The following is a 576716-nucleotide window of genomic DNA, read 5'->3' on the forward strand; positions in this document are numbered from 1 at the left end:
TAAACGAAGGCCAACAGTATGACCTGCAAGGTCATACTGTTGGACTTCGCAAAGGCTTTTCATAGGATACTGCATGGAATCCTGATATATAAATTACATCAAATGGTATGGATGTGAAGTTGGTGATGTGAATAAGAAATTGGTTGATGGAAAGATACAAGAAATTTCTTATTCACATCACCAACTTCACATCCATACCATTTGATGTAATTTATATATCAGGATTCCATGCAGTATCCTATGAAAAGCCTTTGCGAAGTCCAACAGTATGACCTTGTAGCCATTATCTTCATCCAATTCAACTGTCACTTTATTATAAAAAGTGAGTTACTGAAGCATGATCTACCCTTCACAAAACCATACTGCCCCTTCATACAATATCCCATTCCTGAATTTTGTCTTGGACTAAATTTTCCAATACTTTGACCACCAATCCTGATATACTAATTGGTCTATGATTAGCTACTTCGGTCTCTTGGAACTGCCTTTATGCAATGAAACTATTTTTACCTCCTTCCATTCCCTTGGGATTCTACCCAAGCTGAGACTCGGATTAGACAATTTAGTCAAGAAATAAATAAGAATATATTTTTAAAATCATTTTATTGTGTTTATTTTTACTTATTTCTGTCTCTCTCTCTCTCTCTCTCTCTCTCTATATATATATATATATATATATATATATATACATATATATATATATATATATATACATATATATATATATATATATATACATATATATATATATACACAAATGTTAGCGATCCGCAAGATATTTTCTGAAAAAAAAAAGTTAATTATTAAAAATCCATATAGATGTATACAGTTACACTCACATTATTAGGCCCTTTAATTACTGCTCGTGGAAGGCTTAGGATTGAGTCTTCATTTTTGCTGATAATGTTTTAAAGCCTGGCTGATTACACTCTAATGAAAGTACAGTTTGCCGGGAAGCTAGACTAGATTTCAGCAGTGTTATCTTGGTCTTTGCAGTTCTGATTTGGAGGAAATTCCGTAATAAAAAAATTTTTGGTTAGTTTCATGGCGACGCTTTACATTGCTCAATTTAAAGTGATAGCGTTATGTGACAGAGAAGTACACAAGTTTCTCACTCTTAACAGTAAAGAAAAACAGAAATAAAGAGCCAAGAGGCTTGCAAAATTATACAAATTGAGTGGATATTGAATCGAACATTATTTCAAAGCAAGTGAAGTCTCTTGGCTCTTTATTTTAGTAATTCTTGGTATCTTTTAAAATGTGACACCTTTTGGAAACTCATATGGGAAAGAATGACTTCTGTATCACTTCGAGCTGGGTATTTTACTTTACATCTGGGTCTGGTTCCCACTGACGAGACCTCAACGAAGTTCGAAACCGGTCTAGGTAGTGACCCCTTCCCATAATGCATAGCATCATACATGTCCGCAAGGAGATGTGCTTTGCATTATGGAGAATACTAAGGAAAGTGATCAGATCTTACTCCGCCTTTGCCACGAGTTGCCCTGTCCTGAAAGATTGCTTATGCTTGGGTCCGCCGAAACTTTTATAGTTTCTATATTTGGCACTCTTGTAGTTTCTTTATATTCGGCTTTGAAATAATGTTGGATTCAATATCCACTTAATTTGTTTAGTAAAGAAAAACTTTTCCCCAATTACTGCTTAACGACTCCATTTTCTTTGTGTAATACAGTGTCTGAGGGGTGTTCTCCTAATGGGACAATTAAAACTGTAAGTATGGCAATAAAGCAAGGTGAGAGAAGAAATGATAGCAATGGTTGGTAAGAATGACCTGTGACATAGTGGTCATAATGAATGATATGATAGCCGGAATATGTCGAACGAGAGGTCTTATGTATCTGGATGATTGGAGTACATTTGAAGATAGAATTGAGATGTATGCGAGACTGTGTATTTGAATATGTAGGGACGTAGGCATTTGGAGATTGTTGTTCTCTGAAGTGGGAGTGTTGGGACAGCGAAACTAGTGAATGCAGGTGAAACGGTAGCAGCGAATGCGAAGGCGTTTGGAGATTAGGTCAGATGTGGATTCAGGTCGATTGAATGTGAGTCCAGAAATGATTACGTAATGTTGAATGTAGTTGCACACATCATGCAAGAGTAATTGTGGATATAAAGGCATGTTGAAATTCATGTATACAAATGCTTCATGCATCAGAAGTAAATGGGAGGAGTTTTTGGCGTTTGCCAACTTGACTTGGCCAAAAATGATCGACATAAGTGAAATTTGGTTGACAGAAGATGATAAAGTTGCCGGAATAAAACGTAAGAAGTATTGCAGATAATGACTCACCAGGTTCTTCGCTTCTGTGGCCAAATTCTAGCTCTTCAGGATGGAGTTGACTTTCGCTCCTATAAACGATCCTTTTTGAAACAAACATTGAGATTATTCCACAGATTTTCCAAATACTTCATTAAAAAAATTCTTCTAACTAGAATCTAGTTGTAAGTGGAGTATAAAGTACGCAAATGACTCGAATATGTGCTTATTCATTTTGCAAAATACACCTAAAAACAAATCAATATTTTATAAACGGTGCTTAAACTTTTAACACCCTTGCCGGATTTTTACAAGTGTACCATCATTCGATAGAGCTCTTTTATATATCGCAAACTCTCTCACAAAAACACTACGGAAAGATCGATGTTCAAAAATTCGACTAATTTCAAACTATATTGTGTGTAAACAACTATTAGTCACTGCTAAAGTGATGAATATTTTGCTTGGTTATATGCAGACGATTTTATTATTATTATTATTATTATTATTATTATTATTATTATTATTTTAACGGTGTCTCCATGAAATCAAAAGACTCATCGCGGGTGACCCGACATTGACACACTAACCATTATTTACACAATACCTGTCATACCTCTCCTTAAATTCATTCACAACCACCTCTGGCAAAGCATTCCACCCATTCACAACCCTCCAAGTAAAAAATCTAGTCCTAACAACCATTGTTAACCACACTCTTACACAATCTCCAGAGATGGCCCCTCGTTCCCTCACTTCCTGCACTGGTCTTAAAAATATCACCAGTATCAATCCTGTAAAATCCCTTTAACAATTTAAATACCTCTATCATATCTCCTTTCCTACGTCTATCAGCTAAATTTTGGAGCCCACAGATCATCAATCTATCCTCATAGGGAACATCCCACAGACCTGCAACAATCTTTGTAATCCGCCTCTGAATCCTCTCCACCACTTTTGCATCACAAAGAAATCCTGGCGACCAGATCTATGCACAATAGTCCAAACGCACCTTATTAATACCTTATAGAGTGGAACAATAACCTCCCTGCTTGTTAGTGTGTTCCTCAACAACTAATTCGATGTGATGTTTTGGCAATCTTTGCAATATGCCCTTTAAACTTAAGTTCTCTGTCTACAATAACTCCCAATTCTCTTGTCTCATCAACTTCTTGCAGTCAGTTCCGTTAATATAGTAAACAGCATGCGATGTCATCCTCCCGAAGTGCATCACCTTATACTTAGCCACGTTGAACTGACAGCCATTTACCTTAGTCCATACCGTCAGCCTATGTAAGTCATCCTGTAAAATATTTACATCATTTGAATTGATTATCGCTCTTCCCAATTTTGCATCATCAGCAAACAAGCAGATATTTCCATTCAGGGTATTTCCAATATCATTGATGTACAAATTAAACAATAGAGGATCAAGCACTGAGCCCTGAGGTACACCACTAGTCACTTGCCTTTTTCTGAACTCAGCTCCTCCGTAAACGGCTCTTTGATATCTGTCCACCAGCCATCCTTTAATCAAAATCACCATCTTCGGATCCATACCCATTTGCTCTAATTAACGTAACAGAGTTCCATGTGGAATCCTGTCAAAAGCCTTTGCAAAGTCAAGCAGTATCACTGAGTAAGCATTTCCTTTATCCAACTCCACTGTTACTTTATTATAGAAAGTAAGCAAATTACTTAGGCAAGACCTACCCTTCACAAAACTATGTTGCCCTTTATAAAGTATCATGTTGCTGTCCACCTAGTCCTGAATTCTAATTTTTACCAATTTCTCCAAAATCTTAACCACCACTCCAGATATATTGATTGGTCTATAATTTGCAACCTCAGTCTTAGAGCCTCCCTTGTGCAATGGAACTATTTTCCCCTCTTTCCACTCTATTGGCACTTTACCAGAACTGAGGCTTAAATTAAACATCCTGGTTAGAGGAGTTGCTAATTCTCTTGCACATTCTCGTAACACATGGGCCGATATGCCATCTAACCCAATGACAGTGTTAGCATTAAGGTTCTTTAATATATTAAGCACCTCAATTTCGTCTATCTCTAGAATCTCATTAGTCAATGGCACATTTGACACTGCACTATCACTACCAAGATGGTACACTTTTGCGAAATGATCACTAAGCAACTCAAATATTTGATTAGCTTCTGTAATTTCCCTACCATCAACACTTTTTAAAGTAAACTTTCCATGGATAGTCTTCCTTTTACTAGCCACATAGCTAAAGAACTCTCTATAGGGTTTCTTTCGGATTCATCAGCTAGCTTCCTCTCTTTGCATGTACCTTGTATTGCTCATTGGAACGCTCGTCACCTTTTCTTTATACGTCCTCCACAACCTTTTCTTTATCTGCAACTCCTGTTTAATAGTATTATTCATCCATTTTACTCCTACTTGATTTCCCCTTCTGACTCTGGGAATACAGTCTGATACAGCTTTCTTCAAATACTCCTTGAGAATCTCACACGCACCATCAACATCTCTCCCCTTGAAATTCTCATGCCATAGTACAGCTGAAAGCTGACTTCTCAGCTTGTCATATAGTGCAGTGTTAATAATTATTTTAATTTTAGATTAGAGACTGGTTGAGAAAAAATTTTAGTTATATAAGACAGATGAAAATTATACAGACGAAAGTTGTGTTCTGGTTCTGTTGAGTTATAGTTAGAGTTATATTTTAGTTATAGAAAAAAAAAAAATATATATATATATATATATCACCTGGATGACTTGCAAAGTGCTCGCTCAGTAATTCAACTACATCAACTGATTCGGTTACCTCCCTACCATCGGCATTCTTCAAAATCATTCTGCCATATACATTTCTTCTTTTACTTGCAACATATCGAAAAATATCTCTTTATACCGTTCGTATGCCTGTCGGTCACCTTTCTCCTTAAATTCCTTCCTAGTTGTTTCTTTTTTTTTTGCAGCTCAAGCTTAATAGTGTTATTCATCCATTTAACCCCTACTTGATTTAATATTCGGACTCTAGGTATACAGTCAGCCATTGCTTCATGCAAACACTTCTTAACCGCCTCCCACCATGCACTATCAACTTCTAGTCCTTGCAGTTGTACATGCGATGACACTGAACCAATCAAACTCCTAAGCTTGTCATACTTACCAGCCCGATAATTCCACATGTACCCTGCCTTAATATATATATATATATGTGTAAATTTCATAAATTAGTTTCAGTCAAGTGTTATGGCAAAATTAAAAAATAAAGATATGTCTACAATACAATTGTTGTTATAACGAAATTTAAAGTTAATCTCTTCCAATTATACAGACGAAAGTTGTGTTCTGGTTCTGTTGAGTTTTATGCAAACTGTTATTTCCAAAATAATGGACTAATTAAATCTAGAATACCTCTCTTTTTATATTAATCTCCAAGCATTTCATAATAACCTACATTTCTAATTTCATAATAGTCTGGCAGGTCAAGCGGATAAATATTAAGCCTATTATGAATGTTAAATGAAATATATAAGTTATTTATTTATATACGAATTATTCAGAGAGATGTCAGTATAATTATAAATTATGGACTTAATTGTCCTATTACACTTATTTTCTTTCATGCTAGACACAAACTGTCCAGACACATTCTCAGCTCATTGGGAAGTAGGTCATGAACTGAAGGAGATGAGGTCATTCTTTGCGACCAAAAAGTTGGTGGAGAAAGATCAAAGATTGAAGTGGGCTAATCGTAGAGTATCTTTTTTGTTTATTTGTAATATGTACACTTTTTTTATTGCAGCTTAGAACTTGCATACTACAAGGAAAGGTATATCGCTTCATAAAGAAATAGTCAAGACAAAGAGCTAATGAATGGTCAGAGTTTCCGAATATATTAATGTGGAGTTCAATGAAGATTAATTCTGGGACAGGAAAGTTGCCAGTCCATAATCACAGACAGTCTATTTATAATATAATAATTCCACAATCAAAAATTATTATCTCTAAGGTAGAATCAGATTTTAATAATTTAAACAAACTACAGAATACTGCATTTATAGGGAGGATTAATCTTCGAATTGCATGTAAACTGACATTGATCTCCATACATGGATAATAACAAGAAAAATATAGATGCATGAGTATAATCAAGTGAAATCTGAGATCCTCTTGTAGAGGAAATACATCAAATCAGCAATAGAAATTTATGTATATATAATTGCTACATGTAAATATAACTGTATATATTTGCTACATGGAGAAAGGCCCAACAGTTCAGGTACAATATTAATTGAATCTGATGCAACCATGATTAGGATATTACATACTGCTATGTAAACTTATTACAGAAAGCACATCGATTTCCTATGGAGGACATTAACCTTAAGGTTTATCATTAGCATATGATAAAAGGCTAAAGTAAGGGTTATCAGAGTTTCTTCGCGGTCTGCAGTGTAACAAGGGGTAAAATGATCCGAGACAATGATATCAAAAGGTGCTTTTCACGACATTATTATAAAGTGATATCACTTATAAACATATCAGTTGAACATTTCAAAACAATATAAAAAGTGTCTGTCTTAGAGAGCCAGACCTTGAAGATATAATAATTGAATAAAACGACACATGTAATGGTTGACCAAGCAGAGAGCATTTCGTCTCACCAACCAACAATTTATAGATTCGAATCCCACTATGAGCGTGGATTTTTATGAATGTCTTTACGTGGTAGACTTTTTGTTGTTGTTCTTGTTGTCCACCTCGTAAGACATGAAAAGGCGTGATAAAAGTTCCATGTTTGGTGTCTAGAGCAAAGTTCCCAGATGAATATGGGAACTTTGCTCTAGAATCATTCAACAGTATCATTACCATCACTGGTGAGTGTTTCATATCTACGTTGCCAGTCCATAATCACAGACAGTCTATTTCTACGTCATGGCCGTATGAAAAACAGGGGCCGCAAAGAACTGAGATAAGTTCGTCCGCGTCATTTTAAAATATATAAATAGGATGTTTAAAAGAACGAACAAAAAAGAGCCTCCAAAATCAGAAATGAGTGTCGAAATACTTTTACTAAGGTAATGTTGTCGCCTTAAACCCTCTCCCCAAACTCTAGGCAAATAAATTCTTCGTTTCGAACGAACTGAGGGAAAAACATCAAGTAGTTAAAAAAAGCAGTAATGCCAATAATAAAAATACTTATTTGATTGCTTGAATACCTCGTGTTAGTCTTTTCTTTCTTGAAAGGTATTTTGTGTGATATAATTTGTCTAAATATAAAATTGGAGTATATTCCAGTAGGCGTAAATTACTTTTTACAGATAAGATGAGGAAAGGTTAAAAGTAGATTATCACCGAAGACTATTATTATTGAGATATCGTTGTCTGATACTATAACAAAAAACCATTGATTGAAAATAATGCTATCTGAGATAACATTAAAAAACTAAAATGTAAAGAAATATCACAAATTAGGGAATTCCCCGCTTTTGTTTTTGTTTTTTAGATGGAAAACAAACAAACAAATAATAAATATTTATTTATTTCAGTACAGTATTTCTAGTATTCCGGTCTGATTGCACGAGTGTACGGACAGTGTAGCTACTCTCCAATTAACAGGCTCCAGCCGTGGACATGGATGTTTGTGATTCTTTCTAGGTGGGAGATGAATTCATTGTCAGGTCTGATACCACTGCCCTCCGATGGCAAATTTGGTCTCTAGAGCAGGATGCAAAAATATGTAAAGTTAATAGAAATAGAAAAAATCATTAGCCAATCCAGGGTACTTATGTACTATTGCTTCACAACCTTCCTTGGATCTAAGTAGCATAAAACAGTCTTTCCTTAGAGATTTGCGTTCTGTAATGTCTACAGTTGAAATGAAGAAGACTGGAATGTACGAGGGTGGGTTGCAAAGTTCTCGGCCTAACAGTGAAAAAACGAATTTATAATTTTAAATTATCTTTCATTTTTCAACATAATCTCCTTAAAACGAATACATTTATTTCAGCGATGCTCCAGCGCCATTATTCCGTCTCTGTAATGGTTCTCAGTAAGATCTGCAAAATACCCCTCTACAGCTGCAATCACCTCTTGATTCGAAGAAAAACGCTGACCAGCAAGGAAGAGTTTTAGTTTGGGGAAGAGATAGAAGTCAGAGGGAGCAAATCTGGTGAATAGAGTGGATGTTCCAACAATTCATAGTGCAGATCCCTTAATTTTCCCATTGCCAAAACACTTTTGTGGGCAGGTGCATTGTCCTGATGAAAGATTATTTTTTTCTTCTGCAAACCGGATCTTTTCTCATCGAATATTTTCTTCTAATCTGGTTAAAAGATCGGAATAATATTCCCCTGTTATGGTTTTACCCTTTTCAATATAATTAATAAACAAACTGCCTTTAGCATCCCCAAATACCGATGCCATGACCTTTCCTGCTGATGGAACCGAGTTTGTCTTCTTTAGCGCTGAATAAACGGCTTCTGTCCACTGTTTTGACTGCTGTTTGGATTCTGGTGTGTAATGCTAAATCCAAGTGTCATCCATAGTAATAACTCGACGCACAAAATCATTTTTATTCTTGGTAAAACGCTCCAAGCACAGTTCAAAGATTTTCTTGCGAGTGCGTTTTTGATCTGCTGTGAGCAAGCGCGGCACCCATCTCGCGCAAAGCTTTTTCATATGCAATTCTTCATGTAAAATATATCCTACACGTTCTTTTGAAATGCCTATAGTTTCAACAACTTCATGCACTTTGACTCGCCGGTCATCCAGTATCATATCGTGCACTTGATCAATGATTTCTGGTGTGTTACACTTTTTGGACATCCTTCACGTGGATCATCTTCAAGGCTGGTACGGCCACGTTTGTCGAAAACGAAGGAGAACAGTGCTTATAAACTTTCATGAACTTCGAATGAATTTATTTTGGCGTTAAATCTTTTTTTACAAAGAATTTTATAACCGCACGATACTCAATTGTATCCATTTCAAGGGATACAGACAACACATTTGCTTTAGACAGCTGTATAAAACAAACTACTTGATAGAATGACTTTCAATTTCACATGGATGCTTATGACAGATGTACCAACTTAGAAAAAAAATCTCTTGCCGATAGTGTTGCCATCTATGGTTGTGATAATCTTTCTACTCACCTTCTCTGGTCTCAAAGACCCGAAATAAAAATAAATAAATAAAAGACCAAAGAAGGTCTTAAATATATATGCGTAAATATAACCTCATCTTTTATTATGTTGATTTAAAAAAAAATATATTCGTCCTGAAAAAGTGATTGCAATAAAGGAAACCCATTAAAATTCCACAGAAGCACAAACCAGATGCTGTCGACATAAACATACCCATACGATAAAAAAAAAGCTTTAAGATTTACAAAAAAAACAGAATTTCAATGCCAATGTGCCATTTAACAAGCATATAAAAACGAATTGGAACAGGAAGACAGTGAGTCTAATAAGTTTATATTTAATAATTGCTTTGTTGCACAACAACTTAAAATAAGTCCTTGAATGCTAACGTTTGAGTGCTTATGTTTCTTGGAATTGATAAACTTAGACATTATCAGTTTCAGTCAACGGAGTTTACGCAAATTATTATGGGAATTCTGTTACAATATTATTACGTCTTACGCGCCTACAACTCGTAACGTTATTATCGGTTATGTATTATTGACTATACAGTATTAGATAACCTTTCGAATTAGTTAGCTGAGAAGATGATCTGAGATAAAAGTTATGCAACAATACAAACTAAGGGTTGAACTCGTATTTAGGCTAGGTGCCAGTTTACAATCATAATTAAATTTATTTAATGGAATGAATACAGAGAAAATATTCAATCGTTCCGATATTTCGTTTTATCACAGAGCTTCAGAAATACAATATTAATGTCGTAATCATACACATAAAATCACGCAAAACAATAAGTGAAAGAAATTAGTCTATTTTCCCCGAGAAGTCTTATGATGGGGCGCCCTCTATGGGTTCTGTTGGCTAGCCCAGACGGTTGGACGGAAGGACTAAGAATAGGTTTTTTTCAGTTACAAATAATTCAAATGCTGGATAAATAATTCACTGAAATCCCTATCGTTAAACTGTGAATGAAACTATGTTGTGTATTTTATTTTTCATTATTCACATTTAACATTGCTTATTATATATTAATCATGACTTGTATAAAAGTTATTTATTACTCCTTATTTAAGAATTATTATTTAAGTATTTATTCTGAACTTAATCTACTATTAATTTATTAAACAATAATATGTGTATAATTTATTATAACTTATATATATTGTAACGTGAATATTATTATAGTTATCTGTATACGAAATGAAAGAGTTGATTAAGTTGCTCTAATATTCTATTTATTGTGTTTTTATTAACTCAGTGTAGTGGTATAGCCTTATGTAATATTAACGAAAATGTTTACGTTTATTTGTTGTCATAGAAACGCATGAAATAAACGAGCGCGAGTGGAACAGAGCGTGAGCTGGAGAAAGAATAATAAAGAAAAAAAATAAAAGGTAACAAGAGAGAGTTGAGACGGAAATTTTGAAGTGAAAGGAAGCAAGGGTATAAACTAGAGAAGTAGAAGTAAATGAAAGGTTCTTAAGGGCAGAACTTAAAAAGGATAATATTTATAAGCGAGCAAAGACGAAGTGAATCTTATAGTTAGCTGAAAGTGAAGTCAGCAGTAATAATAAAAGGAAATTAATGCCGTAATCGGATAATATAAAAAGCTGGACGTTCAGTGAAGAATTCTGAATAAACCCAGTTGGTCTAGAATTGCGGCTTATTTCTAATTTGCCCTAAGGAGAACCGCACAGTGTTTAATTGATTAATGAGAGGTAACAAGGATAGTTAAAGTAGCCTGCAATTGATGTCTAGAGTTCTGAAGCGCGATTAATAGTGTTTTAATTATAACTGTGGATAAGTCTTATAGATGTGTTCTCAAGTGAAATAAATATAATTTAAAAGTATACTCACAACGTAATTGATGAACTAGGAACTATTTCTGGTAAGGACTATCATATTGAATTATTTCAATGCATGAAGAATTGAGTGTTAATTGCGCTACGTTTAACCTAACTTTAACTGTGGAAATTCTTGGAAATTGAGAATTGAAGATAAGAATTGCTTGAGAGATATTTACAGCTATTAGTGCCTGCAATCCTTTTGAGCTTATAGCATGGCTGAGAAATGTGTGGAAACTGATTAGATAGGAAGTTCTATTATGTTTAATTAAGTGTAGGAACTTCGTAACTCAGAAACTGAGAAAGTGTATGTGAAGGTTTGGAAGATTGAACTAATGTGATTGAATTGACCTAATGTTTAACTTGTTTCTATTATTTAAAATTAAAAGTAAAATTTATGTATGTGTAAATGTTTCATTTTGTTAATCTAATTATTGTGTTTGCCTGAATTCCTTTTTATTGCACCGTTCACAAAAATTCGAATCTTGCGGGAATCCCAGGTAGAAAACAAATACTTCGGCCAGAATGAATGAAGAGACTGCTAGCTAACTTTGAATTGATCCTGCTATTTTATATAGACTTATCTAAGGATAGAGTGGCGCAGTATAATAGAAATTTCTCTACTCTTGGATTGGTGATCAATTTACAATTAGTTGTGTTTTATTTTATGAAAGTGACTTAAACAAGATGGCGGATTCGAACATGAAGAGAACAACGTCACGACACTATCAATAAAAGACATCCAAGAAGAACTTGTCTATTAATGGGAACAAGAGAAAATAGAAGAGTATTGTATTTGAAATCTAAAATATATTTATGTACAGTAGAACCCCACATTACGACGATTCGCTTATACGACACTTTTCAATTATGACTATGCTCGTTTATACGACGATTTTAACGACATGAGTTGAAGTGAATGAATCAACCCATGCGCAGTTTTCATGAACTGTTTGTTTACGACGTCGTTGTTCGCTTCATCTCTCTGCGTTTCGATGTTCTCCTGTAAATTATAGACTATTTTATTTTACTTGTTTATAATGGCAGATAAAAATCAGAGTGTAGGCACTGTTGCTTCCCGTGAAAAGGAAGACTTGTGAACCTATTACAATTAGATACTAAGATTAAAATTATTAAATTTCTTGACGATGGTGTATCGAACACTGCGATAGGCCGCAAGATAAACTTACCGCGCACTACTGTTAAAACAAAGATGAAAGACTTAGTATACTTTATTTTTCTTAGTAAAGTGAAAAGTACCACACCAGTGAATACCACAATTTATTTGCTGAAAGTGAAAATCTAGTAACGACAAACGAAGTCACTTTCCTGTTGAGATTTTCGTGAGGAATGTAAACATTGCCTTCCATTCTATCACCGAATTTGCGAAAATTCGGCGATATATGATGATATCCTTCATTCGAAATGGTTTTCATACATATACAATAATATCCGGCCTGATTGGCCGAGTGGCCAGCGTATCCGCTCTCCAGCCAAAAGACTGCCGGTTCGAATCCTGCTGTGGGCATGGATGTATGTAGTCTGTGAAAATGCCAGTGGTGATGATGATGAACAGTAGATGGCGTTGGTGTAGATGTATGCGGTGGAGATGGAGAATTGTAGAGTAGTGCCTTCCCTCGATGAGTCCTTGGACTCCCTGGAGGTATAATAATAACATAACAACCCATTTCTTTCGCCAGTTTTCATATGACTCTAACCTTCTTTAACACTTTTGCATGCAAAGATCCTACTAAAAGTGTAAGAGCTAAGAGACTAACTATCATAAATCCGACTTCGACTGTGGCTTCTCCTCTCTTCTGTGATTTTCTCCAAGCGTATAATTATCACTTCTCAAGGAGAGTAAAGTTCGTGATGTCACTACACGAGACTAGCATTTTGCTACTCCTTAAACATGAAATCCAGTCTTCACTCCTTGACAACCACAGCTTTACACAATTTCCAAGGGTGTCTCTTTGTTTTCTCTTTCTTTTCCATTTAGGTTATTTCTCGTATTCCACAGCGTCCCTTCGGCAACTTACGTTTCTAACATATCCCCTCCGCCTTCTTCTGGCCTATGAACCAATTTTTATAACCCCCAAACCTTCAATCTATTCTTATAAAACATTTCACATGGCTGATATCACCATATTCACCAGACTCTCAATTTTCCCCACAATTCCTCATTCCAAATGATACCCAGGAGACCCAATATGATCACAAAAAGTACAGATGTGGATCAATGCATTTATATCAACATCCAAATCACGCTCTCTACTATTTTATCTACTTTTGCAATTGTAATATGTCTTCTGAACTGAACTTTCTGTCTCTCCCAAATCCCTGGCCTATATCCGCTCGTAAGCGAAATTTCTACGTGTTTCGCTACCTGTCAGGTCAGTATAGCGGAAAACCTTTTGTCACATTTACCTTTATGTTCCTATACATGTAAAGATATAAACGAATTACGTATATAAATGTTCTTGGATGATTTAAATCATTGGTTTCCAACTAGTGGTACGCGTACCCTCGGGGGTACGTGCTGGGCCGTTCAGGAATACACGAAAAATAATCATAACGGCGGAAAAACAGTAAACAAACTATTTTACATTAAGATAGGCGCTGAACAAAAGTGTCAGTATTTAAAAACAGCTATTTTAAAAACAAGGGGAGCAACTTATAGAAATGGGCTTAAAAGGGGTACGCAAGTGGAAAAAGGTTGGGAATCACTGATTTAAATGATCCAAGAATAAGCATACTTATTTTTTTTGGGGGGGGGGAGGTATATTTAAATTTTTAAATCTGAGATATTTGATAATGTGATCAAGTCGTCTACATTTATAATGTAGACGACTTGATTACTTATTGGAGATTTGAGGTAACTTATTTGGTGTCTACAGCATAATTATCTTACCCCTACCCATACCCCTTTGCACGAGTGATCTGGTTGTTGATAGTTTATTTAAATTCATATATTTGATAGCTGAGCGATTTAAACTCTTGATACTCTATTTATATATACACATATTTAAATATAAATCACCCAAGTATGAGATAATAGTAACTCGTGATGCACTGTTAGGTAGGGCCATGAAATGCATGTTCACATACATACCCGACAGTATGTCTCGTATTTTAGTAATGTGAACTGTTGTGTTTTAGCTGATATATAATATTAATAAATCTTCTCGGATTCATAATGTTTTATTGAAAACACTACACGACCATATCCACTGCTACAGTACATTACAAAATGGTATCCATCTTTACAGTGAAAGCAGTGACATCACACTGCTGATACTTACAATAACTCCTGTTCAAAGTACAAACAAGAGACAAATGATCAGGGATTGATTTTTTTTTTTTTTTTTCAGAAAAGCCTTTTGAGCATAGGGTCTTGATTAGGAAGTAATGTTAGAGTTTCTGATTGTTTATGAATTAGAAAGTGATTCTAATTCTTTCTTGGTCATATATTCTCTGGTCACTGATTCTATCGCTGTAGGCCACCTGGCTTCGCTGTTTACATTATAAATGATATGGACAAATTTCCAGACAGGGTAAAATATTCACATACAAAAAACACTTTTATAAAACAAGAAACCAATACAATCTTTAAAATATTTCATTTTAAAATCATTACAAAACTCATTTAGTTGCATTAGTTCAGATAATGTCTCATATTTTGTAAATATCACCATTTAATTGATATTCAAAATTCTTATAATGTATTTGTTCGGTTAAAATCATTAAAATCGTTCTGTATATAATAAATGCGCAATTTAAATATAAATGCGTATTTTTATGTACATATTTATATTTAAATTGCTGATAATCATTTACCTTTAAAATGACATTAATATGTAAATTGTCTCCATGGAAGATAATTTTCTAAATTGTCGGAGATCTTTATTATCCCCCTAGCGGCTAAATATCACAGTTATGCACCTAAATCTTACATTTTTTTTTTAACCAATTGCAAATGGTAATCAAAATACGATAACGATAACTCACACTACCGTTACCGAATTATTATATAAGATTTACAGATTAACTTTTTAATTAATATTCACATATTAACAATAAACTGTGTTTTTCCCGTTTGTTAAAATTAAGCCAAATGCCATGCTATGTGTGTTTTATTGCAAGGAACTCGCTAATAAAGAATAATGGCAACATTTATTTATGATTAATAACTTTGAGATATTTCATTAAAAATTAATTACATTTTATACTACCAGTAGGTCTGTTAGTATAAAAATACAAGTTCAGAAAACATGTTTAAAATCCACTATAATTAACTGTACATTATTATAAAATCATAAATTAACATCTAATTCCAAGAATGTATAATTTTCAAGTATGAATTCATGATTTTGTAGTGAATGGAATGGAATAAATAGGTCTCCGGATTCGTTAAAAGAAGCAAATAACAATAATAAAACTTTTGGTCGATATTCGAGAATTTTACCCCCACCTCACCCTATTTCCCTTGCGTGATATCCATAATTCAACATTCATTTGGCACGTTATGAACAATATTTGAAATATGTCAATGGGAGGTATTTGAATGTTGTCTAACAAAACTCGTAAATATATAATCATTGCACCGTTCTTATGAATTAGCTTTCGTTGCAAATTTTCAGAATTCGTTTATGTAGATACTTATATATTTACTACAGAAATTTACATATTTGTCCACAGAAATATCCGAAGTTAATCTAGCAAAAAAAAAAGAAAAAAGTTTTAACACATTACAATTTTAATAATTATATATATATAGTCAACCTTGGTTATAGAGTATCACTAAGAAGGCGAATTCGTCAAAAATCTATGTGTGTGTGTGTGTGTGTACATAAACATTCTATCAGTTTAAAGCAGCAAGAAAATACATCCAATTAAGATATAAGACTTGCCTCGTGGTTATATTATAATACAACAACAACAAGAATTTACAGAATGTTTCAGCAGACCTGCACGTTATCAGAGCATAATATCAGATAAGGAAGACAATTTACAAATAGCAATATATAATTTAAACATTATAGTATACAGTTTGGAATGAAAATTTCATAGATAAAACTAAAACAATGGCATTTTATGGACAAACTCCAGTTAGAAGCAAAATAGTTATTAATAATAAAATAATAGAACAGATAAATACTTTCCGTTATCTTGGATGTGAAATATCATATGAAGGAGAAAAAGACATAAAATTAAAAACTTCAAAATAATGTTTACAGATTATAGGCCTGATAAAGAGAACACTCAACTCAAATATAGTACAAAAAGAAACACGTTTGAAAATATACAATACTTTAGCAGTGCCCACATTATCTGACAGTGAAATTTGGGCAATAAACAAACAAGATAAACAAAGAATAGAAACAAGTGAAATGAGATTTATGAGAAGAACTGCAAAATACACATTATTAGATCAAAAAAGGAACGAAGATATTTTAAAAGAATTAAAAACAAAATCATAGAAGAAAAACTAAACAATTATAAACAAAAATGGATTGAACATGTAAATCGAATGGCCAACACCCAACATCCTAAGCAAATACTAAAATGTAAGCCAATTGAAAAGAGAAAGGATGGTAGACCTCAAAAAAAGGATTGGATAGATAATGAGACCGGAACAGACCAATATGGTCTATACCTGTAATTAGTGTTATGATGATGATATCATAAAAATTAAGGACAGCAAAATTTTCAATTTTTATTTCAATTTATTAGTATAGTCAACTGTAGTCTGCTTCATCAGGATTAACTAAACACAGATAAATCAAATGGTTACTATATAAGTAAACGCAGATATTTTATATAATTAAAGTTGATTTGTCCGTTAGTAAAGACTTCGAGAAACCGGCATACGTGTTCACAATAGCGGCTTTCAGACAGCTGTAATAAACACGTCATTCGCTTTCTTATTCACACTCGCCCATCGATTATAGTACGGCTAGACACAGCAGCAATATACACACCCGATCATTAGCCAATCAATCAGAGCGTGTTAACAGAGCTAAACACTTGATATTTCAGGAAAATGTATTTGTTACATTATGGTACATATGGTAATCATTAAATATTTGCTTTAATTACTGCAGTGCTGTACTAAATTATTTCGAAAGCTCAAGGCACATCCGTATTATTTATACCGTTTGTTTCCAGCATATTTAGTGTCTATCATATTTAGCAACAAAGAGCTTCTTCTTCTTCTTCTTTTTTTTTTTTTTAATTCTGTAATCGTATTTTAAGGATTAAAATACGAAGCCGTTATTTAGTCAAAAAATTATGACCAGGATAAATTTATAAGTAGAGAAAAGCACAGAATTCTGATGATAAAATATTAGAAAGCGGTCAGAAAATTATTTAGAAAAGTATAATCGAAATCATTTACGAATGTAGTGAAACCAAGGTTAACTACATATACAGTATATTATTACGATTCTGAATTAGCTTATGTAATGTATAGAATAACTAATTTGGTTCTTATGGGGTTTTTTTTTATTATTATTTTTTAATGGACTATAAATTTACAAATCAAAGAGGAAATCCGTCACCCTTTTTTGAATACATTTTGTAAACTCAACATTTTTTTTTTATCAAACATATGTAGACTGCACGTTTTTAAATTGACTATTTGCAATCAAACCATCTGCTTATTAATATTTTTGTTAACTGACACTTTATTATTCCTCCCCCTGTGAATCAGCGATGTTTTAATTTGGCACTTTTAGACAAATATCCCACTTACCATCCCTAGTGGGATGGTAAGTGGGATATAACGGATATAATGGGATATAACGGACATAACGAACCATCCCTAGTGGGATGGTTCGTTATGTCCTAATTTTCTTGTATTATTTAATATGAACAAATCATTTTATAGTGATGGCATCAACGGTACATTCTTTACATCATACGTAAATAGTTATGGTAATAATGTTTAAGATTTCCTTCCATTAACTATAGCTTCAATTTTCCAGCTCAATTTAAACACTAAATGAAAAACGTACATTTTTGACATAATGTAGCAAATGGAAGCGAAAGAAAAGTCTTAATGGTTTGCATATTCAAATACGAAGATAACCTAAGGTTTATGCATTATATTAAGTATAAATTAAATCATACAATGTGTTTTTCAAAATAATAACTGTTCAACACATTTCATTATTTTTCTGGAATAGCACATCCTACATAGAGAAGTTCGTTACTAGATTTAAAAACCTGAAGACAACTCAAGAATATTATCAATCAACAACTAACTTATTATAAACTAGGTTTTATTTAGTCTTAAATACAAATGCAATAAAGGCAAACGGGTTTACCTTTCTTGTATTTCTTTTTATGTATTTTTATCCGAGAAGCCACAAGTATTAGAGCCGAAACCAGTTGGTTTCATTATCTTTGTATTTACGACCAAATAATAAAGCTCAGTTTATTTATAATTATACTTTTAGGTCGAAAGCTTCCGTATACAATCAACTTGCCATTTTGCGATATGACGAATTACAACAACGCGCTCTAGCGGTTAATTGAAGTCGGAATAAGCATAGAAACGAAATAATTTACTAGGTAATAATGGTACAGTTTGATATCGCAAATTCTGATTAAAATGATTTCGTAAAAATATATTATAGTTCATAGAAATAAAAACAAACAAAGGCGAAACCGATTAGGCAGAGTTTAAAAAAAAATAATTAAAGAATGCAGAATTAGTTTTCTTTTTGTTCTAGTTAATGTATTCTGCTATCGATCATAATTATCACTAATATAATTTAATATTAAACATATTAGAATATTAAAAAATTGTGCTGTTCCAACATACATTGAACTGGTTATTTAAATGCTTGAAAGCAATGAGTTATTTTTGAATAAAATGTGCCATAATGATGTTTAAATTTCCATATGGATATTATATGTTACGAGATTTATTTTAAAATCCATTTTACGCGTGATTTAATTATTATTTTTTATTCTACTGGGATTTTTTTTAAATGTGTGTTTACATCATTCAGGTGGTGTCCAAAGAGAAAACTTTCGTTAAAAAATTTGAACAGGATATGTTAGATTATTTGCTAGTTTAGAAAGAGGCTTATTTTAAGAAGGCTCTTAGCTGAAGTAAATACTGAAGTATTTATTTAAAGGATAAAAGTATTAAAATTAAAGAAATATATAAAACGTTTTTATATCTATTACTGAATTTAGAAAATATTTCTGGATTTTCATGTATTATTAATCCGCTTCGCATAGTAAAAAAGTGTATTTTTTTTTACCCTAAACGAAATTGTGATATATTTCACCATTTATTTTTATTATTAAAAATGAGGCACTTATATAATTATGGATGGTAATTTGGTCAATTAAGAGAGGAAAGTTATCCACGCTAAGAGATATGTTGAAATGGCAATCATAAGCGACTTTAATTTTTTTTTTCTTTTTCTGTCTCGAGAGATCAACAGGACAAGAGCCAAGAGATAATCACAGTCCAATTCCAGCTCGATCAACGTCTCTGGTGATTTAGAGTAACATATACACATATTCACAAGTGTGGGTCTTTGGGGGTTGACATCAATTCAGTGACTGCTTGGAAATGTTGTAAATCCCGCATGGAGGGAGGTGATGGCTGTATGTAGGAAGCGAAGATGGCGAGGATTGTGTATACCACAGTTCCTCAAAAAAGTGGAGTCCAATTCTGATATTTGTAAAAGTTCTGTTAGTCCAGCTTGATGGAATTTTTCTTCATACATTGGTAAGCCAAGCGACACCAGCCAGGAATGTAAGGAATTGTAATTAGCCTCGACAACAGGAACCAAACAGGAATCGGCAAGGAAATCATTAGGAACCTGGTAATATATAAATGAAAGAAAGAAACAAAAATAATAAATGTATATCATTATATTATACTGAGGGAGCAAAACTAATTATTGATTGAAATGCGCAGGCAGGCAAGTATTTTTTTTATTATAATCGGGTTTTGAAATCGGCAAGTTATGAAAAATATCGATCGCATAACCACTATTTCATTCATTAACATCAGTTAGGGTTAGGAGCGCAAGATGGGGCATTATTTTCCATGCTGTTGTCAGCTGTAATTCTACAAATCGCCGGTGGATACGAACTCAACTACAGGTAAGAAAAGGTAGAGCTAGCTATCTTCTGATTTAAAAAAAAATTAGATTAAGTAGTTCATGATTTTTTAAATATTTTACAAACTTTACTTCTACTATAACTACTTTAATTTATTTCGTACTTTTAAGAAGTCTTCAGCCCTGGGCATAATAGAGGTATTTCTATTCGCTTCATTAATAAATTCTCTGCTTCCTTATCTTTCTGTAAATTTTTGGTAACAGGTTCAAGTGGTTAATGAATAAATAAATAAAAACTAGAACCCCTTTGGTGCCCTGTGGGGTTCCCAACGGTAAAGTTTTATCTAATTTTATTTATATATAACAGTTCGAAGAAGTATCATAGATTAAATAAAATGGTTCCCATAACTGCCAATATACTTTACTAATAGCTTTAGGAAAATTTTGTAAATAATTTACATTTTATTAACAATTCAATATTTATAAAAATAACTACATGTCTAAGTGATAAAAATAAAGTTTAGTGTGACAACTAAATGTCAGTATAGTACGTATATTCCCATATTAACTATAATTAACGAATTAGTAACTTTATTCTATTATTGCTTAATTCAACTTACACCTCGGCGACCTGCTTGTTGTAAAAAGTTGATTCTAGTCTGATCCAGGGCATCAGCTACATCACAGATATCTCTTTGAAGTTCTTCGGCATAGCGTTGAACCAACGCTGGTGGAATGCCACAAAAACCTGTCTGGAATTGCAAACAGTTCAATTTAGTAATTTCATTATATATATATGCGTTAGGACATCCTATTCTAAATTCATTAAATATTATTTTCACGAACTAAGAGCTTACGTTATCTTTCTAATTTGAACAACTTTAGAGAAAATTGTATTCGATTATTGGGTGCTAATGCTTTCACAGATCATTAATTTTTAATTTACATGCCAAAGCATATTTTTGCCTTTAAAATAAAATGAGCTATTTTTTCCCGCAACCTCCTTTAAATGGTCATATACAAATTGGCAAGTTTTTCAAAGCTTAACATCTAGTGCAAGTTAATTTTTATCGATAAAGCTACCGATATTTTTATGTTTATTGTAAGTAATTTTCTATTTTTTTTTTCGTGTTTTTAGCCAGGAATTCCATCACCTTATAAAATACATAACACTAAATAAATAATTTTTTTATATATAAATACAGTGTTTCGTTCTAATTTTTCTCGATTAAAAATTAAAAAGGACAAGTAGCTTCGAAAATTACGCATTAGATAAAAACTTAGCTCGATTTCCGGTTCGGCTAAGTATGAAAGAACAAAACGCTTAAAAAGCAATGGTTCCATTAAGTGTCAAATGATATCACCATGGGTTGGCTCCTTTACCAACTATAATCACAGGCATTTTTTAAGAGCGTTGTCAGCCGAGAGAAACGCAACGCGCTCATGCGGTCAAATAAGAAATAAAAAGCAGACGTCATCTAGTGGGTTAAACTATAATCAAAATTACACAAACCAGTTACATAAGCATGACGCCGAATAACACGAACTTAATGGGATTAGGTCCAAGGTTATGAATGCGATCAGTGAGTATTGTGAATAATAATAATAAAAAATACATTTTAAAAACGATTTGAGATCGTATATTGTAAATTTTTCAATAAATTATAGAATTCATTTTTGTAATAAATAATGCGCTATTAGACATGACTGGCGTAGATCTCTTGCTTTAATAGGCTTAATTTGGAATGTCTATGTTTTGAAAATAATATTAATGCCTAAATCGACTGAAATTTATCACGTCAAGCTAATTATAAATATGTGACCTTTCTATAGATAAATAAAATAAACATAGATGCAGATATATAGATCGACAGAGTTTATCTTATTGTTAATATACGACAAATGTGATTCATGCAAATATTTCGAAAGAAGTTTTATACAGAAGAGTAGAAAAAAAAAAGCTTTTATTAGCGTTTCACTCAGCTTGGTAATGTTATTTGATAATACACGACATTCAAGTTCAGTTAATAGCTATAAGTGCGATGCGTAGGTGAAGAAAAAACAAGGGTCTTTGTGGCCAACTTTTTAAAACCTTTGACCTGGTGTGACCTGCTTAACGAATATAAATACGGCAATGTTATTTTTATTTTCACTTATGAATGTATGCAAAGATATCATTCATGTGTAGTTAAAATTTTTTTGTCGTTAAAAAAATAAATAACATAAAAAAAACAAACTACCTTCCGGTGACAAATGACGTATTACGTTTCGGTATGGTAGTGGCATACTTGGGTGTGGAAAAATAAGCAAGCTCGCACACCTACTGATGCTTGAAGAAGTGCGTTACATGCTTAAGAATTGCAGCTGCACTAAATGACCTTTTAAGCCAAGCTTACGCTGATTTCTAACACTTGACGCATTTAGGCATTTGATATGTTGACGAAATACAGCAAATCCTAAAGGATGTTTTGCAATGTTCTTTACAGTTTGTTACAATTTCCGTTTTTATGCTGCTCCTCTATTAGTTTCGTAAGTGAATACGAATATGAAAGTGCGCCTCCCCGATGATTTACCGAGTCTTATTTATTTATTTATTTTAAGATTTAAAAATTTATTTACGACATTTGACACGACTAAACCAAAACGTGTGGTGGATGGGTCATTTCATTTATATGTATTTTTAGTTTTTTATTATACCTTCTGCAACTAAAACAAAAAGATCTGCATTACCTTCTCCGATGGCTTCCTAGGAAACTAACTCTTATTTCTACGTCACATGAAATTCGACATCTGTTGAATTTTTTTCTTGACATATGATGTGTATACTCTGGTCGTCATATTCACCCTATTCTTCTATGTAAGGCAAGCGGATATACATTTAACACAGAATGTATATTCAATACCAACGAGAGGGAGGATTTTGGTCCATAGTGAAAATCCCCCAACCGCAGTAAGGGTGGACAGACCAATAATGATACTATACCACGGAGAAAGACAAAAACATATGCAACATAGTCGAGCTCCAGATCACCTCCTGGACCTTCGGTCCTGGTAATTTATACCGGTTCATTCCCCTTCGGCCCTATCTGTATCATGCATACCTTTCATGGCATGTGGAAAAACATAAGGATCTGACCTGTCCACTCGAGACATTCAAAATTGCATAATACACAATCAGTTGCGAGCAAAACACACAAAACTCAAAACAAAAGCCTGCTAGAAACACACGCAACACATATGTACTAGTAATATTAATTGCTGGATAGCAGGTATAATATTATACTATACTATATTGTTTTAGCAATTAACGTTATACTATAACGTTAATTGCTTCGAATGTCATATTAATCAAAGCATGGCGAATAAACAAAGGGAACCTGCACAAGTTGATGTTGGAGCATCAGAAGTCAGTGACAGAGACTGACGAATCAGGCTACACTCATTTCCGATCTGATTTGCGAATCCAGGTGTGTTATCGATTCCGGAGAAACGCCTCATGTATGGCAGCATCGTAACAACTGGGAAGTTTGGGTGAAAGTTCGGAGTTGTAATGGATAAGTATGGACTGTGAGCTTTGGTTATAGTACCTAAAGGGATAAACACCGATGGGTACCACAGTGCCTTTGACATTGTGGCAATTCATGTCTCTTTGCACACGATAGTGTACAATGTCGTATTGCAAGTGCTGCTGCGATATGGTTTGGACGAAAAGATGTCTTCAGTGGCCCGCACCGAATCCAAAAGAACTTCTTTACAATGCCTCAAACTAACAGAATACTGTTGTATTCTTGAGGCATTGGACTAGTAATCCAATATCCTTACAGCAGGCTTATTTCTGCTAGTTAGTCTCCTTACTAATTGCAGCTATTCTCTGGATTGTCTCTACTGAACTTCATATCGACCAATCCACAAAGCCCCATTCTTCCTCCAGTAGAGTGCCACTAACAAAATACGCAGCCTTCGATGTGTCGATGTCGAAATTTGATCATTTACACTTAGCTATATTAAGTTGGCATTCAACTCCTGAAGAGTGCCATTACATCAGTAGTACTAATAAGCCTTTCCTTCCTCACATCGTCTACAGATAACCGATTATTCTTCCACAATCCTTTATAATATCGTTCACATAAAGCTGACTAAGGAGTACCTGTAATTGTGATCGGATAAGGAGTACCTTATCCGGTCACAATTACATAGCCTTGCGGAAATGAGTGTGATGTTCTGCTTCATTGACACCACTTTCCAATACACAGTTCTTTGACATTTATAACTGTCAGTCTGCTCCGCCATATCTAACATATTCGTTGCAAAAAGCGGAGCTGACAAATTCTTTTTCCGAACCTACTAACAATCATTCTTGTTTAAACTATAACCTAATCAGTTAAAAACTAACATTCTAACTACTGATACCCGAGGAATATTTCTTTATTTAATTTTAGCCAAAATGGTTAGTAATCAAAAAGAGTACCTTATCCGTGTATGGTTCTTGACAAAGATCGATATCATCGTCATCGAGTTTATCCACCAAAGTTTCCAGCAAATTAGGAGAAGGAGGCCTTGGATTTCTGTTCAATGGCTGAAGACTGCCTTTTCTTTGCTTAGTTTTCTTAAAGTTTTTCTTTCCCGGAGAGATCTCAGGTTTGACGAAATAATCACTTAGTACGTCTTCATATTCTTGGACTTTTTTCTTGCTGGAGCGTCCTTTGCTAGTAACTGCAGACAAGCCACTTGAACAAGAGGACTTCACATGAAACTGATGAGGAGATGGCGGGTTGAAATCTCTGTGGTCATTGTGGGGATCATCAAGAAGATTATTAGTGAGAAGATAGGACCTTTCTTGGTGTTTCTTGCTTTTCTTTCTTGAAGTACTCATTAAAAGTTCTTCTATATTAGACGATGAATTAACATACTGCTTCTGTAGCGATGGGTTTTGAAAAGAGTCTATAGAGTGGGGAATATGGTGCGAACATGCAGAATATTGTTGAACCGGACTGTCAGATCCAGTTGGTTGCACTTCCGTACCATCTACAGTTTCACTGGCCATCGGATCTCCAGATGGAGGGATGTTATATTTCATGTGACCATCATCTGGGATTTCTGGCAAATTCGTCTGTGCTTCTTCAGTAGAATCTAGAGAAACGTGAGATTTTGTGGACGCTGCGGCAGCGTCCAAGTTATTAATAGCATTATTTGAGTCAGGGCCTTCACTTGACTGAATTCCACTTTCCGATTGGCTTACATCTGGGTCTTCTTGATCACCTGACATCTGACCATTTGGTAGTAACCTGTGGGCTGCTTCTCTGCCGACTAAGTTTTCATGGCTTGCATAACAACCAGAATCTCTGGGAGAGTGGTTCCTCAAAATTACGTCATCGACCTCTGAGTAAATAAAAAATAAACAAAAGATTATCTTAATTGTTATTGAAACAAACTGATAAACACTTCAAAGCTTTAAAAAATTTGGAAAACATGAAAATAGAACATAGAGCCAGTGCAAAAGATAGCAAATTCGAATAATTTTGTCATTTCAGATTTTACAGTTTTTTTTTTTTAAACTCATGCAAAGCTCACCTTCACAACCAAGGAGCATCTCGGCAGCTCTCAGTAATTTGATTCTATGGTCAGGATTTACAATCCCTAAATTATCTAAATCTTCTTGCTCAATTTCTTTGAATGTATCTAACTCTTCATATCCATTAAGTATCAACACATTCATGTACTCCTAAAAATATTAAGATTTAATGAATTTTAGACATCAAAGAATGTTATTTATTAAATATTATGTTCATTTTGAAATTATCGTGCAGTATTTTAATTTTATTAAATTACATTAATCAAATGGCATTCTTTATACGCGAGTTAAAAAAAAAAAAAAAAAAAAAGAAATCCTGGAATGAGTTTTGATTACAACTTGCAACAATTCAGAGCTAATTATGTAAACAACCCAGTCATAATCAAATTACCTGCAGATCCAGCTGTTTCAGAAGATCTTCTAAAGTTTCTGGTTTGTTCGGAGTAAGAGTCCATTCTACAGGCACTCGATACCTTCGCTGCCTAGGTTTGTTTTCTTCTGTTAATTCTTCTACGTTGATAAATTTAAAATGACCCACCTTGCCATGAACCATGCCTACCCATATACCAGTTTTATGTTTGGCAATAATGTCGATGGTGTCCCCTTTCTGTAAAAAAGTAAAAACAACCAGCTACAAAACTAGAAGAATTTACAAAGGCAAAAACAACTCAAGATCGCACACACCTAATTTTAATATTGTCTTTCTAATCACGATTTACCTTAAAGGCCAAGCCATCTCTGTCATAAGGACTAGGAGTGCAGTCAACTAGGGCATGGGCGCGCCCTAGAATTGTACCCACAAATGGAGCGTTGTCGTCTTCTCCTGCGGAGGTGGAGCTACGATTGCTACTAGTGGGTGTAGGAGGTTGGAGACCTGTTTCAGATAAAATAACAACTTTTATATTGGGAAAATGTCTTCTGACATTAAAATGTTCGTTTAACTTGATACATATAGCCTTGCATTTTAAAGAAATTAATTTTAAATAAACTAGATGGTAAAACTCCTAGATTTTTTAAAAAAAATATTTCATTGTGTTTATTTAAGTCAGAAAACAAATGCAAGACGTCATAATTAATTTAATACAAAAACTGTACAGCTAGCAGTCAAGATTTGTATTGAAATAGAACTTATTTTCATGTAGAACTAGACAACATTCTAGTCAATTTAATAGTTATTTTAAACTTTATTAAGTACAGATTTAATTATGAAATAAATATTCAATGAATGTTAAAGTATTAAGTAATACGGGGAAAACAGAATGGGTTATGAAATCACGTACTCAAATGATTATGCAGCTCTCCCCCGCAACTAATCAAACCTACGCTATTTCCTGGATGATTATGTTAATAAATATTTACCAGTTAATACTCACACACACTGATAACGTATATCTGGCTCATGTATGTGTGCAACGCAACTTGAACTTTGTTTCCCCATTCCGATACGACTAGTGTTACCATGACAACCAGCATGTCGGTATAAAGATTCCTACAAGATGTCTACATGTACCTTCCGACTTCAATGTTTTATCTTTTAGCACATTAGTGCCATATCACAGCTATCTGGGTGTGACATACTGAGATACGTTGTTTACAGGTTTTGTGATTTAAAAGATTTTAAGTTTTTTTATAATCTAATTATAATAAATAATTAGATTAAATCTAATCTAATTATTTCACAAAAACACATTTTTTCGCACTTCACATTGCACAAATTGTTAAGTATTATGAAATTCACGTCGCCTTAGTAACTAGTAGTTTTAGTAACCATGGCAACATATATTTTCTGAAGCTACCAATGTACGCTTTGCTATGTTATATCGTATTGCTATAGCTACCAATAAAAGTGATTGTTATAATGAAAATAAGTCGAGTTTTTAAATTTTATGTTTTTTTCCTTCTTCGATATACGTTGTGTTATTTTCTTTTCTTGTAAGTAATTAAGACTACCAAAAACATGGCTGAAGCTGAGTTGTCTGCTATAATCAGCCCGTCCACTTTAATTACAGAATCGTAACCTTGTCTAACCTCACACTTGCCAGTTTCTGCGTCTTATGTCGTAGGTCACGCACTTGTATGCACGAGGGTCTGTTTAATCACTCTCCGTGATGAGCGTTCCTCTGAATATGTAGGAAGCGGATTTAATTAGAAGCTTTCGGTTTCTCTTCACGCTTCTGTTTGGTAATGTGCAACAAGGGCATTCACTTGTTTGTCTTCTCATGCAAATGATGCTCATTATTTTTACAACACTCCATTTCTTTATTCGGTGGGTATTATACAGTGTCGCTGTTTACAAAATATCACCGTGGATACTTAATTATTGATTTTCCATGGTTCATACGAGGCTCGTTCTCAAAAGGTTGGGGAGTTGTCTCATTTATCAGAGCTAAAGATTCATCTATTCTGAAATAATCTTGATGCACCAGCCTGGTATAATTATTTACTTCAGCTTCAAATACAGCAGCATATCTCAAAGGGAAGTTTATTTCAAAGATAATTTACACTGAGTGAATTTATAGCACATTAACGTGTGAAGGTTAGGAAATGTACGACGAAAAGAAACTTATTATTATTATTTTATTTTATTTTTTTTTTTCTGAATAGTCGTAGGTTGTAATCTTTGTGTAACACTGAAGGAGAACCGCTGTCTCCAAACACAGGCGGAGGAGTAAAGGAAGAGGAAGAAATGCCGGTTCGACGAGTTTGAAGTTGGATCATATGGGGTGTTTAAAATAGGATTAAGTGAATGAAACAAAGGTTATTTGATTTTTTTTTTTTTTTTTGATCTGTTCCCTTCAAAATATGTGTTTTTATAAGCAACAGACTGGTGTCACAACGATGATAGTTTTTTGGAAACGTCTTCCAACCAATTATCGACATGTTATTTTGTCCATTTATCACGTTCGTTTGAATGTCCTTACCTTCATGAATAGTATCATAGGTAAGGACAGATAAAGAGAAAATGCTCTGCAAAGAAAATGCTTTTTCCAGCATAACATAAAACTGTGTTAAAGACAAAACTTCGAAAAGTTTTTTTTGGGTAACTTAATAAGGAAAACTTTTTTAGATTAAAGGTAGACGAAAAAAAAAAAACGAAGCAGAAAGTGGAGGAATTATGACAGCCAGTTCAGTGGAACAAGGACCATGACACCTGTAAGTGATAGAATAGAGCCTTGATTGGCTGATTATGAGATTTCGATTCCTGTTGTACTGTGTTAGGCACTGGACCATTTCTCAAACTTATTTAACTTTACCATACAAAAGCAAACCATAAATATCACACTGAGTCATTCCAGCTACAAATGAAAGTTATGAAGTACTTTGGGATGATGACGTCATACATCATCTTCAACAGTTACATCCACAACTGCTAAACTCCCTCATCCAGTTATCAAAGGTGACATTTTCAATAAACCTCCTAAAATGTGATATCAAACCATCACATGTCTAAACAAAGGATCTTTTGTTTCGATATGAAATACTGTTTCAAAATCGAAATAATCAACCATCATTTTTTTTTTTTGTGCATTCCTTCTTTCATACTTCACACAAAATAAACAGGGGAAAAAATACTATTTTATCAAATATTAAAAAAAAAAAAATGCATAACACTTGGAGAAATAATTTATCAAAAAAAAAAAAAAAAAAACCAGAAAGATCCCGACTGCTTAAATTTATTATTATACTTTCATGAAATTTAGAGTCATCGCAGGAGTGCACTTTACGATCTACTTAACGCACCACACCATCTACTAAATATTACATATTTTTATTTCTTAATTTCCTGTTTTGAGACACGAAAACGTGTGTGTGTGTGTGTGTGTGTGTGTGTGTGTATATATATATATACACACACACACGTTTTCGTGTCTCAAAATTATTAATATATATATATATATATATATAATATTAATAATAATTTAAATAATTAAAATATCTATTATGAAGTTATTATAATAGGTAATAACGCTAAAATACTACATTTTTTTTTATTAAGTATTATGCTTGAATCATGTGTAATTATTAATCGGAAGTTTCCGTCGGATTTGGGCTTTTACTTAATGAACAGTTGAAACCTTCCAAATAAATTAAGAAAGTTTTAATTTATTTTAAATTAGGCAAGAAATGTTGATTATGATTTATTCAAGATTGATCGAATTAATATGAATTTATTATTGCAGCATTAATAAATCACAAGCAAATAGATTAATTATATTTGGACAGAAGGTCTTAAATAATTTTTAACTTTCTACCGGTATACATTAATATTAATAAAGCCTAAAAGAGTTATTACCGAAGATACACATGCATTTGTAGTTCTACCACGATCTCTGATAATTTTCACTTTCTCTCTTCGCGTATGTGTACATTAATCGTGCTTATTTTCCGTTAGGGGCGCTTTAAGTAATGATTCATAAATAAATTGCTTCTGCCAACAGAAACTATAATGAAATCAATGCCCGAGGCATGCGCTTAATGATGCATGACGTCACGTGCACTGCCGGAAGCATCTCCAAACCTACATTGTGTTTGAACATAAAATCTCGTGTCGTATATGATTATTACACGTTCGTAATTATTATATTTAACAAAAAAGCAACAGTATTTTCAATTATATAATAATAATTGAAAAAATATATATATTCTAAATGAGAAAATTTTAGTCCATTTTTACATATTGGATTAAACCATTAAATATAGATCAATACGAATGCAGATTATGGTGAATAAACAACATGAAAGAAAAAAAACAAGTATTTCGTTAGTGACTTACTAGAACCTGATCCACTTGGAATGCTTTCTACAGAACTACCAGGTTGAATCACTGACTCTTGATTATCAGCGCCATCTCGTTGCTGAAATTAAAATCAAACTTCTATATTCTGTGTAAATTGAACAAATCAATATACTGTAAAAGTAAACGGAATTTATATATACTCGGGATTGACTCGGGATGTATACATTTATAAAAATAATATTTAACTGACTGTAACCCGAGAAAGTATAATACAAATTTTAATAAATCACAACTAGTTTCATCGGTGTCCCGACTTCTTCAGGTGAATAAGAAATAACACAAAACTTTTTACCTTGTTAGTTTTATAAGTTTTGTGTTATTTCTTCCTCACCTGAAGAAGTCGGGACACCGATGAAACTAGTTGTGATTTATTAAAGTTTGTGTTATACTTTCTCGGGTTCTAGTCAGTTAAATATCAATTTTATAAATATATATATTAACAAAAAACAACAGTATTTTCAATTTTACACACACACACACACACACACACACACACATATATATATATATATATATATATATATATGTGTGTGTGTGTGTGTGTGTGTGTGTGTGTGTGTGTGTGTGAGATAATCGGCTTTTACTCGGTTGTTGTGATACATTTTAAAAAATAGATTTAATGACTAAAAACCGAGATAACTTATAAAGTTATCTCATATTTATAATTGATATTTATGTATCAATTATGTGTGGCAAATTTTACCTGTAATTTCCAGTTTGTTTTGATACTTCAATGTTTATATATATATATATATATATATATATATATATATATATATATATATATATATATATATATATAAGCATAATAAATGTTAATAAATGTGTGTATATACACACACATTTATTAATTACAAATATTCAATAATATATATAGTTGAATATTTGTAATTAATAAAGTTTATAAAACACAAAAATAAATGTTAAAAATTCCTGAGATAAATTATAGAACTGCACAGTATAAAGGCATCCATTTTTTAAAACTCTAGAAACTCTCCATAATACGACAGGGAAATAACATAGAAATATATAAAGCGAATGTAAGAATCCACGCAAGTATCAGAGGTAGCTTGTAGAAAATTCCTATCGTTATTTACCAGAAGTTTACAATTCGTACGGCTACGGCAATCCTTTGGGATATCATTACATTCCTTTTCAAACAGAAGAGAAGCGGGTCTCGTGAACATGATTTATCCACAGTTTTAAAATGGAAGAAACGGTACTTTGCAGTTATCATATGCGAGCGAAAGAAAAACAAAGAGAGAGAGAGAGAGAGAGAGAGTAAATAAATAACATTCAAAGAAACCAAGAAGTAGTCTGATATTGCAAAATATAATGGTGAACTATTTTCTGTTTTTCAAAGAGAGAGAAAGATGTCTTTATTTTTCAAAAATATTTGGTATTAAAATGTACAGAAAGTTACCAACCTTTAGCGAATGGAGTTTATATTATAAAATAAATTGGCCTGACTTATTTCTCAATACGATAATGTCTAATCTAACGCGAAAATAATTGAGTCTAATTTTTGTTATCATAATTCGTTTGTTTGGTCTTAAACTAGGAATATAAACATGCGCAGACGTATTCCTATTGTTCGCGGCCATTACATACAGGAAATGCTTAAGGTCGTTTGCTCATAAATATCCGTTTCATTTAAAATTGCGTACTTGACTGAATCACACACATAGCAGAAAACTAAGAAAGCATTACATGTGGACGAAATACGCTTCAATATGAACACTCACGGTAGAATTTCTTAAAGTTAGATTCTTTTAGATATTTTCATAATTAAACTGTACTGAAGTGAAGAAATGAACGAATAGAATTAGGAAGAAAAAGAGGTATTTAGATTTATATTTAATATGAATAGTGTTCGTTTTAGTTTGTGAACTGAAATAGCAGACGATCGATATCTTCCGGTTTCAAATCTGCAATAATAGTATTAATATTAAACGGGAATAACTTTAGATTGCCATCCATTCTGTTGTAAATTTGTAGTCTTGCTTCCAGTTGTGAATCAGTATTGTATTGCGAGATTATATTTCCCAAGTATTTGAATTCTGTAATTCTGAATTACAGAATTCAAATACTGTCATAATTTTGAACTTTTTGAATGGTTTTTCCACACATTGCCGTAGCTTTTGTTTTTGTTTCAGAGATTTTCATTTAAATTTTTTTGCTATTTCATTTAGATGGTTAGTTGCAATTTGGAGTTTATCTTCTGAATTTGAAATAAGTACTTGATCATCTGCATAAAGTATTGTATTTAGTTGTTAGTTTAATTCCATTTTTGACAGTTTTCCATTCTTTTAGGATTCTGGTTATATAAATGTTGAATAGGATTGGGGATAAGCCACAACCTTGCCTTACTCCTTTATTTATAGTTATAAGTTCTGATAATGTTCCAGCTGCAAATTTTTGTTAGACTTTTTATTGCATTAATTAACTGAGAAGGTATTTTATCATCTTGTAATATTTTCCAGAGTAGATTTCTGTTCAAGTTATCATACCTTTTCGTAGTCGATAAATAGAAGAAAAGTGGACAGATTAAATTCTTTTCTTTTTTCTGTGATCTGTTCCATTGTGGAAAAAAAATGACTAAAGAAATCCAATTAAGATTACATAACATGACCTCTAAACCTCTCAAATTTGAAGTAAAACTTGGATTCTAAAACAAAGAAATAGAAAAGACTGGAAGCCGCACAGATGAAGTTTCTAAGACCTCTCCTGGGACTCACTAGATTAGATAAAAAGAAACACACAGAAATAAGAGAAGGATTAGATACAAAAACATTATACAAGAAATAGAACAATATCAGCAAAATTGGCTACACCACATAGAAAGGATGAATAACAATAGGATCCCCAAATTAGCATATACATATAAATCTACAGGAAGAAGAGACCGTAGACGTCCAAGACCCAGATGGAAAGACCAACTTCATCTGCAGAGCAGGAACGGGACATAAAAAGCCTATACCTGAATTGCTCAGACCACGACGAACTTTAGACTGAAATAAAAACGAAAATATAACACTTGATAGGTCGACCCATAGAAGGGAACGCTTTGCAATTTCCGGCAGTGGGATGGAGGGCACAAAGATTGGGACAATATCCTAAAATCATCTTATAGAATTGGTCTCATTTCTTTTTATTTTAAGATATAGCAATAAAGTCTATATTGCTCAGATGTTTTTTATGTCATTAACTCAATTGTAACCGAACAAAATAAATGCGTACACAAAGAGGCTAAATAATGGCACAAAAGAATGGCTTTTGAGTTTATCCTTTCTTGTTACAATTTCGTTACTTTGAACAGAGGGGGGAGGGGTAAGTGAAGCGATTGCTTCTATTTTACAATGAAAGTATTTTTTTTTTTTAATTATTTTTTCCCCATTTTGCTAGTAGATGTTCATGTTGTTGTTGACTATTTAGGATCATTTTTCGTCAAGGGATATGTTTACAACAAGCTGAAAAGACTCACAGATTTTATAGCCAACATCGTTCGGAGATGGACAGAGATTAAAATTATGAACATACGATGTAAAAAATAAAATAAAATAAATAAATAAACGATTTTTTTACTTAAGGTAGCATCTCATTTTAAGCTGTTATCCAGAACGAGATGCAATTATTATAGCGTTGATGTCTAATTCCAAGCATTGCTGACTCATATATCAGACCTTAAGTTAACAACCAATTTCAAATCTGTCGCGTGACATATTTTCCCGAACGTAATCGTTATCAGAGAAGGGAATTGTGATGGAAGCCCCCGGACAACAAACATATATTTGATGCCGAATTCAGAGAAGGGTTTAGCGATATTCGCATTTTTTTTTTTTTTTGAATCGATATTTGTAAGGCTGTATGCAGATGGCAATAAACCATCTCATTTGGCATAATCTGAGGTCATCATTCACAAGATACTATCATCGTATTTCAAACAGAGAAAATTCAAAATCAGAAAATGAACTTCGATCATCATTTGTTGTGAGGGACGAAATTTCTCTCGGGATATTCCATCAGTGGTAGAGGAGGTGTGTGTGTGGGGGGGGGGGGGGGGGGCTGTACAATACAATCTTAGTATGTCTGCGGAGCAACTTGGTCAAAATATCATCATAATAATACTAATTACGGGTATAGACCATACTAGTCTGTTCCAGTCTCATTATCCCTCCAATATCCTTTTTCGAGGTCAACCCTGCCTTCTCTTTCCAACTGGTTTATATTTTAGTATTTGCTTAGGATGTCGGGTGTTGGCCATTCGATTTACATGTTCAATCCATTTTTGTTTACAATTGTTTAGTTTTTCTTCTATTGATTTTGTTTTTAGTTCTTTTAAAATGTCTTCGTTCCTTTTTTTGATCTAATAATGTGTATTTTGCAGTTCTTCTCATAAATCTCATTTCACTTGTTTTTATTCTTTGTTTATCTTGTTTGTTTATTGCCCAAATTTCACTGCCGTATAATAAATAATGTGGGCACTGCTGAAGTATTGTATATTTTCAAACGTGTTTCTTTTTGTACTATATTTGGGTTGAGTGTTCTCTTTATCAGGCCTATAATCTGTAAACATTTTGAAGTTTTTAATTTTATGTCTTTTTCTCCTTCATTTGATATTTCACATCCAAGATAACTGAAAGTATTTATCTGTTTTATTTATCTGTTAAACAGAAAGCTGCATCCATTGTAGAGCGTCCTTTTCTAAATCCATTTTGACATTCTAATAATATTTTTTCACTGTATATGAATGAATATATATATGAATATATATACTCAAAATATATGAATGAAACATATAAGGAGCAAAGGAAAACCACTGGTGGATTTAGAAACTCTAAATTTGAAAACCATCCATGGTTAATCATCATTATCGTTATCAAATAATAATTATATATCCAAGATGCCATATTTATGATTATGATTGATGTCAGTCTGTATTTCCTTGTCCGTATAATTTGAAACAAAAAATATAATTTCCTGTTTATCATTTGCTGACCTGGTTGGCTGAATAATCCACGCTATAAAACATAAATAAAATCAATAATTACATATAAGGGTATTTCTTCTGCCAATCTAGCACCATGGACGTTATCATGAAGCTACGCAAGTAACTACAATCCTCTTCTCCAATTTGTAATAAATAAATAACATAGGGAGAAGCACGCACACGCACACACACACACGATAGATGATTCAATACAAATAAAGGTAATTATTCATGAGTTCTTAAGGTAATTATGATTTATTACAATTCTGTGATGATAGACGACACAGTTTAGCGAGCAAAAACATTCTTTGGAAGTGCAACAGCCTTAATAGCATCATTCACTCTAATCATAATTTAAAGTCGTGTTCACGTAGATAAGATCGTTGCGAGCGAGCAAAATATCGCACTTCTGAGTAACACCAGCTGTTTTTGATGTTCGTAACCTCCTAGAATCGGTTTCCGTTAAGAACCAGTTTCATTTATTCATGAACTCTGTGAACGTGCTTCACTTGGGCACTTTTACATCGTTTTACGAAAGAAAAATTTATTTTGATGCAATCTAATTTCTTCCAAGCATTTTTGTCAACATTTTTTGAATGGATATGTTTATAAAAGAGAAGAAATGTGAATAAATATAGATATTGGTTTCCTATAATTACTTCAACTTATTTTTCTGATAAAAAGAAAAAAAAAATTCAGTTTTTCGCAAACGAAAGTTATCTAGTCAGTACGAAATCAATGGAAAAAGTACTGCTTTTCAAATTCTCTTTATCTTTCTTTTTGACGGCAACAAAAATGCAGTTTTCTTTTAACAATGAGAGTTTTAATCTAGTCATTCTTTTCATATTTGTTGTATTGTAATGGTTTCAAATTTCGACAAGAGATGGCGCTTGCGTAACAAATGATCTGTAATGTCGTCTACTACCGCAAGCTTTAGGAGTGTTACGTACCTCGTTTTAAGGCAATATCGATTTCGAAATTCAATCACTATTTCAAATCGCATTTATGGGAAATAAAACAATAAAAATTAAGGAAGTAACTCATTTTTGAAATAAGTCACGTACTTCAAAATTTGCTGTATTGATGAATGATTTGGTTACTTACATCCCCGTCAGGTGGCGTTCCTCTAGAGTTGCGTAGTCGAGAAATTCTCCTTTTGACATCACGATGGAGGTCTCTCATTCTGCCAGTCCAAGATGATTTTCCTGCAGTTTCATGAGATACTCGGCATTCCATTTTCTAAAAAAAAAAAAAAAAAAATAATTAAATAAAATAAAAACGAACACGCAGTTTTGAGAATCCAGATTGCCAAACAACAGTACATTATTATTATTTTTTAAAACCATAATGATAATAATAAGAAACATAATATTCATGTTTACAGTTTAAGCTAATGGAATTTAATAATCGATATTATGTTTTGCGTAGAAAAAAAAAAAATTTTTTTCATGTAACAGGATCAAATGTTAAAATGAACGTTACAACAAAATCAGCTTAAGTATTTTTCCAAGCTTAAGCAGAACATGAACAGCGGTTATAAAATGTGCAGATTATTAACTGCATCAGAGGGATTGAGATGCTGATGTAGCAACTCAATGGTGGTATTTCACCAGCTCGCCTTATCCAAATCCTTTCTAGACCTGACGTCAATTGTGTGCTACTCATCGATTTCTCTTTCTTTTGAGGTCCTCTCTGGTAGTTGTAAAAGAGGATGGAGGGAGGGTACGGGATAACGTGCAAATATAGAGATAAACGAGAAGAGAAAAAAGGCGTGCAGGTAAGAAAAGGAAGAAAGACAAGCAAAATAGGACAGCGACAGAAATAGACTTTTCAATATACGACTTGTTTAAAAGCTTCGTGTGGCATTTGAAAGAGATGGAGTGAGGACAGGTCGATGGAAGTATTCCGTGATTGATTTTTTCTCAAGGACGAATATTTGTGAGATTTTATCAGAGAATACTTCATTGATCATAGGTATGGAACGATATAAAATTAACTTCCATACGGAATGATTATGGAAGTATAGATTTTAAAAGAATGCAAAAATGCAAGCTTATAATAAGGTCATTATTTGTTTTAGTTAATGCTCACGAAAAAAAAAAGAAAAAACTATACGCTTTAAAGGAAATACATATAATTTAAATACACATGTATATCTATATGTATCAAAAACCACTGCATTGACAAAGCAAAATGAGTGGGAGCATTGTTATGGTGGATGTTTTAATCTCTTGGAAGATACTTAGGTTTTCTTGCCAAGCATCTTCTAACAACAGAACTTCAGAAATAGAAATACTGTTAATCTGATCCATGGAAATCAATATTTATAATGGGGAAACATTACAAGAATGGCAAGAAAAAAAGAAAAAGAAAAGAAAGATCGAAAGCCATCCCCCTCATATTTGAATTTGGAAAACAAATTAAATGTTTACGTTTTGCTCATTGTCTCTACCCTCATAAATGAGTTTTAACATCCCGAAGATTTGTGCGGCAATCTTTCCCAGTTGGAAGGAAAACATAATAAATATGCCGCTTTCTTGGAAGTCAACCATTTTTGATAGAAAGAAAATCCAAAAGTGCACACTACACAAATACTTTTATTAAGGTATAACAAATCAAGCTATAACAAATGTGAAATAAATGGCGGGCGATCAGACGTATTTTTAATTGCCTACACCTAGTGGAGAAACTCTGCACTAACTGCAGTAGTGTCATCTAGCGGTCAAACCTGATTTTATTTTTAATCAAACTGCGTGAACTGCTCTTTGCTCTTGTTAATCACTAGCGAATAATAATTTCGCTCGTATAAAAATTCCTAGATACACGGCCAAATTACTTGGAATTTAAAAGATGTAATTAGAGCAGCACAAGGTTGTATAAAATGCATGCGTCCGTTACACTACTGACGGTATAAATATGAAACGATATTTTTAAAGTACTTTCAGTAATATGCATCTTTAAAAATAAATTTCAATTTATATAAACTGAATCATACATTTCATAGTTCATCCAATTTCACAATTTGTTTACAAGAGAAATTCCGCAACATATTTGGCTACACGAATCAACAACAACAAAACAGCCGCCTACCTTTTCCACTTCTTCTTGTTCTTCGTAATCCGAAGAATGAGAATGGCCGTCTTCACTCGTACTATAGCTTGTTCTTGCCTGGAATACAATTGAACATAAAATATAAGGGGAGACAGAAGTTAAACCTGGTGCATTAATTTTTCAAACATATTGCATACCACTATTGCCATGGTAACGTACGTGCGTTTTTTTTTTTTTTCATTGTTTAGAAACGTGCAATTGCTAACTTTATCTTGAAAATATTTGCATTTTTGCACAAATATTATCCATTATTTTAGATAAAATAATGAATAATATTTTAAACACTCATAATAATCGTTACTATGGCAACATTTAGATTTTCGTTAATTAAAAAATTAATAAAAAAATAAGGAAACTAACGATGAAAGAATATATTATTCCTGAATATTATTATTCGTTGAATGAATTACATTTTCTTTTAAAAAACAAAAACGCTTACTTACTTTGAAACACCACATAATTAAGTTTTCCGATGAACGTGCTTTAATATGTTCACATTCAAATGTCAACGGGAGTTTATCCTTCAAATATCTAAGTTTACATTACGGGATATATTAGAGAGAGTGCTGTGACCTCCTGGACTTTCGATCACAAAATTACTGGTTGGTAGTTTGTTCTCCTAACTCCACCCCTTTAGCGTTCTTCCCAGACATGACAATGCAGAGTGGAAGAGGTACTTGTAATCGTTAATTCCTATACCTTAGAAATTGTCGTGTTGCTTAATGTTGTAAGTAATGGAAGAGAAAGTTCTTGTTTGTATTTGTTCGAGGATATTTAATTTAAATTAGAAAAATTACTTCTGGGCCAAAATGTTATCATTAGCCTTATTTATTATGTTATTCCAGTCCATAATATCACCTAAGCGTGCATACAAAAACATACGCATGCGTCCTTTCCAAGATAATTATACCTGATGACCTTTAACCCTTTCGCGTCTACTTAAGCATATATGCGATGCCTTAGTGACGGGTCAAGTAGTGGTATATCGCATCTTCAAGCATATAATAACACTGTCTTCAGTAGCTATTAGATTTAAAAAAAAAATGGTGAAAAAAGAGAGAGGAAATCATTTTGAATGAGGTATGATAGTTGGTGATAATATCTTTCTGTCAAAAGCTATATGAATCACACTGTCGCAACGAATAGTGCTAACTGCTGTGTTATTATGTTGTATGTGTGTGACCGGCATAACCTGAGGGTATTTGCGGTTGAGTATTAGTGCCGCTGTCGTTATGATTCACAGTCTCCCCTCTCCATGTGTGTATTAACCCTCCAGGGCAAGTGACATTGACTAATGTTGTCTTGTTACATTGGGAATGCTCTCCTCGCACCAACAACGAACATGTGATCGATCATAGAGTTGCCTATAGAAACAAGGAAAAAGAACACCTAAGATTCAACTCCTCCCCTCCCCGCGACATCTCGCTTTATATGCAAATTTCAACTACCCGTTGCATGAACGCGAAATGGCAGACGATCTGGCATATTCTGCTTTCATTTTATTTCCTCAGGAGCCTCTTTTGATTGCAGTTATTAACTATCTTTAGTTTTAAGATGACTCAACAAACAGAAATAACATCAATTAAAAAGATAGGCACTTCGAATGAGACTCATCTACTTCGCAAAATCAGTAGCAAGTAGCAGAGTCATTACTAATTACTATATGAATAGCTTAAATGACATCTGTTGAGAAATTTCAACATCATCTTCTCACTAGCATTACCATGGCAACATACGAATGTATTTTTCTTCTATTACGAAGTCCACCGTGTTGCCATGGTAATGTATTTTTTTTTTCTTTTAATTCTTAGCATTTCTGATGATTCGTCGCATCATTTGCAATTGATGAATCCGATTGTACGCGACTAGTGGATAATATATTTTAAGGGCCATCATGATTTGTTTATTTTTATGTTTTATTATAATCTGTTTATGTATTTATCTTTAAACTGTATATAATCATAAAAATAAAGTGTGTAATCGTAAAAAAAAAATAAATAAATCGTTATCTAGAAATCTCGTTAGGAGATTTCTGGATCCAAATTAACATTATGATTAACCAGACACCTTCATGGAGCTCCAGGACTCAGTGGAGGGCTAAACTCACTAAGCAACACAAACACACACATGACGCTTCTAAATGTTGTGATTATGAACAACATTTTTTTTTTTCATTTATTTTGGGAACTGTATAGACTATTCAAATACACTTCATTAGCCCATCAGCTGTAAAATATAGGTTCTTTATTGCACTCAACGATTTTCATGTCATAATCATCACAATAAATTGGCATTATTTAGTCACTTTATATTTTTTGAATTTGTTCGGCAGTGAGTAGGACTTATTCAATGCAATTGGCACCGGATAGTTTGTTTACTTGGATTGTTTTCTTTATACTTCCGAAGTGTGAGTCATGTGATGTTTCAGATTGAAGCCTATAGACCATCCAAACGTTACACATTATATTTGATTAACTAGAAATGATACTAATTCACCCAACTTCTCTTTATCTGTAAAATATGGGGACTTGGCAGATGTGCTGTTGACATGAATTGCAGTCGTCCATTAATGGCGTTGTGGCTACACCGTATTATGTGGACGAGAGTTTCAACAACTCACAGACTCAATTCAACGGGCTGCCACCCTTCCGGTATAATAACTAATTAATTCGAACGCTAAACATCACTCAGGAGGCAGATGTTACGCATCTGAAATGTGACAAGTCGATCGATTTTGGAGGGTGTCGTGTATGGGAAGAGCTCCTTTTGTAATGTTTCCAGACCTTAAATAAAAATCTTAAATATCCTATTTATGTCACTGGTCTCAGAAATGATAATTGTAATTTAACTTTTAAAATGTAAAGTCCTTCCTCTGGGTTGCAAAAATCCCTAATCCACTATTTTGGTAAGAATAAACCTAAAACAGTGTAGTATGAAATTTTCTAAGCCAAAAACCAAACAAATTCAAATGATGAAAGGATAATATTTTCTCCCATTTTCTCTATAATTGGACTGTTTTTATTGCCATAATGAATCGAAGTGTAATTATAAATCCTCCCTGGCCTTATTTTGGTATTTACGAACCCTGCAGCTCAATCGGTAATCGTGTGTTGCTCTCTACTTGGAAAGGCTTGAGTTCAAATAACATTTAAGATGCCAAAAATCTTTATAAAATATTTTTAACTAAAGTTGATGTAAATAGTTTATTCAGATATGAAGAGTTTTCGTCCTGTAATATAAACAAACTAAGCACGGCAAAGTTATTGGCTAACTTGATGCCAATTACCCGTGAGAGATCATTAAGCCTAATGAGTTAAGATGATGATATTCAAGTTGAAATGCTTTGGAATTCCAATATAATTAATTCGTCTTTGGGATTATTCTCTTGCTTTTTGTAAATCATAATAATATTTGTCTCTTTCAGTACATAGTACAAAACGCTTGAGTTCGCGACAATTTAATAATCATGAAAAAGATTACAAATGGTTTCGTTGGCTTTTGTGAACAATTTTGATAAGTTGCCATCTACTCCTGGACTTTCGCCAGGTTCAATGCAATAACATAATTCGCATCTATTGCTTCGCCAATATTCGCATCTTTTACGTTTTTTTCTTTTTAAACAACACTAATGTTATTGGAAAATAATTTTTGGTCATACTTATCAATAACGTGATAATTTTTTCAACAGCTTATCTTGTTTATCACATTCCATTTTACCTTTCTTTAAATATTAGGCTTGATTGCTAGTTAAGGCCAAATAAATTGACTTCTTAGTCAACTATGTGAGTGTTGTCCGCGCAGTTAGCCGAGTGGCTATGCGCAGGGGCAGGCTAGTAGTGTCCAGCGCCTGTGTGCAAAGCTCTAGTTGGCGCCCCTATACCCAGTAGCATGCCAGTAGTGTCCGGCGGCTGTGTGCAAAACTTTAGTTGGCGCCCTATCCCCCCCTCCAATAAAAAAACCACTTAAAAACGTTTTTTTAAAAGTATCTCCTCCTCTTTGGCGCCTTTACTATCCTGGAGCCTGTGTGCGTCGCACACATTGCACATATGGCCGGTGCGCCCCTGGCTATGCGCTTCGCAACCATATGCTTGGCAAAGGAGTGTCCTGGATCCGATTCTCGTCGCCGACGGGAGAAGCTTAAGGATCTTTCTTAGACATAGCCAAGTTAGTCGATCTTGGGCGTGCAAAGTTTTTCTCCCACAAGTAGGTGAACTTTAATTGTAATTAAAGAAATGGATTTACAAATTTTGGACATTGCAATTAAATCCTTTAATAGTAATGTCCAAATATTTAAAGAGACGGAGTAAACACGATAAGCACTACGAACACTCTACTACTGGCGCGAACTGCATATAAACAACAGTGGAACTGCGCGACGGACAGTGCCGCATTACGCTAATAGCTGGCAAGCATATGCACGTCATTTCACTATGACGTGCATATGCTTGCGCGCGCAGAATTATGACACTGGTATGCTACAAGATGGATTCTTATTATTTTTTTATACAAAATAAGAGAATTGTATAGGATTGTTGATGATAAAATTAACTATTACAAGCAAATATAAATGAATAAATATATTTATATATCGAGAAAAATTGGGGGTGCTGCAGTTCCGCAGTGCCTATGCACGAGCTTCCCCCGAGTGATCAGTAATGCTGTTTTTTTAGTAGGAGCATCTGAAAATTGACCACGGCTCTCAAGCTTTCCATTGGGTTATAATCGCCATTGTTAATATCCAAATAATTACAATTTAACATTCATTTAGTGTAAATCTATTTATAAAACAGATAACGTGTGAGACAATTCAAGATCTTTTTGAAGCGACAAATCATTTCAACATCCAGTCAACAATTAATGTGTATAAATATAAAAGTATAATAATAATAAGGATAAAAACAAGTATCAATTTATATTTTTATGAAGGGGTCAGGTTCTAACCATTGCCATAACAAATCTCGATCTCAGAGCATCGACAACAAAAAAAGGTCTTTGAGCATAGACCAAAGACAGGACATGGTTGTCTCATATTTAATGCAAAGCCACTTATAATCTTCTGCGATTTTTTAGGAATCGAATTATTTACCTAACCAACAACACATTTACTGTTTCAGTTGCTTTTGGAATCTTTTTTTTTAAATTATTATTATTTTGTTGAAAGGAGATACTATATATATTCTGCAAAATCTAGCAAGTTGTTAGTTTTGTTATTTTTCGATGGATAACAAATGTATAAAGACTTAAACAAACATCATCATCATCATCATCATACGTATCAAGGATTTAGGCCTAGTATGGCCTGTTTCGGCCTTAGAAGTCATCGTTGAATCGTTTAAGAGGACGTCCTGGTTTACTTAAACAAACAAAACAAAATAATTAAATTGATGACAAATCCAGACATCATACTATATAAAACAAACAATACAATACGAGTGAGTCTTCACTTCGAGTTTCAGTAGTGATTCGAATAATGCACCGATATCTGCTTACAGTTTAACTATGCTTTAAAACTTTATTATTTGGTTATAGCTTTATTAGGGATTTAAAAAAAATGTACTAGAACAGGGTATAATGACAAACCGCTTAAGGCAGACTGTTTGTGACACTTTAATCCTGAGTTAAACGAAGAGGATTAGGTTATGACGAGACTCCAATTAATTACGATCACTGAAGGCTTTTCTCCGAAATTTATTTAAAATAATCAGATGTCACCACCATCCCAACTTTGTGTGTGACGGTGAGGGAGGGCTTGTCAGTAAATAATTCCAGTCTTTGTTCATTAACCACTGATTTCAGTTAGGAATGTGGGTGATAATCGTCAAAATTAACTTCGGTCTTTTGTTTTTTTTAAAAACGAATTGGGGAGTTTTTTCCAGTAAAATACTAATCATCATGTGTTAAACGATACGCATTATCTAGTTCGTAAATTCAAAGAAGAAGTAGGTGGAATAAAAGAGGAGACAGTTGGTTCGGTGAGTTTCCAGATGGAATGCAAGAGGGCGCTGGTTAACAGTAGCGCTTGTTTTAATGATTTTAGAGGAACAATAGTGGCCAATTCAGCATAAGTACCTTCCACGAAAGTATCTGTAGAAGAGACATGTGTGGCAGAAACTGAACGTCTGTGTGTGAGAGAGGAATTGAAGTGGATAGAATCGAGCAATCTTAAAGAGGATTTTGGTGCACCACCCCAAATATGGGAGTAATATATTTGTATAGAGTTAGCACCAGTGAGATTGTGAAGAAAGTACATCAAGCTTTCTGGCTGCTGTTGAAGCTATAGTTGAAATGTGATTGTGCCAAGAAAGGCTGGGGGTACTTCTGCATTAGTGGAGAAATCTGAGAAGAGTAAACCGTCCACCCCTCTACTAATTACGCAGTGAGCGACCAGTAAGAAAGTTGGCGATCCAGTTGTAGAGTGAGGAAGGCAGACCATAGGATGACAGTTTGTTAAATAGGCCCCTGTGCCAAACCCGATCAAATGCCTTTGAAATGTCAATGGCAACCACTTGAGCTTTTTTCTCAATTTCTCCATGGCTTGAGTCCAGAAGCGGGTGGTTAAAGCAAGATCAGCTGTAGATCGCGAGTGGCGGAATCCATTGCTGGTCATTGATAAGTTGGTATGTCTCCAGGTGGTTCAAGAGTTGGTTGTTGATGACCTTGTCCATAGTTTTTGAGAGAATAGAAGTTACAGCAATTGGATGGTAGTATCGTCTTTCTTTGGGATGGGTTGGCTGTGGATCTATTCCCATGTTGTAGGGTAGATGCCAGTTGAATAGGACAGATTGAAAAGGCGATACAGGATAGGTGTTAGTTCTGGGGTACAATATTTCAATACAATAAGTGGTATGCCATTAGGACTTGATTGTGTCCAGGTTATTAAGGATTCTTCGGATTTCTTTTTATCGGAAGACTGTGGAAGACATGAAGGAAGCCATTTTGGTAGAGTGGAGGGAACTTTGTCCAGGTCATCAGTGCAGAAATTGGAAGAAAAGAGTGATGCCAGTAAGTTGGCGTTGTCTTTAGGTGATGTATCATCCCGATGTAAGAGTGGTGGAAACCTGGGTGGGCAGAAGTTGTACCCAATGGCCTTGCCAAGGGAGGAGCGACTGCCATTTGGGCAGGAGGCGAGTTTGCTGCATTTGGTCCTTTCAAACTCTGACTTGGACTTGGTGATGATTCTTTTACAACTGTTGCGAGTTACAGTGTAGGCAGCTGGAGTTTTGGTCTTGAGCCATTTGTGGTAAGCAGAGATTTTTTCCAGTTACAGCATTGGCACATTTTTTTCAGAATCAAAGCTTGGATGGTGGTTTAGAATTTGGAGTGGAATAAGAGATGAAAGCCGTCTTTATTGTTATTCGGTCTGAGGAGGTGTTTGGATCAGAAGAACTGAAGTAGTAGTGGGACCATGAAGGGATTTCAGCTTATACTAGTCTTCACAGCCGCTTTGAACTCTGCCACAGCTGTAAGATGACATCTCAAGAATTATAAATTTGCCATTTATGTTTTTTTTTTTTTTTTTTCATGGTAATAGAGTGCGGAGTGGAGTGCCCTCCCTCGATGAGTCATTGAACTCCATGTCATTTAATAATAACAATATTAAATTTAATGAAGATAAACGGACAATGTGACTTCACGCAATGTGCGTGTACATATATCGGTTTACCGAGTGATAAACAGAAATTGTGTGTTTAATTTGTTTAATTAAACACACACACACGCACCATAAAAATGTGCGTGTGTGTGTGTTTAATTTTTTTTAAAATTTGTTCGTGGTAATTTTCGTTTGGTAGATAGAATTAGAAGTAAGATAGAAATACTTACGCAAAATTATTATTATTGTTTCCCCCATCTCCCCAACCCCTCTACTATCCATAGACCAACGAAGGAAATGACCCGTCCTTGAAAGCTAAAGATGCTTTCTAAGTAATGGTATGGGAGTAACATCCAGGTCTTTAACACTTACAAGGTCGTACTCATTGCGATGGGATGTGCGAAATTAACCTGGCATACATGAATTTTATAAAACTTAGTTCACATGGTTAATTATTGTTATGAATGAATTTCAAAATATTTTACCATAAAGAAGTGAAATTTTTTTTCTATCAAAACATTCGATATAATACAATTATTCTTATTTATCCTCTCCCGGTAATCTCAGATACCAAAGGTTGTTCAAGTACTTTCTCAGAAAAATTTGAAGTACACAAAAAAAGATCTACGAGGGGGGGAATAAAATTTAATTTAAATAAAAAGCATCGGCTGTGCTTTCAATTGTACGTGCGTAAATTACTTAATCTCAGATTAAAGTAAATGCATTGTTGACTTTTGATGTGTTTAACCCCCTTGGGTTTAATTAGTGTGAAAATGTTCTGGAAAACACACACACACACACACACACACACACACAGAGAGAGAGAGAGAGAGTGTGTGTGTGTTGCAGGCACCTTACTTATTCTGGCTACTTCATCCTGGTTGCTGTGGTAACCAATAGATACGAGTTCGTATGAGAAATCACATGATGGTTACGATACAGCATTCTGCTTTCTCTGTGACCCCCTTGCGAGTTCATGGTCCCACGTTAGTGTCTGCATCTTCACTTTTAAAAGATACTAGAAGAGCCAACTTGATTATCACCCTAACGGTTGAAATTGCTGGGGGCGTTCTGTTAGCAGTTAGGACTAGTCCCTTGTGTCCTAGTGAGATGCTCCTAACACAAAATGTTCACCCTATGAAAGGTAAGTGACTCGCAGCTGTCAAAAGGTGATGGATTGCTTTTTACAAAGTGCTCTTTTATTTCACACAGACGGAAAAGGAAATTGTCGAAACGGAATAAAAAAAATGATCGATACTACCGCTAAAAAGTATGTGTGAATATATATATATATATATATATATATATATATATGAATGTGAGATCAAATATTTTCTTTTGTAAAAGCATTCTCCCAGTTTATCTAGTTACATTAAAATATTCTCTAGAAACTCTCTTTTGAGGTTAAAATGTCTAATTAAAACAAAACCGTAAATATTCTGTTTAATAGAATAATTTCCATCTAATTAATTCATGAAACAAAATTAAATTCTTAACAATATTTAAAAATCTAAAAAAAAAAAAAAAGTTCAAATTTATTTTCGTAAACAGCTAAACACAAGCACTTAACATAAATTTAATAAGGCCAATCAATACTTTGCTTAACATTTCATGTCACGAGCTACGTTATTCATAAGTCATGTCACGCGCGCTAATGGTACAAAACATGCTGGAGACTTAAAATGATCTAACTTGAAAGTAAATCAATTTATAATTTTCTCTCTGTGTCTATTTTTATGCATTTTACTCTTTAAATGAAGCTTAAGAAATAAATTTTAAAATGTGTTTACTGTAAGCTCGATCATCAATTATGTAAATATGAATGCATATATACACGTAAAAGTACTAATCTAAACACAACAGAATACTTACCGGGTTGTGTTCGTGAAATAATAACATTTCCTTGTATCGCTCAGGGATATATTTTACTGGTGGTCTTTATTTATCTACCGGACACAGTAGCTGTAATTCCTGCTTCCTTCCATATTCCAAAACATTTAGCTAGCAAGCTTCCCATCCCACTCTCTGTAATTGTGTCTGTTATTTATGCTAGCAGGATATTGCTTGTAGAATTTTATTTTAGTCGCGAAAAGATTTATTGAAATTATTCCAATATGGAAATGGTGTTTATATCAGTTTAAAATTTTAAACCAGCTAAATTGTATTGGATTAACTTTAAATTAAAGGTATTTAATAAACATCAAAGTGATGTGCAACCAGAAAATGCAAATAGCGCTGATTTAAGCTAAATCACGTGTTACGTATAATAGCACTACTTGGCATGCGTCATAAATCTGTTTGCAGCTAAGTACAAACAAGGTAGATTATAGCAGACGATAGTGACAAACTTGGAAGATTAAACAGCCAGAGATTTATTAGACGCCATCTATCTGCAATTAATTTAACGTTTTGTGTATTTATTTTCAATTGCTCAGAAATACGTTAAAAACAGCCGACGTCATTCACTTTCTTACAAAAATAAATACGTAATACCAAAGAACGCATATTTATTACGCTGTAGACATTTAAATATTAATTTGAATACATTAACAATGTAATTAAAATATTATAATTTATTATCCTCCTTGCCAAATATATCAAAATAAAAAAATACTCCTTTTACGAAATCAAGTATGGTTATTATATCAAATAAAAAAATGGGTCGAGATTACCGTACCTAATAAGCTCGACAAATTACAACGCTGTTCTTTCTCTGATTTTTGAAAATTTCATGAAAAAAAAAAAAAAACGAAGCATGCAGCTACTCACTAAGAACTTCCTAATGAAGATGGATCACCAGATAGAAATCAGATAGCCTAAAGGCAAGAAAAAAATAACGAGGCTTATTGAAAGAAATTTCGAATGTATTTTTTTCCTCCAAAGCCTTTAAAAAGCACGACTTTTCTTTGGTATTGCTCTTATTAAAGATGGTGACCTATTATTAGGGGAAAATCCTTAAATAATGTTACTTTTTTTGGGAGGGGGGGGGGACTTTTAAAACATTAATTTGAACCCTTCTTGTCACAGAGTTTCAGACCTCCACTCCTTTTCCAAATAAAATTTTTTTTCTTGTAAATTGAGTTATATTTATATATAATACTCATTATTATATGTTTCCTGCCCACGAAAGTTGCACACTGATGAGCTAAGAATTTTTCATTTTTTTTTTTTCAATTTTTTTTTTTTTTTTTTTTTTTTTTTTGTAATTCTAGTCTAAGATCCTAAAATTTCAATTTCTCTTTGCTTCTTGTTCACAGAAGTTATATTTTTCATAATGTAATGTGATGTTGTTTCAATTTAATATTACCATTTTAATTTTTTTTTTCAATTTAATAATGCATTTTCATTATACTTATATTTAGTAGGTCATTTTAATTTGTGCAATTTAATACGAGTAATTGTTAATTCTATTTTAGTATTATTTCAATTTTCTTTTTAAAAGTAAATAATTTGCAATAATTTTCAGTTAATTCACTTAAAAGTTTCTAAATTATAATCATGCAACAACGATAAACAAACAAAACCTCTACCAGTAATATTGTCACGAGATGTGTACATTAATAAAAATCTAAACGCTTTTTCATAATACGCTGTTTCTTTAGGTTTTCTTAAAAATTGCAGCAACTTTTCAAGAAGAAAAATTATTTTCAAACTTCGAAAAGAAAGGGGCGAAAAAAGAAAAATATATTTTAATTTAATAAACTGCCTTTTCCCAAACAACGCTTTGGTTGGCAGCAGAAACGTGTTATATTTCTCATACGTTACTAAGCAACACAAAACAGCTTTCCCGTACTCTCGAAGCAGAACAATTACTCGTGTAAAAAAATGGCCAAAATCTCCAATTCAGAAATACACAATATGAGCAGACGATTATTTTTGGCTTTTCTAAATGACTACGCATTTTTAATTTCCGGGTAGGCAAACTCAAATCAATTGGACAATAATAAAAAAATACATATTTATTAATTGTGATATTTATTGATTATGTGTTCCCGTAACAAGCTTGACTCTTTCCGCTTTTATTTATTTAAGCTGTGCAAACCTTGTAATGCAAATTTTAATGGCCGTATAATTTTTGGTAAGTCTGACGTGAGATAGCAGAGTATTTATATTATGTTGGCATACAATAATTGAAAATTATGACTAATGTTTGCAAATGATAAACCGTTCTCATTTAGGTGAAAAGTTGCTGCTAACCATTCACAGTCTTCAGCGTTGTGAGATTATAGATGCGCGCTTGAATAAGAAGATAAATGAACATTCGGAGGGTTTATTAAAATTAATGACACCTGTAAGTTCGGAAAGGCAACTTATATTCCACCAAAAGAACGCAGATTTAAACATCATCTCAAGGGCTACTTAAAGATCCAAGGAATACATCGATAAAGGTAAGACGTCTGTGAAATACGAGATAATGATAGATGAAGTCTTACGGGAGATTCTTGTTGATGGAATAATAAGCATTTTATACATTTGAAAAATAGCTTTATCGGTGACATTAATCATGAAATTAGTCGCGATTAATGTGTAGAGATTTGAAGTTCAACCCAAACTTACCTGAAATTGTAGGATAAGACTTATTCGGATAAATACACACGCCAACTTCTGCGACAAATTCTTATATTTCTTGTCTGCCAGTGCTTTAACTTGGACTATGTTTGTCAGGGCCATCTCCTCGCTTTTATTTTTAGTTCAAACTTTGTCCTTTCTGCATTTCGCGATGCACGTACAAAGAACGCGTTCCTAGAGGAACGGAAGTCGCAAGTTCACAGAAGGAAGTGAACGGGATATTGTCTGAATTAGAATTTGAATTTGAGCTGAGGGTGGTCTTTCCCCTTCGGAAAAAAAAAAAAAAAAAAAAAGACAAGGGAGAGAATCGTAAAGAAATTTGGGGTCAAAGAATGAACAGGTCGCCTCTGTATACACAACACGTGCCAGTGACAGACTGGCACACGTTCTGTGAAAATAAGCACAGTCCAGAGAGCTTGATCATTGTCCTAAGTACTGCCTAATGAAAAGGCAATACTTACTCTGTAACTATTGTAAGCTGAGAGGTCTATTTACAAGAAATCGAGTCCTTAATTGGAGTTATGTATTCACGGGACTAATCAAAGTATTAAGTTGCCTCTTTAACTCAAATCACGCGACTGTGCAGAAATATAAAACCAGTTTTTTTTTTTCTTCTGTTATCTACGGTAACAAAGTCATTTTTTTCACTTCCATACTGAAAAAAATTTGGATAAATCACTATTGTAAATCGTAGAGTGTTTTAAGTCTTATGAAGTTTTTCATGTTGCTAATGGTTTCAAGCAAATCAATTCCGGTTTTTATAAATCTTGCTGTCGGTAGACACACCTACATTACTCGGAGAAGAGGCAGCTCCACCCAATGTGTATTCCGAAGAAAAATTGTACATCTAGTCAGAGAATTGAGGTCAGAGGAAACAAGAGAATGGATGCAAAAGATCACTCGCAGAAAAAGTCATTAACCTTGTTCTCTTCAGGAAAATATTATAGCGGAGAATTAAGTTATCGAAAAATCATACACATCGTATATTAGGAGAAGAATTAATCCACTATCGAATTAATAAATTAGTTCTGTACACAGAAACTGAAGCAATCATATTTTGACACTCTTGGCTTACCTTGCAGATGTTACACAATAAACAAAACGCAAGATCGGAGCAAAAAGTTAAATTTGAAATTATGTTGACTGAGTGCGATTCTAATCATGCGCATGCGTCACTTATTCGTCAAGGTAATTGTGAATAACAATGAAAAATGTCTTTTGGTCTTCAGTGGAAAGCAATTCGTTTTCAATCCATCCATTAAAAGCTCATTTGTTTTCAAATGTCTGAAATCGAAAGTTTCATTTTGACCTTGACTAATGCTTAGGTTGTGATTGTGGAAGTTCCTTATGTGTAACTTAGGGGGGAAGTTCCTCATGTCTCGGCTAAGTTCATAGAATTGACCATCGAGCACTGGTCAAATTGATAAACAAACACGGATTATTAGGGATACAAAAATAAATAATAAAATAAAAATAAAAACACGAAATTAGTTAATGCAGCAACAGATATAGTATGTCATCAATTTCCGTAATATGGTAACGATGAAATAAAGTTAGATATCATAATAACGAATCTTTTCATCCATTCCTCGTCCCCTGGAGACGGGATGAGTCCTCTAACTAGAGGTTTTAGGCAATTAATGATCCAGCTTGCCATTTCTCTACTGCATCCCCCCCTCCCCCACCACCAGTACGTATTTTGTGTAGATATTCACGGGGTCGTTTGTCAGTTTTGAGGGATGAAAAACCCCAATGTCTGGAAGAAAAAATCCTCCACCATCGTATGAGGACAGCTAACTCACATTTAATTGAAAAGCTACGATCAAAGTTCTCCACAACATAGACGGGATTCGAACCCAGATCTTTCCAATTAAAGGGTTCCGCTGAGCTAAGAAGGCTCAACGAATCTTTAGTGTTATCTTTACGAGCAGGGAGTCGGAGAACACAGTAATAGAGATGGAATCATCTAGGGCTCTCTATCTAAATATTTTGTTCGAGACAAAAATAGACGTGAGTCATGTTGTCATGGCAACAACAAGTTTCGTTTTTAATAGCAGTCATGCGCTCTGTTACTTCTAAGGTGTTAAGTCTGACACCACAAATATTCGATAACTGTACAAGAAAAAACGAAATAGCGAAACAAAAGTAATTACTAGATAAATAGGGTTATATGTATAAAATATTAAGAAAAATTTCGCTTATATTTGCTGAAAATTCTGATTCTGTTGGTATCATTTACACCCCAATAAAACAACATACATTCTGAGAGAGTTTTCTTGATCAGAATAAAAAAAAAAAAAAAAAGAAGCAAAATTTTCCCTCGTGCTAAGTTAATTGTTATTTGGTAAGGCGATGGGAACAAGACCTCAAAATCATATTTATTTATTTATTTAAATTTTGGACGCCCATCATGTTTTTGAATTTAGCACTCATTTCACTTTAATAATCAAATTTTAAAAATTTCTCTGACAGCGCAGTGTTTCCGAAGAAAATGATTACACTATCTGAGAAAATGTTCGTCAAAAAATAGAAAAAAAGTCTTGAAAGATAAAATAGCATTTCAATCCTTCAATGAATAGCTTATCACATATTCTAGTTTGACCCACTGAGAACTTTCGTCTTGTTATCAACGAAAAGTTCGGAAATAAAACACTTCCAAAAAGATTTTTTGAAAAATTCAATTTTTTAAAGTATTTTTTGCCATAATAAAAGTTATTTCGTCTTTATAGCAATTGTATATAAAGCTAACAAGAAACTAAACACACACACACACACACACACACAATACAAAATTAGAACAGCGTTGAACACATGATAGCTAATCAAAAATAACATCATTGAGAACTCATTATAATGTAACAGCATATATAAATAGCCACGCTCCCCTACCCCCCTAACTCTGAGGCATCTTCAGTAGACAAAACAAGATGGAAAGCGGATGAAATAAAAGAGTAGAGGAGGGGTGCTTTGTGATTGATTTCTTTGACGGCTGTTAGCTGTTCTACTGACAACCAGAAGCCTTCCGTAAGTAATGATTAGGACCTTAGACGAGAGGAATCAAAAATAGCTTCGGTCTTTTTTTCCTTTTATCTTTTATACTCCTTTGCAGAAAAGCGCTTTTCTAAGATCATGTAGTCATTCCACGTAGCTAGAAGGTTCTTTGTGGAAACATGGCAAGTCGTCTCCATTCCCTTCTCTGCGAATGATTACCCCACTTTATAGAGGGGTTTGAAGTTGAAGAATAAGTAAAAGAGTTTGGAATGCTGATAAACACCGAGCTTTTCTTCGACGTTTGAAATATGTCACTCCATACGCGAGGCATCCATCCACCCATTTCTCATCTGCCTGCAAGATATGCATACAACAAATATTCTAAACTTCACTCCTGCTGATTGATTTATCAAGTTCTGAGAATTCCCACTTCTTTTATTTATGCTTATTTCAAATTTACTGTCAATTTCCATTTAAATAAAATATATAATTAATTCTACTATTTTCTTTAGTTTTTTGATAAGCCACACACATATATATATGTGTGTATAACATCATATATGTGTATAACAATGATAATATACATATTACCCGCCATCTAGCGGTGAGTTTACTAGTGTACTGTTTCATTGTCAAAAATTTCTTACTTATATAAAGCTAACAAGAAACTAGATTCACATTAATATAAATTCGCACTTCTTTTATATATGCTTATTTCACATTTAATATCAATTTTTACTTTAAAAAGAAAGATAATTAATTCTGTAATTAAAATAAAAAGCCAAACGGCTAGTTTTCTGGCAACTTAATAGAAATTAAGCGGATAAAAATCCTATGTTGTTATATATATAATTCCATATCGGCCTTCGCCGATAGTTTTTCGGCATTGAAACTCATATAGATCGTAGTTCTCAATCTTGAGTTTCACTTACTGGCTATATAACAACATAGGAGTTTTATCCGCTTAATTTCTGATAATTAATTCTACTATTTTCTTTGCGTTTTGAGCCGTATCCACTTCATACGCCATCTAGCGGTGAGTATACTGGTGTACTATTCATTGTTAAAAACGCAGTCTACTGAAGTGACAGTTTGTAGCTTCTCGGACTTCCTTTATCAAACAAAATAGTTAAACCACTGCTTAAAAATATCTTTTTCATAAACAAACAATTGAATTCAAGCCACAATTAATACGTGATCTTTAACCCTGTAAATTTTCTGAATATCTTATTCTTAATTTAAGATAGGATTCGTATCGAGTTAAATCTAGAACTTCTAAAGTTAGAGATTTTTCTCTTCACTCTCAACGTCAAGAATGAAATATCGCATTTCGTGAATAGGCTTAGCCTCGCACTGGGAATGATTTAGTGGTTGTGATGGCAACCCTCGAGAGATCCTCCGCACCAGCTAGCTGGAAATTATAAGCTTCCGTAAATGAACTTTATCCATCTAGTGCATGCTAGATAACCAATTATAAAGTGACTTGCAATTCCTTTACACTCGCCGTCTTTGTGAAGTAAAAGTTATGTTAGAATAGAAAATGGAAGAGATCAGTGGTGCTGTTTAAACATTTTCTATTTCTGTTGGGCCTTCGTTTTTAATTCAATTAAAACCGTGACGTATATAATGGATTAATATCCATTTCGTTACTAATAACTTAGTAATTAAACAGAAAAATTTTGCTGGCCTAGTAACCTCAATTGCCGCTAGGTGGCTTACACAAGAACATGACAAGTTTGATTGGTTATCTCCTGTAGTTTATTTTATTTTATTTTATTTTATTTTTTTAGCAGGAACATAGCGGCTAAAAACAATTACTAGCTGGGATTAAAACTATCACAAAGTTAGGACTAAAACTGTGCCAACTACTTTCTTTGGGCATTGAGGCTTTCAAGGATTTACTACAGATCCGGGACCCTAGTCTGGCAACCTGCCAAGAAGAGTCAATTCATGCTGAAGGGGAGAAAGACGCGAAATCATGTGCTTTATATGTAAAATTTTCAAACAGTTATAGCAAAATAGTTACCACTTTAAAAATTAATGTTCATAAAAGAAAAGCTAATTTTCCAACGTGTAATAATACACAACTCATCCCACAAGACCGATTGATTACCCTATTATCGGAATGGATTCTCCTTCTTCTGACATGCGCAGAAGTGTCGAAGGAGTCTCGCATTTGTGGGCGTACAGTATTTCTATTTCTAAATTCAAAATTAATATATTAAACATATATTAAGTCATATTCAATTTAGTAACAACACACATAATTAAATGGTAAATTAAATACTATATTTAAATACAAAAATATGTATAATATGTGGATTTTATGAAACATTTCATTTCATTTTAATTTATAATAACAAATAACACATTATATAAATCTATAAATTTACATAACACATATAAATTAAATGTGCCAATTAATCGCAGAAATCAACAAATATAACAAAATAAATAATTCTAGATAAAATAATAAAATAACTGACAAGTGAAATTATTTTAATGTGCAATATTTTTCAAATACTCACAAAAACCACAAAATATTTTCTATGCTAAGTATAATACACTTCTTTTAAATACAATCATATGCATTTAAATTCGAATGAGACGGTTTGACATCTATGGTGCTAATCTGACGAATATTTATTTTATTTTATTTTTATTATTCTTTTCGTTAAAGAGAAACGATATGTGGTTATTTGTTTCTAAATTTTTAATTAGGTTTCCTAAATACGACAATTTTTTCTACGAATGAATACATTCAAAGTTTTCTCACTCTTAATGACTTAATGGGCTAGAATATTAAAGTGTTAAAATTTACATAAAAATATAGATCGCAAATCCCCGGAGTGCAATTTGCTTAAATTTAAATAATTCCACTTTTGCTCAAAGTCATTTCTAGAAGCCGGCCGTTTTCTGTTAATAGCCTGAAGTTGAGAGGTTCTATTTAAAACTCCATTTAAAAGCTAAAATGCTGACATCTGACTTGTAAATCACTTCAAAGGTTGATAAAGGCTAATTGCTTTTACTCAGATTTAAAGATTATACTCCAGAGTAAAAACGACTTACTAATATAGTCTGCTATTCAACGAAATTACGCTATTGACATTATAGCTTAAAGGGTAATGAAAAACAAAAAAGTATCAAATTTTTATCATAAAGCAACACTAGAAGGCTCTGTTAACAGCAGCTTTCATGCACAATTATTTCTTTCATGATTAGACTGCAATGCCTTCTCATATGTAAAAGGCTTAAAAGTTTTATAATGTTTCCATATTAACAGCTGAGCTTCATGCTTAAGTTAATACCCCTCACACTAAGCAAAGTATGATTTAGCGGATTACTTGACTTCCCATCTCTGTTAAACTGAGCGCAAAGTTTTTTCTTTCTTTATCCTGAATTTATTCTAAGTAATTGAATTTGTAAATGCATTTTGACAACGCTCACTTCATAGCAAAAATGGAAGAAAAAAATAACCATAACATAAATAATAATTTATTTTTTAGTTCATCACTTTAAATTAAGAAGTATTTCTTAATTTAAATTTATAATTCTAATTTATAACAATAAATAATAACTTATCCTAAATCTGAAAGAAAATACAGCAATGATAAATATAACAAACAATCAATTCCCGATAATATGGATATGAAATGCTATTTCCACAGAATGACAAGAATGACTGTTAAAAATGAATTTACAGTGCTGCCCCCTATGAGCTTAAATATTTGTTTACCAAAAGAAAAAAAAGAGAAAACAATCGTAATGTATTTTTAGTTTTTCACTATAAATTATAATTAAGTATTTCATTTACTTTATTTATAATAGTTAATAATTTATTCTAAATCTGAAAGAAAGACCAACAATAAATACAACAGAATAATTAATTCCAAATAACGTGAGGTATTATGTAATTTTATTTCCACGCAATACGCATGAGTGATTGTTAAAAATGAATCTAGTGCTGCTACCTATGAGTTTAAATATTTCTTTACCACAGTTAAAAAAAAAAATATCATAATTCCTTTAGAGTTTAGATACCGAAGTGCCTCCTGAAAAAGTATTTTTTTTTTTTAAATAAATTTTTAATTTAGAGTCGGAAATTTCATTACATTGTTTTTAAATTAAAATTATTTCCGCTATAGATTACTTTGTGTGCTGCAAATAAAAATGTTAATGCATTTCGTATATCTAAGTTTCTTTTTTCGTATTTTTTTCTCGGTAGTCAGCTGATTTTGTTAATCGAAAGTCCCTGAACAATTCCTAGCACGAACAGCCAATACGAAGTGATCAGTGAAGCAGAAGACACTCACAGTTCTTTCAATTGTGTATTCGAGACCTTTAGTCTATTAGCATTACGGAAATTACGGAAATTCTGCGCTAGTAACTATCTGCTTTCCTTTGAACTAGTAGAAGTTTTTCTTTAAAAAAAAAAAAAAAAAAAACTGAAAGGAGTGTGAATAAAGCTCCATCTATAGGTGGAAAATTGAAATAAATATTTTAGACTTGAAAATAGCATGTTTCACTTACTGTAAGGTTCTTTAATCTCCCAAGCATTCCAGATTTACCTCTTCTTTCGGACACTGGAGAAGAGGCATAGTCCTCCCCACCATCGAACTTGCTGGAGTCGAGGCTATCTCTGATGTGTTCACAACATTCCTCGCCGCGATGAGCTGTGGATTCATTGAACTCGGATTCGATTTCTCTGGAGTCACTGGGATCCACGTCTGTTAGAGGGACTCCATCTTTAAGGTTACACTGGGCACAGCGGGTACTGTTGCTGCACGAGACACTAGAAGGGTTGGCTCTACAGCAGTAGGAAGTAGTTCCACACAAAGATGAGGAAGTGGCGTACGTCGCTTCTAGTTGTTCTCTTTCACCTTTCAAAGCAGGATGTTGCGTGTTTGATAGCGTTTCTGTTGCATTTCCTGTTTGAGTCCTTGCCAGAATGGCAGAAGTGAATTCCTCTTGCGTGTAAGCTTTGCCTCCTTCTAACCGAGACGGCGTCGCGGATCGCTTCGAAGAAAAGGGTGACCTGCAAGTGGACCGGGTTGGAACGCCCGAACATACGGTACATGTTTCTCGAGAATGGACACTTTCTCTTTCGCCAGATGGAGCTGTGTCAGAGTCCCATTCCAAATCTTCGGGAGGTTCGTAGTAGATATGTTTAGGTGACGATGTCGTCTGAGAGCCTAAAGAAAAAACAACAAAAACCACACAAAAAAAAAGACGCTAACACATCGACTTCTTAAACACAAATGAAATATTTTAAAACTTTCGGTCAATTTTAGATTTTCCCAAGGTAAGAAAATATTAAAGAAACTGGTTGATAATTGTCCAGTGAATACTGATGTAAGGGAGCCACTCTTCACAATCAGATGGAAAAGAGTTCTGAACTTTGTTCGCCAACTAATAAAAGTTATGAGAATTACTCTGAGCTTCCCTGGCTCTAGTCCTTCATCTTCAGTCAGATTACAATTCACGTGTGTGGCGCCAACAAAAGGGAAGTAAGCACTCTCTCTCACACACACATTCATGGCATTCCAGTAATTCGTTTTAATTAAAATCTAAAGCCATTCTTTCGGGAATGGGGCTGGAAAGAGGGCAGGTGTAAACAACTAAGTTGGAAACATAAAAGGTACTTGAACGCAGGTGGGATTTCAAATTAAAACTTCTCTACAGTTTTAATTTGCATCACGAAAGAAAGTCACGCGTCTAGATATATTTTCTCGACATTTAGCCAGTGTCTAGAGTCAAAAGGACTCGAATAATGTTTCTCTTACGCTAAGATTAAATATCACAGTTGCATTTGGTAGACAGAAATCGATGCCAACCATTGAAAGAGAAGACGTGAATGTTCTAACCTGTCCTTAATGACGTCTGCTATTGATTTCAGTGGATTATCCTTTCGAATAAACTCTTTATCCTTTTGACTGTAAGAAGACTTACGAGTATCGGCTTTGTAGCCACAGTTGAGGTCGTTTGTTGTTACTAGAAATTTTCAAAAACTATACAATATCGCAAACGAATTCTAGATGGTTTCTTAATGAAATATTTATGAGAAAATAAAATAAAATAACACCAGAAATGTGAATGCAAATTCAAGAAGATATTTCAACGGACATTTTCTCTTCTTTCATGGTTCAAGCAAGTCAACTTTAGCCTGTCATCAAATGGAAATTATTTCTTTTTGTAAGTAAGAATAATCTCTCTTAGGTAGGCCACACACCGAAGAGGTAAATGACAAATTAATGGATTGTTAATTAAGTTAAAGTAATTAGTTTCTTCTGCACTCCCAAATAATATTTTAATTAAAAGCTGTACACCGTAAGATTATTAAAATATGCTTGGGATAAATTAACATTAAGAGTTTAAATAATTTCACTATAAGGAACAGATGTTGATTTTTTTTTCTCTCTAGAAATATCGAAGGTATAATTTTAATTGCAAGCTGCGAAAAAAAAAACAATAATTTATTCTTAATCTAGTCAAAAAAGAACAAAAGATTCATAATAAGATTTTCAGTTTCAAAAGGTAAAAAGCAGACGATCGGATAATAATTTATTCTTAATCTAGTCAAAAAAGAACAAAAGATTCATAATAAGATTTTCAGTTTCAAAAGGTAAAAAAGCAGACGATCGGATAATATACGAAATCAAATTATTTATTTGCTTTTTCTGTTGTGTTTTTTTACGCATCTGATAACCAATTTGTTTATCTTTATAACAAATAACATTGATAAAATTATTTATAAAAAAGGAGGAAATTTAAATGATTTAAACTGAACTGATTTCAGAATTTTATTTTTAATGAATTCCTTTAATTTTTTTTAAAAACTGAGTTATAATATATGAATATTTTAAAAATACGAATCTATTTAATCCACTAAAGCTATAAATTCTTTGTGAATAAATTTAACCCTAAACAAATGTAATCGTGGTGATTCTGTTCAGCATTTGCGTGCACGTGCATAATTGATTGCATTTTTATGGTTAGAATGCTTTAAAGATAGATTTATACAAAATAGTGCAATATTTAGAGTCAGCTAGATTAATGACATTACAATCGTACTAATTTAGTTGAATTAGTTAAATAAATCATTAACGATCATAATCTATACATTATTATTATTATTATTATTATTATTATTATTATTATTATTATTATTATTATATACATATACTGAATGGCTAATTTATCAGATACAGCGATGTGTCCGTTCCAGGTCATATAAAGTAGGTAGGCAGATATCAGATCTGTGGATGTACAATTTAATGATAAAAACATAAAAACGAAGTTTTTTTTAAACTGTTGAAAAGTTTCTGCATCTAAAAAAATTTATTTTTATATCCTTAATGACTTTTTGTCCTTTACAAAAACGTCAAGAAATGTTTTGAACTTACCTTGACAGTGGCCACTGACATTTCGATTTTTCTTTGCGCTTGTTGGGGACCAAACCCCCTTTCCTAAGTCAGCTAGTACCTGCATTGGAATAAATTATACTGGTTAGTTTTTAAAAAAAATAAAAGTTCTTTGCTATTCATCATTTAGTTTCGGTGAATGTTAATATCTTATTTTATGGACAATAGACTAAAATAAATATTTATAAATGGGTATTTAAATTTTATCCCCAATAAAATTCACTGTTTCCGGACCAGGTAAAAATAAATAAAAAATAGAAAAATATACAAAATGAATAAAAATAGAAATAAATCTCTAGCTCACCCAGGTACGAATATACTATAGGTTAAAAAATACCCTTTCTTGCAAGAGAGCCACATAAAAAAAGTAAAAAAGTAAACTGCATTTCCTTGCATGGGCTTTAAAACAGTCGTATAAACCTTGTTAAGCGACCTATTCATTTACAATGAAAGTTTCAAATATAAAATTGCTCTAGTGTCAAAAACGCTAGATTTATTAATTGTCTATTTGACTTTATTGAAAAATAAACACATAGACAATTAATCGAGTGAATTTTTGGTATGTGCTAAAGTAGAAATCCATTTTAATTTAGTTTTTATTTAATTTGAATAAGATAGGGTTCTAATTTGTTTTTATTTTTCAGCTTTTTATGGTATTTCATATCCAAGTAAGTACAATCATTTATTTTATTTTTATTTTATTAATGAGTATTTTATTTTTGTGATTTGTCCTGCAAAATAGGAATAGGAATGTATTTTTTTTTATATGCGAAATATTTTAAATTGAATGCTTAAATCAATGAAATAAAATATGAATGCATTTAATATACATTAAATTATTTATTTACGATTAAATTATAAATAAATTAAATTTATTCTATTTTAAACGAATAATTATGCTTTTATTGTTTAATAAAACATATCTAAACTGAAATTATGAAAAAATACTAAAATAATTATAAAACTAAGTTTTGATTTTATAAAACTCCCTTGGTACAAACATCTCAACGATGTTTGTAACAATTTTATACCAAAATTATAACAATTTCTATGTTATAATTTTTAAAATTATTTCTTTAATCTGCGAACGCCTTTTATTCTCTTATGGGCGAGGTCATTTAGCCCTATCTAACTTTTGGTGGCTAAATGGGCAGTTCAATCTCCACCAGTAATAAAACAGAGACAGCTGGCCCAACACTATCGCTATTTTTTTAAAAATTGACTTCCAGTGAAGAAACGACCGAGAAGAGTCGCCATCTTGTGGTCCCTAACTCTAATACAATATGTCATTGTCTAAAATAGTATGGATTATATCGATTTTCTTTGTTTTCGAGAAGAAAAACCTCATTTTCCTACCAGTGATAAAATAATTCGGAGTCGACGAAAGGCTTAGAAAAAAGTTCCTCTAGTCGGCGGCTAGAATTGAACTTAGATCTTCCTTCGAGGGGTCTAGCGCTGTGGATGTAGGCGTCACATGTCACTTCCACTCAGCTACACAGGCCATAATTATGTTTTTTTTTTACATAATCCATAAACACGAAATATGGAACATCTCAGATACAGTCTTAAAATTTCGAGGGAAATTATACTTTTTAAATAATAAGCAATTTAGTTATTTTTTAATGATAGATTATGGATTGTTGCAATACTTGATGATCATCATGTAATATTTTTCATTGCTTTAATGTTATTTTAACACTGAAAGCAAATAAGAAGCAACTGAACCTTGCATCCTCTCACCCAATCAGTGGGGAAAAAGAGTAGCTCTGTTATTTTGCAAAACGTATTATGTGTCTAATCTCAAGTAGAAATTTCTTACTTAGGATGAGACCTTACACGTTTGGCATAACAAGAGTAAAGTTCCTAGCATGTTCATAAATTTTTACCTTTGATATGTCCAGAGGTCTCATCCTACATAAAATATCCCAACACGTCACAGTAGAAACACGTGATATTTCAACTTCTTGTATATTTTCAGTTTTAACCCAATAACCAAGTTTTCCTATGGTCAAGGGCTTATAAAATGTATACATAAATGCTGCAACAGCACATAAACAATTAGTATAAGAAGACAAGCATTTTGGATTTAACAATACCAAGAATCAGTTTGTAATTTACCACACAACAAACATCTTGACATCTTGCTTTTTTCCATCTAATGAAGTACTGAAAAAATTTTGTTTAGTATCTACTTTATAAGACACTTTCTTCACTTATATGTTTCTATAATATCCCCTCGTTTCTACCTATCAATCGATTTTTGTAATCCAGAAATCTCCAGTTTGTCCTCATAAGAAGCATTCCACATATTTGCCACTATTTTACTTGCACGCCTCTTTATCTCCTCCATCACTTCTTCATCCCTGAGAAACCCACGTTATTATTCTGAACACAATAGTCCAGATGTGGTCGTATTAAAGCCTTATAAATTTAGAGAGCAATAACCTCTTTAAAGTCATTGTTTGCCAGTATGTTTTTAAACTCAATATGAGTATCTTTTGAACGGTATTTTAGCTTTTGAATTCTGGAAAGTGAAGTAGCAGTAGAGTTGGTAGTAACTAAAATATCTTTTTCTGGTATCCGGAGAGTTCATCGAAAAGGCAATTAATCGAAAGACAATTCATTGAAATGAAATTCATAGAAAAAACAATTCACCGAAAATTTTAATTTTTTGAAAATTTTACGATAAAAGTGGTCCATTTAGAACAAAAACTGAACCATGTAAAGAATGCAATGACTTAAAAAAAATTAGGGAACATTTTAATGTGAATCTTCCTATGAAGGGTTGTTAAAACTTACAGTATGTTATTATCGTTGAGGGAGGGCAGATAAAAGTTAAATAATACAATTTAAAGTGAACGAATTTTGTATACTTATAAACACTACTTCAAATATTTCTCCAAATCCTTGATTCAGAGTAAACGCCGAAGTTTTTTTATTTTTTTATTTTTTATTTTTAAAAGCAAGTCTTAAAATATTTGTAATTACAAAGACAATAAAAACGTAATAATAATTTAACGAAGGTCAAATTTCCTATAATGTTTCTTGCCTATTTTCGGTGCGAACTATAACTATCATGGCCATAATCAAACAGAACAGAATGACAATTAAAACACAATGATTGCTGTGTTGAATGAGAAATTATGATGAGAGTTAGAGAGATGTTGATGAAGTCCTTTCTGAAGAAAGGTCACACTGTTATGACAGTAAATAAAGGTTGGTCGCAAGATCATTTTTTGAAGGTCATCTAAAGCCTAGACGGGAATGAATGCAATTTCAACCTCATTCATCATCTTTGTTTTATCTTATCCTCCGCAGTCTATTTTCCCCCAGCAATCTAAACAGCATTTTTGTGTGTGTGTGTGTGTGTGTGTGTGTGTGTGTGTGTGTGTGTGTGTGTGTGTGTGTGTGTGTGTGTGTGTGTGTGTGTGTGTGTGTGTGTGTGTGTGTGTGTTTTCGTTTGGTATTGCTGATTTGCATATCTCCCTCACGTCATATCCATCATCGTTACTTCGACCTGACGAAGTCAAACTTTCCAAGTTTTCTCATTAATAATAACTTCAAGAAAAACAGCGAAAAAGTCCACCTGCGAAGAAGGAGTGGACTCCCTTTAGTTTCTGTTTACCCAGCCACCCGATCTTCACTTAATCGTATTCAATAAGAGAACAATACACCTCCCCTCACAAGGAGACGTATCGATTTTCGCACATAAATGAACAAAGACAACTTTATTACAGATCTACAACGCGGGTTCTCACATGACACAGCGTGAGTGTGTGTGTGTGTGAGAGAGAGAGAGAGAGAGAGAGAGAGGTAATGAAGACACGACTAATTACTCCTGGACTATCAGAATATCGACCGTTCGTGAAGGGGTTTCAGGTTAATAGCGGACAGTGATCTACGAACTTCTGTGACTGAATATTTAGGCCTAAAGAACCCCACCCTCTCCAAGTAATACTACTATTAACGGGTTACTGAAACACCCATCTTTTTAAGGTGATAATATAATACTCAATAGACATCTTATTAATGGACTGAATAAGATTAGATTCGCTTTCATTTTTCCCAGGTAAAAGAGCTGATGAAAGACCCCAGTCTTTCACGAGTATATGTATAAATGATCGCTGCGCTAAATCCATTGAGACACACATAAAATCAATAAATTCTGTTTGGTGAATGATACCGCACGGACGTAGATATAGGCGAATGCAACATGGTAAATATTTAAATGTGTATAGTAAGCTTAAGATGGACCAGTTAGTCGCTGAATAACTTGCAACCAACAAAGCTAATCCTTGATATGCGTCAATAATTTAGTCCCCACTCCAAAAGGAATGAAAGCTGTTAACATCGATCAATGGCTCCAGGGATAAATTTAATATTCTGGACTCATTCTTCCATGGCCTAGTTTAATGAACATGAGGGTTAGAAATAAATGAGCCAACAGCACACTACATTCTCCACTGGACATCCACGCTACATGTAACTTTATACGCACAAAAGATCTAATGGCAAAATCGTGTCACAACTCGTGAAGGCACTGAAAATTTTCTATCTTCAGCAAATCCAAAGCTCTCTTTATTGGTTAATAGTAAATAAACCGATGTCAACAGCCGAACTCACACAGACAGTAAATTTTAACGAATGGCTGTTTGGAAAGAAAAAACACACACACACACACACACACCCATGTGATTTTTGTCTTATGAGAAACGGCTATTTCTGGACATCTTAGATCGATGGCACCGATAGGTTGTACCAATGTTTTTCCTTTGTCTGACTTGTTGTCTTCAGAAAACAGTTGTTATCACATCTTTATCAAAAAGCCACTTCTACCACCTACGGCAGGAACTAAAGCTCAGTATTGGAAGGTTTTGATAAGTATTTTTCTTATAATATCCAGATTTGTGCAGTCCTTCTACTTCGTTTGTAAAATTCAATACGAAATAATTGAAGTATTTGTTTCTGTATTTATCGATCTTTATTATAAATAAAAATAAAAACAATTGGCATCAAGTGTACATCTTTTTTCACGGTCACTATGGCAATGTTAAAAAAACGACTTTTTATTGGACACAGAGAAAGAGAGTTGCCGAAATCGGCTAAATCAGAAAGACGGCTCCTTTTCACTGACAAGAGTCGAATCTACAAATCCATAATAGTTTATCCTCTCCTCAGATTTAGCAACATGACCATTACTCAGAGGATACAGGTTGCATGTTGTTGCTGCTGCTGTTGTTGTATTGTTGGTATTATAACGTCTTAATGGCATTCAGAACTTCTAAAACAGTTTGCAGTCCTAACATTATGCTTACTATTTCATGTACTGAAGTTGCATAACAACAAAAATAATAATAATAATATGCCTTGACGCATCACTTCAATGAGCACAGAAAGAGTTATTATGATAAGACTAGTTATGTGGATATAAATATAGATTATGTGGAAGGAGGAGTGGGAACGTTGGAGGAGAGAAAATGGAATTTATACAGCTACTGCGAGATAATTACCCGAGAGAGAGAGCATGTGACAGAGAAGACTCGAGGTTTGAGGGCGATGGATTTGGTAACATTATCAGAGATTTGTCTATATCCTAGGAAGCCATTTTACCTCTGATTGGAGAGAGTGATAATATAGGGTTGTCAATATGCTTGGCCACCGGAGGTGGCCAAGCATATTGAATTGACAGTTGAGAAGAGGTATATGTGGAATTACAAAGCCGGTGATTATGACAAATTCAGGGAAAGCTTAACATACACGGAAAGGGTGCTAACAATGTATAGGAAATGGTCAAAATGTATTTGAGGGAGGCAGTATCAAACTGGATGTCCAGGGTCAAGATCGTAAATCAGGAGGAAGTTCAGAAGTTGAAAGAAGAAAATGCGGAGGGGAATATAAGGTGAAATGCAATCATTGAACCCACAAATAGCACAAACAGCAAAGACCGACTTGATAAGGAAGGCAAAATGAGATTATAAGGAGAAATTAGCTGAGGATTCCAAAGAGGTTCCAAGGGACTTCTTTCGTTGTGTGGATAGAAAGAAAGAAAGATGATTATGGAAAGATATCGTTAATAAATCACGATAATATAAAGATAACATAGAAGTAGGTGAATTACTGAGTCATCATTTTGCAGTCCTAACATGTTGGATGATACAAGAGTGTATCATCCAACATGATGGATATAATTTAGCGATTTATGTGACAGGAACCGGTGGAAGAATTCAGATAAATGATCTGATGGTGCTTAGCATATTAGAACATCTCAGTTGGATACCGCTAGGGGTTCAGATAAGAAAAGGAAATGGATGCCGTGTGAATGTGAAAAAGAATTGATATTTGCTTTAATCAGACTGTTTAATTTAAGTCTCAGCATTGCAAGGCCCCCAAACAGTGGAAAAAAAAGGTAATAATTCCATTACATAAGGGCGGATTCAAAACCGAGATACCAAATTGTAGATCTGTTATTATCTCAGAAGTGGTGGTTATTGGAAAAGTTTGTGAAAGTCAGAATTCAGTGGATGAGAATGTGACACTTTATACAGAGGACAGCATGGCTTTATTATGGTGAGGTCTCTGCCTTAGTAATCTACTCTGATCTTATAATAGAGTGACAATTGAGTTGGACAAAGGAAATGCTACACTATGATACTGTTGGACTTTGCAAAAGCATTAGACGGGATACTTCATAGTAATCTGTTAAGTAAATTGGAGTATATTGGGATAGATATGAGGTTAGTGAAACGTCGATGTCTGTCTGTCTGTCAGCTACCATCTGATCAGATGGTAGCTGACAGATATCGAAGAGTAGTTTGTGGAGGGACAGAATCAAAGGGAATTTCTCTGCTCATATTTGGCCGCCTGGGTTTCTTGACGATGTGTAATCGGTGGAAAGGATTCCGAAACGGAATGATGGTATGACCAAGATGGTACTAGGTCTGTGGATGTATATGAGGACAGATGGAAGACTTGAGGGTCACAAAAACTAGTTGATAGATTGAGGGGATAAGGATTTGATATAAACATTTAAGTCACTGAAGGGAAAATTTCTCAGTAAGTGACAGGAAATGTGTGTTTCATGCAATGAGTTTTTTTTTTTTTTGCACTCCATGGAGGCTCTTAAAAAAAATAATAATGAAGCAAAATTATTATTATTATTATTATTATTACTAATTATATTTTATTAATATATATCTAGATATCTTCAATCGATTTTTCGCATAATTACTAATGTAATTAAATGAAAATAAATCCAAATCAAATTAATAAAAAAGTTATGATTTTAGAAAATCGAACACACACACACACACACACACACACACACACACACACACACACACACACACACACACACAGCATTTTAGGTGCTGAATTTTACTCACGATATTCATTTTACATCATGTAAATATTTGTGAATCAGTGAAAAATTATTACTATGCTATCCATTCACCAAGGGCATTACTTTTTTTAGGGTGACAATAGCCTTATTTCTATATTTTTTTTTTTTGTAATTTATATAATTTTTTTAAATGTCGGATTATCACCTATCCATTAATAGGCTCAACCTCTCAAAAGAAGGAATAAGAATATGAAGAAGATAATTATTTTTTTTATTAATTTAATTATATATTTATTTTTGGAAATTTTTTTTATATTTATTTACTTCTAATATTTGCTATTTCTTTGTTTTGTATATATAGCCAGTGAAATTGATCTGTCTCTTTTGCTAAGAACAATACCGCCCTCTATTTTCGAAGATCAATTTTGAAAAAGGCTATTTTGGTATTCAGTTTCCTTCCTATCAGTTAATGTTTCCCATAGTGTAGCACGGGAGTTGATTTGGTTTCAGAAAGGCGTACATGGAAGAAGGCAGGTATTTATCATAATTTTATCATTCCGTGTACTTTACTGTGGACAGAATGCCCAAATGAAAGAAGAAACTCAAGTACTCTGAGTTTCTCCATGTGATTTGTACGAAATTTTATATGATAAAACATGTGCCATTTCCCACGTACTACTATACGTATACGACGTATTAACAAAACTAAAAAGGCCTAACAATTGTTTGCTCATTGGTATGCAGCAGCGCTCTCTTGCGTTAAGAACAATTGTATCATTCATGTTTGCTGACAGCAGCTTAGTTGTCATGGAGAAGTAAATACGCCCATTTCGTTGTTCTAAATGAAGCTAGATTCCAAAATTGTCATTCGATTTTCTAGTTAAGACTTCTAATCAAAATGGATATTCATTCTTTGTTTTCATGTTTATTTGGTCTGCAAATTACAGTTCGTAAAATGTTGTAAATAATAATAGAAAAATAGCATAAAATATATTATTGTTATTTACAAATTTATAATAATAATATTATTATTATAAATTTACTATATATAATAATAATAGTATATTATTATTTACAAATGTATAATAATAATAATAATAATAATAATAAACTCCTTATTTACTATAAAATACAAACATAAAAAAATGTAAAAAAAAATTACAAATAAGAATACAGAGGTTATATTTCTCTTGGTTATTCGATACTTCGGGAGATTTTTTTTTTTGAAAGTTATCTTCCTATATTGGTTTATTATTTCTTTGGATAGTACATCATTAAAAACTCTCACGTTAATTAAATTTCGGATTTCAAACTTTATTTTTTCAGAAGGTTGGCAGTTTTAATCTGCTTGAAAACAACGTAGCTACACGTTCTTTGTTGCCATCTCTTGTGATAATCGGATTACGTTCTGCAAGACAGCACTAAAGGTGTAATCAGATTAAATACATGCAACAGCCACAATTAGTGTTAACGCAATTACATAAGGAGGCAGCCAGGAACGGACCAAGGAAAAACAAATCGGTTGGCAGAAACGATTTAAAAAGATATAAGTTTAGGGAAAGCCACACATCTAAGGGGAAGAGGATAAGTTGCAAAATTATACATTGGCTGCGTTTTATGGGACCGGAACTTGCATACCCTGCGTGATGATGACGTATATATCTGTGGTTTCTTGGGAAGGTATCTCTCGACCAGTACTTATTGGAAGGGGTGGGGATAAGGGGAATTCACGTCATGTGTACATGGCAGATACTGCGTTTGAAAGCAATGCAATGTCTACACCCTCTCACTTTCTCTCTATCCTTTGGCTGATGAGCCGGGTTAAGACGTGCGCAGCATATATTTCAACGTTAATGATACGACAAGCGACACTTATTGGTCCACGCTAGGAACGATAAACCCTTCCATTTGGAACTTTGCCAGACTTTATCGGACAGCTGGTTATCGTAGAGAAGGAAGGGGGGGGGGGCAGCGTTTTCTTGAGGTGAAATGTTCGTAAATGGTCTTTTGTCATGGCCAACGCGAATCGAAAGAAAAATTAAAAAGACAAACTTCTCACTCGAATGCCAGTTTGCTTCATTTTTATATGTTTCATGGATTTTCTTTGGGACTTTTTAGCCTGATAGTTTAATCGATTAGAAATGCAAGCAGAAAACTCACTGGAGTATATTAAGTTGTGTAACTTACTTACAGTAATGGTAAAAGTTCTAATAATATACACTAAGTGAAATTAAAAGAAACAAGAAAAAAATATGAATGCGCAATAAGAACATTATTAGGGTTGATTCTCTATCTGCAAAGATGGGGGATGTTAGAAATAAGACTTTTGGCAGTATTAGTAGTATATTCGGTGAATTTTCAGCCAAGTGAATATAATGATATTGAAGTTTGTGATAATGTAGAATAATTCGTAGAATAATGCAGCAGAATAATTCCCACTTCTAGTTTTTTGTTTGTATTTTATCAATTCAGAAGGCCATAGAACTATTATCAGTTTTTAAGTTTATTACGTTGCTCATAGAAACTATTTTTAGGCGCCTGCTTAGACTCGTTGTAATATTGACATGAGTAGATCAGTCTCAATTCTCATCTCCGACTACAGAAACTTTTCTAAGATTTTTTTCATAAATTCCCAAATTATTCTCAAATTTCCAGTGCAGCTAATTTCTGCCTGAAGAAAAGCAAGTTTTAGATCTCGGAACATGGAAAAAATTGACTCTTACAACACACACGAGTATATACGTATAATACTGGTTTGGAGTACTAATATAGCGGCAGTTGTGTGTGACGTATTCTTTTTTGCGTTTCGCTTAGCACGCCGCAGATAGGGCAGTCATCTGCTGCATTGGTGAACGATGGACAAAAAAGAAGCTTACTGATTTCCTAAAAAGAAAGTTAGGCCTTCTGTTTGTGGAATGAAAACAGGTATTAGAAGCTACTTTCTTTTATTAAGAGAAAATAATTTCAAATAAATTTCGTTATCTCCAAATAAAACACGATTTACACTCTCTCTTACGAACGTGATATTATGATCTAAAAATGTCTCGGAGATATCATCTACAGCAGAATTATTTATATATAATTATTTTCTATTTTACCATTTAACTATATAGTCATATCAGTTATTAAAACATATCCAGTGTTTTAGTAGCCGTGAAAACCTAATCCACAATACATAATTACAGTAAATCAATACGACGTCATATGATGAATATTGATGGATTTTATGTTAAACATTTTCGCATTCATCTAATCAGCTTTACTATAATGAATAAAAAGCCTCGCCATAATAATACAGAAGCGAAGTGCACATCATCAAATCTTGAAAACACAGCAGGATGCATTTCACCACTCGCAATGTTGCTAATAGACCATCTACGCTGTCAATTTATTTCTTTGTCGCATGGTATTATTGCAGCACAGTATGACTTGGTTAACGAATGCTATTTGGATGACAAGCAAATTTATTTTGAGGAGGCAATTAAGCTTTCCGTATTTCATGACAATCTTCTTTTCCAGTTAGATCGAAAACCCCTTCCGTTCTTTCTCAAACACTATAGAAATTTTGTTATGTATGGATCCAATGCGAGTATGGCAATTTGCATGCCTGAGAAGATAAAATGCAACAAACATTAAACAGAAAACGTTCATGGAGTCTGGAAGTCACATGTTTGCCTTTGATGACGCAGTTGTTGTGTCTATATGCAAGTGGTACTTCCAACTACCGAATGTCCTTAAATGTCCCCTAAGCCTGTGTTATGACTGTTGCATTCCATCTCTCACTTCTGCATCATCGCTACCGTTAATTCACAGAAATAATCTTCATCATAAAAACAACCATTCAGATGATGCAAGCAAATATAGAAGCAAATATAAATAGCCGGGTTTTATTATCGTTCATAAATGCAAATATTAAGAAAATAACCTGTTTCGTTCCATTAATATACTGTATATGTTGTAGTTCATATGTCTTACCAGACCAATATCTTAACCCTGATGAAGTTACCAGAATTAAGGTAGCAATATTCTGTTGTCATAGATATAGGTTTCCTTAGTAAAACAATGATGTAGATCGATGTCATCACCACATTGCAATCGGTTCCTATGTTTATTATAATGATATCTCCATGGAGTCAGAAGACTTATCGTGGAAGACCCTACGTTGACACACTAGCCTTCACACAATACCTACCATACCTCTCCTTAAACTCATTCTCAGACGAAGCACTCATAACCACCTCTGGCAACACATTCCACCCATTCACTACCCGCCAAGCAAAAAGCTCCTTGTGAACCACCCTCTTACACAATTATTTCCCGAAGTGACACTTCATTCTCTCCCTTCATACATTGTACAAAAAACTCATCGGTATTAATTCTATAAAAACCATTTTAACAACTTAAATGCTTTTATCATATCTCCTATCTCCTCTCTTACAGCTAGTTTTTGGAGCACAAATCTTCGGGCTTTCCTCATAGGAAGCATTCCACAGACCTGCCAAAATCTTTGTTACTCACCTCTGGATCCTCTGCACCATTTCTTCATCACTAAGGAATCCAGGCCACCATATCTGTGCGTCATAGTCCAAATGCGGTGTTATTAATGCCTTATAAAGTGGAATAATAACTTCCCTATCCCTGCTTGTTAGATCAGCGACTATGTAATTTGATCTGCTGTTTTGGCCACCTTTGCAATGCCTTCTAAACTTCAGTTTTCTGTTCACACTCACCCCAAGTCCCTTGGCTCCTCAACGTCTTGCAGTTCAGTTCCATCAATATAATACACAGCATGTGATCCTCCCAAAGTGCATCACCTTACACTTAGCCACGTTAAATTGACAACCATTTACCTTTGCCCATATCGCCAGCGTATTTAAGTCATCTTGCAAGATATCCACATAATTTTCAATGACTATCGCTTTTTCCAATTTCACATTATCAGCAAACAAGTGCATATTTCCTGTCAGATTATTTCAAATATCATTAATGTACAAATTAAATAGCAGAGGATCAAGCATCGAGTCCTGAGGTACACCACTAGTCGCCTTCTCTTGGATTCAGCTCCTCCATAAATTACTCTTGGATGCCTGCCCACAGTACCGTCGACAGGGTGTAGCATAGAGGCTGCCTGCCTCACGGCGCGGCTAAATAAGGGCGCTCGTTCAGCCATATTGCGGTAGGCGCCTTCGCTACGCTAACAGGAAGTAGCAAGTGCGGAAAGAAGTTTTTCCAAGCTTAAACTGATTAAAAATTATTTGCGAACATCAGTGACCCAAGAAAGATTGGTTGGTGTAGCAACCATATCGATACAGGCTTATAATTTAAATTTAGAAGAGATTAAAAACAGTTTTATTGTGCGATATCCCCGTAGAGCAAACATTTAGTTAATATTATTATGTAATGTTTTGCATTAATGTTTCTTTTGTAATAAAAACAAAATAGCAAGTGGAGATTTTCTTATATTTTTGTCTTATAATCCATCAGGGACAATATTTAATTGTTTGCTTCAGAGCGCGATCTAATCTGGCGACGGCTCTGCCTGTCCATTAGCCATCCTCTAATCCAAGTCACCAGCTTCAGATCCTTTCCCATTTGCTCCAATTTATGGAACAGAGTGCCGTGTGGAATCCTGTCAAATGCCTTTGCAAAAGTCCTGCATTAACACCGAGTAAGTATTTCTATATCCAACTATAACAGTATAGTCTTACCTACGTACTTTTGTTCGTTTAAACCAAAATTGAAATGAGTTGGACCATTTTTGTAAATATTTTAAACGCTATATATCATTGAAATCTGTTCATCCTGAGTGGCCACTGGTACCTAAGAATTTTTTTATTTGTATAAAATGACATTTACATGCGTTATGTTTTGGGTAAAATATAAAAGAACAAATAAAGGAAATAATAATAATAATAAATAACATGGAATATATTATTAGAATAATGCACTGCAACGAATATTTCTGCTTTTATGGGAATCCTTAAATTTGGATATCGGTGAGCCCTTTCTAAAATTGTCACGGAAAAGCAGACAGTAATACAAGTATAGAACATTTTGAGACATGTTTTGACTTTGTTCCCTGCCCACCTCAATTAGAAAATAATAAATTTATCCTTGTCTGTGTGTTTATTGATCCGACCTGTTCTCTTTGAATTTCAGCTCCAACAAGCGACGCAGTTAGCCGATACCCTAAATGCCACTGTTCTCTATCTCCTGTCTTTTCTTTTTAAAGAGAATTTTGAAGGTTATCTTAACGGCGAGAGCCTGTCTTGGGTGATGCGTTCGTCACCAGGCAGTCTGCAGTGTGAGAGTGGGTGGGCTGCCGGCTCAGTCAATACATTGATTGCGTAGTAGGCTGGTGGTTCTCTGCGTTGTGTTGATCTCTACAGTAGCTGTATCAGCGGTAGAGTAAACATGGGGATGTTTGTGTATGTGAGTGTGTCGGGTGTGGGTGTGTAGCTCTGCCTCGTATTTTTTTTTTTTTTTTTTCCATTTGACCGAACAACATCGGGTTACTGACCTCCAAAAAAGTGTTTCCATCAAGGCATTTTTATTGAGGCAATTTCCTTTTTGGTCAATGTAGAAACGCGAAATTTCTGTATGTCGTGGTATTGGCACTAATCCTTAGTTGGGTTAACGGTAATATTTTTTTAGGTTACTAGATGGTGGTCGTCAATAGATAGATACGTCAGCAGATACTGATAGATACCAAATAATGTAAACGATTCCTTAAAATAGCTAAACACGTTTTAAAAGTACTGTATTATAATATACCTGTGACAAATAATCCTGGAAGAGCAGCAAAACCCGTTTGGTGTAAAACATTTATTATTTATAGGAAGAGATTATATTTCGTGACTGTCTATGCACACTCAACAGAAGTGTTATTTGATTGGGGATACGAAAACACGAATAATTTCTTTAATAGATATTTATTTCTAAAAATAGTGCTGGTTAACTATCTGCTATATTTAAAAGTAGTACTATTAAATCTAACTTTTCAAGAACATTAATTGTCTTTGGCCAAGAAATTATGTTCTTGTTTACAAGTAGCTTAGTCGTAAAGGTACTTCGCGTGTGCTTTGTTTGCTTACACTTGGATAAAAAGATTAAACAAGAACATACTTTCTTGGCAAGTTCAGTTTAATTTATAACCAAACTTTTACAAGTAATACTATTTTTATGTGTATTTAAATCAAAAATATTGTATACTTTAACTTGGATTTCGCTTTTAAAAAATTGCAATGCCCTTATCTGATATCTAGGTAATTATGCCCATTTTTTGTTTCGGCTAAACTGTTTATTTTTTAATTTTTTTATAGCGATACTAATTTGTCACATCTTTATAAATTTAAAGATCCATACGAAAGTTATATTCACTGATAATATTGAAACCAACTTCAACCACTTCAACTTCCATCGAGTGGGAGGAATGGACAACGAACTTCATCCCACCAAAGGACATTCACACACATCCATACTCGGGATTCGAACCAGCAGACTGTTGGTTATAAAGTGGATACGCTAAGTACTCAACCATCCAAGCCAAATGATTGAATGATATAATCACGTAATCACAAGAAAGATATTTATTTAACCAAATATTTCGGTCTGGAAATAGCAGACCATCGTCGGTGGTATTACAAGAACAGTTTAAAAAATATACAAGCTAGAATACTAACAATAGATCGTTGAAATTAGAACATGCCGCGTGATGTTATATCACTAAGTATGAAACGAAATATTTTGAAGTAGAAACATGATTGAATTTGCTATTAAAAAAAAAAAAAAAAAAAAAAAAAAAAAATTAATGAGTAATCTTGATTAGGCTTTCCCAGATTTTTGATATAGATATGCAGTCATTACGATTCAGGTTGGGATGATGGAGCAAGGCCTCCACGCTTTCCTTGAACAAACGTTCGAACCTGTAACGGGATCTATGTAAGAGGCGCGTCTTGGACCAAAGGATGCTGTGGTCAGTTTCAATCCCGTGTTGAGCCAAACCAGACTTATATCATTCAGTCTTATGTCGCAAGTATCCTTAAAACAACATCCAAGCCAAAATTTTAAGGTTCTCCATCCTTCTAATATTACATTATAGACGAATTCAGTAGATAAATGCCAACTAAATGGAATTCATCTATTGGATCTATTAAATACATCACTGCTTCTTTTAAGTATCGAAACAAGCCATTTAGGTTGAAATCACGGTAAAAGACTGCATGGGTTCAATAAAATTGTAATAACAGGATTTAAAATAAGAAGAGACATTAAATAAACGAACAAACAGGAACTTGATGTTATTTACTGGTAATCCTCTTTCATTACTGTAGAATTTCTTTTTTTTTTTTTTTTTTTTTTTTTTTGCAGGAACAAAATGCCGTGCGTTGTATCTTTTTTTTTTTTTTTCCGGTTCCCTCTCTTTCCCTCCTTTTATGTAAGCTAAACCAAACGCGAAAATGATCTTCAATCGAAGTCTCTGTGGACAAATAGAGAGAAGAGAAAAAAAAGGCTTTTTGCGAACGCCTCCAGAACTTGCGATAACCAAGGAGAGTCCTTATCGCTACAGATGGAGTGCGAGAGGCTTCTCTCAATCAGTCTTGTGTATCCCGACGCACCAATAGTAACCCCCTGTTAGACTATTTGGAAGACGAAAGATTAACTGGAATAATGGTAAGGCTATTCTCAGCATCATAAACACTACATCCAGATTAACAATGTTATTGTAAAAGTAGGTAGAGAAAAAAGAAAGAGAGTTATATTATAATAAATCGAATTCTTATCTTTTAAGAAAGGCAGAGAATGATTTAAAATGAGAATGTGATTTTGATTGAATGCAAGAACCGATTCAGAATATCTTTCGCTAGACTGAGGTGAATAATGGCTGATGGGAGAATGACTTCTATTATAATCGCGACAGGAAAAAAAAAAGCAGAGGAGTATAATGGCTTAGTGATACATTACAGAGTGAGAAACTATACATAAATGTTTGAAACCAATCGATACGAGCGTAGCAAGTCCCATTTCATTACCCTATGGCAGAGGGAGAAAAGGCATTTGTTCCACCGATGCATTTGAAGAAGGGTTTCAGTTGTTGTACTTGAGCGATGTGATTGAGAAGTGCGTACACTCGTGTGGAAACTAATGGGTTCGTATGATAACCCAATTTTTTAACCTTTGAAGGCTGATTCCACGCAAACGAAGAAGGTAAAATTTGGACATGAAAGTTGTCTCTGGAAAAAAAAAAAGTGGTTAAAAATAGCTTCCGGACCAACCCATTACTAGCGCGGAGAGTTACCGGAATTTAGAAGAAAAGATTGATTGAATTGAATTTACGTTGCGAAGCAAGTAAAAAAAGGATTAATTTTTTTTTTTAGAACGTTGGAAATATTTCTTAGTCCACCTGAGGGTGAAAGCATCGTTAATCAACAGATAGTCCCCACTAGTAATGGGTGGAAAGTTAATGGGTCATAAATCTCCTCTGGACCACTAGAGGTCTGCACTGTTTCGCTATAGCGAGAGAATTGATTACGTAAAACTAAATGAACCACACAAACACACAGATTGTATTACACTGGCTCAAATGTCCTTAATGATTTAACCATCTAACTGGATTAAATCAATTTATCCATCCAAGTATAAGGCCATCGCCTATCATGCTTTAAATCAGTGATCAAAACATTAGAACATCATTTAGTGCTTTAAGTCTGCGAGCGGCCATAAAGGCATTTCCTTGTGTTGGTATACTTTAAATATCAACACAGGTAGAAGATGGAGTACATTAAAAGCCATTTGCATCATGAGAGGATTTGTAGTTCTTTTTTTGTTCTTATAAGTTTTCTCGTGGTTCCATGGGAAAATCTTATAATGGACAAATAAACGTGAAAATGGTGAAGACAGAGATGCAACAACAAATGGTTCTATTGCTTCCTGAAAAATACACGATGGTGTCACGTTTCGACTTTCTTTGGCACTTCATCAGGACATGCACAAAGAAGTCTCCTTGATTTCTGATGCATCAATCAGTATGTCACCAAGAACTTTTTTTTTTATTCTTTTTTTCAAGAAACTGAAAAGCTTCATAATTTGATATAATACTCGCTGTTATAAAGTAATATAAATTTGTTTATTGAAAATAAATTATAAATAAGGAAGAAATTTTGTAGGGAAAAAGTTATCTTTTTAATGATAAAATTTTTTGTTACGCAAACTCAAATCTCCTATTCCATGTACCTATTAATGCAAATCATTCAAAACCAAGTGAAAATTCTCGATCCGCTAGAGTTTTCGTTCTTCAAAACAAAGACGATTTTAGCCAACGACTAAAATAACATATAATTATTATTTGTTTTTTTTTCAGTTGGCTCTTGAGTAGTCAGTATTTGAAACTGGTCAGTAAGACTTTTTTTATCCCGAAAAAAAACCAGGATTTGAAATGCTGAAGCTTAAAAAAAAATAAACCATAGCTCAGGCAGAAGACAAAAAATAATACTATTTAGGATTTAGGAACACGAGATGGTAGCAGTTTGCCGTTTTCTTATACCTTCTCTTTACATTAGCAGAAATTTACTGAAATGGAACGATGAAAACGCCTTAGAAGAATACGTTTTTATTCAGAAATAACGAGGATCTCTTTCTCTTTTAGAGGGAATGAATGTGATGTAATGCTTTCATGTTTCCATGGCGACAGTCAGCTCTGCTTGCGTCTACCATGTGGTACCTGGCAGAGTAGGCAGTGTATGTTTCTTCTGCGAACCGCGCATCGCCAAGAATAAAGTAATGACAGCCGTTTTTATAGCTCGATGGTAAGATCTGCAATTTGCGTTGAAGTCTAGTTTACACCACAAATACTAAGAGGGTGCTTTCAGCTGGTGTTACAAGAAAATAACTGGAGAAAAGAAAAGACCAAAACATACCAGGACGCCTGTGAAATTTTAGTCGTTTTAAATAATAACGATAAAAATACATAGTGATAAGTTAGCGTGCTACGCGCACCGAAGTTTTAGCATATATCAGGATTTTGACTTGCTTACATTAGACAAGGTAATCGTTATTGATCGCCATCGAATAATAAATCTCTTATGTTCGCACATGCGCAATCGCAGCCTATTGCATAATTAATATTTTTACCTCAACTCCATCCAAATAATAATAATAAAAAAAAAACCTCATTTCCCACGTGCCACCTGGAACTGCATTACTGGAACGTGATATATCCAAAGTGCCTTGGTTTGGTCTGCTTGTAAAGGAGAAAAAGGGGGGATGAGACCCGTAAGCCCCTAGGATCATTATGTCGTGTGCAGGATTACACCTCGTGTCAAGGGACAGAAGCCACTTGGCATCTTCCCGGCGATGCATCATCCGCAGTGTCGCACTGGAAGAATCCAATTAACGTTTGCATTCTTGGTTCGCGTGACTGCAAACAACCCTTTTGAAATCTCGACTCATAAAAGTATTCTCTGACGAATGTTACACCTTTCTGTCTCTCCTACTACATCGCACCCTTCCTGCGCCGATCCATAACACTCCATCATTCTCTGCTGTGACAGAACGAATCCCACTTCTCGCTTCTAATTATTCACTGCAACTCGCAATCTCTCCGTTTTTTTTTTTTTCATTTATTTCAAACGTTTTCGACATTCCTCCTATCCATCTATCTTTCCGGGATATCACTTGCAATGCTCGATTTCCATCTCCACTTGGAGCTTCTTCTTTCTTTGACTTAATTGGTCGGGATGGACGCTTTTTTTCTTATCTCGATGTAAGTACGCCATATTCGAGTAAAATGATTAATTGAGGTGGTGAAGCTGAACTAGGTTTGCGTCTTTCTACGCCGAGGTTTCTAAGTAAATTGTTGACATCCGCCCATTATCGCAATGAAAGCTAAGATGAAGATCTCTATCTTTCTGTCAATCGTATAATCATTTATTCATCTAACTATTATTTCTCTCTCTCTGTTCAATCGTATAGTCATTAGTTATTCTCTCTATTCTCTCTCTAAATCTTTCTGTCCTCCGTAGCTCAGTCGATATAGACAAATCCCTTTGGTCGAAAAGACCTGGATTTGATTGCAGTCAGTGACACGAGGAACCTTTATCTGGTCTCTTACGACTAAAGGTGAGTTAACCGGTCTCATACGGAGGTGGATGGTTTTTCATTCCTCAAAACAAGCAAACCAGTCCCGTTAAGGCACACGTCTACAGTCATAAAATATAGTACGCCAAGGAAGGCCACGGGAAACCACACGGTAGTATATAGCTACCCCCACCAGGCATATGGCTGAGGGAATAGGATGGGATAGGGGATCTCTTTGTCAATCGTATAATCATTTGTCCATCTAACTATTCTCTCTCTCTCTCCATTTATATAATCTCTCTCTTTGTATTGATTGCGAGAAAAAAAAAAACGCTGCCACAGTTCACTTTTAAATTTAATAAAAAATAACTTAAGTAATGATCTTTGCATTAGGAGAGTTTATAATTCTTTATTTGTGTATACATCTGTACATTTCCTATCCAATCGTATAAACACACTCTCTCTCTCTGCTCATCTACGCATGCGCGAGCCGTTTAATCTCCATCATACCATAAAAAAAAAAAATCTATCTGTAAGATTAGTATCTCCTGGTATTTGGGTTATCTAGCTAGAGTCAGTAAATACATCTAACGAAAAGCATGCCATCTTTGTAAACGGCTCTTATCTCCTTTCTTCCTCCTTGCATTCATCTTTTTCTCCTTTTATTCTTCGTACATTTTCTTTACTTCTCTTTCTTTTCATTTACACATTTGTCATTTACCCTTATTCATTTTCTACGCCATAATCATCCACCTTCTCTGTCAGTTAATGTTTCTGTACTAATCTATCAATCCATCTGTAGAGAGTGACGTTTCTCTCCCCCCATCTATCTCTATCTCTCTGACATTTCTCTTTCTAAACAATCGCCATCGCTCTTTCGTGCGTGACCATCTTCTCCGTCTGTCTGCCTTCCTTTCTCTACCTTTCCTTCATTTAGGCCATCTATCTTTCCATCAGTGACGTCATCGAGATAACCTTTCACACTTTTCGCATTTATAAAATTTTCCCTCCATTACTAACATCGACGTTGCTTAACCAAGGTGTGGCAAACGATAATTTCTCGGGGGGGAAAAAAAGTAAAAAAAAAAAAAAGAGTAGGAGGAGCGCGAGAGACAGAAAAACATAAAAAAAAAAAAAAGACCCAAACTCACCTTCTTCAAAGGCATCTTTCGAACGAGTTCTCCATTCGTGTGCAGGGTCGGTCGTAACTCCGCTGTCGGATCATCCGTTGCCTTCACTAAAACGCATCGCGTCCGTGCAACGCATGTCGCGCGTGCAACATACGGCACGAACGTCATCGTTTTCGCTGCAGGTCTGCCCTCTGCCGAGGATCCTGGACGCATTCGAAAAGGTAAGGAGGGTAGGTGTATTTCGCATTTAGAGCAGGGGAAAAAGATAGAACGAACGAAGGAATAAACGAAAAGGAAAAAAGAAAAGAATAAAACAGAGGTGCGGGAGACTTTGACATTCAAAGTACACGCTCGAATTCGAATTGTTTCGGGATGCAAATGATTTATTTTGCAGGCGCAAAGGTGACACTTGCATTCAAGGCCATTTCCCCTGCATGTGATGCTCCACTGCACAGCTATTCACAGCATCAGCAGAAGCAACAGGTAGGGCGGCGATACAGCTACCACAGATCCCTGGCACGAGATAACAACGTGGATTATAGTGGGGATCTGTGAGACGACGATACGCAATAACACTCCATACCCCCCACCCCGGCCCACCCCTATTATCCCTTTCCCTTACTTCTAACCTTCTACTGGATGACGTAAGCAGAGTTCTGGGCCGCACACTCATTAATAGTACTCGCTACACATTGCAGAAAAAAAAATATAACAAGGAATTGGCTAAGATGGGAAGTCATTAGCGTTGCCAAGTACAAGCTAAATTAAAGAGCCAGTTTCAGATCGGCAGCGGAAATGTATATGAATATTTATCATTCTGTATTTGCATGTGCATTCCAGGATTCTATTTTATGTTCTGGATAAAAATAAAAAAATGAAATTTCAAGTTTTTTTTTTTTTTTTTTTTTTCCCGATGAGCCATTTCCTTAGATTTCGACTGTACAAGAAAATAATTATTAGCAATAGTTAACGGAAAACTTCGATAACATTGACGTGTCGTATAGCAAAACTTGCTTATGAAAAATCAACAAATGGACTTTTTTTGCCATTCAAATGTAGGATTCAAATTTAATAAATAAGTATTGAATATTTAATAAAGATAGTCATTCCAAATACATCTTTCGGATACTTTATCGTTCATTAAAAACAAACTATTTTTGAGAAACATTCAAAACATTTTTTGATCATCAATATTATCGGATTTTCGATGATTGAAAATGATGTAAAAATACTGACATCTTGATGATGATCATCACCAAGATGTCAGTATTTTTACATCATTTTCAATCATCGAAAATCCGATAATAAACACAATGGCGATTTTTGAGCTATTTATTTTCTATTTTATTTTATTAACCAAGGATTCTTTTATATTCTAATAACCCTGTTCCATAATAATAATAATAATAATAATAATAATAATAATAATAAAACGATAAAAGACTGCAGTGTAATCATTTTTCAAAGGTTCTGGTTCATTTAAAATCAGAAGCGCTAGTGGTTTGTATCGTTGAAATATCCCCCCCCCCCATTTTTTTTTACTCAACTGAAACATCGAATAAATAAACAAAATAAAAATTTCATATAACAGCATCATTTTTTTCGAAACCTTTATTTATCGAACATTATTTTTTCCACTGAAGTCTGTTTTATAAATAAAGATTCGACTTTGAGTTTTGTTTAATAAATTAAATTTTTTTAACATAATACTTAATTTCGAGCGAGTTTACTTCATCGAAGATTCTCAGAACAAAATATGGAATCTGAAACTGAAAGAATTTTATATCGTGAAAAAAAAACAACTGCCTTTCTCTGTTTCTGGCGTTTGAGTTTACCCTTACTTAAGCCACGTTAAATTCCTTTGCGCTTTGGAGAATTGATAAGTAACATCCTCATTCTGGGAGACAGAAGTCTCCTGGAACGAGATAACAAAATACTTTTCTACGCTTCGTTAATGATAAGAATTCCTAAGGCAGGTGCGATGTAATTATTTGGTCTGTCCTTTTCTTAATCTCCACACCCACTTAGTCATCTTGTACTTCCAAGAGATTAAGATTATGTGCATATTTTTTTTTTTACACAAAAAGATGTTCTAGAAAATAACAAAATGCAATTGAAAACACGTTTTCATGTTTAAAAAGGTTATTTGGAGAAATGAAAAGTAAGCAAAAAACAAAAAAAAAGCGTCCTTCGTAGTAACACTAATTATTTCAAGACGGAATTAAAATAAAAGCCTTACAAGGCAAGAATGATCTATCTTAATAACGGACAAGATAACTCATTTTGCAAAAAAAGACTTATTTGTTATAATGAAAAAAAAACAAAAGTAGAACAGAATATCAAAATCACTAGTCAAAAAATAATTTATTGTTTTCATACATGCATAAACTGCTTTGAATTGCTCTGAAATCTCCCATGACAACAGAACAAGTTGCTATGAGGTCTTTCATAGCAACTAATTTAAGTACGTAACCAATGACGTAACAATTAGGACAGAAAATGCCGATTTCATAGTAACAGAAATGAGTTGCTATGAAATATCTTTCTTAGCAACAGAACTATTTGCTATATAATTGTGTATAAAATGTCGATTTGAGAGTATAAATGTTACAAATGTCTTTTATTGGCTACAGAAGATTACGTAACTGTGCAGAACATGTTGATTTGTTAACAACAGATTCGCTTGTACAGAATCTTTCACAGCAAAGAATTAAATGTTATTTTGCTCTCCCTTAAGAACATCAGCTATCAAAGTTGCCTAGTTTCAACAACAACAACAACAACAATAATAATAATAATAGTTATATTGATCTATAATTTTACACGTAAAAGAAAGGGTGTTTATTGTTTATTCGTAATCCAAGCAGTTGCTTGCATTACGAATATTTTTGTAATTGGACGGATTTTTTCTTGTTCATGTTTATGAGACCTTATTTTTAGGTTATCGTATTCATACGTACGAAAAGGTGACAACTGTCGCACCACCCTAAAACTGTCACTATTAGCGTTGTACACTTATTCTCTTCAAATGAGATCACTGATTTCCTGTTGTATTGTTTACAGTGAATTTCCACATCAAATCGTTTAAAATGAAGGATGGGAGAGGTCTACGCTATTGTAGAGACTATTTGGGTTGTTGTTATTATGGGATTAACAAAGGTAACGTGTTTCCTTTGTGATGGTGGGAATATCGACCACGCTGTTAATAAGTTTGTGTGATGAATGCATTTATATTTGCCACCGGAAGTATCCCATTGCAGGAAATGAAGCTTGAATAGAGACGCACAGTACCTCGAGAATTTGATAATGTTACACAGAAAGTTATTATGCGATTGTCACTCGCCACAAGAGCGACTTAACGTGATGCTGTCTCAGATGTTGATTATCACTAAGAATTGCCCTCATCAGAGACCCCTAGTGGTATAATCAGTTGTGACTGGGATGAGATTACTTTAACAATCGAGTCTCGTTTGTTATTCGTTCAGGCAATAATAAAACCACTCAAGTGAATGATACCAGTTCTTTCCATTTCCGTTAGAGGGCAGCAGCATCGACGCCGGTTCTTTTATTTAAAGAGAAAAAGTTCATTTACTTGAAATAATTATATCGTGTTTAAGCGATGAGAACGCGCCCAAAATAACCGATCTTTTATCATCCAATCGAAACCCTTCTTAATTACACTTCCCTACTAGGAAAGGAGGGCCATTGACATCATTTGTGTTCGCTGCCACTAATTGCTATCATCAATGGTCGTCAGCTATTTGTAGCTGATAAAGGCACCGATCCTTTTCTTTGTATTGAACAACTAATGGCTCGGTAAAACTCTTTTGCCAGAAGGTTAAACAACCTCATGATTATTGAGGATTTCAGTCTTACTGCTGAGTTTAATTTCGTAAAATATCTAAGGCGATCAGACACACAGGTCACTTTATTTCTTTTGCTATTCCAGAGCAAAAGAAATCACGATAAATTTAAATTATAGAGAATTTGCCGACTAGAAAATAAAAATTCTTATTTTGAGTATTAACATCACATTTGTCTCAGATAAGAATTGTTATTTTTTTTTATATAAAATTTGTAGTTGTACAACATTTTTAAGTAAATAGTTGATTTAAATTATTTATTATAACTTAAATAACTAAAATGAAAATGGTTCGAAATCCAGCCAATTAGAAATGCTTGCAAAATTACTGCCAACAACAATACCTTGATTTAGTTTTGCGCATGCGCGCGTTTACTGAATCTCAATATGGCGCATTTCACAACTCAACAGTGAATCAACCGAAGAAAGAGCTTTTTAACTTCGATTCTAGATGGCGACTAGAGGAACTTTTTCGAAGTCATTCTTCGAGCGGTTCCAAGTTCGTTGATCTCTGGAGGTGGATCATTAATCAGTCTAATTACGCCCTGATGTACTGACTCACGTATTTTACAATACCATGATATAAAATGGTTGTTTAGTTGCTCGTAACCAGCTGTTTAAACCATGCCAACTATTAAGGAAGAAACAAGATGGTGACCAGCGGTGATACGGATTAAATTGAAGCAATATGGGAAGTCATTTATCACTGAACTCCCATAAATCTAGTCGAACTAAGTATGCCGTGATACTGTTTACAAATGACTCCGATTTGGACTTAGAAGATTCAACTGGTACAGAAGTTCCATGCAAGTGACACATCTCGAAATAGGTTTGCCCTGGAAATGTTATCTTGGAGAGATGATGACAATGTTTTTCTCGATCTCGCATTCCATGAGGCTTCTTTTTTACGTTTCTAATAATTTACACACAGAGGAGAAGTAAAAGTCCCAAACTGAAAGTGTGGCGTGCCTTGACTTCGTATTTTGTGATTGACCCAGTTCTACAGAAGCCACTGCATTACGCCCAACCTACCTGAACATGCTACAAAATTGTGCCATACTACAACTACTACAAGAATAATACCTCTTCCAACATAATGGAGTTCGCTTTCTTGTGTTATATCAACTTAGTGGAGGCCTTTCCAAATAAATTGATTGGGAGAGCAAATTCCATCTCGTGTCTTCTAAGGCACCACATTTGGCTCCTTTAAATATCTTTCTGTGAGCGATCTTGGGTAATCAATGCATTTGAAGGCCAATAATTAGATTTATAAAAAATTACAAAGTATCAAATCTTGAGAATCAGACGTAATAACCATCCTAGAAAACATCTGGAAATCTTGGCCAGTCCATCCATCAAGATCTGCTTGAGATGCGAAGAATTCATCCGGTAATGAAAAATCTCATGATTCTATGATTGGTTTACGAAATTTTATTTTATTATTGGTAGTAAATCCAGTGTGTTTTCTTTTTAAAAATATTATTATTATCATTATTATTATTATTATTATTACGGCAACTCCAAGGAGTCCTTAGACTCATCGAGGGAGGCCCTAAACATCATGTCAAGAACTATTCATCATTGGCACCCACAACAAACTGGCAGCTTATTCCACTTATTCACCACTCTCCAAGTTAAAAAAACCTAGGTCTAACACCCTTGTAACTACACTCTTGCTCAGTTTCCATCGATGGCCCCTAGTTTTCTCATCACCAGACCTGTTCTGAAAAATTTCCTCTGAATTAATCTTGTAAAAACCCTTCAGTAATTTGAATGTCTCAATCCTATCACCCCTTTTCCGCCTATCAACCAATTTCTGCAACCCACAGCTCTTCAACCTGTTCTCGAAAGGTTCATTCCATACACCAGCTATCATCTTGGTCACTCGCCTCTGGATCCTCTGTACCTCCTCCCCATCAAGAAGAAACCCAGGGGTCCAGATCTGGGCACAGTAGTCAAGATGGGGTCTTATCAAGACTCGATAAAGAACAGTAACTTGCTTATCTTTGCTCGTGAAAGTATTCTTCAGTAACCAAATGATCTGACGAGCTGATTTAGCCACTTTTGCAATGTGCCCCCTAAACTTCACCTCCCTATCCACCAACACACCTAAATCGTCGTCAACCTTCTGGAGTACAGTTCCACCAATGTGATATGCTGCTGCTAATTTTTTCACCCCAAAATGCATAACCTTACACTTTACTACATTAAACTGACATCCATTCTCCTTAGCCCAGAACTCCAATCTATCCAAATCATCCTGCAAACTTTTGACATCACGTGGATTCACTATTGCTCTACCCAACTTTGTATCATCAGCAAACAAATGAACACTTCCTCTCAGATCCTTTCCTATATCGTTAATGAACAAATTAAATAGCAGTGGTCCAAGAACAGAACACTGCGACACACCACAAGTAACAGGCCTTCTTTTGGACTCCACTCCTGAATAAACCACTCTCTGATATCGCTCCATCAACCACCCTCTTATCCATCTCACCAACCCTATATCCATCGCCATATGCTCCAGTTTACTGATTAGAATTCCATGTGGTATCCTGTCAAAGGCCTTAGCAAGGTCCGGTAGAATCATTGTAAACCCATTACCCTTATCCAGTTCAGCCGTCACTGTGTTATAAAACGTGAGCAAGTTACTGAGGCATGACCTACCCTTCACAAAACCATGCTGACCCCGATACAGTATCCCATTTTCATCTATCCAATCCTGTATTCTTTTCTTGACTATTTTCTCCAAGACCTTGACAGCGATTCCTGATATGCTGATCGGTCGGTAATTTACAACAGCAGTCTTGGAACCACCTTTATGCAGTGGAACTATTTTCCCCTCTTTCCACCCCCTCGGGACTAACCCAGGGCTGATATATAATCAATGTCTTTTTTTTTTTGGGGGGGGGGGGGAACGTTTCCCAGAATTTAAAGTGATTAAAGAACGATCATAGCTTTCGTTTTTCTCGATACGAATCACAATCTTATTTGCAATGTCTTTTAAGCATTACTATTTTTTAGAACAATCGTGTCACGTGCCAATTATAATCACACGTGACATTATGCGTTATCTGTTTGTCTACAGTTTGAACGTAGTAATTTCAGAAGAGTCATTTTTTGCACCTTCAGTGCGTTTAAACTCTCTGGAATTTTAATTAACTGCAATTGCAACTTGAATTAGCGCGTGTAAAAATTTGATACGTCATAAAAAAAAGTACTTCGTGCAAATAGGAAAGTTCCGATTGTATTTAAATATACTAAAGATGACAAATAAAAATAAAGCTTTAATGTATTTAAATAAAGAATTTAAACTGGACTGAAGGGGTAGTCGCAAAATGGATAATGTTAGTAAATAGAACAAGAATAAAAACAAAATGAGTATTAGCGAAATAGTGAAGATTTCGAAACATGGATGCTTCGAAATACCCAATTTATCGAATACAGTAAATTCCGAGGTGCTCTTGCCAAAAAAAAAAAAAAAAAAAAAAAAAAATCAATAAAAATAATAGTAATACATAAAATAAATAAGTGTACATCCATCTAGGATTATATACTCTCGGGAACGGAGGTGAGATTAAATTTTTCTCCTGTCAAACTTTTGGTTTTAATCCCACATAAACAGATAAACTAGCCAGAGAACACACAGAATGAGCATCTACGATTTGCATCTCGTATACATTGGTCTCATTTGAATTATGGGTTTGGAGACGCTTCCTAAGAATACCATGGATTGCAAAACAAACCAATAAATCAGTGAGAGACAGAATAAAGCCAGATTGCTCCCTCGAAGCTATGATAATCAAGAAAAAATTGTCATACTTCGGACATATTATGCGAGCAAATGACAGTCTGGAGAAGATGATGATGCTTGCTAAAGTTGACGGAAGCAGGAGAAGAGGAAGACCAAGAATAATTAGATAGGTAGATGGAATTAAAGAAGCAACTGGAATGCGCTTGAAAATTCTGAAAGATATGGCCAGGGACAGATCTGGAATGACAGCGTATGTTCATAGAATCACCAGGAGTCAGAAACGACTCGATGGAACATAACAACAACAATACATCGGCAATGTTAAAATCCCTTTTACTCTCATCCTTTTTATTTTGGTATACAATCAACAGCAGTAAAATATCCAACAGTATTAATTGATACCACCTATCTAACAAATCAATCACTGAAATGATTTCTCAACTCAACAATAAACAATAATTGACATGCTACAAACGATACCAACATGTTCCTTTATACACGTTACTGTTTGAAAAAATCATCGCATTCTGGTGGTACGAAAGATTAAAAAAAAAAAAAAAACCTTCTTGATCATTATCCAAATGTTGGTTAAAACCAAAGGAAGATTAATTATTGTACTTCAAGATACAAAAATGTAATCAGAAATCTATTGTTTATTAAGATATTAAATCGAGATGCTGACGCACGAACTGGATTACAAAAAAAATTGACAGAAATGCTTAACGAATCTTATAATCAAGCAGGCAAATTTGTTATTATGGCTCTTCATTCAATTTCTTAGCCTATAAAAGAATTAAGAGATCGTTTAAATCCTTACCGTGACAGTTTTATTTCACACTGACTTTCTTACCCTGCGCCGCCATCTTACATTTATGTGGGTGTCCTTTTGATCAGATAAGGAGTTTCCGTTTAGTTTGCATAATCCTTGGCCAACAATTAAAAATATGCGAAGTTCAATTTTCTGTTGCTACTATTTCAAAACGTGTGCATTTTTGCAACGAAGTCAGTTTCCAATACGCAGTCTCCGTGACGTCACATCCGGTTTTCTTCACACAGTCGAACAGTGCGAGGCTTGTCCTTATATTGTTAGTCTCATTATCAAACATTCCGCGATGCCAATTAAGAAATAAAAATAAAATCTTATGGAGCTGTTAGTGTGACTCAAGACGTTAATACAGTTGTGACTGTAGTTGTCGCTACTCGGAGTTGGCAAATACCTGTCCGATGGCGACGTCATTAAGTTAATGAGCTGCGAAACTGGTAAGAAAGTGACAATGATGGTAATCAGTTAAATGACCCGAAATGCACAAGTTGCCGAGCGGCAAGCACATCTGTTCAAAGGTCCTCTTTGATGCGATCAGTCATTGATCGAAGAGATGACCCCAATAGGAACGAACGACTCCAAAGAGCATACACACACAGTTACAGACACTGCGAACTAAGTAATAAAGCATAATTTTCTGCGCATGCGCAAAATAAGGATTCTGTATTATAAACTCAGAAAATTGGAGATTAAAGAAATGTATTTTCGTGCCGTTTCTGTTGATAATAGTAATAATAATTTATTTACTGCACGCGATTTGGTTCAAAAGAATGGTACTTGACCCGAACTTGAAGCGCTTTCTTCAGATCTCTCCCCCCCCCCCCCCCCCCACTGTCGTTTTCAAATGTCACAGCGCGAGTCAATAAGCCCCAAACCACAAAGTCTTCTTTTTACGGTTGCTTACCAAACGCTGCGGAGTCTCGTGTGTCGTAATGCAGTCCACCCAGCGTTTGGCGCAGTTCGCGTTGCTTGTTCGGGTTCCGATCGCAAAGACCTGACGCTGCTGAAGCAATACGGATATCGATCTTGACCTTTCCAATGTCGCCGCAAGCGTCTGACGCCAATATTGCGTTTCTGTGCAGGAATTCGGGATACCTACGTAGGTTGATCACGATACACGGGAGGTCATCGAATAAAAGGGGTAGGAACGAGTGTTAAAGAGGGGAAGGTGAAATGGGAGCACGTTATTGGCATTAGCTGGCAATGAGGGGAAAAGATCGGAGGGGGGTGGGTGGTGGTAGTAATCGGAACCTTGCAACGAACTAACGCGTGTGGGGAAAATAAGTGGCGCCGCACAATCTTCTGCCCTTGGAGACCCACTCGGAGAAACCTCCACGCGAACTGCGCTTAATGTACGCCTTAAACAAAGGTAACCCAAACACTTTAGCCTTAATTTTGTTACAAACGTGCATTTTCATTCAAAAAAAAAAAAATACAATTTTGTTAATGCGACTACTGATAGCCAGAATGAATTTGAGAAAGAGAGAATAGATGAGTTAGATAATATGGGGAGGGATAGAAAGGCAGGGTAAAAAATACGAAGACATATATCGAAATAAGAAGAGAGGAAGAAAGACATGAAAAATGGGAAGAGAAATATGGAAAGAGAGATAGTGACGAAAAAGATCGGAAGAGAGGCGCAGCGTTAAGAAGATGGACAGATAGAACGAGAGGAAGAAACAAACAGAGAAAGACGGGTGTTTTATTTATTCGTGTGGGGTTCTCCCCGTTCCTCGACTGCCCCTTAGGACTGGTTGAGTCCCCCCTAATGACGGATAAACTACTATATCGTATGACATGTGTTCACGAGAGCGGTTTGTCTGCTTGAGGGATGAAAAACCCAAGACAAAAGTGGAGGGGGAAACCCACGCCCAAGACCTGCTAACTTGGGTATGGCTGAGAAAGATTCTTAAGCTCCTCACGTCGTCGACGGGAATCGAACCTAGGACACTCCTTCTCCAGGCATATGGTTGCGAAGCACAAAGCCACTAGGCTAACCCCGCGGACAGAAAGATGGGTTGGATATATATATGGGAAGCATCCGTAGCTCAGTCGGTATAGACGAAGCCCTTTGGTCGGACAGACCTGGGTTCGATTCCCTTCAGTGAAGTGAGGAACCTTTATCTGTCTCTTTCGACGAAAGATGAGTTAGCCAGTCTCATACGAAGGTATGAGACTGACTAACTCACCCATCCCATCCGAACACTCGGGTTTTTCGGCTCCCAGAACAGGCAAACCGGCCCCTTGAACACATACGGATTTACAGTCATGAATACGTCCCAGGCATAGGCCGGTCCTGAGCCCGGATAAAATTAGGGGGGGGGGAAACAAATCAGATCATTATAGGGGAGGAAGCACTGCATTAACTTTATTATAAAGGTTAACGCACCTTCAGTTGAAAAGTCCTCAAAGAGGAGGGGATGAGAGAGAAACAGCCGAAGCAAAGCTGAAGGGAGAACAAAGAATGGGGGGGAAATGAAGACAGAAGGAATGCAAGACAGTAAAGACAGGAACGACTCAAGAACAGAAAGAGACAGAAAGATAGAAAAAAGAACCAAAAAGTCGAAATATAAAAACAGCTGAAAATGTTTGTTGCTCTTCCCAACTGCCGTTTCTGCGTCTCTCTTTAGAAGACTTATGGAGTCGTCAAGCGAGCAACGCTAGTTCACGGGCATCCTCGCGCGCTTTAATTCTCTCCCCCCCTACATAAAGCAGACGTCATTTTGATGCTCTCACCGTAGCGGTGCAGTCAGCTGTCTGTTGGAACACGAACAGCAAGGCCACATGTGTCGAGATTACATGAAAGACGCCTCCCACTTCGGAAAACTGCTCTTGCTTGTTAATGCGAGCCTCTCAATGATGTACGAAACAGTTCGGCATCAACCGGGCTAATATCAACAGAGCACTTGGTTGCGCCATCAGGCCATGTTAGGGAAATCTGACGAAAGAGGATGGTGGTCGGTAAACATGTTGGGCTGCGTTTTTTCTTTGCTGAATGTCCTTGAGAAAAATATCAAAGTGTATAACGTTGCTTAATTTGACGAGTACTGAGAGATAGATAGATAGATAGGTAGAGAGAGAGAGACTAGGAGAAGACAGGAAAGACGTTGGAACATGCAAAAAAAATATATTGGTTAAGATATTTACCTTTTTTTTAAAAAAAATACGTAAATAAAAACACCTTTCCATTCCCCAAAGTATGAGAATTTCTTTAACCCTCCGAAGTAACCTTTTTTTTTTTTTTTTTTTTTGGAAATCGGTGGCAGCTGATCACCATTCTTATGCGTTACCAGTAACTGAGCCCATGGCTTTAAATAATATTTAGAGGCATCAAGGCGAGTGTACTGCAGACAACTACCGCCATCTTGTAATCCTAAATCCTAAAACTTGTAGTCCCGAGATTCAGAGTTGAAAACTCTGGGAGGGAAACATTCAGCTTATTTGAGCCAAAGATTGGCTAACTTGGAAACCAGCTGAGTAAAAGCCAAAAAAAGAAAATGCCTCTGGTAAGCGACGAATGAATCTAATAATGGGTTCTCTTCTAGCTGAGAACCCATTTGGTATCAGAAACATCATCACAAAGCTATACAGAGACATTTTTATAAATTATATAATACTAAATACAACATTGAATATGTGTACTGCATTTCATGCAGTATATTAATATTTTTTTGGCAAAAATTAAAATGTGATGTATGAACCGTGCACTGGTCATCTTAAACTCAACCGTTCTCAACTTGTATGACACATCTCTGTCAAATGGGGAGGAGGTACAAAGTAATCCCCAAATATTGCAGCAGGGTAACGTGCATTGTTCTGCACCAGATAATAGCAAGTATTTTCTTACCTCATTTTTTAAATAAGATAAGAAGCCACTGTTATGCGAAGATCTTTTGATATAAATGCATGATGACACAAAAGATGTCCTCAGTGCCTAAGTTTTCCACATATTCGCTAAAGATTTTTATTCATTCGTCCCACCAAAGGCTGATATTTGTAGATAGAGTTGGTGATGATTTTCTGCTTACATAAAAAATCGGATCACGCTGCTCGCCTCTACACATGACTGTTTTCAAGTAATCCTATCAGCTTGCAAGTGATGCCATCTGGTGGTCACAGGAGGAAGTGCATGATGCAAATACTCCGTTCATATTTTCTGTTTGAAAACATTCTCGTATCCTACACGACTTAGTGTGGTACATGACAACATTGATCTTAAAATTTCCGTGTGTCACTTGGAATCGGAAATTAGTTTCCAAACTCTGCTATAAATTGCGAGTCTTTTTCTCGTTGATGTTATTTTGATTTCAGTCCATTAAGTGCCCACGACCTTCCAAGTATCCTTGGATTTCGTAACCGTAATTCGAAAAAAAAAGATGGTTAGCTTTGTTCCTATAAGTATTGTACTGTCTGTAAATTGATTGTGTTCTCTTGGCTTGTTCGCCTGTATGCGCGACGAAATAACCTCAGATATTAAGGAATGTATTAATGGTTATGTATTAATAATATTTTTATATCTTAATATGTAATTCGGAAATGTATAAATGGACCGATCTGTTTTAGATGAATAGAATACACATTACGATAATTATTTGTAAAAATATTTAAAGAAAAAAACGGGGGATCAACGAAAGCATTTTGGAGATTGGTGGGAGGTGAAATATTAAGACAGGAAAGCTATTTTGCAACTACTAAATACCGCGGCTTTAATTTATACCCAATATTGATCAGTCGCCAAATTTCTTACATTATTTCTGATATTGTTTGCGTTGTTATGAGTCTCTAAATATTGTGTTCACAATAATCTGTTTCTTGATTTACAAATAAAAATTTGAAACAGCAATGGAAGAGGTTGATTTGGTACGTAACTGTTTGTTTTATTCTATATTTCCCTTATATTAGCATTTGCTATAGGGCTGAATGTGTCCTTAACAGCTGGGCCTGACACGTCAGACTTGCCACATCAATACCCATCAGAAAAATATCCACCTAGCAGCTGTTTGAGGCATTGCGCTAACTCTGCAGGCTTGAACCAACATTTAAAAAAATGTTACTGCTCTTTTTGTTTATTATATAAATATCATAATTTATAATATAATTTGTAACGTGTGCTATATGTACAGTGCCAGGTGTCTATATATGTTTTATTGGCTCTGATGTCATAGGTAAGCAATCGCCCAACAGAATGTATGTCATGGGGTCAGGTCAAAGGTCAAACCCCAATGGGGGTACTAGAATTGAAAACAAAATACCGGATCTAATTCAGTATTCACTTTTTGACAGTAGTCTTTTACATCCAACTCTCTGGGCTCTGAATTTATAGGTTATTTTTAGTTTTTATTTTAAAAGATAAAACCGGCCCATTTTGCTGCTGGATATTTGGCAAAAAAACATATAATCTTAGTTATTCGTGAATAGTAAAATATTAACGAATATTTAACTATTAAAAATAAAAAGATGAATGTTAGTTGTGAAACTGTTATGTTGTTGACTTAGATTTTAGATAATTTTGGACATATATCTTGAACAAAACTTTCAGAAAGGATTTTTAATTCTCATAAAACTCAACTATAGAACTGTATTTTCCACACAATAATATACTAGTTAGGGGATGCTAGATGATGGTAATGTTTGTGTACGCTCGGCTGACAATCTTCGAAATCATCGGTAGTCCTGAGCAGTGGCGGATTAAGGATAGTTGGGGCCTCTAGACAAATTATATCCCACCCCCCCCAAAAAAAAATAATAAAAAGAATAAAAAAAAGTTAGGTGGCAAATAAATGAAATTTTGTACTTTTCAATTTTTCGAACTTCTGGATTTTTCTGCCTGTTAAAGGGTGAGAAATAATAAAACTTTTTAGTTTAATGAATAATTTTTATGTCGTTTTTACAAATTTCATTTGCGAATTTTAGAATTCGCCAATTTATTGATTAGTTTTTTTAAATTTTTTTTTTTACAATTTTACAAAGTTTTTTTTTTACTTGCACTACACGCAATTAATGAAAACACGAAAAGTCACACTAAAAAGTTATTCTTGAAACAAACACCTCACTCTTACACGATTCAATAACAAATGAAGTTAAGGAGCAACCAGGCGAAACTTCCTATCTCGGCAATGCAATCAGTTTTCGTGACCTCGAAGCTGTCAACAACGCCGTGCGCCCACATTGGTAATGCGGTTTAATTTAAAGCGCGGATAGCGCGCGCTGTTCAAAATACAAAATACGAAGCTTGTCAACTAGCGCCGCCATTGGTATTGCGGCATTATTTAAAGCGTAGATAGTGCGCGCTGTTCAAAATACGTATTAAAACGTAATAATTGTTTTGAAAAAAAATTTTGGCTTAAAATAATCAAGATTTTTATGATGTTTACTGAAAACATTAATCTATTTTAGGAAAATGTCTTGGCTTGGGGCCCCCCCTAAAGCCTGGGACCCCAGGCACGTGCCTCGTTGCCTTAATGAGTAATCCACCACGGGTCCCGAGTTCTACTATCAATTTCCATAAATTCACTTACGGCTAAAGATAGCATATTAGCATGTTTATTTCATTAAATAAAATATAGATAGGTGGCGCTTCTAATAAGCTTTTAGAAACACATTTCAGTTCAAAACAGACACATTCGTTTGTTTTTGATTCATATAAAAACACGAAAACCACGGAGGCAGAAATTTCTGATTGTCAGCAGTCGATGGGATATTTTCGGAGCCTCGCGAGCATCAGGTGTTTACATCACGTGCATAAATCCTTTCTTTTTCCGTTTCTGCCATTTTCTTCCGTCTGAATACTCCGCACTGTCGTTCGACATTGCGAGGTTCAAAACCACAGCGAATTTCCTTCATCGATCATCTGTCATATTTTTAAACACTCAGAATGGTATTCTTTAGCGATATTCACCATAGCAGCTGTTGCCCGATCTGTGCGTGTGTTCCAACTACGGATATAAATCAGAAAGCGAACCGTATTACTGAAATGTGTCTCCATACATCATAGTAGACAACAGCGAGTTATTGCAAAAGCCATGAATTCTATCGTTTATTTGTTTAGAATGACAAAAGATGTAAGGAAAAAAATCGTATATAATTTATTTAAAAAAAAAAAATTAGTATCTCTAAAGTACAATAGATGGCACTGCGACAATATTTACATTACATAAATGTTTAATTGTGACGTCATTTGTCTTGGCTGACAATTGCATACGTTATTTGATGAGAGAAAATGTTTTTTTTGGATAATTAATTGGTTCATCGTGAAAACAAACATTTACACAATATATGTAAGCATAATACAAAATGAGCAGATATTCAAAATCATTTATTTGTAATTCCAATAACGAGTCTCCGGAACGGATATAAATGAAGCTTAAATAGCTGTGTTGTCCTAATTTCGTAACCAGACTAATCAGCCTTTTCGGACATGCCATAGTGCTGCCATCTATCATCTCAAATCGTTACTATAGTTATCTGACAATGACACTCCTGAATAAATTTCGATACCACATTCTGATGCAATGTGACTAATTTTACATTGCATAATAGAGTAAAAATATACTTCATAGCATACATACTTAAACATTATTCTCATGTCTAAAGCGCGGAATTACCATCAGATTTAATTACTTCATATTTAACTTAAATATTATATTTTAGTTAAATATTAATATTAAGTAAATATTAAGTATTTACTTAAATAGAAAATATCGTGATTATAGCTAATTTATTCCCAATTCATGTGCAATACTGACTCATAAACCCTAGAAAAAATTTAAATATCAAACACAACGATGTATTTCATCGTTGTAATACTGGATAAACGAAAACTCAGTGATATCCAGGATTTCCTGTTCTTCCCCATAGGGCCTCCCATCGGAGATAATGTATGATGCCAAAAGAAAATAGTAACGTAACTACTCAGTGTCAATTTTATTATCTGAATATAACTAGTGGCTCCCTCTCGTGACTTTTAGAATAGTCTTTCCATTTGAAAATTCCTTTAAATTGAAAATATTTTTTTATTTGCGTGTGTGTGGCGAAATACCACATGCTAAAGATATACTGTAATGCTCTTGGTTAGTCAACCTTTACATTAATAATATACCACATTGGTGGAACCGTACTCCAGGAGATTGATGAGGCCAGGGATTTGGGTGTGTTGGTGGATAGGGAGTTGAAGTTTAGGGGACACATCGCAAAAGTGGCTAAATCAGCTCATCAAATCACTTGGTTGCTGAAAAATAGTTTGATGAGTAGAGAACAGGTTATTGTTCCTCTGTATCGAGCCTTGATAAAACCCCACCTGGACTACTGTGCCCAGATATGGTGCCAGGGTTTCTTCTTGATGGGGAGGAGGTGGAGAAGATCCAGAGACGAGTGATCAAGATCAAGAAGCAGGTCTATGGAATGAACCTTATGAGAACAGATTGAAGATTTGTGGGTTGCAGAAATTAGTTGATAGGCGGAAAAGGGGTGATATGATTGAGACATTCAAATTACTGAAGGGTTTCTATAAGATTAATTCAGAAGATATTTTTGAGAATAGGATTGGTGGTGGGAGGACTAGGGGCCATACATGGAAGCTGGGCAAGAGTGTGGCTAGTAATGGTGTTAGAGCTAGGTTTTTTACTTGGAGAGTGGTGAATGAGTGGAATAAGCTGCCAGAGCCTGTTGTGGGTGTCATGACTGTGAATGAGTTCAAGGCGAGGTATGATAGATACTGTGTGAATGTCGAATAGTTATTCTTGACATGATGTTAGGCCCTCCCTCGATGAGTCTAAGGACTTCTTGGAGTTGCCCGTAATAATAATAATAATAATAATAATAATAATAATAATAATAATAACAACAACAACAACATTGAGAGGGATTTGACAGATATACATTATTTGCTGAAGATGGATAACGTAACTGGGGATGTAACTGATATGCAGTGCTTGCAGAGCGAATTGAATGAGTGGATTCAAATCCCAAAAGTCCGTCTTAGACTTTAGTTTGAAATTTGAACTTTGTCATTGTTATTCTCTGAACTCTTATTTCCTTAAGATCCATTACACTATCATATCTCAGTTCTTTTGAAATCGCGGAGTGTCCAAAGTGCATCAAGGAGAGTATCTATTGATAACACTCTTCTATACACCTTGCGCTAAACATTGCCAAATGGATTCTGAAGTGAAGCTAGAAACAGCGATTTCTGCTGAACCAACCTCCAACTCTTGTGACTGCTTTGTTCACTGACCAAACCAGAGACATTACATATGGAGCGATTTCAAATAACTCTCATTATCATTCAGGTACTAATTGAACTGAAGAACTGAAGCAGCTAGGTAGTTTCTAATGTTTTGACCAGCTAGTATACTTGCATCTATATTTTATGCACATCTAAAACAATGATGCAAGTCTTATTCTGAAGGTGAAGGGTTTATCGCCCCAGGGAACTCCGTTTTTTGTTCTTCCCACTAATCAAGCAAACTAGCCACGAGAAAACAGGCAATGAAAAGGATAATACGCTTCTGTAATTCCAGACAAAAATCACTACAATATTATTTAAAGTAGGGAACTCAACAGACCAAAAAAATTCACAAATCTGGAATACGCCGAAAATGATCTGGTATTGTGAGCCATGTTAATTGCTATTCCACTTCATTTAAAAGAAAAAATCCCAGATAAGATCCTAGGGGCTGATATTGCCAAATCCAACCCACATTTCCATTTATTGACTTAAAACTCGTGGCAAGATTAAAGTCGTTTTCATTTCTCATCCCAGTCCGAAGACATTGTGCGTGCTTTGCACAAATACCATCACCCAACATGTAAGAAGCAGCTCTAATAGTTCTAGGGATTGTGCCCCCCGTGTGTTAGTTACATTTTGTTCGCAAATAAATCGAGACCATCATGCGAGATGCACATTATACGAAAGAGCAACCGTCAATTTACAGCCTAAATGGGGGAATGTTTTCCCGTTGTTTTTTCTTTCCACATTTGTTTTTTGCCTCCCAAGTGTATTGTGGGTAGTTCATAGTGGCAGATCTTTGACGAAGCAAATGTTTGATGTGTTTTACCCTCACGGCAAACACACCATTGTAATATAAAATATAAGCAATTAATTAATTCGTTTTTTTTTTTTTTTTTTTTTTTACATCGCCACTAGTTCATTCCTGACATCAAATTTAGAAATGATTTGTGCTTGTGTTTTAAATTCAAAACATTTTAAAAGTGATCAGAATCTTATGAGCATATAACCATACGCTAATCATCGGCCAAACAGGCCGGCTTACTTAATAATTCTACTTGGAATGCCTTAATCTTATTTAAGACACGAACTAAATAAGTCCATGAGGATATATTCACCTTTTATTGATGCTTTTGAGTAACAGTTTGCCAAGTTTCAAGAGGTGAAACTTGTACGCTGTTTGTGTACTTGGTTTAAAAAAATAATCGATGTTTATTTTCTATTATTTTAATAATGTTATCAAAAAGGCAAGAGAGGCAGCAGCATGTGAACCATTATGCCATCACGGGTGTCTTTAGATATGAATCGTATTAAATATCATTTGCGTAGATATTATTCACCCCCCCCAATACAAAAATCTTTGGTGGAGATGCGAAACAAATCAAATTAAAATTATATTCTAATTAGAATCCAAATTCTAACTCAAATATCAATTACTCGTCTACACAGTAAAAATATTTAGTCGTATAGAGCAGTGTTTAATAGAACCGTTTGCCAAAACCGGCTAGAAAACATTCTTCAACCCTTACCCAAGATTGGGCCATCTCTCAAAAAGTTCCTGCAATAATTTTCTTCTGCTTACTATAGGAGATTTAAGTCCGTTTAGAGTAGCAAAAGCCTGTACTCCATGAATTGTTCCACTTCATGAGTTGTGGACAATACATGTAAGTACTACCAAGGTGTTACTTTCCCCTCACAAATATTAAACCAATCTCGACCTCTAGTCCCAGACAAACTCAATGCTAAAAACACAAATAGCAAGTGCAACCTGATGCTGAGAAATTATCTCTATGGCAAAATCGATATGTTTGGATCGGTTTGTATACATTCACATCCATAGCTTATCTTTTCCTTCTATTTAATTATATATATATTATATATAATTATATATATATTTAATTATATATTTAATTTATATATATATATATATATTTTATTTTATTATATATATATATATATATATGACAGAATGATCATTGACTCGGTTAACATACATAGTTTTATGAAAAAAATTGAATGACTAGAACCGAGATTTAATTAAAAAGGTTTTAATATAAACACACTACTAGTTTCGGCCTGTAACAGCCTTCTTCGGGTGACATTATAAAAGAAAAAACACTAAACATTGAGGGTTAAAAGACTATGAACAACATGGACAGTCTTTATACATAATTAGCATTAAAACGTTGTAGTTGTATTTGAAGCTGTTGTTTCATTTGCTGCATTGTTGGGAGAGTGCGTGCTTGCTGCATCACGTGAACGCCAGTACATGATTACAGCTGAATGACTATGTGGAAGGTTGTAGCTTAAGTTATTTAGATGAACAGGACTGAAGATGATTTCTCTCGATTCCACAATTTTTCTCTCTATTTCGTCACTGCAACGGAAGATGTTTGTAGATTTTTCCCAGCAGACATTATCAAGTCATATCCTCTTCTCGGCTGGTCCTAATGATGATAACCAAAGTCACAAAGTTTGCTGGGAAAAATCTACAAACATCTTCCGTTGCAGTGACGAAATAGAGAGAAAAATTGTGGAATCGAGAGAAATCATCTTCAGTCCTGTTCATCTAAATAACTTAAGCTACAACCTTCCACATAGTCATTCAGCTGTAATCATGTACTGGCGTTCACGTGATGCAGCAAGCACGCACTCTCCCAACAATGCAACAAACGAAAGAACAGCTTCAAATACAATTACAACGTTTTAATGCTAATTATGTATAAAGACTGTCTATGTTGTTCAGAGTCTTTTAACCCTCAATATTTAGTGTTTTTTCTTTTATAATGTCACCTGAAGAAGGCTGTTACAGGCCAGGCCGAAACTAGTAGTGTGTTTATATTAAAACCTTTTTAATTAAATCTCGGTTCTAGTCATTCAATTTTTTTCATATATATATATATATATATATATATATATATATTATTCTTATCTTATCTTATATCTTAATTTTGTATTCACGGAGCTTTTAAATCTTGTGCATTTATGCTTATATACTGCTTTGAAATAAATCAACGGACACCACAGTGTGAGGAACAAACAGCCTTTGAGGCTTACCTTTCTCTGCGATGACCGCAGCAATCTTATGGGGTATAGTTTCCTTAACACGTTCATTGCCAATCACGCGATATCGCGCGATGCGAGTTCTCACCAAACGACCGATCACGCGTTATCGCGTGGACGTCGTTAACTAAATAAAAAATAAAAAAAAGTTGGCCACCACACGAAATTCCAATTTTCAGCTTGGCAATGAAAGTGTTAAGCGCGATAGCGATCAATGGGAATTTTGGACCATTCTCGCTGTCAGCATGTAATGAGGTTCTGGACTATTGTGGAGCGAAAGTCCCTTGACCTCACCCGACGCTCCAGTTCATGAACACAAAATGTTCAATAGAGTTCAGATTAGGACTCTGTCGAGACTAGTGAAGTGTGGTGACGTTCTTGTCAACAAACCACGCAGTTACAACAGCAGCCTTATGATTTGGTACATTATCTTGCTGAAAGAGAGAGAGAGAGAGAGAGAGAGAGAGAGAGAGAGAGAGAGAGAGAGAGAGAGAGAGAGAGAGAGAGAGAGAGAGAGAGAGAGGTCTGAGGTCAAACCAGGAGAATAGAGTGCCTAACCTCACCAGAAACGCTCACCACATACACCCGTCAATATGGTTAGTAGAGGGTACACTGTGATTCGTCGCTCCATAATACAGCTTCCCAAGCTTCTACGTCCCACTGTGCACGCTCTTTGCACCCCTGAAGATTGCGCTGCACGTTGGTTCGGGTAATGTGGGCCTTTCCTATTGAGGTCCTACCATGGGAACCCATGTTGTGACCTCGGTTCTGAATGTTTTTATGCAAATCCGTGTTCCAGTCGATGCCTGTAACTCCAAATTCAACGTGTCGGCTGATTAATGGCGTTTTTTTTTTTTTTTGACTTATTAGCCTTCATAGCACCCTACAGTCATGTTCGATGGCGTGGTAGGTCGTCCACTGCAGGTATCACTTGCACTTCCATCTCCGTATGATAATACTAATTGTATCCTATCACAACGCCTCTTTCCAACTCCATCAGTTCCCTCCTCACAGCCATTTCACACAGACACAGTTGCACTGATCTGAGAGTATCATATTCCTCTATATATTGGCTACCAACAAATTTGACTCATTACATGCAAGATGACGCTTGCCTACGGGGACGTCTGTTGACTTCTTTTCAAGCAGTGTATATATCTAATAGTAGGTAATAAAATGTCCTATACCTGAGTATTATTTAGATCGAACCCTGAAGCACCCTCAATTTTCCCCTCACGGCCTTAGCTGCTTCGGCTTAATTCATTTAAATTTCAATCCACTCCATTCTGAGATCATCCTATAAGGAACCCTAACAATCGATGACTCTATCGAGTTTCATATCATCAGCAAAGCGAAAATTTTCATTCAAATATGGACTCAAATCATTTATGAATATGTCAAACAACGAAGTAGGCCCGTACATCTAATCCTTAGAGTACCAGCCCATGAATGAGTCCATCGTTAACCTGCCAAACAAATTTATATTCGCCTCATAAGGTGATCATCAGTATCCTCACGTGAATGGATCAATTCTCCCTGATATTAAAATAACAGGCTCATAATCCCACTTCTTATGCTGTGGAAGTTACGAATAGTAGTTCAGACTGTTAATTTAAAAATGTTGCAACAAAATCAATAATACACGAAGTATAAAATCTAACACTAAAATATTTACTTTGAGAGATGTGACAGTTTTATATTTATTTTAATATAAAAGCGGACTATACCTCACTCCTGTCTTGTAGCCTGGAAATTTTGCACTTTTCTGACTCCCTGTGCCGTATCTAGAAGTAAAATAGTAATAATTATTATAATAATACCCACTAAAAACAACATCTGTAAAATAAAGCAGAACAACGGTCAACATCTTTTTACTATCCAATGGAAGATACAAGTTCTGTATCAATTATGTTAAACTTGACCAGTAGATGGCGCCATGCTGTTTCTAAACACTTGGAAGATGTCATTTTTTGTTGCTGACAAATTCGAACTTAGATGAATAATTCAGGACAACTTGAGTCACGTATACATCAATATTAAATTATCCACTTACAGTTTTTATTCTTTATTAAATACGAATATATGTGCATCGTGTAAATATTTTAAAATGGATGGCAAGAAGAAAGAAAAACAAAGTTGACAAAAAATGTAATGGAAGCAGTACGTCTTTGGATATTACGATAAAAATTAAATAATCACAAAAATAAAAAAATGGTTACGTCATTCAAAAACAAGTACAGAGTGTGCGCGTGGATAAGCAGAGAAATTTATGCTGCCATCTACCGACGGTGCTTAATATCACTGCAAAATGAGATAGGATCTCCACATTAAAGGTATTAAATATAATTATACTATTTAACAGTATTAATAAAATTTATTTTTAACAAAATGTAAATGACAATAAACATATAAAGTAATATTTTACCTAATTATAAACCTAATATAAAAAAGTAACGATATATTTATTCTTAAAATTCTATCTTATTATATAAAATATTATTCTATAAAGTGTAATATATATTTTATGAAAAAAATGCATAGAAGAAATTATTTATAAAAAAACAATAAATTTTATTGCGTTTTATTCCCAGAAGAAAATAGGAGGAACTCTCAAACTTTTTGAAATCAGTGAGTAGTGGATTTACACAGCCATCAACGATAGTTAAGGTTATGACCACCAGTGATTTTCAAAGTATAGGGGGTGAGAGTGTGGAAGATAAATGTGTATAACTCGTAGTCCAAAACTTTGTTATATTATTGCATGGAAGCAGTGTGAATTATAGTCATACTTAAAGGGTTAAAAGCCAAATAGAACTTTAGTTTCAAACTAGACTCGAAACTAGAGCGATCATTGTGCATATAACAATTATATTATGGACAGAATGTACAGTTTCCTATAACTTTGAATATGTACAAAAATAGTTAAGAATAAAGACTGTGCTTTATTTTAAAACCAAGCAACATTATAATGAGATTCAACTTTTCAAGTGAATTGTATATTTATTTTTGCAAATACAAAATATTTCGAATAAGCGAAAACACAGTAGACTGAAGTACTCAGGTGTTCATCGCTTTTAGTGTGATGGCAATGTCCTATACCACGGATAAACAGAAAAAAATCCACAGAACAACATATACAGGAGGAAATAAAGACATTGCAATCGTATAGATCCAGGACCTCAGTTCTATTCACTCATGCACTATATTCAAATCTAAATGACAATTAAGCTGGTAGGCATGGAGTAAAGTGTATTCGATATCTTTCTGTATAAGATGCTCAATTCTATCCATATGAATGTAAACTTCAGCTTCAACTTATCAGTTTGGCATTCTACTCCAATTCAATTATTAATCTTTATGTGTCAGGACTCAAATATATTCATTCATTGCATTTCTAGGACCCGCTAACTTTATCATCTTACCTCTGTTTCGGTCTGCCTCTGCTTCTTTCTCCTTAATATTTTTACTTGAAATTCATCTTTGGTATTCTTTCATCTCCCATTTTGTTTATCTGGTCATACCAACTTAGATATAAAGATATTAATCATCACATGATTGATTGGTGACAAGTCTATGGAATTCTCCTTATGGGGATAGATTGAAGCTTTTGGGGTTATAGAAATTATTTTACACATTTCCATTCTCTGTTGACAGACAGAAAACGGAAATGTGATAGATATATTTAAGTTACATGAAGGATTTTACGTGATTAATAAAGAGGAAAATTTTCAGTACTTGAGTAGCGTGAGGAGAACTAGGATTCTTCCATGGAAATTAAATATGACAGGTATTGAGAAAACAATAGTTGACATATCGATGGAGCTCTCGTGGTGGGTCTAAAACTCTTTGGACTCCAAAGAGGTTACCCGTTATCATTATATGGGAACCTCCCAGGATTGATATTCAATGGAATTTTAAAAAAATATAAATTATGATGTTTGATTATATATATATATATATATATAGATAGATAGATAGAAATAGATAGATAGATAGATAGAGATTATTACTTTTATTTTATTCGTGATTGGTAATTTTACTGACCCTATTGATTGCCTGCTCCATATTCATAAACCCATCTCGGACTAGCAACATTAATTGGACTTGTTCTTCATCGGCTAGCAGAACATCCCCAAAATGAAGGCGAGGTACTGAAACAGACACTGTTATAAGGAAATATAATCAGACACCAATCTTAACATTTAAGATTTATTTAAAATTAAAGCGTAATTAAAAATCTTTATTATAGATTTAATTAAAATAAATATATTAACACGCTTTCACATCGTGGCGCCATCTATGAGTAGGTATCCAAACTATTTTAAATAATTTTCCCATATTATTTAAGGATTTTTTTTTTTTTTTTTTTTTTTTTTTTTGCTATTTTGGTAAAAACGAATATACAGATTCATGTAAAAAATTTAACAAATAAAATTATTATTATTTTTTCTTATATCACGGAATTTTTTTTTTAAAAAAAACAACAACTGATGATTGGGTTGCCTACTAACTCTCTATATGTTTCTGGACTGTTTGAACCCTGGATGACTTGTGTCCATGCCTTGGAGATATTTTATCTCTGTCTTTTCTACTCCCTAAACTGCGGAACAAGCGACCAAGTCCACCCCGTTTCTTTGATTGGTCACTTACATTTTCAGCACTCTCTTTTGCATCTGAAATCAGAAAGAAAAAACAAGCGAAATTAACTTTAAACAAAATGTAAATGTCACCGTCAGCTGCCCATAGAATATTAAAGGGAAAAAAAATAAATATTACGAAAATGTGCCCCAGAAGACTGTGGGAGTTAAATCACATTCATCAACTGATTCGTCGGGATTTCTAATTTATCAGCTTGTCTACGTATCTATTTCTAAAATGATTTATGATCCTTAGAGGCCACTAAAATATATCACTGCGCACTTTACAGCCATCTGCGCTATTCATAATACTTATACCATCCATTATTAGAGTACTTGAACGAAAGCTAGCACTAGTGGCGCCATCTATCGAGTCATTTGATTTTTTAATTTAACACAAAATTCCACTTTAGTGGCTATCGTTATACACACAAGCATAAAATACGTTTATAATCTTCGATGACCATGTTTAGTCGGTTGATGGATTTTTTCACCGTAAGCGCTTATGGTAGCGCCATCTATCGAATCATTTATTTACTTATTTTTTTAAATTTACCACAAATTCTATTTTTATCACACACACAAAAACGAATCTGTTTTTATTTCGATGTATTCTACTTTGATGGATTTTCACCTTTCTTTAACGACTCTAGAAAATATAAAAGACAGATTTGAAATCGCTCAGCGTTGATATAATAGCGCGTTAACATCGTATATTCTGATTGCTTTTTTTTTTTTTTTTTTTTTTTTGCCGGGTAAGATACGACATTTCTTAAGCTTAAACATAAAAATCTTTACTTGCAAAAAGGGATTTAAAGAAATGACATAGAAATGGGTCGTTAAAAGAAGAACATAAGGACATGGATTGCCAGAAGAAAGAATGCGTGTAATGAATAGTTGAAATTGTTCAATAATAAAATCTACATACGTGACATGCTACTATCATTTACAATGAAGGCCTTTTAAAGTGAGAGAATATTGATGATCCAGGATTACGTTGTTGTTAAAAGAAATTATAGGCGAAATAACATGAAATTAAGGGATTTTTTCTTCCTCCTTAGATTATTTGCTGTGATGTAATGAGAGAGAAAACATAAAATATACCGATAATCTTTCTGTTTATGAGTAAAACGAAATATATATACCTAGCATATATTCTAAGTTTCTATTTGCAAATGTAATAATTATACATCTTAATAAGCATAATATTTCTTCTTAAACCCATCCGTTATTTAGATCGGGTAGAATAGCATGATTAGGGGATAACCGATAAATAATGAAGTCAGCAAACCACTCCTCTGTTGCATCCCCTAAACACAAGTATTTTTACCAGTAGATCTGCGTCTGTTGGAGCCAGGTTTGAGCAACGAACGTTTCTCAGGTTATAAACCGGATTCGAATCGGTCTTTCCAACTACTTGTCTCCATCAACTGAGCTACGGAGGCTTAGAATAATCTTTATCTTGAGTAAAATATAATTTTTTGATTTCGTGATATGTTAAAAAATGAAACCTGTCACGTATTTTCCATAGAGAGCATGAGGAAATCTTTTAGCACAAACTTTTAGAAATCGCTAGGCATCCAATATCCACTGTAAGTAGTATCGGTAGTTGAGTTTATGATTACCGATGATTTATAGAGTTTTATGGGTGACTAGAGTATGGTAGACAACTGCTGCCATCTGTTATCTCTATTCGTAAATTATCTAAATCGGAAATTCGTATTATCTTGTGAAATACTTGACATCTTTCCAGAAATCTGTAAATGTGTAAGCGTTCTTGTTGAAATACCATGGAAGGCTTAATAAGTGAATGACATTTATTACACATTCATTTGCTTATTGGTGGAGAGACAGACTTAGTAGATGGTACAACAAAATAGAAGACTCGGAGGTTCAGTTGTGGATATTCTTTATTTTACTTTTAAGTCAGGTGTTTATGCTTGCAGTTTTTGACTAGTAATTATTTTCGGCTTTTTTTAATGGAAATTAAAAAAAAAATTAGCATAACAGAACAGAATATATATGTATATACGTACTGTTGTGGCACTCTATAATTTTCTTTCCATAACGTATATTTCTGCTTCTGTCTCGCTTTCTCTCGATTACAGTAGAGAATGAAGGTCAACTAAGGGGTCATACTTAAAGAGGTCACGCTGTAGGGGAATGGGAATTGTCGCATTTTGTGCTAGAAAGGCAGAAACGTGAATATCATACTGAAAACCTCTCATTACGATGTCTTAAGTGGGCCCAGCGAGGGCTGTGAGGCTCACAAATTCTAAACGTTTCATGGTGTGCGTGAAAAGATTTGTGTTTGTGTGTAGGGGGAGGGATGAAACTCGGATGCTGTTGCGAGGAGGAGTGCGGGAACTCTTCATTGCTGTGGAATCATTTACTTTGTGTAAAATGCTAATTGGACGCAGTACTTAAAAAAAAAATAATATGGGAAAGGACATGGAAAACAACTTTTTGAAATAGTGAATCTAATCATTCTCGTTTAAGCCGAATAAAGAACAAACCCAACAAAAAAAAAAAAAAAAAAAAAAAAGGCATATCACTGATGAGGTGTCTAAATGACGTCATTGATCCAGAAGAGGCAACTCACGGTACATAAAATGAATGAAGTAAGGCATTCTGTTATGCATATTACGATTTCAGGTATGAAGGCTTCCTGTAATAATAATAATAATAATAATCATAATTCATAGTACTGAAAGTTCCATATGATCCCTGCATAGTGTCCTTTGTTTTTACAATTTTAAGATAAAACGGTTAGACATGCCTAAATATTCTTGTGTCAATTGAATGTGTTTTCTTGATTGCTTTTTCTGGTTCTAATATGAAAGCTTGCTTTATGTGACGAATACCATCCCACCTCCGTACCTCCTCCAGACCTACTAACTTACCTTCAGTCCTATGATGTACAGCCTTCATTACGTAAAGCATCTCACAATGCAGAACGCTAGTTAGGCATCGATCCCTTGATGCACAAAAATCATACAGTGTACGATGTAATCCTGTAGCTTGTTATATTATGCATAATATACTCTGTATGACATCGTACATGATTAGTAAAACATCCTAATATAACAAGCTACTATAACAAGCGTACGTATGAAACATCATTTACTCAGGCATGTAGCGTGATGGTATAATCAATGTGTATGTGTATGACACAATATAATCATGTGATGCGCATGACACAATATAATCATGTGATGCGTATGACACACAATATAATCATACATGGCCTATACAATATAATATAATCATAAATGATGCCAAATCTTGAATTGGTATTATGTGCATCACATGATGCATACAATGTCAATGAACAAGACTCTTGAGGCTCCTTTATTTTCTCTCGTTATGGCGAGGCATTGAAGAAAAATTGCTTGGTACGAAGTTTTCTAAACTATTCTAACTAATGGATGATCATCTGTTAAATATAAATAGTGGTTATATTTAGCCACTATTTAAATGATTGATTCTTGAATCTGTTCCTTGTAGTGGATGCTGTAACTGACGCACAAAATTCTGCCCATTACACTCTTCCGTTTATTGATTATTTTCGGTGAAGAATGACTTCTCAAGAAGAGCCACGGTCCTATAGTCTCGTCACAACTCATATTTTTCAGCATCTTCATAATGTCCACGGAACACTCACTCTTGTTCGCGAAGAATATCAAACACAGCAGGGAAAAAAAAAAAATCTTTATCCATCTCACATCTCAATTTGAATATCTGATGAATCGAAAAAGAAAAAAAAAACTTGCAAGGACCGGGAGGTTGAAGATGATTACCGAGTAACGAGGATGTGCGGGTCATTTATCAAAAATTCTGCTGCACGTGAGCGTAGGAAAGATAGTTGTGTCATGTCCCGCATCTAAATATGTACGGCTGCGATTATCTGTTGAAGAGTGTGATCACCATTTTGACACTCTTTCAGTGGGTGCCGTTTTTTATATATATATATAAAAAAAAGGGGGGAACAGAAAATTTTTGGCTCTTCCTAAAACTACTCATCGATAGAAAGGGGATGTTTCCAATTCGGTCTTGATAAGCGACACCCATTATTTCAGTGCATTTTTTTTTTCTTTGTTTTCCCCCAAATGCAAACATATGGGCTTTCTCATGAAAGATGCGTTTTCTGCAAGGGAAAAAAATCAGGAGTTGATTTTATAAGGAAATTGAACAGGCGTCAGGAGAGATAGTACAGTAATGTTGTCGGCTATGAATACTACACTAATGGCAGGGTAGAGATAAAGACATTTGCATAACATTATCTGGTAAATAAAGTTTCTGCTGATAGGCGGAGACACACTCGGAGAAAAGTTCGATATTTAGATAAAATCGAGCTTAAGTTTTCTTAATTTAGTTTTGTGACTAATTAAAAGAATTTAGATTTCTATAAAATGTAAGCGTATGTTAGGATTGTTGCTGTATCAGTTGTTAATCTCAGTTGATGTAATGAGAAAAATGTATTTATCATCAATTACTGTTTATAATGTCTGGTTTGTCAGTTTTCTTCAAAGAAATCCTTTCAGTTGCATGAAAAAAATCTTTTTGTACTTGGTATCAGACTTATATACTTAGCCTTATTTGCAACAATTATTTTTACTTTATTCGTGGGATTCAAATGTATGCCAACTAAACAAGATCACAGTTCAAAGCAGACAATATATTTTCCACATTTGCTGATTATTTACAATTATACTGTAAAACTTGTTAGTAGGGTGCCTGTGTAGCATCCATAGCGATAGGCCACTCAAAGAAGGACTGCTGTAAGTTCGATTCCAGTTGCCGCTCAGGGAAACTTTTTTCTAAACTATTTACTAAAATAAAGAGCCAAAAGGCTTCATTTCGGCGATGCAAAATTATAAAAATCAAGCGGATGTTAGATCCAGCATTATTTCAAAGCCGAATGTAGAAACTGTGACAGTTTCGTAAAAATAAGTTGAGCAGAGAACTTACGGGAATACACCAGCCGGTATTTACGAGTTGCCCTAGTGCGGACCATTTAGAAAACATGAGCGTTGCCCAGGCCATATATTCGCTTTTTCATTAGTCCATTCTTGATAAGGTTTCTCTGGCTTGACAACTGTTTCCAACTGGTTGGTTCTCTTCAGAGGCCAGGCAAAAACCTAAAGAGAGCAAAAATTCTCTTTCAGTACTAAGGAACTTGAAAAGGAACCTTTTCTAAATGTTTCTTCGACTGATTCAAGAGTTAGTCTGGCATAAGCAAGTAGAGTCTTCCCTCTCAAAAACTCGTATTTTAAATCCGGTATCTTAAGAAAATCGACTGTAGAAGTCACACTAGTTAGTTATTCACATGTGATCTCATTTTGATGCCATATGGTCACTCCCGTACCTCGTTTGGTTTGGGAGTGGCCTTCTGCTAGAAGTGGTAGGGTTGCAGATGTCTTTTCCACAAAGAGTTAATAGGAGAAATCACAAATATCCATGCCCCTAGCGGGATTCGAACCCGCAGCCTCTTGATTGGACAGCAAACACGCTAACCACTTGGTCTACCAGGCCTCGCTTCACACCATTCATGACAATAATACGAGTTAGGATTTAGGATCACGACATGGCAGCAGTTATTTTTCTTCCCATCTCTCTCCTGAAAAATTTTGATTTATTGGTAGTTTAGATTCACTATCAGTAAATGCTTGAAGGATAGAGAATGGCTACCCACTAGTCTTCAAAAGTTAGCTAAAGGAGTTCCGTCTACTATCATTCGAAATAAAACGCGTTAGATGATTTTTTTTATTTAATTTTTATGAACAACCTGCTAGAGTATGGTTCTTTCTGAATATTCAAAAATATAAAAAAAAGTTTTGTAATTCTGTAGAGTACAAGAATTTATTTTAAAAACATGCTAGTAAAAATTTAAAAAGCCCTCTAGTTTAAAAAATAACCGTTGTAGTAGTAGTGATGATGATGATGATAATAATAATAGTCTATACAAAATGTTTGCATTTAGCATCAGAAGGCTGAGGCAATTCCTAATAGGATGTTAGTAAATGAAGGACAGTGAAAAAGCATATGACAAAGTTAAAGAACTTCCTTTTTTTTTGCCAAGAGTGTTGTGGACGTTAGTAGACGTTGAAGCAAGATGACATGCTGGCCTTGAAGTCATTACCCACCAATGGAGTGTCTCACGGGATGGACATTTACTTGCTAAATGATGTCAAGGCAGGTGCAATGGATGCTCTTAGAGAGAGATCTGCATCGAGTTACGTTGATTTGTTTGCAATTGAAGCAGAAATAATGAATGCCTCGTGTAATGCCTTGTGTGTGTTTGCTGGCTGGTTTGCTTATTTTTCGGGATGAAAAACCCGAGTTTCCGATTGGAAAATACCTGCCATGTCTATATGATTCTAGTTTAACCAATGTTCGTTCGATCCGAGAACTATATAATGAAGATTTGTTTTCAAGTGTTTTTGTCTACCTGATCAACGGAACAACCGAAAATGGGAAATCTTAACGAGCACTTCTGACAGCCCTCCATTGTATAAATAATACATTTGCAACTGTAGCTTAATCGCGAACTACAACACGGAAGTACTGACTATGATTCAAAATTAACAGAAGAAAAAAAAAAAGTATCTCTGGAGTTATCCTATAAACATACTCACGATCACTCGGATTTAATAAAAGACGTGTGTTTTTATGACTGCTTCTTTAGCTTTACTCTTTGCATTTGTTCATCCTGATGCTGATTTTTCGTTTACGTATTTTATGAAAAAAAAAATAAAAAATCGAACAGACCTTCCTATAACAAAACATCATTTTCTCCTTATCATCAGATATATATCTTATAGATCTAAAAATATTAATAATTTATTTTTTTCAATTATCTCATTTATTAATTCTCTAAACATTTCTAAGAGAAGTTAGCAGCAGAAAATATTTCCACATTTCTAAAATTAATGACAGAAATTACTTCCAAAAAATAAAACAGTTTCTATTAAACATCTCGCAGATAATGAAGGAAAAAAAAACAGCGACATTTGCTAAAAAACAATTATAAACACGTGGTGTTTTTAATTAAAAAAAAAAAGAAGGTAGAGTATTAAAAGTAGTCATTTATGTTAATATTTGCCATTAAGTAATCTTAGTTTTAATTTCGATAGTAGATGGCGCCACAAGCACTACTCATTCATCTTAGGTAGATGAGCTTAGAGATTGCGAAGCATTGAAATATTATTTACATTAATAAATATTAATATATTTGTGTAGTCAAGTTAAAATTACCTTTCATAGAAAAAGGACAGGGTTCGTAGAAATACCTGGATCGTGGACTGAGGCACCTGAAACAAAAATATTTGTTGATGAACAAAGAAAAGGAAATCGTTCTTTATACATTGATTCTTCATAAATATATTTTCATCTTCAGTCGAGATGATAAAAACAGTCACTTCGATATGCTACAGAAACACGAAAAAAATATTTTGCTGGTACAATATTGGAAATTTAGTTAGTGAAAAAATGGATAGATGGCGCTTTGACGTGTCTAATGCAACCCGAGTAATATTGATATTTATGAAGCCTTCGTCACGCACTAAAGCTTGGAATATAATCGAAGGTAGCATTGTTTCTGTTGGAGTCGACAACCGCGTGTAGCATACTTCTTTCTGAAGATAGTGCTCGCTTAATTTTACACGGAGTATCATCGATACTATACTGAGAGAGAGAAAAAGAAATTTCGACGGTTTCAAGGTCTTTAAAATATATGTGCGCCTGTGTAGCTGCAGGGAATGCTAAGCCAGTCTGTGTATTTCCTGATAAGAGGTCAAGTGGCGGACGGTTTCTTTACATTAATACCTTCTTAAAGGCGGAGATGGAACAAATTCTTCGCAGCTCTAGCAGCAAGTTTATAACATTTTCGGAGACACTTCCTAGTTTTATGGAACTCGTAAAAGTGGTCCTACGTCTAAAATAGGTGCGATAAACAACCCCCCCCCCCCCAGCCACCCCAACGATATCACTTTCAGGGGCTTCCATTATTACCGGTGGTCGTTCATATGGATGAGGGTTGATAAAAGTGGATTTTATGCCATGACCTGACACTAGAGGGAGCTGTACGAATTCGGCAAAGCCACTGACCTTCGGTTAGTCGCCAAGAAATGTAATAGCGACAAGGTCAGGGCTAACAAGATTCATTAAGCACCCCGTCTTGCGGTAGTGCGTCAACCGGAGCCCGTTGCTATGGTAACGGTGGGAGGTAACAACCATCGGTGACTGACTAATGCTCCTCGGTTCAGGGGACGGTGAAATAAGGGCTAGTTTCACGAAGGATGTTCGGAAGTCGCGTGCGTGTCTTGGAGGGAAAATTTAATCCTTTAGTTTACGATTAAAGGTCAAATTATACCCCGAGGAGTGCTATAGCTTTTACAATGTTTCGACGCTTGAACACAAATCTTCGCCGATAGCTAAACGCGAGTAAGCTGGAACGTCAGAAATTCTTCCCAAATGATGTTTTTTCTCTTTGTGGCGAACTGTTCAAGGCGGCCTTAAACCAATGCCACTGGGCATCATAATGTTATGAGCTCGGTAACCATGAATCAACACACACCATACCAAGGTTGCAGCGCATGCTGTACATTACTTCTAACAATGGAAACACATATAAATCACCCCAAGAATGTATTGTCCTGAAAAAGTAAAATATGGCCATCTTCTGCTCTTTGAGGACACCATGAGCATCTTCTCTGGAAGAATCTGAATGTGTCCTTTTAGGACTGTTCTGAAAAAATATGGCCATCTTCTACTCTTTAAGGACATCATGAGCATATTCTCTGGAGGAATTCGAATGTGTCCTTTTAGGACTGTCCTGAAAAAGTAAAATATGGTCATCTTCTGCTCCTTGAGCATATTCTCTGGAAGAATCCGGAAATGTCTTTTTAGGACTGTCCTAATCTTCCTGGGCAACATCTTCAGTTTATTGAGCTGTGGGTCCATCAAGATCTTGTAGAGTCACACACCTTTCTCTCTCTTAGGAATTACAAACATCGCTTCTTTTAAACCGTGTCTTACAAGGCACAGGTTAAAATAAATAAATACTAATAGTATTTAGACTAATAAACAGCCTGAGCCTACTAGCAACTTCCATCTATTATCACAGTTTCTGAATATCACACGTGTGCTTTGTATAAACGAATCATTTGAAAAAAAAAAAAAAAAAACTGGCTTAAATAAATAATTCTCTTTTCCCATGAAATATATTGATGATTTTGGGAGATTTTCAAATCCAGAAAAAATCAGAAAAAAGAGAGCAAAATGGTATATGATGTAAACTCGAATTCACACCACCCCTTACATTCACACACCAAGAGCAAAGAAGTTAAGCAGTGTTTCATTGAAGAAAGGTGGATGTTTAAAGATTCCAGTATATTCATTTGGAGAACAACTATAACATTACGTATTGTTTGGAATTCTGGTTGTTCCTATTTTTTAATGATTACTAAAAAGTATTGAGTACTATAAAATGCCATCAGCTTAATCCATCATATATGATAATGCGATTCAATATAGAAACCAAAGGTCACACCGAGCAAGAAGGAAATGTCAGAAATTCGTTGGTAAAATGCTTGCAGTATCCCATGGTACCAACAATACTAAGCAGATTCCCATCTGTATGTTGTGGCATGTTCTTCGGAGCAATATATTTCAAGAGCCTACCAAAGTACCTTTCTTACAACTATCCGAAGAATGCCGACAACTTTCTGCAGACACAAACCAGCGAACTTTGATTATTCTACACAGTCTCTTCGTACTTGAACGCTAGCTCTCTGATTCCGTAAAACTGCGCGGGCACAACTTATTACATCTTTGATTCGTGGAGAAATCTGCAATCTAGAGAGCTCAGAATATTACATCTTCCGTTTCCAATGAAGGTTTAAAGGCAAAACAGGCAGCAGGAATGAAAAAAAAAAAAAAAAAAAAACTATTCAGAGCTAAACATGTTGTTATTAATCCACGAAGTTGAGCCAGAGCAAAATATTTTCCTTTGTGTTCTGGTAGTCAACTTGAGACCAAATTATTTCTCATATTTTAATCAATTTTATAGTGCTGGTTATATTATATAGTTCAAAACAGAATGGTGTAGATTTAAATATCTTATCTATAAACTTATATAACTGGTAATCCATTTTTATAAATGAATTGATTAAAAATCTATTCTCTGGTGTTAGATAGGCGGATGGCAAAGATGCATGCGATGCTGGCAAAGTTAAATCGCTTTTCAACAAATAACTGGGAAGATTTTCATTTCTGATTGATGCCAATAATTGGTTATAAAACCATAACAAGCAAATGAAAATATTTTAATGATGCTTTTCAATTTTAATGTGACCAACATTAATTTAAAACATGCCAAAATTTAAATAATTTTTAGATAATCATACTGCGTAAAACAATTAGGGAATATTTCGGTTTTCTTGTAAATTATAAAGTTATAAAAATAATTGACAAATGTAACACGATTTGTAATAAATATCAATTACTTAAACAATATCTCATCAATTATACTCTATTGTTGGCGCAAGCTGCATATATACTGTTGGCGCAAGCTGCATATAAACAACAGTGGAACTGCGCGACGGACAGTGCCGCATTACGCTAAGAGCTCGCATCTCACTATGAGGTGCATATGCTTGCGCACGTAGCAATATTACACTGTGGTAAACACAGTGCTGCTAGCGCCCTCCTAAGTGCTACAAGATGGATTTTTATTATTTTTTATACAAAATAAGAGAAGTATATAGGATTGTCGATGATAAAATTAAATATTACAAGCAAATATAAAAAAAATTAATAAATATATTTATATATCGAGAAAAGTGGGGGTGCTGCAGTTATGCAGTGCCTATGCACCGGCCGCCCCTGCGTATAAAGTACCTAATAGTTATAATTATTTGCAGAAATTTATAATTATCCGACAGAAACTAAAATATCCTCTAATTGTCTTGAGCAGTGTACTTAAATTACTAATTAAATATATGGAAATATTAAACAGACGATGGGTTTTGTTTTTCTCTGGGTGCTCTAGTTTCTCTCTCTCTCTCTTTATATATATATATATATATGTGTGTGTGTGTGTTAAAGATACCAAGCTATTTTAAACCTGGTTTTACTCCATTTCCCAAGTAAGCAGACAAACAAGTCAAGTTTGCGCCTGCACGTAGTGCAAGTCTGGGTAGTGCAAATCAAGGCAACTCGTGGTAAAGATGGATAAGCTCTGATCACTATTCTTAATATTTACTCTTAATGCAAAGCGCATCTCCTGGAGGAGATGTATGATGCTATGGGATATATTAAAGCCACTACCCAGACCGGTTTCGACCTTTATTGAGGTCTCGTCAGTGGAAGCCAGGCTAGAAATACCAAGATTTTAGTAATACAGAGCTTATAAGTATTTTACCAGATCAAGTTACCATAAGGTGTTTTGAACTTATTAAATAAAAATCTCAGGATGAGAGATAGATGTAGATTATACCTTGGGTATAATAAATGTTAAAGGTACCAAGCTATTTTAAATCTGGTTTTACTCCATTTCCCAAGTAAGCAAAATTCTGGTAAAATACTTATAAGCTGTGTATTACTAAAATCTTGGTATTTCTAGCCTGGTTCCCACTGTGAGACCTCAATAAAGGTCGAAACCGGTCTGGGTAGTGGCCCCTTGCCTTTAATACATAGCATCATACATCTCCTCCAGGAGATGCGCTTTGCATTAAGGGTAAATATTAAGATTAGTGATCAGAGCTTCTCCACCTTTACCACGAGTTGCCTCGACTTGAACAACGTGTGGGGTGGTCACCTGACTTGCAATGCTTGCAGGCGCAAACTTGACTTAATTGTCTGTTCGCTTACTTGGGAAATGGAGTAAAACCAGGTTTAAAATAGCTTGGTATCTTTAACACACACACACACACACACACACACACACACACACACACACACACACACACACACACACACACACACACACACACACACACACATATATATGAAGGTATATATATACCTTCAGCGAAGTAAAGCATTGCGCAGCTGTAATAAGACCAGCTAAATCACCTTCAGATGAATAGTCCTTAAAAGGTTCCTAATTTCTTAGAAAACATTCGAAGTAAGATTTTTTCTAACGGTTAGACCAATGAATGTTGAGTTCCTGTGATTGTGCTATGGAGAATTACCGCATGTGGAAGAATTAGCGACAGGCTTTAAAAGAATGTGTAGAATATATGCTTGCATATTCTTAAGAAAAAACTGCATCGCATTTTAATCTTGACCAGAAAGAAATGCGGAATGTTCATCGATCATTTATGAAGCAACTGAGATTTTGATTAACCAGACTTGCACTAGTATTATTTGTTTAATGCTTTGTTTTAATGAAAAGAGAATATCTACAAATTAATCTCGCGTCATCTCCGAAAGAATATGATAATAAATCCACATTCTCCGCTCCACTAAACATTGGTTTTTATGTGTGATTCTACATCGAGTTTGTGTCAGCCAATCAAAGATTTCTTGGTGGATTTCATCTGATTTAATTCTTCCAGTAAATTACTTTTCCCTTTCATATACCTAATTTTGTTTTTGTAAATTCATCTTAATATTTGATCTCTTTTAATTAAGCCATCGGAAGATATCTCATACACAAGATTAGTTCGAGAAGCCAAAAGAAACCACAGGAAGTCATTCTGGAAAGAAAACTTCGTATGAGAAAGCCTGGTAATGAATTTTTAAAACTAGTGAGAGCACCAATCTTATTAACCAAACTACTTTCAATATTACCAGTTCGTAATTGAATACTAAATTGTTTACTTATTCTAATGTTGGTACCAAAATCAGCAGTTTTAATTTTAGCAGTGAATGATATCGCTTCAATCCAGTTCTTAGCTTACCCCTTCGAAGGTGCTTTCCTGGTAGAACACTACTGTTGTCATGGTTGCGTCGTTTTCAAGAGGATAGATAATGATAAACAAGAGTACCTATTGTTTATCATTTGACAATAAGTTGGCTTCGCTTGCTGATTGTAGAAAGTGATCCAGAGCTTACAGAAGTCCAATCTTCGACATAAGTTGTCTTGGTATTGCAAACAATAAAAGAGGCGAACTCGGGTCAGGTACCATTACTTTTATTAGCGTTTCAGATTAAGGATCGTGAGAAAGAACTATGAGGTGTGGCTATTAAATGATGAGACTGGTTCAAAAATGTGGTTTATTATTACAATTGTACAACTAAATTGTTATCCTCTTCAACATACTCCCCTCCTCTGTCTATACACCGTTCCATACGAATTTTCCATTGATGGAAGCAGTGCTGTAAGTCATCAGGTATCCACTTCTGACTGAGAATGTCTGTCCTTCAATGCGGATTTCAACTTTGGAAAAAGGTAAAAGTCGCATGGAACTAAGTCCCGCGCGTAAGGTGGATGGTCCAACACTAGGATCTTCTTATCAGCCAGATACTATTTTACAGACATGCACTGTGTGCTGGAGCGTTGTCCTGATGGAGAATCCAAGCGTTGTTCTTCCACAGATCGTGTCTCTTCTTCCTCATTCGTTCTCTCAGCTTGGCCACAACTCAAGGTAATAATTTGGGTTAACTGTCTGACCTTTTGGTACCCATTCAACCATTACCACGCCATTAATATATATATATATATAAAAAACCCGCCAGCATTGCCTTCAGTTTTGATTTGCTCATTCTTGCTTTTTTCATTCTCAGTGACGTGGGAGTTTTCCAGTGCATCGATTGTCTCTTTGTTTCTGGACTAAGTTCCATGCGACTTTTACCTTTTTTCCAAAGTGGAACTCCGCATTGAAGGGCACCCGTTTTCAGTCATTGGGTGAGGTAAAAGAGAACAAGGCAGCGGTACTGAAGCAGATAACACCTGATGACTTGCATCTCTGCTTCCAACAATGGAAAATTCGTATGCAACAGTGTGTAGATAGAGGAGGGGAGTATGTTGAAGGAGATAACAATTAAGTTGTACAATTGTAATAATAAACCACATATTTGCAACCAGTCTCTTTGTTTAATGGCCGCACTTCGTATTAGGACAAAGAATCTCATCATCAAATCCAGTATTGAAAGATGATCAAAGCAATGCCAAGGTATAACTCTCGTAGCAATACCGGGGCAACTCATGATGTTTTATTTATTATTTATAGATTTAATTCATTCGTGAATTTTGTTTGCTTATCAAAATCAAGACACATTCTTCAACAAATTGTGTTTATAAATTCCCAACACTCCCTCCGCACCCCCTTTGCAACTCGTTAGGTTTCCGCATCGCATCGTAAACAGATTTACCACTGTTAGGCAAATCTCTTTTGCCTTTTGCTCCTCTTCCAGTGCTAAGCCACGCATAAATTAGAACCATTAGGGGAACCAATATCGCTACCGTTGGTTTATTTAATTACCTGAAACAATCTTAAGTTCCAGGGTTCGTACACGGATTTGAGAGGAGTGTGGAGGGGGGAAGGAAGAAACACGCCACACTTTGATGAATTCATCATCTGGGCAACGCTCTGTCTCTGCCCTCACCAACCATCTACGCTGACCACAACCAGTCAGCCAATAACAATGCAAATAGCCTCATTGGAGGCTGGTAACGGTCCGATGAATAATCCCACCCGCTTTGCCTCACTGGCCAAGAGCGGTTTGGCTTGTTCGGCCAAGCGTTAATATTGCGTTTCACTCTTCAGCGCCTCCAAAGGGAAGAAGGCGTTCTTTATGGGGGGGGGGGGGGAAGAGGCTTTGAATAGATAGCAGCTTCGGAGGTTCCAGTGTAACAAGTATTGGATCAGAGAGAGAGAAAGAAAGAGAGATAAACCCGACCCCCGTTATACAGTTAGCTCTTTTTTTCCTCTGCATTGGATAAACGATAATACTCTCTTTCTCTCTCTACTGCTTGGTTTTACATTCTTTTAACTATTCCCCATTGCTTTATTGGAGAGTGGAGTGTTTTTTTTTTAAATTTCCAATCCAACGACTAAAATTAGGATATGAAACATTAAAAGATTCAAAGAAAGGAATATTTGGAGCTGTTCTAAAGAATAACAGCTCTGCTTTAAACATAAATAAAATCCAACCAAACCTTGCACTTTATTTTTCGTATGAATGAAGCCACTTCAGGCCTGCAAAATAAGCAATGCGGAGATCGATCTCACTGTACGAAATTCATCTAACAATATAGATGAATCCCCCGAATCATCCATTCGGGGGATTCAAACCAGCGGCCGTCTGGTTGGAGAATGGAAAGGGTTATCCACTCAGACAAGCAGGATGGCATTTGCGCGAATCATCGGCCAATCACCATCAAACATATGATCACGAGGTCTGCGTGTTTTCAAAAATGCATCGGGTAATAGTTCAAGGTTTAGATGCATCGCGAAACTATTCGAGAAAGATATTTTATTTATACATAGTTTTCACTCATACCGCGTTATCTTTCAAAATATAATTAATTATCAAAACAAAATTCTATATATATAAAAAGATTAGCCAAAATTTGAAACGTTTTTATGTCACGTTGTTTGTCTCTTCATTCTTTTGAAACGTCCAACAATGTGTTTGCCTTAATGAAACAACAATTTGTTATTGCTTATTGTTATCGCTTCAGGATTACAACAGTCAAACTCATTGTTGACGAAGCCTGGAACTCGGGGGTGGGGCGCCCCTTAATATGAATATAAAAATATGCTTTTATAATAATAACAATAATAACGATTATGATGATGATGATAAAACGAATAATAGTAATAATGATGATGGAGATAATAATGATAAAACGAATGATGATGATAAAACAAACAATAATAATAATAATAATAACAATAATCATGATGATGAAAAAACGAATAATAATGATGATGGTGATCATGATAATGATAAAACAAATAATAATAATGCTAAAACGAATAGTAATAATAATAATGATGATGATCATGATGATAAACAAACGAATAATAATAATAAAAGATGATAATAATGATGTTAAAACGGATAATCATCATGATGATGATAAAACAAATAACAATAATAATAATGATGGTGATATGATAATGATAAAACAAATAATAATGATGCTAAAACGAATAGTAATAATAACAATGATGATAATGATGATAAAACGAATTATGAGTGTGTTAAAACAAATAATAATAATGATGATAAAACGAATAATAATAATAATAATAATAATGATGATGATAAAACAATTAATAATAATGATGATGATGATAAAACAAATAATAATAATGATGATGATGTTAAAAGAAATAATAATGATGATGATAATGATAAAACAAATAATAATAATGATGATGGTGGTGGCGATAATGATAATAAAACGAATAATAATAATGATGATGATAAAACAAATAATAATAACGATGATGATAAAACGAATATTATTGTAATAATAATGATGATGATGTTGATGATAAAAAATATTGATGATCATGATAGTGAAAAAACGAATAATAATAATAATAAAATGTATAAAATTTTATACATTTTTAGAATAATACATTAAAACTTAAAATATTCTAATTCATTAAGAAAGACACTGTTTAGCTAATGAAGGAAGATTTGCATTATTTCACCTGATATGTTTTAGTTCTTACAGATGTAAAAATACAAACAGAAATATCTCGAAATATATAAAATTAAATAATTGTATATGTTAATCAAGATAAATATCCACAAACAATTAAATACATAAATATAAATAAATAAAATAAAATCATTACAAGTATCGATTAAAAGTACACGAACTGTATGAGCCGAAGGTTTTGTACAAATTGCTTTACTGCTGTTTTCCAGGCGATTCTTCTACGATATATTAAATTCGGAAATATTTCTACCATCCATTTTCTTTCTTCTTTTTTTTTCTCTCTCTCTCTTCATCACCGAGAGTTTTCTACTCCTTTTTCTTGAAATATATTTCGTGCGAATGAGTGATGAAAATTACAGCCATCTGCATCTGTTAGTGCTAGTGTATCCTGATGTTGCACGTGTCATAACCATATTTTACTTCCCACATAAATAAAGACGAACATGCCTGGACTATTTTCTTTTCCTTTACTTCCATGGCATCTAAAAAAAGAAAGAAAGAAAAAAAAATCCTACGGAAGACATTTAAATGAAAAGGCGCTTCAGATTCCCCAGCTGTCATTAATCTCAGAGGCAATAGTTTGAGTAGAGTCTGAACGCATCATCGTTATAGGAACTTTATCACGTGACCCAAATTGTTTGTTCCAACAATGCATTTTGTGTCTGCGTGCGCATGCGAATTCATGGGTGACTTATGCCTACGCATAGGAACCAATATAATGCAAATACTTGACCAGGAAGCATCTTAAAGGCATGTAAGAGACTTGATCTTCTGTAGATTCTCAATATTTCCAGATTGAAAACACGAATTTTATGTCTTCATGTTGAAATAATGTTTTTAAGATCATACTTTTATAAATTTAAAAATGAAAAAAAAAATACAAACATAAATAGTAAAGTTTATCACTATATACCTATATATATACATGGTTTCAACTTATTTTTTATTTATATTTCACACGTTAATTAGCAGAATTTGGGGATTACGAGATACCGACAGTTCTCTGCCATACTCTCTTCCCCAAATGCTTATTACAATCAATGATAAGTTTGGCCCAGCTATCGTGATGGTTAAGGGAGAAGATTGGCTGCCCATATTTTCAAAAGTTTAGGATTAAACGACCTTGCTTGCTTACTTTGGTAAATAAAAGGCCGTAGTGGATATTTTGAGTTAAAATTTAACTTTATGAACATCAAGTTCAAAGAGTTGATGAATCCATTTTAGTTGTAGTATCGAATAGAACGTTGCAAACAATCTTTCTTTGATAGCCAATGTATCTCTCTATGTAAAAGCAACCAGCTGTAGGTCATTTAGATCACATAACTTCATTTGGTTCAACATGAACAAACAACCAGCCATGCATTTATTTGCTTTATTTTGTATATTGACTGAATGCACAGCATCACATTCTTCACTCATGGTTTTATATTCAAATGTAAGGCTGATACAACACAATTCGAACATCCTGGTTTTTAATTCAAAAAATACTTAAAAATCCTTTAGATTTTCAGACCAGTTTTATATTTCTTTTTATTAATATAACTTGTTCGTCGACTCATTTAGTGTCACTTCTCTTTCAAGTCGATCTATTCAAAGGTAGATCAATATCAGTCCTATTGGGAATCCATGGGGTAAGATTTGAGGTTGGTAAGAACTGCCTCATATTCTACCACATCGTGCAGGATGCAACTGACCTCTGATAAAGACACTAACTCACTCATAACTAAAACAGTGCTTCGCTTCTACTATGATGTGTGTAGAACTCATGTCTTTCTCGAGACCACTGATCAGAATCTCCATTGTAACCAACAAACTGTGGGTTAGAAGAATATTATTGCAGCTATTTGAGATTTGTCATTTGTTGAGGGAGCGGATATTTGCAAAACATACAAGACGCACTTAGACTTTACAAGATATTATTTCTCAATAACGCCAGCAACTTTTAAATCAATAGAGAAGGATTCAGCAGCGTGTTTACCTAGTAGAGAGACTTTGTAACAACTGTAATGCTAATCTCTTGGCCACGTTGTACATCGTTGGCAGCTGCAACACGTACGCACACACACACACCTTTTTTAAGTAGAAAAAGCAAATGTTTGTGATGACATGCCTTAATATATTATTATTACATGACATCTTCAAGAAGTTCACCCTTTGCAATAAATAACGGCTTTTAGTGGGCTCCCTAGCAGGATTTTCTGATGTCACCGAAAAAAAAAAATGCAGAATTTTATCAACAGTATTAACATGAAAAAGAAATTCTAGGATTTCTCCAGCATTTTAGTGTCGTTTGAATGAATATGAAGAACTATTTTATATAGGTATCTAACAATAAAGAGTATAACCTTTTATTGACAGGCTTCTTCGACAGAATCACCAACAGAGAAAAAAAAAAGTCCCCCCTTAATTCGGCGAAATGGGCAATAAATACCAAATGAGTGGGCGAGTACTATTGCGTCAGGCATGTGTAAAAGAACATCATCCAATGACCACAGAAGACACATCAAAGCTTTCCCCAGACCATTCATCTGTCTCTTCCCTGCCTTTACCTAATTTAGCTTCCATGGAACTTTATTATTTCATCGCAAGCAGTGTGTTCGTTGGCTTTGGCATGTGTGGGTGAATGGCATTGACTTCCCTCAGTAGCAAACGTCAAATTGAATAGTGGTCTATGTAGGGAGAACGTGGCAGGACAGGCAACGATGTATCTAACAGCATTTGTTCAGTTTGACGAAGCGAACAGCTCTGGGAAAAGAGGGAGGGGGGTGGGGAGAGGAGACCGGCACAGCGGCGGCAGAGTACTACAGAATGGAAATGGAAAGTCCCTCTGTAAATATTCAGTTTTCTTGTCGAAGTCACCCAGAAAGTAAAAGAGAGAGAGAGAGAGAGAGAGAAGGAGGGAGGGATGAAGACTGCTTCATTAAGTCAATAGTTTGCACCTAACATCTGCATGAGTCTTGCTGTGTGATGAGTTCGGCGTCGTCAAGGGAACTCCCGTCTTTGAGCACACTTCAAAGAAATTTGCAAAGAAAAAAAGAAGTCTTATTTTCGAAGTATTTCTCCACTTCGAAAACAGGGATAAATAAGTGCTTCTACTAGTGTGAGCTCGTCAGGCATGTAAACACAGGTGGGGGAGATTTAGAGGGACAAAAAAAAAAAAAAATCCTCAGTGTATGCTTGAAGACCAGAAAACTTTCATCGCGATGACATAGCAAAGGGGAAAAAATATTCTTTTTAGGATGAGATCGAGGGAACTGAAACACATTATTCACATGGAAGCATCACCGAACACACACACACACACGCACACACACCTTCATCTTCTACTCCCATTTCTCATAACTGATGTTCGCTTCGATCTTTTTTTTTTTTTTTTTTTTCGGTTACATTCTACAAGCAAACTTCTCTATTTACATCTCCATGATCGATGACTTTTCTAACGTTGAATATTAAAGTTATAAGAATTATTTCTATGCAGACAGACGAGGATTACGTCTAAGACCTACACGGTTTTGAAGACTTCTTACATTTATCCCGATATCTGGGCACAAAATCCAATTCCTTCTTCTTATATTTACTCAAAATAATTTAAAAGTTTCTGAAACTGTCTTGGTATATATATATATATATATATATATATCTTTTTTTTTTTTTTAAATTAAAACTTAATCAATTCCAGGCCAAGATTAGAAAATTGAGTTCTCAGTATAATCTTCCACAATCACAAAGGACATGCCAATCGATAGAAAAGACGGAAGATATGAAATTTTTTTTCATCCTTCTCACTAGAAAAGATAGTCAATAATTGATTTTGGGATCGATTGGAACCTACAACAACACCTTTCTTTCTCTTTTTTTTTTTTTTTTGATCCAAAGGTTCGTATCTCTGTGCATGAATTTTTCTATACTTCTGCTTCCATCAGTGAAATTAAAGACGAATCTATTCATTGGATCCATCAATAAGTTGGATTTATTAAGATAAAATAAGCTTATCCAAATTAATCTAAAAATTCTAGTCCCATTTCTGCGTAGGAATGTATTTATTTCATCATTTTGGTTTTTTTTTTATTATGTCTGATAATAGATAATCAGCGAATTCAAAAACAAGATAAACTTAGAAAAATAAAGATGGCAAAACATACAAAAATGTCGAAATGAAAATAGCAAAAACGAAGCCTCCTAAAACTGCCAAAAGAAATTATTAAAATCTCAGAATGCGATTAAATAGAAAAGGCAATAAAGAGGGCACAAGTGTGCTAATGTTACTATGGCAACAAATGATCCAATCAGCTTAGAGAGACAACAGTAACCTGATTCTAAAAGTTATTGGTAAGGAACTTCATTTTGTAAAAGCAACCAGCGAATTATATTTTGGATAAAGTAATTTCATAGAAAAGTAGAATCGATAATTTAATTTTACTTTCAGGAAATAATCACAAAAATCTGGCAATTTTTTTTTTTCTTCTGTGCCTATGAGTGCACACGACAAGAACTGATTGTGTGTTCTTCTAAAGAGAGAGTAATAGAGATTAAAAAAAAAAAAAATAACAGATTCAAACGTTACCTTTCGGCAGGATGTCTAGGAGCAGGCAAGGTGGGACCTTGGTAGAGGCTATAAATAGTCTCTTCCTCTTGGTCGCTTAGGCAACTGGACGGCTAGAAAAAAAAAAAAAAAAAAAAAACCAGCAAAGTTAACCTACAATGAAAATCTCATGCATGTTCAGAATGCTAAGTGTGATTGGTTCTACCGGCAGGCAAAGACAAACATTATGTATGGATGTGAGTTTAAATAGAGTTCGGGCCAGCTTTTATTGAGTTGGCTGTTCCCGTATGGAGTGTTTTGCTTTCTTGGATTGAGGTTATTAAAGTATTTTTGTTTCTACAACGTTGATATTCTGTCAAAGACATTCGCGGTGATTTTGCATTAATATAGAAAAGAATGTCTGCCAAAAAAAAAAAAAAAAAAAGAAAAGAAAAAAAAGCAGACGATATCGATTTATTGCGTTTTTAACTTTCGTATCAAAATAAATGCGGACGATTTCAAAAGATGTGCCTTCGTTAAATAGAACACAGGAAGGAAGTCGATTTATTTTTTTCTGTATTCATACGCGTAACATATTTCGTATACACATAATGTATGTTCTTGTAATGATCATGTTTTTATAATTTAATCCGTACTTCGTGTTTTTATATTAATATTTTTTACAATAACGTTTTTATAATAATGTCTTATAACAACTATCGCTGGATTTTTATATATATTATATTATTCTGTATTTTGAAGAGATATATTTAGCATTCATATAAATTACATTATTTTGAATGTTAGTTTCGTATTAGTTTTTTTATTGGTATCAGAAATTCAATAATAAAAAAAAATCCAAAATATTAATATATGCAGATCAATGTATAATGGCAGTTATTTCAAGTATTTATTATAAAGATACTTACTGAGTATTTCCCAGGTTTGAGATTATGGGGCGGTTTCAAAGACAGTGTTTTTTGGAGCTATTAAGAAAGATAAATAAAAAAATAACATAATTTCTTTACGGTAACAACTCTTATTTTATTTAGTTAACTTTATTAATCAATTTTAATTACATTTTAAGTTCAGTTAATCTAACAACATGTGAACGAAGCATGCGTATATGGCTTGTCACAAACATTCACTCTTTCTATAGGCTATGTAAAACGCTCCAAGTCAAATTATAAAACCATTACTTTTTTCACTCTCTGCTGTTAACGGGAGCTGTTTTTCTAGTGCTGATTATATTACACTTAGGACAGAGTTTATTATGTCACAAAGTCATAATATTCTGTAGATTGTAACATTATCTGCAGACATAAGTGAATTTAGGAGCTAAAAGGGAGTATAATATCTTTATAATTTAGTTAAAATGCATGCACTTGCCCCCCCCCCTCCCCCATCGTAAAGCATTTTGCTTTTCTGAGAAAGTAATAGATCTCTGATATTTATTTTAGTCTATCCATGAAGCCTAATTGATTTTTTGAAAATATCTAAAAAAAGATATTTTTTTATTCATTTAATTTATATTTAGATACGTTGGCTACCAATACTAATAAATACTGGTGCTTTTAAATAGAATATCATCATAAGTTTCATTTTTTTCAGCCTTTATATATAAGATTACAACATTTCAAATATTCTATGTATTTTTAAGAGCATATTTCGGGTAGGGAAGTATGTTAGAAACAATGGTGAAGGCATGCAACCTATCATCTAGTATAGTTTCCAATTCCTTGGTTTATTCTTAATTTTATCCTAAATATTTCTGCAAATTCTTACAGAAGACATCTTTTAAAATCGTAAAACCTAAAATTGCAAGTTTATTTATTTTATTTTTTTGATGTTCTTTTCATAATTGGTGATCCAAGATATACTGATGGATACAAATATATGGATTGACTGGTTAGTTGTAAGTGACAAGCAATATACTAAATGGAATTCTGTTTGATGAAGCAAGTAAGTATATGTGATCTGCCTTCTTACCGGTAATGGGGGAAAATCGATGGCTACCCGACGCCTTCTTAGTTCTTCAAGCCTATCGAGCACATCTCGGTAATGTGTCCTAAGCTCTTCAGCATACCGGGCGGCCAAAGTTTCGAGGTGACCACGGGATCCATCCTAAAACAATCAGAAAATATGTACCATATCTTCTTAGAAATTATTATTATGCTAAAGAAGAAAATCTGTCAGTTTGGGTTTTTCTTTTATTGAAATATGACAATAATATTTATCATCCCCTCAGAGATCGAAATACATTATAAACATTATACCGAAAAACAGTTTTAAAACGATCATTTTTCTTTCAACTTGACAATACACCGTCTCATGCTGGCGTCGAAACACTCGAATATCTGCATATCCATTTCAATCCAATAGAACACCTACACGTGGAGCGTTGACCATTACATCAAACAGTTCTTAGATTTGAGGTCGTGTTGTAAATAAGGTCCAAATTACCTGATTTACGAGGGTGGTCTGAAAAGTTCTCGGCCTAACAATGAAAAAACGAATTTATAATTTCAAAATTATTTTTATTTTTAAACATAATCTTCCTAAAAACTAATACATTTATTGCAGCGATGCTCCGGCGCCATTATTCGGCCCTGTAGTGGTTCCCAGTGAGATCTGCAAAATACCCCTCTACAGCTGCAATCACCTCTTGATTCGAAGAAAAACGCTGACCAGCGAGGAAGAGTTTTAGTCTTGGGAAGAGATAGAGGTCAGAGGGAGCCAAATCTGGGGAATAGGGTGGATGTTCCAACAATTCATACTGCAGATCCCTTAAGTTTCCCATTGCCAAAAACCTTTCTTGGCAGGTGCATTGTACTGATTAAAGATGATTTTTTCCTTCTGCAAACCGGGTCTTTTCTCACGAATTTCTTCGTCTAGTCTGATTAAAAGATCGGAATAATATTCCCTGGTTATTGTTTTTACTCTTTTCAAGATAATTAATAAACAATATTCGTTTAGCATCCCAAAATACCGATGCCATGACCTTTCCTGCTGATGGAACCGAATTTGTCTTCTTTGACACTGAACAACCGGCTTCTGTCCACTGTTTTTACTGCTGTTTGGATTCTGGTGTGTAAAGGCGAATCCAAGTCTCATCTATAGTAATAAATCGACGCACGAAATCCGTTTTATTCTTGTTAAAACGCTCCAAGCACTGTTCAGAGATTTTCATGCGAGTACGTTTTTGACCTGCTGTGCGCAAGCGCGGCACCCATTTTGCGCAAAGCTTTTTCATTTGCAATTTTTCATGCAAAATATATCCTACACGTTCTTTTGAAATGCCTATAGTCTCAGCAATTTCACGCACTTTGACTCTCCGGTCATTCAATACCATATCGTGTACTTGATCAATGATTTTTGGTGTTGTTACACTTTTTGGACGTCCTTCACGTGGATCATCTTCAAGGCTGGTACGCCCACGTTTAAACTCGGCAGCTCATTTCTTAATTGTCAAAAACGAAAGAGTAGAGTACCCATAAACGTTTATGAACTTCGAATGAATTTCTTAAATCTTCTTTTGCAAAGAATTTTATAACCGCAAGATACTCAATTTTATCCATTTCAAGGGATGCAGACAACACTTTTGCTTCAGACAGCTGTAGAAAACAAACTACTGTAGAGCTGTAGATTTTCACTTTTTACAAACTACTTTGCAATTTCACATGGATGCTTATGACAGAAGTACCAACTTAGAAAAAAAATCGTGCCGATAGTGTTGCCATCTATGGTCGAGGCAGAGAACTTTTCTGATCACCCTCGTATATTATCACAAACTGGTGAAGCGTAGGCCTGCAAGTGGTGGAAAGTGGGATCAGAGCTAAAGAAGGGTCCACACACTTTTGAGACGTGTGATTTAGATTTCTTTGAAATATAATGCGGTCTCAATATTATGTTTGGACATAGTCTATATTCAAAAATGTTTATCAATAAGGATATATTTCAAAATTGCGTTTAAGTTTTGAGGAATAGTAATGTTATACATTATCATAATCACTAGCGTAATTAACTGAACGTAGCTTTGAAATTTACATTAAAATAATGGTGGAAAATAAATGTTTCAAATGACTATTTTAAGAGAATTTCAACCTTAATAATGACAATGGGGTACGGGAATTGAAAATCACTATTTGGAATGTTAGGAGAAATTACAAATCAGATAGATTACTTGCTTAAATAACTACAAGACAGAAATATTAATACAGCTATCTTATTCCAAAACAAAAAAAAAGAAAAAAAGAAGAAGAAAGGTTTAGACAATAGCTTACTCTCTTTGTTCCACAAAAGGAGTCAGTAGATCTCTTTTAATCCTAAATAAATTTTTGTAAATCGGTGGGCAGCTGGTATCCACCCTTAGTCGTCACCGACAGGTGAGTTGACGGCTATCGATGGTTTTGGAGACCTCTGGTAGAGAGTACGACAGACAGGTGCTGTCATCACGACTTTAATCCTAATCTACTGTATATTAGTCTGAAGTGCTGTGAGTTCAGCTGTAGATTTTCATGAGTTGGGAATTAAAAACTCAAGTTCAGAACCCAAGGAGATTATCCAAGCCTTAAGTTCGGAAGATTTAAGTATATAAATCTTGATTTATTTATTGGAGTGTCATTGAATATCGTAGATTGCTGAAGTTAATGTTTGGGCTGCATTAGGAGTAGCAATTTTTATATAGAAAGAAACTACATAACAACGTTACACAACAAGAATGGTTTGGGTTAAATCAGTCTAACTGGTTTTTAATTTAATAGAAACAAATGATCTAGATGAAAGCAAAAACAAGAGGATACCGAACACTTTTCTAAAAAATATCAGCCTATCACGGAAAAATCCACTAAGTCTGAAGGCAAGCAAAAGCAAGTGTGAAATGCATTGCATCGAAATATGCAGTTGATTGGTTTTTGTTCGTTCAACAAATTTTTCAGGCAAATTACAAAAGAATCAATACTAGCTGGAGCAAAAGAAAGTCCTGACACGCACTCCCAAAAGATAAGTAATAGATTAGATTTTGAACCGAAGAAATACAAGCTTAAATACAATAAATAAAAATTTAAACATAGAATCGTTTAAATATGGAGGGGCCTTCATTAAAGTCTCCTCAGCCTACCTTTAGATTTTTTTAGGAGAAAACAAGGATACAAAATCTACAGCTCTCAAATCACACACGAAGTGATGCATAAATACTAAACTTAATGCCAGAAATATTCAACACCATAAATTTAATAATAAGAAATAAAATCAATCCCAAGACAAAATCAAACACAAGAATCCGATTAAGGATCATTATAGGCTTATATTCTTATATACACAGTTGTTCATAATAATCGAATAGGGTCCTTGTTCAGCCTGTGTAACTCAGTCGGTAGTGGCAATGCCATTTGATTGGAAAGACCTGAGTTCGATTACTGTCTGGGAAGCGAAGAACATTTATCAGGGCTTTTCAACCTGAAGGTGAGTTAGTGGGTCAAGGGGAGGTGGAAGAGGTTTCATTGAGCAAAATAGAAGCATAAACGAACACATAATTTACAGACAATGCAAAGATAATTAATTTCTATTACTTGCAGTAATCAGGTTATGGAGAAAACAAGTTAGTTGGCCATGACGAGTTATTGTACAATTTCCCATACTTTAGGAATAGTAAGAACGTCATTGCGGTTTAAATTTGGTCTGTGTAGTAGGGCTTCAGAACTTTCTTTATATAAACGTTCATGTTTATATAAAGATCTAGGTAAAAGTTTTGTCTTTTCCCAATGGATCCCATGGTTTGGATTTTCAACTCCGTGTTGGGAGAGACCAGATTTCTGTGGTTTGAAAAGACGAATGTAGTCTTGATGTTCCGAGATGCGTTTCTGAACAGACCTACCTGTCTGATCAAAGCAAGACAATTTGCAGGAGTATGGAGAAGTCCAAACTTTTACACAGATCTTTATATAAATATGAGCGTTTATATAAAGGAAGTGCTGAAGTCCTACTACACAGACCAAATTTAAACCGCAACGACGTTCTTACTATTCCTAAAGTATGGGAAATTGTACAACATTGTGTATTATTATTATAATTCATTTTTACTCGGTGGGAAATATTATTAAAAAGTTTTAATGAATGATACCGAGAGATAAAGAGATGACATGGTATATTTGAAAAGATACTACTAGTTTACTAGTTTCGTTGAATTGATCAACATCTTCAGGTATCACAATCAAAGAAATATATAAAGAATTACAGAGACTTAAAATTGTAATAACAGAACAAGTACAAAAAAGACAGTAGCGTGTTCGCCAATACTGACCAGAGGCAACGTGTCCTGGCTGTAGTCCTACAACAGGACTAGAGCCAGCGCTCTCTCTAGCCACGTTCTCTTTTCAGTTAACTCAGACGAAGGCCGCCAACACATTGTGAACTGGAATCAAACTTCTAAGATCCATGTGTGCTGTGATGAGCTCGAGAGAAAGATTGCCGAATCTAGAGAAATTTCGCTAGATTCTTCCCATATCAACAACAGTCTAAGTTTCAATCTCTCTGACGCACACGTTGCCTCTGGTCAGTATTGGCGCACTCGTGACAGCGCGTAGTCTAAGTTTATTTGGAACTCAAGCTCGCATTTTGTTTTCAAACACACTACTGTCTTTTTGTGCTTGTTCTGTTAATGCAATTTTAAGTCTCTGTAATTTTTTATATACTTCTTTGATTGTGATATCTGAAGATGTTGATAAATTCAACGAAACTAGTATATTAATATACTAGTATATTTTCAAATAAACCATGTCATCTCTCTCTCTCTCTCTCTCTCTCTCTCTCTCTATATATATATATATATATATATATATATATATATATATATATATATATATATATATTTATTAGGAAAGAGGTGGAAAGACAACTTCGATGAAGGCAGATTCTTCCAGTCTAATTTATTATTATGTTTGAACACAAGAAGAAGAAGAAGAATGACCAATGATATTCGGAAAACATTTGAATGTTGGACCCTACCTATAGTACTGAATTATCAATAAATCACACGTTAATAAATTGCTTTAGTTCTATTAACTAAATAGAACCAAATGATAGATTTTGAATTAATTAGACCTGACATAAGCTTGCCTGATCAATGAGAAATGAAATTTCAAAGCGACTAGTAGCGCCATCTCAGTGAAGAGCATGTGGATTATTTTCCGTGAATGCCAGGGTGTTCTTCTTCGGCATGCTGTTCCCTAGGGTATGATGGCCTATGTCTTTTCGCACGGGACTCTTTCTGTGACCAAAATCTTTTCTTAGATCACGAGCGTCGAGTTTATAAAATCATTTTATGATAAAGCTGGTAATTGTTGTCAAAAATAATCTTTCACTTCCCGATGACATTAGTAGTTGAACGATTTTTTTTTTAAAGTCCTTGAAATATTATGTAATACAAAGATCGGGATATACTTTTTTTTTTATTTATTTCATTTCAGACTTAAATGGAAGCCTCAGATCATCATTACATTGCCGGAACATCTTTATTCTAATTTTCTTCGTCTCCATCTAAGCACATCCTCTTTCGTCAGCAAAGAATGCTTCTGACAAACACGCGCCCTTACATCTAACACGTCATTGTACGATAGGAGCTACATACCCCTCCATGAAAAACATCTCGAGACATTAGCCTAGTGGCACATTCATGGGGGGAACTCATCTATGCTTCAGTATACGTTGCACGCCGGTACACAACAAACGGATATTTGTTGCATTCTTAAAATACCGTTAGTATAGCATCGTGTAGTCTACTTACATAGCATTTTCCGCGTTACTTCACAAGATCGGTAATGGAGTTTTACATTACTCCATCTCTCCCCCATCCATTCCCTGCCTTAATACCCACGGGGGGGGATAGCAGATGATCCAAAGCGACTCTAACGTACATTAAAGAGGCCTTGAGGTGCTTGGGAATAGAGGTCCATTGGCGGCTGTCTGGATAGCTTCGTTTTCTGCTCAACATATTTTCTTGCTGTCCGCAAAAATCGTCCATTTATTTTATTTTTTTATTTATTTATTTTCTTGTGAAAGTCAGACAGAGGGAGGAGAGGTGTGTAGGGTGGTCGTGACTTCTTGTGTGCGCTCCCTCCAGGCCTCTGTACTTTTTTATAGTGATTTACCACCTGAGTTCTTCCAAGATATAACAGAACCACACGGCCATGCATATAAGGTTGCCATAGTGACCGAAAAAAAGGAAAAAAAAAAGTTTGCGTTTCTCATCTCCTGGGGGCAAGCATTTCACCTCCTTATTACAGATGTGCAGTCACTTCGTAGAAGGTGTGGGGCTTTGAGTGACGACAAAATCTTTGACATATTGGAGAGGGAAGCTAACTTTTGAGAATTTCTGACAGTTGACAGAGAACTTCTCTTTGGTCTATAAGAGAAAAAAACTTTAAAAAGAAGCGCCCACATTACAGTGGTAAAAGAATTCCAAGCATGGTGGCTTTGAATATCTTGTAACAACTTCCAATATGGCCACAAAACTACCATTCGAAGCAGTTTTTATATCCTTCAAAATATTTGCGTGAAGTTTAAAATATTTTTGACTTTACAGTTATATAAACAGGAACAAATTTTAGACCTGATTTCATATAAGCAGTTTGGATTCGATCCCATCTTTTATAAATTGTTGATATTTCGCTTCCTTATATTAAAGATGGGTTTAGACAGGACATTATATAGTCTGATATCACTTCGTATCTCATAATATGTTTTTGTAATAGTGATTACAAATATTTAAGCTATTTCCTTGAACAAAATTTGATAATGGATATTTTAATAGCTAAGTCTTTTTCATATTCATATGATAAATCCCACCTTAGGTATCAGAAAGTATTTACTCTGATATTTTATTATCTATCATTATTTTATTTCTTATGCTGTTTGTCTCATTGGAAAGCCGTCATTTTTGTCTTTACTTTTGATATTCTCATAGTCGGTTATTCTGAAATTTCATTTCATGATTTTACCGATCTTTGGAAATCATCTTTTGATATGGATATCATATTTTGGTCATCTGCAAATAATAATGTGTCCATCTTTATTTGTGGATTTATTTTTGTTCCAAATGGGTTCTTCTTATTATTATAGCATGAAACTTCAAGGAGCCTAAGAGCTCATCGTGGGAGTGTACGCTACTCCACTATAACCAACTCACTATCTCCCTACTTAATCCTCCAACTACCACCGTTCAGGTTCTCATGGCCTATTTGTCTGTACGAGCGATGAGCAATCCGAGTTTCAGGGAGAAAAAACCGTGCTACATCCGTATGAGATCGGTTAATTCACCAAATGAGAAACCCATTAAAGATTCTTCTCTTCACGACGAGAATCGAACTCGGGTCTTTTCTAGTGGAAGGGAACAATGTTCCATTGTACTTCCAATTGCGCTATGTAGGTGCTCTCTATGTGTGTGTGCGTGCGTGCGTGCGTGTATATACATAGCACACAGACACATACACACACACTGTTTATGACATTTGTTTCATTAGAAGCCGAGGTATAGTGCCAAGAGTGCAGTGTGTTTTGACGAACTGTCGGTCGTCTTGCTATTCATGCCGTACGCGATGAATCCTCGCTATCAATCGCTTCAAAACTTCGAGATAAAACTCATCATTGATCGTTTGGCCAGGAGGAACGAATTCTTTGTGGATAATGCCCTTGGAATCGTAGAAACAAATCAGCATTGTCTTTACTTTTGACTTCTCCAAGCGACTTTTTTTCGGATGCCCCTCTTCTGGTGGTTTCCACTCAGCACTCTGGCGCTTTGTTTTGGCTCATGCTCAAAACACCATGTTTCGTCACCGGTAACGATCGTTTCAAGGAAGTTTGAGTCTTTACAAGCGGTTTTAATGAGTGTTCTTGCACTGTTCAATTCGATACATTTTTTGGTCGTCGGTCAACTTGTGGGGAACAAATCGCGAATTCAATTTACGAAGGCCCAAACTCTTGGTCAAAATGTTGTGCACAGTTGATTTTGGAATCCCCAATTCTTCTTCAATCAATCTCACGGACGATTTCAGGTTTTCTTTGAAGAAATCACGCACTTTTTGGATGTTAACTTCGCTCAGTCCATTTTTTGGACGTCCCGCTTTTCGTCGTCCTCAAGTGTCTCACGACCACTTTGAAATCGCTTAAACCACTCGTAAACTTGAGTAGTACAGGATAAGCATCCATCACCATATGCTTTTTGTAGGATTTGATGCGTTTCGGTAAAACGTTTACCAAGTTTAACACAAAAGTCAATCGCAGCTCTCTGTTTGACTCTCGTTTTTTTTTTCGACCATTCGTCCAAACACACTGTCACTCTTGGCACTATAACTCGGCTTCTAATGAAACAAATGTTATAAACAGTTGACACAACAATAATGAAGGTTGCCGCTTTCGACAACAAAAAGATACAACAGGTGGCGCCACTAGTTTCTTCCATTTTCGAAAAGTTCGGTTTCTTTTGGACAGAGAGTGTATTTCTTGAAATATACTATAAGAGTTTTTACGATATGTTTTAAGCAGTCAGGACACAAAAAAAATCCACCTTCAGTTGAAGTCTTTCATTAAGACTTCAACTGAAGGTGGATTAGTCGGGCTCATACGAAGGTGGCAGGGCTTTTCCTCCCTGTAACTCGAGTATTTCATTATACGACGGATAAGTGAACCCACGTAGTTTACACAAAATACAATGTACTCATTTTTAAATCGGAATTGAGTTTGTGCAAGATTGGAATTTTCGGAATCCATATAGCCAGCAAAGGTTGGTCGATTAGTAGAGCCTCTGCTACTAATGGCTCACGCAAAAAGTTAAAAAAAATCGAGCGGGGTTAGTAGTTGGAAGGGGATCAATCGTTCGATGCCATTGACACACTCTCCCTCGATGAGTCTTTGGACTCCTTGGGAGGTGTCACATAATAATATTTCGTAACCATGTATGTAGCAAACTAATTCTCCTATAATTATTGGAGTAATTTTTATTTCCTCTTTTCATGCAAATTTGTATCACCAGCGCTTTTTTTTCCAAAAGCTAGAAGTTTTTCAAGTCGTCCAAATTTCGGGAGTCTTTCTATAAATTTTTCACTTGCACTTTTGTACAGTTCGCCTTCTCCTGGAAAGTTCCTAATTTCCATTTTTTAATTACTGTATTTTTTTATGCTGATATTTAATATTTTCTCTTAGATAATTCTTTTTTTTGTGTGTATTTTTACTACTTCATAATCAGAGGCACCTGTTTAGCCATGCATAAATAACATTGACATCCATAGCACTAAGCTGCCCAAGGAAAGACCATTATAACTTTAATTCTAATCGCTAACTAGTGGAACCTTCCTAAGCTTTTCGTCGACTGGTTTACAAGTTACTTGTTTTTTGGATCAGTGGCAGCTCGTAGCTTGAAATCGTGGGTGTTTTGCAACTTTCGAAATATACATACACTGTGTATAAGTGCTCGGATAAAATATCAAAATGATGGTAAAAATTAAAAAAAAAAATTAAACATGAAAAGATATTGTTTATTATCGATAAAATGATACAGTTTGGTATAATTTAAAATTACTTAAAAATAAAATCCATTGTCAAAACCACAATAATGTTCTAAAATAAAAACTATAACAAATGTTATGTCTTTAATTGTAATATCCAAATATTTAAAGAGACTGAGTAAACACGATAAGCACTACGAACACTGGCGCAAACTGCATATAAACAACAGTGGAACTGCGCGACGGACAGTGCCGCATTACGCTAATAGCTCGCATCTCACTATGACGTGTATATGCTTGCGCGCGTAGCAATATGACACTGTGGTAAAAGCTGCTAGCTTCCTTCGCCCTCCTACGTGCTACAAGATGGATTTTTTTATTATTTTTATACATATATAAATATATTAATAAATATATTTACAGGGTGTTCGGGATAAATTTGACATATTTATAATTAATTATATTTTTCCGTAAGTTACATGTATTAACACACACTTCTCTTCGTTTAAAAGTTTGGACCCTTCTTCATTCATATACAAGATGTCAGAAAGGATGGATAGCTGGAACCCACCTGAATCATGGAAGAGAATAACTTGTATCATGATGATTCGTGCCCGCCATCAAAATAAGGATATTACGACTGCTGCCCAATGCTCCCTGAATACAGTAAAAACAATCAGGCATGAACTAGAGACTTGCAATGGTGACTACGAGGATGTAGCAAGAAGAAAGATCCCTAGCAGACGATCTGATTGCGTTCGTACAGCAGAATTCCTCGCAAATCTGCAGGAACATGTGTTGAAGAACCCTGGCATTGGAATTCGGGCTTTGTTCGTGGAGTTGCTAACTGTAGTCAAGCCCTGGATAACAAGGGTAGCCAATGGTAGGCCGTATGTATGGCAGCAGGATTCGGCCCCTTGCCACACCTCTGGGAAAAGTCAAAAATGGTTGGCTGAAAATTTCTACGACTTCACCAGTCCAAATGTTTGGCCTCCAAACTCCCCAGACCTTAACCCCATGGATTATTTTGTATGGGGCGCAGTTGAAAAAGACACCAATCGCACTTCCAGTAATACAAAAGCCCAGTTAATGGATAAAATTAAAACAGTTTTTGCGGCCCTTCCCAGGGAGACTGTAGCATCAGCTTGTTCGAGGTTCCGAAGCAGAATTGAAGCTGTGATCGATGCTAATGGTGGTTATTTTGAGTAAATCTTGTTGATAGTATTGTAATTAACTCTGCCTGTAGTGTTTTTTTGTCAATTCATTAAATTTAATAGATACAAAGAAGATTTTCTTTTTCCTTACGAAACTGTCAAATTTATCCCGAACACCCTGTATATATCGAGAAAAATTGGGGGTGCTGCAGTTCCGCAGTGCTTATGCATGAGCCGCCTGTGTTTTAGACACTGGCGGCTCATGCATGGTTTTTAACTTCGCAGCACAAAAATGTACTCTCTCTCTCTCTCTCTCTCCCTTCTGAAGATCTTTGATTCATTAATAGCCTAGGTTCACTATCAGTGAATACTTAAGGGACAAGAGAATCACTACCATCCCATGTTTTCAGAAAGTTTGGACTAAATGAACTCTGTCTAATCCATTTGGGGAATAAAAGTCATTATGGGCTTGCGAATTTTTTCTTATCAACAGTTCAGTGTTTCTGAAAATAGGTAAGTCATTATCTAATGGCGTTTTTTTTTTTATTTTTACATTTATCTTTGATTTCTTTATTCATGTATGTTTTGTTATTTCATAGGCTTTCAATTATGGCTTTAATATATTCTCTATGCCATGTTTAGTACGGACATTTTTATGTTTTTTATGCTACTTATACAATCGACTTAACCTCAGTTTAATTGATTGGTTTCAACAAAATATTGTCCAATTTGTTTTTAGGAAACGTTAATACAGACAAAAAATGTCTTGGAAATGTCACTATGATGCTAATTTGGTTTAATTAAATGCCGTTATTATTATCTCTTAAAAGTTTTCTTGGCTATCCTAAATTTCGAGAGCACAACTGTGTTGAAAATCAGAAATAAAATCTTATTTGGCATATCAAAGATGATCCCCCCAATCTCGGAGTTCTAATGTAACAAAAGAGCTGTCTGTGCAGTGACTTTTATATAAATTTGGATGCCTTTAATTAGTCATTTCAAAAACAGTTTATGAGGAGTTCTTAATAGAAGAAATAGCCTCTTATGAGAAAATTGTTGTTCTTGTTATTTTTATGATAATCGAAGTTGGCCTAGCGCACTTCCAATCTGAGATCTCGTACATAGTGTGCCCAGATATCAGAACATTACTGGAGACCCGATTTGGCTTGTTAAAAGTACCATGTTTTACCAGAGTTTATTGTGAAAATCAAATACCTACGTATTTGATTTTCACAATAGAAAAAACCCTCCAAAGCAGGGTTTTTTCTGTATTATCTCATGGGCAACTATGGAAAGAAATCTGAACCATTTACGTTTTGCAGATGATGTTGCTATGGTAAGGACAAATTGACAGACAGGGCAGGAAAAAAAAAAAAAAGAAAGATTTAAAGATTAACATAGCTAAAATAAAACCGATGAAAAACTCAGAGCAAACTGAAAGATAGTAAATAATGCTATTTACATGATTACTTAGTTTTGAGGAAAGCAAGATAAAGAAATAAATAGAAGAATCACAAAAAAAAAAAAACGTTTGGCGGTATACACATTATCTGTTAGAAATTTTGCCTCTATGCTTAAAAAAAAGGCTATGATGTATTATTCCAGTGTTCACCTATGGAAACGGGCCCTGAGTATCGGATACCAAGCGAAGTACAGAGAAAAAAAAGGTCTCCAAAGAACAAGATGGAGGGATGATCTGCAAAAAGCTGACGTCAGATGGTGGATATTGGCTAAAGACAAAGAATTGGAAAGTTAAGGGAGAGATCGCCTCTATCCAACAATGGATAGAAAGAGACTAAAGTAGAAGAATGAAAAAGAAAAAAGCACAAGAGAGTACTTAGCTCGCAGTATTAGTAACTTGGATGGAAGGTAGAAAAGACAGCAATACTAGAATGAAAGAAAAGTTAAGATGAATTTGTCTGAGTGTTCGCGAATTGGGGATGAGTGTGGCTAATCATTGTACGCATCTTAACAGATATCGTGAAGAAATTAATGACGAATACTTATTTTAAATAATTGTTTTTATTTGTTCATTTCGTATGTAGTTCTCCTGACGAGCTCTAACACAGCGAAACAGATATTTAATGCCATTACGTAGGTATTTGATTCACGATAAACTCTGACGAAATAAATAAGAGGAATAGAAAAAAGTGTCGATCAAGAAAAAAACTAAAAAGAGACCAAGTACCCTATTTTATGGGATGAATTTTGTAAGCAGTCATTAAGTCGAGACATTGGACTTGTGAACACGCCATAACCGATAGATAAGGGCAGACTACAATAAACTTGCAGACAGGAAGACCTGTGGGTTGATAAATAAGGTTACATGAAGTGTCAGAAAAATCACTTTTTATCCCCTGTATCGATAACAAAGGAACATAACCCGCCTAAGGACACTTCCCTCTTTCTTTCAACCAGTTTCTAATAATCTCTGGAGTGACTTTGGTGTTCGATGATTTCCAGCGTTCGTGAGGAACCAGATGATTTATTCTTCAGCTAGCAGGTCTTGTTGCTGCTATCTGAAAGACATATTATTACCTTTTTTTTTTTTCGTTGTGCCTTAGGAACACCGAGGAGAAATTCTATCTTATGGTGGTTGCTTTAATGCCTGGCTCACTTCCGATGTTTTGTGACGGAAATCTCTCCGGCAGTGCCCGCCAAACGATACTCTGTCACCATTAACCCCATGACTAATGGCGAAAAAGCGGTGATTTGCAGTGGACGCATGTTTCGGGACACGACAGCCTTGGTTCGTGCAGTATTAGGAGCGCAGGTGGCGATAACCGATACACCAAAATCTGTACATGAATGGAGGCCAAAAAAAAAAAAAAGACGTTTGTGAGTCTCCTTGGCAACGCGTAGAAATAATATCCAAGTATTGAAGTGTTCTTTCGAATAAACTTCTTTCTGCTATCACATTTCTGCAGTGTGTTGCTGTTTGTCTGCTGTTAGTAATTCGCGAATTTGAAGAAAGGTGACAATTGTAAGTTGAAACTGCCATTGGTTTTCTTCGAGTGGAATTAATTTTTAAGAATGAAGTTTCAGTGTTTCTACTATAAAAAAAAAGAAAACGGTTTACCTTTTTCCATATAAAACCGTTTTGATCGGCAATTTAAAGAGGCGGCAGAAATAAAAGATATCACAAAACTGAAACGACATGATGCTAACATATTGTGAAAATATAGATTAAACGATGTAATTTACGATTTAATAAGTAAGTCAACTGAATAAATTTATATGGAATAAGAGAGAAATTAGTCAAAACATTAATTAGCTGTGTACAAGGCAGTGCTCAAACCATTATGAGAGTTCTGAGAAAGATTAGGAGTGTGAACAGATGGCATCGATGGCAATATCATATTAAAAACGAGGATATTAGGAAAGAACTTGACATTGATATCATCTAGGAATGTGTTAGCAGAACTAATCTCAGGTGGTATGGTAACATAAACAGAATCAGCGAAGAAAGATTAGCAAAGCAAGTGTTCTCTGCCAGGTTGGAAGGGAAAACACCCAGAGGAAGACCAAGATATAGGTGGATTGATGCGGTACAAAGTGCCTTAGACGATAGAAATATAAGATCTGAATGTTGGAGTCTAGACAAGTAACAGACTGATTTGGAGGAAAATTGTTAATAGGAAGTTAGTAATGATGTAAATTTTTCAGGTAATACTATTGATGATAATTCTTAACTAAATTTTGTTACCCATGATGAGTTCATTTTTGTCTTTGCTTGGTACATTTTGTGAGAACCTTAGTTTAATTTAAAAAAATATATATGATAGTTGGTCGTACTGTGTAGGTATTTTACATTCCATGTTGTGCAACTAATATTGTATCTGATAAGCTCCAGGATTTAAAAAAGAATGCCGTTCATGTTTTTTTTTGTTGTTCTGTAGTTCAGATTGGAATTATAGTTACTCGCTGATACAGTCTTTTGAAAAAATGGAACTCAAAAGTCGAGTTTCTAGATATTCCGTGAAACTGCTGCCAATATAGCAAATAAAGAAAATTTTCTAAAAGTATACTCACAAATGTACAATTTAATGACTGAACAACCTCCTTCAGAAAAGCTAAAATTTACTTAATCCAAGAAATTTATTATTCTTCAAGGACATACGCCAATATTTATTTACTGAAAGTGTTACTAAGGTATATAAAAATCAATATTTGTTTTCTTGTGGTGCAATGAGTGGGTCTGAAGAGAAAGCCTTAGTATGTTGAAATGTCGCGAGTGATTTCCTAGAACATCTTCGGGATTTTTGAAAATTATTCCACTGCTAACAGACACACACTTGATCTATTTCATCTTTTACCCTTTTCAATGGAGAATGATTTGCTTATACCGATGCGAAGGCGATTTATCAGAAAATTTCTTATCGCCTCTTCTGCTCATGTTGTCACGAGTACTTTATTACACCCCTTTTAGCAAAACGCAACCCTTATCAGTGCTGGGTGGGAGTGGATAGGGGAAAAGAATATTCAGTAGGAGGAGGAATAGGGACTCGATAGCTTTCAACATTAACACATGCTGATGGTATCTCTTCCCCCCTCCTCCTTGCTTTAGAACACGCCTTGGGACCCATTTTTTATGACCGCCGGAACAAACAGCATTTAAGTGAACCGATACAGGACTGTCCTTACTCCACCATCTCAGCATCTCTCGCGATGTCTCGTAAGTCCCACTTAGCAACCATTAGCTCAGCGTAGCCGTCAGGTTATGAACGGCAAAGAGGTGCTATCTGATCGCATGTCTGCAGGCTGCCTCTGGGTACTCAGGGGATCGTTAAGAGCTGCGAAACGACATGGTTCGGTCCTGGCGAGTTTCATTACACCGGGCAATTTTTCTTCGCAGTGATAAAGGGAGAAGATGCTCTCGGTCCCCAATTACTTCTTGGACTTCGTTTATTATAATTAAACATCCAAGGCAAGACTCCATTATAACCACGAGTTAGTTTATGTGTATGGTATTCTCCATCTAGAAGTTAAGACGAACAATTGGAAGTCCTACCCATAATTCCGTATCAATCCGGTTGGATATCTAATTAAACTGGCGACAACTATCAAACACATATTGTTATTTATGATTTTTCTCAGGTGACTTTGGTACTGTTCCCATAGGGTATGTCTTATTATTGTTTCATAATTACTCAATCCACCAATCATAAATCTTGAGTCGGATATTCAAATCCTTGCTTATTAAGATGTTAATTCCCGAATCTTTCTTTCAATCTCTTTCTCTGTAACTGACACTATTCTGCATCATATCTCAAATATTCGCAAGACTTAGTCTTTTCTCTTTTCTTAAAAAGTTCCCATCAAGCGAAGGGTGTAGTCCCATTATTATTGCTTGTTGGAGCTCCCTCGTATAGTTGGGGGGGGGGATGGATAACGTAGCACTTGATGGAGATTTAAATCCCATTATGTCAGCAGCCATTCTCTGCGGAGATTCCAAGTTCATTTCCAAGGGCTTAAGCTAATCTAGTGTAGTTGTGATAAGACCAGCATGTCTACGTGGAAAACAGGAGGGCGTCGAAGGAATGAAGACAGAGAAGGGAGAAAACAGCAAACATCCTTAGAGATATACATCGCAGAAAGTTCAAACATTAGGATCTTCATCATATTGACATTTTACAGATCTAGGAATTCTTTGGAAACATTTAATCCTGTACACAATTAGTACTTGTAATCATTACAGAAACTTTTCATTTTTGCAGTCAGGTAATCATGATATAGAATTCGCTAATCATATTTGTAATGTTTTGTAATCGACTTTATTTTGTAATATTTTTTTAGTAATCTGGTTTGTAATTTTTTCTAATCGCATTATAATAATCTGTGTAATCATATTATAAGAATCCTCCACAGTGCTGGAACAAAAAAAATCTATGACAGATGTTTTTGTCAGATTTATGATAGTATTATGATAAAATATTAGCTAAAGTGAAAGAAAAGATGACTTTTAGAAATTACTGTGCTGAAATATTTAAATAGAGTGAAATGTGTGAAAAAATTGCAATATCTGATCGTTTTTACAATTATTGTAATAATTTGTGGAAATTAGTGTAATCAATTTTACAATCATTGTACAATCATTACATGATCATACCACAATAATTTTACAATCATTGTAAATGATTTTTACAATAATTGTATCTGATCGTTTTTACAATTATTGCAATAATTTGTGGAAATTAGTGTAATCAATTTTACAATCATTGTACAATCATTGCACAATCATTTCATGATCATTCCACAATCATTTTACAATCATTGTAAATGATTTTTACAATCATTGTAAATGATCGTTTTTACAATTATTTTAATAATTTGTGGAAATTAGTGTAATCAATTTTACTATCATTGTACAATCATTACATGATCATTCCACAATAATTTTACAATCATTGTAAATGATTTTTACAATAATTGTATCTGATCGTTTTTACAATTATTGCAATAATTTGTGGAAATTAGTGTAATCAATTTTACAATCATTGTACAATCATAGCACAATCATTTTACAATCATTGCACAATAATTTCATGATCATTCCACAATCATTTCATGATCATTCCACAATCATTGTAAATGATTTTTACAATAATTGTATCTGATCGTTTTTACAATTATTGTAATAATAATTTGTGGAAATTAGTGTAATCAATTTTACAATCATTGTACAATCATAGCACAATCATTTTACAATCATTGCACAATCATTTCATGATCATTCCACAATCATTTTACAAGCATTGTAAATGATTTTTACAATAATTGTAATAATTTGTGGAAATTAGTGTAATCAATTTTACAATCATTGTACAATCATTTCACAATCATTACATGATCATTGTACAATCATTTTGCAATCATTGTACAATCATTCCACAATTATTATTAAAACTTCTTAAATTGTGTTAAAACTTCTTTCAATGAGTGCATCAAATTTTTACAGTTAGTTATCATTTTTAAAATAACCCGCATAATTGCAAATGTCTAAAGTCATTTTAACTTTGAACTTTGAAGGTTTCTACTATTGGCTTAGCACAATTTTTCCCATAAAAAAATTCATTTCCTTTATTAGATAGCGAACTTTATTATCTTCATGCAGCCATAAAGAGATGTTTTAATGAGGGATATTATGTGCTCTTTATTGCTTTTCATTAGGAAGCAGCGGTGCTCCAACACATAAAACCCTACCGTTAACGAAGCTCTAAACATGTAAGACTAATTCAGAATGCAAGCATTGTTACCCATTTGTACTGACAGAAACACACACACACACACACACACACACATTACAATGCATTTTTAAATATATTTAAGTACCTTTATTTTTAACGGTGGAAAGCCTTCTTTCTGCACAATCATTTTCAACAAGCACATCACCAAAATGGAAAGGATTACAAAGCACATAAACCGAGTCCTAAACCAACCAGTTAAAGTTCTTTTGTTAGTGAAACAGTCTCGATATTTAAACTGCCATGATTTATCTCCTTTGCCTGTATTAAGCTTTGGTTTCCGGGATGAGCTATTTAAAGCAGAGGGGACGGTGAACTCTGCGTATAGCGGACTCATAAACCACAGCAACATAGCAATAAATTTAATACTTTCGCGCTATTAAATCAGGAAACGCGCTACGCCAGAGGGCGTGACTAAAGCAGCATTTGCCTGTTATTCTCCTGGCCAGCCGTCAAAGGGGGGGGAAAACATTAATGTGTCTAAAGTGGGATCATAAAGGGGAAAATTCTCAGCGTCAAAACACGACACTAGAGAAAAGACAGAGTAATAACAGGTTGTCATAGCAACGGGCAGTGCTTTGGAGTCCTTCGGCTAGCGAAGGATGCGAGAGTTGCGATCAGGATGAGAGAAGTAATTACCGGAGTGATAGAAACAGGTATTTAAGTGCAAGATGGAAGAACCCGTTGCTATTCGCCTCATCATCACGTTACTTAAACATTGTCTTAGAGGACAAGCCTGCAATCTTGAGATTAATGTAAGAAACTTGCATGGTTCGGTAATCTGCTGAGAGACCTACTTACTCAGAGGCTAACGTAATGTCACATCGAATCTCTCGCATGGATTTTAATGTGCAGGGTAGCGTGGAAGTCATTTAGGCAGGTGCCATCCTCTTAGATACTTCATTCACATCTGGATGCGATGTTTCAGTTAAGCATGATGAGCTGTATTGACATTACTCGAAGCCTTGCCTATATTTATTCGTATTTTGCATTACCACAGTGCACAAGATTATATTTTGCTGATCGGACGTTACCAGATCGGGGAAGAAATAAATAAGTAAAGAATATTTTAAAAGTATCCTAAACTTTGGTGGCCTTTTTGACTTTTTTTTTTTTTTTTGTCAGTGCATTTTTCTTAATATAGTATTCTGTTGCAAAAATGCTCAGTCCATCACCGGATATGTGTGTAGCCTCTATCTGAGATTAACATAGAAGGAACTTATTGATACGTTTTTGAATAGAGGTAGGTTGTAACCCCTAAGGGAAACTAGGGAAGAGAGATTATACCAGAAAACAGAGGTAGAGTAAGGAATCTCAGTTTATAAGTTTCAAGCTGAGTTCTGTATAGACGTTGTTCTATACAGAATGCAACTTGAAATGTTTTTTTTTTTTTTGCATGTGTTTTTGTAAGTTTAAAGTGGAAGAAGTATCGATGTCTCTTCTTTGGATGTATCTTCAGTTGAATAAAACCCATTGACGTAAACAGGACAAACCGTTCAGTATGAAAAAGAGTACAGTGTGTGTGTGTACGCAGTCCTCCAATAGAATGACATTGACAGACACTGTATATCTATTTTAGGATTAGTTTTTCTCCTCTTCACTGACAACTACCTTTCTCTCTCTCTCATGCACGCACGCACGCATATACACACACGCACAGATAGAGAGAGAGAGAGAGAGAGAGAGAGAGAGAGAGAGAGAGAGAGAGAGAGAGAGGAGTGGTTGTCAGTGAAGAGAAAAACTAAGCCTAACATAGATATGAATATAGTTTAGTGTTTCTCAAAATGCATTGATTGTAGAGGAGGAAAAACATAAGTTACAGAACACTCCTGAGAAATTTTGTACGAAAGTGGGAATATAGAAGGCCTTCTGCCCACATAACAATTCTTAATTGCTTTCCACAGGATCAAAATGAACGTATTTTCACCTTTGTGATCAGAAAGGATACGACAAATGCCAAAATAATTCTGGAACAAACGTTTTGAGCAGGATTGGAGAACTGGCATCTTAATCAAAGTATTTAATTTATTTATTATTTTATTTTTTTTATTTTTTACCCATACTGTTCAAGGTTCATCTGAAGAGGAAGATGTAATTCACAAACGTCATGAAAATTAAAACGAAGTCATTTTGTTTTCATTTGTTCTAGCAGATAAAATGAAAACTAAAAGATCAAATTGAATAATAATAATTTCCTGCAGTACGTAAATCTACACGAGTGCACAGAAATCTCATGACAACAACATGATTTACTCACTACAGTAGTTCTAATTCCCACGCATTTTGCTGGCAATACAGCGACAGACCAATACAAGGGAAGTGAATTCCAATGTTTACACATGTCAACATTGGCCATTCACGTAAGAGATCAATGGATAAAGCGACGTTCGTCGACCAAATCAGTCACTCGGAGTGCGAACTGTTCGTTATCAATTAAAGTTAACAATAAAGTATTTATTTCGCTGTAAAACCATCCTTTAATCGTGCTCAGAGCTAGTCACCTCTGATAAATGAATGTTTGTATTCGATTGTTAATTCGGTTTTATTATTTGCATTTGTTCATTCTGCCTGAGCAATATTGGCGTGGGCACTCAAGCATGGGCAACCGTTGAGTGTATGAATTCAAGCATTATTTGAATTTGTTTGGTGAACTGATTGCAAATTCTCAGTGAGAAATATGCTGTTTTAGCACTATAGAATACCCAAATTTAATTAAAATTATTCGCAGTCATTAAGTACAATTTTACATATTTGTGTTATTCATTTCGATTAGTTTTCTCCATTGGCTTGTCCTAAAAGCTATCATAAGTATATATGAAAATAATCAAATACAAATAAGATTAGATCATGAGCTATCATATACGAGAGAGATAAACCAAGGGGTTCGACAGGGATGTCCTCTCTTTAAATATTTAGGTAATATTTATCTAAACGAAATAATAATAAAATGGAATAAAAATTTCCATCAAGGTATTAAACTTTCTCCTACAGTGAACTTAAACACTCTCCTTTTTGCCGACGACCAAATAATAATTACAAATTCTGAAGATAACTTACAGAAAGCTATTTTAGATCTAAATGAGATATCCAAAGATTATGGCATGATAATATCAACGGAAAAATCAAAAACTATGGCCTTTAAAAGGACAAGATCCAGCAAGAACTAAAATAGTAATAGATAACAAGAATTTAGAACAGGTGAATTCATTTAACTACCTAGGATGTATGATTACAATGGCGCACCCAGAATGTGGACCAAGGTCCCTTCCCCCCCTCCCCCCAAAGAAAAAAGAAAAAAAAACTAGAAAAATTTCCAAAAATCTTTTCCTAATTAAAATGTATTTTTTTATTTATTTATGTTGTGTCGTGTCTTCTATTTCTATGCTATTTATGAATTAGCGATCATTGCAGATGCTCAATCATAGGTCGTGTGCGATGCGTAGTGTGTATTCTCAAATCGTCTACTTAACTCGACCCCCCCTCCAAGATTAAATCCTGAGTGCGCTACTGTATGATCATATATGAAAATGAAAAAGATATAAACTTAAAAATTGCAAAATATTTAAAAATAACAGGTGTAATTAACTGTATATTTAAACTAAACTTAGTTCAAAAACAAGCCAGACTAAAAGTATGCAATACATTAGCCCTACCAGTCTTAATGTATGGAAGCGAAATCTGGACAATAAAACAAAAAGACAAACAAAGATTAACAACAGCAGAAATGAAGTTTATGAGAAAAACTGCAAAGTATACCCTATTTGATCACAATAGAAATGAAGAAATTATGAAAGAATTAAACCAAGAACTAGTAATAGAAAAAATTAAAAAATATAAACACAAATGGATGGAACACATTCAAAGAATGAAAATAGAAAGATTACCAAAACAAGCCTTAAAGTACAAGCCATTAGGAAAAAGAAAACCAGGACGTCCTCTTAAACGATTCAACGATGCCTTCTAAGGCCAGAACAGGCCCTGCTAGGCCTAAATCCTTGATAGGCATGATGATGATATTTGTTTGATTCTAAGAAGATTGTTTTTCCTTTTCATTGCGTCCAGTTTCTTTTTCATTAAATTATTTTTACAGATGATCTTCAAAATAAGCATTTATTTACTTTAAATATATTAATACATTTCTACGTTTCAGAAAGAATGGTGCTTTACAGCAACTTGTGATTAAAATGATTGGGACATTAATAATTCTCCATTAATTCGCGCAGACTCGAGATTCCCAATTTGAGTGTGCTAGTAGAAGACTAGAGGCTGTTAGAGCCTTCGTAGCTCAATCGATATCGATAGGCCTTTTGGGAAAGACCCGAGTTGGATTCTCGTCAGATGAACATATATATATATACATATATAATGAGAATGACATTGACAATACTCTTTTAAAGATTTAGATATATTTGCACAAGTTTTGTATTCGTTTTCAAAAAGCTTGCAGAATACTAGTGAGTTTATCAAGCCTATTGTTCAGCAAAACACCAATTGAGAAACACTTTAATTCATTTTTGTCTGTCAACATTTTTTTTCCCACGTGTGTTTTAGCAAAGTAGTAAGAATGGGCGGGGACTGCAGTTACAAAACAGTCAAAAATTTAATTTTTTTCACAACATAAAGTTGAAAGTTCGTTTTGCGTAAAATATAGTGCTGTTATGTAGGTGATTATTTTTGCTCTGAAGTATGAACTATGAATTTTTGTCCGGAATTATGAACTATGAATTTTTTTGTCTTGAACTTTTCCTGATTTTTTTGTTTTGAAGTATGAACTATGAGTTCTTGTCCTGAATTATGAGCTATGATATTTTTGTCCTGAACTTTTCCTGATTTTGTTTTACTGAAGTATGAACAATGAATTTTTGTTCTGAATTTTGAATATTTTCCCCTGAACTTTTCCTGATTTTTGTCCTGAAGTATGAACTATGAATGTTTGTCCTGAATCATGAACTATTAATTTTTGTTGTGAATTATGAATTTTTTCCTGAACTTTTCCTGATTTAGAAGAGGATTTTGTCCTGAATCATGAACTATGAATTTTTGTCCTAAATCATGAACTATGAATTTTTGTCCTAAATCATGAACTATGAATTTTTGTTCTGAACTTTTCCTGATTTTTCGTCCTGAATTTGTCCTGGACTATGAATTACTTTTGTCCTAAATCATGAACTTTTTTTAGCATTTTATTGGTGTGTGATGTCATGTCATCGTTACAAACATGGTGACAAAATGAAGTCATTTATATCTGTCCAAACCACGATTATTAAATAAATGAAATAAATTCCATTATAAGTTCATAACTTGTTTCATTTGCGTTTTTTTTTTTTTTTTATTAATCTTCAGCTGCAATAGATGCACGTAATGGATTCGACTAGGTCTTGGGCAGTTGAACACCATCCATCATCACAAGTGTAACATTTATCGAGTTCTCTTCCAATGGGATTTAGGGGGAGGGGAGGAACTACCCAATGAATAATTTACTACATCGTGCACTTAACTTGGTATTTCGCTGTGAGATGGAGCCACCATCGCTCTTTTTATTATTAAATTGCTTTGGGTACATCAAAAGTCTTCTAACTTATGATACTTTCCTTCAGGAAGAATATAATCAAAGGGATGGAGTGGCTAGCATGCGCGTGGCACATGAATCAAACAGAATATATCTTAGGAATGACTTCCTCGATCGTTTTCCTGTTGCAACCTACAAAGTGGGCTGTAGTAGCAATCGATGGAACCCTGCAGGCCAAATACCGTCTAATGATTATTACACATTCGCAACCTTTCAGCGCACTCTATGTGCCTTTGGTTGGGTGGCTAGGGACGGGGGTGGGTGGGTGGGCGGGTGGGTGGGGGGAGAAAACTCATCCATCATCCGGGTAGTAGTAGCTATCCAATTCTCTCACACTTTTGTATTTATTTCACCGTTTTCTAAGTTAGCTTTTTCCCCTGTAATTCTTCCCGCCGTTAGATCCCGTTACTATAGCAACTGTGACAGTTCTCATCTCGGGCTTCGAACACACCAATAAGAGTCAAAATCCACCTAAATTCATTCATCTATCAGTGTCATATAGAAGGACAGGTGACGCAAATATCAGGTCATGCGTTTTCATTCAATGCGGCAAATGTCGTCAAAACAGAAGAGGAAGAAACGACACCTAGCGATCCGAACTACCACCACAGACACCGAAAACATTTCCTAGCTGTTACACTGCTAGGAAATGTTTTTTCCTAGCAGTGTAACATATAATATATATTCTGTATTCCAATCAATGCTTCGAATGTAACTGAAATTGAGGCCACATAGACTAACAAACACTGGAACTATTATACTGTTTAGATGAACTATTGAAGCTCATACACTGTAAGAAAATAAAGCAATTCTCGATTACAAACCGTTATTTTTAGCGTTACACTGCTGACAGCGCCCTCTATCCTTTTTTATATCGACTATTAGGAGCATTTAATTTGCTTCTCTACTTTCCCATAAAGAACTCTATCGGATAGTGGTGGCTGCCTTCCAAATCACTTTACCGTATTGCCGTGCGGCGTATGTGATTTCATGTAGAACCAATAAAGTGCGCGAGGCGAAGACGGTTGGCCTATCATAAACACTAATTCTTGTTATCGCCCTTCTGCGAGACCAGCAAACAACGCATTTATCGCAATCTCTTAACATCACGACCAAAAAAGACATTGCAACATTTCCTTTCGTTCCCTTCTGTGTCCGACCCCCCCCCCCCTTCTCTTCATTTGGTCTTCCTTTCATGCCAAAAGGGTTGTCATGACAACGAGGGAGGGGGGGGGGTAAGGAGATGGCGACAGAATAGAAGCACGTGAAGTAAAACGGAATAAGATGAACGGCATTACTACTACCGTAAGATCCCCAATCACCCTCTAACAGTATCGGATTTTTGCCTTTGGGCTGTGCGCCATCCAGAGGAATTTGATTTGCAGCTGATAACATCGTTGGTGGTTGCACAATGAAGGAAATGTGTTCGCTACTGGCGAATTTGTCTAAGATTCAGCAGCTACATTCCCTGCCTTTCTCCCTACCTCCCCACGGCTGGCAGTGGAGTAGAGGGGGGAACCAATCAGTTCAATGTTACAGCGGTATGGATGACTGAGTTTTTGTCTGCTTTGGTTCTTGCATCGGATGGCTATTTGCAGGTAAAACTACACATTCACAGCAGCTAGACATCGTCTAAAAAGCGACCAGTAATTGGAAACGAACTAGTTTAATCAGATCAACTTTCTTTTCCATATTATTTATCCTCGGATTATGGTGTAGAGGCTTTTATTGGCCAGTGGAGTCAAACTTTAACAACAGCGATTATTTTAATATAATCAATAAGAATATACTAATCATTCATCATCACCATCATCATGAATATCAAGGATTTAGGCTTAGCGTGGCCTGTTCCGGCCTTAGAAGTCATCGTTGAATCGTTTAAGAGGACGTCCTGGTTTTCTTTTTCCTAATGGCTTGTACTTTAAGACTTGTTTGGGTAATCTTTCTGTTTTCATTCTTTGAACGTGTTCCATCCATTTATGTTTATATTTTTTTAATTTTTTCTATTACTGATTCTTGATTTAATCCTTTCATAATTTCTTCATTTCTTTTGTGATCGAACAGAGTACACTTTGCAGTTTTTCTCATAAACTTCATTTCTGCTGTTGTTAATCTTTGTTTGTCTTTTTGTTTTATTGTCCAGATTTCACTTCCATACATTAAGACTGGTAGGGCTAATGTATTGTATATTTTTAGCCTGGTTTGTTTTTGAACTAGGTTTGGTTTAAATGTAGAGTTAATTACACCTGTTATTTTTAAATATTTTGCAATTTTTATGTATCTTTTTCATTTTCATAAGTAATCATATATCCTAGGTAGTTAAATGAATTCACCTGTTCTAAGATCTTGTTATCTATTACTATTTTAGTTCTTGCTGGATCTTGTCCTTTAAAGGCCGTAGTTTTGATTTTTCTGTTGATATTATCATACCATAATCTTTGGATATCTCATTTAGATTTAAAATAGCTTTCTGGAAGTTATCTTCAGAATTTGTAATTATTATTTGATCGCCTGCAAAGAGGAGAGTGTTTAAGTTAACTGTAGGTGAAAGTTTAATTCCTTGATGTAAATTTTTACTTCATTTTGTTATTATTTCATTTAAGTAGATATTAAAAAGAGTTGTTGAGAGGGGACATCCCTGTCGGACCCCTTGGTTTATCTCTCTCGTATATGATAGCTCGTGATTTAATCTTATTTGTATTTGATTATTTTCATATATACTTGTGAGAGCTTTTAGGATATCATTTGGTATTTGCCTTTCTTTTAGTATGTTTAATGATATTCTTCTTTTAACTTTGTCAAATGCTTTTTCAAAGTCAATAAATGCAATATGTGTTTCTAAATTGTATTCCCATTTTTTAACAATTAAAAAAGATAGAATTGTATTCTACCTTTTTTAAAATATACTAATAATGGAAGTATATTTTTTAATGAAACAAAAAAGGCTTATCGTATATATACTCCTACAAGAAATACAGATTTAGAATGGATCGCTCTCTTTGGCAATCCAACAATTATTACCATTTGGAGGTCGTCAACTCTACAATAATCATCCAACTAAAGAACCCTAGGTAAGTTGGAAATGCAAGTTATTGTATAGCGAATCAATCCGATGGTTCTCTTAAAGAGTTTCCGTTAATTTAAATAGTATTTTAGTCGAGTTGACTGAAGTCATTTTTCCCGACAAAGACAGGATCCATCTGAACAATTAGGATTAAACTCAATCTGAAATATTCGGTAAATAACCGAATATGTATATATTTAGCCAACCATTTTGATATATTTGCCATTCTTATAATCTCATTTCCAAAGTATGTTAGGTATGTCTATGCGTGAGTGTGTTCACTAGCTGGTTTGTTTGCTATGATGATGGTAAAACAAGACTTTCTGTAGGAAAAATTGTCTTACTTCGGTATCACACAGATTAACCGACCATTATAAATTGTTCTTACATCCAGACGGGATTTGAACTCAGAAATAAACATGTCCTTTCAGCTACGATGCTTATACGATCCTTGAGGTCAGTCTACATTGCGTTAATATGACCAGAAATAACGCCCTTTCTCCTGAAAGTAAACTGAGTGATTAAAACCCACCAGAAATAGAAATACCAGTTCTTTTCTCGACTCCTGTAAAGTACAAGGATCTCCGTAAAGATAGGGTCTGCACTTTGCACCCAGCAGACTGTGGATTGAATCCCACGAGGCATGGATGTTTGTGAATGTCTTTTGGTCGTAGATGAGATTTTCATCGCCCGGAATAAGTAAAGAAAATCACTCACCAACGTCTGATATCATATAACATGACAATAGTAACTTCATACCTCAATATAACTCGGGTCTTGTATAACTTATTGGCCTCAAAAATGACTTTACAAACACAGAAGCTTCTAACTTAAAGATAAAAGTGCCTCTATAGGGCAGACAAGGACAATTTAACCATTGGATGGAAAGGCCTAGGTTTGATAAATAAGACGCGAAGGTCCCGCACCAATCTGCATGGAAGTGTTTTATTTTGACCAATCTGCTGTCAAAAAATCCCACATAATTAAAGAGATAATATGTTAAACTCATTTGTTAGAATTAGTAGCAAATGATGGCACGTAGTAAGTTGCCATCTTCTCTTGCGTATGCAGTTGAGTTCAATTCTATTTGTGGGTGATTTTTTTACCTGAATGATATTTAAATAATTCGGTCATCAGTTGAAGTCGTTTTAATCCGTATTTACCACAACATAATTCCTTTTAAAATCTCACTGAATTTGTCCCAAAGCCATTTATCGCTATAGCAATAAAACTCCAATGATATTTCTTCTAGTAAATAAACCCAATACCTTTTTGAGGATATTCCATGTTCCCCACGCAAAATCAGTTATTCTGTTTATCACTTGTGTCTTTCCCACTATAATAAAAGCTTTCATTTGTTTGGAAGTAACTTTTTCATTTATCGATCGGGCGGTTTTATTCAATTTACATATTGAAATGTATTTCGCTTTCCATTCTGCAAGATGACATTGCTGTAGTCTCTCGGAGGATTTTATGTGGTGCCAACACATCTGATATGAACTAATCCTGCAAATACAAATCCTTTTGACAATTTTCTTCTCACTGTAATCGGATTACAAACAGCATCTCTGCTGCTCTGATCTCGAAAGAGAATGAACTTTTACATGGAGAAAACAGAAGCATCGGAAAAGTGCACGCATGTATTTTAATTTCATAGAAAGGAATAGGAAAAAAAAAAAGACTTGAGGCTCTCGCCAAACTCATAATTCTGCCTTAGTGTGGATTGGTAAAAACAGAGGAAAGAAAACAAGTGGATGTAAACAGAAAAATATTATTTTTTATTACGAAATAGCAATCTAAAGAAACATGCCATTGCTTCGATAACATTCTTGGTTTTTTGCAAATATTTATTTTTGTTCGCTGTAGTGAAAAAAATGAAGAGTTTCTGATAAATATTCCCTTGGAAAGAACGAGATTCTGTCTTTCTTTTTTGCGCTTAAAATATCGGATTGAAATGCATTTAACCATCTACCATCGATGTTAGCTATCTGGTTGTGTGGAAAGGATACACACACAAAAAAAAAAAAGAAAAAAATACCAAATCCTCTTGGGAAGCTAGAAGACTTCAAGAAGATTCATCATTGACTGGGCTATCAGCAAGGGAAAAAGATACTGCTTGCGTGTTTTCGAATCCCCTAAAGGTGTTTTAAAAGAGTTGTTTTCTTTTCAAGGAAGAGCTTAGCGATGGAAATCCATTCATATAAAAAAAGTGATGTAAAGTTTTCAAAAAAAAAAAAAAAAATGCTGAAATCCGTGTTTGGAGAAAAGAAAATCAAAACGATGCCATGGAAATAACAAGAGTAGTGGTAGAATGCAACTGGTTGATCGTCAAGTCTTTGTACCTCACGTGCTTGTTTGAAGTGTGCAAATATAAACAAACTTGGCAAATTCTGTCGTGAAAATAGGGTAATTATGTTTGTGGTCATATTCTGTTTAAGACATATGACATCAGTGACACAACCTTCTGGAGCCTGCGTAGTTCACTTAGTATAGACGAACCATTTGGTTAGAAAGAAACGGATTTGAACCACGTCTACAGCGTGAGGAATTTTTATCAAGTTTTATTTTCAATCAAATGGGGAGTTAGCAGTTTCGTGCTTCAAAAACAGGAAAAATGGGCTGTTTATATGTCGTACATTTAAAAGTGCAAGACAGATAAACTTACCATAGAATACACGCAATTCATAAACAAACCATGTACACAGGATTAACCATCTTATCACAGCATTTCTATTAAGCCAAGTTACAACTAACAAGCAGTTCACTCATCATCATCACGAACCCATGGGCTCACTGCCCATTGGTGTCTGATGCCTTCTTCACTATCTTCTTCCATCTTTTTTTTTGTCCAGTCACAGTGTCGTAGTTTTTGTGAACCCATTCAACACACACCAGTCCTTTATGTCATCCATTGATTCTCTGTATGATCTACCTCTTCTGTTTACACCATCCATAACACCAAACATGAATGTCTTTATCTTCCGGTCCTCACTCATTCTGCAGATGTGTCCAAATAATTGCAGCTTCCGTTTTATAATCTTCTGCATTAGATTCTCCTTCGGTTGTATCTTCCAACAGAGCTCTTCATTTGTGATTTTCTGTACCCATGCTATTCTTAGGATCTTCTTGTAACAAGTTCTTTCAAATGCCAAAATTCTTTTTCTTGATTCCTTATTTATTACCCACGTTTCAAATCCATACAGCACGCCGCTAAAGATGCATGTTTACAATACTCTTAGTTTGGTTTGCAGGCTGATCACTTTACTTTTTCAAATGTTATCCATGGCCTTCAGATTTGTTCACTAGCAAGAAACAAAAACGTTTCTTTGAATAATATTAAAAAAAAAAAAAAAGAATCACCTGAGACTTTTCCAAATACAGTATGCTTTTCAATCCAACATTATTTCAAAGCCGAATAGAGAAACTATATGGCTCTCTTTTTTCAGTAGTTTACCAGGATTATTATTTCAACGCTGAATGCTGTTGGCATTTCCTTTATGGAGTGTACTTTTCCTTCTTGTTTATTCGGATGCTAAGTTATAAAATCTCTCCGAGAATTATCCATCCTTTTTTTCACGTAACAATATCAACTGCACGTGGGAAGAGGAAACGCCTTCCTTCTTCACCATCCCACAAATGTTCGATGACAGGGGAACGCGACACACACACACACGCACGCACACACACACACACACACACTGAAATCGAAGGTAATTTTTACGGCGCGCGCAGAGAACAGTTCCTTATTTCGCCTGCCGGGGCCTATTAGCGAACATGAGTTTATCAAAGGGTAATTTGCAGCACGCGGTTCACCACATTAGTGCCGTTTGGATGTGGCAACGGTGGTGTTACGACCATGAATTATGCACCAGACGCATTGCAACAGTAGAAGCAGCACTTTCCAGACAGACAATATCTCGAGCCCGTATACCCAGTCAGTCCCCTGAGTTGCTGGGAAAATGCGTTGAATCCAACGGAGTCAATGAAGCCGTAAGTAGCAATATGTGCTTACATCTCACACCAACCCATCAGCCCAAGTGTTTTTTTTTTTCAGTACCGGGGTAGACGGAGAGCTGAGACTTATCAGAAATCACCATAATATCCCATATAAAAATGTATTTCATCTGTCTCTACTCTATTTGCATTAATTTTAAAAGAACTACGTGCGTGGAATGACATGTTGTTAGTATCATTTGCCACTGCATACGTACCTTCCCACTTTATGGCATGCGCAGTAGCTTCGATTACCTATTAATGTCCAACAGTAGTACGAACCTCTGCATTTGGTGCAAATAACTGTTCACAGCACTGCGACTTAGTAGAGTAATTCCCAACATGGAATGTTACTTGATTCGTAGTACTTTTAGTAAGGATGAGGAGGAGAAAACTTCGCATCTTATCTTTATAATGTAAAATGGAAAGTAGGCGGAAGCAACTTACAATGCCACCTACTAGCGAGAAGGCGAACTATCGTGCCTTGTCTACTTAGATCAATTTCTTTCTACAATACAAAAACGAAATTGATGCCGGATGAAAAACCCTAACGCCATCTGTTGACGAGAACTATCGTGCATTGTTTACTTCGATCGACTTAGCCTTTTCTCTGTATAAATAAACAAAACGAAATTGGTGGCACACAAAACCCTAACGCCATCTATTGTTAAAGATGACAAGTATCAACTTTTTAATGCAGAATTGTAAATCATTCTATACATAACCTAACAGCCATCTCTGAGACATCTGAACCATACCAACGAAGAAAATAATTCATAAACTAATAGACTGAAAGATAAAGCGAACAGGGTATCGTGGCTGTGCACCAAAGGCTGAAAAATAAACAACTTTTTTGATAGAAGAAACTTATTTGTTTATTGCGAACAAGAAATGATAGCTTACGGCTACGTCAACATATTGTGAATCATCAAAAATTTCCCAGTTAGGCATTATTAAAATACAATACACTGTAATGGCTTAGGAAAGAAATATACCTCCAGTGCTATGAAGTCACAAACAAGTCGAAGTATCTTATAAAATATTCGATTCAGAACAACCTAATATATTTTTAAAGTGAACGAAAAGATCATTGGGAAACATTACTTATATTAATATTAGTTTAATATTTAATTATTTTACTAAAAATACATATGTTTTATTTTACAGGAAAAAGTTTGTATATTTATATATTTGTGATTTGGGAATAAGGTCTGGCTAACTCACCTTCATTTGAAAAGTCCTAATAAAGTGGACTCCGGAGATTTTTTTTTTTTTCGTTATGTGCTTCCCGTTGAAGATTTGTGATTTTGTTTTTTACAAGTTGGAGTTGCTTCTTGGCTATGAATCCGCAGATTGCGGATGGATATGACACTGGTTGAGTGGAGAAGAGGGTGGCTGCTGGAAAGATATCAAAGAGTGGTATCTGAAATGTGGAGGCGAAAACAGGTGACTAGCGGTGGGTCGCAAGGTTCAGTGCTGGGACCATTGCTTTTTAATTTTTACATAAACGATATTGGAAATAACCTAAAAAGAAATATTCAGTTGTTTGCTGATGATACGAAATTAGGTAGAGTAATAGCAAATCAAGGCAATGTAGAGAGCTTTCAGGACGATTTAAATAGGCTCTCAGTAAGGGCAAAAGTTAATGGGTGTCAGATGAATGTCGAGAAATGTAAAGTTATGCATTTTGGGATAAATAGATTCCTGATGGTACTGTACGCCAGAGAGTTCAACTTTAGAGGACATATTGCTAAGGTTGCCACTAACATTACTTGGCTATTGAAGAACACATTAACAAGTAGAGATAAGGAAAGTATTATTCCTCTTTATAAGGCTTTGATAACCCATCATCTGGATTACTCTGCTCAAGTCTGGTTTCCAGGGTTTTTTGGCAATGAGGAAGCAGTGGAGAGGATTCAGAGGCGAGTGACCAAGATGGTGAGTGGCCTGTGGAATGTTTCCTATGAAGAGAGATTGAAGGTGTGTGGATTGCAGAAGTTGGTTATTAAGAGAAAAAGAGGGGATATGATAGACACATTTAAGTTGCTTAAAGGGTTTTATAGAATAGATGAAGGATTGTTTCTGCACTTGGCTTGAGAGGCCAGAACAAGAGGTCGTCCATGGAAGTTGAATAAAGATCTGGTTAGTAGGGATGTGAGGACTAGATTTTTTTGCATGGAGAGTTGCGAATGAGTGGAATGGGTTGCCAAAGTCAGTTGTGGGTGTTTTGTCTGTTAGTAGGTTCAAGGAGAGGTATGGTAGATTGGGTCTCCCGCGATGAGTCTTGGGGCTCCATGGAGGTGCCTGTATAATAATAATAATATTGCTGGTGAAGATATTTCTTGAGATGGTAGAAAACAGACTGTGCCTTACAAACGAATGATTCTTCACTGATTTAAAGGGTCCGTTTGATTTGCTGAGGACGGTCAGTCTGATTTCTTTTTTATTTTCGTTTTATGAGTGGGTTTGTTCGATGCTGCTTCATATCAACGGAGGAACATTGTGGTTCGGGAAATGCGCTATGGACAAAGAAACTAAAGGATTAAGAAACTGTTTAGTGCGATTAGTTAACTAGTAGTTAGCAGTTAGTGAGCCCGTTTGTTGGCAAAATAGATGTAGCGAGTTCTGTGTTATTAGATTAGTGTACAGTGAATTGGTGAGATAAACGAATCAGTTTAAATTCATTGGTATTTATCGAGTTTTTTTTTAAAGTTTTTATTATTATCTTTTACATTTCTTGAAGATCAAACGAAAGAATTTTACTATTCCAATGTAAAAAAATAAGAGTGATTGAACCAGCAGACAATAAATCTGCTCTTCATAGAGGTTTGAAGATTAGCATTTAAGTGCTGAAAGTAGACATTCTAGACGTTCTTTTAAAGCACTGAGCATCCTTCTTTCGCCATTTTCCCAAATCTCATTTTGCTAAAAGACCATTTCTTTTATTAAGTGAACTTTTTCCCCCTTTTAAACTTAGTGATACTTTTCTCGGAGGTACTCGCCTTAAAGAAATATCAGTAAACAGACTTCAGCAAGGAATCCCAAATCAGGTTTTGTAGTCAGGCATTTTGCTATTAATTTAATTAGATTTCTTATCGTATTCAGGTTTAACTGAGTTAGATAAATGAACACCTTTGTTAGCAGCTAGTAATCACCAGAAAAGAGAGGTAAAAAGATAGAAAAATAATCCTAGTTACTTTTATTTTAATTACTTTGATATCAGTTGCTTAAAGGCTGGAGGATAGATGCTGATCTCTGTGGATTTAACTCGGAAGAAACTACACGCTACAAGTTCCTGGTGTTAGTATTCTTTAAAGCTTCTAATCAATTTAATTATCCTTTTCAACCCACAATCCGTACGAGTACTCTCTTTTTCTCTCTATTATTCTTTCTTCTCTGTTGGACTTGTTTTTGGATTTGTGGTTGGCTAAAACCAGCCCATTTTGAGGTGTTGACTACTTAGATATATTTTTTACCTCATACTTCTTCCCATAATTTATATTTGAATGTGTTCTGTCTTAGTATTTGTCCTAAACACAAGTTTCTCTTTTACATAACGGATTAATGATCTATTCTTTCTCAATAGGTATCTAAGACATTTTTATTTATTCAATTAATTATTAAGGAGTTATATATTAAGTAGATAGAAAGAGAAGTGGCTTTAGCCAAGATTTCATATATAACTCAGAGGATAAATGCAATGCTGAAACCAACTTCAACATATAAGGATAAGGAAGTCAATTTTGATTCTTTACAAGGCCTTGATAGTATCTCAATTGGAGTATTGTGCCAGGATCTGGTCTCAGTGGTCATTCTGATATATGGAGAGAGAGAGAGAGAGAGAGAGAGAGAGAGAGAGAGAGATACCAGGATTGTGGAATACTGATTATGAAGAAGAGAGATTGAGAATTTATAGACTGCAGACACTAGCAAACAGGAGAAAGAGGGGTGATGTGACTGAGACTTACAAACTCTGAAAGGATCATACAGGATTTCAATTGATGGGAGTTTTCATTTTATGGAAGGATATTCATACAAGATGAGAATTAATGCAGTGAAGAAGGGGTTGAGATCCAGATTTTTCTCTAGAATTCAAGACATTTTACACGTTCAGAGATGCTCATGTTACTATTTCTATTCTCTTTTACCTCTTCCATCATCCGTGATGAAGTTGTACGTATTTGTAGTAATTTCTTGTCTACATTAATAAGTACTACAGGTTGAACAGTTTTTTTTTTACGAAAATATTCGAATAAACGCTTAGCATCAAAAATAAATTTGCAAAGTCTATCTCCGAAGAGACGTGTGTTAATTCTGTTGTGTGTTGGCAGTCTATGCACATGCGCAGTAGTTAAGCTACAAAAATAGCCTACAGGCATTAGGAAACAAAAGTTACATCGAAGGAGTGTGACTTATGTTATTCCTAAAATATCCTTCTATTCCACCCCCCCTCTTTCCTCAGCTAACACATTCTTTCTTTCTCACTTCCAGCAGCAACAGAAAAAAAACCAAATGATTTCCGGTTCTTTTCCTCATCTTAGCCCCATCAGTAGCAGCTGGGAGAGAAACTTTAGCAGCTCTGCATAATCTACGACGTTCAGTCAGTCCAAATCCGCCTCGCTTTCCAGATAACGGCATGCAACAAGGCAGCGAGATGCGGTGCTAAAGCTGACGCAAGCCCTACCCGAAGATAATATGTCTACCCTACTCACGATTTGGTACATTAGATTTAATTGAATGAACGCTAGAATCTTCTTGCCAGTTACTTCCATCCTCCCCCCCCCCCAACCACACGGCGTCCCTTTTTTCTTCCTACGGGTGGTATCGAGTGATCTCTAGTATTCTAGGCACCTGTGCGCTGGGTTGTGATGTCAGCTATTAAACATGCCAAACACATCTTTGTCTTTTGTTTCAAGCAAACGCCATGACTCGAATGGACTAAGTCTGCAATTCAAAGAAGAAATTTATAAAGACAACCGCATTGTTATTACAAAATGGACTACAGTAGAATGCTATGATAAACAGATGCATTTATAGTTTATAAATCTAAGACTTAGTATTGTTGAAATGTCAAGTGTTATACTCAGGCAAAAAATATTTTTCATCTAACTGAAGAATTTTTAAATCCTATAAAGAACCAACATCGAACTAATCGAACCATCATGGAAACTGACATGAATAATTCTATGGCATAAAGCGATTGATGAATGTGATGAGACCCAATTTGTTGAAATTTCAATTTTAATGTCATTTCAATGTCATTTCTAATGACATCAAAGCGATTGATGAATCTGATGAGACCCAATTTGTTGAAATGTCAATTTTAAGCGAAAATAAAAACGAATATCCTTTTATTTTCAAAGAGTTTTATAAACTCTTTGAAAATAAAACTTACATTGATAGTTTTATAATTCGTAAGCACAGCATCGATTTGGAAGATCAAAATTGCAATTAAAAATATAAAATTAATTTAATTTAAACAAGATGACTTTTATTGCTTTTTTTTTTTTGAAACGTAAAATGTTGAAAAGTCTATTTTTAGTAAAATACAAACGGTGTGTGTTGAGTTATGAACCTGATGAGACTCGACTTTTTTCAAACAAAATTCTTTCTTTTACGATCTTAATTGTTTATTCACTAGACCAAGATAACTTATTTAAGATATGTGCAAACTTTTCTTCAATCTTTCCTTATCTCGAGTAGCGTCTAGAAACATCTGACATTAATACATTTCCGCCATGCTTTCGACCTAGCGCGAAAGAGAACTACGCAGACTGCCATGGACTGGGGGGAAAAGGGAGGGTATGTCACCAAGAGATGCAATGCATGGATAACAGGAGACCAGAGGAGCATGATAACAGAGAGAGGTTCATTAATTAAACCTGTCAAATCATTTTTTTTTAATTTTCTCAAATTCCAAATGGAGTGTCAGTAGAGAGAGGCAAGCCCATCTATAAAGACACCGCTACGACCATCCGAAATAAGAAATAGCCAGCCAGCTTTCCCACGTTTGACACCGAGGCTAGTCTTGAAGCGTGTCAGTGTGTGTGTTTTTAATTTTTACCGGGCTTGCAAGCGCGCTGGTGGCTTGCACTATGAAGAAAGAACTTGCCACGTGAGAACAGAGACAGGAAATTAACAAGATTTTCGGTGCGATTGGGAAAAGGGTTTGCTACTGTGGAAAGGGGAAAGGAAGACCCCCCCCCCACTATGCGTCTGTTTTTCCGGTGACAGCTCAATTTGGTATGCATCACGAAGAGCCCTCTGTCGGTCGCCAGCTGTCCCCCAAAGTGTGGGACACAATGGCGACAGCTGACAACGATGTTCGTTCCCCTGGTGAAGGGACAGACCGGGAGGGGTGACCTCCCCCTCCTACACTACTTCAATGTCCTTTCGTGGGATAAACAAGTCAGTAACTTTACGTTGGTCTTTTTTTTCCCCTTCTTTACTCTTCCCCTCTGATTCTGTCGATGCTCCAGGGCTGGTGGAGAGATAAGGGGGATATTGACGTCTTGCCCTGGCGTTCATCCCTCCAATCGTATAAAGGAATATTGCACTGACACCACATTTTTACTGACAGTTGCACGATGGCTTACCTTAAGCAGATTAACATCCCACCCCTACCGACCTTTCCCCTCCAATGTGACTGGTCACGACAGGGATGGAAGAATTTGGGTGGTGTCTGTGCTAACAGACGTCAGAAACACGAAACTAAACTGCCAAGAAGTCTACAGTAGCAGATTAGTAAGCGTGAAGCGCCAATCTTAAAAGAAGTGGTTAATTTTGATATTTTTAAAAAATATTTAATATCATCACAATTTGTGTGCTATAGGTCATCCCTAAATGACGCCACATTTTTTTTCTGGGCTTTTATATGACATTCCTCCTCCTCTTTCAAACCTTCCTCTTAACTCCTCTATGTAAATATATTATATTATGCTTTTAAATTTTCTAAATTATTTATTCTATTTCTATGTTTGTAACATGGACAACTAATAATTCCAATGATTTATGAAGTGCGTTAAGTCGTGTTTGTAATCGTAAAAAAAATTTATAAATTTTTATTATTCGACTTGATTACGTGACATCATTTTTGATATAACTTCTCTGTCACATTTTATCTTGTTAATTGCAAGGCACCTAGTATGAGCTCTTACAAATAATAATATACAAATATGAAGCCCCAATTGTTAGAATTGAATCCATAGCCTGTTATAGAGCGGGAGATACGCTATCCCCCCGATTTACATATTCGGAACGATAACGATGCACCACATGACATCAACGTTACGTAGGGCTACTATAAATGGGCACCTCTATGCTCTGTTTTCCAGTAATAAAGCAACGTGGCTACGTAAGCCAATTTGACCCCAGACTGGTGCCCGAAGGGCAAGTGCTAGTATTTTGCAAACAACCGCACTTGTTGATTGCTCCTGTACTACTGTATCAAGGGTGTACCAGGACTGGATTAACCATGACTGGTATATCAGCAACGACGTGCAACAGTCATAACTCACCCATCGGTACAACAGTGGGGCAACCCATTTCCACATGCACCGTACCTTGCTTTGCCTGGGATTCCACAGCCAGAGACCAACAGGAAACGGAACGTCGGTAATGGACCCTAGACAGATGGAAGAAGGTCGTCTGGAGTGATGAGTTCCGTTTCCTGCTGAACTATGTTGATGGTCCGGTTCACATTTGACGTAAACAACACGAAGCCCTCTCCCCTGGTTGCACAGTTGGGGTTCAACAGGCCGGTGGAATTGGTGTTATGGTCCTGGGAGCTTTTTCCTGGCACGCCCGTAGGTCCGTTGTTAACATCTCACAAACACTGAATGGTGAATGCCACAGACCTGTTAACCGACCGTCTGCATCCTATCTGCAGGAGGTCTACCCAACCACAGTTCCATCTTTCATCAGAACAACACTTGTTATCGGGTTCGTATAAGTTGTGAATGGTTGGAGGAATACCACAACAAATTCACCACATTGCTTTGGTCCCCAATCTCCCTTGACTGTAGTCCAATTGAACACGTGTGCGATATGCTAGAACGGGATGTAAGGTGTCTACAAGCCATGATTGCACAGAGCGGTGGATGTTCCTAATTTAAAACTAACTCAGTGTATATATAATACAAAAAAGAGAGAAAAGCAGATCACACAACTGGATGTTTAAAATAGAACACGAAGCAGCATTTATCACTTGATTTTTGGTGATGAGATGATTCTCCATCGGCGTGCATTCCCTCAAGTTTATTACGAATGCAAGTGTGTGCGGAGCTCAGTTTAAGAGCCAGAACACGACCAAAGACATAAGCACTAATTAATGTGAAAAAAAAAAAAAAAAGAGTCTGCTATTTTTCCCCAGGTACAACAGCGGTTCTTTTTAACTGTTCTCAAACATGAATTTGCAAAATTAAGTCCACTCTTCGAAATTACGTTTTTGTTCGCTACTTAAACCAAACACACTTCGGTTCCCCATTGGTAAACATACCCGGAAAGTAAACAGCGTGAAAAAAAAAAAGCCTTTCTTCAGCTAAATAAAAAAAAAAAAAAATCGAGAATCAGAGATATTTTCCGATGGATAAGAGCAAATGGCGAACAATCGGAACACTTCATCTCTTAGTCCTGCAGGCAATCGAATCAGGCTTTAATCCTATTAATAGCACATTGTAATTCTATAAAGGTATCCGCGAAGTGAACGTGGATGAGAGGAGAGAGAGAGAGAGAGAGAGAGAGAGAGAGAGAGGTTGCATGTGGATAGACAACTTCATCGCAATCCGACTAGTTCTTCAGCACAAAATCGTGCACAAGCAACCTTACGTGAAGAGAGAGCTTTTCTGTGTACGCCACACTTAATTAATGGGAAATTTAATTAGCATTCATTAGTGTTGTTCAGTGAGACATCAGTGGAATTTCCTGGTGCGAATGAAGCCCACTCACTGCCGAGAGATGTCACTATTAAGCTCTCGGAGATGGAAAGGATACGATGCTCGCCAGGATGTTATGAATAACTCCTTTTAATTCGCGTAAAAAAAAAAATAAGCGGATGAATTTTAAAATATTAAAAAATTTTTTTTTTAGTCTAATTATTAAAGAATAACTTTCCTTTGGGAAAATTGGATGAAATAATACATTCTTTAATGTTTTTCCAAATATTTATACAAGTATGACACGAAATGCTTCCCTCTAATACTGAAAATCATCAGAGAAATACCGATTCTCCCAAAACATTGAGAGAAAATAGAATTATAGAGAATATTTATGCATTGACAAGACACCACTGGATTATACGAGTACGCTACTATTTACTTGTTCGTTTATGTACTGTAGATAGTCTCTTCATTGTCTTTTGTAACAAACTAATTTGGTGTAGTTTTGCCTATTGTCCACGGATTCTATTTAGTTGCAAAGATCTGGGTTCGATTCCCACTTGGGACACGAACAACTACCTTTGTAAGAGGCTTTTCGCCTGAAAATGATTTGGCCATTCTCACAGAGGTGATAGGGTTTTCTTTCACTCTAAGCTCAGTATTTTTAATCTTAGAAAACACACAGACCTTAAAGAAGACATATCCAATTGAACATAATGCACTAGTCGGATAGATTTTGTTTGCTTCAGTCCTCAACAATAACTACAACAACAATTTGTTGTCACCAAAATGGTCAAAACTGACACGATTTCGCAACTCTCAATAAACATTCCAAATTTTCAATTAATTCCACTCAACATAGTTCTTTGTTTTAATTCATACCATTTTGAGGTATAATTTCAAAACAATAAAGAATAAAATATATCTAAAACAGTACACTTTGCACCCCTTCATTTTTGTTAATCAAAATGTGGACATAGTTCCCTAAGTCTTCACCCGTTGGTACAAAATCTACTTTTTGAAAGCCACCAGGAAAACCTCAAGTCCATCCAACACAATTTATTCTTCCAAACCTTTATGTGAATCCATCAAAAAAAATTTATAAGTGTATTCCATGTGAAGGTGGGTTAACTGAGATCACAAGGCTTCAGTAGGGTTCTCTCCATTCTACAAAACTCACTCGGCTTTTTCATCACATAAATCAGTCAAACCAGCCACAGAACATACACACGTAATTAACAGCCATAACACACTGGCCTCATAATCTGAGATGCTCTGAACCGTAATTACAACTAAACCAAATCTAAAATTTAAAATAACAATAGCGAGAGTTTCTTTTTACACCTGGTTTTACTCCATTTCCCAAGTAAGCAAACAGACAAACAAGTCAAGTTTGCGCCTGCAAGTGTTGCAAGTCTAGCTGACCCTGCACGTAGTGCAAGACCAAGGCAACTCATGGTAAAAGTAGAATAAGCTCTGATCACTAATCTTAATATTTACCCTTAATGCAAAGCACATCTCCTGGAGGAGATGTATGATGCTTTGTATTAAAGGCAAGGGGCTACTACCCAGACCGGTTTCGACCTTATGAATAAGTAAAGCCGTCTCTAAAAATTCGGACGATCCCTAGGCCACTCAATTGTAGGCGAAAGACCGTCCATCTCAGCGTTGGCTCCACTCAGTGATGGCCTTCCACCCACACGCCACCACCGAGCAGAACTGCTCAAATTCCGAAGAAAAGCATTCACCGACAAAACCCCTCAGTGGGCCGTGCCGGAGAACACTTTTCCCAGGGACTCAAATTGCTCCCTTAAGGCCTTAAGAGAGCGAACTCATAATGGCCCTCACTGGTTTCGACCTTTATTGAGGTGTATTTAAGTAAAGACCTCTCTAAAAATTAGGACGATCCCTAGACCACTCCATAGTGGACGAAAGACCGTCCAACTCAGCGTTGTTCCACTCAGTGACAGACTCACTCCGTCACCGAGAAGAACTTCTCAGCGTTGTCTCTACCCAGTGGCAGGCTCACCCCCACCATCAGACAGAGCCATAATCTCAGCGGTGGCCCTACTCAGAGACAGGCTAAAACCTATCCCCAAGCAGAGCCTCTCAAAGCCAGCCCCCACCAGTTCCGACCCCTATCGAAGTCTCATCAGTGGGAGCCAGGCTAGAAATACCAAGATTTTAGTAATACAGAGCTTATAAGTATTTTACCAGAATAAGTTACCATAAGGTGTTTTAACCTTATTGAATAAAAATCTCAGGAGGAGATATATATGTAGAAAGTATTTTACCTTGGGTATAATAAATGTTAAAGATACCAAGCTATTTTACCATTAATATTAATACCAAGCTAAAGATACCACTACCGGTCTGGGTAGTGGCCCCTTGCCTTTAATACAAAGCATCATACATCTCCTCCAGGAGATGCGCTTTGCATTACGGGTAAATATTAAGACTAGTGATCAGAGCTTATTCTACTTTTACCATGAGTTGCCTTGGTCTTGCAATACGTGCAGGGTTAGCTGACCCTGTTGGTATTTCCCAAAATTTTAAAGAAATATTCAAACATATTTTCAAACGTATCAGAGGGATAATTCCATTTTTTTTTGTGTTCAAACAGGGATATCTTATATTTCTTAATGAAGGGCATAAAAAGTCATATTTTGATATTTTATATCTACAATATAAAACTACGAACCTGTCCTCCTAAATGATTATTTTAGACTGCTTTTAAATATCGGTTTATGTATTTTTTTTTAATACATTGGCCTGTCAAGACCGCTATACGTTCTTATGGCATGAATGATTACTACAGAATATCAGATACACAAGTAAATCAATCTTACTGGCGAAGATATCTGCAGAGTTATGATCTAAAAAGTTTTTTCAAATGTATTTAATTTCGTGTCTTTCACGAGAAGGGGGGGGGGGGAATAGCGATTTCCATGAGAACTTGTAAGTTCTACTTATAAGCTCCGAAGATGTGAGTGATGCCAACTCAAGTAAGGATGAAACTGATGCCAACATTAATCAAGAAGATGTAAGGGAAGAACAAACGCGTTTTTCTTTCATTCTATCCATACGAAGATGGATGTAGATTGAGTCTACATCACATTCGCACCATCCCTTATCGGAGCGATCGATACTTTTAAAGATCCCAAGATTCACTGCAAGTGTCGCTCTTGGTATTCGTTTGTGTGTGGCGAAGTTTCTTTAATGTATCAAAGATTTCTCCTCGCTGGCAAGTTTGCGTTTATAAGTGCTAGAATAAGGAAACATTTTATTGATTTCCGATACTCCTTAAAACATAAAGCTACGTAAAAAAGCAATAGGGTGATGGTTTCCTGTCTTTATTAAAAAAAAAAAAAAACGGCAAAAAATGCAAATTTAAGGAGAGCGTTTATTGGTGTATGCGATAACTCATTTAATTAGGTTTGATCTTTTGATAGTCGCATGGGTGGGGTTATTCCACGATTCTACAACAATATTTAGAATCCACTTCTGCCAAAGATGGTCAATGAACTTCAACAAATCGGGTTTCTTGATGTTAAACATATAAGAAAGTTTAAGTACTGTAAAATTGCGATATCATTTAAGGTCTGAAACATTAAATATGTATACGTTGCAAGGAGAAGTCTAAAACGATTTCATGGGAAGTGAGTAGCTTGTTGTTGACTACAGGGGGGGGGGGGAGAGACACTCCGACGTCTTCGTACGTGCATTCTAACGTTCGAGGCTAACATCAATTTCCGTACCTATGCCCTGGAGACCTGGAGCATCCCGCCTTACCGCTGTGATTATCTAGACTAACCGTAGAAGCAGACACCGGTCAAATTGAGGAAGACAGAGTTGGAGCAAACTACACACTGCGTAGGGGATAGGAAGGAAAAAGGACCGACTGTTTGCTCGCCAAATTGGCTTCTCTTTTTCTTCATTTTTTTTTTTTTTTTTTGCTTTTCTATTTTTTTGCGAAGAAAGAATGGAAAGCTGCGAACCTAAGTTGTAAGGATTTTTTTTAAGAAAAAAAAAATAGTAATCATGTAGTGGGAGTTGTTGTGAGAATAGATAGAGCGATGTAATTCACTTAGAGCTTACAGACATGCCCTTACAATGCCCTGACATTACTAGAGGGGGGGGGTGAGTGAATGAAATCGGAAAGGCGAGAGTATCCACGCACACAAGCACCACCAGAGTGGCAAAATTCTGACGAACCTTTAAACGATGCAATTTAAAAAATTTTTGATAGCTGTAAGCTAATCCCTGAGGGTAAGGAAAATCTCCTTTTTTTTTTTTTTTTGTTTTGTTTTCTCAACACACGCTCAAGGGGTCATTATACTATTCGAACGTCTACGTGTTGCATCGATCCGTACTCCCTCTACCGACGATTTTCGGTAGTACTTGCCAAATTTGAAAATTCTTAGAGCTTCGCAGCTTCGCAGCAATCGATTTGAACGGCCACATTCTTCGAGTGTTTCCATAACAGGGAGATGGATGACGTGATACTATAGGCGTCAAGGTTTTAAAAAGCGAAAAACACTTATTAAAAATAGCACTTGTATTTATTTTTACTCAAAATATAATCTTCATATTTGGGGTTAACAAAAGTGTGTTGTATTTGGCGAAAATGCCTTCTATCAACCACCCACATGTACCGAATAAATTAATATTTCTTACACCCATGTTGACATATAAATACACGTTTAAATGCTATTAAAAATAACTATAACTGTAAAATATTCATTTATGATTACGTCAATGGACAGTTGTGTTATGGATTAGGAATGAGACCATAACTAAGACTGGTTTATGTTTTTACGCGAGTGAAAAAATAAAATTAAAAAAAGTGTAAGCTTTTTAGAGGAATAACGTGTCACCCCTAATATGAGACCTATGGACTTGTCTTCAGTTCAAAGCACCCGTCATTTTTTCTCACATCCTAGATGACGTTCTAACTCAGGCTTTTCCAGTTATCATTTTAGAGGCTTAATACTTTTTTTCATGCAATCCCAAAGAACCATGCTGTCTTTTTTTTTTTTAAAAAAAAGTCTTGGTTTGACTGTTTAAAATATATTACAAATTTTATAACCTCGAAATATGCTAAATTAAAATATAGTTTGTTATGTAATCTAAGAAACTATTCTTAGATTCTTGGTAGCATCTAAACTTGTATCAACAGTCAGATTGTTGTGAATAATATCGTGTCATATCTCTATGCCAATTGCTTGATTGGATTAATATTTTTTCTCTTCATGTTAACGTTATTGCTACTGCCAGTGGTTTAATGTAATAAATTATTATTGGAAATAAATGGCATCTATGGGCCAACTGGTGATCCATGGACCAAACAATTTTGAGCCGGATGCAATGAACTCAAGCCCAATCATTGTGAACATTCCGATCTCGAGATCAAAAGTTAAATCCAACAGGCCAAATCCTAGCAACATTACGAATGCTCAATGAATCGCAAACCAGGGGTTAGCCTAGAAGATGAAATCGTTATAGATGTGTGTTTTTATGTATAGAGTACACTCCCATCTCCACGCTGCCGCGTGGCAGATTTGTACTTCACTAATGAATTATTATTATTATTATTTTGTAGATTAATTATTCCGAGGAAAAAAAAACAATATAAGTTTTTGCATTAAAATGCGCGTGATAATTTAGGTTTGGTCGTTTAGGTTTCGAAACCGGTTCACAGACGTAAAAAAGAAATAGCGAAAAGAGTACTTGCTTCTACTCACTTTTATAAGGATTAGAAAAGAAAAAAAGCCAGTTAGTTACGAACTCAGGCCAGTTAAATAAAGATTTACTGTGTTGCATGCTTCCACCACTTGCACACTGGATACGACACCAACTGGTTTGCAAACGATTTTATGCTTGGGGCAATTATAATTTGACTTACAGAGGGGGGATATTCTTGATAGTACTAGAAAGACGATGAGATGCCCTTAGAACGTTTGCATTCATCCCTAAAATGAACTTAACCAAAATTTTATGCCTGGCTAATCATTGACGCAAAAGGTACATCTCCAATTGTTGAAGTATTATCATTAGAACGAATATAGAAGGTTCATTGGCGTGTGTGTATGCAAGAACTCGGTCAGTTAAAGCTCATACATAACTCGAAGATCCACTCTCATGCGATCACAAGGAACCTGGACGAGTGTGAGCGGGGAGAGTTGGATGGGGAAACGGATGGTTAGATGGATGTAGTCCTTCGTGGGATTAGCATTGAAGCGAGAGACCAAAAGCAGCTTTATACACAGACACATGTCGACCTCAATTGTAATCCTATTCCCCAGATACAACCACTCACCATGGCACTGCCAATAAGTATTTGCTCACTAATCCCGTGTAGAAAGGTCGTAGCTATTTAAAACTCGCTTGTGTAATAAACAAGCAATCTCAGAACTATAAGAGAGCGTGGAAATAGAAGGGGCAGGAGATTATTTGATTTTGCTCCTTCTGGTAATTAAATATCGCATGAAATGGAAAAGATGCCTTTTAGGAAGTTCATTTCTAAATATAAACCGAGTGTGCTATTAACAGTAAGAAAATATCAAGGTGACTTTTTATTAATCAAGATTGTACAAATCTCTTCAAAGCAGTGGCTAAATGGATCTGTGTTCACTTATGAGCTTACTTCACTACTTTTTTTTTTAGGATGTATATAGGTTTGCAAGAAAGGCTATTCACCTATTTTCATTTGTGAGTTGACTTCAATTAAGCTTAGAATCGCAAAAATTATTATTATTATTATTATTATTATTAGGTGACCAGGGGCAGCTCATGCATAGGCACTGCAGCACTCCCAATTTTTCTCGATATATAAATATATTTATTAATTTATTTATATTTGCTTGTAATATTTAATTTCATCACCAACAATCCTATAGAATTCTCTTATTTTGTATAAAAAAAAAATAATAAAAATCCATCTTGTAGCATTTAGGAAGACGAAGGACGCTAGCAGTACTGTGTTTACCACAGTGTCATATTGCTACGCGCGCAAGCAAATGCACGTCATAGTGAGATGCGAGCTATTAGCGTAATGCGGCACTGTCCGTCGCGCAGTTCCACTGTTGTTTATATGCAGTTTGCGCCAGTAGTAGTGTGTTCGTAGTGCTTATCGTGTTTAGTCCGTCTCTTTAAATATTTGGACATTACAATTAAAGACATAACATTTGTTATAGTTTTTATTTTAGAACATTATTAGGGTTATGATAATGGGTTTTATTTTTAAGTAATTTTGAATTATACTAAAATGTATAATTTTATCGATAATAAAGAATATTTTTTCATGTTTAATTTTTTTTTAAATTTTCACCATAATTTTGATATTTTATCCAAATACGTGTACACTGTACTTACAGTGTGTATGCATATTTCGAAAGTTGCAGCACCCCGACGATTTCAAGCCACGAGCCGCCACTGTACGCGACCCTTCCAAGAAGTCCAAGGACTCATCGCGGGAGGGCACTCTACTCCACTTTACTATTAACCACCATCTATACGCTGCGTCAGTATTTATACACTATGCCTCATTGAATGAACTACACAAAATGTCATCTACCGTTACTAATGGTATTATCTGTCTGTATACTGCGTATGTGCTGTGGTCGATTTGCCGGTATGTGGGATGAAAACCCAGAGTTTTCTTTTTTGGTACTGAAGATTTTGGTAATTTTAGATATCCCAAAATATTTCACCTTTTTTTTTTCTTTCTTTTTGATATCAAGAAATTATTTTCGAACTTATTTTTATAATAAAAATAACGATAAAAAGTTTGGAATCTATAGTTTTTATTTCGGTGCTTTTAGAATCCTACCAATATTGCTTTTTTGGGAGGGGGAGAAGGAAATTCCCAAAATACCTCACTCAATCTTATTCAATATCCCCAAACATTTTTGTAATTTTTGATACCCTTCACCCTACCAAAAAAACATTTCATTTATTTTCATATTAAAAAATTTTTTTAAAAAATGTCCCCTTAAAAGTTTTTTTAAACTATTTTGGTCGTTGACAGTATTCCGAATATTTAGGTCCTTTTAAGAAAAAAAAAAAAAAACAGTATTTTATAATTGAAACCTCAAAATTGTCTTAATTGGTGTATTTATGAATCCAAATATCCTGCGTTTTTTTTAAATTCTAAAAAGGTTTAAATCCTTATCTGAAGTTGCAAAACACCCTAAAAGTTTGTTTCTTTTTCTGACAGTCCCAAAACCATTTCAGCCCCCTTTTTAGAATTAAAAAAAATAGTTAAATAAAAAAAAGAGGAATTTTTAGAATATTTTGTGTATCCTTTCAAGGATTCCCATTTTTTTTTCTTTTTATTAGAAAAACTTTAATATATTAGAATCAAAACAACATCACGTGTTTTTGGATCCTTTACAGGCGGCTCACATTTTTGACTATTTTAAGAGAAAACGTTAGTAATTTATAATTTTTTTTAGGATATTAAAATAATAGATCCTTTTTCTTCTTCAACTCATTCGTCCCTGATCCGTAATCAGAGGACTCTACCGCCATGTCTATTACATCCCCTAAGGACAAGCATTTATTCCTGCAAATGTGTATGTGTTCTTGGGTCTGTTTGCCTATTTTGAGGGACGAAAAATGCCAGTTTTCCAGAGTAAAACCTACCATCTCCATGCGTGATCGGTTAACTCATTAAAAAAAAATTAGAAAAAAAAACTTTGATTTAAAAGATCTGATAAGGGTCCTCACAGACGGAATTCGAACGAAAATGCTCGTCTGTACCAACTGACCTACTAAGGCTGCAGGCCCTTTTTTAAGATCCTTTAATTATTTCAGGTTATTTTTATTTAATGTTGTAAAATATGTATAATTTTATTGATATTTTGATATTTTTTAAGATCAAAATTGTGTTTTAACCACGACTCAATTGTTCGCAACTTGCTGTGGAAACCAATCAGGTTTATTTACTCCCCAACCGGCCATGACGTCTATAGACGTCCAGCTAAATCTTAACCCCCTAATGGGGTGGATATTCATATAAATTAGTGTGTAGACAAACATACTTAAACTGGAAATAAATAATTCAAGTTAAAGTATTACATATGTTTTCTTAATATATCTTTTCGGTTGAAACAGAAGTCTAGCAAGTGATAAGATAGCAAATATTTGCAAAGGTTGCATCGACTTTTTAATGTTGGGCATTACAGCTCTAACTTAACTATGTTTCGATCCATTCTACAACCGTCGATCTCACTGGGGAAGCAATAAAAACGAAGCCATACGATACTCTTTTAGCACAAACGAGTTATTGGTTCGTATTTCTTATCTTAACAGCTAAAAAACAAAAAAAAGAGACTTCTTTAAGTTGTTCTCAGCATGACGTTGATGGGTGTTTTGAACTAGAAAAAGAGCAATTAAGTTTCTATCGACTAGAGGCTTCGTATACGTCCATAAAGGTTAGTTGTTGTTGATATAAAAAAATAATAAAAAATAATAACACACGTGGTTTGTCTCATTAAATCAGAGTATGGCTTTTCGATAAGAACTCCAATCAGACTGGATTACGTTAGTATTAAAAGGATATCCGGTTAATATCTTAGCGGAACTATTACAGTTTTGTATTTAGGGTGTATCTAAAAACTGGTAATGTGCCGTTATTTGTAACAATGATATTCAGTGTATTATTTGGAAAAAATATTTAATACTATACAGGTAGTTCTCACTTTACGAACCCCTGTTTAACGAATATTTTGGATCGGAATTTTTATTTTAAATTGTATGAATGTAATGATCAGTTAGAACGAGCCTTGGAGACTCGAGTGTGTTATTTGTAGTTTTCTTTCTTTCTTTCTTTGTTTATTTTGTTTTCTTTTTAACTATAACCCTTTCACTGTGATTGTGACGTATAAAGCACATTATCTCAAAGAGACTTTTGAAATGTTAATAGATGCAAAGATGGAAACTTTTCTATCAAAGAGTTTTGGAGAGAGATTCAGCAAAGCGCCTGGCATAAAGTTTCCGAAAAATCCATGAAAGGAGTATGGCATAAACTTTGTTTTCAGTTTAATGATAATTTCGAAGGCTTTGAAGACTCAACAAAGACTGTGAATTCTGAAACTCAAGCGATCTTAGGTATGACGATGTTAATGAGCTGCTTCAATCTCACACTGTGCAACTCTCACCCAATGATCTCCTTGAATTAGAGGAACAAAAAAAAAAGACAAAGAAGATAACGAATATGAAGCTCCAACTCGTCACTTTAAAAGGCCTATAAGAAGCATTTAAACTTCTCGAAAAAGTTCAAGCAATCTTTGAATCACAAGATGCAGACTTTGAACGATTTAGTAAATTTTCCTGCGAAATGAATCATGCTTCTGCTTGCTGTAGAGCTATTTTAAACGATAAGAAGCGAAAGTCAACGAAGCAGATGACACCAGATGCCTTCTTTGAAAAAAAAAAAAGATGCACCAAAGCTTCCTAATATATTTACTACTAACTCGATGGCTGCCGATTCACCCGGTGATACAGAAATGAGCTAATTTTTTCTACAAAGAATCTTTTTTTTAATTAAAATTTTTTCTTATGTAAATCTTTGGGCAGAAGTCTTTTCTTATAATTTATTATTCATTTTATATATTCTTTCCTACGAACGTAACTTTCGCTTAGAGCATTATTTCTAAGGCAAATAAACTCCCACTTTACGAACGGTTGCCAGGAACCAATTAATTCGTAAAGGTGGAAACTACCAGTATTTAATTGCAAAACGCATGTTGTGATAAAGAAAAAAAAAAACTCACTCGGTAATTCTGACTCCTATACCTGAACAGCGTGCATTTTAACATCCTGGTAATATAAAAATGAAAGGTGTATTATTACGATACTTTGAAAATAAAACTAAGAAATATAACTGTTCAACAGAAGAATGACATTCAATTACAACTCTCCTTACAAGAATCGCTAGCATGCTTCATCAGGAGACATTAAAACCATCATAGACATTCTCTTTGCTTTCTGTTTTTAGCCTCCGAAACAAAGTGTGAACTGGTTATTTAGGTAGAATGATTTGGTGCGAAGCGTGCGTTACAAAAAAAAAAAAAAAAAAAAAAAAAAAAAAAGTCTGATCAGGAAACAAAAAAAGGACTGCTTTGTATTAGAAAGGTGAAGGACCGCCGAGGTTTGGATCCCTGGAAACCAGAAATAGCCTTAGAGCAGCGAAAACAAAAATACCAAGAATACAGGGGGGGGGGGGCCTAGCAAGGGGTTTGGAATGTGCAGAAGAGGATTTGTAAAAATGCGCTTACGTATCTAAGTCACAACAGTGCTCGCTGAAGCGGAAAATAAATAAATCGAGAAGCTGATCTTTCCATGTGTGTGTCATCTATTTTCCTCGACAGATGGCGTCCCTGTCGATAATTTCATAGTCATACATTTGTACTCTGTAACCCTTCGTCTGTTTTTTTTTCCAGTAGAGGGCGCGCAGATCGGTCAGAACGGATGCAAACCACGAAATAAGCAGCAGACGTTAAAAACAAGACGGATGTAGATTCTAACGCAGCCACCCCGTCAGCATGTTAATCGATATTCCAACGAAAACAGCCGGACCTTTATAATCACCGCGCACTTACCTCCACCCTACGACCTCCTGTTGTTACGATACGGAAAGGGCGTAGTTACCTGCCTTCTCTAGCATGCCTCCCACACACATACACACACACAGTTCGACATATACCTCCTTGGGGAGTCATAAAAATAACTTTAAACCTCCATACTTTATTCTCTTTTTTTTTTTTTTTGCGAGACTCGACGCTGGTGGAGGGAACGTCTCAAATCCATTTTTCGTTAGGCTGTGCTGATGTTCTTGAAGAGAGAAACAGTCGTCAAGCTACATTTCTTCCCCTCCTTCCCTCTTTTGTTATTTTTCTCATCCCTCTTTCCACCATATGTCATCGCCAGTGTTCCCTTATCGCCACAGGCACTCGATGATGAAACAGGGTAGAAAAAAAAATAAAAGAATAAAGTACATTATCGGTGCCATGCTGTGTATCCACTCTAGTCATCCAACATCCTTTGCACAATCCATTCGACTTTGATGCCCAGATATCAAAACATACAAATAACGTTAGTGTACAACACGCTTTGGCAGTTTTCCAAGCTTGCATCATCACTTTTTTTGGGAAAAAAGTATTCATTTTTCCAAAAATGAATACTTTTGGAAACAGCTCGTTGCATTTATATATTTCGAAGGTATTTGGTGGATTCAAGTGTGGATTAAGCATGGATCAAGTATGGCGGTTTAACTGAAATCACGTGACAGATTTTAAAAACCTTAAAGCTGCACTTAGACTAAAACGGCTACAAATTAATATTTTTAATATTATTTCTTGTAAGACGTTACCGTAACATATCAAGCGAATTCGAAATAAGATCTGGCACAGAGTTGTACGATTCCCAATAAAATAAAGTGGAAACTCCGTTTGATCTAAAATGTTTTCTAAATTCCTTTTCATAAAAGCAAACACACTATTAAAACTAACTTCTAAATAAATAAATAAAAAGAAAACTATAGTCCTACCTGCGGAAAGGACGTTTATTTACATGGCGGTAGGCTGTTGAAAGAAACGCCGTTATAGAATCACTTCTACTCGCTAACCAAGGGAACTTTTTTTACGAACCCTTTCTTCTGCTGCTCCCGAGTTAATTGATTTTTGACACGACAAATAGGGTATTTAATCCCCCTTAACAAATAACGACAATAGAACTCACACTATTACAGTCATTAATACCAGTGTTAGGATTTAGAGTCGTGAGATGGCGGTAGTTGTCCGCCGTACTCTCCCAAAAGCCTTAGTTCATTGATTGCTCAAACTCACTATTAATAAAGGCTGAAGGATGAGAACTAACTTCTTACCTGTCTCCAAAAACCTAGGACTAAAGGACCTCTACTTACTCCCTATGAGAAATATAATGTGTTATTACATGATCTATTTATTATTTATATTTTAAAAAGCTAACACAACTATTCATATTTAAATAAAATAAATGAACGGTGTATTGGCTATATCATCTTCAGCTGAAAGCTTATGAATATTCTTTGCGTCCTAAAAAGAGTTCAAGCTCAAGACATCGCCAATACCGATTGTCTATGCAATACATCGCTGTGGTTGAGTGCATCCTCACAGCGTGCTAAGTAAGAGGCGCAATTTCATAATCCAAACTAGTATTTACTTGTGCATGTTCTATGATCGGTTTTGTTTATTATTGGAGGAAACCTTATTTGCCAAGAATTCGTTGCAAGAAAGGCCTGGAAAGAGTTCCTTCTATGATGTGACTACAATAAAATTTTATTATTGTATTATTATTATTACGTGACATCTCCAGGGAGCCCAAAGACTCATCGACAGTGGGAACCTACTCTACTGCTCTTCATCTCCACCACTCAATCCACCAACTACAAATAATCGCAACACCGACACCACTAGTATTTCCACAGACAATCACAAACATACTTGCCTACGGCGGGATTCGAACCTGCAGCCTTTTGGCTGGACACCCCCCCCCCCCACACACACACATAGCAAGCAGTTTCTTTACCTTTAAGTAACTTTCAAAATCAGTGGCATCGGTCTCAACTTTTCCCCGACAGCTGAGCTCATGGCTGCTGATGATTTCGTAAGTCATAGGGTGAGATGGTACAATACGCAACTACCGCCATCTTGTAATTTTAAACCTTAACAGTCATATTTGAATGACATAGTGTGAGGTCTACTGTCGATTTTTCAGAGTTGAACGTTTAAAACATCCCAGTTTCCGCGATAAAAGAACTCTGCTTGCCTGAGCCGAAGATAGATCAACTCAGAAATCGTTTTCCCTCTGTTGGTCTTATGTTAAGGAACCAGAAACACTATCACAAGGCTAAAGAAGCAGCAATTACTTAGTACTATTATGGAAACATATACGAACGAAGCATAAATAGATGCTCATCCATTTATGAAGTGCAGTTAACATTAGAAGGTGCAATACACTCATGAACGTCAACGAAAAAAATCAACGATCTTCTTTTTACATCACACTGCGATGTATTTGAGTATGGTTTAAATTAGCCACTATTCGGTTCATATAGCTGACGGATATAATTTTTCACTGTAGCTCTAGTCAGATGAAAGGCATTCACCAGAGATGTACGGTTGCTATGGAAACGGACATTAATGCGGAGTTATGAGAATACGTTTCCCTAGTCAAGATCTAAGATAACATTCAATAACTAGTCGACTTTGGTCACAGCAGATAGAAAAGCATCTTCGCGTGTTAGAAACCATAAGGGACGAATCCAACAGAGCAAATCAGGACCAGAGAAGAGTACAGAGTCTGCGCATGTGCTAATCACAAGAGAGAGAGAGAATTGAGAGAAAGTCCCGGTAATTAAGTAATTAAGATAGTGTCTCTATTAATTGCATCATTAAATTGCTCTGGGAAAACAAAGCACAGTCTCTCTCTCTCTCTCTCTTTAAGGTAAAAATTAGAAATGAACAACAGCAGATGGTGGGGTTTCAAATCGACGAAATGAAGCTACGATCTATGCCATTTAGTTGGTCAGAGGTACGTCTCGCTTCAAGTATTTAAAAGAGAACTCGCTGAGTGCAAAGGAATTCTGATAAGGAAAGATAGCATTCTAATGGTGCTATGATTTACTGCAAAAAATTACAGTACCAGCTGCAATGGGTTTTTTTGCCGTATTTCAACGTTAATTTTGTAGTACAGCAAAACTAGAATTCCTCCCTATCAATTAATTACCTCACAAAAAATTGGAAACAGAAAGGGTCTTTTCAAAACAAACATTCTGCCAAATACTCCTACTGTCCACAGTCATCAGAATTGATTCATTCTTTTTGATTATTTACCACGAAATGTTGATCACGTGCGGTCTAATTACCCGAACAATGTGATAACATTCCTTGGAGACTTTAATGTCCACAGTTCCAACTGGCTTTCCATCTCTAACTTCACAGACCAAGCTGGAAGAGAAACCGAATTGATTGCTACCAATAATGATCTAATCAAAATCATTAAGCACCCTCATAGAATACCAGATACTTTTCATCATTCTCTTGAATTTTGTTACCCATCTGTCTCTCTCTAAATATCCTGTTGTTAGATCTCCTCCTGGGGAGCTCTGACCATAACCGTGTTCAAGTTTCTTTTGGTACAAATCTATTTGTTCCCAGCCAATTTCAGCTTCATATCTTTGAGGCTCGATTAAGGCACGATTTCAGCTATTTAATTGGTCGGAGCATGTCCAATTGGGATGGGTATCAGGATTTCCATGTTTCGCATTTCTATAGCGTGATTCAATTCTCTTAATCAAAGCAATTTCTCCGAGTATGAAAGAGTACATGATGTGAATTATCTCAATAACGTCGAATCCAGGATGTTTGCATTGTTCATGCTCAATGACAGGTTGGTTTTTGCTGTTGATAATCCAAACATTGGCAAAGCTCCAAATTCTTCTTGTCCAAATGAACTAAAAAATACTGCTGTGAGCTACAAATAAAGCAAATGGAACATGCTAAAGAATTTAGTAGGCAGAACTATGATCCTCATAGTGAATGATGTTTCAACAAGCCAACTTTATTCGATTAAGGAGTTCTGTTTGTTAATTCGAAACTGTTGCTTATGGTCTACAGTTTGATTTATTTGCTTGCAGTGATTAAATCCCGAGTTTTCCAGGCAAGAAAACCTCACTGCCTCCTAATACTACTGCATTTTTATAAGAACAAAATTCCTACAAGTATTTGATAGAAGGAGAGTGGAATCTCTTTGCAACACCCGAAGCAGCTGAGGCTATGAGGTCGTTGTATTATGTCCATTAATAAGCGTGCGTTCTTATGCCACTCTGCCTGATTTGCGGGATGAAAAATCTGGGTTTCTAATGTAAAAACCCCTTCAACATCAGTATGAATATAAATGGCCACCAAGCAAAGATTAAAATATAAATAGGTAAATATATTTTTTCACAAATCGGTCCCTTTTCAGTTTATCACCCCCCCCCCCCTTGCAAAAGGGCTACGTTATTTATTCTTAGCAAAAGCTCGCCTTGTACACTCTCTGTCCAAAAAGAAACCGAACTTTTCGAAAATAGAAGAAACTAGTGGCGCCACCTGTTGTATCTTTTTGTTGTCGAAAGCGGCAACCTTCATTAGTGCTGTGTCAACTGTTTATGACATTTGTTTCATTAGAAGCCGAGTTATAGTGCCATGAGTGACAGTGTGTTTAGACGAATCGGAAAATGAGTTTCAAACAGAGAGCTGCGGTTGACGTTTGTGTTAAACTTCGTAAAAGTTTTACCGAAACGCATCAAATGCTTTCAAATTTTCGAGTGGTTTAAGCGATTTCAAAGTGGTCGTGAGACGCTGGCCGGCAAAGGTTGGTCGATTGGTAGAGCCTCTACTACTAATGGCTCAGTTAAGTAAGTTTGAGCGCAGTTAGTAGTTGGAAAGGGTCCAATCGTTCGATGCTGTTGGTACACTCTCCCTCGATGAGTCTTCGGACTCTCTGGAGGTGTCAAATAATAATAATGAAAAGCCGTGCCGTTCAAAAACTGGACTGAGCGAAGTTAACATCCAAAAAAAGTGCGTGATTTCATCAAAGAAAACCCGAAATCGTCCGTGAGATTAATTGAAGATGAATTGGGGATTCCAAAATCAACTGTGCACAACATTTTGACTGAGAGTTTGGGCCGTGGTAAATTGAATTCGCGATTTTTTCCCCACAAGTTGACTGACGACCAGAAAATGTATCGAATTGAACACAGCAAGGACCGCATTAAAACCGCTCGTAAGGACTCAAATTTGTGATTTCTTTCTCTTCCCCCCGACTTCATTTGCGGATGAAAGGAAAGCGATACGACACCATTAAAAACGTTCAAGTGGCAGTAACCACGACCCTCAACAGTATCCCAAAAACCGATATAAAAAACTCATTTAACGAATTAATGGACCGTGCCAAACGCTGTATCGAAGCTGAGGTAGAGTACATTGATTGAAATAAATGATTTGAATAATTATAATTGACTTGTGTTTTATTTTCTATCAAAAGTTGGGTTTCTTTTTGGACAGAGGGTGTAGAATACCGATTATTGGATAAACATCCAAGATGACCGAATATCTAACAGTAGTCCAAGACTTTCTCCTATTCAAACAGGTCATGAAAAATCAAGGAATATTGGGTTCAGTGGTTCAAATTTATATACCGGATAGAAAAAGAAGTCTTCACATATGAGATAGTGTAACGTATTTTAATTATATTAATTTAATTAATATATTATTATAATATATTAAACATTTATTATAATTATTATAGAATTTAAGTATACTTTTTTAAATAGCAGGTGATATTGTTCGTATGCTGTATGACTCGTTCTCGTATTCATAATTTAAATATTGTTACCAATTCTTCTGTCCTCTCCCTAGACGTCGCTCATGACATGCTGAGCTAAATATATATGAGTAATATTAAATTTATAAAACATATTCCGCTAATTGGACCATAATTAACGTCTGACCGTTCATAAAATTAAAAAATCACGAACGTGGCATCATCCAGCATTGTTTAAATTCAGCACTGCTTTGAATTTGCATTCTGATTTTTTAATTTTATAAACAGTCAGACGGCTACAACTGTATAGTATGAACTATTAATTTCTCTTTTTTGTTATTTTAACTTTAAGTTACCTTTTAACCCTGAAGATGTAAGTCAAACGACTTACGAAACTTGTCGGGTTTTATTTCTTTGTGCTTTTAGCTTAATAAAAAAATGTGGTCCAATTACCGGAATATGCTTTATGAACTTCTAAACCACAGAAACCTCCACTTACAATATTATATTTATTTATTTATTTTAAATAACGAAACCTGTGGTGAGATCATAATTAACAGAAACACACGTATTAACCACAGTGAAAATTATTTAATTGTAAATATTGCATCCTTAGGACATCATCAGTACAGTAGTTTAAACAATAATAGGAATAACACACAGTTAGGGCGCATGATTACAATAGAATCTCATTAAACGTGAGTAACGTGTTACAGAAAAAAAAAAAAAAAAAAACTAATAATAATTATTTTACACAATTTTGTATGACAATTTCCCATACTTTAGGAATAGTAAGAACGTCGTTGCGGTTTAAATTTGCTCTGTGTAGTAGGGCTTCAGAACATTCTTTATATAAAGATCTGTGTAAAAGTTTCGACTTTTCCCAATGGATCCTATGGCTTGGATTTTCAATTCCGTGTTGAGAGAGGCCAGATTTCTGCGGTTTAAAAAGACAGAAGTGGCGATGGAACCGTCTTCTTTTCTTTGAATGTGTAAATCCAAAACGGAGATACCCTGTGGAGATTCTTTTTCTAACGTAAAGTTGATGCGATGATGAAGAAGGTTAATTTTATCTAGAAACAGTTGTAATTCATGTTCGGGATGATCCCGGGCTGCAAATACTTCGTCGACATATCTTAACCAAATTTTTGGTTTGGGTTCAAAAGTGAATTAATTTCTAGAACATCTTGAGGAAAAAATATTCACTTTTGAACCCAAACCAAAAATTTGTTTAAGATATGTCGACGAAGTATTTGCAGCCCGGGATCATCCCGAACATGAATTACAACTGTTTCTAGATAAAATTAACCTTCTTCATCATCGCATCAACTTTACGTTAGAAAAAGAATCTCCACAGGGTATCTCCGTTTTGGATTTACACATTCAAAGAAAAGAAGACGGTTCCATCGCCACTTCTGTCTTTCGCAAGCCTACATTCTCAGGTCGCTACATTCACAATTCTTCCGCTCATCATCCATCTCAGAAATCTGGCATTATTAAATCACTAGTTTCCAGAGCACACAAATTCTGCTCCTCTGAAGAATCTCTAAATCAAGAACTAGAAGTAATCAAAAATACAGCCATCCTAAATGGATATAATCCGAAAACAACTCAAAAAATCATCAGTCACTTAACCACACATCAAACTAGACAAGAAGTCCATAGAATTCCCATACCTTGTGTCAAAGGCATCTCCGAACGTCTTTCTAAAATTATGAAGAAATACAATTTTGCCACTACTTACAAACCTATCAACCAAATTTACAGCTTGTTACCTTCTCCTAAGGACAAACTCTCACCTTTGATGTTGCCTGGCGTTTATGAGATTCCATGCTCATGCAAATTGTCTTACTTTGGACAGACAGGTAGGTCTGTTCAGAAACGCATCTCGGAACATCAAGACTACATTCGTCTTTTTAAACCGCAGAAATCTGGCCTCTCTCAACACGGAATTGAAAATCCAAACCATAGGATCCATTGGGAAAAGGCTAAACTTTTACAGAGATCTATATTTAAACATGAACGTTTATACAAAGAAAGTTCTGAAGCCCTACTAGACAGACCACACCTAAACCGTAACGACGTTCTTACTAATCCTAAAGTATGGGAAATTGTCATACAAAATTGTGTTAAATAATAATAATAATAATTATTATTATTTATTTATTTTTTTTTTACTTCTGTAACATGTTACGCACGTTTAATGCGATTCTATTGTAATCATGCGCCCTAACTGTATGTTATTCCTATTATTGTTTAAACTACTGTACTGATGATGTCCTAAGATACTTGGGATGAAATATTTACAATTAAACAATTTTCACTGTGGTTAATACGTGTTTTTCTTTTAAATATTATATTTAGTTTTCTCTTACATGTGTGAAGCCATTATTTAAAATATTATACTATGTCTAATGCGCATGTTTCTATTAAACATGTAGTGACTGATTATATAATTTTATTGTGTGCTATGAAACAATAAAATAAAGAAAAGAAAAAGAAAGAATGAAAAGGGGGTAGGCTGATTGCAAATACCGAATTATAATTCATTTTATAATTATCTTACTGTGTATTGGCAGGGGGGAGAACGAACTCAGTGAAAGTCAGCAAGTGTGGAATCCGTTTATTGTTATTCCATTTAGTCCCTGGGATTTCATCAGACTCAGTTCGCTGGGGATTGAATGCCTTATTTGAAAAACAAAATTTGTTTGGGAGTTTCTATCTGTTTTCATAAAACCTGTGAGTACAGAAAGAAAATCTTTCTGCGATACTTATGTTTGAAAGACCATGATACTTAGAGCTCTTTGAGGGTTATCTGAGTTACTTCCAAGATGGCCTTCATACTAGTGGTGACTCTCTGTACACTGAAAAATATTGCCAGCTGTGAGGTAAGCATCTCCCAAGATGGTTTGGTTGGTACTTCTCACAAATAGGCTTCAGGATGTGTAATGGTACACTCTTACCTATCCTCTTAGCTCCCTGCGGAGCATAGGGCCTCAACCATTGACTTCCACCTGACTCTATTCAATGCTTCTTTTTTTATCTCTTTCCAAGAATGTTCAAGCCGTCTTACTTCTATTTCTAGTTCTATTCCCCATGTTATCCTGGGTCTACCTCTCTTTTCCTCTTGCCTTGGGGATTCCATTCTAGTGCAATTTTTGTTATTTCTTTATCTGGGTTCCTGATTGTGTACCTAGTATCTTCCTCGAGCGTTTGTTGCTGTAGACCTGTATTTTATTTATGTTTTCCTTTGTTAGTGACCATGTCTCAGCTCCGTATAGTAAAACTGGTTTAACATTAGTATTGAAGAGCCTAATTTTGGTTTTTAATTTTATTTCTTTGGACCCCCTCCCCAAATTTTCTTCATCATATTGAATACAATCTGTGCTTTTCTGGATTCTATTTTGTATGTCCTGTTTGGTTCCTCCTTGTGTGCTGATCCCCGATCCCATGTAGATAAAGTCTACCAATGGTACACTCGATACACTCCAAAAATGCTGCGATTTTCCAAATTGTGACGTAAACATCTTGTTTGTTACACATTGCTTCTGTTTGCACGTGCTTAAGTATTTCTTTTGGAGCACAGAAATACGTTTTGTATTGGGAAATGTTTTGCTATTGAAATGAGAGACAGAAAAATAAAAAAAAACAGCGAGAGAGAGAGAGAGAGAGAGAGAGAGAGAGATGTTCTCCCGCAGGTGCTTATTTCTCGTATAAAACTTGAAAGCGTCTGTTGCTTCCGGTAGACCATAAGAAGATCCGCCCACTAAAGCATTCACACTGCATGTAAAAAAAACAGGAACCGAAATTACATCAAGACTTTCATTGTTACCGAATGAAGCTACGGGTTTAGTACAGCATTAAAGGCATGTTTATACAGCACTAAACCGAACGCTGTTTTATGTCTGGGCATTAAAAGAAATTGGTGTTCTCTTATGAGGACCAATTTCTATGTGTGTGCTGCCATCGCCTTATACATAAACATTCGCATCCACGGGCGCGCTCTTCCCTGTGTAATTTGTGTCATGAGTTTGCACCGAGCGTGAAATAGAATCTGTACCGTTGATGACTTTTGTCACTAGAATTGGGCTTGCAGATCGTATCCGCCGGTAAAATGCTTTTCGTTCCCTTGAAAGAAAGAAAGAAAGAAATAAAGAAAGAAAAAAAAGAAGAAAGTGCTGACAAGACAACCAATGTGGTGTTCTTTTAGATACCGCTGAGACAAGTCGACCTTATCTGGTGAATGTACTGGCATTTCCTCCCCCCCCCTCTCCCAACTCCAGAGCAAACCACTGACTCCCACAAGAAAGAACTGGCATGTCCACAAAGGATAAAGTCGAGACTCCATCGCTGCTACTCTTTCTTTGTTGAATTGCGATAAGTTTCTTATTGACTTTTGACATTGCAGAGGAGGGAAAACAGAATGGAAGCAAAGCGGGAAGGATATCCCAGACATGCTGACTAAGAATGATAGCTTCTAGCGATTCTAGCACTCTTTGAAATTCTCTTCTTGTCTGTTTCTTCCTCTATTAAATTTAGAATGAATAAAACAATCTAGATTTTTTTTTTGTTTTTTTTTTTGTTTGACTCACCATGCACTTTCTTAAAAAGAAAAAGAAAAGTGGGTTTGTGAAGACCAATATTGTTGCTGTATTGTCCTGGAAGACAGTAGAATGCTACTTTAAAAATGTTATTTATTGTTATCTGTAGTGTAACACACACGAGCCATTCATCTTTCGATAGATGTACAATTTGGGGTAATTCACATCTCCATCACTAGGGGGCGCTATTGTTAAGCTGCTGTAATACTTATCAAACTGAAAAAGCCGCATTTTATATAATAAACTGCAAAAAAAAAAAAAAAAATTAAACATATCAATTCAAATAATTTAAAAGACAATAGTAAACCCGAATTTATATGTATGCGGACCAGATTCACATAAGCATAATCTCATGTACGCAATTGATTAGGTTAAAATAATTTTGAAATCGTTATTTCATAAACACGACTATTATTTCAACATAATAGAATGATTTAAACTTACAAATATCATTATTGAGCTATTTTTATTATTTCAGAAATTCTCAACAAATCATTCCATGTAAAAAAGAATCGATAAGATTTAATTTTTAGTTTCCTTTTTCATCGCCAGATGGCGCTAACGCTATTTTAATATGGCCGTTATTTAATGTTTTTTGGAACATGTGTTTACTAAGGCTTGTACACATAAGGGCTATTTATTGTGAACTTAAAAAATAAAATGAAATGTATTTCTTTTTTTTTTTTTAATAAAAAAATTATTAATTTTGTGATAGGATCAGGGCGTCTACTAAAACCAGATCCTAATTCCTCAGTATCGTCTTTTATTCTATAAAATATTATAGAATATATAGAATTATAGAATAAGGGTGAAAGGTTGTATAAAATATTACACTTGCGTGTCTGAACATTTCACATAAGGGTGAAAGGTAATATTTCTATACCATACATAAGCTCTGTCTCACCCAAATTGGCCAAGGTTCTTAGGAAATACAACATAAGAACTTTATTTACTTCTCATCCGAAAACCCGCTTCTTAGTGAGCCGTCCGAAACCTAGACATTATAACCTTAAATATCCTGGTGTTTACCAGATTTGGTGCAAATGTGATATACCTTTCTTTGGCCAAACAAAGAAATCAATCGAGTTACGTATTGAAGAACATAAGAGGAAGTCAGTTACAAGAGAACGCGAGCTAGTGCTTTGTTTAGACATGTTCTGTTCTCGACCAATTCTAATGAAGAAAACCTTAGCCATACAGTCCTATGGGACAAATCTAATAACATTTTCCGATGAATTAGAAAAAAAAGATTCAATTTTTTTTTTATATAGTCTGTTGCATACTTTGATTTCTGCTATGATATCTGACAATTAAGTGACAAATGGATCAATGAAAGTGAAAAAAAAAATTGAAATACTTTCATTAATTTATTCTGGTTCAAAAGTCGTAAATTCATGAAAGATAAGATGGAGTCACATAACATCAGCATTCCACCAGTGTGAATAGTTTTCGGATAGTTCATCACCCACTAGAGGGCGCCTTGCTTCAGAATCAATGACTTTAATACCTTTTACTTAGCAAGGTCTAAAGATCGTAAAGGAATGTTTTTTTTTTTTTTTTTTTTTTTTTTTTTTTTTACGAAGAAAGACAAGCTCGCAACTGTAAAAATAACTGGGTTGGCCTTTCAAACATGGATGCATTGAACTTCTAAAAAGGTTCCAGTCTAGCAATCTCTTCTTCGAAGTAGGGAAAAAAAAAAAAAAAAAAAACCCTCTTCGTTGCTTTAAATTATCGCTTCCAATCTCAAGGTTTCTCGCTCTATCGATTGCTAAGATTATTTTCACCAAACACTTGAATGGGACTATTTTTGAAAAGACTGGGAAAGACTTCTAAAACTCAATAAATGCTCTGTAACACAGACATCCTTAAGTGCTTCTCTCAGAAGTCTATACAAAAAAGTTCGGCAGATAAAATCAAGAAGAAATTCAAAAGTCTAAATTTAAAGAAAGTAAAAGCTAGCAAAGAATAAAAAAAAAAACTCTCTATGATTCTGTATCTTTTATATCTTCTGGGAGCAAAGTTTCTTTTAATTGAGTCTGCTAGAAGACATTTATCGTGGTTAACCCCCAGTAGGGAATAAGCTTCGTTCACAATGCCGATCTGCCTCCTTACCTCTCCGTCTTTTCAAAGTGGTCTAGTGGTTTGGTAGTTCGACAAGGATTATATAGGTTTCGCGTCAATTTGCTACGATAGTACAATAATCCTAGCTAATTGACAAAGTCTTTCGATCAAAAGACACGAAAAAAAAAAAACATGAAAGAAACAAAGATAAATTATCAGAACAACAATCGATCGTTTGATGTTGTGTATTATACGACGACTGCTGAGAATTGTACTTCTTGTGATAACTGCTGTCTAAACATTCAGTTCAAATAGCAAAAAAAGTTGTCATTGACAACTGTTTTAAATATCAGATTTAAATTGAAAAAAGTACATAACGTAAAACCAGGAAAGCCTAAATATTTAGCCATATATTTAGGCTTTTCACTGCCTAAACGTTAGCTACAATGTTTCATTGTTGCTTCTTAAATTCTAGCTACAATGATTACATTAACTTAATATATATTAACAGCTGTTTCTACTGCCTAAATATTTATTTGAAATAGCAAGAAAATATTTAGGAAGTAACGTTTGTTATAGGAGTAAAGAGTATTTGAAATAACAAGGAATCCTTATTGATATAGCAAACAACAATTATTGCCTCAATATTCCATTGATGAATTACTTTTTTAAATCTTTTAAAATTCTTTCCATTGCAGTTGAAACATTTACTGCCTAAATATTTAAAGTGATAGAAATTTTTTTAAAAATTCTTTCTATTACAATTGAAATATTTACTGCCTAAATATTTAAAGTGAGAAATTTCTTTTAAAATTCTTTCTACTGCAGTTGAAACATTTACTGCCTAAATATGTAAAGTGATAGAAATTTCTTTAAAAATTCTTTCTATTACAATTGAAATATTTACTGCCTAAATATTTAAAGTGAGAAATTTCTTTTAAAATTCTTTCTATTGCAGTTGAAACATTTACTGCCTAAATATTTAAAGTGATAGAAATTTTTTTAAAAATTCTTTCTATTACAATTGAAATATTTACTGCCTAAATATTTAAAGTGAGAAATTTCTTTTAAAATTCTTTCTATTACAGTTGAAGCATTTACTGCCTAAATAAAAAATTTCTTTAAAAATTCTTTCTATTACAATTGAAACATTTACTGCCTAAAAATTTAAAGTTATAAAAATTTTTTCTGTTGATAATTGCTGCCTAAATATTTAAATTAGACTGGCAAAAATAGTCAGTAAAATGGAGAAAATATTCGACAGTTAATTTAAAGAAAATATACCATTATCCGAAACACTTATCTTGTTAGTATACAATTATCGCTTATTTTTATTTATTTATTTTGAGACACTTCTTTTGTGGTGTTGATATATCGAGATTTGTATCAGCAATGTGTAATATTTTTGGATAATAAAATTTTACTATATAATTACTATTATGCTAAGATGATGGATTATAGCTCTATTTTTCAAAGGCAGACCAAGCTCGCTCGAAATGCATCACTACTTCCATCCTTCTCTTAAGGCAGTCAGTTGAAAGTTAGTCTGCTAGCGCCACACACATCTTTCTTGACAGCTCACACTTATCTCTTGTTTGGTTGGTAAAATATTTACTATCTTCGCATGTATACAGAAGTTTTTTTTTTCGTACTATTTTTGTTTCCTGTGGAATAATCATGACAAATGGCTCCGAAATGCCAGACACGAGATCAGAAGACATCCAAGTGCGTCAACTTGCCAGATCCATGAACGACTTAGCTTTCCTTCCCCCTATTTCCCCTCCCAAAAGGCGTTATGATTGATGTGGCAGACCAGAAGCAAGGACAGACAAGCAAAAAGCCCATTGTGAATTCTGCAGTTTGTGAGCGAAGGCAGCATCTGACTGTCGTGGTCACGCATCAGAGAAAGACGAGCCCGACAAAGAAATGTGACATTACACGGGATGAAAACCGTAATGCGACTCTAAGTAACCACTCTATGACTTACTCTGGATGGAGCCTTAAAAATACCAAAAATAAAAGACGATAAAAATACTTGAAAATATCTCTATGCTTAGCTTCGAGTGCATTTTTGCATCTCGTTTATTTGACAATAATGAAATATATTTTTATCAAAACGTCATTATTTGTTAATAATTATAAATAATTAATAAATAAAAATATTTTATAGATAAAAAAACGTTTGTGTGTTTTATTATCCTTAGAGAAATATACGAAAATATTCCAACACCATTTATTAATACTTTTAAGAAACTATAAATAAATAGAGGCGCTTATCCATAGTCGTGTCCATTGCAAAATTCGGAAAAAATACCAATTTAAAAGATTGGATTTGATTCCTATGAAATTGTAACTTCATGAAATATTTATAGCATGAAGTCCTTTCCGATTAGGAAGGCTAAAAAAATCCCCCCCCCTCAAGAAATTTTTCCAGTCTTATCGACCTCACCAACACATGATTGATGGATTTCTTATTTTTTACTGTAGATTAGAGTCCAATGTAGAGAAAGAAATAAAAACGTACTATGAGTGCGTTGGCTGTTCCATTATCTTATGGTATAATACAGGCAAGACAGCTGGATTCTGATAAGCAGGATTTCGCAAGGAGTAGTAGCGGTTTAAGAGTTCCATTTTTCATTCATCCCCGTAGGAGATGGGGGGGAGCGAACAGAGAAGTAGGTGGGATAAGACAGAGCAAAGGCACTTCGGAAAGTACAGTGATTCAGATCTCAGCGTGAGAGAGAGAGAGAGAGATTGTAGAAAAATATTTCATACCCCCTCTTTCTATGTTTCAAGAGAATGAAGTAAAAACTTGTTCTGAGAGAGAGAATATTCTGTTTTCCAAGGTAAATACCAGATGAGATGAGTGCTTGCCGTGCTTGAGGGGGTAGAGAAAAAAAAAGATATAAATAACATACAAGACTCTATGAACAAATGTTTAATAATAAATCTGAATGTAATCTATACAGAAATCTAGGATTCGTAGCAACATGCATTTCCGAACTGACTCGTGTGCTTTGATCAATGCTGCTGTGTTAAGGGGATAAAAAATTCTATTTCAAAGGTTGAAATTTTGCGACATTTTCCATTGGGAATGACAAATGCTTTTTTTTATTTTATAAAAAGCTTAGTACTAGGAGTTATAAATGAATTATTAAAAACGGATGTAAAAAAAAAGATTATCGTTGAAATTACTTCCATTTTTAGAATCCGAACCATTAAAAATAATATTTTATACGTTATTCGAAAAAACCCATTTATTTGAATATATTTGGAAAATCTACAGAAAGACACAACAAAGCCATACTTGATTATTTCAAAAACATTGGTATCTATACTAAAAGATGTATACTGCAATACATTGTGGGTGGGGTCACTACCCAGACCGGTTTCAACCTTTTTTGAGGTCTCCTCAGTGAGTAGCTAGACCCTAAATACCAAGGTTCTTAAGTTCTTAAAAGAACTGGGCGATGGACCGAGTCCTTGACTCTTTATCCCGTCATCTGAATGAAGAAAATCTGTGTGGATGGAGTGTTATTGAGCTAAAAAGCTCTGGTCATGGCTGGGTAACGGCAATAGCCGAGCCTCAGTTAAAACTTCATTGGCTACAGCATTGCCATTTGTTACCCTGGAAGTCCTGATTAGTAAGTAAAGGGTAAAATCTCAAAAAATCGGACGATCTCTAGGCCACTTCATAGTGGGCGAAAGACCGTCCATATCTCAGCGTTGGTTCCACTCAGTGACGGGCTCCCCGACCACTGAGCAGAACCGCTCAAATTCCGAGGAAAATAATTCACCGGCAATAACCCCTCAGCGGGCCGTGCCGGAGAACACCTTCCCCGGAGACTCAAAGTGCTCCCTTAAGGCAAAAACCCTAAGGGAGCGAACTCAAAAACTCACACCCAGGATAACAGCAACAGCCGAACCTCAGTTTACTTCCTCGGTTCAGCATTGCTAATTGTTACCCTGGAAGTCCTGATTAGTAAGTAAAGGGTAAAATCTCAAAAAATCGGACGATCTCTAGGCCACTCCATAGTGGGCGAAAGACCGTCCATATCTCAGCATTGGTTCCACTCATTGACGGCCGCCCCGTCCAAGCACCCCGACGGGCTCCCCGTTTAAGCAGAACCGCTCAGCGTTGGTTCCACTCAGTGTCGGCCGCCCCGTTCAAGCACCCCAACGGGCTCCCCGACTCCTGAGCAGAACCGCTCAAATTCCGAGGAAAATAATTCACCGACAAGAACCCCTCAGCGGGCCGTGCCGGAGAACATCTTCCCCGGAGACTCAAGGTGCTCCCTTAAGGCAAAAACCCCAAGGGAGCGAACTCAAAAACTCACACCCAGGATAACAGCAACAGCCGAACCTCAGTTTACTTCCTCGGTTCAGCATTGCTATTTGTTACCCTGATTAGTAAGTAAAGGGTAAAATCTCAAAAAATCGGACGATCTCTAGGCCACTCCATAGTGGGCGAAAGACCGTCCATGTCTCAGCGTTGGTTCCACTCATTGACGGCCGCCCCGTCCAAGCACCCCGACGGGCTCCCCGTTTAAGCAGAACCGCTCAGCGTTGGTTCCACTCAGTGTCGGCCGCCCCATCCTAGCACCCCGATGGGCTCCCCGACTCCTGAGCAGAACCGCTCAAATTCCGAGGAAAATATAATTCACCGACAAGAACCCCTCAGCGGGCCCTGCCGGAGAACACCTTCCCCGGAGACTCAAGGTGCTCCCTTAAGGCAAAAACCCTAAGGGAGCGAACTCAAAAACTCACACCCAGGATAACAGCAACCGCCGAATCTCAGTTTACTTCCTCGGTTCAGCATTGCTAATTGTTACCCTGGAAGTCCTGATTAGTAAGTAAAGGGTAAAATCTCAAAAAATCGGACGATCTCTAGGCCACTCCATAGTGGGCGAAAGACCGTCCATGTCTCAGCGTTGGTTCCACTCATTGACGGCCGCCCCGTCCAAGCACCCCGAAGGGCTCCCCGTTTAAGCAGAACCGCTCAGCGTTGGTTCCACTCAGTGTCGGCCGCCCCATCCTAGCACCCCGATAGGCTCCCCGACTCCTGAGCAGAACCGCTCAAATTCCGAGGAAAATAATTCACCGACAAGAACCCCTCAGCGGGCCCTGCCGGAGAACACCTTCCCCGGAGACTCAAGGTGCTCCCTTAAGGCAAAAACCCTAAGGGAGCGAACTCAAAAACTCACACCCAGGATAACAGCAACAGCCGAACCTCAGTTTTCTTCCTCGGTTCAGCATTGCTAATTGTTACCCTGGAAGTCCTGATTAGTAAGTAAAGGGTAAAATCTCAAAAAATCGGACGATCTCTAGGCCACTCCATAGTGGGCGAAAGACCGTCCATGTCTCAGCGTTGGTTCCACTCATTGACGGCCGCCCCGTCCAAGCACCCCGACGGGCTCCCCGTTTAAGCAGAACCGCTCAGCGTTGGTTCCACTCAGTGTCGGCCGCCCCATCCTAGCACCCCGATGGGCTCCCCGACTCCTGAGCAGAACCGCTCACATTCCGAGGAAAATAATTCACCGACAAGAACCCCTCAGCGGGCCCTGCCGGAGAACACCTTCCCCGGAGACTCAAGGTGCTCCCTTAAGGCAAAAACCCTAAGGGAGCGAACTCAAAAACTCACACCCAGGATAACAGCAACAGCCGAACCTCAGTTTACTTCCTCGGTTCAGCATTGCTATTTGTTACCCTGATTAGTAAGTAAAGGGTAAAATCTCAAAAAATCGGACGATCTCTAGGCCACTCCATAGTGGGCGAAAGACCGTCCATGTCTCAGCGTTGGTTCCACTTAGTGACGGCCGCCCCGTCCAAGCACCCCGACGGGCTCCCCGTTTAAGCAGAACCGCTCAGCGTTGGTTCCACTCAGTGTCGGCCGCCCCGTTCAAGCACCCCAAGGCTCCCCAACTCCTGAGCAGAACCGCTCAAATTCCGAGGAAAATAATTCACCGACAAGAACCCCTCAGCGGGCCCTGCCGGAGAACACCTTCCCCGGAGACTCAAGGTGCTCCCTTAAGGCAAAAACCCTAAGGGAGCTAACTCAAAAACTCACACCCAGGATAACAGCAACAGCCGAACCTCAGTTTACTTCCTCGGTTCAGCATTGCTATTTGTTACCCTGATTAGTAAGTAAAGGGTAAAATCTCAAAAAAACCGGACGATCTCTAGGCCACTTCATAGTGGGCGAAAGACCGTCCATAACTCAGCGTTGGTTCCACTCAGTGACGGGCTCCCCGACCACTGAGCAGAACCGCTCAAATTCCGAGGAAAATAATTCACCAGCAAGAACCCCTCAGCGGGCCGTGCAGGAGAACACCTTCCCCGGAGACTCAAAGTGCTCCCTTAGGGCAAAAACCCGAAGGGAGCGAACTCAAAAACTCATCACCCAGGATAACAGCAACAGCCGAACCTCAGTTAACTTCCTCGGTTCAGCATTGCTATTTGTTACCCTGGAAGTCCTAAAAAGGACTTTTTCTACCTTCTCCAGATTTTCTTAACAAGGTTTTAGTAATACAGAGCCTTATCAACTTTACCTATACAAGTTGCCACAAGGTGTTTTTATTTTTAATAAAAATCTCTGGAGGAGATATAGTTGTTAATGAATTTTTAACTTGAGGATATTGTATATTAGGATAACCAAGTAATTTTATAAGCTTGGTTAGTTTTACTCCTAATCCCAAGTAAGCAAACAGTTAAGTTTGCGCCTGAAACGTAGTTCAAGTCTAAAGATGGTACAACACCAGGGCAACTCATTGTAAAGGTGGATAAAGTTCCGATCACTATTCTTAGTATTTAAAAAAAAACATTGGTATCTATGTTTTCTCTTTGGATACTGTTGCATTCATTTGTATAAAACAATAGTATTATTTATTGCTGTTCATAGCAAATATATCAATTGGTTGTTGAGTACGTGTTTGTTTAATATTGCAAAAGAATTTGGAACAATAAATATATCGGCAATCTATTGTTATCATATCTGTTGTGCTAGGACGTGTATCCATTACTTTTGCTCAACTATAAATGAGACAAACAAGAATTGAAAATCAAGAAGAGAAAAATGTAGCGAACACAACAATAGTTATACAAAATAAATAATGGCCTACTGTGTATCCGGCAGTGTCATGCACTTTGCGAAAAAAAAAAAATAAATAAATAAATAAATAAAAAAAATAAATAAATACAAGAATCTGTACTTGGTTCCATTGTGCAGATAATATAAAAATTTGTGAAGATATGGCTCAGATGAAAGACAATTTCAACGATTCAAAGAATTGTTGTGCCTACAGAAACTCTTCGAAGATTAATCGTTAAAATATTAATCCCGTAGCTTTGGACGCAAAATTAAAAGTGCCAAATTACATTCCTTTGGTATTTTAAGTTGTTAGTTTCAACCTTCAGAAATGAGTGTGTTAATAAAAAATCCCTTATCTGTATTTCTCCCGCTAAGATAACAACGTTTACCGGCTTTTCTGTGCTTTGCAGTTCGAAGTAGTTCCTTGTGGCCTGATATTAGGAAACGATTTCGTTCATTCCCCCACCCCACCCCACCAACGAGGAAAGCATTTGCAGAAATGCTGTTTTAAATTCAGAAGGCATATTTTGTGAGTTTTCCCCTGAATCTTGATGCTGTTACGTTATTAGATCTCGAAGAGGGGGAGGGAGGGAGTAGGACGGGTACGGAATAAAATTAACAACACCCATCCACTAGAATGAGTTGGATCATTGTCATGGATGAGAAACCAATAATCCACTTGTTGGTAACTTACATTAAGGTTCATCCTTAGAGACGAAATTATGGATAATTCTGCAACTGCAAAACATTTATTTCATACTGAACTTGTTTGATCTTCTTTAGGAGAAAAGATAGTTTGTTCTAACTCAGTAAGGCAAATTTTAAAGGCTTTTGTGGTGGTAATTTCCCCAATTTAAAGGAGACTTTACATCGTTCTTTATAAATAGCGACAGGTTTGATGGAGTGTAAATCATAGAATCAACACACTGAATCATATTTTGAGGCATTAATTCTTAAAATTTGAAATTCTGGCAAAAATTGCAAATTATGCATTGTTTGCATTTCTTCTAAATTTTTATCTACGTTTAAAAGAAATTTTCAATATCATATCATTCTGTAAAGAAAATCGCCAACCTTATATTCCTTTTAAGGACTGGTTTAAAGGGGCGAAGCAAGAATGCTTTTCATCTTCCCCGTTATCTGTAGAGGACAGCGTAGGGATAAGGTGTTATTGAGCTATGAAAGCTCTGATCATGGCAGGAGGGTAACAGCAATAGCCGAGCCTCAGTGAGAACTTCTTTGGCGATGTGTAAGTAAAGCCAACTCTAAAAATTCGGACGATCCCTAGGCCGCTCAACCGTGGGCGAAAGACCGTCCATCTCAGCGTTGGCCTTCCACCCACACACCGCTCAAATTCCGAAGAAAATCATTCAGCGCCAAAGTCCCTCAGAACACTTTCTTCGGAGACTCAAATTGCTCCCTTAAGGCAAAAACCTTAAGAGAGCGACCTCAAAACTCTCGAATCTCTGCGCCCCAGGGGGTAACAGCAACAGCCGACTATGTAAGTAAAGGTGAAATCTCAAAAATACGGACGATCTCTAGGCCACTCCATAGTGGGCGAAAGACCGTCCTAATCTCAGCGTTGGTTCCACTCAGTGACGGGCTCCCCGACCACTGAGCAGAACCGCTCAAATTCCGAGGAAAATAATTCACCGACAAAGCCCCTCAGCGGGCCGTGCCGGAGAACACTTCCCCCGGAGACTCAAAGTGCTCCCTTAAGGCAAAAACCTTAAGAGAGCTAACTCAAAAACTCATCGCCCAAGGAGGTAACAGCAACAGCCGAGCCTCAGTTCAACTTCATTGGTTCAACATTGCCATTGAATTGAATGCAAACTGTCCACTTACTTATTTATGGAGTATAAATTAAACTATAAACTGTATTGTAACAAATTAAATTGTAAATAAAATCTTTCATAATTCGCATTAATTTTATCAATTTACCCAACTTTATAATGATTGCAAAAAAATTATATAAAAGATGTCTGAAAATTCTAAAACTAAAGACTTAAAAGTTAAAGTAACTTGATATCTGATATGTCAAGAAACGTGTTTGTATGCCATTATTACTAAGAATATGAAGCAACTGACTGCCTGGTTAGCACAGTTACCTATTTGTTCTCCAATCAACACGCTACCTGTCGAATCCATCCTATTAATATGAATGCTTGTGACTGTCCTTGGTTGGAAGGTGAATTTCATTGCCCAAATAATAATAATAATAATAAAAACTGAAAGAAATTTCGACATCGTGTACCCATTCCATCAGTACACATGTTACGTAGGACTTGGCAGGAATTTCAATGTCGGCTGGATATTTGCCAGGTTACTGCTCGTTCACAACAGAATCTCTTTACTCGGAATAAATACTGGATTTCTTTCCTGTATAATTATTTATCTCACAACTAATTACATTATTACATTATTATAACTGTTATTCACACTACAATACAGGCAAACTGGTCAGAAGAATACACGCCATTTACAGACTTAATAAACTGGCCTCATTGTCTTAGCGGCTTCGGTAATATTATGATACAAATTGCTGAATTATTACTAAACTTTAATTGTGCACTATTAGGTCCACTTCAGTAGCTGAACGTGACAAATAATAACGAGTTAGAATTCTTAAAAATAAAAAAAATAAAAAAATAATGATGAGCAAAAGAAAATGAAAGAATTTTTATCGCTCCTGCCTTTACATGCACGCGATTCAAAGTATTGTTAAGTTGCTGAAGTCAGCAACGTATTGCATCAGAAGTCAGCTGTATCTGGCTACTGCCCCCCCCCCCCCCCACACGCACACACGGTTTTCTTCTGAAAAAGTCTGTCAGTTGGAGCAGATGACTCCATCCTCTGATCACAACTCTCTGCCTTGCATCATGTCAAAGCTTCGCCGCTAATTCCGAAACCAAAATGGCAGAAAAACATGCCACAATTAATTGGCTTCCTTTCAGATGACGGCATGGAAACAGCTGTCGAGAATGAAGTTTCCGATCATTATCGCGAATCTATTTTTATAGAGAGGGTGATTTTTTTTTACCTACTTTTTTTTTTTTTTTTTTTTTTTGGTTCCCCAACTACAACATGCCAGTACTAGCTTACAACACCGGCGCTTTTAATTTTATATTAATTACACTCAATGAAGAGTGTGTAGCTTGAATACATTCTTTCCGATTATTATTGTCCCAAAACCTCGTAAACGTGGGAAAAAAAAAAAAAAAAAAAAACCTAGAGTGCGCGCGCGCACATCAAATATAAAGCATTACAGATCTGAACTGGATCTAATTGTTGCCTTCACATTTCGATGGGTGACGTAAAAGGGTCTCGTGTGTCACTAAGGCAACGCAGAAAGTCTTTTCAAAGCTCTCAAAGCGGTAATTTGAGAGAGGAAATCGGTATTCTTCTACCGGTTTTAATTTCAATTGCTTCTTTAAATGCCATCTCCGGAAGTACATCAGACTGCATACTTGTTTCATGGGGGTATTATTTCCTCTCATCTGTTCTTCATTAATCAGCTATCAGCGTCACTAGTATCATTTATCACTGCAAAGGTTGGTGGGATAATTCCTTCTTAGGTGCAGGTTTTGCAATGGGGGGTTAGAGGGGGGAACAAATGGCGGGTTAGAGGGGGGGAACAAATGGCGGAGACTCACACGCCACCCCGAATCTAATATTACAGAACAATCAAAGATTAATTACTAATGCATTATACATGGCAAACGCCACGGATATTATTTCAGCGTATTTAAATAAACTAAGACGTGTTCCTTTTTTCTTTCTTTGCTCTTACAATAAAACCGATAAAGGAAAAAGTTTGGGGGGGTGAGAACTACACGCAATGTATAAAAGCTGACAAGGAATGTTAAGTTGAATTTCTGTTTGCTCGCACGAGAATTAAATTGCCATTTCCGTCCTGTTGTCTGGCATTTCTTTCCAATTACAATTTGCAGCGTCACCGATAGTATTTAGGCATGTGGAATGATTTGAAAATGCAATTATACTTAACAAATGCATATGAATGCTGTTACGAGCATTAATGACTCAAAAAGAATCTTAGATGACAAGTCTAATTGATAGAAAACTAAGATTTTATTGTTATCAATTGCCAGTATCTGATTTTAAAGATTTTTAGCATTTTTTAAAAAAAATATTTAAACTGTTTATCCAATTAATAAAAGAACAGTGGTTTACTTAAAGCGGAAGTGACGTCACGCGTTGTTACTTTCATATTGTTTAGCAAGGCAGTTTATTATTTTCAATAAAGTTAATCATTATTTATAATATAAAATAAAACAAAAATTATTTTATTTTTAATATTTATAATAATATTTTAAACAACCTAGTTGATTTTCTAAATTTCTAAATCCGATTAATAAAACTACATTGGTTTACTTAAGGCGGAAGTGACGTCTCATGTTACTTTTATATGGTTTAGTAGAAAATTTTTAATTTTTATTTAATTTTATACTATAAAATAAAATAAAACTTGTTTTCCTTACAATATTTATAAAAATATTTTAAATAATCTAATTTATTTTCTAAATTTATAAAAATAGAACATATACCTGAAAATATTTCATATCATAATAGTACAATCGAGCTTAATGGATGGCAATGGCTCTTTTAGGACTTCCAGGGTAAAAAATGGCAATGATGTAGCCAATGAAGTTTTAACTGAGGCTCGGCTATTGCCGTTACCCAGCCATGACTAGAGCTTTTTAGCTCAATAACACTCCATCCACACAGATTTTCTTCATTCAGATGACGGGATAAAGAGTCAAGGACTCAGTCCATCTCCCAGTTCTTTTAAGAACTTTAAGAATGCTGTAGCCGTGAAGTTGGACTGTCAATCCAATACCCTTGGAGGGTAATGGATGGCAATGCTGTAGCCAATGAAGTTCTAACTGAGGCTCGGCTATTGCTGTTACCCTCCTGCCATGATCAGAGCTTTAATAGCTCAGTAACACCTTATCCCTACACTGTCCTCTACAGATAACGGAGAAGATGAAAAGCATTCTTGCTTCGCCCCTTTAAGCCAGTCCTTATAAGGACAAGGACAATGCTGTAGCCGAGGGAGGAACTTGAAAAACAGAAAAAGTCCTTTTTAGGACTTCCAGGGTAACAAATGGCAGTGCTGTAGCCAATGAAGTTCTAACTGAGGCTAGGCTATTGCTGTTACCTTCCTGCCATGATCAGAGTTTTAATAGCTCAATAACACCTTATCCATACACTGTCCTCTACAGATAACGGAGAAGATGAAAAGCATTCTTGCTTCGCCTCCTTTAAGCCAGTCCTTATAAGGACATCAGATAAATATAAATAATAATAAGATGTTAACTGAAAGTTTATCGGTTAGTAGTTTTTGATGCTTTACGATTTGTGAAAAAGTATAAACTTTTATTTTGGAATCAGAAACAATTGTAGTCTAATATTGATTACATATATAATATATCTAATATATAATATATATAATATAATATATAATATATATAATATAATATATAATTATATATAATATACCATAAGCTGCATTATTAACCATATTTTCTTAGACCACTTGCTTAATCCTATTAGCATAACAAGGAGAAAATAGCTTAATTTTGATTTGGTGTTTCTTTGGAAGGTCGCGTACATGGGATGGAAGATATACACTATATGGAAGAGACCAGTTGGAAGTCCAACTGCTGTTTCAATTCAACAATAATATGCTGTTACAGGCGTAGGTTTGCAAGATTGGAATCCATTGTAACATGGGGGTTGTGAATATCTTTAGATAGATGCGATTCTTCACCATTCTGATTAGTGTATGTTTGCAGAGACTTGACAAGCAATTATTGGTCTCTAGAGTAGGGTTCCCCAGCATAATGTTGCACGATTCCAGCGCATTAGAGTTTGTAGTTTATGCGTCCTAGAAGATTCTTTACACGATGTGATATATGCGTGAAATGAGTTATATCTTCTTATTTTGCAGAAATGGTTCAGTATTAACACTGTTAACATTTTTATTTTTTTATTATTTCCTTATTAAATTACATTTATTTTCATTTTTCAAATCTATTTATTTTACGTTTTTCTCTTCCGAACGTTTTACATATAATGCATATGTGTTACTCAAAATACTTTCGAAGTTCTATTCTCCACTTAAGAAACGATATTTACTCCGTTAGATGGCGCTGCAGTAGTTTACGAAGCATTGAAAAATCAGAAGATGCAATTTCTCCGAAATCAACGAAATAAAAAAAAAAAAATCGTCCGAGTTAATTTTCGCCAGCGAGGGCTCTTCAACCAGTCAACTTATTTTAATTAACTTTTCTCGAAATTCAGAAAGTTTGAACGGGAGCTCTTCTTTCATGGGGAAGCGATGGGAGGGGGGGGTCCCAGATGTCACCTGGAAACGTGCGTGTCATTGACCTGTGCGGTGTTCGCTTTGTCACGTGTCGCGAGAACTTTTCACAGAGGTGGGGGGGGGGGGAAGAAGAGAAAAAGTCACGTGCTACAGAAAACGAAACCAAGTGGAACAGCAAGAGTCAATTAACTCTGCGCGTCCGCTAAAAGTCCCGCTTCATTACCGTACGGCAGGTCCCTGGACTCATTACCCTCCTCGTTTCGTTTCGTTTCGGTCCCCATGGCAACAGAATCCCGATGGAACTACACGCTCCGGTACGCTTAGCAGATTCGAATCCCACAGGAGGTGGATGCTCAATAGTGTTTAGGGGACACACAGGACGGTGATGAGTCGACAAGGGGTAGAGTGGGATGTTCGGAGGATGTTGTATTAGGGAACATAATGGTGTAAACAACGGTATTGTGTACGCAGACCTTAGAGACATCGTCTTCTATCAAAGCTCTCGACACTGAGCTCTGATAGAAGCTTAAAAAAGTCAAAGTAGTTCTTTAACCTCCTTAAAGAAAAAACCTAAATACTTTTTCTCTATTAAGATATCCATTGACTGCAGTGATCTGACTTACCCCTTAATTAAAGAAGGTAGAATATCGGCTACTCTCCTCAGTAATTTTATTTTTTAAATAGATTAGTATATTTTCTCAATTATTATTTTTTTTTATAATAATCTGGTATTTAGTGGACTAAATCTGAGATGTTATCATCGTTGTAAGCAAGAATTTGTTCTTCTGATCATTTTTGACCTCTATAAATTATATATATTATTACTGTTATTGCTAATCGAAACTTTTATCGCCTTGAATAACACGAATAGCATGTTTATCGTAAGAGAAACATTTAAAATCAACCATTAAACCTAGCTGAGAGATCCTCAATTTAAATCATTTGTTGTCAATATTTATTATGAAAGTAATATTGTAATTATTCTAAACTCACTTGTATCGTCTAATGTATTTCTTTTGCAGGAATTTTTCGGGTAATTTTTTTTTTCATTTAATTTTTTAAAAGTTCAAAAGAAAATGAAAACAAAACAAAAAATTCTTTTGCTTTTCAAGTCACTGTAAGCCTTCAGCAAACATGTCTGAAGTCTTCGACCTAGAAGCCAATCAAAAACATTTATGCTCAAAGTCGGATTCGAATTAACAGCCTGTTAATTGGATAGCGAGAGATACGTCAGCCACTCTATCCGACTAACTTATTGAGACACTAATTCATTATTTAATAATAAGTTAGCATATATTAGGAGCATTTATCTCTGTACATATATAACAGCGCTGTTATGACGAAATTTGATATTTATTTGTCACTAAATTTTGTCAGACATTTCAAATTTGTTTGAAATAAAAAAAAATGAAATTTTTAGATTTCTGTGATTTTAAGATGTTTTTCAAAATTCCTGTATAATAACAATAATATATTTAAATTTTATCATTTATTTATTTTATTTGTTATTTATATATTTACTGTTATATGTGTTATAACACACACACACACACACTGATTTATACTATTATTACTGATTTATGCTAATTTCCTATTTAAATAAACCGGAAGCAATGACTTTTGTGTTTGCTGCTTTTTTAACGTTTCCTCTTTCATATCGTCTGCAAATCTGAAGATGAAAATTTTAATTCCACGATCAATATCACCGATAAAAAATTAAGAGTATTATGTACGTTCTTTAATCAGAAATTTTTCAGTTTATAAATAAACATTTCTTATATAATAATCATTTGAATAGAATTTCAAAATAAATAAATGTAATTAAGCAAGCATTTACCAGAAAACCAAATTGTTTCATGATAAGGAATTCCTAGCAAATTTTACTGAACAAAATCGAAAAAAAAATGCGATGTCTCACATTTCAATAAAAAAGTAAACTGATTTGAAATAACTTAAAAAAAATGTACGCGCTTCTAAAAAATGTTACAAGTTTTAAATAAAATTTAGAGATAATGAAATATACTCAAATAAATGTAATATCTCAAGATAAACGGTTCAAAATCAAAAACACCTGCTCTTTCAATGAATATTAAATACTAAATAATGTTGATGGACATGCTACGTGTGACATTAAACATTGCATCCACCTGCGTGGTTGTGCTTTTATCACTAGATAGATACGGATATATAACAATGGAATGTCTACTTTCGTATTTAACGTGTATTCCAAGGCTGGCTCTGATAATTGGTACGTAAAAACTGGTGCTGTTACTCAAGCACTGAAGGCGAGTGAGCGAAGCCCACATAAATCACGAAAGGGTCAGTGACGCTTACCTTGAAAATCTCATAGTGCGACCAGCTGTCATTTCTCCAGTCACGCCACACACAACATACACACGGTTAAGTGCTATTTTACGTAACTGGTTCGCAGACAGACATGTCAAGGTGCATCGCCAGCTACTAATTCTTCGTGCAGAGACGTTAAACACGCAACTGAAGCTGTATAATCTTTGGCGCGCTTCTTAGCAAGAAGTTATCTGTCGAGTTGGGGCGATGCTGATTATTTTTAGCCTCGAACTCTTTCGCGATTTCTTGGTTTTCTAATCACACTTTGCACGGCTTCCTGATAACAGTTCTGTCCACTTTTTAATATTTCATGAGGAGGAAAAAGCGAAATGTAGGTCTCTGTTCCAGAAGCACGTTACTTTAGTTTTTATATGTAAATTTTTTTTTCATTTTTTAATCAAAAATTTTCCTCTCTGTTTCCTATTCTTTCTACCTCACAAATAACATTTGATTTGTATTTTGACTTGCTTTTTACCTTGTTTTAACTACTTTTTTTTTTATATTTTCCATATTTTAAATTAAAATTATTCTGTTTTATTTTGGAATTAAGTTTATATTTGATTTTTTCTAATTATATTTTTATCCTTTGTTTATGTTCTTTTATTATCTGATTTATCCCTTTCATTTCTTCTCTTGTTTTATTGATTTATCTTTTTTTTATTTACCACTTTTTTTTAATTTATCATTTTTTTTATTTATTATTTTGTATTAGTTTTGATTTATCATTTTTTTTATTTATTATTTTGTATTAGTTTTGATTTATCATTTTTTTTTCCCCATTCAATTTCTTTTCTTTTTTTTCATTCCGTTTTAAGTACATTTGATTTATTTCCATTTCTATTTTCAATCTATTTTTATTTTAGTTTATCCTTTTTTATTTTATTTTTATTTTATTTTTTATTTTACTTTATCTTTTTACGCGACCTCCCACTCACGAAAGGTATAACCCCCTTGCGCATTGATACTGTGGATGGTCTATAGATCAAGTAATCTATCATCTCTCGCTAAAGATATTCACAACAATTCATAGTGGGATTCTGACCCGCAGTCTGTAGGTTAGAATGCAGACTGCTACTTGATCATACAGACCAAGAATATGACTTTATTTGTCGATTCTAATTTTTTTGATTTTTTATATTTATTTACTTTACATTCAATATTCTTTATTTTAATATTTTATTAACATTTAATTAATGTTGATTTATTTTTGATTTTTAATTTACTTTAGTTCATTTATTTTTAATTGATTCTATTTTTGATTTATTTTCAGTTTGGATTATTTTTTGATTTCGTTTTATTTGATAGATTGGATCATTCTACATTTTTAAATTTGATTTTTATGTATTTTTTATATATACAATTTAATGCAATTTTTTAATGTAATTCCTTTTGACTGGATATCATGTTAAATTTGTGCCTTCGACTTTATTTATTTCTGGGAATTCTAAATCCTACGTTTGCATTGTGACGTCGACTATGACCCATCTTGGGTACACATGCTAAATAAGACTGATTGATAATCATAAAAAGGACTCGTTTTTTAAACAATGAATCCAGCAATGAATTTTTTAAATTTAAAGTACTTTTAAAACGCATATAAATTAAAAAAAATCTAATATTAGTTTTCTTCCATCATTATTACACGAATCTAAATTCACGCAATTCTGAAATTTATTTCTGGATCCCCCTCCTCTAATGCTCTTACACTTCCGGGAATGAATGTTATTAGAAGTCACTGAAATATGCCAATTCGAAAATTGGTATCTTAAATCGACGCAACTTTTTAATATGCGAGTGTATTTTTGCACGGAAGCCAGCGAACTTATTTGTTGCCATCAATTAACATGGAGACTTTGTCTATTGCACAGCGAAATCTGCGGGCTGTAATTCTTCCGGACCAGCTTACCAATAAAAACGCAAAAAAGGAAATGTTATTTCAGTTCTGGTCTAGGCGTAGTCGACAGGGCCAATATCTGGCACGTGAAACTCTAATGGTACATTAATTGACGTCAGCTTTTCTAGACGTTTAGTGCGAAAGATCGATGCTGGCTTTATGAGAAGAAGAGATTGGTTGGTGGATGGGAGTGGGGGGGGGGGGGCTCCCAGACCAAAGACTAACGATCGCTACAATATTAGGAACCAGAATTAACGTTCAGATTTCATTAAAGGTATCGACTGATTTTTCCTCACCTTCCGTTGTTTTCGTCCAGTTGGGGGGAGGGGGGGGCTAAGGGGGAAGAATAGATGACGAACTGTTTCTCTTTTAGTTCGCCTGGTTTTCGGTTGTGGAAAGTTAAAGGGTAACGAGCCGGAAACAGTTCAACTGAAGCAGAAAATACACCAAGTTGGCCCTCTTTGTTTATCTCAGTGGCTTGCAACAAGCAGATACCGTTTTAGTGCTGACACTAACGAAATCAACGCGAAGTGAAAAAAAAATTAAAATAATAAATAAAGTAAAATAAATATATTACAAGAGAAATCTATCTAAAGCCATCACACTAAGCATTAGTAAAACAGACAACACTTGAACAACCTAATATATATATATATATATATAAAGTGTGGTTCAATCCGCGTCGTTTGCATATTCATCAGAGCCCTCTAGTGTTGGATGTAGATACTACGAATAGTATGCAAGAAGTTATTGTTTTCACCAACAGTGATGCCAATAATGCTATACTTCTTTTAAATTATTATTTAATTTAAAATTATTGATCTTTAAGATCTACTGAAAGAGCCACCAGATAAGTTTTAATTAAAATCAATACATCAGATTGCAATTTTACTTCTTTTTTTTAGTTTACCATTTAAATATTCGTCATAAAACGATACCCGAGCTCTTTCCTTCATCCCCCCCCTGTCTGACCCTCCCTCTATATTTGATTCTAAACATTTCCATCTCCGTCCTAAGTTGCTACATGATATAACGACTTAAATAGAAGTCAAAGAAATCCATTCTTTTTAGACTTTAAAATGCTCCTTTCTTCGAGATGCTTCTAGACTTCCAAGAGATAAGTATCGCATCGATAAACCAGCCGTACATTCAGGCTGTCGGCTTTCTTTTCTTCATCCACTAAAGTTCTAAAGAGCCCGCAAAGGAAATATCAGTTGGATTCCCTTCCTAGATCAAAACACCGATAATTGATTCCAGTTAAAGAGTAGAAATTCATGCATTATAAGAAGGAGGTTTTTTGTTGATGTTTTTACTGTTAGAAAAACTAGAGCCAGAGAATAAAAATCTCTCTCTCTCTCTCTCTCTCACACACACACACACACACACACACACACACACACACACACACACACACACACACACACACACACACACACACACACACACACACACACACACACACACACACACACGCAAGCGGTCTAATCCTAAAGTAAAATTATTACAGCCCACAGTGATAAAAGAAGTTCCATTAATAAAACAAGATGGTGTCGAGCTGTGCTGTCTAGATGAAGAGATTGGTCACGGAAGAAGGTGCGAGTGAAAGGGGGTTGGGAGTGTTCTGCGGATATAATTGATGTCATTACGCTTCCATTTCCAACAGACCTGCAGACAATTCTACAGGGAATTATCATTCTTTATTTATATTTCCAAATTTCTCAGACAGATGTCAAGAGAATTAGGTCTTATTCCTACTCGAATAGTTAAAATGGTGATGCATGGAGATTAATGGATGCTACATCCGAATCAACTGAAGAAAAGGAATAAGCAAGTAAACTGGTCCACCGAAAATCAATAACAAACATCCGCAAGTTTATGTAATTAATAATAAGTAGCAAATTTTATAATTGCTTATTTTTTTCTTTCATGTCAAATTTTTTTTTTTTTCTTCGCATAATGCTATTTGCATTTATACGAGAGACACAACATACAAGTCGCTCACATAATGAAGGACACATCGTCCAGAAAACAGCAACTGAAATATTGTATTGCCTTTTTGGAGAATGGGACCTAAACAAGTGGTCTGAATGTAGAGGACCGGTTATTGTTAATTCTGTGTAGCTGAGGGATTGGGAACCCAACACGAAGCGAATTGCTCAAAAGTAGAACATGAAGAGAAAAAGGAATTAAACACATTGAGATATTGACGACATTAAAAAATAGGGACTGCCTGGGTATTGAACCTAGACCTCGGGGAGGAGGAAAGCTAAGTTAACAGACATAAGAGACTTGTAATAAATAAATAACCAACTTGAATAACTCCCACAAAATCATGACATGGAAAACAACAGAAAGAAAATACAACTAAACATGCTTGGTTAAATTCTATATTTAGCAAATAAGCTTCTTTACGTTCTTTATGGCTTTACTTTGAGGGGGGGGTAGGAAAATTAAAGAACACCTACATTTTTAGTCTAACATAACAGACAGGTTTAATATCTTTGCTGTACAGTAGGATTTATACATCAAATCTTGGATACATTCGGTTATTATTAACACTCGAATCGTTCGTAGTTAGCTAGCACAAAAGGAATAATGAGACTTGGAGATGTTCCCTATTTATATGCTTAATGGACCACGAAAGAGGCTTTGGTGGTTAATTAAAAGCTTTGTAAGAAGAAGAAGAATTCCCACATCCTGCAGAAAAGCAGCTGACAGTAGGCAGAAATTCGTGAAGTATGAAATCCAACCAGGTTACCATAGTAACCGCATCACCTGTGCAGATCTAATGATGTACGTCAGCTTTTGGGTGGTAAAATTCTTTTAATTAACCTTTCACGGAACGGCAAATATACCAACCTTTAATTATTGGTTCCTGTTCGGAAGAGTTGAAGAGGAAAAATGTGTGGTTAAGAAGTGAGCAGACCAGCTAATGATTCACGGTCGGCAGGCGGGAGTAAAGTGCTAACAATATTTATTCATAACATCGACTGCTTACTAGCTCAGTTGATACAAACCGCTCAAGCGAGGGCCCTTTACACTATCGGCGAAGCTATAATTTGCAGAAAGCTGTTTAGTTCAAAGCACAGAATTTATTCCTATTGGTTCATATAACGTGTTCATTTACAGTAGAATCGAAGTGGTTCGGATTGCCACGCCAGGAGGCGCTGCTGAAGGAGAAGACCCAAGAGGAGATTCAGTACTTTTTTTTTTGCAAGCAGTGCATACATGGTTTTTTTTATGCTAACGTCATACCCATCGATGTATTTTAATTTCAGATAAGATGGGACGTGGTCTAGATTCTATCTTTGATATTCTTTACGTTAAAAAAAAAAAAAAAAAATCAGTGCTTGCCAAACAGCTGATTGCAATCTCGACTTATAATTACTTTCCACTTAATGATGTGAATCTATTGATTTATACCTTATCAACAACTATAGCGTTGATCATTCTTTAATTACAATGCCATCATTGATTAGAAAAGCCATGCAAATGAGAAAGTTATGGAAATCGTTTAAATTATTAGAAGCCGAACTATAACATTATGAGCTAATGATAGAAATTGGGGTAATTAATCAGATTTGGTGGATCCGCCTTAGAAAGACCTTTTGATACTTTATTAGTGTAAGAAAAAAACAGGTCAGTTAAAAGAAAAGCATCTGGTGAGAAATAAAAGACGTATTAAGTAATGAATTCTTCATCCCGGCTCTCTTTTATGTGCACTATTTTACTGAGTATTGAAGATCTGTCGAAACCTTCAGTTTGGTTTTATTTTTTTTTTAAATTTACCGTTTCTATAAGGTCAGTTCAAAGAGTAAGATTTCCCATCGGATTTTCACGGTATTCAAACCCAAAATGCACTTAAAAATTCCCCCGAACATTTTTCTTTGAATTCTTAACACACAACACACACACACACACACGTATTCGAACCTTGGGGGTCACATCATTCTTTGTCTTTGTGCACAACACCCTACCCCTCAAGTGACGCATGGAAACAAAGGCCGAGACTCAGAACCGCATTCTCTATACTTGGTGATGGATAGAATCGATACAAATGAAGAAGGAATGCCTCTTTGATACCACTTTATCACCAGGCTGCAGTTGCATGGCCTTTGGCCCTTGGGAGACTTCCTTCACGGGAAGGTCATCGATGTCACGCCTCGCCGAACCTACATTATTTCTGACGTCAGCTGGGGAGTAATCAAAACGTGTGCGATACCTCTTTCCACTATTGATTGTAGTATGCAAACTGAATATCAATATATTTGATTTTTCTTTTGTTTTTTTAAAAAATAGTTCGAATAACCGCAAGTATGGGCAGAAGAGAAAGGCAATTTGGAACATTTTGGAGATAAAATATGTGTTTGAAAAATCGAACTTTCTCGATTTGTTTCTCTATTATTATGCAGTCGTTTTAAAATTTATCAAGACAGTCAAATACAGAAATGAATGCAGTAAACCCTTCATACGCAGTAAAAGATAATTTAGATCACGTTTCATGATCGAAAACACAAACGTCTTCTTATATAATAATACGTAGAAGTCAGCAATCGCAATGGCAACACTGCTATAAATATCGAGAAGAAGAAGATTGTGGGTGTGGCATGTGAATGGTAGCAGCGAACTTGCATTGATGACAAAAAAGGGTTGTGCGGTTACAACAGAGCAACCAAGGGCTAATAAGAAGGTAATATGTGTTTCCTGGTCAGTATGTTTTCATAAAAAGACACCACCTCTCTCTCTCTGACGTCAGCTAAAGCACCTTCATTTAACAGTCAAGAGATAAAAAATCATTATTGAGCTGCCTGATCTAAAACATGGTGTTAGTACTCCCTGACGCGATTCCTTGTCAAGGATACATATAAAAAAAATCGAAACAATGTCTCCCTTCCGCTTGTTCCTTGTAATACTTTAGATAACATATACTACACAACTAATTAATTCCACAAAAGCAATGATTTTATTTTGTTATTTTAAAGAAACAATGAGGTATATACGAAGAGGAGAGCGTAACCACTCCCTAAGGATCCACCCTATTTTTTTTTTTTGCCTTTGTCTTCCCAATCACAATTCTCTCGCCTTTGCTAATACTACGAGATTGACTCTACGCTTGTATCAAACATAAATGGACAAATAAGCCAGTTATCCTTGTAGAAACGAATTCTTTTTGGCTAACCTTAAAAAGAAAAAAGTATCTGACAGAGTGACAGACTTCAGATTGCCCAAGGCTGGAAAACTAAGTCAACAGTAGGTAGGGGCAATAGTGAAAAAAAAGAAAAAAACGGAAAAAAAAAAGAACGTACTTCCAGGGCCTACACCCACACGATCGCAGGAAGCAGTGAACTGTGTGCTTCTGCGATCAATGGGGGGGAGGGGTTCGTAATAGTTGAGAAGGGAGATACGTGAGGATTTTGTCAACAGACCAACGAGAACGGATGTTCGCTGAGAAAATTCTCCTGAAGTAAATCAAATCTTTGGCCATCACACTTGAGATGTATCAGTTCTTTTGATGTCTCACTCCCACACAGATATCAGGGGGGGGGGGCTAATGACGCCTACGTGATCGTGCATTTTCGGGGGACGAAATATAAGAAATAGATCAAGATTAAATAAAGAACACGTGGATGGCCACTCCATGTACGGAATACCAAGATAGAACTTCCACTCACATTCCAAGAGTACCCACTAAAAAAAAGGTAGGAGGGGGGAATCTGTCTTGAGAATATCCCTGTCTTTCTTGTAGTTGGAAAATCCTCTAAATCTGGCAAAGTGAAATCTGAATAATACAGTACTTCTGTTATCCCTGCTGTAAACCCAGTGGGAGACGAGAAAAATTCTACAGTGGTTCAAAAATTAGTCAACCAAAGACTCTCATCTACACCTTACATGAAGAAAGTGTTTTAGGATAACTGATTATGCAGAATTCTACTAGAGAAGAAGGCAATGTTTCGTACACCCCCCCCCCCTTTAGAATAGATTAATGTCTAATTTCATCTAAGTCTAAGTGATTGATTCAAATTTATCGAAGTCGTCGTTCTCAACAGGTTGGTTGGTTATACAATGTACATGGTGGTCCTAATGTGACCTGGACTGGGAACATGGATTTTGACTTCTCAATATCAATGTAGATAAGTGGTTCTTAACCGCTGTTCCCCGGAACCCTTGTGTTCCCGAACTGGTCACAAGCGTTCCTCCGATGGCACATGACACAATTCTGAGTGTAATTGGCTACTTCGATCCTAACAACCGAAGACTACTATGCGCGTTGATATGTAAACCAATAGAATATCGTTTATAGGTCATTGTGTTTGCAGGATATATATCTACGCACTGTTTTTTTGCACAGAGAATCCCTGGTTTCAAAAATATTACCGTCAATATTAAAACCTGTAGTAGACCAAGTTGTAAATATGGTATACCCAGCTCTCTCTCCACAAGGGTACTGAAATTTTTGTTACAGTTCTCAACATCATATTTGTGTGAACTCGGTTTCTCAATGTTAACCCATATAAAAGCTAAAAAGCGTGAAAGATTACTAATATAGTCAAAGAGATGAGGGTAGCCATATCACATATTAGACCTGATATTGCTGAAATCTGCAAAAGCCGACAAACTCAAGTATCGCATTAAAATAAGTTCCATTTTTATAAAAGGTAAGTCCATGCATATTTTTATTGTTAGTTTTATGACCCTAATGCTTTTGGTATTCTCCAAAGTTTTCTTATAATCAAAAGTGTTCCGTGACTTCGAAAAGGTTAAGAACCACTGGTCTAGATCAAGTCACTGATATTTTCTCAACCTCCAGATATACGTCTTACAAGAAGCAACCATTTCTAAATCCATTTCTTGACCGTCAGAGTACGCTAGTACCACACACTCAAGTCATACATCAACTGTACGTCCACAACAGGTCTCATTCCAATGAGATTTTATACTTCAGTTAGCCTTGAATTCTTCTACGAAATAAACTGATTTATACCTATAAAACTTATCGCAAGAAATGTTAAAAAAAGCACTTATATTAAGTGATCTTAATACCACAATAAAACAATATTATGAGTTCTTAGATCTAGCAGTTGTGTACAACGTAGGGATCTAGAAGTTCTAATACGACTCTAAAAAATATTTAACAAGAAACGTAAAATCATATCAAAAACCATTTCTATCAAAACTTGGGAGGATTATGCAGTTCAAGGCTTTGCCTTTCCTTGAAAGGCAACAGCGAGTCTGCCAGAGGACGCCTAATTAATTTTGTAAAGATGTATACTCCCTTCCCTTAAGCAAACTCTGAGGGCAACCACGGAAGACCTTCTCTATCAATATTTATTCGCAAACAAAGCAATTTAATAGACACGACATAGCCTAATTGGAAGTGTCCATTTTATTGATTCCGTGCCTGCAGTTAAGACCACAGATAAAACTGCGAAGCTTTTGATGAATTCCAGAAGCTACTTAACAAGCATTTATCTTTACCTCAACTTCATAAACCTTCGAGCTGTTTACTTCAAAACACGAGATAGTTAATAATCCCGATGGTGAGTCTTGCAGAATATTACTGAGGATTTTGTCTTTCACGGTCTCTCTGTATAGCTTCACAACTTTAATTACTTTTCTTGAAATTATCCCCGTAATTAACGATAACTAGAGAGAGAAGAGGGGACGTAGAAGAAGAGTGGGGGATTTATGAGAATCGTTAAAGGTAGCTTTTAGCTTCTGGTGCCGCTTCATCTTTCAGCGAATTACAAATTAATGGAAAAGTGGATAAAACCGACAGTGAGTAGATAATCAGGCATACAGACTGCTCGATGTTTGAGAGAAATTCTCCAATCAATAGAATTACAATTTGGAACATCAGCTGACATGCGTTGATACCGTACGAGCATATCTCACTGTAGACACAGGAATTCTACCTCCTACCTACAACCATCAGAGATAAATCTACCAAACGTCTACATTGACGATACGAAATACTAGCAACATCATTCTCGTTCTTTACTGTAACCAATTTTCCCGTGTGATAATTCATAACAATCATTAATTTTCGAGTTTTCCGCTAGGTGGTAGAAGAACCCGGAATCTAATAAACTTCACTGCAAAGTTCAATACAAGCATCAGTGAAGATGTCTGCAAAATAATATTATATATCATCAGAACGTTAATAGCAATCTTAGCTGTAAGAAACAATATTTGGCTTTCGGGGTGACAAATTGTTTCTCTGGTTCGTATCTTTTTTCCTCCCTCCATCTCAAACCAACAAATGAAGCGTATTGCCTTCTCTGATATAATAAATCATAACTTCTCTTACGAGGAAGCAAGTTTAGCGAAGAATAAAAAAAAAAAATGACAGCGAATGTTAGACTCAGATAAAAGCTACGTTTTTATCCACTCCGAGTTAGAAGTCATAAATAAGCAAACATTTGATTTTCCTTTAAAAAATAAAAATAGATTATTGGGATATACTAAAGAAAAAAAATGCAGTAATATATGTTGTTTTCAGCCATCGTTTACAGAGTAAGTTGAGTTGAAAAACATCGTGAACAAATGCAGCTGGTTTTATCTCAATGCATGATGACTTCATATAAAAGGCCTTCTTACTTATAAATCAGGAATTAATTTCACTAATATTAGGCAATTTAAACTATCAATTTGCATTATTCGAAGTTTATATACAGAACCTAGACTTCCTAATAACTCACAGAGAATAATATGAACTCTAAGACGTAAAATCTATCTCAAAATAGGTAGAAATGAAGCCTAAGTATGCCTAAATGCCAGTAATAATAATTTACTTGTATTTTGTTAATAATTCTACCAGAACTAGTACGAGAAAACATCGTCAAAATTAACCCTTTCTCTTCCAATCTACTTCCCTAAGCATTCACTTGATTACAGATTCTATCAGTTCCTATTTCCCTAATTGAGTCCTCGACCAAGGGTGGTGTTCAGCTTATTTTGTCTGCCTACTAACCCATCCTCGCACATTAACAGCGAATGATTCATTTATCTCCTTAGCCAGCCTTGCTCGCGTCAGTCAGGAAAGCGTATCTATGTGGTACGTTAGTTTTCTAGAGACTTGGGCGAGGAGAGAGCGAGAGAGAGAAGCGTGAGTAGCTTGCAAAAGTCATTTGTTATATAATTTTAGTGTGTAAAACCTTTCCATTGAGATAAATGCATTGTTAGAAAACACAATTCTCTGCTTAAGCCTAACAATAAAGTATAGAAAGTTACTGGCATCGCTCACAAAAGCGTATTTATATTTAATTTGATTTTTTTCTTAAAAAAAAAACAAAAAAAAACTAAGCGATAATTCAATACACCTCACCTAGCTGAACATTAGAAAGGCAGAAGGGTAAAGATGTTTGTTCACTTGTAGAGAATAGATCACCTCCTTCGTGCAAACATTGAAATAAATCGATTTTCCAAATTAATTTAAAGCAGATTTCTTTCATTTCGGTTGTGTCGGCTTCTTTTAAATAAGCTGTGCGTTTTAAAGCTAAATATATATATATACATTTTTTTTTTTTAAGTTTAAGATTCATGGATCAACGTGAACTCAAAATGCAGAATCTGGAAGTGATGCGTACTGCTAATACATTGCTATGGTAACAATAAGTCTGTTTCAGACTTACTGTTACCATAGAAACACGCTATGTTCATCTGCTGTTTCAAATTATTAGTTCATATTTCTAATTGTTATAGGACCCGCGCGGTTAGCCTAGTGGCTTTGCGCTTCGCAACCATATGCCTGGGGAAGGAGTGTCCCAGGTTCGATTCCCGTTGTAGACGTGAGGAATTTGAGGATCTTCCTCAGGCATAGCCAAGTTAGCCGGTCTTGGGCGCGGTCAGTAGGGTTTTTTCCGCCAGTTTATCTGGCGTTTTTCATCCCGCAAACCGGCCCCATGAACATACGCCTCTACAGTCAAAAATATATCCCTCCCAGCGGCAGACCAGGCGACGGGTCGGTTGGGAGTAGTACTAACAAGAAGTCGCATCTAAAGTAACACGCGGACCCTGCATCGGATAAACCTTCGTTTATCCGAAGATCCCAAATTTTTTCGGAGACTATGAATGTGATGTGTTTGTACCAAGAAAGGTCAGAAGTAAATGTGAGCATGAGAGCAGAGATCTCATCGTGTTGTCTGAGAATTTGTGCATTGCTAAAGCCAAGGAAACATGAATTTCTTTTGTTTGTTTTGAGGAGAAAATACATTACTGTGTTTCGATATCATTGAGGTTCAGAAAGTTGCTATTTCTTGATTGGAATTATGCCAAATTAGGATTCAAGACACTTTTTTATGATATCTAGAAACTTGGAAGGTTTGAACACTGTATGGTTTGCCCAATGGATAAGAGGAATTGGGTATACAATTAAAACGGTGGATAGGGTTTAAGGGCAGTGAGGGAAGATTATTTATGCAGGCAGGCAAGAGCATGAAAGGATGGAATCCTGGGATGGTCCTAGGAAGGATGTAAGCAGTGATCTAGACGGTGTCCTGGTAATGGTAGGAAAATATGAAGAGACGAAACTACTCACTATAACAGAACCACCAGAGAGGAAGCTGATGATCCAATTACAAAGAATGGAAGATATGCCAGAAGAGTGAAAACCTTTTGGACGACAGATTTGTACAAATTTGTTCTCCAAAAAGCAAGATAATGTCAGCTAGGAAACTAACTCAGAATCGAGAGTGGTGAATCTGTATTGGTAGTCGCTAATTAATTTGTAGGTTTCTCTAGAGTAGATTCTATAGGATTCTATCAGGAGCAGATGACTTGGCATCCACTCTCTACAGGATTCTCTCGATATCTGTCTGGGGGAATGGAAAAAAATGATGCCGAAAGGTGATTTTGTGTTTAGATAACATTAAGGTGGTTTTATCCGGATTAGAGAGTTGTGAAATATGGCTGGCACGAAGTTCCATCAATCGTCTTCGGAAGGGATCAGTAGACACGACTTTCATTTGTAAAAGAGGCAAGTATTTGGCAATTTTGTAAGAAGAGATACGACTTCTACATATACTTGGAAGAATAACTGATAATAAGTATTTTAGGAGAGACTTATCTGGTATTCTGGCTGTAGATGGATGATTTGTATTAGATGTACCATCTAATACAAATCATCCAGCAAATATCTGGGCATCTTTTACAGCATGATTGGTAGAGTTAAAGGAAAGCCGGTTTGAGTTGCGGATTGAATACAGAATGAATTACTGCCCTGGATGTTGGAGTATTTTACTGGATTTCTATGTTATTATATAATTATATTTCTATTTATCATTACTTGGGTCGATACTTTGAAGCCTTCCTCTTTCAGATCAGCTGGCAAAGGGGGTAGAGGGTGGAGCGTGTTTTCATTGATCTGTCAGTCAAAACAAAACACCCGGTACTACCTTTTTAACTTGGTGACTAAATGTTTCCGGTGTTTTCGTAAATTTTTCCATCAAGCAAACTATAGCTCAAGGAGATAATAATAATAATTATAATTTTTTTTTTTTTGGTATCCAGTTTGTTGCCTTTCGTTTAACAATGAACCACTTTATCAAACGATCACTCTCAGAATATTAATTATTCTAAAAGGAGGAAAATAAACATAATATCTCCACAAGGTGGCGTAGCACTTGACTCTAGTGTCTTATTTATGATTAAGTCTTCAAGATATGAAATGTGTCAATCGCCATTTTTCTTAACATAATGAAATCTGTACATAACAGAAAAACGGAATGTATATTATGTTATGCAAATATGTTAGCGATATTCATAAATGCATACACAATTGACCCGTTAAGCAATGAGACAATAATTTGGAGTTTTTAATTATACAGATTCAAAATAATCTCCAAACAGCGTTTTTATATGTGTACAGGTGTTGGTGTGCGTGGTGGAAGTCCTGCACGAGAACCTCCTTTAGTGACTGGGTTCACACCGCGTTGGATGTCCTCAAAGTCGCTGAGACACACTTCATCTTTGAGAAGAGGATGCGGAAGCCAAATCTGGCGAATAAGGGAGATATTCCATCCCATAGATCGCTTTTGAAGCCAGAAACTGCTTCACAGGCAGGGCACAGTGCACCTGCGCGTTGTAGAACAGTTCTTCCTTACTGACACCAAGCTGTACAGAGAGTAGCCTAGTGGTTATTCGCCTGTCATAGGCAACAATTTCCCTGGCTCACCACATTTTCATTTGTCCATGCAGAAAATGGCCGTCCACAGCGTCATTCACCTTCCAGGGACTTCCTCCTCTCTTTAAACTTTGAAAACCAGCGGAACATTTGTGCACGGATCACACAGTCTTGTTTTAGATCTTGTTTTAAACTTGTTTTAGATCTTGGTCCATTTCTGCAGTAGTTTTTACCTAATTTACACTAAAATTTTATCACAGCTCTTTGCTCCATGACTCAACTTCTGACACGCTTCACTCACACACTCTTACTTCAACGGTTGTCACAGGAAAACTGCTGCGTCAACTGACTCGAAAGTTGCACTTGCGATTACAACACACTCTAATGGTGAAAACTATAAACATTTTTGTTACTTTTATTCAATGGGATGTCCTGTAAAAAATTTATCTCATTACTTAACGAGTTCAGTGTATATTAGGTTATATACCAATATAATTTGATAAATAAAGATCATTAAATAATGAAATCATTATCATTAGTTAATGAAAATGAAAAGGAAATAACTAAAGAAGAATTAGAAATCAGCCTGAAAGAAACAAGAAACGGAAAATCACCTGGAGAAGATAAGCTAGGTTCAGAAATATATAAATACGCAGGAACAAGATTCAAAGAAAGACTCTTATTATTTTTAAATAAAATTTACTCAACTGGTATCCCGCCAATAGAATGAAAAAAAGCAATTGTGATTCCTATCTTAAAAAAAAATAGAGATGGCCCTAAAAAATATGCAGGTATCAGTATACTAAACTCCTGTTACAAAATATATAGCAGAATATTAAATAGCAAACTAATGAAATATTCCGAAAACTTTATTCTAGAAGTACAGAATGGGTTTAGAAAAGGACGATCATGTATAGACCCGGCCTTTTGCCTAAAATTAATAATAGAGAAAAGAAGAGAATACAATTTAGAAACACATATTACATTTATTGACTTTGAAAAAGCATTTGACAAAGTTAAAAGAAACATATTATTTAACATATTAAAAGAAAGACAAATACCAAATAATATCCTAAAAGCTATCACAAGTATATATGAAAATAATCAAATACGAATAAGACTAAATCACGAGCTATCACATACGAGAGAGATAAACCAAGGAATCCGACAGGGATGTCCTCTCTCAGCAATTCTTTTTAATATTTACTTAAATGAAATAATAATAAAATGGAATAAAAATTTACATCAAGGAATTAAACTTTCTCCTACAGTGAACTTAAACACTCTCCTTTTTGCCGACGACCAAATAATAATTACAAATTCTGAAGATAACTTACAGAAAGCTACTTTAGATCTAAATGAGATATCCAAAGATTATGGTATGAAAATATCAACAGAAAAATCAAAAACTATGGCCTTTAAAGGACAAGATCCAGCAAGAACTAAAATAGTAATAGATAACAAGATCTTAGAACAGGTGAATTCATTTAACTACTTCGGATGGATGATCTCATATGAAAATGGAAAAGATATAAATGTAATAATTGCAAAATATTTAAAAATAACAGGTGTAATTAATTCTATATTTAAACCAAACCTAGTTCAAAAACAAACCAGGCTAAATGTATACAATACATTAGCCCTACCGGTCTTAATGTATGAAAGCGAAATCTGGACAATAAAACAAAAAGACAAACAAAGATTAACAGCAGAAATGAAGCTTATGAGAAAAACTGCAAAGTATACCCTATTTGATCACAAAAGAAATGAAGAAATTATGAAAGGATTAAACCAAAAATCAGTAACAGAAAAAATTAAAAAATATAAACATAAATGGATGGAACACGTTAAAAGAATGAAAACAGAAAGATTACCAAAACAAGCCTTAAGGTACAAGCCATTAGGAAAAAGAACACCAGGACGTCCTCTTAAACGATTCAACGATGACTTCTAAGGCCGGAACAGGCCATGCTAGGCCTAAATCTTTGATATGCATGATGATGATGAATAAAGATCATTATATTTTGTTTGGCAAAAGTAACTTTGAAATAATTGAAATTCTTTCGAATATTTTTACAAATATTTTGAAATTTAGATTTATCAAGGAAAGCCTACATTAATGTATCGTATATTTATTCCTACTTGTTCTGATACTTTTGTAAATAGTAAATATATAAGTACTCCTTTTTCATTCTTTAATTTAGAGATAAATAACTTAAATGTTGGCTTTGCATTTAATATCAATTTACAAAAATGAATATCTACGATTTCAAAGAGTTCAAATAAAAAAAGGTATTTATTTCGTTGTCATGGTAACAGAAATAAAGTAACATGAGGCAGAGCACTTTAATTTAGCTTAAGAGATCACGCTATGAAGAAAATCGACGAGCACAGCTTAGTTATAATTAGAAGAAGCAATAAATTCTAAATAGAAACTCAGTGATGTTCAAAAACGGTAAGTATTGATTTAAATAGAAAAGCTTTAAAAGACACCATCATTTAAGCATGTATCTTATAGTTTATAAAAACATGCATACAACTTTGCGATGAAATAAATTATTTTACTTGTAGAACACTCTCCGTAAAAGAATCATGTTTTTCCAGACAGATATGTCAATGAACCATCCGAGCAAATAAAACCCGACGTATATGTGGGTGATTGAGGTAGGGAGGTGTGTGTGTGTGGTGGGGGGGGGGGGAATAAAGATAAGATACGATAAAAATAACACTCGTAGGTCGAAACAGACAACTCAAACATCTTGCATTTCCATAAAGAAACAAGTTGGTGATTAATATTCACATCCAATCGTCTTGTATTAGTCGACAAGTCCCGTAGCCCAGCTTTACGGTTGTGCCTCCACGTGCCATGGGTAGTAATAGCTTCGGTGTTATGATGCTAAAGAATGCTCGGTCTAATGAAGAGCGCCAAGTCGGTTGGACTACATACCTGACTAGAGAGAGAGAGAGATAGATGAAGAAAGAGCCTTTGTCCACTAGCTTAAGGACTGTTTGTCTACATCTATCTCTCTTTCTGGCGCGCGCGCGCGCGCGCGGCTGACCTGCAGTTCGGCGTTCGTACGGAATATTTGTAGGCCATTGAGGTAATGATCTCTAGAGGGTGAATTACCGGTAATGCTTTTCAGTAGACGCACGAAAGCACAAGATCGCGGAGTCATAATTCTGTGCAGCGGAACATAAAAATGACACAACTCTTAGGCAAAATGGAAAAGCCAATCGAAAGAGGACGGATAGGCCTAATGCACTGAAATGCCCTGAAAAAAAAAGGGCAGGAATCTCTGTCAAAACATATAAAAGTTATGTATTCTTAAAATTTACTGATATTAACGAAAATTTTCTTTGTATATAAGAACGATAGGGTCCTGAATACTAAAAAAGAATTATAGGCAATAGCAGGTTATAATTGTGTTTGCGTAGATCTTGGGAAAAAGCCTGGAACTTTATTTTAATAATAATGTAATTGAATCTGGACAATAAAACAAAAAGACAAACAAATGAGTTAGCCTGTCTCATACGGAGGTAGAGAGTTTTTTCTCCTGGCAACTCGGGTTTTTCATCCCTCATAAACAGACAAGCCAACGTAGAACACACGCATTTACAGACAAGAATACTTAGAGGACTCTATAGGCCAATCACCTGCAACTTCAAATTTAAAAATTATTAAAAGACTTTAAACTTCGACACGGTAAAGGTAAAAGAGGAGGACTAAGAAAGAAAGAAAGAATAAATAAGGTTTAAGGAGCCTCGGTAGTTCAGTCGGTTGGAAAGACCTGGGTTCGGATCCCGTGCGAAGAACTTTTATTAGGGCTCTTTAACCTGAAGGTGAGTTAGCTGGTCTCATAGGAGAGTACCAGGTTTTGTCTCCCGGAAAATCGGGTTTAGAATCCCGCAAACCGGCCACAGGAATATATTCAATTTGAAGACAATGTGCATAGCACAGAAGATGAGATAAAAAAAAAAAATTCACATTTGACGTCCGTAGACGCCGTATGGTCACTGCCGTATCTCACATGGTTTTGGCAATGATGTCTTCTGCTAGCATAAGTGGTAGGGTCGCAGATTCCCTTTCCACAAAGTTCGTAGGACAATCACAAACATTCATGCCCATGGCGGGATTCGAACGCACTGCCTCTTCGCGAGAGTGCAGACACGCTAACCACTCGGACTACCATACCAATAGTTTTATTTATTTCAATATGAAATTCGATTTTTAATCATTAAATTGAAAATGTACTCAGCGATGAAATGATAATCAATCAATACTATACCCTTAGAGGAAAAGTAGTTATAATAATCAGTAATCATTGGGGGACACCGTGGCACCTAAAAAGGGTAAAAAAAAAAATGAAAAATTGGGAGCTGCAAAGGAGCAGTTGGAGATACATCTACAAGCCTGCATCTAAGACGATTTTTAGGGCAGTGGGAAGGTAAGGATGATAAGCATATAGATATTTTTACAATAAAAGTATTGAATATTTTGTTTTGAGCTTCTGGAGAATTAACGGAAGGATGTAATACTTTAAGAATAACTCCCTACCCCCCTAATAATCGTATGTAACTGAGACTCCAGAACATGCATTTCAAAAAGGTCATTTCTGAGACCTGTTTTATATCCTAAATAAATAAATACAAAAGTGTACAGAGTACTTGAAACCAGTGTGTGTGTACGTGTGTCTTCGTAAAAGTATTCCTATTTACAACCTTTGCTTCCAATCACCAAAACCGGATCTCTGAGACGCTGCTCTTTGGACAAAGACGTGGTCGTATTTCCTTTCAACGTCGGCTCCGAAATATGTTTACTTTCATATCGCATCATTATTCATGTGGCATGTTAATTAAAATGAAACTGCATTCCAGCTTTACTGCCTGCCAATGTACTTAAAGAAAGTGAGCAGTGATTTATTCAGAGCTGTCTGAGGCAATTTCCTGTACAATCGATTTAGAGATAAAAACAGTCGTACGCTAAGATAACTAAGAAGCTGACATTTGTAGAATATCACAATGTTACTAATGTTTGCAGGCTTCGCTACAGAATCGCCGAGGTAAGCTATCCTTCTTTTAATGCGTTTCGTATGTCAGAGTAAGAATATTATCAACTTACTAGAAACAACACTTGTTTATCTTCTGTATGAAGATTGTGTATATAAAATGTTTATCTAAATAAAGATATGTATTCAAAGAATTTGGGTGAGTTTTTTTTTTAAAAAAACAACAAATCTTAGTTCTAAATGTGTTTAGGGAGCTTGCAACTAAACGTCTTTGTCATGTATTTTAGGTAACCGATGAGCTTCACCTGTCGGTGTTACATCGTCTCCCTGCTTAGTGGAGACCTGAAGTGGATTGAAAAAAATCTCGTGTTTCATTTCTAGACCAGGATTTCGGATTTATTTTAACTCTATTGTCCACGTGGTTATCCTGGTGGGTGTGCCCTTCGCAATCATATGCCTGGGGAAGGAGTGTCCTAGGTTCGATTCCCGTCGACGATGTGAGAAGCATAAAATGTTCCTCGGCTATAGCCAAGTTAGCCGGACGTGAACAGCAATGTCATCCCCACGGTTTATCTGCGTTTTTTCATCCCCCAAGCAGACAAACCGCCCCGTGAACACACACGAATTTAGTCATGAAGCTCTTTTTACTAGTACAAAAGGTGAATATTTTTTTTTTTTTTAGAAAAATACCCTGACATTTGGCTGAAAACCTTTTCAACAGAATCTTGCCTAAATGTTTTTCCATTCTAATGTTACCTAAAAGGTTTAATATCGTATCTCACAAGTTCTTTTTCCCTATTAAAAGGCTTCCATTGAACTCTAATGACTTCCCCAACTATCATGGATTCTTCTATCGTTTCCAGACATTAAAATCACAAAGCATAAAATTAAAATACTAAACGAGAAAATTTATTGTAATCAATAAACGTATCTGGTCGTAGTAATGGCTAAAAATATATCTAATTAGCAGTTTAATTTTAAGTTAATTAGCGAAAAAGCTTCGCTATTTGTACGAAGGCAATTCAAGGTTATCGGCACGTGCATTCTCATTATATTGATGGTTGCCATTATGGTAGATGAAGCTCAGGTATTTCCATTTTGATGCATGTTTTCACCAAGAAGAAAGCCAATTACTTGGAACACTCGCCGATAAATGTTCATTAGTGTTTTTTTTTTCTTCTTCTCTTTTTGCTACCACAAATGCATGCCGTTTAAGCTAGTCTAGGATTAATTAAGGATAGAAGTGTAATATGAGGCAATTTGAAAACTAATAAGATGTGGTTTGCTTCTTATACGGACTTCAGATGGCGCTGACTGCATGACTTATTAATGTTTAGTACAGTTCTTAAAGATAATGAAAAGGCCAAATCTCGGAGAATCTAGTCATAATTAAGAGACGAATTCTTTAATAAAATGCTTTTTTTTTTCTCTATATTTTTGCAATTAAAACTCCGGTCTTTTGTTTTATTTAGAGTGCAAGGACAGTTATGAAGCGGAAGATAATTAGATTATTTTTGCATTTCCTACTTACGATAACGAAAGCAATAAGATCACCAAAGTTCTCTTGTAATCGTAGAACAATTCATGCAGATTGAAACACTGTGATCCGCACAAATTAAATCCATAACAATGATCTCTGATTTTTGTTTCATTTCTGCTTACGTAAGTGATCACGTGTGATAAATGGAAGAGAAAGCAGGATATATATAATTGTCATTAGTCCTTAAAATGACTGATTTAAAGGGGCGAAGCAATAATGCTTTTCATATTCCCCGTTATCTGTAGAGGACAGTGTAAGGAGAAGGTGTTACTGAGCTATTAAAGCTCTGATCATGGCTGGAGGGTAACAGCAGTAGCCGAACCTCAGTTAGAACTTCATTGCCTACAGCACTGCCATACGTAAAGGTAAAGCTGTCTCTAAAAATTTGGACGATCCCTAGGCCACTCAATCGTGGGCGAAAGACCGTCCATCTCAGCGTTGGCTCCACTCAGTGATGGCTTTCCACCCACACACCACCACCGAGCAGAACCTCTCATATTCCGAAGAAAAGCATTCACCGACAAAGCCCCTCAGCGGGCGTGCCACAGAACACTTCCCCCCGGAGATTCAAATTGCTCCCTTAAGGCAAAAATCTTAAGAGAGCGACACAATCTCTCGAATCTCTGTGCCCCAGGGGGTAACAGCAACAGCCGAGCCTCAGTTAAACTTCATTGCCATCCATTACCCTCCAAGGGTATTAATCACCGCATCTCACGGTCGATTCCCGGAAATCATTGTCATTAGTCCTTATAAGGACTGGCTTAAAGGGGCTAAGCAAGAATGCTTTTCATCTTCCCCGTTATCTGTAGAGGACAGTGTAAGGATAAGGTGTTATGAGCTACTAAAGCTCTGATCATGGCAGGAGGGTAACAGCAATAGCCAAGCCTCAGTTAGAACTTCATTAGTTCCCACCCGCAAACGGTTATAAACTCATAGTATATGAAAGTGCAGTCTTTGGTGGGTTGTGTCTTCGTTCTTTCTTATTTATTGGATGGGTAATATCCGAGTTGATAGCTGTATATATCATACCTTGAAAATCAGTATGACTTAATGTCATATGAATATAAAATCTTGTAAATAATGTATTAATGCCACGGTTTACATCCCTAATATTTTTTCCCTCGGGCTATATCTGCCCTACTACGATAAAGGCAAATTGTTGCCAAACTCCAGGTCAACAGTCAGTGATACCATACTGAGATGAAAGCACAGGAAGTCAACTGCAAGTGCTACCAGCAGTGGACGACCCACCAAACTCATTAAACGTGACCTAAGGTGCTACGAAGGACAATGTGTAAAAACTACCATTCGTCGGGTGACATGTTAAATGCGGAATTCTGGGCATCGATTGAAATCTACACCAAACATCCAGACCCGAGGCTCACAGCATGGATTTCAATGCCAGGACCGCAAGACGCAACCGTCGCAGTACCCGAACCAACATGCAGCGCCGTGCACAGTGGAACGTGTAAAATTGGAAAGCTGTGTTATGGAGCGACGAATCAGGGCTACACCCTCCACCGAGCAGATGGACAGGTGTGGGTGTGGTGGATGCCGGGTGAACGTCTCTTACCAGAGTGCGTAATCCCAACTATGAAGTTCGGTGGTAGCAGTGTGATGATATGGTCCTGTTTTCCTGGTTTGGCCTCGGACCTCTGTTTGTGGTACCACGAACATTGAACTCCAAGAGCTTTCTGAACATTCTGAACAATTAACATTGTTCAGAATGTTCAGAAAGCTCTTGCCAAATTTGTGAGCCAAAATATAAACGCCAAATTTGTGGCGTTTCTACGAAACTGACTGTTGTCTCTCTCGGCAAGGTAATGTACCGAGTCATAAGGCTGCTGTTGTAACTGCGGGGTTTGTGGACATGATTATGATTGCCGCAGTCATCAGAGCAAAACAGCCAACTTATTTCCAAGCAGTTTATATAGGAGTTATATTTTATTTCCTTAGAGTAATTAATTGTGAAATTTATATCAATAAATAACATACGGTATTATTGATGCTTATAACATAAGGCAGTGTTTCTCAAACTTCAGATATCCGCGTACCCCTTCTTAAATTTTTATTATTGCCAAGTACCCCCTAATTAATTAATTAAAAATAAATTAATTAAACTTAATTTAAAATATTAATTAAAAATTAAATATCTATTTTATTTGAATTTATATGTTCATGTAAACAAAAAATGTGATTTATTTTTAATAGAACAAAATTTGGAATGGGTTCCTCTTCATTTCCCATCCGTGAAAATCCACATTTCAAGTAATTCATATGATACGAAGAGTTTCCACCCTCTTCCTAGTTGGTTCTCTAGAGATGTCAGACGACACACTCTTATCAATTTCGTTTGATCCAGATGCAATATCAACGTTTTCTTGTTGCTTACAGCTACTTGTACTTGCTATATTGCTCTCTTTTGGGGGTTTTATAAATCCAGTCTTTAACCAATGATCCATACGTAAGAATTGGAAAGCTAAAAAAAATTACTGTATTTACTCGAATATAACTCTAACTTTTTATTCGAGTTTAAATTAAAGCTAAAAAATCGTGTTGCGAGATACGTGCGGGATTTTCGGAAACTAAAGTTTTCAGAAAAAAAAACTGAAAATGTGCGACTTGCCAAGAAGCTCCGACTCGCTATCACTACTTTTGGCATCGAGAACAGTTTCTTTATGTGCATCGTCAAAGTCATTTACCCAAATAGCGTCATCTTCTTTCCCATTATTTCAAGCAAAAATTATCAGTATTTACAAGTCTTGAGATATTTTATTGAGAGCAGCGAAGAACTGCATATGATTGGTGCGGTATTAACAAAAGATCGCGCGAACCAAAGACAAATTAGCATTTCAACAGTTGAGTTAAAATGCTAATTCCCATCAACCGAATTCCATAATATCTGAAACATATTCACTATATATTTCTTAGTTTTAACACGTTAACGACGGGGGTGGTGTCAAGCAAAACCATATGTTCCACCGGCAACATATGGTTTTGCTTGGTCTATACAGCAGTTTCTGTTGGAGAGGGGATGTGATTCATTAGTTAGTGCCATTTTTATCCCGGTTGTCTCTAATTGCATTGTTTGTTGAAAATATAATGACTCCTTTAATTATGCATAGCCGAAAATTGCCACGTACCCCTAACGACCTCTTTCGCGTACCCCCGGGGGTACGCGTACCACACTTTGAGAAACACTGACATAAGGTAATATTAGTGCTAATAAAGATGACATATGCTGTTTTATTCTATTAATAACTAACTAATATTCGATTATTATATTATTACGCTAATAATATTTTATCAATTACTCTACATATTGTATATATATATATATAATTATTAATATCAATTACTAATAATATATAACTAATAATACCACTTAAAATATTAATTTTTTTTTAAATTATGGAATATTAATATTAATATTTCGTGATGATAACTACAATAAAACTGATAAATACATTTTAATATAAGATAAGAACATTTTACGTTCGACATTTTCACAGATTCATAAATATTTAATTTATATTAAGAATAAAAGGTGTATTATTAAATTTCCTTATGAATGCAAAATATGTAATAAACTATGTAAAATTAGTAGATATTAAATATTGTATATAAGTTCCATTTATATTTTATATAAAATATATAATATGTATATAAATTACGATGAGTTGATTATTAAAAATGGAAGACATATAATTATATGTTTATCCCCTTCTAGACGCACGACAGAAAATTACATTTTAAACAATAAAATTATATAACACGTGATCAGCATCAAACTATTTATAATCATATTAAAAATAAAATACTTGATCATTTGTATTGTTCAAATTCAGTTTGAAATATAATAAAAGACGTCTTGAAAAGTTCGATGTATTACAGGTGTGTAGTACTTAATTTTTTTTTTTTTTATTGTAATGAGAAAGAAAGATAAGGAGAGGATAATGTTCGAATTCCTTAGACTAAAGAAAATGTGGATTAAATTTCAAATATTACTAAACATTCCTTAAATTAGCATCTCCGGGTACATCTTAACAATAGTAAATGACTGCTCATTACACATACGCTTACTGGTGCGAGGTAATTCATAAAGTTTTATATTAATAAATAAAAGGTGTATATTGATAAATTTCCTGAAAGGAACAATAATAACGAAAATATCAAGTTTTTAAATAATATTTGCATTTATTATAACATTTCTTTTCGTATTTTATATAAACATAGAAATTTAAACAAAATACTGCATTACAAAAGGACAAATTGTTTTATTTAACCATTTCTCAATTTAAAACAGGTTTAAAACTGAATCCTCAGAAATATATTCCACATTTTTTTAAAGATCGATAATGTTCCCCAAGGGGAGTGACATTAGCAGTAATATGATTCTACATCACCATAGAACTAAACGCACTTTCCTCCCATCCCTTTGTCTTTCAACTACCCGTTTTTTTCCAAACTCCCTTCTTCTATCTATCTGCCTACTAAAAGAAAGATATTCTGAGATTTCGAACTATTCTGTATTCATAGTCCATCCTAGCGTCTCTGCGTTCGAATGTTGGAGTTGAATTTCAAATCACTAGGAACCTTTCATATAACACTTAGCAATACATGGAGTTCGGCTTCTTAAAGTTTCGCGAATCTCTTAGAAAATCTAATTTTTCTCTATTCTGGGCCAACATTCTGATACATAAATTCAAAGCTTTTTTCTTTTATAACGAATTTCAAAACGACCTCTTTTTAAAACATCCTTTTAACATTTTTGCTAAACTTCGTATAGAAAAGTTTCTCTGAGAACGAATCTTTAAAAGATAGAATTTGTAAACATTAAAATATTTAATGTTAATTCAATTTTTACTTATTAATTGTAGGCTAGTCCTTATAAGGACTGGCTTAAAGGGGCGAAGCAAGAATGCTTTTCATCTTCCCCGTTATCTGTAGAGGACAATGTAGGGATAAGGTGTTATTGAGCTATTAAAGCTCTGATCATGGCAGGAGGGTAACAGCAATAGCCGAACCTCAGTTAGAACTTCATTAGCTACAGCATTGCCATCCATTACCCTCCAAGGGTATTGGATTGAATGAATCAATCACCGCATCTCACGGTCGACTAGTGCTAAATTTTATGAATTGAGAATAATGTTTAATATATTTAATTCAGTGTTGTTACAAAACTACAACAAAATATTGTTGAGATAAGTCAATGCTAGTAAACTAATTCTGGAATGGAGTATATTATAGATCCATCCATATTTTATAGCCAAATATAGAAAAAATTAAATTAAGCTTCGAAATTTCCCAGAAAGCTTATGATATTATAAACTTCAGAGGTTGGAGCTTCTCATATACTCAATGTAAATTTCTGAGTTATTTTTCTATGTTTGCATATAAAATAAGTTAATCTATAATATACTCTTTACAAATATCTAAATTATATCGAATTAAAGCATCTTTGCTCTTTATTTAATATTTAAACTACAACACCTTATTGTTTTGATTATACAGCTACACTACCACAAATGCGGTGGATGAGGGATGACAATCGACAGTGAGATGCAGTGATTGATTCATTCAATCCAATATCTTTGGAGGGTAATGGATGGCAATGCTGTAGCAATGAAGTTCTAACTGAGGCTCGGCTATTGCTGTTACCCTCCTGCCATGATCAGCACTTTAATTGCTCAATAACACCTTATCCCTCCACTGTCTCTACAGATAACGCGGAAGATGAAAAGCATTCTTGCTTGGCTCCTTTAAGCCAGTCCTTATAAGGAGGTGTTTTTTTTTTTTTTCAAACTAAGTAAATGCTACATCGCTAAAAATTCCGAAAAAAATATTTAAAAAAAGAAAAGAAAAACATTTAAAACTAGAATTAAGTTTCTGATAATTCGTATTTTGCGTGATTGCATGAAGAGTTGGTCTTTCTTATCGGCTTTGTTCATTTAAAAAAGCGCTGAGTTTAGTGGAAAATCATCTTTATCTGACAAAACCAAAACTGTGCACACGATAACCAAGTAAAACTCAATTGTTGAGAACAAACTTGCTTTTCGTGACGTAACGATATAAAATTTCTATGCCCTTTTGATTATTATAAAAAGACAAAAGAAACTTTGAGGGGAAGAGAAAGAATTAATTGAAGAAAAAAGATAAAGGAAATGTAAATTAGTGAAATAAATAAAGTGCCACAAATCGATAAACAGAATAACTGGCAACATTTTTTTTCAAACTACCACGAGAGTCATTTGATAGCCTCCATAAGTCTGCTGTTCTTTCCAATAACAGGGATACTCCTTTAGCGTCGTGCACTCGTATCCAATAGTGGAGGATAAGTGATGTGGTTCAGTAGACCGTAGTGAGGGCTGTCACGGACAGAATTGCCGAGGACAGTAGCATTCTGTCAGAATCCAAGGTGTGACACTCTGCAAATGCGGCAGCAGTGCTCTGGGAGTGAGCTGATATTCTCATTAGCAACCTCGAGAGACTTAGAAACATTACAGCCAATCTGATGTTACGGTTTATATCACACAGATGAATAGTAATTCCCTGAAAAGCTGTCTCTATGTTTTCTATGAGTGACGATGAATGAAAAAAAAAAAAAAAACTATACCAGATTGGATTATATGAGATTTTAAGGTGGCGTTTTCAATATTTTTTTTTAAATCTGATTTTTTTTTTTTTTCAATCGGACAGTTTGGAAAAAAAAAAAAAAAAGACAGACTATCCAACAAATCCCAATAATAACATAATACCTCATTGTTTACATTCAATTGTTAATAAATTTTCAGCATTTGCAACAATGCCCAATGTTGCGGTAATAATTAGTCTTAAGGGAGATTATGTTGAAAAATAAAAATACTTTTGAAATTATCAAGTCATTTTTTCATTGTTAGGTCGAGAAGTTTTCAGATCACATTCGTATGCTATAGACTGGGTATTTCTCATTGCTTCATTATTTATTTGTTTATTTTTTTCCCCTAGTGAGAATGCAGTTTTATACCACACATTCAATGGGATGCCAGAGATACCAGAAGTTCCTCTGTAAATAAGCTAAACTAGGGGGGAAACGCAATATCTTTTATACGCTTAAACACACCACAACATTTTTTGGGACGCCAAGTGCTTTTAAAAGAACAATAATTTTACCTTATCTGCGGACGCCATCCACAAACAGTTGCTCCCTTGAGTGAACACATATGGTTGTAAAAACCACAGCCTCAACTGCTGTATATAACAACACAATTTCCCCGTTTTATTCATTTGAATTTAAAATCGGCTAAGCATTACAATTTTGTATTTTTCTTATTTTCTCTGTGAAGCCAGTTGTGTTGTAATGAAGGTACTTAAAGAAATAAATAAAGGGGTGGATGTACTTTATTCACCCCTTCTAACATTCTCTTCAACTCCCTTTCTGTCCGTTTATTATTCAAATGACAGACTTCACCCCGTCAAATACAGAATTCGCTCCCGCTGTGAACCCATTTCTGTGTAGTGGAAGCCCTGTCAACAAGTCCACCCTCACCCATCGTGTCTAATTACAGGGGTCGCTCCTGATTTGAAGGGTCACTCCCCCAAAACGTGTACTTCACACACAGAACAAACAACTTTTATTTGTAATTAAAGGTGTGTGGCCTGCAGTTCACCATTCGCATGTATGCACGCCCACCCAATCCCCCTTCTGCCGATGTCATTTATGTCTTGATTCGTTCTCCGTTTCCGAAGCTTCGAAATGGAATTTTTCACGATCACAATAAAATAATCAACTTACAAAAGATTTACTCGACTTCAGTGTATGTATTCCAAACATGAGATAACAATTAATATATAAATATTATAGATATATATAAAAGGTAGTTGTTTAAAATAGAATAAAATAAAGAATTTGTGTATTTATCTTGGAAAATTTGTATTAAAGTTACATTTAAATTTAAAATTAAGTATTTTCTTATAAAAATTAACTGAAAATTTTCAAATTATGCCAAATTATTACAACCTTCGTATTACAAAAAACTCTACCTTCCAATAATTGTAGTCATATGCCAAACAAATAATATATTTCGTATAAAATAATAATTTTTTGATTACATCAAATTATACAGAAAAAAATCGATTTTATCTCTTTTGGCAAACAAAGTCACGCATAAAAAGTTATAATCCTATCATACATACTGTGGATGGACTATACAAGTTGGATCATTCAAAAACTCTGCTTCAGAGCCCAAACACAAAACTTTAAGTCACTTCAACCTTCAAATAAACAGAATTGTGGTAGTCCTACACCGGCTAATGAAAATCATCGAGTTTCTAAAGTGATTCGGAATGCATGCCGGTAATGGAATTGGAATCCACTTCCTGTGAGTGGGAGAATAAAAACATCATCTACTCAACCAACCAGGATGGAACTGTAATACAAGATACTACCAACAGTTATAGTTTTAAATCTATCAGATGAAATTAAAAGATTGTTGATAGTGAAGCGCAACATGGCGCTAGGATTTTGGTGTCGCGTACTCAGTGTTTGTCAATTGCATGTTATTCGCTGACAGGTTTGGCTGTTTTCTGGGCTGAAAAACTATCCACCTACTTCAGTAATGAGACCGACTAACTCACCTTTAGTTGAAAACCTCTTATAATGGTTTCTTACTTTAATTTTTTCCTCGTCTACTGCATACAGGTCGACAATAACGCAATCTTTTCAGATGTTCTGGATATTGGATTCAAGTATCTACAACTCATCTTAAGTTTTATTTATTTATTTTATTTTGTAAATTTCACTGATGAAACGTTGTTAGCTTATAGTATACACGAGTACCATGGGCTGGCTAAGGGTTAAATACATTGAAATCCTGCCCTAAAGACCAAACACTTTATTTATTCACCAATAAGCAAAGTGATAGTCTCACACAGGGTAATGAAATTCGACCACGACGCAAAGACTTTCACAAACAGGAATACTCACAGCAGGATCAAGCCCTCGTCCTCAGCTGGAGAGCATAAACAAACTACCAGGTTAGCAAAGTGTGGTTTTAAATGTATGAATTTCTACTTCACCTTTGTTCAATAGTAAGGATTTTTATCGAACTAAAATAAAAAAATCCTACACGGTCTCATTATAAGTATTAATAAAATCCAATCTTCCATTTAGAATTTTCATCTTTGCTCGACGTATGTGCAATCTGTTGTTTGTCTATTTTACGAGTCAAGATAATTTTTTTTTTTTTTTCTTATTTGAATTGATGTTTTCTGCTATATATCGCTTTTCCTTTTTTATTTCTGAGATTTTCCCTACCTTAACAAGTAACTGCAAATATTTCTATTTTATCCTCCACCTTCAAATGAAATGTCTACCACGTTATTCATTAGACCGGTTAGTTAACTGTTGAAATTAAGTCAGAAATCTGATGCAGTTGTTAATAATGTATAAATTCTACGTCAGTTATAACAGCTGCAAGACTTCTGTTCCTTGCAATATAATCATCCATTTGGTTTGATCGTTAGCAGCATGCTCTAAAACAAGGATCAAATCAGATATAATTTCTGTTTACTGCTCAACTCATGAGCGATCTTGTTCCGTGCACACTTTTATGACAAAGGATACAGCAGTTTTGCTTTCTTGTAGATAAATAACTGCGGTGTAACAAATGGTTACCGTGTATGATGAAAACCAGAGACTGCATACGGGAACTGGAGATAAATGCCAATTAGAAAACTTCATTTGTCTTCGTGAGCGCTTAAAGCAGGAGTCGAATGAAAAAAAAAACCCACCTTTTGGAACTATTCTAAACATCGAGAAAAAAAATATTGCTAGAATGGTGATGTAATTTTTTCTCTTACCTAAATCAAGATTTAATGCAATGTAGAGATGAGAACTCATTTGATGGGGGGGGGGGGTGTTATAATGCAATAATTTTATATCTTTGCGTAAACCCTTGTGAGTGGGAGAAGAACGAGAGGGGGAGTTTGAAGAGATTCTCATAAGTGGTGCCTAAACAGGTCATGATGGAGGAGGAAGAGGTAGGAGGGGATAATGAGCAAACCCTCCCTTTTATCACAAATTTGTCCGGGGGAGGGGGGGGGGGAGTTGTTTGAATAATTACCTTGTTTAACAAAATTGTCCCGCTTGGGAATTAATGCCTAGTGACATGTGCGTCGAGTCGGCACCTGCTTGGAATCTGGGTCTGGCCTTAAGTGGAGTGCATAATTAGAGTGTGTGGAGCGATGAGCAGTAATTATGTGTCATCAGTCTAAACGGCTTTTCTTGCGAAGTAATCCCTGACACTATAAGAAGTGTTAAAATGAGAAGCGCACAAAAATGGTTGTCATTAACGCCGGTTCTCTTATCTACCCCCCACTTCCTCGCCCCCTTTCAACGCCATCTCCTTCGTTTTCCCAGTCGTTGAAAATGTTCACGAAGATCCCATCGTCTTCGAAATGAAAATGTAAACACGAGTTGGCAACGAAATAATGGAACGTTATGTGTGTGTGTGTGTGTCAGTAGCTATTCGATTTGCCAGGTCACGTGATCCTCGTGCTTTACGTTTGTCGGAGACAAGCAGCTACTTTCAAGGAGTGCAGCAGATTCTTGCCAAGCCCTGTTAGCGGGTTGGTTTAATTACAACAGGAAAGGCAACTCCCTTTAGGAACAAAGCAATCGGCTGTTGAAAAAAAACAAAACAAAAACATTAAATCAAGTCAAAGACGGTGCAGATGTTTGCTCTTTGGGAATTCAGATCGGATCAATCTCCTCTTGGATGATGCAAATAGAAGTGAGAAGATAGTTTTTTTTTTTTTTCAGATGAAAAATTTCCGGAAAAAAGAAAGTTATCCCCACTAAAGATCTCTCTCTCCATAGTATATTTCTTAATTTGCTTCTCCCTGTATTTCCTTTCTAAGATTTATCTTCCTGTGTGTTATTTCTTCTATAAAACCCTTTAGCACTAAAACTTATTCTCATTTACGACGGCAGTTCAACATACGCTGAGGATAAATTGCATGTAGGCAGTTTTCGGATGGACCCCCTATTGTTTACATTGATTAACACGTGTCCGACAACCACTAAATCAACGAACTCGCACTTAGCGGTTAGACCCTTTACCGGCAATTAGCAACGGAACGTCGTTAGAAGGAAAATTACCCAAGCATTCGCTAGGTGGCGCAGCATGTGTCACCGGGAAAGGAAGATTAAACAGGCTGCCATTGTGTAATACTTGTATTTCTAATAAGGATTTTGAAACCAGCATGACAACCATGGCCATCTAGTAGCATCCTCTGAGACCTATTCAACACTCTATTAAAAAAAAAAAAAAAGTTGCAAGGCACTTCAACTAAAGCGCGTATCAGATGATGAAATCCACATTGAATATCGCATTTACAGCGCCACCTGTTCTTCCTAATATTTTTGTGTACAAATGGAAAATATCTAAAAAGAATGAGCCCCTCCCAGCGACGTCTACATCATTGTTTAATAATAATACGGCGTTGCAATGCCATTCTTATTCATTTTAATGAGATTGGTACGGGGAAAAGTAATTAGACGAAAATGCTGATAAATAATTCCATTTTTGAGTATCAATAAGGAAAAATTCCTTTCGTGGAAGAAAGCTAAAATTTTGACCAAAAATAGCTCAGAAAAATTTTTATTTTGGTATAAATTTAGCCAAATGAATTAAAATTTAAAATTTTAACTTTATAAAATGGTATTTTATAAATGTTTAGTTCTGGGTTAAAATTAAGATTTAGGCTAATTTAGCATAAAACTTAAATCTCGTAAATTAATTACAATAAGGCTAACCAGATTAAACGAAATCTAAGGCTAATCAGATTGAAAACAAAATTAAGGTTAATTCAGATTCAAACAAAATTAAGGCTAATTCAAATGAAAACAAAATTAAGGTTAATTTAGATTCAAAACAAAAGGCTACTTTAGCCTAAAACGAAATTCAGTAAGGCTAACTTTTAGATTATGTAATTTCTAATAAGCTTTACGCAAATTTTAGCTTATTTTTTGGCTTTTTTTAAGAACGCCAAATATATTGCTTTCTGTCAATGGATTTTGCCTAAAATTGTGCAAATTATAGTTCAGTGGGAGGGGGGGGAGTCTGAAGAAATAAGAATTAAAGATAAATACTTCATGAAAGTGTCCATTTTATAAAAAAAAAATATAAGTGCGAGTGGTTTTCTTAAGCAGGAAAGGAAATGGCGAATAAATCCAACCTCATGAAGGAGGAACATATCTATTTGTCCTTTGACCACTTCCATTATACTATAATCCTGGTGGATCCGCTTCTTCGCATCTCTTTCAATAACTGCACTTAGGTTTACAACCGCTACCTCAAGGAAAACACCACGCCCCCTCGTGAGCAATTCCCATAATATACAGTTGTAGTTCGCTTTATTCCGAATTACTACGGCTCGCATTACAGCTAACAAGAGACCTTTTCCCGTTGCACGAGGCCTGGCCTGCTGCCAAGCCGACTCGTCGAATGGCTGTCGTACTGGCTAGGATTTTCGCTCGAGCTCAGCAAACGAAGGGCACACGCTGAGTTGGCCGTGAACGTGAGCAGAAACCTAACAAGAGTGAAAGACATCACCAGTGATTGACCGTGCGATGGAAACACTCGAGGGAGGTTCAGACGCTAACTCAGACAATAATTCTCCAGTTTCGGAGGGCAATTCTCATTTTCCACGTTTGCTAGCGCCTTGAATTCTAGGGGAAGGGCTCGTTTGTAGTGGGTGATGGGGGGGGGGGTAGGAAATATTTTTCTTTGGAATCGTATCCAATTGCTAGATAGTACTTCTATGGATCATTCGGTGCATTCAAACGCTATGCTAAAAAATTTGGGGTCCAGATAACCACATTTCGGCGAAATATTTTTCTGCCATTCCATAAATATATATTATTTATCTTTACATGTAAACCCAAACAAATAACAGCATACAAACTTAGTTGACTAAGGGTATCTTGTGATGGAGGATATTCATCCACATTCCAGTCAGGGACGAACTCCTCTACGAAATCCCGCTCTCCCACACCCACCCATTTTTGAAAAAAACTCCAATAAATGCAGCCGAAAACTGAAACAGAATCCATTAAGGTACATCATAGAATTATTTATTGACGCTCTGTTTCAACCCTTAAAGAAACATTTCGTTTTTATTTTATTTTTCTTTCTTTCTTTATTTTTCTTTTTGGCAAAAAGGTTTTTGTGTCTAGCAAATGACTTTTAGTTTAAAATGTCTTCATTATTTTTGCCATTATTATTTAATTAGGTAAAATAACGAGAGAGAAAATTAATTTCAAACCCTGAATAGGCTTTAATGCGAAATAGATTTGACCTTGTACCGTTATTGTTAAAGTTTCCCCCCCCCAAAGGCTTAGACAAAAAATGTTCTGTTTTACGCACAGATCTGCACCTTATAATGAAAGCTTTTGAAACCACATCCAAAAAAATAGGGTGATTAATCCTTATTTCTGTAGAAGTCTATGTCTGTATATTATATTTGCTCTTCTGCGTGGTTGGCCCCTGATGAAAAACCAAAGTTTCCAGAAGAAATATCCTATTTCCCACCGCCTAAGAACGGCCAACTCACCATTGGATGTAAACAACTCGGTTAAAAGTTCGGGGCGTCCTAGATAGAATTCGAACCCAAGACGTTTTAACTAAAGGACATTGTCAAAGCTGACGGAGGTAGAGTGTCAGGAAAAACACGAATCCTTCGGATATATAGTGTGAAAGGTCAAATGGAAATATGGAATTTCGATACGGAGGATAAAAACAGGGCTCTGTTGTGCTCCAAGTTACACCGAGGAAATGGACTACACCGGGGAGGATAGCTTCCTCTTTAAAAGTCTATAAACGTCGATTTTACTTGGGCTAAAATTGACGTTTATAGACCCGTATTCCCCCCCCCCCCACACACACACAGGTCAACCTTACCTCTCATCTCTTGTATCCAATTCTCCCACAAGAATAAAGACAGATGATCAGAATAAAACGCCGTTCCATCAACGTTACTCTTTTCTGGAGCTATTTCTTCCACTTCTAGTACTCATTAAATTTTAAAACCACAAACAGCACCATCTGGCGACGAGTTTAATATCCTTCCATTTTATCGTTTACTGAGTAGATAAATAAGTCGATTGTTTCATCGTTATGCATAAGCAACGAAAAGGAAATAGCATTAAAAAAAGGGGGGGGGGAAAGACGCCAAAAGCTGCACATATTTTTGCTGCGTTTTCCTAAAGGTTAACGAACCCATGAAAGCAAGCAAGCGAGATTCCACCCACATTTTTGAATTCTAACAGGGAGTTGGAAAGAAGCAAGATAAGCAGAAAAGGAAACAGGCGAAAAAATAATTAGGGAGGAAGACAGACAGACTGTGTGTGTGTTAGTGAGACACAGAGAGAGAGAGAGAGAGAGAGAGAGAGAGAGAGACTGCCCGGTAGTTGCTAAGCAAAAGAAATCTAGTTGGGTATGCGGTTCACCTTAGAAATACCACGTGTTTCTAGAAAAAGAAAGTAAGATGGCGACACTAGCGAGTGGGCGAACATTAATGTAAAATGTACTGCAGAAAGACATTTTTTAAATAATAATTAAAACACGTAAAGTGAAACTATCCACGAGAAAAAAAATTAATATATTTCTTTCACGAGTTGTAGTTGTTGCAGTTTATTCAAGAAAAGGCACTGTTATTGTTTTATTCTGAATGTTAGTTGCAAAAGCATAATTTGCACCTAAAATTGACCAAAAAATTATATTTTTGTTTAACAATATTAACTTTATGATGACATAACGATGTTTAATAATTGTTATTTCAGCAATTATTGACATTTCAATAATTAGTGATATTTTATTAAATTAACAAACTAAATTTGATGTTTAATAATTGTTGCTATTTCAGCAATTATTGAGATTTCAACAATTAGTGATGTTTCAAGATTTCTACGATTAGTGATATTTTGTTAAATTAACAAACGAAATTTGATGTTTAATAATTGTTGCTATTTCAGCTATTATTAACATTTGAACAATTAGTGATATTTTGTTAAATTAACGTACTAAATTTGATGCTAATAATTGTTGCAATTTCAGTAATTATTGAGATTTCAACAATTAGTGATATTTTGCTAATTGTTCAATTCAACAATTGCTGATATTTTGCATGTAGGTTTCACTTCATTTCTTTCTTTCTTTTTTTTTAAATTTTTTTTATTATTCTTTCAGAAGGGAGAACAGAGATATTGTAGAAAAATGTAACATTTTGTTATGACGAAAAAAAAAAAAAAAACTTAAAAAAAAAACCCTGAAGATTTCTCATTATTTCCAAATATGATCGTGTGGTTTCTGTAACTGTTGAAAGTTATTAAAAAAAAAAAACAATCTGGAAAATTTAAATGCAAAATCGCTGTATTTATATTTTTTCCCCTTTCAGTGTTTTAAATTGACCGTGTGACATGCGCAATGTGGAAATCAAAAATCTTGATGGAAAAAATCAACATCCCGTTAAACCAACACGAAGCATGCATCGTTGATTATATATAAAAAGAAATGCATTTCATCCTCAAATAAATCATGTTGGTTTTAGAAAAATACTGCTATTAAAGCACCATTTTCATTGTAATTTACTGTTCAAAAGTTCCCTGATTTTTTATAAAATAATTCAAATAAAACTTAAGAATTTTAAAACGAAAATATTAAAAGAAAATGATATTTCAATAGCATTTTATGCATAAAAATAACTAAAATACAATTTTTCTCACAAGAACTGCATTTCAGTTAAAATTGTTAGTACTGTAAGAAAATTGAAAGGAATCCACATTGGGATTATCGTTATTTAGATGTAAACCACCCTGCGAAGAATAAAAGAATTATCCCACAGGCAAGTGAGTCTTCACATTTTCCGCATTCTATACAAGGTCAGCGCAAAACCCATCCCTCTCGATGGCAAGTAATTGGGGCTGTGATCTATACGCTAGTCCGCAAAGAAAACCCCTGAGACAGCTGAACACCAGCCCGGCTAATTAGAGGATTCTTAGACGGCATCAATACCCAGTCAACAAATATTGCTGAACTCTTTATCAGACACACTAGCGCTAGATATTTTCTTCCAAATATAATTTTGTTTTTGTCTAATAGAAAATTTGTAAGTTTATTAGCAATTATAAATTTAACACACACACAGAAAATAAGCTAAGAATATTAATAAATAAAAACGAATATGGAATTATGGCAGACAATAACACAAATAAGATGCAATAGCATTCTTGTAGATGATGTATTCGTCTGTTATTATTAAAAATTGAATCTAAACAATAATAATTTTACAATACCATTTTATTGGTATTGTATACAATTGCAGAAACAGATTGAGACCGAAATTCAGAATGCTCGAATCATAGAATTAAATTAAAATGAATATATTTTGTCGCTACAGAAGGTCCTTACCGAATCCACACACACACACACATGCACAAGGTAAGTCTAAATCTAGATGACTAGGTAGATTTTAACCCAAATGGGTCATTACACATCTTTTTTTTAATTACACATTAACCAAATAACTTTTTTTGGGGGGGGGAGGGGATTAGCAAATGAAGAATGAAATTATTGATTTTTAGTCCCTTTGTGCAAGAGTTCTGGTACATAATTTACACTACTTTGACGCTGATGGGTTCGGGAGCAGTTCCTTGCCCGTGTCTTTATCTCTTTACATCTAGCATGAGTCTGGCAAGGGAGCAGGGAACGAAGTTAAAGCATCCAGAGGTGAATGCAAACGTATACAGGGAGTCCCATGCCTGATCACCATATGATTAGGCTAGTATGCATTGTAAACGAATACTTAGGTACCTTTGGAATGTTATTTTTCAAGGTTTTTACGACACGTTTTTGCACAAGAAATACATTTAGAGACGAATACAAATCAGAACAAGTTTGGGTACAATTTAGTTACTTGAAAAATGGACAAAGCGTTTGTTAAGAATGCCAGTCGCATCCCATTGAATTAGGCTTCACATTAATGTCATCGATAATAATATAAAAAATATCGAATTTGGTATAAATTCGTACTTATATGAGTCTCAAATTCAAATTTAAATTCAATATTTAACTGGTTGTTTGTGGCTCCATCTTTCGTCATAGTTGGAAATTAAAATTGTCGCTTAAAAAATGAATATTATAATACGAACTCAAATAATTGACAGATTTCATTAGCTTAATTGTTTTCGTCACGCCAAAAGATTCTAAATTTATCTCATACGAGTGTCTTGCGCAAGCATAAAATACAACCTTCGAAAGACATCTGAATCGAACGCTTGTATTGGGTCATTGAGCGGTTTCATCATATTGCGTGCTGAGCTCATCAAGTAGGTAATGCTATTACAAAATTTAATAACCTGATTTGCATATAAAGAAAAAAAAAACAGCAGCCAACACGTTACGAAATTATTGAAGCTTGTGAAAATTACCGAGCGGTAGTATATTAATTTGCATTCATTATGCAACACCGAGCGTGGAATATTTAAAGTTTAATTTCATCTGACAGTGTCTCGTTTGCTACAATTACGTCAAATTTAATATTTAATATATTTTATTCCATTTGTAGAATGTTCATTTATGTTAATTCTGTGTGTAAACGCATAAAATGTCTATGGCATTGCCAATAATTAAATTGATGACGTCATAGAATATATGACGTCATTCAACAATTAGCAGGAATGTGAGAATTTGAAACTGACGTTTCCCCCCCCCCCTCTGTGCACGTGTGCTGTTGAAATTGATTCTGAAATAGTCATTTTCCAGGTAATATTGTTAACGCATTGAAATCAACTTTTTTTTTCCCCAGCACGTGAGCTGTTGAAATTGATTCTGAAATAGTAATTTTTTCAAGTTAATATTGTTACGCATTGAAATCACCTTTTTTTTTTTTTTTTTTTTTCCCAGCACGTGAGCTGTTGAAATTGATTCTGAAATAGTCATTTTCCAGTTAATATTGTTAAGCATTAAAATCAACTTTTTTTTTTTTTTTCCAGCACGTGCGCAGTTGTTGGATATAGTAGCAGTTCAATCGATTATATTTTCACTTGAAGCTAACACTAGGTTTGAAACAATGCTTACTAAACTCCTAAATACAAATATATTTTTTTAAAACTGATTTTATATTCAAAAACTTATATCTGTCGCCAACAAGACGACTAAAAAAAAAATCAATTTCCATAAATACTTACCGATTTGGTATACGGTTGAGCGCTAAGCCTTATTCCATCTCTGATTAATTTGTCTCTGACCAAAGATTTTAGCTGCATCTTGGGATACCTTCCCAGTTCTGCCTTACCTTCTTCGTATTCGTCCAGATATCTCCTAGTTGCCGACAAGGGCGTTTCGACAGGGGTGCCGACATTCGCCAGGTCATACTCATAGCCGGAGGCTATTCCTATAGTTTCTTTAGGCTTCGGAAGCTTCCTTAGATGATGGAAAGAATTTAGAGTAGCCGTAGCTCCAGACACAATCACCGGGGGTTTCGATGGCACCGCATCGTCCCCACTGTTAACTTTTACTTCACTCAAATGTCGCGCGTTCTCCTCCAACGTAAAATACACCGAAGTACCGCCTTGTTGAAGCAGAGTTGCAACGGCTTGTAATATCCTTTGACGGTGAGCTGCGTGCGTAACTCCTATTGCGTCTAGATCTGGTTCTCCGATCTGTTTACATATCTCCAGGTCGTCGTAGCCATTGTCAATGAAGCCTTCAGCATACTGCACTAACTGGAGAGAATTCAGCCAGTCTTTCACTATATTCTGTTCGCCCATGGTTCACCCGCGTGTTTCGGAGCCAACCCTCAGCCAGCGTCCGTCGCACACCGCCACACCACTATCCACACAGGCGTCGGCGCCCATTGCCACTGTAAGCAATAATGGATCTGTCGTCTTCAATAGGTCTCCGGAGAACCCAAGGTACGCATGCGTAGTATAGGGAGTCTCCCCTCCAACCCCTGTTATCGGGTTCCCGTGGGGATGTATGCTGTTGACCGGTGTTCAGCTGTTGATCTTGGCCCACTATAAGCTCGCTTTATTTGGACAGAAAGTAGTATCAGGACAGGACTGCAGAGACACCTGGTGTCAGATATCTGCCACGTTGCACAAATAATACGAGAATTGTTTAGTGCACTGATAAATGGTACATTTCAGCTTTAAAAAGAAAATCTAATGCATTTTATTGATTATCGAATTAAAAGAGGAAGAACAGTCGAATTAAAATAAGCCTGTTTTTCAAAAATAAATAATATTTTAAACTGAGTTAGAAGCAAGCAACCAAATATGTAGAATTAAAATTGGTTTATTTATTAAACTTTTTAAATAGTTATTAAATACAGACGTTAATATAATTACTGAGCATAAATTTAAATTTAAATATAATTATTATACGTTCAATGTATTCATTTGGATAAAGTAAATTGAAATATATAGTCTGTTCAGATACATTATTGTTATAATATAAGAAATTTCTTTTAGTACATCAAGTTCAGATAGCTTTATGTAACTGAATGTCTGGAAAATGTCTTTGAAGTCGTTTTGCTGAGTATTACTTTATCTTCTATATGGCGACAAGGGATAGTTGCTGTCCCTGAACACAGATGGCGGATGGGAAAAGGGGGCTGTCTCCCAAAGAGTATTAAATAAATAAACAAATCTCTAGTTGGAATAAAGATTGCCTTCTCGCAAATAAAACCGATGTTGCTAGGCATCGCATTCTTCAAGCACGCTTGGGGTTGACATCTGAGCATTCTGTAAAGAGAAGGTCACAGACGGAACAAGAAACTCTCAAGGTCGGTTGCAAAGGTCATTGTTGTCTAGAGAGAAGGAAAGGCGTTAGAATAGGGGGGGGGGGGTCATCTACAAGCGTGTTTGTGTTTGCAGAGTTTGCAGAAAAACGTCCCGAGACACGTTGGTACAGAAACATAAAATAAACAGACTGTGCGAAGGTAATCTGGTCTCGAGAGAGAGAAAGAGATAGTCGGAGAGAATAGAACTGTGAGGCGGGTCGGTCTGCTCCCTTACTGGGACAAGATTTACAGCCAAGACAGGACAATAAGTTGTAGGAACACGTTTTTCTAGTTGCAGTGGGTTTAGTACAAATATTGAAGGGGTCTCCAACCGGATCCTAAACAGCTGCGGCTATAGGTAAAATATGAGGCATTCATTGGGGCTTAGCGGGTCCGAATTCCCACTAATTGGAAGTAATAAGAGCGAAACTCCTTCATCAAAGGGAAAATGACAAAGCCAGCATGTGATAGCGAAGCTGAATACAAATATTTGGCGTGTTTGTACTCAGGCTGGAGGCGTTGATTTCAAGATTAAGGGAGGGAATTTTTTTTTTTTTTTAAATCACATTTTTTCACTTAAAGGAATGTTTCAAATTGGCTTCGCCGTATCAGTTGATTGAAAAAAAAAAAAACTAGCCTGATTAAATAGACAGAAATACATACTTGAGGGGCAGACTAATGAGGTTAATGAGAGAAAAAAAGAAATGCGAATAAATAAATAAATAAATAGAAGTTTCTTCTAGATTTTATCTCTTTTTTATTTTGCATCATCATATTACATTTTTAGAATTGGGACAATGAAAGTAATTATATTTATAGAATTGATACTTGGAGAAGATTTGAGCATATCTGCTACTTTAGTAATATAATTTTTTAAAGAAACATTTATTTATTTGAAATAATATTGCAAGTAATATTTTATGTTTAATTTATTTGTCACTTTTAAAATAATTTTTATTTTTTTTTTAAATTTTGAAAAGACTACAAACACCTTTAAATTATAATTATAATATTAAACTTATATTATGAGAAAGCTATTATTTCCATGTGTTTTGATTTTTTTAAAAATATCAAATAATCAAAATAAAATTTAATAATAATAATAATACAATATGAATAAAATATATAAAGAAACATACGAGATGTAAATACAACTCGTATGTATTTACAATAGAGAAAAGAAAGACGAGAAAGAAAAATATGTTAGAGAAATGGGTATCAAATTATTTTGCGTATTGATGGTACGGCCCAGCAGTAATCCGACCCTTAGTTTATTTGTGCATCACGATTATTGTACATTGGCATCGCTAGTTATCAGCAGCAGATCCTGAGAGGTCACAAGGTGTCTGAAACATTCGATACCGACGCTAGTATTTCGTTTTTTCAAAAATAAAAGGTCTTTTTCAGAATAAAGTTATAGTTTTTCATAAATTCGGGAACCCTTGATGAGAAAAGAAAATTAAAGAGAGATAAAGTGACAAAATGATAGATAAATAAATAGAAAAACAGAGGGAGAGAAAGTGAAAATGAACAGAGATAAAGAAGGAGAGAAAGATTAAAAAATGTTGTCCTGAGATGTTGAAGGAGACTCCTGATGAGTGGATTTATTGATGCTGTTTTTGAGTTGCAGCGAGACCGGATGGACTGCACGGCAAGAAAAGGGGAGCCATTTAGTGAGCGTCATGGATGAGGACTTCGATTGACAAACGGTTGCCTAGGACCGTATATTTCGGATCCCCAAGGCGGATGCGACGCACTTAATGGTGTATCCGGCTCATTACAGAAGACAAATTGCCCAAACAGTCGAGCTGAGAAAGAACTGAAACACCAGCAATTGTGCGACACGTGCGCCTAACCATTCCCTGTAGGAACAAAACGCTTCGAATCCTCCGCACGCACACGAACATACAAAACATAAAAAAAAAAAAAATCTTTAACACACTTACCTTAGTTCTTCATTCCCCACCCCCATTCTCCTAGGGTCTTTATTGCTGTTTACAAATTCATCAGCAGAGGTCGCTGTACTAACTTTGAAAGATTTGCCTCCATAAGAATGAAACTTAAAAATCAGTGAATTAAATATCTTTGCGTGTCCTGTTAACAGAAAATAAAACGATATTTTGGTTACCATGGCAACGATCCATTTCATCACTTATCCACTGTTCGAAAATAATTTGTCCACAACACATTAGTGGAGAATAAGAACAATTTGGAAAGACGGAACTTGTATGCGCACATGTGAAGTATTTATTTATTTTTTTTTAATTTCATTTTCTTTTTTTTACAAACCCTAATTTGTTTTCGCCATGTGTTCAAAGCTAATGCATCTATTAGTTTTTTTGAATAGTTTTATTTTTCAGTAAAAGTTGGCAGATTTCTTCCAGCTCCCTTCAACGCAGAACGATACAGCTGTTTGGCGTTAGCAAAAAGAGAATTAACTGTGCAATCTAGGTAAGTTTTCGACCTTAAAAAAAAAATTCTTTCTCTTATATCAAGTACAGCAAAGCTGTTGCTGTAGTTTAGCTCTCTCGGCCACAGCCGATATAGGAAAAAAAAAAAAAAAAAAACCCTACAGGTTTCTTTCGCATGTGGAAAAGAATTCTGCTCATTTTTCTTTTAGTGATTCAGTTTTTTTTTTTTTTCTTTTTGGTTCAGTTTTATTGGGGTTTTTCACACTCTTTGCTGTTCCTTTTTATTTTCTTAGTCTCTCCTTTTTTTTTTATTGTATCGATTTCTTCCTTCTTAATACCTCTAGACACACTTGATTTATTAGGTTCAGTTTCTGTCCATTTTTTTTAATACAAGGTCTCTCATTTATTACAAAACCAAATTTCGAATTTATTGACTATTAAATATTATCAATAACACCGACGATATATTTCAAATATGTCATTCGCTTGGGTTCCATGCTAAAGAACGATATTTAATATTTAATAGAATAATAATAATAACAACATTAACAGGTCCGAAAATTTCGTGCTTTGATATTCAATTTAAAATTAAAATTTTTTTTTTTTAAATTTAAAAAAAGTTTCAGTGAAAAATTGAAACTAAATGAATTAATACAAATAAATAATAATAGTTTTAAGAACAGGTGTTAGATTTCCGTTAAAAATATATTTTTGACATAATTTCATATATATATATTCATGAATCAGAATACCTATCGTCGAGAATGGGTGCAGTAGGAAACAGAATAGTTAGTGGAGGTATTTATCCTGGTATGGAATTGTTCTCGTGGCCATCAATGTTCCTCTCTATAGCCAGCCCACAGTACAAATGTACTATAGGTTTGCAACTAAACCTATTGTGGGTGGAAGCCATATAAAAAAGGAAAAAGAAAAAAAAAATGCGGGATCATGTGGAATGCAGCATCCGCTAGTCCCTCGCTCGGTCGCTGACCTCCGGGACATTATTCTGCCTAGTTGGTCCAGAATACCTGAGGACACTTTCCGTAGTCTAGCAGAGTCAATTTCCAAGTGTGCAAGCAGTTATCTGGCGTGCTACTATGTAGGTGGTCATACTGTTTTCTCTCATGAGTGTATAAAAGCATATATCCTATTAACAGACTGCCCGGATGTCGTGGAATTACATAATTCCTCATATATACATCCGGGAATTATGACATATTTATGGCACTGTGGCATAATGATGACATTTAGCAGAAACGATATAATTTATATGGTGGTTGGACCAGCCAATAATTTATGCTCTGGACCTAAAAGTGTGCTGTAGTTATGGCAATTAAAAAAAAAAAAAAGAAACAGAATTTATGTGGAATATGTACAGAAATTGTTTGAAGGATTACTGAATTTCAAAACCCATTGACCTCGATTAAGTCAAATATCTGGTGTTTTACATAATCATAATTAGACATGGTTCTAGTTGAAAGGCGATAGTGCTCTACAAATAAAACGTGAACTTAATAAAAAAAAAAGATGTTTCCAGTTTTTCCTTATCGTCTCGAAAAAGTGGATTAAGATGGGTAATTGACACAGAAAAGTGACCAAGGAATACGTATCTAGAAACCTGTTTAGAAGCGGAATAGCCATAAACAAGCCCTATCGATTCTTGTACCTTCCTATTGGTTTTGGATGTAATGAGCTCAAGTATTTATTCCTGTCCAACAGACAGAAAACTTGCATTGTGTATAATGGGAGACTCATGTTCGTCGAAAAGGCCTTGTGCTTCATTTAATATAAGCAGGTATCGGAGAGAGGCTATCTTCGCAAGCGCAGGTTACAGTTATCTTTCTTTAGCCTCCATGCATGGCTCCCAAACGGGCCACATCAATTATAAACCTCTCCTGAATCACCAGCGTTCTTCTTTCTAATTAACAACAAAATAAAACATTCACTCACAAGGGGCTTTTAAACAACATTGTCAGTAATACTTTTAGTGTGTAGATTTTGAAATGCAGCGTAAAAATAGTAACTGTCGTTGGAAAATAAAGATGAGTGACACAATAATTGAAAATTAATTACTGTGGTTATAACGGTATGAATTTTTTTTAAAAATAAATATTAAAGTAATTTATAGTTTTTTAAGTAATATCATTTTTGTTAAATTTCATATATATAACACTTTCAATAAATAGTTATAATATTTATTGAATATTATAACAACATAAATTATGTATCTAAAGAAAATACCATTAAATAATTCGTAATGACGTCACCCATGATGTTACTATGTGCCATAAACTTATATTCTGGCTAGTGTTTTAATGAATTGGTGTTCATTCAAAATTGTATTTATTAAAATTATTTATAAAAAAAATAGAGTTATTATATAATAATATTTATTCAATTTAACTTCTTCAAATATTTATTATTCTGAATGATACATATTAGAGAATGTTATAATGTTTTACATTATGTTTTTTTTTTTAATTTTTAATACTAAATGCTATCGAGGTCTTGCATTCAACCACGTACAGATTCATTAAAATCAAACAGAATTTCATCTGGCATTTTATTCAATAAGATAAAACGAAAAAATTCGAAGTTCTTTTCAGTGTTGAGAAAGGATCTTTCTACTTAACAGGTAACTTGGCAGACGTTTCTTTTTGAGCAAAAGAAAAATCAAAGATTTCAGATGAATGGCTAGCAAACTCGCATCAAAGACAGATATTTAATCCAATTAACTTTTTCCAGTTGCCTTGATTCAATCAGGAGGTTCATTTCCTTTTGCTAGCATTTAAGAAAAGAAAATAAACAAGATCTTGCTACTTAAGTTCCTTTACTTCAATTTTTTCCCCCCGGCAGTTGGTTCATATTTGCTGTTTCCATAGCAACGGAAGGAAGCCCGGGCTTCCTCTATCCATCACTATGAGAAGATATTCAAGACGGTGAAAGTAATGCAATTTTGCTAGATGACATTTGTAGGAAATGATAGCCATTTTTTTTTTCTGTGTTGCTTGTTCTCTTGTAGAAGTAATATTAAGCTTATTGCTCGGCAGATTGAATAACAGATATTGCTTTCTATCTGTTATTCGATCGCAACTAATAAAACTGGTCTTCATTTCATGGGCGTACTAGTGAGCTCGATTTTATTAACTTAAATGCCCTCGCTGTTTGTAAGCAAAACAGCAAAGGTCCAACGTAATAACATAGTTTTGTTTGTTTATTTCACTAAAAGTGAGATGACGTCATTTTTTCATTTTCCAATGGCAACGAGAGACTCGACTTGCGTACATCAAGTTGTAGAGTAGTCCAAGTAGGCTTCCCATGCCTTGTTTCTATAACAACAATAGGTTCTAATTGTGCATACTCGACTGTAGAGGATTCTATGAAATAGATGAATGCCATTTATTATTACATCTCACTTCACTCCTCCGATATACGCACATGGAATTCCAGAATTCATTGAGGGAAGGATTCATGCCCAATTCACAAAGAATAAACTTATTTTTGTCTATTATTATTATTATTAATTATTACGTGACACCCCCATATATAACTTGCTGTATCCCTTACTTAATACTCAAAGACACTACACTACACAACATGACACTACTACTACTATCAACACACAGCGCCATCTGCTGCTCCCTACCACCATCACTAGTATATATCGTCTGTAAATTGCGTGTGTTCTCACGGCCAAATTGCCTATATGCGGGATGAAAATACCGAGTGTCTAGGAGAAAAATAACCTAATGCCTCAGTGTGAGAATGGTTAACTCACCTTCAAATGAGAGTAAGGCTTCAATATTTTGTTGGAAGTTTTTTTTTTTTTGCACTTGGTTAGACTATAATAAATTTAGTTTAATCCTTTATCCAAGTGTGAGCAAACAAAGTTTGCGCCTGAAGTATCTTCAGGACCGAGGCAACTCGTGGTAAAGGTGGACCAAGTTCACATCACTACTTGTCTCAATATCTCCCATAATGCAAAGCACATCTCCTTGTGGACATGTATAATGCTATGTATTAAGAGAAGGGCCACTACCCAACCGGTTTCGACCTTTATTGAGGTCTCGTCAGTGGGAGGCAGACCCAGAGGTGATACTAAGGCGGAAGCAATGGAGAGGTTATATACACTTGGATAAAGGATTAAACTAAATTTATTAAAGCTTCAATATTATAGACATGGCAGGAGAGATTTTCTAAGTCTGTAGACTTTTGTAATATATATATATATATTACAAATATATTACAAACATATCTATATATTACACTATTTGACACTGTAATGCAATATAATGTATACTTCTTATATAATGTATGTAATTATATAAGATAATTCAAAGACTCTTTCCCTCGATGAGTCTTTGACTCCAGGAGAGTTCATGCAATAATAATAATAATAATAATATATATATATATATATATATAATGCCGCATACAAAATCTTAATAGTAAGCATTGGTGATTTACCGGGAGATGGCGCTGCTTTTCCTCCAATCCTCGTTTATTTATTTATATTTTATGTACTTTATTTTTATTATTTATTTATTTTTATTTCTCTGCAATGCCTTTTTATGGTCAATGTTGTACGTGGTGTCAGATTGTCTGAGGGTTCTCTTAGGTGCGATTGTTTTTTGGTATTAGAATCTCGTAGAATTGTCTGGCGAGGTAAGGTATTGCCGTTCGAAGTGATACAATTTCTAATTTGTCAGAATTCACAAATCCGCTCTGACTGATGAAATATATATATATACCAACATACCAACAGAAGGCGCTGTGATCTACATATACTGACCACTGAATTAGAAACGTTTTTTTTAAACACCTTGTTGGATCTCCTTTAGCCTGAATTACAGCACACATATGGGACTTGGCATAGAATACACAAGGTGTTGGATTGCATCGATGTCTCCAACATACTAGGAGTTCACCACACAGTTGTTTAACTGGCTCAAATTTGACAGAAGACGACTTTGCTCCCGGATCTGTTTTTCTAACGTGTCCCGTACATTCTCGCTGAAGTATTGCTGAACACTTCTTGCGCTATGGACAGTAGCATTGGCATCCATGAAATAATCGTCACCTGCTGGATAAAAAGCCAACCTTGCAGGATGGAATTGACCACCAACAATATTCTGATATTCCTTGGAAGACTCCAGGGCCTTCTAGCAATATCAGGGGAACCGGTCCATACCAACAGAACATGCCCCACACTAAACACCACCTCCAGAATCTTCAGTTGTGTTTACAAGGCGAGTTGAGTTCATTGCTTCAAGAGACTCCTGCAAAACTCTCTAACTAACATCGGCACAAAACAAAGTACACCGTGTCTCGTCGAACCAAATGACTTTATTCCAGTCTTTCAGTGTCCAGTTACGGTGATCATGGCACCAGTGTAGACGAACTTTCCTGTTCACAGAAATCAGTGGTTTCCGTATAGGCATGCAGCTGCCAATGGCGGACCCTTTTTCATTCCCTGCGCATAGTTCGGTGAGATGTGGGTTGGGAACAGCCTTCATTAATGCTTCAGTCAGTTGCTGCACACAGGAAGTTCTGTTCATCCATATAAGTCATCTCCGTGGTCCGAGAGGTTCTCGTTCCTATACTCGTTTCTGACAGACTGCCATAGGACCAGAGTTATGTCTCTTAGACAAGCTATGAGAGCTATTTTTCCACTGATTAAACACCCGGGATATCTTTTGAGCAAACTAGTCAGCTCTGCTGTTTTCCAAATCGAGGCTCCAGCTAGACAGGCGCCCACAATTGAGCTTGGAAAGAACCTTTGTTTTTCCCATTGTAATCACACTATTGACGATTACTGACCAGCAATGTTCTTAAATAATTGCCTGGAACATGTGGTGATGCATCTGACCGAGGGTTTTGCATATAGAGTGAGTGATGTTTACGTACATCTGTATAAATGCTTCTAATGCAGTGTCCGGGTATATGTAGAAGGCATTATTAAAATAGTTCATTTTATTTATTGTTCATTCAAATAAATAAATGAAATGAGCAATATATTTCATTTAAGAAATCTCATATGTAAGCAGATGCAGCTAACTACTAAAGATAGAGGGCGCTGCTAGCATTAGAAGTGATTATTTGGATTACGTTATCGATTTAATTGTTCAGAATAAATTCCCATTTGAAATTCGAGCAATATACCAAAAAAAAATCAATAACAACAGCGATAATCCACTAACTATTAAAAATAATGTCAGTAATGTAGCCACTTCTAAAGTGCAGCCAACTTCCTACTTGCTCAGACTTGACTCACTTTATTGAAAACATATGAGCTTTTTATGGGATTACTGGTGTAAAATTAAAGTAGGAATTCTAAAACAAAACGGGAAGATGTAACTTATATGAAGGACGGTAGATGGCAGCACATTCTAAAGCTTAAACAACAAATATTCAAGGAAATATATATATATTTAAAAAATGGTTTAATAATAATATTTGGAATAGTCTTCTGTTCATTTATTTAAAACGTGCCAGGAAGAAAAAAGCTTTGCATCACTATTTCTGTATTAAAAGGAAAACTACAAAATTTAACCAAGCGAAATGAAGAATTGAGGTGTTTTGTGTTTGAACTATGTCATAAAGATGTTGGCCTATTTTTATTAAATACTTTTATGCACCTAAACAAATAGAAATCTAACATCGGGTTGTTTGCGAAGAAATTAATGTCACCAGATAGCTGATAAAGTGTATTTTCCATAATCTACATCTTCCTTTTAACAGACAAATATTTAATTAGCCTATCCATGTTCGCAAACACTTTAGCGAGAGTGGAGTTCTGTATTAAATATAGAATATTTTTATATATTTTATATATTGATGCCAACAGTTTCTGAAGTCTGAGCATTGCAATTCAAGATGAGTTACAGCAGAGGATTTATTTTTTAAAAAATTGACAATTCCATATTGCCGTAACAGGCTAGCAGCCTCTTTCTGAAGCACAATTTTGGAGTAAGAAGACACTTTTTTCTCTCATTATATTTGCATTTTACAGATTATTTTATGTTTTCTTTAGGAAAATATATTTGTTTTCTTCGCCGAGTGGATGGAATCCACAAGTTTCAAGTTGGAATTCCACTTTTGGGTGTATATATATATTACTTTGAAGTGGAAGATAAATTTCAAAGATTTATCCCCCGATATGAACAAAAAAAGGGCTTGAAAAAGTATCATGTTTCTCCAGAATGTTCCATTGGTTTACAAGCTTTCAAAATTGCAAAATTTCGCTAGTAAAAATTGGTTGAATTAAAATCAAATTTGAGATGACTTAATTTTTAGTAGAAATCATAAACACTAAGCCTGTTAAATTCCCCCTAGATTTACTTCTATATCATTTGAATAATTTTCATCAAATTATCACGAAAAGTGATCTGAATGAAATCAAAATATACTTCAATAAATTTATGGGAAATTTTTTGCCATTGCGAGCTGCTAATCAGGAAATATATGAAGAGGTGTTGCAGATCACGCAGATGTAATCAAGAGCCACATTAGACTAAATTATTAAACGAGCACGCTATAAATTTGGTTCGGACACACACACACACACACACACACACACACACACACACACACACACACACACACACACACACACACACACACACACACACACACACACACACACACACCTCTCCATTTACACGGTAGACTGGTTCCAGAAAAAACAGTGTAAATGAAAACCGTGTAAAAAAGAATACAGTGCATATGAAAATATAGAAGAAATGTTGCAGATGTGAAACCCTGATATGAACAATAAGTTATTTTCAAACAAACATGAAAATTATTGAATAAAACTCTATTTATTTTTAATGGCATTTTTTTTTATTTTAAATACTTATTTAAAGTATCTACACATGCATGTTTCTTAAAGACAATGGTGTGTCACTATTAAAACAGAAATTAAAAGGTCCAAATATACTCCCGCATGTGGTTATTAGTTAAATTTTATTTGACGTCACTTTCTGTGTCAATTAAAAAACACAGAACAGCAAAACCACTACAATCACTCAGGTTGAAACAATACGATACCTTGGAATTTACTTCGATGCAGATACGAACTGGAATAGCCACATAAACCATCTACACAAGAAACTCCGAACAATAAGTGGCAAACTCTACAGGTTAAAAGACATAGTTTCCCACACCTAAAAACACTAATATACAAAGCACTATGCCAAAATATACAGATACGCTATAACAACGTATGCTTTCTGTGCACCCTACAAATTAAATAGATTAATGTCGCTACAGTACAAAATGACAAAACTGAACTTTTGGGAACAAAGAGAAAATAACGACCCTATATACATTGCAATGTCAGAACACAAAATAATGACAGCAAAACATTTATGTCACTATGCAGCTTTGCTAAAACATTATTTCGATGCCAACTACAGGACAGTTAGAAATACATACCCTATAACAAGACCTCAGACAACTAACTATATCACATATAAATACAATAATCACTACGGAGAGGCCACGTGAAACCTCTACATCCCAGACATGATAAACAAATTACCTTTCGAATACAGAAACCTTACAAACTACAATAGCCTGAAAAGAGCTCTAAGGACATACTATGAACAAGAAACACGCACCCAAAATACCATATAAACTTAATGAAACACAACATATATTCGTTCAGGCTTCCAGTTCAGCGACGCATCAATACATTCCAAGTCATTGTGTGTGTGTGTGTGTGTGTGTGTGTGTGTGTGTGTGTGTGTGTGTGTGTGTGTGTGTGTGTGTGTGTGTGTGTGTGTGTGTGTGTGTGTGTGTGTGTGTGTGTGTGTGTGTGTGTGTGTGTGTGTGTGTGTGTGTGTGTTGATATAATGTATGTAATTTATCTGAGAAATAATAAAAATGTTAAAAAATTTTTTTAAAAATTATTATTACATTATTAGAGATTAGATTTGAACAGAGGATGAAAGCTGAGAAATTACATCTCATCCAAGATAAATATATATATATATATATAAAGTATGAATCTTATGTGAACAAATGTATGTAATGCAAGTTTCATATGTAAATAAATGTAAGTAATGTTGTACCATATGTAATCAAATGTATGTAATGGATATAATACTGTAATAACTGTAACAAACGTATGTAATGTAATAAAAAAATATTATTATTTAAAAAATTAAAATAAAATAAAATTCTACAGTAAGTTCGCCCTCACAGTTCTGACATGTCTCACTTTAACTGAGCAATGTTGGTACTTGACATTTCACCTTTGTCTCTCTCTCTCTCTTGAGAATCTGGATGAAAAAGAAAATAGTGATGATGATGAAGACATTCTACTCACTGCAGGATTAATTAAAGAAGGGCTTCAAATGGCTAGTAAATTGCAAAGTCATTTTCTTACACATGATCCAAATACTGAACGAGCTGAACAGTTTAAACGTGGACTGAAATCATGTATGGTGCGAAATGAAGAATTATACAAAGATCTAGTCAAAACAAAATCTCAACAAATAATTACAGATTCGTGGTTAAAAAAAAATCGAATTATTGGAATTATTTGGTTCCTTTTACTGAAGGAAATGTTTCGCCATTGCAGTATGAACAAGAAGTGTTTCAATTGATGGAAATGATTTAATGGAAATGGAAATGTTGGCAGATTTCTTCCGGATCCCTTCTTGGCAGCCTTCAATCTCAGCTTCCAAGGATGACCTTTCGTCCTTTCCCCACCCTCCATAAATCTCATCAATTGAAATCTTGTATGACTCTTTCAGCAGTTTGTAAGTCTCAGTCATATCACCCCTCTTTCTCCTATTTGCTAGGGTCTGCAATCTACAGATTCTCAATCTGTCTTCATAATCAGTATTCCACAATCCTGATATCATTTTTACCACTCTCCTTTGTACTCTCTCCAATATATCAGAATCACAAGGCCTTGTAAAGAGGAAAAATAACATCCTTATCTTTACATATGAACGTTCGTTTGAGCATTGCAATTATCTTTTAAGTTGTATTTGCAATCTCTGCCGCATGGCCCCTGAACTTCACCTTCCTATCTATTAACACTCCAAGATCCCTAGCCTCATCAGTTTCTTCTAGCCTAATCCCACCAATATAATATGACACTGGATAGGTAATCATGCCGAAATGAATGACTTTACAGCATTCATGATTACCCTGCCTATCTTTGCGTCATCAGCAAATACTGTATGTCGCTTGTCAAATCCTTCCCAATATCATTAATGAACAGATTGAATAACAGTGAACCAAGCACTGATCATTTTGGTACACTACTTGTTACCTTAAACCCTGCAGACTCAGATCCCCCGTATATCAAAAAGATCCCACTTTTTGATACCTGTCATTCTGCCATCCTCTTATCCATGCTAATGTTGTATAACCCAAACTCATTTTCTCCAATTTATGCATGATACTTTTTCACCCAAATCTATCCTCTTTAATAGACTCCATTCTTCTTCTACTCTTCTTAAGACCTCTTCATTAGTTATTATATCTGTCCATTTGACTTTTTCCATCCTTCTACAAATCTACAACTCAAAGCTTTCCCAAATCTTAATTTCTTCTTTCTTCAATGTCCTAGTTTCAGGTACAACAGTCTTTACTTTAGGTTTCTGTCCATTTTCGTCTGAATAAATTCCATCCCATTTTCTAAGATAGGCATCTCTTCTCATCGCTATTCATGCTTTTATGTCACTTTTACATCTTCCATCCTGCATTCATAGATATTTAAATACTTTAACTTGATTCAATTTTTCGCCATTCTGATATCCATATTTGCCTCTTTCCTTGCTATTTTCGTTATATTTGTTTTTCTTAATTTTCGTTCCATAATTGATACAGGATTCCAGTAATATGTTCAACAGATGTTGTAATCCTGTTTCAGTATATCATAATAACGCCTTGTCATCTGCATATCGTATTGCAAATATCTGTCTGCCTCCAATCTTTATTCCATCTTCTGAATTCTTCAGTACTTCTTTTAACATTGCTTCGGAATACATGTTAAACAAACTGGTGATAGAGAACAGCCTTGTCTTACTCCTCGTCCAATGATACCTAATTATCCCTCTGTCTTCCCAATCTATACCAATCTTTTCCATTAATTCCACCATCTTATTCCATTATACAAAGTAAAAAGCTTTTTCAAAATCTATATAACAGATATTAACTTCTTTATTCACTTTCAGACTTCTTTCGCTTAATATTCTTAAGAATCCAATCGTATTTCTTGTTCCTCTACTCTTCCTGAAACCAAAGTGATCTTTTCCAAGAAATTCTTCAACCTTAGATGCAATTCTCCATGTGAGGATTCTCGTAAGTATTTTTCATGTATGAGAAATGAGGCTTATTATTTTAAAACCTTTGCAGTTCACTGCATTACTTTTCTTTGGTATAGGTATAAATATTAAAGTCATAAAATCTTTTGGTAGTTCTCCTTTGTAATAAATTAAATTTATTATTTTGTTATTTATTCAGTTCCTTTCTTCTGAAGTTGTCTCAGGAATTCTGAAGTTATTTCATTTATTCCTTCTGCCTTTCTACATTTTAGTTCTTTAATGGCCATTTCTACTTCTGTCTTCCAAATCTCTGGGCCTAGATCATCTTCATTTACCTTGTTTATATCTTCTAATAGCATCTCATTTGGACTATTTTCCTTGTCATATAGATCTTCAATGTATCCTTTCCATCTCATTAGGATTGTATCTTCCACTTCAGCTATGATTTTCCCATTCTTATTTTCTATACCTCTAGCTCGAATTCCATTTCTCTTGTGATTCATGCTTCTTGCGTTTTCGTACAAAAGATCATACCTTCCCACTCTCTTCAATCAATGTGAAGAAATTTCCCATTTCTTCACATTGTTTTTAAGCCAGTCGTCTGCACTTCTTTCTGCTTCCCTTCTCAGTTTGTCATTCAGGGTTCTCAATTGTATTTTCCCTTCTGTGGTGACTTTATTTTTCCATTTTCTTCTTTCTTCCATTAGAGAAATCATCTCATTAGTTATCGAAGTTTTATTTTTATTCTTTTCCATTATTTGCCGAATTATCTGACCACAGATAATACTTTGTTTTAGATATACACTGAAAGAACATCCTATTACTCTTAGCTCTTACATATCCAATTTCGACTTCTGCCATCTTCTTTATTTTCTCTTTAAAGAAGATTGCAGAAGAAGAAATTGGTAAATGGTATATACAGGGTGTTCGGGATAAATTTGACATATTTATAATTAATTATATTTTTCCGTAAGTTACATGTATTAACACACACTTCTCTTCATTTAAAAGTTTGGACCCTTCTTCATTCATATACAAGATGTCAGAAAGGATGGATAGCTGGAACCCACCTGAATCATGGAAGAGAATAACTTGTATCATGATGATTCGTGCCCGCCATCAAAATAAGGATATTACGACTGCTGCCCAATGCTCCCTGAATACAGTAAAAACAATCAGGCATGAACTAGAGACTTGCAATGGTGACTACGAGGATGTAGCAAGAAGAAAGATCCCTAGCAGACGATCTGATTGCGTTCGTACAGCAGAATTCCTCGCAAATCTGCAGGAACAGGTGTTGAAGAACCCTGGCATTGGAATTCGGGCTTTGTTCGTGGAGTTGCTAACTGTAGTCAAGCCCTGGATAACAAGGGTAGCCAATGGTAGGCCATATGTATGGCAGCAGGATTCGGCCCCTTGCCACACCTCTGGGAAAAGTCAAAAATGGTTGTCTGAAAATTTCTACGACTTCACCAGTCCAAATGTTTGGCCTCCAAACTCCCCAGACCTTAACCCCATGGATTATTTTGTATGGGGCGCAGTTGAAAAAGACACCAATCGCACTTCCAGTAATACAAAAGCCCAGTTAATGGATAAAATTAAAACAGTTTTTGCAGCCCTTCCCAGGGAGACTGTAGCATCAGCTTGTTCGAGGTTCCGAAGCAGAATTGAAGCTGTGATCGATGCTAATGGTGGTTATTTTGAGTAAATCTTGTTGATAGTATTGTAATTAACTCTGCCTGTAATGTTTTTTTCTCAATTCATTAAATTTAATAGATACAAAGAAGATTTTCTTTTTCCTTACGAAACTGTCAAATTTATCCCGAACACCCTGTATATTACTCTGTCTGACTTACCAAAGGATTTTCTTCAATAAATGAAATTCCTACAACCTGTGAAACTTTTATATTCTAATTTGTATAATATCTACTTTTATAATTGGATATGAAAAGGTTGTTGGAAGAAGCGACCGTTAAGAGTTAGAAATTAAAAATCGTTAGTATATTTTCTATATGTGATAGAAATTAGTAACAACGAAGTGCTATGACGGTAAACCATTCGATGCGTAGGCCACAGAATGGATCCAGGTGTTTGTGGAAGTGTGGTGTGAGACTGAGGGAAGAGTGAATTTGTATACGAGCGACGGCCTACACTTGAAAGCATTTGACATCAGAAGTCTCTTGAAAAATTATTCATTGAAATGATACCCAACACAGAGAGTCAGGTAAACTGAATTCCGATGGGAGGAATCTTGAAAATCGGTAGCTAACTGGGGCAATCATAGTTAACTGTGTTAATGATGGAAATAATTATAAAGAAAGAACGATTGTGTGTTCGTTCCGTTTGGACCTATCAAGCATGTGTGGAACTAAATGAAAACAAAGGTCTTCACATTGTCAAATGGGGTCATGCTGACCATAGATAATATTTTTTTAGATATATACACTGAAAGAACATCCTATGAAAACAGTTATATACAAACAATGTAGGTTTAAAACCGAATATAAGATAACAAGGACTCGCTTTGCAACGCAAATAAGAAATGAAAAACGGAACAACTACAGAGACAAATTAACCTCCGCTGAAAATAACATGAAACAAACCTGGGATCTGATCAATGAGATGCTAGATTGTTCTCCCAATACCACTGCCTATGAAAACATAAAACGCAGCTTCATGAAATATGACAACATTTTTCAAACAACTAGCAAATGACTTTAACCAATACATTGTAGACTCCATCCAAGTATTACAGAGAGATATCCCTCGAATCACAAGAAATGTGATCCTACACTTGGACCACAAGCAAGAGACATTATGGTTCCCAAACAAATGCACAGGAATTGATGGTATAAGAACACAGGATATCAAGCAACATGCAACTAGGCCTAGGCCCTATCCTACTAAAATTAATAAATAAAATATTTAAAAACGGAGATATATCAAGTATGTTAACCACGTCGCCGTCAATATGGATAAAATACATCACTCATCTACACTTCGTATCCGTCATATATTTCAATGTAATATCGTGGTAATCTGGACGTATATATACGTCTTTACACATATAGAAACACGAGAAAAGAATTTAATCAATAATTACAGAAAAACAGCAACACTACCAATTATCAATCAAATTACGGAGCAGATCGTGCTAAAAAAACTCGCAACATACACAGAGAACTTTCATATTATTTCCAAAGCACAATATGGTTTTCAGAAAAAATAAGGGAAGAACATCTCTATTGGAAGATTTTTCGGACGCAATTAATACCACCTTAGATAAAAACAAAATTGTCATGGTAGTCTTTATCGATCTGACTAAAGCATTTGACACACTCATCCATCAAACCTTATTAGAAAAGCTGAGACATGTTGGAATAGATGGGCCTCTGCACAGGTATCGGGATGGCCACAAGGAGCTGTTCTCTCCCCAAATGTATTCAACATTTATATACGCGATATTAACCGGCTAACTCTCAAAGCCAAAATCTTCCAGTACGCAGACGATACAGCTATAATATCCATCTGTAATAATACAAGAATAGCACAAATAAATATGCAGCATGATATAAATCTGCTCATTAACTGGCTCACCAAAAACTCCATCCACCTAAACTCAGATAAGACGAAATTAATTATATTCAGAAATCCACTGACTCATCCAGTTAAAAATATATACGTATCCATCCAACATCCACTCTACAACATAAAATACGCACAAAACAGTAAAACCGCTACCATCACTCAGGTTGAAATAATAAAATACCTTGGAATGTACTTCGATGCAGATATGAACTGGAGTAGCCACATAAACCATCTACGAAACAAACTTCGAGCAATAACTGCAAACTCTCGATATAACAACGTATGCCTTATATGAATTAATAATTATTCATAATAATTAATGTAATAATTAATTAATATATTAAATATAAATTAATTTATTAATTATTACTTTAATATCATTTTGGAGGTCTCACATCGAACAGACACAAAATATCAGGCGTATTATCAAGGACGTTTATGAAGGAATCTACTCAAATCTGTTGAGTACATTCCTTCAATTTTTCGCCCTTCTAATAAACTTCTTCCATTCTAGGCCATATTCCGTTAATTCCGACTTTCAACTTATTTGTTAAAAATAAGATATGAGAGTTCCATTTCTGGTTGGTTGTCGATATGTAAACCCAAATACTTGACTAGTTTTTATTTTATTTTATTAAACTAAAATTTCCTGTCATTTGATGGTTGTATTATGATTTAATTTATCTGTTAAGATCAAATATATATAATAAATTTTATTGATATTAATTTTAAGGACAATATTTCTAAACCACTGATTTAATTTCAATATATCATGGTTAATCCGATTTTTCTAATCCTCAGTGGTTGTTTCTGTATATATTAATGCAGTTTCATCAGCGAACGATATAATATTGCCAAAACGATTTGGCAATATTATATCGTTATATCATTAACATACAGGGTGATCAAAATAAAAATATCTCTGATTAGGTCTGGTGGAGCGCCACACATCGAACCTGCGATGCAGAAGTGATATCTGAGGAAAAAGCAGTTCCAAAATTCAGCGAACCGGGGCGCTATGATGTATCGAATGAATCATGATTATATTTCTGCGTGTGTAAGAAGGAGAAAAACGACAGAAGCATAAATAACATATTTTTATTCACTAATTAGAGGTCAGATCACGTCAATGAGGTGACCATGCAGTGGGAAACGCATGGGTGATCCCTCTGGCTTCCGTGAAATGTTCTTGATGAAACTCTTGTACCGATCGACCGATGTGTAGAGGGACTCCATCTTGCATAAAAAAAACTAGATCCATGCACAGCTGTGGCACAAAAAAAATTGTTTATCATATCGTTGGGTCCTATGACCTGCTCAGTAACTGAACCCGACTGGCGAATGTCCTCAAAGAAGAATGGTGCAATAGCTATAAAAAAAAGCTATAAACCAGCACCAGACAGTAACTTTGGGTGAAGGAAAAATAATTTGTTGGATTGCATGCGTGCGGGTTTTGCGTAGCCCATACCCAGCATTTGTGAACATGCGTAGCTCTGCTCATGTAAAAGTGAACCTCATTTCCCTACAAAATCAAAGGCCATCTACCGTCCAGCACTCAAGCACAGAATGTTAAAGCGAAAGTCAATCGACTTTCAATGTCCTGAGAGCGCAACTCATGCGTCTCTGTTATCTTCAATGGGTAGAAATGCAGAATCTTCCGTATAATTTCCTACACAATTGTGTATCGCACATCCATATGTCTTGATATAGTACGTGCACTGCAGGAACCAACGCTGTTCCTCATAGCCTGCTCCACAACGGCAGTGACAAACAAACTATACATATTTGGGCATAAAATACTTAAAAACAACACATCAGGTATGAACTGAATATTATTGACCTTAATTGCCGGAACCATTTTGACGATATTTCAGAGTTTAGACTACATCACCTGTCACAGTATAGCTATGAGAAAACTTTCCAGTTAAGCAAGGTGAACCAAATTAAAAAATTTGAAGAACTGTATAATCAAAAATAACATTCTTATAACAATCTCCCAGATGACAAAGTGATTTTCATCATGTCGGATCACGGCCTTACCAAAAAGGAATCGACATCCTAAAAAAAGGTTTCAGCTTCTCCATCACCCCTAATTTCATACCAAAAATGGACTTCATTTGTAGAATTGAAAAAGGTCTCCGTCCTCTCCAAGAGGCTAAAGCTAACGATATTAGATTCCAGACCACGATTATCCTTGCAACTTCCTTACGAAAACTTTCTTCCTTACGAAACCTTTGTTGTTTCGTAACTTACGAAACAACAAAGAGATAATCATTACTAAAGCGGATAAGGGGAACTCCACAGTCATTCTTAACTCAAAAGACTATTTGACTAAGATAAACAATCTCCTGTCGGACAGTTCCACGTATAAAATACTAAAGAAAAATCCTATCATGACAAACCACGACAAAACAAACCTGGTGATCAAAAATATAACTGGTTGGCTTGAGGAATTAAAAAGAAACTCAAATCCTCACATAACTCCTCGCCTTTATGGTGCACCCAAAGTGCATAAAGAAAATGTTCCACTACGTCCGATTGTGGATGGCAGGTCCTCCTCTACATGCCTATTGGCTAAACGCCTTGCCAACTTACTAAAAGGAAAAATAAGACAAGCAGAGTCCTAAATTAAGAACTCTCAACAATTTGTAGAGAAACTGAAGTACGTTAAGACATCACAAATGGACATAATGGCCAGCCTGGATGTAGTATCCTTATTTACGAATGTTCCAGTGGAGGAGATCATTAACATTATAAAAGATCTCTTCCCTAGAGACATTACACAGTTATTTAATCACTGCCTTAAATCAAATTTCTTCAAAGTAAACAACACAGTTTACCAACAACTGGAAGGCCTAGCAATGGGTAGCCCACTGTCACCACCTTGTGCAGACCTATTCATTGAAAAGTTGGAAAATGAAATTTTTTACCAAAATTACATTTAAACCATTGATATGGTGGAGATATGTTGATGATATTTTCATCATTTGGAATGAAAACATGGAAAACCTACAGGTGTTTTTGGAGAGAATAAACTCACTTCACAACAAAATTAAATTTACTCTAGAAGCTGAAAAAAACAGACAGCTCCCCTTCCTAGACATACTAGTGAAAAGGCAGGAGAATAATTTTAAACTTTCCATATACAGAAAACCTACAGATACTGGACGTTATTTACATTATTCTTCTAACCATCATAGATCACAAAAACAGAGTATCATTCACATGTTACGGAATAGAGCCAAAAAGTTTATTTTAGACGAAGAAGAGGTACAGACAGAACTTTCTCAAATTGCTATAACACTATCGCAGAATGCTTTTCCTCCAAACATCATCAACAAATTCCTTTATAAACACAACCTCTAATAACAAGGAACAATAGCCCAGTACGCTTCAACAGTAGTCATCCCTTATGTAGATTCAGTCTCTTGAAGACTAGCGAGAATGTTAAAATCTCACAATATCAGAGTGGTATTTAAGCCAATTGTTACCACCAGACAAGTATTAAGCCCTCCATAGATAGTGTACCATTTTTCAAATATCCAGGTGTTTATAGAATTTCATGTACGTGCGGTCTTTCCTATATTGGGCAAACTTCAAGAAGCCTTGAAATCAGACAGAAGGAGCATGTTGGGGATGTCAATCACAACACGGCAGTCTTCTCAGGCTTAGCATATCACTTTTCAACTTCCAACCATGCAATTGACTGTGAAAATAGCTCTATGCCGTGCTTAGATGATGATTACGGTTACAGAATTTTCAAGGAAGCGGAGTGGTATTAAGAAGGGGTAACAACCTCAACAGAAATCAGGGTGCCATACTGAAAGATATATGGAAAAACTTAATCAACTCAATCAGTTTCCATGATACTGACTGACGTTTCTCAACATGCACGCGTTGTCACGCATATGTTCAAACTTAACTGCCTAACAGTTAGCAACGTTTCTGTATTTTCTCATATTTATTTGTGTGTACCGTTCGAGCCTCCACAAAGCTAGACAGTCGCTAGCGAAACTAGTAGGCGGGATTACACTAATATATATATTAAATAAACAACCAATGGTCTCATAACCACAAAAAGTCTCGTTTTTTGCACAGGTCGTTGGGAGTTAGTGGTGGCAGAAGCCACCACTAACTCCCAACGACTCAATTTCTTCGAAATGGCTAAACATTCATCGCAGAGCACCTGGAGATAGCAGATCTCATCGCCATTTGTTTAACGAAACGAAATTCGAGAAGTGCAGCAACAGCATTGCAATTGTTTAGGTAGTACAGCTTTATGAGCAAAGCACGTTAACGTAAAGGAGAAGTTTGGATTTTTTCCCCCAGATATCGCTTCTGCACAATATATTAGTGTAAAGTTTCGCAGCATTTGGATAATTGGATATCACTTGAGGTCCTTAAACCGGGATACATTAATTTTGATCTCTCATAAAATCCTGAATATCGAAGAGGATAGGTAATAGCAGTGAACATCGTAGGAGTCTGTACATTTTATTATTTTTGTTACACTATTGAAGTGCCATAGCTTGTATATTCATCATCATCACGAACCATGGGCTCACTACCCGTTGGTATCGGATGCCTCCATCACTATCTTCTTTCATTTTTCTTTGTCCAGTGCACAGTCTCGCAGTTCTTGTACAACGATTCCACACCAGTCCTTTATGTCATCTATTCATTCTCTGTATGGTCTACCTCTTCTGTTTACACCATCCATAATACCAAACATGAATGTCTTTATCTTCGGTCCTCACTCATTCTGCAGATGTGTCCAAATAATTGCAACTTACGTTTTATAATCTTCTGCATTAGTTTCCCTTTTGGTTGTATCTTCCGATAGAGCTCTTAATTTGATGTGACTTTATGTACCCACCCTATTTCTTAGAATCTTGCTGTAACAAGTTCTTTCAAATGCCGAATTCTACTTATTGGCATTTGAAAGAACTTCTTACAGGAAGATTGTTTTCTGTTTTCTCATATTCAAATGGGAACTGAAGCAATCATTATAAACTATTATATGTCTGTATCTAGACATTTTCAGAAGAAATAAGAAATAATGCACCTTAGATATATCATGGAAAACCATTGATGTGTACATTCCTTTATTTATACCACTAAACTGTTTTATGATACTGTCCTGAATTTCTAATTCCATTTCTGTTACCTCCTTTGAATAAGGGAAGAACTGAAGCAATCATTAAGCTTTCTTTAAATTTCCTATGTTTCAAAGATTTATTAATGTGAATAAAGAAACTTTACCTGTAACGTTTGGACATTTACATGAACACATCCGCCCAGATGTTTTAATTCGATTACTACTACACCCTCTGTTCAAAAAAGAAACCGAACTTTTCGAAAATATAAGAAACTAGAGGTGCCACCTGTTGTATCTTTTTGTTGTTGAAAGCGGCAAGCTTCCCCAGTGTTGTATCAACTAATTATGACATTTGTTTCATTAGAAGCCGAGTAATAGTGTCAAGAGTGACAGTGTGTTTTGACGAACGGTCGGAAAATGAGTTTCAAACAGAGAGCTGCGATTGACGTTTGTGTTAAACTTGGTAAACGTTTTACCGAAACGCATCAAATGCTTCAAAAAGCATACGGTGATGAATGCTTATCCCGTACTCAAGTTTACGAGTGGTTTAAGCGATTTCAAAGTGGTCGTGAAACCCTTGAGGACGACGAAAAGTCTTTTTTTTTTCGGATGCCCCTCTTCTGGTGGTCTCCAGAAGAGGGGCACCCGAACTGTGCACTTTGGCGCTTTGTTTCGGGCTCAGACTCAAAACACCACGTTTCGTCATCAGTAACGATCGTTTCAAGGAAGTATGAGTCCTTACGAGCAGTTTTTAACGAGGTCCTTGCAGTGATCAATTCGATAAATTTTTTGGTCGTCAGTCAACTTGTTGGGAACAAATTGCGAATTCAATTTACGAAGGCCCAAACTCTCAGCCAAAATGTTGTGCACAGTTGATTTTGGAATCGCCAATTCATCTTCAATCAATGTTCCGGACGGTTTCGGGTTTTCTTTGAGGAAATCACGCACGTTCACCACTCGTAAACTTGAGTTCGGGATAAGCATTCATCACCGTATGCATTTTGAAGCATTTGACGCGTTTCGGTAAAACTTTTACCAAGTTTAACACAAAAGTCAATCGCAGTTCTCTGTTTGAAACTCATTTTCTGACCGTTCGTCAAAACACATTTATATACGCGATATTAACCGGCTAACTCTCAAAGCCAAAATCTTCCAATACGCAAACGATACAGCTATGATATCCATCTGTAATAATGCAAGCATAGCACAAACAAATATGCAGTATGACATAAATCTGCTCATTGACTGGCTAACCATAAACTGCAGACACCTAACCTCACTTAAATGACAAAATTAATGATATTCAGAAATCCACTGACTCAACTATTTGAAAAAAAAATAAATAAAATAAATAAAAAAAAAATATATATATATATATATATGTGTGTGTGTGTGTGTGTGTGTGTGTGTGTGTGTGTGTGTGTGTGTGTGTGTGTGTGTGTGTGTGTGTGTGTGTAAATATATATATTTTTTACCCAAGGTAAAAAAACTTATTTACATCTATAACTTTTCCAGAGATTATTCAAAATAAAAACACCTTTTAAGAATTTGCATAGGTAAAGTTGATAAGGCTCCGTATTACTAAAACCTTGTATTTAGGGTCTCGCTACTCACTGAGGAGACTTCAAAAAAGGTTGAAACTGGTCTGGGTAGTGACCTCACCCTAATGTATTGCAGTATACATCTCTTAGTGAGATGTGCTTTACATTATGGAAAATACTAAGAATAGTGATCAGAGCTTTACCCACCTTTACTATAAGTTTCCCTGGTGTTGCACCACCTTTAGACTTGAACTACGTTTCAGGCGCAAACTTAACTGTTTGCTTACTTGGGATTAGGAGTGAAATAACCAAGTTTATAAAATTACTTGGTAACCCTAATATATACAGTATATGTATATATATATATATATATATATATATATATATATATATATATATATATATATATATATGATGACTTGTAGTGTTGAGTCGGAATTGGGATATATTCATACTTATATACTGACTGAGATCCGAGAATTAGAATAAATAATGAAATTTATTAAAATACGCAACATATTTCATCGGGTTGGCCGACTTCTTCAGGCGTGATAGAACATAGAAAACCAATAAAAAACACTGTAAAGAAACATAGAGTCACTAAACGGAATGAGACCAAATTTTATATTGAGACTTTTGAAGGCATGGGGAGATGATTTTCGAAAAAAAAAGATTTAATACCTAATGTCGCCGATAGGGGAAATTTGGCGCTGGCAGAGCCGAAAACAATCGGATAATTATTTTAAAGGCAGATAAAATGGAATAATAACATTTCGACGGTGTAATTTTCGAACGACAGCCGCGTCACTTATTAGAGCAGGATATGTGGCGCGTTACAATGAAAATAAGAATAATAATAATTAAATTAGAACAACAACTTGCGAGAGACACATAAATTAATGTAGTGATTGAACTCACGGGATATAATGTTTTATTCATAAGAATCAGGGTCCCCTGGACCACATAGACGATTTTCAATGTGCTGACTTTTCTTGTGTACAACAAATTGCATCCGGTGTGCGACATGCTTTACAGCTGAGCGTAAGGAGTCGAATTGGATGTTCATAACAGCCCGTTTTATGTTCTCTTTCGAGACATTCAAGTTGGGAACGACATCAACATACACAACGGATTTCAAATACCCCCACAGCCCAAAGTCACATAGAGTGATGTCCGGGGATCGAGGCGGCCATGCCGTCGAAAACAACTGACTGATAACCCTCTCATTACTAAAATGCTTGTGTAAAATTCGCTGGAATGAGTGACGCGGCTGTCGCTTTACCGTCGAAATGTTATTATTCTATTTTTCTGCCTTTAATTACATTAAAGGCAGATAAAGGCTTTAATGTAAAAGTGTCAAAATTTCCCCTATTGGCGACTTTTGGTACTAAATATTTTTCCGCGGAATTCATCTCCCTATGCCTTCAAAATTCTCAATATAAACTTTGGACTTATTCAGTTTATTGGTTTTTAGCTACAGATGCCTCCAAAGAGGGAAGGCTATTTTATAGCCACCCTGTATATAAATATATATATATCCATCCAACATAAAAAATAACAGTAAAATCACTTCCATCACTCAGGTTGAAATAATATGATACCTTGGAATTTACTTTGATGGGGATATGAACTGGAACAGACACATAAACCATCTACACAACAAACTCCGAACAATAACTGGCAAACTCTACAGGTCAAAAGATATAGTTCTGGGGCGCCTGAAAACAATAACATACCATTATGCCAAAATATACCAAGATACAGTACTCTATAACAACGGATGCTTTCTGTGCACTCTACGAACTAAATAGATTAATGTCGTTACAGTACAAAATGATAAAACTGATCTTTTGGGAACAAAGAGACAGTAACTACTTTATATGCACTGCAATGTCAGAACACAAAATACTGACAGCAAAATATTTATGTCGCTATGCAGCTTTGCTAAAACATTATTTCAATGTCAACTACAGGACAGTCAGAAATACATACCGTATAACAAGCCCTCAGACAACTAATTATATCACATATAAAAACAATGATCACTACAGAAAGGCCACTCGTAGTTTCTACATCCCAGCCATTCTAAATAAACTACCTTCTTAATGCAGGAAACTTACAAACTACAAGAGCCTTAAAAGACCAGAACAATATGTTAATAAACGCAATAAAGAAAATTATTGAAATATTTTATAGAAATCTAATGTGAAAGATGTATCATAATCTTCAGCACGTATTTGCTGTACTTTGTAAAATAGCATTGCAATGTCACTTAAGACGATTATTGTATGTATATGTAAATATTTCTGAGATAAATAAAAAATATTATTATATATGTCAAAATTATAAGTTGAAATATGTAGAAATATTTTAGAAATCAATAAAAAATATGATTATTATTAAAAAAACTGAATTGATGGCGATGTAGATTTATTGCAGGATGACTTAAATGAGCTGGTGTTATCGGCAAAGGTAAGGTGGCCACCAGTTTAACGTGGTCAAGTGAAAGGTGATGTACGAGGGTGATCTGAGAAGTTCTCGGCCTAACAATGAAAAACAAATTTATAATTTCAAAATTATGTTAATTTTTCAACATAATCTCCCTTAAGACTAATACATTTATTCCAGCGTTGCTCTAGCGCCATTATCCCGTCCCTGTAGTGGTTCTCAGTAAGATCTGCGAAATACGCCGCTACAGCTGCAATCACCCCTTGATTCGAAGAAAAACGCTGACCAAAGGGGAAGAGTTTTAGTTTTTTTGAAGAGATAGAAGTCAGAGGGAGCCAAATCTGGGGAAGAGGGTGAATGTTCCAACAATTCATAGTGCAGATCCATTAATTTTTCCATTGCCAAAACACTTTTGTAGGCAGTGTAATGTCGTGATTAAAGATGATTTTTTCTTCTGCAAACCGGGTCTTTTCTCACGAAGTTTTTCGTGTAGTCTGGTTAAAAGACTGGAATGTATTCGAAGGTTATTGTTTTACCCTTTTCAAGATAATTAATAAAAAATGCCTTTATCATCCCAAAACACCGATGTCATGACCCTTCCTGCTGATAGAACCGATTTTTTTTTTCTTTGGCGCTGAACAACCGACTTTTGTCCACTGTTTTGAGTGCCGTTTGGATTCTGTGTAATGGTGAATTCAAGTCTCATCCATAGTCATAAATCGACGCACAAAATCACTTTTATTATTGTTAAAACGCTCCAAGCACTGCTCAGAGATTTTCAAGCGAGTGACGTTTTGATCTGCTGTGAGCAAGCGTGGCACCCATTTCGTGCACAGCTTTTTCATTTAAAATTCTTCAACTGATTACTGATAATTTCCCAACTGATTACTTCTGATTTCTATGCATGTGACATATATATATATATATATATATATATATATATATGTTAAAAATACCAAGTAATTTTAAATCTGGTTTTACTCCATTTCCCAAGTAAGTAAACAGACAAACAAGTCAAGTTTGCGCCTGCAAATGATGCAAGCAGGTAGTGCAAGACCAAGTCAACTCGTGGTAAAGGTGGTATAAGATCTGATTACTAATCTTAATATTTACCCTTAATGCCAAAACACATCTCCAAGAAGGGGATGCATGAAGTTTTGTATTAAAGGCAAGGGGCCACTACCCAGACCGGTTTCGACCTTTATTGAGGTCTCGTCAGTGGGAGCTAGGCTAGAAACATCAAGATACAGAGCTTATAAGTATTTTACCAGAACAAGTTGCCATAAGGTGTTTTAACGTTATTAAATAAAATTCTCTGGAGGAGATATAAATGTAGAAGGTATTTTACCTTGGGTATAATAAATGTTAAAAATACCAAGTAATTTTAAACCTGGTTTTACTCCATTTCCCAAGTAATAGAACAGACAAACAAGTCAAGTTTGCGCCTGCAAGTGATGCAAACAGGTAGTGTAAGACCAAGCATCACTTGCAGGCGCAAGTGATGCTTGGTCTTGCATCCCCTTCTTGGAGATGTGTTTTGGCATTAAGGGTAAATAAATATTAAGATTAGTGATCAGAGCTTATGCCACCTTTACCACGAGTTGCCTTGGTCTTGCACTACCTGTTTGCATCACTTGCAGGCGCAAACTTGACTTGTTTGTCTGTTTGCTTACTTGGGAAATGGAATAAAACCAGGTTTAAAATTACTTGGCATTTTTAACATTTATTATACCCAAGGTAAAATACCTTCTACATATATATATATATACTATACATAATATATATATATATATACTATACATAATATATATATATATATATACTATACATAATATATATATATATATATATATATATATATATATATATATATATATATATATATATATATATATATATATATATATATATATATATATATATATATATATATATATACTAAGGGCGCTTCCCCCTGGTGCCTACGGTACCCAACCCCCCCGAGTTCCGGGTTGGTAAGTCGGTTCTCCATTGTTTTGAAACGTCCAACAAATTGTTGCCTCATGAAGGCAAACATATTGTTAGACGTGAAACAATTCAAATTTCGGCTTATCAGCTTAACGGCTTAATCGGCTTATCGGCCTAACCCCGCTCAAAACAATAAAGACACAAAAAACGTGACAACAAAATTTTCATATTTCGGCTTATTTTCATATATATATATATAGGTAGGTAGGCTGTTCAATGAGAAATAAGACTATATTTATACAGAAAACAGATTACCTTTAATCGTCATCATTTACATGGTCTTTTTCGAAGTAACTACCGTGAGACGCGATGCATTTGTCCCAACGTTGCGTCCACTTCTTAAACACATGTGAAAATCCGTTTTTTGAGAGTTCCTTCAAAACCGCCTCCGCAGCTTTTACACATGCTTTGTTGTTTTCTAAATGGCGGCCTCTTAGTGGTTTCTTGAGCTGAGGAAACAGCCAGAAATCGCACGGTGCGAGATCAGGACTGTATGTAGGGTGAGGTAGGATATCTGTGTTGTTCTACGAAACGTCCACTACACAACCAGCAATATGTGGCATTGAATTATCGTGGTGCAATAAGAATCCATTCATCAGCAATGGACGCTTCCTTTTGACGTGCTTGATGATAATCGCTGCTGTGTTGATCATTGTCTCTGTGATGGCGTTGAAGGTCTTCCCTCACGTTCAAGATCTTCCACATTTTCCCTTCCTTCCTTAAAAGTTTTATGCCAGCGAAAAACACTTGCCCTCGACATTGCTTCATCGTGGAAAGTTACGCGTATCATGTTAAAAGTGTCCGATGCCGATTTTTGCATTGCAAACGCACACAAAATTTAATCGTATAACGCTGTTCCAAGGATGCTTCCATTTCGAAGACTGGTTGCACCTCTAAGGTGCGCCGAAACAAGCCTGCGCTTAGTCACGTGACACTCTGGCACATCAGCCCGTATTCGCCATCTATCAACCACTTTTGTTAATACAGACAGCAACATTTCTTTATTCCACAGAAATTAATATTGTGATGAGTGGTTTCGCCACAGTAAAATTAGTCTTAATACTTATTGAACAGCCCACGTATATATATGTATATAAAATTCTGTCATCACACACGAAAAACTCATGAGTCAATAGCAGTGTTTCTCAACGTGGGGCGTATGCCCTAGAGGGGGCAATTTGACTATTTTTAGGGGCAATTAGAAAATGTGTACATTTTCTAATGGCAACATATTTATATTATACTTTTTAATATAAAATATTATATTATATTTTCTTAACACCATCAAGAATTTTTAGGGAGGTCTTATATGCACCACCCCAAACATGAGAGTACTATTCCAAAGGTGTTCGGATTTATTATTATTATTTTAAGACCGACCTCAAAGGAGTCAAGGATTCATCGAGGGAGGCCATACACTAAATGCACCAGCTGTCACACTTATTCTTGAATTCATTCACACTGCTTGCACTCACAACATCCTGTGGCATCCATTCCAATCACGCACCACCCTCTGAGAGAAAAATCTAGCTTTCACTTACTTCTTAGCGGCATTCATACTCAGCTTCCAAGGATTTGTCCTCTCCTCACTCTCCATTAACTGAAAAATTTCATCAACTGAAATCGTGTATGGCCCTTTCAGAAGTTTGTAAGTTTCAATCATATCATCCCTCTTTTTTCCTGTATATTAGTGTTTGCAATCTACAATTCTCAATTTATCTTCATGGTCAGTATTCCACAATCCTGATATCGTTTTTCACACTCTTCTTTGCACTCTCTCCAATATATAAGAAACGGAAAGCAGGAGACCAGACCTATACACAATATTCGAAGTGAGGACTTATCAAGGCCATTATCAAGGTCTTATCATCAAGGAAAACGACATCCTTATCTTTAGCTGTGAACGTTCCTTTCATCATTACAATTATCTTTTGAGTTGTGTTTGCAATCTTTGCTACATGGCCCCTGAATTCAACTTCTTATCTAACAATTCAAGGTTAATAGCCTCATCAGTTGCTTCTACCATAATCCCGTCAATACAAAACGACATTGGATATCTAATCACGCCGAACTGAATGACTTTACATTTACTGACATTGAACTGATATCCATTTTCCCATGCCCACAATTCCAGCCGATTCAAATCATTCTGCAAGTACTGCATATCAGTAGCAGCATTTCAGATTACCCTACCTATCTTTGCATCATCAGCAAATAACTGTATGTCGCTTGTAAAACCCTTCCCAGTGTCATTAATGCACAGATTGAACAACAGTGGACCATTGAATCCTTGTAGTCCACCACCGGTTATCTTAAATCTTGCAGACTCACATTCCCCATATATCACGTTTTGATATCTTTCAGTCAGCTATCCTCTTATCCACGTTAATATCCTATAATCCGAACCCATTTTCTTCAATTTATGTAACAGTCTGCCATGCTGTATTCTGTCAAACATCTTAGCAAAATCCAAAAATATTATGGTGTATCCATTCCCCTTGTCAATTACAATGGTAATACTGTTATTGAATGAGAACAAGTTGCAAAAACATGACCTTCCCTTAGTACACCCATGTTGCTCATTGCAAAGTAGAGATTCACTGTCAAGCCATTTTTGAATGTGACCTAACTAATTTTTCCAAAATCTTCACACCCAACTCCTGAGATATTAATTTGTCGATGATTGGATACATTGGTCTTTGCACCACCCTTAAGCAATGTAATTATCATACGTTCTTTCCATTCATGCGGAATCTTCCCTGTGCTGAGACTCATTAATCAGCCTGGTTGAAGGAATAGCCAGTTCAGCTGAACAATCTTTTAGCACATGCTGATATCCCATCAGTTCCTTTTGCTGAATTCGTATTTAGTTTATGCAAGAGCGGTAATACCTCGTCCTAATACAACTAAATTTCTTGATCTAGTGAAGAGGTAGCCGTGAGCTCAATGTCACATACACCGGGACGCCAGGTTAACAGCTTTTAACAAAATAGGCACGTGTTAGTTGAAGAAATTCTTCTCCATCTGTAACCCTCACTTCATCTGCATTTAGAAGAGTTATGCTTACATATTCATTCTTTCTGTTATTTACTTGCACACTATATCGACAGAATTCTTGTGGGTTGTCTTTAGCATGCAGAGCCAGTTTCTTTTCATACTCAGATTTTGCTTTCCATACAACAGTTGTGACTATTCTAGCCTGCTGCTATAATTTTCATAACGGACATCATCCTTTTGTACATGGTATTTATAGAGAGTAAGTAATACTTCAGCAGAGTACTGTTTTGAGTGAAAGTTGGGGGATACGTTTTTTGAAAGCTCATGATGCTATACAAATGATATCAATGTGCCAGACAGGTTTGAAGTAAGAACCAGTCCGAGAAGGGAGATTTAGTCTTGACTGTTGAGCTGAGCATTAAACAAAATAGATGGCGAAGATATGAGTTCTCTTTTAAGAGAAAGCAAGCAAAGCTGCGTTTTCGAAGCATTGAAGTTGGTTAGTTTGCTTTCACTCCAGTCAAGGATATTGTTGAGATCTCTGTTCAGAGTAGTTTTATTGATGATTTTGCAACTTGAAATATTTGAATACTGTAAGACTCGTCATAATAGTAGGAAAAGTGAAGTGTGCTACCAGCAGCAAAACTATGAATAGGATTTGGAATCATAAGTGAATGAATTACCGTTTGGAAATTTTGACTATGAAATCAAGCTTTGAAGATAGGAAATCAAAAATGTCAGAATGATAATCAGAATTGGGAGAACGGTAGAGGCATCCCATGAATGAAACAAAATTTGGAAAATACATTTTAAGCCACAGGAGGCCACAAAAGTGAAATTCTATGTTAGGCATCCTTTGGCAAGGAATATCAGAAAGCATAAACACACAACACCTCCCATATGATGGAAGGAGACATTTAGGGTGTAATATGGACAGTTAAAATTATCTGTGATTGATTTAGTAGAAATTTGAGGTTCAGTCAGAAACAGAACAGCAGGTTTGGACGTCTGACGATGGTGCACGTTATATAAGTTTCTGTTGATGCTGACATCGTGGCATCAACAGTAACTTAATTTGTCGGTAAGATTTTTTTGCGTGTAATTTTTTAGTTAAAATTTTTCTTTTGAATTTTAGAAGGAGATTTATTTTTTAATTGAATCGCAGAGACATTGCACCTATTTAGACTTAGTTTCATGTTTAATGTTACAAACATTGAAGAAAAAAAGAGAAGTGAAACATGCAGTGTGAGAAAATTCTCTTGAACAAGTCGTCCATGCAGGGAATATTCAGTCTTCAAACCATATTTTGGCCTCGATAGCGTCCCCAGCATGCCATTACACAGACTCCGTCCAGGCGCAATTGGGCAGTGTATTTGGCAACTAGAATAATATCGCGCCATTTGATTCATAAGCCTCCTAAAAATCATGTTACCATCTGATTCTGTTCCGTGCACTAACTGGCTGACAGCATGTGGAACTTCTTTACCCTCTTAGATGGAGCAAGTATTGTATCCTTGAAGCATGTTTGGTATGCATTCGAAGGATATCTACGAGTGCAACCATCACTCTGCATTATATATAATTATTCACGCTACATGGCGAAGTTTGTGGGGAAGAGAAACCAGAACCCTTGCTCTGGGAATCAAACCTCGGGGTAATCACTTCAGGTCCCCAATAAGCAAGGTGGTGGTATTTCACCAGACGATGAAAGTCATCTATTACCTAGATCTAGTTGGAATTTATTCCAACTAGGAAGGCTTTACAGTGGGAATACTCGCTGTCTCCAGAATCCCTTTAGTAGATACAGGCAGAGAAGGTAGGGTTGACTTGACCGGGAAAGGATATATATTACACATCACCAGCCCATAGTGTCCACTGTTATTCAAACATTGTACTCCCGAGTAGTAACACCCATCTCGTATTATCTCTACACTATTTTATACTCAGTTGGCACTTATTCCAATGTGTGGATTTAATCTAATTTCTAAACTCTTTCCAAAAAGTGAGTAAAGTATCCTGTCACATTACAGACCTGTCGCTATCACTTCAAACCTCTCCAAATTAATGGAAATAATCGACAGTTATGTTCTCCACTACATAGAAAGCCACTATTAATCGGCGACCACCATTATGTATTTCGCCGTTCAGCGTCCATGGATGACCTCTTTGCCAACATCACATACCACTGGGCATACCAATAAAATCTTCAGAAAAATGCATGCTGTTTCACTTGTTGTTTACAGCGCTTTTGATTGCGTCTGTTATCGAGGCTTGTTAAATAAATTGCCAATCTTCGGTTCACCCACTGTAACTAGGTGGCACCAGCTGTCTCTGGTAATTTCTGCATGTGATCTTAATGGCTTCATCTTTGCCACCTTCGTCCCCAATCAAGGAGTGCTTTTGGTCTGTGCTATAATACTATTCCTCTTCCTCCTCAGCCTGAATGACCTATTCGCTATAAGTACCAATCTTAGCTTTGCTGATAATGTTATACTTTGTTCATCCTACTCATTTGACAAACCAAACAGTGCTCAGATATTCCAAGCTTCAAAATCATCTTCATTTAGTGACTTAAATACCGAACTACAGTGATTTAATTTCCAAACAATGCCCGAGGTCAAGCTAGTCACATTCAGTACTACCGAATGGCAGTCTTGCTTTTGCTCTCACAAAAGGATCTCAACTTACATACCATTACCTCAGCAGTGCACAATTAACTGGACAGGATCAGATCTTTCTGCTCGGACTGATATATATCTCCAGCCACTCCTGAAATGAATAAATCATCTCAATACCTTCATATATATCTAAAACTATGCATTCTCTTCTGCAAAATATGCTATTTTTCACCCATTGAGCTACTAACAATATACAATTCCAAAATCTGCCCAACCTTATAATACTGTTGACATGTTTGGGGTGGTGCACCTACAACTTCCCCAAAAATTCTCTATACTGTCCAGAGAATAATAAGAGTAGCAGCAGCTACCCAGCATATCAGTTGTTACAAGTGCAAACACATAGAGTCAGACTCCCAGATACGTAAATCAGTAGTTACCTAAAAATTTCCGACATACACAATATTTACGGAGAGCACTTTCACTCAAGCAGTATGAGCAAGTCGAAGTCCATCCGTAAATGCTGTATCGTCCCAGTTCCTGCACGTTTCTTTCTCTAGATGTACTTATATAGTGCTGCGTTTATTTCCACGTTCTTGGTATTTTTTCTAAATATTATTCACATGGCTGGTAGTACACGTACCCTTGAATTAAAACGTGAACCATCTCGCAAATGTACTGCAATCGATCTAGACATGAAATTACGGATAATAAAGAAATATCAAGGTGGCTGAAGGTTATCAGGTATAGCACATGACCTCAGGCATGCAGTATAACAGTAAAGGATTCCCCTGCCTATAGAAGAACATGTTAGAGGAACAGCTGAAAACAACCATGATAACAAAAAACAAAAACATGTGAAGGCGCACTAAGGAGATGAAAAAATTACGTACGATATGGATTGAAGGCTAAATTCAAAACATGTTCCTTTGAGTTATGACAATACAGGCTAAGGCAAGAATTTATTTGAGGACCTTATGGTAAAATATCCTGAAAGAACATAGTCGTTTTCTGCAAGCAATGGTTGGTATGCATGTTTTAAAAATCGTGCTGGCTTTCATAATATGCATGTATCTAGCGACACTGCTAGCAGTGATACTGAAAGAGCAAAAATTTTTCGGAGTGGCTACAATCCATAATGGACGAAGGGCCATATTTGCCTGAGAAAATATTTAATATGGATGAACTAGGCCTTTTTTTCCAAGAAATTCCAGCTCGCACCTATATTTTCATAGAGGAAAAAATCATGCTAAGAATAACAATGCATCGAAAAACAGAGTAACACCTTTGCTTTTTGGAAACGTATTGGATGATGCAAATTTAAACCACTACCTGTTCACAACTCCAAAAACCCACAAGCATTTAAAGTCATCACCAAAGTAACATTTCCAGTCCATTATCCAACCAGAATCAGGGATGATTCTAGCATTATTTCAAGACTGGTTTATCAACTGCTTTATTAATGAAGTAGAAAACTATTGCAATGAAAATGACATTCCCTTTAAGTTACTGCTTCTCTTAGACAATTCACTCAGCCTTCCTACCCATTTGGATGATTTCCACCCCAATCTGAAAGTTGTTTACCTTCCACCCAAAATTGCATCATTACTGCAGCCCATTGATGCAGACTGTTGAAGCGAACTTGAAGGCGCACTATTTACGGAGAACATTTGTCCAAATAATTGAAGCACTCAACAAAGGAATGGAAAGATGTTACTCCAACGTGTTTGAAACTAACGTGAAAAAAAAATCTGTTAGTAATTTGTTCCTGACAACTGAAGTTTCGAAAAAACAGATGAAGAATTTGAGGAGGTGATTGAAAAAAATAGTTGTGGATGAACATGTTGTGGAGGTACTTATAGAATCACATGATGAACAGTTATCAAATGCTGATCTCATTGAACTGAAAACTGCAGATGAAGAAAGGCACGAAACATCGGAACCAAAAATGTTCATAGCAAAGAGATAACTGAAGTATTTCGAATTCCTTTTTAAGTCAGTTTGAGAAATTAGATCCCAAAATACGTTCCATTTTCTTAAAGTGGCTGAAGACACCTTTGCCTGCTGTAGAGAAATTTATGAAAAAAAAAAAAAGAATGCAAAAGTTCAAATATCTCTTAACTGATTTTTGTGATAACTAGCGACCAACAAACCAACATGAAACCAAATGTATAATTTTTTATTAAATGTAATCTTAGTTCTGGTGGATCGTTTTGGATAGTATTTTTTAGTTGATTATTCTTGATTTTCCTCTTTTTTTTTCAATAGTATGAGTTTGGATTAATGAAATCAACAAGTTAAAAGAAGTGCAGTGACAATTTCCTGTTAATAAATATATTAACATTAAATATTGTATTGCCAGCAGATATTTTTCTACGTACTTCTAGTTATACGTCAGTAAAATTATAGTTTGCATTTTTTTCAACCATTTCAAATTATTTTGAATCGTGTTCTTAATATTTATGATATTGAAAATATTTAAAACATAATTATTTCGGTGTTTTCATGTCGTGAAATTGTAAAATATACATGATGTGTCCGATATTTAAAAATTGCTAAATTGGACATGGTGTAAAATCTATGTATCTTTTACGTATTTAGAACAGGATGTATTAATCTTTTTTGCTATTTAACATTTCTGCATTGCTAGGCACACAAATTTATTGTTTAATACTGACCATATGCGAACATCTTACGTTATAGCCAGCGGTTTCGCTAGCAAAGTGTCTAGTTTTTTCAAGGCGTTTATGGAAAAACATAAAAACTAGTAAATGCAAATTGAAAGGAACATAAAAACGTTGTAAACAAGCTAGTCGCTAAGGTTACACGTTCGCGTGACAGAGAAAAGTGCATAGAAAAATATCTACTGACAATACAATATTTAATGTTAATATATTTATTAACAGTAAATTATCACTGCACTTCTTTTAACTCGTCGATTTCAATAATACAAACTCATTCTATTGAAAAAAAGAGGAAAATCAAGAATAACCAAGATCTCTTTTCTCTAGACATCACACAGATATTTAGACACTGCCATCAGTGTAATTTCGTCAAGGTTAACAACACCAAATACCAATAATTAGAAGGCATAGCAATGGGAAGCCCACTATCACCATCTTGTGTAGACCTTTTCATGGAAAAACCTAAAAAAGAGATTCTCTCCACAATCTCCCATAGACCATTTATATGGTTTCGATATGTCGATGATATTTTCATTGTATGGCAAAGACAGCTTAGAAAACCTAAAATCGTTTGTGAATAAAATCAACTCAATACATAACAAGATAAAATTCACTCTGGAAGTTGAAAACAATAGCCAACCAACTGCATTTTTTAGACATCTTGATAAAGAAACAATCAAATAGTGTCAAATTATCTATTTACAGGAAGACTACATTATACTTCAAACCATCACAAGACACAAACTGATCATTATCCACATGTTGAAAAATAGGGTCAGAAAGTTTATATCAGAAGAGCAGGATACACAGACTGAACTCTCACCAATAACCAACACAAAATGGATATCCTCCAAATATCATCAAAAAAAAATATCTATATGGCACCAACCCCAGCAAGAAAATTCAAGCTCCCAGCACATTTCTAGTGTAGTGATCCCTTTCATCAGGTCGATTTCTTATCAAATAGCAAGAATACTAACAGCCTACAACATCAGAGTGGTCTTCAAACCAACTACCAGCATCAGACATGTTTTAGGATCCCCAAAAGATAAGTCGCCATTCTACAAGGATCCAGGAGTATATTACATTCCTTGTTCCAGTGGTCTTGCCTACATTGGGCAAACTTCACGGAGTTTAGAAATCAGACAAAAAGAACATGTTGGTGGTGTAAACCACAACAGAAGTATCTCTTCCGGCTTAGCACATCATTTCTGTACTTCTAATCACACGATAGAGTGGCAAAACAGCTCCATGCCATATCTGGATGATGACTACAGATATCGTATATTCAAGGAAGCCACAATAGTGTTAATAACGGACGGAAACCTCAACAGAAATCACTGTACCATTCTAAACAGTTCGTGGAAAAACCTGATCCTCTCTCTCTCTCTCTAAATCCATCTGAACTGCAGCTAGCCAGTAATCACATTACACGTTTACAACAAACACGAATGCGTGATAATGAATAAGAACAATAAGTCCTTTCAGTCTCTGTCACGCGAACGTGTAGCTTTAGTTAGTAGTTTGTTTACACCGTTTTTATGTTCCTTTCAATTTGCATTTGCTAGTTTTTATGAAAAAAAATTGTTTAAATTAAACACATTTTATCATTTGATAGTCAGACATACAAATTTATTGTTTAATACTGACCGTTTACAAACATCTTGCATTATAGCCTACCAGTTTCGCTAGCATCAGTAAACGCCTTGAAAAAGCTACAGTTTGCTAGCGAAACTGGTAGGCTATAATGCAAGGTGTTTGTAAATGGTCAGTATTAAACAATAAATTTGTATGTCTATTATCAAACGATAAAATATGTTTAATTTAAACAATTTCTGCATTGCATGCTAATTTTTGCATAGTTGTTTGACATGACAGTCTATTATGGAAGGTTGGGGGAGTCCGATTTACGTAAATTTTGACATGCGTAAGGATCCGTGGAACGGTCTACTTAGGTATGTCGAGTGTGTTCGTACTTGATTCTCTTCTTCCTCTTGTATTCCATCTACCTCTGCCCTATGGAACAACATTCCTCAAAAAAGTATCGCTAACAACTACTACACACAGCTGTTCAAGAAACATATTAGTGCAGTGTGGAGGTACAGCTCCTGACTGGGACTCCTTTCTCCACTGCACTAATGCTTATAAGTTCTTCCATCTCTTGGGTATTGCAGTAAAAAAAAAGCAGTTGTTTCATACATTTCATTTATCAACTTCAAAACAGATATTTTTCTACGCACTTCTAGTTAAAAGTCAGTAAAATTATAGTTTGCATTTTTTTCAACCATTTGAAATTATTTTGAATCGTGTTCGTGACATTTATGATATTGAAAATATTTAAAAAATAATTATATCGGTGTTTTCATTTGTGGCGGCGCTGAAGTACCATCGTTACCGGCGACCTTCAGGAAGAAGGTAAAGTTTTGATGAGTATTATGATAAAAATGAGTGTGTGTCCGTGATTGTTTGAAAGTTTTGAATGAAGTGAACAGTAAATCCTCTTACATTGATTATGTATAATAAATAAAGTCGTATATAACATCTTTACATTTCAGATAGATGCATTTATTTTGGAAAAAGAAATTAGGCGATTTACTTAAATACTTCCGATGGCGAGCACATGGTGTGTGCGTGCTCGTCCTGCCGATTGGAGGAAGTAGGACCAAGACCGGTTACTTACCTGTTGTTTTGGTCTGTTTCAGGAATTTGGAGCGGGCATTCACCTATGTCGACGTTCTTTACACTGCTGTTTTATTCTGAGTGAGGCAGGGGTCACTGCACAGACCTTAGACTGTTGTTGGATCTTCAGGTATTATCTTTCAGGCAACACAATGCTCAGTTACTATAGACACGTGTCATTTCGGACGTGCACCTTTATAAGAACATCTAACTTAATGGGAAAATTGTTAAAAATTTGTTTACCATTAACAGAATTTTATAACTTGAGGTACTGTGCAACTGTAGGTGCCAGAGCAACGTCAAAAACTGCCGACTGGAATCGTGCTGTTTCAGATGCAGAGAAGATTGTTGGTTACCCAACATCCTACTTTAGTTTAAGATGCCTTTTAAGTGATGAATTTTCAAATATTGCTGTACATCTTAGAAAATTGGTGGGGACTGATCATCCAGTTCTTAAAACAGCCAAGTGAGTAATATATACAATACATGTCATGAATTTTTATTGCATGAGGAAGTTAAAAGCAACAACTGAAATGTTAAATTATACTTGACAAAAAAATTTGATACAATAGAAACAGTATATCTTAGTTAAAAGCATCTGTGAAATTGAATCTTTAATACCTCTTTTATGCAATTAAATGACTGGAAATAATCTCGCCATTTCGATTTGTAAAACGATAATAGTATAACAGAACCAACACATCTGGCAGTTGAGGTGTTATCATGTAACTTTGTTTTTAATTTAATTATGATAATCATATATTTATGGATCCTTAAAAATACAGAATTTGGCCAGGATTTTAAATTTCAGAGTGTTTAATTATTTTTATTTTTAAATGACCATATTTTTACATAAAGTATTTTCTGTTGCAATTAGTTATAAACAAAGCAAATTAGATAGTATATTATTAATTATTATGGCTATTTAGCCTATATTTGTTTAGGAGTGCCTCTTTTTATAATGTCATTGGCTTTTAACTCAGTTTTAGGGCATTACTGAAGTTTTACATAGATAGATATATGAAAAATATAAGAAGGAAAATTCAGACATACATTTGTAGAATGTTTCTGGCTGTCTTCTTATTCAACAGCATCCCAGCATGTGGCAATATACATTCATCTGCTGTTTAGGGATGGGAGTATGATTGAAAGGTAGGTGTTTTTGGAAATGGTTGGGATAGAGCAATGTGGGAGAATTATTGGTGAAGCAAGGGATATGTGAATCTTTTTGAAATATCCAGGTTTTTATATATATATATATTATTCAGGGTGGGCAGAGAATACTTGGGAGGGAGGAGGGAAGATAGAAACAAGATTTTGGAGAAGGGGGAGGATATGAAGGGATAGGTTCAGGGGTGGGAGTAAAGTTGTGTGCACCGTTTCGACAACGCATCTGTCGTCTTTGGAGCTTATATGTGGGGAAAGTCTTCTGGACCACTATGCAGTAGCAAGACTCATTGTGACAGTTTTGTTTTAGACAATACAAAGTTTGTCATACCATTCCTTAAAATTCACTCTGCACTCTAACTGCCCTCTCAGGCAAGGCATTCCATGGTCTTACTGCTTTCCTTGCCAAAAGCGTGCTCTTGCTCTATGACTTTATTCCTTCCCCTTATTCTACTATATGAAAAATCTCCCTACTGTTAATTTGGTAAATGCCTCTCAAAAGCTTAAATGTCTCAATCATATCCTGCACTGGTAAAAACTAAAAAAAAATCCACCATGAGTGCATTAAGCATAACATTTAGAAGATTAAACTAGATATTTCCTTTCCTTCATAGTTTCACTTTCATTTGTGTGTGTGTGTGTGTGTGTGTGTGTGTATATATATATATATATATATGTGTGTGTGTGTGTGCAAATTATGTAATGTTTTTATATTTCTTCAGGCTTTCAGCCCTCTTTTTGGCTAGAAGAAAGAACCTTTTGATCTATGGTTCACCTGAAGTTTTAAAGTCACTGAAAGCACTTTCAAGCTAATAAACAAATTATATGTTTAAAGCATAAATTCACATTGCGTCACTTGTATTATTACCAGTTTGAAAATTACTATTTCTTCATCTGTGCTAAACCACAACAACAACAATAAATTTACACAAGCACAGGGCATTGGTTTACTCTAGCATTAATTGGAAAAATCTAAAACCATCTTCCATGACATGCAAAGAATGATCAGTGAGGAATCTGGCAATCCACCCACAGAAAGTAGGATGTAGCATAAGATAGCAGTTTGAAAAGAAGGCCATGATGCTATAAAAATGTTAAGGGCAATTTTTCACACAGTAAGAAAGTAGAACAAGAATGGGAGAATACATGTTGATCCCTGATTAATTGGTGGGTTTCAAATAGTGAAGTAGTTTGCTGTTGATAACCTTTTCAGTTAATTTTGAAAGTATTGAGGTGAGGGCAGTGGTGCAATAGTTTGATGACTGAATTTTATCTTCCCAGTTTTTTGAAATAAAAGCATGCTTCCATGCTGTTGGATAGATGCCAGATGACAGCTTATAAAGGTTGATATAGGATGGGCATTAATTCTGGAGCACAAGCTTTAGTGCAACTGCCATTGACACCCTCTAGACCAGGGGTCACCAAACTTCTTTGACCGTAGACTCCTTCATGAGTTTCTTGACTTTTTATCGATCCCCTCTATTTTATTATTACGTAATTATAATAGGACAAGCAAAAAAGACGCTTATGTGAGTTTATAGATTGTTTATTTTATAGTTACAGTGTTTCTTGTATGTATAATAAGTATATATTATTATATTACTATTACTACTACTATTACTATCACTAGTAATATCACTGGTATTACTAGTGATATTAATATACTGGTATTAATAAACTACTGGTATTACTACCAGTCCTGTTCAACTCTTCAACATAGAGAAGTTTAGTTCGTGAATGAATAACGATTGTATTATAATATGTATGTTGATGAATTAACGCTCACTTGTATGTCGCTGCGCAAAAATGGGATCGAATACGTGTAAGTATAAGTAAATAAAAACCACACACATGTTGCAATCTCGTGCTGGCCAGGCAGGAACCACCAACATCCGTTTATTAGTATGGCCTACTTGATTGGCCTCCGTAACTATTTTCGTGACCTTGCTCCATCTTACAGGTCTTATTCATGTCACTGTTCCCACGATTCACTCTTAATTTTGTTGTCATTCAGGATGGAGTAATCCAAGTTAACCGAATTAAATATTACCCATACAATGATGTCTTATATTTTTCTATCGACCCCTAACAAATCGACACCTTTGGTGACCACTGCTCTAGACCATGGAACTCATTCTAGGCATGGTGTGGATGATTTGTGGAATAGTAGGAGTAGATTTGCCTTGGCCATCTAACCAAGAGTTGGAGGACAGTACTGATGCCATGGGGTCTGCTATATCTTAAATATATGTTTCATTGTTCCATCAGGATGAGAGGGGTGGAAACATACTAGGACAGAAGTTTTGTCCAACGACCTTGGCAAGGGGGCAGCAAGCTTGATTGTCATTTGAGCAGGAGGCAAGCTTAGTGCATTTGGTCTTAGATTGTTGATTTTTGTTATCAGCTTGAGGCATTGAGTGTTTGCTGCATTTTTTTTTTAGCCTGGAGTACTTTGGTAAATTTGTTGGGTAATCAAGCTTGGATAAGGGTTGAGGATCTTAAGTGGTATAGTGAATAAAAACACTCATCCCAGTAAGAATAATTAATAATTTCATTTATTAGATCAGCATAAGTGCTAGGATCATGAGAATGAAAGCAATAATCAGGCCATGGAAAAGAGGCATAGTTGTCTGGAAGGGTATTCCATTTTGCAGCATTGTAGTGCTGGAAAATGAGACTGGAAGAAAAGCAGTTTGTTTTTAAAAAAAATAAAATAAAGACAATGCAGTCAGCCAAAAAGAAAACCAATGTCAGCAGTGTATTTGGAGAGAGAGCTAATTAAGAAAAGATCCATGATGCTTGGAGAATGAGGAGGATCAATTGGAATTCTGGTGCAGATTAACATTTTGCTTTAGATCAACAGCAAACAATTTAGCTTCTCTTCCAACTTTATTGTTATGATTCAGGACCTCCATGGAATCACTCATTGTAGGAGGCCCACCCTAGAAAATGCAAAAATCTATCATGCCAGTCATTGAACTCATTCACCGTTTGTGCTCTCACCACTCTATTAGGCAATGCATTCCATAGTTCGACCACCCTCCATGCAAAGAACCCACTCCTCACACTCTTGTTCACAATTTCCTTTTGCAACTTCCAGCAATGGTACCTTGTCCTTACTCCTTCCCTTTGTTCCACCAAATGTAAGAACTCCCCAATGTCGACCCTATAACTACCTTTCAACAGTTTTAAATAGCTCAATCATATTACCTCTCCTTCTGTCTACGAAACTTTGCAGCCCATATTCCCTCATTCTATCCTCATAACTAACTTTGTACAGTCTTGATATCATCTTGATTATCTGCCTCTGTGCTCTTTCCAAGGTTAATTTATCCTCTTCAAATCCTGGTGACCAAATTTGAGCACAAGAGTCCAGATGTGGTCTGATCAGGGCAATATACAATGGAATGACAATGCTATTATCTCTGCAGGTCAGTGTCCTCTGTATTGCAGCTATCATCTGGGTTACCTTCACCACCATTTCAATATGCTCCCTGAAATTCAGGTTATCAGTGATCTCCCCCAGATACAGGTCCTCCAACAGAATTATAGCATCCCATCAATTTATCCCAAACTACAAGACTACATTTAGCTGAATTAAATTGAGACTTCCATTTGTCCATTTTATTCAAATCCTCTTGAAGGGCTATCTCATCTGCACTATTACTAATAACTTTCTAGCTTCACTCATCTGCAAACAACTGAATATCCCCATGCAATCCATTGACATTGTTTGCACATCATGCACAACTGATATCTATCACACAGCCAATCCCCATCCAATTCACTTTTTGAAAGTTTATTTTTCACTTGGTTAGAATATAGTAAATTTAGTTTAATCCTATATCCAAGTGTGAGCAAACAAAGTTTGCGCCTGAAAGTATCTTCAGGACTGGGGTAAGGTGGTACAACACCATGGTGACTCCTTGCAAAGGTGGAGCAAGCTACCAACACTCCTATCTCAGTATCTCCCATAATGCACAACACATCTCCTTGCAGATATGTCTAATGTTATGCATTAAGGGAAGGGCCACTACCCAGACTAGTTTTGACCTTTATTGAGGTCCCTTCAGTGGGAGCCAGGCCCAAGTGGAGATACCAGTCAGAAGCATTAGCAAGGTCATCTCTACCTATAGGAGTTGCCAATTGGTGTGCCACCTTTTTAATAAATTACTCTGGATTTAGAGGAAGATGTTGAAAGTTTATTTTTCACTTGGTTAGAATATAGTAAATTTAGTTTAATCCTATATCCAAGTGTAAGCATTTCTTTCAGGCGTTCTTTGAGTACTTTCAGGTGCAAACTTTGTTTGCTCACACTTGGATATAGGATTAAACTTAATTTACTATATTCTAATCAAGCGAAAAATAAACTGTCAACTCTTAAGGGTAGATTGTTTGGGGTGATACACCAAATATGACAATATTTTAAGATTGGTTATATTTGAAATTTATAAGTGTTAGGAATTTAACAGAAGAGTAGTAGTATTTTGAATGAAAAAGAATATCAAGTTTTTTTGGAGACTGTGGATATGGCATATTTATGCCAAGATAAGCTAGATGTTAAAATCAGGCCAAGAAGGGAAAATAATTTTGATTGAAAATTAGAACATTATCAAAAATAAGTGAAGTATGATCTTTCATCCATCATAAGACAGGACAGTGTTTTGAGCATTGAAACTCACCCAGTTATCTTCACCCCATTTGTTAATAGTGAAGAGAACAGTATTCAAGTCCTTTGAGTACTACAAGGTTTCTTGATTGAAGAAATGGAATGGACAGCACTGTTCATCTGAGAAATTGTCGGGATTTGAAGTTAGAGTGAAAGAGGTTGTTAACATATTTGAGGAAGAACATATTGCAAGAATATGGAACCTTGGAGTACTCTAGCATGGATAAAGAAATTAATAAGAGGAAGCCATCCATCATGACACACTGTTCACTAAGAGGAAACTGGCAATCCACTCTCTGAGGATAGAGGAAGAAAACAAAAACCTCATTGCTACACATGATCAGATTCTTTGGAAATATCAAGAGTGACCACATGAGTATCTTTAAATTTTCCATGGTCTATGTCCAAAGATGGATAAGGTTAGTGAGGAGTTCTGCTTTAGGATGAATTGAAATGAATTGATCTAGTGTTCCGTTGGCTAGAAATGTGAGCTAATTATTCTGTACTCTAGTTATAACATATTTATAATTTATGAAAATTTATGTCAAGGAACTAAACTGTAATAGTTTAAATCATGTTCTCTTTCTTCTAAATTTTAGGAAGCTTTATCATTGGAAGAAGAAAAAGGTTTCAGTCTTGCATTCTTAAGAGAAAAATAAAAGGATCATTCTTGGTGCACAGAAATCTCACTTATAGATTGTTATTTATGTGCATTGTACTGCATCATTTTTGCAGAGATAGAATTAAAAGAAATATTACAGGCTTCTCCATGGTGTCAGAAGGCTTGCTATGTGAGGCCTGCACTAACCGTTATTCACACAATACCTATCATACCTTTTCTCACTCTCGTTCTCTGTCAGCACTCACAACTATCTCTGGCAATCCATTCCAGTGATTCACCACTCTCCTAGAAAAAAATCTAGTTCTTATGTCTTGATGTCTTGACTAACTCCACTCTTACACAGTCTCTTGGGAATGACTCCTGATTCTCTTCCTATATTGAAAAATTTCTTTTGTACACAGACCTGTCACCATCTTGGCTACTCATCTCTGAATTCTCTATTAACTCCTTGTTCCAACGTAACTCTGTGACCAAATCCGTGTGCAGTAGCCAATATGCAACTGTACCAGTCTTATAAAGAGATAACTTCCCTGTATCTACTTGTCAACATGTCCTTTAACATCCAAGCAATCTTTTGATATGTTTTGCTAAATTTTGCAATATGCGCCTCAGAATTTCAACTCTGTCCATCATCATCCTCAGATTTCAAACCTCATCAGTTTCCTCTATTACTATCAGTGTAATACACAGTGTTTTAATCTTTTCATTCCAAAGTGCATTTTACATTATTAAAATTAAAACCTTATCCACTGCCAATTTATTTATCCTGCAGGAGGATTTTTACATTATGTTAATTAACTTTTGGCCTCCCCAGTTTTGCATCATCAGCAAACAGCTGAATACTCCTCTGCAAATCATTCCCTATATTATTAAGATACAAATAGTAGTGACCCTAGTACAGAACCTTGAGGCATTCCACAAGTTACCCTCATTCTCCATATTGTACTCGACCATTACTTTCTGGTGTCTCTCAACCCTCCCCTCCTTCTTCCTTAATTAAATATATGACTCAATTCTAAAGAATCTATCCAGCGAGGCCAAGGACTCGCTGGATAGATTATATCCAAAACCTTGGGTGGACCCGTTTGAGAATCCCACCAGAACACCTGAGCTTGGTGGCAGAGGATCATGACCATTGGAAGTTCCTCTTGCAGCTGTTGTCCCCACAACCCAATTAGAAAAGGTGGGCCTTGAAGATGTATGTATGTGTGTATTCTAAAGAATGGATGCAAAACTGCACCAACTACAGAAACTTTTTGAAGTTGCATGCCCAACCATACATGGTGGGATACTAACAAAGAAAGATATAAAAGTAGCATTCTATCTAGTCAAACAACTTTTGCATTACAACCCGAGGACCTGTATTAGTTTACTTTATTAAACATTTGGGAGGCACTTAAAGATTTGGGTCACATGCCAAAATGCATGTATAGGCCAGACTAGTATTTCTTTGGAAATTAGACATATAACAACTTTCTCTTTCCTATTTCTCTTTCCTCATCAGTGTGAATTGATTAGCTTAAAATGTTTAATCATCAATTTCTTTATGTACCTGCGAGGATTTACAGGATACTGTGACAGTACTACACAACTCCTATACTACGCAACTCCTCTACTACACAACTCAGTATTACACTAACTCCTATCAGCAGTTTTCCTCCAAATGAGTCTGTCACTTGTCATTACTGCAATATTCTGTGATGTTCTGTTTTCTGGGGAAGACTTATGGCTGCATCAATCTACTTAGATCTTGATCCTTTTCATTCTATTTTGACATCAGATACCTGATGTCAAAATAGAACTAATCTATACTACTCTAGATTAGTTCTGATCTGGCATTATTGAATGCTAACGATGTCCAACTCCTTCCAGATATCCACATTTTTAATATGATTCTGCTGTTGATGCCATCTGTTTACTCTCCTAATTTTTCTCAGAACTTTCATATTTGTAATTACTAAAAGAAAGAGCTATAAGGCTTCATTTTGGTGATGTAAAATTACATAGGCAAAGTGGATACTAGATCCAGCATTATTTGAAAGTCGAATGTTTGTAGAAACTATGAAAGTTTCATAAGTTGACCTGAGAGAACTTACGAGAATACAATCCTCAGCATCCCCGAATTTCCTTAGCCCTGCACTATTTAGACATGGACGTTTTAAGTAGTGCAAACTAAGGCAACTTGGGGATGCCAAGGGTTGCATTCTTATAAGCTCTCAGGTCAACTTGTGAAACTTTCATAGTTTCTGCAAACATGCTTTGAAATAATTTTGGAGCTAGTATCCACTTTGTCTATGTAATTTTACATTGCTAAAATGAAGCCTCATAGCCCTTTCTTTTAGTAATTACTTTTATATACTGACTGAGAGTTCATTTACAAAAATTACATTTCTCTGACATTTACTAAAGAAATTGAAATTAGTACTGAAAATTTCCTTAGTACTGAACGAGAGTTTTTGCTCTCTTAAGATTTCTGCCTAGTCTCTGACAATAGGTTTGAAATAGCTATCAGGGCAGTGAAATCTTAAAAAATGCACTACTAAAAGGTGAATAAATGGACGCTTGGGCAGCACCCATGTATTTTATGTAATGCAAGTTAAGGCAACTCAGGGATACTGGGGATTGTATTCTTGTAAGCTCTCAGGTAAAAGTAAACTTACGAAACTTATAGTTTCTACAAACATTCGGCTTTGAAAAAATAATGTTGGATCTAGTATCCACTTTGCCTATGTAATTTCATATTTCTGCTTTCTAGTCACTAATGAAGTACTTTATTTTTAACCCTACTCTCAGATCCATAATTTATAACTGGCTTGAATGAACACTGTCTAGTATACTGTCAGTGTAAACATTAACAGTATACACAATAAACACTGTCTTGTTTTTGCTGAATAGATGATGAACTACCGTCATCATCTACACCAGGGGGATCGCAAACTGGTGGCCCGCAGGCCAGATATGGCCTGCAAAGGCTTTTTATCTGGCCTGCAACCTTAATGATTTCTTTTCTAAAAATCAATGTTTCTAACATTCTGTAGGGATTAAAACAGAAAAATTCAAACTTCTAATGTTTTATGACAGCTTTAAACAAAAGTAAAACTTATTGCTACAACTCATTGTACCATGTTTCTATCATGAAATGTTGGCAACACTGAATGGAAGTTAATTGTCGCATAGCCATTTTAAGCCATGTGATATAATGTCAGTAAATTATAGGTTACCATTGTAATATGATAGTGTGTTAATAAAAAGTTACCTCAATAACTTATATATTTTTTTGCCCATAACAATATCTGAATTTAAAGTTAAAAAAAAAAAAAGATCAAGAAGGCAGAACTTTTCAAGAAAAATGGGAGAAGACATATTTCTTTGGAAGTAAAAAATATTCCAACATGTTTGATATGTAGACAAAGTGTCACCATGGTGAAAGAATATAACCTAAAATGCCATTATGAAACAAACCATAAGAACTGTGATAAATATACAGAAAGGATGCATGATGACAAACTTAAAGATTTAAAAAATGAACTGAAGTTTCAACAGAGGATATTTTTGAATGTTATCACAACAAGTGATGCTGCTGTTAAATGTAGTTACGTCATAAGTGAAAAAATTGCTTGGGCTTCGAAACCTTTTACTGATGGAGAATTTATTAAAAATTGTATTTTAAGTGCAGTCGAAATCATATGTCTGGGAAAAAAAGCAAGCATTTCAAAGTATAAGCCTATCAGGAAATACAGTTTTAAAGCGTGTCGAAGATATAGCAGAGAACTTCCAAGATATATTGCGTGAAAAAATAAACAGTTTTGAAGATTGGTGCAAAGACTTGGCCTTTTTAGTTGACATAACAAGCCACTTAAACACTTTGAATACCGCTCTGAAAGGATGTGAACAGTTGATATGTCATATGTATGATTCAATTAAGTCATTTCTGGCAAAACTCCTATCTTTGGCAAATCCAAAGTGTAGGAAAGTGGACTAATAAATAGCCCACTTTCCTACACTTAAATCGATTTTCCAAAATAATAATGATGCTGAAAAGTACATTCCTCAAATTGAAGAATTAAAAAATTGAATTTAAAAAAATATTTTCTGATTTCAATCAGTTTGAAAATGAATTATTATTATTCAGTTCATCTTTTTTAATTAATATTGAAAATGTTGATGAAGAATTACAAATGGAAGTAATTGAATTTCAGTGCAATCTTCTTCTTCTGCAGCTTTTCCCACTTAAGTAGGGATGCTGTTTGTGGTGAGTCTCCTCCACAACTTCCTGTCTTGGGCTGTAGCCACATCCAAGTTCATCCTCAAGTCCTCCTCCACCATCTCCCTCCACCTCTTCTTTGGCTGTCCGTGCTTCCTCTTCCCCTGAACATCCATCTGCTCGACCTTTCCTCCCACACACTCCTCCTCCCTCCTCATCACATGACCAAACAATCTCAACCTTGCCTCCTGTATCTTTGCTCTCAAGTTCGTAACTTTCACCGTTCCCCTTACATGGTCATTTCTCAGATGATCCTTTCTGGTCATACTGCACATCCACCTAAGCATTCTCATCTCCGCTACCTCCATCCTGCTGATGTTATTTTTCCTCAGGGCCACAGTTTCCAAGCATACGTCATAGTTGGTCTCACTACTGTCCTGTAAATTTTGCCTTTTAGATTGATCGGCACCCTCTTATCACATAGCACTCTCCAGCCATCTCTCTCCAGTTCCTCCCTCCTGCTTGTATCCTCCATCCCACTTCCTTCTCAGCCTCACCATCCTCTTTCATTGTTGAGCCTAAGTATCTAAAGTCACTGACCTTCCTGATGACATTTCCTTCCAGCTCCAGATCTGTCTCTTGGCTGCCATCCACTTTGCAACACATACACTCGGTCTTACTTACTCAGTCTCTTACCTCTCTCTTCCAGTACTTTCCTCCAACTTTCCATTTTGGCTTCCGCTTCTTCTCTTGATTCTGCACACAGCACGATGTCATCTGCATACAACATAATCCATGGCGCATCTTTTCTCACTCTTCTCCGTCACCACGTCCATCACAATACTAAACAGGAACGGACTTAATGCAGACCCTTGATGCAAGCCAACTGTCACTGGAAAACTTTCTGTCACTCCCAGGCAGGTTCGAACACTTGTCTTCACATTTCTGTAAGTCTCCTGCACCAACCTGACATATTTCTCCAGTACCTTCTTCTCCATCAGACACCTCCAGACTTCTTGCCTTGGCACTCTCTCATACGCTTTCTCCAGATCAATAAATACCAGATGTAGCTCCTGTTGCTTCTCTTGAAACTTTTCCATCATCTGTTGTACCCGAAAGATAGCATCTGTGGCCGATCGACCAGGCATGAAACCAAATTGCTCCTTTGCAATCTCCACCTCCTTCCTCAGTCTTCAATCAAGAACCCTTTCTAGGATTTTCATTGTGTGGGACATCAACTTTATTCCTCTGTAATTCTTACAACTTGTGCATCCCCTTTACCCTTGTAGATGGGGACAAGAGTACTTTTCCTCCATTCCTCGGGTATATTTTCCTGTTGGCAAACTTTCACGAACAGGTCCCACAGCAGGTCAATGTGGGACCATGCAACTCCAGTGCAATACTGAACTAAAAAATAAATATAACAAAGTTGACATACCAAATTTTTATAAATAAATTATGAAACTTAATAAGTCAAAGTTCCGCTCACGGATAAAAGATTCTAGATTAAATGCAATACTTCATATTGCAACACAAAACGAAAAAGCAGATATTGACATGTTAGTACAGAGGAAAAGATGTCAGGATTCAAGATCAAAATGAAATTAAAAAAGGGCTCTTTGATAAAAATCTTAATTTTTGTAAGTCAAAATTACGTATTTAAATAATTTTCTTAAAGTATGAATAAAATGTAATTGAAATTATAATTTCTAAACTTGTTATTTTTAAAATTTAAAAATGAAACATGGTTATAAATTTAAATGGTGTTGTAACTGTTTACGTAAGTCGTAAAGGCACACCAACAAAAAGGCCTTTGTTAGAGCCTTTCTTTTTTTGGTTTATCTTTTGGTTCACAGAATAATATTGAATACGGCCTACATCAGATATACATCTAATTGACTGGCCCTTTGCTGCATTTGAGGCCCCTGATCTACACCATCTACTGCTGACCACCACTAGTATTTTCACAGACAATCACAAACATCAATGCCCACAGCAGGATTCGAACCTGCAGCCTTTTGGCTGGAGAGTGGATATGTTGACCATTGGACCAACACCAGGCTCTTAATTATGAAACCTATTATTGTATATACAGCCATCCTTTTGATGGACAGTAAATTGTATATAGTTGTGCAATTATCAATAAATAAATGCTGCTCACATAAGAAAGAGCATTGTGTTTTAAGGATAAATTTGAAAAATAAATAAAAGTGTAGCTTTGACCAGAACTTAAATAATGGTGATGGCATTTTTTATATTATAACAGAATATACTATATCTATTTAGACGACTGGTATACAATGGACGAACCAACATCCAGACTCGAGGCCTTATTGTGTTATTAATTTCTAAAGCAGCTGGACATCCTTCAAGTTCTGACCTGCTGGAAGGAGATAGAGCTGCTGGCATTTCTCAGCGGCAGAGATCTCTTGCTGAAATAACTGAGATGATCCATACAGCTCATTTAATTCATAAAGGAATCCTTAATCTTTCTTCAAGTGTTGTACCTGATTCGACCACTCTGAGTGACTTGCAGTTTGGTAACAAGATATCTGTGCTTAGTGGAGATTATTTATTAGCAAATGCATGTAAAGGGCTTGCCGACCTCAGGAATTGCAAGGTAATATATTGAAGATTATTTTGATTGTAATATCTTCTGTTATTCTTATCGTTATTATCATAACATTTAAGTGTTTAACAGCATTCTAATGATGAATGACTTGTTTTTGAATGTCATTAAAATTCATTGAAATGGCCAAGAAACTGAGGAAAGGAAACTTATAAAAACTTATAAACATATGCCTATAATTCATTTACTATGCCTTTTCAAATAACACACACACATTTTTGATAGGGATGTACCTAAAAAAACTGTTGCATGCAGTTTCTTAGTAATTGTCAGTCGCGGTGTTTTGAATTGCTCCCCTCTCCCTTTGAAAAAATAGTGTATATCATTTTACATTCTGTCAAACTAAAATTTATAAAATCACAAAAAATAGCGTATATCATTTTACATTCTGTCAAACTAAAATCAGTGCCTAACAGAATTCGGCTCTGATTGCTAGCAGTACATCACTTTTTTTTTTTTTTTTGTGTAGTGTTCCTCAGGTTATAGTATCTAATTGTTTTATCCAGTAGATTTTAAATCATCTTCCTGTCTTTCATCATATTTTTATTACATGTATAACTTATATTAGATGTAAGATAAGATGTTATATTATGTGGGCTGTTCAATAAGTAATAAGACTAATTTTACTGTGGAGAAACCACTCATCACAATATTAATTTCCTTGGAATAAAGAAATGTTGCTGTATATATTAACAAAAGAGGTTGATAGATGGCGTATACGGGCTGATGTGCCAGAGTGACACGTGACTAAACGCAAGTGCTCATCGCCGCACCTACGAGGCGCGACCAGTCTTCGAAATGGAAGCGTCCTTGGAACAGCGTTATGTGATTAAATTTTGTGTGCGTTTACAAAAATTGGCATCAGGCACTTTTAACATGATACGCGAAACTTTCCACGATGAAGCAATGTCGAGGGCAAGTGTTTTTCACTGGCATAAAACTTTTAAGGAAGGAAAGCAAAATGTGATGTGGAAGATCTTGAATGTGAGGGAAGACCTTCAACGTTCATCACAGAGATAATGATCAACACAGCAGCAAGAAGCGTCCATTACTGAAGAATGGCTTCTTATTGCACCACGATAATGCAAGGCCACATATTGCTAGTTATGTAGTGGATGTTTTGCAGAAGAACAACACAGATATCCTACCACACCCTCCATACAGTCCTGCTCTCGCACTGTGTGATTTCTGGCTGTTTCCTCAGCTCAAGAAACCACTAAGTGGCCGCCATTTCGAAAGCAACAAAGCATGTGTAAAAGCTGCAGAGGCAGTTTTGAAAGAACTCTCAAAAAATGGACTCTCACGTGTGTTTAAGAAGTGGACACAACGTTGGGACAAATGCATCGCATCTCACAGTAGTTACTTCGAAAAAGACCATGTAAATGATGACTATTAAAGGTAATCTCATTTCTGTATAAATATAGTCTTATTACTTATTGAACAGCCTATGTAGATGTAATTTCTGAAAATATTTTCAGAAACTTCAGAAATACAGTTGAATTTTGTTGTAATGCTCTTGGAAATAATGAAATCACAGCTGTAATGAGCTAAAGACCACAATGATTCTAATTTTTGAAAATTCCCACACAATTTTTTACTGTTATAACAGGTGTACTACATTGTTATACCTTACAAATTTAAGCAACTATGCAAACAATCTTAATTGCTTAGGTAGTTCGTGTAATAGACAAAAATGACTAGCTTGTATTATCACCTGTGTTGAATTACAGGCCAGTTTATAACCTGATCTTGTCCTTGGGAACCATCTCCACTTTACCTACTTCTCCAATGGCCTCCAGCCCTTCTCTCTCACTTTATCAGAATGCTGCCATAAAATCATTAAAAATGAACCATTCTGTCAGAAACATGTCTGCTGAATGAAAGTGTCTCGTGGTTTAAATTAAACATATTTGGTGGTTTGATAATTAAACATCTTACATTATAGCCTACCAGTTTTGCTAACAAACTGTCTAGCTTTTTCAAGGCATTTATGGAAAAACATAAAAACTAGTAAATGCAAATTGAAAGGAACATAAAAACGTTGTAAACAAACTAGTAGCTAAGGTTACACGTTCACGTGACAGAGACTGAAAGGACTTATTGTTCTTATTCATTATCACGCATGTGTGTTTGTTGTCAACGTGTAATGTGATTACTGGCTAGCTGTAGTTCAGATGGATTTAGAGAGAGGATCAGGTTTTTCCACGAACTGTTTAGAATGGTACCCTGATTTCTGTTGAGGTTTCTGCCGGTTATTAACACTATTGTGGCTTCCTTGAATAAACAATGCCTGTAGTCGTCATCAAGATATGGCATGGAGCTGTTTTGCCACTCTATCTTGTGATTAGACGTACAGAAATGATGTGCTAAGCCGGAAGAGATACTTCTGTTGTGGTTTACATCACCAACATGTTCTTTTTGTCTGATTTCTAAACTCCGTGAAGTTTGTCCAATGTAGGCAAGACCACAGGCGCAAGGAATGTAATATACTCCTGGATATTTGTAGAATGGTACCTTATCTTTTGGGGGTCCTAAAACCTGTCTGATGCTGGTGGTTGGTTTGAAGACCACTCTGATGTTGTAGGCTGTTAGTATTCTGGCTATTTGATAAGAAATTGACCTGATGAAAGGGATCACTACAGTAGAAATGTGCTGGGAGCTTGATTCTTCTTGTCTGGGGTTATCACTGTATAGATATTTTTTGATGATATTTGGAGGATATCCATTTTGTGATAATGTGTTTGCTATTAGTGAGAGTTCAGTCTGTATATCCTCCTCTTCTGATATAAATTTTCTGGCCCTATTTTTCAACATGTGGATAATGATCAGTTTGTGTGTCTTGTGATGGTTTGAAGTATAATGAAGATATCTTCCAGTGTTCTCTAGGCTTTCTGTAAATAGATAATTTGACACTATTTGATTGTTTTCTTTATCAAGATGTCTAAAAAATGCAGTTGGTTGGCTGTTGTTTTCAACTTCCAGAGTGAATTTTATCTTGTTATGTATTGAGTTAATTTTATTCACAAACGATTTTAGGTTTTCTAAGCTGTCTTGCCATATAATGAAAATGTCATCAACATATCTCCACCATATAGATGGTCTAGGGGAGATTGTGGAGAGAATTTCTTTTTCAAGTTTTTTCATGAAAAGGTCTGCACAAGATGGTGATAGTGGGCTTTCCATTACAGGCCTTCTGATTGTTGGTATATAGTGTTGTTAACTTTGAAGGAATTAGACTGATGGCAGTGTCTAAACAGTTGTGTGATGTCTAGAGGAAAGAGGTCTTGGATGATGTTTATTACCTCTTCTACTGGTACATTGGTGAAGAGGGATGCAACATCTAGACTGGCAAGTTACAAGCGTTGACAAGCAGGTTATTGTTCCTCTGTATCGAGCCTTGATAAGACCCCATCTAGACTACTGTGCTCAGATTTGGTCACCTAGGTTTCTTCTTGATGGGGAGGAGGTGGAGAGGATCCAGAGGCGAGTGAACAAGGTGATAGCAGGTCTGTGGAATGAACCGTATGAGAACAGGTTGAGGATTTGTGGGTTGCAAAAATTGGTTGATAGGCGGAGGAGGGGAGATATGATTGAGACATTCAAATTACTGAAGGGTTTCTATAAAATTAATTCAGAAGATATCTTTGAGAACAGGGCTGGTTGTGGGAGGACTAGGGGACATCCATGGAAACTGGGCAAAAGTGTGGTTAGTAAAGGTGTTAGAGCTGGGTTCTTTACTTTTAGAGTAGTGAATGAGTGGAATGCGCTCCCTGAGTCTGTGGTGGATGCTGTGACAATGAATGCGTTTAAGGCGAGGTATGATAGATACTGTATGAATGTCAAATAGTTGTGATGAATATAATTTGGGGCCTCCCTCGATGAGTCTAATGACTCCCTGGAGTTGCCCGTAATAATAGTAATAGTAATAATAATAATCCACATGTTGAAAAATTGGGCCAGAAAATTTATATCAGAAAAGGAGGTTACACAGACTGAACTCTTACTAATAGCCAACACATTATTACAAAATGGATATCCTCCAAATATCATAAAAAAATATCTATACAGTGACAACCCCAGACAAGAAGAATCAAGCTCCCAGCACATTTCTACTGTAGCGATCCCTTCCATCAGGTCAATTTCTTATCAGATAGCCAGAATACTAACAGCCTACAACATCAGAGTGGTCTTCAAACCAACCACCAGCATCAGACAAGTTTTAGGATCCCTAAAAGATAAGGTGCCATTCTACAAATATCCAGGAGTATATTACATTCCTTGCTCCTGTGGTCTTGCCTACATCGGACAAACTTCACGGAGTTTAGAAATCAGACAAAAGGAAATATATTGGTGATGTAAACCACAACAGAAGTATCTCTTCCGGCTTAGCACATCATTTCTGTATGTCGAATCACACGATAGAGTGGCAAAACAGCTCCATTCCGTATCTGGATGATGACTACAGACATCGTTTATTCATGGAAGCCACAATAGTGTTAATAACCGGTGGAAACCTCAGCAGAAATCAGGGTACCATTCTAAACAGTTCGTGGAAAAACCTGATCCTCTCTCTAAATCCATCTGAACTGCAGCTAGCCAGTAATCACATTATACGTTTACAACAAACACGCATACGTGATAATGAACAAGAATAATAAGTCCTTTCAGTCTCTGTCACGCGAATCTGTAACCTTAGCTACTAGTTTGTTTACAACGTTTTTATGTTCCTTTCAATTTGCATTTACTTGTTTTTATGTTTTCCGTAAATGCCTTGAAAAAGCTAGACAGTTGGCTTGAAAACTGGTAAGCTATAATGTATGATGTTTGTAAATGGTCAGTATTAAAACAATAGTTTGTATGTTTGTCTCTTGGTTTGCAAAAATGTCAGAATTATTTCTGAGTTTAAACATGGTGCAAAAAATGTTGAAGTGTGTAAAAATGTTATTTTTACTCTTCAACAGTATCGACATTGCAGAAGAATAAAGATGTTTGCATATCAGCACCGGAAAGCAACATAAACAAAACAAAAATTTTGAAGTACAACCTTACATCGATGAAGCATTGCTTCACTGGTTCACTACACAAAGCTGGATTCTTAATAAACAATCCAATCTTGAAGGCCCATGGGGAAAAATTTGCTAAACTGTTTGGACGCAACAGTTTTATATGTAACAACAGTTAGCTAGATCAGTTTAAAAACTGGCATAACATCGTTATGTAGGTTTTTAAAAAGACTAATTGAAATCATGTTTATTATTAATCAGTATTGTTTTTAATTATGGAGAAATAAACTGTTTAGTATTAAGTGTATGGTTTTTCATTATGGACAAATAAATTGTGTTTAATATTAAATGTATTGTAGTTTTTATAAGCATATTCATACAAATAATATTTTCTTCTTCTCTTCTGCTCAGGTCCTCAAAGACGAATTTTTGCCATTTCTTTCTGTCTGCTGTCTTATGTGGTTCTATTATGGAGTTTAAGTGGGTGCTTTCTTTAATGTTGTCAGTCCATTTATTTCTTGGTCTTCCTGCTGGGCTGTCCTTCAATTCTACCATTTAATGATATGTTTGATAGTCTTTCTGGGTTCATTCTTGAAACCAGAATTCTTTAATTTGAGGTCTTTGCTTAATCTTTTATTGTTCCATATTTTTTGTAGTCTGCCCATTGTTATCTATCATTATTGATTCTGTGTTTTATGGTTTTGAGCTAGTGTAGGTCTTCAGTGATCATTGATCCTAGGTAATTGAATTTTGCTTTACTGTTTTTGTTTCCTATTTTCATTTGAATTGCTTCCCTTTTTCTTCCTATTAACATTAGTTTTGTTTTACTAAAATTGATTTTCATATCATATTTGTTACTTGTTTGATGCAGCTTGGTCAGGATATTTTCTAATTTTTCTTGGCTGTCTGTAGTGATAACTATGTTGTCAGCATATTTTAAATGTTATATTTCTTCCATTTACAATTACTCATTCACACATCTGTAGTTCTTCGTCTATTACTTCTTTTAGGTATAGGTTGAATAAATATGGTGATGATGGGCAGCCTTGCATAACTTCTTTTTTAATTGCTATTTGATCTGTTTCTCTGTTTTTGTATTTCACTACTGCTTGTGTTTCTGAATAGTAATTCTTGATACAATTTAATAGATATTTTTGGAACCTTCTGTTTATTAGAATTTTAATGAGTCTGCTTCTGTTTATTGAGTCAAAAGCTCGTTTGAAGTCAATAAAACAGCTGTACAGTTTTTTTTATTTTTGTCTCTTATAAGATCTGCTAATCTGTTTAGTATGAAAATTGCATCTACTATGCTTCTCTTATTTCTAAATTCCATTTGCTCTTCTTCCATCTGTTCTTCATAGGAATATTTAACTCTGTTTTGAAGAATTCTGATAAATATTTGATAGCAGGGGCTTAGAAGGGTGAGAGGTCTATAATTACTCGGATCCTGTATATCTCCTTTTTTGTGGATGGGTATGATCTGACCTGTTCTCCATTCTGTTGATAAATTTCCTTCCTTTAGTATTTTGTTGAACAATTTTCTTATGTAATTTATTATGCTTTCTTCCCATTTTTCCAGAAGTTCTTTTTGAATGTTGTCTATGCCTGGTACTTTATCATTTTTCATTTGTTTGATTGCTCTATGTACTTCTTCATTTAGGATGTCTTTTGTGTCAGAAGTTTCTTCTGGGTTGAAGGCATCTTGATCTATGTTTTCTTTAGCTGCAAATGTTTCTTTAAAATGATTAGTCCATATTTCTTTTATTGTTTCACTGCTACTTGTTGTGGTTCCATCCTTTTGCACTATTGAAACTGGGTGAGTATGTTCTAGTTATCTCTTTAACTATTTCATAAATGGACTTAGAATCATGGTTTTTGTATGCTTCTTCACACATTTCTACTTTTCCTTTTCTAAATACGTGATTTTTACTAATTTTTGTCTATTTCTTTTTTTCAAATTTTCGTATAATATTCTGTTTTCTTCATTATCTTCTTTTAAGAGGTTAGTTTTGGATATTCTTTTTCTCTCCCATAAGTCCAAAATCTCTGGTGTAAGCCAATCTTTATTTACTCTTGTCTGGTAGCCCAGGTGTTTTGTTGCTGTTTCTTTAATAATTTCTTTATCTTTTTTCCAAGACTCTGAAACTGTGTCTAAAGCAAGATTATTTAATTTTTCTTTCAATGTTCTCTGATAGTTAGATCTGGTCAAGCTGTCATTGAGTTTTGAGATGTCTGTCTTCTTTTGTTTTTGGTGGTTTATTCTCTTTCTTTTGAAACTGATTTTTAGTTTGGCTAATAGTAGTTCATGGTCTGTATCCATGTCAGTCTTTTTTATTTTGACGTTTTGGAATGAATGTTTCCATTTCTTATTAATGATTATATAGTCTATACAGTTCTTGATTTCATTGTTTGGTGTCCAGGTGTATTTGTGCTGTGGCAAATAAGATTTAATAATATCTAGGTATGTAATTATATTTTTTTTTTTCTTTAATACTTCTTTTTTTTTTTTTTTTTTTCGAAATTTTTTTTATCAAGTTATTGAGAATTAAAAAAAAATAGGAGGTAGATTTAACTCATCACTGATGTAGTGAGTTAATGGTTATAATGAGGAACTTTTGCTATTCTCCTTGTGCTTGTTATAACGAGGCACAAGGAGAACGACCAAAGTCTTAGTTAATGTCAGAAGGCCATTCTTCTGACATTAACCAAGAACATGTCATCATAGCTGGAGACTTTAACTGCATCCTTGACAAAGAAATGGACAGGCTGCAGTGTGCTGAACATCACTCCTCATTGATAAATAAACTTGAAGCAATGGCAAACAATAATGAATTCAGTGACATCTTTCATAACTAACATCCAGAGAAGAGGTTGCCTTTACATCCAGAGGTCAATGAAGAGAGCAGCTAACAGGCTGCTGTATTAGGCCTGATTGGGCAGATACATCTTGCAATACATTGTTTCTCTGATCTGAAATATATCTCATATCCCTTCAGATCATTGCTTCGTTAAAGTACAACTTTCGTTAATCCTCCAAAGCATCCAAATCAGGAAACACCTATTGAATTTTTAGCATCTTCCTCCAATATTCAGACTATGCGCTAAATTCAGACTTTGATGTCTACCTTCACTCATTCAAAAGAGAAAACAACCTATGAAAAACAAGGTAGTCTTACCTGAAATCACAACTAAAATCATCTTTACATTGATCTATAGCCATCAGAAAGAAAGAATCAACAGATTAACATCAGCATGAGATGTGATAAACACTTCCCAGAAGAAAAGCCTATATATCACTCAGCCAACCAATACAGAAATGCTTATCTTCTTTTGAGAGTTAGTTTTGGATATTTGTTTTCTCTCCCATAAGTCCAAAATCTCTGGTGTAAGCCAAAAGCACCCTACTTAGATCATGGCACACTCATGTAAACCTCTTGGATATACCCCATAAAGTTTTTTTTTTTTTTTCTTAGGAAAATCACTCTGGAATTAAAAACTGTGTGCAGATCTTTGCTAAAGGACAAATTTCCTGATCTATAAAGACTCGCATCAGAGTGTTTCAAAGTCTTATGGGATCAGATTAGCATGGACCACTTCTGCTTAAAATGCTATAAGATGCTTACTCCAGTGGGATTCCATAGCCTGTCCTGACCTTAGTAGCATGTCTGATATCAAAGAAGAGAAACTACATAGACCTTCAAAACTGGCATCCAATCTCACTGATTAATGCAGTCTGCAAAATCATCTTCAAATTTAAAATATACTCATAATGCATAGCATTAAACATGTGCAAAGGGAGTATGTTACATTATGGAATACTAAGGCAATTGATGTGAAGTCATTAGGCTCTATATACAAGGCTACTTCATGTGTAAACTTTGTTTGCTTGTACTTGGATTTAAAGGATTAAATCAAGAATATAATTTCTTGGCATCTAAAGATGTTGATACTAAATATGTCATTTAAAACCAATAAATACGAATGTTTTTTGAATTTCACCAGAGTATGAGAATAAATCTTTGGCATAAGAGTTCTTTGGCTTGCGCTACTTAAGACATACTCTTCCAGGAGCCTATATATTTGCCTGTTATTAATACTGCATTGATTAGGTTTCAAACCAATAGTTCTTATCAGCGATCAACAGAAACCTAAGAGGCCAGAAACCCTCTATTCAACACCATAACAATCCCATGTCAGAGAGTTATATTGTTCATTTATGATGAACTCTCATAAATGAAGAATATAACTAACTTCGTTTTTTAAATGAACTCTTGAGAATTGATTTATAAGAATGAGGCAAGACCAGATCCTGCACTCAGGCTCATTACAGTGAGTTTGGCCAATAGTCAGGGATATTCCCTCAGGGAATATTGCTGAGGAATAGTTAACATTATGCTACGCATATTAATGAAAATGGTATCTTGTTCTTCAAAATCTTCCCACAATCCAGTTCAAAACATGGAATGTTTTGAACTGGATTGTGGGAAGATTTTATTGTGCAGTTTCAACACGTTCATCCTGGGTGGAGTTTTGCTTCATGCAACAACTATACATTATGTCCATTCTGCATCAGGTGTGTGCATTTTTACAAATTTTTTTCATATGCATGCATGCACACACACACACACACACACACACACACACACACACACACACACACACACACACACACACACACACACACACACACACACACACACACACACACATAGAGCATGTTAGTTGCAATTTTTATTTTTTTGGTAGAATTTTATTTACAAAATTAGTATTTGTTAACTATCTTAATGATATAGAAATTCTCAAATACAGTTTGAACTGATTTCAAGTTACATACACTTTGCCTTTATTTGCTTTATATAAATTGTTTGGTTTCTGAACCCAATTGACATTTTCTGTGACAGAAAATTTGAAAGACACTATTAGGACAATGTATTTAATTATATGCCATGTTTGATACTACAATAAAACTCTGTTTTGTTAGCATGTATAGCATTTGTGGTAGTGGTGGTGTTTTTGATTATGGAAATCAAAATCTTCATTCTAGTTGTTGCAAATTACACTAATTGCTTTTGTCACTAAACATAGTACATAGAACTGTAAATGTCTCTATACTGTATTCAGTGATACAATAAAACTAGTTTTTCTTTTATCATTGTGATCTCTTGGGGAGGGGAGGATTTTCACCATATAGGGACATTTTCATGCTGGTCTTTGGAAAGAACAGACTTGGTGAGTAAAAAAGCATCTGTTCTTGAATAAAAACAAATTCTATCTTTTATAGGAAGATTACTGTGTCTGGTGATCTCTATGAACTAGCATATGTGAGATATCCATAATTGATAAGATTGAGCCGCTGACAAACTAAAAAAAAAAAATTCATGTGAAGAAGGTAGAACAGGTGGATAATTCTGATGATGGTTGTAATAATCTTTTATATTTAGAAAGCATTTCCTTATCTGATGAAGAACATTTTACTGAGTGAGGTATCAATTGTGAATGTTTAGTTTCTGCAAACGAATGGAATTTGGTAGGTAATGCAGCAGTAGCAGTAATATAAATAAAAAGTAGAAATAAATACACATTGCAAGCACAAAAAATTCTACAAATTCAAGCATATCTTTCATTTCCTACCATTCATTGATAACTTTTAAGTTAGCTCTATTCATACAATCTGGATATGCTAATTATGCAAATTATTTTCTAATATTTTAATTTTTTTATATAGTTTTTACACTAATACCATTATTTTTTCCTGTTAATTTCTTTAGAACTGTCACACATTACAAGAACAAAAGGGAGGAGTTCTTGCCATTGTCACATATTACAAAAACAAAAGGGAGGAGTTCTTGGCATTGTTCAGTGCAACCTCACTAAAAGTTATAGGCATTAGTGAGACTTGGCTAACAGGAGATGATGTAGTTACAGGGATCGAATATGAAGGGTGTAGTATTTTCAGGGAAGATAGAGAAGATGGGGTGGGTGGGGGGGGAGTACTGCTGATGATAGCAGATGAATTGCAACTAAAAAGAATAGGAGACAAGTGGGAGGGTGGCTATTCTTTTGAAGCAATCTGGTGTGAGATTAAGACCAATAAGAAAAAATCTGCAGTTGATTGTTGCTATAGGCCAAGGAGTTACACAGATGATCTTGAAGACATGCATCGCTAAATTAGTACAATGAGTACAGATCGAGTGATTATTATGGGGGGACTTGAACTATGGAGATATAGACTAGAAGGAAGAAAGGTCACATGTCAGAAAGGAAATAGAATTTATACACCTGCTGAGAGATAATTATTTAAGGCAGCATGTGACGGAAGGGACTAGGAGTGGAAGAGTATTGTACCTGGTCATAGGATCAGAACAGCTATCCATAACCAAGGTGACAACATTGTCTCCAATTGGGGAAAGTGACCTTGCAGTCTTGACTTAGCTCGAGATTGTAAAACACGAGGAATATTCTATCAAGAAGGGGTATTTGTGGAACTACAAGGGCAGGTGATTATGACATGCTTAGTAAAAAAACATGTCATAATCATATATCATCTGTACCATGGCATGAAACACTGCAGCGTAAAGAAGATATTAGTAGTGCATGGGATATAGTTAAGGGTCATCTAGAGGAAACAGTATTAAACTGTATACCTAAGGTAAGGAGGGTTAATTGGCTAGGAGTTAGATGGATGATCATTAAGCACAAGCTGCAGGAGAAGAAAATCTGTGGAGGGTATATAAAGAGAAAGGCGACTAACAAACTCATGAACAGTACAAGGCTCAAGAACAGTACAATCAAGAAAGGTAACCAGCATGGTAAGGGAAGCAAATTCAGATTATGAGAAGAATTTAGCCGAGCAGCCCAAAGGAAATTCAAAAGAGTTCTTTCGTTATGTGGCAAGTAAGAGGAAGAATAACTATGGAAGATTAACCTTCATGAGTGATGATGGTCATGAGGAGACAGAAATGGATAAAATAGTTGAGTTACTGAATGACCACTTTGCAATCATATATTATCCTAGTGAGGTTACTGCTTTAATCTGTGTAACAGACACTAATGTGGGCACAGAGGTGGATAAATTGGAGGTTTTTAGGATATTGCAGAATCTCAATGTAAATACAGCTGTGGAATTAGATGGGATATCAGCTAAGGTTTTGCAAGAATGTGCTAGGGAACTGGAAAGAGGGCAAAATTATTCCTTTGCATAAGGGAGGTTCTAAGACTACAGCAGCAAATTATAGACCAATCAGTATCTCAGGAGTGGTGGTAAAAGTACTAGAAAAATTGGTAAAAAAGAGAATTCAAGAATGGATAGATAAAAATGTGATCGTGTATGAGGATCAACATGGCTTTGTGAAGGGTTGGTCATGCCTTAGTAATTTACTAACTTTTTATAATACGGGGGCTGTTCAATAAGTAATGACTAATTTTACTGTCGCGAAACCACTCATCACAATATTAATTTCTGTGGAATAAAGAAATGTTGCTGTCTGTATTAATAAAAGAGGTTGATAGATGGCGTATATGGGCTGATGTGCCAGAGTGTCATGTGACTAAATGCAAGCTTGTTTTGGCGCACCTACGAGCCGCGATTAGTCGTCGAAATGGAAGCGTCCTTGGAACAGCGTTATGTGATTAAATTTTGTGTGCGTTTGCAAAAATCGGCATCGGACACTTTTAACATGATATGCGAAGCTTTCCACGATGAAGCAATGTCGAGGGCAAGTGTTTTTCGCTGGCATAAAACTTTTAAGGAAGGCAAAATGTGGAAGATCTTGAACGTGAGGGAAGACCTTCAACATCCATCACAGAGACAATGATCAACACAGCAACGATTATCATCAAGGAGGATCGCAGAATTACAGTACGCCAGCTGCGTGTTCTGAATATTTTCTGTGGGAAGTGTTCACTCAATCATGTCTGAACATTTGGGACTGAAAAAACGTGTTTGCACCCAAACTCTTGACACTAGAGCAAATGCAGCATTGAGTGGATGTGTGTGCACAGAATGGAAAGAAAGACTGGAACAAGAAGGTGACAACTTCTTAAAACACATCATTACAGCAGATGAAGCTTGGTTGTATCACTATGACCCTACAATGAAACAACAAAGCAGTGAATGGAAGCATCCATCTTCGCCTACCCCCAAGAAAGCATAAACTGTAAAATTGGCTGGTAAAGTTATGACCATAATGTTTTTTGACTACGAAGCCATTGTTTACCAACAAGCTGTAGAACCCAGGAATACTGTAAATGGCTCATACTATGCGGATGTTTTACGGACAATGGTACAGCACATCAAAAGGAAGCGTCCATTGCTGAAGAATGGCTTCTTATTGCACCACGATAATGCAGGCGATGTGGAGAGTTTGCAGGAAGATTTAAATAGGCTGTCAGTATTGGCAAAAGTTATCTGGGTGTCAGTTTAAATGTCGAGAAATGTAAAGTTATGCATTTTAGGATAAATAGATTACAAGCTGTGTATCACATTGATGGCACTGTACTCCAAGAAATAGATGAAGCTAGAGATTTAGGGCTTGTGGTAGACAGAGAGTTAAAGTTTAGAGAACATATTGCTAAGGTTGCTAAATTAGCCCATAAGATTACTTGGCTATTGAAGAACACATTAACAAGTAGAGATAAGGAAGTTGTAATTCCTCTTATAAGGTCTTGATACACCCACATCTGGATTACTATGCTGAAGTCTGATCTCCTGAGTTTCTTGGGGATGAGGAAGCAGTGGAGAGGATTCAAGTGACCAAGATGGTGAGAAGCCTGTGAAAAGTTCCCTGTGGTGGATAGATGTGTGGATTGCAGAAGTTGGTTGATAGCAGAAAAAGAGGGGATATGATAGAAACATTTAAGTTGCTTAAAGGAATTTATAGGATAGATGCAGGGGAAATGTTTCAGTACTTGGTTAGAGGGACCAGAACAAGGGGTCATCCCTGGAAGTTGAATAAAGGTGTTGTCAGTAAGGGTGTGAGGAGTAGATTTTTTGCTTGGAGAGTTGTGAATGAAATGAATGGGTTGTCAGAGTTGGTTGTGAGTGCTTTTTCTGTTAATGGGTTCAAGGAGAGGTATGATAAATTGTGGATAGATTGGGTCTCCCACAATGAGTTTTCAGACTCCATGGAGGTGCCCGTATAATAATAATAATAATTATTATTATTATTATTATTATGTGACACCTCCAGGGAGTCCAAAGACTCATCGAGGGATGAGATCTGCTCTACAACTCTCCACCAACGCCTTCTATCGCCCACCACCACTAGTACTTCCAAAGACAATCACAAACATCCATGCCCATGGCAGGATTCGAACCTGCAGCCTTTTGACTGGAGAGTGGATACGGTAACCAGGCCAGCAACTTTATTGCTGGCCAATATATAATAATAATAGTCTGACTTGTTCTCTCCCCTAAAAAATTATCATCTAAATAAATGCATTACTTAGAATGATGATGTGTTTCTATTTTCTGCATATTTTTATAGTTTTAATCCTTTTATCGCTGATATTATAATAGTAATGCAATTTTACTGATAAAAGTGTTTTATAATATGGCATTGTTAAAAAGAATCAAAAACAAACTTAAGACTGAAATGAACTTGCATTTTTATAATTGTATTAGCTGTTTAAATCATGTTGTTTTTAACAAAAAAAAAAGTTTTTCTATATTTTATGCTTATCATGGAGTGAGCAAAAATAAACAAAAATGTGTATGGGCACTCTTTGTTTTTTATGAAGTCTTCATATGATAAAAACTTCTTCATTAATAAATACTATTGTGTTTTTAGGTGGTTGATCTCATATCAAAAGCTATTGGTGATTTCATGCAAGCAGAATTTTTAGAAGAGCAAGACAATCTAGGAAATCCAATTCCTACCCCAGGAATGAAGGTTGATGATTGGGAAGAGAAACATTTTCTTTGGAATAGTAGCTTGATGGCACGTAGCTGTCAGGCTACTTTAGAACTTGCTGGACATGATGAGACTATGCAAAAGAAAGGTTTTGAATTTGGCAAAAATATTGGTCTTGCTTGGCAGGTAATATTTCATTAAAGTTAATCTTTTTTTTTTTTTAACTGGAATTTGTTAGTAATTTCAGTGTTCACAGAAACAATGATAAAGTTCTGACTAGTTTTACTCAAGTGACTCATAGGTTCTTAGGATCTAAAAATGTAAATATCTGTAAACAAGAAGGATGGAGCATAGTTAAATATGATAATAAACTGTTAATATTCAACATAGAGCAGTAAGATGCAGGTAGTGACTGAATGTGTATCATTTATTCTTGTGTAGAGTTATTAGAGGTTTGTTGGTAAAGTGTTTAGAGATTAGATAATTAATGAATTAGAGAATTCCAAATATCATATAAAACAAGTCCTCGTTTTTTTTTTTTTTTTTTTTTTCAAAAATATCTTCTGAATTAATTTTATAGAAACCCTTCAGTAAGTTGAATGTCTCAATCATATCTCCCCTCCTCCGCCTATCAACCAATTTTTGCAACCCACAAATCCTCAACCTGTTCTTGTAAAGTTCATTCCAGAGACCTGCTATCATCTTGTCACTCGCCTCTGGATCCTCTCAACCTCCTCCCCACCTAGGTGACCAAATCTGGGCACAGTAGTCGAGATGGGGTCTTATTAAGGCTCGATACAGAGGAACAATAACCTGCTTGTCTCTGCTTGTTAACGTATTCTTCAGCAACCAAGTGATTTGATGAGCTGATTTGGCCACTTTTCCAAACTACATCTCCCTATCCACCAACACCCCCAAGTCCCTGGCCTCATCAATCTCTTGGAGTACAGTTCCACCCATGTGGTATACTGCTGCTAATCTTTTCACCCCAAAATGCATAACCTTACATTTTGTCACATTAAATTGACATCCATTCTCCTTAGCCCAGAACTCCAATCTACCTAAGTCATCCTGCAAGACTTTGACATTTTCTGCATTCACTATCGCCCTCCCCAACTTTGCATCATCAGCGAACAAATGAACTGTTCCACTTAGATCCTTCCCTATATCGTTAATGAACAGATTAAACAGCAGTGGTCCAAGAACAGAACCTTGTGGCACCCCACTAGTCACAGGCCGTCTTTTGGACTCCACTCCTGAATAAACCACTCTTTGATATCTCTTCATCAAACACCCACCTATCCATCTCACCAACCCTATATCCATTCCCATATGTTGTAGTTTACAGATTAGAATTCCATGTGGTATCCTGTCAAACGTCTTTGCCAGGTCCAGCAGTATCACTGTAAACCTGTTTCCCTTATCCAGTTCAGCCGTCACCTTGTTATAAAACTTGAGCAAGTTACTCAGGCATGATCTACCCTTTACAAAGCCATGCTGTCCCCTGTACAGTATCTCATTTTCATCAATCCATTCCTGTTATTTTTTTTAATTATTTTTCTCTTGACTACTTTCTCCAAGACCTTGACAACAACTCCTGATATGCTGATCGGTCGGTAATTTGCAACCATAGTCTTGGATCCTCCATTATGCAGTGAAACTATTTTCCCCTCTTTCCACGCCTTCGGGACTAAACCAGACCCAAGACTCAGATTAAACAACATGGTCAAGGGCACTGATAATTCCTTAGCCGCTTCACGCAAGACCCGTGCCAGTATACCATCCAATCCCGCAGATGTATTCACATTAAGGTTCTGTAATAGACTATTCACCTCCACTTCATTCATCACAATTCCCGTACAAACTAATGTTACTTCATTTTTTCAATGTCACCACCTGGATGATATACTTTTGCAAAGTGTGCGCTCAGTAACTCCACTATATCGACTTGTTCAGTGACCTCCTTACCATCATCATTCCTTAAAATCATTTTGCCATGTACAGTTTTTTTCTTGCTTGCAGCATATTGAAAGAACTGTTTGGGATTCTCTTTTGCTTGCATAGCTAGTTTCCTCTCATAATCGGCTTTTGCTGTTTTTACCACACTCGTTACCCTTCTGGCCTGCACTTTATACCATTCGTGTGCTTGCAGGTCACCCCTTTCTTTAAATTCCCTCCACAGTTGTTTCTTTTTTTGCAGCTCAAGCTTAATGGTGTTATTCATCCATTTAACCCCTACTTGTTTTACTATTCGGACCCTAGGTATACAATCAGCCATAACCTCCTGTAAATGCTCCTTGACCACTTTCCATGCTCTATCGACATCCAGCCCTTGCAGTTGTACATGCCATGGCACTGATCCAAGCAATCTCCTAAGCTTGTCATACTTGCCAGCATGGTAATGCCACATATACCCTGTCTTAATCAAAAATTCCACACCTTTAGCCGCCTCCCAGGTCAAGACCTTATGATCACTCTCACCAATCGGTGGCAACATGGTCATATTCATTACAGTCAAATTGTGAGATGCTATTACCAGGTCAAGCACTCTCACACCCCTAGTATTTTCAATTACATGCTGTCTCAGATAGTTATCCCTTAATAATTGAATAAAATCCATTTCCTTCCTCATATGTGTCCTCTCTTCCTTCCAATCAATGTTACCATAATTAAAATCCCCCATAATAATTACCCTCCTTCCACTCATTTCATCAATTTGTTTATGCATACTATCTCCATCATCTATTCCATCACCTGGTCTCTAGCAGCACCCAACTGTATATTTTATTCTGCCAGTCTCAATCTGACACCAAATAGCCTCAGATGAGCTCCTTTCACTATCCTGCAATACAACTTCAATTCTCCTTGGCTGCAGTTCATCAGCTATCATCAATAACACCCCCTCCCCCCATTTTATTCTCTCTGTCCCTCCTAAACACACTATAACCTACACATTCTATCCCACTAACTATATCATCTTTCCTCAGCCATGTTTCACTAATGCCAATAACCTGTGGCCAGGAAGAGCCAATCAAGGCCAAAAATTCTTCCTTCTTGTTCCTAATACTCCTGGCATTAGTATACATGAAATGCAGTGATCCCTTTGTCCCACCCCTATCTTGATGCATTATTCTAAATGTCCCATTCCCATTTTTTGTCCTTAGTGCTTGCTCAGGTACATTATATACATTTTTACACTCAACTATCTCACTGATGTCTGCATATCCACTCCCCCCCCCATCCTAGGTAGTTCTAGTTTTCCTGGTTCTGCACATCCATTTTCACTTCATTCAGCAACACTTTTTCCAGTCTTTGCACACCAAGTCCATTCAAATGCAGGCCATCCATCTTGTATGAGTCCTTTCGTCCATCAAACTCATTCCACACTTCCACGAATTCCACACCACACCGTCTGCATAACCTGCGCATAATGTCATTTGCGATTGTGGCCCTCCTTCTAAACTCCTCTCTGTCATACCGTGGCAACAGACTCACCATTCTAACTCTGTCACTCTTTTCTTTTGCTACCTTTAACAATACTTTCAAGTCCTCTCTCATAAAAAATTTATCACCTTTCAATTCATTTGTACCCACCACAATTATTAATTCTTTCACCCTCTGTTTTTGCACTCTAATACTCTCACTTACATCATTAAATTTCGCACCCAGTAAGTACGATTTAGTTACACTCCCATCTGTCACTCCTCTTAATAACGAGTCACCATACAACACTCTTTCCTTCATTTCAGAAACTCGCCCACTCTTACGCTGGTTATTTACGTTAGCCGAATCACTCTGGAAAGAGTTTTGCAGGTGCTCTAATTGCCGCTGCGCATTTTGTATCACTGCGTGCAACCTAGTGATCTCACTTCCTACAAATAATTCCTCATTTTTTTTATCATTCAAACCATTTTCTCTCTCTGTATAGTTGCTCTCACTCTTTCTTAGATCACCGCTCTCATTGCCATCTTGTACTTCGCAATTCCCTATCAAACCACTATTTTCACTCACATTCTGGCTTTCTTCAACCATAGCTGTCTCAAAACCTGACACATAATTTAACTCCTCACTTTGCTTACACTTTCTGTACATTCTCCCACCACTATCACTTTCAATCCAAACTCCAGCCTCATTCGGGAATGCATACATTCCACACACATCACATTGGACAAATTCTCTCACATTATAGTTTTTGAACAATGCCGTCGTATTTTTGGATGCCATTGTCTTACGTCGCATTGGCGCCATATTCAAATCTATGAAACATATCGTTAAATACTAAATTAAATAACGGAATTTACACCACAAGCTACCAAAATTAGACAATATTACGTTACGATTTTAATCTATATTCTAATTTTCATTCAAAATTATCCTTACCTTTCGGGAGCTCCCTGAAAACATGACCAACCGTCTGGCCCTCTAGCGGGCAAAAAAATCTCTTATATCTCATCCACTCCTTTCATTGTGTTTTCTTAAATATTTTGCAATATTTTTTAACACTTTCAGATCATTCACCTTTATTTTCTCATGAGTTTAGTAAGGTATATATCCCAGGTGGATTCCATTAGTTCTGTGACTACTGAGGTGAAATAAATAAAGCGATAGAAGTAGTGAAATGAATGAGTTGGAATATAATTATTGTAAGAGCTTTAATATCTCTAGTTTGAATTCAACTCGAGTCTTTCCATGAACACTGTTCCTAAGTGGAAGGAGGGCAACATAATTCTGTTATACAAAGATGTAGCTAAGACATCATCATCAAATTCCTGCCATGTACCCTCAAGGGGTGTACAGGATATGATAGTACTACATGAAAAAAATTACATCATTACTAACTTCCTATCTACAATTTTCCTCCAAATCAGTCTGTTACTTGTCAAGACTCCAACCTTATCAGATCTTATATTTCTATCGTCTAAGGCACTTTGTACTGTATCAATCCACCTATATCTTGGTCTTCCTCTGGGTCGTTTTGCTGCCAACCTGGCATAGAATTTGCTAATTTTTCTTTGCCCATTCTGTTTAAGTGACCATACCACCTGAGATTAGCTCTGCTAACGCATTCCTGGATGCTGACAATGTCAAGTTCTTTCCTAATATGCTCATTTTTAATATGATATTGCCATTGATGCCATCTGTTCACGCCTCTAATCTTTCTCAGGACTCTCATATCTGTGGTCTCTAGTCTTTGGTCAAGTGTTTTACTTCTGATCCAGCTCTCAGATCCATAAGTTAAAACTGGTTTGAAACACTGTCTTGTATACAGATAATTTAGTGTTCTGACTAATTTCTCTCTTATTCCATATGAATTTATTCAATTGACTTCCCACCATACCAGCTTTGCTGATTCTGTTGTCTATTTCTATATTGAATTTACCATCTTCACTAAAAATCGTGCCTAAGTAGCAGAAATGTTTCACTTGTTCCACAGGTTCTCCATTCACAACACACTTGACGTTTTCAATGATTCTGCCTATTTTTATCGTCTTTGTCTTTTTATTGCCGACCTTCATACCATATCTATTACAACAACTATTCAATTTAGTCAGAGAATCTTGCAGACTTGTAGCAGATTTATTTAGAAGTATAACATCATCCGCATAAAGCAAAGAGCTGACATTAACATCTCCAATTTTGATATCATGTTTAATACCACTTTCCTTCATAATGTGATCCATATAGATAATGAATAACAGAGGGGATAATGTACATCCTTGTCTCACACCAGATTTAACATTAAACCATCTCCTGTACTTCCTTTAATTCTAACTGCTGACTTACAACTCAAATGAAGACTAAGTATTGCTTGATATAATGCCCCATTGACACCACAGCTACTGCACATATATTATTGGGTTTAGGAGAGAGTAGAGGAATTACTGATGCCAATTGTTAAGAACAGTGTCCATGAAAATATACGTAGAAAATGTAAACAGGAGAAATTGAACTTTTTTGTGAAATAGAATGGAATTAATTAGAGATGGATCATTAATACCTAATTTCTCTCTTTTTTCATTTTTTGTTTAATTTTTTCTTGAATAACTTGTATAGTTGAGTATATAGTTTACCTGTGAAAGCTGCTCAACTTTAATTATTTTCAAAACTTTCTTGCACATTGTTCTTTTCAACATAATTTTCATTTTTATCCTATTTAAAACTAAGTGATAATCACTTCTAGTTTCAAATTCTCTGTACACTCTTGTATCCTGAACCAGCAAAGTTATCACTATCAAAAATAACATAGTCAGTCAGGCTTTTCTTAATTTTTGTATCTTCACTTGATGTGAATTTGGAACATGGTGGTTGTAACACCATGGTAATGACTTGTCCATATTCTGAGCAGAAATCTACCAGGTACTCACCATTATTATTAGCCCTGCCCTTTTCTTCAAATGTTTCTACATGCCTATAAGGATTAATTTCCTACTCTGCTGTTTAGATCCTGAACAAGGATCACTTTTACCATAATATTTTAAAACCATTGAAACCATTTTATTATAAATATATATAGCCAAGTTTCTTTAGTTACATTTTGCTAATACAAAAGTAAACTTAATTAACAGGATCATGTTATTCATTGATCACATAGTGTTAGTTCTAGTTTCTGTAATTACATTGTATTAGTAGTAAAGTAAAATTACATTGTATTAGTAGTAAAGTAAAATTACATTGTATTAATAGTAAATTAATTATCCAAGATATTTACTAATTACATTGCAAGTGTATATGGAAAACAGGTGTATGCTACAAATATTCCTTTCCAGTTCCATTATCTGATTATTCCAACCTATTGCAAGTAGTTGTGTTATAATTTATCATCAACTTATCATAATACATTCAACTCACTCTTGCAGACTTGTAGAGATCAAATGAATAGTTTATTGTAGTGGAGCAGAATGTTTACTGTAATAAGATTCCTTTAAAATAGAATTGCTGAGGTTTTTTTTTTACATATCTTGTATATGATTTTTTTTTCAGTAAAGGAATTTTTTTATTTAAAAAAATCGACATTTCATTTTTACTATAAATAGGTGAGCATTGGTAAGAAAAAGATTCTAATTGTCATTAGCATTTGTAAATACAGGTATCCCTTGCTTAATGCGGATTTGATTATCACGGCGAAATTAATTGCGGCAATCCCTTGATATACGTGGGAAGAGTTTGATTAATGTGCCTTTAAATTTACCATGCAAAATCATGCTCATGCCACGAGGCTGCTAGCCTCATGGTCATCCAAATTCTCTTAATGATCTGTGTGAGAACGTAAAAGTTTTATTTTCCCCACCAAATATGACATCACTGCTGCAACCTATGGGCGTCATTGCAACTTTCAAAGCCTATTATCTTAAAACGACATTCTCAAAGGCAGTAGAAACAACAACGGGAGAAAATGTGATTATGCCCCAAGAATTTAAGAAAAAATTTAACATTAAACACGCAATTGAAAATATTCATGACTCGTGGGAGCAAGTGTCTTCTAGTTGCATGTGTTTGGAACAACCTTTTGCAGAATGCATTAATGACTTCGGTGGTTTTCAAAATCCTGTGAACAAAGTGGTTGAAGAAATTGTTGCAATTGGTGAAGACCTTGGTTTTGATGGTGTTGATGCAGATGCTGTTAAAGAATTATTGGATTCAAATTCAAGAGATTTCGGTATCTTCTTGAAACTGAAGAACAACGCGCATATGAAGACAACGAATAAATAGAATGTGAAGATGAGGTTCCAAAGGAGATGATAATCAAAGAAGTGGATGGAATATTTCGCAGTTTTAGAATCGTTTAAGCAGCAACTAATGGATATGGATCCAGGTGTTAATTGAAGAATGCTTGTTTGCCGAGGTTTGGAGAGTCATTTTGCTTGTTATCATAGAATTTATGCTGATAAGAAAAAAACTAAAACTTTGAACAAATCTTGATAACATTTTTGATAAAAAAAAATTGCAGTAAATAATGAAGGTACAAGCATTTATTAAACATTTACTTTGCATTCATTTTTTATCTTTCCTGAAAGAGTACCATATAAAATGAACTACTAGTACAGTAATCGATCAGGGACGAATTGTACTTTTTACCATTGATTATTAGATTTGATTAATGTGATTTTGATATACGTGGTAACATCGAGGGATACCTGTATTTGTGCTTTCCAATTTTTATAAAATACATGCAAAAGGAAGCTTATTTCCAAACTTTGAATTAAGGTATAGAAAGTTAGTTGCTGCTACAAATTCAACCTGACCACAATCTGACAGGTTTAAATGAAAAGTACATTTATAAGTAGTGTGGAAGTATATAAATATCCATCTGGATCAGAAGTTTAAAATTCTCAATGTATATTAAATATGTTTATATATCTCAGGTAGGCAGGATGGTCTTCTTATTTTAAATTTACTTTTCAGGTTCATTCTGATCTTCAGATATTCACAGATATTTATCGTCATCCACCAGGTACTGCTTTTGATCTTACATCTCTTCCAGTTGTTCTTCATCTTGAAGAAGATCCAGCCTTGTTGCATTATATTCGTAGCAACGGTGCCGATTCAGTAGAAAAGTTGGACTTCAAGATGGTGAATGCCTTTTGCTGTTATTTGATATTTAAGAAAATGGTTGTATTCCATATATATATTTTGTTGTTTTAAATTATAATAAAAAAATTATAATTTAAAATAGTACTTTTGTATAAACATTGTATATACATCTGCAATATGTTGTCATGAAAATGATTCTTCTCTGTTGGAAAGATGCTGTGTTTGAATCCCATCTAAGATGTGAGGAGCATTTATAAGTGCTTCTCAGTTGAATGTGAGTTAGATAGTTATGTATGGATGATAAAGTTTATTCATCATGGAAACCATGATTCCTATACTAGCAAAAGAGAAACTGGCTGGTGAACACATAAATAGGAGACATAATACATTTCTTCCATGGCCTTAGTCTCCCCCAAAGAAATATAACAAGTTTTTTTTTTAAATATATATTTATTTCATTAGTCACATATAACCAGCAGTTGTTGTAATTTTAGTTATTGAAAAAATATAACCCTTTAAAATTGGCAATGCAGATGTTCCTAATTTGAGACAGGCTTAAAGTTTGTTCAGTTACTAACTTCCTTAAATCTAAAGATAACATGTTAAGTACAGTCAACTTTCTAGCAAATATCATCTTAGAGAATGCATTCCATATAAGAGACTGTTGTCAAATCCTGTCCAAAGTCATACAGCGTCAGTGTTGTTCTATTCTAAGGAAATTTGCTATAACATCTTTCATTACAACAAACTTCTTTCAGTTCTTATATGTGTGATATAATAATTAGAATTGGCTGTATAATTTTTTTTTTCCCCATGCATTCCCAGTTCATCTCTTGCAAAGTTAGAAAAAGAAAATATGCAAATCCATCCTATAAATGGAACTGCAATCAGTATATTGTTGGAAAGTAGAGCAAATTATGGTATCTTCAGATATGTGGCTGAAAACATGTTGGACATAGCATTAATGCTAGATTTATTTTTGAACCAATTTTGCTAGCATATCTAGCATGAATACTTTATTATAAGGAGCATTTGCCAAAATGAATTTCCTTTATACTCTCTGTATTTTTTTTTTTTTTTTTTTTTTTTTTTTTATGTAGCATTTAGGGAATGAGAGAACCATCCACAGATTCCAAATTTCAATCTCATCACCTTCCTTCTCACACACTTTTTTTTTTTTTTTTTTTTTTTTTTTTTTTTGGTGGTGGTGGGAGGGAGTATCAACTCAGATACTGAATAAAGAGGAATGGGTTGCTAGTGTGAGAGACTCAAGTGATGAAATTATATTCCTTAAAATAATAGTACATTTTGCATAATGCCAGTCGAGATCTTTAGTTCAATAAGAACCTGGCTGTTCCTTGCCAGAGAACTAGGACAAAAAGTAAAGTCAGATATTGAAATCTGTGATAAAAGGATTGAATAATTGGTGTAACAGATAAATGGAGTATGAACTTGCAGAAGAACTAAAGTACATTGATGATTAATTTTACTTTTCATGAGACTTTCATTTTAGCTCTTAAAGCTGACTGACTGGAATATATTGAAAGAAAAAAAAATTGAACAAGAACCAAACCTTCGGTGACAAAATCTGAAGAAATTTTTTTTCAGCCAGTGAAGGATATATAGCAAAATTGTAAAGATAGAGAAATCTGAAAGGCCCAGACATTTGGATAAGGATGGAAAAGTTCTACCTTTTTGTAATACTTGTATATATAAACTTTTTATATAAAAAGCTATCCTTTTAAAACTTCTGTTGTGCATTTTTAGCATTAATAATACAGATACTTTACTTAGCTTTGTCACCTCATGGTTACTGGTATCTGTTTAAATGATGCCTTAGTGATTAATTTTTTTTCCTTCCTGATATTGCTAATCTATATTTCATTTGTTATTCATTCTGGATCTCTTTTGCTCTTGGAAGCACAAAACTTAAACAGAGGATACCTCTATAGGTTCTTCTTTCTTCTCCCTTATCAATTTTTTGGAATATTTTGAAAAACAAGCCCTTTTAAACCTATTTGGTTAAGATATGTGGACGATGTGTTCCTCATTTGGCCCAGGCACATTACTCTTTCCTCTCTCACCTCAATAGTCTTTACCCTGGAATCCAGGTTATCATGGAAAAAACTAACAAGTTTAGCATTTTTAGATGCCTTGGTGATGAGCACTTTTCAGTATACAGAAAGCCCACCCGCACAGGCAAATACATTCGCAAACTTTCCCCTCATCCTCCCCCCTCTCAACAATATGGTATCATTAAAACACTAACCAATAGCACCTATAACCTTTTTGTTCTAATGGTCCTCTTACAGCAGAACTTAATCAAATAACACCACACCTTATCTAATGGTTATAGTTCTCACAGCATCAAAAAAAAAAAAAAAAAAAAAAAAACTGCTCGTCAGAAAAATTTTTAGCATTGCTATCATCTAGTAAACTAGTAATGCTATCAGCAGTACTAGTTTCTGCAAACAGCAGATTAATTTGGATCAAAGTTGCTATGATAAAGCTCTTTTCTGTTATATCTAATCTTCTCTGATATATTCTTAATGCTAACAATATTTTTAATAAATTGCTTCCATGTACTCATGGAACTTGACTGACAGCAGGTATGATTTATAGGGATAGATTGAGGGTTATAGTATTTTCAGAGGGGATGGAATAAGACAAGGATAAGGTACTGTTGCTGAAGATAAATTGCAATTAAGACAGTTATATGGATGATATTTAATTTGAAAAAATTAAATGATAGGAGCAAGATTGAAACAAGGTTATTAGCTGCTAGAGGCCAGAGTTTAAAGAATGTGGACAATATGCATCAGCCAGTTGCAGGTTGAGTAATTATGAGATCTTTCTAAATAGACAGATTGGAAGAAAGATCACATGCCAGAATGGAAATGGAATTTTATTTACCTATTAAGATATTACTTAAAACAGCATGTGATGAATGGGACTAGAGGTTTGAGTGGATCATAGGATCTGTTCATAGGAACAGAAGATTGGTCCATAACTAATGTAGCCACATTGTCTATAATTGGGAAGAGTAATCATGTAGTATTAAACTACAAGATGAATGACTATGACACACTTAGGTAGTTTGAAGCAAGGTCATGACATAAGATTTTGCAAAGAGAAAATGTTCAAAGTGTATATAAAGAAGCAATATAAGACCTGTATATACTTAATGTCAGGAATAGAAATAGTTACCATATGTCTATTTAGTATGAATTTTTGTTTTAAATACCCTGTCTGTACTGTACTATACTTTGGTGAAATGTCTTTTGTATAAAATGTAACAGGAAAAATAAAATTTTTGTTACATTGAAATAGGAGAATCAACTGATCCAATTCCTATAAATGTTTCTTCTCCCTATTCCTACAGTTTCAGTTGTATTATACCATGTATTTGGTGTTATGCATGGTCATATTGTGAATATTCACATAGAATACATTACGTTGGCAATTGATCTAATTTTATAGGTATTTAAAATCAGTGATTTCAAAAGAAAAACCTTCATAAAAGAAAGTGTCATTTTAATAGAGAATTACAAAGTGAATTACAAAGTAGGGGTGCTTAAGGGTCAAAGCTGTATAACTGAGAGGAGACCTCCACATAGCCTTTAAAGGAATGCGGAGAACCGACCAGGGCTTCTGACCTAATGTCCAATCCTCACCTTCTCGTGGTGCACCCTGTTGGGTATCTACTTTGATACTGAACGAACGAGGATGGGCTGGCAATTTGGGATTTAGCCAACCAAATTGTATTCTTATTGGTTAAACCAAAATAAAAAAAAAAATGATGGTACAACATGACAAAATTTCATGCCGGCTGGGGCGTCGCCCGGTTAAACAAGGCCCCTGTTGTTTTCGCCAGGGAACCAGGGCGAACAGCGAAAAGTCAGCTACTGGAACAAATCTGAAAACAAACCCCAACTCAACATCACCAGAGTTAAAGATCGGTACTATCAACGTAAGAAGCCTGAATGGCAAAGAAATGGAGCTAGCTGAGGAATTAGATAAGTACCAGATCGACATAATAGGGGTGACTGAAACAAAAAAGACCAAAACTGGTGAGATCTTTCTGAGCAATAAATACAAAATGTTATATTCAGGCAATAACAATCAAGGAAAAGAAGGAGTAGCCATAGTATTCAATACAAAATACGAGGCTAATCTTCTTGAATGGCAGGTCTCAAGTAGAGTAATGTGGGCAAATATGAGAATGGGGAACTGGACAATGAGACTTATTTGTGCCTATGGTCCCACAGAAGGTTCTACTAACGTAGAAGTGGAGGAATTTTTTGAGGCTTTAGAAAAAGCAACTGACACAATGAAAAAGGAAAAGTTGGTCCTTGTTGGGGATCTAAATAGTAGAGTAGGAAATGATTGTGAGACATACAAAAATATTTTGGGAAAATTTGGAGAAAAGAGCAAAGCTAATAATAATGGCAAATATCTGTTGGATTTCTGCTCAGGACATGGACTGGTTATTACTAACACCATGTTCCAACATATAAATGTGCACAAATTCACATGGAGAGAAGAGGCTAGGAATAAGAAAAGTCTCATTGACTATGTTATTGTTGATAGTGATGTTTTCTCCCTGGTGCAGGACACCAGAGTGTACAGAGGATTTGAAATTGGAAGTGATCACTATTTAGTCTTGAGCAGGATAAAATTGAATTTCATATTGAAAAGAATAACATGTAAGAAAGTTTTAAAGCGAATAAAAGTTGAGCAGCTCTCAGATGAACTGTAGACTAAAATACAGAAAGATTATTGAAAAGAAAATGAAAGAGTTTGAGAACAGGAATCAAACCTTGGAGATTCAATGGCAAACTCTGAAGAAAACATTGATTGATTCTGCCAGAGAGGCATGTGGTGAGGTTGTGTGCAAAGATAAAAAAATCAGAACTCCCTGGTGGACACAGGAAGTTAAAGAGGCAGTGAAGGAAAAGAAGAAAGCATATCAAAAGTTCCTGGCAAATAAGTCAGCTTTTACTCTTACAGAATACAGAGACAAATGTAAGAAAGCTAAACAGTGTGTAAAACTAGCTAAACAAAAGTCATGGGAGGACTTTGGCAAGAATATAGAAAATAAATATCAAGAAGGTGGCAAAATATTCTGGAGGTTGTTGAAGAAGCTTAGGAATGGAGGAAAGAGTGCTGTAAAAGGAATTAGAGATGATAAAGGTGAAATGAAAACAGGAGAAAAAGATATCCTTGAAGTATGGAGTAATTACTTTGAAAAACTGCTAAATGAAACAAGCAGTGATGACAGCACAGTGATAAAAAACACTGACCAGGCATGCAGTCAGGAATACATATCCATACTTGAAGTAGAAAAAGCCATCAAAGGCTTGAAATGTGGAAAGGCAGCAGGAGTAGATGATATTCGACCAGAAATGCTGAAGTATGGTGGTATAAGAGTCTTACAGTGGCTGCACTGCATAGTTCAGAAAGCCTGGACAGAGGGACGAATTCCCGATGATTGGAGTAGAGCTCTCATAGTACCCATATATAAAAAGGGAAATAAAACTGAATGTGAGAATTACAGAGGTATTTCCCTACTCAGTGTTCCTGGCAAGATCTATGCAAGTATACTTGAGAAACGGTTGAGAAGAATTGTGGAAGAAAAGCTTGGTGAAGAACAAGCTGGATTCAGGCCAAATAGAGGCTGTCAGGATCAGATCTTCACTTTACGACAAATAGTCGAGAAAGCATGGGAATATAACAAAGATCTGTATTTAAGTTTTGTCGATTTGGAAAAGGCATATGACAAGGTGCCAAGAGAGAAGCTATTCAATACGCTGCAGTTATATGGTGTCAATGGGGCATTATATCAAGCAATACTTAGTCTTTATTTGAGTTGTGAGTCAGCAGTTAGAATTGAAGGAAGTACAGGAAGATGGTTTAATGTTAAATCTGGTGTGAGACAAGGATGTACATTATCCCCTCTGTTATTCATTATCTATATGGATCACATTATGAAGGAATGTGGTATTAAACCTGATATCAAAATTGGAGATGTTAATGTCAGCTCTTTGCTTTATGCGGATGATGTTATACTTCTAAATAAATCCGCTACAAGTCTGCAAGATTCTCTGACTAAATTGAATAGCTGTTGTAATAGATATAGTATGAAGGTCAGCAATAAAAAGACAAAGACAATGAAAATAGGCAGAATCATTGAAAATGTCAACTGTGTTGTGAATGGAGATCCTGTGGAACAAGTAAAACATTTCAACTACTTAGGCACAATTTTTACTGAAGATGGTAAACTGAATATAGAAATAGACAACAGAATCAGCAAAGCTGGTATCGTGGGAAGTCAATTGAATAAATTCATATGGAATAAGAAAGAAATTAGTCGGAACACTAAATTAGCTGTATACAAGACTGTGTTCAAACCAATTTTAACTTATGGATCTGAGAGCTGGGTCAGAAGTAAAACACTTGACCAAAGACTAGAGACCGCAGATATGAGAGTCCTGAGAAAGATTAGAGGCGTGAACAGATGGCATCAATGGCAATATCATATTAAAAATGAGGATATTAGGAAAGAAATTTGCATTGTCAGCATCCAGGAATGCGTTAGCAGAGCTAATCTCAGATGGTATGGTCACTTAAATAGAATGGGAGAGAAAAGATTAGCAAAACAAGTGTTCTCTGCCAGGTTGGCAGGAAAACGACCCAGAGGAAGACCAAGATATAGGTGGATTGATACGGTACAAAGTGCCTTAGACGATATAAATATAAGATCTGATAATGTTGGAGTCTTGACAAGTAACAGACTGATTTGGAGGAAAATTGTAGATAGGAAGTTAGTAATGATGTAATTTTTTCATGTAGTACTGTCATATCCTGTACACCCCTTGAGGGTATATGGCAGGAATTTGATGATGATGACTCTCTGTATTTGAATTTTTTGTATTTGTTGTAACAAGTGAGTTTATTATAATCATATTTCATAAAGAGTTAACTCTTTCTATGATTGATTAAATTCTATGCTGTTTAATCTTAAATTTGAGGTCATTAAATTGATTTAATGAAATATGGTGGGTAATCTTGTTCACTCTAGTCCTTTGCATCTGTCAAATGTCTGTTTGCAAGCCTGTTAGTGAGATGAAATATCCTGTCATTTCTGTGTTATCATCTAACTTAGCTTGGTTGAAAAAGGTCTCATAAAGTAGAGCCTTTTGAAATTAACATTTAAAAGTTTTTCTCATCAAAATGACAGCCATAAGAGAGATCTCTGTCATTACTTAAACTTTAAATTTATACACAAAGCCTGTGTAGCTCAGTGGAAGGTTCTTGCGTCCTCTGTGCTTGGTTGCTCGAAGTCAGACTTAAGTTCAAGTCTAGTCGCTGACTGGAGGAACTTTTTCTAAGCCTTTCTTCAACTGATTCCCGAGTTAGTCGATCTCTGGCACGGGCGAGTGGGTTTTTCCTCCCTGAAACTCAGATTTTTTATCCCATAAACTTAAGAAAATCGACCATAGTACCCACATTATTTCAGACAGTAACATATCTTGTTAGGGTTAGGTACCAAGAGATGGCAGCACTTTGTCAGCCTCTTCATCGGTGGCTGCAGTAATTAGTGATGGACATGGGCCAGTTATCTTTGATTGGCTACCGGTGGAGATTGAACTGTCCACTCAGTCTCCAAAAGCTAGATAGAGTATAAAGGCCTCACCTATATACTCTATCAATAAAAGGCGTTAGCTGATTTTTTTTTTTTTTTAATTTACACAGTGTAGAAATATTTTGAATTAGTCACTCAAAAAAATAATAATAAAAAAAAAAAAAAATAAAACACAGAATATAAATCAATTGGAAAAATTATTGACTTCATCTACAAATATTATAGGTAACATTTTAGAGATTATAAATCCAAAAGAAATTAAAAATGATAGAACATACTATGACTAATCAGCTAGCAAATATTACTATTGAATGATATACAGTGCTATTATGCTGTTGATTGTCTTGCTGAGTGACTGTAGTTGTTGAAATAGAACTTTTGTTTTATTCAGTAGTTTTCATGTTCTTTGCAGTTTTATTCTATCATCTTTGTGTTAGTTTCATCATCATCATCAAATTCCTGCCATGTACCCTCAAGGGGTGTACAGGATATGATAGTACTACATGAAAAATTTACATCATTACTAACTTCCTATCTACAATTTTCCTCCAAATCAGTTTGTTACTTGTCAAGACTCCAACATTATTAGATCTTATATTTCTGTCGTCGAAGGCACTTTGTACCATATCAATCCATCTACATCTTGGTCTTCCTCTGGGTCGTTTTCCTGCAAACCTGGCAGAAAACACCTGTTTTACTAATCTTTCCTCGCCCATTCTGTTCAAGTGACCATACCATCTGAGATTAGCTCTGCTAACGCATTCCTGGATGCTGACAATGTCAAGTTCTTTCCTAATATCCTTGTTTTTAATATGATATTGCCATTGATGCCATCTGTTCACGCCTTTAATCTTTCTCAGGACTCCTCTCATATCTGCGGTCTCTAGTCTTTGGTCAAGTGTTTTACTTCTGACCCAGCTCTCAGATCCATAAGTTAAAACTGATTTGAACACTGTCTTATATACAACTAATTTAGTGTTCCAACTAATTTCTATCTTATTCCACATGAATTTATTCATTTCACCAGTACAGCGACACTGGGCTGGCAGACCATGCCTTAGATACCCACCATAGAATTCGTTGGAAGAAAACTAAAATAATACACCGCAGCAAGTTTAGTACGAAAGATTATTCAAGGAATCATCAGAAGCTCTAAAAAACGTTCGAAAATTCAACAAATTTGGTTGCATGAAACTACCCCAAATTTGGGAGACTTACATTATGAGAACTTCAGCCCAACAGCCAAGACAACCAAATTAGCCAGCCAGAGGGCACCATTAGGACTTTAGGAACAATATTAGTTTCTTGCTTTCTTCCTCATTTGCTTTTGTTAGTGCCTGTGTGCACATCATACCATATCTTTATGCTCCTGAAGATGGCAACATGACGTTGCCAAAATATAGAAGTTATTCATTAAAGTTGCCTTTAATTAATATACTTTATGTGTTGTTAATTCAGTAAGCTAATTACCAGTTATGAATTTATTCAATTGACTTCCTACCATACCAGTTTTGTTGATTCTGTTGTCTATTTCCATATTTAATTTACCATCTTCACTAAAAATCGTGCCTAAGTAGCTGAAATGTTTTACTTGTTCCACAGGTTCATATCATACCATATCTATTTCAATTTAGTCAGGTAATCTTGAAAACTTGTAGGAGATTTATTTAGAAGAATAACATCGTCCGCATAAAGCAAAGACCCGACATTAACAATTCTGATATCATGTTTAAAACCATTTTCCTTCATAATGTGATCCATACAGATAATGAATAACAGAGGGGATAATGTACATCCTTGTCTCACACCACATTAAACATTAAACCATCTTCCTGTACTTCCTTCAATTCTAACTGCTGACTTGCAACTCAAATAAAGACTAAGTATTGCTTGATATAATGCCCCATTGACACCATATAACTGTAGTGTATTGAATAGCTGTTCTCTTGACACCTTGTCGTATGCTTTTCCAGATCGACAAAACTTAAATACAGATCTTTGCTATATTACCATGCTTTCTCAACTGATTGTCATAAAGTGAAGATCTGATCCTGACAGCCTATATTTGGCCTGAATCCAGCTTGTTCTTCACCAAGCTTTTCTTTCACAATTCTTCAACCGTTTCTCAAGTATACTAGATACATCTTGCCCAGAACACTCAGTAAGGAAATACTGCTGTAATTCTCACATTCAGTTTTATTTCCCTTTTTATATATGGGCACTATTAGAACTCTACTCCAATCATCAGGAATTCTCCACTCTGTCTAGGCATTCTGAACCATGCAGGGCAGCCATTGTAAGACTTTTATACCACTATACTTCAGTATTTTTGGTCGAATATCATATACTCCCGCTGCCTTTCCACATTTCAAGCCATTAATGCTTTTTCTACTTCAAGTATCTATCGATATGTATTCCTGACTGTATGCCTGTTGAGTGTTTTTTACCACTGTGCTGTCATCACTGCTTGTTTCATTTAGCAATTTTTCGAAGGAATTACTCCATACTTCAAGGATATCTTTTTCTCCCGTTTTCATGTCACCTTTATCATCACTAACTCCTTTTGCAGCTCTTTCCTCTATTTTTAAGCTTTTTGAACAACCTCCAGAATATCTTACGACCTTCTTGATATTTATTTTCTATGTTCTTGCCAAAGAACATAGAAAATAAATATCTTAATAAATAAATAAATCCTCCCATGACTTTTGTTTAGCTAGTTTTACACAGTGTTTAGCTTTCTTACATTTGTCTTACATTTATTCTCTAAGAGCACAAGCTGACTTATTTGCCAGGAACTTTTGATATGCTTTCTTCTTTTCCTTCACTGCCTCTTTAACTACCTGTGTCCACCATGGAGTTCCGATTTTTCTATCCTTGCAGACAACCTCACCACATGACTCTCTGGCTGAATCAATCACAATTTTCTTCAAAGTTTGCCACTGAATCTCCAAAGTTTGGTTCTTGTTCTCAAACTCATTAATTTTTTTTTTCAATAATCTTTGTGTATTTTAGTCTATAGTTCACATCTGAGAGCTATTCGACTTTTATTCGCTTTAAAACTTTCTTACATGTCATTCTTTTCAATATGAAATTCAACTTTATCCTGCTCAAGACTAAGTAGTGATCACTTCCAATTTCAAATCCTGTGTACACTCTGGTGTCCTGCACCAGGGAGAAAACATCACTATCAACAATAACATAGTCAATGAGACTTTTCTTATTCCTTGCCTCTTCTCTCCATGTGAATTTGTGCACATTTTTATGGTGGAACAGAGTGTTAGTAATAACAAGTCCATGTCCTGAGCAGTAATCCAACAGGTATTTGCCATTATTATTAGCTTTGTTCTTTTCTCCAAATTTTCCCAAAACATTTTTGTATGTCTGACAATCATTTCCTACTCTGCTATTTAGATCTCCAACAAGACCAACTTTTCCTTTTTCGTTGTGTCAGTAACTTTCTCTAGATTAGTGGTTCTCAAACTTTTTGAAGTCAGGGCACATTTAAAATCCTACAAATAATTGTAGGTGCACTATATACAAATTTCTGAGAAATATGTTATAATAATCATCATCAAATTCCTGCCATGTACCTTCAAGGGGTGTACAGGATATGATAGTACTACATGAAAAAAATTTACATCTTTACTAACTTCCTATCTACAATTTTCCTCCAAATCAGTCTGTTACTTGTCAAGGCTTCAACATTATCAGATCTTATATTTCTATCATCTAAGGCACTTTTTACCATATCAATCCACCTATATCTTGGTCTTCCTCTGGGTCGTTTTGCTGCCAACCTGGCATAGAATTTGCTAATTTTTCTTTGCCCATTCTGTTTAAGTGACCATACCACCTGAGATTAGCTCTGCTAACGCATTCCTGGATGTTGACAATGTCAAGTTCTTTCCTAATATGCTCATTTTTAATATGATATTGCCATTGATGCCATCTGTTCATGCCTGAGAAAGATTATAGGCATGAACAGATGGCATCATGCCATCTGTTCATGCCTATAATCTTTCTCAGGACTCTCATATCTGCGGTCTCTAGTCTTTGGTCAAGTGTTTTACTTCTGACCCAGCTCTCAGATCCATAAGTTAAAACTGGTTTGAATACTGTCTTGTATACAGCTAATTTAGTGTTCCGAGTAATTTCTCTCTTATTCCATATGAATTTATTCAATTGACTTCCTACCATACCAGCTTTGCTGATTCTTTTGTCTATTTCTATATTTAATTTACCATCTTCAGTAAAATCGTACCTAAGTAGCTGAAATGTTTCACTTGTTCCACAGGAATGTTTCACTTGTTCACATTTTCAATGATTCTGCCTATTTTCATTGTCATTGTCTTTTTATTGCTGACCTTCATACCATATCTATTACAACAGCTATTCAATTTAGTCAGAGAATCTTGCAGACTTGTAGCGAATTTATTTAGAAGTATAACATTATCCACATAACGCAAAGAGCTGACATTAACATCTCCAATTTTGATATCATGTTTAATACCACTTTCCTTCATAATGTGATCCATATAGATAATGAATGAGAGAGGGGATAATATGCATCCTTGTCTCACACCAGATTTAACATTAAACCATCTTCCTGTAGTTCCTTCAATTGTAACTGCTGACTTACAACTCAAATAAAGACTAAGTATTGCTTGATATAATGCCCCATTGACACCATATAACTACAGCGTATTGAATAGCTTCTCTCTTGGCACCTTGTCATATGCCTTTTCCAAATCGACAAAACTTAAATACAGATCTTTGTTATATTCCCATGCTTTCTCGACTATTTGTTGTAAAGTGAAGATCTGATCCTGACAGCCTCTATTTGGCCTGAATCCAGCTTGTTCTTCACCAAGGTTTTCTTCCACAATTCTTCTCAACAGTTTCTCAAGTATACTTGCATAGATCTTGCCAGGAACACTCAGTAGGGAAATACCTCTGTAATTCTCACATTCAGTTTTATTTCCCTGTTTATATATGGGTACTATGAGAGCTCTACTCCAATCATCGGGAATTCGTCCCTGTCCAGGCTTTCTGAACTATGCAGTGCAGCCACTGTAAGACTCTTATCCCACCATACTTCAGTTTTTCTGGTCGAATATCATCTACTCCTGCTGCCTTTCCACATTTCAAGCCTTTAATGGCTTTTTCTACTAGAAGTATGGATATGTATTCCTGACTGCATGCCTGGTCAGTGTTTTTTACCACTGTGCTATCATCTCTGCTTGTTTCATTTAGCAGTTTTTCAAAGTAATTACTCCATACTTCAAGGATATCTTTTTCTCCCGTTTTCATGTCACCTTTATCATCTCTAATTCCTTTTACAGCACTCTTTCCTCCATTCCTAAGCTTCTTCAAGAACCTCCAGAATATTTTGCCACCTTCTTGATATTTATTTTCTAAATTCTTGCCAAAGTCCTCTCATGACTTTTGTTTAGCTAGTTTTACACAGTGTTTAGCATTCTTGCATTTGTCTCTATATTCTCTAAGAGCACTAGCTGACTTATTTGACAGGAACTTTTGATATGCTTCCTTCTTTTCCTTCACTGCCTCTTTAACTTTCTGTGTCCACCAGGGAGTTCTGATTTTTTTATCCTTACAGACAACCTCACCACATGCTTCTCTGGGAGAATCAATCAATGTTTTCTTCAGTGTTTGCCACTGAATCTCCAAGGTTTGATTCCTGTTCTCAAACTCTTTCATTTTTTCTTCAATAATCTTTGTGTATTTTAGTCTACAGTTCAAATCTGAGAGCTGCTCAACTTCATTTCTTCACTCAAATTCAATTTCATTCTAAGTAAAATTAGGTAACACCCTTGAACATGAACACTAACTCGCTACAAAACACTCATTAATATACACAAAATGCTAGTTTAGAATTAATCCATTCAATTATTTCTAAGTTATGTAAATTTCTCACATTAATCATAGTCATATCATATACAATTTCCTTCTCAGACATTTCTTTCCAGTTGGGACAGGTCACTGCCAAATATGGTAATCACTTAAAAGTTAATTATCAAATGTCCTCACTCTAAATTGCATGCAGTGTCCATTCATTTCTTTAACTGGAAACAAAATAAATTCTGTACTTTGCCATTCCCTGATTCTCGTGGAAAGGCTTAGATGTTGGTTATGCACTTTTTACTAAGTAATTTAAGGAAATTACAACATCAACTAGGATATACATTAAAATAAATTTTAATGTACTTCAATATTTCAGCAACGTCACGTTGCCATTTTCAAGAAACTTAAGAACAAGACTCATGCACGCAAGCACAACAAACAGTAAATGAGAAAGAGGCAGGAAGCTATTATTTCTCCTAAAGTCCTGATGGTGCCCCCTAGCGGGCAACGTTGGTATTCTTGGGCGATTGGGCTGTAGGTCTTCTGATATAGGTTTTCCAAATTTGAGGCAGTCTCATGCAGCCAAATTTGTTGAGGTTTGGATTGTTTCTTAGGGCTGAAGCTGATTCCATGAAAAGCCTTTCATATTTGTATTTACTACAGTGTACTATCATGGCTTTCTTCCACCGTATTCTGTGGCAGGTATCCAACGCATGGTCAGCAAGACCAGAGTGGCTGTATTGGTGAAATCGGATGTAGTCCTTGTGTTATGAAATTCTGATATTGGCTCTCCTGCCTGTTTGGCCAAAGTACGACAGCTTACAGCTGCAAGGGACCTGGTATACACCAGGTAGGTCGGGGGGGAGTTGGTCTTTAGTAGAGTGGATAAGGGATGCCAATTTTTTATATGGTCTGTAACAAGAAGTTAAGTCATGTTTTTTTAGGATTTTTGTAATTTTTTCCGAGGTGTCTCGGATGTAGGGTATGGTGATGGATTTAGAGTAATCCTTGTTGTGGGGGGGGAAAGCCAACATCCAAGAAACAGGAACCAGGAACAAAAAAAAGTCTCTCGAGAGGGGTGCAACCCCCTTTTGTATTACCTCTTTTGGCACCCTCTTTTCACTATGTTTTTCCACACGGCACTCATCTTCTGCGCTTAGAGTCTTCCGAGAAACGCGATTGAGCTTCACTTTCCATATAATTCTCTTTGCCTTAGGCCATAAATGACACTGTACGGCTAATACGTGACCTTTAGACTTTTGCTTACATTCAATTAATTCACATACATTACATAGGATATTCTCTTTTTAACTACATTTATATACAAAATTGCTTTCATGACCTTGGGTAAACAAGATTAATTTCACATATCTAAATCAACGTTTTTACAGCCTTACTTAAGGTTAATATATGTGTATTTTCTCTCTTGCCAAAGTACAAGTTTTCTCCTTGTTTACATTTTAGACTTGTTAGATCCTGAATGAATAATTTCTTTTAATAAATGTTTCATTCAGGATTTAACAGTAGGTAATGTACCAACTATTTTCACTTTCCTACTCTTCATGCTACTTCCATCAACTCTTCATGTCCTCTTTGATACTGAACTTATTGTTAGCTAAGTTGTTAGTGCCTACTACAATTACAATTTCATTTACTTTTCTGTTTTTGAATTCACTAATATTTCCTTCAGTGTAAGGTAAGATTCCTTTTAGTATAATATTAGATACAATTTTGTAGCCTGCTGACTAATTTCCTATCTACAATTTTCCTCCAAATCAGTCTGTTACTTGTCAAGACTCCAACATTATCAGATCTTATATTTCTATCGTCTAAAGCACTTTGTACCGTATCAATCCACCTATATCTTGGTCTTCCTCTGGGTCGTTTTGCTGCCAACCTGGCAGAGAACACTTGTTTTGCTAATCTTTCTTCACCCATTCTGTTTAAGTGACCATACCACCTGAGATTAGCTCTGCTAACGCATTCCTGGATGCTGACAATGTCAAGTTCTTTCCTAATATCCTCGTTTTTAATATGATACTGCCATTGATGCCATCTGTTTGTGCCTATAATCTTTCTGAGGACTCTCATATCTGTGGTCACTAGTCTTTGGTCAAGTGTTTTACTTCTGACCCAGCTCTCAGATCCATAAGTTAAAACTGGTTTGAACACTGTCTCGTGTACAGCTAATTTAGTGTTCCGACTAATTTCTCTCTTATTCCATATGAATTTATTCAGTTGACTTCCCACCATACCAGCTTTGTTGATTCTGTTGTCTATTTTAGTGAAGATGGAATTTACCATCTTCAGTAAAAATCGTGCCTAAATAGCTGAAATGTTTTACTTGTTCCACAGGTTCTCCATTCACAACACAGTTGACATTTTCAATGATTCTGCCTATTTTCATTGTCTTTGTCTTTTTATTGCTGACCTTCATACCATATCTATTACAACAGTTATTCAATTTAGTCAGAGAATCTTGCAGACTTGTAGAGGATTTATTTAAAAGTATAACATCATCCGCATAAAGCAAAGAGCTGACATTAACATGCCAATTTTGATATCAGGTTTAATACCACTTTCCTTCATAATGTGATCCATATAGATAATGAATAACAGAGGGGATAATGTACATCCTTGTCTCACACCAGATTTAAAATTAAACTATCTTCCTGTACTTCCTTCAATTCTAACTGCTGACCTACAACTCAAATGAAGACTAAGTATTGCTTGATATAATGCCCCATTGACACTATATAACTGCAGTGCATTGAATAGCTTCTCTCTTGGCACCTTATAATATGCCTTTTCCAGATCGACAAAACTTAAATACAGATCTTTGTTATATTCCCATGCTTTCTCGACTATTTGTCGTAAAGTGAAGATCTGATCCTGACAGCCTCTATTTGGCCTGAATCCAGCTTGTTCTTCACCAAGCTTTTCTTCCACAATTCTTCTCAACCGTTTCTCAAGTATACTTGCATATATCTTGTCAGGAACACTCAGTAGCGAAATACCTCTGTAATTCTCACATTCAGTTTTATTTCCCGTTTTATATATGGGTACTATGAGCGCTGTATTCTAATCATCAGGAATTCGTCCCTCTGTCCAGGCTTTCTGAACTATGCAGTGCAGCCACTGTAAGATTCTTATACCACCAGACTTCAGCATTTCTGGTCGAATATCATCTACTCCTGCTGCCTTTCCACATTTCAAGCTTTTGATGGCTTTTTCTACTTCAAGTATGGATATGTATTCCTGACTGCATGCCTGGTCACCGTTTTTTACCACTGTGCTATCATCACTGCTTGTTTCATTTAGCAGTTTTTCAAAGTAATTACTCCATACTTCAAGGATATCTTTTTCTCCCGTTTTCATTTCACCTTTATCATCTCTAATTCCTTTTACAGCACTCTTTCCTTTATTCTTAAGCTTCTTCAACAACCTCCAGAATATTTTGCCACCTTCTTGATATTTATTTTCTATATTCTTGCCAAAGTCCTCCCATGACTTTTGTTTAGCTCGTTTTACACAGTGTTTAGCATTCTTGCATTTGTCTCTATATTCTCTAAGAGCACAAGCTGACTTATTTGACAGGTACTTTTGGTATGCTTTCTTCTTTTCCTTCACTGCCTCTTTAACTTCCTGTGTCCACCAGGGAGTTCTGATTTTTTTATCCTTACAGACAACCTCACCACATGCCTCTCTGGCAGAATCAATCAATGTTTTCTTCAGAGTTTGCCACTGAATCTCCAAGGTTTGATTCCTGTTCTCAAACTCTTCCATTTTTTATTCAATAATCTTTGTGTATTTTAGTCTACAGCTCACATCTGAGAGCTGCTCAACTTTTATTCGCTTTAAAACTTTCTTACATGTTATTCTTTTCAATATGAAATTCAATTTTATTCTGCTCAAGACTAAATAGTGATCAATTCCAATTTCAAATCCTATGTACACTCTAAAAAACATCACTATCAACAATAACATAGTCAATGAGACTTTTCTTATTCCTAGCCTTTACTCTCCATGTGAATTTGTGCACATTTTTATGTTGGAACATGGTGTTAGTAATAACCAGTCCATGTCCTGAGCAGAAATCCAACAGATATTTGCCATTATTATTAGCTTTGCTCTTTTCTCCAAATTTTCCCAAAATATTTTTGTATGTCTCACAATCATTTCCTACTCTGCTATTTAGATCCCCAACAAGGACCAACTTTTCATTTTTCATTGTGTCAGTTACTTTTTCTAAAGCCTCAAAAAATTCCTCCACTTCTACCTTAGTAGAATCTTCTGTGGGACCATAGGCACAAATAAGTCTCATTGTCCAGTTCCCCATTTGCCCACATTACTCTAATTGAGACTGACTGCCATTCAAGAAGATTAGCCTCGTATTTTGTATTGAATACTATGGCTTCTCCTTCTTTTCCTTGATTGTCATTGCCTGAATATAACATTTTGTATTTATTGCTCAGAAAGATCTCACCAGTTTTGTCTTTTTTGTTTCAGTCACCCCTATTATGTCGATCTAGTACTTATCTAATTCCTCAGCTAGCTCCATTTCTTTGCCATTCAGGCTTCTTACGTTGATAGTACCGATCTTTAACTCTGGTGATGTTGAGTTGGGGTTTATTTTCAGATTTGTTCCAGTAGCTGACTTTTCGCTGTTCGCCCTGGTTTCCTGGCGAAAACAATGGGGGCCTTGTTTAACCGGGCGACGCCCCAGCCGGCATGAAATTTTGTCATGTTGTACCATCATTCTATATTTTGGTTTAACGAATAAGAATACAATTTGGTCGGCTAAATCCCAAATTGCCAGCCCATCCTCGTCCATTCAATATCCAAGTAGATACCCAACAGGGTGCACCACGAGAAGGTGAGGATTGGACATTAGGTCAGAAGCCCTGGTCGGTTCTCCGCATTCCTTTAAAGGCTATGTGGAGGTCTCCTCTCAGTTATACAGCTTTGGCGCTTAAGCACCCCAACTTCATTTCTGCTGTTGTTAATCTTTGTCTTTTTGTTTTATTGTCGAGATTTCGCTTCCATACATTAAGACTGGTAGGGCTAATGTATTGTATACTTTTAGCCTGGTTTGTTTTTGAACTAGGTTTGGTTTAAATATAGAGTTAATTACACCTGTTGTTTTTAAATATTTTGCAATTTTTGCGTTTATATCTCTTTCATTTTCATATGTTATCATACATCCTAGGTAATTAAATGGATTCACCTGCTCTAAGATCTTGTTATCTATTACTATTTTAGTTCTTGCTGGATCTTGTCATTTAAAGGCCATAGTTTTTGATTTTTCTGTTGATATTATCATACCATAATCTTTGGATATCTCATTTAGATCTATCTTCAGAATTTGTAATTATTATTTGGTCGTCAGCAAAGAGGAGAGTGTTTAAGTTTACTGTAGGAGAAAGTTTAATTTCATGGTGTAAATTTTTATTCCATTTTATTATTATTTCATTTAAGTAGATATCAAAAAGAGTTGCTGTGACGGAACATCCCTTCGGACTCCTTGGTTTATCTCTCTCGTATATGATAGCTCGTGATTTAATCTTATTTGTATTTGATTATTTTCATATATACTTGTGATAACTTTTAGGATATTATTTGGTATTTGTCTTTCTTTTAATATGTTAAATAACATGTTTCTCAAATGCTTTTTCAAAGTCAATAAATGCAATATGTGTTTCTAAATTGTATTCTCTTCTTTTCTCTATTATTAATTTTAAGCAAAAGGTTGGGTCTATACTTGATTGTCCTTTTCTAAATCCATTCTGTACTTCTAAAATAAAGTTTTCGGAATATTTCATTAGTTTGTTATTTAAGATTCTGCTATATACAGGGTGTTCGGGATAAATTTGACAGTTTCGTAAGGAAAAAGAAAATCTTCTTTGTATCTATTAAATTTAATGAATTGACAAAAAACATTACAGGCAGAGTTAATTACAATACTATCAACAAGATTTACTCAAAATAACCACCATTAGCATCGATCACAGCTTCAATCCTGCTTCGGAACCTCGAACAAGCTGATGCTACAGTCTCCCTGGGAAGGGCCGCAAAAACTGTTTTAATTTTATCCATTAACTGGGCTTTTGTATTACTGGAAGTGCGATTGGTGTCTTTTTCAACTGCGCCCCATACAAAATAATCCATGGGGTTAAGGTCTGGGGAGTTTGGAGGCCAAACATTTGGACTGGTGAAGTCGTAGAAAATTTCAGACAACCATTTTTGACTTTTCCCAGAGGTGTGGCAAGGGGCCGAATCCTGCTGCCATACATACAGCCTACCATTGGCTACCCTTGTTATCCAGGGCTTGACTACAGTGTTTAGCAACTCCACGTAGCCATCTGAAGTCAACCTGAGGCCCTCTTGGAAAAAATGCGGAGGCATCACATTGCCTTCAGAGGATACACATCCGAAAACCATCGCAGTTTGGGGAAATTTAGTCTGCATTACACGAGGAATGTCCTTTGTACTGTATGCAAGCCATCTGTTATTCTGCGTGTTGTGTTTTTGTATTCAGGGAGCATTGGGCAGCAGTCGAAATATCCTTATTTTGATGGCCGGCACGAATCATCATGATACAAGTTATTCTCTTCCATGATTCAGGTGGGTTCCAGCTATCCATCCTTTCTGACATCTTGTATAGGAATGAAGAAGGGTCCAACCTTTTAAATGAAGAGAAGTGTGTGTTAATACATGTAACTTACGGAAAAATATAATTAATTATAAATATGTCAAATTTATCCCGAACACCCTGTATTTTGTAACAGGAGTTTAGTATACTGATACCTCTATAGTTTTTAGGGTCATCTCTATTACCTTTTTTAAAGATAGGAATCACAATTGCTTTTTTCCATTCTATTGGAAGGATACCAGTTGAGTAAATTTTATTTAAAAATAATAAGAGTCTTTCTTTGAATCTTGTTCCTGCGTATTTTTATATAGTTCTGAACCTAGCTTATCTTCTCCAGGTGATTTTCCGTTTCTTGTTTCTTTCAGGTTGATTTCAAATTCTTGTTTAGTTATTTCCTTTTCATTTTCATTAATTGTTTGTCAGTTGTCTTTTTTAAAATATTTGTCTGTCCACAGTTCTGTGTAGTAATTTAGAAATTCTTCTAATTTCAATTCAGTGTTTATTTTTATGTTTTCTTTGGTATCTGCATTTTTAGTGTTTCAAAATCTTATATACATTGGGTCTTATTTTATATAAATCATGTTCTAATTTAGAAATAAAGTTGTTCCATGATTCTCTGTCTTTTTCTGACTTCTCTTTTAGCTATGGTTCTTATTCTTTTATATTCTATTGTTTTACTGCTTAACCATTTGTGATAGGCATCTTTTTTCTTTTTGATTATTTCTTTGATTGTATTGTAAAAATAATCATATTAAAAATTCTGAATATTTTTACGTATTAATTATGCTTGTTAGTTTTGTTTTCATACACGCAGTGTCTGCACTTGTGATGTGCTCGTTATGAAAATGCTATATTAGAAGTAACATGTAAAGAAGTAAAAAAAAAAAATTTTGATGTACTTACTAAACTGAATATTTGTGTTACTTATAAGAAAGTTTGTTGTGGTTTAAAAATGTTGAATTTTGTGTTTTGTTTAAGACTTTCTCTTAGCGCTAATGGATACAGCGAGTCAGCCATTTTATTGCAGTGCGTAGTTTCTGACTTTTGTGGAGTGCGCATGCTCCCGGAGAGGATTTGATGTGTGATTGACAGCTGACAAGGAAAGCGTTGCGTATCCAAATAACGGTTGTAAACAAGAGAGCGTTCGGAAGTTTTTAGAACACTGGCCGGTAAATATTCAAGTTGGAAGGAACTTGATTTTTTTTGTGTGTGGCAGTTGGAAGAAATTTTATAGTGTATTCCGAAAAAGGAATAGTGGAAATAATAGGTTTCAAGGAGGAATAAGTAATGAATAAAAGGAAATCTTGAAACTGTAAGTTTTTTTAAAGTGGAAAAAGTTAAGACTGTCATTTAGTATTGTGAATGAAAGAAGAACTTGTTGCTTACATTCTAAAGAATGTTTTTCTTAGAGAAAATATTGATAAGGAAGTTCTATAAGTATTAAGGATGCTTGAAAGTGAATGTTTAGAAAATATATTGATTAAGAAGATTTATAGGTATTAAGGATGCCTGATCTGATGAGTATTGCTACAAAAAAAGGAAACAAGATTTAGTCAAGAAGACTTTCAAGCATCCTTAATACTTATGTGTGTTACATTGATTGATGAAAAGGATCCTGAAAAATGAAGTACAGAGCTGTATAACTTCTGGAAAAGAGCCTTAACAGAAAGAGAAAAAAACTATGAACATTTTTTTGTGATTGTGAAAGAAAAAGTGTTTAGTCTTAAGAGTAAGTTTATATTTTTAAATAAGGCCTTGGATCCATATAATCTGTAGTTATAGTTATGTATTATTACTAGAAGTGTATATTTATTGTTTTAGTTTTATTAAATGTGTTTATTTTGTACTTAGTTTTGAGTCAATGATTAGTTGGATTCTGAAAGAGATAGTTAAAGTCATTGCACCAATTGGAGTGAACTTTTGTGCAATACAATAACATATAGGGACACATCATCATCATATAGGGACACTCGGAGTCAAAATAAAAATAATTGTTAGTAAAAGAGATTTATATAATAAATCACCTCATAAGTATATAGTATAATTATTAACAAAGGCACAGCCGGTAGACTAAATAGTTAATATACTATATATATAAAAAAAGAGAGAATATAATATACAATAATCTTTAAAATATAAAAAAATAACAGTATCATCCCAGATCTTCAGTTTTTTTCTTTTATTGAATTTTTTGGTCTTTCCTAAGCTTTCATTTGCTGCTGCATTTAGTATCGTTTTTATATTAAGCCATTCTATTTCTATTTCTTCATTTTGTTTTATTTTATCTAGATACTGGTTAATTCTTTGTTCATATAGCCATTGTACATTTGTGTCATTCAATAGTCTAGTTTTATAAACAAATGTTTCAATTTTTCTTTCTGTTCTTGTTACTTGTAGCCATTTAGGTGGTAATCTTAATTTTATTTTAACAAGGAAGTGGTCACTGCTTATTTCATATCCCCTGTGAACTCTAACTTCTAGTGAAAATTTTGATGTCTTTTCATTTAATATGAAGTAATTTAATATTGATTTCCATCCACTTGCTGCCCAAGTATATTTATGTATGTCTTTATGTTTATAGAAGGAATTCATTATTTTTAGGTTATTATAAACTACAAAGTCAATCAATTTTTACCATTCCTGTTTAGAGAGTATGTTCTCTATGTATTCCTATATTATTATTAATTTTCGTATTTCCAATTCTTGCATTTAAGTCTCCTGCTAAAATTACGTAATCATTTTTATTTATTTTGTTATATATGTTTTGTAGCTGATTATAAAAATCAATATTATCCTGTTCTCTTCCTTCTTCTGGAGCATATAAACCAATTATTGTTAAATAGCCTCTATCTATTTTTATTCTAGTTTCTATTATTCTTTCATTCCATAATTTATAATGTTTTAACTGTTTTGAAAGGGAGTTATGAATCCAAATCATGACTCCTGCTTGTGCGCTTTGGTCTCTGTCGACTCCACTGTATATCACATTAAAATTTTCGGTTCTCATAGTTCCTTTTAATTTCTTTTTTGTTTCAGTGATTACTGCTATTTTAAAATTTCTTTCATTTAATAATTAGTCTAATTCTATTTCTTTATATGCTATTTCTCTTACATTCCAATTTGCTACGTGTATTATATTTTGTCGTTTCCATTTTTGTTTTACCTTTTCCATTCCAGGGTCATTTCCCATAGATTCAATCCGATTATCTTTTTCTATCAGCTTACAAGTAGGGTTATGTTCTCCATGTTAGTGGACTAGCCTGACGATGGAATAGTTCAGTGGTAGTGCTGCTACCTTAAGGCTTCTGAACTAGCCTACTTACAAATTTAAACCCATAGAAGGAATAGGGTATATCAAAGGGGAAAGAGTAGATTATAGAAGAATTATAGTAAGGTTTATAGAAAGGGCATAGTTGTAAGGCCAGAAATGAAATTTTGTCGTTTCACTGTGCCCATGGCCCTTGAGTACTCTAATAGTATAAGGGTCATAAAATAAGAAGAGTTGGCAATAAGGTCTTATAGGAAAGATTAAAGTAAGTGGATCTTCCTCAAAGTAGAAGAAGGAGAGGACAGATCCACCTAGGGGTCCATGGGAGAGGCGCTTCCCTTACTATCAAGATTATTTCCCCTTATGGTCCTGTTAGTCCATGAATCCTTATTCAGTATATTCGGACCACCCCACCATATACACACACGCACACACACATATATATGGTGGGCTTCCCTATCCCCCACCCAGGGGACGCGTTCTCTAGGGATTACAGGGTCCCCCGAGAGAATTTGGGATTTAGCCAACCAAATTGTATTCGTATTGGTTAAACGAAAAACAAAATGATGCTATAACATGACAGAATTTCATGCTGGCTGGGGAGTCGCCCAGTTAAACAAAGCCCTGTTGTTTTTGCCTGGGAACCAGGTCAAACAGCGAAAAGTCAGCTACTGGAACAAATCTGAAAACAAACCCCTACATAACATCACCAGAGTTAAAGATCGATACCATCAACATAAGAATCCTGAATGGCAAAGAAATGGAGCTAGCTGAGGAATTAGATAAGTACCAGATCGACATAATAGGAGTGACTGAAACAAAAAAGACAAAAACTGGTGAGATCTTTCTGAGCAATAAATACAAAATGTTATATTCAGGCAATGACAATCAAGGAAAAGCAGGGGTAGCCATAGTATTCAATACTAAATACGAGGCTAATCTTCTTGAATGACAGGCAGTCTCAAGTAGAATGATGTGGGCAAATATCAGAACGGGGAACTGGACAATGAGACATTTGTGCCTATGGTCCCACAGAAGGTTCTACTAAGGTAGAAGTGGAGGAATGTTTTCACTTTAGAGAAAGCAGCTGACACAGTGAAAAAGGAAAAATTAGTCTTTGTTGGGGATCTAAATAGCAGAGTAGGAAATGACTGTTAGACATACAAAAATATTTTGAGAAAATTTGGAAAAAAGAGCAAAGCTAATAATAATGGCAAGTACTTGTTGGATTTCTGCTCAGGACATGGACTAGTTATTACTAACACCATGTTCCAACATAAAAATGTGCACAAATTCACATGGAGAGAGGAGGCAAGGAATAACTAGTTTTCCTGTTATTCCAGGAAGCAAAGACAAAACATAGTCAATGAGAAAACAGTCTCATTGACTATGTTTTCTCATTGCCCGCCTGGTTGGCCGAGTGGTTAGCGTATCCACTCTCTCCAGCCAAAAGGCTGCGGGTTCAATTACCGCCGTGGGCATGGATGTTTGTGATTGTCTTTGGAAAAACTAATGGTGATGGTCGGCGGTGGAGACAGAGCTGTAGAGCAGGTGCCCTCCCTAGATCATTCTTTGGATACCCGGGAGGTGTCGAATAATAATAATAATATGTTATTGTTGATAGTGATGTTTTCTCCCTGATGCAGGACACCAGGGAGAAACCATAAGAGTGTACAGAGGATTTGGGATTGGAAATGATCACTGTTTAGTCTTGAGCAGGTTAAAATTGAATTTCATATTGAAAAGAATAACATGTAAGAAAGTTTTAAAGCAAATAAAAGTTGAGCAGCTCTCAGATGTGAATTGTGGACTTAAATACACAAAGATTATTGAAGAAAAAATGAAAGAGTTTGAGAACAGGAACCAAAACTTTGAGATTCAGTGGCAAGTCTTGAAGAAAACCCAGAGTGATTCAGCCAGAGAGTCATGTGGTGAGGTTGTCTGCAAGGATAGAAAAATCAGAACTCCATGGTGGACACAGAAAGTTAAAGAGGCAGTGAAGGAAAACAAGAAAGCATATCAAAAGTTCCTGGCAAGTAAGTCAGCTTGTGCTTTTAGAGAATACAGAGACAAATGTAAGAAAGCTAAACACTATGGAAAACAAGCTAAGCAAAAGTCATGGGAGGACTTTGGCAAGAACATAGAAAATAAATATAAGAATGTGGCAAAATATTCTGAAGCTTGTTGAAGAAGCTTAGAAATGGAGGAAAGAGTGCTGTAAAAGGACTTAGAAATGATAAAGGTGACATGAAAATGAAAAAAAAAATATATCCTTGAAGTATGGAGTAATTACTTCAAAAAATTGCTAAATGAAACAAGCAGTAATAAAAGCACAGTAGTAAAAAACACTCATCAGGCATACAGTCAGGAATACATAATCATACTTGAAGTAGAAAAAGTTATCAAAGGCATGAAATATGGAAAGGCAGCAGGAGTAGATTATATTCGACCAGAAATGCAGAAGTATGGTGGTATAAAAGTCTTACAGTGGCTGCACTGCATAGTTCAGAAGTCCTGGACAGAGGGACGAATTCCTGATGATTAGAGTAGAGCTTTCATAGTACCCATATATAAAAAGGGAAATAAAACTGAATGTGAAAATTACAGAGGTATATCCCTACTGAGTGTACCTGGTAAGATTTATGCAAGCATACTTGAGAAACGGTTGAGAAGAATTGTGGAAGAAAAGCTTGGTGAAGAACAAGCTGGATTCAGGCCAAATAGAGACTGTCAGGATCAGATCTTCACTCTACAACAAACAGTTGAAAAATCATGGGAATATAACAAAGATTTGTATTTAAGTTTTGTCGATCTAGAAAAGGCATATGACAAGGTGCCAAGGGAGAAGCTATTCAATATGCTACAGTTATGTCGGGTCATTGGAGCATTATATCAAGCAATACTTAGTCTTCATTTGAATTGTAAGTCAGCAGTTAGAATTGAAGGAAGTATAGGAAAATGGTTTAATGTTAAATCTGGTGTGAGGCAAGGATGTACATTATGCCCTCTGTTATTCATTATCTATATGGATCACATTATGAAGGAAAGTGGTATTAAACATGATATCAAAATTGGAGATGTTAATGTCAGCTCTTTGCTTTATGCAGATGATGTTATACTTCTAAATAAATCCGCTACAAGTCTGCAAGATTCTCTGACTAAATTGAATAACTGTTGTAATAGATATGGTATGAAGGTCAGCAATAAAAAGACAATGAAAATGGGTAGAATTGTTGAAAATGTCAATTGTGTTGTGAATAGGGAACCTGTGGAACAAGTAAAACATTTCAGCTACTTAGGCACGAATTTTACTATTTTACTGTAGATGGTAAATTAAATATGGAAATAGACAACAGAATCAACAAAGCTGGTATGGTAGGAAGTCAATTGAATAAATTCATATGGAATAAGAGAGAATTTAGTCGGAACACTAAATTAGCTGTATACAAGACAGTGTTCAAACCAGTTTTAACTTATGGATCTGAGAGCTGGGTTAGGAGTAAAACTCTTGACCAAAGACTAGAGACCGCAGATATGAGAGGAGTCCTGAGAAAGATTAAAGGCGTGAACAGATGGCATCAATGGCAGTATCATATTAAAAACGAGGATATTAGGAAAGAACTTGACATTGTCAGCATACAGGAATGTGTTAGCAGAGCTAAACCTCAGGTGGTATGGTCACTTAAACAGAATGAGCGAGGAAAGATTAGCCAAACAAGTGTTCTCTGCCAGGTTGGCAGGAAAACGACCCAGAGGAAGACCAAGATATAGTTGGATTGATACAGTACAAAGTCCTTAAATGATAGAAATATAAAATCTAATAATGTTGGAGTTTTGACAAGTAACAGGCTGATTTGGAAAAAAATTGTAGATAGGAAGTTAGTAGTGACATAAATTTTTCATGTAGTACTATCATATCCTGTACACCCCTTGAGGGTACATGGCAGGAATTTGATGATGATGATGTATATGAGTTAATTCAATTCCCCCATATTTAATGAGTTGTCTAGTATATCATCAGTACTTGGCACATTGTTGTCTTTGAGCTGCTTTATACTTTGCTCTGATTCAGCTAGTGAAGGTATAAATATTTGTGGGTGACAAGCATAATAAGTTTGCTGTCTAAAATACTCAGTAGATTCATCACAATTTAGGAGTTAATGTTCTCTCCACCTGTTTGCTATTTCTTCTCTAATGGCTGTGTTTTTTCCATTGCTATTGTTAATTATTGTTATTTTCCTACTTGATCTTGTTTTTTTTTTTTGTTTTGTTTTTAATTTAATGGAAAATTTTTCTAGTTTTTTTTTTTTTTTTTTACTATAAAGTATTTCTGGATTTCTTCAAATTTGTTCATGTATAAATTTTCTTTTCATCATCATCATCAGATTACTGACATATACCTTCAAGGGATGTACAGGATATGATAGTACTACATGAAAAATTTACATCTTTACTAACTTCCTATCTACAATTTTCCTCCACATCAGTCTGTTACTTGTCAAAACCCCAATATTATCATTATCAGATCTTATATTTCTATCGTCTAAGGCACTTTGTACCGTATCAATCCACCTATATCTTGGTCTTCTTCTGGGTCGTTTTCCTGCCAACCTGGAAGAGAACACTTGTTTTGCTAATCGCTCCTTGCTCATTCTGTTTAAGTGACCATACCACCTGAGATTAGCTCTACTAATGCATTCCTGGATGCTGACAATGTCAAGTTCTTTCGTAATATCCTCATTTTTAATATGATATTGCCATTGATGCCATCTGTTCACGCCTCTAATCTTTCTCAGGACTCTCATATCTGCAGTCTTTGGTCAAGTGTTTTACTTCTGACCCAGTTCTCAGATCCATAAGTTAAAACTGATTTGAACACTGTCTTGTATACAGCTAATTTAGTGTTCCAACTAATTTCTCTCTTATTCCATATGAATTTATTCACTTGACTTCATACCATATACCAGCTTTGTTGATTCTGTTGTCTATTTTAGTGAAGATGGAATTTACCATCTTCACTAAAAATCATGCCTAAGTAGCTGAAATGTTTTACTTGTTCCACAGGTTCTCCGTACAAAACACAGTTGACATTTTCAATGATTCTACCTATTTTCATTGTCTTTGTCTTTTTATTGCTGACCTTCATACCATATCTATTACAACAGTTATTCAATTTAGTCAGAGAATCTTGCAGACTTGTAGAGGATTTATTTAAAAGTATAACATCATCCGCATAAAGCAAAGAGCTGACATTAACATCTCAAATTTTGATATCATGTTTAATACCACTTTCCTTCATAATGTGATCCATATAGATAATGAATAACAGAGGGGATAATGTACATCCTTGTCTCACACCAGATTTAAAATTAAACTATCTTCCTGTACTTCCTTCAATTCTAACTGCTGACTTTCAAGTCAAATAAAGAGTAAGTATTGCTTGATATAATGCCCCATTGACACCATATAACTGTAGCGTATTGAATAGCTACTCTCTTGGCTCCTTGTCGTATGCCTTTTCCAGATCGACAAAACTTAAATACAAATCTTTGTTATATTCCCATGCTTTCTAAACTATTTGTTGTAAAGTGAAGATCTGATCCTGACAGCCTCTATTTGGTCTGAATCCAGCTTGTTCTTCACCCAGCTTTTCTTCCCAAATTCTTCTCAACCATTTCTCAAGTATACTGGCATAAATCTTGCCCGGAACATTCATTAGGGAAATACATCTGTAATTCTCACATTCAGTTTTATTTCGCTTTTTATATATGGGTGCTATTAGAGCTCTACTCCAATCATCAGGAATTCGTCCCTCTGTCCAGGCCTTCTTAACTATGCAGTCAGCCACTTTAAGACTTATACCACCATACTTCAGCATTTCTGGTCGAATATCATCAATTCCTGCTGCCGTTCCACATTTCAAGCCTTTGATGGCTTTTTCTACTTCAAGTATAGATATATACAGGGTGTTCGGGATAAATTTGACAGTTTCGTAAGGAAAAAGAAAATCTTCTTTGTATCTATTAAATTTAATGAATTGACAAAAAAACATTACAGGCAGAGTTAATTACAATACTATCAACAAGATTTACTCAAAATAACCACCATTAGCATCGATCACAGCTTCAATTCTGCTTCGGAACCTCGAACAAGCTGATGCTACAGTCTCCCTGGGAAGGGCCGCAAAAACTGTATTAATTTTATCCATTAACTGGGCTTTTGTATTACTGGAAGTGCGATTGGTGTCTTTTTCAACTGCGCCCCATACAAAATCCATGGGGTTAAGGTCTGGGGAGTTTGGAGGCCAAACATTTGGACTGGTGAAGTCGTAGAAATTTTCAGACAACCATTTTTGACTTTTCCCAGAGGTGTGGCAAGGGGCCGAATCCTGCTGCCATACATACGGCCTACCATTGGCTACCCTTGTTATCCAGGGCTTGACTACAGTTAGCAACTCCACGAACAAAGCCCGAATTCCAATGCCAGGGTTCTTCAACACCTGTTCCTGCAGATTTGCGAGGAATTCTGCTGTACGAACGCAATCAGATCGTCTGCTAAGGATCTTTCTTCTTGCTACATCCTCGTAGTCACCATTGCAAGTCTCTAGTTCATGCCTGATTGTTTTTACTGTATTCAGGGAGCATTGGGCAGCAGTCGTAATATCCTTATTTTGATGGCGGGCACGAATCATCATGATACAAGTTATTCTCTTCCATGATTCAGGTGGGTTCCAGCTATCCATCCTTTCTGACATCTTGTATATGAATGAAGAAGGGTCCAAACTTTTAAATGAAGAGAAGTGTGTGTTAATACATGTAACTTACGGAAAAATATAATTAATTATAAATATGTCAAATTTATCCCAAACACCCTGTATATTCCTGACTGTATGCCTGTTGAGTGTTTTTTACCACTGTGCTATCACTGCTTGTTTCATTTAGCAATTTTTCGAAATAATTACTCTATACTTCAAGGATTTTTTGATGGATTACTTCAAGGATTACTTTGATGGGGTGCTTAAGGGTCAAAGCTGTATAACTGAGAGGAGACCTCCACATAGCCTTTAAAGGAATGCGGAGAACCGACCAGGGCTTCTGACCTAATGTCCAATCCTCACCTTCTCGTGGTGCACCCTGTTGGGTATCTACTTTGATACTGAACGAACGAGGATGGGCTGGCAATTTGGGATTTAGCCGACCAAATTGTATTCTTATTGGTTAAACCAAAATAAAAAAAAAAATGATGGTACAACATGACAAAATTTCATGCCGGCTGGGGCGTCGCCCGGTTAAACAAGGCCCCCGTTGTTTTCGCCAGGGAACCAGGGCGAACAGCGAAAAGTCAGCTACTGGAACAAATCTGAAAACAAACCCCAACTCAACATCACCAGAGTTAAAGATCGGTACTATCAACGTAAGAAGCCTGAATGGCAAAGAAATGGAGCTAGCTGAGGAATTAGATAAGTACCAGATCGACATAATAGGGGTGACTGAAACAAAAAAGACCAAAACTGGTGAGATCTTTCTGAGCAATAAATACAAAATGTTATATTCAGGCAATGACAATCAAGGAAAAGAAGGAGTAGCCATAGTATTCAACACAAAATACGAGGCTAATCTTCTTGAATGGCAGTCAGTCTCAAGTAGAGTAATGTGGGCAAATATGAGAATGGGGAACTGGACAATAAGACTTATTTGTGCGTATGGTCCCACAGAAGGTTCTACTAAGGTAGAAGTGGAGGAATTTTTTGAGGCTTTAGAAAAAGCAACTGACACAATGAAAAAGGAAAAGTTGGTCCTTGTTGGGGATCTAAATAGTAGAGTAGGAAATGATTGTGAGACATACAAAAATATTTTGGGAAAATTTGGAGAAAAGAGCAAAGCTAATAATAATGGCAAATATCTGTTGGATTTCTGCTCAGGACATGGACTGGTTATTACTAACACCGTGTTCCAACATAAAAATGTGCACAAATTCACATGGAGAGAAGAGGCTAGGAATAAGAAAAGTCTCATTGACTATGTTATTGTTGATAGTGATGTTTTCTCCCTGGTGCAGGATACCAGAGTGTACCGAGGATTTGAAATTGGAAGTGATCACTATTTAGTCTTGAGCAGGATAAAATTGAATTTCATATTGAAAAGAATAACATGTAAGAAAGTTTTAAAGCGAATAAAAGTTGAGCAGCTCTCAGATGTGAACTGTAGACTAAAATACAGAAATATTATTGAAAAGAAAATGAAAGAGTTTGAGAACAGGAATCAAACCTTGGAGATTCAGTGGCAAACTCTGAAGGAAACATTGATTGATTCTGCCAGAGAGGCATGTGGTGAGGTTGTGTGCAAGGATAAAAAAATTAGAACTACCTGGTGGACACAGGAAGTCAAAGAGGCAGTGAAGGAAAAGAAGAAAGCATATCAAAAGTTCCTGGCAAATAAGTCAGCTTTTACTCTTACAGAATACAGAGACAAATGTAAGAAAGCTAAACAGTGTGTAAAACTAGCTAAACAAAAGTCATGGGAGGACTTTGGCAAGAATATAGAAAATAAATATCAAGAAGGTGGAAAAATATTCTGGAGGTTGTTGAAGAAGCTTAGGAATGGAGGAAAGTGTGCTGTAAAAGGAATTAGAGATGATAAAGGTGAAATGAAAACAGGAGAAAAAGATATCCTTGAAGTATGGAGTAATTACTTTGAAAAACTGCTAAATGAAACAAGCAGTGATGACAGCACAGTGGTAAAAAACACTGACCAGGCATGCAGTCAGGAATACATATCCATACTTGAAGTAGAAAAAGCCATCAAAGGCTTGAAATGTGGAAAGGCAGCAGGAGTAGATGATATTCGACCAGAAATGCTGAAGTATGGTGGTATAAGAGTCTTACAGTGGCTGCACTGCATAGTTCAGAAAGCCTGGACAGAGGGACGAATTCCCGATGATTGGAGTAGAGCTCTCATAGTACCCATATATAAAAAGGGAAATAAAACTGAATGTGAGAATTACAGAGGTATTTCCCTACTGAGTGTTCCTGGCAAGATCTATGCAAGTATACTTGAGAAATGGTTGAGAAAAATTGTGGAAGAAAAGCTTGGTGAAGAACAAGCTGGATTCAGGCCAAATAGAGGCTGTCAGGATCAGATCTTCACTTTACGACAAATAGTCGAGAAAGCATGGGAATATAACAAAGATCTGTATTTAAGTTTTGTCGATTTGGAAAAGGCATATGACAAGGTGCCAAGAGAGAAGCTATTCAAAACGCTGCAGTTATATGGTGTCAATGGGGTATTATACCAAGCAATACTTAATCTTTATTTGAGTTGCAAGTCAGCAGTTAGAATTGAAGGAAGTACAGGAAGATGGTTTAATGTTAAATCTGGTGTGAGACAAGGATGTACATTATCCCCTCTGTTATTCATTATCTATATGGATCACATTATTATAAAGGAATGTGGTATTCAACCTGATATCAAAATTGGAGATGTTAATGTCAGCTCTTTGCTTTATGCGGATGATGTTATACTTCTAAATAAATCCGCTACAAGTCTGCAAGATTCTCTGACTAAATTGAATAGCTGTTGTAATAGATATGGTATGAAGGTCAGCAATAAAAAGACAAAGACAATGAAAATAGGCAGAATCATTGAAAATGTCAACTGTGTTGTGAATGGAGAACCTGTGGAACAAGTAAAACATTTCAGCTACTTAGGCACAATTTTTACTGAAGATGGTAAACTAAATATAGAAATAGACAACAGAATCAGCAAAGCTGGTATCGTGGGAAGTCAATTGAATAAATTCATATGGAATAAGAAAGAAATTAGTCGGAACACTAAATTAGCTGTATACAAGACTGTGTTCAAACCAATTTTAACTTATGGATCTGAGAGCTGGGTCAGAAGTAAAACACTTGACCAAAGACTAGAGACCGCAGATATGAGAGTCCTGAGAAAGATTAGAGGCGTGAACAGATGGCATCAATGGCAATATCATATTAAAAATGAGGATATTAGGAAAGAACTTGACATTGTCAGCATCCAGGAATGCGTTAGCAGAGCTAATCTCAGATGGTATGGTCACTTAAATAGAATGGGAGAGGAAAGATTAGCAAAACAAGTGTTCTCTGCCAGGTTGGCAGGAAAACGACCCAGAGGAAGACCAAGATATAGGTGGATTGATACGGTACAAAGTGCCTTAGACGATAGAAATATAAGATCTGATAATGTTGGAGTCTTGACAAGTAACAGACTGATTTGGAGGAAAATTGTAGATAGGAAGTTAGTAATGATGTAATTTTTTTCATGTAGTACTGTCATATCCTGTACACCCCTTGAGGGTACATGACAGGAATTTGATGATGATGATGATGATGATACTTCAAGGATATCTTTTTCTCCCGTTTTTGTATCACCTTTATCATCTCTGACTCCTTTTACAGTACTCCTTCCTCCATTTCTAAACTTCTTCAACCCTCCAGAATGTCTTACCACCTTCTTGATATTTATTTTCTATGTTCTTGCCAAAGTCCTTTCATGACTTTTGTTTAGCTAGTTTTACACAGTGTTTTGCTTTCTTACATTTATCTCTGTATTCTCTAAGAGCACAAGCTGACTTATTTGCCAGCGACTTTTGATATGCTTTCTTCTTTTCCTTCACTGCCTCTTTAACTTTCTGTGTCCACCATGGAGTTCTGATTTTTCTATGCTTGCAGACAACCTCACCACATGGCTCTCTGGCTGAATCAATCAGGGTTTTCTTCAAGGCTTGCCAATCAATCTCCTAGGTTTGGTTCTTGTTCTCAAACTCTTTCATTTTTTCTTCAATAATCTTTGTGTATTTTAGTCTACAGTTTATATCTGAGAGCTGCTCAACTTTTAATCGCTTTAAGACTTTCTTACATATCATTCTTTTTAATATGAAATTCAGTTTTATCCTACTCAAGACTAAATAGTGATCACTTCCAATTTCAAATCCTCTGTACACTCTGGTTTCCTGCACCAGAGTGAAAACATCACTATCAACAATAACATAGTCAATATGATTTTTCTTATTCCTTGCCTCTTCTCTCCATGTGAATTTGTGTACATTTTTATGTTGGAACTTGGTGTTAGTAATAACCGTCCATGTCCTGAGCAGAAATGCAACAGGTATTTGCCATTATTATTAGCTTTACTCTTTTCTCCAAATTTCTTCTGGTTGACCATAGGCACAAATAAGTCTCATTGTCCAGTTCCACATTCTGATATTTGCCCACATCACTCTACTTGAGATTGCCTGCCATTCAAAATATTAGCCCCGTATTTAGTGTTGAATACTATGGCTATACCTTCTTTTCCTTGATTGTCATTTCCTGAATATAACATTTTGTATTTATTGCTCAGAAAGATCTCACCAGTTTTTGTCTTTTTTGTTTCAGTCACCCCTATTATGTCGATCTGGTACTTATCTAATTCCTCAGCTAGCTCCATTTCTTTGCCATTCAGGATTCTTATGTTGATAATACCGATCTTTAACTCTGGTGATGTCGAGTTGGTGTGTGTGCTTTCAGATTTGTTCCAGTAGCTGACTTTTCGCTGTTCACCCTGGTTTCCTGGCGAAAACCACGGGGGCCTTGTTTAACCAGGCGATGTCCCAGCTAGCATGAAATTTTATCATATTGTATCATCATTTTGTATATTGGTTTAAGCCAATAATAGTACAATTTGGTCAGCTAAATCCCAAATTGCCAGCCCATCCTCGTTCGTTCAGTATCCAGGTAGATACCCAACAGGATGCCCCATGAGAAGGTGAGGATTGGAAATTAGGTCAGAAGCCTTGGTCGGTTCTCCACATTCCTTTAAAGGCTATGTGGAGGTCTCCTCTCAGTTTACAGCTTTGATCCTTAAGCACCCAAATTTTCTTTTCTGTTATCTTATTAATTTATTGGCTTCCTTGCTGCTCTCTTTGTATCTCTTAGCAGTATGCATACCAGTTGGAGAATTAAATCAAATGCTCTTTTTTTAGTGCCAATTCACATTCTTCATTAAACCATTGTTCATTTCTTTCTTCTATCTTCACTTTCATCATTTTGAATTCCAATTGAATTTTCTGTTGCCATTTTTATGTTATTGTTGATATGATTCTAGATGTTTTCATTATTCTCATTCTCTTTCAGCTGCATATTTTTCAATTTCTGTTTAATTTACACTCATATTTTCTTCTCTTTTAAGTTTTAACTAGTGTGTTAATACTGAATCCCAGTTGATTTGCATGTACTGAAAAATATTTATTGGTTGCTTTAACTTCTAAGAATAGTACCAATTAGAAAATGGTCACTATTACATTTAGCTCCTCTGAAACTCCCGATATTCTTAATGCAGTTCCTTTTTTTTTACTAATTATCATATAGTTTGTTTGATTGAATGTATGTCCAGCAGGATATTTCCATGTTAGTGTATATTCTTATTCTTCCTTATAAACATATTGTTGCTTATTATTAAATTTCTGGATATGGCCAAATTAATTAATTTTTCTCCATTAATATATGCCTCTTTACGAAGGCTTTGGTTTCCAATAATTTTTTTTATATATTTCCTCTTTTCCAATTTTTGCATTGAAATCTCCTGATAAAATGATTTTCCTGTTGCAGAATTTTTTTGAGGATTAGTTTTAGTTTTTCATAGAATTCATCTTTTATTTCCTCCTCAGCTTCTGTTTTTCCTAATGATGAAACCTGTTCTAAATTCATGTTTATCAGATTTGCTTCCACCATGTAGTAAAAAGTTCTCTTTCTTCAAATTACCTTCTCCTATCCGTCATGTCTCTTGTATTGCTATTATATCAGTTTTATATCTATTTAATTCATGTATTATTTCTTGTAATGCTCCAACTCTCTATAAGCTTCTCCCATTCCAAGAACCTATTATAATGCAAGGCTTGGATTGATATCCATTTAAGTCCATCCAGTGAAGATTATTTGGTACATGTTTCGTGACATGACACTGGTAGTGCTACATGAAAATCTTACATAATTATTAAGTCCCTATTGACAGTTTTTCTCAAAATTAGTCTTATTTGTCAGTACTCCAGTATTGTCAGATTTTATATTTTGGTCTTCTAAAGCACTTCTAACTGCATCAGTCCACTTAAATCTATCTCTGGATTTTTCCTCACTCCCACCCTGATATCAAACAGCTGTTTTGATAACCTTTGCTTTCCCATTCTGTTTAGTGATTAGTTCTACTAACACATTCCTGAATGCTAACACTCAAGTTCCTTCCTAATATTTTCATTTTTAATATGATTCTGCTGTTGATGCCATCTGTTCACTTCCCTAATTTCTTTCAAAACTCATATCTATGGTCTCCAGTGTTTGATCAGCTGTTTTTTTTTTTTTTTTTTTCTAATTCAACTCTCAGATCCATAAGTTAAAATTGGTTTCAACATTATGTATACTGTTAGTGTAGTATTCTGACCAATTTCTCTCTTATTCCATAAGAATAAATAAATGAGTAAATTTATATTTATTAATTTGACTCTCTACTATACTAGCATTATTAATGCTCTATTTCCATATTTAAGTTGCCATGTTCACTAAAAATTGTGTTTAAATAGCTGAAATATTTTACTTCTATATGCTCTCTGTTCAGGATGCAGCTGATGTTTTCAGTATTTTTGCCTGTATTCATAGTCTTCTTGTTGCTGATTTTCATATAAATTTATTGCAGTACTTATTCAGTTTAGTTAAGGAATCATGCAAATTTCTTTTATGGAATTTATTTAAGAGCATGACATCATCTGTGGAAATAAAGAGCTGAGGTTAGCATCTCTGATTTTGATATCAGGCCTAATGCTACTTTCCTTCATGATGTGATCCATGCAGATGATGAAGAATAGTGAAGATAGTGTGCTTCATTGTCTTACATCTGATTTTGGATCAAACTGTGTTTCTATCTTCTTCAATTCTAACAGCTGGTTAGAATTCTCACTATAACATCCTGTTTATTTCACATCATTATAATGGTATGAACATGTTTTCTCATGGCACTTTTTACCAAATTTAAATACATATCTTTGAAAAAGCCATCAAAGGCCTGAAATGTGGAAAGGCAGCAGGAATAGATGATATTCGACCAGAAATGCTGAGATATGGTGGTATAAAATCTTATAGTGGCTGCACTGCATAGTTCAGAAAGCCTTGACAGAGGGACGAATTCCCGATGATTGGAGTAGAGCTCTAATTGTACCCATATATAAAAAGGGAAATAAAACTGAATGTGAGAATTACAGAGGTATTTCCCTACTGAGTGTTCCTGGCAAGATCTATGCAAGTATACTTGAGAAACTGTTGAGAAGAATTGTGGAAGAAAAACTTGGTGAAGAACAAGCTGGATTCAGGCCAAATAGAGGCTGTCAGGATCAGATCTTCACTTTACAACAAATAGTCGAGAAAGCATGGGAATATAACAAAGATCTGTATTTAAGTTTTGTCGATTTGGAAAAGGCATATGACAAGGTGCCAAGAGAGAAGCTATTCAATACGCTGTAGTTATATGGTGTCAATGGGGCATTATATCAAGCAATAATTAGTCTGTATTTCAGTTGTTAGTCGGCAGTTGGAATTGAAAGAAGTACAGGAAGATGGTTTAATGTTAAATCTGGTGTGAGACAAGGATGTACATTATCCCCTCTGTTATTCATTATCTATACGGATCACATTATGAAGGAAAGTGGTATTAAACATGATATCAGAATTGGAGATGTAAATCCTTGTCTCACACCAGATTTAACATTGAATATGGTGTGAGACACGTCAGAGTTTCTTTGGAACTTGTTCATCATATCCAGCTCTTTGCTTTATGCGGACGATGTTATACTTCTAAATAAATCTGCTACAAGTTTGCAAGCTTCCCTGACTAAATTGAATAACTGTTGTAATAGATATGGTATGAAGGTCAGCATTAAAAGACAAAGACAATAAAAATAGGTAGAATTGTTGAAAATGTCAATTGTGTTGTGAACGGGGAACCTGTGGAACAAGTAAAACATTTCAGCTACTTAGGAACGAATTTTACTGTAGATGGTAAATTAAATATGGAAATAGACAACAGAATCAATAAAGCTGGTATGGTAGGAAGTCAATTGAATAAATTCATATGGAATAAGAGAGAAATTAGTCGGCACTAAATTATCTGTATACAAGACAGTGTTCAAACCAGTTTTAACTTATGGATCTGAGAGCTGGGTCAGAAGTAAAACACTTGACCAAAGATTAGAGACCACAAATATGAGAGTCCTGAGAAAGATTAGAGCCGTTAATAGATGGCATCAATGGCAATATCATATTAAAAATGAGGATATTAGGAAAGAACTTGGCATTGTCGGCATCCAGGAATGCATTAGCAGAGCTAATCTCAGGTGGTATGGTCACTTAAACAGAAGAATGGACGAGGAAAGATTAACAAAACAAGTGTTATCTGCCAGGTTGGCAGGAAAATGACCCAGAGGAAGACCAAGATATAGGTGGATTGATACGGTACAATGTGCCTTAGACGATAGAAATATAAGATCTGATAATGTTGGAGTCTTGACAAGTAACAGACTGATTTGGAGGAAAATTGTAGATAGGAAGTTAGTAATGATGTAAATTTTTCATGTAGTATTATCATATCCTGTACACCCCTTGAGGGTACATGTCAGGAATTTGATGATGATGATCTTTGATATATCCGATGATTTCTCAACTGTGTTTTGGCCTGAATTCAGGCTTTGTTCTTCTCAAAGAACTTCTTTGGAACTTGTTGATCATTTATGTCATTTCAGCTAATATATAATGTAATTTGGTCAGCTGTTCTCCAATTACCAATGAACAGGTATATTTCTAAATCACGTAAGGAATTGAACAACGTAGATCCGAATATAAATTAATTTACATTTTAATAAATATTTCCGATATTTTGGCAACGTCATGTAGCCATTTTCAAAAGGAACTAACAAAAAGGTACTTGCACGCAGGCATTACAACACAGTAACTGAGAATGAAGAGATGAAGCTATTGTTCTCCTAGAAGTCCTGATGGCAAGTGCCCTCTAGCGGGCTAAGTAGGTGTTGTTGGCCGTTGGGCTGAAGGTCTGATGATGTATGCCTCCCAAATTTGGGGCATTCGCATACAACCAAATTTGTTGAGGTTTGTAGAGTTTCTTAGGGCTGAGGGTGATTCCATAAATAGTCTTTTGAATTTGTATTTGCTACGGCGTATTACTATAGCTTTCTTCCACCGTATTCTGTGGCGTGTATCCAGAGCATGGTCTGCAAGACCAGAATGGCTGTACTTGTGAAACTGGATGTAGTTCTTGTGGCATCAGTGACAGGATCATATAAAAATAAGGATATTGGAAAGTAAATGAATTGGCATTGTTACCCATTCAAGTGTATAAGAATTTTAGAGGAATAGTTAACAAAACAGGTGCATGATGTCAGGATGCAGGAATAAGTTCTAAAGAAAGATCATTAATATACTTAAGTGGGTTGATGTATTTATCAGTGCTTTGGAAGAGTGAAATGCAATGTCTCCCACTAATATGTATGTACGCGTGTGTGTATACACTCTACCAATAATTGTCTGGGCACTTTAGCAATTTACAGTTGATACCAGCAGGTGAACCCTAATATTGGACATGTCCATCTTGGGCTTTGATCACTTCCTGCATCATTTGAGGAAGGCTTTCCACTAATGTGTGGTAAACATCAGGTGGAATTTTTCTCCATTCCTCCATCAAAGCAGCACTGAGTTCAATAACAACAACGTGCTGCTATGGAACTCCTTCTGCCAGGGCAGTTCTTTAACATCCATCTCTTCGTACCATTCCATAACAGCTGCAGCTTTGTGGCATTGGACATTGTCATCTGGATAGTACCACAGGTCCGTTTCACAAAAACTCCACTGTGTAGGCAGCACCTGATTATACAGAATATCAAGGTACTGAGTTCCCTTCATGGAACCATGAACAGTGACCATTGGTCCCACTCCGAACCAGCTGAATGCACCCCACACTATTACTTCTCCACCACAAACTTTACTATGGGTACAACACACTGTGGTAACAAGCGTTCACCAATCTGTCTACACACCCACACCTTGCCATTGGACTGGAAAACAGGACTGATCAATTGTTCAGTTTACATGCTCTTTACACCAGTCCAAATGAGCTGCCTTGTTTGTTGTTGTGATTTTTGGCTTCTGTGTCTCTGCTGTTCCATGGAAACCCAGTAAATGGAGTTCTTTTTGTACAATATTAATGCTCACCATGGTGTTACTGATGTTCTGGAATTCATCACAGATAGTCTATGCTGATTGTAGCCAGTTTTTGCATGTCACCAGTTTTAATACTCTCCTGTCCCTGTCAGTCATTTTTGGCTGCTGCCCTGGGTGTTTTCCTGCACTTGTGATGCCAGAATGTCTCCATTTGTTTATCACATTGCCAACTGTTGATTTTGGATGCTCCAGTTGAGTGTCAATGGTATGCATGGACATGCTGCTAATGTGACAGCCCGTGATGACACCTCTCTTGAAGTCACTGAGTTCATGTAGTGTTCCCATACCACCTGTATTCAACTGCTGTGATGAAATATTGCTTCCTACTATCTGTACATCACTTTTTATGTTACTAAGAAGCCTGGAATGTTCCATAACTTCAAATAACAGGGGGTGTCCTGACAATTATTGGTAGATTGTGTGTATGTATTAATCAGTAACACATTAATTTGGACTCTCAGGGGACCCTGTAACCCCTAGAGAGCGCGTCCCCTGGGTGGCGGATAGGGGGAGCCCACCATGTGTGTGTGTGTACATGCGCGTGCGTGTGTGTATATATATATATATGGTGGGGTGGTCCGAATATACTGAATAAGGACATGTGGACCAACAGGGCCATAAGGGGCAATCATTTTGATTGTAAGGGAAGCAGCACTCCCATGGACCCCTAGCTGGATCTATCCTCTCATTCTTCTACTTTGAGGAAGACCCACTTACTTTAATCTTTCCTATAAGGCCTTATTAGCCAACTCTTCTTACTTTATGACCCTTGTGCTATTAGAGTACTCGAGGGCCATGGGGTCTTTTCATTTCTGGCCTTACAACTATGTCCTCTCTATAAACCTTACTATATTTCTTCTATAATCTACCCTTTCCCCTTCAATATACCCTATTCCTCCTATGGGTTTAAATTCAGAAGAAGACGAGTTCAGAAGCCTTAAGGTAGCAGCCCTACCACTGAACTATTCCATCGTCAGGCTAGTCCCCTGACATGGAGAATATAACCATACTTGTAAGCTGACAGAAAAAGATAATCAGATTGAATCTATGGGAAACGACCCTGGAATGGAAAAGGGAAAACGAAAATGGAAACGACAAGATATAATACACATAGCAAACTGGAATGTAAGAGGAATAGCATATAAAGAAATAGAATTAGACCAGTTATTAAATGAAAGAAATTTTAAAATAGCAGTAATCACTGAAACAAAAAAGAAATTAAAAGGAACTATGAGAACAAAAAGACAAACAAAGATTAACAACAGCAGAAATGAAGTTTATGAGAAAAACCGCAAAGTATACCCTATTTGATCACATAAGAAACGAAGATATTATGAAAGAATTAAATCAAGAACCAGTAATTGAAAAAATTAAAAAATATAAACAGATGGATGGAACACGTTCAAAGAATGAAAACAGAAAGATTACCAAAACAAGCCTTAAAGTACAAGCCATTAGGAAAAAGAAAACCAGGACGTCCTCTTAAACGATTCAACAATGACTTCTAAGGCCGGAACAGGCCATACTAGGCCTAAATCCTTGATATTTATGATGATGATGATTAATTTGGAAGAAAATTGTTCAAGGAAAGCTAGTAATAATGCAAACTTAATTATTTAGCAATGTGTACTATCCTGTACGTCCCTTGATTTATTTATCAGGGAATGATAACATGATCTTATATTCTGATACCATTATTCCTCAATTATTCAGTGTAGTAGGGAAATTAATTTACTTGTTGGTTAATTGAATGTATGATTAACTGAATGTCCAGTTGCATAATGCTGTTTCAGGAGTCAGATGATATGCTTCAAGAACTGACTGAGGTTTTGGTTATTTGAGGTCAGATAATTGAAAGGCAGCTACAAGTTAGTTCTTACTCTTGCAAACATTGTTATAACAAACTTGCTTGTTCTGACAGACTTCCGAAAAAACCGACTAAGGTCCTGTAAGTGGAATGCCATTCTAAAAAAGAAATTCACTATAGCAAACTATCTGCCATAACAAACTGTTTGTATATGAGTTTGCTGTATTTAGAGTCAATTGTATATATAGTATTTAACTTATGTTTAATGCATAAATTACTGAACCTTCTTTCCTGTGCGCTTATTTTTTTTTTTATTTATATACTTTTTTTCATGTTTCTCCCACCCATGAAAAAGGTTATTTGCAAACCTAAAGTACATTTTGTACTATGGGTGGGTTAAGGGTTTTTTTCCCTATTTTTATCAATTATATATCATCATCATGCATAGCAAGGATTTAGGCCTAGTATGGCCAGTTCCGGCCTTAGGAGTCATCGTTCAATCGTTTAAGAGTATGTCCTGTTTTTTTTTCCTAATGGCTTGTATTTTAAGGCTTGTTTTGATAATCTTTCTGTTTTCATTCTTGGAACGTGTTCCATCCATTTATGTTTATATTTTTTAATTTTTTCTATTACTAGTTCTTGGTTTAATTCTTTCATAATTTCTTCATTTCTTTTGTGATCAAATAGGGTATACTTTGCAGTTTTTCTCATAAACTTCATTTCTGCTGTTGTTAATCTTTGTCTTTTTGTTTTATTGTCCAGATTTCGCTTTCATACATTAAGGCTGGTAGGGATTATGTATTGTATACTTTTAGTCTGGTTTGTTTTTGAACTGGGTTTGGTTTAAATATAGAGTTAATTACACCTGTTATTTTTAAATATTTTGCAATTTTTACATTTATATCTTTCATTTTCATATGTGATCATACATCCTAGGTAATTAAATGAATTCACCTGTTCTAAGATCTTGTTATCTATTACTATTTTAGTTCTTGCTGGATCTTGTCCTTTAAAGGCCATAGGTTTTGATTTTTCTGTTGATATTATCATACCATAATCTTTGGCTATCTCATGTAGATCTAAAATCGCTTTCTATAAGATATATTCTGAATTTGTAATTATTATTTGGTTGTCGGTAAAAAGGAGAGTGTTTAAGTTCACTGTAGGAGAAAGTTTAATTCCTTGATGTAAATTTTTATTCCAGTTTATTATTATTTCATTTAAGTAGATATTAAAAAGAGTTGCTGAGAGGGGACATCCCTGTCGGACTCCTTGGTTTATCTCTCTCGTATATGATATCTCGTGATTTAATCTTATTTGTATTTGATTAGTTTCATATATACTTGTGATAACTTTTAGGATATTATTTGGTATTTGTCTTTCTTTTAATATGTTAAATAATATGTTTCTTTTAACTTTGTCAAATGCTTTTTCAAAGTCAATAAATGCAATATGTGTTTCTCAATTGTATTCTCTTCTTTTCTCTATTATTAATTTTAGGCAAAAGGCCAGGTCTATACATGTTCATCCTTTTCTAAATCTATTCTGTACTTCTAAAATAAAGTTTTCGGAATATTTCATTAGTTTGTTATTTAAGATTCTGCTATATATTTTGTAACAGGAGTTTAGTATACTGATACCTCTATAGTTTTTAGGGTTATCTCTATTACCTTTTTTAAAGATAGGAATCACAATTGCTTTTTTCCATTCTATTGGGGAGATACCAGTTGAATAAATTTTATTTAAAAATAATAAGAGTCTGTCTTTGAATCTTGTTCCTGCGTATTTATATAGTTCTGAACCTGGCTTATCTTCTCCAGGTGATTTTCCATTTCTTGTTTCTTTCAGTCTGATTTCTAATTCTTCTTTAGTTATTTCCTTTTCATTTTTGTTAATTGTTTGCCAGTTGTCTTTTTTAAAATATTTCTCTGTCTACAATTCTGTGTGCTAATTTAGAAATTCTTCTAATTTCAACTCCGTGTTTAATTTTATGTTTTCTTTGGTATCTGCATTTAAGTGTTTCAAAATCTTATATACATTGGGTCTTATTTTATATAAATCATGTTCTAAATTAGAAGCAAATTCGTTCCATGATTCTCTGTCTTTTTCTGACTTCTCTTTTAGCAATGGCTCTTATTCTTTTATATTGTATTTGATCTTCTAATCTTTTACTGCTTAACCATTTGTGATAGGCATCCTTTTTCTTTTTGATTATTTCTTTGATTGTATCATCCTAGATCTTCAGTTTTTTCCTTTTATTGAATTTTTTGGTCTTTCCTAAGCTTTCATTTGCTGCTGCATTTAGTATCATTTTTATATTAAGCCATTCTATTTCTTCATTTTGTTTTATTTTATGTTGGTTATTTCTGATATTTATTTTTTTATTTATTTCATAATAGATATATATATATTTATTTTGATATTTATTTACAATATTTATTAATATTGGTTATTTTTTTGTTCATATAGCCATTGTACATTTGTGTCATTCAGTAGTCTAGTGTTAGATCCTAAATGAAGGAATCTTGGAAAGAAATCATTCATTTAGGGTCTAACATATAAAAATTGCAAACATAGAGAAATACCTGCACATCAGTTGTAATTAAAAGTGAAACTTCCTCACTTTATGTAAAAAATTGTATTCTTTATTTAAGCACCTTATATTTAAGCTATTGTGATTAATTTGAGATTTCATTTTGTATGTCTTAAAAAAGAGGGATAATGTGAATTATATTTAAGCCTTACTTAAGCTATGTAAAATCTATTGTGAGTTATCATAAAGTTGTTAAATATTAATTCCTGGAAGGCCTAAAGCTACACGCATACAGCGTAACGCTGCGGGTATATCTTATTCAGAAAATCACGTAACCATGTATTCCATGAATCCAAGTATATCAGCATCGTAGAAATGAAGGATAAGCCAAAGGGCGAAATTAGTAAGGATCATATGCAAAAAGGGGCTGTAAAAGAGGGTGCTCTATAGGAGTATAATAGGAGGTTGAGCCTGGAACACACGGCATTCTCTTGATCTCTTGTCATATCGTTTTCCTGTTGAGTGGTTCGGAAGTTGGTGGGCAGTTTCACATAGGGGGTGAAGTCTGTGATGTCGGGCAGCGAGCATTCATAAAGAAATGAAACTGGATTCTATGCAAAGCTGAAGGTAAAAATTCCAGTCCTAGCAGAATCAAGCCGTCGCTGAAAAGCCCAATAGAGTTGTTCCTGAAATGCAAAGATTTTGAGTCCGTTTCCGGCAGAAAGAATGAAGATAGTGTAACCCCTACATTGGCGTATAGACAGCCAAGATAGATGAGAAATATCCAGACAAACACATGGTGCAGAACGACGCGGAAAAAGTCAGTAAGGTGTAATTGCTCTAATTTTGTGTGAATGTTCATTAGAAGAAAGAAGATTGTTTACGATTGTGAAATTTAGAACTTTATTCTGAGGAACTCTGTGAACAGTCTCTAATCAGAAAGTTAACCTCATTTGTGAGTAAGAAGAATTGTTTAGAAGAGATCTTTTTGTAATTTTGTATGTGATAGGATTAACTTGATGCGATAAGAAAAGTAGAATTTAGTATCTCAGTAACATTTGAATGGTTGTTAATTTTGTTTTTACGAGCAATACTACTGAAAGGAACCAACTTAACTTAACATAGTTTACTTTATATCCCAATGTGTAATTACTGTGTTTAGCTTGCCTTATAAGTTTTAATTAGTTCGAATGTGTTAATCTCTTAGTTCGAGTTTTATTTAGTATTGAGCATAATTGAGTGTATGAATTTTGTATTGTGTTTTAGATATTCCAATAAACATGTCATATTTACCTGAACCTGAGTCATGCCTGATTATGATTCCAAATTACCACTTATAAAAATTGAACCTATTTTGGTGGGAAGGATTTAGAGAGTGAATATAAAATATAGATTTAGGTCACGACTGCAATAATCTAAATCTATACGGCAGTTTATAAGATATTGTGTAAGTAATCTTCAGACTCTAGTATTGTCTCCCTGAGCAAGGATCTTTTCTGCTATAGGATACTGGCTGGCACAGCAAAATATAAATTTGCCAGTATCCGAAGAGGAAACAATCCTAGGTATAAGATAAAAGTAAGAGAATAAGAGAATTTATCTTATTAATAAGAATAAGATAAAAGTAAGAGAATAAGAGAATAAATCACAAAAGATAAATATTTAACAATAGAGCAGCCGGTAGATTTAAGTAAACAGCGAATTAAGTATATAAATCATATAGTATCATCGATTTAACACTAGTTTTATAAACAAATGTTTCAAATTTTCTTTCTGTTCTTGTTACTTGTAGCCATTTAGGTGGTAATTTTAATTTTATTTTAACAAGGAAGTGGTGACTGCTTATTTTTTTAATTTCAAATTTTGATGTCTTATATATATGTTTGTATTTTTAATTTCTTTTTTACATAGTCCAGAAACCCTGCTCTATAGACCAAACATGGAACCTTTTTGTCATTTCAGGCCTCCAATAAGCATGACAATGGTCTTACACTAGGCAATTAAATTCATCTCCCATGCTTATTTATGCTCACTTCATATGAAAAATAAATAAAATTCTCATTCAGTGAAGTCTACTTTTCTTCCTAATAAACCATATATAAATTCATTAGTTAAGAGAAGTGATTTTGTGTTTTCAAAATAACCAATAGACTTTCTTGAATCAGTAGGGAAGAATGTGCAAAACTTCTTAGTTGTATATATTTCATCATTGCAAATCTGTGTAGTAGACAAAACAAGTATTATTTGACTGATGCAGACAGACAGAGTAGTGAAATAGGTTTTGAGACAGCACTGTATTTCAGAAAAATTTCAAGAAAAGTGCGTGGGATCTCTTTTGTTCGTGCTCATGCTTTCCACCCTTCTTGGCTTATTCTCCCACTAGTTATTGTGATAATATGAGTCATGTTTTTGGAATTGTCCTCCTTCAGCATGATCATCAGTCCATTTACAGTATTCAGTGCATTGATTTGGCCTACACTCAACATTCCACTTTGTCCCAAAGGAGTTATATTAGTTTATATATTATTATATATACTATATATATATATATATATATATATATATTAGCCTACACACGAGTTATATTAGATTGAAATTATGATTCTGTGTAAGCCAGTCAGATATTTCTATATCATTTATCCTTGTATTTGCACTAGCACATGTTGCATAGCATAGTGGATTGTTTTGATAGTGACATGGTTCTCTTCTTAAAACTACCACACTGCAGGAGGCATTGCATTATCAGAAATATTACATTATATATCCATACATACACATTCATCCTTTCTACTGCTACCAGAGTTTGGAGTACATAATACTAGGAAAAGGAGCACCACGTTATTATACATTCAGTCATCCATTCATAAACATATCTAACCATCCAGTTGTAAAAGGGTGTAGCATGATCTAAGGATTGTACTGTCTATTACCATAGCTGAAAGATGCCTCCAAAGAAGAAAGGTAAAGTAACAAAAAGGAAAATTAAACAGATCAAAAGAAAAGTAGCTAATTGTATAAAATTTCTTGGATTTAGCAAAGGCATTTGACAGGGTGCCACATGATAAGCTGATATTTAAGTTGCAGCACATGGGTCTGGATGTTAGGTTGGTCAACTGGATTCAGGATTGGCTGTCTGATAGGTATCAGAGAGTTGTGTATGGTGGGGCACTTTCAAGGAGGCTGAGAGTTACAAGTGGGGTCCGACAGGGCTCAGCGCTGGGACCTATACTGTTTAACTTTTATATCAATGACATTGTCAGTGGATTCCAAGGGAATATTCAATTGTTTGTGGATGACGAAGCTGAGAAGCATTATTAGTAATAATGTAGATGTGGTAGCCCTGCAAGAGGATTTGAATAAGCTAGATAGATGGGAAATGAATGGGGGTGTTGGTTTAATGCAGCAAAATGTAAGATCTTGAGGTTTGGGACACATTGATGGGATGCTGCATACTCTATTGGAGAAGCTATACTGGAGGAAGTAGTGGAGACAAGAGATCTGGGGTTGATGAATGATAGAAACCTGAAATTTAGGAGACATATTGCAAAGGTGGTGAAGGTAACACAAAGGATTGCTGCAATAATGAGAAGGACACTGACCAGCAGAGATAAAAGAGTTATCATTCCATTGTATAAGACTGATCAGACCACAATTAGACTATTGTTTGCAGATTTGGTCCCCAGGATTTGAAGGGGATAAATTAACTGTGGAAAGGGTACAAAGGCAGATAACAAAGGTGGTTTCAGGACTGTACAATATTAGTTATGAGGATCGGCTGAGGGAATGTAGACTGCAGAGTTTAGTGGATAGAAGAAGGAGAGGTGATATGATTGAGACTTTTAAGCTGCTGAGAGGTGGTTACAGGGTTCACACTGGGGAGTTCTTTTGCTTGGTTGAACATTGTGAAGGCATGATGACAAGGGACCCATCCCTGGAAGTTGAAACTGAGCAAGAGGGTGAGGAGTGGTTTCTTTGCATGGAAGGTGGTTGAACCATGGAATGCATTGCCTGATAGAGTGGTGAGAGTGAGAACGGTCAATGAGTTTAAGGAGTGGTATGATAGACTTTGTGTTTATCTAAGAGAGACCTCCCACGATGAGTCTTGATGTTTTCTAGGAAGGACCTCCCATGATGAATCTTTTGACTCCATGGAGGCCTGAATAATAATAATAATGTGCAGCTGCCCTTCTATATAAACTGAGACTTATGCAACTTTTACTTAGACCCCACATATTGCTGTTTGCCTACAGACTTGCCATCCACTTTCTTTTTTCTTTCATATAGAATTCAGGACTTTTGTGACTTTCAAAGAAAGATCTCTTTATATTTATGAGATCTAATATGGAAAGTGCATCATTAAAAGTTTGGTTTTTATCCATTTTTATGTTTGTAATTTTACTTGATGTTTGCTGGAATAATAGTAAAAACTACTGAAGCAGAATTTTTAGTGTAAATAAGTACCATATAAGTGAAGAAATATTAATATAAATAACACTCAAGATCATTGTATGCAAAAAATCTTTTAAATTTATTCTTATATAGAAGAGGAAATGATTAACAATAATCATTTCCTCTTCTATTGATGCCTCATATTGGGAGGGACAATGCATTCCCTTGATGAGAGACATGGGATAGAATCCTTAAAATAATTCATGGAACGTATTCTAGACCTTTTATATGAAACTGAGTTAAATGAGATATTGGATGAGAGTAGCAAAGATTTTTATTTCCTTAAATGCAGTTTTTTGTTTCTGCAAATTTTGACAAACTGATTAGCAACCATATGCAGTTAATACTGAAAATAGTAGTGCCTCATAGTCTTAGTTACCTTGGAAATAATTCTAAATAAATCAATCTTCTATTATTTTTTTTCCCTCATTAGATTTACCACTTAAGAAAAAATCTTTATTGCATTTGTATGGCAGGAAGGTGGGGAGGGAGTACAAGGAATTGAGTGACAAGATTGGAATGCATCTATAATTTTCATTAGAAAAAATGGCATATTCTGATTTCATTAAGAATGAAGTCACCAAAATGGCCACCTGGATAAAATGTATCAAAAATATGAGCTTCATATTCAACTTATTTCATTAGTATCTAAATGTTATATTAACATTGATGGACACTTTGTATCCATATAATTATTGACATAAACACATCAAGACTGGTTCAGTGGTTAATTAAGAATGCAGTTATCAGTATTAGTGAGAATACATGGTTCTGCAATTTTTATTGATACATCAAATTGGTACATCAAAAATGAAGAGAAAGACTTAGACTACTACCCTAAAACTTTCTTAGTTAAGTTTTTCATTTTTATGTTAAAACTCTTGTTATTCAGTAGTGTTTGTAGATTTCCAAGTAGAAAGTGAATTGTTTTAATTTTTCTTGGCATTCACCATCCTCAAATCCTGATACATACCACCAGGTATGTATCTGCATACCTCGTGGTATGTATCAGAAAATAATGTTATTATTTTATTAATGTTATTAGGTCTTCAGTACTATTAGATATTATATTTCAATCTTCTAATGCACTACTAGCTGCATCTGTTCATTAGATCTCAGTCTTCTTTCTTCTGGACCTCCAGCATTAGCTACCTGTTGAACTATTTATTAAAATTGTATGAATTAGTCATTGTAGATTAATATAAAACAAAGCAGTTTAAAATTTTCTTTAAATTTTCTGATTTTTTGTTAAATTATTTTTGTTTATCTTTCAGTTGCATTCCACAATATGTCATGGAAGTGGTGTTGAAAAAGCAAAAGCTTTATTAGACTCTTATGCTGAAAATGCAGAGGATGTTCTTAATGACTTTGGAATTTCAGATGCTACTAGAGCCCTTGCCAATATTATCCATGCTCTTAAAGAATAAAATCTTTTGAGGAGAAATTGCATTTCAATTTTACTATATCACTACAAGAAAAGGTGCCCAGTTATTTCAGTAGTTTGTGCTGATAATATATTTCTTGTTATTTAATGTACCTTCAAGGTTGTTGGAACTTTAAATAATTATAATCTTTATCATGCATATGATCCTGAAAAATCAATATTAAATTGTTTTCATTAGTATTTTAATAAAGTATATTCCGTCATGTAATGCATATGATCAGACAAGCATTCAGGCTGTTACAGAAATCTTAACAAATTATTTAGAAATCATAATATATTTAGTGAACTTATCTTTTTATTGTAGTTTTATCTGAGAGAATATTTGCATACATGGATTTTCATTTATTTTATTGAGCGATGTGTGTAAATTGCGTTTTTTTTTTTTTTTAATCACCACCAACATCCTGCCAATGTTATACTAATGAAACATAATTTTAACAGGTGTTGTTAGAGGTTGAAGTCATATTGTAAAAAACCAGTGTAAGCAAAATATATTTTTAGTTGGTGAACTCCCCGTTAGATCACTTCATCTTTCTTTCTTTTGCTCTCCCTTTCCCTGCAGAAAAAAACAGAAAATGCCACTATAAGAAAGGCATTTACTAGACTAAGGTACATCAGCTTAAGGAATAGAAGGTTATCGTGTATTTAATTTCACTGAATCAAATAGAAGAGTGAAAAATATCGCATCAAATAAATTGTGAAAGCATTTTAAAATATATATGTTCCTTAAAAATACTTCATTTATATTATCATGAATAAATAGGATTTAAGAATTTAGGTTTTGCTATAGATACCAGATATAAATCATCAAAAAATTGATATTATTGTAAGGCTTGCTGAAGGATGGTCAGAAATTATGTATATATAATGCTTTCCAGTCATATCTCAGTGTTTAATTATTCTGAATTATGATTCTGAAATAAGCGTGGCCGTTTTTGTATGTAAAGGATGAATATATTATGACATGAGATTAGTTAATTTTGGTCATATTCTCACCCAAAGGTCTGATTGCTTAGGTATCAATATAAGCAGCTTTTAAGTATGATGTCATTGCAACTGCAATCATATGTTTATATACATTAGTTCATACGAACTGTTTAAACTCCTTTGTGTTATCGGCAAGCAACTATTACAATTTTTTTGTCTAATTATTGATAAGAGTTAAAATAGCATCTATGCCATTGTCATTAATTATCCAGTGCCAAAATTTGTGAGTTAGCATACTTTAATGTAAAAATATTCATCCTTACATGAAAATACTGTTGTTAAATAGTGTTATTTTTTGATAAAATAAACTGCTTTCTGCATATCTGTTAATTATATTTAATCCTCAATTACTAACATTCATGAATTTCTTTGAATGATAAATACCATGTTTTAACTGATATGTTATCACACACGAGTTAAAACCTAATATTTATCATTCAAAGAAATCTAATAGCAAAAAAAATTCATGAATTGCATCATGTTTTTTAAACTAATTTATGTCCACAAAAAATGGTTTACATAATAGCTGCTGACACTTTTAGTATAATAAATATGAAATTATTTAATTAAGATGGATTAATTACAAATATTTTGATTAATGTACTGAAACATTTGAACTACCAACAAACAATTTTGATTTCTGTCTATAATGAACATTTCTAATGGCCTTATCTGAATATGAATTAACCAGTCTCATATGGAGGTGTAGGATTTTTTCCTCCTTGAGACTAATGAAAAACTGACCAACTAGAGAATACTTCTGAGTAATAGAAGTGTTATATTGTTATTTTACATTCGTTAGTTATTTAATATAATATGTGAGACTCTTTAAATTTGTGTTCTGTGGTCGCCACTTAGATTGATCACTTGTGTGTATTAGATTAACAAGGGGATTGTCTTTGGCTAGAGCCAATTCCTTTGTTACAAATATCTGTAGTTACCTCATCGTTAGGTTCTGGAAAATTTATTTGTTATTGCTGCGCCATCTAGAACCTTTAGATTAGAAAAGCTCCTTAATCAAGGATTTAACTCTCAGACAGACACACAGTTAATCTTTCTATTAAAACACTTAATCTCAAAATAACTAAGTCATCATCAAATTCCTGACATGTACCCTCAAGGGGTGTACAGGATATGATAGTACTACATGAAAAAATTTACATCATTACTAACTTCCTATCTACAATTTTCCTCCAAATCAGTCTGTTACTTGTCAACCAACATTATCAGATCTTATATTTCTGTCTTCTAAGGCACTTTTTACTGTATCAATCCACCTATATCTTGGTCTTCCTCTGGGTCGTATGCTAATTCTAGTTTGCAGTCGTGGTCTCCGCTATACAATATATTTCATCTCGGGTTCTAATTAAATGAGTGGTGCATTGGATTCATTATCAGGCAACTAGTTAGGTAAAAAATACAAAGGTACATTTATTAAACTCATACAATACACATTCACAAAATATACACTCAGCTAAGGCAATAGTTTCCTAAGTTACAGAACTTAATACAACAACTGTAATTGACATAACTGAATTCTGTCATTATTATTATTATTATTTGACACCTCCAGGGAGTGCAAAGACTCATCAATGGAGAGTGTGCCAACAGCATTGAACGATTGGTCCCCTTCCAACTACTAACCGCGCTCAAACTTACTTAACTGAGCCATTAGTAGCAGAGGCTCTACCAATCGACCAACCTTTGCTGGCAGAATGAATCGATACTACCAAAATAAATTGTTAGCTCTTATCTATACTTTGATCTACAATTCCTTCCAAGCAATAACTCTATTAACTTCGCATACTATTATACAACGACACAACAAACATAATTGACCTTTACAATAGAATACATTCCTGGAGCTATAACAGTGCTATTAGATTAAATACTCAAGTCCTGTTTCTTACATAATAAGAGTCCTACACATGAATGTTCCTTTTCACCAATATACATTAATCCTTGCTTCCACAACAAAAGAAACTAAAGGTTTGTACATTACCTTTATTACATTTATTAAACTCATACAATACACATTCACAAAATATACACTCAGCTAAGGCAATAGTTTCCTAAGTTACAGAACTTACAGAACTCTGAGACTTCTTCAGGTCTGTCACTCAATCTCCAATTCCCTTTACAGCTTTCTTATTCTTTGTCCCGACAGTTGTTTCACACAGGCTTGGCTTGGAACTCATTATTCGATCTATCCTCTCCGATGTGGATGAGAAACAGCTCAGCATAAGTTGGTCCACGTGGCCTTGGTCAGCTAGTGCAGATCTCCTCGGAACACTGACGAAATGCCCACACGTGGCTTGCTACTTTGCCGCTTATCCCCATCTAACACATCGTTCTGGTGACCATATTCATCTACTCATCTCCAGGAATATCTCGAGCTAGGACCCTCGAATAATGGGCGGCGATGTCGAACAGGAATACCAAAAAGGAGAGCGCCGCTTTTCGGGAGCCAAGCCCTTTTATTTTCAACCTTTAGCGGCCTTCTCCTTTCATCACATTTTTCTGCACGGTACCATTTTTTTGCACACGGTTCCAATCTTTTCTCGTAGTGTCTTCCGGGAAGGTCAAGCGCGCTCCTTGTGTACGTGACCGCCATAGGCTATGCTGTTAATCCTAGTGTCTGACTCGAGCACTTTGAACTCATATTCTTACACACTAACATATTTTTCAAAAGGATTATTTCCTCCATTGTTAAAATACGAAGATAAGTAATATTCTCTCACATAGAAATATTCAATGTCAAGATACATTATTCTTAAGGTTTTTAAGTAATTTACAATCCTTACATTTTATCATTTATGTCAAGATAGATTATTTTCAAGTTTTCAAGTGATTTACAATCCTACTTATATACAAATATGTCTTTATTGATTTGTTAAAGCTTGTTAAATCCTGAATGAAATATTTCTTAATGAAATCCTTCATTCATGATTTAACACATGCCCTCATCTTGTTCTTAGTTGTTTTAATGTATTCTTAAAGAACCATTGTGTTTTCTAAATTATTTGTTTCCTTAGTTTAAAAGTGATGTTTAAGGTGCTCATTCTTGACTTTTAAATATCTCATCACTCATCATCAAATGATATGTACCTGCAGGGAGGAGTATATACAGGCTATTATGATAACACTGTATGAAAGGTTTACATCACTATCAAATTAATCTGTTAGGACTCTAAGATTGTTATATCTTATATTTTGGCCTTCTAAGGTCTTCTGTGTTCTTTTGTTTTCTGCCATCCTGGCAACAAATATTGTTTTGCTATTCTTTCCTCTCCCATTCTGTTTAAGTGGCAGAAATGACCATACCACCTGTCCAGGATTCAGTTAGATTTGTTCACACATTTTGAATGCTAGTGATGTCATGTTCCTTCCTAGTATTTAATATAATTTAATATTCAACTTTTAATATCATTCTGCGATTGATACTATCTGTTCACTCCCATAATGTTTCTCAGAACTCTCATATCTGTAATTTCCATCTTTGAAATATCCAGTTTTCAGTAAGTTAAAATTAGTTTGAACACTGTCTTATTCCCTACCATACCATACCATCTTTGCTAATTCTCTTGTCTATTTTCATATTTAATTTTCCATCTTCACTAAAAATTGTGCCTAAATAGCTTTTTACATTCAACTCATGTTTCCAACTGTTTTCATAATCTTAATCTTTTTATTGCTGATTTTCATACAAAATGTATTACGGTGGTATTCAAGTTAGTTAGGTAATCCTGCAGACTTGAATTATTTAATAGTATAACATCGTCTGCATAAAGAAAGAGCTGAGTTTGAATATCTTCAATTTTTTTAATCTCACCATAATACCATTTTCCTTCATAATGTGATCCATGTAATATCAGTGGAGATAATGTGCACCCTTATGTCACATGATTTAATGTCACATCATCTTCTACACCTCTTTGAATTCTTACTGCTAACTCATATAGACTATATATTGCTCGATATAATCTTCCATTTATACCATATAATTGCAGCATTTTAAACAACTTTTCTCTTGGCAGTAATATGCCCAAATTATTGCTTGTTATATGCCTAAATAGCCCTTTTAAATGTGTCTGTTCCTGGTAATTGCTTTTATTATTCATATTAACAAAAATGGCAGAAAAATTTGTTGAACCAGATTCTTGTCAGCTGATGCTGAGTTAGTCAGTCCCAGAAGATGGTGACAGTTTCTTCCTCTCACAAACCAGATGATTTAGCTGAACAACACAGTTGAAAGTCTTTGAGGTATAGAACCTGAACTGATTTATTCTGCTATGTTCTGTGTAACAAATCATTCAATGGTTTTCATTTTGGCATTGCTGTAGTAAATTGAATTAATACTTGCCACAATATTAAAAATGTTGAGATATTTATAAAATTATTTCTTACCAGAACATTTACTAAAAATGAAGGAATTAGCAGTTTTCAAAACAAAATTTATCATTTATTCATTTTTACATGCAAACAAATGTCTGCATAAATGTCTGTTGTAATTATGTATAATAATTGCAATTTTTTATATAAAAAAGTTTGCAAAAGGCCATAAGGTTAATCTGGTTTATGATAATAAACAGTATATGAAAAGAAAATCATGAGAGGACATGTTTTGCTATCCCTATTACTGTTTCAAAAATTTCTGAGAAATGTCACTATAGTTTCAATCTTGACTACTATTTTCTGTCTTGTAATTAAGTGCTTATTTAATTGTTACATTATGAGAATATCATATCAGAATAGCAAAAAGCCATGATTGTGCTGAAAACACCTCTGATTTTATTTATTTGGTCTTCTAAATTTTGTCTCTTAAAACCCATCATTGTAAAGGATATAATATTTTTCTCAATATGAATTTGTTCCTTTGATTGTTGTAATAGATTTATGCAGTACCTTCTTATTAGCTTTATGATAGTCGGTGGTTCATATTTAGCATATTTTGTGTATATTTGACTTTTTTTTTTTTTTAAAGAGCTGACTATATCAAGGTTTTATACAATTCTTGAATGATTCAAGTGAACAAGTTATTTTTGAAAAGAATTTTTTTCTTAACTAGAGTAACTGGGTATCTTTTTTTCCTTGACTTTTTTCTTTATCAGCTATATAATGCTTCTTTATATGTCTGTGTTTCATATTACATCGTAATTTACATGACAAGGGTTATTAGTTAAAAGAACTTTAGAAAATTCAGTTACAAATATAAGCTTCTGGAATCATAACTTATACTGCTTTGTATGCTAAGCGAACAACATGGAAATATATAAAACATGATCCCAATTTATCTTTAGAAAAATGCTTGATCAGACTAATGAATTGTATTATGTACTGCTTCTGTACATTGAATGCAGTTCATACATTATTTAAAGTCATGTAAAATGTGCTTTGTATTTGATCACATATTTATTGAATAAATAAATGAGATTTTTATTATTTGACATATTAGTTATGGGCACAAATATTTCATTAATTCTGTTGGTATATATATAATTTTAGTTTGCATGTTGATTTATTTATTGAGTTTGTTTAGGTTGGTAGGGTTACTTAACTTTTAGTGATATTTTCTTACTGTGTTGTATCTTCATGTACATATTTATTTAGAATTAGGTAAAGGTTTCACATAGATGTACATATTTAATTGTTATTTTTACTGTTTTAGTAGCTCAGAATCAGCAACACTGCCAAATATTGTGAATTTCTGGTATTTGTGGGTATGATGTGTACAGTATATGATGTGAAATTTTAATAATGGGACCTTGAGTACCAGGTGCTGTGTAGAAATTCTTGATGTATTTGATATATAAAAATTGAAATTCATTCTATTATTTATACATAATAGATCAACTTTTAAACATACGAAGTGTCTTTCTTTATAAGAATATAATGTCTAAAGATTATCTGAAGAAACTTCAGGTATTAAAATATATTGCCTAAAGTTAAATTGAACTACATTTATCAAATGGGCAACTTATTAGACTTCAATATTTTTTGATCCATCCATAGTAACACTGTTTTACTATGATTCTGGCATGCTGTCTCATTATTAAAATTAGGAAGTATTTAGTTATTATATAACTTATTTGGTGGTGTACAAAAGGAGTTAGCTATGTGGTTTTGCAGGCTCTGTGTAATGAAAGGTTGTGGGATTTTACACATTTAAAAAGGTAAAAATGGTTGGAAGTGTTTTAATATATTTGTTAAGATATTGAATAATTTTTAAAATATTAAAGCAAATATTTTAAAAATCACCATGATATGATTGCAATAAATATAAATTATATTTTTCTATTTATTACAGAAATAAAATAGTTTTGAAATAACATTGTTGTGGTTCATTTTTTTAATTCTGAATTGGAGTCAAAAGACTTATCGCACGGCAGGTCCCACTGTTACGCACACAGTTTATCATACTGCTCCTTAAATATGTTCACTTTCTCCACACTCGCCACACTCTTGAGCAATTCATTCCAATCACTCACCACTCTCCATGCAAAAAAACCTACTCTTCACCCCCTTGCTCACATTCTCCTTATGCATCTTCCAGGGATGATCTCTTGTTCTCTCCCTGTCTTTGCCCAGTCTGTACAAAACTTTTCCAACATTAATCTAGTAATAGCTCCTTAACAGCTTATACTTCTCAATCATATTTGCTCTCCTCCTCCTATCCACCAATTTCTGCAAGTTGTATTTTTTCAATTTGTTTTTATACTTAGCATTCCAGATACCAGAAACCACCTCAGTCAATTGTTTGGACCTTTTCAAACACATTATCTTATTCAAAACCAGGTGATCAAATTTGTGCAGAGTAATTTATGTGGCTGGCCTGGTTAGCTAAGTGGTTAGCATATTCACTCTCCAGCCAAAAATGCTGCAGGTTCAAATCCTGCTGTGGGCATCACCTTCATACGTTCATTCATACAACGGTATAAACACTCTTTCAAGATGGAATGTGTTTCCAAGTTAGAAGTAGACCCAACCCTCCTGCAATGGGAGAGGCCTTTACCCACCAGTAGGGAAGTCATAGGCTGAGGGGGGGGGGAATCCGTATATAGCCTGATCAAATCCTTATACAAGGGAGCTATGCCATCCTTATTTCGTCTACAAGTCGGTGCCCTCCACATCATTCCCATTATCTGTTGTGCTGACCTCATAATTTTAGCAATATGTCTCAGAAATTTTAGGTCTTGTGCACAATCACTTCTAGATCTCTCTCTCTCTTCTACATTGTCTGAGATATTTTCACTGACTGTATTCTACATCCCATCTTGCTTCCCAAATTTCAAGACCTTATGTTTTGCAACATTAAATTGATAACCTCACTCATTTACCCATTCAGCTAGTGCATAATTTGGTGGGTAGTCTTAAAAATTTCACATTTAGTACTTCATCTATTAAAGAGTGATATATCTTCAAGCTTACTGATACTACAAATTCAATTTCTTAAAATCACAGTATCATACTAACACATACAGCTTGACCCACCAGTGATCATGAGCTTTCTCAGTATTGTGTTAAGTCCCATATTTTGCCTTTTAATAATGTAATTTTTATGATTTCATTGATTTCAAATCATTAAACCAATTTTTTTTTTTGTTTGCAGTTACTCCTCATTATATCTTCATAATTTAATATGGATGCTGTACTTTTGTGATAAATATAATTGCTTTTTTTTTTATTTTGCATTATGAATTTTGATAATCCCAAATATACAGGTATACAGGTATCCAGGTATCCCTCAGTTAACGCGGTTAATTAATCCCTCGATGTTACTACGCATATCAAAATCGCATTAATCAAATCTAATAATGGTAAAAATTACAATTTGTTCATGATCGATTACTGTATTAATAATTTGTTTTATATGGCACTCGTTTAGGAAAGATAAAAAATGAATGCAAAGTAAATGTTTAATAAATACTTGTACCTACATTATTTACTGCAATTTTTTTATCAAAAGAAGTTATCAAGAGTCGTTTGAGCAGTTTTAGTTTTTTTCTTATCAGTAAAAAAATTCTACGATAACAAGCAAAATGATTCTCCAAACCTTGGGAAATAAGCAATAAAACAAAGGAAAAAACACTGCAAATATAATACATGATGGTGAAAATTAAGTGGATATTGAATCCAACATTATTTCATAACCGAATATAGAAACTACAAGAGTTTCGTGCCGAATATATAGAAACTAAAAAATTTCGGTGGATTCAAGCATAAGCTACATTATGGGCAACTCGTAGGTGGCGTAAGCTCCGGATCACTTTCCTTAGTATTTTCCATAATGTAAAGAACATCTCCTAGAGCACATGTATGATAAATATTGAATCCAACATTATTTCATAGCCAAATATAGAAACTACAAGAGTTTCATGCCAAATATATAGGAACTACAAGAGTTTCGTGCCAAATATATAGAAACTAAACATTTTGGTGGATGCAAGCATAAGCAACCTTATGGGCAACTCGCAGTAAAGGTAGAGTAAGTTCCAGATCACTTTCCTTAGTATTTTCCATAATGTAAAGCACATCTCCTAGAGCACATGTATGATAAATAACCCTTTGGCTCTCTATTTCAGTAATACATGATGGTTTATTTCTTTTCAGTTACAATCTAGAAATTATTGAACAAAGAATTAAAAAAAACAACTAAACCATACTATACTGACATCGGAGGTCACGGTATCTCTCAGATACAATTTACTGTCAAATATCACAAACCTTTACATAACATGTTAAACCAAAATGACAGCAAAAAAAAACAGTGCGGAATATTGCTTGGAACATGTGAATGCACAGCTACTCATGACCTCCAAGCTATACACTGAACGTGCAAGAATATTTTATTAAACATTTTGCATGTATCTGTCAGATCAGCTGCGAGCTCTGCAGGGTTAAAGGCACGTTAATCAAAACTCTTGCCACTTATATCAAGGGATTGTCTCAATTAGTTTTGCAGCGTTAATCAAATCTCAAGTTAAGCAAGGATACCTGTACATTGTTTTCTGCTTGGCTGTAAGTTTTTATTAGTACAAATTCTCTTCTCCCCCCTCAATATTTTTTTAAAATTTTATTATATATTTTTTTTATGTTGAGCCTATGGACGAGAGATTGGATAATCAACTTATAGTACATTTAGTACTGCGTATATGTAGTGGGTTGGGAAAGGAGAAATTGTTTACATTTGTTTAAAAGCCTGTATATTGTATTCCTTGGGAAACATATCAGGGGGGGAGACTGTTCTACAGTACTATAATAGCAGGGATGAAAGGAGGAAAATGTTGGAGGTAGTGGGTTTCAAGGTGCACTGTGAAGGGATGTTGTGCAGCAGTTGCAAGTGTTCCAGTGGGCTTAGTACTAAGTGGGGGATTTATTGATGTTATTTCAGATGAACATTTGCCATGGAAATATTTATATAATACACATATTGCAGAAACCAAACATCTTGCGAAAGTGGGAAAAGTGAGTTGGTAAGAGATGGGGCATTGATAAGTCTAAGTACTCTCTATATTGAATCAAGCATTTTTAGGGAGCTCTTAGAGGGGGCCCTACTCCAAATGTGAGAGCAGTATTCAATAACTGGGCAGATTTGGGATCTGTTAACCTTAAACAAATCCCAAATCTGCCTAGTTATCTTCACCTGTTCAGAGGTGAAGTAATGTTTTGAGAGAAAGAGTGTTTTAGAAGCTAAGGATGGTGATATGTTTATGCCAGGGTAATTCCCAGAAGAGAGATCTCAAATTGTCTGAAAATTTGGGTGCTGTAAAAATAATACTTGGAAGAAATGGTTCTTTTTTTGTGAGAAATGAGACAGTTGGGTTTTACTAGCATTGAAATTGACTATCTGAACCTCATTGGAGGATGGCTTGCAGATCAAAATTGAGGGCAGTAGTGGTTGATGTTCTGTAGGTTGAAGTGAGTTGTGTAGAGTAAGGTTTATCAAATGAAAGGGAGGAGTGCAATGTGCTGTCCTCTGCAGAACTGTATTGGGTTGGAAGTCAACTGAAGTAGTTCATTGATATATATAGCAAGAAGGTTGGTGAGAGAACAGAACCTTGTGGAACCTGGCATTAGTTGAATGGGGGAGAGGATAAGGAACCATCCACCATCACACATAATGTGCATCTAGACAAAAAGCTGGCACTCCAACTATAGAAGTCTTGAGCAGACCAAACGATGGAAGTTTGCTTAGTAAGTCTTTGTGCTAGACCCCATCAGAAGCTTTGGATATATCAAGTCCAACCACTGGAGATTTACCGAACTTCTCCATGGCATTTGTCCGGAGATGGGTGACATGAGCAGATCTGTTGATTAGCAGTGACAAAATCTATTCTAGTGATAGTTTAGTAGATGCGTGCCATCAAGGTAGTGTAGAAGTTTGGAATTGATGATTTTCTCCATTAATTTAGACAAGACAGGTGAGTGAGATATGGCAGTGATTTGTTGCCCTTCTTGGAAATTGTTTGAAAATATATATATATATATATATATATATATAGGCCAGTTTCCAGGCTCTGTGATAGATAGCAGTGGAGTAAGAGAGTATATAAAGGCAATAAAGGATCGGAGTCAGTTCTGGTGCACATACCTTCAGAATTCATCAGGACCACAGACATTTCTGTGTCTCATTTGGGCAGTATTTTTCTTCTCTTTCTGGCAAAAGGATATAGGGGCATTGTATGTTGGGCATCTGGAATAGTTGGAGGGCATTTACCAATGTCGTGTGCATTGGAGGGCTGTGGCCTCCAATGGGGGTGGGGCAGTATGCTCCAGGCAACACTTCGAACCTTACCCTATACATCGTTTTGACTTTTTGTAGTATTTTTGGTGTGTATTGAAAGGGGCAGCAAACTCAGCGACTGCCCAGGCAGCAAACGCTCTAGCAACGCCACTGTTTGAAGCAACGTATGAAGCCAGGCTTTTTCTCTTCTCTGGGTGATAATGCAATAGACCCATCTGGATATGATAGCAGTGGGAATAGTGTTGGGCAGAAGTTATGATCCATTGCTTTGGTGAGAGACCAAAAGGCTCGGCTGCCATTTGGACAGGCTACTAGTTTACTGCTTTTTATTCTTTTGAACTTTTTTTTTTTTTGGAACATTGGTAGTTTTCTTGCATCTATTCAGGTTTGAGTATAAGCGCCAAAGAAGGATGTGGAGTTCTTGAAGAGACAGTTATGGTGTGTTTGATTTTTCATTTGTACAGACATGGCACAACTTTTGGAGAACCAGGATTAATTTAGGGAGTGGCAGTTCAGAGTATTGGTGAATGTATGTTTCCATGCCAGTGCTAATTACCTGGGTGATACGTTTGGTGCATATTTTTGGGTTGGAAGGTTGTAAGCAGTAGTCCAACAATGGGAATGAGGCATAGAGGTCACAGGATGTCCCACTTTGCACTGTTATAATGCCAAACTATTCTTGCATGGGAGTCGAGATAAGCACTAGATTGTGGTCAATTACCTATGGGGCCCACTACATTCACTGCATACTTGGGTCATTGGTGAGGATGAGATATAGGTTGTTTGGGGAGGGGTTTGGGTTATTTGGTATTCTGGTTGGCCTGTCAACAAGTTGTGTAAGGTCGTTATTGATAGCAAATGTTTGAGCATCTCTGCCTGCAAGATCTACAACTGGAGGAGGAAAGCCAGTTGATGTTGTGGACATTAAAATCTAGGAGGATTTTGCTGTTGGGAAAGTGGGGCTGGAAAAAGTAAATTTTTAAGGAGGGGAAATTAAAGAGCTAAGAGTGGTTGGTAGCATTAGGGGAGAGATAGAGACAGCAAATGAATTTGAGTGGGGAAGGGATATATTTTTTTTTTTTAAAAGTCGAAGTTGGGCAATTCTAGGTCTGGTGCTCTGGCAAGGTATGTCAGTGCAGAAGGCACCTAATTAGTGCCTTAAACAGTGGACTTACCTCCTTATCCATACTTGTCAGCATTCTTTGCATTATAGTAGCAAATTTCTGGATAACATAACTTTTTTGCAATATGTCACCTGAATTTCAGTTCCCTATCCAGTAAGATCCTACATCCCCAAACAAAGTTCTAGTATGGTAAACTTCATTTTATCTGTGGCCAAACTGCCTAACTTAGCAAGATTGAAATGACTCCCATTCTTTTTGACAAAACCTTATACAGAGGAATTTAATTATAATGGAATATATGCCATATTTGTCCATTTACAAGAGTGCATGTATATAAAATAGCCATTCTCTGATTTTTGTAAAAAAATTATTAGCAATGTTATCACTTCACTTCACTATTTAGTCAATTATGGTACATGAGGCAGAGAAGTAAGTTTATGTGAGCTATACCATCACTGATTAATAGAACAAGATAGCATTGGCAATTCACCCATGAAGTAAAATAAAACTTTTCTAAGGAATGTTTTAAATCCTAATTTCAGATGGCTATTCTCAGAAGTTTGGAAAGTACACATCCTTTCTTGATTTTGAGTCATTCCTAGCAATAAATTCTGTAATATCTTTTATTCTCCATTGTGTCCTAACTTACTTTTTGAAGAGTAGAGAGCAGCCACTGTCCATCCTTCAAGCATTTAATGATATTGATCCTAAACTATTGATAAATTAAAGCTTTTCAACAGATGGCAAATCCACCATCTTGTGGTCTAAAATCCAAACATGCATTCTCTGAAAGTGGATTCTACAGTTGATTTCTTTGATATGCAGGATTAAAAACCCAAGTTTCAGAAAGAAAAACATCTACTTGCTGATGCCAGAAATCGACTAACTTGGGAAAAAGTTCTTGTCAGCAGCACAGATAGAGCTTAGAATGATCTTTGGGCAGTCTGGTACCAGGAATGTAAGCAATTTCCACAAGGCTATAGCCATCCTCTTAATAATGCAATGTAAAAAAATAAGACTTAAAAGTCTGCATATAAGAGCGTCACATGTTTTATGACTATCACTATTTTAAACAGCATCCGATGATGAGACGGCAGAAAAGTGTCGCCACCTCGGGATACCTTATCCTAACAATACATTATTGTCTGAAACAGTATTGTGTTCTGGGGATCCACAATATATCATTGTCTGAAACAGTACTGTATTGTGCTTACAGGAAGAAAGCCAGAGATTAACTTAACTCGAGAACATGTCAAAGAAAGGCTTAGAAAAGGTTCCTCAGGTTGATGACTAAGATTGAACCGAGGGCTTTATTTGAGCAGCCCAGCGCTATAGATACAAGTGTCACTTTCACAGGGCTGCACAACCTTCGAAGATCTATTTTTTCATTATTTTATTATTTTTATTTTGAAAGCTGCACACAAAACAGCTGTCTAGAAAAATGTAAAGATATCTTTAGACGTTCAAACAGTTTTCGATGCTACACGGTGGCCAGGCATAATTAATAAATTAAGGGATGCTATATTAAAAAAATAATTATTTAACCTTACACAGCAATATTTTGAGGATAGAGTAGCGGTCATGACTGAAAAAATGAAGTTATTTGCAAGATCATGCAGTGGACCTGGATCCAAGAATATTCAATTCAATATAATTCCTTATTTTGATTTACTTACACCACTGAAACACAAAGTATAGCTTTTGCTAACGATGTAATGATTATGTTAGACTGCATGAGATTATAGCTCACCATCAGTATAAAGTGTAAACTGCTTCACATTTTACATAACGCGACAAAACGCTAACACATGATTATGGCTTTCATAAATCATACGGATCCATAAGGGTTAAATCCTGTAGGTTTCATATAATTGGCAGTTAATCACCGGAAGCAAATTAAACTTTAACAAGCACATCTCATAAGTCACTGAAGGAAAGGCTTGCAAGGAATTTTGCTATTTTTTTAATGAAAAGGAGCTCTCATAAACCGATTTCTAAAATTGGAAAACGTTTTAAGCACTGTTTATTCTTAAACTGGAATAATAACTGTGCGTGAATTTTAATTTATTTATTTTGACTGTCATTAAATTCACTTTGGATATGGAAGATCTGGATTATATAAAAGAGGAAATTATTCAAATGGCTATTTATTATTTCAAATAACCATTTTATTCCTATCTTTATTCTACATAATAAAAAAATATGAACACTTCCTAAATATAAATCTGTGAAAGTTTACACTACATTCGCTACCGTAGATATAAAATCTTACATATTTATTTATTTATTCGTATGGCATGAATAACAAAACATGCAGTACAATACACTGTCACTTTAAAAATATATAAAATTAAAAGTCATTTTAAAAACCAATAAAATTAAAAGGTTACATCCATATTCGTCAAATAGTTCATAGCTTCGGGTGTAGCACTTAAAAAGTCCAATTTGTCTCCTAAATATGCTCTGAGATAACACCGAGTCACAATATGGTCCACAGTTTGTTTTTGAGTTCCACAATCACAATGTGGGGATGGTCGTTTACCCATTTAAAAAGCATGTCCGCACATACACCATGACTAGTTTGTATTCTATGAAGCTGAGTCCAGGATTTTCGTGGAAAGTGTGAGCAAGCATCAAAACTTTCTTGTAATTCTTTGAGAGAAAATTTTGTGATGTCATCTGTCTGTCTCTCCCACTGTTGTTTTCACTTTTGCTTCAGGTCAAAGTTAGATTGCAGTAGTAGTTGGGCTAATTGTAGTGGTGGATGTCTTGATCTCAATCGTTGTACACTTAAGTCAGGGAGATCTAAATGTATTGGTAGGGCTGTGTTCTCCAAGATTTTCTTATGCTCCTGTAAAAGAGCCTTAGTCCTGCACAGATTCGGTAGAACAATGTTGCTAAGAGCTGGACACTGATTTAATGGTGCCAGAAATCAGTCTCATTGTATTATTTAGTTGATTATCAACAAGTTTAACATGTGTACTATTTAGCCACACTGTTGAGCAATATTCGGCAACAGAGAAACTATACCAAGAGCTGTAATCCGCAGATTATCAGCTGTTGCTCCCCATGTCCTGCCTATTAGTTTTTGTATTATGTTGTTACGGGTTCTTAACTTAGCAGAAACGTTTGTTAAGTGTTGCTTGTAAGAGAGCGTGCAGTCCACGGTCATCCAAGTACTCTGGAAACTTATTGCGTTGTAGTAAACATCCTTCAAAGAGGATATGTAAAGTGACATCTGCCATGTTATTATTAAGGTGAAAGCTTGATACTTCTGTTTTGTCCGGATTGAGCTGGAGCCTCTATTTTTTATAATATTCACCTATTGTTTTCAGATCTTTTTGTAAGTACCTCTTCAGCCTGACTCATGTTTTTGTGTCTAATGGCAATTACAATGTCATCAGCATAACAGAACTTGCGTGAGATGGTAGCAGGCAAGTCATAAGTGTATAGGTTATAAAGTAAGGGTGCCAATACTGACCCTTGTGGAAGACCATTATTAAGTTTTCGTTGTCGGGACATTTTATTTCCTAATGTAACTTGAAAGAAACGTTCAGTGAGCATGGAGGAAATTAAGTGTGCAGTCCGTTTACGTGGGACGATGCTAAGAAATTTGTATATAAGATCTTCACGCCATACTGTACATAGACTGCTGTTAGGTCCAAGAAGACAGCTGATGTTTTTTCTTGCTTCTGAAATCCAGTTTCTATGTATAATGTTAAAGTGAGCACTTGATCACAGCAACTACGTTTTTATCTAAAACCAGCTTGTTCAATCGGGACATGCTGCATAATTGGTATAGACAATCTGTTGTACAGAAGGCGTTCTAACATTTTATAGGTGCAACTCAATAAAGCAATAGGTCTGTAACTTTTTGCCTCCTGGGGTGGTTTTCCAGGTTTAAGGATAGCAACTATTTTTGACTTCTTAAACTGGCTAGGTAGTCGGCCAGTCAATAATATATCAGAAAATAATTCACAGAGCCATTTTATAGTATTTGGCTCACTATTAATCAGAAATTCAGGATGGACACCGTCGAAGCCTAGGGGCCTTGCCTGCTTTGATATCTTTTATGACTTTTACTTCATCTATAGTGAACATTGAGGAATATTGTGAGAAAGCAAGGGCATTTGTTTTTAAATCTCCAAGTTCTTTCTTGGTATGTTCGCGATCCCTAGGTGCTCTTGACATATTAACGATTTGATTAGCTATTTTCTCACGGGAGATAATTGTGCTTTTTCTTTTAGGTAGATTAATTGTGAATAGTTGTTGGAGAAGATTTCAAGCTTTTCTACTTGATCGTTTGAAGTCAAGGTTTTCAACGGTATCAATCCATTTTGTTTTTCGAGATGAGTTTAGGCTATGTAGTAATTCATCTGCTATTTCAGGATCTTCACTGTTCAGGAACCCTCTATAGAGATGTTCACACTCTTCATTCCATCTGGGGACATAATCTTTTCTGTAATCTCTAGGGATATATTTTTTCGCAGTTGATATGATTGCTCCTACAAATCTCTTGTACACCGCAACTCTAGCAGGTATCCAACGAACACATTTATCCAATTAATTTGCAAAATTTCTCCAATTTGCATATATAAATCTTACATAAAATTTCACTGATGAACAGTCATCTATAAAGGAAAATGCGGTGTATTTTATCATATATAAATACACGATATTATCAAAATGACTTATGAATATAATTTATTATTATGTATTTATTTAAAGATGGCAGATAAAGTAGTATCTAAGTTGATTACAATTTCATCCGTAAGGGTTATATTTCTTTGGCAATTTTTCTGGTAATTTATTTATTTGAAAAAAAAAAAAATTATAAAATACCAGACTACCTATAATTAATTATTAATTTTATTATTAATGCTAATTGACTTATTCAAGAAAAGTAGTTAATTGTGTTATTAAACTATTGTATCCAAATAATTAATCTTATATTAAGAAATATGTTTTTATAGCAAATTTGACCTTGCATTCTATCCATATTTAAAATAGTAGACGACATACGATTATTTTCATTGTGCGCCAATCTCGAAGTACTGGCAGTGTTCACGTGACTTATACAGGTCGCCGCGCTTAGAATTTGCTTTTTCATTTCAACTAATGACTTGTTGACGGAGGAATATTGGGCATGAGGAATGTATTTTCTCCTACTTATTCCACAAGTATTGAGATGTATAGACGTATGCTATGCGTTGGCTTACCTTTGACATCAACTCGGAGAACTAATTGGCATTTAGGAATTCAATTGCTGGGGCAGAATGGAAATAAAGACGAGCACAAATCATTCAAAACTGAGGTTACTTCACTTCCGAAGTTTAGTATGGAATTAAATCAGAATCAGAGATTTATAATTAATAAAAGTATCGAGCATTTGGGATCCGATCTTCTTCTTAAAACATTTCTTCCTTTGGGAGTTTCTGAGTACATGGATACTTGTTTGACGTACCTCGGCAATCACAGACAGCATCTACATAAAGGGATTTTTGAAGAAGTGCGGTAAGTATTGGTTTCTTTTCAAATATGTCATTTCTATTTAAATCGTCTGGTAATAACAGCAAAGTTATTTTTGTGCTAGGTTTCGTGCTGACTGGAACAAATAAATAAACATACAAAAATAAATAAATAAAAATAAAATAAAAATAAAAGCAAAATAAAAAAAATATGATTGAATGAATAAATATATAAATAAATAAAATAAAAGTACAGTGAAGTTTGCAAATATGGAATTTGATTTCCTAGATATTCACATACTTCACTGCAGTATGACGCGAAGATAACTTGTAACTTAAGTATATAAAATACAGGCTTCTAATTGTATGTCTTACATAATTTCATGCTTTATTGTTATTGTTGTTATCATCAAATAACTACATTTTTTTTATCCCTCTATTTATCAGTATGTACAGTGATGGAAGTGCGTTTTTCCCTCTCGCAAAAAAGAGTTTGTGTGCTCCCAAAAATGTTTGATGACTCTTTTTTCCTTTGTAAGTTACGTTAACACTTTCATTAGGTTTACTAGATTCCTCCTTATTCCCCGTGTATTGTGGGATTTTGGTTAGACACTGGATAATTAAATCTATTTTGGTAAAAAAAAGAAATTATGATTCTTAATTACTGCCACGATTATATATATTTCAACAAGTTTAATTATAATTCCTGTTTCAAATAAACCGATCTATAAACCCTCTCAGCCAGCAGTATTTTGTTATTTATAACAATGTTTTCCCGTAAAAAAAAAGAAGTCTCGCGCTGTGCTCATGACTGTCAAGTTAGAATTTTCAAACTAGCGCACACTGCATAGCAACAGGGAATGCTGCAATGACCTCTTTCGCTAATTTCAGCTACTGGCTAAGAGCACCTCAAAAAATAAATTTCTTCAAGAAATCTGTTTTTGTAGTTTCAGTTTTTTAAATTTTATTTTGAAATTTCTCGTCATATTTTTAAAATAAAATAATGTTGGTTTATAAAGTGCGCCATCATTGAATGTGGATTGAATCCCTCCCCTTTTTTCTAATCCCTCCCCCCTTTTTTGTTTTTTTAAGACAGAAAACAAGGTACTCATTATAACTGTTTCAAAAATAAACTACACTTGTAAGACACCAGCGATAGTTTCTGTGGACCTTCAGATTCGTGATCCTTTTTGGAGATTAATTATTGATAAGCAAGATCCTCCGCATCAAAGAAAACTAATAACATTGACCTGCCATTTGAAGTGACTGGTGTTATTTTTTTCGGGTTAAGGTAACGATGGGATATTCCATTATTAGAACAGAACGTTTTGGGCCATCTTATCATGTTCTAATAACCTACATTAAGTCCCACATCTCCATTCAGGAATATCGCAGAGAGAAATATTGTTGCCTTGGAGATCAGCTCACCCACGACTAAGTCGTTGTCGCCCTTCATAACCGGTTGATAGTTAGTGTTGGACGATAGGGCGGGGGAGGGGAAGAAATGTCCCACATGGTTGCTACTTTGCTGGTGTGAATAGTTTCTCGATAAAATATTACTTGGATATTTTGAGCATCCATTATACAAGGGTGGTCTGAAAAGTTCTCCGCTCCGACCATAGATGGCAAAACTATCTACAAGATTTTTTTTTAAAGTTGGTACATCTGTCATTAGCATCCACGTGAAATTACAAGTCATTCTATCAAGTAGTTTGTTTTCTACAGCTGTCTGAAGCAAAAGTGTTGTCTGTATCCCTTGAAATGGATAAAATTGAACATCGTGTAGTTATAAAATTCTTTGTAAAAGAAGGTTTAACGCCAAAAGAAAATTTCTAATTTCATAAAAGTTTATGGGCACTCTTCTCCTTCGTTTTCGACAATTAAGAAATGGACTGCCGAGTATAAACGTGGCCTTACCAACCTTGAAGATGATCCACGTGAAGGATGTCCAAAAAAGTGTAACAACACCAGAAATCATTGATCAAGTGTACGATATGGTATTGAATGACTGGCGAGTCAAAGTGCGTGAAATTGCTGAGACTATAGGCATTTCAAAGGAACGTGTAGGATACCTTTTGCATGAAAAAAGCTTTGCACAAGATGGGTGACACGCTTACTCACAGCAGTTCAAAAACGCACTCGCATGAAAATCTCTGAACAGTGCTTGGAGCGTTTTAACAAGAATAAAACTGATTTTGTGCGTCGATTTATTACTATGGATGAGACTTACATTCACCATTACCCACCAGAATCCAAACAGCAGTCAAAATAGTAGACAGAAGCCGGTTGTTCAATGTCAAAGAAGACAAAGTCGTTTCCATCAGCAGGAAAGGTCATGCCATCAGTTTGTTGGGATGCTAAAGGCGTTTTGTTATTAATTATCTTGAAAAGGGTAAAACAATAACCGGGTAATATTATTCCGATCTTTTAACCGGACTTTACGAAACAATTCCTGAGAAAAGACCCGGTTTGCAGAAGAAAAAAATCACCTTTCGTCAGGACAATGCACCTGCCTACAAATTTTCCCATTGACAAAATGTCAATGGGAAAATTAAGGGATCTGCACTATGAATTGTTGGAACATGCACTCTATTCACCAGATTTGGCTCCCTCTGACTTCTCTCTGTTCCCAAAACTAAAACTCTTCCTCGCTGGCCAGCGTTTTTCTTCCAATCAATAGGTGATGGCAGCTGTAGAGGGGTATTTTGCAAATCTTACTGAGCACCACTACAGGGACGGGATAATGACCCTGGAGCATCGTTGGAATAAATGTGTTAGTTTTAAGGGAGATTATGTTGAAAAATAAAAATAATTTTGAAATGTTATTTCGTTATTTCATTGTTAGGCCGAGAACTTTTCAGCCCATCCTCGTATATACATCATTTTATCATACATACAAATGAAATATCCCACTATGATTTCACTTCCTTTTATTAAAATAGCGGTCTTTTGTATGTCACTATTCTCAAATAATGACAAGTCTATTTTTCATGCCCCACTGCTTTTAACGTTGTTATTATCTTCCTAACGAGGCTTACTGAAATCATTTTCTTTTATGACAGTACAATATCGTACTGGATTCAACGTAATGTTTGACTTCGTTTTTATTTCTTTAGCAACATCTTAAGTGACCTGCATTTTTATTTCCGTCTTCCTCCTATCCTTGGACACCTTTACGCCCTCTGTCGATCAACTGAAAACCAAGGAAAACAACGAATTTTTTTTGCGAATGATGAAGTGATCCAGAAACAATTCACTGTAGCAGAAAATTTCGTGTTGTTTCGGATAGCAAAAGAATTACATCGTCAGGTGGAAATTGACTTTCATTCGTCTGACAAAGAATTCATCCACTGCTGTAACAAGATCATCACACTCTTCGGGGATTTGCTGTACGCCCTTCTCTTTTATAGAACATCTAGTCTTCAAGATAGCCAGGTAAGTAAGTCAGTTTTATTTTAATTTTACATTTAATTAGATAACATTTCTTTCATTAGTTTGCGCTCATAGTTTAATTTAATTATTATGTTAGTTGATTATTTTAGTTGTTTGGTTTATTAATTATTTTAATGATTATTTAATTATTAATTACTTTAATTATTTTAGTTGTTTTTTACTTTTTAATTATTTTAGTTGCTCGGTTCAGTCGCCAGTGCATTGAGATGTGGTTGTGAAGATGAAATTCTCTGGAGGAAATTAACGAAATCTCCGAGACTTCTAGTTACTCCAAGTAGAGATCAATGGAAAAAGATGGTTTTTGAGTTACTTGGGAAAGAAATTGCCAACTTTACGTTCAGTAGTTTGTCAGTTGCTGGACAAAGTAATTTATTGTTGAATTCCAGTGATACGTTTGGTCGGTCTGTAGCCTATCTTTTGAAGGTAAGCTACAATTGGTCTTTTTCAATAAGATCCTGGTTTGAGAAACTGCTAACAATGTTCTTATTTTATTTATTTATTTTATTTTTGGGGGGTATTAGTTTCGTAATCCACCTTCTCGAATTTGTTCCCAGGGAAATGAAGACATCAAAGCATTCGCCAGATTCGACGGTTGCCACGAAAATTGCTTGAACCTTTTATCTCTTCCAGTTTCCATCCACCTGGAAAAGGATTCTGAATTGTTGTCATATTTTCAATACAGAAATCATTTGAATTCGGAAGATTATGAAATGGTGAGTTATATTGTAGTCTTTTCGATAATATAATTATGTTACTGAAAAAGAGAGCTAAAAGGATTCACTTGGGCGATGCAAAATTATTCAAATTAAGTGGAGATTGAATCCAACATTATTTCAAAGCCGAATTGAGAAACTACAAGAGTTTCATGCCGAATATAGAAACTATAAAAGTTTCGGCAGATCCAAGCATAAGCAAACCTTTCATGACAGGAGCAACTTTCCCATAATGTATAACATTATGGGAGTTGCTGGAATAAATCTATTAGTCTTAAGGGAAATTATGTTGAAAAATAAAAATAATTTTTTTGAAAAAAAAATTATGAGAAATACTAAGGATAATGATCAGGGCTTACTCCACCTTTACTACGAATGTCCCCTATCATGAAAGGTTTGCTTACGTTTGGATCTGCCGAAACTTTTATAGTTTCTATATTCAGCATGAAACTCTTGTAGTTTCTCTATTCGGCTTTGAAATAATGTTGGATTCAATGTCCACTTCATTTGTATAATTATGTATTTCAATCGAAACGACTTCTTGTAATAATTTTAACGTAAAACTCAATGCTATTGTACGAGGGTGGTCTGCAAAGTTCTTGGCCTAACAATGAAAAAACAAATTCATAATTTCAAAATTATTTTTATTTTTCCACATAAGCTCCCTTAAGACTAATACATTTGTTCCAGTGATGCTCCAGCGCTATTACCCCGTCCCTGTTGGGGTTCTCAGTAAGATCTGCAAATATTATACCCCTCTACAGCTGCAATCACATCTTGATTCGAAGAAAAACGCTGACCAGCGAGGAAGAGTTTTAGTTTTGGGAAGAGACAGAAGTCAGAGGGAGCCAAATCTGGGGATTAGGGTGGATGTTCCAACAATTCATAGTGCGGATCCCTTAATTTTCCCATTGCCAAAACGCCTTTTATGGCTGGTGCATTGTCCTCATGATGATTTTTTTCTTCTGCAAACCGGGTCTTTTCTCACGAATGTTTTCGTCTAGTCTGGTTAAAAGATCGGAATAATATTCCCCGGTTATTGTTTTACCCTTTTCAAGATAATTAATAAACAAAATGCCTTTAGCATCCCAAAACACCGATGCCATGACTTTTCCTGCTGATGGAACCGACTTTTTCATCTTTGGCGCTGATCAACTGGCCTCTGTCCACTGTTTTGACTGCTGTTTGGATTCTGTTGCTTAATGGTCAGTGCAAGTCTCATCCGTAGTAATAAATCGACGCACAAAATCAATTTTATTCTTGTTAAAAGACTCCAAGCATTGTTTAGAGATTTTCATGCGAGTGCGTTTTTGATCTGCTGTTTGCAAGTGCGGCACCCATCTTTCACAAAGCTTTTTCATTTTTCAATTCTTCATGCAAAATATATCCTACACGTTCTTTTGAAATGCCTATAGTCTCAGCAATTTCACCCAATTTGACTTTTCGGTCATCCAATACCATATCGTGCACTTGTCAATGATTTCTGGTGTAGTTTCACTTTTTTGGACGTCCTTCACGTGGATCATCTTCAAGGCTGGTACACGGCCACGTTTAATCTCCACAGTTCATTTCTTAATTGTCGAAAACGAAGGAGAAGAGTACCCATAAACTTTTATGAAAACTTCAAATAATTTCTTTTGGCGTTAAACCTTCTTTTACAAAGAATATTTTAACCGCTCGATACTCAATTTTATTCATTTGAAGAGATACAAACAAAACTTTTGCTTCAGACAGCTGTAGAAAACAAAACTACTTTATAGAATGACTTGCAATTTCACGTGGTTGCTAATGACAGATGTACCAACTTAGAAAAAAATCTTGCCGATAGTGTTGCACCTATGGTCGAGTCTCCGATAACTTTTCAGATCACCCTCGTATGATATACCGATTATGTTGCATTATAATATACGCATTTATTTACTATTTAGATTTTTCAGAAGGTTAGTGAAAGTGGATCTTTGGCTGAAGCTTCCCGTTTCTTGCGCATCTACCAGCGGAGAGTTATGCAACTATTGGAAGAATGTTCTGCTACCACATCACGTGATATACTTCAGGAGTTTTTGTGTACTTATGAATAAACCTTTGAAATTCCGGTGTCACAATAAAGTTCCAGGAAAACCGAGTTTCATTTAGAGAATAATAGCACATGAATTGTGTGTAAGTTAAAGGAAATACATATGGCAATATTTTCTCAGATCTTACGATGTCTTAATGGTCAGAATAAACGAGAAATTTGAATATTTGAAATTTCTAACAGGACATTCTAAATATTATTCAATGTTGATATCTGATTATTAACTTAAAGATGCTTTGAAGCTGTGGCAGCCACGAGCCAAAGAAAAAAAAAAAAACTGGACAGAAAAGAACAAAAGTATGACTTGAAAGATAGAAAAACAAAGAAGATAAAACAGGTTGACGAACAATTATTAGACTTAATTCTGTGCTGAGGATATAACAATTATTATTCTTATCCGTCTACGGAATTGCTAAAAAATAATAATACTTCTTTTTCGTTAATATCACGCGATTCGAAAGGATGTCTTTCAACTACAAGGTTCGTCTAAACTAGGGGTCGGCAAACGTTTACAGGCTCGCGGGCCACATTAAACTTTTCTTTTTAATAATCGGGCCGCAAGCGTTTAATTAAGCGAAACTAGGGAGTGAAAAAAAATACTCAAGTTATCAATTTTTATTATATCAATCTTAAAAAAACACAGAAATATTTAAAATACGAGATATGAAACAAGCATGAAAATGAAACTCAATGAAAATTATTATTACGTAAAAACAATGTAATAGAGTTTATGCATCACAATATGTGTGTGTCTCCCTGCTTAATGGGACTTTTGTGATTGTTTTCCCTTAGCCTATCTATATGTATGCTTTATTTCGAAGTACATACATTTGCGAATCGAAGCATGCAAATTTTCATCAGTCAGTCCAGAAGAAATTTATTTTTTCTAAAACTCATGGCAGAAAATGCTTGTTCGTAAATGTATGTGCTTAGAAATGCGACTATCATCTTTGCGATACTAATTAATCCTTCAGATTGTTTTGGTAAGCATCGATAAAATTTTTTGATGTTTTCTAACAAAAATATGTTCTTTAATATTTCATTGTGTTTTCATTCAAAAACTTCCATCTGTAGTTGGTTTGGTAAATCATCAATGTCGACATTAAAAGGGTTCAAAAATTATCGCATTTCGATGCTATTTTTATGAAAATCCACAAATCTTGTTGAAAATTCCGTTTGTAAATCTTCGATGATACCAACAACCGTAATAATCCAACTGTAGATGCAGATTTGCAACATACATAATCATGTAGATTTTCTTCAATCATGTGTATCTTCAACAGACATAGTTTGTCTTCAAAAGCTTTTATGTCAGAAAACAGTTCTCCTAATAAATTAAGTTAAGGGGATAGTAAATCCCTCATTATTTTAAAGCCGGATACGAAACTCGGAGATCGAAATCTAAGAGTTTCATGCCGAACAAAAAAAAGCCGATGTGGCCCGCAGGTTGCCGGTTGCTGACCCCTGGTCTAAACCTACTGAGCTGAAGAGGCTATTTTCTAAACATATTAATTTAAAATATAGTAATGTGTGAATTTAGCTGTAGACGTTACACTAGTTCTATTCCCATTCTCCCAAAAAATGTTTCATGCAATATATTGCTCAGTGGTTTACTAGACTGCCCATAGATGGCAGAACGTATCCACATGAGAACAGTAGGTTGACAAGATACAATAGTGTCCAAAACTTAAAGATTGCAACCGCAAATTCAAACGAAATTAGCTTGTGTCAATTTATAACTGGAGATTTCGAGTAGACAGTGGATACACATTCAGTTTTTCGAATTGCACGCAAAGGGGTCACGTGGTAGCACTCAATAGGATAAAAGGCTGTGCTGACAAACTCTGACAACACGTCTGCGACAAGTAGGCCTACATGCCCGAAAGTCTGTAGCCTGCGTCCCTTTATCCACAACAACTCATCGTAGAGCACGTTTATACTGATGTTATATCTATAAGTATTATTATAGGATAGGGAATTGAAGTTTAGGGGGCACATTGCAAAAGTGACTAAAACAGCTCACTAAATCACTTGGCTTCTGAAAAATACTTTAACATGCAGAGACAAACAAGTTGTTGTTCCTCTGTATCGAGCCTTGATAAGACCCCATCTGGACTACTGTGCCCAGTTCGTGATGGGGAGGAAGTGGAGAGGATCTAGAGACGAGTGACCAAGATGATAGCAGGTCTGTGGAATGAACCTTATGAGAATAGGTTGAAGATTTGTGGGTTGCAGAAATTGGTCGATAGGCGAAGGAGGGGTGATATGATTGAGACATTCAAATTACTGAAGGGTTTCTATAAGATTGATCCAGAAGATATTTTTGAAAATATGACTGGTGGTGGGAGGACTAGGGGCCATGAATGGAAGCTGGGCAAGAGCGTGGTTGACAAGGGTGTTAGAGCTAGGTTTTTTACTTGGAGAGTAGTGAATGAGTGGAATAAGCTTCCAGAGTCTGTTGTAGGTGCTACGACCGTGAATGAGTTCAAAGCAAGGTATAATACATTCTGTGTGAATGTCGAATAGTTGTTCTTGACATGATGTTAGGGCCTCCCTCGATGAGTCTGTCGACTCCTTGGAGTTGCCCGGAACAGCAACAACAACAACAACAACAACAACAACAACAACAACAACAACAACAATATAAAAATTGGACAAGACTGCAATAGGCTGATGTTACTCTTTACAGATGAGAATCGATTTAATCTTTCCCCCGATTCAAGACGACACTTGACCTGGCGTGAAAGCGGCACTGGTGAACATCGCGAGAATGTTCTTGAAAGGGATAGATACGGCGGTACTGGGGGGTCATGATGCGAGGAGACATTCTGCTTAATGGACACACCGAGTTACAAGTGTTGGAGAAAGAGACTATCCCTAGTTGAAAAAACTTTTCGTTTCTTTTTAAGGCGGATATGACGTAATTTTTTATGTCAACCAGATGTGACGTGTTAAGAACGAAAAGAGAACTTCCCAGTCCTTGGTGGAAAAGTACTCAATGTTATTTTCAGAACTTTCTTTTGCTTAGTCCTTTTGCTGATCCACCTTATTCACAAAAGTATGCACAGTTCGACAAAAATCAATGACGTGTTATAAGCGTTTTCCTGCCAAAAATGAAATTCTCTAACATATAAGACATATGAACGATATTTTGTTCTGTAATAGTTTTGTTGTAACAATACTTTTTTAGTTTCAGGTTCATGAGATTTTTTATTTATTTATTTATTTATTGAACTTGATAAAATATACATTGGAAGATAGATAACAAAAAACGGACTGTTTACATATTATAAGAATGTATATTACAGTGAAAAAAAAGATTTCTCTTTTTAGATATACAATAGAACTGAAGGGAAAAAGGTACATTCATGGTAGGCAGGATGCGTCTTTTCAGTAAGAGTTAATATTACAGTTCAGCATCACTTTTAGTTAATCTTCAGCTGAAGTTTATTGTCGTCGGCAATCCAGAACAGGATACCAGTTGGATTCCACTCCTCTATGAATTTTGTGGCAATTCCTGTTTCTTTGTAGTAATCAAATTCCAGTGAAAGCCTGCTTTGTAGTTTCCGCCGTAGGCTACATGAAGGTTTGTTCCGATTCAGTGATGGATGTGTGCTGGTTATTTCTTGTTTGCTTAAGGTAGAAACTGTAAATGAGTCTTGACACAGATGAAGAGGAAATTGCATATTTTGTATTTGTTCTCTTCTGTATGGACTAAATTCCGGTAGTCTTCTTGGCTGTGTGCGTAGTTACAGGTGCGTAGTTACAGGTTAGATACGTGTGTTCCAAGGTGCCTGAAACTTCGCAGAATAGACACTGATCCGATTTTCTTAGCTGAAATTTGTGGAGCTTAGTAGGAGTTCGCAAGATATTATGCCATAGCCTCCACTGTGTGTCGGAATCTGGTTTGGCACATCTCGATTTATATGGAAGATCCCATTGAAAAATTATGTACCAACAACATGGAAGAAGGGTACCCGAATTCTGATACATAAAAAAGTTGAGACAGATTTGACGAACTATCCACCTATCAGTCTACTATCAGTGGTTTACAAAGTGTTTACAAAAAGTCTTTTAGTTCATAGGCTTTGTGCGACCCTAGACTTAGCACAACCAAAAGAAGAGGCAGGAGTTCGAAGGGACTTTAGTACTATGGACCATATTCAAGTTGTACAACAGATTATTGAACGGTGTAATGAATATCAGTTACCACTATGTCTTGGTTTTATTGATTACGAGAAAGCTTTTGACTCACTTAAAACTTGTGCAACCCTTAAAGCATTACCGAACTAACAAGTGGAGGAGCCATACATCAGAACCATCAAATTAGCATACATCAATGCCACAGCAGCAATTCATTTCAATGGAAACATCTCTACTGTGGGAATACAGAGAGGTATAAGACAGGGTGACACAATATCTCCAAAATTATTCACAGCGTGCCTAGAAGGAATATTCAAACTTCTTGATTGGGAAGGGAAAGGTTTGAGGATAAATGGAAGATATTTAAGCCATTTACTCCTGCAAATGACATAGTTATCTTTAATTCAACTGCACATGAATTACAGACTGGTATCCAAAAACTCCAAATTGCTAGCAAAATAGCTGGCCTAAAGATAAACCTAAAGAAGATCCAAGTCATGTTCAATAGCTATGTCCAACCAGAAATAATAAAAATCAATAATGAAGGAATTAAACTAGTACATCATTAGATATACTTAGGAAAACAGATATCAATGGAACAAAATATCATGGACGAGATTAGAAGGGTGCTGGGATGAAAAGCATTTGGAAAATGACATTCAATATTCAAAACCCAACTACCATTATGCCTGAAGAGAAAAGTTTTTAACCAATGTATTGTTCCTGTATTGACATATGGCTGTGAAACATGGACAATGAATGCAAAGGAAATTCAAAAATTAAGAACAACACAATTTAGTATGGAAAGAAGTATGCTTGATATCACAAGATTGGATCACAAAAGGAATACATTGATAAGAAATCAAACCAATGTCTCTGACATCATAGGAAGAGAGAAATATCGGAAGTGGCAATGGGCTCGGCATATTTCTCGAAGACGAGATCAACGATGGACAAAAGAATTACCGAATTGGATTCCACGAGAGGAAAACGACCACGACGCCGATGGAAATCACGGTGGACTGATGATATCATCAGATTTGCAGGAGTGACATGGGAGAGGAGAGCCATGGACAGACAGTTTTAGAGTAATCTTGGAAAAGTCTTTATCCAGCAGTGGATGGACAATGGTTGGTAATAATGAAGAAGATGATGATTATATATATATATTTCTGCGCGGTTAGTTTAGTGGCTATGAGCTTTGCAACCATATGCCTGGGGAAGGAGTGTCCTAGGTTCGATTCCCACCGACGACGTGAAGAGCTTAAGGATCTTTCTCAGACATGGCCAACTTAGCCTGTCTTGGGCATGGACAGCAGGTTTTTTCCACCAGTTTATTTGGGGGTTTTCATCCCGCAAGCAGGCAAACCGGCCCATTGAACACACAGGATACATTTCCTTGCCATAGTACGGCAAGGAAAGCACCTTACATTCATAGATGGTGGGGTGTATATAGCTTCCCCTAAACAGCCAAAAGGCTATAATCACAACAAAATATTTAAATTGGACATACACCTCCGAATCAAAAAATTTAAATAAATAATCAAAGAAAATGTGTTGAATGATTTGCAATTATGATTTATTTCATGGAAAATAATTATTGTCAAATATGAATTAGCATCATCTAAATCTACGTATTACGTAGATTATATAACTATGTAAACAGATAAAAATATAATATAAATTATAAGAAAACTGTTACTTGAAAGCGTTCGCAAAATTAGAATAATTTTTAACGTGGTTCAAAATATTAGAATATTCCACATTTTTCGATAGGTTTTTAGGGAAGCATAGAAATGGCATATATTTCAGTAGCTGTGGTACTGACTCGTGTGTGAGGAATCATTTGCGCGTGGATTTCAGTTAATCATTCACTAAGCATAGGTCGAACGAGTGATATATCAGAAGCTATGAAGTGTCGTATGGTGTCTCTACACAAAGAAGGTCAAACAGTTTATAGCTAAGAAACTGAAATGTTCTCAAGGAAGTTTGAGTAGAGTATTGAATAGTATTCTAATAACCGCAGTTTTCAGAACAATCGCTGTAATAGCGGTGAAAAGAAATAACTACATGAAGAAATGAGGCGATTGAAGAATATAGTGAAGAAAAATAGCTTCTGAAGTAAGGTATTTTCATCGGAGATGAACAGAGCTAGGTGTGATTGAGTCTAAATCTACGACGTTGAGACGATTTCACAAATTGGGTTTTAAATGACGTGCACCTGAGACGAAGCCGTTTATGACTTCCAAGGAAAAGACAGCAATAGTCATCAAAGGATACGTGTTTGGCATCTTAAGCAAGAAGCATTTGATAATGAATGCATGAAACATTCTGTGAAATTTGCAACCTCTGCCGTGGTATGAGCTTGTATGACCATGGGTATTGTGTTCGAAAGAGTCAATTCCAAAGTGTACCAAGAAATTCTTGAGCACTTTATCGGAAGATCTATGTGATCGTGATTTTCCTTTTTCATCAAGATTCAGCTTCTTTTCACACTTCCAAGACCACTGCTATTGTAGATGGCTCAAAGAAAGGCAAACGAATATAATTTCTTGGCCGGCAAACTCACCAGATTTAAACTCCTTTGAGGATTTGTGGGAATTGTGAAGTAATGCCTTCAAGAAGTTGTCCCAAGAGACCAAAATGAACTTGTTTCTAGCCTGCAGACCATATGGGCACGTTTAGATAAAACAGACTGTGAACCGCTAGTAACTAATATACGCAACCGCTTACGAACGGTCGTGTTGTTTCCCCTTTGACTGTAATTTTTTTCGCATTATTCTAATATTTTTGAATCACGTTAAAAATTATTCTAATTTTTTGAATGTTTTCAAATAACAGTTTTCTTAATTTATGTTGCATTTTTATATGTTTATATGATTAAACTACAAAGTACGTAGATTTAGATGTTGCTAATTCATATTGGGTAATAATTATTTTCTATGCAATAAATTAGAATCGCAAATCTTTCAACATATTTTCTTTGATTATTCTAATTTTTCGATTCGGAGGTGTATAAACAGTTTGCTGTTCTGGTTGGAAAAACCTGGTGTCTAATCTCTCATAGGACGCAAAGAATCTTTGTTAACCTGTTGATATAAGGGTTTGTACTTTACGAACGTAAGACCCAGTTTGGAGTAGAAATCTCTTCTAATTCAATACTGTTTAAATGATCTTCAGTTGAACAGCTAAAATTGATTGATAAAACAGATAAAGTTGATCTGCGTAAAAAAAAGGAAGTTATAATTTAAACTGAATTATGTCATGTGACTCTTTGCTAATTGTTGTCAAAACTTCGGCAAGCACAGTGGTAAATCAGTAAACAAAATCGCACTTATGTGTTGATGTTGTAGATCGTCAGACATGGAGATTGAACACCGTCTTCTGAATATCCATATGTCCATTACGGTTGGATAGGTCCAGTAAAAACTGAGAAATTGGGCTGTTTGATCAAAGAAACCAGCAATACATGCGATCAAAATCAAACACTTGAAATATTGGATTTTTAACTAAAACTATTTGTGGGATTCTAGAAATCTGAGATTCGAAAAGAAATTTTCTACATAGTATACTTTGGATTCATCGTTTCTTCTCATATGCATTTTTAAACTATACGGAACTCACCTACTGTTAAACTAAAGCGAACTGTGTCATTATTGAAGAAGAACTGCTGGGAGAGGAAAAACATTCTCATCATTGTCTTGTAATTAAAGAAGCTGTTTTTTTTTTTTTTTTTTTGATTTATCGATCGAATAGCTCGTTGCTAGAGAACGAGCTATAGTGCAATATTTGTGCAATAAAATATTGCACAAATATTGCACTCAGATTAAAATGTATATGTAAAAATCAATCATTAAAAGATTAAAAATATTTTAACATTTTTGGTGTTCGTAATGTTTTTCGCAGTGTGGATAAACAATGCGTGTTTTATTTATGGGAATTCTGAAGACAACTAAGCTCTCGCCAATTACGTGAATGACAAATGAAAAGGAAAAAATTCATCTGGAAAACTATATTAGAACTAAAGGTTGATTGTGAAGAATACGAAGATTCTTGATCTAGCAAGTCTTCATCTAGCAAGTCTAGTAGACGACAATAATGAAATTTATAAGAGGTAATGAACAAAGCAGGTTTAAATAACTCATCAGATCGGAATCTGAAGATTCTTAATGAGTATTATATGAAAGAAAGTTGTGGATGTCCATATTTTAGTTAATTTAGACTCAAGAGGTCAACAAGGAAGTAATCATCTTAGAGTAGTGTTTGAACTAACCGTGTAAGATGTATTAACGCATCTGTATATTATTATTGCAGTAAACCGTTGTGTAACGAAACATCGGATGTGTACCGTACATCAGGTATTTACCTATGGATGTAGGGGAAGTGGATAATTAGCTGAGCATAGGTGGAATGCTTGTGTTTCAATAGATGCTTTAGTTCTTAGTATCATCGATTGTAGAGAAATCATTCGAATTTGTGACTTCTTTATTTTCTCAACAACTTCTTGTCTAGTGGATATTGTTATAATTATTATTATTATTAAAGAGAGACCTCCATGGAGTGAGCGACTCATCGAGGCAGGTGCCACCTACTCCACGACGCACCAGTTATCCCACTTGTTTTTCAGTTCATTCACACTGCTTGCACACACAATTGCCAATGGCAATCCATTCCAATCACGCATCTCCCTACGAGAGAAAAATCGAGATCACACCCTCTTCTTAGCGGCATTCATTCTCAGCTTTCAAGGATGTCCCTCTTGCCCTTTCCTCACCCTCCGTAAAATAAAAAATTCCATCAACTAAAATCCTGTATGACCCTTCCCGAAGTTTAAAATCTGATCAATCCATTTCTGAATGTGATCCCTGACCAACTTTTCGAAAATCTTTACCACACCATTCCTGAGATACTGATTGGTCGATAGTTGAATACGTCGGTCTTCGCACCACCCTTGTGGATTGGGATTACCATTTATTCTTTCCACTCCTGCGGAATCTTCTCAGTTCTGAGACAGCTCCTAAAAGATGTCAAAAAATATGACATAAGACTTTAAACGAACAACGAATGGTACATATAATTATGAATGTAGGTCGTCTTTCGTTCGGACCCCTGCAGGTCTTCCCGGAAACGAACAAATAAATTTTGAAATTGTATTATCCTGGACCCGATTATATCACTGTAATTTTTTATTGAAATATACGAAAATATACCTACAATAGTTCTTCTTTATTTTTTGATGTATCATAAATCAACTTATGATTAATTGTTGAGTTCCGTGTAAGGGCTGTATCCTAATTTTGATCAGATCGGATGCATGTGGTCCGGCCCTAAAAGTCGGCTTAATACTGATAACTCATTCTTCTTCACATTCGAGCCTGTTATATTAGCGGGCTTAGGGTGGCGTCAGCGACACAAAATAATCGGCGAACTCTCCAGTCCAATGCGAAACATTCTTGTAAAATTCTCTTATCTATTTTCGTTGATTCTTCCTGAGAGAACTAAGGCTAGTTTCATTTGTTTTTCATTTCCTGTTCATTTTATTCACAATTTATTTAAAAAACATTTTTTGTAAAGGAGCCAAACATTAATCGCATACACAAGAAAAATACTATGCGCCGGTCCTGATCCCATCAATCCCTATTCCTGAATTCTTATTCAGTTTGTGCAACTGCTAAAATATCTCCTCTTCATACACCTCAGTTTCTTCAGAAGAGATAGCAGGGAACTCAGTGTTGTATACACCAGATTGATAGCATTTAGCAAAACGGGCACTAGTCTCACAATCTTTACTGCATCTGTCACCCTCACACCATCTGTATTCAGCAGTTATTCTTTTACATTCATTCTTTCTTTTATTTACAACAACAATAAAATTCTTTTTGGTTGTCTTATCTTGTTGAGCCAATTTCTTTTCATAGACTTAGCTTTCCTAGTTTTGACTCTTCTAGCCTGCTGCTTATAATTTTCACAACGGACATCATCCTTATGCACATCGTATTCCTTCCACGTCATCCTTTTCTTACGAATCTCTTGTTTGATATGATTACATATCCATCTGACTCTGTCTCTATTTATTCTTCGATCTCTCGAGACAGATTCGGATATTGAATCATTTAAGTATTTTTAAATGCTTGCCATGCTTTTTCATGCATTTATAATGTTAGATGTATTTAATTAAATCTGGTATGCATCACGAAGAGAATGGCCGTTTATGTCTCTCTAAAGTAATCGCAGATTGCCTTCAGTCATATGAGAAATTACTTGTCAGAAAATAATGATTCTTTCTGTGCAGTGCAGTTTTGATGTCTATGTTTCTTCCAGCCTGTAGATCATCCATAGTTTTCGTGATTGTGTGCTTCGCACGATATGTAATAATAATAATAATAATAATAATATTATTATTATTATTATTCGTGACACCTCCAAGCAGTCTGAAGACTCATCGCGGGAGGACACCTACTGTACAATCTCCATCTCCACCACTACACCGAACCTCTACTACCAATCAACTACATCAACTGCATGTAAGGCCCACAACCACCACCACCACAGCTAGTTTTTTTGTTTGTAAATTGCGTGTGTTCTGAAGGGCCGATTTGTCTGTATGCGGGATGAAAAATCCGAGTTTCCTGAGGAAAAACCTTGCTACCTCCGTATAAGATCGGCTAACTCACATTGACCAAGGCCATACGCTATTGGCGGATGTGCTCTTCATAACAACGGAAAAGTTTTCTTTTATTTTTTCGTCACAAAAGATTGTGTATAGTGTAAAGAGGTATAGTTCTGAATACACTCACGCATGCAGTTGATGAAGCACGCAACGAAGTATAGTTAGTTGCACTTTTTAAAATTTTACATGTATTTAATTAAAGATGTAGGTTTTAGATGTAAGATGAATTTCATCGATCGTTAAGAGAACGCCATCCTACTTATTGCAGGCGTTTCTGGATTAAGTACTATACAGAAGTATAAAAAACGGCTTTAGTTCACTCATTTTGTATGTTGCATTTTCTCTATTAGTTTTCTATTCCCGCCAACTATTTTGCTCTTTTTTCATTCCCATCTGTGAACTGTTGATTTTCTGCATTCTAACTGTTCTAATCGCAATGAAATCATCTTCGTTGAATATTTTAATGTTCCCAACTCGAGTTGACTTCACTTTTTCAAATGCACTGATCCAGAATTTTTGCTGACATTAATCCAAGATTAATGTCAGCAAAAATTATACGATAGGTGTTCACATGCCTTCTAGAATGACAGATAAGTCTACCCACCTTCAAACACTAATGATCAGTTTTAACGGTTCTGTCCTTCAATCATATGATGCAATTTTTATCATATAGGCAAGCCCCATTCTGAAATATTGATTGCTTTTCCAGTCGAGCAGCAGCTATTCTAGTCTTCGTGTTATCTGCCATTTTAAAGTACTGTGTGATTTCTGTCTCCTAGTAAAATGATTGGTTTCATTCTTCTGGTCTAAACGTTATCGAATATATCACCGACATACTTGCATTCCTATCTAATGCGATATAATTGCAGAGGGTCACATGTAGAACACCGCACTCATTTGCTATGTAATAGAGAGAGAGAGAGAGAGAGAGAGAGAGAGAGAGAGAGAGAGAGAGAGAGAGAGAGGCATGGTATTTAGCAGCAGCAGCAGCAGCTGGAAACTCAAGGCCTTAGAAATTCAATATTGCCATCTTTTATTGTTTGGAAGAATCCATAAAGAATAAGAATGCATTTGGTAGAAACAGATTAAAGAAGAATGTATATTATTGTATGAGATTATTATTCTATCTGTCTCTCTCGAAAGGTTGATTGTCATTTCCGAATTTCGATTGGCTTTCCTATCACCCGAAGGCATTCACCTGATTTATAAGCTAACAAGCAGATTTTTGAAATTTTATTTAAATGTATGGCGTTTTTAAGCAGTTCACTCTGCGTAATCTGCAAATCCTGATTTGCAAACAGTTGTTTGTGCATCAGACGTTCTACATCAACAACTCCTATAAATAAGACCACTAAACAAGGAAAATCAAGAATCAAACGGACTATAGAAGGGAATCGAACCTACAACATCTTTCTTTTTGGTGGTCTATGGATGTAAACGCCATTTCTAGACGGAAACAGAGACCAATGTGAATGAAAATTGTTGATCCGAAACGAATCATGACGTGTGGGTGGACATTGTCATGATATTTGTTATATCTCATGAGAGGGTTCACCGGAAAGCGATTATGATACTTCGTTGCAAACTGAGTTATTGGAGAGGTGATTATTACTGGGAATGGTTCCATTAAGCAAAGCGACAGAAGTAGTAAAATGTACCTAAAGAGTTGAGAATATAGATCGTAGTCTTTATAATGAAAATGGGAAGATAAAGAAAGTTCGAATTCGATAGTGCGCATCTGTTTAGCGGACACACTTTTCGTTTTAATGTCTAAATTATATTCCAATCTGTTTTTTGTTCGTTAACTGATGTTAGCATGTAAGCGATGATTACTGTGGTCTTCAAGATGCTAAATACTTAAACTAGTTATATTTTAATTTAATATATCATTATCTATTACTGATCTCATTACATGATTAAAGAATCACATTAGATGGTATTTATTAATTCCATATACCGAGGCAATTATATGGATTTGAGTCCCAGCAACAAATCTAAAGTTTTGAAGTAAGTAGAATAGATGGCATATGAGAGAGAAAAAAAACATTTAGTTTCCTGCAGTGCATGCAGCAGAATTTAATCTTAGATATATCATACTGAATGTTATATAAGTTAAATGTAAGCAACTGTTTTGTATATTTTGTAAATTTGTAAACTATGAATTAATATTTCAAAAGTTTATCTTCAGTAATGTAACTTTCATAGCATATTGAACGTATCTTGTAAAAACAAAAGATTTAAATTGTGATAAATCCAGTACGAAAATAGATATGAAGGATTAACGGAAGAATCGAGAATGAACAGTAAGAATAAGAATTAGTAGATTACCAGGATATACAGATTTAAGAAGAATGGTGCAAAAGATTTGATGCGCAGTCTGGGGAGAAGGAATTGTTACTGATTATGGATGTGCCCAGTGATTTATGAGAGTAATTGATTTATATTAGAGGCATGGCCTGTACATGAATTCGTTTAGTAACAGGAGTCTAGAAGAAATTTTTATTGGTATGAAACCTTATACGGAGACTCAGGGACAAGGGCGGCTCGCGCATAGACACTGTGGAACTTCAGTACCCCCCAATTTGTCTCGATACACAGTCATCTCTCGACTTACGTCCGGGGTCCGTTCCATTCAGCAGGACGTAAGTCGATACATTAAATCAACAGAGTTATAGGGGTTAGGGACTTAACCGTAATTAGTATACTGTCATTTTAATTTTTAAACCTTATTATAAAACTGTAATCTGTGTTATTGCCACTATAAAACAGGAGAATAATTACCAAATCTTCCTCTACAATCACATCTTCATTACATTCCCTGTGTGATCGTTCAGGCTGTGACTCCTCTGGTGTAAATTTTTTTTTTTTAATGAAAATGTCCAATGTGCTCTGTTTAATCCTAATTCTTCTTTCCATCATAAATTTCTTCCTAGCAAGGCAACCGCATCATGTACTTTCTTTTCTATTATTAAGTAGTATTCAACATTGGGGTGCATGTCTTCAGCCATTTTGAGAACATCGCTAAGGATCAAAGTTACATAACTGGATTGTGCCTAATCATTCGCGTCCTTTGTACCAATCCGTTACTTGGCGCGGCACAGATAAAGAATTGCAAAGAACATTTCTGCAAGACCCTTTACTGTGAATTATTTAATTACCTCTTCATTTTCTCGTTTTTCCTCTTCTGCAACACTTGTTCCTCCAGTTCGACCAATTCTTCGTTAGTCAACTCTTCCAGGGAACTTTCTATGAGTTGAATTATGTCGTCATCAATCACTTCGAGATTCAGATTGTTTGCTAGTCCCATTATTACAAACTTACAAAATCATGCACAAACCTTTTTAATGTCTTTTTCCATATGCCACTCATACATTGAGAGGTCACTTTGTCCCAAGCCACAGCAATATTTTTAATCGCATGATAAATATTGAAAGTTTTCCCGAATTGCATGAGAGCCTGGTCATTTCCTTCAGTAGCAGATATGGCTTGTGAAAAAGTTGTCTGTAGATAATAAGCCTTAAACACAGCAAGAGCTCCCTGATTCCATCGGTTGGATTAATGAAGTAGTGAACCTTGACCTTGAACTTGGTGAAGATCACCGCTCTAAGAAGTATAAGACGGATGACCTGGAGCAGTATCTAGAACTAATAAAATTTTCAATTCTACATTTTCTTTCACACAATAACTTTTTATTTCACTCGCACAACAGTTGATTAAGGTATCCTCGAACAATTTTTGAGTCATCCGCGACATCTCATTGCTCCGATAATGAACTGGGATTATGCTTCCTAATGTTTTTGAAGACTCGTGGATTCTCACTGTGCCATTTCTCAAATGGTTTCAGTTTATATCCAGCCACATTACTCCCTAACAGAATCGTAATACAGGCATTAAGAGTTTTGAAGCTAGGTATTGAGTTTAGCTTTTTTTGTGGATGAATGTCTGCTCAGGCATTTTTTCCGAAAGAAGGACGTCTCATATATATTAAATATTTGCTAGGGCAAATAATTTTCCTCCGTAATAATTTTATCCAATTTTTCCACAAACTCTTTGGCAGCCTTCTCAGCACTTGCAGATTCCCATACATTTTCACATTATGCAGCACAAAACGCTGCTTGAATCTCATGAACCAACCGGAAGAAGCGTTGAATTTGTAGTCGTAATCGGGTCCTAAATTCTTCCTCAACATGATGAAGAAACTTAGTGCCTTAGCGGTTATGATCATAGTGATAAGGGGCACTTTTGGTTCAGGTCCTCTATCCACGATGCAAGTAGATTTTCTATATCACCGATAGGACCTTGTCGTCGATTTAAGGGAAGCAGATCCTTTCACAGCTACTACGATTTTATCCTTATTTTTCAAAATGGTCGTCACTGTAGAATAAGACCATCCGAAGTCATGTGCGATCATATTGACGGGCTTACCAGCTTCATGTTGCTTTTTAGCTTGCAACTTCGTTTCAAGATCAATTGCTTGCCTCTTTTTCTGTGATTCTTCACTAGGTTTTTTTGATTGTGCGCGTAGGGGCCATGTTGCACAAAACATCGCGAAATAGTTAACAATTAATACACAATAACCCATTTTTCAAACACAAAATCAACAGAGGAACTGTTGAAGACACATGCTTACTGCCGAGAGAGGTTGCCGCTGAAAGCGCTGTAAGTATAGCCGAAAATGTTATTTATTCCCTTATGGCAGTGTTTCTCAAACTTCAGATATCCGCTGACCCCTTCTTAAATTTTCATTATTACCAAGTACCCATAATTAATTAATTCAAAAATAAATAAATTAATTGAAAACTAATTAAACATAAATCAATTAATTAAAACGAATAAATTAATTAAAATTAATAAATGAATTTAAAATATTAAAAAATTAAATATCTATTTTATTTGGATTTATATGTTCATGTAAACAAGAAATATGATTTATTTTTAATAGAACAAATTTTATAAAGATACTATAAAGTTTTACTTACTTGAAATAATTTATCATCAATGAGAGGAGTGAAATTGCTTATGGTGAGATAAAATTTCAGCAAAATTAGGCTCTATAGTTGTTAATTCCAATCTCAGATGCGGTTCGACATCTATAATGCGATTCCTCTTCTTCGTCTTAATATCTACAAGGGCCGAAAATCCAACTTCGCGCAGATATGAACTTGGAAATAGAGAATTGAACCTTAGAGCTTTATCTGTTAATTCAGGAAATTGATTCTGTATTTGTAGCCAAACTGATGATATCGCTGTATTTATTTTTTAGGAAACCATCCGAAGCTAGTTCTACAAGTTCTTCTTCTTCTATTGACGATAGACCCTTTGGCATAAATTTGTTTTTATTGAAAGGGTATCTTATCCACTCAATATTAATGTCCAATCCAATTAATTTTCACATCATCATCAATTTGTTCATTTAAACTTGCGAGCAATTTTAAATGAACAAATTTAAATCCATTGCAACCCGCTTTTGCCTTAACTTCATTTTTGCCAACGTGGCGTTCACTTTATCTTGGACATGAAATATAGAAATTTCCTTGCCTTGTAAAGATAAATTAAGACTAATTAATACAGTAAATATATCTGCCAGGTATGCTAATTGACTGAGCCATTTCCAATTATGTAAATACTTTTTCAATTCAAACTTTTCATCAAGAAAAACTTGTAGTTCATTCCGAAGTTCAAATAAACGAGTAAGAACTTTTCCACGAGAAAGCCAACGAACATCGGTATGGAAAAGAAGTTGTGTATAGTTGCTTCCCATTTCTTTGCAAAGTTGAGAGAAAAGTCTGGCGTTTAGCGGACGGCCTTTAATATAATTTATGATTTTTACAGCTTCATCAAGAACTTTTCTTAGGTCTGTAGACATCATATGTGTAGCCAAAGCCTCCCTGTGTATGCAAGGCCGAAATTTGAATGCTTGAAACAAGCCCTTTTTTAGATCCGACCATGGAATTCGCTCCGTCCGTGCTTATTCCAACACAACTTTTCCAATGAAGCTTGTTTTGATGCATAAAGGTATTTATGCTGTTGAATATTTCTTCTCCTGTTGTATGTTCTGGCAAGGGTTGGCAATATAAAAGGTCGTCATGAATTTTTTGATTTTTTTCGTACCTAACGAACACTAGAAGATTTGCAAAATTTGTAATGTCGGTGGATTCATCTACCCGCAACGCATAACAATGACTCTTACGTATATCGGATAACAATGTTTGTTTTATATTTTCAGCCATTTCAGTGATTCTTCCAAGAACGGTACTATTTGAAAGACAAATCCTATCAAAAGATCATTTTGCATTATCTCCGATTATAATTTCCGCTATTATTTTTGCTGCAGGCTTGACCAAAGTTTCACCAATTGTTTCCGCTGCACCACTTTTTGCAATTAATAGCGACACACGATATGAAGCTTCTAAAGCCTTCATGTTTTCACCTCCTGACACGATCGACATCACTTTTTGAGATTCTTTTAAATTTTTTAGTTTATTTTGAAAAAATTCGACAGGTTTGTCCTTGCATTCATTATGTTTCGATTCAAAATGGCGATTTAAATTACATGGTTTCATGCTTTCATTTTTTAAAGTTTCACCGCAAATTACACATAATGGAATAGGTTCCTCTTCATTTCCCGTCCATGAAAATCCACATTTCAAGTAATTTATATCGTACTTACGAAGTTTTCTCATCTTCTTCCTAGTTGGTTCTTTAGAGATGTCAGACGCCACACACTTATCAATTTCACTTGATCCAGATACAATATCAACATTTTCTTGTTGCTGACAGCTACTTGTGTCTACTATGTTCCTCTCTTTTGTGCATTTTAAAAATCCAGTCTTTAACCAGCGATCCATACTTAAGAATTTGAAAGCTAAAAAAAAATTACCGTATTTAACGAACACTCCTTCAACAAATGGCTAGTGAAAGCAGAACTCGAAACAGACAGCAATGGTAGGCCAGTAGAAATAAAGCAGCTATGAAGACTTTCATATGATTGGTGCGGTATTAACAAAAGATCGCGCTACTAATTGACAAAAGCAAGCCGACAGTTCAGTTGAAATGCTAATTCTCTTCAACCGAATTCCTTATATAATATCTGAAACACATTCACTATATATTTCTTAGTTTTAACACGTTCACTCAAACAAAACCATATGTTGCCGGTGCACCATATGGTTTTGATTGTCTACTATACAGCATTTTATGTGGGAGGGGTCATGCGATTCAGTAGTTCCGTTTTTATCCCAGTTGTCTCTAATTGCACTGTTTGTTGAGAAACATATCACACAGCCTGCCGATGTCTCTGTACTTTATTCAGTGATACAATAGGAACGTTTTACGATCTCAAACTTAAATTTTATTCCATGCGTTAATGATGCATAGCCGAAAATTGCCACGAACCCCCTGAAGACCTTTCGCGGATCCCCAAGGGTCCGCGTACCACACTTCGAGAAACACTTCCTTATGGGATCGCAGACGTATCTTCAAAAGGACATAAGTCGAGTGATGACAGTATAAATATATTTATTAATTTATTTATATTTGCTTGTAATATTTAATTTTATCATCACCAATCCTATACAATTCTCTTATTTTGTATAAAAAATAAGTAAAATTCATCTTGTAGCACTTAGGAGGGCGCTAGCGGCACTGTGTTTAGCGGCACAGTGTCATATTGCTACGCGCGCAAGCATATGCACGTCATAGTGAGATGCGAGCTATTAGCGTAATGCGGCACTGTCGGTCGCGCAGTTCCACTGTTGTTTATATGCAGTTTGCGCCAGTAGTAGTGTGTTCGTAGTGCTTATCGTGTTTACTCCGTCTCTTTAAATATTTGGACATTACAATTAAAGGATATAATTGTAATGTCCAAAATTGCAAATAAAATCCATTCCTTTAATTACAATTAAAGGAATGGATTTTATTTTTAAGTAATTTTGAATTATACTAAACTGTATAATTTTATCGATAATAAACAATATTTCTTCATATTTAATTTTTATCATAATTTTGATAATTTATGCAAACACGTATACACTGTACGTACTGTGTATGTACAATTCGAAAGTTGCTCCACGATTTCAAGCCACGAGCCGCCACTGCTCGGGGAAAATTATCACATGGGAGGAATAATATGAGAATCTGTGGGTTAGTGAGAATAAGTGACTCAAGTATATTAATAAGACGAATATACTTACTCAAGAAAATGATTATGATGAAAAGATGACTACGTCATAGAGTGTAGAGGAGCGTATACAAGATAGGCTGCAAATAACCTGTTATATCTAGACACAAATACCAGGAGTATTAAGAACAAAAGGTAGAGTTTGTTGCCTTCGTTGGACCTCAGATTGCAGGCATTAGTGAAGCCTCTATCAGAATCAGACACACTAATTGGTATCGAGACAGGATAGGAAAGGAGGGGGCGTTCTGCTGATGATATCGGATGACTTGAATCCAGTTAGTGTTGAGATCTGTGATTGCAATAATAGAAACAGAGTTTCACGTGCCAGTGAGTTTGACGCCATCTGGCGTGAGGTTGAGTATTGCACTTTTAAACTAATGGTGGAATGCTATTACGGACAAACAGAATTAATTACTTATTTTATTGCACTTTCCAGGTGTCTGCTGCTGTTTGTCTCCAAAAATATAAAAAATGTCATCGCCATTGCGAATCAGAAAACCTTGGCATTACAGTGCAGCATGCAATCTCTTTGAAAAAAGTACAGAGTCCTTGTGAAAAAATCTCGAGTCCCACAAGAGAGTGGATTTCTTATGGTAAAGTTTTATAACGAAACTAAACATTATTAATAATTCGAATCTGATCAGGTGCAAAGGTATAAGTTGATCGCCCTTATGGAAAGTATAATGCTCATTATGTTTCATTTTTAGTTTACTTTTATTAATATTTCCTTCGATTAGAATTAAGTGCGAATTTATTGAATTTATTTTTCGGTCATGCATGCATGCTCTTCCATTTCTATTTTATACCGAGGATGCATGGGCAAAATTAATTTTCGCGACGTTTCCGTATTATATTAATTTAAAAAAATTTGTCTTTAAGGTAATGTTTAATTTTACTTCAGCCGTAATTGTGTATATAGTTTTAAATAAATATGCAAATTCTTTTCATGAAAGTAAAAAAAAAAAAAAAAACAATGTAATAATCTAAAAATCCATTCGGTTTTGACACGTTTGCTTTGAAAGTAGTCAACGGACACCATAGTGTGAGGAACAAACACCCACATCGCCCACCTTAAGATGAATGCCACAAGCATGCCAGATCGACACCCTTTCTCTTCCATCACTGCAGCAATCGATGGGAAATGCTTTCCACAAACGTATACGATGGCGATTAATGAGAATTTTTCTATCATTCTTCTTGTAAACATGTAATGAGGTCCGGAACTGTGTGAGGCTGAAGTCCCTTGACCTCACTCGACTCTCCAGTTCATCTCACAAATGTTCAATAGGGTTGAGATCAGGGCTCTCGAGACCAGTCAAGTGTGGTGTCATTAATGTCCGCAAATCACACAGTTCCAGCAGCTTTCTTATCGCACAGTGCATTGTTTTGCTGAAAGAGACAATGGTCAGTTCAGTAGAAACGCCACCAAGTAGGAAGCATTGCATTGTCCAGAATGTTCAGATACCCCTTTCAATATTCAATGTTCAGGGCGCCTTAGATATCCTAATTCAATCCAGGAAAAACAGGACCAATACCATCACACTGCCACCTAACACATCACGCTACACCCTGTAGAGGGATGTAGCGCGATTCGTCGCTCCCTAACAGCTTTCCAAACTTCGTCTACCCATTGTACACGCTCTTTGCACCACTGAAGACGACGTTGCAAGTTGGTCATGTGGAACTTGCATATTGCTGTTCTACCATAGCAATCCATGTTGTAAATCTGAATATTTTTCTGCAGATTCGTGTTCAATTCAACGATCTGAACTCCGCTTTCAATATGTCGGCCGACGAATGGTGCTTTTTACATATTACACTGGCCAACAAAAAAATTTTTTTTTTCTGCTGATTATGATCTGATACTTGATTTTTACTAATTTGGGTGTGCGCTGATTTCAAATATCAAACCCATGTTTCTCTATCACGTCAGGTTTTTCCTCTATGGCATTTTCTTTTTGCTAATTTGTAAGTTTTTGATATATTTAAGAAGGCAGTACTATTTAGAAGATCAAAGACATCGATTTTTTAATATTATTTTCTGAAAAGATGTACTTTTAAAAATCAGATCCTAACTTTTTATCAAGACATTCAAAAAATTCCCGAAGATATAGCCTATTATTCAAAGCGGTGCGCAGATCAGAATCGGAGCGCTCACCGCTCTCGCTTGTTAGTAAGCGAATAAATGCGTAAGAACCTGCCACGGTACGTACTGGCGCTTTAAATGCGAGAGGGGCCGATAACCGACCTAATACATTTAGGTAATGAAAAGTAGGCGATGACAACTGCCTAAAACAAATGAATGCTATGTGCGTCATAGCGGGCAAAGAACGATCGAAATCAGTCAATCGTTAATCGATCGTGAAAGTATGATGAGCGCTTATAACGTTTCAATAAAGTCTCTGGTTTTTTTTGTCTTGTTAATTGCATGTTAGTCCGTAGTGAAGAAAATACACCATGTCTACTACTCGAAAATGTGTCAATAGTGTAGATTCTTTCTGCTACATTTGTGGCAGCTTTATTGTTCCCAGTCAAAGGACAAATATCACTGATTTCGTTACGAAAGTGTACTTTGCATACTTTGACGTAAAATTTGCAGATCAGGACAAGTCATGGGCTCCAAATAAAGTGTGTAAGTCATGTGTAGAAAATTTACGACAGTGGAGCAAGGGAAAACGCCAAAAATTAGTTTTGGCATTCCAATGATTTGGCGTGAACCGAAAAATCACGTAGATGATTGCTATTTTTGTTTAGTTCAGACTTCTGGTTATAATAAGAAGAATAAGAAAAAAATTGAGTATCCAAATCTCGACCCAGCAATTCGGCCAGTTGCTCATTCCAATGAAATAGCCGTGCCAGTTTATAAAGGACTTCCTTCAATTGAGAACGAGCATGATCGGGATATGCCAGATGTTATTGAGGAGCAAGACCCGGATGTTGATTTAGACAATGAAAATTTAATTTCTAATTCTGGACCGCAACGTTTTACTCAAGCGGAATTGAATGACTTAGTAAGAGATTTGGGCCTATAAAAGGAATCATCGGAATTGTTAGCTTCAAGATTAAATGAAAAAACTTACTGGAGCAAGATACATAGATAACTTTTTATCGTAGCAGGGAAAGTAATCTTGTACCACATTTTAAACACGAGTGTGGGTTTGTTTACTGTAACAATGTCAGGTTTACTAACTGAAATGAGTGTTGTACAATATCATCCAAATGAGTGGCGTTTATTTATCGACAGTTCAAGCAGAAGTCTCAAGTGTGCCTTACTACACAGTGGGAATGTATATGGCTCAATTCCTATTGGCTATTCAGTCCACTTAAAGGAAACATATGAGGACATTAAAAAAGGTTCTGAAGTTATTAAAATATACAGACCATAACTGGATCATCTGTGTGGATCTTAAAATGGTGAACGTTTTACTTGGCTTTCAAAGAGGATATACAAAGTTTCCGTGTTTTCTATGCTTCTGGGATAGTCGAACTAGAAACCAACACCGGATTCAGAAACATTGGCATCTTAGAATATCCTTAAATGTTGGAGAACAGAATGTTATAAATCAACATTTAATCGACAGAGAAAAAATCATTTTTCCACCTCTACACATCAAACTAGGTCTTATGAAGCAGTATGTTAAAGCTTTAGATTTACAAGGTGACTGTTTCCAATACATATGTGAAAAATTTCCACGACTTAGTTATGAAAAAATTAAAGCCGGTGTATTTGATGGACCGCAAATTAGAACTTTAATGAGAGACCCAAATTTCATCAACTCTATGAACGAAATTGAGAAAGAGGCCTGGACTTCATTTACGATGGTTGCGAATAATTTTCTTGGAAACAAAAAAGTGTGCAATTACAAAGATCTAGTGGAAACAATGCTTGAAAATTTCCAGCGCCTAGGTTGCAACATGAGCATAAAGCTTCATTTCCTATACAGTCATCTTGATAGATTTCCAGAGAATTTAGGTGCTGTAAGCGATGAACAAGGGGAAAGATTTCATCAAGATTTAAAAACTATGGAAGACCGGTACCAAGGAAGATGGGATTCTCACATGATGGCCGACTACTGTTGGAGTATTCAAAGGGATTGCCAAAACAGAACACAGCAGAAATTGCTACAAACAAAAATTTATTCCCTGAAACTCATGTGTAAGTAAAATTGTTATTTTTTTATAAATATTCTTGTAATTTTTAATGACTATTGTTAAGTAGTTATGTATCTAATTATCGGCATCTCTCGCATTCAAAGCGCCAGTACGTGCCGTTTCAGGTTCTTACGCATTTATTCGTTTACTAACAAGCGAGAGCGGTGAGCGCTCCGATTCTGATCTGCGCACAGCTTTGAATAATAGGCTATATCTTCGGGACTTTTTCGAATTTCTTGATAAAAAGTTAGGAACAGATTTTTAAAAGTACATACTTTCAGAAAATAATATTAAAAAATCGATTTTTGTAATCCTCTAAATAGTACTGCCTCCTTAAAACTATCCAAAACTTACAAATTAGCAAAAAGAAAATGCCATAGAGGAAAAACCTGACGTGATAGAGAAAAATGGGTTTGATATTTGAAATCAGCGCACCCAAATTAGTAAAAAACAAGTCTCATATAAAAGTCAGCAAAAACTGTGTTGGATTGTGTTATCCTACGTACCAACCTACTGTCATGTTCGGTAAGTGCGGTGGGTTATCCACTGCGGGGAGCACTTGCAGTTGACTCTCTGTGCTTCCATCTCAGTATGCTATTAGTGATTCTTGACTTGGGATGCCCCAATTTGTCGAACAGATAGGCATTAAGAGTCTATTACAATGCCACTTTCAAGCTGAGTCAGTTCCCTTCTTGCAGCCACAGTTACAGCTAGCAGGACACAGTTGTTATATGGCTCAGTAGGTACAGACAGCCCTTTGAGCCATGTAACCTCGTCAGAGGCGAGGTTACATGGCTCATATATCAAAGACGGGATTCGAACCCAAATGTGAGAAACATTCATCACGCATTTTGAGGTAAATGGTGAGCTAGCCGGTCTCTTAGGTAGACAGAAGATTCCCCCTCCTTAAATAGTCAGACCTGTCCAAAGAACACATACAGATCTACATGTATGAGTTGAAGGAAAACAGAGGTGACCACAACAGGATACAAGATGGGAGTTTATTCCCTTAACTGGAGAGATAACACGAATAGGTACTATTTGTTATTTAGATCAGGGCTATCCAACTTTAGGTAATCTGAGGGCCGCATTACAAAAAAAAAAAGATTTATCCGAGGGCCGCATCACAGTACGTGTCTAGAAATTTCGTGAGCAGCAGCGACACAACCACGATAGCTGAACGAAACGAACAACACTAATCGCACGCTCAAGCGGAACGTGAGCGCCCGGAGTATGGACGTTGGAACAGAACTGTGTAAGAACGCTTCTTTGACATATCTCATATTTGAAAAACACGTGGGTAGATAGTGACATAAAAACACCAAATGAAATTACCAACATCGAGATTATCGATTATTGATAGAATTAAAATATCTAATACGCATTTCATTCAGATTATTTTATTTTTTTTTCGCTCGTGAAAATCAAAATCCACAGGCGGGCCGCACAAAATCGCACCGCCGGCCACATCCGGCCCGCGGACAGTGCTTTGGACAGCCCTGATTTAGAAGAATCGTGAATTATTCACGAATCTTCCGTAGAAAGAAAATAACAAGCATGTGATCGACTGTTTCGGATAAGAAGAGGCCATCTACCAAATAGTCTATTTGAGCTCATAATGAAATATTAATACCAGGATCACTAATGTTTAATATTTTTTTTTTGTAAAATTTTAGGCTAAGTTTCATATAGGTTTGGAGTGTGAATATTTGCTTCACAGCATTCTTCGTAGTCTTTTTAGAAAAAAGTAACTTTTGTGTAACATTTTGGTTTTGTCAGCTGGACCCTCTCTGTTTTGCAGATAATGGATGGCTTGTAAAACTCGATTTGTTGGGTTCTTTAAGTGAAATAAGAAGATGCTGGGTTACTTTGTACCGTTTTAATGACCTACTTGAGGGTATAAGGTGGGCCTGATGATGTGTTCGTTCGGAGGAAGGGGTGGACGGAGGAAGGAAGAGCGTTTCACGGCTTCAATGCCCACGGGTAATAGCCGGCCATGTGTGAGGAGGTATGGGTGAAGGAGGGGAGGGGAGAGCAGTGGAGTGTGGGCGACAGAAGATGGAGGGGAAGAGGTCGTAGGATGAGAGATATACTTGTTTCCCCAGTGGTGAATATTTTACCGCTTACACGATTTTGCTATCGCAGGATCCAACTGTAGTAAATGAATTTGGCATATTTTTCAACAATACATAACAAGTCAAGAGATATTTGCATAGTTGTTAGAACTTCATTGTTACGTACAATAGCCAGCTACTTGGTAAAATATTTTGAGACGAATATTTAACCACCCAACCGGCCGGTGTGGATGAAATATTCAACACTCCCTAGCTTTTTTCATGGATCAAAACTTCGTCGGCATTCTACCTTTTACCTTCCTCCGCCGTTAATCTCGTTACGGCTATTCTATAGCATTAGTGGATTAACTGTTGCTGAGTGACCTTTGTGTCCCCTCCCCCTGTCTTTACGTCTATTGTGTTGCTTAGAATTTCATTTACTGTCCTAAGTTATTTGACTTTTCTTGCCTCTAAAATGATTTATTGTCTCTTCCCAAAAATTGAAACCAATTTCACATATGCGGAAAAAAAATCAATCCTGAAATAGGGGTACTAAGGGGAGAAATAACTTAGATATTAGTATAAGTTTAGATGATATAGATAATAGTAAACATAGATAAGCAGGAATTGTTAGATAGAATAAAAATCGTAAAATGGGACACAACCGGGAAAGAAAAATAAAATAAAATAGTAAAAAAAAAAATTAAAAATCTGGAACATAGATTTAGGAAATGCAATAAATGAAAAAAGAAATGGCATACAAATCAATCCTCAAAAAGACACAAAAGGAAACATTATATACCAAAACATACCAAAACAAAAGGCATATAGAAAAAGCTTACCAAGATTCTTGGGACATATTTGTTAATGAACTAGAAGACATACATTGAAGACAAGACTTAGACTACAAAACATGAAGGAAATTAAGCAATGAAGAAAGAGATATAGCGCAAATCAACATAAAACAAGAGAAACAAATTTAATGATCCAAATTTTACTGATAGAGAAACAATAAATTTGCAGCTCTTTCGAAACATGGTGGAGAATATTTACATCACAGATTCTTAAAATTGAGAACTGTTGCATGAAATATTAGGTTCCATCAGAATGGTTAATCTTTTAACCATTCTGATGGAATAATTTAAGTGCAATAATTTCTTGTTTCACGTAAATCTTGTCTGATCGACAAGATTTAAGTTCAACAAGAAATTATTGAAAAGAAAGACGAGAATTTAATTGCACTCCACCAACAATAAGGTTGACCTAAGACACACACAAACGTCATTATTAATACCAACTTAAACAGGCAGTGAATCACTATTACTGTGTGATGCAAATCACAATCTGCTTTCATCATTCGCTAACCAGTTTCATTTGTTAATAATTTGAACGATCAGACAGCACTGACTTCGTCACCTGTCTGATCGTTCAATATTTCGCTTCAGAAGCATTGATGCAATTGCAACATTTTCAATAGAATAATTTGAACACAGGAAAATAATTTTAAAACCAACAGCTTTATTTGATTAATATGATTATTGTCATCTGTCTGATACTATCTGCTTGCTTAATAACGCGAAGTGATCTGTCTGTTCTGGATAATCACTTATCGCGTTCTGCTCTATCACAGGATCCAGATAGCGGTAGCCGCAACACTCAAAGACAACTCTACATAAATATGCTGTACTGCTTTCTGCTATTGAGAGAGAGAAGAATACGATAGTGATCCTGTTGAAGCAGACGGTGTATTTCTTCAATAGTTTATTAAAGCAATGTCCCTCCCTCCCTCCCATGATATATCACATTTCATTTCCACCGGGGTGCCTTCGTTGCACTCATCGAAACACCATAAGTAGCGCCCGACTACCAAAATGAGTGTGTTGTAAACCAAATTGGTGGCAATGAAACCCTTAACGCCCTCACATAAATTAGGTTTACAGTCAAACTCAAGGGCGCTCATCTCATTGGCAGAAATCAAATTCAATGTGTTTGCTGCTCTCCACAGATGAAGACAATCCCGACCTCTGAGTCTCTCCCCATACTAAGGAGAAATTCAAAGGTCATGAATAAATGCTTGCATGAGTGGCGATGCAACAAACTATTCCACATATCGTCATCATTCCTTCAATGGGCGAACGAACCATGAGCATAACTGGCCTAGTCCATGCGAAATGCATTAATTTGTGGCAAACTAATGGATTTCTATTGACATACCCCTCTTCCTCACCTCGCCACGATATGCAATGTTTCCAAAATTTCTCAATTTCTGCATTGTAAAGGGGCCTTTCCTAAATTTCTTTGATGTCTAATATCGTGAACGTTTTCTATGCAAATTACTGAAATCAATCGAAATATCTGTATTTATGTGAAGCAAAGAATGCTGTACTGTGGTACGTAACAATTAGATTAACTGGCTAATATCAACCAGTGTTTAATCTAATTGTTACGTACCAATTAATTACTGAAATCAATCGAAATATCTGTATTTATGTGAAGCAAAGAATGCTGTACTGTGGTACGTAACAATTAGATTAACTGGCTAATCAGTTAATTGTACTGTTGTACGTAACAATTAGATTAAACATTAACCAATGTTTAATCTAATTGTTACGTACAACAGTACAGCATTCTTTGCTTCACATAAATAGAGATCTTTCGATTGATTTCAGTAATTAATTGGTACGTAACAATTAGATTAAACACTGGTTGATATTAGCCAGTTAATCTAATTGTTACGTACCACAGTACAGCATTCTTTGCTTCACATAAATACAGATATTTCGATTGATTTCAGTAATTTGCATAGAAAACGTTCACGATATTAGACATCAAAGAAATTTAGGAAAGGCCCCTTTACAATGCAGAAATTGAGAAATTTTGGAAACATTGCATATCGTGGCGAGGTGAGGAAGAGGGGTATGTCAATAGAAATCCATTAGTTTGCCACAAATTAATGCATTTCGCATGGACTAGGCCAGTTATGCTCATGGTTCGTTCGCCCATTGAAGGAATGATGACGATATGTGGAATAGTTTGTTGCATCGCCACTCATGCAAGCACTTATTCATGACCTTTGAATTTCTCCTTAGTATGGGGAGAGACTCAGAGGTCGGGATTGTCTTCATCTGTGGAGAGCAGCAAACACATTGAATTTGATTTCTGCCAATGAGATGAGCGCCCTTGAGTTTGACTGTAAACCTAATTTATGTGAGGGCGTTAAGGGTTTCATTGCCACCAATTTGGTTTACAACACACTCATTTTGGTAGTCGGGCGCTACTTATGGTGTTTCGATGAGTGCAACGAAGGCACCCCGGTGGAAATGAAATGTGATATATCATGGGAGGGAGGGAGGGACATTGCTTTAATAAACTATTGAAGAAATACACCGTCTGCTTCAACAGGATCACTATCGTATTCTTCTCTCTCTCAATAGCAGAAAGCAGTACAGCATATTTATGTAGAGTTGTCTTTGAGTGTTGCGGCTACCGCTATCTGGATCCTGTGATAGAGCAGAACGCGATAAGTGATTATCCAGAACAGACAGATCACTTCGCGTTATTAAGCAAGCAGATAGTATCAGACAGATGACAATAATCATGTTAATCAAATAAAGCTATTGGTTTTAAAATTATTTTCCTGAGTTCAAATTATTCTATTGAAAATGTTACAATTGCATCAATGCTTCTGAAGCGAAATATTGAACGATCAGACAGGTGATGAAGTCAGTGCTGTCTGATCGTTCAAATTATTAACAAAGGAAACTGGTTAGCGAATGATGAAAGTAGATTGTGATTTGCATCACACAGTAATAGTGATTCACTGCCTGTTTAAGTTGGTGTTAATAATGACGTGTGTGTGTGTCTTAGGTCAACCTAATTGTTGGTGCAGTGCAATTAAATTCTCGTCTTTCTTTTGAATAATTTCTTGTTGAACTTAAATCTTGTCGATCAGACAAGATTTACGTGAAACAAGAAATTATTGCACTTAAATTATTCCATCAGAATGGTTAATCTTTCAACCATTCTGATGGAACCTAAAATTTCTTGCAACAGTTCTCAATTTTAAGAATCTGTGATGTAAAGAACAGGATCACTATCGTATTCCAGCATGTTTCGAAAGAGCTGCAAATTTATTGTTTCTCTATCAGTAAAATTTGGATCATTAAATTTGTTTCTCTTGTTTTATGTTGATTTGCGCTATATCTCTTTCTTCATTGCTTAATTTCCTTCATATTTTGTAGTCTAAGTCTTGTCTTCAATGTATGTCTTCTAGTTCATTAACAAATATGTCCCAAGAATCTTGGTAAGCTTTTTCTATATGCCTTTTGTTTTGGTATGTTTTGGTATATAATGTTTTGTTTTGTGTCTTTTTGAGGATTGGTTTGTATGCCATTTCTTTTTTCATTTATTGCATTTCCTAAATCTATGTTCCAGATTTTTAATGTTTTTTTTACTATTTTATTTTTTTTTTTCTTTCCCGGTTGTTGTGTCCCATTTTACGATTTTTATTCTATCTAACAATTCCTGCTTATCTGTGTTTACTATTATCTATATCATCTAAACTTATACTAATATCTAAGTTATTTCTCCCCTTAGTATCCCTAATATTTGTATTTATACTGCACCTTTTGGGATATTTAGTTTGAGATATTATATACAAAAACAAGGAGAAAGAACTCAAATATGTCTGAAAGTGTAACTATGTTGCAGTCGTGACACTTTATCTCGTTTCTTAACATTAATTTCCCGCGTGATTAGGTTCGTATTTTTCAAGTGGTGCATTGGACAGCAATTTCAGGCAACTGTTTTATCATAGGACAAAATGTTTATTAAATTCCTTAACATGCTACAATTCAATGCTAAACTAAATACTTACAAACTAACATTAGCTTATTACAATTAAATAGGCTATGATCCTATAATGGGTATTACGATCATGCCGCCATAACCATTCAACACACGAATTCATTTGACATGGACAAATAAGATTAATTCACACTATTTAACTATTCAAACTTAAGTAGATTAACTAAACCACTTACTACACTAACACATAACTATGTCATTTAAACATTCTTATACAATATAATAGATAATGCAAAATTCTCAGGACACTTAATTATTCACATATCATTAACACTAGCCAGCTTACTTTTCATATATTTTATCAGATACTAAAGTCCTAGTATAAATTTTCCTTGGTCACTTCAACAGTTCCGTATTAGAATTATGATACTTATCACAGACAAATTTTAGTTAACATTAGATATATTTTACAGTACCTTTCTTTCTTGAGTTTTTCATATGGGCCTTTACCTTTTTCTGATTGAACTAGCTTGGTATAACGTCTCCGACAATCTGTTTCTTCTACGTTCCTTTTGGAAATGAACTAGGCTTACGTGGTCTTAACTTTTCGTAACTTCGGACAACTTTGAGTCATCTATATATCGGCTGTGCAACTCGCGAAGTGGACATCGATTTCTTTACAGCTATCCGTTTTTCGTAGTTATCGTTGGAGTCGAAACACAAAGAATATGTTTCTTTTTCTTTGACTCTATGGCATTCTTCGCTTCTTTCATAGGGAATCCAGAATCGAAATCCCGCTCACTTTCGTTTCCGTGTTGTGACGTGGAGATATAACCCATATCTCGCCACTCAGGAAAACACCGTGAAATCCTATGCCGCGGAACTAGTAGAGAACTCCTCGGGAACAGAACCAAACAAAAACCAAAAAGCCCTGGGGGGGTTTCCAGCCCTTTTATACCTGCTCTCCTAACGGCACCTTTATTGACTTCTTTTCTCTGCCCCTACTTGTTTTTACTTCACCGACCAATTAGGGTGGCGTTTTTCTGCCAAACGTCCTTTGATCGGCGAGCTCGTAACGATGTCTCAATCCGGGAATCGGCCCTGAGCGATAGTCTGTTGTTTTTCTTTTGCTAGCCTCTAATTTAATCCCCTTTCCAAAATTTTTCTATGAACTTACTTAATAACTTAATCTCTAGCCTCTCACATACCATCTTTTATGATTAATCCTTTTCTGTCTTATTTATTTAACTTTTCTCATTTAATTCATATCACAATATTAATATATTCTTTCTTTTGCTAGCTAGTTTAACAAAAACCTTTATGTTTTATACATTTTATTGGATGCAAGAATATTTCTTTTTCTTTTAATTAATTCAACTTTTATCTTTTATGCAGGGGTTTTAATTTATTTCATTTATTCTTCATGTTACACCATGATAGCTGAGAATTCTACATTCTTAAGATATCAGGTGTAACACGGTACTTCAGAGGCTGGTTTATGGATTATTAATTTTTAGTTGTTTTACCGATTCTAATTCCTTTGTTGTTATGCTTCGCACATTCCTATGGTTACTTCGTCTGAGTTTATAGAATTTTTTTATTTGGTAAGATAACCAGCCTTAGGCGAAAGAGAGTAATAAACTAATTTCATAAATTTGCATACATTTAAATTTTCTAAAATTGATTTTAAAAAGATTGCGTTTTTAATTTACATTAAATTATTATGAAACCTTGAAGTAATTCATGACAATAAAAAAGTAAGTTTTCAGCTGACAACATTTATTTCAACCGATATCAGGTTAGCACATAAGAGACATCTTGTATTCCGTATGATCACGACTTCATTGCACAAATTGAAACTACAACTTTCATGAGAATTCCCAAAGAAGGTCAATTAAGAAAAGTAATATCGGTTAGCGATGCTTGTTCAAAGGGACAAACGCCTGCTTAATTTATGGGGGCCATCACATAAAGAGGTGTCGAATTTCATGACCGTAAATCAGAACTTCGTTATTTGAGTAATATTTCTACTGTATTTTCCTAATGATTGGGTAATCACGTAAGAAATTAGAAAAATCCTTATTCATTGAGATAAGATACCAGGATATTTTCTAATTATTTAAATAAGAAAGAAGAAAATGAATTATCAAAAATTAGTGCAATTCTGTCTTTACTCGCACATGTTGATGAAGCACACAACGGAATAAAGTTTGTGTAATTTTTTGCATTTTTATGTGAGTGGGGCTCACTGTAAAAAACCTACCAAAAGTAGCTAGTATTCTGTAGCTTTCCATTTCGTTGTAAAAACAGAATCTCAAGCAAACGAAAATTCACTTTTACATTCATTTAGTTCTGAGTGTAATATCCAAACACATAACAACCTTTAGAGAAATAACAGTTCTTTTTGTCAACTGTACTTGTACACAACAAAACGAGTAAATTTTTGCAATCACAAAGAGAACTTGAGTAGCAGGTTCCACTTAGGAGAAATTAACATTTTATAAAGTGTTGTTTGCTAATAACTGACTTTCATTTTTTGATATCTTAGAAATTTTATGAGAATCGAAATTCTCACGTAATGTCTCTGCTGACGTTGAGTTACCGAAGAACACTCAAACTAAATATTTTCTTTAAGAAAATTTGCTTTTCTGCAAAACAAAAATGGCAAAAAATGACTCAATGACTATGTCATTCTCCTGAAGATTTGCGCTCCAAATATAATTCACATCCTATCTTGTCTCTTTACTTTTATGAAGAGGCAAATTTGTGCATGACACGATCATCTGCTTAAAGATATCCAGCGATCGTCAATGCTCAGTGGGCTCCCCCCCACCCCCCCCCCCCCCCACCCCCCCCCCCCCCCACCCCCCCCCCCCCCCACCCCCCCCCCCCCCCACCCCCCCCCCCCCCCACCCCCCCCCCCCCCCACCCCCCCCCCCCCCCACCCCCCCCCCCCCCCACCCCCCCCCCCCCCCACCCCCCCCCCCCCCCACCCCCCCCCCCCCCCACCCCCCCCCCCCCCCACCCCCCCCCCCCCCCACCCCCCCCCCCCCCCACCCCCCCCCCCCCCCACCCCCCCCCCCCCCCACCCCCCCCCCCCCCCACCCCCCCCCCCCCCCACCCCCCCCCCCCCCCACCCCCCCCCCCCCCCACCCCCCCCCCCCCCCACCCCCCCCCCCCCCCACCCCCCCCCCCCCCCACCCCCCCCCCCCCCCACCCCCCCCCCCCCCCACCCCCCCCCCCCCCCACCCCCCCCCCCCCCCACCCCCCCCCCCCCCCACCCCCCCCCCCCCCCACCCCCCCCCCCCCCCACCCCCCCCCCCACCATTAGTATAAATTCATGTGTTCTTTTAGTTAACTTGTTAAAAGAATATTTCTTGTCCTAAATAGTAGATCGAATTTTTTACACTAGTATCAGTTATTAAATCTGTTTTTACATCTACTGAATTATAAAATTTCTTTCTTCAGCTAGTACATTCGTAGAATTACCCATTTGTATGAATTCTTATGTGCATTTTAAGGAAGTGTGAAAGAGAAAATTTCTTCTCACAGATTGGACACATGAAAGGTTTCTCATTGGTGTGAATTCTTATGTGGCTTAAGATTTTCTAACGAAGAAAATTTCTTTCCGTCACGCAAAAGGTTTCTCATTAGTATGAGTTCTTGTGTGCTTTTTAAGACTTTCTGAATGAGAAAATTTCATGTCACAGACTGGACACGCGAAGGGTTTTTCATTAGTATGAATTCTTAAATGTCTTTTAAGATGTCCTATTTGTGAAAATTTCTTTTGACAAATTGTACAATTATATGGCTTTTCATTAGAATGAATTCTTAAATGTGTTTTAAGACTTCCTGACTGAGAAAATTTCATGTCACAGACTGAACACGCAAAAGGTTTTTCATTAGTATGAGTTCTTGTGTGCTTTTTAAGACTTTCTGAATGAGAAAATTTCATGTCACAGATAGGACACACATAGGGTTTTTCATTAGTATGAATTCTTAAATGTGTTTTAAGATGTCCTATTTGTGAAAATTTCTTTTGACAAATTGTACAATTATATGGCTTTTCATTAGAATGAATTCTTAAATGTATTTTAAGATTTCCTGACAGAGAAAATTTCCTTCCACAGACTGGACACGCATAGGTTTTCTCATTAGTATGAATTCTTATGTGCGTTTTAAGACTTCCTGAATGAGAAAATTTCATGTCACAGACTGAACACGTAAAAGGTTTTTCATTAGTATGAATTCTTAAATGTGTTTTAAGATGTCCTATTTGTGAAAATTTCTTTTGACAAATTATACAATTATATGGCTTTTCATTAGAATGAATTCTTAAATGTGTTTTAAGATTTCCGGACATAGAAAATTTCCTATCACAGACTGGACACGCATAGGGTTTCTCATCAGTATGAGTTCTTGTGTGCTTTTTAAGATTTCCTGAATGAGAAAATTTCATGTCACAGATAGGACACGCAAAGGGTTTTTCATTAGTATGAACTCTTAAATGAGTTTTAAGATTTCCTATTTGCGAAAATTTCTTTTGACAAATTGTACAATTATATGGCCTTTCATTAGAATGAATTCTTAAGTGTGCCTTAAGATTTGATTCTGTTCCAAATTTCTTACCGCACATAATACATTCGAGAGGTTTTTCATTAGTGTGAATTCTTATGTGTACTTTAAGAGATTGAGATCGTGAAAATTTTTTCTCACAGATAGTGCACATGAAGGGTTTTTCATTAGTATGGCATCTTAAGTGTATTTTTAGAGAACTTGAATTAGAAAATTTCTTATGACAGATTGTACAGTCGAAAGGTTTCTCATTAGTGTGAATTCTTGAATGTAATTTTAGACTTCCTTGTTGCGAAAATTTCTTTTTATAAATTGTACAATTGTATGGTTTCTCATTAGAATGAATTCTCAAGTGCACCTTGAGATTGGATGCGATGTTAAATTTCTTACCGCATACTCTACACTCCAATGGTTTTTCATTGATATGAAATTTTAAGTGAGTTTTTAGATTTCTTGAATTAGAAAATTTCTTCGCACAGATAGTACATTCGAAAGTTTTCTCATTAGTGTGAATTTTTATGTGCTTCGTAAGATTTCCTGAGCAAGAAAAGTTCTTTTCACAGAGAGGACAAGCAGGGTTCTTCATTAGTGTGAATTCTTGTGTCTTTTAACTTTTCCTAGGCGCAAATTTTTCGTTTTAACAAATTGGACAGAGGCTAAGGGTTTCTCGTTAGTGTGATTTTTGAATGTTTTCTAAGATTTTCTAGGCCCAAAACTTTCTTTTGATAGAGTGTACAATTATATGGTCTTTCATTAGAATAATTTCTCTAGTGAAATCAGAATAGATGCTCCCTCAAATTCGAATGCTTTTTCATTAGTACGAAATCTTATGTGTGTGCTAAGCCCTCTCGATTGTGAAAATATTTTTCACATACAGTTCAATTAAAATTTTTATTATTATTAGCCTAAATTATTGTATCCATTTGAAGCCTTTCTGAATGAGAAAAGTTCTCTCGGTAGTAATGAAAACTTAAATGGCTTTTATGATATGAAACAATTCTGATTAGTATGAATTCTTATGGGTTATTTTAGATATCCAAATTGAGATGTCTTATGACAAGCACTCAAAGGGTTTCTCCTAATTATAAATTCATCAATGATCGACTAAATTTTCTGATTATGAAAGTTTTTTTTATGACTGATATCACATAGAAAAGGCGCCACTTATTTAGATGAAATCTGAGTCGTGTTTTAGGATTTCTTGTTTGCAAAAATTTACTTTAACAGGTGTTGAATTCTGAATATTACCCCCACAATTTCCGTACATTCAGCATTTATTAATATTTTGAAAATGTGTGAAGTAGTCTTCATTCACTTTCTTCTAGGAAAGATTTCTCTTTAATTAGAGTATCAGGTAATTTATATTCCTTCTGAGTGTTCTTTATTCTAATCTCTAAAATCAATTTTTTACTGCAACTTTCCTTTTGAACAAGTGCTAGTCCAACAAACCACACTGCTTAATTTCGAGACGAAATGATTGCTCATTCGTCTCTGCAGTACATCCTTTATTTGAAATAATTGTTACTGCTTGTCAAATCTTATTTTTGATTTCCTGAATATTTGAAATTAGTTTGGAAATATTTTCTTTATTTCAGTGTTCCTGTTCTGCACAGAGTATGATTGTCTACAAAAGAAAAAATAGTATTTCATATTCCATGTATACACTCAATCAAGAAAATACAATAAAAATTTTGAAACTGAAGAGAAATTATGAGAGAATTTATGGTCTTATGTTATGATTTGGAATACGTTTATATTCTTTTTTAAATACCGAAAGAAGTGATATTCACTACTTTTCTATTAGGTTTGTAGTGTTAATTTACTCTTCGCGGTTAGCCGAGTGGTTATGCGCTTCGCAAACCATATACTTGGAAATGGAGTGTCCCGGGTTCGATTTCCATCGCTGACGTGAGGAGCTTAAGGATCTTTCTCAGACATAGCCAAGTTAGCTGGTCTTGGACGTGGACCGTAGGGTTTTCTCCCCAGTTTATCTGGGGGTTTTCATCCCGCAAGCAAACCGGCACCGTGAACACAATCATCTATAGACATGGGACACACCGGAGGCATAGGGCTAACCACCTTATCCTCGAGTTACGGTTGCGGTTGCGAAGTCCAATACTTGGAAAGGTCGTGGGCGCTTAAGTGCCTGTTAGGACCATTGATAGGATAGGATAGGATTGGATAGTGTTAATTTCTAAAAGCAACAATATAATGCAAATGATGTGAATGCCTCCTATTGCACATTACACATGAGTAGTCCTAAAAGAAATTTGCTACTTTAATACTCATGTTTCATTCATATGCAAGAAATCTATTATAGAATAAATATCGCAGCTATTGACTGGCACATGCCTGCAATCGAACTGTTGCTATGTGACAGAACTTCAATAAATTTCAGACTTCTGTTTTATCTGTTTAAAAAATTAAGTGACCTGAGAACAGTGAATTGAAACCTTTTGTTTTTCTCTTCTTCTTAAAAAAAAAAAAAAAAAAAAAAAAAAAAAAAATCGTAAATGTTCTGGGCAGCAGTCTTCTTCTTAATTGCAAGCCAGCTTATTATTAATACCAAGATTTCAAAAATCATTTAATTCAGAAAATATGCACTTAATAAAAGACAAGTGTTCATTAAAGATTCGCGTATTTTGTGTCAAATTGCAATTCATTACACTCTAATTGAATAATTTGCATCTGCGTATAGAGTCAGCGACTGTTTTTATTATTGCTGAATCTTTTTCTTAGGATAAAATCACCCAAGAAGTGTTCTGTTTTTGAATGCATATTTATTCTTTTTTAAAATAACTAAGGAAGTGATGTTCACTACTTTTCTATTATGTTTGTAACATTATTTTCGTGAAAGAAGAAAAGAAAAACAATGGAATGCAGGTGATGTGAGTGCCACGTTTTGCAGATTAAACAACCGTATCCGTAAAATAAAATAAAAAAAAAGAGTTGCAACTTTAATGCTTATGTTTCATTAATTTGCAGAAACTCTATTATTAGAATAAATAGCTCACCTACTGACAGACATGTACGTGCATTCGAACTGTTGACATGTGATATGACTCCAATAAACTACCAAGGAGAGGAGAGAGACTTATCTTTTATCTATTTAAAACATTAAGTGACATGACAACAGTGTATTGAAACGCTTGTTTTTCTCTTCTTATATAGTTTTCAGCGTTTTCTAAACTTAGCAGTTTTAATTTGACTCAGTAAGAGTATCAATGTGTGTTATCATTTACCGTATAGAATGGTTGAATGTTTGCTTTAACTAAATAGGACTTTACCACTGTATGTTACTCTTTTTTCCATAACCGTTTGTTTACTGAAGTTTTTACTTTTTCCTTTGCATGAAACAATTTGTGCATTTATTTATAAGAATTTCTAGCAGAACACAACAACCTCCCAACTGAAAATCTTCAACGAAAATCATAAATATCTTTGCCAGCAGTCTTGTCCTTAATTACCAAGTCAGCTTGTCATTTACACCGATATTTCAAGAATTAACTAATATAGAAAATGTGTCATTCAGAACGCTTTTAACAACAGACAGGAGTTTATTAATACATTCACGTATTTTGTATGAAATAGCAATTGATTACATTGAAGCATAAATCGCATCTGTGAATGCAGTCAGCTATTGTTATTCTGTTATTATTATTTTTTTATGACAACAACTATGAAATATCATAAAGCCACAGTACCGTGCACAGAGTGTGACTCATGAGTTCGAAAATCTAGCACCTGCTCTGGAGAAAAAGCATGCTCCCCTTTTCAAATTATTCCTGCGTCCAGTAACCATATGGCTGATTTCATTTCGGCGTTTAAAATGTATTAGCACCAAAATTTCCACTTATTATGATTATTCTCATTGCATGATAATGCGTTTTCAGGAATCAATGTGAAAGACCTCCTTCTCAAAGTATACATCATAATTATTCTCTTCAATGCATTCATGATCTGCAATGTATTCACAGCTTACACTGGATATCTATTCTACAGATTCATCACCAATTATGGACATCACTTGTTCCACACGCCTGCAAAAACAATTGATCTCAATTGACAACAATAGCTAACATAAGTGTTGTATGACCTTCTACATAAATTCTTGTAATACACAATCTTTTGTTGATATCTTTCGAAGCCATTGTTTGGGTTTTATGAAGATGCTTTAAGTGCCAATAGTGTATATAATTACATTACTAATAGCTTTATGCTAGTTTTCCCTTGATTTATGTTTAATGCTATTATTAATTATTGCTATCATGTGTAGGGTTACCGGCAAATTCATCGAAAAACAGTTAATCGAAAGACAATTCACCGAATGCAATTCATCGAACAGCAATTCATCGAAAAAGCAATTCGCCGAATAAACAATTCGCCGAACGGCAATTTAACGAATGGCAATTCGTCGAAAAGGCAATTCATCGAATGACCAATTCCTCGAATGACAATTCATCGAACGACAATTCGTCGAAAATGCAATTCATCGAAAAAACAATTCACCGAAAAATTTTCGATGAATTATGAAAGAATTCATCGAAAAGTCATTTTTCTTGCAAACTATTGTTTAGAAAATGTTCAGTAACAATGTGGAACGTTACTCATGATACAGACATCATATGGAAGCGGTCATTGAAACGTAATAATTATTTTCTTGCATTTTAGAGCATTTAATGTAAGTGTACATCCTGCTTCATTGTACAGTTAGCGATTTATCTGTAGGGAAGACAGGAGTACCGCATGCACTTATCTCCCGAATAACCTCGAAAACATGTAATTGCAGTTAATAAGGGGAGGAATAGGCTAAGAAATTCGTTCTACCAAATTTTGCACTTGACATCCTTGATAAACGTAGGATGCTGAAGTCCTTTTCAGCAATTTCATTAAATGAGCTGTAGAATTTTTCTCTTCTCGGTTTCTGCAGTTTTGATGAAAATAAGTTTAGGATGGAGAACTTTTTTTTTATACATTCACGCCAAGTTTTTTTGTGGTCTTCCATTTTCCAGAGATGAGATGTTTCTTAAAGTTGAGTTTTCTGATTTGGAATTTTCGAGTTGGTTCGAAAAAATGGCTCAACAATGCGATCATGCATGATCGCATTGTTGAGCCATTTTTTCCATGAGGAGACGATTACGAGAGTGGCATACCTAAATATGCTAGAGAAATTTGTGTTTCCCCAGATTGAGAATGTGTAGGGCCTCATTTTCTAACATGATGGAGCAACTCCACATTATGGTGACTGCGCGTATCCCACTGCTTGTGGCCACCGCGCAGTCCCGATTTGATTCCGATGGATTTCTTCTTTTGCGTATATTTATATTTGTGTATAAATAATTAAGTAAAAGAGTTATTTTCCCAAATGATTACTTTTTCCGATTTTTACATATGGCTATGTTCGTGTCCGAACAATTCATCGCGAGGAAAAATCAGAAAAATTCATCTCGCGAACTATTGATTGCAGAAAAAATTCGCTGAAAATGTTATTCGCTAGAAAATTGAAATGATATTGCATTGATACCGATATGAAAAGTAAATGCAGTGAAGATAAATTTCGTAAAGGCGTAAACTTTTACTAACGCATAAACTGAACAAACTTATTTGCCATCGCAATACATAAATGTCTTTTTACCGTATTCAGTGTTAAACAAAGCCACCTGTTTTCTGGCTTCTGCATTATAGCGTCTGTTGAAGTGAAAGTTTCTTTAATGGTACATGGACATTTTCATCGGACAAAACAGAAGTAGTAAAAATTTATCAATTCCTGAGTAAAAATGAATACTTCTCTGTGTTATAAGAAGTTGATTTACAACAAAATATTAGCATTTTTTTATTTTTGAGATCTTCTATTATTGATAAGACATAAGCGCTGCTGACAGTAAAAAAATAAATAAATAAAATAAAAAAAACCTAATGTATTGAGATTAACAAATTGTTCAATGCTAGCAATGTTGAGTTCTTTCCTCATATCATTGTTTTTAATATGATATTGCCATTGATGCCCTCTATTCACGCTTCTAATCTTTCTCTCTAATATCTGCGGTCTCTAGACTGATAGTGTTTTTTTTTTTCTAAACCAGCTTTCAGATCCATAATTTTTTAAAACTGGTTCGAACACTGTCTTGTATACAGCTAGTTTTAGTGTTTTGAATAATTTCTCTAATTCCATGAAACTTTGTTCTTTTTCCTTCCTACCATACCAGTTTTGCTAATTCTGTTGTCTATTTCCATATTTAAAATTTTAAATTTGCCAACTTTACTAAAAATTGTGCCTGAATAGCTGAAATATTATGCTTCTTCTGTAAGTTCTCCATTCAGGATGCAGTTCACATTTCGTCTTTTTATTGTTGATTGTTATACCAAATTTAATACAGCATTTATTCAGTTTATTTAGGCAAGCAGACTTATACTGGATTTATATGGATGCATATTACGATAATATCCAGTGCGTAACCATTGTAGATATGTTGAAAATATAATATGAAGGATATCATATACAGAATGATTCAAAATGTATGCTTATTTTGAAGAATTTCTAATGCTTACGCCCCTCTCCCCTCCTTATTCTCTCCTGCAATTCGATTACATAACCACTCTAAATTTCTACAGGTTTGAAAAGTTTCCAGATAGTATTCAAAATCTCTTACTTCATTTTACCATTTTGACAAAAGAAATAAGAGAATAATATTGTTGTACCGTGCAGATTCTAATTCTGTACTCTTTCTTTGCCATCTAAAATCAGCTGTTCTACTGTCTGCTGAAATTATTTGAAATTTTAGAAACACTATGCTATTTTTTCAACGTGTAAAACTGCTTATATGCATACCACAAAAGAAAGTTCAGTAGAAAGTTCAGATTTTTGTTTCTTTTTCTTAAAATAATCTAAATATTTTTACTTCTACTTCAGATGCTGGTTGCTATTTCTGAAGTAAAATACGTCTTAGAAATACTACGTCTTAGAAATATTTGATAGTAATCCTCTTAGCTGGAGGAAAAGGGTAAAGGCTTAGATTACTCTGGGTGCTACTGAGAAAGAAAAGAGAGGACACTTAGCCAGAAGGGACACTAAAGTGCCTCAAGCTGTAGTGCGAATTACATCAAGAATGTCGTGTTTTGTTTTCAATTGTTGATTAGTAGACATCCTAACATAGAAATAAATATAGACATTTCTTTCACAGGCTGATACAGTATTTATGCTAAAATAAGTTCTTAATTTATAATGATCAGTTTCATTTTTATTATCGAAAAATTATAAATTATTTCTTTCAATTATCTTGAAAAAGAAGATTTGAATTGTTTTTGAAAGAAAAGGAACATATGCATAATCTTATTTTTTGGTGGGGCGGGGGGTTATAGACTTATTCAATCTGCAGATATTTCAGAGAATTTATTTTATAAATCGTTCGCAAAACAACTGTTACAAACGTAAATCACTTGGGGAAACATGTCCAATCATTTTAATGTAAATACAACAATGCCATGTATCTAAACTGGAAGAAAAAAATATTTATACAAGAGTAATAACGTCTAATAAATCTGCTGATGCTAGAACTCTTACATAAATAATTTTTTTCTGACATATCTCTATTAGTTATAATGTAATCAATCTACAGATTTTTGCCCTCTTGTATTCTACCATCTTATGGGCAGTAATTTCTTCTTTGTACTACAAAAAAAAAAAAAATCAGATAACACAAGAAAAATATGTAATATTTTCTTTTTCATTGGGTGAATTTACAATGTACTTTCTTTGTGTTTTGGAAGGAAAGTGTAAATGATTATTTTCTTACTATTTTTGCCATTATAACATCTGATACAATTAGTATATCTGAACTAGCAGAAAATATATACATATCAATTTAAATCATAACCTTTAATTTCATTTTGTAATGACCAATTATACAGGGAAACCAAGAAGATCACAATATAAAGAAAATAAAGAAAAAAATTAGTGATATGATTAAAGAATTTCATTTTATTCTCTATAAAGCAGAGTCGCTCAAGCACGTCCTTCAGGAAATCTGCGAAGTATTCTTCGAAACATGATTTTGAACAAAAATATAACATAATCTTGAACCTCCGCAGCCTGTTTTTTTCAAAAATAATTCAAATATATCAAATAACTATCGTGAATTATTTTTTTTCGAGAACAAAGAAAATGTTTTGTGGAGTAAGCGATTAGAAAAAAATTAGCAAAAAAATAAAAATAAATAAAAATGAAATTAGTGTTCCAAGGTAAGGCAATATTTAAATGAAGAAACTATGCAAGAACCTTTATTTTGTCCAGGCATTAAAATTGCTTTGTACAATAAAAAGAGAAAATAAAAATAATTTCTATATTTTTAGTTTATCCAATATAACTAGGATTCAGTTACCCAGCAAAGAACGAGGAACTGCATTCCTTGTTATAGACAACTGAGATGCAGCTATGAGCGTGAGATAATCCCATTAACTGTTCTCTTCAGCGGGAGGGTTTATCACACCTTCTAATGGACATGCTGGCCGAATTGCACTTCTTATAACTTCAACAGATAGCATTCATCGTATCCAGATTTATCTGGACGTCTATAGACGTCCTGACCGGTTGAGGGGGGGGGTTAAACGAGGAGGAACTGGTACAATTAATAGATGATGTCGAATCAAATGGCGGGGAAAGTTCTGCCAAAGATTATGATTGTGATGAGTCCGTTAAAGAATTCAGTTTAAAGAAATTAGCAATAGGATTAGACTTGGCAAGAAAGTTATTTTATGGATAATGATCTCTCAATGGAGCTTTCCAGAAAATTTACGAGACAATTGGATATTTGTTTAGTTCCGTATTATGAACTTAATAAAAAATTGTAGCATAGTGGTAAGCAAGGTCTTATTACTGACTTCTTGAATTCATAACTAAACCAGCCGAAGTATGCAATAAGAACTATTGCATATATAAATAAAGAACATCTATGAAGTATACATACAATTTATAATTTTTATAATTTTTTACTATGTATTTGTTGCATAGTTTATGTTTTCTTAACTTACATGAATTACTTGAATATGTCATTGTTTATAATCTTAAAAAAAAAGAAAAAAAACGATTTGGGAACCTAAACCTACTTTTTCTATGTGATTTGAGTCTCGCATAACGCGATTTATACAACGCGGTATTTTTGTGGAACCTAACATCCGCGTTATACGAGAGTTACCTGTACTTCAATTTGTATCTTACCTTCCAAGTCAGCAGACTTCATTCCTGCCCAATGTGGAAGTTTAAACTATTTAAGAATATGCAAAAAAAAAAAAAAAAAAAAAAAATTGACCTCTACTGTAAGCCGAAATTGTTCTATTTTATTTTTTTTCATTTTTATGCAATTTACATAACTGTTTACTATTAATTTACAAGTATACATACACATATCATTTGTAGAGAATTAGCCAAGAACTAAAATTAGACAAGATATTTGCATGCGCATCTTAAATATTTTTTATATTATTTAAATATTTTAGTTATCATCTTTATGCTAAGATCAATATTGTAGATAAAAATTCCTATTACCAACAAATTTATCATTTTTGTCAACAAATTTATTTACCAAGTATTGAAACTAATCGATTTTCAGTAATAATAATAATCGTATGATGATACACGGCCGTGAGTCCCCTTTATGAGGAGGTACGGTACCATCTCATTCCCCCCAAAATTTTATCCGGGCTCCGGAACAGATGAGGAATCAGACCTATGGCTGGGTCAGTATTCCTGACTGTAATCCGTGTATGTTCACTGGACCGGTTTGCCTGCTTGCGGGATGAAAACTACCAGATAAACTGGTGGAAAAAACCCTGCTGTCCACGCCCAAGATCCCTCAATGGAGCTTTCCAGAAAATTTACTAGACAATTGGATATTTCCTTAAGCTCCTCACGTCATTGACGAGAATCGAACCTAGGACACTCCTTCCCCAGGAGTACGGTTGCGAAGCGCATAGCCACTAGGCTAACCGCGCGGATTGATTTTCAGTGATATGATATTACACTGTAAATGAATCATATAGTTTATATGTATGTTATCTGATTTTGCTGAACTTTTTTTTTCCAAATAACTTTTCCATTTTCATTCAGTTTAAGTGACTTATTTACACTTAGGCTGGTAGTGATGCATTTTCTCTTGCTTTTATAATATGTATAATGTAATAAACTTGCCCTACTTTTATATTCCTGTTATTTTCCATATGTAATTGCAATTACCAGCAACTTTCGTATACTGATAATAAATTAATCATATGAGAATTAGTAAGGAAATACAATTATTCAGTGACATATATTATATATATTATTATACGTATTATATTATACATTATGTTACATTTCAATTTTTGCAATAATGTGCATTTATTTTGGAATACTATTCAAAACATAACACCGCAAGTTTCTTAAGCAGTATTACTCTACATTGTAAACTGAAGACAGTCGTTTTTGTTGTTTTCTATACTTCTTTTTATTATCTATTTTTCTGAAATCTAGTCTTCTAGTTCCCGATAATCTTTGTTAGTGCATCCTTATTTATTTATTCATTTTAATTTACTCATTTTAAACAATGCATTTGTATACCAATTCTCTTTCCTGTTTTGGATTATTACATGTGGTCATTAGAGGATTATTATCATTAGGGGAGATACTAAGGGAAAGTGATCAGAGCTTACTTCACCTTTACGACGAGCTGCCTCAAACCTGAAATTACCTAAGGCGCAAACTTCACTAATCTGTCTGTATGCTTACTTGCGAAAAAGGATTAAAACCCAGTTTAGAAAATTGCTTGGTATCTTTAACATAGTATATACCCAAGTTAAAAAACTTTTCACATATATATTATTATATTATATTACATATAATTATACTATATTATATATATTATATTATAAGCTGTTGATTATCCGCCATGACAACTGGAAAGTGTAGTTCACAAGTTGAAAGTGTAGTTTTAATAATTTTACAAATTATTAAAAATCAAATCAAGCTATAAGATACAAACGGGCGTGAAATCCGTCGCATTAAATTAAACATTCAAGATTTCTGTTTGTGTTAATTATTTTGAGTTTTTGTCTGCAGCTTCGTGATGCGACTTTTTTTGGTTTCTTGTTTTGTTTGTGGTTGATCGCTCTCAAACTGCTATCTTAGGGTATATTCCTAAACAACTAAATGTTTTCGAGGATGCCATATGTGTAGTTTCTTCATTTGAATTTTATGGGTTTCACACTAATGTCTTTCCATATGCAAACATATGCGGCATAAATATGCTTCGGCCGAATGGACTAAGCCTTCGATGACTGTGTAATGTCTAAGTGAATATTAAATATGTTCTTCTGGCCTGCTTGCTTTTAATATAATAAATAAATAAATAAATAAATATATGGGCCACACTATGGAATCTGTGATGCTTGTAGCTTTCTAGTGAAAGCTCTAAGTGTATTCTACAAAAATTCTGAATTCTGAAGGAACTTCGACAATGGAAATAACTTCAACCCTAATACCCCATTAGGAGATGGAAATGAAATTAAATGTTAAATATATTAAATATTAAATATCTGTGATAACTTCAGCGTTCTCCTTACGATTTCTTTTAACTGCACAGAATAGGATATGTAGTTGTATCTCATTAAAATCTCAATCTGAGCTAATTTCATAATTTTTGATTACATTTCTTTCTTAATTGCGAAAAGGCGGCATGCCCTAGGTTTCCCATTGCTATTGACACTATGGAAAACTGTGATGCTTGGAGCTATCTAGTAAAAGTTCTAAGTGCGTTCTACAAAAATTCTTTAAATTCTTCGTTTACGATGCAACTTTATATTCAATGGTGAAACTGTTGATTTCAGCCATTGATTTCAAAAATGTGATAATATAAGAACTTTTAAAAGATAAACCAGAAAGAAACACAAATAACAGTTTATGAATAATATATTATCTATTATCTACCTTTTCCGCAACATGAATAATTATTCACTTTTAAGTGAATAATTATTCATATATAAACAATTATTCATAAATAAACAATTAAGCTGACCGTCAATTATAATTGACGGTCAGCTTAACAGCACAATGCAACTTATATCTGAGACTTCTCAACAAAACTAACGGCTCCGGGGGCCGCGCCCACAGTTTGGGAAGCGCTGGACTAAAATACTCCACATCTGTCTCAAATAATCAAAACAACCCATAACGGTCTTTCCAAAGGTCGAAGTTCTCGAGGTAGCCAGTCAGCTAAAATACCTAGGATAACAAGAGATTGAAAATTGAGATTGAGGGATTAGGCCAATGAGCCCTGAAAACAATATATACAGGAGCTATACTACCATTGATAATTGACGGTCAGCTTAACAGCACCATGCGACTTATATCTGGAACCATTAAAACAACTCCTATTTATTGGCTTACAATGCTAAGCAACATAATACCACCAAATCTAAGAAGTGATGCTTGTTCACGAGAACATGACAAAGTACTCAGAAATACTGTATTGCCTATACATAATGACATATCAGAACTATAGCTTAACAGATTGAAATCAAGAAAGCTCACTCTTCGTGAAGATAAACATCTGAGAATGATTAATTAAAATACTAAAAATTAATGGAAACGAGTGTGGAGCATAAATACTAATGCTCAACTCAAAATTTAGTTTGATAGTTGCTGCCTCAACATCCCGGCAGGGGCGCGCCAGTAGTGTCTGGCGCCTGTGTGCAAAACTTTAGTTGGCGCTCCTATCCTCCCCTCCAATAAAAAAATCACTTAAAAAAAACGTTTTTTTTTAAAGTATTTCCTCCTCTTTGGCGCCTTTACTATCCTGGCGCCTGTGTGCGTCGCACACATTGCACATATGGCCGGCGTGCCCCTGTATCCCGGGTGTGGAATTGGAAAGACATGGATAACACTGAACATGATTCGTACGCAATAGAAGATGTGCAAGCTTTCTGTACAAGTGGAGGAAAATTCCCTCACCGGAGTGTGACTATGGACACCCGAACCAATCAATCCATCATATTTGCATTGAGTGCAGTCTTCGCGCATATACAGGTCAAAGGAGCGACTTCCTAGAGGCGACACCGCCTTCTATAGACTGGATCAGAGAACATGATCTTAACTTATAAGTGCGTTGTCCGTCAAACGTGTAACTGCCTGTTTTATTGTAATTATTTATCATTTACACTTTTTTTTTATTTTACTTTTTACATATCTGTACCCATTTTTGTAAATGTACTTTTATAACTTTATGTAGATTGTCATACGATAAACAATAAATAACCTCCCGGTAGGGTTACTGTTGGGAAGAAAACGAAAACACCACACACACTTAATAATCTACAGTTTATTCGACATCTGAAACAACTATCGTTCAAAGATTTGAATCATAGGTCAGATGTCCACAGAAACTGCACTTTCTCGCGATAGTTGAGGGCTCCTGTGCAGTCATTCGAAATTATCAATTTATTGTTTTTTCCCTTAACACTAGATATCACTCTTTCTAGACATGTAGAATGATGCTAAGCTGCAAACATAACTTTAACTAGGCAAAATAGCTGAAAATATCACAACATTTTCTGCAAAAATGGTATGGCGCCGTAAATGAATTCATTTTTTATATTTAGAAAGACATCCCAACTAATGTAATTCTGATTTTTATGTGTGGTCTCTTTGAGTTTACTTAGATAGGGCGATATCGATGTTTATTCTTCTTTCCGTCAATTTACTATTTCATAGCGAACACTCTCTCTCGTTTCGTTTTGGTTGCCTAAGAAATATCGATGTTTATTTTAATTTTTTAAATTTAGTAAAAAAAAAAAAAAGATTACAAGCATTTATACGTCCAGTCTATTTTTGACATCCGTGCATCATGGTACGTGAAGAAATTTCATAATGAATGCTTTGCTTTCTCTATGTAAAAAAATGTGGCTAATATTCCTTTCTTAATTAAGTTCATGTATTTCAGTAATGTAAACTTGCGTACTACAGAACTATATATATATAACGTTTTTTAACTTGGGTATATTATGTATTCAAGATACCAAATAATTTTATATAAACTTAGTTTTAATCCTATTTCCCAAGTAAGCAAACGGACAAGAAAGTCAAGTTTGCGCCTGCAAGTAGTGCAAGTCCAAGACAACTCTTGGTAGTGCCAGTCGAGGCAACTCTTGGTAAAGGTGGATAAAGTTCTGATCACTTTTCTTAGTGTGTATAATACTAATAACTAATTAACTAATATATATATATATATTATGCCTCGACTGGCACTACCAAGAGTTGCCTTGGACTTGCACTACTTACAGGCGCAAACTTGACTTTCTTGTCTGTTTGCTTACTTGGGAAATAGGATTAAAACAAAGTTAATATAAAATTACTTGGTATCTTGATATATATATATATATATATATATATATATATATATATATATATATATATATATATATATATATCTTCTTTCTTAGCATAAACGTTCATTTCCTGATAACATGATCAGGAAATGAAACTGTCTACCAGCAATTTATTCTTACAATTCATTTATTTGTAAATATATAGGCTGTGTATTTTTTAATGCCTGGAAAAGAAACTTTTGTTTTTCCTGGAATCATTCATTCATTATTTGGTGCCACAAGTAAACATGTGGAGAGCAATTAACTTTTCTTAACAATTAACTAGAATCTACACAACTCTTAGTGACTGATCTTCAGGGCCGTTCCGTGGGTTTGCGCCGCCTGAGTGCAAAATTTTTGTGTCCCCCCCCCTTTAAAAATTAAAAGATCCCGAAGTACAATAACACGTTTCGAATCATTTTATTATACTGCACATTAAGAGCAAATCTCTCTCTCTCTCTCTGTAAAAAATATAGTTTATGATCCTTTTTCATTAACGTATGAATTTTTATTAGCTAATGCTGCTATTTAGAATTTATGATCAGAGATGTTGAAGCCTAGATTAATATCATGGCTTTTAAGACGTCATTAAAATAGTTTTTTTTAAGGGGAAGGGGCGGAAAAATATGCTACTGCACGTGGCGACAAAATTTCTAGGGTTGGCCCTGGGGCCAGTCCTGGTGAATATGGTGTTTGAGGTAGATATTGAAATCCCAAGTCGTATATTGTCTGTTGGATTTCATAAGCAGGTGCATTATCCTGCAAAAGCAACACGCCTCTGCTTAGTTTCTCGAACCGATTTTCCTTCAGTACCTCCTTCAATTCCTTCAGAGCTGCTGTAACAGTTTCACCTTTCTTGAGGTAAGGTAAGGATTACACCATCCATATCCTAAAAGACAATGGCAAGAACTTTCCCTGCTGACTGTTTGGTTCGAAACTTCTTTGGCCATGGAGAACCTTTGTGTCTCCACTCCATTGACTGTTGTTTGTTCTCTGGGTCATAGTGACGAAGCCATGTTTCATCAACGGTTAGAATATGAGCTAAAAAATTTCACGAAGATGAAATCCCTTTATGAAATGTTCTTTTAACATCTCAACTATACCCGCCTCAGTGGATATCATTCACTGCAACCAGTATGCCCCGCCAAAAATTCGCTTTCCGAACGAAGTAGGATAAATAATAGTTATAAATAGTAGGATAATAAAAAGATATATATACCTCTCAAATAATATAAAATACCTCTCAAAATAATCCAAAACAAAAAAAAAAAAAAAAAAAAATTGCACACACATCTTTGCCCCCACACGCCTTATAATTCATTTTTCGGTGAACTGTATATTCGATGAATTGTGATTTTTCGATGAATTGTTGTTTTTCGATCAATTGCGTTTCGATGAATTGTCTTTTCGATTAACTGCTCATCGGTGAATTGCTTTTTTGGGGAATTGTCTTTCGATGAATTGCTTTTTCGATTAATTGTTGTTCGATAAACTGATTTTCGATGAATTGTTTATTCGGTGAATTGCTTTTTCGATGAATTGTTGTTCGATGAATTGGCTTCGATGAATTGTCTTTCGGTAAACTGTTTTTCGATGAACTCTCCGGATACCCATGTGTAGAGAGTTCTGGTATACTCGTATGCCCATTTAAGATATTTTGTTTATTGCCTTTTTGATAAATATATTCCACAAGCCCGAGACATTTATTTTATTTTTTTTAACCTACCTAATTTTAGCGATAGTAATAATATGCATAATATATTAGCCGTATTTATATAAATATACGAGGATGGTCTGAAAAGTTCTCGGCCTAACAATGATAAAACGAATTTATAATTTCAAAATTATTTTTATTTATCAACGTAATCTCCCTTAACACTAATACTTTTATTACAGCGATGTACCAGCGCAATTATCCCGCCTCTATATGAATGGTTCTCAGTAAGATCTGCAAACTACCCCTCTACAGCTGCAATCACCTATTGCAGGGGTGTTCAACCCGTCGATCGCGGAGCGATTTTTGGTCCATCTCTTCTGTATTCCTCCTTACTTACAAATTTAATTAAAACTGAAAATATAATATTTCATTTATCATTATTTTGTTTTATTATTAATTCACTTTAAGTGTATTGCTATTCTTTATTTATTTTTCGTTAAAATTGCCAAATAAGTAATTTTCTTATAAGTCCGGGTAAATGAATTAATTTGGATCAGTGGAAGTCAAACAGCGGACCGAGTGAATACGATTATAAGCAAAGTGTAAAAACTCGATTGTAGTTTAAATATTAAATATTCCAAAGCACATTACATCGATTTTTTACTTACGTAGGTTAAATCCCATATGAATGTTGTAAAAAAATAAACTTTGTTTGTCTCGGTATAGTTTGTATTAGATGTTTCTGTAAATAACTCTTTTGAAGCTAACTGTATATACTGCTTCAATAAGAATATCTTAGTGTTAAAAACAAAGGCAATGTTTTTGTCGCCGAAGCTGTACATGGCGGCATTAAAAAGATCGTTGAAACATGTATGTATGAGAAAGGCTTGCGGGCTGTAAGTGTAAACATCTCCGAAGTCAGTCAGAAAGAGTTCAAACAACTTTCCAATGGCCGGCAACTTACAATCAAAAGTAAGCGGAAGAGAACCAAAGCGTGACAAACTTGAAAGTGCTTCGCATGAAGATTGGGGGTTACCAAACTTCATGCGAGGTCTCAGAGGAGGCCAGTAGTAGGGGAGGCTCTTTGAACAAAATACTTCCGGTGGGCGTGGCTTTTCCCTGAGGGTATATGTGTCAAAGGCTTCAGCTACATCATTGTGAGTGACGTCATGAGTTTGGAATGTTTGGAATTTCCATGTGGGCAAGTGTGTGGATGGCTTCGGTTCTTGTGTTTTGGTTCGCGTATGGGATTATGGGTGATGATAGAGATAAGGATTCGTGTTGTGATTGGTGGGACACTTTGAACAAAATGCTTCCGGTGTGCGTGGCTTCCTGAGTCAGAAATTTCCCTGGGAGCATATGTGGTCACTGGCTTCAGTTTGGGTGATGGTAGAGATAAGGATTCGTGTTGTGGGTGTGTGTTGTTTTCAGATGTAGATAAGTGACGTCATTTGTTATTTGTAAATAAGTGACGTTGTTGTTTTGAATAGAAAGGATGATATTAGTGGATAAGAAATCGTGTCGTGATTGGTGGAACACTTCTGACCAGATCAAGATCAAGATAAGATAAGGAATCGTGACGCGAATGTTTGTTGTTATTGAGTTTGGAATTTCGCTGGGCCCCCCCTTCTGTCAGAAATATCACGTGGTGTGATGATAAGATATCTTTGAATTTTTCCAGAGTGGCACACATCCGTCATTGTCGTCTATGGGAATTCTTAGAGTATGTCGTGATGGCGGGTGTGATTAGATTTTTCTGAATAATTAATTATATACTAGTGTCACTCAAACATACGGTTTTTTTTTTTTTTTTTTTTTTTTTTTATATAGATGTATCTACTAATTTTCCAATACATTTGGGGTATTTGTTTCCTGTTAAAGGGTGGGAATTCTTAGAGTAAGTCGTGATGGCGGCAGCCTTTCGAGCTTTTCTGAATAATTAATTATATACTGATGTCACTCAACACACATACTTTTTTTTTTCTTTTTTTTTTTTCCATACCTCATCTGTATTTTCTTCTATATACATATTCTAATCAAGTTCATATTTTATTCATAATTCATCCGGATATTTTGATTTGTCTAAAAGTAAGATAAGGAATCGTGACGCGAATGTTTGTTATGAGATGTAGATAAGTGACGTCATTTGTTAGTTGTAAATAAGTGACGTTATTGTTTAGAATGGAAAGGGAAATATATTAGTGTATAAGAAATCGTGACAAACATACAGTTTTTTTTTTCTTCTCTAGATGGTTGTACTAATTTTCCAATACATTTTGGGTATTTCTTTCCTATTAAAGTGTGGGAATTCTTAGAGAAAGTCGTGATGGCTCTCGTGTTTCGATCTTTTCTGAATAATTAATTATATACTTAAAGTACCTGTCCTTAAACACACACACACACATACACATTAGACATAAAAAATCGCTAATGTGTCCATGTTGATACTCTAATATATAACCTATGATTTTTCTTATGGAAAAAAAAAAATCTATTCAGTATTAGAATTACGCTTACCAAACAACATGCGATCAGTTATGTTTAAGTTAAATAAGTACTTACAGCTTTCCAGCTGACTCTTCGAAATTCGATTATTCCAAAATAGTTCAATTTTATATCCACAACACAACACAAACACAAAAACCACAAAGAATGAAATTTCTGTAAATACTGTAACCTGAACTAGTTACTTCGTCCTTTAGATTACGGAGCGTAGATGGTGAGGTTTCGTCATTGCAATATCCCCCAGCGAGCGCTTTTCTTCAAAGGGGATGACATGAGTCACAACCGTAAATTGTGAATTTATTTTCCAACACTGAATATTTCTCATTAAGTCTTTTACAGTAGGTTTTCTGAATATTCCAATTGTTGATTAACATGTATTCACAGAACACAAACACAAATCTGAAAAGAACATTTCACTTTTTCATTATAGCTTACTGTGGCTAACATATATTCACACCACAAAACACACAAAACATAGGAGTTGATAGATATTTCTGTAAATAACCAGAAAAGCTAGTGGACTACTTAATTTACTTTAGTATCCGTTTGGTTCTCTGTATTAATCTTTCCCACGGGTGTCCTTCCTCGGTAGGAAGCTCTATGCGCTGTTTTGTTTAGGGTAAGTGTTATTTCCGGTTTCGAATTCCGATTGCTGTTAGAGTATGGAATTCAGACAAGTGAAATTATATAATTTTTTTTCAAATTGATTGGTTATTTTCTGTATTTTACTTTTAAAAGTCATATTCTAACAGAATAACTGAGTAGAATTAATAAATATATAAAGTATATGTGAATTTATTTTCCAACACTGAATATTTCTCATTAAGTTTTTCTTAAAGTTCCCCAAGCTTAGTGGGAAAGTCTATGCGCCGTTTTGTTTAGGGTAAGTGTTATTTCCGCTTTCGAATTCCGATTGCTGTTAGAGTATGGAATTCAGACAAGTGAAATTTTTATTTATTTTTTTTTTCAAATTGATTGGTTATTTTCTGTATTTTACTTTTACAGGTCATATTCTAACAGAATAACTGAGCAGAATTAATAAATATATAAAGTATATGAGAATTTATTTTCCAACACTGTATATTTCTCATTAAGCCTTATCCGGTCGCCTTTTGTTGTACGTAGGTGAGAAATCGTGTGTTTTGTTTCGAACTTTTCGTTTCCGCTGGGAAATTACCAATATAACTATTAATTTTACCTTCGATTCCTTGTGCTCTTAACCTATTTCTGTAAGTAGACTTTATTTATGAATTATTTTCCCACACTGTTAGTTTTCATTCATTAACCTTGTTTCTAGATAACGAACAAATAAGACTTATACTTCAATGAATCAAAAAAAAAATTCTCTGGTTACTTTGTGGCATGAAATTTCACAAGGAAAAAAAAAATGTTATCTTCTTTCTTAAATTTGTATAACACATCTACGACACCCAATTTGTTCATTTAATTTACACATTTTATTGAACGAAATATTATTTACAAATTGTATTTACTGAATCTAACAATACAGAAAATAAATAAATTGAAAAATACATCAAAGGTTCTTCCATGGTTGTGGAATTACCATCGTATGGTTTTGACAATGTGATTCTCATCTGAAAGTTAATTTTCATTTGGTAGTTGTTTGTTGGGAATTTATTACTGTAGTAGTAAAATTAAGGGTTGCATATTTATATTTTCGAATCGTATACTTCAGAGAATTATTAAAAACACAGAATCTTTCGTTATGTTTCCAAAAGCATTTAAAAGTACACATTATGTTTTCACGTTTTGGGCATCCAATTTCATTTAAATCAAGAACAGGCCTCCCTATTAACTTCGTTAATGTTTTTGATTTTTCTCTTCCTTTGGCAAGTAATATATGATATTTGCATGTTGATTCTATCATCCAATCTCTTAGTTTGTCCAAAGCTAGTGAACCAATTTCCCACTTCAGCTGATAGTTATATTTTATTAACCAAGAATTCTGTTTTTTAACTCTTTCAGGTAATTCTTTCCAACTACAAGGTGATTTTGTCACTGCATATCTTACACTAAATCCATCAGAAATACAAATTTCTTTAGGAAATAAATTTGAACTGCTATTCAACGAAAATTGTACATCAATTATCCCAATGATAAGTGAAAATTCGTATTTTTCACCCACTGTCGATTTTTCATAATCGTTTTCCTTCATTCTTCTTCTTCGATTACTTCATATGGCACCACAAATAAATAGTTATTTATTATTATTTCACTGATTATTAGCTCTGATCGTATACTTTATGGTAACTTTCGTTTACAAAATTCTAAACAATTAGAACTTTTCACAAAGAAACTTTCAATAAATTTGTGGCTCACCCATTATTTTTGCATTACCAAACACAAATCACAAAACAGCAGCTGCAGTGGATGAACGATTACCTTAAGTCCAAACTCACTCGACTCTCTGGTATTTTCTTATAGTACTGTTTACACTTACCATCCCCTACCCTGACCGTTCCTTCAAAAATGAACCTTTGCGCAGATGACTCAACGACATGTTTTCACATGCTGTTGGATATACTGTTGGTGTGTTTTTATCTTACTTTGTGTAGGGAAAGGTAAAATTTGTATATGTGTTATCTGTAGAGTACAAACATTTTCTCTATGCCAAACTTTAAAGAAGTGTTAAAGTCACGTTTTGTTGGTTTAATTAGATGCTTCTCTCTCTCTCTCTCTGTAAAATAACCAAATTCTAACAGTTCGGATTTTCGATTATGTGAACGATTTGTTTTCAGATAACTCAAATAATGTCAATAGATAGCATTAGACAATTTCTAAAATAATCAATACATGGATTTTCGTTTTCAACACTTTTTTTTTCCTGTCCTGGCATTAATTTCACAGTTGTAATTTTTTTTAAATAATTAAACAGAATTGCATTAAGATATAAAGTTGTGGATTTAAATATCAAGATCTAATCAGAATAACTGAGTAAAAATTCACTGTGGAAAAACACAACAACAAAAACTCACATCTTTGTTCATTTAAGTTTACAAATGCACATTTTATTTTGCTGAAATACTATTTACAAGTATATTCACTGAGAAAAATTCGAAACATGTAATTACCTAAAAATATTTCACAATATTTAGTTAGACTCTTAACATTTTCCAAAGAGTTCAATGAATAAAATTTTTGTTACTCACTGTTTCTTGGTTACATTACATCAAAATAGCTGGTCACGCAAAAGAATTTTTAAATCAGATACCATGGTAACCACACTTCCATACGTTTGATATTGTGTCAGTCTGGAAATGACACCATGCCTCGCTAAACATTCTGTGTATTCTTTTGTCAGCAAATATACACAAACAGTTTTTGTAAAATGTTCGTAAATGTCCCAAAATAAAGAATCTTTATCGAATTAGATAAAATCTTGAAAGTCTAATTTCACCATTGATGAATTTATATATTGAGCGATAATTTTTCCCATTAATCGGACAGATGGTAATTCAGTTTCCAAAAATAGTAAATGATTATCAATGTCGTACATTTTTGTTGAAAATCTCTCAGCTTCTTCACAACTAATAGAAAAAACCTTACTTCCAGCAGCTCCTGTATCATCAAGTATTAGTTCCCCATCTTGGAATTTCAGAATATAACAATCACCGAGGTCCATTTCGTAGTCAACTCTTCTTTGCAAGTAGCCGAGGATATCAGACCACTTCCTGCGTAATTTTTCCCAAGTGGTCCGGGATAAATACATCACAATGTACATGTCTTTTAAAATAATAATCGGTTTCCATCCTTTTAGAGCTAGGTAAAGAGTTTTGTCTCGTGCTATTTTCCTGAAGAAAGAAAATTTCAATGACTTTTGTGGCTCACCCATTATTTTACTTTACTTTACTTTCCTGGATACCAATCACCACAACACAATACGATAACTTCACAGGATGAACGAATTGTCGTAACTGCAAAGACACTTGACTCGTTTATTTTTCCTTATAGTACTGTTTACCTGACCCTTAACCCTGATCGTTCCTTCCAAAATGAAACTTTTGCGCAGATGATTCACGGACATGTTTCTACATGGTGTTGGATAAACCATGATGACAATGACGGACGTGTGTCACCCTGGGAAAATTCCAAGATATCTTATCTCAAAAACATCACCCACAATTCCATAGCCAAACAAAACATGACAACAATGTCGTTATGTGTTTGGATATTTCTGGGGAACATATGTCTCTCATACTGTGATATCACAGAGGGTGACAGATGTCGTCCCTGCAATGCTCCCCCAACCTAACCCCATCACCCTAGTCTCTCACCATCCCCTCTCCTCCAGAAGATGTCTGCTCAGCCTAGTGGATATGAGTGAGCTCATCGTTTGCGGATATCTTTTAGTGATGTCACCTCCAATTGATACTGATAACTTTTTTGGGAAAAAAAAAAAATTTAAAAAAATGGTTTTTATGATAACTTTTTAGGAAAAAAACGCATTTTTTATGAAAACTTTTTTGGAAAAAAAATAAAAAAATGCGTTTTTTTTATTTTTTTTCCAAAAAAGTTTTGGAATAAACGAGTCAAGTGTCTTTGCAGTTACGACAATTCGTTCATCCTGTGAAGTTATCGTATTGTGTTGTGGTGATTGGTATCCAGGAAAATAAAGTAAAGTATAATAATGGGTGAGCCACAAAAGTCATTGAAATTTTCTTTCTTCAGGAAAATAGCACGAGACAAAACTCTTCACCTAGCTCTAAAAGGATGGAAACTGATTATTATTTTAGAAGACACGTACATTGTGATGTATTTATCCCGGACCACTTGGGAAAAATTACGCAGGAAGTGGTCTGATATCCTCGGCTACTTGCAAAGAAGAGTTGACTACGAAATGGACCTCGGTGATTGTTATATTCTGAAATGCCAAGATGGGGAACTAATACTTGATGATACAGGAACTGATGGAAGTAAGGTTTTTTCTATTAGTTGTGAAGAAGCTGAGAGATTTTCAACAAAAATGTACGACATTGATAATCATTTACTATTTTTGGAAACTGAATTACCATCTGTCCAATTAATGGGAAAAATTATCGCTCAACATTTAAATTCATCAATGGTAAAATTAGACTTTCAAGATTTTATCCAATTCGATAATGATTCTTTATTTTGGGACATTTACGAACATTTTACAAAAACTGTTTGTGTATATTTGCTGACAAAAGAATACACAGAATGTTTAGCGAGGCATGGTGTCATTTCCAGACTGACACAATATCAAACGTATGGAAGTGTGGTTACCATGGTATCTGATTTAAAAATTCTTTTGCTTGACCAGCTCTTTTGATGTAATGTAACCAAGAAACAGTGAGTAACAAAAATTTTATTCATTGAACTCTTTGGAAAATGTTAAGAGTCTAACTAAATATTGTGAAATATTTTTAGGTAATTACATGTTTCGAATTTTTCTCAGTGAATATACTTGTAAATAGTATTTCAGCAAAATAAAATGTGCATTTGTAAACTTAAATGAACAAAGATGTGTTTTTGTTGTTGTGTTTTTCCACAGTGAATTTTACTCAGTTATTCTGATTGGATCTTGATATTTAAATCCACAACTTTATATCTTAATGCAATTCTGTTTAATTATTTTAAAAAAATCACAACTGTGAAATTAATGCCAGGACAGGAAAAAAAAAAAGTGTTGAAAACGAAAATCCATGTATTGATTATTTTAGAAATTGTCTAATGCTATCTATTGACATTATTTGAGTTATCTGAAAACAAATCGTTCACATAATCGAAAATCCGAACTGTTAGAATTTGGTTATTTTACAGAGAGAGAAAGAGAGAAGCATCTAATTAAACCAACAAAACATGACTTTAACACTTCTTTAAAGTTTGGCATAGAGAAAATGTTTGTACTCTACAGATAACACATATACAAATTTTACCTTTCCCTACACAAAGTAAGATAAAAACACACCAACAGTATATCCAACAGCATGTGAAAACATGTCATTGAGTCATCTGCGCAAAGGTTCATTTTTGAAGGAACGGTCAGGGTAGGGGATGGTAAGTGTAAACAGTACTATAAGAAAATACCAGAGTCGAGTGAGTTTGGACTTAAGGTAATCGTTCATCCACTGCAGCTGCTGTTTTGTGATTTGCGTTTGGTAATGCAAAAATAATGGGTGAGCCACAAATTCATTGAAAGTTTCTTTGTGAAAAGTTCTAATTGTTTAGAATTTTGTAAACGAAAGTTACCATAAAGTATACGATCAGAGCTAATAATCAGTGAAATAATAATAAATAACTATTTATTTGTGGTGCCATATGAAGTAATCGAAGAAGAAGAAGAATGAAGGAAAACGATTATGAAAAATCGACAGTGGGTGAAAAATACGAATTTTCACTTATCATTGGGATAATTGATGTACAATTTTTGTTGAATAGCAGTTCAAATTTATTTCCTAAAGAAATTTGTATTTCTGATGGTTTTAGTGTAAGATATGCAGTGACAAAATCACCTTGTAGTTGGAAAGAATTACCTGAAAGAGTTAAAAAACAGAATTCTTGGTTAATAAAATATAACCATCAGCTGAAGTGGGAAATTGGTTCACTAGCTTTGGACAAACTAAGAGATTGGATGATAGAATCAACATGCAAATATCATATATTACTTGCCAAAGGAAGAGAAAAATCAAAAACATTAACGAAGTTAATAGGGAGGCTTGTTCTTGATTTAAATGAAATTGGATGCCCAAAACGTGAAAACATAATGTGTACTTTTAAATGCTTTTGGAAACATAACGAAAGATTCTGTGCTTTTAATAATTCTCTGAAGTATACGTATTGGATTCGAAAATATAAATATGCAACCCTTAATTTTACTACTACAGTAATAAATTCCCAACAAACAACCACCAAATGAAAATTAACTTTCAGATGAGAATCACATTGTCAAAACCATACGATGGTAATTCCACAACCATGGAAGAACCTTTGATGTATTTTTCAATTTATTTATTTTCTGTATTGTTAGATTCAGTAAATACAATTTGTAAATAATATTTCGTTCAATAAAATGTGTAAATTAAATGAACAAATTGGGTGTCGTAGATGTGTTATACAAATTTAAGAAAGAAGATAACATTTTTTTTTTTTTCCTTGTGAAATTTCATGCCACAAAGTAACCAGAGAATTTTTTTTTTGATTCATTGAAGTAAAAGTCTTATTTGTTCGTTATCTAGAAACAAGGTTAATGAATGAAAACTAACAGTGTGGGAAAATAATTAATAAATAAAGTCTACTTACAGAAATAGGTTAAGAGCACAAGGAATCGTAGGTAAAATTAATAGTTATATTGGTAATTTCCCAGAGGAAACGAAAAGTTCGAAACAAAACACACGATTTCTCACCTATGTACAACAAAAGGCGACCGGATAAGGCTTAATGAGAAATATACAGTGTTGGAAAATAAATTCTCATATACTTTATATATTTATTAATTCTGCTCAGTTATTCTGTTAGAGTATGACCTGTAAAAGTAAAATACAGAAAATAACCAATCAATTTGAAAAAAAAAAATAAATAAAAATTTCACTTGTCTGAATTCCATACTCTAACAGCAATCGGAATTCGAAAGCGGAAATAACACTCACCCTAAACAAAACGGCGCATAGACTTTCCCACTAAGCTTGGGGAACTTTAAGAAAAACTTAATGAGAAATATTCAGTGTTGGAAAATAAATTCACATATACTTTATATATTTATTAATTCTACTCAGTTATTCTGTTAGAATATGACTTTTAAAAGTAAAATACAGAAAATAACCAATCAATTTGAAAAAAAATAATAATAATTTCACTTGTCTGAATTCCATACTCTAACAGCAATCGGAATTCGAAACCGGAAATAACACTTACCCTAAACAAAACAGCGCATAGAGCTTCCTACCGAGGAAGGACACCCGTGGGAAAGATTAATACAGAGAACCAAACGGATACTAAAGTAAATTAAGTAGTCCACTAGCTTTTCTGGTTATTTACAGAAATATCTATCAACTCCTATGTTTTGTGTGTTTTGTGGTGTGAATATATGTTAGCCACAGTAAGCTATAATGAAAAAGTGAAATGTTCTTTTCAGATTTGTGTTTGTGTTCTGTGAATACATGTTAATCAACAATTGGAATATTCAGAAAACCTACTGTAAAAGACTTAATGAGAAATATTCAGTGTTGGAAAATAAATTCACAATTTACGGTTGTGACTCATGTCATCCCCTTTGAAGAAAAGCGCTCGCTGGGGGATATTGCAATGACGAAACCTCACCATCTACGCTCCGTAATCTAAAGGACGAAGTAACTAGTTCAGGTTACAGTATTTACAGAAATTTCATTCTTTGTGGTTTTTGTGTTTGTGTTGTGTTGTGGATATAAAATTGAACTATTTTGGAATAATCGAATTTCGAAGAGTCAGCTGGAAAGCTGTAAGTACTTATTTAACTTAAACATAACTGATCGCATGTTGTTTGGTAAGCGTAATTCTAATACTGAATAGTTTTTTTTTTTTCCCATAAGAAAAATCATAGGTTATATATTAGAGTATCAACATGGACACATTAGCGATTTTTTATGTCTAATGTGTATGTGTGTGTGTGTGTTTAAGGACAGGTACTTTAAGTATATAATTAATTATTCAGAAAAGATCGAAACACGAGAGCCATCACGACTTTCTCTAAGAATTCCCACACTTTAATAGGAAAGAAATACCCAAAATGTATTGGAAAATTAGTACAACCATCTAGAGAAGAAAAAAAAAACTGTATGTTTGTCACGATTTCTTATACACTAATATATTTCCCTTTCCATTCAAAACAATAACGTCACTTATTTACAACCAACAAATGACGTCACTTATCTACATCTCATAACAAACATTCGCGTCACGATTCCTTATCTTACTTTTAGACAAATCAAAATATCCGGATGAATTATGAATAAAATATGAACTTGATTAGAATATGTATATAGAAGAAAATACAGATGAGGTATGGAAAAAGAAAAAAAAAAGTATGTGTGTTGAGTGACATCAGTATATAATTAATTATTCAGAAAAGCTCGAAAGGCTGCCGCCATCACGACTTACTCTAAGAATTCCCACCCTTTAACAGGAAACAAATACCCCAAATGTATTGGAAAATTAGTAGAAACATCTATATAAAATAAAATAAAAATAAAAAATAAAAAAAACCGTATGTTTGAGTGACACTAGTATATAATTAATTATTCAGAAAAATCTAATCACACCTGCCATCACGACATACTCTAAGAATTCCCATAGACGACAATGACGGATGTGTGCCACCCTGTGAAAATTCAAAGATATCTTATCATCACACCACGTGATATTTCTGACAGAAGGGGGGCCCAGCGAAATTCCAAACTCAATAACAACAAACATTCGCGTCACGATTCCTTATCTTATCTTGATCTTGATCTGGTCAGAAGTGTTCCACCAATCACGACACGATTTCTTATCCACTAATATCATCCTTTCTATTCAAAACAACAACGTCACTTATTTATAAATAACAAATGACGACATTTATTTACAAATAACAAATGACGTCACTTATCTACATCTGAACACAACACACACCCACAACACGAATCCTTATCTCTACCATCACCCATAATGCCATACGCGAACCAAAACACAAGAACTGAAGCCAGTGACCACATATGCTCCCAGGGAAATTTCTGACTCTGGAAGCCACGCACACCGGAAGCATTTTGTTCAAAGTGTCCCACCAATCACAACACGAATCCTTATCTCTATCATCACCCATAATCCCATACGCGAACCAAAACACAAGAACTGAAGCCATTCACACACTTGCCCACATGGAAATTCCAAACATTCCAAACTCATGACGTCACTCACAATGACGTAGCTGAAGCCATTGACACATATACCCTCAGGGAAAAGCCACTCCCACCGGAAGTATTTTGTTCAAAGAGCCTCCCCTACTACTGAGGCCTAATAAAAAGGGACTGAAGCAAGCAGAAGGGGGCCCGGTTCCAGAATTGCCATCAGAGAGGAGGCTGCCTGGTCCAGAGTCACCGTCAGAGAGACTGCCCGGATCCAGGAAACTGCTCTCCCTGCCTGGGAGGGGAGTCTCCTGCTTGCAGTAAGGAACTTCTCGGTTCGAGAAGTCGCTAGAGAGAGAGAGACTACTTCTAGGCAGCAGACAAGGTTTCAAATTGCCAAATGGAAGAGTTCCAATTGCCAGAGAAAAGTTTCCAGGCCTGGTTAATGTCAGACATTCACGAGTTTGTTGCGTTTTCTTTACAATTTGATGAATCAAACGACTTCACTGATACTGCTCAATTAGTGGTATTTATTCGCATGGTATTTCAAGATTTTTCAAGTAAAGAAGAACTTTTGAAAATTATACCAAATTGGGAAGGACTAGGAGAGAAGACATTTTTTCGGCATTTGATGAATTTGTGAAACAACACAAACTTGCGCTTTTTAAACTTCTGTCTATTACTACTGATGGTGCTCCTGCAATGATAGGTAATAAATCAGGCTTCATTTAATTATGTAAAAACGATGACAAATATCCAGATTTTGTAACGTACCACTGTATTATTCACCAACAAGTACTGTGTAGTAAAAGATTAAACACAAAAGATGTTTTGGATATTACATTTAAAATTGTAAATTCTGTTCGAGGAAAAGACCTGCAATGGCGGTTATTTAAAAATTCTGTTCGAGGAAAAGCCCTGCAATGGCGGTTATTTAAATTACAGGGAGATGATGATAGGGAACTTCTGTTGTACAATAATGTTCGCTGGCTCAGCAGAAGTAAATTTTTAGAAAGATTTCTTGTATTAATTAACGATACGGAGCCTGTGTAGCTCAGTGGATGTGGCGTTTGCACACCACCGCGCTAGGCCGCACGAAGGAAACCTTGGTTTCGAGTCTAGTCGGCGACTAGAGGAAATTTTTCTAAGCCTTTTTTCGACCGGTTCCCGAGTTAGTCGATCTCTGGCACGGGCAAGCAGGTTTTTCCTCCCGGAAACTCGGGTTTTTCGTCCTGTAAACTCAAGAAAATCGACCGTAGAACCAACATTATTTCAGACATTAAATATATTGTGTTAGGGTTAGAGACCACGAGATGGCGGCACATTTGAGCCGTCTCTCTTCACTGCGTACCGCTTAATTAGTGATAGCCTTGGGCCATCTGTCTCTGATTGGGTACCAGTGGAGATTGAATTGCCCACTCAGTCTCCAAAAGTTAGATAGGGCTAAATGGCCTCGCCTACTCCCGTATATACGGGAATAAAAATGCGTTAGCTGATTTTTTTTTTTTTTTATAATTAACGATATAAAAATTTTTCTTTATGAAAAGAGAGATATTTATCCACAATTGAGTGATAAAAGATGGTTGTTACACTTATCATTTTTAGTAGATTTCTAAACGAAATTAAGCAATTTAAATTTAGAGTTACAAGGTAGAGATAAAAATTTAATTTATATGTTAAGTTCAATAAAAACTTTCCAACAATACTTACTTTTTAAATTAACCCCTTAACGTACCAATTAAAAATCAGAAAGCGGTCGTTTTTCTGCCAAGTTTTTGGGCGAGGGTGATTTGCTGGATCAAATTTGTGCAAACGCAAACGAAATAGCCGACAAACGCCGTTGGCAACTTTTCTTGGCTGAAAGGAAATAGGCACAAGATTGTCTGGCGTCTATATTAGGTTGTATTTATATGTGAAACCAAATTTCAAAATCAATTTTGGTGCAATAAACAAAAGACGTGTCACAGACGTCTTTGTATGCTAAGGGGTTAAACATATTTGGTCGTTTGATAATTAAACATACAAACTATTGTTTTAAAACATCTTACATTATAGCCTATCAGTTTCGCTAGCAAACTGCCTAGCTTTTTCAAGACGTTTATGGAAAAACATAAAAACTAGTAAATGCAAATTGAAAGGAACATAAAAACGTTGTAAACAAACTGGTAGCTAAGATTTTAATTTGCTCTATATCGCTAGAGCAAATTAAAATGGCTTTTGGTATTTTATGTTTGGATAGATGCGTTGCATCATAGGATACATCTTGCTGAACCAGATCATTGGGGTGTCTGGACGTTTTTAGGAAAAACTTTGTTGCTAAAGATTGAAGGAAAGAGAAGATAAGGAATTTTTGTATCTCGGTGAAGTTGATTGTTTCTGATGAACATGGAGCGTTTAGAATCATTCGTAAGCACTTGTTTTGTACACGATGCTGTTTGAGAATATTAGTATTGGAGGTATAGCTCCAGGCTGCAGAGGTGTAAGTGATTATGGGACTAATCGTCAGCTGGTACAAGAGTAATTCGATTCTGATGTTTAGCTTGCTGTTCCTGTTAATTAGGGGGGGGGATAGATCTGGGCGATGGCTTTAGATGCCTTTGTACTCGTAGTCTTGATGGGCTGGTTAAAAGTTAATTTTTTTGTCCAGCACTACACCACTACACCACTACACCAAGGAATTTTAGTATTGAACAGTAAGATGCTCGTGCAAAACATATCGATCTTTTCGTGAAGAGAATGGTTGTGCTCTTTTAGGAGTTTACTTGTAGTCTCCATTTGGAGAACCGTTTCTCTTTTTAGAAGGTTTTCTTGAAGTTTTTTAGTAACAAGGTGTGGCCGAAAAGATCTGGCTGATGCTGTATCATCTGCATATAGGGCCATGATGGACGACATTGAAGTGTGCGGAATGTCTGACATGTATATAGAGAAAAGTAATGGAGCCAGTAAGGATTTCTGCGGAACTCCGGCCAAGATATAACGCTGGGCTGAGGTTATATGATTTATCTTGACTTGCATGCTTCTATTCTGTAGATATAATCTAATTAAGTGTACCATTTTCAATTAGATACCTTCTGAGATAAGTTTATGTAGCAATCCGAAGTACCAAATTTTGTCAAATGCTTTAGATAAATCAAGAAAAACAGCTCCAGTGTATTGATGCCAGTTGTAGTTAGTGGTGATATATTCAACCATTTTGAGGATTTGTTGAGTAGTACTATGGTACTGTAGAAAACCAAATTGTTCTGTTGGAAGGATGTTTAGTTCATTTACTGAAGCTTGGAGTCGTGAGGGGATGACTTTCTCTGCAATTTTACCCAATTTGGAGGAGACTGATGGGACAATAATTTTGAGGCAAGTGTGGGTCCTTGCCTGGCTTATATATTGTCATTACACAGCCAGTCTCCAAATGGGAGGAAAATGGTGAAACCTTAAGATAGCATTCATTATTATGGTCAGGTGCACCACAGCTTTTCGAGGCAGCAGCTTGATCATTTTGTTTGTGATGGCATCTGGACAAGGAGCTCTTTTGTTCTTTAATTTTTTTAGGATATCATATATTTCCGCAGGTGATGTGTGTGCAATATGGTCAGCACCGGTATCAGGGGGTTTTAATGAGTGTCTGACCTGTCTGTGAATTTTATACAAGTGATTGAAGATTAAGTTTTCATATGAAGGTTTGCACTGCTCTTCTAAAGTTTTTGCTGTGGTTTCTGCCTTTTCTATGTCTGTGTGAACAAGGCCCTGGTCAGAAATTAGAGGGGGAAGGGATCTGCCTTTGTTTCTGATATTCCTGAGTAGTCCCCAGATAGAGTGATCAATAGGTGAGATAGAAGCTAACGCTTTTTCCAATAGTTCATCTCTGTAAGTTTTGAGTGCATCTCTCACTGCACCATTTAGTCTGTTAAGAACTTTTTTTTTTGTCTTGGGGAGCGTGGGTATTGTGAAATCTTTTCCTTGCTTCATTTTTTTCTCTGGTCAATTTCATGGTGTCTTCTGGCAGACGACCAGGCTTGGGGACAGATTTGTAGGAGATGGCTGCCATCATAGCGAAGTTAATTTCTTGGGTGAGATTTGTGACTGCAGTTTCGAAATCTTCTTTTGAACTTATATGAGGAGCAGGACCAATGTAGTCCGGGAGTACTTTTGATAATTTCTCCCAAGATATAAATGAGTGAGAGGAAGGAGATAGATGTTGTTGTTTTCCCAGTTGGAGAACAACATCATCTATCATAATAAGTTGTAATCAGATATCAGCTCATTCAATTTTAGGCTATACTGGAATTTGATATTTTGCTGGAGAGTTATATCCAAGAGTTCAGCAGTGCCGAACGTACTGTGATGGGTTGGTTCAGATGGGCCTGCCACAACTGCGAAATTGGAGCCTGCGTAACTGAAGAGGATTTTGCCGTTCTCGTTGGTGGTTCTACAGTTCCATGCAGAATGTTTCGAATTTAGATCCTCTGCAATAATGATTTGTTATCTAGTGTCCAGGACGGCATTTAGATCTGTAAATTTTTGACGGGTTTTTAGTTGGGTTTTTGAAGGTGGGTTGTAGACCATGTAGATTTTCAGTCTGCCATCAGAGCTTGTGAAAACCTCCACGCCTGTGACCCCAAGTTTAAAGGTTGGAGGGGTATATACAGAATTGTGTTTGATATAATTTTTAATAAAGATGGCCGTGCCACCGTCTCTGTAGGTTTGCATGTCCGTGTTCTGTATGAGCGATATCCCCTCATTTTAGGCCTGCCTGAGGGTCTTAAACGTATCTCACTTATTAGAACAATATCTGGCTGATATCTCTGAGCTCTAAAATTTTGTCTCTAAGGCCATTTGCATTCCATGCAACGACCTGTAGAAAGGCAGGAGTTAGTTTGTTTCTATTCATCTATAAGTGCTTTGAGGATATCTTGTGTTTCGCGTAGGAATCTTTTCGTGAAGGTTACTGAAGGGTTAGATATGCTGAAATCTTGTAGCATGTTTTCTAGAGAGGTAGTAATAACAGCGGTCAAGTTTGTGGGTGCTGGCTGATTCTGTTCTTGTGTGGACTTGTTGGAACAGGCCACATCTGCCTAAGTTTTTGTCTGCGTTTGGTGGTATCTTTGCTTGAAGGCCTCTGATTGTTGCCGATGAGTCTCTGGTGCAGGAACCGCTGGTATTTGCAGTATGTACTAGACGAAGAAGCCTGTTTGGCTGTCTCCGAGATAAGGATGTTATTTTATCTCTTTAGATGGCCTTGATAAAACCTCACTTGGACTATTGTGTGCAGGTCTGGTCTCCTGGTTTCCGTTTTGATTCTGATATAGTTGAGAGTGTGCAAAGGACAGTGTTAAAATGATATCAGGATTGTGGAATACTCATTATGAAGAGAGATTTGAGAATATGTAGACTGCAGATACTAGCAAACAGCAGAAAGAGGAATGATATGATTGAGACTTACAAACTTGTGAAACAATCATACAAGATTTCAATTAATGGAATTTTTCAATTTATCGAGGGTGGATAAAGAGCAAGAGGGTATCCTTGGAAGCTGAGAATGAAGGCCGCCAAGAACGGTGTGAGGGCTAGATTTTTCTCTCAGAGGATCGTGCGTGATTGGAATGGATTGCCTTTGGATGCAAGAAGTGTGAATGAATTCAAGAATAATTTTGATAGCTGGTGTATGTAGTATGTGGCCTCCCTTGATGAGTCTCTGTCTCCCTGGAGTATCTCTTTAATAATAATAATAATAATAATAATAATAATAATATACAAGTAGCTCAGACATGAATATATTTCAAGCCCAAAATGTTGTTTTGCTTCATTGAGATAAGGATTAAAAACCAAGTAAAAAATATTTTGGCATCTTTAACGTATATATATATATATATATATATATATATATAATATCGAATTGTTATTGTTTTGGGATATTTTTTGGAAAATATTGTCTTACGATGATAGTGCAATGTATATATATATATATATATATATATATATATATTTTTTTTTTTTTTATCAGAATTCGATTGTCGGTATATGATGTTCATGGTTAAAAAACAGGGTAACTATTTTGGCACTCCAGAGCAGTGTTTGCCATCAGACTGTTTTGTAATTATATTAGTTTTTTTTTTTTATTAAGTATTTTAGATGAGTTTCCTAGTATTAGTAGGTAAAATGTCTTGTAAGCGGTGCATTTCAATGAGTAATATCAGCAATTTTTTTGTGTGTATATGATTAACATGTGTGTTCCATTGCAAATTGTAGTCAAAGTCCTTGCTCTTGTCCTTGTCCTTGTTCTTTAACCTCTTGGGTTGAAGAGCAAGGACAAGTTTTTGTTTTCTTTAGGCGATGCGAGGTATGACATTTCATTGATTTGTGTGAGAGATCTGTAACCGTCCGCGGTTTCTAAATAATATTTATTCAGATTTCTTGCTATTTATTACAATAGATTTGCGCATGAGCCTGTGAATGATTATACTGAAGTCTGTTTGTTAACCTAATCCCAATGTATTGATATGCGTAGTGTGTTATTTGCATACTGGTAGATTTGACTGTATAACTGTAGGTTGGATAGGTCGTTTACAAAAGTATTGCAGAAGCGGGGTAGACAGGATTTTCCTATGTGGAACGCCACATGCAACCTCAGTTCTGTTACTGTAGGTCAGTGTTTCTCACGCTGATCCCCAGGGGTCCGCGAAAGATCTTCAGGGGGTCCGTGGCAATTTTCGGCTATGCAACATTAACGCACGGAATAAAATTTAAGTTTGAGATCGTAAAACGTTCCTATTGTATCACCGAATAAGGTAGAGAGACATCTGCAGGCTGTATAATATGTTTATCAACAAACAGTGCAATTAGAGACAACTGGGATAAAAACGGAACTAATGAATCGCATGACCCCTCCCACATAAAATGCTGTATAGTAGAAAATCAAAACCATATGGTGCACCGGCAACATATGGTTTTGTTTGAGTCAACGTGTTAAAACTAAGAAATATATAGTGAATGTGTTTAAGATATTATGGAATTCGGCTGAAGGGAATTACCATTTCAACTGAACTGTTGGCTTGTCTTTGTCAATTAGTAGCGCGATCTTTTGTTAATACCGCACCATTCATATGAACGTCTTCATAGCTGCTTTATCTCTACTGGCCTACCATTGCTGTCTATTTCGAGTTCTGCTTTCACTAGCCATTTGTTGAAGGACTGTTCGTTAAATACGGTAATTTTTTTTTAGCTTTCAAATTCTGTATGTAAGTATGGATTACTGGTTAAAGATTGGATTTTTAAAATGCGCAAAAAAAGAGAGGAACATAGTAGATACAAGTAGCTGTCAGCAACAAGAAAATGTTGATATTGTATCTGGATCAAGTGAAATTGATAAGTGTGTGTCGTCTGACATCTCTAAAGAACCAACTAGGAAGAAGATGAGAAAACTTCATAAGTACGATATAAATTACTTGAAATGTGGATTTTCATGGACCGGAAATGAAGAGGAACCTATTCAATTATGTGTAATTTGCGGTGAAACTTTAAAAAATGAAAGCATGAAACCATGTAATTTAAATCGCCATTTTGAATCGAAACATAATGAATTTAAGGACAAACCTGTCGAATTTTTTCAAAATAAACTAAAAAATTTAAAAGAAGCTCAAAAAATGATGTCGATCGTGTCAAGAGGTGAAAATTTGAAGGCTTTAGAAGCTTCATATCGTGTGTCGCTATTAATTGCAAAAAGTGGTGCAGCGGAAACAATTGGTGAAACTTTGGTCAAGCCTGCAGCAAAAATAATAGCGGAAATTATGATCGGAGATAATGCAAAAAGATCTTTTAATCGGATTTGCCTTTCAAATAGTACCGTTCATCGAATAATCACTGAAATGGCTAGAAAATATAAAACAAACATTGTTATCCGATATACGTAAGAGTCGTTATTATGCGTTGCAGATAGATGAATCCACCGACATTACAAATTTTGCAAATCTTCTAGTGATCGTTAGGTACGAAAAAAATCAAAAAATTCATGACGACCTTTTATATTGCCAACCCTTGCCAGAACATACAACAGGAGAAGAAATATTCAACAGTATAAATACCTTTATGCATCAAAACAAGCTTGATTGGAAAAGTTGTGTTGGAATAAGCACGGACGGAGCGAAATCCATGATCGGATCTAAAAAAGGGCTTGTTTCAAGGATTCAAGCTGTTGCACCAAATGCAAAGTCGACACACTGCTGCATACACAGGGACGCTTTGGCTATACATATGGTCTACAGACCTAAGAAAAGTTCTTGATGAAGCTGTAAAAATCATAAATTATATTAAAGGCCGTCCTCTAAACGCCAGACTTTTCTCTCAACTTTGCAAAGAAATGGGAAGCAACTATACACAACTTCTTTTCCATACCGATGTTCGTTGGCTTTCTCGTGGAAAAGTCCTTACTCGTTTATTTGAACTTCGGAATGAACTACAAGTTTTTCTTGATGAAAAGTTTGAATTGAAGAAGCATTTTCATAATTGGAAATGGCTCAATCAATTAGCATACCTGGCAGATATATTTACTGCATTAAATAGTCTTAATTTATCTTTACAAGGAAAGGAAATTTCTATATTTCATGTCCAAGATAAAGTGAACGCCACGTTGGCAAAAATGAAGTTATGGCAAAAGCGGGTTGGTAATGGAGAATTTGACGCGTTTCCATCGCTTCATGAATTGCTCGCAAGTTCAAATGAACAAATTGATGATGAAGTGAAAATTACTATCATGCAGCATTTAAAAAGCTTACAAATGAATCTAGAAAAGTATTTCCCTGAATTGGACATTAATATTGAGTGGATAAGAAACCCTTTCAATAAAAACAAATTTATGCTAAAGGGTCTATCGTCAATAGAAGAACAACTTTTAGAACTAGCTTCTGATGGTTTCCTAAAAAACAAATACAGCGAGAATACGTTATCATCATTTTTGCTACAAATACAGAATGAATTTCCTGAATTAACAGATAAAACTCTACGGTTCATTTTTCTATTTCCAAGTTCATTTCTGTGCGAAGTTGGATTTTTGGCCCTTGTAGATATTAAGACGAAGAAGAAGAGGAATCGCATTATAGATTCGAACCGCGATCTGAGATTGAAATTAACAACTATAGAGCCAAATATTGCTGAAATTTTATCCCACCATAAGCAATTTCACTCCTCTCATTGATGATAAATTATTTCAAGTAAGTAAAACTTTATAGTATCATTATAAAGTTTGTTCTATTAAAAATAAATCATATTTTTTGTTTACATGAACATATAAATTCAAATAAAATAGATATTTAATTTTTTAATATTTTAAATTCATTTATTAATTTAAATTTTTTAATATTTTAAATTCATTTATTAATTTAAATTTGTTAATATTTTAAATTCATTTATTAATTTAAATTTTTTAATATTTTAAATTCATTTATTAATTTAATTAATTTATTTATTTTTAATTAATCAATTAATTTTTTAAATTAATTAATTAGGGGATACTTGGTAATAATGAAAATTTAAGAAGGGGTCCGAGGATATCTGAAGTTTGAGAAACACTGCTTTAGGCCATCGGTTCCCAACCGGCGGTACGCGTACCCCGGGCTTACGTGCTGGGTCGTTCAGGGGTACACAAAAAATAATCAGTAATGGCAGAAAAACAAGTAAAGTAAACAATTTTATATTAAGATAGGCACTGAACAAAAGTGTCAGTATTAAAAAACAAGGGGTACAATTTATAAAAGTAGGTTCAAAATTCTTACAGAAATGGAAAAAGGTTGGGAACCACTGCTTTAGGATATTAAATCTGTTAAATCAGACGGCTCGCTTTTATTCAGTGATTTATTGGCAGTGGTTTGGGTCTTAATCTGCTTCGCTTGTTTTGTTCGTTCTGTGCATGAGCTACACTGCACCCTTAAGATTTTACTTTTAGCAATCTCGCTTTCCATATATTCTCAGATAACTCGGAGTGATCAAAGTGCAAGTTGTCGTTACACTCAAGAAATTGACATTAATCGGCCGGTTCTTATCACAGCGGCTGAATTGCATAAGTACCTGATCCATTTTGACAGGAATATCTTATAATGAAAGAATTAATTCTTACTGAATGAATCATAGCAGATCGAAAATCACTGTCATACCTGAAGTAAATTGTCTCTTAATTCATATATCCCTGAGAAACCTCTGCCCGCCAGGAAAGGAACGATGGGTCGAAGGTCACGTATGCGTTCACTTTGAAAATCACCTCTTAAAGGTTGTATGGTCAAGAATCGAATGACATTCATTCATTTAAATTATGAATGCTTTTATAAAAAAAAAAAAAGTTGAAATTGGCTTACCTTAAGTTACTCTCCAAAGTTAATGCTCCAATGAAATTAAAAAAAAAAAAAAGTCTTGATCGTTCACAATATGCTCTAAATAATCAAGGAGCACAACATTCACAGCTCTGTTCACAGTAGAGTGAAGCGACACCTGTGAACAGACGTTTGAAATAATAATAACCATTATTATTATTAAAATAATAATGACAAATATTAATAATTTTAATCACAATAATGATGATGATGATATAAAAATAATAATAATGAATATTGTTATCATTAATAATAATATTAAAATAATGATCATAAATGTTAATAATGATATTAAATAATTTACTGAAATAAAGATCCACTTTAGCGATGCAAAATTATATAAATTAAGTAGATTTTAAATCCCACATTATTTCAAAGCCGAATTCAGAAACTATAACGCTTCGTACGAAATTTGACCAGAGAGCTTACGGGGCTCTGTTCCAATTTCGTACGAAAATTTTATAATTTCTGTATTCGACTTGGAAATCATGTTGAATTTAATATCTACATAATTTATATAATTTTTCGTTTTTTTTTTCATTTACTCACTGACCGAGAATTCGCTTACGAAAATATACCTCTCAGACACTTCGAGTTCCTTAGCATATTGAGAGTTTATGCTCTTTTACCGTTTCTTCCAAGTTTGGCTGCCGGTGAGGGAGGACTAAGTTTTCGGGGTATTTGCCTTGAGAGAGAGCATTTTGAGTCTCTGGGGAAGGGGTTTTCTGGTATGGCCCATGTGGGGCTTTGTCAGTGGATGCTTTACCCTGGAATATGAGCAGTTCTGCTCAGTGGCAGGGTGAGCTTGTCACTGAGCAGAGCCACCACTGAGTTAAATGATCCTTCAGGTCGTTCATTGTTGGGCGATATCAGGGATTGCTCGAGTTTTTAGGTGGTAGCCCCTCACTTAAATATGGAGTCTGGCTTCTGCTGGGAAAAGCTTAAGATTTCAGATGTTTTGCCTTCAGAGAGTAATTTCAGTCTCTGGGGAAAGTGTTTTCAGGGCCAGGCCCAATGAGGGGGGGGGGGGCCTTGTAAGTGGATGCTTTTCCCTGAAATATGAGTAGTTCTGTGCAGGGTAGGGTAAGCCTGTCACTGAGCAGAGCCACCACTGAGTTAAGGATCCTTTGAGTCGCTCATTGTTGAGCGATCTGAGGGAATGTAACATGTTTTGGAGAGGTAGTCTTGCACACTTAAACAGGGAGTCTGGCTCCTGGTGATGGAGGCTTAATATTTCGGGGATTACCTTGAGAGAGCAATTTGAATCTCTGGGGAAAGTTTTCCATCGTGGTCTGTGGGTGGTCTCTTCGTTGGATGCTTTTCCCTGGAATATGAGCAGTTCTGCTCAGTGGTAGGGTGAGCCTGTCACTGAGTGGAAGCAACGCTTGGATGATCTTTCAGTCACTCGTAAGGAGTGTTCAGTGGATCGCCTAATTCTTAGAGAGGTCTTTACTTAAACACCTGTTTCTGACAAAAACCAACCAGTTTGAAACTGCTGTCAGAGTAATGAAACTTTATCAACATGGACCAATAGGATGTGCATATATGGATCACTTGGGCAGAGTGCATGTTTCCTATAAGGTCCGGCTAGGGCAACTCGTAAATGCCGGCGAGTGTATTCTCGTAAGCTCACTGGTCAAATTTCGTACGAAATTTTATGGTTTCTGTATTTGGCTTTGAAATAATGTTGGATTTATCATCCACTTAATTTATATAATAATAATTAATTTTATTGTATCAGCAATTTATTTTCTTTCAAAGAAATTTGATGACTATAGTTTACATTGGTTACATGTTATTACAATTATTATAAGTAGGAAAATAAATTATAATTAATCTTAAAATTAATAAAAACTTTACAAGAAAATTTATGAGTTTTACATTAAAACATTTATATAGTTATATCTGCATTTTAAAATTTGCATTTATATTTTAATTCAAAATTTACACTTGGAACTTGCTAGCATAGGGAATGTTGAATGTTTTCATTTAACATTTTCAAACACATTTTTTAAATCAATAATAATTTTTAATAATAAGGGTTTTTAATAACAATCACGATGATACTCTTATTGACCTTCGAGAGAAGTTGCACTCTTTTTAACACAATGATGCAAAGATTTTATTGCTAAGTACGTCGTTTTTAATAGAATAACTAAAATTAACATACAGTTATTATTAATGCATTGTTTTCACTGTTTGTTTTCTAGAACAACTAAGATAAGGTTGTTACATAATTTTGATTCTACAGGGACAAAGTGTACAATTATGAATGTTATTCGTTCATTTATTTATTTTTAATATACATGTCAAAGAAAGAATATTATTATCATCCAATCTGTTTAGTTGTATGATTAACACATTTGCAGTCTGTCAAAACATTTCAGTGTTCAGTGCTAAGTGAATAATAGAAATATTAATAACAACAATGAGAATGGAGTTATTAGGATTAGGTGATTGTGGTGGGCTAATCCCAACTTTTTTCAAGCTTGGATTAGTTTTAGTTAATATAGCTTTTTTGAAGAGAGCGGGATTAGCATACACTGTTTATGTTGTTTTCTAATTTTTATGGATGAAATGTATGCTGTGGATGCTGGCGATTTGTGAAGTGTATATCGGTGTTAAAGCTATATTAAATCTGTTCCTATCGCTTTCACAGTTCGTGTTTAAAAGTTCTGTAATTGTGTATATACACATACATAGTTACGATGTAATTGTGTATTTTGTGGTAGGTTGTTGAGTAGCATGGGTGTACGATGTGTGTTGTGGATCGTATTATGCGATATGTGCTCCTGTTGTTATGATAGGTGGTTTTGAAATAATTCCTTAGTAAGATTAGTATTATTATTTTTATACGAAATCCTCATGGAATCAAGTCTAGCAAAGGAGAAAATAACAAGATGCATTCTAACAGAGAAGGGGGATGTATTACTGATGATAGCAAATGAGTTTTGTCCATTAAGTTGGTGGAAGTAGGAGAAAAAATTAGAGTAATTTTGGAAGTGTCTGGTGTGGAATAATTGTTACTAGAGAGAGAGAGGTATATAGTTGGGGTGGGTTAGAGACCTGGGAATAATGAACGAAATGAGAAAGAAACGTATAAACTAATTAGTTTAGCTAGTGAAAAAAGTTATAATAATGGGGATTTCAATTTTTGAAATATAAATTAGAAAGAAGAAATGGCTTATCGTAGCAAGGAAAGGAAAGAGAATTGGTTGAGTTCTTAAGGGATCACTATCAAATGAGAAAGAAACGTATAAACTAATTAGTTTAGCTAGTGAAAAGTTATAATAATGGGGATTTCAATTTTTGAAATATAAATTAGAAAGAAGAATTGGCTTATCGTAGCAAGGAAAGGAAAGAGAATTGGTTGGGTTCTTAAGGGATCACTATCACATGCAGTTGGTGATGGGAGAAACTCGTGGGAAATATGTACTGGATTTAATAATAACTTCGGATAACGTAATTGTCAACAAATACAAACGTAGCCAACATTTGGTGACAGTGATCAGATACTCCTGACTTGGGAGCTCTGAAAGCATGCAAAAGCATTCAGAGTAAAAGGATACATATGGAACTATAGGGAAGGAGATTTTAAAAACGCAGAAAACATTTGAACTAGTTTTATTTCGAAAAGAGATTAACATATCGTTCATCATATTTAAGATGACAATAACAAATGATGATATTTATATAATATTTATTGATGATGAAAATAACATGCTGTGTGCCTAAATCAAAAAGGATAACAAAATATGTGTTAATCCTTTAACATGAAATCTATGAAGTCCAGGCAAGAAGAGTGAAAACTACAACAAGAAATGTGAAATTATATTATGAGACCAGACTAGTGGAACGTGCTAATAAAAACTCCTTAAGGATTTTCTGGTTTGCAGCTAGCTAGAGAAAGAATGATTTTGGATAATTCTCCATGATAATTTCCCTGAAGTTTTTCATGCTGATATTAATGATGCTGTTCTAAGAAAACAGAGTTGGGGAATTTATACTTCAACCTAGTTCCTTGAAGGTGAATGAGACAGAAGTTTATTATTATTTATGTCATATTGATGTGAATAAGGCTATTGAACTGGATGGAATTTCACCACGTGTTATGAAAGAATGCGCTTAGGAACTGACACTTCTATCGACTCGTTGTCTATTGAAAGTCTCCTGTCCCCAACAATCCCTAACAAGATTGTTGGAAACAGGGAAACAGGGCTAGATTGTTCCATTCAATAAAGGCTGAAACGAAATAGAAGATTGAAATTTGAGACCACTTTGTATTTCTGGAGTGATTGTTAAGGCCTTAGAGCGGTTCGTTAGGAATAGAACACAGGACTGGTTGGAAAAGGAGAGGATTCTGTATAGAGGTAAACGTGGGTTTGTTGAATGGAAGTCTTCTTTACAAATTTACTTACATATTATAATAAGGTTACTACAGTTCTGGATAAGGGTGATGCCTCTCGATTTTACGAAGGCATTTGAATGCTACCACATAATGAACTGGCAAGTGGTATTGGGAAATCAGTTGTTGATTGGATACCAAACTGGCTTTTTAATCGATATCAAGCACTGGCATATAGAGGTGGCATATCTCTCATGAGGAGTGTTACCAGAGGAATCCCACAGAGTTCTGTTCTAGGACCACTGCTGTATAATTTGTTTATTAATGATATTGCGCATGGTCGGCAAACTGATATTTAGCTGTATGCAGATATACTTCTGCTTCACCGCGATTGGAGTAAAGTGGCAATAATGGATAACAAGTGGAAGATCAATTTAACACAAGTAAATGTAAGGATTTCTGTAGAAGATAGGCTGTATTTATACAATTAAAAAAAAAGCAGATCTGAGGATTATAGGAAATTGGCGCCTATTCTGGCTAACTAATTTTGAGTAGAAATTATTAACACAAACACAGATCATAAATAACGGGCTCAAGAGATCTCTATACCTCGTGTAATTGCTAGCACGCAGAGGGACAGGGTGCTTCAAAGGAAACGTCCCGATTTGAAAATTGTACATCTCAGCAACCACAAAGCACAAATGAATGCGAGTTGCACTATGTGAACGGCCTTGGCCCAGTGTTTGATATGACGACCGCTAGCTTGGGGTCCAAAATAGCCGCTATGTTTAGTTAATGAGAAGATGGTGTTTATGCTTAGTTAATGAAAAGGAAATTGGGTCATTCTTTTTGAAACGCCCTGTACGGCTTTCCCAACGAAGAAATGACTTTCTAACTCTTTCTGCTGCGAGACGTAATAAAACTTTCCAAAATAAAAAAATAATTACACCTTAACGGTTATCGTAATAGATCTGAAGAAATCCTTTGATATGTTCGACATATATTTTTACACCAATTTCTAGAACTTGAGGGAGACAGAGCTGCATTTATGCACAAGCACGTGAGGCTTTAACTCAGAAATCCGAAAATATTTGGCAATTTAAGGTCCCAAACAATGAGATTTGAAATTGAAGAATTTAAAATAAAATAAAAAAAATGATTGTTTTCTGTTTATTTTCCAGTATCACTATAATATAAATAAATATATATATATATATATGTTAAGAATACCAAGCAGTTTTTAAACCTGGTTTTACTCCATTTCCCAAGTAAGCAAACAGACAAATAAGTCAAGTTTGCGCCTGCAAGTGATGCAAGTCTAGCTGATCCTACAGGTAGTGCAAGCCCAAGGCAACTCGTGGTAAAGGTGGCATGAGCTCTGATCACTAATCTTTATATTTACCCTTAATGCCAAAACACATCTCCAGGAAGGAGATGCATGATGTTTTGTATTAAAGGCAAGAGGCCACTACCCAGACCGGTTTCGACCTTTATTGAGGTAGAATGGGAGTTCATGCCTTTCATCACTGGCCTCTTTAGATTTAAAAAAAGTTGTGCTGAGAGTCAGCTTGATAGTGAGAGAGGAGGAGAAAAAACAGAGCGGATAGTAGTAGATAGTTAAAAGAGGCCTCAGTCGATCTACTTGGCCTGACTTAAATGTCAGCACCAAGCAGATCTCCGACATTATCTCCCTCCATCCGTTCTTTTCAGCTTTCCCCGGTCAGTCACCTCTTCAGGTGTCTGTCCGAGGAAAGTGGGGAAAAACAAATGAAAGAAGCACAACATGAAAAAGAGGACCAATAAATGACATTAAAAATTACATATGACAATTTGTAAGAAACTAGGTAAATTCTGAAATTTCAACCTGAATGACCAGTTTAATACTGAGAAGAGCGGGGGCAGAGCCTGGCCTGGGTGATGCAGCCCACAAGGAGCTGCACCGCCTCGGTGTAAGCCTTCGCAGCCCAGGTTCTCAGGATACCCACTCCTGTGTGGAATAGACATAGACCTTTTTTTTTACAACAAAAATTTTAATCTGAAAGAGGACAAAAAGAAGAAAAAAACAAACCAGAATTTTTTTTTTTTTTTTTCCCTCTGGCAGATCGATACTAGGAGTCGACTGACTTGTTAGGCGAGGTTTAAATCCTCCTGCTCTCTATTGTTGTGGGTTTTAACGATGAGATCTGCTAATTTGTCTCCAGGGACGTGGTTTAGCATGTAGAGGCCTCTGTGCAGTGCTAGTCCCACGTCGTCCTCTGCATCGATAAGACCAATGATCTTTTCAGGAGTGATTTCATCTATATTATCGACAAACACGTCGTTCCATTCTGCACTGACGACTCTTGGCCCGTTTTGTCCTGTGAATATCAGTTGAATGTCTCCGAATGTTTCTATTGCTTTTCGTAGTCTCGCCGCCTCCTCGGGGAAATCTTTTAAGAGATGCAATATAGGTGTATTGGCCTTTGCATGAGGGAACTTTGTGGGTTCTGAAGTTGACTTTATATTTCCAACTTGTGCTGGACTTCCTTGTTTCGATTTTTTAATATTTACTTCTTCAGGGTTGGCTGGCCTCTTTTGTGTGGTTTCTGCATTGTTGATTTTCATATCTACTGCCTCCGTGTCCTCGTCTATTGTGACTGCAGTGATAGTTCCGTTTTGTTGGTGCTGCTGGTTATTTTCGGTTGCTACGTCTGTAGTGGCGGTTTGATCGGTGGCCAGTTCCTCCTGCCATTCATCTCTCCTGGTTGCAAGCCCAGTGCCTGAAGTTAATATGCAAGAACTGCCTGACAGCGGGCCATACAGTAGCACAGTGCCAGTCAGCATGCCTAAAATGCGGCACTAACCATAAGGTGGACACCTGTCCGGACAGAAACCTGGCCGAAAAATTGGGAGGCAGTATTATGCCCAACACGGAAGCAACAGCCAAAAATGTCATTGGCGCAGAACAGAATGAGTTCCTTACCCTGAAGGCCGCGCATGAGGGAACAACAAGAAAGAATCATGCCGCCACGTCTGAAACACTGCCGAATACACCAATAGAGAAACCTACAAGCAGGAAAGACAAAAGGCAAAAAGAACCAGCCACCGAGCAAACCGCCACTACAAATGTAGCAACCGAAAATAAGTAGCAGCACCAACAAAAAGGAACTATCACTGCAGTCACAATAGACGAAGACAAGGAGGCAGTAGATATAGAAATCAACAATGCAGAAAGCACACAAAAGAGGCCAGCTAGCCCTGAAGAAGTAAATATAAAAAAACCAACACCAGCTGAAGTTGGAAAAATAAAGTCAACTTCAGAACCCACAAGGTTCCCTCACGCAAAGGCCAATGCACCTATATTGCATCTCTTAAAAGATTTCCCCGAGGAGGCAGCGAGACTACGAAAAGCAATAGAAACATTCGGAGACATTCAACTGATACTCACAGGACAAAACGGGCCAAGAGTCGTCAGTGCAGAATGGAACGACGTGTTTGTCGATAATATAGATGAAATCACTCCTGAAAAGATCATTGGTCTTATCGATGCAGAGGACGACGTGGGACTAGCACTGCACAGAGGCCTCTACATGCTAAACCACATCCGTGAAGACAAATTAGCAGATCTCATCATTAAAACCCACAACAATAGACAGCAGGAGGATTTAAACATCGCCTAACAAGTCAGTCGACTCCTAGTATCGATCTGCCAGAGGGGGAGAAAAAAAAAAATTCTGGTTTGTTTTTTCTTCTTTTTGTCCTCTTTCAGATTAGAATTTTTGTTGTAAAAAAGGTCTATGTCTATTCCACACAGGAGGGGGTATCCTGAGAACCTGGGCTGCGAAGGCTTACACCGAGGCGGTGCAGCTCCTTGTGGGCTGCATCACCCAGGCCAGGCTCTGCCCCCGCTCTTCTCAGTATTAAACTGGTCATTCAGGTTGAAATTTCAGAATTTACCTAGTTTCTTACAACTTGTCATATGTAATTTTTAATGTTATTTACTAGTTCCTCTTTTTCATGTGGTGCTTCTTTCATTTGTTTTTCCCCACTTTCCTCGGACAGACACCTGAAGAGGTGACTGACCTGGGAAAGCTGAAAAGAACGGATGGAGGGAGATAATGTCGGAGATCTGCTTGGTGCTGACATTTAAGTCAGGCCAAGTAGATCGACTGAGGCCTCTTTTAACTATCTACTACTATCCACTCTATCTTTTCTCCTCCTCTCTCACTATCAAGCTGACTCTCAGCACAACTTTTTTTAAATCTAAAGAGGCCAGTGATGAAAGGCATGAACTCCCATTCTACCTCAATAAAGGTCGAAACCGGTCTGGGTAGTTGCCTTTTGCCTTTAATACAAAACATCACGCATCTCCTTCTTTGAGATGTGTTTTGGCATTAAGGGTAAATATAAAGATTAGTGATCAGAGCTCATGCCACCTTTACCACGAGTTGCCTTGGTCTTGCACTACCTGTAGGATCAGCTTGACTTGCATCACTTGCAGGCGCAAACTTGACTTATTTGTCTGTTTGCTTACTTGGGAAATGGAGTAAAACCAGGTTTAAAAATTGCTTGGTATTCTTAACATTTATTATACCCAAGGTAAAATACTTTCTACATATATATATATATATATATATATATATATATAGCCATTTGTTGTACTAACTCGGTACTGGGATATGTTCATATTTATATATAGTCAGTATACATAAATATGAATATATATATATATATATATATATATATATATATATATATATATATATATATATATATATATATATATATATATATATATATATATATATATATATATATATATATATATATAGTCACCCAGTAAAAGGTGCCGTTGCTTCAAGTCAATATATAAATAGATCCCCATGCCCTTTAAAAAAAAAAAAAAAACTATTTAATTTCATATATTTTTGTATCCATGACATGTTTGCGGTCATTAATCTTGAAATTTTGATGAATGTATTTGTCACTTTGTCAATAAAGATACTCTATCAAGACGAGAGGGGATCTGTTCATTTACTTAAAGTTTAATTTAACTGATTTTTTATTTAAGTATTTAAGATAAATCTATATCGGTTGCGTTTTTTTTTTTTTTTTTTTTTTTTTTGCGGCCCAATTGAAATAGATTTGTATGGCAAATGGCTCGCAGTCCAATTGAGTTTGAACCTCTTGCCTAAGGGGATGCTGCATTAATTCGTCATAAACCCACATTAGAGGATTCTCCCTGCCGAAGGGACGGATGAGAAGTGAAGGAAGGCTCGATGTTACATCATTATATAGCAGTAGGGTTTCTAAAAAAATAATAATAAACCAGCTAATGACTTTTATTCCACTATAGCAGTAATCGATGCACTTTTAGTGTGAAGTTCAATCTCCACCGGTAACCAATCAGAGACAGCTGGCCCAAAACTATGAATAACTTTATAAACGCCAACCAGTAAAGAAAGGGTAAATATATGCTGCCATCTCGCGGTCCTTTACAATAATACAATATGCTATTCGTTGAAACTATGTGGGTTCTAAGGTCAATTTTCTTGGTTTTCTGGGTGAGAAATCTGCTTGCCCATGACAAACACCGACTCACTCACTCACTCACTCAGGACCTACTCTGAGAAAGGCTTATAACGCGTTTGCATAGTCAGTAACTGTAACAGAAGTTGTCTTCCTTTGGGCAGCCTATCGCTTTGGAGGCAAACATTACTTCCTATGCAAGCTGTGAGTAGGTATTATAAAAATACCTAAAGTTATATCATTATATAAAAGTAGACATTGCTGTAAAATGGCATTATGACAATAATAACAAGAAATGCTTCGTTGAGAATGGCTAAGGAAAGAACATAACACAACAAATGAAGCTGGCATGAGGAAAAGATCTATTATACTTGAAAGGAAGCTATATACTTCTATACCTAAGTGCAGACAACGTATGCATGTGAATCTTTTCAACGAGACCATTGTTTGTGTTGCTACTAAATGAATGTAACATCAACAGTCTACAGTACCTGGAAGGGAACTTGGTTACAAAGAAATCTAGAACATTGGGTATGTAAAGAGTAGCATACGATTTTATGACAGCTAGATCAACAATATGCTTCAAGAGACATTGCTTGCAACATTTCAACTTTTGTTCCAGGTTTGAGAGACTGCAATTGGAATGAGTTATGAACATGAAGTCACCAATGGAAATGCATTCACTGTTCGGAATATTGAGTTAAATAAAAACAACATTCAAGAATAACAAGTGTAAGTGGTCTGAAAGAGAGAGAGAGAGAGTGACCGCATATAATCGATGTATAATGATGGAAGGAAATCTGAAACCAGAGGTGAAAAAAGCGAGCAGAGATTTCTTTGCAAACAACAACATTCAAGAAAAAAAAGCACATGAGTCATTCATGAAATAAGAGTTATATAGAGCAGTGGTGCACTCAGGATTTAATCTTGGGGGAGGGGGGTGTGCGAATTGAGTAGACGATTTGAGAATATACACACTACGCATTGCATACGACCTATGACTGAGCATCTGCAGTGATCGCCAATAAATAATACCAGTTATCTACTCGGGACCGACTCGGGAAAATGAAGTAGCGCTCGATCTGCCCGAGAACAACTTCGATTGTTTTGCGTTCACAGCGGTCGTGATTCCCAAAAACTAGAGGGTATTCCCACCTTATGTGACCACTAATTTATAAGTAGTATAGAAATAGAAGACATGACAACATAAATTTAAAAAATGAATATCAATTAGAAAAGAGATGTTTCGAAAATTTTCTAATGTTTTTTTTCCTTTTGGGGAACCCAGGGCCCCTTTCCCCCGGGTGCACCACTGATATAGAGTATAAATCGGTGAAGGTGGCCGTGGTTATTTGAGAATATCTAGCAAGCCTACTTCAAATATGAAAAGTGGGAAATCTGACAATTTATTAGCCTGGTTAGCCATTGTATTTTGTCATCATGAACAACATTTCTGAAACCTTGATCTATTTTCATATCATTACCTTCACAACACTTAAGAGCGTTAATATCATTGCTACTTTGATGACATGGTGCCAGAAAATCTGAAACTAGTGATTATAAAAGCGAACAGAGATTTCCTTGCAAACAACAACATCCAAGAAAAAAGCATATTAATCATTCATGGAATAGGAGTTATATAGAGCAACGGTACACTGAGGATTTAATCCTGTGGGCTGCACACTCAAGATTTAATTTAGCATCACAGAGACTTAAAAGATTGTTACTATATATGATTAGGAAACAATAATTAGTAATATATTATCATCATGTAATTTTTCTTTCTTTTTTATACTCATACATTCAATATAATCTTCTTCTTCTACGCGTTATTCCCGCTTCCTATACAGGGTCCGCGTGTTACTTTTAGATGCGACTTCTTGTTAGTACTACTCCCAACCGACCCGTCGCCTGGTCTGCCGCTGGGGGGGGGGGGATATATTCTTGACTGTAAAGGCGTATGTTCACGGGGCCGGTTTGCCTGTTTGCGGGATGAAAAACGCCAGATAAACTGGCGGAAAAAACCCTACTGACCGCGCCCAAGACCCGCTAACTTGGCTATGCCTGAGGAAGATCCTCAAATTCCTCACGTCTACAACGGGAATCGAACCTGGGACACTCCTTCCCCAGGCATATGGTTGCGAAGCGCAAAGCCACTAGGCTAACCGCGCGGTTATACATTCAATATAATATATTTTCCATTTAATTGACAAAATGCAATAACACTGTATATAATCAAGCACACATTTTTTTAAAAATGGTAAAAATATAAATAATTTGCAAATGGTGATCTGCAGTTGTTGAAAATCTACAAATAGTGATCATGCACAAAATCTAGATATGACTGCTACTTACTGTAGCAGTGTAAAAATCGAATTAATTTCATTAATGCAATTTTGGATAGTTCACTTATTTGAAAAGGAAGTGTATTCATATTACATGATATTATATGTATTTATAGTAAAGGGTATCTCATGAAATTAGATCTTTAATAATTTCTTAAATATTAAATAGCTCTTAAATATTAACTTATTACAGTTGAACCATTTCAAGGGATTTTCATTAATATGTGTTCTTAAGTGTCTTTTATGATCTTTTGATGGGCAGACATTTTAACGCAGATTGTGCAGTTTAATGCCTTATTCATTAGTATGAATTCCTAAGTGTTCTTTTTGATCTCATGACAAAGAAAATTTCTTTATACAGATTACACATTCGAAGTGTTTTTCATTAGTATGAATTCTTAAATTTGTTTTTTAGATTTAAATTACAAAATTTCTTATGTCAGATAGTACATTCAATGGGATACTCATTTGGTGAATACTTAAGTGTTTTTTAAGGTTTCCTGATACTGAAAATTTCTTTTCACAAATTATACACATGAAGAGCTAGGGCTTCTCATTAGTGTGAATTCTCAAATGCAATTTAAGGTATCCTGATTGTGAAAATTTCTTCTTGCAAATTGTACATATGAAGGGTTTCTCATTAGCGTAAAATCTTAAGTGAGATTTAAGGCTTGCTGATTGTGAAAATTTCTTCTTTGCAAATTGTACATATGAAGGGTTTCTCATTAGTGAGAATTCTTAAGTGTGATTTAAAGTTTGATGAATATGAAAATTTCATTTCGCAAACTGTACACATGAAGGGTTTTTCATTAGTGTGAATTCTTAAGTGATTGTTAAGGCTTGCTGATTGTGAAAATTTCTTCTCGCAAATTGTACATGTGAAGGGTTTCTCATTACTGTGAATTCTTAAGTGCGATTTAAGGTCTGATGAATGTGAAAATTTCATTTCGCAAACATGAAGAGTTTCTCATTAGTGTGAATTCTTAAGTGCGATTTAAGATTTCCTGACTCAGAAAATTCCCTTTTACAGATTTCACAATTATATGGTTTCGTAATAGAATGAATTTTCATGTCTCTTGAGTTTTGATGCGCATTTAAATTTCTTATTGCATATGTTACGCTCGAATGGTTTTTCATTGTTATGATGAAATCTTAAATGTGACTTTAGAAGTTCTGAACAAGAAAATTTCTTGACAGATAGTACATTCGAAGGGTTTCTCGTTAGTGTGAATTCTTGTCTTTTAAGATTTTCTATTTGAAAAAATTTCTTTTCACATATTGTACAATCATATGGTTTTTTATTAGAAAATTAGAAAAAGAAAATGAAAAAATTACAAAATATCGCGATTTGCAAATCGAAGTTGAACGAATCTGGCAAAAGAAAACAAAAGTTGTTCCCATAATAATAGGTGCTTTAGGCGCCATCCCTAAAACATTAAAAAAACATCTAGAAGCACTCGAGTTAGATGGATTAAAGATTGGGCAGCTGCAAAAGGCCGCTTTGTTCGGCACAGCTTTCATTTTCAGAAAGTATTTCCACTACTCATCGGCCCTTGGGTAGGGCCGATGAGTAGTGGAAATAATTAGTGGAATATAACCAGCCTTTTCTTAAGACTGAGAAAGCAAATCAAGCTTTGATGAATATTATATATATATATATATATATTCTTCTTTTTTTGATTGACTGAAACCAAGAAAATAATTAACAAGTTAATTTAATGGAGCACACAACATGTTTTTTTTGTCAAAGACTTCTTCTGGTGTGGTAACACTTAAAGCAAATTAAAAAACCTAAAAAACCATAAAAACACTGTGCTATTATAATAACAGACTTGTAAACTAAAGTTAAGTCTGCATTGTCGTTATAGTCCGTTCTGTAGTTCTATTGTTGTGCAAATGCGAGCATATGAGTTCACGCGTACGCCAGTATCTAACGGCAGAACCATGTGAGTCACGGATATCTCTATCTCCGTGACTCTATATCACTTCTCATATCAATAGCACTAAGGTTGCTATTGATATGAGAAGAGTCTAAGGCAATTTCTTTGGATTCAACTATGCGTCGTTCCACTTCATTGTGACAAACGTAAACGTTTGATGTTGCATCCCATTCTACTCCGTATTGGCAGCCTTCATCCTTTGTGTTCACTGAAATAAGTCGTGACTTGAGAGTGAGCTTGCTCTGACTCTTTTAACACTACTATGCATTTACTTTCTTTCATGAGTGGGGTTAATCTGAAAATTCATTTAACGTTGAGAATGTAAATTTATTCCGAAATTTGAGCCACAATAATACCATTAATTAGTGAAAATAATGCCAACCTAGTATCCACTTCTAAATTGCAGCCGACCTATGGGAATATCACTTATTTTTAGAAGTAGGTAAAGACACATCACCTGAAGAATTGCTGGTTGAATGATGTGATCAGTTGATCATGCATTTTTTTTTTGACAGTACTTCGATATTTTCAAATATTCTTTCATTAATTAATTGTGTTTAGCACTTCATAATTGGCAATAAGTGTTCTGTCTTCCTTAAATAAAGAAAAAAAAAACAACTAACAACTGCAGTTAAGGCTGGTCGAAATTTGAACTTAATAATTCTGGCATCACGCCCCACTAGTTTAAGTGTCACGGCTGTGACTCTTGATCTTGTACTACTAATCGCTATAATTCTGTATATTTAATCTGTAACTGACTAACTACTCCAGACGATGAAATCATGCAAACGATGATTATGGTCTGTCATCATTCTCATTTCTGTTGCGAAAGGTTCACAAAATTATTTGTATATTCAAGTGTGTGGCCCACAGAGGCGATGATATTCAGAAATAGTCATCTAAAATTGCATAAAGTTTAAATTCAAGTATCAATTTTAAAATCTACATACATTAACAAGAATAAAACCATTCGATATTCGATGTCGTGATATGTTAGTTCGCATGACCGCTGACCAATCAGGTTGCGTGATATACAGCAAGTTCTGACAATTTGTACTACGAATTAATAACTATAAAAAAATTAATTGGTCATTCCAAGTTGAATAAAGTCGCATTCAAAACTTTAAAAGGTACAAAATTTGGAATCATAGGGCCAATTTTAATAGCAATACTGTCTAAAATGGAAAATTAAATATATACAGTATATATATATATATTCATTGAAATACTTTCAACTGTGTTCTGTGTGGTTGATGTAGTGATTCTCAAAAGCGTTTCGATTCATTTAAAAACACCTTCTGAACCCTACGATATGAATTCACCATCCATTAACCACCCAGTAGTGAAACTGAAGAAAATCAAAAACAAATATCGGATGATATTCATCGTGAATTTCATAACCCTTTTTAAGACGTGTAGACTTTTTTCCCCCTCTAGAGCGTGATACTTGAAATGCGAGATATTGCCAGAAAAAGGCGTTGTTAAATATCCGCCATGTTCAATGCAACTAATATTTTCACACACAAGCCCTACTAATGGAAAGTTTACAGTTTAATGTTCCAGAACAACTGGCACAGTTTCAAACAAACCACGTGTTCTGTCATGCCCACATTCTGCTGAGAGTGTCGAAAACACAAATGTTCTTATAATTATATCTTGTCAGATGTTTAACATTAGGAGGATTGACTTCTCGGTCTGGCCATAGTATGGCCTCCCACAATCACATATTACCTTATATACATCGGGGAACTGAAAATGGTTATGAGCCTATTTTGGATGGCTTAGAACTGACCTTAGTTTTGGAAGAGCTGATGTTAATTTCTTCAAAATTCTTCCAAAATTCTTCTGGGAGAGCGAGCTGATGTAAGGTAAAGAAATATAAACCTTCGGGTTGTTAGGGATCTCTGTGTTGTTTCGAGGGCGCTGGTATAGTTCCCTCTATACCAGAGGCAACTATATGAAGAAGTCTTTTTTGACGAAGCATATTTTGTGCTCCATTAAATTAACTTGTAATCTATTTTCTCGGTTTCAGTCATTCAAAAAAAAAAAGATGAATATATTTATTTATTTATTTATATATATTTGTTAGATGACTGATTTATTCGGTTGAAGTACATATTTTTTAGAATTAAATTACTAGTAAACTGTGACGGGAAATAAAAAGCAGATTTTAATCGCACAACTAGTTTCGTCTTTAAACATATTTCTTCAGGTGCAAAAAAATAGAAATAACCAATCAAAACCGTAAAGTAAGTAACAATACAAAACGTTAGCGTATACAGTTCAGCGTTGATGTTTGTGTATTTAAAAACATTCTCTCTCTAACTTCATTATTAGGCGTACGCGTGCGTTCAAGATCTCGTGCACGCCAATAGTGGACAGCAGCGCAATGACCGTCTGGGAAGTTGTAACTCAGGTTGCGGTTGAGATGTATAGGATTAAGGATGATTTCTTTCGACTCTACTATCTTTCTTTCTACTTCATCGTAACAACGATAAATATCTTTTGATTTGTCCCCTAGCACTGGATGGGTGCGGTTCTCTTCATTAGAATTTGCGGAAAACAGAACATGGCTAGACAGAGCACTGGCTTGAGTTCTCATGTAACTTATGTCTCTCTGATGCTCGTCGATGCGTAGCTCAATGGATTTTTCTGTCTGGCCAAAATATTGTTTATCACAATTGTACCAGATCTGGTAGACACTGGGATATTTAACGCAGTTATGTCTAGGTTTAGGTCAGTTCAGTAAGGAGCGGAGTTTTTGTAGAGGTGTGAATAAAGTCCGTATGTAGAACCCCAATTGTAGAAGGTATTGATTCTCCAACGTATAACCTTTCCAAATTTCTTGCTATATCTAAAATGTTTCTCCGATTAGACATCATCTTTTATGAAAGATGATTTCTTTTAATAAAAGTCATCATCTTTTAATTTCAATTTTAGTTTTGTATCCAGCCTTAAAGACATTGCTATTAAAGAAGATGAAATTATGGCCAGTTTCGGCATAGTCTCCTTATTTACCAATGTTCCTACAGTGGTAGTTCTTTTACTACTTAAAGATGAATTATCTAAAAAGATAATTTAGATTAAGATAAAGGCCTTATTCACTCACCGTGTTCATTCAGGATATCTCGAGTTTGGGGATACTATCTATAAACAAAATTCTGATTAGCAATGGGAAAACCCATTGTTATTAGTACTTGCTAACATCTCCTCCTTCCCTTTAAAACCAAGAATTTGGAAAAGATATTTATATGACATTTTTAATTTGGGGCCACGGCCATGAATCTCTTCTGAACTTCCAAGACCACCTGAATAATCAACATCCCAATATAAAATTTCCAGGTGAATTAGGGGCTAATGGTTCTCTTCCTTTTTTGGATGTTAAACTTACCGGAGAAATTGAAAATCTCCATTTATAGAAAACTTATCCACACGAACAGATATCTCCACGCTCAATCCCACCATTATCACCCACAAAAGTTTGGAATCATTTCTACACTTGGACATCAGGCTCGCTCCCTTCTTTATGTATCGCACCCATCCAGTGCTGGGGACAAATCAAATGATATTTATCGTTGTTACATGAAGTAGAAAGAAAGATAGTAGAATCCAAACTAATCATCCTTAATCCTATACATCTCAACAGCAACCTGAGTTACAACTTATCAGACTGTCATTGCGCTGCTGTCCAAATATTGGCATGCACGAGATCTTGATCGCATGCATATGCCTAATAATGAAGTTAGAGAGAGAATGTCTTTAAATACACAAACACCAACGCTTTAACGTTGAACTGTATATGCTAACGTTTTGTACTGTTCAGAGTAAGTTACTTTACAGTTTTGTTGGTTATTTCTAATATCTTGCAAAACTAGTTGTGCGATTAAAATATGGTTTTTATTCACCATCTTGGTTTTCTAGTCATTTAATAATAATAATATATATATATATATATATATATATATATATATATATATATATATAAACAAATTCTAAATTCTAAACAACGAATTTAGAATTTCAAAATTATTTTCATTTTTCAACATTATCTCCCTTAAGACACTAATAAATTTATTCCAGCGATGCTCCAGCGCCATTATCCTGCCCCTGTAGTGGTTCTCAATAAGATCTGCAAAAACCCCTCTACAGCTGCCATCACTTCTTGATTCGAAGGAAAACGCTGACCAGCGAGGAAAAGTTTTAGATATGGGAAGAGACAGAAGTGAGAGGGAGCCAAATCTGGGGAATAGTGTGGATATTCCAACAATTCACACCGTAGATTCCTTGATTTTCCCATTGCCAAAACACTTTTGTGGGCAGGTGCATTATCCTGATGAAAGATGATTTCTTTCTTCTGCAAACTTGATCTTTTCTCAGGAATTTTTTCATCTAGTCTGGTTAAAAGATCGTAATAATATTACCTGGTTATTGTGTCACACTTTTCAATATAATTAATAAACGAAATGCCTTTAGGATTCCAAACACCGAGGTCATGACCTTTCCTGCTGATGGAACCGACTTTGTCTTCTTCGATACTGAACTTTTGTCCACTGTTTTGATTGCTGTTTGGATTCTGGTATGTCAGGGTGAATCCAATTCTCATCCATAGTAATAAATGGACGAACAAAATCAGTTTTATTCTTGTTAAAATGCTCAAAGCACTGTTCACAGATTTTCATGCGAGTGCATCTTTGATCTACTGTGAGCAAGCGCGGCACTCATCTCATCTTACGCAAAGCTTTTTCATTTGCAATTCTTCACGCAAAATATATCCTTCACTTTCTTTTGAAATGCCTGTTGTATCAGCAATTTCATGCACTTCGAATAGCCGGTTATCCTTGTTACACTTGATCAATGATCTCTGGTGTTGTTACACTTTTTGGACGTCCTTCAAGTGGATCATTTTCAAGGCTGGTATGGCCGGGTTTAAACTCAGCAGCCCATTTCTTAATTGTTGAGAACGAAGGAGAAGAGTTCGCATAAACTTTTATGAACTTCGAATGAATTTCTTTTGGCGTTAAACCTTCTTTTACAAAGAATTTGTTAACCGCACGATACTCAGATTTAACCTATGAAGGGATACAGACAACAATTTTGCTTCAGACAGTAGTATAAAACAAGCTACTTGATAATATGACTTACATTTTCACATGGATGCTTATGACAGATGTACCAACATGGAAAAAAAAATCGGGCCGATATTCTTGCCATCTATGGGCAAGGCAGAGAACTTTTCAGACACCCTGGTAACTCTCATTTGATTTAATCTCCTCACTCTGGGTATGCTGTCTGCAATTACTTCCCTCAAACTCCCATTTACCCCTTCTGATGCGCTACCGACCTCTAGCCTTTGTCGTTTCACATGCCATGGCACTGATCCCAGCAATCTCCTAAGCTTGTAATATTTAGGAGCCCAGTAATTCCACAACCTCCCCTCCCCCTTAATTGAAAGTTCTTATTCCAACCTGTGTTCCAATAGTTTAACTCCCCCATAATTATCCACTCTCCATTCATTGAGCTCATTTGCTGATGCATACTCACCTCATCATCTTTTCCATCCACTGGGCTATTGTAGCATCCATATGTATATTTTGTTCTACTTGCTTCTGTCTCGCACCAAATAGCCTCAAATGTGCTATTTTCACTGGTCTGCAGTTAAATTTCTACCCTACCTGGTTGTAGTTTATGGCATATCACAAATAAAACTCCTCCCGCAGAGAAACCTCCTTTTTTTCTCTGTCCTCCCTGAACACACTATATTCCCTTCACATTTTATCTGATTAAATATATCATCATCTGTGTACATAAAGTGCAAAAGCCCCTCAGGCCTACCGCGATCCTGAGGTTTATACTAATAAAACTAATAATGACAAAATTAATACCAGTGGTACTAACTTTGTCATTTTATGCAAATCCTTAATATCTGCACATTCATTCAACAGCTGCCAACCTAAAAGTTCTTATTTCCATGATTTTGCACAGCCTGTTTCGCTGCGTTCATCGACACTTTCTCCAGACTCTGAACACTATATCTAATCTAAATCTAAACGCAAACCTGCTACTTGCATGTAGTTCTCTTGCCCATCAAGCTCTCTCTCTACGCATCTACAAACTCCACATTATTCCTCCTGCATAATTTATGCATCAACTCTGTCATACGGCAGCAACAGACTCACCATCTTAACTTCCCAACTGACTGATGTGAATGTAATACTAATTTATTAAAAAGTCACATTTATTAAAATAAAAATGAGCTTTTATTTTCTTTCCTTGAAAATACCATTATATAGATCGTGACGTTTCAGTTTTACAAACGAGTATTTCTTCTTTTATGAACAAATGACGTTTGTGGGGGCCTTGTTTTTATATGTATAAAAAATGTATATCCAGTGACAATTCAGCAGGAAGTTATTCAGCTTCTTGAAATTGCAATAGATGATTTTTTATTTACTTTTTGTGTGATGCATATAGTTATGATATCTATTGCTTAACCTCCGTAATTATGGAGGTTAAGCAATAGATTTTCTGGAAAATTTTTGAAAACAATTTGAAAAGTAAATCCAGCAGCCTTGCCAACAATTTAGAAAAACAATTATCTGAAGAGATGACATATTCTTAGATTTATTTTAAAATGTTTAATGTTTTGCGTAACTAACAATTTGCCTTTAAGAGGAAGTATTGAGAATGATGATAACGGCGTTGAAAACTTGAAAAAAGGAATTTTTCTTAATCTAATACAACTTATCAGTAATTACGATTCTACTTTAAAACTTGCTCTAAGTGAAACAACCAAAAAACAAGTATCATATTTAAGTCGTCAAATTCAAAATGAATTTTTAATTTTACTAGCTACCGAATTAAGAAATAATATTATAAGGGATGTTAAAACTGCGAAGTATTACAGTATAATAGTAGACAGTACACCAGATATTGCACATAAAGAACAAATTTGCCAGATAAGACGTTATGTGAAAATTACCAACAAAACTATTATAACTGAAGAAAAATTTTTAGATTTTATTTCTTTGATAGAAAAGACAGGAGAGAAACTTGTTAATGAAATTTTAAACAAATTAAACGAAGACGGACTTGGTGTTAAAGATTTAAGGAGCAAAGCTATGATAATGCAGCAAATATGTCAGGCAAATACAAGCGTATGCAGGCTTTCATAATGAAAGTTAATCATCTAAATCATTTTTACCCTGTGCTGCACATTCGCTTAACCTTGTTGGAGTTCAAGCTGCAAATAATAACTTATAAATGATAAATTCTTTTTTGGAATAATACAAAACGTATTTAATTTTTTTTTTCAACTCGAAAATGGGAAAAAATAACATCTACATTAAAAATAACTTTAAAAGGTCATAGTGACACACGATGGTGTTCTAAATCAAATTGCGTATCTGCACTGAAAATTTACTGATATGTCATACGATCCACCTTTTGGGGGGCAGATAGTATTAGTGGTGCAAAAGGACTTTTGTTTTTCATCTTAAATCTTATAAATTTGTTTTTATGCTGTTTATGTGGGAAAAAATATTCATACAGATAAATACAGTAAATTTACAACTGCGAACAAGAGACCAAGATATTTGTCGAACATCCGTTCTTTTGAGCGAATTATTAAATTATTTTAAAGTTTTCAGAAACAATGGTTTTAAGCATGGAGTGCCAGCAAAAGTGTCAAGAGCTACATATTGCATCTAAAATGACTGAAAAACGGAAAAAGAACTGAACCGCTGAACAAGAACTAAATCGGTTATTTTTAGAAGTTGTCGACATAATTATTTTGCAATTCACCGGCCGCATTGAGAGCATTCATACAATATCGTCGCTCTTTTCTTTCATAATGGGAAAAGGTTTAGTTTCATTAATAAATCTTCCAAAGTTAATGATTCATTAACTTTAGAAGACTTGACAAAAGCTGCCAAAGATTGTTGCCTTAAATATGATGAATTAGATGCTTTATGCTTAAATGAGTTAGAGTGTTTTAAAAATCAAGCACAAGTTTTATTTACTGATTTGGAAAATATGTATCACTTTGAAATTTTGCAGGAGATTGTAAATTACGAATTATGTGAATCTTACCCTAACATAGTAATATTATTACGTTTAATACTTACTTTACCGGTAACAATTGCTTCAGGAGAACGGAGTTTTAGTAAATTAAAAATTACAAAAAATTATTTATGATCTAAAATGAGTCAGAAATGTCTGACCAATTTAAGTATTTTATCAATAGAATCTGAAATGTTTTGTGAAGCAAATTTCGACAATGTAATTGATAATTTTGCTTAAATAAAGGCTCGAAAAATAAAGTTATTGTAAAAATGTGTTACTGTATTCAAATAGAAAGTATAAAAATATCTGAGCTTTTTTTTTTTTTTTTAGAACGTCGCAGTTCTCTTTCCTGGCCATAGACGCCAAAATTCCTCTCTGCGTACAAGACTCGCTCCTTAATTCTAACTTATCTCTTAGTCAAGCATTAATTTCCTATTTCTCGCACTTCTTTCTTTCTGATATCAAGTGACCCATTGGCGAGCCGTTTCTGCATTCGTTGCAACTTCCTCTTCCTCCTGTGTATCATACCGCGTAACCGAGCTATCTCCCATATTAGTCAACTATTCTTTCTTTCCATTCTGTCATTCTATTATTCTTTCGACCAAAACTTTTGGTCTTTCTCTGAATCGTGTCTTTTAACCCCTCTGAGGCAGCTCCTTATCACAACAGGAATATTTGTATTTAGATAGTAATAGTCGCAGTTAGTAGTATTACAGTGAAAGAATTCATAAATAGTAGAATGAAATCAGTAAGTCATACCTGAAGTTAGTTGTCTCTTAGTTCTTATATGTGTGAGAGGCGTCCGCCCGGCAGGAAATGAACATCCGGTCGAAGTTCAAGTATGCGATCACTTCGAAGGTCATCTCTTAAATGTTGCATGGAAAATAAGACAAAGGAGCCTTGCACCACAAGTATCGAAGGACATTCATAAAGTCACAAGTTTTCAGTTAATTTCTCGGTGTTTTTGTAAAAAGGGCGAAAGTGGCTTACCTTAAGTTACTATCCGATTAATACGATAAAGAAATTAAATAAAAGGATTGATCATCCGCAATATAACTGCAAATTAACGAGGAGCAGAAAATTCACACGACTCTTCACAATGGAACGAAGCGACACCTGTGAACAGTTATCTATTCACATTTATTTAAATATATTATTTAAATGTATTTAAATTTAAATAATATTTAAATATTTAAATATTTTTAATAAATGTATTTAAATATTTTAAATAAATGTATTTAAATATTTAAATATTTTAATATTTAAATACATTTGTTTAAATATATTAAAAATATATTTAAATAATAATAATATTTACATAACAACTAATAATGAAAATAATAACAATATTAATATTATTATTAAAATAATATAATAACTGTTAATAAAAATAATACCAATAATAATAATATTTAATTAATAACTAATAATGAAATTAATAACAACAACAATAATAATAATAATATAAATGATTGACCAAACTACAGTTATACAATGATATCTATGTATATATGGATAAAAAACTTCATATTCCTGCACAAAGATCTTACTAATTGCTTGACATCATTTACAAACAGAATTTAACTTAAACCATTCATTATCCTAGAATAGGGTGACCAGACGTCCCTTTTTTAACAGGATTGTCACCTTTTTTAGACTCTGGTCCCGTTGTCCAGACAAAACCTTAACGGGACGCTAATTATCCTTTTTATTAACTTTAGTCCCGTTTTATCCCTTTTTTGAATTCGTGGCATGACTTCATTCTTGTACGTTCAAATATGGAAGGAATAATGTCTCTGCTGGTGACATGTGATAGCTTGAGATCAAAAACATGCATGCGATGTTTTCGATCAACCATAATGAACGCACACTCTCTGCAATAGGACGAAAATGCTGCAACCAGTGGCAGTACTGCTGCATCCGGGCGGTAACAACGTTATTTTGTTACCGCCCGGATTGATTTGTGCTTCTTATGTGCTTCCATTGTTTTGTGCTTCTTATGCAGGTATGTTAGTAATTGTGAAAGTTAAAACGGGTCGGGTATATATTGTGAATCGTGATATTTCGTTGAGATTTTATCGTGCCGAAAAGGAAGTGTAGTTTCACTCGGGATTTAAAAGATGAATATTCCTTCTTGAAAGACGACGAAACTACAAACAAGTTGCAATGTACCGTGTGTCATTCAATTTTTTCAATTGAACATGGAGGCCGTTCTGATATAAAATAGCATTTGACGAAGGCAAAAACATAAAATGGCAGCCGCTGCTCCAATCAATTCAAGTCAAGATGCTACATCATTTTCACGAAAAATTCAAAAGGGAAATTAACTGACGATAGAAAATGTCTTGCAGCTCAAGAAGGTTTGTTTGCGTTTCATGCAGCGAAACGCAAACAAACTTTCTTTGATTTCAATGGACTGCACCTCTGCAATAGTGAGAAATTTATTTCAAAAGGAATTTAGATGTGGGCGAACAAAGTGCCAATCAATTTTAGTGAATGTCCTAGCACCTTATGCAATTCGAGAAATAGCAATTGAATTGAAACAAGCCAAATATGTGTTTTTTAACGATACTTGTGACATAATGATTAGAAATGTATACACGTTAGCACAAGAATAATGTTTAATTTGCCAAATATTTCGGTCTGAATATTACAGACCATCTTCAGTGGCTACATAGGAATAGTTTTAAAAAACAAAGTGCAATACGAACAATTGATCATTCATACATAGAATGCGCCGCATTATGTCATATCGCTGAGTATTAGAAGAGTAAACATTAAAAAAAAACATAATTAAAGATATTAATTCAGAAATTCATATAAAGATCTTAAATAAAAATATACTGATAAAAAAATCAATATGTTATCCACATTAAACTTTCCCAAATTGTTGATATAGATATACAGTCATTACGATTCAAGTTAGGACGTTGAAGTAAGGCTTCTACACTTTCTTTAAATAAACGTTCAAATTTGTAGCGACATCTGTGTAGGAGGAGAGTCTTGGATCAAAGGATGTTGTGGTTTGTTTCTAATCCATGCTGAGCTATGTATGAATGATCAATAGTTCGTATTCCACTTTGTTTTTTAAAACAATTCCTATGTAGCCACTGAAGATGGTCTGTAATATTCAGACCGAAATATTTGGCAAATTAAACATTATTCTTGTGTTAGCGTGTATATATTTTTAAATATGTGTCAGTTATGGTAGACACATCAAACCACAGAGATTTGAAGTTGTTACCTGTCCTTGTTAGGCACTTCATACCGAATAAAGGTATTCAGGTTAAAGTGATAGATTTTCAGAACATAACGAGAGAAGCAGCAGAACTGCTTGCAAATCATGTATTGGATATTTTGCAGAAACAGCAACTGACTGAGAAAATTTTTAGATTTTCTGCAGATAACTGCACCACCAACTTCGGTGGATACAATCGAGGTGGTTCCAACTATTTATTTTCAAGATTCAACAAAGGGTTAAAAATTAACATTCATGCTATTGGCTGTGCTGCTCACGTTGTCATAATGGTGTACAGACAAGTGCTGATATTTTGCCTATTGATATTAATCAATTGTAAATAAAATATTTCAGTATTTCCACATTTACATCGTGAGAACAGAGGAATTGAAGAATTTCTGTGCATTTGCAGAAATTGAATACAAGCGTCTTCTAGGTAGTGTACAAACAAGATAGTTATCATTACTACCAGCTGTGAATAGGATTATTGACATGTATGATGGACTCAGATCCTACTTTTATTAGAAGATAAATGCCATACATTGTTGAAATCATTTTTCAGTAACCAACAATCAATACTTTGGCTCCATTTCATGCAAAGTCAGCTGAAAATATTCTCAACAACAATAACGAAAATAGAAAGGGAAAATATTTTGGCAACTGAAGTAGTAGAAGAATTGGAATTGCTCAGACAGAAAATTACAAATAGGAAAACTGAGAACTTTCAAACATTTAAAATGTCATCAATTATTTCACAGTTCAAAGATGAGGGCGTCTTTGATGGAAAAATAATTTTTAGACGCTACAAATTTATTTTATAATACTTTCCTTGAATATTTAAGCAAATGAACTTATCATTTTAAGCCACTGAAAGTATTTCACTGGATTAAGTTTGCAAAGTCCACTAACTTGGGCTGAAGTTGCAAGCAGCCTAAAAGCAATCAGTGATGTTGACAGCAAAATATTCAATATTGTTGATGAAGAGTAATTATTTGATGAGGTCAGCCATATAAATAATGTTGTGAACTCCAAGTTGGAAGGACACAAACGCTGAAGTGGACAAAAAGTAGTCACACCACTTTTTGTCCACTCCAAGAAAAACATACTGCTAGTTGTTGCGTTTGTTATGGCAGTCCCAGGAACAAACGCAGCTGTAGAGACAGAGCATTTTTTGGCTGATGAGTTCTTTATGGTCTCATGAAAGAACTGCTTCAACACTAAGACTGTGAAAGCAATAATTGTGATCAGGACACACTTTGACATTTCGTGTATTGACTTTTATGAGTGCATCTTGAAAAAATCAACACTTTTGGAAGAAGTAATGTCTTCATATAAATATAATGATAATGCTTACTCGATAATTATAATGTACACTTTCGTCCTGTGTACTGTAATTATAATTACATGTTATTCCATTTATACGTAGAGCATACCAGATGTGTCCAGTTTTTGTCCCTTTTTTTAATCGCTGAAAAATTCAAAAATCCTTTTTTTTGTTTGGAAAGTCTGGTCAGCCTATCCTAGAATCTTTCAGTAACCTAATCACTTCTGAGGTACAACGCCTGTCTCACTTGTACTGCATGAAATAATATATATATATATATATATATATATATATATATATATATATATATATATATATATATATATATATATATATATATATATATATATATATATATATATATATATATATATATTATATATCAATTGCTTTAACATAAATGTTGTTCTACGTATTTATTAGAACTTTCCAGACCCATTCGTTTATAGCCACGAAGAAGCTTAATAACAGCTTTTCATCTGAAGGTATATTTCGCGTGAGCATAAGAATTGAAAGGGCTTTTTCCATCGATGCAAGATCAATTTTATAAAATTAATTCAAACAATAAAATATTATATTTTTTTGTTTGAAGTAATTTAATCTCTTGGCCCTACATTAGTCTAGATGCTGAGTAAGGAAGAGGCTTATGTTAGCAATTCTATTATGCATTTTTTCCGCAAATATTTCTTAATTCATTTATCATTTTATTACAAGGAAGTCTTCAAGTTCACTCTTATACCCCAGGCTTTGTCTCGGGCTAGTTGTATAAATATATATAGTTTTCTTCTTTTTTTTTTCATCATCATCGAATACCTAATATGTACCTTCAGAATTTCAGCGAAGACACTAACACACAACGCTCTTCTCTCAGACCGATAAAATGAAGTTATAAATAACTGATGACCGCTAGCATAAATCATGCATATTCCTACCCATCCGAATTTCCCAATATTTTTTTTTTTATTTTTGTTTTAACTAGTTCGCCTTCCGGATACACTACAGACGTTCACTTCTCCTTTTGGCTACTCACATCACAACCTTCTGCAAGTTTCCAATCCCACACGAAATCGCCCTCCGCGATATATATTGCTGTCAACGAGAGCTAATTATTAGCTATGCTCAGACACAAAGTATTATGCGCCCGTAAAAGTATTAAACCTGTAAAACAGTGGAACTGTCGCTGTGGAAAAGGCTTTTTATTTTCCTTTGAATTATTATTTTTTTTTGTACTTTTATTATATTTTTGTCCGCGCAGTTAGCCTAGTGGCTTTGTGCTTCGCAACCATATGCCTGGGGAAGAAGTGTCCTAGGTTCGATTCCCGTCGACGACTTGAGGTGCTTAAGGATCTTCCTCAGTCATAGCCAAGTTAGCTGGTCTTCAGCGTGGCAAGCAGGATTTTCTCTGCTAGTTTATCTGGGATTTTTCATCCCGCAAGCAGGCAAACCGGCTCAGTGAATATACAGGATAGAGGCACAGGACATAGCATGGCAAGGAAGACAATGGAAAACCACCTTGCTCAAAGTCCTTTCCCTAATATGGTAGTATAGCTGCCCCTACCATCCATATGGATGAATGGAAAGCATCCATTCCATTATATTTTTTTTATATCATCCGTGAACGCTGCTCTATAAACCAAACATGGAACCTTTTTAAACGAGGTTAGATATCCAATAATCGAAGCGTTTTCTCGCAGTGCTGGTTTCGGTCCATGGAATTGCTAAAACTAAATTCCCTGGAAATTTTGTAATTATTTTTGTTTCGAGTCCAGGAAAAACAACACAGGATTCGAGTGGTCTCATAAATTAAAATTTACAAATCTACTGCAGTAAATATTTGCTTTATTATCATTTTTAATTTTTGTAAAATAAATATTGTATCATATAGATTATGAACCATTTTAAAATTTTATTATGAATTCATGCAACTATTCAACGACTGCAATAAATAGAAGGTTGTTCCTTATTTTTAGCTTATATATTTTTGTTTCCTTCATATATAACACTCTCATGACATGAATAAAATGATTATGATCTATTGCTAGGAAATAGCCAAAAAAAGTCGATCATGTAGACAGAAAGACCTGGTGTAGGCATTCAGTTGTGAATCATTTCTCGTGGCACTGATTAACTGTTAGTTTTCCAGATGAATCCACTGCCATCTCCATTTGTTAAGAGAGTTTGAGGTGAAAACAACGAAGTGATGGTAAAACTCACCATAATTAGTCTAGATTTAATAACAGTTGTTTCTCAATCCTTGTCAACTTCAGTACGGTAAGGGAAAAAAAGCAGCAGCATTTTAGTCTCAAGCCAATTGAAATATGCTGTAATCTTCTTTTATATTTTATGACTAAGAAGTTATATCTTGACTGGTAGCAAATTGGAGGTAGCTGGCCCAAGACTATGAATATTTTATTAAGTGACTAAAGTGAAAACATGGCATACATGTGCTGCCATCTCCAGGTCCTTCACCATAACAGAATATGTTATTGTCTGAAATAGTATGGACTCATTGATCGATTTTCTGGAGAATATACCGCTTGCCTACCCCAGAGATCGACTAACTCTGGAACCAGTTGAACAAACGCTTATAAACGCTCCTCTAGTCATCATGTGGAATTGAATTAAGTCTTTCTTTGTATACAAATGTTACTTTCCATGATCTATGCGTGGCTGAGAAGGCTTTATAACAATCACTGATGCTACATCATTATATAACAATAGACATTGTAACAATAATGATAACGAATATAACGTTCTTAATGGATTAGGAAAGAACATAACATTATATAAAACTTGTGTAAAGAGATGGTGTATTGTACTGGAAAAGAAATTACATACTTCTATATCCAATTGTAGCAAGGTATGCATGCGAATCTTCTTCATGAGAACATGATCTGTGTGGCTACGAGAAGATAATATCAGCAGTGTTCATGGATGGAGATTTAGTTTCAAAGTGATGCAGAACATTTGATGTGTATAGAACATCGTGTGATTTAATTACTGGTACATGAGCAATGTGTTACAAGAAACGGCTTGCAACAAATACATCAGCTTTGCTTTCAGCTTGGTGACAGGGATTGGAATGAGTGAAGTAATTGCAATTACTTCTCTGTTTGGATTATCGAGATACATAAAACCAACATTCAAGGATATCAAATTCAGGCGGTCAGAAAGAGGATATGAACAATGATTCATGGCACAAGAAATTCTGAAACCAGAAGTTAAAAAAAAGGAGAAAAGATTTCATTGCAAGCAAAATCAGATGCACGAAATCATCAGCCACTCCAAGGATAAGTGTTATATAAGGTATAATTTGGTTAAAGTGGCTGTGGTTGATTCAGAACGTCTAAGAAAGCCTACTTTAATTTAATAGCTTGCATAGCCATTGTACTTTATAAAGTTCACCGGTGAAGAGCATGGGTTTTAAATGCGCGGCCTAATTATAAGCATTTCTTATAACTAGACTGGAAAATTTTTGGTGATTTGCGACAATTTGAAAAAACTCGCAGAATACCACGTAGACTGAAAATATTGCAAAAAAAAATAATAAAATTTAGATATGCCATGAATCATAAAATATATGTAGATACTAGTCTGTTTTATCATTTAGTACCATAAAATATACACAAATCGATTAGAAAAATTTAAAATTTATCAAAACTAACACACCGAAACTCTTGCAGAACATATAAGTATATGATGCCATTCACAGTCAAGCGAAAAGTGAAGAAACCTAAAGTTGCAGAATTAAGTCATAACTACATAAAACTAACTGTTATTAATTAATTAGTATATTGTGTTGATAATTATTGTTTCCTAAGCATAAGCAGTAACACTGCGCTAAGTGTCTGTGTTAGGGACGCACCCCATTGTCTTCCTTATGATTTTCTTAATAACATTTTCTTTGTTCTAGCTTACATTATTATAAGAGTACGGTGTTTAATACATATAACATACAAAATATATGTTAGTCGACTGTTCATGTTATCGATAAGGATTCGGATCAAGAGCAAGCAATTAATAGTTAAGTGTTTACGAAAGCAATACTTACACGCGGATCGGCCACCCTGACCACCGCATTGTTGAAGGGTCAACTGTATATACACATTTCCCGAATTCTCCTTTGAGCTATTTTGACACCATCAGCTTCAAAACTCTTACTGTCATTACTATTCTGAAGAACAGTGGGGATATACGCAGTTACACTAAACAGTGTAACTGCGTATAATTAGGAAACAATAATTAGCAACACAATACTTGTAACGTAATAATTATTTCTGTTTTAATTTTTTATGCTAGGAGACCATATCATAATTTTATTTAATTGACAAAATACAAAAATACCGTGTTTAGTCAAACACACATATGTTGAATATTGATACACATATCATTCATGATGGTCGCTGACCTTCGATAGAAGATAGCACAATAATAATAAGAAGAAAATAGTAATAATATAATAATTAGCAATAACTCTTTTTTTTTTACTTCGCTGTATGGTTATTGGTGCAAAGTAAACGAACAGTGAGGCATTTGATCAACAGTTGCAGGATTTTTAACAGTCAGAATGTGCACAGTATAGCAGATGAGAAATAGAAACTCTTAGTTAATATGAAGAAAGGTAAAAATTATTTCTTTATCTGGATTCCTACGATGTAGCTTTTCTGGACACTTTATTTCTTCTATGGTTGATTAAAATATTTTACTAAATGCTATTTTTAGGAAGATTGCTTAACTAAAAGGTATATGATTTAAAGCAGAAATGAATAGAAGAGTCATATTATATATTAAATGTATTTATCGTAAATGGGATCCCATTTGATTGATTCTTAAATATTTTCAAAATTCCTTATTACAAAAATGTTTCCCATAACAAGGAACACATAAGAATTTTCCGCAAAACAACCATATACAATTTCTAAGAGATTACGAAAGCCTAAGTAAACTTCGAGGACAGCTGGTATCCTCGAAGAATTTTTCATTAGGTGAATTCTTAAATCTGTTGTTGATCTCCTGAATTAGAAATTTTGTTATCTCAGATAGTACAGTACAATAGAATTGTTATATCTTTGTATGGATTTTTAAGTGTCTTAGAAATGTTCATTGTGAAAATTTCTTTTCACAGACTGAACACGCGAAGAATTCACTCATTAGTGTGAATTCTTGAATGCATTTTAAGATTTCCGGAGTCAAAAGTTTATTTTTTGACAAATTGTACAATCATGTGTTCTTTCATTAGAGTGAATTTTGAAGATTTCTTGAGATTTCATGTGATTTTAAATTTCTTTCTGCAGATAATAGGTCATTTCGAATGGAATATTATTGGTATGAAAGTTAAGTGTCTTTTAAGATCTCATGAATTAGAAAATTTCTTATGAAAGAGAGTGCATTAGAAGGGTTTCTTGGTAGTGTGAATTATTATGTGAATTTTAAGTCTGCCTGAACGAGAAAATTTCTTTGCGCAGAATATACACAAAATGGCTTCTCATTAGTATGAATTATTTTGTGCCTTTTAAAATTTCCTAACTGAGAATTTTTTTTTTTTTGCACATTGGACACTGATACGGTTTTTCATTAGAATGAATTCCTAAGCGTAATTGAGATTTCGTTTGTTTGTATATTTCTCACCTATACCACACTCAAATGATTTTTGATTAGTATGAAATTTTAAGTGCGCTTTTAGATCTTCTGAATTAGAAAACTTCTTATAATAACAGATAGCAGATTAGAAGGGTTTCTCTTTACTGTGAGTTCTTTTGTGCAGTTTAAGACTATCTGACCGGGAAAATTTCTTCTCACAGATTGGACACATGAATGGTTTCTCATTAGTGTGAATTCTTAAGTGTCTTTTAAGACCATGCGACTGAGAATAAATTTTTTTACAGATTGGACAACCATATGATTTTTCATTAGAATGCATTCTCAAGTGTTCTTTGAGATGTAATGAGATTTTAAATTTCTTACCGCATATACTACAGTTGAATGGATTTTCATTGCTATGAGAACTTAAATGTGTTTTCAGATATCTTGAAGTAGAATATTTTTTATCACAGATGGTGCATTGGAAAGATTTCTCATTAGTGTGAATTTTTAAGTGAATTTTAAGAGTATTTGACTGAGAAAATTTCTTTTTACAAATTGTACAATTATATGGTTTCTCATTAGAATGAATCCTTAAGTGTTGCTTGAGATATGATGCGCTTTTAAATTTCTTACCACAGATACTACACTCGAATGGTTTTTTATTAGAATGAAGACTTAAGTGTGTTTTTAGATTTCTTGAATTGGGAAATTTCTTATTACACATAGTACATTCGAAAGGTTTCTCGTTAGTGTGAATTCTTATGTGACTTTTAAGACTTTGTGAGTAAGAAAATTTCTTTTCACAGTATGCACACACGAAGGGTTTCTCATTAGTGTGAATTCTTATGTGCATTTTAAGACTGCTTGAATGAGAAAACTGTTTTTTACAGATTGTACAAATATATGGTTTCTCATTAGAATGAATTCTGGAGTGAACCTTTAGTACTGATATGCTTTTAAATTTCTTAGCGCATATACTACACTCGAATGGTCTTTCATTGCTATGAGATTTTAAGTGACTTTTTAGACTTTCTGAATTGGAACATTTCTTTTCACAGATAGTACATTGGAAGGGTTTCTCATTAGTGTGAATCCTTATGTGCCTTTTAAGACTTCCTGAGGAAGAAAATTTCTTTTCACAGATTGTACAAGAGAATGGTTTCTCATTAGTGTGAATTCTTATGTGTATATTAAGAACTCCTGACCGTGAAAATTTCTTTTGACAAATTGGACATTGGAACGGTTTCTCATTAGTGTGAATTCTGGAATGTGTTTTAAGACTTTGCGGGAGAGAAAATTTCTTTTGACAGATTGCGCAATTATATGGTCTTTCATTAGAATGAAATCTCAAGTGTCTCTTGACATATGATGCTGTTTTGAATTTTTGACCGCATATACTACACTGAAATGGTTTTTCATTGCTATGAGATCTTAAGTGATTTTTTAGATGTCCAGAAGTAGAAAATTTCTTATCACAAATAGTACATTGGAAGGGTTTCTCATTAGTGTGAATTCTTAGGTGGCATTTAAGATTTCGTGACCAAGAAAATTTCTTTTCACAGATTGGACACACGAAGGGTTTCTGATTAGTGTGAATTCTTGAATGTTTTTTAAGACTCCCTGGATCAAAAAATTTCTTTCCACAGATCGTACAATTATATGGTCTTTCATTAGAATGAATTCCAAAATGTGTCTTGAGATTTGACGCTGTCTTAAATTTCTTTCCACAGATCGTACAATTAAATGGTCTTTCATTAGAATGAATTCTAAAATGTACCTTGAGATTTGATGCTATCTTAAATTTCTTACCACAGATGTTACACTCGAATGGTTTTTCATTAGTGTGTGATCTTAAGTGTTTTCTAAGCTTTCTTGATTGTGAAAATTTTTTGTCACAGAGGGCGTTCATAAAGTGAACGCCCATTCTCTTATCCATTTGAAGCCTTCCTGAATGAGCAAATTTCTTCTATCAGTAATACTGAAAACCTAAATGTGTTTTATAATATGAGACAATTCTTTCCACAGATCGACCAGCAAAGGTATTCTGATTAGTGTGAATTCTTAAGTGTTGTTTTATATTTCTAGATTAAAATTTCTTATGAATATTACACTCGAAGGGTTCTATTGATTATGCATTCTTAAATGATCAAGAGACATTTTTGATTTCGAAAGCCACTTATTTGGATGAATTCTTAAGTGTGCTCAAAGATCTGTTTTTAAAAATTTCTTTCAACAAGCGATGTATTCTAATTTCTTAAAGTATTTCCCCATATTATCAATTGTTAATAATTGGACATTCCGTGTAACAGTCTTTTATCAATTTCTTTTTAAAAGTACTTCTCTATAATTGAGTATCAGTTAGTTCATTCTCTTTCTGCTGAGTGTTTTCTGTTTTATATTCACAAAATCAATTGCTTCCAGGCAATTTCCTTTTTTAAAAATGTTAATTTCAACTGACGTCTTTACTTGACTTACTCCGGGAAACACTCTTCATTTCAAGATTCCATTTTCGCATGGAGTGGTTCTCTACAAAAGAAAAAAAAATACCATTTTATATTCAATGTACACAGAATAATGAGATGAAATTGTTTGAAACAGAATTATATTTTGACAGAAGCGTGCTGTAATGTTTTGATTTTTAATAAATTACTGTTCTTTTTAAAATAACTAAATAAGTGATGTTTGCTACTTTTCTATTACGTGTTATTAGTTTCTTGGGAAACAAAAGCAATAGAATGGAGATAACTTGAATGCCATCTACTGTAGAATAAATAATATTGTCCGAAAAAAATAGTTTGCATAATTAGCAGTAAATATAGTAGACAAGAAATAGCTCAGCTACTGATAATAATGTACGTGTTTTAAACTGCTACCATGTGATATAACTTCAATCATCTTCTGAGGAAAGGAGAAAGACCTCTTTTAATTGCTTAAAAATTTAATTGACATGATATCAGTGAATTGAGCTTTTTTTTTCTTCTCAATTCTTATATAGCTTTTTCTTAACTCATCAATTTAAATTTGATTGATTTCAGATGAACATCATCATTTACCTTTTTCAGTAGTTATGGAGTACTTTAATTAAACTGTATTTGTTTTCCCATGACCTATTTACTTACCGAAGTTGTTAATGTCTTCTTGGATGAAGCAGAAGATGATGCAGATTGTGGGTTTATTTGTTAGAATTTCTAACAGCACACAACAACTTCCAAATGCTGAATCATCAAATGAAATCATGAATTGTCTGGCCAGTAGTCTTGTCATTAACTACGCCAACTTATTATTTAAACCCAGATTTCAAGAATTAATATTTGGTCAATTACCAATTCATTACTCGGTAATTACACAAATCTCACGTTTGTATCGATTCAGCTAATGTTGAATCTCTCGTCATTTTAGGGCAAGAATACCTAAGGAACATCATAAATCCACTGCACCGAATACAAAGTGTAACTCAAGGATTAGGTAATCTAAAACCTGCTCTGGTGACAAAATATGTCCCTCTATTCAAATTATTCCTGAGATCAGTAAGCATTTCACTGATCTCACATCAGTGTTAATAATGTATTGCAACCTCACTTTCGTTTCTTATGATCATTATTATTGCATATTAATGCACTTCTAGACTCAGTGTGAAAGACCTCCACCTCGTGATACATCTCATACTTATTTTAATTATTCTCTTCTATATGTTCTTCCATGCTCTCATTGTTTTCTCTGGTCACGTTTTCTATAGACTCTATATTCGTTTTCTATATTCGTCACACATATTATGGAAAATCATAATTTATACCTGAAGTCTTCTACACACTTGCAAATCCAGTTGATCTCACTGGATAACAAAACTTCACATAATGTTTGTTCCATCTTGTAGGATTTTCAACGACCTCAGACGATGCAGCATGCGGAAAGTATGCCGCGTAGAAATTCTGTTTACTCCGCAGCAAAAGTAGGTCCTACCTGTATTAAAGATGGGCGCCATTGCTGTTAGTTCCTCACACTGTAAGGTCCATTTATTTCTTTCCACTCAGTATACATATCTATATATGTAATTTACCTGCATATACAAGAAATACAACTTGTAGGTAGTGCATTTTAAAAATAAAATCCGATATTTTTGTGTAAATAATTAATATATGTGTTCCATCACATATTGTGATCAAAGCTTAAGCCTAACTATTTGAGAATTTTGATTTCCTGGGTTGTTGGGGAATTACAGATTTTTTTTTCTTTCGGAGATGTGAAGTATCACATTTCAATGATTTGGGTGAGAGATCTGTACCCATCTGAGAATTTCTACATATTATCAGTTGCAATTTGTTGCTATTTATTACTATACAATTGCTCATGAGCTAATCAAGTGATAATATTCAAGTATATTTGTAAATGTTTTCAGCATTTCATGGGTTGAAGATTCATGGGTCTTGGTGTATTGATATCAGCAGCAGCAGTGCACTTAATATTTAATCTTGAGGGGGGGACCGAGTTGAGCAGACGATTTGAGAATACACACTACGCATCGCATACAACCTATGACTGAGCATCTGCAATGCTCTCTAATTCATAAGTAGTATGGAAATAGAAGACACGACACAACACAAAAGAAAAAAAATTAATTTTAATTAGGAAAAGATTTTTGAAAAAATTTCTGTTTTTTTCCCTTTTTCTTTTGGGGGCACGGGTCCCCTGGCCCCCACTCTGGGTGCGCCACTAGATATGAGTAGTGTGTCATCTGCAAACTGGTATATGTGACTGTAACTATAGTTTCCATAGATCCTTTACAAAATTGATGGAACTCATTTTTGATTGGACTGGCTATAAGATTGCCCCATGAGGAATGCCAGAAATAGTTTCACTTCTGATGCTGCAAGTAGGAATAATTTTCGTAATGTTGGTTCTTTTTTTCGAAAAGTTTTCGTCCCAGTTGTGGATTTTTTGTCTTAATTCTACTGCTTGAGTTTTTAAAAATAGGATTGTGTGATAAATTGTCCCAAAATCTTTAGAGAAATCAAAGACAAGTGCCAATACGCGGTAGGTTTTTGTTCAGGGATGAAAAAAAACAAAAAACAAATTGAGGAATGAATTTATAATAGCATAAATATCCCCAAAAAGATACTAATTCCTTCATTGACGAAATTGGTATTTTGTTTTTGATTTATTTGGAATTTCTCTAGATATGTGGATTTTTTATTCATTATTCTTTCCATGATCTTCTCTATTACAAACAGAGAGGATATAAGCTTGTAATTGCTAATTTCATCGGAATTTCCCTTTTTTATATAGTGCAGTCTTCACATCTGGTGGTATTTTACATTTCTGAGAAATTATGTTTAACATTTGAGGAGAGGTTAAAAACCTAGAATAAAAAGGATAACAAACCAACTTCTGTAACCACAACAAGAACAAATTTTCAAACACTTCAAGCGCAATGTTTCATTAAATTGTAATAATTTGTTCTCATTCTTATAAAAGAATTGTTCTTTAATAACAATTTTTGTTGTAGGTGTTATTCAGAACTTTTCAGACCCCGCCCCTCGCGATAGTATTTGATCAAAACCAGGGATTGTTTGAAGTTGATTTTTTGATAACCACATCCAAATATAATAAATTTAGTTTAATCCTTTATCCAAGTGTGAGCAAACAAACTTTGCGCCTGAAAGTATCTTCAGGACTGGGGTAGGGTGGTACAACACCAGGGCACTCCTTGCAAAGGTGGAGCAAGCTACCAACACTCCTATCTCAATATCTCTCATAATGCAAAACACATCTCCTTGCGGATATGTCTAATGTTATGCACTAAGGGAAGGGCCACAACCCAGACTAGTTTCGACCTTAATTGAGGTCTCTTCAGTGGGAGCCAGGCCCAAGTGGAGATACCAGGCAGAAGCATTAGCAGGTCATCTCCACCTATAGTAGTTGCCAAATGGTGTGCCACCCTTTTTTAATAAATTACTCTGGATTTAGAGAAAGATGTTGAAAGTTTATTTTTCACTTGGTTAGAGTATAATAAATTTAGTTTAATCCTTTATCCAAGTGTGAGCAAACAAAGTTTGTGCCTGAAAGTATCTTCAGGACTGGGGTCAGGTGGTACAACACCAGGGCACTCCTGGCACACCATTTGGCAACTCCTATAGGTGGAGATGACCTGCTAATGCTTCTGCCTGGTATCTCCACTTGGGCCTGGCTCCCACTGAAGAGACCTCAATAAAGGTCGAAACTAGTCTGGGTAGTGGCCCTCCCCTTAATGCATAACATTAGACATATCCGCAAGGAGATGTGTTTTGCATTATGGGAGATATTGAGATAGGAGTGTTGTAGCTTGCTCCACCTTTACAAAGAGTGCCCTGGTGTTGTACCACCCTACCCCAGTCCTGAAGATACTTTCCGGCGCAAACTTTGTTTGCTCACACTTGGATAAAGGATTAAACTAAATTTATTATACTCTAACCAAGTGAAAAATAAACTTTCAACATCCAAATATTTTTGTGTTATCTAAGAAAACCAAAAGTTATTTTTGTGTCTGGACAGTGTTGATGTTTGTTTTTCTAAGACTGGAAAAAGTCGCCTTAAATTTGTAATTTGTTCCCTTTATATATTATTAAATTTTTCCGTTAGTTCTTACTTAAACAGTTTTTGGAAGACTGCTGGACAACATTCTTGCAGGCAGGTAGAGGTGATATTTTATCGAGTGCTTCGTTTATTTTTGTCCATGTTTCTTTCATTTTCCTTTTATTGGCGTAAAAAGTTCTTCTTTTTAGCTGATTCCATAAATAATTTTTGGGTATATTTTAATTAATAAATAGTCGTTTAGAAACAATAGAGATTAATCTCGTTAGCTACTCTTTATTTGTCGGGTATCTTTCTTGAATATACGAAGCATCGAATTGAAGAAAGGGATAATTCTTCCCGATTGCATTATACACCGCCATGGGGTTTTCGTAATTTCTTCATCGACAATACTATCGTCTGTTACTTTTTTCACCTGCTTTGATCTCAGTAAGGAGTTGAATTTGTTTCTCCAGAACAGGAATATGAATGCAAAGTGGTGGTCTACTAGTTTAGAGTTATTAGTTGGAGATAAAAGTCTGTTTTTTCTAATGCGGTCTATACAGGATTGTGCTGTTTTCAATTTTCATATCCTCTCTAGTATGAGAAGAAATGATTGCTATGGACCCAGAATTAAATTATATATCGAAATATTTGTAGTTATTCTGATTCCATGTTTTTTTGTATTAATGTTCGTGTCTCCTGCTATAATTATATGTTGAATATAGTTGTTGTTTATTTTCATTATACATGTTTCTAGTTCGTCTAGAAATAGCTCTGGATATTCATCTGATGGCCTATAAATGCAATTCAGTAGTAAACTGTGGCCCCTGATAGAGTTCTCTAGCTTTAAACAAATGTTTTCAACTGTCTGAAATTTCGTTTTTAGCTCAAGAACTGTGGATTTTTGTTTAATGAAAATATTTATCCCACCACATTTTCTTTTTTTCACAGCAATTATAGGTATTGGGAAACTGTTTATGTTGTATAGTGGAAGTTTCAGTTAATATTATACTAACTGTATAACTTATGTGTTCACTGAGATATACCTGAAATAGCTGCCAATATTTTTAAAGGAACGTACGAGTATATTAATATGTAACACTGTGTATCCATTTGCACACATGAATTTCTTTTCTCTTTCATCAAATACATCAAATAAAATCTGGTTTACTGGGATTTCTTTGATATGATTAATTTTGTCCATCACTGACAGGTTTGAAGAATTTTCGTATTGACAAACAAGGAAAATTTTTGCAATTTTCCCAGAATAATTTCGTTAGTGACAGCCACGTTTCGTGATGTAACAGTTTTCTTCATGTATATTTTTGTGTATTTGAGCCATAGGTATTTGCAGTTCTTGTGTTTTTTGTTTATTATTATTATTATTATTATTATTATTGTTGTTGTTGTTGGAAAAAATTCCTGTATGGAAACAATTATAACGATACCCAAATAATGCAGCTTTAAATTCCGAATATAAGCTAACAAGGAATCACTTCCCAATGTATATGCAAAAAGAAACAATTACAGAGACAAATTAACCTCTGCACAAAGCAACATAAAACAATCCTGGCATCTGATCAAAGAGATGCTAGATTGCGTTCCCGATACCATCTCCTCTGAAACCATAAAACACAGCTTCATAAAAGACGCAAAATCTACTCAACAACTAGCAAATGACTTTAACCAATACTATGCAGACTTCATCCAAGAACAGCACAGAAATATTTCCCCAATCACAAAACGCGATCCTCCACTTTCCACAATCAAAACAGACATTATGGTTCCCCATAAAAGAAGGAGAACTTCTCTCTGTAATAGATCAAATGAAACCAAACAAAGGCCCAGGAATTGATGGCATAATACCTAAGGATATCAAGCAACACGCAACTAGCTTAGGCCTTATCCTACTAAAATTAATAAATACAATATTTAAAACAGGACAGATACAAAGTATGTTAGAGACTGCCATATTCACACCCATACATATACAAACATGGAAAAAGAAATTTAATCTGCAATTACAGAACCATAGCAACACTACTAATCATCAATCAAATTATGGAGAGAATCCTACTAAAGAAGCTCACAGCATATACAGAGAACTTTCCTATTATCCTTATAACATAATACGGTTTTCAGAAAAATAAGGGAACAGCATCTCTCTTGGAAGACTTTTAAGACGTAATTAATACCGCCAAAGATAAAAACAAAATTCCCATCGTAGTCATTATCGATTAAACTAAACCATTTGACATACTCACACAACAAACCTTATTAGAAAAGCTGAGGCATGTTGGAATAGATGGGCCTCTGCACAGGTGGTTTACAAACTACCTTCAAAATAGAAACCATATCACACGTATCGGGTCAAACCGAAGTAGAGAGCTACCAGTAACCTGTGGAGTGTCCCAGAGAGCTCTACGCTCCCCTACTCTATTCAACATTTATGTGCACGATATTAATATATATTAATCCCCTCAAAGGCAAGATTTTCCAATATGCAGACGATACAGCTATAATATGCATTCATAATAATGCAAGCATAGCCTAAACAATTATGCAACATGACATAAATCTGCTCATAGACTGGCTTCAAATACTCCATACGCTTAAACTAAGATAATCCAAAATGAATGATATTCAGAAATCCACAGACCTGATCAGTTTATAACAAATATATAACCATCCAACATCCACTCTCCATCATAAAAACACAGAGAACAATAAAACTACTAAATTCACTCAGGTTGAAACAATACAATAACCTTGAAATTAGTTCAATGCAGATATGAACTGGAATAACCACATAAACCATCTACAAAAAAAAAAAAAAAAAAAAAAAAAAAAAAACCTCCGAAAAATAACTGGCAAACTCCACAGGTTACCACGCTACCGGCTAAGACGTCTATAGACGTCAAAGTTATCATGGATGCGAAGTGCATATTAATATTGCAATACCATTGGTATTACATTGAAATATATGATGTATACGAAGCGTATGAGGATGCGTATTTGATCCATAATGGCCGGTAAGGTGGTTTAAAGACATAGTTCCCACACACCTAAAATATGCAAAGCACTGCCAAAATATAATAAGATACGCTATAACAACGTATACTTTCTTTGCACCCAATAAACTAAATAGATTAATGAAGTTAGACTGTTAGAGGATAAAATTATAAAACTGATCATCTTTTGGGAACAAAGCGCCAATAACGACTTTATATACATTGCAATGCAATGTCAGAACACAAAATACTGACAGCGAAACACTTATGTTACTGTGCAGGCTTGCTGAAACATTATTTCGATGGCAACTACAGGACAGTCAGAAATACATACTCATCTGAGAATTTGTGTGTGTGTGTGTGTGTGTGTGTGTGTGTGAATTTCTCAACCTATGGCTAACCTGTCAAACATCAGTCTACTACCCAACACAGCAAAGAAACCAATAAATAATAACTAACTGGTGTCATCCTCAGCTTTTCTTAACATGTTCATTACCAAACACGCGATATCGCGCGATGCGAGTTCTCACCAAACGGCCTATCACGCGTTATCGCGTGGACGTCGTTAACTAAATAAAAAAATAAAAAAAAGTTGGCCACCACACGAAATTCCAATTTTCAGCTTGGCAATGAAAGTGTTAACAAATAAGCATCAAGGATGAAAGCTGAGAAATTAGATCTCAACCAAAATCAGGGGAAAATATCCATATAACACATTTAAGTGCTGTAGTTACAGCGCTTAAATATTATAAAATCAAAATTGTAAATATATATAACTCATTGATAAATGAATAAATGCTGTAAAAAGCAATATTACTCAACTGCAGAAACAATAAATTATTAACTACAGTAACTATTATTAATACATTATACCAAAAGAAAGCACTAAACCTGTTTTAAATATGGAATCATGTGTGTTGTAAATATGCAATCACAATATGTAATAGTAGTAGGGGAGCCTCTTCTGACAAGATCAAGATGAGATAAGGAATCGTGACGTGATTGGTTGATGACGTCATTGTGGGCGTGGCTTCATGGGTGTGTAAGGTTTGGAATTTCCGTGTGGGCAAGTGTGTCACTGGCTTCTGTTGTTGTGTTTTGGTTCGCGTATGGGATTATGGGTGATGATAGATAAGGATTCGTGTTGTGATTGGTGGTGCACTAGTGACCAGATGAAGATCAAGATAAGATAAGGAATGGTGACGTGAATGTTTGTTGTTATGAGATGTAGATAAGTGACGTCATTTGTTATTTGTAAATAAATGTCGTCATTTGTTATTTGTAAATAAGTGACGTTGTTGTTTTGAATGGAAAAGGGAGATATATTAGAGATAAGGATTCGTGTTGTGATTGGTGGTGCACTAGTGACAAGATGAAGATCAAGATAAGATAAGGAATCGTGACGTGAATGTTTGTTATTATGAGATGTAGATAAGTGACGTTATTTGTAAATAAATGTCGTCATTTGTTATTTGTAAATAAGTGACGTTGTTGTTTTGAATGGAAAGGATGATATTAGTGGATAAGAAATCGTGTCGTGATTGGTGGGACACTTCTGACCAGATCAAGATCAAGATAAGATAAGGAATCGTGACGCGAATGTTTGTTGTTATTGAGTTTGGAATGATAATTTAATTTAACTATATTCTATGTCACTCAAACATACAGTTTTTTTTCTTCTATAGATGGTTGTACTAATTTTCCAATACATTTTGGGCATTTCTTTCCTGTTAAAGTGTGGGAATTCTTAGAGAAAGTCGTGATGGCTCTCGTGTTTCGAGTTTTTCTGAATAATTAATTATATACTTAAAAAACCTGTCCTTAAACACACATACACACACACACACATATACATATTAGATATAAAAAATCGCTAATGTATCCATGTTGATACTCTAATATATACCCTATGATTATTCTTATGGAAAAAAAAAAAAAACTATTCAGTATTAAAATTACGCTTACCAAAAACATACGAGCAGTTGTTATGTTTAAGTTAAATGTGACACACATCTGTCATTGTCGTCTGTGGAAATTCTTAGAGTATGTCGTGATGGCGGGTGTGATTAGATTTTTATGAATAATTAATTATATACTGGTGTCACTCAAACATACGGTTTTTTTTTTATTTTTATTTTTTTTTATTTTATATAGATGGTTGTACTAATTTTCCAATACATTTGGGGTATTTGTTTCCTGTTAAAGGGTGGGAATTCTTAGAGTAAGTCGTGATGGCTCTCGTGTTTCGAGCTTTTCTGAATAATTAATTATATACTTAAAGTACCTGTCCTTAAACACACACACACACACACACACACACACACTAGACATAAAAATTGCTAATGTGTCCATGTTGATACTCTAATATATACCCTATGATTATTCTTATGGGAAAAAAAAAAAAACTATTCAGTATTAGAATTACGCTTACCAAACAACATGCGATCAGTTTTGTTTAAGTTAAAAAAGTACTTACAGCTTTCCAGATGACTCTTCGAAATTCGATTATTCCAAAATAGTTCAATTTTATATCCACAACACAACACAAACACAAAAACCACAAAGAATGAAATTTCTGTAAATACTGTAACCTGAACTAGTTACTTCGTCCTTTAGATTACGGAGCGTAGATAGTGAGGTTTCGTCATTGCAATATCCCCCAGCGAGCGCTTTTCTTCAAAGGGGATGACATGAGTCACAACCGTAAATTGTGAATTTATTTTCCAATTTAGATTACTATCCGAATGGTTCTTTCTCTGTTTAATTCCTTCCCACAGTTGCTCATGCTATGTTTCCTAAGCATGGTAGGAGAGTCTATGCGCCTTTTTGTTTAGGGTAAGTGTAATTTCCTGTTTTCGAATTCCGAGTGCTGTTAAGGTATGGAATTCTGACAAGTGAAATTATTATTTTTTTTTTCAAATTGAATGGCTATTTTCTGTATTTTAAAATTCAGTTAACTACATATTATAACCAGAATAACTGAGTAAAATAAATAAATTGTGTGTGAATTACTTTCCCACACTGTTAATTTTCATTAAGCTAGTTTGTAGATAACTGAGTGACTCATTTCCGGTCAGCCAGTCATCGTTCTTTTCATAGCCGTATATAGCGCTTACTTCAAAGGTAAAATATTTCCAGGGTAGTGTATTAGTCAAGCTTTCATGTGAGTAATGTTTACAATAGTGTTAGGTAGCAAAGATTTGTAAATGACCTCATGTGATCTTTGAGACCTAACTTGTTCGCATCACTTCCTATCCTACACATATTGCACTCAAGCTTAATGTTGTGACTAAGAGTTTTCGAGGTGTTACTCTACTGATGGGTAGCAAAGGTTCGTAATTTGACCTTGTCTGATCGATGAGAACTAAATTATTCATTGTCACATGTTGTGATTATTGGTTTTCCATTGGTTCTGATTTTTCCCACACTGTTAGTTTTCATTCATTAACTTTGTTTCTAGATAACGAACAAATAAGACTTTTACTTCAATGAATCAAAAAAAAAAAATTCTCTGGTTACTTTGTGGCATGAAATTTCACAAGGAAAAAAAAAAAAAAAAAAAAAATGTTATCTTCTTTCTTAAATTTGTATAACACATCTACGACACCCAATTTGTTCATTTAATTTACACATTTTATTGAATGAAATATTATTTACAAATTGTATTTACTGAATCTAACAATACAGAAAATAAATAAATTGAAAAATACATCAAAGGTTCTTCCATGGTTGTGGAATTACCATCGTATGGTTTTGACAATGTGATTCTCATCTGAAAGTTAATTTTCATTTGGTGGTTGTTTGTTGGGAATTTATTACTGTAGTAGTAAAATTAAGGGTTGCATATTTATATTTTCGAATCCAATACGTATACTTCAGAGAATTATTAAAAGCACAGAATCTTTCGTTATGTTTCCAAAAGCATTTAAAAGTACACATTATGTTTTCACGTTTTGGGCATCCAATTTCATTTAAATCAAGAACAGGCCTCCCTATTATCTTCGTTAATGTTTTTGATTTTTCTCTTCCTTTGGCAAGTAATATATGATATTTGCATGTTGATTCTATCATCCAATCTCTTAGTTTGTCCAAAGCTAGTGAACCAATTTCCCACTTCAGCTGATGGTTATATTTTATTAACCAAGAATTCTGTTTTTTAACTCTTTCAGGTAATTCTTTCCAACTACAAGGTGATTTTGTCACTGCATATCTTACACTAAAACCATCAGAAATACAAATTTTTTTAGGAAATAAATTTGAACTGCTATTCAACAAAAATTGTACATCAATTATCCCAATGATAAGTGAAAATTCGTATTTTTCACCCACTGTCGATTTTTCATAATCGTTTTCCTTCATTCTTCTTCTTCGATTACTTCATATGGCACCACAAATAAATAGTTATTTATTATTATTTCACTGATTATTAGCTCTGATCGTATACTTTATGGTAACTTTCGTTTACAAAATTCTAAACAATTAGAACTTTTCACAAAGAAACTTTCAATGAATTTGTGGCTCACCCATTATTTTTGCATTACCAAACACAAATCACAAAACAGCAGCTGCAGTGGATGAACGATTACCTTAAGTCCAAACTCACTCAACTCTCTGGTATTTCCTTATAGTACTGTTTACACTTACCATCCCCTACCCTGACCGTTCCTTCAAAAATGAACCTTTGCGCAGATGACTCAACGACATGTTTTCACATGCTGTTGGATATACTGTTGGTGTGTTTTTATCTTACTTTGTGTAGGGAAAGGTAAAATTTTGTATATGTGTTATCTGTAGAGTACTAACATTTTCTCTATGCCAAACTTTAAAGAAGTGTTAAAGTCACATTTTGTTGGTTTAATTAGATGCTTCTCTCTTTCTCTCTCTGTAAAATAACCAAATTCTAACAGTTTGGATTTTCGATTATGTGAACGATTTGTTTTCAGATAACTCAAATAATGTCAATAGATAGCATTAGACAATTTCTAAAATAATCAATACATGGATTTTCGTTTTCAACACTTTTTTTTTCCTGTCCTGGCATTAATTTCACAGTTGTGATTTTTTAAAATAATTAAACAGAATTGCATTAAGATATAAAGTTGTGGATTTAAATATCAAGATCTAATCAGAATAACTGAGTAAAAATTCACTGTGGAAAAACACAACAACAAAAACACATCTTTGTTCATTTAAGTTTACAAATGCACATTTTATTTTGCTGAAATACTATTTACAAGTATATTCACTGAGAAAAATTCGAAACATGTAATTACCTAAAATATTTCACAATATTTAGTTAGACTCTTAACATTTTCCAAAGAGTTCAATGAATAAAATTTTTGTTACTCACTGTTTCTTGGTTACATTACATCAAAATAGCTGGTCACGCAAAAGAATTTTTAAATCAGATACCATGGTAACCACACTTCCATACATTTGATATTGTGTCAGTCTGGAAATGACACCATGCCTCGCTAAACATTCTGTGTATTCTGTTGTCAGCAAATATACACAAACAGTTTTTGTAAAATGTTCGTAAATGTCCCAAAATAAAGAATCTTTATCGAATTGGATAAAATCTTGAAAATCTAATTTTACCATTGATGAATTTAAATGTTGAGCGATAATTTTTCCCATTAATCTGACAGATGGTAATTCAGTTTCCAAAAATAGTAAATGATTATTAATGTCGTACATTTTTGTTGAAAATCTCTCAGCTTCTTCACAACTAATAGAAAAAACCTTACTTCCAGCAGCTCCTGTATCATCAAGTATTAGTTCCCCATCTTGGCATTTCAGAATATAACAATCACCGAGAAAAAATAAAAAAACGCGTTTTTTTATTTTTTTCCAAAAAAGTTTGTTTTTGGAAAACAAACAAACAAAACACGCCCACAATGACGTCATCAACCAATCACGTCACGATTCCTTATCTTATCTTGATCTTGATCTTGTCAGAAGAGGCTCCCCTACTACTTGTAATCATAATTTTATTAATAAAAAAGGATTGAATTTAAAAAAAATAATCAATGTTTATCATATGTAATGAAATGTATGTACGTATGTAATGTATGTATCACATGTAATTTAAAAATGTAATAATAATTTTAATAAAATAAATTCTTAGTCACATAAAAAAAATATTATTATTATTACGTAACTTCCAGGGAGCTCAGTGACTCATCAAGGAAGGCAGTGATGTAGCTAGCATTTTTGCCGCCCGGGGCGCTCGCTGACTTTGCCGCCCTTCTCAATACACACCAAAATTACTGCAAAAAGTCAAAACGACGTAGAGGGAAATAAATTAAAACACCATGTTTATTTTTGGAGTAAAACTTTAATTCCAACATTCTAAAATGTTATTTTTTTTTATTTTTCTATTAGCAAAATCGTCGATGGCATTGTCGAAGTCTGTTTCATAGTAATGTAGGTAATTCTCGCTCAACTTTATTTTGAAAAACTCCTCTCACAACTAGCAACACTTACAACGATTGTGAGGAAAATTCGCTGCAGTATTACAATAGTTAGAACTGAGTTCTCGAGACTGTATTTAGAATTAACTGCAAAAGTTTAAAAAGGTTCAAAGTGCCGCACGGGGCGGACTCCCCCCCCCCCCCTCACACACACACACCGTCTCTAGCTATGCCTCTGAGGAAGGGCACCTACTACACAACTATCTCCACCACTCAATCCACCAACTACAATGAGGCGCAACTACCATCGCCATCAACCGACCATCGAATGCATGACATTGTTTTCAGAAATTATTTATAATTTCAATTATAAATTAAATTTAATTAATCTCTTTTTTCTTTTTTCTTTTTTTTTTGAGCCTGTTGCACAAAGAAAGGCTATTAAATGTTCGGGGTTATCTTTTCTTCTGCTTTGTATTTCTAACTGATTTTATATTTTCTTTAAATCCTTTCACATAGCTTAGGAATTCATGCACTCTTTCAGTGCGAAATTTTGAAAATTCTTCCTAAGTGATTAATTCAACATTTATTTCGTGTGTGCATGCTGAGGGTTACTTTTAGTCTTACGATTTGTTGATTGCCTGTGTTTTCCAAGAAGGCATCTTGATGTATGTATTGTGTTGAATCTACAGAAAACATTTCTGTTATATATATATATATATATATAAATATATAAATACTCTGTATTTATTAATAATAAATAAAAGCTATCCTTCCGAAACCCCTTATCAGGGGTTTCGGAAGGATAGCTTTTATTTATTATTATTTATTTCGTGGCACCTCCAAGGAGTCGCAACATTCACGAGGGAGGGCACGTATACAATTCTCCATGTCTACCACTTAATCCTTATACGCCATCTACTGCCCATCCCCGCCACCACCAGCATCTCTTTAAGCAGGATAAAAAACAAGAGTTTTCGTTAAAAAAAAACCTGCCATCGTTCGTATGAGATCGGCAAACTGACCTTCAACTGAAAAAAAAACAAAAAAAAAACATATATACAGCATTAAGATTCCTCCGTCACAAAAAGGATCGAACTTAGGTTTCTTCAAATCGAAGGGCATCACGATATCTCCCTTCAATCTTTAATTAAAGAAACATCGCGTTCTTCCCATTGCGTTATGGAGGCGCTTAATACAGTTTATTCAGAACTTTGTTCATGATTTATTGCACTAGTTTCGGTCTTAATCTGCATTGCTCGTTTTGCTCGTTCTTTGCAGAGGTGACATAGCGCTACTGGGAATTAACTTTTAAGGTTTTCACGTTACATATAATCTCAGATATCAAGTAGCAATCATAGTGCAAGTTGCCATCGTAGCTAAGATTGCGTACTCGCCATTAATAGGCAGGTTCTTATCACTGCGCCTGCATATATACGTCTATCATTTGACAGGAATATTTATATTTTGACAGTGCTAGTAGCTTTAGTATTATTATAGTGAAAGATTTCTAAACCACACAGCCAAAGTAGAATGAAAATCGGTAAGTCATACCTGAAGTTAGCTGCCCTTAGTCCTTATATGCATGAGAAGCCTCTGCCCTGGAGTAAAAGAACGTCGGGTCGAAGGTCTCCTATGCGATCACTTGGAAGGTCACTTGTTATGGACAATAAGACAAAGCAGGTATAAATCACAAGAATCGAAAGACATTTATAAAACCACAAGTTTTCAGTTAAATTCACAGTCTTTTTTAAAAAAGCTGAACTTGGCTGACCATAATTTACTATCCGAACTTAATACGAACTTTAATCACATTTAAGAAAAGTGTTGATTACCTACAATATAACTGCAAATTAACAAGGAGCACAAAATTCACACGTCTATACACAGTGCAGCAAAGCGACACCTGTGAACAGATATGTATAAAATAAGAAAATAGTAATGATAATAATATTAACATAACATTGATTAATAATAATAATGATAATAATAATATTTTTTAACTGTAATAACATTTTATTTATCATCACACAGGGTATTTACATATATACAATAAAGTATACTATTATATTTTCTGTTCAGTACGAAATATAGAGTACAGTGATTTTTTTAAATATAAATGTACATTTTTTTTCAATATCAATATCATAGCTTATTATTATACTGCCTATTTACTTACACACAATTAATAAAAATAATATTTTTTAAAACTCTAATAACATTTTATTTCTCATCACACAGAGTATTTATATATATATATATATACAATAAAGTATACTATTACATTTTCTGTTCAGTACAAAATGTAGAGTACAGTGATTTTTTTGAATATAAATGTACATAATTTTTTTTCAATATCATATCATAGCTTATTATTATACAACCTATTTACATATAAACAATTTATTTTTTTAATATCAGTGTCTTTATTATTGTTATACACCTTTTGTTACTTTTTTTCTGACTGTTTTGTTATATAATCTGCATTCTTTGATTATGAGGATTAGGAGGATAAACGAATGAGGCTGATTAATCCCACCTACTTCGAAACTTGGGTTAGCTCTTATGAAGACAGTGGGATTAGCCTTCAGTATTTATGTTGTTGTACAGTTTATGGATGGCATGCATGCAATGAATGCTGGTGATTTGTGCTGTGCATATTAGTGTTAATGGTATATTAACTTGGTATTTTTTCCAGAGTTCGTGTTTTAATGTTCTGTAGTTATGTACGTGTTTTAAATTTCTTGGTAGGTTGTTGAGTTGCGTGGGTATCTGATGTGTGACATTGGTTGTTGCGTGTATGGTGTCCAGATCACTGTTGACACTATTTTCCTGTGTAATGTTTCTAATTTTGTTAGGTGGCTATTTGATGTGTTTCCATAGACTGTTATACCGTATTTGAGTAGGGATTCGCAGATAACGTGATATAGGAGTTTTTTTTTTTTATGTTGGATGGAATAATGCCTTTTACTTGGAAGAGTTTCGCTGTTGTGATGCGGAGTTTGGTATGTAGGTATTCTATATCTTTTGTTCATTTAAGGTGGCAATCTATGTAGAGACCAAGGTATTTTGCATGTGTTACAGGTTTGATTTCGGGACAGTGGTAGGTTTTTTAATTGTTAATGCAGCGGTTTGTGTGACAGTGTATCGATAGTGGTGCGGAGCGCATGATTCATGGGTTGTGTATTATCATCATCTGTGTTTTGGCGACGTTGATTAGAATTGCGTTTCGGTAGAAGTATGTTGTGATTTCATTCAGGTCATGTTGTGCTTTGGAGAGAGCCGTGTTGATGTCTGTGTGAATTGCTAGTAGTGCGGTGTCATCTGCGTACTTAAATATTTGACTTCTTATGGCTATGTTATGAACATCGATAATGAACATGTTGAATAGAGTGGGTGATAATATGGCACCTTGAGGGACACCATGTTTTATTTGTATACCCTGGCTGTGACATGCATTTATTTTTGTTATTTGTGTTCTGTTTGAGAGGTAGTTCTTGAATCATGTAAGCAGTATTCCACTTATACCTATTGAGTATAGTTTGGTGAGTAATATGTCATGTCAAGTGTATCAAATGCTTTGGATAAGTCAAGCAGTATAAGGACGGCATACTTGTTTTTGTCGAGAGGAGCTTTGTTTATCGTGTCGGCTATGTCTTCAAATAAAGTGACGGTGTTTTTGTTTTCTGAAAGCCATATTGGTTTTGTGAGATGATGTTGTACTGTAAATAGTTGTATATTCTGGTGTGTGTTATTTTTTCTAGAATTTTTGAAATGACTGGTAGGGTAGGTATTGGTCTGTAGTTCTGAGTATCGTTTCTTTTGCCATGTTTGTAAATTGGCGTAATCATTGCAGTTTTTGGTTGTTGTGGAATAATGCCAGTGTCGAATATTATGTTCACGAGCCTCTTAAGATTTATTTGTTGAAAGTATATTATAAGTTATAAGGTCTGTGAGTCTTGTTTTGCCTATTCCTGGAGTGGTCTTTGTTTTTAGTTGTAAGAGTTCTTCTTTTAGTTCCTGCTACATGCTACTACTACTACTAATAATAATAATAATAAATGATCTAACCAAAGTGCAGTTATAGAATGATATATTGACACATGAATGAAGCATCAAAAAATTAGGGCCAATACAAGCTGCCCAAAGAAAGTAGTGTAAGCCTGGGGTCCTGCATCCCAGGAAAAATTGTTCGTACGTACTTGCCTAACAGTCCCATGATATATGCATATTTTATCATCGAGAAAAAAAAAAAAATATATATATATATATATATATATGGGAATAAATTTTTAACTTGGGTATATTGTATATTAGGATAACCAAGCAATTTTATATGCTTGGTTATCCTAATATACAATATTCACCACTCTCCAAGTAAAAATCCTAGCTCTAACACCCTTGTTAACCACATTCTTGCCCAGCTTCCATGTATGGCCCCTAGTCCTCCCAACACCAGTCCTATTCTCAAAAATATCTTCTGAATTAATCTTATAGAAACCCTTCAGTAATTTGAATGTCTCAATCATATCAACCCTTTTCTGCCTATCAACCAATTTCTGAAACCCACAAATCTTCAACCTGTTCTCATAAGGTTCATTCCATAGACCTGCTATCGTCTTGGTCACTCGTCTCTGAATCCTCTCCAACTCCTCCCCATCAAGAAAAAACCCTGTTGCCCATATCTGGGCACAGTAGTCTAAATGGATTCTTATCAAGACTCAATACAAAGGAACAATAATCTGTTTGTCTCTGTTTGTTAAAGTATTTTTCAGCAACCAAGTGATTTGATGAGCTGATTTAGCCACTTTTGCGGTGTTCCCCCCTAAATTTCAACTCCCTATCTACCAACACTCCCCATCCCTGGCCTCGTCAATCTCCTGGAGTGCGGTTCCACCAATGTGATATACTGCTGCTAATATTTTCAACCCAAAATGCATAACCTTACACTTTGCCACATTAAATTGACATCCATTCTCCTTAATCCAGTCCTCCAAACTATCCAACTCATCTTGCAAAAATTTGACATCCTGTGCACTCACTATTGCGCTACCCAACTTTGCATCATCAGCAAACCAATGAACACTTCCCCGCAGATCTTTTTCTGTATCGTTAATAAAAAAATTGAAAAGTAGTGGTCCAAGAACAGAACCCTTTGGCACACCATTTGTCACAGGCCGTCTTTTGGACTCTACTCCTGAATAAACCACTCTCTGATATCTCTCCATGAATCACCCTCCTATCCATCTCACCAACCCTATATCCATCCCATATGCCGCAGTTTATTTATTAGAATTCCATGTGTATCCTGTCAAATGCCTTAGCAAGGTCCAGTAGAATCACTGTAAACCCATTACTCTTATCAAGTTCAGCCGACACTGTATTATAGAACGTGAGCAAGTTACTGAGGCATGATCTACCCTTCACAAAACCATGCTGTCCCTCATACAGTATCCCATTTTCATCTATCCAATCTTGTATTTTCCTCTTGACTATTTTCTCCAAAACCTTGACAACAATTGCTGATATGCTGATCGGCTGGTAATTTTCAACAGCAGTCTTGGAACCTCTTTTATGCAGTGGAACTATTTTCCCCATCTTTCCACCCCTTGGGACTAACCCAGACCCAAGACTCAAATTAAACAAAATGGTCAAAGGCACTGACAATTCTTTAGCTGCTTCTCATACGACACGAGCTGGTATACCATCCAATCCCACAGATAAATTGACATTGAGGTTTTATAATAGACTATTCACCTCCACTTAATTCACACAATTCCCGTATAAGGTGTTATTTCTTTCATTTCTGCAATGTGACCACCTGGATGATATACTCTTGCAAAGTGCTTACTCAGTAATTCTACTATATCAATTGATTTCGGTTATCTCCCTATCATTGGCATTCTTTAAGATCAATCTGCCGTATACATTTTTTCTTTTACTTGCAACATATCGAAAAAACTATTGGGATTCTCTATAGCCTGCATGGCTAATGTTCTTTCATAATCCACTTTTGCTTTTCTTACCACACTTGTTACCCTTCTGGCCTGGGCTTTATACCGTTCATATGCCTGCAGGTCACCTTTCTCCTTAAATTCTCTCCAAATTTTTTTCTTTTTATTTTAGAGCTCAAGCTTAATGATGTTATTCATCCATTTAACCCCTACTTGGTTTATTATTCTGAATCTAGGTATACAGTCAGCCATTGCCTCATGCAAAGACTTCTTAACCGCCTGATGCACTGTCAACATCCATCCCTTGCAGTTTTACATGCCATGGCACTGAACCAATCAAACCCCTAAGCTTGTCATACTTACCAACCCGATAAGTTCACATGTAATCTGTCTTATTTGTAAATTCCACACCTTTAGCCACCTCCCAAGTCAAGACCCTATGATCACTCTCACCAATTGGTCGCAACATGGTCATATTCGTTACAGTCAAATTCTCAGATGCATTTACTAGGTCAAGCACTCTCTGATCCCTAGTATTTTCCATTACATGCAGTGACAGATGGTTATCCCTTAATAACTGCATAAAATCAATTCCTTCCTCCCAAGTGTCCTCTCCTCCTTCCAATCAATGTTACCATAGTTGAAATCCCACCCCCATATTAATTATCCTCTTTCCACTCATTTCTTCTAATTTCTTCTATTTGCTTATGCATACTATCTCCACCACCTATTCCATCACCTGGTCTATAGCAACACCCAACTGTATATTTTGTTCTGCTAGTCTCAATCTCACACCTCAAATGTGCTCTTTTCTCTATCCTGCAGTTCCACTGCTATTCTCCTTGGCTGTAGCTCATCAGCTATCATCAATAACACTCCTCCCCCATTTTATTCTCCCTGTCACTCCTGAATACACTATACTCCGCACATTCTATCCCACTAGATATATCATCTTCTGTCAGCCATGTTTCACTAATGCCAATAAGCTATTGGCATTAGTGAAACATGGCTAACTAATGCCAAATAAGCTAACTAATGCCAAATAACTAAATAAGCTAACTAATGCCAAAGTATTGGCCTGGAAGTGCCAACCAAGGCCAAAAATTCTTCGTTCTTGTTCCTAATACTTCTAGCATCAGTATTCATGAATTTCAGAAGCCCATTTGACCCATCCCTATTTTGATGCCTTATACTAACTATCCCATTCTGATTTGTTGCCCTTCGTACTCGCTTGCGCATGTTACATACATTCATACACTCAACTGTCTCCCTAAAGTCTGCATATCTACTCCCTCCCCTAATAACTCTAGTTTCCCTGATTCTGCACATCCACTTCCACTTCTTTAAACAACACATTTTCAAGTCTCTGTACACCAAATCCATTCAAATGTAAACCATCCATCTTATATAAATCTCTTTGCCCATCGAACTCACTCCACTCATTCACAAATTCCACAGCACACCTCCTGCATAATCCGCGCATAAAATCATTAGCAATTTTGGCCCTCCTTCCAAAGTCTTCACTGTCATACTGCGGTAAACAGACTCACCATCCTAACTCTCTTACTCTTCTCCTTTGCTACCTCAAGCAATTCCTTCAAATCCTCTCTCATAGCCATTTTGTCTCCTTTCAAATCATTTGTTCCTGCTACCACTATCAATTCGTTCACCCTCTGTTTTTGCACTCTAATTGACTCGCTTACATCCTTAACGTTCGCACTAGGTTGGTCCGATTTTGTTAAACTCTCATCTATCACACCTCTTACTACGATTGTTGCCAGTTTTGGGGAGAGAGAACTAATATAAGTTATGGAGATGCAAGCTTTGAAATTAGACGTATCCTCATTTGTTGGTTGATAGTAACAGTGAAAATGAAGTCTGTTTATACTTTTCTCCGAGTATCCATTTTGTTTGAAGGTACTTTGGAAGTCTCTTAGTTCATTTTTAAGTTTGTGTTCGTTTAATAACAAGGATCTGGCTGATGAGCAAGAGTAGAGATGATCCCAAATTTCTGTGGTGGATAGTGGTGAGAGTCCGCATGAAGGTACCTGTCGTTATGCGTAAGTTTCCTAAAGATGTCGAATTCAATGTCTTCAGATGTCCTGGTTAATTTAATATCTAAAAAAGAAAGGGAACTGTCCACTTCTAACTCTGAGATGAACGTTATGTTAGGGTGTATGGCATTTAGGTGATGAAGAAATATTTGCAGGTTATCTCGGTATTGTTCCCAGATCAATAAAGCACATAATCTGCATATCGTAGCCATATCTTTGGTTTCAACGAAGCAGAAGAAATAGCCTTTACTTCGAAATCGTCAAGAGAGATATTCGCAAGCACCGGAGATAACGGGCTACCCATGGCTAATCCGGTATTTTGTTTGTAAATCATTCTTTCGAATTTTAAACAGCCCGAATTGCCACTGTGAGATACTAATGCGAAGATCTTTTTTAGGAACCTTGCTTTTTAAAAGAGTAAGAACATCTTGGATGGATACATTAGTAAAGAGCGATACATCGTCGAAACTGACCATAATATCAGAGTTGTTGAGTTTCAGGTCTTTCATCATGGATACGAAGTCTGCTGAGTTTTTAATGAAAGAAGATTTACCTGTTAGGTATTTCAACAAATAAGAGAGATACTTCGACAAGTTGTATGTAGGTGAGTCGATACCTTCGGCTATGAGTCTTGAAAGAGTATCTTCTTTGTGAAAACCATACAGTCTGGGAATAAGTGGATTAAGTGAGCGGAGAGAAAGGCGGCAAGACGGAAGAAGGCTGCGATTATATATATATATAATCGAAGATAGCTGTTTTCGACATGTTTTTTTATCTTACAGCACACTAAAACTAATTACTAAAATTTTATTCGCCAGGTATGCTATAATTGTCGTACAACTGGAGAAACCCATAAATGCATACAATGATGCATATCTATAATAACAGATATAACAAATCTATATTATACCAATATAATGAAATTTTTTTTCACTCTTAACAATTCCGTTCGATGCAATAGACTCCTCATAGACTCATAGGTAAAATGCGCAAAAAGAACTTTTACATCGATTTTTATTCCTTTATGTCAAAACCTTGCATCACACCTGTGAACTTCCGCGTCACACCGGTTGAAAATCTTTGATGTAAGTTATCGAAAGCTTTAGAGCTTCCTATATCCATCCACCCTCATCTCCGGTGGGTGTTTTCTAACATCTTGGCAATAACCCCCGTATTTCTTTTTTTTTTTTAGCCTTTCTTATGATATTCTGATTACGCCTGAGAATATCTCTGCTAAAATATTCTGTAGTGTTATTTTAAAAATAATATTTGAGAGGGTCTCAGAATATCTCAATTGTGACATAATCCTTATTAAAAGTCATAAAAAATGGCGACATTTTTTGACATCTTGCATTGCATCAGTTCATTTGTCTGCGAACTTAGTGAAGTATATAAGAATGAGTAAATTTCCCTTATCGTTATTGGAAATGCATTGTTAGGACATGTACTTAATTTAGTCCAGCAATAAAACTTTGTCATGCAATATAATGATTTCCCCCTAAGTCATGCAATATCATGATTAAGGGAGAAGGATATGTTCAACTATATATAGGGTAATAAATTTCAGTTTTTTCCTACTTACTCTAAATACGGAAATTTACTGTAAAAGTCCTATTGGAGTAAACAGTGAACTGCCTCTATATGCTGTCTTTAATACTACAATGAAACCTTTGATTGTAGCTGTGCATTAAGTGTCTTTTGGAGAGGTGTTTCAGGTCATTTTCCTTTCTGTACGAAGCTACCAATACACATACAGGAGCTTTTATTTTCTTTCTGTATTGCTTACTTTAAATATACCAAACAAGTAGAGAATTCCAATTTATCTTGAAGGATAAATCAGAAACCAATAGTTTTCTGATTTACCTTCTAGGCTCAGTTCCTGATAACAATCAGGAGCCTTGAGACTTGTTTTTATTATCTATATAAACCACCTCTGTTGAATGGAATTGAAAGCAAACCTAATGAGCTATTCTGATAATATAGAAATAGTTTTCTCATCAAGCGACATGCCAACCTTAAAACGTAACGAGGAATCTGATTTATTCAGCCTGCATACATGGTTCAGTGAAAACCAAATCAAAATGAGCATTCATGATACCAAATTTATCCTATTTGAACTGAAGGGTAGAGAAGCAGTCCTGTCAATTAAATGTTGAAAGTTTGACAACTCCTACAGGTAAGGATGACCTCTCCTATTGCTTCTGCTTTAGTATCCCCACTCTGGGCCTGGCTCCCACTGACGAGACCTCAATAAAGGTCGAAACCGGTACGGGTAGTGCCCCCCCCCCCTTAATCGTTAGCAGTATACATTTCCGCAAGGAGATGTGCTGTGCATTATGGGAGATACTGAGACAAGGAGTTGGGAGCTTGATCCACCTTTGCTGCGAGTTTCCCGGTGTTGTATCACCACCTCAGTCCTGAAGATATTTTCAGGCGCAAACTTTGTTTGCTCACACTTGGATAAAGGATTAAACTAAATTTATTATGTCAATTAAATATCATACCACTACCTGCGACTCCAGAAATGAGAGCTTTTTCGAAGCTCCTCAATGGGTTTTCAGCTACCATATCTGAGTATACTCATAGATCAAAATCTAAAATGCAACACCTACATCCAGTGGCGTAGCTAGAGTGAGGGAGCGGTCCGCTCCTGGCGGCACTTTTTGATGGTTTCACGTGAGACACAATTTTATTTGTCTACGATTCTTTTATTGATTTTAAATTAGTCATTTTTATTACTTTATTAATAATTAGTTTTTAACAACTATAATTACATATAACAAAACCATTACATTTCCCTATCATACTCTAATTCGAATTCTTAAAAATAAAACAATAAAACACATGGTAAGGCGATTGCTTTATTGGTTATTGCTTATATCATGGCGGCTGCTTCTCAGTAGCGGAACAGCACAGTCAGTACACATTTGGCAAAACGTTTTTTTTTTTTTTTTCCTCTTCTAATTTTGCATATAACTGAGGCCATCCACAGGGTTTTAATTTCCCGGTAATAATAATATTTCTGCGGTTCCCTATTACATTAGGATTTTTGCTTAATCCTTTTGATGCGTGTATAAAAATTAACAAGCATAATTCCGTTTTTACCCTAAAAAATGCTAAAATGCCTGATTCATCATTAGTTTTTTTTTTTAATCTGTTACACATTTATATCATTTTGGTCACCATCAAAACCGTTGAAAACATATTTATTCTATTCTTTATCTATGGTTAGTTTAGAGCAGGGGTGGGCAATCCTTGGCATTCGTACCAAACGTGGCACGCCAACAACTTTTATCTGGCACGCAACACAGTGCTGACCTTAAAAAAATAATTAAATAAATAAATAAATTTTAAACATCTTCGCTGACTTGCATATTTTAACTTAATACAGGGTGGCCATAAATTAACTTTCCCTCTTTAGAGGTATCTGCAGCTAAAACTAATACACGGAATGTGACCACATTTTATATTGAGACTTTCGAAGGCATAGCGAGATGAATTCCGCGAAAAAATGATGTAGTACCAAAAGTAGCCGATAGGGAAAATTTTGGCAGTCAAATATTTGCAGTAAACGCAGGTAAAAATGATTATGCAAATTTTACTGTGCATACGTGAGAGCAGCAGCACCAATTCCACTTAAAAAGGGATTGGGAACGCTCAGGCAGTTATTCGAATGACTGACGAATTGTGCTCAATATGCGTCCTACCTTGCCTCAGCACTGCTTAAAGTAAAACAACTTAAGAAATTGTTTTACCTTAAGCAGTGCAATGCCGTAGCGGCCCTTGGGGAATTTAGATTCATAACTTGCGTACAGGTCCTATGTCAGCTGTAGCACTGAGAGCTATGATTGAGAAGTTTGAAGAAACTGGATCACTAGGAGTTAGTCCTGGCAGAAGACGGAAAGCAGTACATTGAAAATCATGTATGCGGTCCAGGGAATCCTGATTCTGATGAATAAAACATTATTTCCTTTGAGTTCAATCACTACATTAATTTCTATGTCTCTCGCAAGTTGTTGTTTCAGTTTAATTATTATTATTCTTATTATCATTTTAACGTGCCACATATCCAGCTGGATATGTGGCTCGGCTGTCGCTTACACCGTCGAAATCTTATTATTCCATTTTATCTGCCTTTAATGTAATTACTTGTTTTCGGCTCCGCCAGCACCAAATTTCCCCTATCGGCGACTTTTGGTACTAAATCATTTTTTTCACGGAAATCATCTCCCCATCTCAGCCTTCAAAAGTCTCAATATAAAATTTGGTCTCATTCCGTTTAATGGTTTTAGCTACAGATGCCTCTAAAGAGGGAAAGTTATTTTATGGCAACCCTGTATAATACAATTTTATTAAGTACAGCGATACCAAATAAAAATGCAATAAAGAAACAAACCCTACCAACTGTTTCAGTAACAATAAGTAATAAGTAAATAAGTAACAAAGATCCTATTTCCAAGCCATCGATATATCTCCGTGATATACTGATGTATAATTCGTTCAGTTCAGTTGTTGTCTGATTCGTCAGGCATCCAGACGTGGCGTCACTCCTTTTCGATCATTTGATATATATTTTCGTGTGTTTCGTAAAGAACGTGTCCGTTTTCTGAAGTGTGTGTATATGTGGATTTGGATTTTATTAAATCGTAAGTCATTAAAATATGGATTGGAAGTATTTATTGTCAATTAATATGTTTAACTTATTAGATATAAAAGAAAATTTCCTTTACATTGCCAAACATGCTGTATTTACTCAAATATAACTCGCACTTTTCCCCAAAAAAATTACAACTAAAAATCGTCGTTCAGGATATATGTGGGGATTTTCGGAAACTAAAGTTTTCAGAGTTTTTTGTAAAATCTTGGCATATACCTCACACCAAGATTGCTATTGCTATTTTCTGCCTAGAGAGAAGTTTCCTTGTGTGCATGCCACCCAAATAGCATCATCTTCTTTCCCATTATTTCACAAAAATTACCAGTAATTTACAAAACTTGAGGTACTTAATGAACAATCCTTCATGAATGACTAATGAACAGACAGCTATGGTACCAGGCCAGTAATGATAGAACAGCTATGAAGACGTGCATATCATTGGTGCAGTATTAACAAAAGATCATGGGAGTCAACCATAAAAGCAAGCAGGCAATTTTTGAATTGAAATGCCAATTTTCAACCAAATTCAATATCTGAAACTGCCATAAAAAATATTCACTATATATTTCTTAGTTTTTATCACGTTTATGAATTTTACCACTTTCCGTTTATATTTATTTCTGCCTTGCATTTCAGCTGGGGGAACAGACACCCACATATCTAGTTTTTAATTAGATACCTTGTTTGCCTGTGCGACATATGGTTTTGCTTGGGTCTAAATAGTATAGTTTCTGTGGGAAGAGGACATGTGATTCATTAGTTAGTGCCATTTATATCCCAGTTGTCTCTAATTGCACTATTTGTTGAGAAATACATTACACAGACTGAAAATGTCCCTGTACCATATTCAGTGATACAATAAAACGACTTGTTTTACTTGCGGCTGCAGTCACTTTTGGCTACTGGGGAGGGCGTGTGGTTTACCATGGGAAGCGAGTTACTATCGCCCTGAAACGTGTTTAAACTTTTTTTTTTTTCCTGTGGTAGATATACCCGAAACTTTTCAATTTCTTTTTTCTTAGAGTAAAATTAGGGGTGCGAGTTATACGCGAGGGCTAGTTGTATACAAGTAAATATGGTAAGTTATTTTTAAACCTATGTGAAATATATTATCAATATTCAGGATTATGAAGTATTATCTGCACATTATTAGATTGGATGCATACCCTTCTCTTTAATTTGCATATCCATAGGTCGGCTTATAATTGTACTAATTTTAAGTTTGCTTAAACTTGGTTGGTATATGCAGACAGTGATTATGATGAGATTTTCCGAGTCCAAATTATAATATTTGTCAGTGTCTATGTGTCACTGTCCGCATTTTTACACCCCATAATCCGATTTTCAAAGTTAAAAGCTGTATGAAGCAATTATTTAATTGCTTTCTTTTATATATATATATATATATATATATATATATATATATATATATATATATATATATATATATATATATATATATATATTTATTTATTTATTTATTTATTTGCTTCCTGCTCTTTACAGATTGAGCAAAATTTCACAACCACCAGCAAAGAAACATAGACATTCAAATGAAAAGGATATTAGACAATTTAAAGAATACTGGACCAGTGGCAGCTGGTACATTAGCACTGTGACACTGTAGCATCCCCAAGGAAAAAATGAAAAATTTAAATTTGTTTTTGTTTATAAATAATAACAATGCTTACAACATTATATGCATGCAGTACAGCTTACATACAGCTTATGTTTTGACATTGATTGAATAGTTAATAATTGGAATTGTTCGATTCACGCTTTAGATTACAAAACAAATGCACTGCGATCTAACGCAGTGGCAGAATTATCACGTTAGGCCAATTGAAGCTAGCCTCGCCGATATTCGTTTACGCCTCTCATTATACGTTACAAATGATCCCGACACTGCTCATTTGAGCTGTGTAGCATATGCTTGCGCACGTTATTTCTGTGAGATACGAAACTTTTATTATTGGTGCGTGTTTGTGGTGTGGGTGAACTACTTTTTTGTAAATCTTATTTTATTTTGTTAAAATAACATATAATTATTTATTTATTACAGATAGAAGGCTGAATTATGACGAGTGTCACTGTTGGAAATATAATTATATTTTTTCAATTATCGATACCCGAAACAAATGCACTGCGATCTAACGCACTGTGAGAATTATAACGCCAGTTGCAGCTAGATTGGCCTATACTCATTTACGCTTGTCATTACATGTTACAAGTCATTCCGATGCTGCTCGTTTGGACAGTGTATCGTATGCTTGCGCACGTTATTTCTATGAGATACGAAACTTTTATTATTAATGTTTGTTCGTGGTGATGGTGAAATATTTTTAATGAAGCAATTTTTTAATATGTAAATTTATTTATTAATAAATTGGTTACTGATTAGGAAATTTATTTTATTTTATTTTTTTATTTTGTATTTGCAGCACCCCCACTTAAAATTTTCACTGGCCTCCATTGTACTGGACTGAAACATTTGGCATGATCAAGAACGATAATAAAGCATTATGCATTTTATGTTCCGAATCAGTTGTTTGTAAGATTTCTTCTGTAAAGAGACATTTTGAAACTGCTCATAAGAAATTAAGTAATAAAAGTGAGCAAGAACAAAGAGAATTAATTTCTCGTGAACTGAGAAAGACAAAAAAAAAAAAAACAGTCCAATACTTTGATGAAATTTATTTCAGGTAGGCCCAGTTTCAACTTAGTTGCTGCTAGTTTTGAGGTTTCAAAAGTTATTTCGCAACGTTAACCACTCAGTGGTGGGAATTGTATTAAAGAAGCATGACTAGAATGTGCTCCTTTCCTTTTTGACAATCTTTCAGAAAAGGTAAAAATTATTCAGTGCATTAAAGAATTATTATTATTATTACATGACACCTCCAGGGAGTCCAAAGACTCGTCGACGAAGGGCATCTACTCTACAATTCTCTGTTCCACCAAACCCAACTACCATCATCATCTACCGCCCACCATCACCACCACCACCACTAGATTTTCACTGACAATCACAAATATCCATGTCCACGGTAGGATTTGAACCAGCAGGCTTTTGGCTGGAGAGCGGATACGCTAACCACTCGGCCTACCAGGCCAGCATTGTTTGTTTTTTTCTACTCACAGACAATTCTGTGAGTAGAAAAACAATTAAGGATAGAATACTTAAGTTGGAAAGGAATACAGCAGAACAATTAAGATTTGGCATCATGTAAGTACTTTTCTATTTGTGGTGATGAGAGCACAGACATTACATCATCATCTAGGCTGGCAATCTTTGCTCGATTTTGTAGGGATGACGAAGTATGCGAAGAGAGGATTAACCTTGTAACACTACCTGAGCATATCAGTGGGGGTAAATTGAAATATGTAAAGCAGTTATAAACGAATTATCTATACGGCAAATTGATATTTCAAAAGTGATATCTGTCACAACAGATGGTGCGTGCAGCATGATTGTTAAGGAAGCAGGATTTGTAAATCTGTGTTGCAAAATATGTTGGTCTTCCACTGATAGGTTTTCATTGCATCCTACATGAGGACAATTTATGCGCAAACGCAGGCCTAAAGGAACTTCAAGAAGTGATGCAAACAGTAATCAAGGTTGTTAGTTACATTTATGCACGTGCTTTGAATAAAAGGCAATTTCAGAATCTATTGAATGAGGTGTATTGTGTACAGAGGACTAATAATTTACAACAACGTTCGTTGGCTTAGTCGAGGTGTTGAACTGAAACGATTTGTTGAACGCCTGGATGAGATAAATCTCTTTTTGAATAATCAACAAATATGTTATAAAGAAATGTATGACATCGTGTGGGTTTGTAAACAGATTTTTTTTGGCAGATTTTTACGAACATTTAAATGACTTGAAACTTAAACTACAGGACACGAAAATATCTGCAAATAAACTTGCAGATGTTTTCGTGGATTAATATGGATGATTTTGAAATGCAATTGATTGATTTTCAAAGTAGTTCAATTTCGAGGCAGAAATTTGTTGACTTCAGAATGGACTTGGAAAATATTGAAAAGGAGCGATTAGAGACGGGAGTAACAGAGAGAAGTGTGGAAAAGGTTCCCTAAAATTTCGGTTGGCACATTGAGAAAATTTTGCATTAAAGATTTGGCGATTTTGGCATGCACACTTAAAAGTTTCCAACATCTGGTCTAGAGTCTAGATTTGAACAAATCTATCATACTGCTATCATAGCTACGGCGAAAACGCCCGCCAGTCTGACCAGTGGTAATGGTGACTAAGCCTCAGATTGTCAGAAATGCTATAGGTCTTTTTGACTTTTTTTGTAGTATTTTTGGTGTGTATTGAGAAGGGCGGAAAACTCAGCGACCGCCACAGGCGTCGAAAGCTCTAGCTACGTTACTGCTCATATCCGAGCTGTTAAAACCAAATTAAGGGACACATTTTACAGAAGGCGTAATATTAAATGCATAGTACTTCATGCATTTTTACAGACTATATTATGCACTGCTATACTGAAGAATTCGGTGCGGAATTTGTAGCTTAGGGAGCGTGTAGAAATATCCTTGAGAAATTGTATAATCTACACAATAGAATATTAAAGAAAATCTTCATGTTTAATCACACTGCAGTTAACTGACCTCATTGACTTGAACCGTGTTCTCCGATACAAAGAATTTTAGTAGGTAACCTATTAAAATTTTTGCAAGAAATTTATAAGTAAGCAGAACTTGTCATCTCGATTCCGAGCTGTATTTCTAGAGTCGAGCATTTTATTTCGGCTATAAAGATACATACGTGTTATAGAGAAACACAAACGCATGAAAGGTTGTTCGGCCTCAGCTTAATCGTTATTGTAAAGACATTGATGATGAAACTGAAAGAAAAAAAACTTCGTTATTATTATGATACGTTAACACAATTCCTAAGGAAAAACAGGAGATTGGAACTTCTGTATAAATATGTAAAACGAGTTATTTCAGCCTTTCTTTGATTCATTCCTTAGCGGGTGAAGAAGAAAATTGATAATTCTGCAAGTAATTGCAGTGCGTATTATATGGGTGTATTTCAAAATCGTATCATAATTCCAATTATCCGTTTGTCACTCTAGAATTGACAACAATAATCTAATCTCACAACGAAACGTTAACCCTTTGTGTTTCTCACAAAAACAGCGCGCGTGAAGCATAACTATTGTTCATCTCATCTTTATGATTTCTATATTTAAAATTATATTAACATTAATATGTCATGTTCGAAACTGGGTGTCTGCCATTCACTTATTCTCTGGCAAGTTCTAGCTTTTAGCATACGTATGCGATTTCCGCTTCGAACAGTCCCATTTCAGAACTCTTTAGTTCCATCCAGACACTTAATCTCCCTCCTTGGGGAGGCGGATGAAATAGCCAGACCACCCAAGCATTTTTCATGGATCAAAATTTCATGAGCATTCTACCTTTTAGCATGTAACTACCCTCCATCCGAGTTAATCCCTTAACGGCAATTTTAGAGCGATCAGCGGATTAACTGTGGTGGAGTGACATTTGTGTCATTTGTCTTTATGTGGACTGTGTTACTTGGAATTTCCTTTATTGTCCTTTCATATTTGACCTCTTTAGCTGAAAAATATATTAAATATTTCAATAAATAAAAAAATAAAATTTCATATGGGAGAAAATAAATAATCAAACCCGAAATGACCACAGATCAGCCTTTGAAATCTATTAAGTACACTCGGGTCTCTTTTTATGCGGTAGATACGTTCCATAGAAAACCGCATATAAAAAATCGCACAAAAAAGACTTAACTTACGTTGAAAAATTAGGGAAACGTTCCATAATTTTCTAAAACTGCATGAAACCAAAACAATGAATTAAAAGAAACCTAAAATCGCATGAAAAAGTTTATAAAAATTCTGGAAAATAAGCATGCCTAAGTTCGTTTTAAAACTTTATTCATTTAATTATTAATAATAAGTAACATTTTTTTTTTTTTTTTTACATTTTGTCATCAGAATTATCGTCGCTATTAGACAATATTCGACAATGTTTGCGAGCTGATGCGAAATCACTTCCATCACCAGAAGTGATAGTCAGCGCATCAGAACTGTAAGGTAAAGGCAATGGTTCTTCACAAAGAGAATTAGCTTCACTCTAGTTCTGTGCTGATTTTTTTTTTTCTGACAATGTCATCAGTGATTAAATTTTGCGATGATGATTTTGCTAATTTTTTATACAGCTCACGATATCCAGACATACAGTTCTTCAACTCACTTTGGAATTTAAAGGTGCGTTCAGAATTTGTGTCATTAACAAGAAAATGATTTTCCAATTTATTGCACAGTTCAAGACCTTCTCGAATTATATTTGCCGTGACGGGAACAGGTTTTTCTTCCGTTTCACTATCGTTTTCTGGATCTTCGACGATATCTAAAGTGTTAATCGATATCCAATGATATCATCATCACTTAAGGCATTATCCACAAGCAATCCGTCTGGTTAAATGTATCAAACCCTTCTCCACCAGTTTCATGTGCCAAAGCAATGATTTCAGCTGATAATGTAGATGTTTGAACGGTTGCACTGTTTGCAATACATCCAGGCCAAGCTGCTTTCCAGCGTATTTAAAGTTTGTGGTCTTATTTCAGCGATAGAAGATGTAACATGATTTAAACAGTCCAAACTAGAAATTTTTTTTCCAAACGTCTGTTACTGTTAATGATTCACTTTCTAGTTATCCAATTTACATTGAAAAGTGTGTTTAACGTAATATTTTTTTAAAGATAGCAATTATGCCTTGATCAAATGGCTGAATAATGCTTGTTCAGGGTGGAAAAAACACTACCTGCACATCTGGATGTTCTAAAAGTGAATGACTTGGTGCATTGTCAACAATTAATAAAACTTTAAAATCGAGAGCTTTTTTGCTTCATATATGTTTCCACTTCTGGAACAAAGCAATTATTGAACCATTCAATATTAGCCATCCAATGTACCGGTAGCTGTTTCAGATCTTTGCCTTTTAGAGCACGTGGTCTTAGAGATCGATTTACTAGGAGGGGTTTCAACTTTCGATTTCCTGATGCAATATCCGCCATCTTCAATAATTTTGGCTAACTTCACTTGAAAATTTTTGAGTGCTTCTTCATCTGATGCTGCAACGTCGCCTGTAATCTTCACCTAATGAGGTGCATTCCTTTTTAAAACCCGTTAACCATCCTTTGCTAGCCGAAAATTCTTTATCAGCTAGGGAAGCGGAAGTAGACGGCTCCAATTGCTTCATCTGTTCATAAAACCGAAGAGCTTTTTGTTTAATTAAATAAACACTTATAGGAAATCTTCTTCTTTCAGTTAATTCTTTAATCCAAATGAGCAATCTCTTGAGTACGATGATAATTTGGCACTTAGTTTTGTGCCAGAAATGACACAGTTTCTTATTCTGACTTCATCCTTTTTAATTGCTCTTATAGTAGACTCGCCTAAGTTAAAATGTTTACCAATCACCGTAGATCCCTCTCCTTTTGCTAAGTGATCTAAAATTGCAATTTTCATTTCCAAAGAAATTGCTTTTCTTTGGTGATTTTTTTTTTTTCGGATTTGAAATTATGCGGTGCATAACTTCAAATCTGCATAAGAAGAGACCCGGGTGTAATAATAGTAAATTTGCTGTCTTTAATTCTTAAAATCAGTGCAACGGAACAAGACCATTTTATGTTCTTTCAATTTATTGACAATATAAATGATATTGTTCGAGAATTTTGAAATGTTTGTTTGCATAGAAAATATTATGTCAAATATTTATATATTTTAAATAACATTTATGGAAATGAGTATAATCTTTTGCTTTCTTTTCTTGAAAGATAAGCAAAAGATTATGCATATCTCTCAACACTGAAATGTGACAATCCATATAATGGATTGTCACATTACAGCTTTAGAAACGAATTATTATTTATTTATTCATTTATTTTTTTATGAACAGCAAATGACGTTAAACTGCATTACTCGGTTTCGGTTGTGAGTTCTTTTCAGTATCAAAAATTTATATTCAATGATATTTTATCATGGACTCTTCGCCTTCGTGTTTTGCTTAATATGCAACTTTTCTTTTTTTTTCACATTACTATACTATCCAGTGCGTAACCGATGTAGTTAAGTTGAAAAAAATAATACGAAGGATATCTTACACGGAGTGATTCAAAATTTATCCTCATTTTGAAGATTTTCTATTCCTCCTCTCCATCTCGTCTCCTGGAACTCAATTACATAACTACTCTAAATTTCCACTGTTTTGTAAGTTTTCACAGATAGTATTGAAAATCTTTTACTTTTTACCGTTTTGTCAAAATAATAATAAGGGGAAAATATTGCCGTACCGTCGAAGCTTCTATGTTAGTAGTATTTCTTTGCAATCTAAAATCAGCGGTTTCTTCAAATTATTCTAAGTTTCAGAAAGAGAATGCTACATTTTCACCATGTAAAACAGTTTATATGAATACCACCCAAAAGAAAGTTCATTAGTGTTATTTTTGTTTATTTCTTAAAAAATTCTAAATATTGCTACTTCAAATGCTGCTGGTTGCTATCTCTGAAATAATTTACGCCTTAAAAATACTCGACAATCATCCTCTCAGAAGAATAGCTAAAAGCTTAAGATACTCTCATTTGTATTGAGAAAGAAAGAAAGAACACTTTCCCAGAGGTCACATTAAGTGCCTCAAGCTGTAGTGCAAAATACATGAAGAATGCCTTGTTTCGTTTTCAATTGTTAAGTAGCAGACATCCTAACAGTCAGTCCTAATAATTTCTTAAGTTATAATGATCGGTTTCACTTTTTTATAGAAAAATTATGAAATATTTGATACAATTATATTTAAAAAATTATCTGAATTATTTAAAAGAAAAGGCGCATGCGTTGCATAATCATTTATATTTTGGGGGGGAGCGTGATAGACCTATTCAGTCTGCACATATTTCAGAGAATTGATTTTAAAAATCGTTCTCAAGTCAACTGTTACAAACGCAAATAACTTGGGGAACATGCTTGCATTTTAGTGTAAAATAGTAGGGCTAGTTTAGTTACGTGGCATTGTTGAAGTAGACTGAAGTAGATAACATCTGCTGATGTTAGAATTCTTACATAAATATTTTTTTCTGGCATGATTTGTCTGTTAAAAAACAGATAATAACTTAATCAAAATATGTAGTATTTTCTTTTTCATTGGGCGAATTTATATTGTTCTTTCTTTGTGTTTTAAAAAGAAAGTGCAAATGATTATTTTGTTACCATTTTACTATCTTTTCAAAACAAAGAGAAATAACAATGTCAATTTACCCAATGAAAAAGAAAATACTACATACTTTTCCTCTGTTGTTATCTGTTTTTTTTTTTTTTTTTCTTGTAGTACAAAGAAATCACTCTTATAATCATATCAGACTGGTATTTTGGAGTTTTCCTCCCACACGAGAAAAATAAATAAGGCAATATTATTGATGAATTTGTAGAACTTTATTGTAACGGAAATTTTATTCCAAACTTTATTGCTTTGTAATAAAAAAAATATTATTAGTGCTCCTTTGATAATTTCTAATCTGTGGTACAAACTGCTATGAAAATTTAATAGACAAAATTTCACTTTCGGCAAACACTATTCTTATTTACTGAAAATAATTTTATAATAGCCAAATTTCAAAAACAGTTGCGTTAAGCGGAATTTTGGTACACAGTTATTAAAAATTAATAACTAAAATATCTCAGAGAATGATTTAACCTACTATTGAGAATTATTTGAAATATAATTACGTATCAAATTTGGAACCCAATTTTATATATATACACACACACACAGACACATTCAAAGCCACTGTTTGCTCTAAGGAAGATGTTTTAGTTATTATAGAATATAATTAGAATATTTATAATTTTATTCTGGATACATTTAGGTTTATATATTCTTATTAATTATATTGTGTACAGAGTTCTGATATATGAAAATTTCAAGTGTTATAATTATAACCCCTGTTTACATTTATTACACAATCTTGGGAACATTTATTTTATTTTTATTTTTTAATATACGCAATTATCGGAATAGTAATAGTATTAGTAAGTCCAATATATTAGCAATATATTTGATATTTTGTTCACATCTTTCAAATCCAATGTACGGCTTATGTGAAGATGAGAAATATATAATTTTAATACTTTTTTGGTGTGTGGCTACTTTCATATTAGCAATGTTATTGCTGCGTGTTGAGTATACTTGTGACTTGTGACTTAAACTGGTGTGATGGAGAACCAAGCCCTTGGCTTTTACTCCCTTTATCTTGTGTGTCTGTCTCTTGAGGGAGAGGTGGGGGGTAGTTCTTGAGCAAGTGCTCGCCCTATTCGGGCTGTGCGGTTTATAGTTGGCTTTGGAATAGCAGGATTGTTTGGGGGCGTTTGTGTTTCATTGTATCATGTTCATTATAATCTGTTGCTGTCCTTATTAGTTGGTTTGGGTGGGTGACTGCTTGTGTGAAGTAACTTTTGGCCGTTTGTTGGAGGAATTTCAGAATTGTCGGTATATTTGCTTCTCGATGGAGTTGTGTGTTTCGTATGAACCATGGGGCGTCAAATGAATTCTTAGACATTTGTTTTGTATTGTTTGGAGTTTTTTGATGTTGTAAGGTGCTGTGTGACTCCACGCGGGTGATCCGTAAGTTATTATGGGTCTTATTATTGATTTGTAGATGAGTAGTTTGTTGTCTATGCTTAAGCAGCTGCGTCTGTTGGTTAGTGGGTATATTTGGGCTATGACTGTGTTTGCTTTGGCGCATATGTGTGCAATGTGGGTATTGAAGTGTAGTTTTTTGTCAAGTTGTATTCCTAGGTATTTCGTTGTTGTTACTCATGGGATTGTTTTGTTGAATATGTGTACTGAGTTGTGGGGGGATTTTTTTCTTCTTGTGAACAGTATTGCTGCACTTTTGTCTCCGTTTACGTCGATCCTCCAGTTTTTGAACCAGAGTTCAAGTTCATTTGCTGCGGTTTGTAGTCGTTTTGTTATCAGTTTTGGGCATAGTGATCTGGTTAAAATGGCTGTGTCGTCTGCGTAGTAGGCAGAAAACGTTGTCTTGTTCTGTGGGATATCAGCCATGTAGATGGCAAATAGTAGGGGGGAAAGTAGTGAGCCTTGTGGGACTCCCGCTGTGATTTTGCGTTCAGTGGATATTATTCCTTGTATTTTTACTCGGAATTTTCTGTTTTTTAAGTATGAGCTGATCAGGAGGACTAGATGTATTGGTACTTTTACTGTTAGTAGTTTATGTAGGAGGCCGATGTGCATACTTTGTCGAAAGCTTTGGCTATGTCGAGAAAAATGGTACTGGTTTGTTGTTTCCAATTGAAACCGTGTGTGATGTATTCTGTGATTCTTTGTACTTGTTGTACCGTGCTGTGGTGTGGTCTGAACCCGAATTGTTCGTCTGGGATGATGTTATTCTTGGCGGCTATTTCTTGTAGTCTGGTCAGGATTACTTTTTCGGATATTTTTCCGAGGCAGGAGAGGAGACTGATGGGTCGGTAATTTTGTGGGAATTTCGGGACTTTTCCTGGTTTGGGGATCAGGATTACGTCTGCAGTCTTCCAACGGTCTGGGAAATAGCTGAGCCTGAGCATCGCGTTTGTGATGGCAACTATGTGCATGAGTGCTTTGTGTGGTAGATGTTTGATTATTTTGTTCGTGATTTTTCTGCACCAGGCGCTTTTTTATTTTTAAGGTATTTAATTATTTCGCGTATTTCTTTTGGAGATGTTGGGAGGATATTCGGTTGCTGGTTGTGATGCCTTAGTGTATGCCGCATCTGTCGGTGTATTTTTGTGATAAATGTTAGGTCTACGTTCTTGTAGTTGGGGCTAAATTGTAGCTCTAGGCTGTCCGCTTTTTCGTCGTCGGGGTAGACCGTACCGCGTTCCCCATGAATTGGTGGTACGTAGCTTGACTCGTTGCGAAGGCCTTTGAGGAGTTTCCATAGTGCTTGGTCATTTGGTTGTAAAGATCGGAGTGTGTTTTCCCAGTGTTGGTTGCGGAAATCTTTGATTGCATAGCGGACTAGTTGAGTGGCTTTGTTGAGTTCTTGTCGGTCTTGTGGCGCTAGTGTTTTGTGATATCATCTGGGTATTTTGTTTTTGTGCCGGATGAGTTTTCGGATGTCTTCTGGGAGTTGGTTTGGTTTCGTGCTGGATGTAATCGAGGTTACTGCTGCTAGGCTTAGCGTTATTTGTTTTTCTAGGTTGGAGACTGCAGTTTCGATATCTTGTTTTGTGGAGATGGTAGGTATGGGTCCTATAGTGGCCTTGATTTTTGTGGGTAGTTGTGTCCAGTTTGTGGTTGTAGGGTTTGTTGTTGTTTCGTCTGGTGTAGCACCCAGCTGGAGTAGGACTGGGTTATGGTCTGAGCTTAGATCGTTTATTGTTGTTAGTTGGAATTGATGGTTCATGTTTTTCAGGATAACTATGTCTAATACGTCTGGTCGCCCGATCGTGCCGTAGTGTGTGGGTTCGATCGATCCTGCCACTACAATGTTCCTGTTAGCGATGAAATTGTGTAGGATTTTGCCGCTTTTGTTTGCAATTCTGCTATTCCATGCCGGGTGTTTAGCGTTTAAGTCTCCAGCCATTATTATGGTTTCATTATTGTCTAGTAACTGCAACAGGTCTGTGGTAGATATGTGTTTGTTTGGTGAGTTGTATGTGGCGTAAATTTTGAGACTGTTTGTGTTGGCTAGGTGAACTTGTAGTCCTGTGCCTTCTAGGGTTGTGAGATGGGGGGTATTATTTCGTTAAATCTGAGTTGTTTTCTGATGAAGATAGCTGTTCCTCCACCTCTGGCTGGTGTTCTGTCGGTTCTGAATAGGTGGTAGTTTCTTAGTTTTGGGTTGTCTGATGGGCGTAGGTGAGTTTCGTTTATTAGTATTATGTCTGTGTCTATGCATTGTATGAATTCTCTTAGTTCATGCATTTTGTTGAGTATGCAGTTTGCATTCCAATATATTATCTGTAGTGAATTGTTGGTGTTGATTGTATTATTCATGAGTGAGGGTAGAGAAGATTACTTGTGCGTTTTTCATGAAGTGCTTTGTTGATCTTGGGTGGGGTTTGTCTTACTGAATGCGAGTAGCATTTCGCCTTGGGCTGCTGTTATTTTGGCTAAATTGGGTGGTTGGTTGTAGGTGGGAGATTCTTGGTTTGTTCTTACTATATCGGCATATGTTGTGTTTACGCGGGTAGTCGTGGGAATTGCTGGTTTTGATGTGGGTGGCGTGTGTTTGTTTGTGTCTGTTGTGGAGCTTGGATCTCTTGCTTTCCGTGTTGTCACTTCGTTGGTTGTATGTTTAGGACATCCTTTATAATTTGCAGGGTGCGGGCCGTCACAGTTTGCACATTTTGCTGGAGTTGTGCGGGGTTTAGTACAGGAAGCTGTGGGGTGTTTGTCTCCACACTTCAGGCATCTGAACTCTGCCTTGCATCGACTCTGCGCGTGCCCGTACTTTTGGCATCGGTGTTGAGTATACGAACTATAACGAGCTATTTATCGCTGTCTATATAGGGCTCTACACATAACTGGTTGCTTTCCCATTGGTTGTGTCTTAGTCCTTATATGCTATGCCAATAGAAATCTCTGCCCTGCAGGAAAAGAACGTCGGCTCGAAGGTCACATCTTCAACTTTGTATGGACAATAAGACAAAGAAGGTTTGCAACACAAGAATCGGAGGACATTCATAAAACCACAAGTTTTCAGTTTGAATTCACAGTGTTTTTTTAAAAAAGTTGAACTTGGCTTACCTTAATTTACTATCCGAACTTAATATGATAAGAAAATTTAATCAAAGTGTTGATTAGCCATGATATAACTGCAAATGAACACGAAGCACAAAATTCACACGTCTGTTCACAGTGGAGAGAAGTGACACCTGTGAACAGATTATGTGAAATAATAAAAATAGTAAGGATAATAAAATTAACATTTTTTTTTTTTGTATAAGTTAATAAACTTACTATTGATGGTAATTTACAGTTTGCAATTGAATAAGATTACATTTTTTTTCTTCAGCATTTATAGTATAACAATGTTATATTTTACGATTTTTAATCTTAATGTATTTTAGCACTGTAACTACAGCATTTCAAAGTAATAAATACTTTTTTTTTCTTTCTCTTCATCTCTTTTGAGATGTAATGTCTCAGCTTGCATCCTCGAAGCTTTTTTATATGCTTATTTAAGGATGACACGGGTTATATATTTTTTATTGATTTGATTGCTGTGTTGGAAGTAGGCTGATGTTTTGAGAGGTCAAATGAATGATCTGAAAGGTCTGATCAAAGTGAAATTTCCAATATATTTTGGTGTTATTGCATCTTGATGGTTCACATTCATTTTTGTTGTGATCTTTTTGAACTAAATAGGACTCTTTTTTTTTACTGTGGCAGTCTTTCTATGTCTTCTAAGCTTTTGATTTGTATCGGCTTTGAAGTTTGTGACTTCCTCAAGAATATCTTGGCATCTCTGATTCACAAACTTTGGTAATTTTTTTCTGTTTTTGCTTTTCTTACTTGGTACAACAAATTCTCGTTGAATGGTGTTAAATATTCTGATAGGAACATTGGTGTATTGTCTTGCAATGCGTTCAAGCCCTTGGCAACTGGTTTTTTCTGTCTGCTGGCTTTTATGAGATTGTCTCTTGTGGACTTGCTTGTAAGATGAACTATGACTGGTGCAGGTCGTGGCAAGCCTTGTTTTTTGCTCTTCCTAGGAATCTGATTTCTGGTCTAAATGCCGTTATGCTGCAGAGGGATGTCGATTGCATGGCCTAATTTTAAAAGTTCATCTCTGAGGTTACCAGTAGGTGCAGTTTCAGGAAGACCATTTATGATAAAATCTTCTTTATGTTGTTGTTGATTTAAACTTTCGTATTGTAGTTTTAGGGAATCATGTTCTTGATGGAATGCAGATGTCTCTTTCATCAAATTGCGTTGCCTGTCAGTTAATTTGTTAATGCTGATTTTAAAGTTCTTTTACCATTTGCAGCACTTCTATCACTGCTAAATTATGTTTGACCAAATATTCATATTCGCTAGATTATTATTTTTTTTTTACTTGTTCGTTCTGTTTGTCAAAGAGTTCTTGCACAAGATCTACTAAGCTGGCTTTTATAGTTTCTAGACCGTTTTCTATTAGTATATTTAAGAAGTTCAAATTATAGGACTCACCTGTATTTTTTTTTGTCTGTTCAGTTCATCATCTGATTTTGCCTCCGGTATAATCAGCTGTGTCATAGGTGATTGCCGTAGGTGCATTTCTTTGTTCTCCCTGCAGAGTAGGCACTTGCATTCCTGGCGTGTTTTATTGGATTTACGTTGACCGGTTGTTTTTGAAAGGCCGCATATGTAAAGTGTAGAATCCTACTGCATTTTCTACAGGTTATATGATTTTATCGGACAATAAATCCTTCAAGCATTTAATGCATTTTATGACTCACCCTTCTTCCCATGAGCAACTGTAGCGTTTGTAAAGATGGCGATGCCCTTTGTCTTTGCTCGTTGTTGTCCAAGGTACACTCTGTTCAGTTTTCTGCACTTCAAAATTTGGTTTCTTCTTAGCCGATTTCAACCCAGCCATGCTTATTGAAAACTTGGCATTCCAGTCCCATGCCCAGATAAATGGGAAGGGTTGAGCACAGGGCTAGCAACTCAGTCTCAGAAAAGAAATTTTGTTATGCAAACTGAAACTTTCCAAAATGTGATACCGGATGAAGAAAATGAAACACGCACATGAGGCACCTCTGTGAAAGTTCTTCTGGGGAAGCAGAGGAAAGTGACAGACACCTTACCAAAAGACAAGCTTAGACTGGGATGTTAGAACCATACTTGAAACTGGGAAAACATACCAAGTCTCGAGAGTCCTAGAAAAATACAGATTAGAAATAATCGGATTAAGCGAGACGTGATGGATAGGAACTGGAAAAGTCAAATTAAACTCTGGTTACTACTTAATCTACTCTGGGAACCAAAATACGAACTTAAACTTCGTTCCATCTTAAGTCCTCCTAAAACTAAACACAGTAATCTTAAATATCCTGGTGGTTATAAGATTCCTTGCGACTGCGGAAGCCATACTTCGGACAAATCTATCGAACTACAGTTTGAGGAACACCAGAGAGACATTACCTACAACAGAACTCGAGCCAGTGCCTTGTTAAATCATGTGTTATTTTCAGGGAACTCAAATGATGAAGGTTTGCCACATCAGATAATCTGGGATGAAACTGTCAACATACACCAATGTCATGACTGGTTAGAGAGAAGAATTTTAGAATCTAAGAAGATAGTTATCAATCCCGTCCATATTAATAAGTAAGACACCACAGCTCTACCATTCAATATTGGCACTTTCGAGACCTCATACGTTCGCATGTGCATAATGATACAGTCAGAGTTCATTGTTCTATTTAAAGTCTAGCCTTTATTATTTTCAGTGTTAGATACGTTACCCTGTGTTCTAAAATAACGATTCCTTTAGATTGGTTACTGGTATTCATATGCTTATCTTACACCTGATGAAGTCTAAGTTTAGACGAAACTAGTAGTGCACTTAAAATTTTTTTATTTAAACTTCGGTTCGGGACATTTAATATTTTAAAAACACACATATATAATTTAGTTTTTCATCATCATCAAATACTTAATATGTACCTTCAGAATATCAGCGCACACACCAACACACCGTTCACTGACACGCATAAAATGAAATAAATATCTGATGACTGCTATCACAAATCGTACATATTCCTACCCAGCCGAATTTCCCAATAATTTTTTTTTTAATTTGTTTTAACCAGTTCGCCTTTGGACACACTGCAGAGGTTCACTTCTCCTCTTGGCAACTCACATCACAACCTTCTGCAAGTATCCAGTCCCACACAAAATAGCCTTCCGCGGTTTTTTTGCTGTCATCGAGAGCTAATTATTAGTCCTGCTCAGACACAAAACTGACCCTGTAATTCTCTGGGATTATGCGCTCGGAAAAGTATTAAGACTGTAAGACAGTTGAAATGTCGCTGTTGACTAAGGTTTTTTTTTTTTTTGTATTTTTATTATATTTTAATATCATCCGCGAACTCTACTTTATACACAGAACATGGAACTTTTTTAAACCAGGTTAGGCATCCAATAATCGAAGCGTTTTCTCACAATGGTTGTGTCATAAATACGGTTTCGGCCCATGGAATTGCTACAATGAAATTCCCTGGTAATTTTGTAATCATTTTTGTTTCCAGACTAGAAAAATCAACACGAGATTCGTGTCGTCTCATAAATTAAAATTTACAAATCTACTGCAGTAAATATTTGATTTATTATCATTTTTAATTTTTGTAAAATGAGCATTGTATCATATAGATTATGGACCAAGATTAAAATTTTATTGAAAAATTTTAATGTAGTTATCCAACGACTGCAATAAATATAAGGCTGTTCCTTATTTTAAACGCCTATTTATGTTTTCTTCATATATATATATATATATATATATATATATATATATATATATATATAATACATTAGTATCATGACATGCATATGATTATAATCTATTCCTAGGAAATAGGTCGATGATGTAGATAGGAAGATCTGCTGTGGGTCTTCAGTTGCGAATCATTACTCACGGCACTGATTAACTGTCAGTTTTCCAGATGATCAGACATTGATCCACTGCCATCTTCATTCCTACAGAGAGCCTGAGGTGAAAACAGTGAGGTGATGCCTCACTGTTTTCACCTCACCATAATTTGACTCAGATTTAGTAAAAGTTGTTTCGCAATGGCTGTCGACTGCAGTACGGTATGCCAGTATACCAGTTGTCTTGAGATAAAAGCTGAAGCATTTATCTCAAGACAACTGGTATACGCTGTTTTCTTCTTTAATATTTTTGGAATGACTTGGGACTCTTTAAAGAGCATGATTTAAGTCCAAGATAGCAAAAATAGTTTATAGTTATAGCAAGTATTATTATGAACATCCTTACAAGGAGCATAATAATATAATGCCCAATGTTAGATCATTATATAAGGAGGAGGAATTTGAAAAAGTTATAAATCAGATAATAGTTTTTATTCCATTATAGTAGTAAGTGGGGGCATTTTATGTGATCAAACATTTGGCCACTAAGAGGTTATATTTTGACTGGTAGCAAATCGGAGATAGTTAATTCAAGACTATAACTATTTTATTAAGTGGACTACAGTGAAGAAATGGCATACTTATGCTGCCATCTCCAGGTCCTTCGCTATAACAGAATATGTTATTGTCTGAAATAGTGTGAAACACAATTTCCTTGGTTTCCTGGAGAATATTCCACTTGCCCATGACAGAGATCGATGGAACCAGTCGAACAAAAACATATAACGTGTGGAATTGACCTAAAGTCTTTCTTTGTATGCAAACATTACTTTGCATGGAGCTATGACTGGCTGAGAAGGATTTATAGCAATGCCATCGTTATATAACAATAGACATTGTAACAATAATGCTAAGGAATATATTGTTCTGAATGGATGAGAAAAGAACATAACATTACATGAAACTTGTGTGAAGAGATAGCGTATTGTACTGGAAAAGAAATTACATACTTCTATATCCAAGTGTAGTAAGGTATGCATGTGAATTTTCTTCATGAGAACATGGTCTGTGGCTACGAGAAGATAATATCAGCAGCATTCATGGATGGAGTATTCTTTATTACTGGTACATGAGCAATGTGCTACAAGACACTGCATGGAGCAAATAGATCAGCTTTTCTTTGAGCTTGGTGACAGGGAATGGAAAGAGTGAAGTAATTGGAATTACTTCACTGTTTGGATTATTGAGATACATAAATCCAACGTTCAAGGATAACAAATACAGGAGGTCAGAAAGAGGACACGAACAATGCTTCATGGCACAAGAAATACTGAAACCAGAGGTTAAAAGGAAAAGATTTAATTGCAAACAATATCAGATCCAAGAAAGCACGAGCCACTAACAAGATGAGTATTACATAGGGTATAATTTGGTTAAGGTGGCCGTGGTTGATTCAGAACGTCTAAGAAAGGCTACTCCAACTATGATAATAGGGAATCTGTCAATTTAATAGCTTGCATAGCCATTATACGTTATAAAGTTTACCCGTGAACAACATGAGTTTCAAATGTGTGGTCTAATTATAAGTATTTTATTATAAGCACATTGGAAAATTTTTTGATTATTTTTACAGAGATTTTGATTATTTTTTTGTGATTTGCGACAATTTGAAAAAATTTACAGAAAACCGTTTTTAGCCTGAAAATATCTAAAAAATAATAAAAACTTAGATATGCCATTACTTCATAAAATGTATATAGATACTAGTCTGTTTTATCATTTAGTATCATAAAATATAACAAATCGACACGTCACATACGAGTATATGACGGCATTTGCAATCAAGCAAAAAGAAACCTAAAGGTGCAGTATTAAATCATAACTATATAAAATTAATTACTAATTAATTAGTTATATTTAATTAATTAGCATGTTGTGTTGATACTTATTGTTTCCTAAGCTTAAGCAGTAACACTGTTCTAAGTCTCTGTGATAGGGACTACCCCATTGTCTGCCTTGTGATTTTCTTAATAACATTTTCTTTGTTCTAGCTTACATTAGTATAAAAATACAATGTATAATATATATAACATACAAAATATATGTTAATCGACTCTTTATGTTATCGATAAGGCTTCAGATAAAGAGCAAGCTATTAGTAGTTAAGTTTTCTTAAGTTTTATTAGTAGTAGTTGTCAAAAGCTATTAGTAGTTAAGTTTCTGCAAAAGCAATACTTATACGAGGATTTTCGAGTGAACCGGTGATCTGCGACCCTGACCACGGCATTGTTGAAGGATCAAGTGTATAGCACAGTGGTGGCGAACCTTTTTATGTCCGTGTGCCAAAAGTTAACAAATCGAGTTGCTGACGTGCCCGGCACGTCAGCAACTAATTAATACAACACTAATTAATTAACATCAATTAATACAAAATAAATTGCAGAATTTCATTGAGACAAGTTTAAAAATTAACATAGAATTTCATTATTTAAATTAAGGGGATATAAAATCTCACATTGTTTTAAAACCGAATAAGAAACTCAAAGATTGAAATCAGAGAGTTTCCTGCCGAATATAGTAAACTATAAAAGTATCGGCGATTAGTACGTTAAAATCGGCGATTATAGAATTTCATAAAAATGAACTCATAATTTCACATACACATTGTCGTATACAAATCAATACAACCTATTATCAATTTATTAATGAGATTTTTGCTCTCGTACATTAGATGCCAAATGCTTTATATCAGGTTCATATTTTGTCACTTTTAGTAATACACACACGGAACTAGATTCATCAGTCATTCAACTTCTTAAACTGTCTTTTATAAAATTCATTTCGGAAAATAATGACTCAAGCTTACGTAGAGGAGAAAATTAATTATGGCATAATCATGATAGAGTATTAATACACTTATGTATACGGTGTAGCATGTTGACAAATATAAAAGTATGAATTTAAATTAGTTATCAATCACAGGACTAATGCTTCAATATTGTAGTTTCCTCAGGCCAACATCATTAAATTAACTTGTTTCATTGACATATCCCATTCTGATCACCAAAAATTTATAATATTATTCAGTATAAAATTATTGATTATTGTATTATTAAATTGATTTTAATGATGTTGGCTTGAAAAAAAAAAAAAAAAAAACGGTAGCAAGAAAAATATTTATGCATTGTAACTCACCATAGAAGTCAGCTGAGCAGGGAAAGCAGCACAAGGGTGTGAACTTGTCGGCGAACGCTTATCGTCGAATATAACTTGACCTCGCGTATAACTGGCACCCGTGATTCCACTTTACGAAAAAAGACATTAAAAGGTTTTGCATATATACCTCCCACACAAAAAACAACACGCCCTCCCCAACAGCCATATACAATAGTGCAATTAGAGACAGCTGGAATAAAAACGGCGCTAACTAATGAATCACATGTACCCCTCTCACAGAAACTATCCTGTATAGGCAAGCAAAACCATATGTTGCGCCAGAAACACAGTATCTAACTAAAATTATTGTCCAATTTTTCAATTATATGAAATAAGTGTTTGTTTGATTGCATTTAAAATTCTCGATGTCATTATGACAGATCACAAAGACTAACCTCAAATAAAATTCTACCATGAATTGAAACATGCCATATAATACTTGTGTGAGTTCCTCTTCCAGCTCAAACCCAAACGAGACAATAAAAATCAACCAATGGTTGAAACTTTGTGTGAGTTGAGCCTGCCTGTAATGAGAAGTTCTGTCGGAACGATAAACGACACCCCGTCGTGAATGTCTTAAAACTAAGATATATATAGGGAATGTTGTTTGTTATGACAGTTGCAGATGTTATGGAATTCGGTGGAAGAGAATTAGCATTTCAATTCAAAAATTCTGTTTCCATTTGTCTTTGGGTCGCATGATCTTTTGTTAATACCGCACCAATCAAATTCATGTCTTCATAGCTGCTCTCTAATGTAAAACAAAATTTAATTTGTACGTATTGTAACAATTTAAAAAAAAAAGTGAAATAATTTATAAGCGTATAAAAGGTTATCATATGTACATTGTTGACGTGCCAGCAAAATTCTTTGGCGTGTCACAGGTTCGCCACCACTGGTATAGCATATACACCAGTGGTTCTCAAACTTTTTACATCTGAGCCCCACCTGACAAGAGAAAACACTGTCATCCCTCCCCACCCGCCGGTTTTATTTATCAAAATAGAAGTCATACTAAATTTGACGATTTATTCAGTGTATTTTGCATTTTCTACATACTATTTAACAAAATAATTAAAGTATCATAACATTAGGCCTACAATAAAAATTTGTTTTAACACTTGCAATTAACCAAAATATGTTTTGAAATGAAACAATATTTAACTAAAAAGTATTTAATTTTTCTCTGTAAAAATAATCAAACATTTAAATGTCAAAGTCTAATGTCATGGAAAGACCTGCTTTTGAGAAAAAAGTTTATCAAAACGTGGTGTAATATCAGAAATGGCCACTCTAAGTTCTTTAGCAATATTTAGTCTTGAAAGATACTTTGACTTCATGGTTGCCGAAGCAGAAAAGCCTTTCTCGCATAAATAAGTTGTTGCGAAAGGAATAAGGATCCTCAATGTTTTCCGAGTAGCTTCTTTCCCACCACTAGTTGAAGGAGCACTGGTATCTTCATTTCTATCAATATTTGGGAAACGCTTCATGATCAAGTCAACTTTAAGAGGTAAAAAAATCTGCGCAATTGCACAGAAACAAGAGCCAATGAGATATCATCAAGTCGCTGCTTTCAGCTGCGCGTGTATAGTGCTGCCTGGACAAAGATGCGGCCGCTGCCAAACTATCAACACTGCCTCTGGCACACGCATTTCATAAGTGCGAGGGAAGAAAATAATTATTAGTTATTTTGAAATTCATGATAATTAAAACCTGTATCATCAAAAGTTTTTCCTTCTATATTTTTATTTGTTGTTATTTTTAACAACAAATAAAAAAAATTAAACAACAAATAAGAAAGTATGCCGTGCCCCCTTTCAAGCTATTCTCTCCCCCCCGGTGGGGGTCGCGCCCCACACTTTGAGAACCACTAATATACACCATTTCTGAAATCCCCTTTGAGCTATTTTGACATCATCAGTTTCAGAACTCTTACTGTCATTAATATTTTGAAGAACAGTGGGGGGAATCCCTATCACAGTTACTTAGAAGAATGTTACTGCGTATGCTAGGGAAACAATAAGTATCAACACAATAACTGTAACATAATATTTATTTCTGTTTTAATTTTTTATGTTAACAGAGACAATATAATATTTTCATTTATTTGACAAAATACAATAATAATGCGTTTAGTCAAGCACATATATTTTGAATATTGGTACAAATAACATTCATCTACAAATGATCTGCAATTATTGAAAACCTAAAATAGTAATCATGTAATACTTAGCAATAACTCTTCTTTTCTCTAACTTCGCTGTATGGTTATTCATTCAAAGGAAACGAACAGTGGGGGCATTTCATCAACAGTTGCAGGATTTCTAACAGTCAGATTGTGCAGAGTACAGCAGATGAGAATTAGAAACTCTTAGTTAATGTGATGAATGGTAAAAATTATTTCTTTATCTGCATTCCTACGATGTAGATTTTGTAGACACTTTATTTCTTCTATGATTGCTTTAAAATATTTTACTAAATGCTATTTTTAGGAAGATTTTTAACTAAAAAATGTCTGATGTGAAGCAGAAATAAAGAAAAGAGTCATATTATATGATATTACATGTATTTATCGTAAATGGGATCCCATTTGATTAAGTCTTAAATATTTTTAAAATTCCATATTATAAAAATTTTTCCCGTTAGAAGGAACACAAGAATTTTCCGCATAATATACATTCATAATTCCTAAGAGATTAAGTAAGCCTAAGTAAACTTAAAAAATTATATTTCAAATTATTTCTTAAAAAAAACTTTAGGACAGATGGTGCCCTCAAAGATTTTTTTTTCATTAGATGAATTCTTAAATCTGTTTTTGATCCCCAAAATTAGAAATTTTGTTATGTCAAATAGTACATTACAATTGTTATTATCTTGGTATGAATTCTTAAGTGTTTTTAAGAGTGTTCATTGTGAAAATTGCTTTTCACAGACTGGACACACGAAAAATTCACTCATTCATCTGAATTATTGAATGCCTTTTAAGATTTCCTGAGTCAGAAATTTCTTTTTGACACATTGTACAATCGTACGCTCTTTCATTAGAATGAATTCTCAAGTTTTCTTGAGATCTGGTGCGATTTTAAATTTCTTACTGTAGATAATAGCTCGAATTGTATATCATTAGTATGAAATTTGAAGTGTCTTTTTAGATTTTCTCAATTCAAAAATTTCTTATGAAAGACAGTGCATTAGAAGAGTTTCTCGGTAAGGTGAATTATTATGTGCATTTTTAGTCTGTCTGAACGAGAAAATTTCTTTTCGCAGAATGCACACATGGATGGTTTCTCATTGGTGTGAATTCTTTTGTGGCTTTTAAGATTTCCTAACTGAGATTTTTTTTTACACGTTTGAAAATCATACGGTTTTTCATTAGAATGAATTCTCAAGTGTTCTTGAGATTTGATTTGCTTTTAAATTTCTTACAACATATACTACACTCGAATGGTTTTTGATTAGTATGAAATCTTAAGTGCTTTTTTGAATCTCCTGAAATAGAAAATTTCTTATAACAGATAGTAGATTAGAAGGGTTTTTCTTTACTGTGAGTACTTATCTGCAGTTTAAGACTATCTGAAGGAGAAAAGTTCTTATTACAGTTTGGACACATGAATAGTTTCTCAATAGGGTGAATTCGTAAGTGTCTTTTAAGACAATGCGACTATATTTCTTACCGCATATGCTACACTCGAATGGTTTTTCATTACTATGAAATCTTAAGTGTGTTTTTAGATATCCTGAATGTGAAAATTTCTTATCGCAGATAGTATATTAGAAAAGTTTCTCATTAGTGTGAATTCTTAAGTGAATTTTAAGAGTATTTAACTTAGAAAATTTCTTTTTACAAATCTTACAATTATATGGTTTCTCATTAGAATGAATTCTCATGTGTTCCTTGAGATATGGTTTGATTTTAAATTTCTTACCACAGACACTACACTCGAATGGTTTTTTATTGGAATGAAAACATAAGTGTGTTTTTATATATCCTGAAGTAGAAAATTTCTTATGACAGATAGCACATTCGAAAGGTTTCTCTTTGGTGTGAATTCTTATGTGACTTTTAAGACTATTTGAGGAAGAAAATTTCTTTTCACACAATGGACACATGAAGGGTTTCTCATTTGTGTGAACTCTGGAATGTGTTTTAAGATGTGCTTTTTGAAAAAATTTCTTTTCACAGATTGTACACATGAAGGGTTTTTCATTAGTGTGAATTCTTATGTGCATTTTAAGATTTCCTGAATTAAAAAAATGTTTTTTACAGATTGTACAAATATATGGTTTCTCATTAGAATGAAATCTGGAGTGTAGCTTGAGTTCTGATGCACTTTTAAATTTCTTACCGCATATACTACACTCGAATGGTCTTTCGTTGTTATGAGAACTTAAATGTGTTTTCAGATATCCTGAAGTAGAAAATTTCTTCTCACAGATAATACATTGGAAGGGTTTCTCATTAGTGTGAATCCTTATGTGCCTTTTAAGACTTCCTGAGAGAGAAAATTTCTTTTCACAGATTGTACAAGTGAATGGTTTCTCATTAGTGTGAATCCTTATGTGCCTTTTAAGACTTCCTGAGAATGAAAATTTCTTTTCACATATTGAACAAGTGAATGGTTTCTCATTGGTGTGAATTCTTATGTGCATTTTAAGATAGCTTGAATGAGAAAAATGTTTTTTACAGATTGTACAAATATGTGGTTTTTCATTAGAATGAATTCGGGAGTGCCCCTTATGTTCTGATGCGGTTTTAAATTTCTTACCGCATATACTACACTCGAATGGTCTTTCATCGCTATGAGAACTTAAATGTGTTTTCAGATATCCTGAAGTAGAAAATTTCTTTTCACAGATAATACACTGAAAAGGTTTCTCATTAGTGTGAATCCTTATGTGCCTTTTAAGACTTCCTGAGGTAGAAAATTTCTTTTCACAGATTGTACAAGTAAATGGTTTCTCATTAGTGTGAATCCTTATGTGCCTTTTAAGACTTCCTGAGGAAGAAAATTTCTTTTCACAGATTGTACAAGTGAATGGTTTCGCATTAGTGTGAATCCTTATGTGACTTTTAAGGTTTGCTGAGAAAGAAAATTTCTTTTCACAGAATGGACATTGGAATGGTTTCTCATTAGTGTGAATTCTGGAATGTGTTTTAAGTGCTTCAAGGAGAGAAAATTTCTTTTGACAGATTGGACATTGGAAGGGTCTCTCATTAGTGTGAATCCTTATGTGCCTTTTAAGACTTCCTGAGAGAGAAAATTTCTTCTCACAGATTGTACAAGTGAATGGTTTCTCATTAGTGTGAATACTTATGTGCCTTTTAAGAATTCCTGAGGAAGAAAATTTCTTTTCACAGATTGTACAAGTGAATGGTTTATCACTAGTGTGAATCCTTATGTGCCTTTTAAGACTTCCCGAGGAAGAAAATTTGTTTTCACAGATTGTACAAGTGAATGGTTTCGAATTAGTGTGAATCCTTATGTGACTTTTAAGATTTGCTGAGGAAGAAAATTTCTTTTCACAGATTGTACAAGTGTATGGTTTCTCATTAGTGTGAATTCTTGTGTGTATTTTAAGATGACCTGAATGAGAAAATTTCTTTTGACAGATTGGACATTGCAAAGATTTCTTATTAGTGTGAATTCTGGAATGTGTTTGAATTCTATTATCCATTTTAAGCCTTCCTGAATGAAGAATTACCTTCTGTCAGTAGTATTGAAAACTTAAATGTGTTTTATAATATGAAACATTTCTTTCCACAGATCGATCATCGAAGTAATTCTGATTAGTATGAATCCTTAAATGTTGTTTTATGTCTAGATTAAAATTTCTTATAAGTAGTACACTCGAAGGGTTTCTCCTGATTTTGTATTCTTAAATGATCAAGAAATATTTTTGATTTGGAGAGCCACTTATTTAAATGAATTCTTAAGTGTGCTCAAAGATCTTCTGTGTATAAAAATTTCTTTGAACAAATGATGTATTCTAATTTCTTGAAGAATCTCCCCATGTTAAAAATTGTTAATAATTTGATATTGCGTGTAACAGACTTTTATCAATTTCTTTTTAAAAGTGTTTCTCTATAATTAGAGTACCAGTTAATTTATTCTCTTTCTGCTGAATATTTTCTGTTTTATATTCCCAAAATCAATTGTTTCCTGGCAATTTCCTTTTTTAAAAATGCTAATTTCAACTGACGTCTTTACTTGACTTACTCAGGAACTAATTGCAGATCCTTAATCAGTACAATACTTTTTTTAGTGCGATCGTTTTTGTTCTGTAAACCTTCTTTTGTATTTCTTTAATATTTATAATTAGCGTAGGGCAAACCTTCTTCATTTCAACATTCCATTTTCGCATGGAGTATGGTTCTCTACAAAAGAAAAAATGCCATTTTATATTCAATGTACACAGAATAAAGAGCTGAAAATGTTTGAAACTGAATTATATTTTGACAGAAGATGTGCTGTAATGTTTTGATTTTTAATAAATTACTATTCTTTTTTAAATAACTAAATAAGTGATGGTTACTACTTTTTTACGTGTTATTATTAGCTTCTTGGAAAATAAAAAAGCAATGGAATGGAGATAAGTTGAAGGCCATTTATTGCAGAATAAATAACATTATCCGGAAAAAGTAATTTGCATAATTAGCAGTAAATGTAGTAGACAACAAATAGCGCAAGCTACTGATAATCATGTACTTGCATTTGAACTGCTACAATGTGATATAACTTCAATAAACATCCGAAGAGAGGAGAAAGACTTCTCTTTTATCTGCTTAATACACTTAAAACTTAAAATTATGAAGTAACATGACAGCTTTTTTTCTTCAATTCTTATATAGTTTTTTCTTAATTTATTAATTTAAATTTGATTGGTTTTAGCATATCAATGTGCATGATCATTTACCTTATTCAGTAGTTATGGAGTACTTTAATTAAACTGGATTTTGCCACTGTATTTTTTTTCTCATGACCTATTTACTTACCGAATTTGTTAATTTCTTCTTGGATGAAGCAGAAGATGATGCACTTTGTGTGTTTATTTGTTAGAATTTCTAACAGCACACAACAACCTCTAAATTCTTAATTTTCAAATGAAATCATGAATTGTCTGGCCGGTAGTCTTGTCATTAACTACAAGTCGACTTATTTTTAAACCCAGATTTCAAGAATTAACTAATTCAGAAAACGTGCTATCCAGGTCGCTATTTGACAAAGAAGAGTTTAATAAAAATTCACGTATTTTGGGTCAGTTACCTATTCATTACACTATAATTGCTTAAATCTCACGTTTGTATCGATTCAGCTAATGTTGAATCTCTCATCTTTTAAGGGCAAGAATACCTAAGCAACATCATAAACCACAGCACCGAGTACAAAGTGTAACTCAAGGATGAGGTAATCTAGAACCTGCTCTTTTGACCAAATATGTCCCTCTATTCAAATTATTCCTGAGTTCAGTAACCGATTCATTGATCTCACTTCAGAATTAATAATGTATTACCACCTCACTTTCATTTATTATGAATAGTTTTATTGCATGCTAATGCACTTTCTGGACTCAATGTGAAAGACCTCCATCTCATGATACATATCATTTTAATTATTCTCTTCTTTACACTCAAGTTCTTCCATGTTCTCACTGCTTACGCTGGTCACGTTTTCTATAGATTCATCACACATTATGAAAAATCATCATTTATACCCCACTTCTACACACCTGCAAACCCAATTGATCCCCGTGAATAACAAAACTTCACATAATGTTTGTTCCATCTTGTAGGATCTTCAACGACCTCAGACGATGAAGCATGCGGAAAGTATGCCACGTAGAAATTCTGTTTTCTCCGCAGTGAAAGTAGGTCCTACCGGTATTAAAGGTGGGTGCTATTGCTGTTAGTTCCTCACATAGTGGATTCCGTTTACTTCTTTCCACTCAGTATACATATGTATATATAACTTACCTGTATATAAAAGAAATAAATACGGCTTGTAAGTAATGCATTTTAAAGAGTAATATCCGAAATTTTTGTGTAAATAATTAATATATGTGTTCCATCGCTCATTGTGATCAAGGTGCAAGCCTAACTATTTAAGGATTTTGAATTCCTGGTTGTTGGAGGATTTGGCAGATTTTTTTTTTTTTTTCCTTTTTTTCTTTTGGAGACGTGAAGTGTCACATTTCAATGATTTCGGTGAGAGATCTGTACCCATCTGAGGATTTCTAAATATAATGAGTTGCAATTTGCTGCTATTTATTAATATACAATTGCTCATGAGCTAATCAGTGATAATATTCGAGTATATCTGAAAATGTTTTCAGCCTACTCATGGGTCTTTGTTTATTGATATCAGCAGTAGCGCACTCAAGATTTATTCATGAGCGGGTCCCGAGTTGAGTAGACGATTTGAAAAACATACTACGCATCGCATACCATCTATGACTGAGCATCTCCAATGAACACTAATTCATAATTATTATAGAACTATAAGACACGACACAACATACATAAAAAAAATGAATTTTAATTAGGAAAAGATTTTTGGAAAATTTTCTAGCGTTTTTTTTTTTTTTTGAGGGAAAGGGCCCTTTTTCCAGCCAATATCCGACCAGCACATAATCATCTATCAAAACAACTGAAACACATATCGTACAACACGACTCACAACAACTCTCTACTTCTCTACACAATTCAACAAATCATATGGCACTTTGGTGAGATTACATCAGATAGCCACGCTACTCAACAACCTGCTAAGTAATTTAAAACACATAGACAACTACAGAACATTAAAACACGAACTCTGGAAAATATACCAATAAATTTAATATACCATTAACACTAATATACACATCACAAATCATCAACTTCCAATGCCTACATCCCATCCATAAATAGTAACAACATAAATAGTGAAGGCTAATCCCACCCTCTTCATAAAAGCTAACCCAAGCTTCGAAGTAGGTGGGATTAACGCGCCTCACTCATCCACACGTAATCCACATAATCAAAAACTACAAATTTGGTAACAAAACAGTCAATATGGTGTATAATAATGATGATACAGATATATATATATATATATATATATATATAAAAGTATATGAATTTATCCAAAGAAAAAATATTGGAAAGAAATAATGTGTCTTAAACTGCGTACAGTGTATTGTACAGAGCATTAAGTGTAATATGCATTAATTGTAAATATATAAATACTGTGTAACACATGCAAAAAATGTCTGTAATAATCATATGAATGTAATTTATCTGAGACATTATCATATTATTATTATTATTATTATTATCCATTATTCAAAAATTCCGTGTAATCTTCATTATTAATATTAGAAGAACACGTGTTGTAAATGTAGATACAAAAAAGTATTATTATCAAAATTTTAATTGAAATGCAATGTAGAAAATGAATCACATATGGAGGCACTTAGTGCCGAATATTGTAAAAATTACAAGTTGGAATGTCACTAAAGATGATTATTGTAATTGTGTAAATATTTCAGAAACCAATAAAAAAATTATTTTAATCAAAAAAATATTATTATTATTATTATTGGAAACAATTCCTATATGAAAAGAATTAAAACGATAGCCAAATAACGCAGCTTTAAAAACCGAATATAAGATAAGAAGGAATCGCCGCACAACGCAAATAAAAATGCCAAAAGAAACTATTATAACAAATTAACCTCTGCGAAAATCAACATGAACAATCCTCGCATCTGATCAACAAGATAGTAGATTGTGCTCGCAGCACCACCGACTCTGAAATCTAAAACACAGCTCCATGAAAGACCCCAATTCTATCCAACAACTAGCAAATGACTTTAACCAATACTTTGCAGACAGTACCTTCGACAGGGTGTAGCATAAAGGCAATCTGCCTTTATGCTCTGCTTAATAAGGCCGCTCATTCAGCCATATTGCGGGAGGCGCCTTCGCTACGCTAACAATTCCAGTTAGCGTATAAGTTTTACAAAGCTTAAACTGATTAGAAATTCTTTGCGAACAGCAATGTACACCAGAAAGATTGGTTGGTCTATCAAGTATATCGATAAAGGCGGACATAGCTTATAATTTAAAACTAGAAGAGCTTATTAACAGGTTTATTGTGCGATATCCCAGAAAAGCAAACATTTAATTAATATTAATATGCAATCGTTTTGCATTAATGTTTCTCTTGTGTTAAAAATAAAGTAGCCGTTGGAGATTTTCTTATATTTTTTGTCCTATAATCCATCAGGGCAATATGTATTTGTTTGCCTCAGGGCGCGATCTAATCTGGATATGGCCTTGTTTATCCAAAGCTTTATTCAAGAACTGCACAAAAATATTCCCACAATCACAAAACGCAATCCTCCACTTTCCACAATCAAAACAGACATTATGGTTCCCAATCAGAAAAGAAGCAGAACTTCTCTCTGTAATAGATTAAATGAAAAACCAAACGAAGGGCCAGGAATACATGGTATAAGACATAAGGATATCAAGCTATACATAACAAGCTTAGGCCCTATCCTTCTAAAATTAATAAATACAATATTTAAAACAAGACAGATACCAAGTATGTTAAAGACTGCCATATTCATACCCATATACAAACATAGAAAAAGAAATTTAATCAGCAATTACAGAACAATAGCAACACTACCAATCACCAATCAAATTATGGAGTGGATACTAAAGAAACTCAGAGAATATACAGAGAACTTTCATATTATCCCCAAAACACAATACGGTTTTCATAAAAATAAGGGAACAACATCTCTCTTGGAAGACTTTTGAACGCAATTAATACCGCCTTAGTCAAAAACAAAATTGCCATGGTAGTCTTAATTGTTCTAACTAAAGCATTTTACACACTCACACATCAAACCTTATCAGACATGTTGGAATAGATGGGGCTCTGCACAGGTGGTTTACAAACTACCTTAAAAATAGAATGCATATCATATGTATCGGCAGGGCCGACCATCTCGGGTTTGCAGTGGATGCAATGCACCCGGGCACTAAGATCGATTGGGCACAGTCGGTACACATTTGCGGAAACGTATGATATTTCGAATGTGCGCCAAAAGCATTTGCAGATAAGAGGTTTTACAATACGTTTATTTCGAATCCTTTAATTTTTACCTTTGAAAAATAGTTTAGGGCCCCAAAAGGTTTCTTGCACCCGGGCCCCTTTATAGAGAAGGCCGGTTCTATGTATCGGATCAAACCTGTGGAGTGCCCCAGGGAGCTATACTCTCCCCATGTCTATTCAACATTTATATGTACGATATTAATCAGCTACTTGTCAAAGGCAAGATCTTCCAATATGCAGACGATACAGCTATAATATCCATTCATAATAATGAAAGCATAGCCCAAACAAATATGCAACATGACATAAATCTGTTCATAGACTGGCTCCAATAGCTCTATACTCCTAAACTCAGATAAGACGAAATTAATGATATTCAAAAATTCACTGACTCGTCATTTGATAACAAATATATAACTGCTCAACATAAAAAAACACACAGCACAGCACAATAAAACTACTACAATCACCCAGGATGAAACAACACGATACCTTGGAATTTACTTCGATGCAGATATGAGGTGGATAACCACATAAACCATCTACAAACGAAACTCCAAACAATAATTGGCAAACTCTACAGGTTAAAAGACATAGTTCCCACACACTAAAAAACATTAATATACAAAGCACTATGACAAAATATAATAAGATACGCTATTACAACGTATGCTTTCTGTGCACTCTGTAAACTAAATAGATTAATGGCGTTATTGTACTAAATGATAAAACTGATATTTTGGGAACAAAGAGAAAATAACCACCTTATATACACTGCAATGTCAGAACTCAAAATTCTGACAGCAAAATACTTATGTCACTATGCAGCTTTGCTAAAACAGTATTTCGATGCCAACTACTGGATAGTCAGAAATACATACTCATATTAGTATTTTGTGTGGGTGTGTGTATTTAGCGCTGTAGTTACAACACTTAAATATAATAAAATCAAAATTGTAAATATATATAACTCATTGTTAAATGAATAAATGCTATAAAAAGAGCAATATTATTCGTCTGAAGAAACAATAAATTATCAACTACAGTAACTATTATTAATACAATATCGAAAAAAAAATTAAACCTCTTGTAAATATCATGTATCATAAATATGCAATCACAACATGTAATTATTTATTAATAAAAAAGAATTGAATTTAAAAAAAAAATATGTAATCAATGTATGTATCACATGTGATTTAAAAATGTAATTACAATTTTAATAAAAAAAGTATTATTATTATTATTACATAACACCTCCAGGGAGTCCAATGACTCGTCGAGGGAGGGCACCTATTCTATAACTTTCTCCACCACTCAATCCACCAACTACAACGAGCTGCAACTACTATCATCATTTAAACCAACGCCATCTACCGCCCATCGTATACATTATATTGTTTTCAGAAACTATTTATAATTTTAATTATAAATTAAAGTTAATTATTATTACTTTTTATTTTTATTTTATTATTATTTTTTGTTTTTATCCTGTTGGGGAGAGAGAGAGCGACTATAAAATGTTCGGGGCGATCTTTTCTTCTGCTTGTATTTCTAAGTGATGTTATATTTTCTTTAAATCATTTCACATAGCTTAAGAATTCTTGCACGCTTTCATTATTAAATTTTGAAAATTCTTCCTAAGGGATTAATTCAACATTTATTTCGTGTGTGCATGCTGAGAATTACTTTTAGTGTTATGATTTGTTTTCTGTTGATTGCCTGAGTTCTCCTAGAAGGCATCTTACGAGTATTGTGTTAAACCTACATGAGACATTTCTGTTATATCAGGCGTTTCGGAAGGATAGCTTCTGTTTATTATTATTATTATTATTATTATTATTATTATTTCATGGCGAGGTTGGGCACGTATAAAACTCTTCATGTCCACCACTTAATACTTCAATTACACGAACGCCATAATCTTCCCCACCGCCCCCACTACTAGCATCTGTGTGTAAATTGCGTGTTATGAAGGCTTATTTGTCTTTAAGCATGATGAAAAACAAGAGTTTCCGTAAGGAAAAAAAAAAAAAAAACCTGCAATCGTTCGTATGAGATGGGTTAACTCACCTTCAATTAATAATAAAACACATATTAGGATTTTTCCGTCACAAGAAGAATCGAACTTAGGTCTCACACAATCGAATGGCGTTATGACGTTTCCATTCGAAGAAACATCGCGTTCCCATTACGCTACAGAGACACTTCACCCAGTTTATTCAGAACTTTATTCATTGATTTATTGCACTGGTTTCGGACTCAATCTGCATTGTTCGCTTTGTTCGTTCTTTGCAAAAGTGACATAGCGCTACTGAGAAAAAACTTTTAAGGGTTTTCGCTTTATATATAATCTCAGATATCAAGGGGCAATCATAGTTTAATTTGCCATCGCAGCCAAGACTATGGGTAGTCACCATTAATAGACAGGTTCTTATCACTGCGCCTGCATATACTTCTTTCATTCTGACAGGAATATTTATATTTTGACCGGGTTTAATCGCTATATTATTATTATAGTGAAAGATTCTAAAAGAAATAGCCAAAGTAGAATGAAAATCAATGTCATACCTGAAGTTAGCTGCTCTTATTCCTTATATGCATGAGAAGCCTCTGCCCTGGAGGAAAAAAAGTAGGGTCGAAGGTCGCCTATGCGATCATTTGAAAGGTCACCTGTTATGGACAATACGACAAAGGAGGTATACATCACAATAATCGAAGGACATTCATAAAACCACAAGTTTTCAGTTAAATTCACAGTATTTTTTTTTTAAGTTGAACTTGGCGGACCTTAAATTACTATCCGAACTTAGTACGATTAATCACATTTAATAAAAGTGTTGATTACGTTCAATAAAACTGTAAATTAACAAGCAGCACAAAATTCACGTCTGAACACAGTACAGTGAAGCGACACCTGTGCACAGATATGTGAAATAAGAAAAATAGTAGTGATAATAATATTAACATAATACTGATTAACAATAATAATAATAATAATAAATGATCTAACCAAAGTGCAGTTATAGGATGATATATGAACATATGAATGAATCATCAAAATTTATGGGAAATACAAGTGGCCCAAAGAAAGAGGAACAGCCTGGGATCAGTGTAAGAATGTAGTCCTACATCCTATGAAAAATTGTACGTACGCTCTTGCCTAGCAGTTCCTGAATATACGCCCATGATATATATATATATTTTATCATCGTCAGAAAAAAAAAAAAAAAAAAATATATATATATATATATATATTCATATTTTTATAAACTAACTTAGATCCGAGAGTTATAACAAACAATTAAATTTATTCACAATGCAACATGTTTTCGGAAGGCTGACTTCTTCAGGCGTTAACAAACATAGAAAGCAAATAAAAAACACTATAAAAATCATTGTGTCACTGAAATTCGACTATTATAAACTTCAGTTAACTTTGAACTGGAGCTACAGTCAGTGTCAAAGTTGTGTTTATAGGCATCTGTGCGCATGTGACTTCACGAGTGCGCCACAATCTGATAGCAGAGTTGAATGTGTCCGGTAAATTGTAACTAAGGTTACTGGTTATGTGATGAGGGTCCATAACAATTTCCTTAGACACGATTATGCGGCGTTCTACCTCGTCGTGGCATATATGAAGGTTTAAAGTTGTCCAGTTTATCTCATGTTGGCGGCCTTTATTATTTGTGTTTACTGAAATAGGACATGGCACTTGCTCCAGTTCTTTTGTAGGCAATGTCTCTCTCTGGTGTTCTTCGAGACGTAGGAGGATGGATTTCTCAGTCTGTCCATAGTATGGCTTACCAGAGTCCACGAAATTTTGTATACACTCCTGAGAACTGTAGATGGTTGTGAGCTGGTTTGTGTTTGCTTATAATTGATCTTAATTTGGGAAGAGTAGAGAAGCACGTTTTTATGTTAAACTTTCTTAAAATTATTCGTACTTTCTCGAAGAGCGAGCTGATGTATGGTAAGGAGATATAATCTTTGGGGTTGTCCTGTGTTTCTGAGTTGTTTTGATGGTGGCGGTATAGATGCTTGTTAATAGTTTTTGAAGAGTAGCCATCACTCGTGAAGGTTCTTTTTAGATGTTGTAGTTCATCTTTTAGCTCTTCATCATCTGACAATGCAGATCTGGCACGATACGCTAGACTTGAGATGATATCCACTTGCTGTGTTGTTTTGGATAGTAATGTAAAGATGCATGCAGGTATCTATCTCTGTGTGTAGATTTTCTAAAGATGGAGATTTTTATGGAGTCAGATGTCTTGGAAAGTTTGGTAAATTAATAAAAGGTCACCGGAGGTGATTTTTCATTAATTTCAATTTTGAAAATTTCTTTCACAACGAACCACTGATACACAAATAGTTAAAAAAAAAAATCTTAAACACCGTGAAATATTTGGAAAAGATTCGACAAAAATCCCACTCTACAATGAACTGTAATAATTCAATAGCTGTCCATTTTCCTGCTTCTTGTTTGCTGATATTAACAGCTCTAGATGTCGCTGAAGTCTTTTTATTTCAGGAATTACATCTTCGCTTTGAAATTCATCATCGACATTTGGTATATTGCGGATGCAATTTTCGAAATCTTTTTCTGTGCCATGTATATTGGGTTGTAAAAATCGTCATTATTTCATCCATTTCTTTGTTACAGCTACATAATTCTAGAAAAAAAGCGATCAAGGCACACAACCCTTGATCTTCTCATTTCCTCATGAAGTGTAAGACCAACATTGTCCAACAATTCTCCCTGGATTTTTCTTTTTATCCTTTTTTCTGCCCCTTTTTTTTTTCTATAGGAATGTCCAATTTATTGCATTTTGTTGTTGCATATTCAATTATTCTATTCACCATTCCTTCTCGTTCATTTTCAAGAAAGCGTTTCAGATTTTCAAGTCTCGCACTCCATTTTCCTAAACTTATTCCGCTAGTTTGCGTGTATTTTTGAGTACCATTTACTTCTAAATCTTCATTCCAAAAAGACAGATAACACAAAAAAGTAAAATCGCAAATTGCACCAAGTAAATTTTGAGCTGATTGTCGTGTGTCAATATTTTCTTTTATATCACATAGTGCTTCTAAACTTAAAATTAACTTTTCGATATTATATCTTGCATTATGAACTGCTTCATTGTGAGCACTTCATCGTGTATCTGATAATCTTTTAAACGTCAGTCCTAGATTTTCCTTCAATACTTCCCTAAGGTGAGTTGATCTTGAAAAAAATGAATATAATTTTTCCAAAACTGCAAAAAATGTTACACAATAGAAATGCTTCCAAAAGCATAAACTCCACAAAGATTAAGTGAGTGATTTCCACATGGCATGAATAACGCTTTAGAATTAATACTTTTTATTTTACGTTTAACTCCACTATGAATCCCACAGGTAGTTGTAGCATTATCATATCCCCGACTACGGTATAGATTGATGTGTAGTGTATCAATTTATACACTAGACCTCTTCTAATTTCTACAGAATGTCAGAAGTAATATCATTTGTATTTTTTCCTGAGATAGAAAAAAAAAAAATAAAAACACCTAGGAATGACTCCCTTACTTGAACTTTTCCATTTTCGACGTGCACGTATCTGATAACTGCACACATTTGATCCACGTGAAATACATCAGGAATACTGTCGAAAAGGATCCCGTAATATTTAACCTTTTTTTATGTCCGCCAATATTTTGTTTTTTACATGGTTTTCTAGTAAATTTATCAATTTATTTTGGATTCTGGGAGATACATATGAGCTATACATATGAGCTATAGAATGTTTAGTTCTTAATAAATGTTTTTTTTTAGAACAGGGTCATTATGAGATAGCAACTGAATTAACTCCAAAACATTTCCTTCATTTGTCGCTGATAAATCTTCTCAATTACCTCGAAGAGGAACATTTTGACGAGAATTTCATTCAAAACTCTCTTCAAAACATTTCTTCATTCTTGTCTTTTGCTTACTAATTTGATCTAGTCTTAATCTTGTTGCTAAAGTTTTCCACATTTCTAAGCAACTAAGATGTTCCAAAGTTTCAGTTTGCGAAATCATTGGATTTCATTTCCACCATTTCTTAAAACCATTCACAAAACTCGATACTCTAGATGTATCGCCGTAGCCAAATAAACGGCAACTGAAATAGTATAATTTTTTTGCAGTCTGAGAATAAACTCTAAGTTCTAAGAAAATTTACGCCATTTAGTAGTTTATAAAACCATGATGTTGTAAGTTAGCGATGATCTCCTTTAATTCCTATTCCAGATCTATCTGTTGCATCAAAAGGTCCATCTCTATTTTGAAATACTTCACTTCCTTGCTTAGTAATATCAATTTTAATTTCATCTGGTACTGGGATTGACCAAGCAGCAACATCGTAGAATATTTCATTTGAATTTGTCCATTCTATTTCCTTACTATTGACATTCTTTACTTGTTGTTCTATTGCTTCTGTCGTATTGAGTTCGATATTCTTTTCATCATCAATATTTTTGTTATCCTGTTGGACAATTTGTTCCAAACTATCTTCCATTTCTTGCCGTTCTCATGTCGCTGGCATTATGCATTTTATAATAGCTCCCGACATATTTGTAACAGCTTCTTTCATTTTTTTAAATATATTTCTTCTTAGATATCCATTTCATCTTTGTCGTTTCATATTCCTATAATTTTTTAAATAGGGTTTGATTAGTATTTGACTAGTATAGATTGTATCGATCAGAAGCAAATCAACAAATAATAGTAGAAAAAAGTTTTATCTTCCTACTTTCAACACAGTATTCTATCATTGACTATAAACACAAAAATACGAATGTGTACACTTATACGTTTGGATAAATATTGTGTGAATTTATTAGGCAATTGTTCCGCTGGTCTTCGACTTGCTTTGATTGACGTAAAAACAATAAAATTTTAAATTTTAAAATAGTCAACTTTATTGGTTGTATTCAATCAAGGTCACTCGTGTTTCTGTCTTAACCACTTCATTTCAACTAATTTACATTAACTGTAAATTAGAATGTTATACGCCCTCTAGCTTTGACGTTACAATAATACAAAAGTAACTAAACAAAATTCGCTCGTTTTGATTTGAATTCGAATTAATTATCTACATATTGTATATGTATGTCGTATGTAGCAACCAAATTTTTAAAAAATATTTACGAATATCAATAATATTAAATAATTTTTAAGAACTGAAATTGATAGAAAAAATTTTATACACCTATCTGGTGAATAGTAATAATAGTCCATGCCCCTGACCCCCATTCAGCTTGGTGTCCAGAGCGGACCTATCCTCCCCCCTCTCCCCCTCTGGGTACGCCACTGACGTGCAAGTATCTGTTATGCACAATTGTGTTCATGCAATGTATATAATTTATCTGAGAAATAATAAAAATAATAAAAAAAATATTATTATTAATACTACTACAGGACAGCCAGATATATATATACCGTATAACAAGATCTCAGACAACTAATTATATCACATATAAATATAATAATCACTAGAAACAAGTCGATACGAAGCCTCTACATCCCAGACATGCTAAATAAACTACCTTTTGAATACAGGAACCTTACAAACAACAATAGCTTGAAAATAGAAATAAGGACATACTATGAACTTAACCCTACACACGTTACAAACTTAATGAAACACAATATATTAGTTCAGGCTTTCCAGTTCTACCACGCGTCGAGACATTCCAAATTATTCGTGTGTGTGTGTGTGTCAAGCGCTGTACTTACAGCGCTTAAATACGTTAAATCAAAATATTGTAAATATAAATGACTCATTGTTACCGCATAAAATCTGTAAAAAAAAAAAAAAAATGCGCTGTTATTCATCCCAACAATACATTACCAACTATAGTAACTACTATTAATACAGTAAAACAGAATAAAAAGGAAAATTTGCATGAATTTCAGTTTAAAAAAAAACAAAAAAAAAACAGAACTATAAGTGTGGTAAATATGTAATCATACGTAAATCATGTGTGGTAAACATGCCATCTCAATATGTAAACATAATTTTAACAAAAAAAAAATATATATATATATATTATATAGTTATTCGATATACAAAAAAATTCTGTGCAATCCTCATTGTTAGAAGAATACGTGTTGCAAATATAGAAGTAAAAAGTATCATTAAAATTTTTTAATTTAAATCCAATGTAGAAAATTAACCAATGTATGCAGCATTTAGTGGTTAATTTTGTAAAAATTATAACTTAGAATGGCACTCAAACATGATTATTGTATACGTGTAAATATTTTAGATAACAATAAAAATGATTGTTATTAAAAAATCATTATTATTATTTTGCCGCCTTTAATTAATCTCTCTTTAGCCTGTTAGGACGAGCGATAGACTAGGATATGATGGATGTAATCTTTTCTTCTGCTGTTTTTGTGTTTCCGTAAGTGATTTTATATATTTTTTTAATCCCCCCCCCAATAGTTTTGCTCTTCTTGCATGCTCACAATATAAAATTTTAATAATTTTAATAATTTAAATAAAGTACTGATTGGTCTTTTATTACTTGTTAATGCATGCTGAGGATTTCTTTTAGCGTTTGAATTTCATTTGCTGTTGATTGCCTGAGTTCTCCAAGAAGGGATCGCAGTATGTTTTATTCTTTAAGAGATTAAATATGTTAAATCAGGTATTTTAGACGGCTCGCTTTTATTCAGTAATTTATTGTCAGTGGTTTGGGTCTTAATCTGCCTCACTTGTTTGGTTTGTTCTGTGCATGAGCTAAACAGCACCTTCTAAGACTACACTTTTAGGAATCTCGCTACACACATACATTCTCAGATACCCCGGAGTGATCAAAGTGCAAG

At 35.0% G+C, this 576716-nt stretch overlaps 3 protein-coding genes and 2 long non-coding RNA genes across 5 annotated transcripts; 2 read left to right on the forward strand and 3 right to left on the reverse strand.

Moving 5' to 3' along the window:
* Positions 1–14447: 14447 nt before the first annotated feature.
* LOC150096413 (uncharacterized) lies at positions 14448–249075 on the reverse strand. The gene is made up of 19 exons (XM_090409660.1): positions 248443–249075; positions 130451–130585; positions 129391–129447; positions 128504–128595; positions 114567–114622; positions 107184–107345; positions 106717–106823; positions 104400–104456; positions 61380–61458; positions 58507–59168; positions 38805–38882; positions 36819–36953; positions 30701–30782; positions 26646–26800; positions 26318–26533; positions 25926–26076; positions 24823–25733; positions 20975–21106; positions 14448–20111 (listed from the first exon to the last, which is right to left on the reverse strand). Exons 1-19 carry the CDS (start codon positions 249022–249024, stop codon positions 19842–19844), a joined length of 4119 nt encoding a protein of 1372 aa, XP_090265786.1. The 5' UTR covers positions 249025–249075; the 3' UTR covers positions 14448–19841.
* Positions 21870–105611, forward strand: LOC150096414 (uncharacterized). Its single transcript, XR_016549990.1, has 5 exons — positions 21870–21937; positions 50595–50804; positions 62042–62065; positions 74221–74404; positions 105264–105611. It is a non-coding gene; the product is annotated as an uncharacterized LOC150096414 (long non-coding RNA).
* Positions 249076–289603: 40528 nt separating the features above from the next.
* Pdss2 (Decaprenyl diphosphate synthase subunit 2) lies at positions 289604–377040 on the forward strand. Its single transcript, XM_090409419.1, has 5 exons — positions 289604–289859; positions 302342–302675; positions 317476–317724; positions 325942–326109; positions 376851–377040. The coding sequence occupies exons 1-5, from the start codon at positions 289609–289611 to the stop codon at positions 377001–377003; spliced, it is 1155 nt and encodes a 384-aa protein (XP_090265545.1). The 5' UTR covers positions 289604–289608; the 3' UTR covers positions 377004–377040.
* Positions 377041–408838: 31798 nt separating this feature from the next.
* Positions 408839–436748, reverse strand: LOC150096416 (uncharacterized). Its single transcript, XM_090409058.1, has 3 exons — positions 435259–436748; positions 435077–435184; positions 408839–408947 (listed from the first exon to the last, which is right to left on the reverse strand). The coding sequence occupies exons 1-3, from the start codon at positions 436746–436748 to the stop codon at positions 408839–408841; spliced, it is 1707 nt and encodes a 568-aa protein (XP_090265184.1).
* A 29520-nt stretch (positions 436749–466268) lies between these two features.
* Positions 466269–498142, reverse strand: LOC150096417 (uncharacterized). Its single transcript, XR_016549989.1, has 3 exons — positions 497865–498142; positions 474892–475024; positions 466269–466411 (listed from the first exon to the last, which is right to left on the reverse strand). It is a non-coding gene; the product is annotated as an uncharacterized LOC150096417 (long non-coding RNA).
* Positions 498143–576716: the final 78574 nt, after the last annotated feature.

Source organism: Typopeltis vanoorti, chromosome 19, assembly GCF_054136105.1.
Source record: "Typopeltis vanoorti isolate ZY-2024b chromosome 19, IOZ_Tvanoo_1.0, whole genome shotgun sequence".
Taxonomy (NCBI): Eukaryota; Metazoa; Arthropoda; class Arachnida; order Uropygi; family Thelyphonidae; genus Typopeltis; species Typopeltis vanoorti.

Bases quoted from the DNA above. Each gene is read 5' to 3' on its own strand.
- LOC150096413 (XM_090409660.1), bottom strand. From the start codon at position 249,024: ATGGGCGAACAGAATATAGTGAAAGACTGGCTGAATTCTCTCCAGTTA. The intron at 114,623-128,503 runs GTAACGTTTGAA...TTTTTGTTTCAG, and splicing joins CCTAGACATCCTGCCGAAAG to GTGCCTCAGTCCACGATCCA. The intron at 104,457-106,716 runs GTCAGTAAAATT...TTTTACTTCTAG, and splicing joins TGGAGCAGGCAATCAATAGG to ATACGGCACAGGGAGTCAGA.
- Pdss2 (XM_090409419.1), top strand. From the start codon at position 289,609: ATGGGAAAATTGTTAAAAATTTGTTTACCATTAACAGAATTTTATAAC. The intron at 302,676-317,475 runs GTAATATATTGA...TTGTGTTTTTAG, and splicing joins CCGACCTCAGGAATTGCAAG to GTGGTTGATCTCATATCAAA. The intron at 317,725-325,941 runs GTAATATTTCAT...TTTACTTTTCAG, and splicing joins ATATTGGTCTTGCTTGGCAG to GTTCATTCTGATCTTCAGAT.
- LOC150096416 (XM_090409058.1), bottom strand. From the start codon at position 436,748: ATGAAGAACCCTGCTTGTCCTCTCTGTGAAAAGAACTTTTCTTGCTCA. The intron at 435,185-435,258 runs GCACACAAGAAC...GAAAATCTTAAG, and splicing joins CATTCAGAAAGTCTTAAAAA to CCACATAAGAATTCACACCA. The intron at 408,948-435,076 runs GTAATTCTACGA...TTTTTTACGCAG, and splicing joins ATAAGAATTCATACAAATGG to ATCAACTTTATCTGTTTTAT.